General features: G+C 45.2%; 4 protein-coding genes across 4 annotated transcripts; 1 reads left to right on the top strand and 3 right to left on the bottom strand.

Annotated features, from left to right (window-relative positions):
- Positions 1–39057: 39057 nt before the first annotated feature.
- LOC311226032 (Y-box-binding protein 1-like) lies at positions 39058–64970 on the bottom strand (the record flags this gene model as incomplete). Its single annotated transcript, XM_084311412.1, has 2 exons — positions 64270–64970; positions 39058–39243 (listed from the first exon to the last, which is right to left on the bottom strand). The coding sequence occupies exons 1-2, from the start codon at positions 64873–64875 to the stop codon at positions 39058–39060; spliced, it is 792 nt and encodes a 263-aa protein (XP_084167538.1). The 5' UTR covers positions 64876–64970.
- Positions 64971–128189: 63219 nt separating this feature from the next.
- Positions 128190–130354, bottom strand: LOC311224706 (uncharacterized protein). Its single transcript, XM_084309796.1, has 4 exons — positions 130132–130354; positions 129457–129622; positions 129156–129271; positions 128190–129037 (listed from the first exon to the last, which is right to left on the bottom strand). Exons 1-4 carry the CDS (start codon positions 130279–130281, stop codon positions 128231–128233), a joined length of 1239 nt encoding a protein of 412 aa, XP_084165922.1. The 5' UTR covers positions 130282–130354; the 3' UTR covers positions 128190–128230.
- A 12850-nt stretch (positions 130355–143204) lies between these two features.
- Positions 143205–143748, bottom strand: rprma (reprimo, TP53 dependent G2 arrest mediator candidate a; the record flags this gene model as incomplete). The annotated part of the gene is made up of 1 exon (XM_084310445.1): positions 143205–143748. One exon carries the CDS (start codon positions 143746–143748, stop codon positions 143440–143442), a length of 309 nt encoding a protein of 102 aa, XP_084166571.1. The 3' UTR covers positions 143205–143439.
- A 98257-nt stretch (positions 143749–242005) lies between these two features.
- Positions 242006–486926, top strand: galnt13 (polypeptide N-acetylgalactosaminyltransferase 13; the record flags this gene model as incomplete). Its single annotated transcript, XM_084310931.1, is given in 14 exon segments — positions 242006–242147; positions 295525–295693; positions 353466–353632; positions 357045–357252; positions 378263–378433; positions 393476–393593; positions 401745–401925; positions 425060–425199; positions 479078–479176; positions 480520–480654; positions 481765–481794; positions 486742–486744; positions 486746–486861; positions 486863–486926. Coding segments are annotated over 14 exon segments (1743 nt in total).
- Positions 486927–504119: the final 17193 nt, after the last annotated feature.

The raw sequence follows: 504119 nt of genomic DNA on the forward strand, positions 1-504119 counted from the left end.
CATTTCGGCGAATGTTAAAACACCATGTAATAAGATAAAAATATTCTGGATAGACCCAACTTGTTTAGACTCCCTAAAAGCCAACTGGGACCGAGACCTGGGAATTACCATCACAGATGAACAATGGGATCATATATTAGACCTTGTACACACCTCCTCTATATGTGCAAGACACAGCTTGCTGCAGTGTAGGATCCTGCACAGGGTCCATTACACCAACGCGAGGTTAGCAAAGATATACCTGGATAGAACGGATGCATGCAATAGATGTAAGCAATCACCAGCTGATTATATGCACATGTTTTGGACGTGCCCCAAACTCACAGAGTTCTGGACTGCAATATTTGATACACTGAGTAAGGTCCTAGGTACTACATTAGACCCCGACCCACGCACTGCCCTTTTCGGAATTCCGAATACCCCTACAATTACATCTAAGGCTGCAAAACAAGTTGTGGCGTTCACCACCCTCCTCGCTAGGAGACTCATTCTCTTTAAATGGATACACCCTTCCCCACCCACTCACAACAGATGGATACATGAGATACTACACTGCATTAGGCTTGAACGAATCAAATTATCTCTAAAGGGCTCCCTAAAAACATTCCATGCGACCTGGCAACCATTCCTGCAACGCATCGATACCCTGATTATCAATGAAGAAACTGAGAAATAATAGAGCTTTACACCTCTAACTACATTTTCATATCTTTTATCATTATTTTATTCCTATTGTTTATTATTGAAGTGTACAACTGAAATGTTCAATTCAATGCTCTTCCTGTAATAAAGAAAGTTTACAAAAATAAATTGTATTGTGAATCCGGAGATTATCTTCTCTCCGTCAAAATTTTAAGTGTATCTGGCTGACGCGCAGACTGTGCGCAGAAGGCATATAATAAAGGCATAACTGTATTGAATTTCTCTAACGAACGCGGAGGTCAGACAGGCTTGCACTGCTGCGCTGCTCGCTCATAACGGAGTAGGCCTATAGAGAGAGGCGCAGAGAGGCGGCTCCGTCACTGACTGAGGGCAGCGCACACTCATACACAGTGAACATCAGAGCACAACACCCTTATAATTGACAAGAAGGCTGAGGGGGTAGAAAACATGGATTACTGGGACCACCCTGACTGCTGCAAACAAGCAAACACGTATCCGTTACAGTTCTCTGCTGCTCACCTGTGGGACCAGCCTGTCCTGGAAATCCACTTGACCAGATCGGATCATGGAACCTGCTCTCCTTCGAAGAAGAGTGCGAGCTGCATGTGTCGCGCTCCAGAGATCAAGTGCTCCAACCCGTCCTCCACCCGTCCTCCACCCATCCTCCACCCGCCCAATACGAGACCTGTGAGACCAGACCACTAGTACATGTTGGGCAACAGTGGCTCAGGAGGTAGAGCAGTCGTCTGGTAATCAGGAGGTTCCTGGTTCGATTCCCGCTCCTCCCGGGCAGCGTATCGAAGTGTCCTTGAGTAATACCCCTAATTGCTCCTGATGTGCAGGTTGGCACCTTGCATGGTTGCTTCTGCCATCGGTGTGTGAATGTGTGAGTGAATGGGTAAAATGTGAGGAACAAAAGCGTTTTGGATAAAAGTGCAATATAAGTGCAGCCATTTTACATGTTCCTTTCAGACAGGAGACCTGTGAGACCAGGGCCCCGTTCCCCGTACCTGGATAACTGAGTTAGCCGGATAACTTTCGGTTAAGTCTGACTTAAGCCGGACCTTCCTGTTCCCCGAAGCTGGATTGTCTAAATCACCATGACAACAGATCAAAAAGTTTGAGCCTGGTCGAGAGCAGGGTTTAAGTTCAAGTTAGCCGGATGAACCATCGCCACGCCCCCGCAAAGAAATGACAGCCCGTTTCCTGAAATTATTCCCACAGTCTACGATCTGCATTATACCATTCTGAATTACGTTTTTGTGCTCCATTCTTCCAGAGGGGGCTTTTGAAATGTAAAATAGACCCAAAATGCTGATACTAAATTCACTTTGTCCTAAATAATGCACGTTATATACCGTGGCGCTCGCTCGGTGCGATGTACACATTATGTGGTTATTTTAATTGTAACTGGGATTAAGATGTCTGATGAGATGCGCTGTTTGACGGATTTGAGAAATTGAATGAGCCGTTGACGTCACATTAATGAATGAGGATAAAGAGATAAAACTTCATTCAAAATAAAGAATATTCTAAACACGGGTCTCTCGTTCATTAATGTATAAACAATGAATTTATCCCATCTGGCACAGTGGCGCAGCGGTAGTGCTCAATCCTGGCAACCCGGCGACCGGTGTTCGAAACCCCGTGTTTCCAATATAATTTTTTGGAATATATTATTAATGATTATACGCCAAAGTAGCCTAGTTTTAAGTTAAAATATTATAAATCTACATGCATTGAGGATGTCATTCTTTATATAGCTCTCAACGTGCACCAAATTGAATTATTCCTACATCGCAAAAAGAAGGAAAAGACTAGGTTTCGAACCCCGGTCGTCTGCGTGAAAGTCAAAAGAAGAACCCGTTACACCACAGTGGAGATAAGTAAAAGATCGACCATACATCAATCAATGGGAAGAGAGCCGTATCGTTATTCTGTATAACAGTTTAACTAATTATTTTCACTAGCAAGATCTCATTTGATTATTCAATCCAGCAGGCAAGTTTAAAGAAATATAATCTGATTGATTGAGGTAATGAGGGACTTAAAATTAGCCTATAGATAATGCATTTAACTTGTCGGCGAGGCGATTGAGCCGTACTGCAATATGTTAATAAAGTTTTAAATCAATTAATCAATCAATGCCGCTAGATAATCAGGATCTCTGCTATCGATACGTGCTGGCTTTTCAACTGGAGCGGCCGCGCGCACTTATCCTGGGTCTCAAATCTGGTTTGAGTTAACGAGACTGAATCCACCTTCGAGGAACAGGAAAATCCCGGCTTCAAACATCGGGTTAACTGAATCTGGATAATGACATCTTGATCGACTTAGTTGAACCAGGTACGGGGAATAGGGCCCAGACCACTAGTACATTAATAATAATAATAATAATAATAATAATAATAATAATAATAATAATAATAATAATAATAATAATAATAATAATAATAATAATAATAATAATAATAATAATAATAATAATAATAATAATAATAATAATAATAATAATAATAATAATAATAATAATAATAATAATAATAATAATAATAATAATAATAATAATAATAATAATAGATTCTATTTGTAATCTCAAAGCACTACAGTTAAAATAACTTAAAAACTAGCGAGAATAAAGGAAAGAAAGAATATAAAAATAGGCAAGACTAAACATAGAATAACATAGAATAAATAAAACTGATAAAATAAATTGGTAAAAGAACATAATGTAAGATCGAATAGAGCTTCCTGATCATATAATCTATTCTGCTGCGTTGTGTTCTGTTTGCTCTATGTCATATTACTAAAAACTGTTGTTGCACGGCGGAGGAAAGGAATCTCTGAGAGTGTTTATATTTCCCAGATCTGTTTTATTCAAAGTCCAAAAAGTGTACAAGCATAGTCTGGTTCAAGCAAATGAAAATGCAATGATATTAATGAATCCGGTACTATGCCACCAGTCATTACTATCAGACTAATCAAAAGTAGTTTAAAGAATAATAATCTTCAATGGAGCTTTGGTTGTGGAGCCTCGTTGGTTGTTGATTCCCGTTTCCAAGGAGACAAAGAAATCTTTGTTCTCGTCCTCAGTGTCTTCAAGCAGTCCTCTCTCCATTCGGTTTGTGCATACAATGTTTTCAAGAGCTTCCTTTTTTTGTCTGGTCTGTGCAGACCCTATTTAACGGCTAAATCCCGCCCCTGAGAGAACGTTGAACTAGTTCGTCAGAGGGCGGATCTCTACGGCCTGATTGGCTAAAGCTCATAGCGGCCATTTTGAATTAGGGTCGGCGGCCATCTTGATTTCTTAAAGGGGCAAGGCCCTCTATTTTTAAGGACAAAATACTGTTCTGGAGTTTTAGCGTTTAAAGTATACAGTATTTGATTTTACTAACTGAAGGATTAGGGATTAGTTATGACTACATTTAAACAGTGAATTTAAGTCTTTTCCTGATTTCTATAGGTTTCTAGATACCAAATTTAGCCCTATTTTCTAGTTTTAACAAGAACAAAGGAATCTATCTTTCTATATTTCAAGTAAAAGGTTATTTTACTATTCTTTTATGTTTAGTTTATTTCCACCGTTCAGTCTTTACTCCCATTAGGTTATTTTATCTAACATATACTTTAAAGGGTCTAAAATCAGCCTACGTTGTTTTCAACTGACCAGAATTAAAAGATCTCTACTTTATGGTTATTTTCCTGTATAGTTCAAATGTCTAATACCATTATAACTACGTTTTAAACCAGAACTATTTTCCTGTCTTAGCCAGGCTAGGAGGAGCCATCTTACCGACATTTTGCTCTGTGTTTTCAGCCACCAGTAGCTCTTTGAAGCAATGGAGCAGATGGTCTCCTTGGAATGTGTTATCTGCAGTTGGGGGAAGTTACCACTCTAATGTTAGGTGTCTGTGATAGCCCTATTGTTCCCCTAACCAAAAGACCCCGATAATTTCTATAGCTTTGACTGTAAAAAGAGAGCGGGGGAGAGGAGTCAATCAATAGTCTACTGTTTTTACTGTTTACCTGGCAAGCCCTTTCCTGCTTAAAGTAAACAAAGCCATCTATTGAAATGTTAACTTTTATTGGCTAGATTGGACCCAAGCTCCTATAGATTTAAATACAGTATCTGGTCTTTTGTGTCTTGCAGACCCGAGTCCTGTTGTATTTACATAGTGTGTGCCCTCTGGTAAACTCTATCGTTCCCAGAGAAACACTTTTTAGATTTTAGTTCATTCAACTAACTGACTACCTCCTTACCAATAGAATTCCGACCTGTAGCTGAAAATGCTTGTGGGAATTACATGTTGATACAGAAATATACCACAAACATAAAATGTGTGGAGCTAAACATTTGATAAAAAGTCAACAGAAGGCTCTACTAAAAAGGTGAGTTTTGAGGCCTTTCTTGAAAGCATCCACAGTCTGTGGTGCTCTCAGGTAGTCAGGGAGAGCATTCTACAGACTGGGAGCGGAAGAGCAAAAAGCCCGATCTCCCATAGTGCAGAGATTGGTCCTTGGGCGCTGGAGGAAGTTTGCCTGGCCAGAGCCGAGATGTCGAGAGGAGGAGTGAGGGGTGAGGATGGAGTTCTTTGAGGTATAGGGGGGCGTTTCCGTAGAGGCATTTGTGGGTGAGCAGGGAGACTTTGAACTCAATCCAGTGAAGGGACTTGAGGATGGGAGTGATGTGGTGGTATTTCTGCACTCTCATCAGGATCCTAGCAGCGCTGTTTTGGATACATTGTAGCCTTTGGATGTTCTTGCTAGGGATCCCGATGAGGAGTGCATTGCAGTAATCCAGCCTGGAGGAAACAAAGGCGTGGATGAGCTTTTCGGCATCTGACAGAGTGAGTGAGGGGCGAAGTTTGGCGATGTTCCTAAGGTGGTTTTTGTATAATTGATTTATGTGCGCCTCATAAACATAAATTACACAGCGGTCACCATTTCAAAGGGAGTTTATTTACTTTGTGACACAATAACCAAACAAATGCACTATAGCCATCAGTATCTTATGCCAAATGATTAGGGCCTATTACGACAGAAAAAAAACAGTATTTATTTATCAATTAACAAGTCAGAGTCCGAGTCTGCACCTTCCGAGTCCGAATGCAGTCAATGCTCGAGTCCAAGTCCTTTTACATTAATCGTTTAAGGCAGTGACCTCCAGCGAACTCCCAAGTAAGTGATACAAATAACGATTGTGATTTTGAAAATGTTTGGGATTGTTGATGATGAGGTCACTGGTCATCATCATGTAAAAAGTGGTGATGGATGGATGGATAGATTGACAAACACACATTTGAAGTACAGTAGACATGATATACTGTACCTGTAAATGACTGGATATCAGTGCTTGAAATTGGCCGGTATGGAGCACTGATACTTCTAATATACTGGTATCTCTCTCTCTCTCTCTCCTCTCTCTCTTTCTCTCTCTCTCTCTCTCATCTCTCTCTCTCTCTCTCTCTCTCTCTCTCTCTCTCTCTCTCTCTCTCTCTCTCTCTCTCTCTCTCTCCTCTCTCTCTCTCTCTCTCTCTCTCCTCTCTCTCTTCTCTCTCTCTCTCTCTCTCTCTCTCTCTCTCTCTCTCTCTCTCTCTCTCTCTCTCTCTCTCTCTCTCTCTCTCTCTCTCTCTCTCTCTCTCTCTCTCTCTCTCTCTCTCTCTCTCTCTCTCTCTCTCTCTCTCTCTCTCTCTCTCTCTCCTCTCTCTCTCTCTCTCTCTCTCTCTCTCTCTCTCCTCTCTCTCTCTCTCTCTCTCTCTCTCTCTCTCTCTCTCTCATCTCTCTCTCTCTCTCTATCATATTCAAATTATAAATAAAACACAACCTAAATATGTAATTATGCCCATCTTATCTTTTCCCAGTTAATAAATGTTTTATCTGTCAGGAATAATGGCATGGTTAAGGTTTATTTGTCAAAAGAAACAAACACAGCATGTCATCTAACTGATTTTCATTCACTCACAGGGTAAAAGTGTGTAATTCTATTCACACAAGTCAGAGTTTCCCCACATAAAGGCTGTCAGGCCCAGTGGCAAGCCAACAGTCTGTCGTCACGACAACGCATAGCATTTCCAGGGGAACAGCTTGGACCCCTATCCATTTCCTGTCACAAGCTACTGTATAGTGATAAACAACAGGAATAATACAAAGTGGCCTATTGTATGTGTATGTTGTCAAGTTAGAAAAGGTCAACAGCAGTCTTACAAATAATCTGACCACAATTTTCAGTCTTGCAATGTTGTGTTTTCAACAACAACAACAAAATAAATGTAATCAAATGAAATAAATATCAAAGTTTGTGCACTCTTTGATATTGATACTACTACTGATTCTTCCAGCCTTGGCGTCCCACTCCTGTGACTCAGTTGAAAGAAATCCTCCCACCTTGGTCCAGCACAAACACCACCACATATAGACACAGCTAGAACAACAACATACCATCTATATATTAAAATAGCCCAAAGCAGGTTTTAGTTCACCACATTCTGTCTTAGCCAGACATATTTTGGGTCGACCATCACTTCAGGATTCCGCCCAGTAACTCTGTGTTATCAATACACTGTTTGTCTGGGCTAACAATGGAGCCATGAATGTTAACAATCTCTTCCTCATCGCATCACCTTCCTCATCGCATCACCTTCCTCATCTCATCACCTTCATCATCGCCATCACCTTCCTCATCATCTCATCACCTTCCTCATCAGCTCATCACCTTCCTCATCATCTCATCACCTTCCTCATCTCATCACCTTCCTCATCATCTCATCACCTTCCTCATCATCTCATCACCTTCCTCATCTCATCACCTTCCTCATCATCTCATCACCTTCCTCCTCATCTCATCACCTTCCTCATCATCTCATCACCTTCCTCATCATCTCATCACCTTCCTCATCATCTCATCACCTTCCTCATCATCTCATCACCTTCCTCATCATCTCATCACCTTCCTCATCATCGCATCACCTTCCTCATCACATCACCTTCCTCATCATCGCATCACCTTCCTCATCTCATCACCTTCCTCATCATCTCATCACCTTCCTCATCATCTCATCACCTTCCTCATCGCATCACCTTCCTCATCGCATCACCTTCCTCATCATCGCATCACCTTCCTCATCTCATCACATTCCTCATCTCATCGCCTTCCTCATCGCCTTCCTCATCATCTCATCACCTTCCTCATCTCATCACCTTCCTCCTCTCATCACCTTCCTCATCGCCTTCCTCATCATCTCATCGCCTTCCTCCTCATCTCATCACCTTCCTCATCTCATCACCTTCCTCCTCATCTCATCACCTTCCTCCTCATCTCATCACCTTCCTCCTCATCTCATCACCTTCCTCATCTCATCACCGTCCTCATCTCATCACCTTCCTCCTCATCTCATCACCTTCCTCATCATCGCATCACCTTCCTCATCTCATCACCTTCCTCATCATCACATCACCTTCCTCATCTCATCACCTTCCTCATCTCATCACCTTCCTCATCACATTCCTCATCTCATCACCTTCCTCATCTCATCACCTTCCTCATCTCATCACCTTCCTCATCACCTTCCTCCTCATCTCATCACCTTCCTCATCTCATCACCTTCCTCATCTCATCACCTTCCTCCTCATCTCATCACCTTCCTCATCTCATCACCTTCTTCATCGCCATCACATCCAGTATTATCCCTACTGTTTGACTAGCTAGTCCTCCTTGACATTATGCCTAATTATTACATGGCGTTTTCACATTCGCCGAAATGCTTGCTTGTGATTGGTCAACAGCCCCCCGACATCGGTCATTATTTTTCAATAATGACCGCAGTGCGCAGCTGTTGGCAATCAAGCCCACATCAGTGCAGCAAATCAGACACACCTGTCGCGCTGCACTGACAGCGGAGTGTCAGCGGAGCCAGAACAGAGGCTGCCCGCGATAATAATAATCACTTTATTTGGGCTGACAGAGCCACAGAACAACTGCGATTTGTCAAATGAATTAGGTATATTGTTAGTAAGTTAGCCATGTAATAAGCGGGATAATGTATAGCGCTGCACTGACAGCGGAGTGTCAGCGGAGCCGGAACAGAGGCTGCCCGCGATAATAATAATCACTTTATTTGGGCTGACAGAGCCACAGAACAACTGCGATTTGTCAAATGAATTAGGTATATTGTTAGTAAGTTAGCCATGTAATAAGCGGGATAATGTATAGCCTACTCGGTCATTGTCGCAAAATAATTGACCTTCACTACGTTTAAAACACCTCGGCGCGGCGCCTCGGTATTTTAAACTCTGTGTCGGTCAATTATTTTGCGACAATGACCTCGTAGCCATACATTATCCCTTACGTATTATCCCTACTGGCTAGCTATTTCTTGTGATTGAAAGTGTCAAGTGTTCAACGTCACTGTACACACAATGAGGGTAAAGAACACTGATCTCAGACCTGCTATTTCCTATAGTGCGTTCACATTATCCAACATGTTGCTGGCGACTGTGAGCTTTCCGACCAAGCTGCCCTACTGTCACTGTAGTTTAAAAAAAGAACATCTTAAAAAAAGAAATTTGCCCGATGCTTAGGCCTGGCGGGGGGGTCAACTTAGGCCCGGCAGGTCGCCTGGCTTGCAACACACTGGGGGAAACCCTGCAAGTTAACAACAGTGCAGAGTTTTGTGTCGCCTGTGTCCTGTTTTGGAAAATACAGCTGGCGCCTGGGGTTCACTGTGAACATGCTAGCAAATTGGGCCATTCGTTTATTTTTGGTACAGTAGTGTCACAGTTGTGACTTTCACCCTCTGTTTCCACCTCCTAGTGTTTCTGTCCTCGTGATTCTCTTCTGTGTCCAGCAGTCCTATCAGTCTGTTTCATTTGTATTCATCCCAGCTGTCATCACTTTGTCATCGTCCCCATGTATATGTATATGTATATGTATATGTATATATATATATGTATTATATATATGTTATATATAGTGTGTATATGTCTGGGGCTCGGGACAGGTAGAGCAGTCGTCGGGTAATCCTGAGGTTCCCGGTTAGATTCCCGCTCCTCCAGCAGCGTGTCGAAGTGTCCTTGAGCAAGACACTTAACCCCTAATTGCTCCCGATGAGCAGGTTGGCACCTTGCATGGTCGCCTCCGCCGTCGGTGTGTGAATGTGTGAGTGAATGGGTAAATGTGAGGAACAAATTGTAAAGCACTTTGGATAAAAACGCTACATAAATGCAGCCATTTACCATTTATGTGTGTATATGTTAGCTCCCAGTCATTGTTCCATCATTGTCTCTATGTTACATGTGTGTATGTTATATATATTGTGACAAGCCTGGTGGTGTTCAGACTTGCCACGGTTAAAAAACAAACAAATTCAAATGTCCACACAAGTGCAATATCAATCAATGAGAATATTGATTGATTTCAGGAAGAATATAGTTCGATGGGCAAATAGAATGGTTGTAATACAGTCCGATGGTCAAAACACAAAACAGGCTCTCGTACAAAAAGAAGGATTGTTCAATACTCAGAGTAGTCGTCCGGTCCAGGGTCAGTACACAAGGGGGTTTCTCAGCCAGTCTAGGGTCCAGTACACAATGAACACCTTCTCGCCTTCACCTCTCCTCTCACTACCTCTGACCTCACAAAACTCTGAATATCTCAATCTCTCTCTCAATGCAACAATTCCAATCTCACCTCCACTCAACTCACCTCTCACTAACCTAGTGTATTTGTAGTATGTGTGTCTGGGGTGTGTGCGCGTGAGATGTGGGTGAACTAATGATGCACCGGTGTGTTCTATCAGATTTTTAGGACTCGTGACTTGACTTGGACCTGAGCACTGATGACTCGGACTTGGACTCGAGCATTGACTGCATTCCGACTCGGAAGGTGCAGACGAGGACTCAGACTTGTAATAGGCCCTAATCATTTGGCATAATATATTGACGGCTAGTGCATTTGTTTGGTTATTGTGTCACACAAAGTAAATAAACTCCCTTTGAAATGGTGACCGCTGTGTCATTTATGTTTAATGTTTAGACCTTTTTTTATTTGTATGTCAGCTCTTTGACTGCCAGAGTGGACTGGACTCAACCTTGATGACTTGGACTTGGACTCGGACTAGGGTAATGGGGACTCGACTCTGGCTCTTCTTTGGTGACTCGGACTTGGACTCGAACTCGAACACTGGGGACTCGAGACTCGACTCGGACTCGAGATTTAGTGACAACAACACTGCAGGTAGTTCATATGCTCACATCAACTCTGGCTCTCTGGAGATATTGGATGGGAACCATCTAATATCAGAAACAAATGATGTGAGATGCTTCAGTGATGGAATAGTAATGTAATGAGGAGACCCCATGCGGGCTGCAGCAGCTACAACAGGCGGTGTTTGGTGGGGTGCTGTGTGATAAGGCCTATAGACGGGTGACAAATTGCCTAGTGCTAGTCTATTCTATTAATTCTACCTAGTAAGTGTCTTAATAGACCTGTTTGCTGTATACGTCGGACTCAGTGTGCACGTGCATCAAGGGGGCAAAAGGAATGGAATCCTGGTCAGAACAACGGGGCAGACAACAATATATTTGCATTTGTTAGCCATGCTAGCGATTTAAACAATAAATCCATGCCAAAGCTAGATATGTAAAAGGTGAAATATTCACACTCACAGGCATGCTGATTTGGCAAAATGACATTCAGCCGTTTTCGTTTGAAACAACTTTTAGTCAGGGGAGTGTCATGGTTTCTCCATAGAGCCCCATCATACTTTTTTAGCACAGCAGCTCACGCAGGTAGGGGACAACTTAGTCACGTGACTCAGTTGGTATTGCTGATTGGCTCAAACGCGGTATGTTTGTATACAGCTAACAGGTCTATAGACGGGTGACAAATTGCCTTAGTAAGTGTTTAATAAGGTGTCTTAATAAGGTGTTGGGCCACAAACCACCAGAACAACAGCCGGATTCGATACCGGTGTCTCTTCCGTTGGTGACGAGCGCAATGTCCGCTGCGCCACCCAGCTGCCTCAAGTTTCAAGTTTGTTTATTATTTGTCACAACAAAATACAGAATACTTTATGATGAAATGCTGGTTTCTGTATGAGCCACTGAGAGTGTGCTGAATATCTTTTGTTTTAATATTTCAACCATATCTTCATTTACATCTTTCAAAAACTATCTACTACTACTATCCTCTCTATTTAGCTGGTCTATTTGGGTGAGTAGCTCAGGTTTGCTTTTACAAATCTTTAGCAATTTGCACCAAATTTGGTACAGAGCTTCCCTGGACCAAGATAAAACAGGTTACTTTTCAGATGTTTGATATTCCACAGTTTTGCTATAGCTGGCCCCCAAAGTTTGCTCAAATGCTGTGGGCACGGCCTATATTACAAATCATTTCATTTGTGTGTTTGTGTGTAAAATGCAGGTTGAGAGAGAGAGGGAGAGAGAGAGAGGATACATCGTTCCGTGCGTGCATGTGCGCTGTGAGCTGCTCAACTGCAGTTTGTGTGTAAAATGCAGGTTGAGAGAGAGAGAGGGAGAGTCAGGGACAGGGAGACCGCTTCCGCATTATTCCCACTGCTCCGTTATTGAGCGAATTGTTGATTCTCTCTGGGCACCTGCGCACGTCACCGTTTGAGGAAGTAATTCCACTCGCTCTGTTGTTGAGCGAATTGTTGATTGGGGGGCGGTGACTACAACCAGTGCCTTATTCACGTCAGCAAAACAGTCAAATCAGAACGTCTTAGTTGAGTGAGGGAGGATCTCGTGAACTCGAGACTAGACTGATGAGCCAAAATGATAATTAGAGAAACAGACCCCATTGATATAAATCCCCATTGCTAGGAAACAATGCTAAACACTGGAAAAGGCCATTTATAAGACACGGGACCTTTCACTTTGAGTTTCTTTACAAAGTACAGTTCTAAATGACCTTATAGAACAACAGAGCAGTGCGTCACTCACAACTTAACAACAGAGCAGTGCATTGCTCTTAACTTTGAGTTTCTTTACAAAGTTCAGTTTTGAATTACAACAGAGCAAAGTAGGTAGGGTAAGAATAGTGCAGGTAAAGTACAATTTATACAATAATGCTCCTCTCTGTCTCATATCTCCAGAACCACTCATCAGTTTTGCTCCACACTAGGTGGGCGTGTTGCTGAGGGCCGTAATAAGTGCAGCGTTGAATGTGGAGTTGATTGGATGCACAGTTCTTGAGAATGTTGCAAGCAGCACTTCCTACTCTTACTAGTTACGCTGCTGGCCAGTATGACAGTATGAGGTATAGTGTCTTTATACCTGTATCACTGTACATATTAATACTATATCTATATCTGTACATATCCCTTACCTACTCTTACTAGTTACACTGCTGGCCAGTATGACTTAGTTACTACCATAGTGTCTTTATACCTGTATCACTGTACATATTAATACTATAACTCTGTACATGCATCTGATTAGCACTATTACTCAGTAGTACCAATTTATATATGTTATACCCAGTTTAATCACATGTATATTGTAGATTACTGTTGCACTTTACTGTTACATTTGCATTAATTTTAACTAATCTAATCTAATCTAATCTAATCTAATCTAATCTAATCTAATCTAATCTAATCTAATCTAGCCCAGTTCTGAATGGCACACATTCCCAGCCGGTGCTGTTTTGAACGGCCACTAGTGGTTTAAATGCAGGCAGACAGTGATGTGATGGGCAGAACACCCGCAGGACGTTACCAGGGCGATAATGGAGCCCCGGCCTGAGATGGGGGGGAGGGGGGGCAGCTTCCGGACGTGGTGAGAAGAAGCAATTTGAGGAAGAGCTCAATAAGTCATGACCCCCATGGATATTTTACCGCGGAGCTCTAAGCCGTCAGTCTCATGTGCTGTGACAGATGCAGGCCGTGCTCCATTAGGCTTGAATTCCCCAGGTAGAACCAGAGCTCTCTAACAACAAGACACTTTGCTCAGCTGGCAAATCAGATTAGAGCTGCAGCGATGTGCCGAGCCGCTGTACTGTATGTAGACCGCAGCGCTGCTTTGTTCAGACGTCCTGCTGTGCAGACCCCTTTGGTATACAAAACAGTGTTTTGTATATTTATATTAGGCCTGTCCCCGACTAAGGATTTGTATAGTCGACTTTGATTGGCCAAAACTTGCCGGAATTTGCCCGAATGCAAACAAATTCTAAATAATAATAATAATTTATAAATATATATATTTGTTTTATCGTTCCATTTGGGCTGTGGGGGGTGCTTAATGTCTGAAGGAGTCAACTGAAGGCTTCTTGTCCTCTGCGAAAGCATGCAGTTGGTCCAGTGATGGATACATATTGATATTTGTCTAGTCTAGTGTGTTCATTAGACGGGTGAAATCCTCTTTCAGTGCCTCTGTTCCTGTTTTCTTAGGCAGTTAGCCTCTCTGGTATGTGCGCCAATAGTGTTAGCCATGCTTCTAGGCCTCTTTGCTTTCGGAAAGAATGATCCCCCACATTTGGACTAAGAGTTTGGCAGTCGACTTCGGCTCCTTTCGATCGATTAGTCGACTATTCCACTAATCAAGGTCAGCCCTAATTTATATATACAACATTTATTTGCAAGTAAACTTGTGATTGGATGAGCGGCATTCAATACGTTTTCCACATGGGCTCCCTATACAAACTGTAGTCTGATGGCTTTCTTTTCATAGAGCTTGTTACATTTTTGTTGTATTGAGTTAATTCTTCCCAAGCGCCCCCAAAAGTGATTTTTTTTTTTACTTGAACTTGAGGACTGCATACTTTTTTTGTAAACCAAAATACTATACTTTATACTTATAGCACATGCATGAGCCTGGTCTCTTTTCGCAATTATGCCACAATAATGTGCAACGCCCTACCCACAGCCGTAAAAAAATTCCAAACCCCCACCCACCCACCCAACCCCCTCCAATGTACAGTTTCTTTCCCTTCGAATGTATATATTTTTTTATGTATGTCATAAATGTCTTGATGAAACAGTACTATATATCTGTATGTCATGTATCTCATAAATGTCTTGATGAATTGAAAATGGGGGACCCTGATGTAAACAAGATGAAAGACTTTTTCTGGTCTGCATCCCCTTAACAATTGTTTGTATGGAGCCGTACTGTATTGTACCCATTCTGCAATCTGTTAATAAAGTTTTCAATCAATCAATCAATCAATCAGTGGTATTCGAAAAAATTCAAAGTCTGCTAAAGACTTTGGCGCACGCCTCACATATCGGCATGTAACTCAAGAACCGCTGAACGGATGCAGAGTTTGGAGAGTAGGTGTGGACTATAGAGACTATAGCTTGGCTGAGAAAGTGCCGATCGACTTGGTCTCTCCGTATTCAGGCGTATAAAAAAGTCTATTGGATCTTGTCTCCAGCACCCCGAGAGCCGTACCTACAACCACTTATGTCAAGGCTCTAATCAATATTCATTCATTGTATCCCCCTGCGCTCTCCCATGGTCTATGTTATGCTAGCAGGCATTAAGGTTAGCAAACAGTGCATATATTATTCACTGTTTGCAAACCGAATGTCTGCTAGCATAACATTAGCTTTCTAGCTGATGACAAGCAAACTAGTTGCAGGTGTAGACCTCTCATGGGTGCTTTCTCGCTAGCTAGAAATAGCCTGCACACATTAGCATTGTGTTTCAGGTCAATGACATCTGATCATTTAGTGTTTAGCAATGTGGCTTTTAAAATTAGTCTGGTTAACAAAACATATAATCCTCTTTACCTTCTCACCCCACATGCAGTTTCACAGACCAGAGTGTCGCAAGTGTTAACCTGTTCCACCCCAGATGAAAATCTGCATAAAATGTATACCTATGTAAATGGAATATTGCTCCACTTTTAGGGCTATTTGGGCTATTTGCATATTCTTGGTATCTAGGTACATCTATGGACCTCAGTGAATGTATTCACAGTGTCAGAAATATTGTGTCTATTACTAGGCTTGCTTAAATTGTGATGAAACAAAGGAAAATATGAATTATGATTTTTCCTTGCATCTTTGACAGTGAATAACACCATGATAATAATGACCAAACTTAAAAAAATACCACTGACCTCGTTCAGTACCCTCTTGAGATCATGTGTACAAAAAATCTAAGGAAATTAATAAAGGGAAGATGATAAAACCGAAGGTTCTGTATATACAGTACTGAATTATCCCATCCGGACCAATGCAATTTGAAATATTATTATAGAATATAGAATATATGCTTATACATTACCTTATTATAGCCAATTCGCACATTTATATATATATATATACATATAGTATCTTTCAAATGCCCGAGTTCAATTTGGATTTAGTATCACCAGGCGTGCATAATAACAGATACTGATATCTACTGTAATCGACTGTACTTTTTTATTTCCCCCACAGTGTAACCGTTTTGAAACTAATTTCAGATCTAATTGTTCCTACATGCTAACAATAGTGAGGAGAAACTGACTGTGTTTCAATATTTGTCAAAAACATTACCTTTTGTGGCTTATTATCGTGAATCATAACAATTATTGATATGATTCATTCAGAACGCTGAACTTTGAACCACCATAGTATGTGACAGGACGGGTGTTGGAGAAATGTCACCGCTGGCCGACAGCTATAGACCACCGCAACACTTCCGGGATTCTGAAATCGGGGAGGAGATTGCGGGGGGAGCATATGAATGAATGTGGATCAGAGCCGTGATGTAAGTGGTTGCCGATACGGCTGTGGGGGTGCTAGAGACATGATCGAATAGACGTTTACTCAATCTCCTGAACACGGCGTGACCCATTCCTAATCGATCAGAACTAAATCGGCAGATAAAAAGCCCATTTTAAAGCACCTATTCTCCATGCACATGCGCAGATTGCCCATGGAGTCTGGACGACGCAAGATGACGCACGAATGAATGTGGACTGTTCTATCAGAGGGGGGAGCTTCGGTGGCCAGTGTCCTTTCAGCCGAACAGGATAATGAAAAAATTATCCCACTAAATGGCCAGACGCGTCTTATGGCAACATCTACAATTACCTCATTGAGTCTCCAGGTAGACTAATGTTTATATTTAAGTGCAGCGGTCTGTAGCCACTCACATTACCACCGAAGCTCCGCCCTCTGATGGAACAGTCCACATTCATTCGTGCGTCATCTCGCGTCGTCCAGACTCCATGGGCACTCTGCGCATGTGCATGCGGAATAGGTGCTTTAAAATGGGCTTTTTATCTGCCGATTTAGTTCTGATCGATTAGGAATGGGTCACGCCGTGTTCAGGAGATTGAGGCGCATAAACGTCTATTCGATCATGTCTCTAGCACCCCCACAGCCGTATCGGCAACCACTTACATCACGGCTCTGATCCACATTCATTCATATGCTCCCCCCGCAATCTCCTCCCCGATTTCAATGTAACGCGGAAGTGTAGTGGTCTATGAATGTCCTCTACAAAATAGCCGCAAAAAAACTACAATTCCCATGGTTCAAAATTTCCATTTCCGGTTCCGGCTTGGATAGACGATCGCAAATCGAAAACTTAAAACGATATAAGGACACTTTGAACCTATTGCTAACCTATTGCCAACCTAACGTTTTACATTATACATGCTTTTGTGACATGGTAGTGATGTTAATACTTGAAAACGGTTGATTTTAAAATCGCAAATTATTTCCATCACTCATAAAAATATGCCTATATGATCATAGTGTCAAAAGGGGTCGGTACCGACCCCATGGGGGGGAACAGGTTGGTGAGTGCAAAATGCATGGAAACATGAATAAACGCTCCTTATTTTATTTAAAAATGTTTTACCTGGTATAAAAGAGAGAATGCCCTTCGAGCTGCATTACCATATTTTAATGGACTCGGTGCAGGCGGAAATACTACAGAAAAAAGCCATAAGAATTGTGAACCAAACAGATTACTATGAACCGAAAAACGCACTCTTTATTAAATCAAATACCTTAAAATTGGAAGATCTTGTTGACCTTAGCACTGCAATAATAAAGTACATAACCACTCACTTCCAAGCTGCATTCAGGAGTTGTTCCAAACTAGAGAGAGCCAGTATAAACTCAGGGGAATCTTCAATATCACAAAGGCAAGGATATATAAAAAGTAGATGTATATCTGGTAAAACTATGGAATAACTGTGACAACGAATAAAAAATGTGTAGTTCGATACATACATTTTAAGAAATTCTTCAAATATAAGGTGATACATAAATATAAAACCTTATTATAATCCTAATTATATTTTATTATAACTGTATTAAAATCGTGACAAAAAAATATATGTATGTATGTTTTGTATATTACTGTATAAACTGTACACTAAAACTATGAAACTTTCGTAAACTTTTGTTTTTGCAAAATTACGTACTGAATTATGTATTTTTTGTTTGTTTTGTTTTTAATAATGTAATGTAAAAAGGGTAGGCAATATAATCCTCAGCTTCAGCCTACACCTTTTCTGTCGTTTTCATTCTTTTCTTTTATAAATGTCCTACTACTGTACATTGCTTTGTAAAAGAAGACAATAAAATACAAGAAAATCATTAATTCATGTAAATGTGAAGCTCGTCATTATCTCTTACATGTTTACTGACCAGTAGGAACACCTGTTCTTCAACTGCCTTTATGCTTTTTTCTATAAAGAATGTCTAAGCTGTCGCCTTTCATGTCTTAAATAGTGTCTACTGCCTGGTTGACCACGGCTCAGTCGAAAAAGAGGTGCCAATTATTATAGTTCGGGAGCGTGACCAGTTCACACTGGAATCGGATATTGGCCAGTTTCCATTGTTCACACCACTTTAAATGGTCTAAACATCTGGCAACACTGTAGCTTGTAATTCCCCAAACACGCATTTCAAATAAGTTAAGTAAGGCACATTTCCCAAATACTTTTTTACCTTAAAAACACATAAAACAAAAGTAATAGGCAGCCTGCTGTTCTAGGTCAAACAACCACAACACTGAACAGGGTGAACCTACATGAATGATGCATGCAAATGTGTCGAGGTCAGTAACTTCATCAAGAAACACTCAGCTCACACCGTCAGCACAAGTTCTCACACATGAAATGCAGGAGAAACATCTAAGCACCTTCGACTCAGGAAGCAACCTAGTTCTATATCATACTGGCTGCCGCTCAGCGTCATCTGCACTAACCTCACTTTGTGCACATGCACTGAATACAAATCCACAATGTACCTTTACATACCAACATTCGTCTGGCCACACCCCTATCCGCTACCTTCATAAGCAGGTGTGTGGTCACCTACTCGCCTCCTTTTTCACTTTCACCACAAGGAAGTGCCTGTTGTATACATCACTTGACGAGGTTGTTTTGGCTGAAGAAAGTTGAGTTACGTGTTTAAATTTTTTCTTGCTTTTTTCTTTCTCTCATAACTTTAAAAAGAAAAAAGCTAAGTCATAATGTTTACCTCGGAGGGTCGCGCTAGCAACGTTACCCTTCACCAGCGGTTCTCCATTGCCTTCTCTGTCGTGTGTCTTGGAGCGGGGTTGAGGCCTCTTTCGTGGTCGGCAGCCGCGCCCGGTAGGTGTCCGATAGGTAGTTTGCCTCTTCAAGGAGCTGGTGCACCAGCGCCGTCTCCTGTGCGATGGCCTGGTTCCGGCTCTGGTTCCTTTGCGGCCGGTTCCTCTGGTGGCGGAGGATTTGAGACGCAAACTTTTTGCGTCAGCTCGCTCCCGTCGTAAGATGGTGGCTTATAGACGCGAACGGCCTGGTTTTGGTGAGTTGCTGGAGCCGGATGAGGATGCGTCTGATTCTCCATGGCCAATGGAAACAGAGGACTACATGGTAGAAGCGGACGGGTTCTTGTTTGACGCCCCGGTGGAGACATGTCCGCCGCCCGTCCAGGTAACACTGGAGGGGGGTGATAGGTCTCCTTGGGGTCCCTCGTACGCGGATGTTGGGTTAGAACCTCCGACTCTGCGGTGGGATGCCCTGCTATCAGCCACATCAGAATGTGGCTCTGTAACCAGTAGTCTGCTGCATGTGAGGGACGCGAGCTCGGTGGGGGAAAGTATGCAGGGGGAACTGCATGCTTTGTTCCCCGAGCTCATGGCGGCGGCGGCAGTTGCAAACGGCGTGCCGCTGCCGCAGCCACTGCCTGTTCCTGTTCCTGACGATCTCATAGGTCATCTATGGCAACGCCGTCCTGTGAGAGAGATGGGCGTTGTCTGTCCATTTTTCCCCTCGATGGAGGCCTACGTCCGTCAGGGACAGGTGGTCTCCCACATCATGGGCCTCACCCCCGCCTACGTGCGAGTCACGAGGGTGGTGGGTTTGATAGACGGCATGAAGGAGGGGGTGCCTCGGCTTGATAGGCCGATGGCAGCTCTCCTTTGTCCTGAGGTGGTGTGGGAGCCGTTACGGAAGCCGGTTCCCCAAGGGAAATCGGCGAGGCGGTTGGCTTACTGGAGTGACCAGTCATTTATCTGGTCACGCGACTCAATCTCTGGCTGCCACTTCTTTTTTTTTGACCAAATCTTTTTATTTTCATATTTTCAAACAAGAAACAACACAGCACAATAATGACAATATTACATAACAGACATCCAAGAACACAAACTAACACAACAATGACTAGACAATAAATTAGACCTATTATATATCGGATACACAACCAGTCAATACAAGTTAAAAAGGATAACAAAATAAAATCTTTACTATAAAAAGTGCTTACCGAGCCCCCTCCACCTCCAGGTCCAGCAACCGCAAGCCACCGTCCCGGAGGACCCACATCCCGGCCCCCCCGCGAGCCAAAGCACCACGCCTCTTTAGCGCCTCGACCCGCAGAGACCCCGAACAGCGGCCCACCCCAGCTCTGGCTGCCACTTCTAACATCGCGCAGCTGGCGAGATTCATGTCCGGGATACTGACGGGCGGTACGGAGCTGACTGATTTGCAACATGATCAGCTCGCCCAGTCGGCAGGAGCCATCCTGCATCTGATCCAGCCGCAGGCCATCGCCGCTGGGAAAGTACACGCCCTGGCCACTCTAGTCCAGCGCCACCTTTGGCTGGAGCAGGCGCGTGTGCCGGAAAGGAAGAGGACTCCACTTCTGACGGCACCCCTCTCCGATGCTGGACTTTTCGGGTCGGCACTGCAGTTGATGACCTCAACCTGCAGGGAGATGCAGGAGGAGCGTTCCGTGCTCCAGCCTCATTTCCCCCCGCCTGATGTCGCCGATGGAGTCAGACGGAAGGCTCGTCGTCGGGGTTCCGCCGCCGTAGCCGCCGCTGCTACCACCGCCACTGCTAGACCTTCGGCAAAGAAGGCCAGGAAGAGAGAGGGCGCCTCCGCCACTGCAGCCGGCCCATCTACGCTCGGAGGTGACGGTAGGGATCGTCGTGACCAGTGATGCCGGTAACGCGTTACTAAGTAACGCGTTATTGTAATCTGATTACTTTCCCCCGAAAATAGTAATCTAACGCGTTAATCTTTAAAAGCCAGTAATCTGATTGCAGTTACTTGTCCAAGTGGCTGTGCATTACTATTTCGTTACTATCTCATCATAAATTCATAATGCAGGCGGAATGCAGTATTTTATTTCGTTTTCGACAGTCAAAAATACATTTTGAGCTGTTTTTCTTTTGGGAGTGACGTAGTGTGGCAGTGAAAGGGTTACACAAGAATGTGTCCCCGCGGCGTGACTGGACACTCTGTCTGTGAGTGACATCTGCTTTGGTCCAATCACATTCCCCATCCACAGTCTGCGAATCAGAGGCAGAGTAGGGCGGGTCTTCACAGCACGTCATGTGACATATGCGCCAATCGTGTGACAGCAGGGCTCCGTCGTCGGAGAATTCCACCCCAAAACGCTTGGCAAAATTAAAAGTGAGTTTCTGTTCAGACTTCCATCCCAAAACGCTCGTATAGCCTCAGTCACTACTTCACGTTCATATGCGGAGGAAACAAAATACTGTCTACCGCTAAAAACAGCACATCCAATTGCATTGAAAGCATCTGGAATCACAACACTGGGGGACCCTGATGTAAACAAGACAAAAGTCTTTCTCTGGTCTGCATCCCCTTAACAATTGTATGTATTGAGCTGTACTGTACTGTACCCATTCTGCAATCTGTTAATACAGTTTTCATTCATTCATTCATTCATTCATTCACTAGCCGACGCTTCGACTAGGTACAGGAGGACTCGGAGGCCAGCCAAACAGCAAAAGAGAGAGATTGTTTCTTTCCCTTTTGATTAATGTATATTTGATGGTGGCAGAACAAAAGCTCTTATTTGCCAGATTTACAGTTAATTTACATGTTAAAGAGAGACTGATTGTATGTTTATAGAGAGACATTTATAAAAACAATTTAATAGTTACAGTTGATATAATTGAATAGTTCAGCCTGCATTTGTTAGATGTGAATGGATATACACTGGTTTTGTAAAACCACTGGCTGGCTGCTCTAATGCTGTGAGCATCATAGACTGTTGCTTTACCATACTTGATGGTACAGAAGCTGAAGCACTAGTTTAACAATTTACGTTATGTGCAGAGAAACAAGTTAAAAACAATTTATGCACTTTCAATAAAGCGTTTAAAAAAAAGCGGTTGGGGGAACGACGACGACTTCGTAACCTAGTTACTTTCAAAGTAACTAAGTTACTCTGATAATCAAGTAATCAGTAAAGTAACTTGGATTACTTTTTAAAGGAGTAATCAATAATCAGTAATCGGATTACTTTTACAAGTAATCTGTGGCATCACTGGTCGTGACCAGCCTCCTATCCTTTACCGTCCCTCCGGGGCTCCCCGGGGTGGCAAATCCCGAGCGGCTCGTGGCAGGCGTCGCTGAAAGTGACTTTTTCCCCTCTGTGGTCCCCCCTGTTCCCTTCCCGGCCCAACATATGATTTTGTTAAGAGAAATAAAAAGTCCCTCCTGGGAGGGACTGTATTTTTTGTTACAAACTGTGTGTTTATTCACTAACATATGATGGGGATACGATGTGTGAACCTTTCGCTAGTGTGGGTTTGATAGAAGGGCTAGACTTTAAGTCTTGTTGGTCGCTACATTTCATGTTAGAGCTTAAGCAAGGCCTGCAGCTTACACTTGGTTGAAAACGTTTTTTTTTTCTGCCTCGACCTGAAGGTTAGGTCTTCACGTAAAGGTAGATGTTAGTTGTGTGCTCTGTTGCTTAAACAGTGATATTGAGCCGCAACACTGTTGTGTTGGTCTGCAGTAATGCTCGTGTGTGTAAAGGTACCGCGGCTCAGGCCACAATCTCTCTCTATGTCTTGCAACATAAACACGGGTGTCGGGTTCACACATACATAACTTTGGCCTTGTTATAAACCCTGTTCACAGACTTGTCTGTGGCTAGCGTGCATTGAATTAGCTTTGCGCTGTTCATTAGCATACTGGCTACTTAAGGTATCATATGGCTATTGTTGTTGTCGTATTCAAGGGTTGGGTTTGCGAGGGGGTACCGGATAGACCCCTCCTTCCCTCTTCTGATTGGTCGTTTTTTTTTTGGACTCTCTTTTCATTCGGTCCGGCCAAGCTGTTAGGCACGGGGGGGGGTTTCCCTGACTCCGCACCTAAAACGGGCGGTTGAGTCATGGGTTTCCCCCCGTCATAGAAAACGTCACTAGGCACGTTTCTATTGGACGACGGCTTCCGTGAGTTTTTTCAGACCCGTATGTAGGGTCTGTCATTGTCAAGTTGTCGGGGCAGAGCGTAGGAACTTACTGTTCTGCTACGCTCGATATACGTGTAACTTGAGTCTGTTGGTCACATGGCTCAATGTTACCGTGACTTTTCAATCTGTGGCTCACGTGGGAAGTCTCTCTGAGGATTCCCGTCTCCTCTCTGTGGTGAGGGTGGCGGGATGTAAGAATGTAAACAATTTTTACCCTCGGCCGCGTCACGTGGGATTCATGTCAGTCGGTGTTTCTTTCTTTTTAATAAAAAGAGGGAAGAATATGAAGCATAACAACTCCTTGTCGTTCTCCCAGGCGACTTGAAGGACCAATGTCTGGTGTCTGGTTAGACTATCCATTGATGTGTTTGGGTCTCGACGCGTACATAGTGCTGGCTCGGGGTGTTTCTGATAAGAATCACGCATGAGGCTGGTACGCCTTGGTTGCTCGTTATTAAAACAGCGTTTTTATAGGGCAACTGGGATGGAGGTTTTCTCTTCCGAGCGCCTGTTACTAGGTCTCGACGGATTCTCGTTCATATCTGGGGGATGTTAACGGAATAGATCAAAACATAGGTAGAGGGGTCTCACGCCCTTGGGGTGGGCCACTGAGCGCGGTACGAATGGGACCGTCTGGGTGGCGCCCTCTTTTCATGTTTTAGATCGACACGAGTACCTACCCCCTCTCTTGGAGTGGGGATGTTGGCGTGGTTAGGGCACGGGACTGGTTCTGGTCACGCTGGTCCAGGTCAGTTAACCCGTTGTCCGCCGGGGTCGCAGATCTGCTGTTCTGGTACCCTGAGGGACTTGTGCTTTTTTCGGGGGAAAAAATGCCGGGTCGGCCCGGGTGTCACAGGGTTGTGCGTTATGGAGACCCTTTGTTGGGTACATGTTGTACCCTGCGCTATCATGAAGGGGCTGGTTCTCCATTCTTTTCGCTCCTCTCTCACGCATGGCGAAGAGGGGACTGTTGGGGTGGTCTTATGGACCTCCTCTGGTAGCCCTGTGGGCTTCCCGAGCCGCCAGGCCCGGTCCGAAGTTGTGTTTCATCGACCCGTAGGCCTGGAATAACCCCTTTTTGAAAACTGAAACACTTGTACTGCGGTATAGCCAGTGTATACCCGCAGGTGTGTTTTGGAGTTTTTTCTTGAGGGGTTATAGGAACAACCACCGCATGTGGTACCAAGAGGGTGGTTGATTCCCTGGTGTGTTGGAGCGGAGTCAACTCCCGGGTTACCCGGTTGAGTGTGCCCCTGCATGACGTTCATGACGCCTGCCAATCGTGTCGGCCTTCTCTGCCTCGGCCCCTCTGGGTCGGGGTTTTTTGGTGGAGTCTTTGTCATGGTGCGCAACAATGCCAGCATACGCCCCTTCCGCCGGGGTGCTGTTTTCAGTTGACCCCTTTGGCGCCTGTCTCGTCCGCAGTGCTCCAGGCTCGGGTCAAACGCCTGCTGCCTGGTTTGAGGGATCGACCCCGTCTGGGGTCGTCTCCCCGGTGTGCTGCCTGCTTCCGCTGTAGTGTGGCGCTGATCCCGGCGGGCCCGGACGGTCAATCCCAGGAGTTCAGAGGAGGAACAATTACACACATATACGACAACAGTACATAAAACACATAAAAATACCACCCCAGCTACAACCCCCCCTCCTTCTACTCTAAACCCTAACCCACCCGTCCTATTATAAGGCCCCCTATACCCACTCTCCAATCCCCCCCTATGCCCCATCCACTGAGGATGGTCATCTTCCTATCACTTCCCACTAGAGACATGGATCAATAAGACGCTCCCCACTCCAACCCCCCTCTAGATAAACCCCTGAGTAAACCCCCACTAGTCCAATAAACACAAATAATAATAAAAATTAAATTCAATAAAGATATCGGTCGAAACCCACCTGAGCCCTGGCCCCAACATGAGACAACCATAATGGTAAAAATAGCCATTATTAAATAATAACTCCACATCTGTTACGAACGGGTAAGTGACTTCCAAGTTGTCGAGGTAGAAGAACGAGACGGAGAATGTATTACTATAACAAAACAGTTGAACTGTTTATTTAACAGGGGAAAAGCATAAACAATAACAGGGAGAAGACAATCTGTCTGTGCTTGTCCAGCGGTAGGTACGTCCGTAGAATTAGGTGAAGCTCTAGCAAAGAACAAGGAATAGAGCAAATGTTAAATACGTCACATTCTCAACATTCCACGCTGTCAATGAGGAGCAGCAGTCTAACAGCCAATGACAGCACCCAGGTGTGACAGACAATTAGTGATGACAGCAATCAGTGGTGACATACAAGGTAAACAATAACAACAGGAGTGACCCAGGTAGACAGTGGGAGACAATCCTAAGGATGATAGTCTCCCGAACGTTACAGTATCCCCCCCCGACGAACGGCACCTGACGTTCACCTAGGGGCCTCGGGATGCAGCCGCCGGAAATCATCGATCAGGCTGGGATCTAATATGTCCCGTTGAGGCACCCAAGAACGCTCTTCTACCCCGTACCCCTCCCAATCCACCAAGAACTGAAACCCCCTACCCCTCCGCCTACAACTCAGGATTCTCCGCACCGTATAGACAGGCTGACCGTCAATAATGCGGGGCGGAGGAACCGCAGGGAGTGGCGGGGACAAGGGCGATGAGAGGAATGGCTTCAACAGGGACACATGAAACGTCGGATGGACCCTCATAGAGGCCGGAAGGCGTAGCCTGTAAGCCATAGGATTCACCCGACGTACCACTTTAAAGGGCCCTATAAAGCGAGGAGCCAGCTTCCTGGACTCCACCCGGAGAGGGAGATCACGAGTGGAAAGCCAAACCCGCTGTCCCGGACGGAAAACCGGAGCCGGACGACGCTTGCGGTTAGCTTGCCGCTGAGCCTTAACCGAGGCCTTCTGCAGCGCCGTCCGCACTCTGCTCCACGTCCTGCGACAGCGAGCCACATGTGCCTGGGCCGACGGCACCTCCACCTCCTGCTCCTGTTCGGGAAACAGAGGAGGTTGAAAACCATATTGACACTGAAAGGGAGACATACCAGTAGAGGAGGAGAGGAGGGTATTATGCGCATACTCAGCCCAGGCCAACCTCCTACTCCACGTCGCCGGACACCCAGCAACGTAGCACCTCAGAACGCCCTCCAGGTCCTGGTTGACACGCTCCGTCTGCCCGTTCGTCTGCGGATGGAACCCAGACGACAGGCTGACGGAGGCGCCCAGACCGGCGGCGAACGCCTTCCAGAACCTGGAGGCGAACTGAGGACCCCGGTCGGACACAATATCCACTGGAAGCCCATGAACCCGAAAGACGTGCTGCACCACAAGGTCAGCCGTCTCCCGAGCCGAGGGGAGCTTGGGAAGGGGAATGAAGTGGGCCGCCTTGGAGAACCGGTCCACCACCACCAGGATGGCAGTGAACCCATCCGATAAGGGAAGACCGGAAATAAAATCCAGGGATATGTGCGACCAGGGACGCTTGGGAATAGGAAGCGGTCGGAGGAGACCCGCCGGCGCACGGCGAGAGGTCTTACTGCGCGCGCACACCGGACAGGCCGCCACAAAGGAGCGTGTATCCCCCCCCTCTGTCGGCCACCAAAACCTCCTACGGATAAACTCCAGGGTTCTGGTGGCCCCAGGGTGGCCGGTGAGAGAGGATGTATGCGCCCACTGCAGCAGGCGTGAGCGTGCCGCCTTGGGCACATACATCCGACCCGGAGGACCCCCACCGGGATCGGGCTCCCGTGCCTGAGCCGACCTCACCACCCTATCTATGCCCCATGACATGGGTGCCAAAATCAAGGCCTGTGGAACAATAGGGTGGGGCTTCTCCTCTCGACCCGGAAGATCAAACTGACGTGACAGGGCGTCAGGCTTGACGTTCTTGGAACCGGGTCGATAGGAGATGGTAAACCGAAATCGAGTGAAGAATAACGCCCACCTGGCCTGGCGAGCGTTAAGGTGTTTAGCCCCTTGGATGTAAGCCAAGTTCTTATGGTCAGTCCAAACAATGAAAGGATGTGCCGCCCCCTCTAACCAATGTCTCCATTCCTCCAATGCCAATTTGATTGCCAATAACTCCCGATTACCCACGTCGTAGTTACGCTCGGCCGGATTAAAAGGATTATGCAGCACAAGCCAGGGGTGGCCTAAAACAATGTCGGAATGAGGAGACATAACAACAAAAAAGTTCAAATATTCCCCCTCGCTACCCGCCACCCGAACCCACAGTTTCCCGGTGCGCTGGGTAACAAATCCACAACCAAGCGGTCGGCCGTCCAGCGAACGGACAGGGATGGGCACCTCTAGTGTCTCTAAAGGAACCCCCCATTCTAGAGCCACCCCCACATGAATCAAGTTGCCCGCAGCCCCCGAATCCACTAAAGCCTTGGCCGTTGTAGAAGAATCCCCCCACCTGACAGTGACATCAAAAAAAGTACGTGAGTCGTGATTAACGTTTATGACCGGAGAGACATGCCCACCTGCTAGCACCTTCCCCAGGCCTAGCGGGCTCCTGCGTTTCCCGAGCCCCGACAGGCGGCGAAGCGATGCCCCGTGCGGCCACAATGGAAACAGCGCTTCTCGTTGACCCGCCTCTGTTTCTCCGCTTCCCAGCTGCATGGGCTCGTCATCGCCCCGGTGCTCTCTCATTGGCTGGTATGCTGGCCGATCGACACTAGGAGAGGGACGGAAGAGTACCTGTGACGAAGCCTCCCTCTCGCGTCCCCTCTCCCGGTGACGATTATCTAACCGAATGGCCATGTTAATCAATAGATCCAGGCGTTCGGGTAGCTCTCGCGTCGCCAGCTCGTCCTGCATGCGAGTGGAGAGACCATGCAAAAAATGGACACAGCAGGGAACCTCAGGCCAGTCCGCCTCCCGAGCCACAATACGGAAATCTATGGCGTAGTCTGCTACGGCGCGAATGCCCTGCCGGCAGGACATAAGTCGACTGCCGGCCTCGTAAATGGAAATCACCCTGGAGGTATCGAATACACGGCGCAACTCCAGGGCGAAGGCATCCGCGTCGCGGCAGACCACAGACCCACTCTCCCACTCCGCTGTGGCCCAAGAGAGAGCGCGACCCGTGAGGAGAGTTATAATATAGGCTACCCGAGCCACACCACTGGGGAAAGTACGCGGCTGTAGTTGAAAAATGAGAGAGCACTGGGCGATAAACTCACGGCAGCCGGTAGGAGCCCCTCCATAGCGCTCCGGCGCCGGCAGACGTGGCTCTCGGTAGTCCTCCCGATCCACCGGATACCCCCGCTCGCCTTCCCCGCCGATCGATGATGCTCCTCCGGCTGTGGATATCCTCGTTGATGTCGTAGAGCGGGCCTGGCTCACCGCCGCCAACGCTGTCTCCGCCGTCTCCTGAGAAGCCAGGGAAACATCTCCCAGTCGACCCAGCTCGACACCGACTGCCATCTGCCGCTCCATCATGATCCTGAGCTGGTCCCGTAGGCTCACCATCTCGTCCCGTATCTCCTCGTTGGAAGTCATGATGGCTAGAGCTTCTGTTACGAACGGGTAAGTGACTTCCAAGTTGTCGAGGTAGAAGAACGAGACGGAGAATGTATTACTATAACAAAACAGTTGAACTGTTTATTTAACAGGGGAAAAGCATAAACAATAACAGGGAGAAGACAATCTGTCTGTGCTTGTCCAGCGGTAGGTACGTCCGTAGAATTAGGTGAAGCTCTAGCAAAGAACAAGGAATAGAGCAAATGTTAAATACGTCACATTCTCAACATTCCACGCTGTCAATGAGGAGCAGCAGTCTAACAGCCAATGACAGCACCCAGGTGTGACAGACAATTAGTGATGACAGCAATCAGTGGTGACATACAAGGTGAACAATAACAACAGGAGTGACCCAGGTAGACAGTGGGAGACAATCCTAAGGATGATAGTCTCCCGAACGTTACACACATCAACCTGCAGCCATCTATTTCCGAATCTGCGCTTCAACGTCGCATTGTTATAGCCCAAAAGGGTATAGGAAAATTCAAAACAAAATTAAATTAAAGCATCCCAGCCGATAGTCTAAGGCAGGATCGGGTCACAGGTTAATTGTGCAAAATTGTGTGAACAATGTCAATTAAATAATGACAAAAAAAAAGGAAGGGAAAAAAAGGGGTTATGGTCAAAGTGCACCCCTGTAGCTGTCCCTCTGATCAGGCACAACGGCTGAAATGACATAACCTATGTAAGAATAGAATTAAACACATTCATTAATCCGGGGATGGTAATAGGCAACACCTGACACCACCTGTTATCATACATTGTTTCAATAAAGATATCGGTCGGAGCAGTTAGTCCAAGGTAGGATCGAATCACAGTTAAATTGCTCATTCAAATGCCATTAAAACAGCGACAATAATTATTATATAATTACTCAGCATCAACCCTGTAACCATCTACCTTGGAGTCTGCATATTAATGTCGCAACGTTATAGCATAAATGGATCACGGAACATTCAAAACAAAATTAAGGCAAATCAGCAGTTAGTCCAAGGTAGAATCGGATCACATTTAAATCGCGCATACAGATGACATAAAAACAGTGACAATAAGAAAGAAAAAAAGAAAGGAAAAGAGGGTCATGGCTAAAGTGCAGGCCATATAACCATATAGCCATGAAGTGCAAGCCATACCCGACCCAACCTGTTATCATATATTGTATATGCATATTCAACCGACCTTGGCTTCTACTATGGATCCTGTGGGATATTTGTAGATATCCAAATATCCCACAATTGGCGTCTACGAACTTGTGACGGACTTTTTGCGTCCTCCCGGCGTGCTGTATCAGTTCAGCTATACAGAGAAAAGTGAGTATAATAGACTGGTCGACCAAAAAATGTATGGAAAGGAATTAGAACCTTCCCGCTTTTCTCTGTGCCAGGTGAATATTACAGAATGTTGTCAAATATTGAGATCATGGCTGAGTAAGAATAATGTGCATTAATATATCTGATCTGTATTGAGAATCGTTACCAGGGCGCGCGTGCACCTGGGTCCTTATCAGGAGGTTCTGAAAGGATGGGTTATATGTGCTAGTCCCAAAAGTTTAGGCACAAAGGTTGAAGTGCTATTCCAGGTCGAGTCGGAGCCGACCAAAAGCTAAGGCACACAGTACAGGTTGTTGGATTGCTACCCCTAGTCTAGCTGATGCAGACAAAAAATATAGGCAACAAAAGAAGATACGTGAGCTTATTATGATGTGATATCCTTGGAAAACGCTACTCTGTTAAAAACGTTCTGTGATTCCTTTGCAAAGAGGCGGGAAGTAGGACCGAGAAGCTGATGGAATCATAATTAGAAATTACCAGAGTAGCGTCATAATATTCATTGTTTCAACCTCAAACTAAGCTCACAATCTCTTCCATTTCCTGAAAACGATGTATTTTGGATTAAATTAACCAATTGATCAATACAGATAGCGGGAAGATGATCACGCGATGTCCTAGTAGTACATGATTACGCGATGTCTCGGGAGTACGTGAATGTACATTAAACGGGACATCAGTCGCGGAAAGTACATTAAACAGGACATTAGTCGCGAGTAAAAGAGACCGAGAGTAATGATTAAACGGTATATATAATCTAATATATCGCTGGTAAATTTCGAAGTCAGGTTCGGTCGTTATGACTTTAATAACGATGTGTAGTTATATATCAAGGGATAAATGCCTTGTCGCAACAGATGTTGGCCGACTAAACGTACAGCGATCCAATACAGTCAGATATACACGCACGTTAACTTATATGTATTATTGTTGTTTTGTCTGTTTAAAGTCTCGTTTGTATTTGCGTGCGCCGAGCATTGAGAGACTATTACCGTTATATAGAGAATAACATTGAAGTTCAGGTAATAACATTGAAGTGCAGTTCATGCGACATATTAGGATAGTAATTTCCGGAACCGGCCCACGGGAGCAACCATTTGGGGAAGTATAGTTTTATCGTTTCAGTTTGTTTACGTTTCACATATGCACAGGCGCGTTCATTCGGTAACAAAACGCTGGTTTAGGAATTCCAGGCTATTGAGAGCTCGTGGGAAAAATACTGTATGAATTGCAAAGCGTTATTTCCGAGGCGAATGAGAACGCACGAACGTCGCATGGAGCGATGACGTCACGCTATGCGCGCCGTGAAGTTATTATTTTATATTAAACTATCCATAAGCGAACGTAAAGTGTAATGTGCCCAAGGCCAAGGGTGCGTGAAATCCACGTGTAGTATATGTTTTATTTGTATATGTATGTGCGCGCTGCTATTGGAAAATGTTGAGTTGCGGTGGCGAGATGCGGGTTGCTGACGACACGTAACGGATCCAACGTCAACACAACAGCTGTCCCCGGTGAGTATGAAAATCATAAATATAGATGCATTGATTGATTGAAAACTTTATTAACAGATTGCAGAATGGGTACAATACAGCACAGCTCAATACACAATTGTTAAGGGGATGCAGACCAGAGAGAGACTTTAGTCTTGTTTACATCAGGGTCCCCCATTTTCAATTTATCAGGACATATTATGACATACATGACATACAGATAGTCAGTACTGCTACATCTGTACATTTATGACATACCAGATTTGCAAATTCAGTACTGGTTGTGATAAAAAAGGAGTCAAGAAAAGGGAGTCATTTGACGTAGAAACTGTACATACACAACTATCATCTCAGTTACAGTAAATTACAACTATCTCAGATCACTTGAGTGTTTATGTGCTTTAATTTACACATTATAAGTCACATAAAGCTAATTACAATGTCTGTTTCAGAATTATAATACATCTGTGGGCGTACCGGTCATACTGACCATGGGAGCTAAACAAACACTTCCGGTTCCCAGTATATGGCAGTACAGGAATTGTAGTCCACATAAACAGCGTTAGATTAGACTTTATAAGCTTTCAATGTTGAAAACTTGGAACACAAACAACATAGATTATGTTTAAAAGTAAGATGTTTAGGTTATATTCACTTGAGTTAATGTGTTTATCTAAAGAACCAATGAAAGATAACTAGCCCTTTCCATTGTAAGACATTTTAAACATGATTCAAAATGTGTGGTTCCACATTCATATGATGCTTGTGTACATATGCGATATGATTGATAAATGATAACACTATCATTACATCCTAGGACGGGATGGATGAGAAATAGCTGATGTTTTGTTAAGCTCACAGACAATCAAGGAGAACCCACTCAGATGGTCTTAGAAAAGAGTGGAAAATTAACATGTGTTTGTATTTACAGATCTGGCTCTGGGTCAAGATGCAGAATGGGTGTAAACACATTGTATCACAAAAGTTGAAACTCCAGTGATTTGCATCTGAACACAGACAAGACACAAAGAGAGACCAGCTACAATCATTTAAATTGAGACCCCAAAGTAATCTACATTTGAACACTCAAACCAGCTGAGGACGATGTGGAGTGAAAGACAATGCAAATAGCCAGTCTGACCACACCTATAGAGACTCAACTTAGTATCTCCACTTAGTATAGTAAGAAGTATCGCTTTAGATGCAGATTTACACTTGGGAGACAAAGCAATGCAAATGCCTACACTCGTGACCACAGACTTGATGAACTCACCTGGCGGTGGATGGCAACAGAGAACCACTTAATTAACATGAATTAGACACAGGTGATGAATTTGCAGTTATGAAAATCTACCTAACTCCCATACTAACAATAACTAACCAGTCGTTTTCATCATCTCTTTTCAAGAGGCACATGAATTAGAGAAGTGCCCGAGATGAAAGATTAATGATGAAAACAACTTTACTTACAATCCCCTCATTCTATTCTCTGTTTATAACCAATAACATGCATGACTATTCCTTAGACTATTCTTTTAACAACTAATACATTTCCATGACTGCAAATTATCAACCACCAAAATTGAAGCACAATTATCTAAATATACAAGATATCAACAACATTGATCATTTAGCTGACACTTTTATCCAAAGCGACTCACAGGCAGGGCACACCTCTATCAGCTGAGTAACAATGGTCATCAAAGTGTTGAGTGCCACAGTGTAGGTTAGTTTTATTAGTGTTGAGTGCTACAGTGTAGATTAGTATTATTAGGACAAATGCATGACAGTAAGGTTAGTTAGAGTTAGATGACAAAACAAATGATTGTTTTTCATGCAAAATTAACTGGCTGCCTAGATTTTATGTTTTTTTTCCCTATGCCATGATGAGCCACACTGAGATGTGAAGAACGCCAGAGAAGTCATGGCGAGGTAAGTATCCTGAGGCACACCCAACGCATCCTGAGGTAAGATCAACTTCAATTTAACATCACAGACTATTTTATCTAATTCAAGACTTTGGCCATTCATTTACAATTTTATTTAAAGCCTAATGCTGTAGGATCTAGGTAGATCTAGTTAGATACAAGATCTGATAAGATTGTAGTGAATGTGACCTTCTTGACACAAGGAATCACTGCTAATGCAATTGGCTTGCATTTCCTATTTTCAATTAAGTGAATTTATTTACAATAAATTGAATTAACCCTAAATGATTTTCCTCTGTAGCAGAAAGGCGTTGAATCATTTATGTGAGGAGTTTTCTAAGGCAGTTTTTATCATCCTCAGATCACGAATTGGTGAGAGGACAGGACGAGGAACACAACCCAGCGACCTGAGCGACCCACGACAGCATACTACCACCAGGGACGCCGCCAAGGAGCTGCGGACACAACCAGGACGACGACAGCAACCGTGGGAGAGCCGCCATCCAACCCACGGCCTCCACCCCGGCACTGCAGACCACGGCAGACCAAACCCATCACCTGCAGATGGGAACCAAAGCCCCGACCATCAAGGTGGATTCCCATGACAAGATTGTCATCCGTGTGAGAGAGAGCGTCCTACTGACTAGCCACTACACCGGCGGGCCCTCGCCCTCCATCAAGTGGTACCGCAATGACGAGGAGAGGACAGCGAAACCAGCACACATTCAAAAACGCCCGCCCCCTCGCCCCTCTAGTACCGCGATGACGAGGAACGGGGGGGACCAACCACCACACAGCACGTTCAAGAACGCCCTGACCACCATGTCTCTAGGCCTGATAGGGGCCAAGCGTGAGCACAGTGGCAGACATGTGATGGTGGTGGAGAACAACATAGGCTGCAGGAAAAGACCACTATAGTTGACTGCTACCGGTGACCCTTGACAAGGTACACAGGGAGCGGACGGCGACCAGTGAATGTTCCCGACTGCATCGTCAAGAAGAGACATCATCAGAGATCTGTGGAACAAGATACTTCTGAACACACATTGTCCACATTGTTATGTATGTATTGGCCCTGCCACACGACAGACCGAGAACAGATGATCAACACTTCACAGCAACCGTCAGATTCACAAACAAGAACTGTTTCACAGAGTTCATATGTATCTGGAAAATTATTGACTAGGAATATGATGAAATACAATCAGTAAGATTGCATTAACCAATTTTATAATGACAATGAGAAATGATCACAGAGTCACATTGCAAAATGGTATTGTTAAACAGGGCAGAACCAGTTGGATTGTTCCAAGACACCAAGTTTGTTTTGACCATTGATAGTATGCACCACAGAACAATGCATAACGATTATCGTATGTATTTATTTAATTTTTATGTGTTACTGTTTGGCCCTGCCACACGACCGACAGAGAACACCTTGTCAACAACGACGCAACATCATTCAGATTAATACCTTCACAAGCAGGAAACTTTTCACACAATTGTATGTATCTGCAAAACGATGAACTAGGGATGTGATGAAAAGAAATCAATGAGAAAGCATTAACAATGGTTAGTAATAATGAGCTAAAATGTATTGCTGAAGGAAGAAGTGACCACATGATCACATTACATCACATTTGAATTACTTAGGTTACAAAATTGTATTATCAGACAAGAAAGAATCAGTTGTTTTTATTCTCTCATAGAAGAAGACATGTAACGTATGGTGAACCATTGATAGTATATGCACTAGAATTACATACAGAAGCGATGCATAAGACGTTTTATCTCCTCATTTATAGAGAAGAAATGGAGAAAATTGACTGATTCTAAGTAAAGACCAACAAAGCTGAGGCAATCACAGATGAAAGTGACACTCAAACTCAGATTAAATACAACTGGATCCTAAGTAATTTCATCAAGAATCATCATAAAATGTGCAAATATATATATATATATATTTGTGAACAGTTTCCCATAATCAATCATGTTAGTTTTATTAACCACCAGGTTAACGGTTGTTAAAATGTTTTTGTACACATTAGCCTTATGTGTAAATCCTATTCCTAATAATTATGCACACAATTTTGTTTTTTTCCCCGTCAGTCACGACATGAACGACTGAAGGTATGCCAAGATATTTGCACAGCGATAGCTTCTAATGATTATGTTAATTGTTGTTTGATATCAGAGATGAGGACCAATCATTGATATAGGTATTTTGAGCGATTAATAAAAGAAAAGGGTGATATCTATTCCCACATCTCTGATATCAAAATAACACAGACCGCAGTCCAGTCGATCATGTCATGAATCATGTATGTAAATAATTCTATTTTAAACTATTATGCCAGTTTAACCATCACATTGGCCAAAATTTTCATTATTTTAATTATTTTCTATTTTTTCATTATCTGATAACCGATGGATTACATCGGTCCCCACTTTTACCTGTTCCAAACAATCCTGGTATATTATACAATAATCTCACCCACATTATAAGAAAGAAAAGTGAGTATTGTGGTATAATATGTCCTCATGTAAATATGTTCCCCTTACCTGTGCCCCCCCCCCCTCTCTGTGGAATCACCCCCCTCCCCTGTGTCCCCAAACCTGTACCCCCTCCCCCCCATCTGACCTATCAAATGGGACCACACACCCCCCTTGTTGAACTATAAAGGGCTCCTCCCGACCACAATCAAGGTCTTTTACCTGGGTCACTTCAGCTGACTACCTGGGGAGAGCCCCTCAGCCATTCTCTCTATGTAATCTATCTGTTTGGTTAATAAACCCTTGTTATTATCCAAGCCTCGGTTGACTGAGCACATTCTTCATCAGGATATCTACAAATATCCCACAATCCCAAAGCTCAAAACAACCTGGATATAAAAATAAAAGCATACCAGAAGTTAGTTAGGGATTCGATCACTCTTGAATTGTGCAAACCAATGTCCCTTTGAACAGCAACAGCAACCAAAATACGTAACCATTAACGGGTCTCGAATGTCTCAGCGCAGACTATAGACGAAGCCCGCTGGCTAGCCCGAGGCTAGCGCGTAAGCTAGTGATGAATCCGGATAGCACGTTAGCCTATTATGTACATTGTTCAGCTAGCTCGTTAGCTTCCAAAGAGGCGATACACAAGTACGACCATGAGGTCAGCTTTAGCAAGTAACAGAAGTCATTGGGAAGCCCCGCTAGTTGGATGGGCATTGGGCAGTTAGCATGTCTGGGCATGACAGCAAGTATTTGTGAATAGTCGGCCTAATCAATGTATATAGGCACACACCGCCAAGTCACTCACCCGACATAGATATCATCAAGCAACAGTCTCGGGTATCGCCGCGAGATATTCCTTCGCTTTAGCCAACGACCAAAATAAACGCTGACCACCGACCTTCTCCAACACAGATAATTTCGCGGGAGCGAATAACGTGGGCCTCAGGCCTAGTTTCCATAGCTTAGTCAGGACCACCTTGTATTTGCCTCTCTGTGCTTGAACCTCCGGTGTAAAGTCTTCGAAAATGGCCACTTTGTGATCGCCAAGCCTCAGATTACCCCTTCTGGTACGAGCCGACCGCATGATGAGTTCTCTCTGTTGGAGTCTGTTCAGCTTGACTATGATGGGCCTCGGCTCTTTGTTCACGCCGGGAGAAAACCTGCCTGCTCTGTAGGCCGATTCACAGACAGGAGGCGAAGGGAGGACGTCCGTCCCTAGTATTTTCTGCAGCAGTTCGGGCACGGTCTCAGAGAGACGGCCTTCACCGCTGGTCTCCGGTACTCCAACAATCCTGACGTTGTGGCGTCTATCCCGGGACTGCATCTCATCCATTGCCGACTGTAGTTTGTTGACTTCAGCCTGCCTAGCCAGCAGGGCGGATTCGAGACCCGCCATCTTCTCGCACTGTAATGATACCTCCGTCGTTAGCATGGCTAGTTCGTTAGCATTAGCCGAGGAGACAGCGTGCATCGTCTCCATCTTGTCTGTCAGCGGTACTACCGCCAGCCGTATTTCTTCTGATATCTCACGACGGAGGCTGACACAAAAATCCGCCAACACTTTCTTCTGTGCTTCAGCGATGCGTGTCTCAGAGTCTGCGTGTAGCTTGGTCATGACCAAGAGCACAGCTTCGCTTAACTCCCCGACAACGGGCGACGATGCGGCCAGGCCCGGTGGTGATGGTTTGCTGGTTGGGGCAGTCATGGCTCTGGTTTCCACCCCCGTCATCGTAGAAAGTCGAAAAAAGTCGATGAATGTATACTAAACACGACGACCTAGCAAACAGATAAAAAACAAATAAAAATAAAATAAAGACTAATGGGGAGAAACGTATATTCAGCACGGTAGAAGGGAGCTCATGTGAAACACGTCTACTCCATGATCGCTCAGCTCCGCCCCCCAGATGTAGATTAAAGATATACACAGATTAATTACAATACAATACAACACATAAATGCTCTTGCTCGTTCATATAATGCTTTATCCTCTCCACCACTTCTGTGATTCTCTTTCTTGACACATATATTGCAATACAGGCCTTGTGTGGAATGTTTGCGTAGTCCTCTTCCTTCCAACGACCTGTAGCCACTAGTCAACACTTTTCAAATAAAGTGCAATATAAACAATATATTCGTTTTATACACCGATCTCAATATATTGATTATATATACAGATATCAATATAGTCGTTTTATATACCTATCTCAATATATTGATTGTATATATATCAATATATTAATTTTATATACCGATCTCAATATATTGATTATATATACAGATATCAATATATTAGTTTTATATACCGATCTCAATATATTGATTATATATACAGATATCAATATATTCATTTTATATACCGATCTCAATATATTTATTATATATACAGATATCAATATATTGACAAATGCTATTCTTCATACTGGACCTGCCGCTCCTGCTTTTTGGACACAAACTAATGCAGTCAATGATCCAATCTGTATAACTCTGATCAACATACATGTCTTAGGAAGATAAGTGAATTACATACAAAATTGAGAGATTGATAAGTTAGGCTTAGAGAAGTGCCCCCCACCCCCAAATAGGCTCCAAATGATGTATTTCTCATATATCAACACATAGCAACTTCTGTTTCCAATGACCGCATGATTGGAGTAATGGACAGGTAATGGACAGGTTTGGAGAGTGATGTGAGAACAACTTCCTGGACCTAAACCCTAGCAAAATGAAGGAAATGCTGGTGGACTTCAGGCGTGACCCGACAACTCCCCCGGCTCTGGAGATAAATGGCCAGACAATAGAGCGCGTTGAGGAGTACAAATACCTTGGCACCACCATTGACCACAAGCTCACCTTTAAGACCAATGCAGAGAATATTCATTCTAAGTGCCAACAGCGACTGTTCTTCCTCAGGAAGATGAGGAAGCTTTAGGTCTGACCATCAATCCTGCAGGCTTTTATACAAGTCCTTTGTGGAATCCATAATGACCTTCAACATCACATCATGGTTTGGAGTGATGCGTGCCATCGACCGGAAGCCTCTCGACAGGGTTGTTAAGATCAGCGGCAAGATCATTGGGAAGGACCAGGAGCCACTCAGCAGTACGAAACGGACAGTGAAGAAGGCCTATCAAATAGTTGAGGACAACACACACACCCTTCACACCCATTACAAACTAATGCCCTCAGGCCGCCGATACAGAGCTTCGACACTGAAAAAAGGGGCTTAGTTAGCTTCGTGCCTACCTCCATCAGACTGCTGAACGCCTAGGTCTGGTGGAGACCGGACTGCCCCCCCCAAGGACGTTGGACTACTTAACAATAGACTCCCCTTCCACCTGATGGATGCATATCATCTGTATTATTATTATTTATTATTTATATACATATAGAATTGATCCATATGGATTTTAATATATCATGCTTTTAAGTACTGTAGTTTTAATGTAGTTGGTGTTTTTTACCGTAGTTTTAATGTAGTTGGTGTTTTTTATAGTGGTGGGTGTCTCCAGGGTTCGATTCCCGCTTGGGGACCAGGTTTCCGTGTTGCCAGGTACCCAGGTGGGGTATCTCCCAGCCCTTTCTGTGTGGATTTTGCATGTTCTCCCCGTGCTCGCATGGGTCCCACCCCCTCCCGATAAGATAAACCCAATGGAAAAACATGCACAACAGATCGCTAACACTGTCGCGTCCCTAACGAAGATGGACAGGAGCACTTGGATTGGTCCCCGGGGCGTGGCCCCACGCCGACGCCCCTATCTGCTCCCGGCTGCCCTTGGGGGGAAGGACGACGGGATGGGTCAAGTGCAGAGACTCAATTGCATCGGCGACCCAACTAACTGCATGTGTGTGTGTTCCTGTGTGTGTGCTGCCCATCGCATGTGTGTGTCTGCCTGCATGCCAAATAAAGACTTCTCCAAAAGTCCAGTTATGAGGTTGCATTGCAGAAAAAGCAGACCTGAATCTGATTTAGGACAACATATGTGGTGGAAGTGGCCTGAATCAGAATTGAAAAGATCATGTTATTTCTAGTAAAAAGAAAATCTGATCTACTTTTTCTCCTCCTATTTTTCTGTATTTTTCTCCCATCCCAATTTGAGTCGTTATGCCAATTCCCCCCTCCCCTTCCTGGTAGTTGCACTCATTTTCCCCCTACTTGCCGATCTAGGGAGCCCTGAAGTCTATCAGATGCTTCCTCCGATACATAGGAGACAGCCAGCAGCCTCTTTTCACCTGACATCGCGGACTCTCTGTGAGGATTGGTTCTTTCCCCACCACAGGCTTCTTAAAGTACTGTGATGATTGGTCCGTTCCCCGCCACACGCTCTGTTCCTTTAAGGTACTTTGTTGATTAATTGCATTCCCCGCCACACGCTCCGTTCCTGTAAGGTGCCGTGTTGATTGGTGCTCTCCCCGCCACACGCTTCTGGAGCAAGTATCAATTTCATCCCGCAGCTGTCACAGCTTGTAATCAGCGCCCTGTGGCTTTATATACCCTGATCCCCCTACTATCGAGGTTGGATCGTTCTGAATACTCCTGCATTTGCCTGCTTTCCCCGTCGCTGTTTGCTGTCTTTTGCTCTCCAGGACTTTCGTGGAGAATCCCTGTGGAGAACCTGGTTTCCCGTTCTGAGCTGCGCCTCGTTATCTGCCCGCTTTACGCATTGCGCTCTGGTGAGTTTTTGGAAACAGTTCTTTTGGATCATCAGTTTTTGTGTGTTTGTGAAACACCGAAGAGATCCCGTTTTTGTTTGTACTGTTCTCACCTATTTTTGTGTTGGATTTACACTTTGGATTACCGTATTGTTTTTTCTCTGGACTCTGCTAACTGTGTGTGGTACACCGAAGATCAAGTCACTTGGATATATACTGGATCAGTCACCTCTCTGTTTCTGTTGTGCGCTGGGCTAACTCAGATTTCTCTCTCTCTCCGTTTCCACCGGGAGTGAAAGCTGGGAGGATCTGCAGAGCCGCTTCAGACGTCACAAGCCAATTCCTCACCACCACCTACTGGGAGTATCTGCAGAGCCGCAACAATCTTCACATGCCAGATTCCCCGTTTGTTCGGTTGCTCAACTTCATTCCATCTTGTAACTCTGAAAATAAATACGCCCTTGCTTTGGCTAACTCGGAACAACTCTCTCTGTGCCGTTGCGTTTGAGGTCGGTTACAAACCCTAACATTACGATCCAACCATGACGACCTCAGCCGACACAGAGAGGGTTAGGGCAGCGTTGGCGGTCCAGATCGAGTTGGTCAACGACCACACCCAACAGTTGGGTGCGGTTGCGGCCGCTTTACAGGACCTCCGGGCCGAGGTCCAGCTTATTCTGGATGCCATTGGCACTCAGGAGTAACAGCAGGCTGTTGCTCTGCACCAGCTTCAGGCTCTCCATACTTCATTAAACACTCTGCTTTTGACCCCACCTGTCCCAGGAGTCTCGGCCAGCTCACCACCCGCGGCAGACCTCGCACCTCGGGAGCCCCGTCTCTCCGAACCATGTCTGTTCAATGGTAACTTCGAGGATTGTGCCACATTCATCATGCAATGTGAGTTGGTCTTCCATCATCAACCCAGCCGTTTTTCGTCAGAGGGATCCCGAGTAGCCTACATGACTAACCTGCTCACGGGCCAAGCAGCACAGTGGGTTACTGCCTCCTGGGCAATGGGGGCTGATTTCTGGTTTTCCTACCCCGACTTCGTGGCAGAGCTCCGCAGGGTTTTTCACCACCCAGCCCGTGGCCAGGACCCAGGAGCTCGGTTGGGCACCTTCCGGCAGGACAGTGGCAGTGTCAGAGACTACGCGCTGGAGTTCAGACTGGCCGCAACGGAGAGCGGTTGGAACGATCAAGCGCTTCGTCTCACCTTCCTGATGGGGCTCAACGACGCAGTAAGGGACCAGCTCGCGACCCAAGAGGAGCCCGATTCTCTCGAGGGCCTGATCAGCCTCGCTATCCGCATCGACGGACGCCTCCGGGAGAGAAGGCGTGAGCGAGCACGACGGGGACCCCCAGACGTACCCCCCGAGTACCACGACCTCGAGGAGGTTTTCAGTAAGTCCAGGGCTCAGGTCTTTCCGCCTCACCGGCCTTACGACTGTGCCATCGACCTCCGCTCAGGGGATCCATTTCCCGGCGGCCGCCTCTACAGTGGTGACCGTCCTGCCCCCTCCGTCACTGGTGGGTTTTTTCCCTCCCGAGCCGTGACCGAGGAGGAACCCATGCAGCTGGGACGCAACCGCCTTAGCCCGGCCGAACGGGAGTCCAGGCTCAGGTCCGGCCTTTGCCTCTACTGCGGCCGGGATGGACACCGTGTCTCCAATTGCCCTACCCGGCCAAGAAGACCAGGCTCGCCGGGACCCCGGGAGATCCTGGTGAGCCGTTTTTCCTGTTCCCCCACCCGTGCACCACCTAACCGTCTGGCGGACGTCACCCTAGCCTGGGCGGACCAGCGGGCGACGGTGGGTGCACTCATTGACTCTGGTGCTGATGGGAGTTTCATGGACGTTGGGTTTGCCACCCGGGCCAACATTCCACTTGAGGACCTCGAGAGGCCCTTGGAGGTCTTCGCGCTGGATCATCGCCGCCTGGCTGACGTCACTCAACGCACCTGTCCAGTCCTTCTCACCATTGCTGGTAACCACGTTGAGAGACTCCAGTTTTTCATCACCAGCTCTCCTCTTGTCCCTGTGGTCCTGGGCAGGCCTTGGCTCGCGCTGCATGAGCCCCACGTCACCTGGTCCTCCGGCACCATCAGGGGGTGGGGCCCCTCCTGTCATGCCCAGTGTCTTCAGGTGCCGTCCAGCCCCCTCACCGGGTCCCAGTCCCCGTCTCCGGCCTCCCTCGCCGGTCCTCTGTCCCCGTGCCCGGCCTCCGCTGTCGGGCCCCAGTCCCCGTCTCCGGCCTCCCTCGCCGGTCCTCTGTCCCCGTCTCCGGTCCCCCTCTCCGGGCCTCTGTCTTTGTCCCCCTCTCCAGTGCCCCTGATCGCCGGCTTCCTTCGGTCCCGTCCGGGCAGGCCGGGGCCGAGTGGGTCGCCGGGTGGCTCCCGTGGAGGGGGGGGTACTGTGAGGATTGGTTCTTTCCCCACCACAGGCTTCTTAAAGTACTGTGATGATTGGTCCGTTCCCCGTCACACGCTCCGTTCCTTTAAGGTACTTTGTTGATTAATTGCATTCCCCGCCACACGCTCCGTTCCTGTAAGGTGCCGTGTTGATTGGTGCTCTCCCCGCCACACGCTTCTGGAGCAAGTATCAATTTCATCCCGCAGCTGTCACAGCTTGTAATCAGCGCCCTGTGGCTTTATATACCCTGATCCCCCTACTATCGAGGTTGGATCGTTCTGAATACTCCTGCATTTGCCTGCTTTCCCCGTCGCTGTTTGCTGTCTTTTGCTCTCCAGGACTTTCGTGGAGAATCCCTATGGAGAACCTGGTTTTCCATTCTGAGCTGCGCCTCGTTATCTGCCCGCTTTACGCGTTGCGCTCTGGTGAGTTTTTGGAAACAGTTCTTTTGGATCATCAGTTTTTGTGTGTTTGTGAAACACCGAAGATATCCCGTTTTTGTTTGTACTGTTCTCACCTATATTTGTGTTGGATTTACACTTTGGATTACCGTATTGTTTTTTCTCTGGACTCTGCTAACTGTGTGTGGTACACCGAAGATCAAGTCACTTGGATATATACTGGATCAGTCACCTCTCTGTTTCTGTTGTGCGCTGGGCTAACTCAGATTTCTCTCTCTCTCCGTTTCCACCGGGAGTGAAAGCTGGGAGGATCTGCAGAGCCGCTTCAGACGTCACAAGCCAATTCCTCACCACCACCTACTGGGAGTATCTGCAGAGCCGCAACAATCTTCACATGCCAGATTCCCCGTTTGTTCGGTTGCTCAACTTCATTCCATCTTGTAACTCTGAAAATAAATACGCCCTTGCTTTGGCTAACTCGGAACAACTCTCTCTGTGCCGTTGCGTTTGAGGTCGGTTACAAACCCTAACACTCTCATTGGTGAAGTGTAACGCGTGGGATCACACTACCTTCACCAGTTCCTTCCCTTGCTGTGCAGGCGCCCTGACCGACCTGTAGGAGACCAGGATACCACCCACCGGCTTCCCACCCGCTGACACTGCCAATTGTGTCAGTATGACGACCGGCCAAGCCGGAGGCACCGCTGACAGCCGGATTTGATACCAGTGTCTCTGCACTGGTAGACAGACGCTTAGTCCGCTGCGCTACCCGGCCGCCATTTCAAGTTCAAGTTTCAAGTTTCTTTATTAGTTGTCATAGTAAAAAATACAGAATACTTTTCCATTAAATGCTTTTTTCTGTATGAGCTCCTGTGAGTGTGCTAGATAAAAATAGATCAAAAGTATAAAATAGAAAGTCAAACTAAATGTTTATATAAAAATCCTAAATCTAGAGTAAGGGTGAATGGTCACTGCTCTCACTTCTTTGAGATACAGAGAGGGACACGCCAAGGAGACGTTTTGTCTCCTTTACTATTTGCGATTGGCATAGAGCCACTAGCGGAGATGATTAGATCAAACCCTCAGATACAGGGAATAGATTACCAAAAAAGCATTACACACAAGATCTCGTTATTTGCTGATTACAAACATCACAAAACAAACTGTTAAAAAAGTATGTGGAGAGGAGAACTCTCAGCAGTATAATAAAATAAAATAAAAAGAAGAAAAAAAAGTCTGCCTAATAAGAAACACCCCTCCCCATTCAGTAATATCAGGTGACCAACTAATATTTAACAACATGGGGGGAGGTTAAGAGGGGAGGGGGTGTAAAGAGAAATAAAAATAAATAAAAAGGAAGTGATTACACTGAAGACAAGAGCTCCAGGGGCCAATATAAGAAAGATTTCATTCTTTTTCAGTTATTTTGTTTTTTCCATTATTGTTTCTCTATGGCCTACTAGGAGTAAATGGTTCAGAAAACCATGTGTATGTGTATTCTATGTATGTTTTGTGTTCTATGTTTTTGTTTTTTGGTTATGTTTATTAATAAAAGCAACAGCAATATTGTTGAGGCAAATGTATACAGTCACAGATAATCCTCAAAGATTGCACCAACTACCATGTCAGATATAATAATAAATTTGTGGAACATTAAAGGCTTGGGAAATCCTATTAAACTTTGGCGACCACAGTCTTTCGGCGATTTATAGTCCAGAGGACAGAGGTTTGTTTACAAAGAGCTATATATATAATTTATAGTATTGTTATCTGTCCATTCTCATTGTCACTTGAGTGCATAAACCGTGCCTTCATAATGGCTTAAAGAAAATAAAAATCCATCGGTTGGTTGTCATTTTATAGCGTCGTGAATATAAGGTTTATCGCACTTTTCGTCTCATCATTTTCCCCGGGAGCTAGATAATAGGCTAAACGTTGGCGCCGTTATATCAAACGCCATTTCTGCTGTATATATACGAATGAAATAAAACAAACTACATAGCATCCGGACTATTACAGAGCATCTATGGATGAAATGGGGGCGGCGGGGAACGCCGATTAGTATTATTGATTAGCAATACATTGTGCGTTCTGGTAGCCAATGTCAGTGATCGATCACGTTAGGTTTTAAAACAATGTCCAATCCAGCTGTAATTTGGGGGAATAGTATCCTACTGTGGGATATTTGTGGATATCCTGAAGAAGAATGTTCTCAGTCAACCGAGGTTTGGATAATAACAAGGTTTATTAACCAAACAGATAGAGTACGTAGAGAGAATGGCTGAGGGCTTCGCCCCAGGTGATCAGCTGAAATGACCCAGGTAAAAAGACCTGGCCCTCATTCATCAACGTGGACTTTGACCTTGACCTACTTCCACACGTAAGCACGGAATTTAGAACTAGCGCACGCACAGGGAAGTCGGCATTCATCACACGTGCGTAAGCAGGCTCTACGCACACCTGTCATGATGAATCCCACCTTGGCCCTGCGCCGCAGCTCGTGCACGCTTTCACGTATTTGCATACCAAAACCGCCCCGACCAACCAAATATGGTCAGGCCCTCCCCTTCAAATACCATGAGGGAATCCCTGTGCGTGGAATGTTGGAGGATGGCAAAGCGAACGAAAAAGAGAAACTACACAGACACCGAGGTGGAGGTCCTCGTAACGGAGGTGGATAAATAAAAGGCGGATTTGTAAACGGTGATGTCAGATATCAACGGCTCCCTAAGACCATTGCTGCAATTCTGCCTGGACAGCTCAAAATACTAATAAAGACCGTTCGTTGACCACTGTTTGGCGTTGGTTGTGTGTTGTGTGTCATTATAACCGTGCTGTACAATATGAATGCCTTTATTAGTTGTGTTCGATTGGCTATATGATTTTTAGAGGCATCTATTTTGTTGTCGGCTAATAAAGACCGCGCTGGAATATGACTGCCTTTTCCCGTGTTGTTTGATTAATACCCACGGATTAAAGTTCTCCTCAATTCTATTCCAAATCGCGATGGATCTCCCGTCAATTTTCTACCTGCTGCATGATTTCTAGAGGCATACTACTACAATCTATTTTGATGTCAGTATTGGGTAGCCTATATAAACAATATAATACGAGAGCATATACAAGAACAATGAATCTCACTGCATGTATGATGTATCCTGCCTTTCAATACATGAACTTGAATTCCATCATATAGTCTGTCCACTATCTGCATGGTGTCATCATTGCAATGCGTTTTCTATTCTTTCTTGTACAGTAAAAAGGGGGAAGAACACTATATTCATATGACTTATTCTGCTTACAGCTTCGAAATTCCACTTGTTTCGTTTAACGTAAAGCCGTTTAAATATAATCAAAACGTTCCCGTGTTTCGGCGGTCTGTGCGCAAAATAATAACGAGTTGAGCTTTATGATTTATGATGAATTGAAAATGGGGGACCCTGATGTAAACAGGACGAAAGTTGGTCTGCATCCCCAATTAACAATTGTATGTACTGAGCTGTACTGTACTGTACCCATTCTGCAATCTGTTAATAAACTTTTCAATCAATCAATCAATCAAGCTACGCGGAGCGCAGTCAGTCAGTAGCCTACACCCCGTATATTCCGATAACGCTATATAAACCATGAATGAATGAATGAATGAATGAGAACTTTATTAACAGATTGCAGAATGGGTACAGTACAGTACAGCTCAATACATACAATTGTTAAGGGGATGCAGACCAGAGAAAGACTTTCGTCTTGTTTACATCAGGGTCCCCCATTTTCAATTAATCGTAACATATATGACATGCTGCATTCATTCTGAGAGAAAGATCTATTATTCCAAATGCTATTTATAGGGTTTTGACCATAATTACACTACTGTTGCTATTTTACAATGAACTATAATGAACTACGGTTCATAGAACATCCAGTGTTATTATGCACAGAAGCTCATTTCCTTGTTGTAATAATATATTCTACCACTGGGCGCGAGGTACGCCAGGTCCGAAATGTGCGTAGATGTAAGCACGAAGTCAAGTTCAAGTTCAAGTTGATGAATCCCACTCTTTGCTTAGAAATGATCGTACGCACGGGTTACGCACAGATCTGTGCGTAGAACACGTTGATGCATGAGGGCCCAGCTGGAACGTTGTTGGGAGGAGCATTATATAGTTAAAAGGGGGAGGAGGGGGTCCCATTTGATAGGTCAAATGGGGGGGGGATACAGGATTGGGGAGAGGGGGGGGCACAGGATTGGGGAGAGAGGGGGGGCACAGGATTGGGGAGGGGAATGTCTTTACATGAGGACATTATATTATTCCACAGTTACTGGTCAATTGGGTGGGGGAGGGGCACACAGGTAAGGGGACACAGGGGAGGGGAATCATTCTATTATACCACACTACCCTCAGGCCATGTGATTGCCGGCAGCATTTCTTCATTAGTCATCGGATTCTGGTAGATCGATATGTCCATTGGCTAATCATAAATCCCATTATTCCAGGCTGAAATATGCGTTCGGTAACGGGATCAAAGATGGAGGGTCTTCGTTTGGAACCGAGGCTCATCTGATTCGCCCACAGACAGTGAAAATAATTTTTTTTTCAATCCCCTCAATGATACTGCAGTGGAGCGATGACGCCCCTAAGCGGATCTGGCCGGTATTGCATGTTTCGAAAATCAAATATGTGGGTAGGTCCTGCATGTCGATCGCGGACGTCAATAGCGTTATAAATATGGAATAAAACAATAACAACTCGCCACGAGTTAACTCGTGGCTCTGGTCCTCAACGGGTGGAATCGAATCACGAGTTAACTCATGGACGGTCCTTAAAGTGTAAAAGGAAAAAATGTTTATCCCTTCTAAAAAAGAAAAAAGTATATGTGGCTTTTTTACAAGAAACATTGTAGCTAAGGGGCTACACAACCCTGACTGTATTAAAGATTGTTTAGATTAAACCACTGCTAAAGAATATTAATAGCCAGACAGTACAGTTAGACAAAATGGCGGACACTCAATTGACTGCGCGGGGACAGGGATACCAAGTTAACAGCATTTTAATAGTCATAGCAACATACATATTATTCATTACGGTTCTCCTTTAATAATAGAATGTCAGTGCAACAAAGTCAGCGGTTACGAATGGTTCCTAGACTACGGATACTCGAGACGGTCTCCAATGAGTAGTTATATCCAAACGCCGCTGGGTTTAACTATAAGTCTCTCCACGTTACTTCGCTTACACAAGTCACTATACTGTGCCAATAATGGCTCGACAATATTATAGTTGTATCTAAGTAGCCATTAGCTCTCTATAACGATACACCGCTGTCGGTCTGGGTACAACTGTACCGGACATCTTACACTCTCGCTCTGCTAGTTTTCCTGTTATGCTACTGCCGCTGCTGCTGCTTGCACCGTCTACACAATATACTCAATCTGGTCCCTATTGGGCTCAGCCTGTTCACCTGTACAGAATCAATGCGCCTGCTCTGGGCTTGTCTGAACATGTCTGAACATGTCTAGAAACCATGTCTAGGGGGCGCGTCTCTGGCGCCTAGTCGTTAAGGATGGGATCTACCATAAGCGAATGGAGAATACTGTTAGGCAAACAGATGATGTAACGATATATATCTTATATATATAAACAATATACAAGTTATACAAAATAATAAACGCAGACTTTCAGTGTTAATCTGGACCTTCAGAACAGTCGCCCCCTAATTAGTCCGAACCTAATTAGTAAATAAATGTGGGGCACAGATTAATATTAATGGTCAAGTCAACTTCTCCATAATGGGCTGTGGAGGGGTTGGAAGTGATTTACAAAGTCGGTGGGTTATCATCGTCGTCAGGGGGGTCAGGGAACGCAGGAAGCTCTATCAACTTGGCTACTGGTCTGGTATAAGTCCGCCCTTGGACGATGACTTCTGCCGCTCTGACCTTCCCATCTGAACCGTTAATCACTCTGCTCACACGGCCGGCTGGCCACGTAGCTCGGGGTAGTGACTGGTCTATTATCATCACGACGGTTCCCACGGTCAGGTTGTCCCTGTCTTTCACCCATTTCTGACGGGCTGGAAGGGAGGGTAGGTAGTGTAGGAGGAAGCGGGCCCAAGACTGGTCGGCCAGTACTTGGCTGTGTCTCCACATTCTCCGTCCGTTCATCCCGTCCTGTCTGTACACCGTCTGAGAAAGGGCAGGGTCCAACCACCCCATCAAGAGGTGGTTTGGGGTGATGGGTTCGATGTCAGCTACGTCGCTTGGAACGTAGCCGAGGGGCTTGGAGTTCAGAACTCCCTCTTCTTGAGCCCTCAGGTAGGCCACTGATCCGTACGCCACTTCTGAGGCGTCGCTGAAGACGTGCAAGTCTATCTGACACGTCTCCAGTCGCACGGTAGGGGGGAAGTAACTCCGTGGGATGGCCACCTCACGGAGTAAGACAAGTTCATCCTCCCACTCTCTCCATGTGGTAGCTAGGTGCTCGGGTATGGGGTCGTCCCAGCCCTGCTCCTTGTCCCACAGTTCTCTCACCAGCATCTTCGCCCGGGTGGTGTAGGGGAGGATACATCCCATTGGGTCGTACTGGCTGGCGAGTGTTCGATACACACTCCGCCGAGTGGTCAGTCTAGTCGTGGACGTCTCCTGATCCGTCCTCAGAGGTGTGTGTCGGTAGTGAAGCGAGTCTGTCTTGAAGCGCTAGACGAGGCCCAGGGTCATCTCTTACATAGCAACGTCCGAGGACGACATAGATAGCAAGCATTTCTCGTTCATATCTCAGCCCGTGCTGATCGTGCCTGCCCATTCTGCGGTCTGTTAATAAAGTTTTCAATCAGACAGATGTATGGAAAGGCTTTTATTATAACATTTGTTGCAGTAAAATCATTATGCCTCGTTTAGTCATGCTGCGGTGCGCTGGTAATCTGACTTGTCGGCCGCGGGGAGCTACCGTTGTTTTTGAGCTCTCGTCAAAATCAATGGAGGACTTTCATGAAAGTAAAAAACGAATAGCGCTTGCCGATTGGTGCTAAGAACAGCAGGGCTGGTGCAAGCGGTGTGACGTAATTGGCAGACTCGACTGTCAATCAAAATTATTCTGTTGCCGGCTGAATGATTGAATGAATGAAAACTTTATTAACAGATTGCAGAATGGGTACAATACAGTACAGCTCAATACAACAACAGTGGACTGGAGGATGAAGACCAGAAAAAGACTTTCGCCTTTTTTACATAAGGGTCCTCCATTTTCAATTCATCCAAACATTTAGAGACATACAAATATACAGTAGTTTCATAAAAATGCTATTTATTGATTGATTGATTGATTTAAAACTTTATTAACATATTGCAGAATGGGTACAGTACAGCTCAATACATACAATTGTTAAGGGGATGCAGACCAGAGAAAGACTTTCGTCTTGTTTACATCAGGGTCCCCCATTTTCAATTCATCATATTTCATATCTAAATCATATAATATCTCATTGCTAAATATATGCAATATATAATCTAATAATCCAATAATCTAAATCTAATATATAATATAAAAATACTAAATGCATGGGTATTTTATTTTGTCTTTAATGTTAGCTTGCAAACTCAAATACTGTCTTGGTAAGCCTCATAATGAATTGTTTGGGGGAAAAAAGAAAAACATTGTGATGTGTATCGTGTATCGCCGAAAGGTCAGAAAATATTGTGATATCATATTTAGGCCATATCGCCCAGCCCTAGTAGAAACCATGTCTCTTGACCACATTATTGTCGCCCTATAGCCTGATTCTGTCAACACAGAGACTCCTCTCAGATCCATAATATTCCTGGGGAAAGCATACTGGGAAAAAAATTAAGATTGGTAACAAATGGATTACAAATACATTAAAGGTGTGGGAAAGTGTAAGGAAAAAGGGGGGAGGTCCACGATCAATATCTAGGGCCATGCCAATAGCAGATAATACAGAGTTCCGTCCAGCTATGGGCGATGGGGGTTTTAAAAAGTGGGCGGACTTTGGCCTGGTTACTATCAATCAATTAATGGAAGGAGACTGTTTGAAATCGTTTGCACAGCTACAGCAATGTTTTGATCTGCCTTCGAAAGACATGTTTAGATACTTTCAAATAAGGCACTATGTAATGACTCACAGTGAGTAGGAAGCAATTAAGAGACCGCCACAAACGTGGAGCGGTACTTTATTAACACAATAGGAAGAAAAATGTATGGAAATAAAGCAGATATCCAATATTTACAACATGTTACAACTAGATGACCCAGGAGATACCACCTATATTAAAGAAAATGGGAGTTGGAAGCTATATGATTATAGAAAATGAAGAATGGGAGGACAGCCATTCAAGCAATCATAAAATCACAAATAGCCCTACTGTATGTGGAAGGAGTTTGACTGGAAAGTCAAGGTCAGGTACTTTAGGACTCCTCAAGTTATCTCCGGATTTGCTGGTGGGTCCTCACCACTATGTTGGAGAGGATGTGGAATGATCGGAGATCATACACATATTTTCTGGGACTGTCCAAAAGTGCAGACATTTTGGGTGAATATCAAAAATGAGATTAAAACCATTCTAGATCTTGATTTACCTCTGAATCCACCGTATTATATCTTGGGATGTATACAGAAAGGCACAGGGGATACGTTGTACATCTTGAGAGTGTTACTGTTAACAGCAAGGAAAACGATAACTATGGCATGGTTACAAAATCAACCACCGACAGTCAAACAATAGACCAAGAGATTGAGACAGATGTATACAATGGAAGAAATTACTGCACAATTGCAACTGAAAAAAGATATATTTATGCAGAGATGGTCACTTGTAACTTTGTACCTGGATACACACTAACATGAGTCTGACCTACCTCCCTCCCTCTTCCCCCCCCCTATGTCCTTAAAAATGTAATAATTTTTCCTCCCCTGGGTTGTTTATGAGGCATACTCGGTTTATACTGCTTATTCTGTTTATGCTGAATACTTTGAAAACAGATTGAATAAGATGGAAGAGCTTGAGTGGCAAATGTCATTGACTATGTGAATCAAATATACTGCTTGATCAATGCAACGTGATGTTCACTATGACACAAAATAAAAGAAAGTAAAATAAAAAATTAAATAGAAAGTCAAAAGTACATAAACAAAAGGTGTTCAGTCAATATACAATACAGAGTAAAAAAAAGAGTAACAGTGAGTTACAGTACAATACAGTACACAGTACAATGCAGAAATGGGATGAGGTACAACTTAGGGTAAGGTGCAATGAGGTATGAATTGTAGTGCAAATCTCTTTACCAATAAATATAAAGTGTGTTAAAGTGTCTAAAGTGAGTAAAGTGGGTGTTACGGTGCGTGTTTATTTAAAGTGAGTGTGTACGTGTGGATGTGTGTGCTGTGAGTGTAGTTGATGTTTTGTTACATAGTGTCATTGTCGTTGAGTGTTCATTTGTGAAGAAAGTTGTGAAATAATCTGATCTGTGTCACATATGAGCAAATAAATCAGATTTGGGCCACTTTCATCTGCAGTGAATGAATGAATGAATGAATGAATGAATGAATGAATGAATGAATGAATGAATGAATGAATGAATGAATGAATGAATGAATGAATGAATGAACACTTTATTTAACAGATTGCAGAATGGGTACAATACACTACTGCTCAATACACACAATTGTTAAGGGGATGCAGACCAGAGAAAGACGTTTGTCTTGTTTACATCAGGGTCCCCCAGTGTGAATGAAGTCAGGGAGGCATGTGTCCTGGAGGTCAGAGGAGGCTTATGGAGGCAGAGGGCAATAAACGGCAATAAAGAGAGTTGCGTGTATAGGAGAATAACAGCTGGCAGGCAGAATTCTGAAGAGGTACAAAGAAGTCAGATCATAGCTCCAGGCTCACGCTTTACACTCTGGGACAGGAAGTTCAATCAGTGACGTCCTCCTTTGTGTTGTGGATTATCTAGGCCTCACCTCGACTATGCAAGGAATCTCACATGCATAATAATAATAATAATAAAAAACTTTATTTGTATAGCACCTTTCATACACAAATTGCAGCTCAAAGAGGCATATAAGATGAATATATTGAATACCGTGGTGGTCACAAAACAAACTTTCTTAAACTTTAATTCTGGAGGCTAGACAAACCCGGCTAAATAACCTAATATGCCATGTGCTGGAAGCTAAATAGTTCTTCAAACCAGTGTTGTAGTCGAGTCACTAAATCTCGAGTCCGAGTCGAGTCTCGAGTCCCCAGTGTTTGAGTCCGAGTCCAAGTCCGAGTCACCAAAGAAGAGCCCGAGCCCGAGTCCGAGTCCAAGTCATCAAGGTTGAGTCCACTCCACTCTGGCAGTCAAAAAGGTCTATAATTAAATATAAATGAGACAGCGGTCACCATTTCAAAGGGAGTTTATTTACTTTGTGACACAATAGCCAAACAAATGCACTAGCCATCAATATCTTATGCCAAATGATTAGGGCCTATTACAAAAACATTTTCAAATAAATAACTGTATTTATCAATTCACAAGTCCTCGTCTGCACCTTCCGAGTCCGAATGCAGTCAATGCTCGACTCCAAATCCAAGTCCGAGTCATCAGTGCTCAAGTCCAAGTCGAGAAAATCAAGAAAATCTGTCATGGGCTTCAAACACTGCTTCAAACCATCATTTAGTCTCCTATATGGGACACGTATCATTATGTGGTATCTACTGTTGAGTTGAGTTGAGTTGAGTTGAGTTGAGTTTATTTTATCTCGAACAATCAACCATATAAAAACACAATACAAATTATAAACTAAAGAAACTAATTTAAAATGAAATCTTACATTCTTCATTAAAATGATAAACAAATGAGTTTGAGAAGGAGCAGAAGGAAGCAAATGCTTATCTAGTCCTGCCCCTTTCTCACAATATCATACATAAAAAAAACTCTTACAAACAGAAAATAACAAACAAAATAAACATAAAAAAAAAAAAATTAGAGCTCCTCATTTTTGTACTCATCAATGAGAGTTTTCCTATTTTTGAACTGTACAATGTTCTTGCTCATTTTAGTTTCTTCCTCTAAGCCATTCCACAGGATTATACCACAAACTGAAATACACAAACCTTTAGGAGTAGTGCGGACATTTGTTGTTTTAAATTATAATTCCTTCTTAAATCATATTTTCCCTCTCGATCCCTAAATATTTTTTTAATATTACCTGGCAGTACATGATTTCTTGCTTTAAACATAATTTGTGCAGTTCTGAATTTCACTATGTCCATACATTTCAATGTTTGAGTCTTTAAAAATAAATTATTAGTATGCTCACGATACCCAACATGATTTACTATTCTTATTGCTTTTTTTTTGCAGTGTTCATACCTTCTGTAGGGTTCTCTTATAAGTATTTCCCCAAACTTCCACACATGTGAATATGATACTGTATATCACTCAGTTTCATCTATAATAATAATAATAATAATAATAATAATAATAACTAGACAATTCCGCGCGGGGGAAATTGTGAAAGTGTGGGTGACGCCTGTGCACCGCCGGCCAACGGGGGAGAGGGTCTCTCGCGAGTCTCTATGACAAACGGTTCAAAGGATACAAAAAGGGGGCGCGGCCTAAGGATCGGGGGAGTGGTCAACATAGACCAATCAAAGAGGATATCCCTACTGAGTGCAATGACACAACCCGCAACACTATTACACTATTACACAATATTACACTATTACACACTATTACACACTATTACACACTATTACACACTATTACACTATTACACACTATTACACTATTACACTATTACACACTATAACACTATTACACTATTACACACTATTGCACTATTACACTATTACACACTATTACACTATTACACACTATTACACTATTACACTATTACACACTATTACACTATTACACTATTACACACTATTACACTATTACACTATTACACACTATTACACTATTACACTATTACACACTATTACACTATTACACACTATTACACTATTACACTATTACACACTATTACACTATTACACACTATTACACTATTACACTATTACACACTATTACACTATTACACACTATTACACACTATTACACTATTACACACTATTACACTATTACACGCTATTACACTATTACACTATTACACACTATTACACACTATTACACTATTACACACTATTACACTATTACACACTATTACACTATTACACTATTACACACTATTACACTATTACACTATTACACACTATTACACTATTACACACTATTACACTATTACACACTATTACACTATTACACTATTACACACTATTACACACTATTACACACTATTACACTATTACACTATTACACTATTACACACTATTACACTATTACACTATTACACACTATTACACTATTACACGCTATTACACTATTACACTATTACACTATTACACACTATTACACTATTACACACTATTACACACTATTACACTATTACACTATTACACACTATTACACTATTACACACTATTACACGCTATTACACTATTACACTATTACACTATTACACACTATTACACTATTACACACTATTACACACTATTACACTATTACACTATTACACACTATTACACTATTACACACTATTACACTATTACACACTATTACACTATTACACTATTACACGCTATTACACTATTACACTATTACACTATTACACACTATTACACACTATTACACTATTACACTATTACACACTATTACACTATTACACACTATTACACTATTACACGCTATTACACTATTACACTATTACACACTATTACACTATTACACACTATTACACACTATTACACTATTACACACTATTACACTATTACACACTATTACACACTATTACACTATTACACTATTACACTATTACACAATATTACACAATTACACACTATTACACACTATTACACTATTACACTATTACACACTATTACACACTATTACACTATTACACTATTACACTATTACACACTATTACACTATTACACTATTACACACTATTACACTATTACACTATTACACGCTATTACACTATTACACTATTACACTATTACACACTATTACACTATTACACACTATTACACACTATTACACTATTACACTATTACACACTATTACACTATTACACTATTACACACTATTACACTATTACACGCTATTACACTATTACACTATTACACTATTACACACTAATACACTATTACACACTATTACACTATTACACTATTACACACTATTACACTATTACACACTATTACACTATTACACACTATTACACTATTACACGCTATTACACTATTACACTATTACACACTATTACACACTATTACACTATTACACTATTACACACTATTACACTATTACACACTATTACACTATTACACTATTACACACTATTACACTATTACACTATTACGCTATTACACTATTACACACTATTACACTATTACACTATTACACACTATTACACTATTACACTATTACACACTATTACACTATTACACTATTACACACTATTACACACTATTACACTATTACACACTATTACACACTATTACACACTATTACACTATTACACTATTACACTATTACACACTATTACACTATTACACACTATTACACTATTACACTATTACACACTATTACACTATTACACTATTACACTATTACACACTATTACACTATTACACACTATTACACTATTACACTATTACACACTATTACACACTATTACACTATTACACACTATTACACTATTACACACTATTACACACTATTACACTATTACACACTATTACACAATATTACACTATTACACACTATTACACTATTACACACTATTACACTATTACACACTATTACACTATTACACTATTACACACTATTACACTATTACACACTATTACACTATTACACACTATTACACACTATTACACTATTACACACTATTACACACTATTACACTATTACACACTATTACACTATTACACAATATTACACTATTACACACTATTACACTATTACACTATTACACTATTACACACTATTACACTATTACACTATTACACACTATTACACTATTACACACTATTACACTATTACACACTATTACACTATTACACACTATTACACTATTACACACTATTACACTATTACACAGTATTATACACTATTACACTATTACACACTATTACACGATTACACTATTACACACTATTACACTATTACACTATTACACAATATTACACTATTACACACTATTACACTATTACACACTATTACACTATTACACACTATTACACTATTACACTATTACACACTATTACACTATTACACTATTACACACTATTACACTATTACACTATTACACACTATTACACTATTACACACTATTACACTATTACACTATTACACACTATTACACTATTAAACCGAGTACAATGGCACAATCCGCAAGTCTCTACGACAAACGGTTCAAGAGATACACTGAGGGGGTGTGGCCTAAGGGGGCGTGGTCTAAGGATCGGGGGAGTGGTCAACATCGACCAATGAAAGGTGGTCAAGATCGACCAATGGCACAATCCGCAAGTCTCTACGACAAACGGTTCAAGAGATACACTGAGGGGGTGTGGCCTAAGGGGGCATGGTCTAAGGATCGGGGGAGTGGTCAACATCGACCAATGAAAGGTGGTCAACATGGACCAATGAAAAATGAAAGAGGATATCCCTACTGAGTACAATGACACAACCCACAAGACAGAGGGCGCTGTCAGCAATTCAGTACTGCAACACAGTGATGGCCAATGATGGGTTAAGTGGATGATGTCATTGGCAGCTCAGCCACGAGCCACACAGCTGAACCAATCATGAGTGAGCCATGAGCCACACAGGTGAAGCAATCACTATGACTTGCATATTTTCTATTCAATGCATTTCTATGGAGGCAGATGCATGACTGCATTGTCACATTGATTAAAAGAAAACTATAAGAGATGAAGCGTTGTGACGCGCACATGAGCACTACAACGAGTAGGCGAAGGGTTGTGCGCGATATTGTGACATTCGTGCGATATTGTGGCACTCCTTCGGCGATCGGAACAGAAGGCTAAAAAATAGTGTGAAAAATGTGATTTCTAGAGTGCGATTGCATGGCGGTCAATGGGGAGGAGAACCTTCAAACAAATGGTCGTCAGTTGAGATAGAAATGTCCAATTCCATTTATTTTTCTTTTGTGAGCGGGATGACAGCCGTGTCATCGTTTTGATGTGTTTGTTTTATTTCTACGTCCAAAATTGAGATCACACTCGCAATTCACCCAAGGTAGGGGGAAAAAGATTATTTCAGCTGCTACACTCTAAAATGCAATGCATTCCCAATGGGACCGAAATTTTACCGTTTAAAGTCGATTCGTAGCCAGACGGTGCGGTGAAACTTTACGAGTTCTAATAGCACATCGAGTTGGAGCAAGCCGGTCGTTTTGATACCTTTCACGTGTATGGGGCGCGAACGCTCTGGCACGAGTGTGTTGGCAAAATCGGTGGAATAAAGAATAATAATAAAAAGAGTATGGATATGTATAGTGTGGGTGGCAACCTGGCTTCGCCAGGTCACCCACACTAATAATAATAATAATAATAATAATAATAATAATAATAATAATAATAATAATAATAATAATAATAATAATAATAATAATAATAATAATAATAATAATAATAATAATAATAATAATAATAATAATAATAATAATAATAATAATATAATAATAATAAGAACTGGACTTTTTGGAAGAAGTCTTTATTTATCATGCAGCGACACACACATGCGGCACACACAGGAACACACACATGCAATTTCTTTGCGTCGCCGATGAAATTGAGTCTCTGCGCTTGACCCATCCCCCCCCCCCCCCAATGCCAGCCGGTAGCAGATAAGGGCTGCGGCGTGGGGCCGCGCCCCGATGACCAATCCAAATGCTCCTGTCCGTCTTCGTCAGGGACACGACAGCATTAGCGATCTGTTGTGCATGTTTTTCCATTGGGTTTATCTTAGCGGGAGGGGAGAACATACAAACTCCACACAGAAAGGCCCGGGAGATACCCCACATGGGTACCATGGCAACACGGAAACCTGGTCCCCAAGCGGGAATCGAACCCTGGACCTTAGCTGTGAGGCGACCACTACACCACCGTGCCACCGCCAAAAGGCATCTCAAGTCTTGTGGATAAAAGAAAGAGGTTTTCCATCTATGATGCTATAGAACAGAGGATGACTTGAACCAAGACAGTGAGAGGATATTTAAGACCACACTATGGATTAACATCTACTGTATGTTGCTATAAAACAGAGCAGCTTAACATACAAAGCTCGTCAATAGAGCAAATTGTTACGGTTCGTTATAAAGCTTTGTATATATGTAATTCACACAAAGCTTGTCAATAGAGCAAATGGTTACGGTTCGTTATAAAGCTTTGTATATATTGTAATTCATACAAAGCTCGTCAATAGAGCTAATTATTACGGTTTGTTATAAAGCTTTGTATATATGTAATTCACACAAAGCTCGTCAATAGAGATAATTGTTACGGTTCGTTATAAAGCTTTGTATATGTAATTCACACAAAGCTCGTCAATAGAGCTCATTGTTACGGTTCGTTATAAAGCTTTGTATATGTAATTCACACAAAGCTTGTCAATAGAGATAATTGTTACGGTTCGTTATAAAGCTTTGTATATGTAATTCACACAAAGCTCGTCAATAGAGCTCATTGTTACGGTTCGTTATAAAGCTTTGTATATACACTATGTAATGCATACATCAATAGAGTCTCTGTGGATGGACGGGGAGGGATGTATAGGTAATAGCAGAGGTTGCATTCAGCCAAAGGTTGTTCATTACTGGTAGAGAGAGACTTGAGTGCAGCTGACAGCTGTGGGCACAGGAGAACACCGCTATACTGGCAGGCAGGGCCGCTCTGTCACCAGACATTTCTAAGGCCAGGTCTGAGGAGAACATTACTCATCAGTGTCTCCTCCTTACTATGCAGGGGGCAAGCGCTTAGGACAAATGAGCACTTTGCGCTGAAGACATTCTTGGACAACCCCTGTGTGTGGTTTTTTTTACTTTATTACCAACAGCAATACAATATGACAGTACAGACAAAATTAAATAAAGTAAACACTTACAAATAAATAACCTTGAGATTGGGTCCCTCCTCCCCCCTCTGTGTTTTGCAGTTGTAAAGTCAATCTAGATCATTTTGGGTACTCAACTGTCTTTTTGAAAAGGTTGTTTTTCTGAAAACTTTATAGGGTTCATCTGAGTTGAATATTTGTATTTAAAAAAATTATTATAATAATAATCAGGGGTGTAACGGTACACAAAAACCACGGTTCGGTACGTACCTCGGTTTTGAAGTCACGGTTCGGTACAGGTTTTCAGTACAGTGGGGGAAAGTTTAAGTTTAAGCAGGGACGTGCACAGGACTTTAGAGGGGCAGGTGCTCAAAGGCTGAAAAGGGCACCTGTGTGTGTTTTAAGTTAACCAAGCGCATTATGCGCGCAAGCCCGATTTTTCAGGGCCCTTTTGTGGCGGGAGCGCCCCCTTTTTATGCTTTTTGGGGGTTTTGGTGATCAATTATTGAATATTGAACTATAATAATCAGTGCAGGAGCTCACTTATCCTTGAAAGACACTTTTATCACTGACTTAAAAGGCCCATACATCTCCATAAATGTTCAGGGGGGAGGGAATAAGTGCTTACCCTACAGACCCCAAGAAGTGCTGTATATTCTGTATTGTTTAATATAAATGCATTTTTTATTCCAATCCCGATTTGTATTTGAGATTCCCAAATCCCATCGGACTTGACTTCTTCGTGTCCCTCAATGAGTGTAATACCAGCATTCAACTGTATGCGCCACAGCGGTTTCTATCATTCTATGCATAAAATATATAGGTCCGCGGAGAGGCACGCTGAGGAGGCTGTGCAAACTGCAATGGAATATGGGGCATCTCTCTCTCTTTACCTAATATTTTGATTATATCCTGACATTTTTCAGTTGGAAGGGCAGTCTATATGCGTAACGATAAATAAAAATAAATAAAATAAAAAAAGTTTCTTCAAAAAGGCCACTTTTTTTATGAGGCTCAAAAAGGCAGGTGCTCAAGCACCCCTTGGGCTCTATGTGTGCACGTGCCTGAGTTTAAGTATATATATATATTCAAATTAATAATCGACTTGTTAAAAAACAAATATATATATATATATTAGATTGTGGGCATTGGCCTGAATGCACTGCATGACGGATAGGAGACACGCAACGTCATTGAACTGAATACAACAACAACCGCGTCCACCATCCCTCAGGGTAAAACGTTATTGAATAGAGAAAGAAGCGTCGTGCAGGTCCCTAATGGTAAATACTATTTTCTGTTTCATGCCAAGGAAAATATATCAATTCATGTTTAGCACACCTTGTTTGGAGGCGCGTTACTGTGTATGAATGTCCGTTCTATATGCCGCAAACTATCATTAATTTGATCTCCGAGACAGCCCCTTCTCAATCTAGCACCAAGGTGTGTGTGTGTGTGTGTGTGTGTGTGTGTGTGTGTGTGTGTGTGTGTGTGTGTGTGTGTGTGTGTGTGTGTGTGTGTGCACACTAAAAACAGATTGGTCAAATTTGACCCAATTTGGGTTATTTTTGACCCAATTCACTGGTCAAAAAGGGCCCGACCAGTGTGTGGGTTAATTTGACCCATTATTATTGGTTATTTAATTTGACCCATAACTTGGGTCAAATAAACGAATACTTTTAAGTATTTTAAGTATTAAGTATTAAGTATTAAGTATTTAAGTACATTTTAAGGGTCAAAATAACCCAACCTCCAAGTTGATTTGACCCCATATTGGGTTATACCAACGACCCATTTTAAGGGTCAAAATAACCCAACTTCCAAGTTGATTTGACCCCATATTGGGTTATACCAACGACCCATTTTAAGGGTCAAAATAACCCAACTTCTAAGTTGATTTGACCCCATATTGGGTTATACAAACGACCCATTTTAAGGGTCAAAATAACCAACCTCCTAGTTGATTTGACCCTGTATTGGGTTATACAAACAACCCATTTTAAGGGTCAAAATAGTTGCTTTGACTGAATCTTGGGTGAGCCAGATTGACAACGATTGACCAACAGATGGACACAGCAACATGATTAGTTACACATGTGTCAGTCTGGTTCACAGGATGTAGGGTTACCCTGCTGTGTCAAGATGGCTGCTGTGAAAAGGGCCTATTAACACAACTGCTATAGTTAGTACACTACATTAGGTTGGCACATATGCTTGATTGAAAGGTATAACAGTCTAAATGTGCTGAAATCAATGAAAAGAACAGACCAAGGCGTAGAATACATTTAACTTCAAAATGTATTACACTTGTTGCATACATGTCACGGCGTGTGTACATCAAAAAGTGCTTGTGCTGCTATAGTGCCCATGAAACACATCATGTCAAACTGATTTCCTGTTTAAATAATAAATATATCATAACATATCGGTATGGTTTTGTACTGCTGTAACAAGCTTGATAATAATAAACAAACCTGTTCAGCTATAAAGAATGAGAGTACTGGAACAGTGTTAAATTCAAAGTGTTGTATTAACCAAAAAGAGGATAAAAATAAATGGGGCACCCCATAGCAACGTATGGTACAACAAAAATCATCTCAAACCAATAAGAATGGTCCCGTCAGCTTTACAGTCCATTAGCCCCAACATAAATGTTACCATGTATGTTTACCATGTATGTTTACCGTGTATAATGTTACCATGCCTATGTTACCATGTATGTTTACCATGTATGTTTACCATGTATAATGTACCGTGTATGATGTTACCATGTATGTTTACCATGTATGTTTACCGTGTATAATGTTACCATGCCTATGTTACCATGTATGTTTACCATGTATGTTTACCATGTATAATGTACCGTGTATAATGTTCAGGCCTACCAGACCATGCAGCCTGCATGGTAGTTAGTAGTGTCCAATAACACTCAAACCTTTGAGTGTCCAAAAGGTGATAAGTCCTGGGTTGATCCACATCTTAGAAAAGGAAAGGAAAAAGAAGTAATCCACTGGGAAGCAACACTGCAGCTGACCTGTCCTTGGTTACTGAAGAATCTTTTAGGAGGCCTGGCAAAATCCCTCCTTCCTCTCACCATAGCAGTAAGCAAACAAAACTCCATGAGGCATGATTCCAATCCAAGATGGCCCCCTGATGGTTAGGACCGCCCCTAACCACACCCATACCTGGAATCTTAAAGGTCAAGTGACCCAAATATGCTGACATTGGCATATCCTAACATATTGGGCCCACACTTCATTTATCAACACATTGACATCTTCTTCATAAAGTAACGCATGTTACACATGCCCCCCACCAAGCGTAGTACCACTGCCATAAAACATCTTCATGTTCTCAACATGCAAGGTTGATGGGTGTTAGGACTGCTATCCATGGCTACTCTGTAGTTCACTGACCCTAAACGTCCGAGAACTGTGGCTGGCCCTCTCCACTTTGGAGCAAGTTTTGCCATAAACATGGCCTTGGCATCAGACAGTGGGTGCAACTTAACCCATACCTCCTCTCCTACTCCAAAGTATGGCGGGTAGCGCCGTCTGCCTGGGTAGGAGGGCCTGCGCTGCTGTGGCTGCATGTCTCCCACTGGGGCTCTCTCTGCCCCCTCGCAGCTGCTCTTCTTGCGGCCTTCACGGCTCCCGCTACTCGGCGGCTCGCCCTCGCCATCGCTTTGGTAGTTCTCAGGGTATTCTCCATTGCGGGGTGGGCCCCTCCTGCGGGGGTAGCGCCTGTAGCGGTTCCGGTCAGCTGCGTACTTGCTCCCCTGGACTGGAACGCCTGCTGGGCCGGTGACGTTGGCCGCCTCTGCTCCCTTCTCCCCTACGACCACATCAAACTCCACAGTGTCTCCTTCTCCAACACTGCGAAGGTATTTCCTTGGGTTGTTCTTTTTTATGGCCGTCTGGTGTACAAACACGTCCTCTTTCGTGTCATTCCTGTTGATAAAACCATATCCATTTCCGACGTTGAACCACTTGACTGTCCCCAAGACTTTTGTTGCGATGACCTTCTTATCCGCCGCGGAAGCTCCGGCTGCCGGGCTGGACGGGCTCTCTGCGTCGTCAGCGGGCTGCGGTGGTTGTTGCGTTTCGGCGGCCTCGCTGCTCATGGTTACTGGTTGGTAATGGTGGTCTTGTGCCGGCGGTGACTCTCTAGTGTGTTTCCCGGTGCTAGATAGTAACCTGGACCGGCGGTGGTGGGGGCTGCTGCCTTCGGGCTCTCTGCTTTCCACTCTCCGCTCCCGTTGCCGATCGAACTGGGCTATAGGGGTCGCTGCTAAGTACAGCCCCACCAAGGGCTTCCTCTTTTTATGCGGTGCAGCCATTGCCCCATCCCATAGTGGTGTGAGACCTTGTTTCACAGATTCGTGCTCATTATGCGAATGTTCAAAGGAAGACTCAAACTGGTTCAGCTCACCTGGCTGCCACTGTGGAGGGTCTGGCCCAGGCAGTAGAGGACTTACTCCAGGCAGCAGTAGAGGACTTACTACAGGCAGTAGAGGCAAGGGCAAGGGTCTAGGCATGAAAGGCAGGGAACCTTGCTCCTCATTTTCCATTTCAATACCACCATGTTCAAAATGTTCTGAAAAGTGAACAGATGGTGCATCATCCCGTACAGGAGTGATAGTCCTCCTAATGGGGTTTTGTGGTTGGGCATTAAGCTGTTTGTCTCGTCTTTTCAAACACTCCACCATTGACTGTTGGAGGTTATTAATTTCGCTCTGAAAAGTCTGTTGTAGTCGTTGACATTGACGGTCAATATAATACCTGAGAATGTCATCTTGTCTGGTTGTATTTATATGGAAAGCCTGGATCTCTCTTTCCACATCACTCAAACGTGACTGAAGCTGTGTAATGTCAGTAGCTACTTCGACTTCCCCCATCCCAGAGGTAGCAAATGCGCCAGAATGGATAACAGTGACCTCAGGTTGCCGTTCCTCACTACCCCCAGAGCCGTCATCATTCACATACAAGTCATCAGGAGTCTCAGCTAGATCCTGTACGCGTGTTGCTTAATAACAGCGGAACAGTGCAAAAATGCTTCCGCTTTCGTCACCGCACGCCACTACGGTAAAGCGCCTTTCTTTTCACGCCGCTTAGACAAATGCTATGGCATTTCTGCGTACATTGCAACGAATCACTTGGAACCTCGGCTGTCTTTAACTATGAGTGAACACAACGCAACATTGTAACGTTAACGTGTAATTTACTATGGAATATAGTATATTATCGCGACGATTGTAACGTTAACGTGTACTTCGCGAATATAGTATATTATCGCGACGCGTCGTCAGACTAAACGCTGTTGTGAACACAACACATTGTAACGTTAACGTGTACTTCGCGACGTGTCGTCAGACTAAACAGTGTTGTGAACACAACACATTGTAACGTTAACGTGTACTTTACTATGGAATATCAGAAGAAACTACTCAACCTCGGCTGTCTTTAACTAAACAGTGTTGTGAACACAACACATTGTAACGTTAACGTGTACTTCGCGACGCGTCGTCAGACTAAACAGTTTTGTGAACAACACATTGTAACGTTAACGTGTACTTTACTATGGAATATCAGAAGAAACTACTCAACCTCGGCTGTCTTTAACTATGAATGAACACAACACTCTAACTCACCATGTTTAGATAATAAAGTACTCAACCTCTACTTGTCTACTGTCTGACTGAACACAACACTCTAACTAACTTACCATGTTTAGATAATGAAGTACTCAACCTCTACAGTCTTTAACTATGAGTGAACACAACACTCTAACTTACCATCTTTAGATAATGAAGTATGCAACCTCTACTGTATTTAACTATGAAGGAATTACAACCTTTATTTAATGGTTAATATTTTGATAAAAGGTCATTTACTATATTTGTATGGCATTTACACTTAAAGTAGAAAAACAAAAGTAATCTGTAAAATAATAGTGAATTTCCTGTGAAAAAACATTTATTTTTTACAGTGTACGTTACACACACAAATGCTACAGTCATTATGACACATTTTACAAAGAAAGTCTTGTATGAACTACCAGTAATATAAATAATATTAACAACAAAAATGTGTTCCATCTTCATGTCAGATGATTTTCAAAAAGGAAAATGTACTACGCCTCTGTCGTCTACTCTAAGCCATCCTAGGTTGTCAAAGTGGGCAGGGGTGAGGTGGGTTCTAGACCCATGTTACTGACCAGACACTCTATATCAGTGATGTCTGTTTACTGCAGAGTGGAGGGACTGGGAGACTATGAGCAGTTAGCTCATGTTAGCTCAGTAGTTAGCTTCATGTTAGCTGAGCTCCATGTTCAATCAATCAATCAATCATGTACAGTTAGCTGCATGTTAGCTCCATGTTAGCTCAGCAGTTAGCTCATGTTAGCTCAGCAGTTAGCTCATGTTAGCTCAGTAGTTAGCTGCGTGTTAGCTCCATGTTAGCTCAGCAGTTAGCTCATGTTGCTCAATCAATCAATCAATCAATCAATCAATCGTGTACCTCGGCGCAGCTGAATAACAATAGGAGTGATCGCCTGCTGCGTCCATCACGTGTATGGTGATTAACCAAATTGAACCAAAGCGCCAAAGCGTGTTAATATGTAACCAAATTGAACCAATAATGTGTTATATGTGTCGAACCAAGGCGGGATCTCATGCGCATGCGCGGGCACCTCGCGAGCACGCCGGCGCACGCACCTGAGCGAGCACGCTGCCGGTGCACGCACCTGGGCGAAGGAAAATGAAAGGCACATTACCGTAGTGGCGTGCGGTGACGAATGCGGAAGCATTTTTGCACTGTTCCGCTGTTATTAAGCAACAGGCATCCTGTACAGGATCTCTTCTTGTCACAAAAGGGCCAGCTGTGAAGTCTATAAGAGCCTCAGCAAGTTCTCCCTCTGCCTGGTCTGAGGAAACCTCTTCTCCAACAATACTCCCTTGAATAGGAGAATGCATAGATGTAGCCATGGTATAGCAACCCCAAACTAACTAATCAAAACAAAAGCTTCTAACAACAACATAGAGAATATTTTCCACTGTTTTTTTTAAGGTCCCTTCGTGGTTGCCATTTCTGTAACAAGCTTGATAATAATAAACAAACCTGTTCAGCTATAAAGAATGAGAGTACTGGAACAGTGTTAAATTCAAAGTGTTGTATTAACCAAAAAGAGGATCAAAATAAATGGGGCACCCCATAGCAACGTATGGTACAACAAAAATCATCTCAAACCAATAAGAACGGTCCTGTCAGCTTTACAGTCCATTAGCCCCAACATAAATGTTACCATGTATGTTTACCATGTATGTTTACCGTGTATAATGTTACCATGCCTATGTTACCATGTATGTTTACCATGTATGTTTACCATGTATAATGTACCGTGTATGATGTTACCATGTATGTTTACCATGTATGTTTACCGTGTATAATGTTACCATGCCTATGTTACCATGTATGTTTACCATGTATGTTTACCATGTATAATGTACCGTGTATAATGTTCAGGCCTACCAGACCATGCAGCCTGCATGGTAGTTAGTAGTGTCCAATAACACTCAAACCTTTGAGTGTCCAAAAGGTGATAAGTCCTGGGTTGATCCACATCTTAGAAAAGGAAAGGAAAAAGAAGTAATCCACTGGGAAGCAACACCGCAGCTGACCTGTCCTTGGTTACTGAAGAATCTTTTAGGAGGCCTGGCAAAATCCCTCCTTCCTCTCACCATAGCAGTAAGCAAACAAAACTCCATGAGGGATGATTCCAATCCAAGATGGCCCCCTGATGGTTAGGACCGCCCCTAACCACACCCATACCTGGAATCTTAAAGGTCAAGTGACCCAAATATGCTGACATTGGCATATCCTAACATATTGGGCCCACACTTCATTTATCAACACATTGACATCTTCTTCATAAAGTAACGCATGTTACACTGCTTTACTGCCCTGTTGGAACACTCCCCCAGATATTGATAGATCAAAACACATATATACTAAGGCTGTCAAAGTTAACGCGGTATTAACACGTTATCGCCCGATTCTATTAAGGCCACTATTTTTTTTAACTCACGATTAACTTTTAAGATTTTTTTTTACTAGACTATACTCAGGTGTATTATTGATGCTCTCATTGATACTGTAACTGAGGGGTACAATTCCCTGACTGTATTCAAGTTCAAGTTCAAGTTCTTTAATAGTTGTCATACAGAAGTACAGAATACTTTCATACATTGATAAGTATGGTATCATTAAACCACTACCGCTTGATGTACTTTAACTTCTGGCCATACAGTACACGATATCTAAGTATGATGAACACTTTCCCACATATGAAATCAGGTCCACACAAATATAACAGTCGAAGGTTTAATATAGCAAAAGGTATATACAACATTCACTTAATTACATTTATGATTTGAATGCACTTGTAAGGCAAATGAGTATTCGTAGGCAAATCAACACTGAATGTCCAATCTCTGGTTACGCAGGAAGCAAGTATACAACCTGGTTCTTTAGGGAACTATAGCGATGGTACTTAAGGATTATAGCGGGATACTAAAGGGGTCCTGCTGGTTGTAAGTCAGTAGGGGGGGGGGGGGTTTGGAGAGCCGTCAGCTGTATCCCATCTGGCCAACGATTCCTGGGGAGAATTCAGGTACAGAACACAGTGCCCGCAGGATCTTGATCCACAGATGAATACACTTGGGCCCTCTTGTAGACGGTAGCTGTAGGCTGTAGGTCCACAACGAAGGAGAAGCGAGGCGGCCTCGGTCTGGGTTGAGCGCCGTCTCACCGGGGCTCCTCTTGGGGGTAATTCCAACACTGACCGGCGTTGGCTGTTATCCGCTCCACAAATCAAAGCACCCAAAGCAAATAGATATTCCATGCCGTATAGGCTCAGCAGTCGTCCGGGTAGGTAATCCAATGTGCAGGTCCACTCGTCCTCGCCCAGAACTCCTCGGATGAAAGCACCACGCGTGGTCTGCCCAGCCTGGTTAAGACTCTAGATAACGCGAGGAAACGATGGGGGTGCTGCTCACTTTAGAACTCTAACCGAACGATGCACCATACATAATAGACTATTATTAACTTAATAGAAATACGTCTCACTCGACGGTACAGTGCCAAACTATGACAATTCAGCTATGGATTTACACGAGGTCTCAATGCCTATTCTGGGGCCAAATAGGCCATACTGCACCACACGTGGGTCGTGGGTGAGGCTTCACGTCTGTTACTAGGTTGGAGGGTAAAAGACTAATGGACTAAAAGAAAGTTCTACTTTACTTGCGCCATATTTATATGCACGGTGAACAAATAGTACCATTCGTATTTCGGTAGCCGTATTCCTACGCGGAACCGGGGCTAGTTGGGACATGTTCGTCGGCACTATTGAACTTGACTCAAGGGGCCTGTCTGCTGGCGCCAGGTTCTTGTCCAATGAGAGAATGAACTATTATGGGCTGTAGTAGACTAAAGGGATATTCAGTGTATATCAGGGGTGGGCAACTTTGTATATGGTGAGGGCCACAAAATGTCCACAATCAATCTGGGGGGCCGCATTGTTTATCGGCAGTCCCGCCAGTAGTACCCCATCACTCAAATAGCCCTAATAGTCACAAGGTATATAAACAATTATAATTTGTTGTAACTTTGTTTTTATTCCATTTCAAATGCATTTAGTAATGCAATTTCAACTTTATGAATTTATAAACAGCTGAATTTAAAAGTATTGCTGTGTAACCCCAAATATATACAAAAATGATCAATTATAATTAAGGCTTCTAATAAAATAAATGTATGAACTTAAAGCCCACTGCTCAACAAACACAAAGCAGCATTCCTGCTGCATTTCACTACAACAGTAAATCAAAAGTGCAATAATAAATGATTTTGTTAAATGTATAAACTTTTATCCTGCTACTAAACAAAACATTATAACACTGAAATGCATGTTATGGATATGAAGCACTCAGGAATGTTTTGTTTAGTAGCAGGATAAAAGTGTATACATTTAACAAAATCATTTATTATTGCACTTTTGATTTACTGTTGTAGTGAAATGCAGCAGGAATGCTGCTTTGTGTTTGTGTTATTAGTGTTATCTGAACACTATAGTAAACAAGTAAAGTGCAAGTAAAGTAAAGTGCAATACTACATGCCTCCCATTGACCCTTTATCAAACTGGCATGACATTCACCCTCGCCCCACAGTGGGTCAATAATGGTTATAATAATAATAATAATAATAATAATAATAATAATAATAATAATAATAATAATAATAATAATAATAATAATAATAATAATAATAATAATAATAATAATAATAATAATAATAATAATAATAATAATAATAATAATAATAATAATAATAATAATAATAATAATAATGGTCCCCTCTCTACACCTCTCCATCATCTCCCCCCCTCTCTACACCTCTTCATCATCTCTTCCCCCCTCTCTACACCTCTTCATCATCTCCTTCCCCCCCCCTCTCTACACCTCTTCATCATCTCCTTCCCCCCCCCTCTACACCTCTTCATCATCTCCTCCCCCCCTGTCTTTAATGAGACACTTGTGGTCTCTCTTGTTGGCGCACAATAGCAGGAATGTCAACTTCAATGTTTGTGCATGCAATCTGCATCAGATGAAATAATGTTTCATCCGACAGCCTGTTTCTCTCCTTTGACTTGATGTGCTTCATGTTTGAGAAATTGCTCTCACATATGTATGTGCTCCCAAACATACTGGCCATAGAGAGGGCAAAGTCCCTGAGGAGTGGGAAGCGGGGCTCAGGTAGCAGTTTCCAAAACGAAATTCCCCTCTCATTTCTCTTTGCTTGAAAAAAAGGATCCGACTGTAGCTCGCACAGTTCAAGCTGCAACGGTGGGGGCTGCTCTGACACCGTAGCGGTGAGGGGGCCGGCAAACAGCGCTATCCGTGACTGCATGCCGTTGAAATCTTCAAACCGATCATTGAATTGCATTTGCAGTGTTTCAATGTCGTTCCTGTACTTTCCGACGGCTCAGCCATCGGATTTCTGTGTGTAGCTGCAAGTCGCCATAATCAGTGTCCATCTCTTCCAAAAAGGAGACAAACTTTCTATGGTTTAGTGACCTGTTGCCTCCACGAATTAGATTGGTAACCTTGGTAACCAAATCCATAACATGGCTGTAGTCAAGCTTCTTGGCACAGAGAGCCTCCTATATCAGATAAAAAAAAAAGAAAAACGATTTAACGACTCTCGCATATAATTTTACTACACTCGACTCGCATTGGTCATTATTAGTGACCCACAATAGATGGAAATTATGTTAGCGAACTTACCTGATGTATAATGCAGTGCAGCATTGGACACTCAACGCCACTCTGCCTTAGAAGCCCGGCGAATCCTGTGCGTTTTCCTTTCATTGCCGGTGCTCCATCGGTAACAACAGCCGACAGTTTATCAAAACCCCCATATTGCTGCACGGCACTTTCAACAGCGTTTCATATGTCCACACTAGGGCTGACCCCTATTAGTCAAATAGTCGACTAATCGATCGAAAGGAGCCATAGTCGACTGCCAACTCTTCTTAGTCGAATACAATAAAAAAAAAATAAAAAAAAGAATTTTTTTTTTTTTTTTTTTTTTTTTTTTTATATTGGCCTGGGGCCGCATGGAACGTCGGTGAGGGCCGCATGCGGCCCGCGGGCCGCCAGTTGCCCCTCCCTGGTGTATATGTACAAAGAATATACAAGGGATATCAAACGATATACAAATACTATTAAATATATATCCATAAATAAATATATATATTCGGTTTAATCTGATCCTTCACAACAGCCGCCCCCTAATTAGTCCCACCTAATTAGCTAAGCAGAGACAGATTAACCGCACTGTCTACCACTCAAGGTCCGCTGTAAGGGTCAGTCAACTCACAAAGTCGTGGGGTCATGGTCGTCATCGATAGTGTCTGGGAGTCTTGGCAGTTCTATTAGCCTCGCCACGGGTCGTGTGTAAATCCGCCCTTGGACGAGCACTTCAGCTGCTCGGACCTTGCCATCGGCACCGGTGATCACTTTGCTTACGCGGCCAGCCGGCCACATAGCTCTGGGTAGTGACTGGTCGATAATCATGACGACTGTTCCTTCTGTCAAATTGTCTCTCTCTTTTACCCACTTCTGGCGGGTCTGTAGAGACGGTAGATAGTGGAGTAGGAAGCTATTCCAAAACTTGTCAGCCAGTACTTGACTGTACCTCCACATTCTTCGGCCGTTCGCTTCTTCAGGCCTGTACATTGTCTGGGGTAGCGTGGGGTCCAGCCGCTCCATCAAGAGTGTGTTGGGGGTGACTGGGTCGACATCTGCTACATCACTTGAGACGTAACCGAGGGGCTTGGAGTTCAATACTCCCTCGATCTCCGTGAGGACTGTCATTAGGACTTCTTCCGCCACAGTCTGGGCCCCAAGCACGGCGTACAGGGCTGTCTTTATAGAACGTACTTCTCGTTCCCAGGTTCCACCGAAGTGGGGTGCGTTCGGGGGATTAAACTGGAAGTCAATCTGGGATGGAGCGAGGTGGGTCTTAAGTTCTGGGCCCATAGCTTGGAAGCTCTCTCTCAGCTCTCTTTCTCCGCCTTTGAAGTTTGTCCCGTGATCAGACAACAATGTAGACGGTTTTCCTTTCCGCGATGTGAATCTTCGGAAGGCCATAAGGAATGAGTCTGTGCTCATGGTTGGAAGGAGTTTGATATGTATCGCTCTGGTGGTCATGCATTTGAATACAATACCCCACCGCTTCTCGGTTCCTCTTCCTTTCTTTATATACAACGGGCCAAAACAGTCCATGCCTGTGGAGTGAAAGGGCTTGTCGCCGAGTCGGAGGCGACAGGGAGGTAGGTCAGCCATCCGGGGTATGCTGGGCTGCGCGCGCCACTTTCGGCAGTCTAGACAGGTTCGCTGGAAGCGTCGCACTGCTTCTCTCCCTTGAAGTATCCAATAGCGACGTCTGATCTCCGCAAAGACTCTCTCTGCTCCTGCTCGAGGAGGTTTATGGCGTAAATGTCTTCTTTAGAACGAATGTCTTTCTTTTCGTTCTTAAAGGGCATTGTCTCTAGTGTCCATAGCCTCTCGACATGCTGCAGGAGAGTGGTGTCTTCTTCTGTCACTCTGGAGTGGAGGCAGCTAGTGGCTGCTGTTCGGTTGAGAGATTTAGCGAGGGGGCCTTGTAGTGTCCATCCTAGGCGGGTCTCGACTGCTGCAGGACAGCCTCTGGGTCCTGTATGGACCCGGTCTATCGGGACTATGAGGTCTGCATGGTCGGAGCCTATCAGCAGGGTCGGGGTGGCGCCGTCTATGAGCGGGATAGGTAGTTGACGCAGGTGCACATATTTATCCATCAGTTTGGCGATGGGGTAGGTGTACTGTGATAGTCCTATTTCTTGGCTGGTGAAAGCATTTGTAATCCTATACCGTCTCTCTGGCTGCCCGCTTGCTGCGATAGTGAAGGAGACATTCTCGCCTTTTATCGTCTTTAAATCTCTTCTTATTGTCCGAATCGTCATCTGGTTCTCGCTCCCCCGCAGTCCCAGCTGGGCCGCAGCGGATGCGAGGAGAAGGGTCTTTTCCGACCCGTCATCAAGGACAGCGTAAGTGTCCATGACTTTATCTTGGTGGCTCAATGTTACACGGACTACCTTTAAGAGCACCTGGGCGCCGCTGCTGCTGGCGGGGTCAATGTACATGACACTTGCCTTTGTGCTGCTCGATGGTGCAGGTGCAGGCTTTCTTCTGTTACTGTCGTGTAGGACATCTAGGTGGGCTCCGTCACACCGACTGCACCTCTTCTTTAGGCGGCACTCGGCTGCCATGTGACTGCGCGCACATCGGTAACAGCGCCTGTTGGACTTTATCCATTGACTCACTTCTTCTGCATTCATCTTCTTGAACAGGTCACATTGTGACAGCCAGTGTTCCTTCTCGCAGTACGGGCACACCATCTTCCACTTCTCTTTTCTCGAGGGGGTACTGTGGTTCTTACTGCTCGGTACTGATTCTGATTGGTGCATGACAGTCACTGATCTTCTTCCATCGTTTACTCTCCTAGGTCCCTCTCTGGAGCTTGGTGTGCTCCGCACGAATGTATCCAAGCGTAGGCTGCTGACTTCTCTCGTCAGGAAGTCGGCTAAATCGAGGAGGGATGGTTCGGGGCCGTTAGGATCACGGTGGTCTCTTTGCCGCCTAAAGCGCTCTTGTCTGGCGGGCGGCAGCTTCTCTAAAATCCTCTCGACGTTAGAGTTGGCGTATAGCTCGTGCATACCCTTTTCTCGTTGCGCTCTCAGCATCCCTACCAGGGACTGCACTTTTATAGACAGGTCGTCCAGTGAGCGATTGTCTGTTGCTGGGGGTAGGCGGTCAATATGCCTTATCTCTTGGATTACGTAATCCCATATACGTCCATATCTCTGGTCCAGCGCTGCTAGAGCCGCGGTGTATGGGGTCGTAGAGGTGGCATAGGCTAGCGCTATATTGTGCGCTCGGGGTACTTTCAGGTGCTTCAGTAATATTGCATACTTGTGGCGTTCGTCAACGACATCCACCATCATTGTCTCTAAGCACATCCGAAGCTCCGTGTACTGTGCTCGATTCTCATGGGTGAAGTCTGGAAACGTCGGTGTGCCAATGTATGACGCCGTGGATGGCTGGCACATCGGTGAGCGTTGGGAGAGAGGCCTCCTAGGCGAGTCTCCTCTTGCGCCTCTCTGTGGGCTGGTACCGGCAGGGTACCATGGCCCGCTGGTCCAGGTGCTGTTCCTCGGGGCTGGTCGTGCGTCATGCTCACCCGTGAATAGAGTCGGGGGTACTGGACCTCCTGGTCCGGTGGAGTACTGTGCTGTCGTCGGGCTTGGTTCTCCTCCTCTCCCTCTTCTTCTTCTGTCAGGTCCTCTAGATCCTGTAGTCATTTATTTAGCCTCTCCGCAGTGTATGCTGCTCCTTCCTTGTAGCTGGGTCTCGCTTGGACCGGTCGGGGAAGGGGGTCTGCGGGGGGTATAGGCTCTCTCTGGTGGTCAAGTTCAGGGTCGCTTGGTCGGTTAGGGGATGCTGCCCTTGACTGTTGTCTCGACGAGGCCCTTGAACCCCTGGCGGAGGGAGAGGGTGTTGCCTTGGTGATCAGCTGCTCCATTAGCTGCGCTTGTAGTCTGTCGCGCTCGCCCTGTAGTCTGTCGCGCTCGGCTTCGCGCTGGATGAGAGCGATGTCGCGCTCTGCTTCTCTTTGGGCACCGTCAGCGGCGCGCTGGGCGTCGGACCGGTCTCTTGCCATATTCTCTTCCGTCTGAAGGCGTCTCATCTCCAGGCGTATGTGCTCTTCTTCGCTCCGTTGCTGTGTTTGGAGTCGATCGCGTTCACCCTGAAGTCGATCGCGTTCACCCTGGAGTCGATCGCGTTCGGTAGAGGCTGTCAGGCTGACGAGGAACGCCTGTGACAGCATCCTCTCCGCCTCGCTGGGGGAAGACGCTTGTAGAGGTGAGCCGCTCCTGGCTGTACTCGTTGGGGAGTCCTGGAGCTCTATCTCCTCGGCGCTCTCCTCATCTTGTTCCGTGCAGGGTTCCACCTCTGGAGGGTTGTCTTCCTCCCGGAGCTGGTCGGGGACTACTTCTCCGGTATTGGCGGGGGGTAAAGGCATGTCTGTTCCCTCCTGGTCCCCACCGTGAGCTTGGTCAGTTACATTAGAACCCACTAGGGCCTCTGTGGTCGGGGTAACCTGGTCGTTAAGGTCAGACATAATTTTACTTTCTACTTTTACCGCGTTTACCGTCTGTAGAAGGCTAGGTAGTTGACTGACAGCGTAATCCTCTAAGTACTGAGGTGTCTGTCGTCTGCGCCGCGGGCGTTCTACGTTAGGAGGACCGTTTCGTGGAGTGTTCATCATAGGCCATTTCAATATTAATAACACTATATTAATATTACACTAGTTACCCTCCGGCTCGAAGGACCAATTGTAACTGAGGGGTACAATTCCCTGACTGTATTGATAAGTATGGTATCATTAAACCACTACCGCTTGATGTACTTTAACTTCTGGCCATACAGTACACGATATCTAAGTATGATGAACACTTTCCCACATATGAAATCAGGTCCACACAAATATAACAGTCGAAGGTTTAATATAGCAAAAGGTATATACAACATTCACTTAATTACATTTATGATTTGAATGCACTTGTAAGGCAAATGAGTATTCGTAGGCAAATCAACACTGAATGTCCAATCTCTGGTTACGCAGGAAGCAAGTATACAACCTGGTTCTTTAGGGAACTATAGCGATGGTACTTAAGGATTATAGCGGGATACTAAAGGGGTCATGCTGGTTGTAAGTCAGTAGGGGGGGGGGGGGTTTGGAGAGCCGTCAGCTGTATCCCATCTGGCCAACGATTCCTGGGGAGAATTCAGGTACAGAACACAGTGCCCGCAGGATCTTGATCCACAGATGAATACACTTGGGCCCTCTTGTAGACGGTAGCTGTAGGCTGTAGGTCCACAACGAAGGAGAAGCGAGGCGGCCTCGGTCTGGGTTGAGCGCCGTCTCACCGGGGCTCCTCTCGGGGGTAATTCCAACACTCACCGGCGTTGGCTGTTATCCGCTCCACAAATCAAAGCACCCAAAGCAAATAGATATTCCATGCCGTATAGGCTCAGCAGTCGTCCGGGTAGGTAATCCAATGTGCAGGTCCACTCGTCCTCGCCCAGAACTCCTCGGATGAAAGCACCACGCGTGGTCTGCCCAGCCTGGTTAAGACTCTAGATAACGCGAGGAAACGATGGGGGTGCTGCTCACTTTAGAACTCTAACCGAACGATGCACCATACATAATAGACTATTATTAACTTAATAGAAATACGTCTCACTCGACGGTACAGTGCCAAACTATGACAATTCAGCTATGAATTTACACAAGGTCTCAATGCCTATTCTGGGGCCAAATAGGCCATACTGCACCACACGTGGGTCGTGGGTGAGGCTTCACGTCTGTTACTAGGTTGGAGGGTAAAAGACTAATGGACTAAAAGAAAGTTCTACTTTACTTGCGCCATATTTATATGCACGGTGAACAAATAGTACCATTCGTATTTCGGTAGCCGTATTCCTACGCGGAACCGGGGCTAGTTGGGACATGTTCGTCGGCACTATTGAACTTGACTCAAGGGGCCTGTCTGCTGGCGCCAGGTTCTTGTCCAATGAGAGAATGAACTATTATGGGCTGTAGTAGACTAAAGGGATATTCAGTGTATATGTACGAAGAATATACAAGGGATATCAAACGATATACAAATACTATTAAATATATATCCATAAATAAATATATATATTCGGTTTAATCTGATCCTTCACAACAGATACTATGTTTGTTTCTGAAGTGTGTGTGTGTGTGTGTGTGTGTGTGTGTGTGTGTGTGTGTGTGTGTGTGTGTGTGTGTGTGTGTGTGTGTGTGTGTGTGTGTGTGTGTGTGTGTGTGTGTGTGTGTGTGTGTGTGTGTGTGTGTGTGTGTGTGTGTGTGAGAGAGATATAGAGAGAGAGAGGGGGGTGAGAGAGAAGGGAAGGGGCAGGAGAGAAAGAGAGCTGGGAGAGTGTGTGTGAGAGAGAGAGGGGGGGGTGTGTGTGATTACTCAGCCCTCGTGTGGGTGAATGTAACAAGTTCCTAACGTTTTCTTTCCCCTATTATTTCATGTACACTTTATTCATTGTTTTAATGAGTTTTCTTTCTTTTAAGTTATTTTGTGCATCACTCTGTTTTGAATTTGATGCAAATTTGCAATGCATGAGGGTCATCCTTTTGTGTTAAATGGCTGCATAACGAAAGCATTTGTTGACTTGCATGTTGATAAGAGAGTATTAAAACTTGGAACTTGAAAAAGATCCGTTTATGGTAGAAAAAAAGGTAGAAAAAAAGAAAAGAATTCGATTAATTTGTGATTAATCGCGAGTTAACTATGGAAAATCATGCGATTAATCGTGTTAAATATTTTAATCGATTGACAGCACTAATATATACATATAGAAATACGGGACATAGCGTCTCTCATCTCCCTCCTCCTCCATCTCTTCCCCCACCTTCCCTCCTCCTACTTCACCTCCTCACTACGCCACCTCCTCTCCTTATACTCCTCCTCCTCCTCTCCTCCACCTTCCCTTCTGCTACTTCACCTATTCCACCTCCTCCTCATTTGTACGTTTTGCGTTACGTACGGCTGTCCTTAAGAATGCTACATGCTTGGACTCTGGTCCCTCAATATTATATATAACGTGTTGAAGAAACTCCCATGCATGAACACACTGCCTGGGGTACTTTATGTCAAATACATAAAATGCTTTAAAACACGTATCAACTGCCCCGAGCATTGTGCTTTCAGGGTGTGCCCGACCTGCATAGATCACAAATGCCTGAGCACAACATGTGTGTGGTTCTCCCAGCACCAAAACCGAGGGAGAGGGTCTTGCCTGCTGGAGGTACTCCACCATATTTGTCCCAACCTAAAACAAGCACATAAGCAAAGAAAGAATGTTAAATACAGGTGAATCTTGGGTTGACAGCAAATCATAAGCAAGATAACATGTTTATACCAACTATATAAGGGAGCTAAATTAAATCAAGTTTTTTTTCTCATGCCAATGGAACGTGCAATGACATTTTGGAGTGCTCAAAACAGTGGTTTTAACTCGTCTTTGTAAATGAGGGAAACCTCAATGCCTTTTCGAGTTTAAATAGAGGTTATGGGGGCCTGGGGGACTTTGGTTGTCAGACCTTGGCTTGGTGGTGGTGCAACCAAACTCTGTGGGTGCAACCTATAGGCTCTCTGAAGCAGCAGATAGGCTCTCTGAAGCAGCAGTTAGGCTCTCTGAAGCAGCAGTTAGGCTCTCTGAAGCAGCAGTTAGGCTCTCTGAAGCAGATAGGCTCTCTGAAGCAGCATATAGGCTCTCTGAAGCAGCAGATAGGCTCTCTGAAGCAGCAGATAGGCTCTCTACAGCAGATAGGCTATCTGAAGCAGCAGTTAGGCTCTCTGAAGCAGCAGTTAGGCTCTCTGAAGCAGCAGATAGGCTCTCTGAAGCAGCAGATAGGCTCTCTGAAACAGCAGATAGGCTATCTGAAGCAGCAGTTAGGCTCTCTGAAGCAGCAGTTAGGCTCTCTGAAGCAGCAGATAGGCTCTCTGAAGCAGCAGATAGGCTCTCTGAAGCAGCAGTTAGGCTCTCTGAAGCAGCAGATAGGCTCTCTGAAGCAGCGGTTAGGCTCTCTGAAGCAGCAGATAGGCAGCAGATAGGCTCTCTGAAGCAGATAGGCTCTCTGAAGCAGATAGGCTCTCTGAAGCAGCAGATAGGCTCTCTACAGCAGATAGGCTCTCTGAAGCAGCAGTTAGGCTCTCTGAAGCAGCAGATAGGCTCTCTGAAGCAGCAGATATGCTCTCTGAAGCAGCAGATAGGCTCTCTGAAGCAGCAGATAGGCTCTCTGAAGCAGCAGTTAGGCTCTCTGAAGCAGCAGATAGGCTCTCTGAAGCAGCAGATAGGCTCTCTGAAGCAGCAGATAGGCTCTCTGAAGCAGTTAGGCTCTCTGAAGCAGCAGATAGGCTCTCTGAAGCAGCAGATAGGCTCTCTGAAGCAGCAGTTAGGCTCTCTGAAGCAGCAGTTAGGCTTTCTGAAGCAGCAGATAGGCTCTCTGAAGCAGCAGATAGGCTCTCTAAAGCAGCAGTTAGGCTCTCTGAAGCAGCAGATAGGCTCTCTACAGCAGATAGGCTCTCTGAAGCAGCAGTTAGGCTCTCTGAAGCAGCAGTTAGGCTCTCTGAAGCAGCAGTTAGGCTCTCTGAAGCAGCAGATAGGCTCTCTGAAGCAGCAGATAGGCTCTCTGAAGCAGATAGGCTCTCTGAAACAGCAGATAGGCTCTCTGAAGCAGCAGATAGGCTCTCTGAAGCAGCAGATAGGCTCTCTGAAGCAGAAGATAGGCTCTCTGAAGCAGCAGATAGGCTCTCTGAAGCAGCAGATAGGCTCTCTGAAGCAGCAGTTAGGCTCTCTACAGCAGATAGGCTCTCTGAAGCAGCAGTTAGGCTCTCTGAAGCAGCAGATAGGCTCTCTACAGCAGATAGGCACTCTGAAGCAGCAGTTAGGCTCTCTGAAGCAGCAGATAGGCTCTCTGAAGCAGCAGATAGGGTCTCTGAAGCAGAAGATAGGCTCTGTGAAGCAGCAGATAGGCTCTCTACAGCAGATAGGCTCTCTGAAGCAGCAGTTAGGCTCTCTGAAGCAGCAGTTAGGCTCTCTGAAGCAGCAGATAGGCTCTCTGAAGAAGAGGCTCTCTGAAGCAGCAGTTAGGCTCTCTGAAGCAGCAGTTAGGCTCTCTGAAGCAGCAGATAGGCTCTCTGAAGCAACAGATAGGCTCTCTGAAGCAGCAGTTAGGCTCTCTGAAGCAGCAGATAGGCTCTCTGAAGCAGCAGATAGGTAGGCTCTCTGAAGCAGCAGATAGGGTCTCTGAAGCAGCAGATAGGCTCTCTACAGCAGATATGCTCTCTGAAGCAGCAGTTAGGCTCTCTGAAGCAGCAGATAGGCTCTCTGAAGCAGTTAGGCTCTCTGAAGCAGCAGATAGGCTCTCTGAAGCAGCAGTTAGGCTCTCTGAAGCAGCAGATAGGCTCTCTGAAGCAGCAGATAGGCTCTCTGAAGCTGCAGTTAGGCTCTCTGAAGCAGCAGATAGGCTCTCTGAAGCAGCAGTTAGGCTCTCTGAAGCAGCAGTTAGGCTCTCTGAAGCAGCAGATAGGCTCTCTGAAGCAGAGGCTCTCTGAAGCAGCAGTTAGGTTCTCTGAAGCAGCAGTTAGGCTCTCTGAAGCAGCAGATAGGCTCTCTGAAGCAACAGATAGGCTCTCTGAAGCAGCAGTTAGGCTCTCTGAAGCAGCAGATAGGCTCTCTGAAGCAGCAGATAGGTAGGCTCTCTGAAGCAGCAGTTAGGCTCTCTGAAGCAGCAGATAGGCTCTCTGAAGCAGTTAGGCTATCTGAAGCAGCAGATAGGCTCTCTGAAGCAGCAGATAGGCTCTCTGAAGCAGCAGATAGGCTCTCTGAAGCAGCAGATAGGCTCTTTGAAGCAGCAGTTAGGCTCTCTGAAGCAGCAGATAGGCTCTCTGAAGCAGCAGTTAGGCTCTTTGAAGCAGCAGTTAGGCTCTCTGAAGCAGCAGATAGGCTCTCTGAAGCAGCAATTAGGCTCTCTGAAGCAGCAGACAGGCTATCTGAAGCAGCAGATATGCTCTCTGAAGCAGCAGATAGGCTCTCTGAAGCAGCAGATAGGTTCTCTGAAGCAGCAGTTAGGCTCTCTGAAGCAGCAGTTAGGCTCTCTGAAGCAGCAGATAGGCTCTCTGAAGCAGCAGTTTGGCTCTCTGAAGCAGCAGTTAGGCTCTCTGAAGCAGCAGACAGGCTCTCTGAAGCAGCAGATAGGCTCTCTGAAGCAGCAGATAGGCTCTCTGAAGCAGCAGATAGGCTCTCTGAAGCAGCAGATAGGCTCTCTGAAGCAGAAGATATGCTCTCTGAAGCAGCAGTTAGGCTCTCTACAGCAGATAGGCTCTCTGAAGCAGCAGATAGGCTCTCTGAAGCAGCAGATAGGCTCTCTGAAGCAGCAGATAGGCTCTCTGAAGCAGCAGTTAGGCTCTCTACAGCAGATAGGCTCTCTGAAGCAGCAGTTAGGCTCTCTGAAGCAGCAGATAGGCTCTCTACAGCAGATAGGCTCTCTGAAGCAGCAGTTAGGCTCTCTGAAGCAGCAGATAGGCTCTCTGAAGCAGCAGATAGGCTCTCTGAAGCTTGCTGCTTTGCCTGCCCCGCTAAGCCAATGCGAAGGACGAGGGGGGCTGTGCTTCCTGTTCTGCCCCCTTGCAAATGGGTGTAGCATTCCCTGAGGGGTAGGAGCTGCGCATTATATTGCTGGTTCTGGTGAAGGGAGGTGCTGGTTCTGGTGAGGGGAGGTACTGCTGGTTCTGGTGAGGGGAGGTACTGCTGGTTCTGGTGAGGGGGGTACTGGTGGTGCCTCCTCATCGATATCTTGATCTGAAAGACAAAGACAGAAAACAAAGAAAGACTTTTACAGTAATTTCAGTGCCATCCAGTGGCAGCAAACGCCAACACAGGACCAGGCTGGCAGGACCAGAGACCAGGACAAGAACAGGATGAGAACCAAGATGAAGAACAGAATAATTTGTATGTGCATGCATGTGTGTTGAAACCCTACTGAACAATACTGCTTAGTCATGGAAACATGTTCATGGTCAAGAAAGTACTAGCTCTTCAGCATTGAAAATATTAGCAGCCTGATTTGGTACATTAGGTGGCTAGGCCAGGGCCTGGTTGTCGTTATGTTCTCCTTGCAAGTGCTTTCTGTAAGACCGAATGAAAGAAAATGTTCTGCTACAAACTCCCTCACAACATTGGATATAAGTGGACGAAGCGTTTATATTGTGTGCTACTCGTAAATGTGAAAAGAGAGACTTGGCATCACCAGGAATTAGCCTTTTGCATTTAAAGAATGTATACGCCATCTGCCTTGATATGTTAGAACTCTTAACTTAGTGATCACTTACAAATTCTCTGTAAAGTTTTGAGAACTTGAGCCGGGGGCCTATTTTGGGGATGAGGTTCCGGATTGTTTCGTCATCTAAAAGTTGAAACGCCTCCTCATCGATATCTTTATCTGAAAGACAAAAGACAGAAAACAAAGAAAGACTTTTACAGTCCAGGCAGCAAACTCCAACACAGGACCAGAGACCAATAACAGGATGAGAACCAAGATGAAGAACAGAATAATGTGTGTGCATGTGTGTTGAAACCCTATACTGCTTAGTCATGGAAACATTTTCATGGTCAAGAAAGTAAAAATGCTCACCTTTAAAACTGTCTGTGAGCTCTGGCAATTGCCACTCAATTAATTGTTCTGTGACAAAGCTGTCCATCAAGACTGGCCTGAAACAAAACAGAAAGCAATGTGGAAATGAACACATCTGCAATTAATTAATGCCTCATGCCCAAGTACTCAGCCACGTGTGAACGATAGGCCAAGTAGCTGACATAGCAGCCTAGAATATTTAGCACTGAATTCAGGTGTAAAAAGCCTCACCACATGTCTGGCTTCCGCAGTCTACTGCTTAATTTAGTATAGGATGTTGTAAATTGATGCCCGAATCGCGGGACATTAGAGAGATGATGGAAAATGTAGACCTCAAAATGGCGCAAAATGGCACTAAATCACAGTATGTAGCTAGCTAGCCAACCAGCTATGTCACCGCATTGAGAGGACAACAGCTTTATTACACACATATGGTTAATAAAGATATCAATCATATAACGTTACACAGCTATAGATAGTCTCCAGTTAATCTGGTATCATTACAACCCAAAACAAGGTAAAATTAGCAATAACAGTAACGTTACTAGTACTGGCTAACTAGGCCTAGCTACTAGCCAGAACCTTTGTAATACTCATAGACTTGGTCACTTTCGGTAGCATGCTTGAACGGTAATGATTTATGTGTCGTGTTGTGTCATGTGGCTTATTTATTAATAGAGGTTACCACATATTTTTACAAGGTTAGAGATGAACCGATTATAGAAATGAGTAGCTAAGTTGCAACTTGCTGTGGCTAGCTCTCCCAGCTAGCCACTAGCTGATGACGCGACAGACTAGTTGTGAAGAGCTAGCTAATTTAGTTCCACAACGTTCACAGTGCATGGTTAACACGACGCAATAGGCACAATGGATGGGTTGAGATATAAATACTGTGCTAACGAAACGAGATCTTACCTTGAGTCAGTGAAGTCTTTTCCGTGAAGAGGGTTTGTTGGACCGTGTTGACTGTGAACGTGAACATGACCCTCTGACTGACTGGAACAAAAGGCGTGTACGATAGTTCCCAGTGGGGGAGGGGTGTAGCTTTGCAGATCCCGGCGGAAACACCCAGCTCTCTGACCCAACACATGGGTTATGTCTCAGAAAATGTACCCATAATTATTATAACTCACAAATTGGGTCAAAATTGGGTCAAAATTAAATCTCAATAACCCAAATAATGGTTATGCTCAGAGAATTAACCCAAAATTTTAACCCAACACGATTAACCAAGAAATTGGGTTATAGAATTGACCCATCTGTTTTTAGTGTGTGTGTGTGTGTGTGTGTGTGTGTGTGTGTGTGTGTGTGTGTGTGTGTGTGTGTGTGTGTGTGTGTGTGTGTGTGTGTGTGTGTGTGTGTGTGTGTGTGTGTGTGTGTGTGTGTGTGTGTGTGTGTGTGTGTGTGTGTTTGTGTGTGTATGTGTGTGTGCGTTCGCCACACTATGAGGCTATGCTAAATTATAATCTCTCAGTGTTGTGCATGGGCTGAACAAACATCCGACCCTTTGCGCAAGTTATATTTTGGGAAGGGGTGAACTTGGAGTTTTGAATAAAATTCTGTAGGAAAAAAAAGGTTCCGTTGGTGGTTAACGTAGCGTTGCATTCGTTCGGTACACAGCCAAAGGTCCAGTACTGAAACGGTTCAGTACGGACACATGTACCGTTACACCCCTAATAATAATGCAAATGAATGATGTCACTAAGGAGTAAGGTTTTCAATAAACAATGTATACAACATGCATTGTTTTGCTAATGATAAGATAACACAATATATTCCTTTGAATATATTGATCCCTTGGGGAAATTCTGGCATCATAGCAGCATGGGGGAGGGGGGAGGGGAGGTACAGGTATGGGCAGGGTAATAGAAGAAAGCTAGCTCTATGGCTGAAATGTGCTCATCATGGAGAGGGGGGGGGGGGGGGGGTTCTCCAGGATAGCGGCCAGCGTCCATAATAAGAGGAACGATGCACAAGCAGGCACGTTGGAACTATAAAACGGCAGGGGGTGCTGGGGGGTCGCCAGATGATACATTTTTTTTTTCTTTTTTTTTTTTCGGTCAGGCCACTGAACTTAGAAGCAGGCCAGGCCAGTGTTTCTAGTTGCACCAGCGCAATAGTTAGATAACCTAGGTGGGGAACAACCAGGAGATCACTGCAACTCACACAAGTTGGAGAACTATCTCTCTCTCTCTCTCTTGCTCTCACACACACACAAAGGGAGCCGCATGTGATTGGTGGAGGCGGGATCCTTACGAAAAACTGCTAATCATTGACACATGCTAGCCTGTAATAACCCCCCCCAGAAAAATTTACTTTTCAATTATAAAATGAATATGTGGTGTTATGATCAGGGCTGAAGTTGAATAAAATATTGTATTTATCAATTACAAAAAACTGAAAATCCATAAAAATCTGTGTTGTTGCTAATCATACATATGCTAGCCTGTTTTTTAACAATAATTTGTGATGCCATCACAAACACTGGCATTTAAAGGGTACAAATAAAAAAAATTCCTGCACCACAATGCAGGAAATGAAGTCTTTGTAACAAAAAAATTCCTGGTGGGGGACCCCCTGCTTAAAAAGTGGACTGACTGGGGCTATATTTCCTGGCCTGAATGATTTCCCCAGTCCGGCCCTGGTTAAAAGCCTCCAATGCTTATTAGTGTGTGTGCGTTTGAACGTTTGCATGTTTCAACCATACATTTCCATTTAAAATATTTTTTTTTACCTCCTATAATAGTGGGGGTCGCGGCTCTCTGACACAGTTTTTTTTGGGTCGCGGCCTGAAAAGTTTGGGAACCCCTGGTCTAGCCTGTACCCCCCAGACATGTTGCTGGCCCCGTCAAAACAGTATCCTATCAGCCTCTCCATGGGCAGGTCGAGGCGTAAAAGTATTTTATACACAAAAACAGCGTCTCGGCTGTTGTGTCTGGGCCGGGCATTGTAAAAACCCCAAAAGAAGTTCTGAGCTTCCAAGTTGTCATCGGCGAACTGTTTATTACACGAGAATTGTTCATTTCCAGTGAGTGACATCAGTGGTTCCGTCAGCGCTCAAGCCAAAGAATGGGCTTTTGGATGCTTTGCCTCTAATTTGTCGCTGAATATCATGGGCAAACAGCTGTAAGATTTCGTTTTGGATGTTGTTGGACATCCAGTTGTCTCTCTTTTGGAGCCAATTCTTCAACTCGGGATCAGACTCGGTGCGCACTCTTTCCATCATGAGCTGCCATAACACCCCATCCCTATTTACATCACCCCTCAGTGGAAGCCCCTGGCGCCCGAGGGGGGGTATAGGGGAACAGACTCAGTTAACTCTTCAATACCTGATGCTGAGGCTGAACCTGTCGTCTCTGTCTCTCTCTGATGTTTATCAGATTTAGTGGGACTGTCACTGGGACCGGCGGGACGTTTCGAAAATAAATCTGATATTTTTCTTTTCTGCGAGTGAGACATTCTGTGCTAGCAAAGTCTGACTACTAGCTAAAATCGACTGACTGCGCAAGCACTGTATCACAGTAGCTCAGTGGTTCGTGGCGCGTGGGAAGGGCGGGAGACGGGAGGTGAATACAATTAGTTGTTTCACCTGTCATTGAATCAGTCTGTGACAGTCTGTCATCACTCGAAAATCTACTCGGTTTTACACGTATGATTGTGTACATACAGTAGTGTCATGAATGAATGAAAACTTTATTTAACAGATTGGAGAATGGCTACAATACAGTACGGCTCAATACACACAATATTAAAATGGTGAAGTTCTTTGAGCAGGATAAACTTATAATATACAGTGTTACAGTTATACAGTTACAGTATATACAAATATATAAATACTGTCATAAAAAAAAAACATAAAAAAAAGAAAAATAATACGTTTCTTTTTTTTTTTGCAATAATTGAGAGGGGGTGCTGCAGCCCCCCCCCGCACCCCCCCCCCCCCCCCCCTTCCAACGTCCCTGTGCACAAGAATACAATATTTATACAATACATGTTCAAGGTGTCCTGGGCAGCGTTAAGAAAAGTGTTACATGACACAGCCATTAACATCTCTCTTACTTTATGGTGAGAATTGATCTTCCCTCAAGGTGCTGTGTTTTTATGTTCTTATGTTTTAAATTTGTTTATATCTTTATGTTTTTATGTCTTCCATCGAGGACCACCTTGGAAATAAGTATTTTAATTAATGCTTTTAGGTGATATCCTCAGAAATACAAATTGGTCATGATAATTAGTTTTTATGATGTGTTTGTAATTTCCAAATAAAAATAAAATAAAATCAAATCCCCTCGTTAGTTTTAAGGACTCTATCTCGGAGTTGTGTCAACTGTCACCCAGCCTTTTAACTGTCACTTGTCTGCTTCATGTATTATACCGTGTCATTTTATTTGGTTGTTTGTTTGTTTGTTTGTTTGTTTGTTTGTTTGTTTGTTTGTTTGTTTGTTGTGTGTTTAAATAATTCCCCTTGTTTGTTTGGTGTGTAATTTAATTATTTTAAATCCGGAGGTTCACGGTTCGATTCCCGCTCCTCCCATGTCGATGTGTCCTTGAGCAAGACACTTAACCCCTAATTGCTCCCGATGAGCAGATTGGCACCTTGCATGGTGTGTGAATGTGTGAGTGAATGGATAAAATGTGAGGAACAAATTGTAAAGCGATTTTGGATAAAAAGAGCTACATAAAAAAGCAGCCATTTAATAAAAAAAGATACATATATGTTTTTATGTGTGTTATGCTACTAAAGAATACAAGGCATTTTCTCCAAGCAGTCGGCAGACGCCTGTCCACTCGCTGTGATGGCTTGAATGAATCCCACAGTCCTCACTGGGAGCCAGGCGGACATGAAAAGCGTCAACGGGTCTCCGCTCCTCCGGGCTCAGGGGCCTGGGCTTCACAGCGTGGGCCCCGACGCCTGTCAGGAGCTAAACACAAGGAGCCCGGGGCCCCCGGCAGCAGCTCCACGCGAGACCTTTTCAACAGTCATGAGGAAGAATACATGTTCCGATACACATGAGTCACCATGACAGGCCAGGGGAGAAACATGGCACGGAAATCTTTAAACAGGAGGGGGGACGGGGGGACGGGGGGGCGGGGGGGTTGGGAGGTGTGTGTGAGGGTGGGGGGTTCTGTCAGAGGCGGCTTGGGCGTTCTGTCTCAGTAGATGTCATCTCTAAAATAAGAAAGAGTACATAGGAACAAAACATGTAGTACATTGAATGCTGTTGGGAGTGTGTTTTTTCCCGCTTTTTGCCTGCATTTGAAATCCGCATAATGGAGGAGACATGCGGTTGTCTACGCCCTCCCCAGACTGACTGTAGGAAAGCACCAGGACCGTGAAGTTGACATAACGACTACATTTTGAGAAAATGGGAGAAACAGGCACATAAAAAATAGAGGTAAAGAATCAGATGGTGAAGTCTACACTCTAAAAAAAACTAGTACTGTTCGTCCCTGACTGAACACCAGTGATGCCACAGATTACTTGTAAAAATAATCTGATTACTGATTACTGATTACTCCTTTAAAAAGTAATCTAGTTACTTTACTGATTACTTGATTATCAAAGTAACTTAGTTACTTTGAAAGTAACTAGGTTACGAAGTCGTCGTCCCCTTTGCTGCTGCCACAAGAATGACAACAGTTATCTTTTTTTAAATTATGCTTTATTGAAAGTGCATAATGTCATAAATCATGATTGGCTGCTCAGACAGGTCATCATGAGACGTCAGGCCATCAGGCCATACTCCAGTCTAGCTGACTGTACCCCTGGCTCTCTTATCATCAGCATTATGAGATAGTCATTAAATAGTAACTCACAGCCACTTGGAAAAGTAACTGTAATCAGATTATTGGCTTGTAAAAAGTAATAAATTAGATTACTATTTACTGAAAAAAGTAATCAGATTAAGTAACTAGTTACTGGCATCACACAACACATCCTGTCTCGTTTCAACACAGCTGTTTTGAGAGTACATTGTGGTGGATGCCGGAGGAATCATTCGCTGGTCGATAGTTGATTATAGGATAAACACAAGAGTTGGCTTCAGAAAAAGTATTAAGAGCAATGCACTGCTCTGTTGTTCTATTAAGTGTTATGAGTGAGTGATGCACTGATCTGTTGTTCTATTAAGTGTTATTATGAGTGATGCACTGCTCTGTTGTAAATGTTATTTTATATTTTTATTTAACTATTTTATCACACTTTTCTACTCTGTCTATTTTATTATTTTGTATTACTGCCTACTTTTAAACTGAATCAAACCGTAAACAGAGAGGCCTATTGGGATGTTAGATCCTAATGTGAAAAACTGTGATTTACCTTACCTTGCTACCTCATTTATCTTTTTTATGCTCACTTATGCCTGTATTTTTTACTGCTGTGAAGCACTTTGAACTGCAATTTCAGTATGAAAAGTGCTATACAAATAAAGTTTATTATTATTATTATATTAACGACCAAACCGGAAGTCTTGGCCCAGAGACCTCGGATGTGGCTCCCAGAATAGAAGTGTACGTCGATATTTATACAAGCAAAAGGGGGAGGGGTTAACCAATAGTTGGGAAAGTGGATAGGAGGATGAGACATGGGGGTGGGGTCAAAGGGAGGAGCTGGAGAAAGTTGAAGGAGGGAGGAGGGTGAAAGGTAGACAGGATGTCAAGGTGAGGGACAACGGAGTGGGGGGGGGAGGGAGACACACAAAGGACCATGGAACCTGGAAGGGGGAGGGATGGTAAAGGTAGAAGGAGGGAGGAGGGGTGAGACATGAATGTGGGATAGGAGATTGCACAAAGGAGCGGATGTCTACCACGATAGCTATACCTCTATGTTTAGGCGTGAGTTGCTGTACATTTGGCTCCTCTAGACATGTTAGAAAGAGACCATAGAAAGAGAATATGGTATTATTATGAATCATTGAAGAGGGGGCTTGTAGGGGGGATTGAAGTCAGCAGGAAGGGTACGACTCTTACAGCTGAGTAACAATGTTCATCAAACATGGCTGAAACTTGGGTGCTGCAGTGTTGAGTGCATAGTAGTAAAGTATAGAAGGGTGCATGATAGAGGACAGTAAGAAGGTTTTATAATATTTATTATTATAATAAATGTTTTTCATTTCAGGTATTGATTGAAGAAGTGTGTTTTTAGTCGACGGCGAAACACTGGTCGAGTTTCGGCTGTCCTGACTGTGGTGGGAAGTTCAGAGACTAGGCGGCTTCTCTTTCATGACCCTCCCGGACCTCGGACAGGAGTGGGTCTGAGGCCAGAGGACGTAGATGTAGATGTAGACATCGTAGTGAACACATTGTGTGTCCGAGGCGAGTGCTTTTCTCCAAGGTTCGTACGCTCAGTGAAAACTCTGAGCAACAGTGTTTAGACCAGTGTTGTCGAGTCTCGAGTTCAAATCCGAGTCCAAGTCATCAAGGTTGAGTCCACTCCACTCTGGCAGTCACAAAAAAAAGAGCAGACACAAAAATAAAAAACGGTCTACATTAAACATAAACGACACAGCGGTCACCGTTTATAAAGGAGTTTATTTACTTTGTGACACAATAGCAACAAACAAATGCACTAGCCATCAATATCTTATGCCAAATGATTAGGGCCTATTACAAGTCCGAGTCCTTGTCTGCACCTTCCGAGTCCGAATGGCAAGCGCCTCCGCATACATGGAGCAAGAACAGAGACTTAGACTCAGCTTCTTCCCCCAGGCCATAAGAACAATGAACACTGATCTCTCCACAAACAAGCACACACGAACACGAACACACACACACACACACACACACACACACACACACACACACACACACACACACACACACACACACACACACACACACACACACACACACACACACACACACACACACACACACACACACACACACACACACACAGTATAACTGTATGTTTTTGTATAGTATAGTTAGTATAGTATAGTTATATATAGCATAACTGTATATTGTATAGTATTGTAGTTGTTACGTTGTCATTGACATTCTGTAGGCTCGATGTCGAGTCAATGCAACACAACAAGGAGACGGCAGTCAAAGTAGTTATAAGAAATATTTAATGAAATAATTACCATGGATTGAAATGAAGAATAAACTAAAGTAGGGGCGGCTAAGTGGCGCAGTGGGCAAGGCGATCGCCACTAACGCAGGAGATGCTGGGTTCGAGCCCAGCTCTCTGCGTTGCTTCCGGCTTGGCTGGTCGTTCAGACTACTACAATTGGTAGTATTAGGGGGTGGGAAAGCCGGTGGGTGGGGATCGGACGTTGTGGACAGCGACTCCTACAGGTCGGTTGGTGCGCCTGTACAGCAGAATCAGGAAGTATCAGGGGCAGCGTGAGCCTCCCACGCGTTACTCCTCGCCACTGAGAGATCGCGCTGTACAGGTGAAAAGATGCGACGGCTGCCTCCTTGTGTACCGGAGGGGAATTGGGATGGGAGAAAAATAGAAAATGGGGAGAAAAAGTAGACAAAAAAAAAAGAATAAACTAAAGTAACGACAGACAAGAACACATACTACACAGACAGGATCGTAAGGTTATCCTATAACCCTAGTTATATGAATACTGGCTGAGTGTCTCGCTCTGCCTACTGAGATATCATAATCTCCAGCACCTACTGTGCCCGTGGAAACTAAACACATGCACCCACCTGCACGTGACCATGCTTACACCCTTCCAAGTTCGAATTCCATACACGGAAAACATCCAAGGGACCTCAGGGCACTGAAGAGCGAGACCCTCAGCCATTATTCATATAACTAGGGTTATAGGATAACCTTACGTTATATCTCATACTGGCAATCGCGTCTCGCTCTGCCTACTGAGGTCCACACCCACACACTCATGCTAGCCCACCTGATGGCGGGATGTAGGAGAGGTCCCGGACCTCAGGACTGCCTGGGAGACAGAACCCCCAGTCATGCAACGTCCTCTGTTTCACCGAGACTTGGCTGAGTCCGGACGTCCCAAACCATGCAATAGAACCGGCAGATCACTTCTTCGTCCTCCGTAAGGACCGAACGGCAGAAGAATCACTAAAGACGAGAGGAGGCGGCATAGCTTTCATGGTAAACAAGGAGTGGTGCGATATAGGCAACGCAAAGGAATTGTCTAACCACTGCTCCCCAGACCTGGAGTTTATCACCATCAAATGCCGACCCTTCTTTCTCCCGAGGGAGTTAACGTCCATCATCATGATCGGAGTATACATCCCACCACAAGCAAGCACTGGGGCCGCACTCTCGAAGCTACACGACGAGGTAAACAAACAACAGACAGCTAACGTAGACGCTGCTATTTTGGTTCTGGGCGATTTCAACAGCGCGCGTCGTAAAAAGGTGTTGCCGAATTTCTATCAGCATGTGACCTGTCCCACCAGAGGCGAGAACATATTAGATCATGTATACTCGCAATTTAAAAATGGGTATAAGTCACAGGCTCTTAGTCCATTCGGGAAGTCCGATCACGCCGCCATCTTTCTTTTGCCAAAGTACAAACAAAGTCTCAAGCGAACGCCGGTGGTCTCGCGAGAGGTTAAGCGTTGGACCGTGACGTCAGAGGAGTCACTCCAAGCTGCACTTGAATGCACAGACTGGAGTGTATTCCGTGATAACACAGCCAATATTAACGAATACACTGAAACGGTGCTTGACTATGTCTGTACTCTGGTAGAAGAAACAATCCCCTCCACCACAATTAAAATCTACCCAAATCAAAAGCCCTGGGTAGACAAATCCGTCCGTGAGGCTCTGAAAGTGCGCACATCAGCATACAAGGACTGATGCCACCTGCTTCACTAAGCACGGAACACCAGTGGCAGCTGCTGACCAAAGTCTATTACTAGTGAAGCACTGCTCCACTAGTAGTCATGCAATAACCTCCACTGCGGCACACCTGTGCACCCGTGTAAGGGATAAATGAATGAATGAACGAAAACTTTATTAACATATTGCAGAATGGGCTAGCCCAATACACACAATTGTCAAGGGGATGCAGACCAGAGAAAAACGTTTGTCCTGTCTACATCAGGGTCCCCCATCTTCAATTCATAGATTCACAAATGCACACCTGTCCTGAGCCCTGTCGTCAGCCCATCCACCCATGTAAAGGGTAAATAAGCCTCAGCTAAACCCACAACATTATACACCGATTGACCGTAAGCAATGAAATGGTTAAGAGGAGGGAAGAGTGAAGACACCCCCGGCGGGGTACATGGGAACGGCACCCCAAACATTGTAGCTGTTCTGAAGGGCCAGATTAACTCTGAGAATCTACGTTTATTATTTTGTATAACTTGTATATTGTTTATATATATAAGCTATATACCTTTAAGCTTCCGTTTGAATCATAGTATTATTCGCTCGCCCCATTGGGCACCGCCCTTGACATTGGAGGCGCCAGCAGACGCGCCCCTCAGACAAGTTCAAAGACGTGTCCGGGCAAGTTCAGACATGCCCTTAGCAGGCGCATTGATTCCGGACAAGTAATTCGGTTGCGCTCTAGAAATCACTCTGAGTATATATATTGTAGAAGGCGCAAGCAGCCGCAGGTGAAGTGTGAAGTGAAAGCAGAGAAACGAGAAGTAACCTAACCTAACAGCAGAACGAGTGAACATGTGAGCAGTGGAAGCCTACCCGCGGTGTATCGTTACGGATAGCTAGTAGCTACTTAGATACGACCCTAATATTGTAGAGCCATTATTGGTGCAGTATAGTGACTTGTGTAAGCGAAGTAACGTGGAGAAGCGCATAGTTAAGACCATCGGTGTTTGGATCTAACTACCCCCTGAAGACCGTCATCGGGCTAGCTTCTAGTACAAACGAAGCTAGCTAGCTACCATCACTGCCATCGGGCTTTGGATTAAGAGCTATTAACCCTGCCATCGGGCACTTGGATTACAAGGACTGGATCCGTACGAGACCCCCTTTTCTTCAGTGACCGCAGGAGTATCCGACTATTCTTCAATTCCTCTGGAGCTTACAACTCCGTGGGGGAAATCATCGTCTCCAGCTATCCCCCTCGCTTTGCCCTGTATCGCCTTCTCCCACTCCATGCAGAGCTCCGGTCGAGTATTATTAACCTAGGAATTATTCATTCTCCTTGACTTTGATACTCTGACATTCTACTATCATTCCACTATTAAAGAGCAACGTGATAATTCAGTTGTATATTGATTACTATTAAAATACTGTAAACTTGATATCCTTGTCCCCGTGCCATCAATTGAGTGTCTGCCATATTTACCTAACTGTACTGTCTGGCAAGTAATAATATTTAGTAGTGGTTTAATCTAAACAATCTTTAATACAGTCCGGGTTTTGTAGCCCCTCAGCTACAATTGGTCCTTCGAGCCGGAGGGTATCAGTAATAATAATCATATTAATAATAATATGGCCAGCGGCGGACACTCTCCAATCGGCTCTCCCCCACTAGAGCGCCCTAGGCGCCAGCCCCCTCCACACTTGGAGAACTATGCTGTAGATCTACCTCCTAGCTTATCTAAAAAGACGTTAAGCAAGGATAAAATTAGTAGCTTAAGTATGCCCAACCTTATCGACCTGTCAGCCCCACCGGTAGATACCCAAGCTGGTTTAAGTGAAACTGACTTAGCTCACGGGGGGGGGACAATCGGGACATGACTCGACTATGCCCATAGACCACCGCGCCCCCGAGATGGACCTCGGAGCGCAAGAAGATAAAGGCCGCGCCTCCGAGATGGACCTCGGAGCGCAAGAAGGTACAGAACGCGCCCCCGAGATGGACCTCGGAGCGCATGAGGATAAAGAATGCGCCCCCGAGATGGACCTCGGCGCGCACCGGAGAAAAGAGCACCGCGCCCCCGAGATGGACCTCAGAGCGTGGGAGAAGATAAAGTACAGCGCCCCCGAGATGGACCTCGGAGCGCGTAAAGAGACCAGGTCACCGCCAAGCCCTGCCAACTCCAGATCACCATCATCAGCGTAATCCCCAAGCGAGGCCGACCAGAGGCTAGCGCAAGTCCTGATCGCCACGCTGACAGCTTCAACCGAAAGAGACCGCCTCCAGGGTGAGCGTGACCGCCTCCAGGCGCAACAAGAAAGTGAACGTGAACACTCCAGAGTGGAAGAGAGACGTCTCCAGGCGCAACGAAAGAGTGAGCGCGAACATCTCAGACTGGAAGAGAGGTGCCTCCAGGCTCAAGAAACCATGGAGCGAGACCGCGCCAATGCACAGCGTGACGCAGCCAATGCACAGCGCGAGGCGGAACGAGACCATCTACAAGCACAAATGATGGAGCAAGCGCTCCAGAGGGTGACTCCCCACTCCTCCACCCGGAGCTCCCGGAGATCATCACGACACGGGTCGAGGGCACCTTCCCCTCCCCGACCAAGCTACACGGGACCCAGCCTACGGGAAGAACCTGCTTACGTTGCAGAACAGCTAACCGAGCGACTACAAAGCCTAGCGGAGGACGAGGGAGGACAGAAAGCCCACCTGCACGCACCCATCTCAGACCAGGAGGAACAGTGCAGCCCCGGTCTCAGTCCCGACGCGTGGCGTTATGAACCCCCAACACGTCCCAGTGGGGAGTTCGAGCAACAGACAGCACCGAGGAATAGTGCCTGGGGGCCCAGTCTCTGGTTCCCGCCCAGCACGAACCAACGACCCCACGTACGGGGAGACTCGCCAAGGAGGCCTCTCCCCCTACGCGCATCAGTGTCACAGCCATCCATGGCATCCTACATTGGGACACCCACATTCTCAGACTTCACAAGAGAAGACAGAGCGCAGTATACCGAACTGCGCATGTGCCTAGAGACAATTATGTCCGGAGTACAGGACGAGTCCTACAAGTATGCCATCCTCCTTAAGCACCTCAAGGTAACCAGAGCGCACAACATAGCGCTGGCATACTCCAATTCACAGACTCCCTATTCTGATGCCCTGGTGGCCCTCGACGCACGTTACGGACGTACATGGGACTATGTCATTCAGGAGATACGTGAGATTGAACGTCTCCCCCCGGCTAGAGACAACCGAGCCCTGGACGACCTATCCGTCAAAGTACAATCCCTGGTAGGGATGCTCGGGTCCCAACAAGAGAAGGGGATGTACGAGTTGTACGCCAACTCCAACGTGGAGCGCATATTGGAGAAGCTCCTCCCATTCCGCCAAGAAAGTTTTCGGCGGCAAAGAAATCACCGTGACCCCAATGGCCCAGAACAATCACACCTGGACCTTGCTGACTTCCTAGCCAGGGAGGTCAGCAGCCTAAGGATCGACACCTTCACATGGGGTGGCTCGAACATGAAAGAGGGACCGAGAAGGTTTAAAGACCAAAGCAGGCCCATCACCGTGATGCACCAGGCCGAGTCGGTGCCACGACAGAAGAGTCATAACCCCCCCGCTAAGGGAAAATGGAAGATCGCATGCCAATATTGCGACAACGAACACTGGCTGTCACAGTGCGACGCATTTAAGAAACTGACCGCCGACGACGTAAGTCAGTGGATTAAAGCAAACCGCCGTTGTTTCCGCTGCGCGCGCAGCCACATGGCAGCCGAGTGCCGCCTTAAGAAGAAGTGTGGCAAGTGTGACGGCGCCCACCTCGAAGCACTGCACGAGAGCAACAAGCGGAAACCAGCCCCACAGAGCAGCTCGAGAGCAGAAGTACTCTACATTGATCCCGCGAAGAGTGGGAGCTCCCGGGTGCTCCTCAAGGTGGTACAAGTACTCCTCAGTCACGGGGACAAGGTACTCGACACCTACGCCATCCTCGAGGACGGGTCGGAGAAGACTCTCCTCCTCGCCTCCGCTGCGACCCAGTTGGGCCTGCGGGGTCCAGAGGAGACCATGACAATCCGTATTATTCGTCGAGACTTAAAGACAATAAAGGGTGAAAACGTCTCGTTCACCATAGCAGCGATCGATCAGCCCGAGAAGCGGTACAGCATCAACAAGGCGTTCACAAGCCACGACATAGGTCTGTCACGCTATGACTACCCCATCCCACAGCTGAGGGAAAAGTACGAACACCTACGCCGAGTGCCCATACCGCTCATCGACGGCGCTACACCGACCCTGCTCATAGGCTCCGACCACGCAGACCTTATCGTCCCAACGGACGCAGTCCACATCGGACCCAGAGGATGCCCAGCCGCGGTTAAGACCCGACTGGGCTGGACGCTCCAAGGCCCTCTCTCCGGGCCTTTCAACCGACCAACGTCCACACGCTGCCTTTACACCAAGGTGAGCGACCAAGACACTACCCTCTTGCAGCACGTTGAGAGGCTATGGACACTAGACTCGCTGCCATTCAAGAACGAAGGCAAAATGGGTCGGTCAAAGGAGGACAAGTATGCCATAGTTCTACTCGAGCAGAAGACTACGAGGGTCGAGGTCGACGGAGTGCTAAGATACGCGACCCCACTCTTGAGACGGGAAGGGATGCCCACTCTGCACGAGCCGAAGGAAGTGACACAACGCTATCTACAGAGCACTGAGCGGCGTCTCGCCAAAGACCCCCCCCAAGCAACGATATATCGCGCCGAGATCGAAAAGCTGATCACGGCTGGCCATATAAAGAAAATCGATGACCACGAGGCAGAAAAGACGACAGAGTCATGGTACGTGCCCAACCACAAGGTCACCCACAACGGAAAGAACCGCATCGTGTTCAATTGCAGTTATCAGATTGGACAACAGAATCTGAATAACCTGCTCCTGCCCGGCCCGACACTCGGCCCCTCCCTCCTCGGCGTACTGCTACGTTTTCGTCAGGACAAAGTGGCCATCAGCGGCGACATCAAAGGAATGTTCCTACAAGTCCGACTGATGGAGGAAGACAAGCCTCTGCTGAGGTTCCTGTGGAGAGAGAGGCTCGACGACGAACAACCCTCGATATACCAATGGGAGGTACTCCCATTCGGCACCACCTGCAGCCCGTGCTGCGCCACGTTCGCGTTACAGAAGCACGTGGCCGAAGACCCCGGAGCCGACGAGGAGGTCCGACACAGCGTGGAAAGAAGTTTCTACGTGGACAACTGCCTACAGAGCGTATCTACGCCAGAAGAAGCCGAGAGCATCCTACTGAAGCTACGAGCTTCACTGGCCAAAGGTGGATTCGACCTCAGACAATGGGCCAGCAGTGATCAAGTCCTCCGAAGCCTCCCCCCAGAAACCAAGGCCGTGAGCAGCGAGACCTGGATGGCGCACACCCCAGGCGAAGCGCAAGAGATGACCCTGGGCCTCGTCTGGCGTTTCAAGACGGACTCGCTTCACTACAGACACACACCCCTGACCACGGATCAGGAGAAGTCCAAGACTCGACTGACCACTCGGCGGAGTGTGTACCGAACACTCGCCAGCCAGTACGACCCAATGGGATGTATCCTCCCTTACACCACTCGGGCGAAGATGCTGGTGAGAGAACTGTGGGACAAGGAGCAGGGCTGGGACGACCCCATACCCGAGCACCTGGCTTCCACATGGAGAGAATGGGAGGATGAACTCGACTCACTCCGAGATGTGACCATCCAACGGAGTTACTTCCCCCCTACAGTACGGCTGGAGACGTGTCAGATAGACCTGCACGTCTTCAGCGACGCTTCTGAAGTGGCGTACGGATCGGTGGCTTACCTGAGAGCCCGAGAAGAGGGAGGAGAAGTCCACGTAGCCTTCGTCCTGGCCCGCTCGAGGATAGCTCCCCGCAAGCAGCAGTCGATCCCGCGACTAGAGCTCTGCGCAGCTCTGGTAGGCGCGCAACTCGCAACGATGATACAAAGTGAACTCACCATACCGGTGCGTGAGATCTTCCTATGGTCAGACTCTATGACCGTGCTCACCTGGATCCAGTCCGACTCCTGTCGGTACAAGGTTTTCGTCGGAGTCCGAGTCACCGAGATCCAAGACCTGGTAGGAGCAGCATGTTGGAGATACGTTGACACCAAACATAACCCGGCGGATGTCATCACACGGGGGATGTCCCTAAACGACCTCACACGTCCTAACCCTTACAGTGATGGTCCTGAGTTCCTCAAGCTCCCGGAGGAGAAGTGGCCTATCCCCACACCACGGGAGGCGAACCAAGATGAGTCAGAGATCAAGAAGTCTATGTTCTGCGGGCTGACGCAAGCCCCGGCTCCAACGGACCCGGACCTAGACGACTGTTTAACCTTTGAGAGTGCTCAGAAAAGGACATTCTTATGGCACCACCCGGAGCTCCCCCCCACCACAGACCTCGACGCATCGAACTACAAAGAAGCCAAACTTCTTCTGCTGAAGAGAGCCCAAAGAGACTCATTCCCAGAAGAACTAGATTGCCTGACAGGGAAAAAGCCAGTCCCCTCAGACAGTCGACTCCTCACCTTGGCCCCAGAGCTCGACGCCCAGCACCTCATCAGGGTGGGTGGTCGATTGAGACGGGCCCCGGACGTGACCGAAGATGTTAAGCATCCCATCGTCCTCAACAGCCGACACAAGATAACCGAGCTGATCATCCAGAAGTACGACGCGGTGGTGCACCATGCGGGGGCCGAGAGAGTCTTTGCGGAGATCCGACGGCGCTTCTGGATACTCCAAGGGAGAGAAGCTGTACGCCGATTCCAACGGACTTGCCCAACCTGTCGCAAGTGGAGGGCACAGCCTAGTATTCCGATGATGGCCGACCTGCCTCCCTGCCGCCTCCGACTCGGCGAGCGAGCCTTCCACTCCACGGGCGTGGACTGCTTCGGCCCATTCAACGTCAAGAAAGGAAGAGGGACAGAGAAGAGGTGGGGCATCGTGTACAAGTGCATGACCACCCGAGCTGTTCACATTGAAATCCTCCAGACCATGAGTACGGACTCATTCCTCATGTCCTTCCGGAGATTCCAAGCAAGGAGAGGAACCCCATCAGTGCTGTTGTCCGACCAAGGGACAAACTTCAGAGGAGGAGATACAGAACTGAGAGAGAGCTTCCTGGCTATGGGTGAAGAACTCAAGATCCATCTCGCTCCTGCTCAGGTCACCTTCCAGTTCAACCCCCCGAACGCCCCCCATTTCGGGGGAACGTGGGAGAGAGAGGTCCGATCCATAAAGACTGCTATGTACACTGTACTTGGGGCCCAGACCGTGGGCGAGGAAGTCCTGACTACGGTCCTCACAGAGATCGAGGGCGTCTTGAACTCTAAGCCCCTCGGTTACGTTTCAAGCGACGTAGCGGACATCGACCCCGTCACCCCAAACTACATCTTGATGGGGCGGCTGGACCCTGCCCTTCCTCAGGCGGTGTACAGACAGGATGAGATGAACGGCCGGAGAATGTGGAGACACAGCCAAGTACTGGCCAACCAGTTTTGGGCCCGCTTCCTCCTACACTATCTACCATCCCTTCAAGCCCGTCAGAAGTGGGTAAAAAACAGGGACAACCTGACAGTGAATACCGTCGTAATGATAATAGACCAGTCACTACCCCGAGCTACGTGGCCGGCCGGCCGTGTGAGCAGAGTGATTACTGGTTCCGATGGGAAGGTCAGAGCGGCAGAAGTCATCGTCCAAGGGCGGACCTACACCAGACCTGTAGCCAGGTTGATAGAGCTGCCGGAGATCCCAAAATCCCCTGACGACGACTATGACCCACTGACTTTGTAGATTGTTTTTCCAATTCCCCATAGCACAGTATGGAGAAGTTGACTTGACAATTAATCTGTGCCCCCATTTATTTACTAATTAGGTGCGGACTAATTAGGAGGCGGCTGTTCTGAAGGGCCAGATTAACTCTGAGAATCTACGTTTATTATTTTGTATAACTTGTATATTGTTTATATATATAAGCTATATACCTTTAAGCTTCCGTTTGAATCATATTATTATTATTCGCTCGCCCCATTGGGCACCGCCCTTGACATTGGAGGCGCCAGCAGACGCGCCCCTCATACAAGTTCAAAGACGTGTCCGGGCAAGTTCAGACATGCCCTTAGCAGGCGCATTGATTCCGGACAAGTAATTCGGTTGCGCTCTAGAAATCACTCTGAGTATATATATTGTAGAAGGCGCAAGCAGCCGCAGGTGAAGTGTGAAGTGAAAGCAGAGAAACGAGAAGTAACCTAACCTAACAGCAGAACGAGTGAACATGTGAGCAGTGGAAGCCTACCCGCGGTGTATCGTTACGGATAGCTAGTAGCTACTTAGATACGACCCTAATATTGTAGAGCCATTATTGGTGCAGTATAGTGACTTGTGTAAGCGAAGTAACGTGGAGAAGCGCATAGTTAAGACCATCAGCGTTTGGATCTAACTACCCCCTGAAGACCGTCATCGGGCTAGCTTCTAGTACAAACGAAGCTAACTAGCTACCATCACTGCCATCGGGCTTTGGATTAAGAGCTATTAACCCTGCCATCGGGCACTTGGATTACAAGGACTGGATCCGTACGAGACCCCCTTTTCTTCAGTGACCGCAGGAGTATCCGACTATTCTTCAATTCCTCTGGAGCTTACAACTCCGTGGGGGAAATCATCGTCTCCAGCTATCCCCCTCGCTTTGCCCTGTATCGCCTTCTCCCACTCCATGCAGAGCTCCGGTCGAGTATTATTAACCTAGGAATTATTCATTCTCCTTGACTTTGATACTCTGACATTCTACTATCATTCCACTATTAAAGAGCAACGTGATAATTCAGTTGTATATTGATTACTATTAAAATACTGTAAACTTGATATCCTTGTCCCCGTGCCGTCAATTGAGTGTCTGCCATATTTACCTAACTGTACTGTCTGGCAAGTAATAATATTTAGTAGTGGTTTAATCTAAACAATCTTTAATACAGTCCGGGTTTTGTAGCCCCTCAGCTACAGTAGCCTTAGCATCAGCTGCGCGCTAGGATACAATGAGTCATGATGACCAGGTTTATCCAAACACCCAACCCCCTGCGCCAACACATCGCCCGGTCGTCTCACGAGACAACGAGCAGTAACTAATATGCCAGTACCAACGCCTGTCGGCGTAGGTCCTACCCGAGCACGGCGCGGCTCGACTGCCAAGCGCCGCCCGTAGCCCATCGGTCCGCTGTCAAGCAACGAGGAAAACACAGGATAGGACCGCCGTTCTGTCTGGACGTGCCGAGAAGGTTCCGGGGGCTGGCGTACTTCTGGCGAAAGCCCAACATTGCGTAATTTCTCCCTACGCTTCATAACAAAGTTCCACCTGGTTGAAGTGCATATGAGCTGCTTCCACGGATGGAAAAGAATGAGGAAGGGTGTAAGCGTGACCACTTCCTGCCTATTGTAGAGGCACGCACGGGAGTGGCGTGGTCACGTGCAGGTGGGTGCATGTGTTTAGTTTCCACGGGCACAGTAGGTGCTGGAGATTATGATATCTCAGTAGGCAGAGCGAGACGCGATTGCCAGTATGAGATATAACAGCATCAGACTAAAGGGAAGACAGAATACTTATACATGCGGGGATGACGAGACAAGACACACCTGGGTTAATTGTAAGTGGGTACAGCTGAGGGAAGAACGATAGGGACTACAACACCATGACAGAGAACTACAACTAGACATGACGAATCACATTAGGAGCGCCTGATCAGGGCACAAACATAGACCCACACATAATAGTAGTGTAATAACTTAAGTGTATATAGGACTCATTACCTTCAATTCGTAAGCTTAGCATTGTATTGTATTTTATCTTAGTACTTTTTATCATGTCTATTTTATTATCTATTCTATTTTTATTCTATTATTATTTGTATTTTTTGCACAATCAAGGCAGGCATGGCCACCTTCATTTCACTACATGTCTCATGTATGTATGTATGTGACGAATAAATCTCTTGAATCTTGAATCTTGAATGCAGTCAATGCTCGAATCCAAGTCCAAGTCCGAGTCATCAGTGCTCAAGTCCAAGTCGAGTCACAACGAGTCCTGAAAATAATCTGTCCTGGACTCGTAGTGAAGTGAACATTGTTGTGTCTCAGAGCGAGTGCTTTCCTCCAAGGTTCGCACGCTCAGTGAAAAAGTGTTTAGACAGAACGAACGCTGCCACGTCACTGGCTCCAGTGTTCCTCCACCGGTGGAATTTTCGAAGGCCGTCTCTGAGGTTACTCTGAAGGAGCCACTTGAAAACACATCTCTGCTCTGAAGTGTTTTCTGGAAACTACTAAAAAGGTTATTACAGTGGAGGTAGCGGTGTGTGTACACAGAGGTTCTCCTGGAAGCCAAGCGGCTCAGAGACGGAGGCTGATGATTAGAGAGTCAATATGGTGAGGAAGAGACAGTCATGCTTTGAAATGGATTCCTAGGGTCAATATCACGTCGTTACAGTTTTGGAAAGAAACAACCACTTATTATTGTCGCGTACGACTGACTTGAGTAATGACTTCCATCGTGAGTCAAATTGTATGGTGAAGGATAAAAGGGCACTGGTTTATTTTGCACATAATCTCACACACATCCAAACACGTCTCCTTCGGGGAGTACAAGGTCTCCCTCCTCACCCATCAGTGCATCCACAGCAACGCCCCCTCCCATCTAAAGGAACTCATCGCTCCCCCGACCTCCACTCTGCTCCTTCCGCTCTGGATACTCAAACACACTCAAACCCAAACACAAGACGACTGGGCCTTCTGCTCAGCTGCTCCTCGGCTGTGGAATGCCCTCCCCGACCACCTGAGAGCACCACAGTCCGTTGAGGCTTTCAAAAGGGGACTAAAACATTTATTTTTAACAAAGGCCTTTGCCTAAATGGACTGACTGATGCCTTGTGTGTTTTTAATTATTAATTTTTTTTTTAATTTTGATCTGAATGTTTCTTTCATTTAATTTAATTTAATTTAATTGGTTGTCTTATTCCTTTTAATTGTTTTTCTTCATACATCTCCTTTCATGTAGCACTTTGAGATTGTTACAAATATAAAGTGCGTTACAAATAGAATTTATTATTATTATTATTATTATTATTATTAACACTCGCAGTTTTGCACACCTTCCTTTAGTTCGACAGTTATTGACAGCGTGACTATAGCCACCGGTGATGTCATCGGGGACATTGAATCCTTGCGTTGTGTTGATTACAGCTCAGTGAAATGATAAGGTAGCAGTCACTATAACACAAGGGATTGCTATTTCTTTTATCATCTCGTGGTGTTGTAATTAACACAACACAAGGATTCAATGTCCCAGATCACCGGTGGCCATATTCAAACTCATTTATTCTCAATAACTCAGTCAAACTAAATGAATGTGTGCAAAACCGCTTTGCACGTGATTATGAGATTAGTTATCGCTTGCTTTAAATGTTTTATTCTACTTTTATTTTTATTTTAACCTGTAACCTTTCACTGTATTGTGAAATGTAGAGTGCACTACAAATAAAATTATTTATTATCATTATCATTATCATTATTATTATTATTATTATTATTATTATTATTATTATTATTATTATTATTATTATTATTATTATTATTATTATTATTATTATTATTATTATTATTATTATTATTATTATTATTATTATGTGCAAAATAAATCATCATCGTTTTTGCTGCTTTATTAAGGATTTACTTGAAATAATTTATTGTATTTATAAAACACAAAGTATCCTTTCTCTCACCAAGAGTGTTATGGTTTGTAACCGACCCCAATCGCACAACACAAGACAGGTATGATGGTTTGCCAAGAAACAGATATTTATTGAGAGACAGGGAAAAAAGGGCACTGTCCCTTTAAGGGAGAACACAAATACAGGAATATAACAAGAGGGGAAAAACTAGGTGCCTTTAAGAGGCGGGCAGGAAAAGGGTACACTAAGGGAAGGTTAATGAACGCTAGGGGAAACATTAAAGGAACGCTAGGGGAAGGTTAAGGAAACAGAGGAACTAGAGACTAGGAGATGTCGGGACAAGGAGAGCTAGGGAACAGGAGAACTGGGGACTAGGAGAACTAGGGACAAGGAACTAGGTGGAACTAGAAGGGGAGAACTTGGGACCAGGAACTAGGTGGAAATAGAAGGGGAGAACTAGGGACAGAGGGGACTGAGGCCCGCGGAGGCGGGCTGGGGGCAGGGAGGAACTGGGGACTGGTGGGAAAACATCTGGGCCGCTCTGCAGAACAGAGGAGAGGGTTAATATTCAAAAGGGAACAAACAGAGCAGATGCAGAACAGTCCAAATAAACAAAGTAACAAAGTAATAATATCTTCGTGTGACAAACACACAGGGGGAGATGTAATGTCCAAAAATACTATCTAAGTGAGAACAAAAACAGAGTGGGAGATGAAATGTCCAAACTACTAACTAAGTGAGAACAAGAAAAGGAGGCATTACGCTGGGTGAGTGACATCACAATCAAAACTCACCCAAGCGTATGCGGAATGGTACAGGAACGCAGCGGGACGGGGGCAAGAGGCATTACGCTGGGTGAGTGACATCACAATCAAAACTCACCCAGGCGTATGCGTAATGGTACAGGGACAGCAGCGGGACGGGGGCAAGAGGCATTACGCTGGGTGAGTGACATCACAATCAAAACTCACCCAGGCGTATGCGTAATGGTACAGGAAACGCAGCGGGACGGGGGCAAGAGGCATTACGCTGGGTGAGTGACATCACAATCAAAACTCACCCAGGCGTATGCGTAATGGTACAGGAAACGCAGCGGGACGGGGGCAAGAGGCATTACGCTGGGTGAGTGACATCACAATCAAAACTCACCCAGGCGTATGCGTAATGGTGCAGGAACAGCAGCGGCGGCGAGGGTGTCGCCACCGGGTAGCTGGCTGTCCGAGCCGAGGAACAGAGTGCTGGAACAGCGGCGGTGGCGAGGGTGTCGTCCACCGGGTAGCCGCTGTCGGAGCCGAGGAACAGGGTGCTGGAACAGCGGCGGTGGCGAGGGTGTCGTCCACCGGGTAGCCGCTGTCGGAGCCGAGGAACAGAGTGCTGGAACAGCGGCGGTGGCGAGGGTGTCGTCCACCGGGTAGCCGCTGTCGGAGCCGAGGAACAGAGTGCTGGAACAGCGGCGGTGGCGAGGGTGTCGTCCACCGGGTAGCCGCTGTCGGAGCCGAGGAACAGGGTGCTGGAACAGCGGCGGTGGCGAGGGTGTCGTCCACCGGGTAGCCGCTGTCGGAGCCGAGGAACAGAGTGGCGCGCCACACCTTGGTGTGCACGTCGGAACCGAGAGACGCCTCGGGGTGCGTCTGCGAGGAGGAGTGTGCCAAGCACGAGGATCCTTGGAAGATGCGCGTTGCGCGCTGGAGACTGGAGAGCGTGCCAAGCCCTTGAAGATGCGCGTTGCGCGCTGGTGACTGGAGAGCGTGCCAAGCCCTTGCAGATGCGCGTTGCGCGCTGGTGACTGGAGAGCGTGCCAAGCACGAGGATCCTTGGAAGATGCGCGTTGCGCGCTGGAGACTGGAGAGCGTGCCAAGCCCTTGAAGATGCGCGTTGCGCGCTGGTGACTGGAGAGCGTGCCAAGCCCTTGCAGATGCGCGTTGCGCGCTGGTGACTGGAGAGCGTGCCAAGCCCGAGGGTCCGGGAGATGCGCGTTGGTCTAGATGTGCGTCAGGACGAACAGCTGCGCTGGGGTCTGCAGTGGAGCGCTGGGGTGCCTCCCGTGGAAGTACAGGGAGCGCAGAACAGTCTCCTCCACAGGCTACGGCGACAGCAGACGAAGGCTGGAGCAAAACATCTCAAGGCTGGAGAAATCCATATACAGCATTGGTAGACCAGAGGATCTCCCGAAAGAGTCTAGATGTTAGAGAATATGACTCAGCATGAATACAACACGACCCCACGCCGAAACGAGGGGAAGAGCCCTGGTATTTAAAGCCCACAGGGGAACTAATTAGCCTGCCACCACAGGTGCGAGAGGTAATTGATAATAGTCCAGGTGTGGCCACTGAAAGTAAACGAGAGTAAAGAACGAGAGGGTGGGGGCTAGAGAGAGTGAGTGAGAAGGGAATTTCTAACAGTAGGCTTAAAGAAAACAGAGAAAGTTGGTGAGCAGCGGACAAAACCTCACAGTACCCCCCCCTCAACGGGAGCCACCTGGCGACCCAAAACAAATACAGACAGAGTGGCAGGGGGCAAAACAAGACAAAAACAAAAGGTACTGGCCAAGCCAGCAGGGGAAGCCACCACAAGAGTGGGGCTAGCAAAAGAAACAGGGTTGCCGAGGGGTAACTAGGGTAGCAGAGGGGCAACAGGAGGAACTGGCCTAGAGGAAACCGGGCCTAGAGGAACCGGGTCAGGAGGAACTGGGTCCAGAGAACTAGCCTAGAGAACTGGCCAAGAGAACAGGCCTAGAGAACCGGTCTAGAGAACTGGTTTAGAGAACTGGCCTAGAGAACTGGTCTAGAGAACTGGTCTAGAGGAACTGGTCTAGAGGAACTGAGGGGCAAGCAGGGTAGCTAAGGGGTAACCATGGTAGCACCGGGAAAGGGCTAGCAGAGGGAAAGGGTAGCTGCCAAGGCACTGATAGCTACAGGGCCTATGCTAGCTGTACTGCTACATCAACATAGAGGCTGCGCTAGCTGCCGAGCTAGGCTAGCAGGGGGAAAGGGTAGCTGCCAAGGCACTGATAGCTACAGGGCCTATGCCAGCTGTACTGCTACATTAACATAGAGGCTGCGCTAGCTGCCGGAGCTAGGCTGGCAGACAGGGCTGGACCAGCATGAGAGAACAAGCTAGCTGGAAGGACAGTCCTAGCTGTGTGAGATAAACTGACCTTGCTAGCTGAAGGGCAGTCCTAGCAGTGTGAGATAAACTGACCTTGCTAGCTGAAAAGGCAGTCCTAGCAGTGGGAGAAAAACTGACCTTGCTAGCTGAAAAGGCAGTCCTAGCAGTGAGAGATAAACTGACCTTGCTAGCTGAAAAGGCAGTCCTAGCAGTGGGAGATAAACTGACCTTGCTAGCTGAAAGGGCAGTCCTAGCAGTGGGATAAACTACACAAAAAAGTGGAGGCCATGCAGAGGGACCGGGTTAGCTGCTTGGGCCTGGCTAGCTACAGGGCCCATGCCAGCAGCAAGGGCTGCATAAACATAGAGGCTGTGCTAGCAGCCGGGGCTAAGCTAGCAGACTGGGGCTCTGCTGAGGGACTGGGTTAGCTGCCAGGGCATGGCTAGCTACAGGGCCTATGCCAGCAGTAAGGGCTGCATTAACATAGAGGCTGTGCTAGCCGCCGAGGCAAAGCTAGCAGACAGGGCCATGCTGGTAGTAGAGGCCTAACAAGCTGCAGGGGGGTCAAACAGGGCTAAGAGGGGAGCTAAACAGGGCTAACAGGGAAGCAAATGGGGGAGTCAACAGGCTAACAGGGGAGCTAACCGGGGAGACCAACAAGCTAACAGGGGAGCTAACAGGCTAACAAGGAAGCTAGAGGGGAGCTAGAGGGAACAAGAAAAAAAAAGGCAAACTCAACATACACCGTCTGTGCTGGCTGGGGTCGTCGATTTGGTGGGGTCGTACTGTTATGGTTTGTAACCGACCCCAATCGCACAACACAAGACAGGTATGATGGTTTGCCAAGAAACAGATATTTATTGAGAGACAGGGAAAAAAGGGCACTGTCCCTTTAAGGGAGAACACAAATACAGGAATATAACAAGAGGGGAAAAACTAGGTGCCTTTAAGAGGCGGGCAGGAAAAGGGTACACTAAGGGAAGGTTAATGAACGCTAGGGGAAACATTAAAGGAACGCTAGGGGAAGGTTAAGGAAACAGAGGAACTAGAGACTAGGAGATGTCGGGACAAGGAGAGCTAGGGAACAGGAGAACTGGGGACTAGGAGAACTAGGGACAAGGAACTAGGTGGAACTAGAAGGGGAGAACTTGGGACCAGGAACTAGGTGGAAATAGAAGGGGAGAACTAGGGACAGAGGGGACTGAGGCCCGCGGAGGCGGGCTGGGGGCAGGGAGGAACTGGGGACTGGTGGGAAAACATCTGGGCCGCTCTGCAGAACAGAGGAGAGGGTTAATATTCAAAAGGGAACAAACAGAGCAGATGCAGAACAGTCCAAATAAACAAAGTAACAAAGTAATAATATCTTCGTGTGACAAACACACAGGGGGAGATGTAATGTCCAAAAATACTATCTAAGTGAGAACAAAAACAGAGTGGGAGATGAAATGTCCAAACTACTAACTAAGTGAGAACAAGAAAAGGAGGCATTACGCTGGGTGAGTGACATCACAATCAAAACTCACCCAAGCGTATGCGGAATGGTACAGGAACGCAGCGGGACGGGGGCAAGAGGCATTACGCTGGGTGAGTGACATCACAATCAAAACTCACCCAGGCGTATACGTAATGGTACAGGGACAGCAGCGGGACGGGGGCAAGAGGCATTACGCTGGGTGAGTGACATCACAATCAAAACTCACCCAGGCGTATGCGTAATGGTACAGGAAACGCAGCGGGACGGGGGCAAGAGGCATTACGCTGGGTGAGTGACATCACAATCAAAACTCACCCAGGCGTATGCGTAATGGTACAGGAAACGCAGCGGGACGGGGGCAAGAGGCATTACGCTGGGTGAGTGACATCACAATCAAAACTCACCCAGGCGTATGCGTAATGGTGCAGGAACAGCAGCGGCGGCGAGGGTGTCGCCACCGGGTAGCTGGCTGTCCGAGCCGAGGAACAGAGTGCTGGAACAGCGGCGGTGGCGAGGGTGTCGTCCACCGGGTAGCCGCTGTCGGAGCCGAGGAACAGGGTGCTGGAACAGCGGCGGTGGCGAGGGTGTCGTCCACCGGGTAGCCGCTGTCGGAGCCGAGGAACAGAGTGCTGGAACAGCGGCGGTGGCGAGGGTGTCGTCCACCGGGTAGCCGCTGTCGGAGCCGAGGAACAGAGTGCTGGAACAGCGGCGGTGGCGAGGGTGTCGTCCACCGGGTAGCCGCTGTCGGAGCCGAGGAACAGGGTGCTGGAACAGCGGCGGTGGCGAGGGTGTCGTCCACCGGGTAGCCGCTGTCGGAGCCGAGGAACAGAGTGGCGCGCCACACCTTGGTGTGCACGTCGGAACCGAGAGACGCCTCGGGGTGCGTCTGCGAGGAGGAGTGTGCCAAGCACGAGGATCCTTGGAAGATGCGCGTTGCGCGCTGGAGACTGGAGAGCGTGCCAAGCCCTTGAAGATGCGCGTTGCGCGCTGGTGACTGGAGAGCGTGCCAAGCCCTTGCAGATGCGCGTTGCGCGCTGGTGACTGGAGAGCGTGCCAAGCACGAGGATCCTTGGAAGATGCGCGTTGCGCGCTGGAGACTGGAGAGCGTGCCAAGCCCTTGAAGATGCGCGTTGCGCGCTGGTGACTGGAGAGCGTGCCAAGCCCTTGCAGATGCGCGTTGCGCGCTGGTGACTGGAGAGCGTGCCAAGCCCGAGGGTCCGGGAGATGCGCGTTGGTCTAGATGTGCGTCAGGACGAACAGCTGCGCTGGGGTCTGCAGTGGAGCGCTGGGGTGCCTCCCGTGGAAGTACAGGGAGCGCAGAACAGTCTCCTCCACAGGCTACGGCGACAGCAGACGAAGGCTGGAGCAAAACATCTCAAGGCTGGAGAAATCCATATACAGCATTGGTAGACCAGAGGATCTCCCGAAAGAGTCTAGATGTTAGAGAATATGACTCAGCATGAATACAACACGACCCCACGCCGAAACGAGGGGAAGAGCCCTGGTATTTAAAGCCCACAGGGGAACTAATTAGCCTGCCACCACAGGTGCGAGAGGTAATTGATAATAGTCCAGGTGTGGCCACTGAGAGTAAACGAGAGTAAAGAACGAGAGGGTGGGGGCTAGAGAGAGTGAGTGAGAAGGGAATTTCTAACAGTAGGCTTAAAGAAAACAGAGAAAGTTGGTGAGCAGCGGACAAAACCTCACAAAGAGAGTAATAGTCTCCTGAATGGATAGCAAGTCAAGTCAAGAGTTTTAATTGTCACGGCATACAAGTATACAATGAAATGCGGGTGGTCTTGCCCGCAACGATGTGCAATACAGTGGTACAACATATAATAGAATCCAATAAAAAAACAACATTGTGCAATAAACAGGTAACAGGTAACATGGTGTGACATCTCGGTATCTGTACATAGTTATTTACAGAGCATATAGGACATGCTAGGTAGCTTTGGTAGTGCAATACACTGTTCCTGTTATTCTAATTTAAAGTGGCCTTTCCTTTTGGCCATAAGTGTGCGTGTGTGCGGCATGAGTGTGTGCCCGCTCATGTTAAAGTGTTAAGTGGCTGCTAGTGTGTGAGCGTGCACAGCGTGCGTGTCGTGTGTGTGTTCATGTGTGCTTGTGTGTGGATAGTTCAGTGTTCTGTGGCACTCAATGTTCATTGTTCAGGGCTCTGATGGCCTGGGGGAAGAAGCTGAGCCAAAGCCGCTCTGTCCTAGTAGCTGGGGTTCGCAGGCGTCTGCCTGACCTCAGCAGCTGGAACAGGCTGTTATTGGGGTGGTGAGGGTCTTTCATTATCCTGCAGGCTCTGGATTTGCACCTCTTGTTGTATAGAACCTGCAGGGGAGGTAGTGCAATACCCTTGGTACGCTCGGCTGAGCGCACCACTCTCTGTAGGGCCTTCTTGTCCTGTGCCGTGCTGTTTCCATACCAGGCAGTGATGTTTCCGGTCAAGATGCTCTCTACAGCTCCTGAGTAGAAGGACTGGAGTATCTTCCCCGATACTCTGAACTTCCTTAACTGTCTCAGGTGGTAGAGGCGCTGTTTCGCCTTCTTTACTACTGTGTCTATGTGTGTTGACCATGTCAGATCCTCTGAGATGTGGACCCCCAGGTACTTAAAGCTGCTCACCCTGTCCACGGTAGCCCCGTTAATCATCAGTGGTGTGTGTGTCTCCTGCTGTCCTCTCCTATAATCCACGATCAGCTCCTTGGTTTTACCAATGTTCAGGAGCAGGCTGTTGTCCTGGCACCAGCGTTCCAGTACCTCAACCTCCTCCCGGTAGGCCTTCTCGTCGTTGTCCGAGATCAGCCCCACCACCACCGTGTCGTCTGCAAACTTCACTATGGAGTTGGAGCTGAACTTGGCCACACAGTCGTGTGTGTAGAGTGAGTACAGCAGGGGGCTTAGAACACAGCCCTGGGGGGACCCGATGCTCAGGGTGATGGTGTTGGAGGTCTGACCCCCCACCCTGACCGCCTGGGGTCTTTCACTCAGAAAGTCCAGTACCCAGGCGCTCAGGGCGGAGCTCAGACCCAGCTCGATCAGCTTGTCCACCAGTCTGGTGGGGACTATGGTGTTGAACGCTGAGCTGTAGTCAATGAACAACAGTCTCACATAGCCCCCCTTCTGACGGTCAAGGTGGGAGAGGGTGCTGTGCAGTACCTGGGAGACCGCGTCATCAGTGGACCTGTTTGTCCTGTATGCAAATTGCATAGGGTCCATATCACTGGGGAGGGAGGCACAAATGTGGTCCTTGACCAGCCTCTCAAAACATTTCATGGCCACAGAGGTGAGTGCTACCGGTCTGTAGTCATTTGGACATGTTGGGGAGGGTTTCTTCGGTACAGGGATGATGGTAGACATCTTGAAGCAGGGTACGTATATATTACATAGAGATATATTTAGACCATTCTTCTACACAACTGCTAGATTATTATTACAAGCAAGCAACAGGGAGACGAGGCCACTACTGCACAGACCAGCACCATTCATATACACACACACACACACACACACACACACACACACACACACACACACACACACACACACACACACACACACACACACACACACACACACACACACACACACACACACACACACACACACACACACACACACACACACACACACACACACACACACACACACACACACACACACACACACACACTGGATTACAAGGGAGTTAACAAGCATTGTGGGATGGATTGTTCAGCTGTTAAATCCTGTGATGTTTCAGGAGGAGCGAGCGACAGGGAGGAGGGTCTGACTCCGCCCCCCAGCTGAGAGATCTGACTCCGCCCCCAGCTGAGCGATCTGACTCCACCCCCAGCTGAGAGGTCTGACGACTCCGCCCAGCTGAGAGGTCGAATGACAGGGAGGAGGGTCTGACTCCGCCCCCAGCTGAGAGGGGGGGGGGGGGGGGGGGTAGAGCAGTCGTCTGGCAATCCGGATGTTCCCGGTTCGATTCCCGCTCCTCTCGGGCAGCGTGTCGATGTGTCCTTGAGCAAGACACTTAACCCCTAATTGTTCCCGATGAGCAGGTTGGCACCTTGCATGGTCGCCTCCGCCGTCGGTGTGTGAGTGAATGTGTGAGTGAATGGGTAAAATCATAATGTGAGTAACAAATTGTAAAGCGCTTTATAAAAAAGCAACCATTTAAAAAAAGCAGCCATGACAGGGAAGAGGGTCTGACTCCGCCCCCAGCTGAGAGGAGCGAGTGACAGGGAGGAGGGTCTGACTCCGCCCGGCTGAGAGGTCGAGTGATGGACTTATCCTTGTCGTCTGGGATTTATCACATGATTACTGATGTCGTCGTGGAATCATCACTACGCCACAAGATGTTGGCCGCTGCTTATTTTATGCCTGACCTCGTGTCAGCTGACGGAGATGCGCGCGAAGCTTGTGTTATTTTTTCCCCTGTACAATCTAATAAGCCTCGCCTCTGAGAAGGGAGTCCCCATTGAGGTCATATAGACCCGTTCTGCGAGAGGCCGGGCTTTAAAAGCAACAGCACACAATCAATATAATGTGCATCATGAACACGTTCAGGCACAGAAATACTGTGAAAGCACAATGAATTCTGAATACATCATATAGGTTAGTATAATCCATCTGTATTCATCCACATCTGTCTGTACATACCTGCGTATAATCCTTTTTACATATCTGTAGATACTATATCTGTACATATCCCTTACCTACTCTTACTAGTTACACTGCTGGCCAGAATGACTTACTACCAGGGGCGGATTTATGATTGTAGGAGATCCGGGGCTTAGCCCAGATAGGTGCCCGCGTTAGCGGGCACGGATTTTTTTACTTCGACACCACAACCTTTAACTTATACCACCACCTTAAAGCGGACAAAGGGCACTAGAGAACACTTAAATTCACACCCTTTAATTAATGAAGCAAACTATAATAATTTATAATAATAAGAATAATAAGAATAATAATACACTGTGTGTTACGACCCTGGCTCATGGGCACGCAACCTATGTGCAAACCAACACCAAAACCCTGTGCTCTAACTCAAAATGCTACTATATCAAGGAACTATTAATGTAAATGTAAACTAATGTACTAATGTAAACCCAACGGACACGGACTGGAAGAATGTGACAGCTCTCCCTCTAAGCACCGACCCTGCATGTGTGTTACTAGGGCTGGCTTTAAAGCTCCCAGCAGGTAACCAATCAGCACTAATTGGCTAATTGGCAGCCCTCACCTGCATGCCCCGTGACACAGGAGTAATCAGGCCTGCCTGCACAGTGACACAGGAGTGATCAGCTCCTGGTACATAACACCTCCCCCACCAAACTGGTTGCCCCAGAGGCAACCACCACACAACAACCCATAAACAAAAACAAAAAAAACAACTGTGACCCATTAGTTGTCAGGGCCACTACCACAACAGCGATAGCGGGTCGGCCCCTGTCGAACACGACCACCAACCGTGTTGTATGCTCCCTTTCAACAGGCCCCTCCACCGATACCGATCTGTCAAAAATAGACTGCAAACCAAAATCAACCTGAGAACTGCGCACAACAGAACAGAACACAGCACAACAAAAACCATAGATCACTGATACCACCACCGCGCCCATATCCATCCCACCTGGCACTGGCAGTTCAGGATACTGCAAACCGTGAACATCCAGAGTAGGATGTACCGCCTCAGGTACAGCCCCAGCGTACCGGGAACATGGCAGTACGACAGTCACAAAAACGTCTCGAACACCATCTAAAATGGCGTCACCCAAAAGAACATTGTCCTGATCAAAATCAAAATGGCTGCCACTCAACAGATCAGGTCGCGAAGGCGGCTCCTGCTCCACAGGACACAGGTAACTAGGTTGACCATCACACCTAGTGCATGGCAGAGAATCAGTGTGGACATGTGGATCAATGTCAGAATCATCAACTGACATACTGGGACCATCCCTGCCCACAAGTGAAACATTAGGGACAATAGAGCTACTGTGGGAAGGCTGGCAGCCTAAGTCAGGCTTAGTAGCCTCTCCAACTAAAACGGTGTCACATGAAACAACAGCACCTCTCATAGCATCCTTCCCACACTCATCCTCCAATTCGTTCATGGCCTCAGCCACCGTACAGGCTGGGAAGACCTTGAGACACTGCGCTGCCATATCATCTCCTGTCACATGCTTCTCCGGCACGCATGTCAACTCTGGTTTCACCACCGGGCCTAACACAAAACCACAATCAAGAGAATCATTATGCAGAGGTACATCCACAGTGTGCTTTCCAAAATTCTCAACAGGTACACATTTTAATTCAACAAAGAATGTGTCACTAAGTGTAATGTCCCAAGTCGAAGTATCAACAACATCACTTTTGTCCTTTGACATTTCCCGTGCCACAGCACACACAGGGAACACTCCTGGAGTGTCCAGGCGGTATCAGGCCACTTCAATGTGGTTGCCACCCGTTCAAAAAGGGGAAAATATCTTTCCACGTCTTTCTCAAAAAATGGAGGCACCATCCTAATATTCCTGCCTACATCAAAACCGGAACGTGACTCTGGATGCAGAGCACCCGCCTGCAAGGCAGCATACTTATATTCAAGCTCCTTCTGTGCACGCTTGTGCTCCAGCAACAGTTGTTTTTCTTTAAACTCACGCTCCTCACGCTTAAACTCACGCTCCTCACGCTCACGCTCATGCTCACGCTCCTCTTTCCTCTCTCTCTCCTTAAGCTCATGCTCCTCTTTACTCTCTCTCTCCTTAAGCTCACGCTCCTCTCTCCTCTCCTCACGCTCTCGCTGCCTTTCCTTAAACTCCAACTCCCTAATCCTCCACTCACCCTCTACACCAGGTAATAGCGGAGACGCGCCAGACGAAGGAGGCTCCTCTACCCTCTCCTCAAGCACCTGCTCCCTAATGAGCAACACCCTTAAAGCACTCAAGGCAGTCGGCTTCAAACGTTTCTCACCTGCAGAAAGCTCTACCCTGTAGTGTACAGCAAGTTCTAGAAGTTGTTCTTTGGAAAACTTCTCCAACATGTCATGAGACGGGCGATCAACAAAGTCCTTGATGGAAGCCATCGTCACTGTACCAGCCACCACAAGCTACACACTTTACCTCACAGTCACGAAGAACCACTAACGAATCACGAAGACCCCCCTAACGAACCACTGAAGAACCACGAAGAACCACTGAAGAACCATGAAGAACCACTGAAGAACCACTGAAGAATGCTAAATGCCAATAATAACAACCAGAAGGGAACGCGGTGGAAATGTGAGCTCTACGGAGCGCACCTTTCTAGGTTGCAAAAAAAGAAAACAAAAAAAAAACAAAAAAAACACACCCACCCTAAATAGACGTGTCATACACGCAGGGTGTTAGGTGCTACCAGGTATGCTCACCAAACACTCAAACAAACAAAATAAATCCAACAAACAATTCCAAACAGGTGCGCCTTCTAACCTGATATGACTACATATGCTTCTACGTCTAAACTGCAGTCAAAACCGGCCCACCACATGTCTACCCTAAGAAACACTAAATCAAGCCCTACCACACTACCTGTGTTTTCTGGCCGCCCTAATCTACCTACCCTTAAACTAATGCCCTGTAGACCTAACCATCTTCAACCACACCTGCTACCAGTCAAAGATCATACTTGACCATCCACCCGTCCAGTACATGATACGGTACCAGACAAGCAGATGGTGCTAATCCCTTCCCTGACTGCCCCAGGATTACGTGGTGCACAGGACGCTAACCAACAACCAGAAAATAATGTCCCTATCTACATGTGGTGCCCACTAAACTATATATTTTAACAGCATAAGTAGTCACATCAAATTACAAACAAATACGGCATACTCACCTGTTTGATGAAATGGCTCAAGCCCCCACGTTACACCATATGTAACGAACACCCCCCAAACCATAATACCATGACACCCCGTGTAACACAAAAAAAAAACACCAAACAAAGTTCTAGGGGTAAAATATCCCGGACGAGCGCCCAACTGTTACGACCCTGGCTCATGGGCACGCAACCTATGTGCAAACCAACACCAAAACCCTGTGCTCTAACTCAAAATGCTACTATATCAAGGAACTATTAATGTAAATGTAAACGAATGTACTAATGTAAACCCAACGGACACGGACTGGAAGAATGTGACAGCTCTCCCTCTAAGCACCGACCCTGCATGTGTGTTACTAGGGCTGGCTTTAAAGCTCCCAGCAGGTAACCAATCAGCACTAATTGGCTAATTGGCAGCCCTCACCTGCATGCCCCGTGACACAGGAGTAATCAGGCCTGCCTGCACAGTGACACAGGAGTGATCAGCTCCTGGTACATAACACTGTGTTTGTATAGCACCTTTCATACAAGAATTGCAGCTCAAAGTGCTTCACAGCAGTACAAAAAGACAGGCATAAAATGAGCACAATATTGGCAGATCAAGAGCAATGCATAAAGTGCAGACATAAAGCATAAAATAGATAGCAGTAAAATACACAAAGTCAAGGTAAGACATAGAACATTAAATCACATCATTTTTCATATTAGGATCTAAGATCTAGGGTCAACTCGCCGAACGTTGAGCGCCAGGACCCCCGAAAACCAGACTATAGTCGGGTTTTCATCGTTGTTTCTTTTATTCGATATTTCCATTCATAAAGACATGCCGGCAGCCTGTGTTATCACTGGGGATGGGTCTGAGATCTCAAAAGTCCAATACCGCCGCCTAACACCTTGCGGCCGCTATTACACTCCATTTGAAACGATGTGGCTTGGTGTCTGTCATTTTGGAAATTACACCAGACCACCCTGAAACTACACTCATATTCACGACTGTATAAAATGGAAATGTATGGATGGAAAAATGATCTGTTTTTTGCATCTTGACCGGAAGAAACTCAATGACAAATCGACTATATTATTAGATCCATAGCTATAATATATAATATAGCTTTAGGCCTGCAAACACAGCCACTTATCCCCATGTTAAAAGGCACTGGCCTTTCAACAGTAACAATAAACAGCGACATCTGGCGCTGAAAGTGTTAATAGGCGTCTTTGTTTACGGTTTGATTATCACTGATACAAAGTAAAATAGTGCAGTGCAATAAAATAGTTAGTAAAATAGAATAAAATAATGCAATAGTGCATTGCAATAAAATAGTTATCATCGTATTTTTTCGGGAGGCCGGTAAGGAGTGCATTACAGTAGTCGAGTCGGCTTGAGATAAAGGCATGGATCTGGTTTTCAGCGTCATTTTGATTTATAAATGGCCATACTTTAGCTATGTTTCTAAGGTGGAAGAATTATGTTTTTGTCAACTTGTTGATTGTGATTTAAAGCTTAGGTCTGAGTCTACCATAACACCAAGACTTAACTCACTCAAATACAGTTAGCAGCTGGATAGACTACAGATGGAAATTAGCTTCTGCTAAATCTGGTGCAAACATATTTTCATGTAACAATGATTAATTGTCAAAAAAAAAATAAAAAATATAATATTAAAAAAAATAAATAAAAAAATGTAAATAGATTCTGGGCTTTTCAGAAAACATTCGGGGCTTGAGCCCAAGTAGCCACCCCCTAGCCCCGCCCCTGCTTACTACCATAGTAGTAACACACTACCACACACTATGACACACTACCATGTGTGAAGAGTACTATATAGATAGTTATTAATATTTATTATTGTTATATTGTAGAAATGTGTGCATTGAAATGTCTGTAAAGTCTCGACTACATTGAAAATGAGGGTGACCTCAATTGTAATTTCGAGAATAAATAAAGGTTGATGATGATGATGATGATGATGATGATGATGATGATGATGATAGTGTCCTTATACCTGTATCACTGTACATATTAATACTACAACTCTGTACATACATCTGATTAGCTCTAGTACTCAGTAGTAGTAATGTATATATTTTATACCCAGTTTAATCACCATTGTATATTACTGTTGCACTTTACTGTTACATTTGCACTCTGGTTGGATGCCAGACTTCTTTTGGTTGAACTCTACTTGTGCCGTATGATGACAATTAATCTAATCTAATCTATGTCTCCCTCCACCACATGGAGAAGCCAGGGTGAGTAAAGCAGACAGTAAGACACAGTGGTGGAAGGTAACTAAGTATTTGTACTCAAATACTGTACTTAAGTACATTTTCGAGCTACTTGTACTTTGTGAGTATTTAAATTTTAGGGAACTTTATACTTTTACTACATTTCAATGGAAATATTGTACTTTTTTATTCTACATTTATCTGAACCCATCGGTTACTAGTTACTTTGAAGAAAAGGATTTTGCGTAGAAAACATAATATATACAAACAAATGTATGAAGAGTATATACTTTAACATTTGAAGCCTGTCAACTTCAAGAGAATGTAATCAGAGCAGCATAACTGGACCACATACCACTTTAACATAACCTTAAGTACATTCAATAGCAAATACTTCTCTACTTTTACTTAAGTAGAATTTGAATGGAGGACTTTTACTTTTACCAGATTACTCATTTATCTGAGTATTTCTACTTGTACTTAAGTAAAAGGAACTGTGTACTTCTTCCACCACTGCTCGTTAGTACAAACCATCCCTCCGCGGCTCCGCCACGCTGGGACGCGGCTGAACCAGAGGGCAGAACGTGTGACGAGCAGGAAGTGAGAATGAGAGAACAGGCTGTCATGCTGCTATTTGGAGCTTTCGGTCTCCATCAAGCTCATCGACCGGGCCCTCCGCCGACCAGCCAATCGCACGAGGGAGAGCCGGGGGCCCGAGGCCTTTTTTTAACCTATAATCAACACCCCGGCCAGGCGGCTGGAACAGAACTCACTCGCATACAGTAGACACTATAGAGAGGGCGTGAAGTTTACAGAGCTGTTTCACACTGTCGCTCCGTTGCTTGCTTCCAGCTCGTCGTTATATAAACAGGCTCCTCCGTCCGGCCTGCAGGCTCACAAACAAACAAAGTTTGTTTTTTCTTGTCCTTTTTTTTTATAAAAAAGAAAATTTTACTCATAGCTTTTATGGAAATGTTACAAAACGATGTTGCCTTCGCAAAGAGACTATAACGTCCACGTCAAACGTCGAGCTCCGCCAGTGTTTCCTATATTCCTCTGACTCGGGACAGTAACTGTTTAGCGTGAGGAAGCCCCACCTTTAACATTTACCATCTGCAGACTCTTGATATTCTCCTGATGTATCTAAGACTCCCTGAGACTCTCCTAATATCTCTAAGACTCTCATGAGACTCTCCTAATATCTCTAAGACTCTTAATATCTCTAGGACTCCCTGAGACTCTCCTGATATATCTAAGACTCTCCTGAAACTCTCCTAATATCTCTAAGACTCTCCTGAAACTCTCCTAATAGCTCTAGGCTCCCTGAGACTCTCCTAATATCCCTAAGACTCCCCTAATATCTCTAAGACTCTCCTAAGACTCCCATAATATCTCTAAGACTCTCCTAATATCTCCAAGACTCTCCTAATACTCTCCTAATATCTCTAAGACTCTCCTAATATCTCTAAGACTCTCCTAATATCTCTAAGACTCTCCTAATATCTCTAGGACTCGCTGAGACTCTCCTAATATCTCTAAGACTCTCCTAATATCTCTAAGACTCGCTGAGACTCTCCTAATATCTCTAAGACTCTCCTAATATCTCTAAAGACTCGCTGAGACTCTACTAATATCTCTAAGACTCTCCTAATATCTCTAAGACTCCCTGAGACTCTCCTAATATCTCTAAGACTCTCCTGGGACTCTCCTAATATCTCTAAGACTCTCCTAATATCTCTAAGACTCTCCTGGGACTCTCCTAATATCTCTAAGACTCTCCTAATATCTCTAAGACTCGCTGAGACTCTCCTAATATCTCTAAGACTCTCCTAATATCTCTAAGACTCGCTGAGACTCTCCTAATATCTCTAAGACTCTCCTAATATCTCTAAGACTCCATGAGACTCTTCTAATATCTCTAAGACTCTCCTGGGACTCTCCTAATATCTCGACTCTCCTAATATCTCTAATGCCCGCTCTTAACTGGGCGATTTTCGGCCGTCCCAGACGAAAGATGACCAATCGTGGCATAATCTGTGGTCGTTGGCGAAATCGTGGCTCCAAGACGCAGGTCGTACGTCGCACAGTGAGAGAGGTTCAAAGATGACCGACGTGCAAGTCTTGCGATCAAAGATGCCTGCGACACATATCTGACAGTGCTTGATATTCTACGACCAGCGTCAGCTACCAACCAATAGAAATGCAGCATGATGACGTGTGATCAGTGCGACCGCATGATGACGTGTGATCAGTGCGACACATGTGCGTTTATGTGGGACAGTGACTGTACAATCCAATAATGCCGCCCCGCAAACGGACGCCAATTGTGTGGAGTCGTATCAAAGAGGAGAGGCTTGTCGAGTTGTGGCAACAGAAGCCATGCCTGTATGATGTGTCCTCCAGCTGTTACCATGACCGTGTACAGAAGGATAAAGAATGGAAGGAAATGGCGGAGGAATTGCAGCTCCCGGGTGAGTTTAACGTTAGTGGCTAGCTAGCTAGCTAGCGGCTGGCTAGCTAGCTAGCTAGCTAGCGGCTGGCTAGCTAGCGGCTGGCTAGCTAGCGGCTGGCTAGCTAGCTAGCACACACACACACACTATGCAAGTACAGTCTTGTTTCTGTCAGCCCACTTTCAGTGTACATTAACTAACGTAATGTTGTTATTGCGCTTCACAGCCGAAGAGGTGGTAACGCATGCAGCGTCCCTGCGCACCCAATACGGGAAGCTATTACATCCCAAACCCAGTGGAAGTGGGACTAAAGACCCAACCCAGCGACAGACATGGATACTGAAGTACCTGGACTTCCTAAAGCATCATGTATTGCCTCGTCAGTCCTACAGCACCCTGGAGGTATGTGTATATTTGGAAATTGACAATAATAACGTACTTACTGTACATACTTGATTGATTGATTGAAAACTTTATTAACAGATTGCAGAATGGGTACAATACAGTACAGCTCAATACACACAATTGTTAAGGGGATGCAGACCAGAGAAAGACTTTCGTCTTGTTTACATCAGGGTCCCCCATTTTCAATTCATCAGGATTGAACCACTAAAGTTGTCAGACCGTTTATTTCTTAATAATGAATACTATAGTCTGTGGTGGCCTTGACTTCTTAAATTTCTCTTTTAATTACACGTTTAAAATCAACTGGATGAATGTTTCTCTGTAACCCATTCTATTTGGAATTTTATACCAAACTATATATTTTCCATATATCTACAAACTATATACTGTAGTAGCCTTTGTAAAATACCCTGTAACCCACTGCCTCTCGTGGTTTATTGCTTAATTATCACCTTGTACTGTGTCCTACAGTTCACAAATGGTGTCACCTGCATAATCATTGTGTGTATACTTGGTCAATAAAGATTATTCTGATCCTATGTCCTTCATCCAGCTAGATGATTCAGTGACGGACAGCTGTGCTGACACTGCTGAACAAGATCCAGAGAGTGATGACCTTGGGGAATCAGCGGTGTCAGAATCATCAGCACAGGACCCACCAACCCGTACATCCACACCCGCACCCACACCCACACCGGGTGGTCAGGCAAAAGTGGTCCGGAGCAAGCCATGGGAGAGAGGGCTGAACCTTGAGAGAGAGAAGATTGACCTCCTCAAGCAAGTAGTTTCAGACAACAGAGATGATGATGATGAAGATGTAATTTTTGGTAAACAGGTGGGCAGTGAGATGCGTCACGTAACGGATCCTGTTGAAAAAATGCGAGCAAGGCGGTCCATCATGAGGATGATTTATGAATCTCAGGACAGAAGCATGTCAATACGTCAACAGGTGCAGGGTCCTGCATCACAGCCGAATCAGCCGATGTATCGCACCTTCCCACACAACACACCACACCAGCGGCAAACGCAAACCTTTCAACCCTACCACCAGCCTCCTCCCACTCCCAGTTCTCAACCGTCTAGTAGCTACATGGGGATGCTCAGTGAAAATTCAGATACGCAGGCTGAATATGATTACTGATAATCAGTACAACTGGTAGTGTGGTAGTGCCATTGTCCACTTGTTTTTTTTCTTGTAATTTTAATGATGTATATTTTCTGGGTCTGGCGGCCGTGGGCTCTGACTGGGGGGGGGGCCGTGGTTCGGTGTCTCTGCGGGTCGAGGCATTAAAGAGGCGTGATGCTTTGGCCCGCGGGGGTGCCGGACACCGGGTCCTCCGTGGTTGGGGTTCGTGGCTGCCTGCCTCAGGAATTTTTTTTTTTTTATAGTACGTTTTATTTTCCTCCACTTGTTTTTTTTCTTGTAATTTTAATGATGTATATTTTCTGGGTCTGGCGGCCGTGGGCTCTGACTGGGGGGGGGCCGTGGTTCGGTGTCTCTGCGGGTCGAGGCATTAAAGAGGCATGATGCTTTGGCCCGCGGGGGTGCCGGACACCGGGTCCTCCGTGGTTGGGGTTCGTGGCTGCCTGCCTCAGGAATCTTTTTTTTTTTATAGTACGTTTTATTTTCCTTATACTTTGCACTTTATTTGAAGTTTTCTAGCCCCTGTTGAGCAGTGAACAGTAAGTTCATATACTGTAATTTCTAAATTGTTTTGATATCTTGAAGCACCTTCTTACATTCTGAAACACCTTATTTTACATTCTTTTTTTGTGATCAAAAGGGGGAGCAGAGCGAGCGAGTGCCATTGTCCACTTGTTTTTTTTCTTGTAATTTTAATGATGTATATTTTCTGGGTCTGGCGGCCGTGGGCTCTGACTGGGGGGGGGCCGTGGTTCGGTGTCTCTGCGGGTCGAGGCATTAAAGAGGCGTGATGCTTTGGCCCGCGGGGGTGCCGGACACCGGGTCCTCCGTGGTTGGGGTTCGTGGCTGCCTGCCTCAGGAATCTTTTTTTTTTTATAGTACGTTTTATTTTCCTTATACTTTGCACTTTATTTGAAGTTTTCTAGCCCCTGTTGAGCAGTGAACAGTAAGTTCATATACTGTAATTTCTAAAAAAAATTGATATCTTGAAGCACCTTCTTACATTCTTTTTTTGTGATCAAAAGGGGGAGCAGAGCGTATATATACTGTATTTGTATATACTGTATAGAAATACTGTAATTTCTTAATTTTTTTGATATCTTGAAGCACTTGCTAATCTTGAAGCACTTGCTATTCAAATAAAAAAATTATTACTTTGATAAACCATTCCAGTTTCATTTATTTACATTTCTCAGACAAACAAGGAAATAGAATGAAATTAATAATAAAGCAGTTATAATAAAGACAAAGAAAATGATTAATTACCACTTGTATCGGTGTTATCAATGACCCGTGTTAGATTGATATTTCAATTTTGTAGAACTTCAGGGTCAAGGTCCAGCAGTCTTACTTCCATCCAAGTAAATCTACAAGTAAGCTAGTGACCACTGTCCCTGTTGTTGGTGAGCTGTTGTTTTTGTTTACTCTAACTCAGGGGTGGGCAACTTTGTATATGGTGAGGGCCACAAAATGTCCACAATCAATCTGGGGGGCCGCATTGTTTATCGGCAGTCCCGCCAGTAGTACCCCATCACTCAAATAGCCCTAATAGTCACAAGGTATATAAACAATTATAATTTGTTGTAACTTTGTTTTTATTCCATTTCAAATGCATTTAGTAATGCAATTTCAACTTTATGAATTTATAAACAGCTGAATTTAAAAGTATTGCTGTGTAACCCCAAATATATACAAAAATGATCAATTATAATTAAGGCTTCTAATAAAATAAATGTATGAACTTAAAGCCCACTGCTCAACAAACACAAAGCAGCATTCCTGCTGCATTTCACTACAACAGTAAATCAAAAGTGCAATAATAAATGATTTTGTTAAATGTATAAACTTTTATCCTGCTACTAAACAAAACATTATAACACTGAAATGCATGTTATGGATATGAAGCACTCAGGAATGTTTTGTTTAGTAGCAGGATAAAAGTGTATACATTTAACAAAATCATTTATTATTGCACTTTTGATTTACTGTTGTAGTGAAATGCAGCAGGAATGCTGCTTTGTGTTTGTGTTATTAGTGTTATCTGAACACTATAGTAAACAAGTAAAGTGCAAGTAAAGTAAAGTGCAATACTACATGCCTCCCATTGACCCTTTATCAAACTGGCATGACATTCACCCTCGCCCCACAGTGGGTCAATAATGGTTATAATAATAATAATAATAATAATAATAATAATAATAATAATAATAATAATAATAATAATAATAATAATAATAATAATAATAATAATAATAATAATAATAATAATAATAATAATAATAATAATAATAATAATAATAATAATAATAATGGTCCCCTCTCTACACCTCTCCATCATCTCCCCCCCTCTCTACACCTCTTCATCATCTCTTCCCCCCTCTCTACACCTCTTCATCATCTCCTTCCCCCCCCCCTCTCTACACCTCTTCATCATCTCCTTCCCCCCCCTCTACACCTCTTCATCATCTCCTCCCCCCCTGTCTTTAATGAGACACTTGTGGTCTCTCTTGTTGGCGCACAATAGCAGGAATGTCAACTTCAATGTTTGTGCATGCAATCTGCATCAGATGAAATAATGTTTCATCCGACAGCCTGTTTCTCTCCTTTGACTTGATGTGCTTCATGTTTGAGAAATTGCTCTCACATATGTATGTGCTCCCAAACATACTGGCCATAGAGAGGGCAAAGTCCCTGAGGAGTGGGAAGCGGGGCTCAGGTAGCAGTTTCCAAAACGAAATTCCCCTCTCATTTCTCTTTGCTTGAAAAAAAGGATCCGACTGTAGCTCGCACAGTTCAAGCTGCAACGGTGGGGGCTGCTCTGACACCGTAGCGGTGAGGGGGCCGGCAAACAGCGCTATCCGTGACTGCATGCCGTTGAAATCTTCAAACCGATCATTGAATTGCATTTGCAGTGTTTCAATGTCGTTCCTGTACTTTCCGACGGCTCAGCCATCGGATTTCTGTGTCGCCATAATCAGTGTCCATCTCTTCCAAAAAGGAGACAAACTTTCTATGGTTTAGTGACCTGTTGCCTCCACGAATTAGATTGGTAACCTGGTAACCAAATCCATAACATGGCTGTAGTCAAGCTTCTTGGCACAGAGAGCCTCCTATATCAGATAAAAAAAAAGAAAAACGATTTAACGACTCTCGCATATAATTTTACTACACTCGACTCGCATTGGTCATTATTAGTGACCCACAATAGATGGAAATTATGTTAGCGAACTTACCTGATGTATAATGCAGTGCAGCATTGGACACTCAACGCCACTCTGCCTTAGAAGCCCGGCGAATCCTGTGCGTTTTCCTTTCATTGCCGGTGCTCCATCGGTAACAACAGCCGACAGTTTATCAAAACCCCCATATTGCTGCACGGCACTTTCAACAGCGTTTCATATGTCCACACTAGGGCTGACCCCTATTAGTCAAATAGTCGACTAATCGATCGAAAGGAGCCATAGTCGACTGCCAACTCTTCTTAGTCGAATACAATAAAAAAAATAAATAATTTTTTTTTTTTTTTTTTAATATTGGCCTGGGGCCGCATGGAACGTCGGTGAGGGCCGCATGCGGCCCGCGGGCCGCCAGTTGCCCCTCCCTGCTCTAACTCTATGTGTGTTGTTTGTTCCCTTGCATTCTCCCCTCTTAATTCTCCCCAACGTTGTACTAATCGGAGACAATGCCCTTCGGCTGGGCGATGAGGTGACCCCCCCCCCCCCCCCTTGATTGGTGCACACGTCTGGTCAGCCCTGAATCAAAAGCTGTAACATCATACTGAATATGCATTTCAATGGACAATGATGGAAATTAATTAACTTATATGCTTGTCATAAAACTGCCCTGTAGTTTGTGAGGTTAGCTGCCGACAGAGAGACAGGTGGACAGAACCAACCTGATAGGAGATAATTATTATATTATATATAGTGTAGAGGCAAAAACCAACATTCGTCTCTATGTGGGGGAATGGTATCCAACAAACAGTAAAGTAGCAACGGAGAATGAGACATTAGTCTATTAACATTATATCATATCATCAACAGTGTATATTTGCATATCGTATATGTCACAAATGTAACAGTACTATATACCTGTATGTCATGCATGTCCCTATGTGCCTTTAAATAAAACAGAATAACAAGGTTAGCCTGTAGGCCTACCTATATGGTTATCGTATTTAACGTGTGGATATTTACGTAGCTTAACATGTAGGCCTACATTTGAACTCGATAGGCCCTATAAGTAGGCCTAGGCATATGTTATTTTCTTTTAGGACATGTATAATGATTTTAGGCCCAACAGTTAGGCTATGGTGTATATGCCTAGTGTTCAAACACCATCTTTATAACCAAAAAAGTACAAAAGGACATTACAACATGTCTTCCTGCCAATGCACAGAACCTGATGGTGAGACAAAGTATTGTTTCAGTGTGTCGCGCTGCTCCTTTGCAGTTCTGTTGGCATTCCGATCCCTGCTAGCAGGCACTGATGCCAGGGCGGCATCACTGCGCCAGCTCCCAGGGATGATGTGGTGGTCCTCATCCTCCGTGTCGACCAGAGCAGGGGGGATGTAGGTGTCTGTGGCCTGGGCTCGTAGGTAGTTGTGCAGGGAGAGAGCAGCCAGGGTTATCTGGGACACTGTATCTGGTTCTAGGGGAATGATGGTGAGAAAGACTCGCCATTTGTTGGCAAGTATGCCAAACGCATTCTCTACAACACGCCTCGCTCTTGACAGTCTGTAGTTGTAGACACGCTGGTCATGGTCAAGCTGTCTGAAGGGGTATGGCTTCATCAGGTGTGTGTGGAGCGGAAAAGCCTCGTCTGCAATGAACATGAAAGGGGTGACTACATCTGTACCTGGCAGACTTTGGGCTGGCGGGACATTTAACTGGTTGCTGTCCAATGCCTTTTTCAGGTCACAGTGGGCATAAACACCTCCATCAGACACTCTGCCCTGGGTTCCAATATTCGCATAGAGGAAACGATAATTGGCGTCTACAACAGCCATCAGGACCACAGAGAAACGAGACTTGTAGTTCCTGAAGGTGCTCCCACTGTTGCCTGGTGGGCGGATGGTGATGTGTTTTCCATCTATGGCTCCGAGACAGTGAGGGAATTGCCAATTCTCCTGGAAGCCACTGGCCACTGCTCTCCACTCAGCCTCTGTAGTCGGTGTCTACACAAACAGACAGACAGACTGCATCAGAACAGTGACATGAATCTATCAATATTTATCTGATCTAGGTATGATTGTCCCATATGTTACATTCTAGCTGCTTCTAAATGGATCTTACCGTCAGGTGATCCTTCTTCAGGACCTGGTGCAACACCTTGCATGTCTCCTTGACAATCACACCAACAGTGCTCTGTCCAATACGGTACTGGAAGCTCAGGGAAGTGAACGACTCTCCTGTCAGCATGGAGAATGATTGTAGAATATCATTTATGTATGCGCGTCGACAAATAAATGTGCCAAACTGCAGCATATCAGAACTATTAGACTGACACATTCTATAGTTACATTCTGGTCACCGCGGATACACTGTAGCCTGAGTTCACTTGGGTTTACCCTCCACTACAACCCCTGATTATTACCTGTTGCTAAGTATCGCAGTGTGATGGACAGTCTCTCTCTGGCAGTGATCGCTCTCCTCATCTGGGTGTCTGCTTTGGAGATATAAGGAGCCACCAGCTGTAGCAGATGATCGAACTGTTCCACATCCATGCGGAGTAGACTTCTGAATCCACTTCGATCATCTGTCTAGAAGTACAACAGGCAGACTTTAATGAGTGCATTGAGAACAACACAAGCTAGCAGTGAGGTAAACAAGCTCAACATTCATTAGGAGGGTACGACACATGTAGCGTTAGCATGCTGACGTTAGTATCTAGAAGTACAACAGGCAGACATTAATGAGTGCATTGGGAACAACACAAGCTAGCAGTGATAACAAGCTCAACATTCATTAGGAGGGTACGACACATGTAGCGTTAGCATGCTGACGTTAGTATCTAGAAGTACAACAGGCAGACATTAATGAGTGCATTGGGAACAACACAAGCTAGCAGTGATAACAAGCTCAACATTCATTAGGAGGGTACGACACATGTAGCGTTAGCATGCTGACGTTAGTATCTAGAAGTACAACAGGCAGACATTAATGAGTGCATTGGGAACAACACAAGCTAGCAGTGATAACAAGCTCAACATTCATTAGGAGGCTACGACACATGTAGCGTTAGCATGCTGACGTTAATAACGTTACTTACCTCAAGTTCCATTTGCAGGACTGGCATTCCCAGTTGGCCTCTTTTCCCTAGCCACGACTTTGTTCTCTTTCTCTTTTTTTTAAATATAGCCGGCCTCTCTAGGCACATAAAAGCCACTATGGCAAGTGTTCGCTTCCTGGACATTGGCATGTTCACAGTCTGCTTCTTCTTCGTATCACGACCGTCTTGTTTACAACTCGTCAGGTTGACGCACACTGATGACACACAGGATAACGCTTTATGATGATGCTACGCTTTATTATGACGCTACGTAGTCTGCGTCGTAGCCTACGACTCTCATCGCACAGTGTACATGCATCAGATTGATGGTCGTACCCAAGATTATTCAATTTGTGTCGCACAGTGTGGCTTGCAAGGAACTTATAAGATGCAAAATATCTCCCAGTTAAGAGCGGGCATAAGACTCTCCTGGGACTCTCCTAATATCTCTAAGACTCTCCTAATATCTCTAAGACTCGCTGAGACTCTCCTAATATCTCTAAGACTCCCTGAAACTCTCCTAATATCTCTAAGACTCTCCTGGGACTCTCCTAATATCTCTAAGACTCTCCTAATATCTCTAAGACTCTCCTGGGACTCTCCTAATATCACTAAGACGCTCCTAATATCTCTAAGACTCGCTGAGACTCTCCTAATATCTCTGAGACTCTCCTAATATCTCTAAGACTCCCTGAGACTCTCCAAATATCTCTAAGACTCTCCTAATATCTCTAAGACTCTCCTGGGACTCTTCTAATATCTCTAAGACTCTCCTATTATCTCTAAGACTCCCCTGGGACTCTCCTAATATCTTTAAGACTCTCCTGATATCACTAAGACTCTCCTAAGACTCCCATAATATCTCTAAGACTCTCCTAATATCTCCAAGACTCTCCTAATACTCTCCTAATATCTCTAAGACTCTCCTAATATCTCTAAGACTCTCCTAATATCTCTAGGACTCGCTGAGACTCTCCTAATATCTCTAAGACTCTCCTAATATCTCTAAGACTCGCTGAGACTCTCCTAATATCTCTAAGACTCTCCTAATATCTCTAAAGACTCGCTGAGACTCTCCTAATATCTCTAAGACTCTCCTAATATCTCTAAGACTCCATGAGACTCTCCTAATATCTCTAAGACTCTCCTGGGACTCTCCTAATATCTCGACTCTCCTAATATCTCTAAGACTCTCCTGGGACTCTCCTAATATCTCCAAGACTCTCCTAATATCTCTAAGACTCGCTGAGACTCTCCTAATATCTCTAAGACTCCCTGAAACTCTCCTAATATCTCTAAGACTCTCCTGGGACTCTCCTAATATCTCTAAGACTCGCTGAGACTCTCCTAATATCTCTGAGACTCTCCTAATATCTCTAAGACTCCCTGAGACTCTCCAAATATCTCTAAGACTCTCCTAATATCTCTAAGACTCTCCTGGGACTCTTCTAATATCTCTAATACTCTCCTATTATCTCTAAGACTCCCCTGGGACTCTCCTAATATCTTTAAGACTCTCCTGATATCACTAAGACTCCCCTGATATCTTGTAGGAAACTAGTTATTTGTTCCCCTCCCCCCGGCCTGAGTCAGAGACGTCAGAGGAGCAGTGAGGCGATGCATCACGAGGAGCGTGTGTCTCGGTGCTGCTGGTGCTGCTGCTGTTGCAGAGCAGATAGTCTCTCTGCTGGATATTAAAGCGAAGCGGCGCTTTCCTGAAGCCATTCCCTGCTCCGCCGCTAATGAAACAATCACACAACAGCACAGACAAACACTCCGCTTCCAAACCCAGAACATTATTCTGGCTGCTGCTTTGACCCTCGAGTTTGTTCCATTCACTACATTATTATAGCGTTCTTTAGAAAGTAAATCAAATGTTGAAGGAGAATAACATTTGTATTGTTTTTATCTTGTTAAAAAAATAAAAACGTTGTGTAAGCTAAGTGTGTCTGACTCTTAACCACCAGAACCTGCACGGACTACAACGTATGACGTATATCATGCCAGTTATGCAAGTTAGACCCTCACCTGCACCTTTGTTTACACTGTTTATTTTATATTCAGAGTTAATTATATTGTTTACACTGTTTATTTCTCTCATATTTTTATATAGATCTAATTGTATTGCCTATATTTATGTCTTTCTATTATTACCCTGCCCATGCCTGTATTTTTTTTATTATTATTATTATTATTATTATTATTATTATTATTATTATTATTATTATTATTATTATTATTATTATTATTATTATTATTATTATTATTATTATTATTATTATTATTATATTATTATTATTATTATTATTATTATTATTATTATTATTATTATTATTATTATTATTATTATTATTATTATTATTATTATTATTATTAGGTTATGAAATATCTTCGCAGGTCAAGACTGAAAGTGGTCAAATAGAGTGTTAAGAAAAGACATACTGGACTCTGAACACATTGAGTTGATGTTAATAGTTCTCTTCAGTTCCCACCTCCAGGACGACTGACCAGATAACACTAATGGATAAAGGTAAAACATGATTGATTGATAATGTGTACTAATACTCTTCTGTACAGTATTCCTCAGGTATTTCTACTCGCTGGAGATTTGATTTTATTCATTTTGTTTATTTTATTTTTATTTTATTTATTTTATTTTTATTTTATTTATTTTATTTATTTTATTTATTTTATTTATTTTATTTATTTTATTTATTTTATTTATTTTATTTATTTTATTTATTTTATTTATTTTATTTATTTTATTTATTTTATTTATTTGATTTATTTGATTTATTTGATTTATTTGATTTATTTGATTTATTTGATTTATTTGATTTATTTGATTTATTTGATTTATTTGATTTATTTGATTTATTTTATTTGTTTTATTTGTTTTATTTATTTTATTTATTTTATTTATTTTATTTATTTTATTTATTTTATTTATTTTATTTATTTTATTTATTTTATTTATTTTATTTATTTTATTTATTTTATTTATTTTATTTATTTTATTTATTTTATTTATTTTATTTATTTTATTTATTTTATTTATTTTATTTATTTGTAATTTTTGGTTTTGACTACCTCAAGTTCAAGTTTCTTTAATAGTTGTCATACAGAAGTACAGAATACTTTCATACAAAATGCTTCTTACTGTTACGCTCCAGAGACTGTGCTAGACAAGATAGTATCAAATAACATAGTATAGCATGTAATTTAGAAGAAGAAAATGAGGTCACAGTGTTCGGTATAGACATATGTACAGTGTTCTGAGTTACCATATAATATACAATACTATGCAGTGTACTAATGTACAGTACTATATAGTGCAAAGCAGAAATGGGATGAGGTACAACTTAGGTACAATTTACAGTAAGGTGTACGAGTTGTAGTGCAATCCTTCATCAATAAATATAAAGTGTGGGGAGTGGGTGCTACAGTGTGTTTGTTTAAAGTGGGTGTGTGCTATAAAGTGTGTGGAGTGGGTGCTACAGTGTGTTTGTTTAAAGTGAGTGTGTGCGTGTGGATGTGTGTGCTATGTGCGTTTGATGGTTGTTGTTGTGTAGTGTTCATTGTTCGTTTAGCAGCCTGATGGCCTAGGGATAGAAGCTTCTTCTGAGTCTCTGTGCTCGCCTTGAGACTCCGGTATCGCTTGCCTGACCACAGCAGTTCAAAGAGGCAGTTGTTGGTGACTGGAGTCTTTAATGATTATCTTAGCCTTGCCCTTGCAACGCTTGTTGTAAATGTTCTGGAGGGTGGGGAGCCCCCCTCCAATTGTGCGTTCGGCTGAACGTGTCACTCTTTGTAGTCTGCTTCGGTCTTGTGCAGTGCTATTCCCAAACCAAGAGGTGATGTTGCCAGTCAAGATGCTCTCTATTGTACATGAGTAGAAGTTCTTAAGGATCTTCTGACTGACTTGGAACTTCCTTAGGCGCCTGAGGAAGTAGAGGCGTTGTCGTGCCTTCTTCACAACACTGTCAATGTGTGTGGTCCATGTCAAGTCCTCGGATATGTAGGCTCCGAGGTACTTAAAGCTGTTGACTCTCTCAACCGGTGCCCCGTCGATGCTGAGGGGGCTGTAGTCCTTGACCCCCGACCTCCTGAAGTCCACAATCATCTCCTGTGTTTTGCTGACGTTCAGGGAGAGGCTGTTTTCCTGGCACCATCCCGCCAGGACCTTGACCTCTTCCAGGTAGGCCCTCTCGTCGTTGGCAGAGATCAGGCCCACCACCACTGTGTCGTCAGCAAATTTGATGATTGTATTGCTACTCCGCTGAGCCACACAGTCGTGTGTGTACAGGGAGTAGAGGAGGGGACTCAGAACACAGCCCTGGGGGGCCCCTATGTTGAGGGTGATGGATGAGGAGGTGCAGTTGCCTGCTCTCACCACCTGGGGTCTGCCCGTCAGGAAGTCCAAGACCCACTGGCAGAGGTCATAGTTCAAGCCCAGGTCCCTGAGCTTGGCTATGAGTATGGAGGGGACTATGGTATTGAATGCCGAGCTGTAGTCCATGAATAGCATTCTCACATAGTTCCCCTGCCTCTTGTCCAGGTGTGATGCTGCTGTGTGCAGCACATGGGCTATGGCGTCCTCCGTGGACCTGTTGGGGCGGTATGCAAATTGCAGGGGGTCCATGTTGATGGGGAGGGAGGAGCAGATGTAGCCCTTTACTAGCTTCTCAAAGCACTTCATGGCTATGGAGGTGAGAGCTACAGGGCGGTAGTCGTTGAGGCAAGCAGGCTTGGATTTTTTGGGTACAGGGATAATAGTGGACTTCTTCAGGCAGGTGGGGATGACAGCCTGTTCTAAGGACAGGTTAAATATGTCAGTGAATACCGGGGCCAGTTGGTCGGCACAGACTTTTAGGACGCGGCCGGGGATGCCGTCCGGACCTGCCGTCCGGACCTGCTGCCTTCCTGATATTCACTTTTTTAAAGGTCCGCCTCACCTCATGCTCTGTTACCCTGAACACTGAGTCTCCATCAGCAGCATACCCCCCCCCCCCCCCCCCCCCCATTGCCGTGGCTTGTGGGCTGGTGTTGTTATTACCAGCATCAAACCTCGCATAGAAGGTATTGAGGTCATTTGCTAAGGAGATGTCACTGTTCAGTTTGAGGGAGGCGCCTTTGTAGTCTGTCATCGTTTTGAGCCCCTGCCACATAGCTCTAGAGTCAGCCTGTTTTTTAATTTTATCCTTGTAGCGCCGTTTGGCCTCTGTCACTGTCCTCCTTACGTTGTATCGCGCCACCTTGTGGTCATTCATGTTGCCTGCCACTAGGCCGTCGTTGTATGCTTTGGTGCGCGCTCTCAGAGCTTCACGGACGGATTTGTCTACCCAGGGTTTTTGATTTGGGTAAACTCTCATTGTGGTAGTGGGGATTGTTTCTTCCACCAAAGTACGAACATAGTCCAGCACTGTCTCCGTGTAGACATGAATGTTATCTGTGTCGCGGAACACGCTCCAGTCTGTGCAGTCAAACGCAGCCTGGAGCGTCTCCTCTGATGTCAAATCCCATTTCTGCACCTCTCGCGAGACTACAGGAGTGCTTTTGATTCTCTGTTTGTACTTTGGTGAAAGGAAAATGGACGCGTGATCTGACTTACCAAAGCCACTAGCCGAATGAGCCTTGTATCCACCCTTGAATTGCGTGTAACAGTGATCTAGGATGTTACCGCCTCTGCTGTTACAAGTCACATGCTGATAGAAGTCAGGTAATACCTTTCTCAGATTGGCGCTATTGAAATCACCCACCACTATAATGGCGGCGTTAACGTTCGCCGCTTGGATTTTATTTACCTCGTCGTGGAGTCTGGAGAGCGCGACATTATTGCTGGCTTGCGGTGGAATATACACTCCTACAAGGATGATCGCCGTTAACTCCCTCGGGAGGAAGAAAGGACGACACTTGATGGTTATATATTCCAGGTCTGGGCAGCAGTGGTTCGATAATTCCTTCACGTTAGCTGGATCGCTCCAATTGTTGTTAAACATGAAGGCAATACCTCCTCCACGTTGTTTGCCGGACAATGCTGATCTGTCCTTGCGGTGGATGAAGAAGTGGTCGGCCGGTTGTATGGCGTGGTCTGGGACGTCCGGCGTCAACCACGTCTCGGTGAAGCAGAGAACGTTACAGTCTCTAACGTCTCTTTGGTATTGAATCCTTGCTCGGATGTCATCCAGTTTATTGTCAATTGATTGTACATTGGCTAGCAATATACTGGGTAGTGGCGTTCGGTGTCGTCTGGATCTCAGCCTGTTACGGATCCCAGCTCTCTTCCCTCGCCGCCTGATGATTCCTTTGTTCCTGGGGTCAGGATCTGGTCCCATTGTTCTGAGAATCTCCACAGGCCATTGCTGCGGTTCGGAAAGCTGATTCAGGGAGTAATCCAATCGGTAAGTTTCCCGTAATCCGATGTCTATAAGTGACTGACGGTCATACACATTAAATGCACCTACTGTTGGTACAGACAAAACTCTTAAAACTATAAATATTAACAAAAGTAAGCACAATCTCGACGGAGCGAACAGACAGGCGACTGGGCATAGCGGCGCCATCTTGGTTTGTTGAGTGTCCCCCCCCCCGACACTCAACAAACCGCCTCAGCCAGTCCTTCATACCAGCGGCCATCAGGCTCCACAACAGTGGGCATGGGACTGCTGCCAGACATCCAACTACTAGGAACCTAAAAGGACAATATACCTTATGCATACCGCACCTTATGTGAATACTGTATACTTCCATCAGATCATATATTTAGCATTTTAGCATTTAGCATTTTTTGATTATATATTAGATTCGATTTAGATTATTGGATTATTAGATTATATATTGCATATATTTAGTATTTAGTTTTTTCAGATTATATATTAGATTAGATTTAGATGATTGGATTAGATTATATATTGTAACTATTTATTGTAGGGCAAATATAACTGAGAGGGCATACATACCCTCATCTCACACCTTGTTTCCCATTATGCACATGTCCAGAGTTAATTATGTTAATTGTATTGATTTGTTATATTGTTTACACTGCTTTTTACCACCTGTACCTCCCCTCCCCCCTCCCCCATGCTGCTATGATGCCTGAATTTCCCCAAGGGGATCAATAACTGATATAATATAACAGATAGGGCATACAGACCCTCACCTGCACCTTGATTTACACTGCCTATACTTGCTCATATGCGTATGCAGAGTTAATTATACTGTTATATTGTTTACACTGCCTATTTTTATTTTTACTTTTCTACTGTACTATAATTTTATGACCTATCATGTCTTCTACTATTACCATGTACCTCCCCCCCCCCCCCCCCCCCATTGCCGTGGCTTGTGGGCTGGTGTTGTTATTACCAGCATCAAACCTCGCATAGAAGGTATTGAGGTCATTTGCTAAGGAGATGTCACTGTTCAGTTTGAGGGAGGCGCCTTTGTAGTCTGTCATCGTTTTGAGCCCCTGCCACATAGCTCTAGAGTCAGCCTGTTTTTTAATTTTATCCTTGTAGCGCCGTTTGGCCTCTGTCACTGTCCTCCTTACGTTGTATCGCGCCACCTTGTGGTCATTCATGTTGCCTGCCACTAGGCCGTCGTTGTATGCTTTGGTGCGCGCTCTCAGAGCTTCACGGACGGATTTGTCTACCCAGGGTTTTTGATTTGGGTAAACTCTCATTGTGGTAGTGGGGATTGTTTCTTCCACCAAAGTACGAACATAGTCCAGCACTGTCTCCGTGTAGACATGAATGTTATCTGTGTCGCGGAACACGCTCCAGTCTGTGCAGTCAAACGCAGCCTGGAGCGTCTCCTCTGATGTCAAATCCCATTTCTGCACCTCTCGCGAGACTACAGGAGTGCTTTTGATTCTCTGTTTGTACTTTGGTGAAAGGAAAATGGACGCGTGATCTGACTTACCAAAGCCACTAGCCGAATGAGCCTTGTATCCACCCTTGAATTGCGTGTAACAGTGATCTAGGATGTTACCGCCTCTGCTGTTACAAGTCACATGCTGATAGAAGTCAGGTAATACCTTTCTCAGATTGGCGCTATTGAAATCACCCACCACTATAATGGCGGCGGTAACGTTCGCCGCTTGGATTTTATTTACCTCGTCGTGGAGTCTGGAGAGCGCGACATTATTGCTGGCTTGCAGTGGAATATACACTCCTACAAGGATGATCGCCGTTAACTCCCTTGGGAGGAAGAAAGGACGACACTTGATGGTTATATATTCCAGGTCTGGGCAGCAGTGGTTCGATAATTCCTTCACGTTAGCTGGATCGCTCCAATTGTTGTTAAACATGAAGGCAATACCTCCTCCACGTTGTTTGCCGGACAATGCTGATCTGTCCTTGCGGTGGATGAAGAAGTGGTCGGCCGGTTGTATGGCGTGGTCTGGGACGTCCGGCGTCAACCACGTCTCGGTGAAGCAGAGAACGTTACAGTCTCTAACGTCTCTTTGGTATTGAATCCTTGCTCGGATGTCATCCAGTTTATTGTCAATTGATTGTACATTGGCTAGCAATATACTGGGTAGTGGCGTTCGGTGTCGTCTGGATCTCAGCCTGTTACGGATCCCAGCTCTCTTCCCTCGCCGCCTGATGATTCCTTTGTTCCTGGGGTCAGGATCTGGTCCCATTGTTCTGAGAATCTCCACAGGCCATTGCTGCGGTTCGGAAAGCTGATTCAGGGAGTAATCCAATCGGTAAGATTCCCGTAATCCGATGTCTATAAGTGACTGACGGTCATACACATTAAATGCACCTACTGTTGGTACAGACAAAACTCTTAAAACTATAAATATTAACAAAAGTAAGCACAATCTCGACGGAGCGAACAGACAGGCGACTGGGCATAGCGGCGCCATCTTGGTTTGTTGAGTGTCCCCCCCCCCGACACTCAACAAACCGCCTCAGCCAGTCCTTCATACCAGCGGCCATCAGGCTCCACAACAGTGGGCATGGGACTGCTGCCAGACATCCAACTACTAGGAACCTAAAAGGACAATATACCTTATGCATACCGCACCTTATGTGAATACTGTATACTTCCATCAGATCATATATTTAGCATTTTAGCATTTAGCATTTTTTGATTATATATTAGATTCGATTTAGATTATTGGATTATTAGATTATATATTGCATATATTTAGTATTTAGTTTTTTCAGATTATATATTAGATTAGATTTAGATGATTGGATTAGATTATATATTGTAACTATTTATTGTAGGGCAAATATAACTGAGAGGGCATACATACCCTCATCTCACACCTTGTTTCCCATTATGCACATGTCCAGAGTTAATTATGTTAATTGTATTGATTTGTTATATTGTTTACACTGCTTTTTACCACCTGTACCTCCCCTCCCCCCTCCCCCATGCTGCTATGATGCCTGAATTTCCCCAAGGGGATCAATAACTGATATAATATAACAGATAGGGCATACAGACCCTCACCTGCACCTTGATTTACACTGCCTATACTTGCTCATATGCGTATGCAGAGTTAATTATACTGTTATATTGTTTACACTGCCTATTTTTATTTTTACTTTTCTACTGTACTATAATTTTATGACCTATCATGTCTTCTACTATTACCATGTACCTCCCCTCCCCCCTCCCCCATGCTGCTATGATGCCTGAATTTCCCCAAGGGGATCAATAAAGGAATATCTTATCTTATTATAGTGTCTATTCAATAGACACTATAATAAGATAAGATAAGATATTGTAACTATATTTATTGTAATGCAAATATAACTGATAGGGCACAGACCCTCATCTGCACCTTGATTTACACTGCCTACTTTTTCATATGCGTATGCTCAGAGTTAATTATACTGTTATATTGTTTACACTGCCTATTTTTACTTTTCTACTGTACTATAATTTTATGACCTGTATCATGTCTATTACCATGTACTTGTACCCCCCCCCCCTCCCTCCTCCCCATGTTGCTATCGCTATTAGCTCTATCTTTAATCTTTCAAAATGTACAGTTGCTATTGCATGCACTCATCTGTGTTTCACCACACACATGAGTGCATGCTTACCAACTGTCCATCTGCAACACTACTATCACCAACATCTAAGAAGGGAGATCCCCCCTTGAATGGCCCTTCTAAGGTTTCTCTCCTCCACACTGCCTGTGGAGCTTTTTTCCCTATTGTTAGGTTTTAGTGAGTTTTTCCTTACCTTCGCGTGGGGTATGTCTGGGAGTGCTTGCATTCTTTCATTTATTTGCATTCATCTAAAAATGTTTGGACCTTATGGTGTTCTTGTTCTGTTCTTGACTTATTGTTATGTTTTCTTCTTGACTTGTTTAAAGAAGACCTGTACGGCCCATGGGGACATTAACGTGTGTTGTCGGGCCCTATACATAAATTTGATTTGATTTATGCCTGCATTTCCCCAAGGGGATCAATAAAGGAATATCTTATCTTATATTATCTTATCTTATTTATACAGCAGTGACCAAACTGGGCCGGCATTATACACAGTGGTGCAGCGGACAGGCCATGTAAGAGGAGACATTATTAATATGGTATTGTATCACTTTTGGGAAATCTATTCATGGAAACACTGTTGGCTATTTGCGAAGACGACCTGATAAACAGTTAGTTCAGTTACCAGCTCACAGGACTATAAACAGCCTTTCACACAGACCACGGTACTGTACTGTCTGTTAGTGTTGTCATGGTAGCAGTCATGGTATGGTTTGTGCTTAATACCACAGTATAATCTCATTTAAACCATGATACTGATAATGTTATGGTATTTGCATTTTCTTTTTGGGTCACTACCAGAAATTATGGAAGTAACATTATGTTTATTTGCCATGCTGCTTTTTGTATAGGGAGGGCATTATATTTGAGTGAGAGTTCTGAACAGTGAGAGTTCTGAAGAGTGAGAGACAAACTTTCTGTTATGACAGTTGCCAAAATATCATATCACAATATTTTGACTGTATTGTTTTCCAGTACAAATTACATTATGAGATCTTCTTTATATGTCTTTATCTTGTAATACATGTTGTCATGGTTCCTAATTCTATATATTTCATTCAACATGGCCTGTTTTCTTTTACTTTTCAATACTGCTGCAATGAATCCTTTTTTGATGAACTGAAGAAATATGCCCATATATATACACACGATATGTAGTAAAAGCACACCTTTGCATGGATCCATGACTATATAACTTCATATTCGAATTACAGTTGTCATGGTTCCTATTTCATTCAACATGGCCTGTTTTCTTTTACTTTTCAATATATGCTGCAATGAATCATTTGTTGATTAACTGAAGAAAAATGCATTATATATATATATATATATATATACACATATATGTATAGTAAAACCCACACATTTGCATGGATCCACGAGACGATATACCTTCATATTCCGTCGTCTCTTCGCCGTTTTCTTTCAAGTTGTTGAAGGGCGAGCAGACGAGGCCAAGACAGCGTGACGCAGCGTGGGGCCATCAATCACCCTCATCATCATAGGGTTTGTCAGATAGCATTCAGCACCAGAGTGATCTCTCCGGGGAGGGAGGATGGCAGGCAGGCAGGCAGGCAGGCAGGCAGGCAGGCAGGCAGGCAGGCAGGCAGGCAGGCAGGCAGGCAGGCAGGCAGGCAGGCAGGCAGGCAGGCAGGCAGCAAGGAAGGAGAGTTCCGGAGGTATATAGTGAGTTGAACGAGACGGTTGGAGGAGACAGTGGAACGGGAACGCAGGTGCGCAATCAGACCGTGGCATATTGACGCCATGCTCGCTCCCCATGCAGTTGACAAGTGATGTTGTTGAGGTCCAGTCCCTCCTGGGAGCTGGGAACAGGTGATTCAGGAGCAGCAGAACTACAGATGCCTCGAACGGGAGAAAAGACACTAAATGGCTCAAATCTCTGCATGGCAGTTCTGGGAGGTGACATGCTCTTGTGGGAGATTTGAGCCATTTATCTCCTTCATTTTGCAATATAAACTATTCTTAAAGATAAATATGAACGCACTGCCGACGTTTAATTTCTTTATACCCTATACACTACTCTCCGTTTCCTTTTCAAACGGTAATATAGTTGTTCTGGCCCAGAACAACTGTATACCGCGTTTGAAAAGGAAACGGAAGAGTCCTATATTAGAAGTATATAGGGTATAATTAAATAAATTAAATGTCGGCAGTGCGTTCATATTCATATTTAAGAATAGTTTATATTGCAAAATGAAGGAGATAAAACTGATTACATAGTGTGAAGTGATATGTTATGATCTATCAACAGCTGATATGATTTCCTCGCATATTCCTCAATATCAGAAACAGTCTGCAAATAAACATCTTCTCGTTAAACACATACACGTGCAGTCTTTGAGTGGATCTTAACTGATTGCCGTTGGTCTATATATATTTTGTAAATTAAAAACCAGGTAATATATTTTTTCCACTAATAAACCGTTCTGTTGGGGGTGCAGGCATGGGGTTCTGATTTCCATTGATGGAACCATAAGAGAATATCCTGCTGAATTAAAACGAAAACTTTAATTACATAATGAATTTATTCCATTTAATAACAAGATACACAGCTAGGCGCTCTCTCTCGCCCATGCACTGTCAGAATGTACACTTTTCATTAGGAAACTCAGAGGAATACACGGACTAACATTGCATATTGTATGCAAAAACACATCTATACATTTTACACATTAATCTCCCCAAATTGCTTTAACAATATAATGATACAGAATTTCGCAGCAGAAACGACCGGTTTGCCGGCATCATCATATAGTGACAAAAGACTGCTGTTTGACAAAAAAAAAATTGCGTTCAAATATTCAAATGACAAAGAGCGCGTGATTGTATATACTTTATGGAGGAAGTGAGGGGTTTAAAACGCATTGTCGTTTCCGACACGACTGTCCTTCTTCGCATAATATTTCAGCCACAGGGATTATAATGAAATAATACCTGTAGCTCAGTCTCCCCATGCGGGATTCAAACACCTAGATAGTACAGACTGTCTCTCTGGAGTTATTGTTAGTAGCCTAGAAACTTCTCTCGTCTTCTCAGTCGCGAAGCACAGTTTGACAACTTTCGCCGTGAGGTCCATCATCAGTAGAGGTCCATCATTGAGGTCCATCATCAGTAGAGGTCCATCATCACATCATCAGGATAGGTCCATCATCAGGGGAGAGGTCCTCGTCAGTAGCGGTCCATGATCCATCACATCATCGGGAGAGGTCCATCATCAGGGGAGAGGTCCTCGTCACTATAGAGGACCTCATCGGGAGAGGTCCTCTCATCAGTAGGCTCCGACAATAACCGCCTCTACTTCCTTTGACGGTCTCCTGTCAGTCACCAAGAAGTTGATCATCCCTTCCGACTTGATGAGCAGGTTGCAGCCCAGGAAGAAGATGCCGAACACCACGGTGAGGGACAACACGCACATCACGGCGATCTGGACCACCCGCATGTAGAACAGGCTCCTCTCGTCCGGAGCCGCGGCCACGAAGCCGTTATCCGTCACCACGGAGGAGAAGTTGCAGCAGAACAAGTCCTCCGTTTTGTTGAAGAGTCCGCTCTCCGTCTGGTTGAACCCGGTAGAATTCATATTATCCCCCTTTCCCCCCCCTTCCAACTTCCAGATGTCACCGGTCGGAGGACGGAGAAAACAACGCACAACTGCACAGCGAAACTGTGACCTCAAGTGGAACAAACGATGAAGTTTGGTGGCTCTGAATCAGGCGGAGCTCTTGTTGTGATGAAGTTGGTGAATCTGCTTCTTCGACATCGCATTACTATGTGATGCGGTCTCGGCGCCCGGTTTCTTTCAGTGCAGCCGTGATGACAGCGACCCGTGGTTATTATAGTCTGTACCTGTTTGGGTGAAACCATTCAGGGCGGACTGACTGAGCGCACAGCAACAGCGCCACCATGAGCCACAGACCTGCAGCAGCAGGTTGACTGCTGGACGGATCAAACCACACCGTCACACAACCAAGACAAGGCAATACTACTACTACTACTACTAATAATAATACACTTAATTTGTATAGCACCTTTCATACAAGAATTGCAGCTCAAAGTGCTTCACAGCAGTAAAAAGAAAAAAAGACAGGCATACAATTAGCGCAAAATTGGCAGATCAATGCATAAAGTGCAGACATAAAATAAGCATAACACGACGAGCATAAACACTTTTAACACTACACCATCTTTTTTTTATCTATTTATTACTAACATATTTGCTCTACATCCATCCCTCATTTGAGCATTTAGCATTTTAAAAAGTTTGCATTTTGTACTTAATTTTGTACTTTGTATAATGCACATGTATATACTTTATATGTGACAAATAAAACAAAACTTGAACATTTATAGATACAGTAGCAGTGAAATATGGTGGAGGTGATGGTGGTGGTAGTAGTGGTGGTGGTGGTGGTGGACACTGGTGGTGGAGGTGGTGGTGGAGGAGGTGGTGGTGGTGGAGGTGGTGGTGGAGGAGGTGGTGGTAGTGGAGGTGGTGGTGGTGGAGGAGGTGGTGGTGGTGGTGGAGGTGGTGGTGGTGGAGGAGGTGGTGGTGGAGGTGTTGGTGGTGGTGGATGAGGTGGTGGTGGAGGAGGTGGAGGTGGAGGAGGTGGTAGTGGAGGTGGATGTGGTGGTGGTGGAGGAGATGGTGGTAGTGGAGGAGGAGATGGTGGTGGTGGTGGAGGTGGTGGAGGAGGTGGTGGAGGTGGAGGTGATGGTGGTGGTAGTAGTGGTGGTGGAGGTGGTGGTGGAGGAGGTGGAGGTGAAGGTGGAGGAGGAGGAAGTGGAGGAGGTGAAGTTGGTGGAGGAGGTGGTGGTGTTGGAGGAGGTGGTGGTGGAGGAGGAGGAGATGGTGGAGGAGGAGGTGGTGGTAGTGGAGGAGGTGGGGGTGGAGGAGGTGGTCGAGGAGGAGGAGATGGTGGAGGAGGTGAAGGTGGTGGAGGAGGTGGTGGTGGTGGAGGAGGTGGTGGTGGAGGAGGAGGAGATGGTGGTGGTGGTGGTGGAGGTGGTTGTGGAGGTGAAGGTGGAGGAGGAGGTGGTGGAGGAGGTGAAGGTGGTGGAGGAGGTGGTGGAGGAGGTGAAGGTGGTGGAGGAGGTGAAGGTGGTGTAGGAGGTGATGGTGGAGGAGGAGATGGTGGAGGAGGAGGTGGTGGTGGTGGAGGAGGATATGGTGGTAGTGGAGGAGGTGGTGGAGGAGGAGGTGGTGGAGGAGGATATGGTGGTAGTGGAGGAGGAGGTGGAGGTGGTGGTGGTGTTGGTGGTGGAGGTGATGGTGGTGGTGGTAGTAGTGGTGGAGGAGGTGGTGGTGGGGGTGGAGGAGGTGGAGCTGGTAGTGGTAGTGGAGGTGGTGGTGGTGGTAGTGGAGGTGGTAGTGGAGGTGGTGGTGGTGGTAGTGGAGGTGGTGGTGGTGGAGGTGGTGATGGTGGTGGTAGTACAGTGGTGGAGGTGATGGTGGTGGAGGTGATGGTGGTGGAGGTGGTGGAGGAGGAGGTGGTGGTGGTGGTGGTGGTGGAGGAGGAGGTGAAGGTGGAGGAGGTGAAGGTGGTGGAGGAGGTGAAGGTGGTGGAGGAGGTGGTGGTGGTGAAGGAGGTGGTGGAGGAGGAGGAGGAGATGGATGAGGAGGTGGTGGTGGAGGAGGAGGTGGTGGAGGAGGAGGTGATGGTGGTGGAGGTGGTGAAAATTAGGTTGAATCCTCTGCAACTTAATTTGTGACGACATCTGGATTTAAAATCTGGGGTTTATAGATGTTGTGCAGAATGTTAAGTTCTCACCACATGAGGTTTATAGTGTATTATTGCTAACAGGTCTGGACCAGAATGTTCAAATGTATGGCTACAACATCAGCACCGCACTCACTGTTTGAGATTCAGATATTGACTGAACTGTCTGAGGCACAGTAATAACAGTGAATGCATGAAACGGGCGCATTGCAGATAATCTACATGTAAAATCAATACGGGTTCTACTACAGTACATTAGCCTATCAGGCCGTGCAGAACTCATGGACCACTGACCTTTGCAGTATATAGAGCCACAAGGTTCCATGTGGAGCCATGGTAATGATTCAGATAGCGGTATTATTTATAGGTTCTAATTATAATTACTAGTATAATGATCCTAATACCATTAACTGTGGAAATGAGTGCCTGACCTTCATGTTTTTTTTCTTTCATTCTGCAAATCTATTTTCCTCACAGAGGAAACAACTAGTGAAGGTGGCTGGTGAGCTGACAGATGTCCCACAGTCCCACAGTCTCTCCTGTTGACTCTTTGACGAGCTTCTCTGCAAGGCCAGGTCTATAGTGGACAGTCTCTAGATCATCCTCCTCACTCTGTTTAGACTGGACCCTCAGGTCTATAGGGAGGTGTAGTGGTTACGTTGTTTCCGGCCAATCCACCTCGCTTGAAATTGCAATGTATTTCCAATGGACACATTTATAAATCGTCTCATTTAAAACAAATAAAGCATGAACATTGGCATGGTGTACCTTTCTGTGTGTATTCATCCACAATCTATAGCTCAACAGGAAACAATTCGCAACTAATCGTAAAATAATTAAGTATAATTTTATTTCAACCAAAAATGCTTAAAGGGGAACTATTATACTATTTCTTTCACTATTTGGGCAATTTTCCACAATTCCTGTGAGTTTATGGAACACATATGTAAGTTTATTTTCAAAAAAATTCATTGTTTTGTATTTTTAATCAAGTACTCAAAAACAGCATTCTTCTACCTCAAAGTTTTAAGCTGTTTTGAGGCTGGGCTCCGCCCATACTCGGAATGCGATTTGAGTGACAGAGAGAGAGAGAGAGAGCGAGAGAGAGAGAGAGAGAGAGAGACATTGACGTGCAGGGGCCAAGCGGTCTCTCTTAATGAGTAATACAGGTGGCTGGCAGTTGGCTACAAGCATAGATGGGGCGGGCGTTATTATGCAGATGAGAAACCTCTGACGTCACAGATACGCTAAATTTCAGATGACTCACTTGAGTGAGGGACAATATTGTGAGATGAGAATTGGAAGAATGCGCCAAATTGAGAATTAGAGACATAGATCCTATTAATATAAGTCCACATAGCTAGAAAATAAAGCTAAACACTGGAAAAGGCCATTTAGTTCCCCTTTAAACAATAATGTTAGTGATAGAAGGGAACTCATTTTGTGCAAAAATGGAAAGCTTGCCAATGTTCATGAGGCAGAATTATTACAATAGCCGATAATACATTTCCCCAATGATAAATCCCTATACGGGTGGACCGCTCGGGAAACTAAATTGACGTCAGACTACACCTCCCTATAGTGGACAGTTTAGACCATTGATTGATTGATTGATTGATTGATTGATTGATTGATTGATTGATTGATTGATTGATTGATTGATTGATTGAAAAGTTTATTAACAGATTGCAGAATGGGTACAGTACAGTACAGCTCAATACATACAATTGTTAAGAGGATGCAGACCTGAGAAAGACTTTCGTCTTGTTTCCATCAGGGTCCCCCATTTTCAATTCATCATATGACACACATGACATACAGATAGACAGTACTGCTACATCTATACATTTATGACATACCAGATTTTCAAATACAGTACTGTTTGTGATACTAAAAAAATCCAGAAGAAGAGTATATACATTTGACATAGAAACTGTGCATTGGGGGAGGTTGGGTAGGTGGGGTGGGGCTGTACATTGGAGGTGGGGGGGGGGGGGGGGGGGGGGGGGGTTGGGTAGGGGGGGGGGGACACTGTACATTGGAGTACTGACATACATTTGACATGGAAACTGTACATTGGAGGAGGTTGGGTAGGTGGGGTGGGGTTGGGTGGGGCTGTACATTGGAATACTGACAAAGCCATGCTTGGTCTTTATTGTACAACTGGGTTAGGACATTTGTAGGGGCCAGTTTTGAATTGCAGTCTCCCGTAGGTGTTCTTTGAGAGTGTTTTTGAAGGTGGGTAGTGATTTACATTCCTTTACAGCTTTGGGTAGGGCGTTCCACATTGTTGTGGCATAATTGCGAAACGTGTTTAGTCCCTTGTTTGAGCCGAATCTGGGTTTTACATGATTTGTGGAGCTCCCTCTGGTGTTGTGATCGTGGTATTCACTGACCTTTGGGAAGTATTTTGACATGTACATGGGTACCTTGGTCGTGTAGTGTATCTTGTAGACCAGGCCCATTGCAAGTTGCTGTACTCTGTCGTCTACTCTAAGCCATCCTAGGTTGGCAAAGTGTGCAGGGGTGAGGTGGGTTCTAGGAGTCAGGTCAAGCAGTAGTCTGACTAGTTTGTTTTGAGGTTTGTAATTTGGTTTTTAGTGCCTTTGAGGTGCTTTGGTACCATGAGGTGCAAGCATAGTCGTAGTACCCTTGAATGAGTGCTCCTGCCAGAGTCTTCAGGGTATTCTTGTTTACCAGGGAGGAGATCCGGTACAAGAATCGAGTTCGTTGATTGACTTTTTTTATTACATTGGATGCCATTTTGTCACAGGAAAGATTAGCCTCTAGGATGGAACCCAGGTAGGTAATTTCATCTTTCCTTGTGACAATATTGTCACCCACTGTAACTGAGAAGCCGTCTGTTTTGCTGAGTTTGTTATTTGAACCGAAGAGAATGGACTCTGTTTTGCCCATGTGTAATGATAGTTTGTTGTCGGCGAGCCATATGCAGATTTTGCCTAGTTCCGAGCTGAGGGTTTTTTCAACCTGTAACTTGTTCTTGTCAGAGACCAGCAGGGCTGAGTCGTCCGCAAACAGGAACAAGTTGCAGTCACAAGCTGACGACATGTCATTTGCATAAATTAGGAACAGTAGTGGTCCTAGTATGCTTTCTTGTGGAACACCACAGCTCACTGTGAGGGGGGGGGATAGGGTACCGTTTACCTCCACCATCTGTTCTCTCCCCTCCAGGTAGGATTGTATCCAGCTCACTGATAAACTATCAAAACCAATTGCTTTTAGCTTGTCAATCAGAATGGTGTGATTGACAGTGTCGAAGGCCTTTTGTAGGTCTAGCATGACCATGCCGCAGTATTTGCCCGCGTCCACCTCTTGCTTGATGTGGTCGTTCAATTAGAGAAGGCATGTGTCAGTGGAGTGGGATGTTCTGAAGCCAGATTGGAATTCGTAGATTAGATTTTTATCTGTAAGGTACTTTTCGACCTGTTCGTATACTATTTTTTCCATGACTTTCGAGATGGATGTAAGGATAGAAACAGGGCGGTAGTTGCCTGGGTCTAATTTGCTGCCCTTTTTGTGCAGGGGTGTTACTCTCGCTATTTTGAAGTCCTTGGGGACGTGTCCCTGTTTTATGGAGAGGTTTATTATGTGTGTGATGACTGGGGTGATGGCGGCTGCTGAGTCTCTGAGGAATTTGGAGGGGATGTTGTCATGGCCAGTGGCCTTGTTCGGTTGGAGGGCGCTCAGTTTATTGAGTACCTCATCTGTAGTTACCATTTCCAGTTTGAAATCGTCTTTGTGGACGCCTAGGTTCTTGTAGTATGCTACTATGTGTTCTACCCCATACTGCCCTGAGTGGGAGGGTAGTTTGTTTACCAGTGTTGTGGCTATGTTTGTGAAGAAAGTGTTTAAGTAATTGGCTACATCCAGTTTGTCTGTGATGAGCGTGTTGTCCGTCTTTATGTTTATGTTTGAGAACCTGGTTTTAAGTTTTTTATTGCAGCCTAGTTGATTATTGAGTAATTTCCAAAGTTCACATGGTTTATTTTTGTTTTCCTCAGTTTTGTCATTGATGAAATTCTTTTTTGCAGTTTTTATCATGGAGTTTACGTCATTTCTTAGTCTGTTTCTTTCTAGTTTGAGTTCAGTCACGTGGGCTTGGAGTTCGCTGCTCGTGCTTTTGGTAAGCTTTGACTGACTTTTATGAAATTCAGAGAATTTTTTGTCTCTGGCTTTCATAGCGGTCAGTATTTCGGAGTGCATCCACGGCTCAGCGCGATTTTTTACCCTGGTGGTTCTTAGGGGGGCCATGTTGTTTAGTATTGTTGAGAATTTGGTTTTGAAGCCAAGCCAGGTTTCTTCAACCAGTGTACCATTGAGTTCATCTGACCAGTCCAGGCTCTTCAGTTCAAGGTTAAAGGCCTCGCTAGAGTACGTTTTGAGGTCTCTAGATGTGACCATTTTGTGACAGCCAGCCTTTTGCTTTGGCTTTTTGCGGGAACAGAATATCATATAATGATCACTTAACCCGCATGCTATCACCCCTTTATTTGAGATCATGGACTTGTCGGAGGTCAGGATGAGGTCAATGGTAGTCTGGGTTGATTCACACACCCTTGTGGGTTGGGTGATTAGCTGGCCATCCTCCTCACTCTCCAATCTATAGTGGACAGTTTAGACCATCCTCCTCACTCTTAGGTTGAGACTGAACCCTCAGGTCTATATATTTAGAGTACCTCAGATCTGTATATTTAGAGTACCTCAGGTCTGTATATTTAGAGTACCTCAGGTCTATATATTTAGAGTACCTCAGGTCTGTATATTTAGAGTACCTCAGGTCTGTATATTTAGAGTCAGGTCTATATATTTAGAGTACCTCAGGTCTGTATATTTAGAGTACCTCAGGTCTGTATATTTAGAGTACCTCAGGTCTATATATTTCGAGTACCTCAGGTCTGTATATTTAGAGTCAGGTCTATATATTTAGAGTACCTCAGGTCTGTATATTTAGAGTACCTCAGGTCTGTATATTTAGAGTACCTCAGGTCTATATATTTAGAGCAGGGGTGGGCAACTTTGTATATGGTGAGAGCCACTAAATTGCCACACTCAATCTCAATCTGGGGGGCCGCATTGTTTATCGGCAGTCCCGCCAGTAGTACCCCATCACTCAAATAGCCCATAATAGTCACAGATGTGATAAATAAGGCATATAAACTATTATAATTTGTTGTAACTTTGTTTTTATTCCATTTCAAACGCATTTAGTAATGCTTAATTTCAACTTTATGAATTTATAAATACAGCTGAATTTGAAAGTATTGCTGTGTAACCCAAATATATACAAAAATGACAAATTATAATTAAGGCTTCTATTAAAATAAATGTATGAACTTAAAGCCCACTGCTCAACAAACACAAAGCAGCATTCCTGCTGCATTTCAAACTGTTATCCTGCTACTAAACAAAACATTCCTGAGTGCCTCCCATTGACCCTTTATCAAACTGGCATGACATTCACCCTCCCCCAACAGTGGGTCAATAATGGTTCAGTCTTTAATGAGACACTTGTGGTCTCTCCTGTTGGCAGGGATGCAGTGGTGGGTGGACGGGGTACCACGGCGTCCTAGTAGTTCGCTGAGCAGAAGTACGCGCAATCGCGCACGGATGTGTACGCGCAGTCGCGCACAAAAATGCATTCACAATTGTCACTGGACTCGTCGCGCCGTGTGCCAAGTACCCGGCGGCCGGCACTTATCTATCACCTAGACTTTGCATAATAATAGGATACCGATAGCATAACAAAGAACGAGAAGAGCCAAACCAAAATACAAGCCTGTACCAATTGGTGGGGGTTTGCTTGAGCTGTGGAACCTCTCACTATATATATGTGACAATGGTCCCGACTGGTAGGATCAAGGATGAGGCATTAAGTTGTGCTTCAGAAGGAAACTGTCCTTCTGTAAACTAAGTTACATTGTTAATTTAGTTTGTATTTACTTTTCTAGTTTAAGTTCATTCAATTAAAGAAATTGTAACTACAATTACATTTAAAACATTGTTTGTTTTTCAACCATATCTGTTGACAATATAATTTCTTTATATATTGAAGGCTACATCCTGCTACCCTTTTCAGCTTCTCTATTTCAAGGCAATATTTACAAAAACTAAACTAAAACTAGTAGGGATGCACCGAATGGGAAATTCTTGGCCGAAACCGATACCGAAAATAGGAAACAGTTGGCCGAAAACCGAATGCCGAAAGGCCGAAAATTATTAATATAAAAATATATATATATATATATTTTTTTTTAAGCTACCTGATTATGGCAAAAGACATGATTATGGCTAAACTTAACTTAAATAATATTAATAATCACTATTATGGGCCCATAAAACATTTATTCAGCACTTTTGAATGCATACATTAATTCCAGACTGACTGCTGAAAGATTGTACAATTTAAACATTTTCTCTTTGCATACAACAAAATGTGCATTAAAGTCAAGTGCATTTTCTTTTCTCTGTAGGATAATTACAACAAAGTACATTCAGAACAAAGCCAAGGTGCTTTAAAACTGCATAACGATTGCATAAAGACACACACACAGGACTGTTGCATTTACTACATCTCCCATGACTCTTAGCGGGGGATGACGTAGCTTACGAGAGACTACAACGATTGATGACGACTTCCTGTCCTCGCACTTCCATTTGCGGTTTAACGATACATTTTCAACAACAGATTGCTGCTAATTAAACACTTCATTTAAACGGAGTAACGTTAACGTTTTGTCGAGTTCATACGTGTAGTGTAGTATGAACTCGTCATAACGTTAACATTACTCAGTGTCCACTGTTGCTGCCACCGTTGCGTCGCAGATGGATGGTACACTGTTAGCTCCGTAGCTAATCCGCTCCTAGACTACTGATAGCAGTTCGGAGCTGATCAATACTCAGTTTTTTTTTCTAATTTAGTTTAGAACCGGGTTTCGGGGGGCATCCCTACTCCCAAGAGGAGTTAGTTATCACAGGCTGTAGAATGCAGGAAGAGCTGCCAAGCTGCTCACGTTACATGTTGCGCATGCTACCGGTATGTCTGTAGTAGTCGCGTTTTGATGACGTCATCACAACAACACGTTATTTGACTTTCTGTCATATTTTCGGTGCTAAAACCCTTTCGGCCGAAAGCCGAAAGAGCCGTTTTAACCATTTTCGGCCGATAATTTTCGGTAGCCGAATTTTCGGTGCATCCCTAAAAACTAGTAATTTCCTATACAAACATGTTTCCTACTATTTATTCTGCATAATAATAATCTGTTCTGTGCGCATGCACGTGGCGTCCGGGCAGTTCCCATATTACGACTGCACCACTGCCTGTTGGCGCACAATAGAAGGAATGTCAACTTCAATGTTTGTGCATGCGATCTGCATCAGATGAAATAACGTTTCATTTTTGTACGTCCGTGCACGTACTTCTGCTCAGAAAAGTGCTGGGACGGCGTGGTACCGCGTGGCATGACCACTACACCCCTGATTATTAGTGACCCACAATAGATGGAAATTATGTTAGCGAACTTACCTGATGTATAATGCAGTGCAGCATTGGACACTCAACGCCACTCTGCCTTAGAAGCCCGGCGAATCCTGTGTGTTTTCCTTTCATTTTATCAGACAGTTTATCAAACCCCCCATATTGCTGCACGGCACTTTCAACAGTGTTGAATATGTCCACACTAGGGCTGACCCCTATTAGTCGAATAATCGATCGAAAGGAGCCATTGTCGACTGCCAACCTCTTAGTCAAATGCAATTATTATTTTTTTTTTTTTATAAATATTGGCCTGGGGCCGCATGGAGCGTCGGTGAGGGCCGCATGCGACCCGCGGGCCGCCAGTTGCCCCACCCTGATTTAGAGTCAGGTCTATATATTTAGAGTACCTCAGGTTTATATATTTAAAGTACCTCAGGTCTGTATATTTAGAGTACCTCCTCAGGTCTGTATATTTAGAATACCTCAGGTCTGTATATTTAGAGTCAGGTCTGTTACGAGTGAGCTTACTCGGCATGGTGAACCCAGGTAGCAGAGTGAATACGAAGAGACGACGTGGTGATGATAACAGTGTTTACTCACAAGACAGGATACACAACGACAAACACAGGTAACATTTAGACAATGAACCAGCAAGTCTCTGCTGGTCCAGACACTTGATATACAAACACTAATTAGAGACAAAAGGTACTTACAAACAGGACACAGGTGTGGTAGACAAAACTAACAGAACACAGAGCACAGACATAGAGCACAAGGGGAAAACAATAACAATAGAACAAACTGAGACCAACAGACTAAAACACCTTTACAAAACACAAACAGGAGAACACAAATCTAACACAATGGAAACAACAATGACAACATAGACAATGAACATAACAAACATAAATGGCAGATGATAATGTTAATTAGGTGTGTGAGCTGATGCCAGATCTGCCACATCTGGCTCAGCCCACCGGTTGCCAATGTTGTGTTGTGAAGGGTATTGATGGGGGGTTGTGAATGTCTGAGTCCTGGACCAACCGAACCGGGCGGAGGGTTGCCGGCTGGTCCCACAGGACCGGGAGAAGTGTTACAGTACCCCGCCCTCGAAGGTCGACTCCCAGGCGGCCTAGCAGGCCCCCCGGGAACGGGAAGGGTGGGAGGGACGGAACCCGCATCGGCGAAGAGGTGCAGGGGGAGGAAGGGGGGTCGAGGGACGGGGCTCGCGGGAACTGGGTCGGGAGGAGGGGCCTAACAAGGGTGACTGGAGCAGGGAAGGATGGAGCGTAGAGGCGACGGCTCCGGAGTGGGACCAGGGGCTGGGGTCTCACCGCCGAACCCCGAACCGGAGGCTCCCTGGCGGCAGGACGCGGTGCAGGACCCCCGACCGGGGTCCCTCCGGCAGCGGAATTCGGCATCGTCCTCCAGGTCTGCCATGGTGGTGGCTCGTCCTCCGGAACCTCCCAGGGCTGAGGTGACCTCGACCAGGCCGGCGAGGAATACCTGCGATCCTGGGAACCCCATCCCCTGGGGCTGTGGCGTCGGGATCCGCGCCCCTTCCCCGACGCTCCCCTGCGGACCAGATGACTCCCCACCCAGGGATCCAGCACAGGAGTGGCCGCGACGCAAGCACCCGTTGTCATCGCCGCCGCTGGCCCGGCCACTGCGTCCCATGGTGCCAGACCCCGAGCGGTCGCCTGGTCGGCACACAGGACCGAAGCGCCCAGGATCCCGAGCGCGAAGCTCGCTCCGTCTCTCCTCTCAGGGTTCAGGTTCGGCTGGTTCATTCTGTTACGAGTGCGCTTACTCGGCATGGTGAACCCAGGTAGCAGAGTGAATACGAAGAGACGACGTGGTGACGATAACAGTGTTTACTCACAAGACAGGATACACAACGACAAACACAGGTAACATTTAGACAATGAACCAGCAAGTCTCTTCTTCTTCTTCTTTTGAATTTTATTGGCGGTTGGCACATCCTTCTGGGTGCATTACCGCCACCTCCTCTAGCTTGACACGGTCTTAACGTTGCAATACCGCCATCTTCTGGACCCCTTTACCTCCCACAATGTCCATTCTGCGTTCACCATCCTGGAGTGCAGCTAACGCTGCTTCCTCCTGACCAGGCCACGTGAGCGGATCGGCGCGGCCGAGAAATCCGCTCTTCGCTCTTTAAAGCTTGGTCCGCTCCGCTAATCGCTCATGTTGACCCCGCCCCCAAGTCGCTCTCCGCTCGCTCCCCACTCACCTTGAATCGAGCGCTCCCCGCTCCCCGCGCCAGATCGCTCGGCAGTTTTTCTTTTTCTTTTTTGGAGCATGGTGTAAATGAGCTCAAACTACAACAGTCTACACCCCCTGGGCCCCTTAACAATTGTTTGTATTGAGCCGCATTGTAATTGTAGCCATTCTGCAATGTTAAATAACGTTGTTTATCCATTCACTAGTTCTATTAAGCGATGATAGGCTAGCCGAGCCACAATGCTATGGTCGCTGCCATTAACGTTAGCATGTAAGCTAACGTCAACAACAATGACGTTAGCAACACAGGAGTGAGTGTGGGCGTCATAGATATCTATGGTGGGCGTCTCTACAGTGACGAAGCCTGAACCCTTCTCATTGGTTGAAAATGGCCTTCATGTTTGTACATCGCCATCTGTTGCTTTGGCATTGTACTGCATGTATATATTACATCAACAGTGTTAAACCACTGTGAGCGGCCTGGAGTGGATTGGAGCGGAGGAGAACTCTCGCTCCGGACGTCGCGCCGACTCATTTTAAAACCCACTCCTCGCTCACGTCAAAACCGCCCCCTCCGCGCCCCGCGCCGCTCACGCTCCGATCCGCTCACATGGCCTGCTCCTGACTGAGTCCCCCTCCACGAGACATGCTTCGCCTCCTGTGGCCTGACTCTGGACTACTCGATCACTCACACCCCCCTTCTCTAACTCTCCTACTTGATCACCCACAACCACCTTCCTTAACTCCCTTACAACTTCCTCCACTGTCAATCCCTTCATACCCAAGTGTATCACTGCTGCTTTAACTATCAACTTTAACCTATCTGTCCTACTGCTAACCATCGCTGCTGTATTCACTACTCCTGCCACAAAGGCCACTATATCCAACTCCTCCCCCCACACCCTCTCTTTCTCCTCCTGAACTTCCTCTACTGACAGATGCCCTTTTCTAAAACCCTGTTCCCTATCTTGCTTTCCCTGATCCTCCTGCACTATCCTTACTGCCAAATGCCCTTCTCTAAACCCCTGTCCCTTGTCTTGCTTTCCCTGTCCTACCTTCCTAGCTGCCTCTGCATATGAAATCCTACCTTCCCTTCTCACCTGCTGGACCACTACCTCTCGTTTCATCGCCTCACAACCCCAATACGCTACACTATGCTTCCCACCACAACTACAACACCTCGGCTCCACTCCCTGGTCACACTCCCCATACTTATGCTCCCCACTACATCTAGCACATATCTGCCCCTTCCTACATAACTTAGCTATATGTCCAAACTCCTGGCACCTGTAACACCTCAACAGTTTCGGCACAAACTCCCTAACCCTATATGCCAAATACCCTAAAAATACCTCTTTCGGACTAACCTCACCCACAAACTGAATGACTATCGTCCCTGTCTCCTCCTTCTCTGCCCCTCTCTTCATCCTTTCTACACTCTTAACTTTCCCATTACGTTTGTTACTCCTCAACTCTCCTAACAGCTGCTCTTCACTAACCTTAATTGGAATTCCACTAATTACCCCCTTGCAACCACCATCCCTTTTCTCCCCTACTATCACTACTCTACAGACATTGGGTCTCATTCCCGAAAATGTTTCAAAGAGTTATTCTGGAAGACTTATCTTGGAACCACTGAGACAGAATCAATGACAAGTTCACTCTGAGTCCTGAACGTGCTGGTAATATGTCTTAAGTGGCTGAAACGGTCGCACAAATTATATGATCTGATATCTGCTTGGAGAATGGCATTCTGTCTTAACTCGAAACGCGCGTTCCCGTTCAGGTCATTTGCATACAAAACAACGCCTCCAGAGCTCCTTATAAGGCAACTAGTGACGCAGCTGTGTGAAAATGGAATGGCGGAAGTGCTTTGCGAGTCTTGCGAGCCATCAAAACTAGATTAGATTAATGTATTGGCATCATATACAGCTCGTGGTACACCTGCCGCAGCACGTGCGCACACACACGCGTGCACAGTACTGTATATGAATGAATGAATGAAATATAATATATATAGCCTACGGCGGGCGTAATGAATGAACGCAGTATGGCTTATTATTCCATAATTAAGCCTATACTGTTCATTCGTAGGCGCACACAAGACTTGTTATGGAATATTAATGCAGTCTATTTCCACGGATTAGCTTTAGTTATCCACTGTCATTTCAGTGTTGGTGTATAGGCTATATAGTGTATTTCAATATAAGTTTAATTGATTAATGATATATTCGAAGGAATGCAGGTTTATAGCTATATCAACCCCCTCCAATGTACAGTCAATGACCAAGTATGGTTGTCAATATTCCAATGTACAGTTTTGCTTGTACAGTGTAAGTATATCCCCCACCCACCCCTCCTACCCAACCTCCTCCAACAGTTTCTACGTCAAATGTACTCTCTTTTCTGGACTCTTTTTGTATCACAAACAGTACTGTATTTGCAAATCTGGTATGTCATAAATGTATAGATGTAGCAGTACTGTGAGGATTGGTTCATTCCCCGCCACACGCTCCGCTCCTTTAAGGTACTGTGTTGATTGATGCATTCCCCGCCACACGCTCCGCTCCTTTAAGGTGCTGTGTTGATTGGTGCATTCCCCGCCACACGCTTTTGGAGCAAGTGTCAATTCCAGCGCGCACCTGTCATAGTTTTTGATTAGCGCCCCAGAGGCTTTTTATACTGGGACTTCCCTTCAATCGATGTCGGGTCGTTTTGGAATATTGCCTGGTTTTTCCCCGTTGCTGTGCCTCGTCTTCCTTCCCTCCAGGACTTTCTGTGGAGATCCGCTGATGAGAACATTGTTCCCCGTTTGGAGCTGTGCCTCGTTTACCCGCTTTACGCGTTTGCGCTTGGGTGAGTTGGAACCAAACCCCTCTGGATTATTCTGTCTGTGTGTGTGACGAACACCGAAGATTATAATTTTTGCTTGCACTGGACTCAGTTGAAGTGTGTGTTTTGAAGAGACACTGAAGATATCATTTCTGTTTGCACTAAACTCAGCTAACTTGTGTGTTGTGGAGAACACTGAAGATTGTTACTGTTCATTGGTTCTGGACACAGCTAAGGGAGGAGGGAACCACACTGCCTCTGTGTTTCATTGGACTGTTATTGATATCTCTCTCTCTCTCCGTTTTCCACCTCGAGTTAAAGCTGGGAGTATCTGCAGAGCCGCTACAACGTCAAATACCGATACCCCACTGCTATCACCAGGAGGATCTGCAGAGCCGCAGAGAACTCTGCCGATGGCAGTCTCCCTTGTTGTTTCATAATTGTTACTTTACCCCTTTTGTGACTCTGTAAATAAATACGCCCTAGTATTTGGCTAACTCTGAACTTCCTGTCTGTGCCTTGCGATTGAGGTCGGTTCAAACCCTAACATTACGACCCGACCATGACGACCTCAGCCGACACAGACAGGGTCAGGGCAGCGTTGGTGGTCCAGATTGAGTTGGTCAACGACCACACCCAACAGTTGGGTGCGGCTGCGGCTGCTTTACAGGACCTCCGGGCCGAGGTCCAGCTTATTCTGGATGCCATTGACACTCTGGCCACCCAGCAGACTACCCAGGGGTATCAGCAGGCTGTTGTTCTGCACCAGCTACAGGCTCTCGGTACAGCATTAAACACTCTGCCTTTAACCCCACCTGTCCCAGGAGTCTCAGCCAGCTCACCACCCGCGGCAGACCTCGCACCTCGGGAGCCCCGTCTCTCCGAACCACATCTGTTCGAGGGTAACTTCGAGGATTGTGCCACATTCATCATGCAGTGTGAGTTGCTCTTCCTTCATCAACCCAGTCGTTTTTTGTCAGAGGGAGCCCGAGTAGCCTACATGACTAACCTGCTCACGGGCCGAGCAGCACAGTGGGTCACTGCTTCCTGGGCTATGAGGGCCGATTTTTGTTTCTCCTACCCAGACTTCGTGGCAGAGCTCCGAAGGGTTTTCCACCACCCAGCTCGTGGCCAGGACCCAGGAGCTCGGTTGGGCACCTTCCGGCAGGACAGTGGCAGTGTCAGAGACTACGCGCTGGAGTTCAGACTGGCCGCAACGGAGAGCGGTTGGAACGATCAAGCGCTTCGTCTCACCTTCCTGAGGGGGCTCAACGACGCAGTAAGGGACCAGCTCGCGACCCAAGAGGAGCCCGATTCTCTCGAGGGCCTGATCAGCCTCGCTATCCGCATCGACGGACGCCTCCGGGAGAGAAGGCGTGAGCGAGCACGACTGGGACCCCCAGACGTCCCCCCCGAGTACCACGACCTCGAGGAGGTTTTCAGTAAGTCCCGGGCTCAGGCCCTTCCGCCTCACCAGCCTTACGACTGTGCCATCGACGTCCGCTCAGGGGCTCCCCTTCCCGGCAGCCGCCCCTACAGTGCTGACCATCCTGCCCCCTCCATGACTGGTGGGTTTTTTCCCTCCCGAGCTGTGACTAAGGAGGAACCCATGCAGCTGGGACGCACCCGCCTTAGCCCGGCCGAACGGGAGTCCAGGCTCAGGTCCGGCCTTTGCCTCTACTGCGGCCGGGATGGGCACCGTGTCTCCAATTGCCCTACCCGGCCAAGAAGACCAGGCTCGCCGGGACCCCGGGAGATCCTGGTGAGCCGTTTTTCCTGTTCCCACACCCGTGCACCACCTAACCGTCTGACGAGCGTCACCCTAGCCTGGGCGGACCAGCGGGCGACGGTGGGTGCACTCATTGACTCTGGTGCTGATGGGAGTTTCCTGGACGTTGAGTTTGCCACCCGGGCCAACATTCCACTTGAGGACCTCGAGAGGCCCTTGGAGGTCTTTGCGCTGGATCATCGCCGCCTGGCTGACATCACTCAACGCACCTGTCCTGTCCTCCTCACCGTGGCTGGTAACCACGTTGAGAGACTCCAGTTTTTCATTACCAGATCCCCTCTTGTCCCGGTAGTCCTGGGTCGGCCCTGGCTCGCGCTACATGAGCCCCACATCGCCTGGTCCTCCGGCACCATCAGGGGGTGGAGCCCCTCCTGTCATGCCCAGTGTCTTCAGGCGGCGTCCAGTCCTTCGCCCCGGGGTTCCCCTTGTGTCCCTGTCTCTAGCCCCCTCTCCGGGCCTCTGTCTCCGTCTCCAGCCTCCCTCACCGGTCCTCTGTCCCCGTCTCCGGTCCCCCTCTCCGGGCCTCTGTCTCTGTCCCCCTCTCCAGTGCCCCTGATCGCCGGCTTCCTTCGGTCCCATCCGGGCAGGCCGGGGCCGAGTGGGTCGCCGGGTGGCTCCCGTGGAGGGGGGGGTACTGTGAGGATTGGTTCATTCCCCGCCACACGCTCCGCTCCTTTAAGGTACTGTGTTGATTGATGCATTCCCCGCCACACGCTCCGCTCCTTTAAGGTGCTATGTTGATTGATGCATTCCCCGCCACACGCTTTTGGAGCAAGTGTCAATTCCAGCGCGCACCTGTCATCGTTTTTGATTAGCGCCCCAGAGGCTTTTTATACTGGGACTTCCCTTCAATCGATGTCGGGTCGTTTTGGAATACAACTGCTTTTGCCTGCTTTTTCCCTGTTGCTGTGCCTCGTCTTCTTTCCCTCCAGGACTTTCTGTGGAGATCCGCTGATGAGAACCGTGTTCCCCGTTTGGAGCTGCGCCTCGTTTACCCGCTTTACGCGTTTGCGCTTGGGTGAGTTGGAACCAAACCCCTCTGGATTATTCTGTCTGTGTGTGTGACGAACACCGAAGATTATCATTTTTGCTTGCACTGGACTCAGTTGAAGTGTGTGTTTTGAAGAGACACTGAAGATATCATTTCTGTTTGCACTAAACTCAGCTAACTTGTGTGTTGTGGAGAACACTGAAGATTGTTACTGTTCATTGGTTCTGGACACAGCTAAGGGAGGAGGGAACCACACTGCCTCTGTGTTTCATTGGACTGTTATTGATATCTCTCTCTCTCTCTCCGTTTTCCACCTCGAGTTAAAGCTGGGAGTATCTGCAGAGCCGCTACAACGTCAAATACCGATTCCCCACTGCTATCACCAGGAGGATCTGCAGAGCCGCAGAGAACTCTGCCGATGGCAGTCTCCCTTGTTGTTTCATAATTGTTACTTTACCCCTTTTGTGACTCTGTAAATAAATACGCCCTAGTATTTGGCTAACTCTGAACTTCTTGTCTGTGCCGTGCGATTGAGGTCGGTTCAAACCCTAACAAGTACTGTCTATCTGTGTCGTGTGTGTCATATATGTTATGATGAATTGAAAATGGGGGACCCTGATGTAAACAAGACGGAAGTCTTTCTCTGGTCTGCATCCCCTTAACAATTGTATGTAATTGAGCTGTACTGTACTGTACCCATTCTGCAATCTGTTAATAAAGTTTTCAATCAATCAATCAATCAATCAATCAATCAAACAAAGGTATATCCCATTGTATACCAATCAATGGTATACATTGCATGGTGACCTGCATTCTTTCAAATGTATATAATTAATCATTAAAACAGATGTGTAACAAATAAGAAATACAAATTCCACAGAAGGCATTAAATAATTATTATTTTCAATCATTTCACAATAATTGCATAATTGTGTTTGAATATCTGAGTAATTAAAGTAATTATACATTTGTCGAAAATAGCTGGTTCAGATATGGTTAAGCAACTGCCCTGTGATCAGATGAATCCATATTATTTATTTTTCCGACATCAAATGCGTAATTTCTTATCGTACAAATATTGTCATATTTATTTTAATTATGATGAAGTAATTAATTCCAAGGAGGCCTGTAGCGTTGACATGAAGGAATCACTATGAGAACACAGTCTGTCAAGTTAATACAATTTTAAATTAGTCAATCAATCATAAGACTGCTCCTCAGCACTTTAATGATTCTTGACAGCTGTCTCGGCTCTATTTCCCTAACTCCGTCTTCTCCCTCAAATCGCACCACTACATTCAACCCTTCTACAAAATCCTTCCCTCTACCCTCATCCTCTGACCCACTCAAGCTATCTCCCCTCTCTTTCTTCCTCTTACTCCCCTTCCCCTCACTTACCCTACTCTTCTTCTCCACCTTCGTCCACCCTTCTCCCCCGCTCTCCTCCCTCACTACACTCCATACTGTCACTATCCGTCTCCTTTTCCTTGGCTGAAGTCTCCGTCACCTCACTTCCCTCTTCACACGAACAAACAAAAATGCTGGCACATCCACACGCAGGAGCAGTTTTTGCTGCGATCAACCACTCTTTGGTCAATTCTCCATTTCCGGACATAATAGACATATTCCTTCGGCACAGTGAACGTATAAACTACTGACAGCTTCTCCATGCCATGCCAGCTGTTCACTCCCCTGAAAATCACCCAATATTGGTGTCGTTTCGTTTGTTGGTTGAAATCCCAGCAAGTCTCTGCTGGTCCAGACACTTGATATACAAACACTAATTAGAGACAAAAGGTAATTACAAACAGGACACAGGTGTGGTAGACAAAACTAACAGAACACAGAGCACAGACATAGAGCACAAGGGGAAAACAATAACAATAGAACAAACTGAGACCAACAGACTAGAACTCCTTTACAAAACACAGACAGGGGAACACAAATCTAACACAATGGAAACAACAATGACAACAGGGACAATGAACATAACAAACATAAATGGCAGATAATGTTAATTAGGTGTACTGTGTGAGCTGATGCCAGATCTGCCACATCTCCAGTTGCCAATGTTGTGTTGTGAAGGGTATTGATGGGGGGTTGTGAATGTCTGTGTCCTGGTACCTCAGGTCCAGTAGGAGTTAGATCATTTTGTGTACTGTACTGTGTAGGGACTGTCCTGCTCCACTAGGGGCAGGCTTTTCTCATTCACTAGGCTGGGGGCGGGGCTGGCTTTGGGGCTGGCTTTTCTAATTCACAGGAGCGATCTTTTCTACTCTACGTTGGCTTTGAGAGTTGTGAATGAATGAATGAATGAAAACTTTATTTAACAGATTGCAGAATGGGTACAATACAGTACGGCTCAATACATACAATTGTTAAGGGGATGCAGACCTGAGAAAGACGTTTGTCTTGTTTCCATCAGGGTCCCCCATTTTCAATTCATATAGACATTTATGACATACACAACATACATGACATTTATGGCATAGGGACATATAGGTATTTAGTATTGATACATTTGTAAATTGTGACATAACCGGTATTCAAATATACAGTACTGTTACCCCTAGATCCTGACAGAGTATATACATATGATGGGGAGGGGACTGTACATTAGGAGGGGGTGGGTGGGTGGGAGATAAATATACATACGGTGGAGAGGGTATATATACATGTTTGATTGATTGAATTGATTGAAAACTTTATTAACAGATTGCAGAATGGGTACAGTACAGTACATAGATGTAGCAGTAGGCCTACTGTCTATCTGTATGTCATGTATGGGGACCCTGATGTAAACAAGACGAAAGTCTTTCTCTGGTCTGCATCCCCTTAACAATTGTGTGTATTGAGCTGTACTGTACCCATTCTGCAATCTGTTAATAAAGTTTTCAATCAATCAATCAAAACAGCTCAATACATACAATTGTTAAGGGGATGCAGACCAGAGAAAGACGTTTGTCTTGTTTACATCAGGGTCCCCCATTTTCAATTCATCATAAACTGTACTGTGCAGGACAGTGATGCAACAGTAGCAGGACAGTGGATCACAGTGATGTAGCAGTAGCAGGACAGTGATGTAGCAGGAGTCAGGACAGTGGATCACAGTGATGTAGCAAGACAGTGGATCACAGTGATCATTTTGTGTAGTGTACTGTGTAGGGACTGTCCTGCTCCACTAGGGGCAGGCTTTTCGCATTCACTAGGCTGGGGGCGGGGCTTGCTTTTCTAATTCACAGGAGCGATCTTTTCTACCACATTGTACAACTGCCGAGTCCCGAGGCTGGTAAGTGCTAGTTAAAATGTACAGTAGTGCACAAACTCTACGTTGGCTTTGAGAGTTGTATTATACTGATATAAAAGTTATGCTGTATGTTGTATGTGGGAGGGGGGTGGGGGGCTGCGTCGCCCACAGTATTTGGTTAACGTTACTGTGGGAAGTTATGCTGTAGGTTGTGTATGGGGGCGGGGGGGGGGGGGGGGTACGTCGTCCACGGTCTATTTAACGTTATGTACAGTAGTTGTGTTTGATTGATTGAAAACTTTATTAACAGATTGCAGAATGGGTACAGTACAGTACATAGATGTAGCAGTACTGTCTATCTGTATGTCATGTATGTCATATATGTCCTGATGAATTGAAAATGGGGGACCCTGATGTAAACAAGACGAAAGTCTTTCTCTGGTCTGCATCCCCTTAACAATTGTGTGTATTGAGCTGTACTGTATTGTACCCATTCTGCAATCTGTTAATAAAGTTTTCAATCAATCGATCAAAACAGCTCAATACATACAATTGTTAAGGGGATGCAGACAAGAGAAAGACGTTTGTCTTGTTTACATCGGTCCCCCATTTTCAATTCATCATAAACAGGGGTGTAAAAAGTACCCAGAAATTATACTTTACTACTACTATTATACTAAGTACACTGTACAACTGTACAAGCAAAACTGTACATTGGAATATTGACGAAACCATACTTGGTCATTTACTGTACATTGGAGGGGGTTGGGTTAGGACATTTACAGGGGCCAGTTTCGAATTGCAGTCTCCCGTAGTTGCTCTTTGAGAGTAGTTTTGAAAGTGGGTAGTGATTCACATTCCTTTACAGCAGGGATCAGCAACCTTTTTGATACGAAGTGCCATTTTAAAATGTTCTTGTTAACCAGTGTGCCATATCAATGTTAAGGTTAATTATGACACCACATCACAATGTAAATCTCCAACAGATCTGTAATTCTATTCCATCCATATAGGCAACGTGCATAGCAATAGTTTTAATAACCATTTTCCTCTCATAAATATATAAGAGAATGCTGCCGTCTTTATGAGATGCTTGCTTGCCATACCTGGACACATTCAGCCTTGTCTGCCTCATCCTTTAAAGTTCTCATGTTTGGTCTCAAAATGGCGTTTAACACTCAATGTTCGGCAAACAACAACAGACTGACCCTTCTCATTGGCTCTGACCATGAAATATCCCTGGTATATCAGTCAACCTACAGTACCATAAATAACAGGCTGTGCAACTGCCAATGGCTGTGAAAGAGGTAACTCAACATTTCCAAAAAGGTTCCTCTTACACATTTGCTAGTGTGCCATGTTGGTTTAGATAATGTGTACCAATGGTGGCACTCGTGCCTAAGGTTGCTGACCCCTGCTTTACAGCTTTGGGTAGGGCGTTCCACATCGATGTGGCATAATTGCGAACCGTGTTTAGTCCCTTGTTTGAGCCGAATCTGGGTTTAACATGATTTGTGGAGCTCCCTCTGGTGTTGTGATCGTGGTATTCACTGACCTTTGGGAAGTATTTTGACATGTACATGGGTACCTTAGTCGTATAGTGTATCTTGTTGACCAGGCCCATTGCAAGTTGCTGTACTCTGTCGTCTACTCTAAGCCATCCTAGGTTGTCAAAGTGGGCAGGGGTGAGGTGGGTTCTAGGAGTAAGGTCAAGCAGTAGTCTGACCAGTTTGTTTTGAGATCTGCCAGGTTATGACATTTATGCTTCTACTTAAAACCAGGTTATGTGAATAGCTGGGATTGGTTCAGGTTCTGATATTGCTGTACAGGCCAAGATTTCACTGATCGCTTTAGTACTTAGAAACATAGCACTATGTTGTATCCTCTCACCAGGCTCCAATGCAATGGGGCACATTTTCACATGATGTTGCTGTCAATGACGCATTATACAAAATGGTCATCAGTAGTGGCCACAGAAATAAACCCATATTCCATAATGGGACTTGAGTATACTGAATATTTGACCATACCAAATATCTCATATAAAAGGCCTTCTAGTAGGCTAGTTGACTAACTCACATAATTAGCATCATATAGCCACAATACTAACTAACAATGCTTTACTTTTTCTCTTTCCTTGGCATGTCTCCCAGGGGGCCCGGAATCACTACTTACTGGCCTGTTTAGTCCTATCTCATTCCTCATCTCTCCTGCTCCATCCCTCATCTGCTGACTGTGGTCATCCTGTCCTGGGTGTGTTTGGTCTCCTGCTCCACTCTTCTTCAGGCTCTGTGATCCTGCACCTTTTTAGGGTGGAGGATATCGGCAGCCATTGGACGTGGTTGGCTGCCTGAATTTAGCTTAAGTCTATTGCTCTTTTTGCCCAACAAAGTAACTGCAATTTTTTTGAGGACCAGCACCATGAAAGGACAAGACAATCTGAATGTGTGCACATAACCTCACCATGCTCACTGAGAACACCTGCACAATGAGGATTACAGTTGATCACAAATGATGTGCTTGTTTATGTGTTGTGCTTGTAGTAGTAGTGTTAGCTTGTGTGCTATTTGATTGTTATTATTTACACTGTTTCTAAACAACTCCTAACTGATCAGAAAAAGATACTGGAATATGTTGTTTCTTTACACATATGTTGGATTATGTAATTGGTTTGTCTTTTTTATTGGTTTGTCATGACAAACCAATTACATAATCCAACATATGTGTAAAGAAACAACATATTCCAGTTAACGGTATATTTTTTTAATGATTCGTTACGGCGAAATCAATACTTCCATTTGTATAAATTGCATTAAGCGGACCTTAGTATTGCTGCCTGGCTGAGGGGCTTGTTGCGGCTCATGTGCATGCGCACGCTCGGCCAATCAGAGCAACGCGGAAGGGCTTGTTGCTTACCGAAAGTATTCACGCGGTTGGGGCTCCTTTTGCACAAATTACTGCATCAATACAGCTAAATATATACTTTTCCATGATATTCTAATTTATTGAGCTGCACCTGTACATCACTGTGCTCAGGAGGCAAAATGATGTCTAACATGCCTGCCATGTATCACAAACGGTACTGTATTTGCAAATCTGGTATGTCATAAATGTATAGATGTAGCAGTACTGTCTATCTGTATGTCATGTATCAAGTTTCAAGTTCAAGTTTCTTTAATAGTTGTCATACAGAAGTACAGAATACTTTTATACAAAATGCTTCTTTCTGTTACGCTCCAGAGACTGTGCTAGACAAAAGATAAGTGAAATAAAATAGTATAGCATGTAAAAAAAATAGAAGTAAAAATAGAAGTCACGTACGTAGACACAGTGTAAGGGCCATATGAGTGTTTTGATTATGTCGGTAGCTTCTCCGATATATATATATATTTTGTAATTGTGTTTAGTTTAAGGCACAATTAGGCGCCGGTGTGTAGAGGCCAAGGCCGACTTGTTGGATTTGTATTGCTAGAATATTAGAATTAATTTTGTCTAGAATAGTGTCTTATTTATGTTTGAACACTAGAGGGCTCACCGCCTCCATTATAGCCAGCTGGAAGTCATTAGATTACTTGAATGTAATTCAAGCATACCTTTAGGAGTTGAACATGAAGTACTATTTTAACTTTGGGTGGAATAAAGTTTTAGAAACATTTGGGATGAATACACCTTTAAAGCTATTTGTGGGAATACATACAAAAATAAAAACTAAAGAATGGAAAAACATGCAGAACTGATCGCTAATGCTGTCACGTCCCTGATGAAGATGAACAGGATCACTTGGATTGGCAAGGTATTGTATTGGAGCGGACCCACGACAGGATGAAGGATGACAGGATGGGTCAAGCGCAGATGACATTTCAATGGCAACCCCCCCAAAGGAATGCGTGTGTGCTGCCCATCTCACATGTGTTACAAATAAAGACTTCATAGTCCCATTTCATTCATTTATTCATTCAAACGATTTGGGGTTATAAGCTTTAAAAGGATTTGGGGAAGACACCATAACACAATTGGGTATTCGAACCTTTAAAACCATTTGGGTGGAATACACCTTTAAAATGATTCGGGAAGACACATTTGGGTATTAGAACCTTTAAAACCATTTGGGTGGAATACACCTTTAAAATGATTCGGGAAGACACATTTGGGTATTAGAACCTTTAAGACCATTTAGGTGGAATACACCTTTAAAATGATTCGGGAAGACACATTTGGGTATTAGAACCTTTAAAACCATTTGGGTGGAATACACCTTTAAAATGATTCGGGAAGACACATTTGGGTATTAGAACCTTTAAAACCATTTGGGTGGAATACACCTTTAAAATGATTCGGGAAGACACATTTGGGTATTAGAACCTTTAAGACCATTTGGGTGGAATACACCTTTAAAATGATTCGGGAAGACACATTTGGGTATTAGAACCTTTAAAACCATTTGGGTGGAATACACCTTTAACTGTCCTGCAGCCATTTTACCACTGTCCACTGTACTGTACAGTCCAGCTACATCACTGTCCTGCTAACCATTTGGGTGGAATACACCTTTAACTGTCCTGCTACATCACTGTGATGTACTGTCCTGCTACATCACTGTAATGTACTGTCCTGCTACATCACTGTCCTGCTACATCACTGTGATGTACTGTCCTGCTATGAATGAATGAATGAATGAAAACTTTATTTAACAGATTGCAGAATGGGTACAATACAGTACGGCTCAATACATACAATTGTTAAGGGGATGCAGACCTGAGAAAGACGTTTGTCTTGTTTCCATCAGGGTCCCCCATTTTCAATTCATATAGACATATATGACATACATGACATACAGATAGTCAGTACTGCTACATCTATACATTTATGACATACCAGATTTGCAAATACAGTACTGTTTGTGATACAGAAGGAGTCAAGAAAAGGGAGTATATACATTTGACGTAGAAACTGTACATTGGAGGAGGTTGGGTGGGGGGGGTTGGGTACATTGGGATATTGACAACCATACTGGGTAATTTACATTGGAGGTGGTTGGGGGGGGGGGGGGCCGGGGGGCACACTGTATAAACAAGTAACACTGTACATTGAGGGGGGGGGGGGGAGGAGACACTGTACAAACAAACACAATTGTACATTGAACTATTGACAAAACCATACTAGGTAAATGACTGTACATTGGAGGGGGTTGGGTTAGGATATTTACAGGGGCCAGTGTTGAATTGCAGTCTCCCGTAGGTGTCCCTTGAGAGAGGTTTTGAAAGTGGGTAGTGATCCACATTCCTTTACAGCTTTGGGTAGGGCGTTCCACATTGATGTGGCATAATTGCGAAACGTGTTTAGTCCCTTATTTGAGCCGAATCTGGGTTTAACATGATTTGTGGAGCTCCCTCTGGTGTTGTGATCGTGGTATTCACTGACCTTTGGGAAGTATTTTGACATGTACATGGGTACCTTGGTCGTGTAGTGTATCTTGTAGACCAGGCCCATTGCAAGTTGTTGTACTCTGTCGTCTACTCTAAGCCATCCTAGGTTGTCAAAGTGGGCAGGGGTGAGGTGGGTTCTAGGAGTAAGGTCAAGCAGTAGTCTGACCAGTTTGTTTTGAGATGTTTGTAATTTTGTTTTTAGCGCCTTTGAGGTGCTTTGGTACCATGAGGTGCAAGCATAGTCGTAGTACCCCTGAATGAGTGCTCCTGCCAGAGTCTTCAGGGTGTTCTTGTTTACCAGAGAGGAGATCCGGTACAAGAATCGAGTTCGTTGGTTGACTTTTTTTATTACATTGGATGCCATTTTGTCACAGGAGAGATTAGCCTCTAGGATGGAACCCAGGTAGGTAATTTCATCTTTCCTTGTGACAATATTGTCACCCACTGTAACTGAGAAGCCGTCGGTCTTGCTGAGTTTGTTATTTGAACCGAAGAGAATGGACTCTGTTTTGCCCATGTGTAATGATAGTTTGTTATCAGCGAGCCATATGCAGATTCTGCCTAGTTCCGAGCTGAGGGTTTTTTCAACCTGTAACTTGTTCTTGTCAGAGACCAGCAGGGCTGAGTCGTCCGCAAACAGGAACAAGTTGCAGTCACAAGCTGACGACATGTCATTTGCATAAATTAGGAACAGTAGCGGTCCTAGTATGCTTCCTTGTGGAACACCACAGCTCACTGTGAGGGGGGGGGATAGGGTACCGTTTACCTCCACCATCTGTTCCCTCCCCTCAAGGTAGGATTGCATCCAGCTCACTGATAGACTATCAAAACCAATTGCTTTTAGCTTGTCAATCAGAATGGAGTGATTGACCGTGTCAAAGGCCTTTTGTAGGTCCAGCATGACCATGCCGCAGTATTTGCCTGCGTCCACCTCTTGTTTGATGTGGTCATTCAAATAGAGAAGGCATGTGTCAGTGGAGTGGGATGTTCTGAAGCCAGATTGGAATTCGTAGATTAGATTTTTTTCCGCTAGGTACTTTTCGACCTGTTCGTAGACTATTTTTTCCATGACTTTCGAGATGGAGGTGAGAATAGAAACAGGGCGGTAGTTGCCTGGGTCTAATTTGCTGCCCTTTTTGTGCAGAGGGGTCACCCTCGCAATTTTGAAGTCCTTGGGGACGTGTCCCTGTTTTATGGAGAGGTTTATTATGTGTGTGATGATTGGTGTGATGGCGGCTGCTGAGTCTCTGAGGAATTTGGAGGGGATGTTGTCATGGCCAGTGGCCTTGTTAGGTTGGAGGGCGCTCAGTTTATTGAGTACCTCATCTGTTGTTACCATTTCCAGCTTGAAGTCGTCCTTGCGGACCCCTAGGTTTTTGTAGTAAGCTACTATGTGTTCTACCCCATAAAGCCCTGAGTGGGAGGGTAGTTTGTTTACCAGTGTTGTGGCTATGTTTGTGAATAAAATGTTTAAGTAATTGGCTACATCCAGCTTGTCTGTGATGAGCGTGTTGTCCGTTTTTATGTTTATGTTTGAGAATCTGGTTTTAAGTTTTTTACTGCATCCTAGTTGATTATTGAGTAATTTCCAAAGTTCACGTGGTTTGTTTTTGTTTTCCTCAGTTTTGTCATTGATGAAATTCTTTTTTGCAGTTTTGATCATGGAGTTTACGTCGTTTCTTAGTCTGTTTCTTTCTAGTTTGAGTTCAGTCACGTGGGCTTGGAGTTCACTGCTCGTGCTTTTAGTAAGCTTTGACTGACTTTTACGAAACTCAGAGCATTTTTTGTCTCTGGTTTTCATAGCGGCCAGTATTTCGGAGTGCATCCACGGCTCAGCGCGATTTTTTACCCTGGTGGTTCTTAGGGGGGCCATGTCGTTTAGTATTGCTGAGAATTTGGTTTTGAAACCAAGCCATGTTTCGTCAACCAGTGTACCATTGAGTTCATCTGACCAGTCCAGACTCTCCAGTTCAAGGTTGAAGGCCTCGCTAGAGTAGGTTTTGAGGTCTCTAGATGTGACTGTTTTGTGGCAGCCAGCCTTTTGTTTTAGTTTTTTTCGGGTACAGAATATCATATAATGATCACTTAACCCACATGCTATAACCCCTTTATTTGAGATCTTGGACTTGTCGGAGGTCAGAATGAGGTCAATGGTAGTCTGAGTTGATTCACATACACGTGTGGGTTGGGTGATTAGCTGGCTGAGGCCATGCAGATCACAAAACCTACTGAAGGCCTTGAAGACGGGTGCATCTTTTCGTTGCATATCCGTGTTCCAGTCTCCAATAAGAATTTTGTCTACATCCTCAACTCCAGCTAAACACCCATCCAGTGTATCATAAAAGCCACTATGATCTGGCGGCCTGTAGACTGTGCCAACCAGTAGGGATTTCGCCCTTTCGAATAGGATTTCCACCCATACAGTTTCAATTGATTTATGATTCAGGTCATTTCTGTTGATGAATTTGGTGTCCTTGTGTATGTACATACAGACACCACCTCCATGTTTGTTCCTATCATTCCTGATTATTGAGTAGTTCTCAATCTCTATCTCTGGATCTTTTACAGAATCGTCGAGCTTAGTTTCTGAGAAGCACAGTATGTTTGCCTTACCATTTATGAATATTTGTTTGATTTCATCCAATTTGTTTTTTAAGCTGTTAATGTTAATGTGAAAAATGTTCAGTCCATTGGCGTTGGTTATTTCATTGATGTTGGCAGGTTCGAAGTATTGTTCGTTTGTGATCTGTTCCTCTGTGTTGTTGTGGGTGGGAAGGGGGGAGGGGGGGGTCGGGTCCCGCGCCGTGCTGGAACAACAAAGAAGGGGGGAGGGGGGGGGAGGGTCCCGCGCCGTGCTGGAACAACAAAGGAGGGGGGAGGGTCCCGCGCCGTGCTGGAACAACAAAGGACTCGTTCCTGGTTGTTTTCGTTGTTAGCTCTGCTAGCTAGCCGGCTATCGGGCGTCGAGATGTTTACATCCCGCGTCGAGATGGTCGTCATGGTTTCGACCCTCGGTTCACCTCCTCTCGTCACTGCCTCACGTGTGCTCGTCTGCTGTGGCGTCATTGGCGGAGCTTCGCCGCCCGCACTGTGGATGTAGCCACAGGTTGCGTTGTTGATGCTGTTGGTCGCGATGGGAACCTCCATCGCTTCTTGCTGTAGTCTCTGGTTCCGTGTCATTACGGGACCAGGGTTCTGATGTATGTCACCCGACATGAGCAGATATAATAAAAACATTGATCTCTTATTACACTTGCCTGCCGGGGGTAATTTCTTTCGTTCCGGATTTGCAGTAAGTACTGCGTGGATCGCCGTGGCTCCGAAGGCTGGATGTTTCCTCTCCGTGCCCGTTAACAAGTAGAAGTCGCAATGGGACTGCTGATTTACGTTTTCGCTACCCTCCACTTCTGTCTGGAGTTGCTGCTTGAGTTGTGAATTCAGGTACAAATCCATAATCCACAGGAGGGAAAGTAGAAAATGCGCAAAGTACTTTTTTGTTGTTGCTCTGTTGCGTTGGTTACGGGAGCTACGTAAAATGCGACCGTCCATGTTGAAGCCGGATGTAGATTCCACTGTCCTGCTACATCACTGTGATGTACTGTCCTGCTACATCACTGTCCTGCTACATCACTGTGATGTATTGTCCTGCTACATCACTGTGATGCTACATCACTGTCCTGCTACATCACTGTGATGTACTGTCCTGCTACATCACTGTCCTGCTACATCACTGTGATGTACTGTCCTGCTACATCACTGTCCTGCTACATCACTGTGATGTACTGTCCTGCTACATCACTGTCCTGCTACATCACTGTCTTGCTACATCACTGTCCTGCTACATCACTGCCCTGCTACATCACTGTGATGTACTGTCCTGCTACATCACTGTCCTGCTACATCACTGTGATGTACTGTCCTGCTACATCACTGTGATGCTACATCACTGTCCTGCTACATCACTGTGATGTACTGTCCTGCTACATCACTGTCCTGCTACATCACTGTCTTGCTACATCACTGTCCTGCTACATCACTGTCCTGCTACATCACTGTGATGTACTGTCCTGCTACATCACTGTCCTGCTACATCACTGTGATGTACTGTCCTGCTACATCACTGTGATGCTACATCACTGTCCTGCTACATCACTGTGATGTACTGTCCTGCTACATCACTGTCCTGCTACATCACTGTCCTGCTACATCATTGTGATCCACTGTCCTGCTACTGTTGCATCACTGTCCTGCACAGTACAGGACACAAAATGATTTAACTGCCTCTCCTCAGGTCTGTATATTTAGAGTACCTCAGGTCTGTATATTTAGAGCCAGGTCTATATATTTAGAGTACCTCAGGTCTGTATATTTAAAGTACCTCAGGTCTGTATATTTAGAGGCAGGTCTATATATTTAGAGTCAGGTCTACATATTTAGAGTACCTCAGGTCTGTATATTTAGAGTACCTCAGGTCTATATATTTAGAGTACCTCAGGTCTGTATATTTAGAGTCAGGTCTATATATTTATAGTACCTCAGATCTGTATATTTAGAGTAGGCCTACCTCAGGTCTATATATTTAGAGAACCCTGGTTTAAGGGCAATAACTGTGTAATAACCTGCTCAACCTGGCACTTTAGATATTACTTTGTTGTGTTGTTGTTTTCTGTATATTGTATGTATATTGTATAGGTATTGTTGTATATTGTATGTATAGTGTATGTATATTGTTGTATATTGTATGTATATAGTTGGATATTGTATGTATATTGTTGTATTATTGTATGTATATTGTTGTATATTGTATGTATATTGTTGTATATTGTATGTATATTGTTGTATATTACTGTATATTGTATGTATGTATATTGTATGTATGTATATTATATGTATATTGTATGTATATTGTTGGATATTGTATGTATATTGTTGTATTATTGTATGTATATTGTATGTATATTGTTGTATATTGTATGCATATTGTATGTATATTGTATGTACAGGATACATTGTCGTACTTGTGTTGTTTTTGTCTTGTGCTCCTGACCGTAAATCAAGTTTCCCATGGGAACATTCAAGTTAAGCTTTCTGGCTCACTGGGTTTGGCATATGGCACAAACACTGGGATAGGGGTTTCATTTTATTACTATCCATAATAAAAACCTATGCACTTATAGCACTGTAAGGCACTCTGGTTTAAAGTGTCCAATAAATGGCATTATCTCCTTTATTTAACTGGGAGTCATTTCATTGTATCTATCCAATCCAATCCAACTTAATTTATATAGCATGTTTAAAAACAACAAAGTTGACCAAAGTGCTTCACAATCAATCAATAATATAGTAAAAAAAAATAAACACAACACAATCACAATACAATGCACACAGAACTACAAACAGATTACGGCAGCAGACTGTACATTTTCTTTTAAATGCTAGGGAGAACAGATGTGTTTTTAGATGGGATTTAAACATTGCGTTGGGGCCAGCCTAATGTGGGGGGGCAACTCATTCCAGAGTTTGGAGGCTGTAACCGCAAACTCACGGCCCCCCCTGCTCTTTAGCCTGGATTTGTGGACAACAAGGAGGGACTGGTCAGCAGACCTCAGAGACCGTAATGGGGTGTAGGGGTGCAGGATCTCAGGTAGGGTTCAGCCAGACCATTAATTGCTTTATATGCAAACAACAGAATCTTAAAATGGATCTAAAAGTTAAAGTTCAAGTTCTTTATTTGTCAAATACACAACAATACAGGGGGCATTGCAGGTAATGAAATGGTTGTGTTTCGAGCTCAGACTCAACAGTGCACAATTAAGAAACATCAATGAATACAAGAATGGTAACAAGCAGGGCCGGATTAACGACCGGGCCGTCCGGGCCGCGGCCCGTGGGCCTCTAGTGATGAGGGGCCTCAAAAGAAAAAAAAGAGGCCCCAAATTAGTATTATAATTTTTTTTGTATTTTATTTTTTTATTATTTTTTAAACAAACACATAAACAAACATGACAACACACAATAGGATATACAAATACACATATTCTCCAGCTCGTACCCCCCTCTCCCGGACCCCCCATTGGATAATCCAACCATTATAATTTGTTCCTAACCAGACACTACCATTATATGCTGGCTTTTATTCTCTCCACCACTTCTAACCACATTGCCATTTTGGATTCATTGAGACCCAAAATTCTAGCTGTTGATATTTCTTGATAAATCACATCGAGATATGTAAGAATCCAGACCTTACGGCACATTTTTTCCGGTTGAAACCATCGTGATGCTATCAGATTTTTAGCCACTGTGATACCGGATAAAACCAATCTCTTTAGCTGTGGAGGTACTGCATGCTCAAAGACATCATTCAGCAGTAATACAGAGGGGTGTACAGGTATATCCAGAGTTAAGAGATTTGACAATTGCTGGGTCACTTCTTTCCAAAATATCTTAACTGGTGGGCAGTCCCAGTACATGTGCATGAATGTCCCTTCGTCCCCATTTGTACATAAGGAGCATTTGGAGTCTTGTTTAAGACCCATTTTGTTCAGTCTTATAGGAGTTAAGTATGTCCTGTGAATATAGTTAAGATTGATTTGTTGATGGTCCGGGTTCCTTGATGCAAGGCGTACATTTGCCCAGGCTTCTTGCCAGTCAAAGTCTATCTCCAGGTCTGGTATATCCCTCCTCCAGACTGAGTCTAGATGTAGGGTTTCATACGAGGCCGTTAGTAATTGATGATAAAAATCTGAAACAAAACCTCTCGATGTCTCTCTTTCATAGAAGAATTTGTGGTATCTGTGGTGTACAATTGGTATCCTTAATGGAACACCGTGAGCCTTCAAACATGCCAATAACTGTGCGTAAAAATAATATGAGGACTTGGTGAGATTAAATTTTTTGCATATCTCATCAAAACTACAAAAACCCTGTTTGTTGAAAACGTCTCCTAATGTGTGTATGCCTTGCTTTTCCCATCTAGGGAATCTTATAGGTTGTTTTCCAATCAAGAGTGCATTGTTATTGAATAAGGGAGTATGATTATGCCATTTATGTGGGATAGAGTCTTTTTTTTGTGTTTCACGCCATATCCGGATTGCATGAGTGATTATGGGGCCAAATTTCCGTTCGCATTGCTTAATTGATAATTTGGTGTACACTATGTCCTTCAGCCTATGTGGAGCTACTATATTTTCTTCTAAATTTCTCCAGGATACTGATGCTTGGGGATCAAACCATGTTGTCAGTGGTCTTAAAGTGTATGCCTTAAAATAGTGGTGGAAATCTGGAAATGCCATACCACCGTCTGCTTTATTTCTCTGTGCGGTGGATCTTTTTATACGTGGTGGTTTGTTATTCCAAATAAATTTGTATGTGGAGGAGTGTAATTCTTTCCAGTAACCCTTTGGAGGGGGTAACGGTAGCATTGAGCTGAAGAAGTTGATTCTAGGTAGGACGTCCATCTTAATTATTGATATCCGTGCTTGTACTGAGTTTTTAAGTTTTGACCACCTGACAAGGTCGTATTTGATTTTGTTTTGGATTTTTATGTAATTGTGCTTCACCGTTTGGCTTATGGTAGGGAATATTTCAACTCCCAAACATCTAAAGTGTTTTACCATCGGTATCTCTTCTGGGAGGGTTATATTTCTTTTTGCAGGGGCGTTAAGTGGGAGGAAGGCCGACTTCGGCCAATTTATCCTAAATCCCGATAAATCTCCAAAGTCCTCAATCAACTTGAGAAGATGAGGCAATGCGGTGTTGGGGTTTTGCATGAACATATTTAACGTATTATAATTTTTTTAACTTTTATTTTTTATTTTTTTGGAGGCCCCTCGTCACTCTAGGCCTTTTGGAGGCCCCTCGTCACTAGAGGACCCACTTTTTTTTTTTTTTTTTTTTATATCTTTTTTTTTTTTGGAGGCCCCTCGTCACTAGAGGCCCCAAATATTTGTTTATTTTTTTTACTTTTATTTAAAAAATGTTTTGATGCCCCTCGTCAATAGAGGCCCCACATTTTTTTTTTTTTTTCTTATTTTGGAGATCGATGTCATACTGTGACACTGAAATTAAAACATATTTCATCAACTAAAATATTTAGTCAACAAAAATATTTCATCAACTAAAATATACAGTACGTCACACCCTGCCGTCTGCAAGTCGCTAATCTTGAGTATTTTTTCTCCTCTTCATAAGAGTTTGAGGTTTTCCGTTTGAGGTAAAAACAGCAATAAAAAGTCAAAACTTGCATCTCCACATCCCAGCCCCGACGCCTGAATACTTTTACCAACGGATTTCCAGTTCCGCGTTCGCGTTCTGCGCTCTGATTGGCCACTGACGTTCCTGGTAGCGCCAATCGTGTGACGCCTCTTTCTTTCACCGGTTAAGCTTAGGCACTCTTTCGAAGTTGGTTAAGGTTAGAGTTTGTCTTAGAGCAGGGCGATAGAACACCAGCCCTGATTCCATACTCTAACCTTAACCAACTTTGAAAGAGTCGCCTAAGAAACGTCAGTCAATATTTCTATTGTATTTTTTTCTTTTATACATACATACATACATACATACATACATACATACATACATACATACATACATACATACATACATACATACATACATACATACATACATACATACATACATACATACATACATACATACATACATACATACATACATACATACATACATACATACATACATACATACATACATACATACATACATACATACATACATACATACAGCCCCACCCCCACCTAATAGACAGTCCCCTCCCCATCATATGTATATACTCTCTGTCAGGATCTATGGGTAACAGTACTGTATATTTGCATATCATATATGTCACAAATGTAACAGTACTATATACCTGTATGTCATGTATGTCCCTATGCCATAAATGTCATGATGTCATATATGTTGTGCATGTCATACATGTCACTATGAATTGAAAATGGGGGACCCTGATGTAAACAAGACAAACGTCTTTCTCTGGTCTGCATCCCCTTAACAATTGTGTGTATTGAGCCGTACTGTATTATTTGTACCCATTCTGAAATCTGTTAAATACAATTTTCATTAATTCATTCATTCACAGACAGTAACACAGGACAAAAACACATTTCAAACCCCTCCCTTCCCTAATTATAATTTAAATTGACATTCACGTAAAAGTAAGCTTACTATTCTAATATTATATTCTTGTCTCCAAAGTGTGTGCATGTTTTTTTTTTTTTCTGGGGATGGCGCCATCCCCCCATCTAAACATGATGTGTTTATTTTCTCTTCTTGATTGATTGATTGAAAACTTTATTAACAGATTGTAGAATGGGTACAGTACAGTACAGTACAGCTCAATAATTGTTAAGGGGATGCAGACCAGAGAAAGACTTTCGTCTTGTTTACATCAGGGTCCCCCATTTCCAATTCATCATAACATAATATGACATACATGACATACAGATAGACAGTACTGCTACATCTATACATTATGACATACCAGATTTGCAAATACAGTACTGTTTGTGATACAAAAAGAGTCCAGAAAAGAGAGTATATACATTTGACGTAGAAACTGTACATTGGAGGAGGTTGGGTAGGTGGGAGCCGGGGTGGGTGGGGAACACTGTACAACTGTACAAGCAAAACTGTACATTGGAATATTGACAAAACCATATGGTCATTTACTGTACATTGGAGGGGGTTGTGTTAGGACATTTACTGGCGCCAGTTTCGAATTGCAGTCTCCCGTAGGTGTTCTTTGAGAGTGTTTTTGAAAGTGGGTAGTGATTCACATTCCTTTACAGCTTTGGGTAGGGCGTTCCACATTGATGTGGCATAATTGCGAAACGTGTTTAGTCCCTTGTTTGAGCTGAATCTGGGTTTAACATGATTTGTGGAGCTCCCTCTGGTGTTGTGATCGTGGTATTCACTGACCTTTGGGAAGTATTTTGACATGTACATGGGTACCTTGGTCGTGTAGTGTATCTTGTAGACCAGGCCCATTGCAAGTTGCTGTACTCTGTCATCTACTCTAAGCCATCCTAGGTTGTCAAAGTGGGCAGGGGTGATCAAAGTCCTTTTAGCTTGGCCCTCAGAGCCCACCACTTCTAAATATTCTATATATTTTTTTAAAGTGACATATAAAAACGCCACTGTGCGTGCGTGCCCAGGGGCCTCTGAAGTCTTAATCTGGCCTTGGTATAACAAGGTAGTAGTAGTAACATCAAATAAAATATAAAATGAGGTAAGATAAAACAAATTTAAAAAAGTCAATTATTTACAGAAAGTGTCTTGTGTGTATGTGCATGATAAGGTGCAGTACAGGGTGTGTGTCCAATAACAAAAGTAAATAAATAAAATAACATGAAAATGAGGTAAGATAAAAATGAAATAGTCCATTTAACACTTGTATCAGTGCTGTGGCTGTTTTAACTCCCCTGACAGCACTGTGTCCCTCTTGGAACATTAATGATTGTAGGGTATTTGCAAGCCTAGGTAATTACCAGTTACAAGAGGTTCACACTAGATGTCAGCAAGGAGTTACAAACAGTCACCAGGCTTTGCTTCCTGTCTGTAATACTACAATGAGGAGTAAATATGACTATAGTCTGTAATACTACAATGAGGAGTGAATACTACTATATACTGTAATACTAAAATGAGGAGTAAATACTACTATAGTCTTTAATACTAAAATTGTGTGTATTGAGCCGTACTGTATTGTACCCAGTGTTGTGCTAGTTACTGAAAAATAGTAACTCAGTTACTTTACTAGTTACTTCATTTCAAAGTAACTTCGTTACTGTACTAGTTACTTACACCCAAAAGTAATGAGTTACTGTGAAAAGTAACTATTTAGTTATTTAAAAAAAAATAAAAAAAATAAATTGCTCAAGTCCCATGCCCCATATACTCAAAATCGGTTGATCAACTTGACAGTTTCCATTCACATCACCGAACTCTGCTAAGCAATGTGGTCTAGAGCGTTTCATTATATATTCCCTCCCCGCTGTATGTATATTTCTCTCCCACCCACCCACCCCCTCCTAATGTACAGTCCCCTCCCCATCATATGTATATACTCTGTCAGGATCTAGGGGTAACAGTACTGTATATTTGAATACCGCTTATGTCACAAATGTATCAGTACTAAATACCTATATGTCCCTATGCCATAAATGTCATGTATGTTGTGTATGTCATAAATGTCTATATGAATTGAAAATGGGGGACCCTGATGGAAACAAGACAAACGTCTTTCTCAGGTCTGCATCCCCTTAACAATTGTATGTATTGAGCCGTACTGTATTGTACCCATTCTGCAATCTGTTAAATAAAGTTTTCATTCATTCATTCATTCATCCATTCATTAATTCATTCATAACCATCTTGCAGCGTTGTTATCAAAGCATTGCAACGTTAGAATAGTTAGGATATCAATTGTGCATGAAAGGACTATATTTATATTGTTTGATTAGTATTATGAGATTCCCTGGCAGATTAAGTACAGTCAAAATCCGTTGATCTTGAGTTTCAGTGAACACATTGCACTCACCGTCACCAGTCTGCGGTGGTCGAGATGTAACGTTAGTCCAGTTGACTCCAGCAGCCCTTCAAACATGTTCTTTATCTCGTTTCCATGTTGTATATTAATTATCTCTCCAAGTAGTTGCTAAATGGTTTGTTAGTTCGTTATTATTACTGCGTTCTTATTATGTAGATTCATAGCGAGCGTCCTCTTGTTGTTTACTGTAGAGAGCGCCTATTTCTTTCAGAACGTCAGTGGCCAATCAGAAGTGCGAAACCAGAATGAGGCTACGGAAAGAAATAATAATAATAATAATACTTCGTTTTATATAGCGCCTTTCAGTCTACAGTAAACAAAACAAACGCAGGCGAAATAAGGACGCTCGCTATGAATCTACATAAAAAGAACGCAGTAACGAACTAACAAACCATTCAGTAACGTAAGTAGCGTTACTGAATTTCAAAAGTAATGCGTTAGAGTACTAGTTGCGGCAAAAAGTAACTTCGTTTCTGTAACGCGTTACTTTGTAACGCGTTAGTCCCAACACTGATTGTACCCCATTCTGCAATCTGTTAATAAAGTTTCCAATCAATCAATCAATCTCTGAGGAAGGGAGCTGCCATTTTGTTCCGAGGGAGTGGCCAGCTTATATCCAGCTAACTCAACTAAACCTGCTCTGGAGCAGGTTCACATTTTTCGATCTGTTGCCATAGTGATTTAGACAATCACGTGTCGGGGAACCGAAAGATCTGGCTTAAGTCAAGTTACCCTGAAAATTATCCGGCTAACTCAGTTAGCCAGGTACGAGGAACAGGGCCCTGATCAGCTCGTTCTCTGACCACCGCAACACTTCCGGGATTCTGAAATCGGGGAGGAGATTGCGGGGGGGGGGTATGATTGCAGATACGGCTGTGGGGGTGCTAGAGACATGATCGAATAGACTTGTATGTGTAATATTGCACAGTGTTGTGCATTTATAATCAGTAGCTTAGGCTACATAGTAGGCTAATGACAGCCTATTCTAGTCTAGCAGGTGCTGGTATAGACTAGTAATGTTGATTTTCAGTCATCTATGACATTTTTTGCCTAGATATACCGTATATCTAGGCAAAAAATTTCATATATGTCATATATTATACGTCTATACCAGCACCTGCTAGACTAGAATAGGCTGTCATTAGCCTACTATGGAGCCTAAGCTACTGATTATAAATGCACAACACTGCAATATTACACTTACTGTAGACTTCTGTATATTTGTACTGTATTCCGTTTACTGTATATTTAATTCTATCTTATCATTCTCACAACACAACACCCCCTCTAATGCCCCTCTAATGGAACATTCCAGGGTGGATGTGCGTTGCGTCACACTCTGTGGCCAATCTGCGCATGTGCATGGGGAATCGATGCTTAAGAACAGTCTTTTCCGCTGCCAATTTAGTTCTGATCGATTAGGAATGTCTCGCGCCGTGTTCAGGAGAGTCAGGCGCATACAACTCTATTCGATCATGTCTCTAGCACCCCCACAGCCGTATCTGCAATCACTTAATGTCAAGGCTCTCGTCCACATTCATTCATTTGCCCCCCCGCAATCTCCTCCCCGATTTCAATGTAACGCGGAAGTGTGATGCAAGTTGTTTTTGTTTTCTTCTGTACCCGTCAGACTCCGTGTGCGCGTGCATCAAGGGGGCAAAAGGAACGTAATCCTGGTCAGAACAACGGGGCAGACTACAATATATTTGCATTTGTTAGCCATGCTAGTGATCTAAACAATCAATCCAATGCCAAAGCTAGATGTGTAAAAGGTGAAAGACTCACACTCACACTCACAGCCGTGCTGATTCGGCAAAACGACATCCAGCTGTTTTCGTTTGAAACTACTTTTTTAGTCAGGGGAGTGTCATGGTTTCTCAATAGACCACTACACTTCCGCGTTACATTGAAATCGGGGAGGAGAATGCGGGGGTGCATATGAATGAATGTGGACGAGAGCCGTGATGTAAGTGGTTGCCGATACGGCTGTGGGGGTGCTAGAGACATGATCGAATAGACGTTTATGCGCCTCGCTCTCCTGAACACGGCGTGACCCATAACTAATCGATCAGAACTAAATCGGCAGAGAAAAAGCCCATTTTAAAGCACCTATTCTGCATGGACATGCGCAGAGTGCCCATGGAGTCTGGACGACGCGAGATGACGCTCGAATGAATGTGGACTGTTCTATCAGAGGGGGGAGCTTCGGTGGCCAATGTCCTTTTAGCCGAACAGGATAATGAAAAAATGATCCCACTAAATGGCCAGACGCGTCTTATGGCGACATCTACAATTACCTCATTGAGTCTCCAGGTAGACTAATATTTATATTTAAGTGCAGCGGTACAGCCACTTACATGACCATCGAAGCTCCCCCCTCTGATAGAACAGTCCACATTCATTCGAGCGTCATCTCGCGTCGTCCAGACTCCATGGGCACTCTGCGCATGTCCATGCGGAATAGGTGCTTTAAAACAGGCTTTTTCTCTGCCGATTTAGTTCTGATCGATTAGTTATGGGTCACGCCGTGTTCAGGAGAGCGAGGCGCATAAACGTCTATTCGATCATGTCTCTAGCACCCCCACAGCCGTATCGGCAACCACTTACATCACGGCTCTCGTCCACATTCATTCATTTGACCCCCGCAATCTCCTCCCTGATTTCAGAATCCCGGAAGTGTTACGGTGGTCTATAGAGCCTGGTCTACTTTTTTAACACAGCAGCTCGCGCAGGTAGGGGGCAACTAAAGGCTTGTTCAAGATGGGATAGGCGGACGCAGATCTGCGCAGGTTTTACTACGGCCTCGCCAAGCGCGTTGCATGACGGTTAGAATGTTGTCCGATTTGCTCTGAAAATCTGACTAGGCGAGGCGCGGAACTCCCGCGGGAGCGAGCCGCGCGCAGCATTCAGAGCGCGGCTCCACAGTACCGCTCAGCCGGCTGCTCCCGGCTGGGAAGCGACTTGCTACGGTATTGGCTCAGAAAAGTTGTCAGTCACCAGCCATGTGACAGCCAGGGAGTTATGAGACGTTTGATTGATTGAAAACTTTATTATGTTATGCGTTATCAACTTATCATCATATCATCATGATAAACTTCAAGCTGTCAGACACACACACACACACACACACATACAGCAGTGTGTTGTGTGTGCGTGCGGCCAGGAGCGCGCAACAACAACAAGATGGTATACATTATGGTATATGAATAGTATATTCCACTGTAGCAGTATATGGTGTGCTGTACATTTGAATCTGATCTAATTTTGCACACGGCCATCGCATTATAATGAGCTGGACAGGTGTGTAATGTGTGTGTGGTGACGTGAAAGCGTATCTGCCGCACGAGACTAGGCGAGAGGCTCTCGTGAAATCGGCAGTGTCCGCCCTCTTAACTCCTCCCCCGGCTTCACTCGGCTACTCTCGTCTATAGTCGAGGCAAACCGAAATCCATCTTGAACAAGCCTATTGTCACGTGGCTCAGTTGGTATTGCTGATTGGCTCGCCTCGAACACGGTATGTTTGTATACAGCGAACAGGTCTATTGATGGAATTCAGACCCATAGAGGAGTATTGAATATATATATTTTTTTATCTGCTATTACAGCTGTCCATGGACAAATCATTAGAAGGTTGAATACAAATAAAAACATATAAACTCTGTGATATTAGAATGTATGATAATTCAACAATCAGAACTGCGTGTAAAGAATTAGCTTCACTACTGCTGCACCCATGGTGATGCCACCCGACCTTCATCATCAGTACCACCAGGGGGCAGCATTGCTCAACATCAGACCTATTACATTATGTAGAAATACAGCTCTAACACTACTGGCTGCACACCTAAAACACTCACACGCTATTATTGTAAATACAACCAAAAACTCAATATTCCTTATGTTTTCATTGTTAAAAAATTTGTATTTAATTGTCTTATTATTATTATTATTATTATGATTATTTTTATATATATATTTTATTTTATTTTTTACAAATTGCCATTCCCAAGTACACAGATATAGTTCCATCCTGTATTATGTAATTAGGCTAGGGATGTTCGATATTGTCTTTTTTACTGATATCCGATATACCGATATTGTCCAACTCTTAATTTCCGATATCAACCGATACCGATATATGCGAGGTTTCCCCCCCCCCAAATAACTGAATAATTTCTGGTAATAATAATTAACATTACATATCTCTTGTTGTGGAATTAACACAACATTATGCATACTTTTGACAATAAATAAAATAACAATTTGTTCTTACTTGCTTGCCTGGGTAAATAAAGCTTAAATAAATGTACATTTACATTTTAATGCCAATATCGGCTGATAATATCGGTAGGCCGATAATATCGAACATCCCTAAATTAGGCCTGTACACAATCAGGGGGATGAATACATGGGGTTTGAGATCCAAAACATTTGACATTTACCGGGGCCAGTTTCTAATTGCAGCCACCCGTAGGTGCTCTTTGAGAGCGGTTTTGATGGAGGGTAGGGATTCACATTCCTTTACGGTTGTGGGTAGGGTGTTCAACATTATTGTGGCATAGTTGCGAAACGTGTTTAGTCCCTTGTTTGAGCCGAATCTGGGTTGAATGTGATTTGTGGAACTCCCTCTGGTGTTGTGGTCATGGACTTCACTGACCTTTAGGAAGTATTTCGACAGGTACATGGGTATCTTTGTGGTGTAGTGTATCTTGTAGACCAGGCACATTGCAAGTTGCTGTACTCTGTTGTCTACTCTAAGCCATCCTAGGTTGTCAAAGTGGGCAGGGGTAAGGGGGGTTTTAGGAGTAAGGCCAAGCAGTAGCCTGACCAGTTTGTTTTGTGATGTTTGGAGACTTGTTTTTAGGGCCTTTGAGGTGCTTTGGTACCATGAGGTGCAAGCATAGTCGTAGAAACCTTGAATGAGTGCTCCTGTTAGATTCTTCAAGGTATTCTTATTTACCAGAGAGGAGATCCTGTACAAAAATCTTGTTCGTTGGTTGACTTATTTTATTACATTGGTTGCCATTTTGTCACAGGTAAGATTTGCCTCTAGGATGGAACCCAGCCAGGTAGGTAATTTCATCTTTCCTTGTGAAAACTTTTACCCAGGTGTACTGATAGTTTGTTATCAGTGAGCCAGGTGCAGATTCTATCGAGTTCAGAGCTGTGGGCTTTTTCAACCTGCAACTTGTCCCTGTCAGAGACCAGCAGGGCCGAGTCATCTGCAAACAGGAACACGTTGCCTCTAAGAGGAGTTAATAATAAATAACAATCTGTATAGATAAAAGATAAAAGAAATACAGCAACGAGGATGAAGTGGGAGAACTGGAGTAGAGATCTAAGCAGTAGTGAGAAGCAAAATGAAATGTTCAAGATCGCAAAGCAAATAAAGAAAGAAGGAAATTACATAAATGGAGCAAAGTATGTAAAAGATGAAAGAGGAGTGATCAAGGTGCAGGAAGAAGAAATAATGGAAAGGTGGAGAAGATATTTTGAAAAACTATTATGAAGAAAATGATCATGATATAGAAATGGTAGAAAAAGTGGAGGGACCAATTGAAAACATCACAGTGGTGGAAGTGGAGAAAGCATTAAAAGGGATGAAGAACGGAAGAGTGCCAGGTCCAACAGGAGTAACAAGCGATATGATGAAGGCAGCTATTACAGAAGAGATGGTGAGAGTGTTTGAAAACATCTTGGACGAAGGAGAGATCCCGGAGGAATGGAAAGCGAGCACGACAATAACAATTTATAAAGGGAAAGGAGTGTGGAAAGTACAGAGGAGTTAGACTGCTGGAATATGGAATGAAGGTTTTTGAGAGGGCGTTGGAGGAAAGGCTGAGGAGATTGATAAGTGTGGACAGGAGACTGTGTGGATTCTGCCCATAAGATCAACGACCGATGCAATTTTTGTATTGAGGCAGATGCAGGAAAAGTATTGTTAGAGCCAAATGATTTTGAAAGTAACTATTATGAATTATACATTTTATTATTGGTATGAATGAAGTCATGACTTATGTAAATAATGGGTTTTGTGATCATGTATTGTTGTGATTATTATATTGTGATGATGCAATGTAGGCCTATAGGCTATTGGTACTATATGAAGGTAGACTACTAATTTGCTTTGCTTTTATGGGACAATTGATAAGCTAATTATGGAGATGCCAATTGGGATGCATGTGGCCAATTTGGGGAAACAGGCATCAGGTGTTAAAATGGGCTGGCCGTCACACAGCCAGTGTTCTAAAATGTCTACTGTACATTCTCCTGAGGAGAAGGACCGTGGGAGCTGCTGTATGCTGATGATCTAGTGCTGACGGCAGATTCGGAGGAGGAAGTGAGGAGAATGTTTGTTGAGTGGAGGAGGGTAGAATGAAGAAGAGGGGAATGAAGATAAATATCGACAAGACGAAGGTGATGATAACAGGGAGTGAAGGAGAGAGGATTCAGTCAGGAAGATACCCATGTGGAGTCTGTGGAAGAGGAGTGGGAGTAAACTCTGTGCTGTTTAGAGAATGGGACAAATGGTGTCACCAAAGAAGTTCAGGTTTGGAAAATCTGATTGGAGTGAGGGATTTTCACGTGTGAGAGGGAAGAGGAGGTGGTTGGAGATGGTGGTCTAGTGGTGGGAGGGGAGGTGCTGGAGGAGGTGAAGCAGTTTCGCTATCTGGGAGATGTGATGGACTGTGAGGCGGGACTCAGGAGTGGAAAAGGCGGGGAGGGCAAGAGTGGCGCGGAGGAAGTAGGCTACTGTTGAATCGAAACATAGATGTAAAGATCAGAGGAGGGATATATGAAGCATATGTGTGAGATCAGTTCTCCTGTATGGTTCAGAAATGTGGGCAATGACAAAAAGGGTGATGGTGGTGTTAAGCTGTGATCGGAAGATGTTGAGGTATGTCAGATGGCAGGACTGGAGGACCAGTGCCGAGGTGTATGAGATCTGTGGTGTCAGGGAAATAGATTTCAAGGTGAGATATGGACGTCTCAGGTGGTTTGGACATGTGAGAAGATCGGAGGAGGGGGGATGTTGAGAGGGATGGAGGAGATGATTGTGGATGGGCGGAGGCCGAGAGGGAGACCGAAGCAGACGTGGAGGGGATGTGTGGAGAATGATATGAGGGATCTGGAGATACATGAAGCCATGGCACAAAACCGTGCCGAGTGGTGTGGAGTCATTGCCCCGTCCAACCTCACTGTAGTGGGGAAATATAGGGACGTAAAACAAAGATGATGATGATGATGATGATGATGATGATGATGATGATGATGATGATGATGATGATGATGATGATGATGATGTATAGTCAAAGTCATGCCTCTGTAACAGGGTGGATTATCCCTGCTTCGTGGGAACGGGTGGGCACAGCCACTGGGTAGCGGAACGCATCAGAGCTCCGTCTGACTGCACCTGTGAGGATTCCCCGCCACACGCTCCGCTCATTTAAGGTACTGTGTTGATTGATGCATTCCCCGCCACACGCTCAGCTCCTTTAAGGTGCTGTGTTGATTGGTGCATTCCCCGCCACACGCTTTTGGAGCAAGTATCAATTCCAGCGCGCACCTGTCATAGTTTTTGATTAGCGCCCCAGAGGCTTTTTATACTGGGACTTCCCTTCAATCGATGTCGGGTCGTTTTGGAATACAACTGCTTTTGCCTGCTTTTTCCCTGTTGATGTGCCTCGTCTTCTTTCCCTCCAGGACTTTCTGTGGAGATCCGCTGATGTGAACCTTGTTCCCCGTTTGGAGCTGCGCCTCGTTTACCCGCTTTACGCGTTTGCACTTGGGTGAGTTGGAACCAAACCCCTCTGGATTATTCTGTCTGTGTGTGTGACGAACACAGAAGATTATCATTTTGCTTGCACTGGACTCAGTTGAAGTGTGTGTTTTGAAGAGACACTGAAGATATCATTTCTGTTTGCACTAAACTCAGCTAACTTGTGTGTTGTGGAGAACACTGAAGATTGTTACTGTTCATTGGTTCTGGACACAGCTAAGGGAGGAGGGAACCACACTGCCTCTGTGTTTCGTTGGACTGTTATTGATATCTCTCTCTCTCTCCGTTTTCCACCTCGAGTTAAAGCTGGGAGTATCTGCAGAGCCGCTACAACGTCAAATACCGATTCCCCACTGCTATCACCAGGAGGTTCTGCAGAGCCGCAGAGAACTCTGCCGATGGCAGTCTCCCTTGTTGTTTCATAATTGTTACTTTACCCCTTTTGTGACTCTGTAAATAAATACACCCTAGTATTTGGCTAACTCTGAACTTCCTGTCTGTGCCGTGCGATTGAGGTCGGTTCAAACCCTAACATTACGACCCGACCATGACGACCTCAGCCGACACAGACAGGGTCAGAACAGCGTTGGCGGTCCAGATTGAATTAACCAACGACCACAGCCTACAGCTAGGTGCGGCTGCTGTACAGGAGCTCCGAGACCAGGTCCTGCCTATTCAGGAGACCCTTGGCTCTCTGGCTAGCCTGCAGACAACCCAGGGTAATCAGCAGACTAATATTCTCCACCAATTACAAGCGCTGAGTGAAGCCGTTAACACCTTGCTTGTAACCCCACCTACTACAGGAGCCTCGGCCGGAGCATCACCCGCAGCCGTGGCAGGCCCCGCGCCTCCCGATCCTGCACCTCGGGAGCCCCGTCTCTCCGAACCACGGTTGTTCAATGGTAACTTCGAGGAGTGTGCCACATTCATCATGCAATGTGAGTTGGTTTTTCGTCATCAACCCAGCCGATTCACTTCAAGGGGAGCCCGAGTGGCTTACATGACTAACCTGCTCTCAGGCCGGGCAGCACAGTGGGTTACTGCCTCCTGGGCAATGGGGGCTGATTTCTGTTTTTCCTACCCAGACTTCGTGGCAGAGCTCCGCAGGGTTTTCCACCACCCAGCCCGTGGCCAGGACCCTGGAGCTCGGTTGGGCACCTTCCGGCAGGGCAGTGGCGGGGTCACCGACTACGTGCTGGAGTTCAGACTGGCGGCAACGGAGAGCGGTTGGAACGATCAAGCGCTTCGTCTCACCTTCATGAGGGGGCTCAACGACGCTGTCAGGGACCAGCTCGCGACCCGTGAGGAACCTGAGTCCCTCGAGGACCTATTCAGCCTCGCCATTTGCATCGACTATCGCCAGCTCAACGAGATCACCATTAAGAACAAGTACCCTCTTCCTCTCATGAACTCCACCTTCGAGCCTCTCACCCAGGCTACCGTCTTTACCAAGCTGGACCTCCGGAGTGCCTACCATCTGGTCCGTATCCGAGAGGGTGATGAGTGGAAGACCGCCTTCAAGACTCCCAGGGGCCACTACGAGTACCTGGTAATGTCGTTCGGCCTCACCAACGCTCCGGCGGTATTCCAGGCGCTCATGAACGACGTCCTTTGTGACATGCTGGAGGAGTTTGTGGTGGTATACCTAGACGGCATCCTCATTTTCTCCAAGACCCTCGAGGAACACATCCAGCATGTCCGCCGTGTGCTGGAGCGCCTCCTCCACAATCGGCTCTTCGTCAAGGCAGAGAAGTGCCGATTCCACTCCGACTCCGTCGATTACCTGGGCTTCATCGTGGAGAGAGGCTTGACCCGAGCTGACCCTCGCAAGATCCGGGCCGTGGAGGAGTGGCCGGAACCCACCTCTCGGAAGGAGTTACAGAGCTTCCTCGGGTTCACCAACTTCTACCGAAGATTCATCCGGAACTACAGTCAGGTGGCGGAACCACTTACCAGGCTGACCTCTCCCGCCCTGCCGTTCGACTGGTCCCCAGCGGCGTGTGCTGCGTTCCGCTCCCTCAAGAAGAGGTTCACTTCCGCCCCGGTCTTGCTCCATCCAGACCCCAAGAGACAGTTCATCGTAGAGGTGGACGCCTCGGATACCGGACTAGGAGCTATCTTATCCCAGCGGTCGGCAACGGACCAGAAGGTACATCCGTGCGCCTTCTACTTGCGTCGTTTCCTCCCTGCCGAGAAGAACTACGACATCGGCAATCGGGAGCTGCTGGTGGTTGTGGCTGCCTTGGAGGAGTGGCGTCATTGGCTAGAGGGGGCCGAGGAGCCATTTACCATTTGGACGGACCACAAGAACCTGACGTACATCCGTGCTTCCAAGCGCCTCAATGGCCGGCAGGCAAGATGGGCCAGCTTCCTCAGTCGGTTCGACTTCTCGCTGACGTTTCGCCCTGGTTCCCGCAACACGAAGGCCGACTCCCTGTCCCGGTTACACTCCAAGGGGGCTCCAACCACTGAGGACCCGACTCCCATCCTCCCAGAGGCCAGGGTGGTAGGAGTAGTCACCTTGGGCATCGAGGGGGTGGTAAGGCGTGGCCCTACGCTTCCATCGCGCTCCAGGCAATGTACCGGTTCATCGTCTCTTCGTCCCCGACTCAGTCCGGTCCCGGGTCCTCCAGTGGGGCCATACCAGCCGGTTCGCCTGCCACCCAGGCGTTCATCGCACGTTCTCCTTCCTGGCTCGTCGATTCTGGTGGCCCACCATGAGGAACGACGTCAAGGAGTTCGTACTGGCCTGCGCAGTCTGCGCCCGCAGCAAGGCCTCCCACCAGGCACCCTCCGGGCTATTGCAGCCGCTTCCCATTCCGAGCCACCCTTGGTCCCATGTGGCGTTGGACTTCGTCACGGGTCTTCCTTCTTCCCAGGGGAACACGTGCCTACTGACCGTGGTGGATCGGTTCAGCAAGGGGGTTCACCTCGTGGCCCTTCCCAAGCTTCCCTCGGCGGCCGAGACGGCGGACCTCCTGACACGCCACGTGTTTCGCCTCCATGGGTTTCCCCAGGACGTCGTCTCGGACCGGGGGCCCCAGTTCACTTCCCAGGTATGGTGGGCTTTTTGCAAGGGATTGAGGGCAACGGTCAGTCTTTCCTCTGGTTATTCATCAGTATGAACCAGAGCGTGGAGTCTGCTCTTCGGTGTGTGGCTGCCGAGAAACCCGCTTCTTGGAGCCGTTTCCTTCCCTGGGTCGAGTACTCCATCAACTCCATGGTCAGTTCCGCCACCGGCCTCTCACCTTTTGAGGTATCCCTGGGCTACCAACCCCCTCTTTTCCCTGCACAGGAGTCGGAAGTGGCAGTTCCCTCCGTACAGGAGCATCTCGACCGGTGCCGTCGGGTCTGGGAGATCGCCAGGACTGCGCTGCTCCGGTCATCGGAGCGCGCCAGTCGTGGGGCCGACCGGCGCCGGGTCCCTGCGCCGACGTACCACCCTGGGCAGAGGATGTGGCTGTCCGCAAAGGACCTTCCACTTCGGTCCTCGGCCATGAAGCTCAACCCCCGGTTCGTCGGTCCTTTTGAGGTTTTCCATGTATCCCGGGTTAAGCCTGTCTCTCTCAGTCCCCTGATGCCTCCTGCTCCGGACCCGCCTCCTCCCGAGATGGTGGACGGACACCCCCAGTGGCAGGTCCGCCGGTTGATGGGCGTTCGACGGCGGGGTCGGGGGTTCCAGTACCTGGTGGACTGGGAGGGGTACGGCCCGGAGGAACGGAGCTGGGTCTCCCGCCAGCTCATCATGGACCCCGGCCTGATCACCGACTTCCATCGTGCTCACCCGAACGAGCCGGGTCGGGCTGGTCGCCGGGTGGCTCCCGTGGAGGGGGGGGTACTGTGAGGATTCCCCGCCACACGCTCCGCTCTTTTAAGGTACTGTGTTGATTGATGCATTCCCCGCCACACGCTCCGCTCCTTTAAGGTGCTGTGTTGATTGGTGCATTCCCCGCCACACGCTTTTGGAGCAAGTATCAATTCCAGCGCGCACCTGTCATAGTTTTTGATTAGCGCCCCAGAGGCTTTTTATACTGGGACTTCCCTTCAATCGATGTCGGGTCGTTTTGGAATACAACTGCTTTTGCCTGCTTTTTCCCCGTTGCTGTGCCTCGTCTTCTTTCCCTCCAGGACTTTCTGTGGAGATCCGCTGATGTGACAGCAGCAGAGAGGGTAGGATCTTTGAACTGAATAATACTGTGTACATCATTTTGAAGTGTGTGACTAAATTGTGTTGTGGAAATAGTTTGTAATTAGTTTCACCCAGCTGACAGAAACTGGAGGTGTGGCCTTTGTGCATGTGGCTTTTGTAAGTTAAGTGGGCACTTGTGACAGTTTTTTTTTGCTTAAAGACCAGCTTTTTCTCTGTTGGAATCATTCTGATGACAGCAGCAGAGAGGGTAGGATCTTTGAACTGAATAATACTGTGTACATCATTTTGAAGTGTGTGACTAAATTGTGTTGTGGAAATAGTTTGTAATTAGTTTCACCCAGCTGACAGAAACTGGAGGTGTGGCCTTTGTGCATGTGGCTTTTGTAAGTTAAGTGGGCACTTGTGACAGTTTTTTTTTGCTTAAAGACCAGCTTTTTCTCTGTTGGAATCATTCTGATGACAGCAGCAGAGAGGGTAGGATCTTTGAACTGAATAATACTGTGTACATCATTTTGAAGTGTGTGACTAAATTGTGTTGTGGAAATAGTTTGTAATTAGTTTCACCCAGCTGACAGAAACTGGAGGTGTGGCCTTTTGCTGCAGGTGTCACTCATCAGTAATTAGTGATAGTGATTTAAGGACTTGCTGGCCTAGCGTCAGCGAAGCGTCGAGAAACGAAGAGGGACAAAGAGGAGTTTTCCTGGAGTTTTCAGCAGAGGGATCCACCGATCCACCCAGTGCTAAGCACACCATAATCCTATATTTCCCTCCCACTCTGCTATTTCCCTACTATCTCGCTTCCTCCCTACAACCTTCTCCCTGCCACTCTTGACACCACAATGTGCCTCATACCTATATCCACAATCTGCTCCTCCAGAACTGACTCTACCCATCCACGCCAGTTTGCTAGCAACCCGGCAAATCTCTCCTACCCTCCTACAGCCACTAATACACCTGTCACAGTACGGGGAGGCTTATGGAATTGTCAATCAGCAGTCAAGAAAGCTGACTTCATTACTGCCTACGCCCATAGTCTAAATCTGCAGCTCCTGGCTCTAACTGAGACCTGGATAACTCCCAATAACTCATCAACACCTGCAGCATTATCTACAAACTATAACTTCACTCACACACCTCGACCCTCCAGACGGGGTGGAGGCACTGGCCTCATGACATCTCCTTCATGGGCTTCAAACCTAACACAACTCCCAGAACTGTCACTCTCCTCCCTCGAATATCATGCAATATCTGTCTCTAATCCTTTCAATCTCACCATTGTTACACTCTATCGCCCTCCAGGTCCCCTCGATCACTTCATAGATGAGCTGGACATGCTTCTAAGCTCCTTACCGGAAGATGGTACCCCGCTCCTTCTATTGGGCGACTTCAACCTGCCTGACTCATCTCAGTCGGTCCCAGTGGTCTCCCTCCTACAACAATTTGACCTGACTCCCACTGCCATGCCTCCCACCCACAAAGCAGGCAACTCCTTGGATCTCATATTTTCCCGTAACTCCAGCATTAACACCACGGTAACTCCCCTACATGTATCTGACCATTCCTTCATATCCTTCTCACTAACTCTCATGCTTAACCGAAAGGTCTTCACCCCAACTCAAACCGTCTCACTCAGACGTAACCTGGCCTCCCTATCCCCCTCCACCCTCTCCTCTGACATAATATCCGCTCTACCTTTGAGTGACACCTTCTCTGCTCTCCCCACAGAGATGGCAACCTCCACCCTCCTCTCAGCCCTTGCAACCTCCTTTGACAAGCTCTGTCCCCTCGTTAAGAAACCTGCCCGCCGTTCCCCACCCAGTCCATGGCTGACGGATGCAGTGAGAGAACAAAGACAGGTCCTGAGAGCGGCTGAGAGGAAGTATAGAAAATCACGCCTCACTGCTGACATCGACACATATCACAACCTCTTGTTAACATTCTCCAAAACCATTACTAATGCCAAAACTTCTTTCTTTCACCATAGGATCGAGGCCTCTGCCAAGAATCTTCGCAAACTGCATGCTACCATGTCCTCCCTCCCCCCCCACCCCCTCCTCCCTCATCTTTTTCTGCCGAAGACTTTGCGATCTTCTTTGAGGAAAAAGTGGAGAACATCCGCAGCTCCTTCTCCCAACCCCCACCCATTCCAAACGCTGAATCGAGAACCTCATCCTTCACTCTGTCATCTTTCTCTCCCATTACAGAAGCCGAGACCCTGACACTGGTAACGTCGAACCGTCCGACTACATGCCAGCTGGACCGGCTACCCTCCCCACTCCTCCAGACCATAGCACCGGACATCCTCCCATTCCTAACTGCAACCATCAACTCCTCACTCAACTCGGGGGTGGTCCCCACCTCCCTAAAACAAGCCAGAGTCACGCCCCTCATAAAAAAACCAACCCTGAACCCCACCGTCATAGCCAACTATCGTCCTGTCTCTCTTCTCTCCTTTCTTTCTAAAACACTTGAACGTGCTGTATCCAACCAACTTACTGCTTATCTCTTACAGAATGACCTCCTAGACCCCAATCAGTCTGGCTTCCGGACTGGCCATTCCACAGAAACGGCCCTCATTGCGGTCACAGAGGCACTTCACTTAGCAAAAGCGAAAGGCCTCTCCTCTGTCCTGATTCTCCTAGATCTATCTGCAGCCTTCGACACAGTCAACCATCAGATCCTCCTCGCGGCCCTCGCAGGAATGGGAGTGGCTGGATCTGCGCTGACATGGCTGACATCATACCTCAACGACCGCTCCTACCAAGTGTCATGGAGAGGGACTCTGTCGGCCACCCGCCCCCTCCGGACGGGTGTCCCCCAGGGCTCGGTCCTAGGACCCCTTCTCTTCTCCCTCTACACTAAATCACTGGGTAACATTATCACGTCTCATGGCCTCTCATATCATTGTTATGCCGATGATACTCAACTCTTCCTCTCCTTCCCTCCCTCAGATATCCACGTCTCTGAGCGGATCTCGGCCTGTCTGTCCGACATCTCCGCCTGGATGACGACCAACCACCTCAAACTGAACCTAAGCAAAACAGAATTGCTCCACCTGCCGGCCAAATCCTCCCCCCTGACCGACCTCTCCATCACAGTCGAGAATGCAGCTGTGACCGCGTCCCCGACCGCCAAGAACCTCGGTGTTGTCCTCGACGACCAGTTGAACTTCTCTGCTCACATCGCAGCGACAACCAGAACCTGCAGATTCCTCCTGAGCAACGTCAGAAGGATACGCCCCTTCCTGACAAAAGAAGCCACCCAACTCCTCATCCAATCAACAGTCATCTCCCGCCTCGACTACTGCAACGCACTGCTAGCTGGCCTCCCGGCCACTGCCACCAAGCCTCTTCAACTCATTCAAAACGCAGCGGCCCGCCTGATATCAAACCTACCGAAGTCGGCCCATGTCACCCCACTTCTTAGGGACCTGCACTGGCTCCCTATTGCTGCACGTATCCGCTTCAAGGCCCTCGACCTAGCATACCGTGCAGCAAAGGGAACCGCTCCCGCCTACCTCCGGTCAATGGTCTCTAACTACACACCCTCAAGACCCCTACGCTCTGCATCTTCTGGCCGCCTCAGACCTACTCCTATCCAAGCTCCCGGAGGGTCATCAAAGAGAAGCCGCCTATTCTCAGTCCTTGCCCCACAATGGTGGAATGAACTACCCATCCCAGTTAGGACAGCCGAATCCCGTCCAATCTTTCGCCGTCGACTAAAGACTCACTTCTTCAACCATTATCTGAAATGAAAAAAAAAAAAAAAAAAAAATCTAACCCTGACTAACCTTACTGTCATGCACTTGTCCTAATAAACTAACCTACACTGTAACACGCAACACTTGATGAACATTGTTACTCAGCTGATAGAGTTGTACCCTTCTTGCTGTCTTGTCGTACAGAACTTGTAAGTCGCTTTGGATAAAAGCGTCAGCTAAATGACTAAATGTAAATGTAAATGTAATGTGAACCTTGTTCCCCGTTTGGAGCTGCGCCTCGTTTACCCGCTTTACGCGTTTGCGCTTGGGTGAGTTGGAATCAAACCCCTCTGGATTATTCTGTATGTGTGTGTGACGAACACCGAAGATTATCATTTTGCTTGCACTGGACTCAGTTGAAGTGTGTGTTTTGAAGAGACACTGAAGATATCATTTCTGTTTGCACTAAACTCAGCTAACTTATGTGTTGTGGAGAACACTGAAGATTGTTACTGTTCATTGGTTCTGGACACAGCTAAGGGAGGAGGGAACCACACTGCCTCTGTGTTTCGTTGGACTGTTATTGATATCTCTCTCTCTCTCCGTTTTCCACCTCGAGTTAAAGCTGGGAGTATCTGCAGAGCCGCTACAATGTCAAATACCGATTCCCCACTGCTATCACCAGGAGGTTCTGCAGAGCCGCAGAGAACTCTGCCGATGGCAGTCTCCCTTGTTGTTTCATAATTGTTACTTTACCCCTTTTGTGACTCTGTAAATAAATACGCCCTAGTATTTGGCTAACTCTGAACTTCCTGTCTGTGCCGTGCGATTGAGGTCGGTTCAAACCCTAACAGCACCCTCGTCTTTGGGCCTGGAGCGTCAAACTGGAGGCCGGCAGTGGGAGTGGATGGGGCCTGGGATTTACCAACCTGGTTTGGTACTCTGGTCTTCCTCGCCTCTCCGGGGCGGTCAGCAGTACTCCCCAACTCGCTCTCACCTCCCCCAATCAATCAATCAATCAATCAATCAATCAATCAATCAATCAATCAATCAATCAATCAATCAATCAATCAATCAAATCCTTTATTTAACCAGATAAGCATCATTGAGATTAAAATCTCTTTTTCAAGAGCGATCTGGCCAAGCAAGGCAGCAGAAAGTTTCAACATAAAAAAGAACATCACAATAAAATACAGATAAAACATTTACATCAAGCTCCAATTTCAGGCAAGTTATCAAACAGGCAAATGATCAAACACAGTTGCACTGACCAAGGGAACTGAGTTTTTTCCTAGGATTTTAAAATGGCTTTGAATTCTCCGAAGGTGACCAGTCCTGGTAATTTTAGGTCCTCCTGTATCTTGTTCCAAGATGAAGGAGCAGCATATTTAAAAGCCCTTTTTCCCAATTCAGTTCTCATATGGGGAATTTCCAGTGTTAGAACAGCTTGAGAACGAAGGGCATACTTATATTGCTTTGTGCACAGAAGCACACTTAGGTACGAGGGAACCAGTTTAAGCAGAGCTTTGTGCACCAGAGAGAGCCATTGAGAAAATCGCCGTATTTGTAGAGATGGATAACTTGCAATGGTATATAGGGTGCAATGGTGCACTCAATTTCCACATCCTGTGACAAAGCGTAAGGCAGAATGGTACACAGTATCAAGCTTTCTATGGTACTGATCAGGTGGCCAATACCTCCGTTAACCCTCCCACACCTAGTGACTGATATATGAATAAATAGATTCGTTCCTCCCGCAAGCAGTACCCTCGCTCGATGACACTAGAGACCTTAATAACTGAAAGGGGAAGGTGGGTAGGAAAGGGTTAAATGTATTAACGTTACCCGCACCAAAAGGGTTAGTGTTAAGGCTCAGGAATTGACACACACACAAGACTCCCATCTACATCCTTTAGTGTTATTTAAGGACTGGTCAGTTACAAATATCAAAATAGCAATGAGTCAAATGAAATGTAGTTCTCCTATTATTCGAGTCGTAACTCAATACCTTGGAGACAACTGATATTGTACACCCAAATAATATAGACTCAGATATTGCAGACTCAAAGATAATAGACCCAGATATTGCAGACTCCAATGTAACTGACTCATTACTCACATCTGGGCTAGTACCAATAATAATACCCCTCTAAGGCTTTACATAGTCAAGTCAAGTCAAGAGTTTTATTTGTCACTGCATACAAGTATACAATGAAATGCGGGTGGTCTTGCCCGCAACGATGTGCAATACAGTAGTACAACATATAATAGAATCCAATAGACAACATTGTGCAATAAACAGGTAACATAGTGAGACATCACGGTATTTGTACATAGTTATTTACAGAGCATGAAGGACATGCTAGGTCCCTAGGTAGTGCAATACACTGTTACTATACTATTTTTAAAGTGACCTTTCTTTGTGTCCATAAGTGTGGGCATGTGCAGCATGAGTGAGTGCTTTCTCATGTTAAAGTGGCTGCTAGTGTGCGAGTGTGCACAGCGCGTGTGTCGTGTGTGTGCTAATGTGTGCTTGTGTGTGTAGGGTTCAGTGTTCTGTGACCCTCAGTGTTCATTGTTCAAGGCTCTGATGGCCTGGGGGAAGAAGCTGAGCCGAAGCCTCTCTGTCCTAGTAGCTGGTGTTCGCAGGCGTCTGCCTGACCTCAGCAGCTGGAACAGGCTGTTATTGGGGTGGTGAGGGTCTTTCATTATTCTGCAGGCTCTGGATTTGCACCTTTTGTTGTATAGAACCTGAAGGGGAGGTAGTGCAATACCCGTGGTACGCTCGGCAGAGCGCACCACTCTCTGTAGGGCCTTCTTGTCCTGTGCCGTGCTGTTACCATACCAGGCAGTGATGTTTCCAGTCAAGATGCTCTCTACAGCTCCGGAGTAGAAGGACTGGAGTATCTTCCCCGATACTCTGAACTTCCTTAACTGTCTCAGGTGGTAGAGGCGCTGCTTCGCCTTTTTTACAACTGTGTCTATGTGTGTTGACCATGTCAGATCCTCTGAGATATGGACCCCCAGGTACTTAAAGCTGCTCACCCTGTCCACGGTGGCCCCGTTTATCCTCAGTGGTGTGTGTGTCTCCTGCTGTCCTCTCCTATAATCCACGATCAGCTCCTTGGTTTTACCAATGTTCAGGAGCAGGCTGTTGTCCTGGCACCAGCGTTCCAGTACCTCAACCTCCTCCCGGTAGGCCTTCTCGTCATTGTCCGAGATCAGCCCCACCACCACCGTGTCGTCTGCGAACTTCACTATGGAGTTGGAGCTGAACTTGGCCACACAGTCGTGTGTGTATAGTGAGTACAGCAGGGGGCTCAGAACACAGCCCTGGGGGGACCCGATGCTCAGGGTGATGGTGTTGGAGGTCTGACCCCCCACCCTGACCGCCTGGGGTCTTTCACTCAGAAAGTCCAGTACCCAGGCGCTCAGAGCGGAGCTCAGACCCAGCTCGATCAGCTTGTCCACCAGTCTGGTGGGGACTATGGTGTTGAACGCTGAGCTGTAGTCAATGAACAACAGTCTCACATAGCCCCCCTTCTGACGGTCCAGGTGAGAGAGGGTGCTGTGCAGTACTTGGGAGACCGCATCGTCAGTGGACCTGTTTGGCCTGTATGCAAATTGCATAGGGTCCATATCGCTCTAAGGCTTTACATATATGGCAGCGTTACGTTACCCCCAAGAAGAGACGGGTTAACTGGATGGGAAATTATTATGAATGAACATGAACACTCAAATGAAATGAAAATGTGGGCCCACTTTACCAAACAAAAGTCCTAACTAATGCCGGCATGAAATGTTTGTGGGGTACCCCTATGCACTGTGGTTAGCAACCATTATCTTCGCCCGTAGGCCGCGACACACTGTGTAATGTACGATATGGTCTTGGTCACCGAAGTGCCACTGTACTTAGCCAAGATGGCGGCCTCGCCCTCACCACCACTCGTCCGGGTGGTAAGATGGCGTCGAACGCTCTCGTCCCAGGAGCTAGCAAGCTGTGGTAGGCAGGGGGGCAGTAGCAGGCTGGAGGCGCTTGCTGGGTGGTGGCGACCTCTGCTGGAGAGGCGGCGTCCTCTGCTCCGTCGAAACGAAGCCTGCTGCTGGTCTGCTGAGCTGCCGGTGCTGACAAGCTGCTGGTAGGTGAGCTGGGTTGGCGCGCGTGCTAATCTGAAGGCTACCTTAACTGAAGCTACTCTGTGGGTCTGAGAAGACCCTCCTGCTAATCGAACATGCAGCAACGCACAGTGCCTCTAACCACCAGCTCTCTTCAGGCAACGCTTGCCGGGGGTACCTCGCTGGCGGGGATACAGTTAGCATTAGCCACTTCAATATACCGCTTACTTCTAGGATAACACACTGTATCACTAGGGTTGTTCCGTTCGGATGTTCAACACGCTACTAACGCTTATATTTCTATCATAACCCGAAATATACATTAGACCAACAGTTTCACACACTCGTTCATGAATTGTAAACACTGTTCAACAAACACACTCTTTAGCACGTAGTCCTGGCGATACCAAGCGGGTAGCCGACCTCTGGTGCTCCTCTGGGGGCGGGTTGGTTCGACTCCCCCCACGTCCGACTCCATGTCGGATTCTTCAGTGCCTGTTGGCGGGTCATTGACCACGGCCTCGCCCTCCGGGGCCATCGGTGGACCGCCAGCGGCCTCCTCTTCGTCCCTGTCTCCGCCGTCCTCCCCATCCTCTCCTGAGGGGGTTGACTCCACCTTTGTCTCTTCAGTGGCGTCCCGAAGGGGCCTGGGGTGGTTACACACCCTAGGATGCGGTTCCCGACGGTAATCGAAGGCATCTCCTATGTCCGATTCGGACGAGCTCCGTGGTGCCGCAGGGGTCTGTCGAGGGGCCCTCACCCGCACTTCCGGGCCGGAGGCCGGGAAGGGACAGGTCTTGAGCTGGTCCCTATGTACGGTCCTTTCCGGACCCCCTGCTTCGGGCCTGACCGTGAACACGGGCGTCCCCTCGTGACTCTGCTTTTTTTATCCACTTTTTCTCCCATTTTCTATATTTTTCTCCCATCCCAATTTCGTATCATCCAATTCAACCCTCCCCTGTCACGAACGCTGTTTCTTGCCTCCCACAAGCCGGCTGCAATGTGGACTAAGTCATACATAGCACAAGTCCCCTCCGGTACTTGAGGTAACAGCAGTCGCATCTTTTCACCTGCGCAGCTCGATCTCTCAGTGGCGAGGAGTAACGTGTGGGAGGCTCACGCTGCCCCCGACACTTCCTGATTCTACTGCGCAGGCGCACCAACCGACCTGTAGGAGTCGCTGTCCACAACGCCCGATCCCCACCCATCAGTTTCCCACCCCCTAATACGGCCAATGTGTATTTGTATGAACGACCAGCTAAACTGAAAGCAATGTGGAGCGCTGGGCTCGAACAGGCGAGCCCAGCGTCTCCGCATTCGTGGCGAGCGCCTTGCCCACTACGCCACGTAGCCGCGCCTCCTCGTGACTCTGCTTAACCACCACATAAGATGTGGGCTCCCACTTGTCCTGTATCTTATTACGGCCCCGGATTCGGTGGTCGCGTATCAGGACACAGTCTCCGGCCCTCAAGAGTGCGCCTCTGGACTTTCTGTCATAAATCCTCTTGCGTCGATGAGACGCGTGCTTCACTGTGGCCTCGGCGGCCTCCGCAGCGGCCTTCAGTCGCTCGTGGTGACCCTGGACCCACTTGTCTAGGTCCTCCGCCCCGTCGTCGATGACGTCTCTGCCACCCAGGACGTCTCGGGGCATCCTAGCGTCCCTCCCGAAGAGCAGGTAGAAGGGGGAGTATCCCGTGGAGGAGTGCACGTGGCAGTTGTACGTAAGTACCAACTCGGGCAGGTGTTCCTTCCAGTTCCGCTTCTTGTCCGCAGGCAGACTACGCAGCATGTCATGCATCGTCCGAATTCCCCTGGGGATGGTAAGGCGTGGTGCGGCTCTTTGAAATCCTGTAGAGTCGACAGAGCTCCTTGATGACACTGGACTCTAAATTTCGCCCTTGGTCGGCATGGAGTCGGGCAAGGCAGCCGTAATACACAAACCAGTACTTGATGATGGCGGCGGCGGTTATCTTCGCAGTCTGGTCTTTGGTCGGTATGGCGATAGTGAATCTGGTGAACATATCGGTCAGCACCAGTACGTTCTCGTAGCCACCCGCCGACCTCTCCAACACGGTAAAGTCCATGGCAAGGACCTCCATGGGTGCTGTCACATTGGTGCAGGTCATCTGGGCCTGGGCCTTAGGGAATACATCACGGGCCAATGCACATCGCTTGCACTGCTGCACCCATTTCGTCACCTCTTCTGCCATTCCGATCCAATAGTAACTTCGCCTCATCAGATCCACCGTCCCTCGCCCCCCGTAGTGTCCCCCATCTTCGTGTTGGGTCTCGTAGATCCTCTGTCGCAGGGCCGTGGGCACCACCAGCTGGAGAACCTCCTCTCCGTCGCAGGGGTCACTGACGCGCCGAAACAATACTTGTTGGTGCAGACGGAACCGCTCCCACTGCCCGTATAACTTGCGGAGATTCGGGTCCCCTTCTCTCAACTGCACTTTAGTGGGATGGATCCCCTGCGTCACCGCCCGCCACACCGGTCCCAACTCGAGGTCGTCCGCCTGAAGCTGCCGCTTTTGGTCGTTTCTTTCGGACCCACGTAGACCTCGGCTCGCAAAGGTGATGACGCGCTCCACGCCCTCTTGCTTCTGACTCAACACTGCTCCCAGTCCCAAGTAACTCCCGTCCGTGGTCACTATGAAGGGGAGCCGGAGGTCGGGGTAGGCCAGCACCGGAGGCGTCAAGAGGCACTCCCGCAGATGGTCAAAGGCTGTTTGACACTGCGGAGTCCACTTGAAGACCTCGGCCAGGCCTTTGGTGAACCCCTTCTTTTCTTTCCCCATCAGGGCGTGCAGTGGCTGGGCCACCTGGGCGAAGCGGGGCACGAACCGCCGATAGTAGGACAGGAACCCGATCACCTGTCTCACTTCCTTCGCCGAGCGTGGCGCCGGCCAATCCTCTAGCGCCTTCACTTTGTCGTGTCGACCTGTATACCGGCCGCTGAGACGATGTGTCCCAGGAATTTGACTTCTGTCTTCAGGAGGAAGCACTTCCGGGGCTTGAGTTTGAGCCCATGCTCCCGAAGGCGTCCAAACACCAGGTCCAACTTTTTACAGTGACTCTCGAAGTCGCTGGCAAACACCAATACGTCGTCTAGATAGACAAGCAGGACGTCGAAGGCCAGGTCCCCCAGCACGGCGGTCATCAACCGCTGGAACGTCGCCGGTGCGTTGCACAGCCCAAAGGGCATACGGGTCCACTGATAGAGGCCGAAAGGCGTCGTGACGGCCGTCTTCTCTTGGTCTTCTTCTTTCACCGCCACTTGGAAGTAGCCTGCCGTGAGATCGAGGGAGGAGAAGATCTTGGCCTGCCCCAAGGCATCTAGGGACTCCTCGATGCGAGGTAGGGGCTACGCATCCCGGTGCGTCACGTTATTTAGGCGGCGGTAGTCGCAGCAGAACCGCACAGAGCCGTCTTTATTTATGACGATCATGGCTGGTGACGCCCACGGACTGCAGCTCTCTACTAGGACGCCCTGGTCCACCATGTCTTGTACGTGCCATTTTACTTCCTGGAAAACGTGTGGCGGTATTCGGCGGTGCCGTTGCTTGACCGGGGGTGCGTCACCGGTGGGGACGTAGTGAGTGACCGTGGTTGTGTAACCGTAGTCCCCGTCATCTACGGAGAACACCGCCTTGTGTTTCTCAACACCTGGTTTAATCGGCTCACTTGGGCCGGCGTGAGATCCTGCAGGTTCGCCTGTACGGGCACGGCGAGCTCTCGGGTCCCCCTGTCCGCCACCGCCGATGTCGGGCTGTCTTGAGCCTCAATCGCCGTCCGGGTGGTAAGATGGCGTTCAGGTGACTTGCTTCTCCTCGACGCCTCCCTCCTGCGCTCCTCCTGCCACCGCCGCCCCCTGCTGGCACCGCCAACTATAGCCCCACAGGAAGAACTGGGTGAATTGAATATGATTCAGTTAGTGTTTATAATCCATATGCCAGCCGGTGAGAGAAGGAGAAACTTGCGTCATTGTTCAGGAGAATGTCAAGGGAAACTGGTTAACATGTCTTTGTGCACCAAAGGGGAGATAAAAGGTTAAGTCAGCACTTCTGAATAATAGTCGAATATTCAGGGTGCTACACCTCTAAGAGTTAATAACAATCTGTATAGTCAAAGTCATGCCTCTAAGAGTTAATAACAATCTGTATATTCAAAGTCACACCTCCAAGAGTTAATAACAATCTGTATAATCAAAGTCACGTCTCTAAGAGTTAATAACAATCTGTATAATCAAAGTCATGTCTCTAAGAGTTAATAACAATCTGTATAATCAAAGTCATGTCTCTAAGAGTTAATAACAATCTGTATAATCAAAGTCATGTCTCTAAGAGTTAATAACAATCTGTATAGTCAAAGACATGCCTCCAAGAGTTAATACCAATCTGTATAATCAAAGTCATGTCTCTAAGAGTTAATAACAATCTGTATAATCAAAGTCATGTCTCTAAGAGTTAATAACAATTTGTATAATCAAAGTCATGTCTCTAAGAGTTAATAACAATCTGTATAGTCAAAGACATGCCTCCAAGAGTTAATACCAATCTGTATAATCAAAGTCATGTCTCTAAGAGTTAATAACAATCTGTATAATCAAAGTCATGTCTCTAAGAGTTAATAACAATTTGTATAATCAAAGTCATGTCTCTAAGAGTTAATAACAATCTGTATAGTCAAAGACATGCCTCCAAGAGTTAATAACAATCTGTATAATCAAAGTCATGTCTCAAAGAGTTAATAACAATCTGTATAATCAAAGTCATGTCTCTAAGAGTTAATAACAATTTGTATAATCAAAGTCATGTCTCTAAGAGTTAATAACAATCTGTATAGTCAAAGACATGCCTCCAAGAGTTAATAACAATCTGTATAATCAAAGTCATGTCTCAAAGAGTTAATAACAATCTGTATAGTCAAAGTCATGTCTCTAAGAGTTAATAACAATCTGTATAATCAAAGTCATGTCTCAAAGAGTTAATAACAATCTGTATAGTCAAAGTCATGTCTCTAAGAGTTAATAACAATCTGTATAGTCAAAGTCATGTCTCCAAGAGGATTTCGTTTTGAGTGGTGGGGATCTTTAACATTCACTGTTGAACAACAACAACAAAAATTGGTAATTTGTATCCTGAGATGAAAACAATTACAGGATATTTTTTTTTTTTAATTTTATATATGACAATCAAACCATTTTGGTTGCATTTTAAATGCATATGAGTCGTTGCCGTTGGCTAAACTGAGTCTATATAGTGTGACTGGTATATAGAATAGGTTTAGTGCAGCTTTTGGACGCGGAGAGAAATTGCCTACATTTACCAGCTGCCTGCAACGCTCCGCTTCAAGGGGACTCCATCATGATCGACACCGTGATCAACCAATCACAGGCGAGAGACGGTGTAGGCTCTGTGATAATAAGGTTAGATTGCGCTACAATATCTCTCCTCCTGTCCCTCCTTACCGTTATACTTGCGTGGTTCTGTCGGGGGACAGGTGGTGCAGACAGACATACCTGGACATGTCCTTTCTGCTCCGACTGCGTATCAATTAGACCCCGTGCGAAATGACATTGTGTCTCTGGACGTGACGAGGCAACAGAACCAGGGACTGGAGATCCGTCCAGAAGGCGAATAGGTACCATGTCGGACCTGGCGGCATCACATAGATCGTGGGCTACATTATATTATTGATATGATATGGACTATGGGTTGGGTTCTGTGGCTAATACTGCTGGACTAATTAAATCGGTTCCTCAGAGATATTGACTGTCTGTTGTTACGTGCGTCCCTATTCAACATGTTGCCTAACAGCCAGGCTGGAGTCATTGATTGACTGCATCTATCTATCATTTCTGTAAGTATATAATATGGCTTTTTATTTTTATTTTGCACAACCTTTATATATACTTACTTCCTCCTGCAAAATAGCGTCATCTTCAAAATATTTGATCACTAAGTACATTTTGACATTCATGATAATGATGATGATGATAATATTATTATTATTATGAACATTTGTTACTATGTCTAATTACCACTGCTATTATAACAAAGTTAGAGTTATTGGCTCTATACATTTTTGAAATATCTTCCATTCACATCTCTCAGCGGACAGAGCAGCAACTGAACACCAAGTAACCACGGTAGCAGTGACTGTATTCTATTTATGTTTAAAGCAATAATGAAGAGAGGTCTGTGTTTGCTTTGACACATGCTGCATCTGCATAGAATCAAAGAGACACATTGATAATTCCATCTTTGCGCTACACTCATGGGAAACAACCGTCAGCGCTCGAGGATCCTGTCACCTATAGCTGCTCTCTCTCTGTGTTGTCGCCGAGGTGATCAGAGCAGTCAGATCGGAGCGCTGGGCTTAAGAGGATCAGCCCTCTAGGGCATCCTGATAATCACTTCCTGGTCATTGAAGGCCCAACTTCACGCCTGGCCTTTTTTGTCGTTCGTTACATGTTCTCTCCTCTGAGCCGTTTGCTGTTCATCACACCGTCGTCATGACAGCACAGAGTCAAGGTATGTGATGTTTACTCTGATCCATCACAGACCTGCTGTAGGGAGAATCACCAGCGTAATGCTCTCTGAGTGGATTAGAGTAGTGGGCTAGTACACACCTTCACTATCCCAACGCCTTGGCACAGCAGCAATGTCAAGTACGGACCTTTTGATACTTAGGAGAGGTCCCTTGGAGGGGAGAGGTGCAGTACTTTGTGCTATTTGAGTGGATTGGAGTACACACTTGCGTTGTCTTTCTAGTTGAGGCCAATTTCCATGACCCAGTGTGCAGATAACCAGGGATACTGTATCAGGTAACGACACACAGTGTTTGGTGTTTGAGGTGTAGTGAGTGCACCTGGTAAATGAGCGTTAGATGGACAGCTGGTGGTGGTGGTAGTGGTAGTAGTGGTGGTGGTGGTGGTGGTGGTGGTGATGGTAGTGGTGGTGGTGGTGGTGATGGTGATGGTGGTGGTGGTGATGGTAGTGGTGGTGGTGGTGATGGTGATGGTGGTGGTGGTAGTGGAGGTGGTGGAAGTAGTGGTGGTAGTGGTGATGGTAGTGGTGGTGATGGACTCAAGGTGGTGCTGGTAGTAGTAGTGGTGGTGGGGGTAGTGGTGGTGATGGTAGTGGTGATGGTGGTAGTGGTGGTGGTGATGGTGATGGTAGTGGTAGTAGTGGTGGTGGTGATGGTAGTGGTGGTGGTAGTAGTAGAGGTGGTGGTGGAGGTGGTGCTGGTAGTAGTAGTAGTGGTGGTGGTGGTTGTAGTGGTGGTGGTGGTTGTAGTGGTGGTGGTGGAAGTAGTGGTGGTGGTGGTGGAGGTGGTGGTGGTGGTAGTGGTGGTGGTGGTGGTGGTGGAGGTGGTGGTGGTAGTGGTGGTGGTGGTGGTGGTGGTGGTGGTGGTGGTAGTAGTAGTGGTGGTGGAGGTGGTGGTGGTGGTGGAGGTGGTGGTAGTAGTGTTGGTAGTAGTGGTGGTGGTGGTGGTAGTGGTGGTGGAGGTGGTGGTAGTAGTGGTGGTGGTAGTGGAGGTGGTGGTGGTAGTGGTGGTGGAGGTGGTGGTAGTAGTGTTGGTGGTAGTGGTGGTGGAGGTGGTGGTAGTAGTGGTGGTGGTAGTGGAGGTGGTGGTGGTAGTGGTGGTGGTGGTGGTGGTGGTGGTGGTGGTGGTGGTGGTGGTGGTGGTGGTAGTAGTGTTGGTAGTAGTGGTGGTGGTGGTGGTGGAGGTGGTGGTGGTAGTGGTGGTGGAGGTGGTGGTAGTAGTAGTGTTGGTAGTAGTGGTGGTGGTGGTGGTGGTGGAGGTGGTTGTAGTAGTGTTGGTAGTGGTGGTGGTGGTGCTTAGTAGTGGTGGTGGAGGTGGTGGTGGTAGTAATAGTGGTGGTGGAGGTGGTGGTGGTGGTAGTGGTGGTGGAGGTGGTGGTGGTGGTGGTGGTAGTGGTGGTGTAGGTGGAGTTGGTGGTAGTAGTGGTGGTGGTGGTGGTGGTAGTGGTGGTGTAGGTGGAGGTGGTGGTAGTAGTGGTGGTGGAGGTGGTGGTGGTATTAGTGGTGGTCAAGGTGGTGGCACCCGACCCAAACACGAGTCAACTGCTGCTGAAGCGCCACACAGATGGTCACAGACAGAGATGATCAGATTGCGAGGCTGGAATTACAATATAAATCAATATGAGGAGAGCGGAGGTACAGGGGCTTATGCATCAACATCTTATTATTCCAGCTTTGTGGGAGTTTGTCGTTTCAGTTCATATTCCACCTGGATGTACCGTACAGGCTGTTTGAGTGGGTTTTCAAAGGGTGCACTGCACAAATGTATGGCTTTTCACCGTTTAGAAATATTTGGTTTTATTACACTTCACTGCCTGTCATTGTTCAGTGTATGTGTGCGGGTTGTTCTCAAAATACCTGATCCTTCTCAGAGTCATGGTGTCAGAGCTGTACAGAAACCTGTTTCCCAAACACAATCATGCAGAAGGAGCTTTTCCAGGATATACCGCTAACTCATTCAACATAAAAAAAATAATTGATCAAACCGATTAATAAACTAACCAACTAACCCTAAACTAACCTAACTAATTCTGATCAGTGGGGCCCCTCTGTGGTCCGCAGAACTGTGATCCAGTCTCCTTGATACTGCTGGATGGAGTCCGTCTCATTTAGGAATAGGATAACGGCGAGCCTAGGGCTTGTTGTGGTGTCAGCTCCAGTGATGGCATATAGACACGCAGCCCGGACCATGGTGTGTGTAGATAGAGGGACGTGCCAGCAGTGCCAGCACTCTGCACTGCAGGACACTGATAAGGAAATGAGATGGTCAGATTACCCCTGTGGAGATGCTGAAGGCTCTGCCCAGTCCGACTGGTTCTGTGGAGGCTCTGCCCAGTCCGACTGGTTCTGTAGAGAATAGATGCTGAAGGCTCAGCCCAGTCTGACTGGTTCTGTTAAAGGCTCTGTCCAGTTTGACTGGTTCTGTAGAGAATAGATGCTGAAGGCTCAGCCCAGTCTGACTGGTTCTGTTAAAGGCTCTGTCCAGTTTGACTGGTTCTGTAGAGAATAGATGTTAAAGGCTCTGCCCACTCTGACTGGTTCTCTTATAATATGTTATGTTTTATTAGGGTCCCCATCAGCTGTCAAATTAATGACTGCTAGTCTTCCTGGGGTCATTACAAGAAGATAATACAACATAATACAAATACAGAATGTAATTAATAATATAACAGAATACAAATTATACATAATGTAATTAATAATATAACATAATACAAATACAGAATGTAATTAATAAGGCTGTCAAAGTTAACGCGGTATTAACGCGCTATCACCCGATTCTATTAACGCCACTATTTTTTTTAACTCACGATTAACTTTTAAGATTTGTTTTTATTTATTTTTTTACTAGACTTCACTCAGGTGTATTATTGATGCTCTCATTGATACTATGCATGTTTCTGAAGTGTGTGTGTGTGTGTGAGATATATATATATATATATATATAGAGAGAGAGAGAGAGAGAGAGAGAGAGAGAGAGAGAGAGAGAGAGAGAGAGAGAGAGAGAGAGAGAGAGAGAGAGAGAGAGAGAGAGAGAGAGAGAGAGAGAAGAGAGAGAGAGAGAGAGAGAGAGAGAGAGAGAGAGAGAGGTGAGAGAGATGAGGAAGGGGCAAGAGAGAAAGAGAGCTGGGAGAGTGTGTGTGTGTGTGTGAGAGAGAGAGGGGGGGGTGTGTGATTACTCAGCCCTTGTGTGGGTGAATGTAACAAGTTCCTAACGTTTTCTTTCCCCTATTACTTCATGCACACTTTATTCATTGTTTTAAATTATTATTTTCTTTTAAGTTATTTTGTGCATCACTCTGTTTTGAATTTGATGCAAATTTGCAATGCATGAGGGTCATCCTTTTGTGTTAAATGGTTGCATAAAGCAAGCATTTGTTGACTCTCATGTTGATAAGAGTATTAAAACTTGGAACTTGAAAAAGGCCCGTTTAAGGTAGATACAAAATTATTAAAAAAATGCGATTAATTTGCCATTAATTGCGAGTTAACTATGGACAATCATGCGATTAATCGCGATGAAATATTTTAATCGATTGACAGCACTAGTAATTAATAATATAACAGAATACAAATACAGAATGTAATAAATAAGTTTCAAGTTTGTTTTTATTTGTCACGTATAAGGTACATGTACATTACAGTGAAATGCTTGGTTCTGTATGAGCCCCTGAGAATGTGCTTCATACAGTAAAAAAGTAAGTAAAAGAGGAATAACCAGGGAGCGAAATTAACTTTTTGACTCACCGGCCAGTGGCGGGTAGATGGGAAGAATCTACCCGCCAAGCATATTTCTTACCTGCCAACTTTTTTTTGATAAAAAAATAATTATTATTATTTTATATAAAAATATTTTTTTTAATAAAATATATATATTATATAATCATACTTGTGATTGTGTTATCTGCGAGACATCGCCACCTCGCTGTCTGCAAACAGCTCCACTGTCTGTGTGTATACTCGAGTGGCCATCGAAGTAAAAAAAATAAATAAAAAATTGATTTCTTTAAAAAAAGTATATTTTTTATTTATTTTTTTTAACTTCGATTTTTTTTTAATGTTCGAAGCTTGTGCCATCGAACGAAGCTTCAAAGCTTCGAAGTATTTAAGACAGCTCTAGTTACCAGTCAGGATGCTCTCTATTGTGCATGAGTAGAAGTTCTTTAAGATCTTCTGACTTGCTTTGAACTTCCTTAGGTGCCTAACGAAGTAGAGGCGCTGCCGTGCCTTCTTTACCACACTGTCAATGTGTGTGGTCCATGTCAAGTCCTCGCATATGTGGACTCCGAGGTACTTGAAACTGTTCACTCTCTCGACCGGTGCCCCGTAGATGCTGAGAAGGCTGTAGTCCCTGGCTCCCAACCTCCTAAATTCCACAATCATCTCTTCAGTTTGGCTAACGTTCAGGGAGAGGCTGTTCTCCTGACACCACAGCGCCAGGTTCTCTACCTCTCCCAGGTAGACCCTCTCGTCGTTTGCAGAGATCAGGCCCGCCACAGCTGTCGTCAGCAAACTTGATGATTGTGTTGCTGTTGTGCTTATAATAATACTAGTGATAATAATATAACAATACAAATACAGAATGTAATTAATAATATAACACAATACAAATACAGAATGTAATTAATAATATAACACGCCAGTTTAAGTTTCGAGTTCCATTAGTGAGGAAAGGGGGGGGGGCTGAGCCTCTATAAGCCATTCTCCCTTTCTGTGTGTGTGTGTGTGTGTGTGTGTGTGTGTGCGTGTGTGTGTGTGTGCGTGCATGTCCCATCTCTGGTCTTTGGAAACTGTTGTGTGTGTGTGTGTGCATGCATGTCCCATCTCTGGTCTTTGGAAACTGTTTTGTATTTTTAATCAAGTACTTTGGTGCACCACTTTCTCCCCTTCCAAAGTACAAGCTGTTTTTGGCTGGGCTCTGCCCATACTCGCAATGCACTTTGATTGACAGTCACCCACCTGCACTGGCAGATACACTGATGGAGGAACAGAAGGGAGGGGACAGTCCTAGAAGAGGGGACAGTCCTGGAAGAGAGGGGACAGAAGAGAGGGGACAGTCCTGAAAGAGAGGACAGAAGGGAGGGGACAGTCCTGAAAAAGAGGGGACAGAAGGGAGGGGACAGTCCTGGAAGAGAGGGGACAGAAGGGAGGGGACAGTCCTGGAAGAGAGGGGACAGAAGGGACAGGACAGTCCTGGAAGAGAGGGGACAGAAGGGATGGGACAGTCCTGGAAGAGAGGGGACAGAAGGGAGGGGACAGAAGGGAGGGGACAGAAGAGAGGGGACAGAAGGGAGGGGACAGTCCTGAAAGAGAGGGGACAGAAGGGAGGGGACAGTCCTGGAAGAGAGGGGACAGAAGGGAGGGGAGAGTCCTGAAAGAGAGGGGACAGAAGGGTACTGAAAGAGAGGGGACAAGGAAGGGGACAGTCCTGGAAGAGAGGGGACAGAAGGGAGGGGACAGTACTGGCTTTGCACACTACACTACTTGTGTTGATTGAATACGTTTGCTTCCTATTTCTAAAAACATGTTCGTTTTTGTTTGGTGGTACAATTGGAACATGAGTGCAGTCAATAATAATACTAATATTTATATAGCACCTTTCATACAAGGATTGCAGTTCAAAGGGCTTTACATAATAAATACATAATAAAACAAGCAGCAAGAGCAATGCATAACACAAATAAAAATTGCAGCATGATGCAAAATCTAAATAGTGTTACAAAATCAATCAATAGTGCTGACAACATTTAAATAACAATATTTTAATACTAAATAAGATTGCATGGGATCTCTGGGTGGCTGGCTCAATATCATCCTTAATGTCATCAAGTAGATCAAGAATTGCTTGAGCTGGGTTGGCTGGGTGGCGCAGCGGACTAAGCGCTCGTCACCAACGCAAGAGACACTGATATCGAATCCGGCTGTCAGCGTTGCCTCCGGCTTGGCCGGCCGTCATACTGGCTCAATTGGCAGAGTCAGCGGGAGGGAAGCCGGTGGGGTGGTATTCTGGTCGTTGTAAACAGCGACTCCTACAGGTCGGTCAGGGCGCCTGCACAGCGAGGGAGGGAGATGGTGAGGGTAGTGTGACCGCCCACACGTTACACCTCACCAATGAGAGTCCGTGCTGGCAGGTGAAAAGATGCTGCTGGCTGTCTCCTATGTCTCGGAGGAAGCATCTGATAAACTTCAGGGCTCCCTAGACTGACCAGTGGGGGGCACATGCGAGCAACGACCAGGAAGGGGACGGGGGAATTGGCATAATGACAAAAAATTGGGATGGGATAAAAACACAGAAAAACAGGAGAAAAAAAAATAAAAATAAAAAAATTGCTTGAGCAGGCAACGAATTACGATGCCTTCACCTGGCAACAATTACTGCTGCCATGATCACCTGAGACGCTGGCAATGACACCCCTTTATAAATAAATTAGGGATGCACGATATTGATTTTTTGACACCGATACCGATAACTTTATGCTCCTCAAGCCGATAACCGATATCGATAACCGATATTTATTGTATTATAATTTTTTTTAAATGTGTATATAGATATATACATTTTCTACAGTGTGTTTGTTTAAAGTGGGTGTGTGCTATAAGTGTGTGGAGTGGGTGCTACAGTGTGTTTGTTTAAAGTGAGTGTGTGCGTGTGGATGTGTGTGCTATGTGCGTTTGGTGGTTGTTGTTGTGTAGTGTTCATTCATTGTTCGTTTAGCAGCCTGATGGCCTGGGGATAGAAGCTTCTTCTGAGTCTTTCTGTGCTCGCCTTGAGACTCCTGTATCTCTTGCCTGACCGCAGCAGTTCAAAGAGGCAGTTGTTCGGGTGACTGGAGTCTTTAATGATTCTCTTAGCCTTGCCCTTGCAACGCTTGTAGTAAATGTTCTGGAGGGTGGGGAGCCCCCCTCCAATTGTGCGTTCGGCTGAACGTGTCACTCTTTGTAGTCTGCTTTGGTCTTGTGCAGTGCTATTCCCAAACCAGGAGGTGATGTTGCCGGTCAAGATGCTCTCTATTGTACATGAGTAGAAGTTCTTAAGGATCTTCTGGCTGACTTGGAACTTCCTTAGGCGCCTGAGGAAGTAGAGGCGTTGTCGTGCCTTCTTCACAACACTGTTAATGTGTGTGGTCCATGTCAAGTCCTCGGATATGTAGGCTCCGAGGTACTTAAAGCTGTTGACTCTCTCAACCGGTGCCCCGTCGATGCTGAGGGGGCTGTAGTCCTTGACCCCCGACCTCCTGAAGTCCACAATCATCTCCTTTGTTTTGCTGACGTTCAGGGAGAGGCTGTTTTCCTGGCACCATCCCGCCAGGACCTTGACCTCTTCCAGGTAGGCCCTCTCGTCGTTGGCAGAGATCAGGCCCACCACCACTGTGTCGTCAGCAAATTTGACGATTGTATTGCTACTCCGCTGAGCCACACAGTCGTGTGTGTACAGGGAGTAGAGGAGGGGACTCAGAACACAGCCCTGGGGGGCCCCTATGTTGAGGGTGATGGATGAGGAGGTGCAGTTGCCTGCTCTCACCACCTGGGGTCTGCCAGTCAGGAAGTCCAAGACCCACTGGCAGAGGTCATAGCCCAAGCCCAGGTCCCTGAGCTTGGCTATGAGTATGGAGGGGACTATGGTATTGAATGCCGAGCTGTAGTCGATGAATAGCATTCTCACATAGTTCCCCTGCCTCTTGTCCAGGTGTGATGCTGCTGTGTGCAGCACATGGGATATGGCGTCCTCCGTGGACCTGTTGGGGCGGTATGCAAATTGCAGGGGGTCCATGTTGATGGGGAGGGAGGAGCAGATGTAGCCCTTTACTAGCTTCTCGAAGCACTTCATGGCTATGGAGGTGAGAGCTACAGGGCGGTAGTCGTTGAGGCAAGCAGGCTTGGATTTTTTGGGTACAGGGATAATAGTGGACTTCTTCAGGCAGGTGGGGATGACAGCCTGTTCTAAGGACAGGTTAAATATGTCAGTGAATACTGGGGCCAGTTGGTCGGCACAGACTTTTAGGACGCGGCCGGGGATGCCGTCTGGACCTGCTGCCTTCCTGATATTCACTTTTTTAAAGGTCCGCCTCACCTCATGCTCTGTTACCCTGATCACTGCGCCTCCATCAGCAGCCGACCCCCCCCCCCCCATTGCCGAGGCTTGTGAGCTGGTGTTGTTATTACCAGCATCAAACCTCGCATAGAAGGTATTGAGGTCATTTGCTAAGGAGATGTCACTGTTCAGTTTGAGGGAGGCGCCTTTGTAGTCTGTCATCGTTTTGAGCCCCTGCCACATAGCTCTAGAGTCAGCTTGTTCAAACTGGAGTTCAATTTTATCCCTGTAGCGTCGTTTGGCCTCTGACACTGTCCTCCTTACGTTGTATCGCGCCACCTTGTGGTCATTCATGTTGCCTGCCTCTAGGCCGTCGTTGTATGCTTTGGTGCGCTCTCTCAGAGCTTCACGGACGGATTTGTCTACCCAGGGTTTTTGATTTGGGTAAACTTTCATTTTGGTAGTGGGGATTGTTTCTTTCACCCTAGTACAAACATAGTCCAGCACTGTCTCCGTGTAGGCATTAATGTTATCTGTGTCGCGGAACACAATCCAGTCTGTGTGGTGAAACACTGACCGGATCGTCTCCTCTGACGTCACATCCCATTTCTGCACCTCTCGCGAGACTACGGGAGTACTTTTAATTCTCTTTCTGTACTTTGGTGAAAGAAAAATGGATGCGTGATCTGACTTACCAAAGCCACTATCAGAATGAGCCTTGTAGCCACCTTTAAATTGCGTGTAACAGTGATCTAGGATGTTACCGCCTCTGGTGTTGCAAGTCACATGCTGATAGAAGTCAGGCAATACCTTTCTCAGATTGGCGCTATTGAAATCTCCCAGAACTAAAATGGCGGCGTTAACATTCGCCACTTGGATTCTATTTACCTCGTCGTGTAGTCTGGAGAGCGCAACCTTGTTGCTGGCTTGCGGTGGAATATACACTCCGACCAGGACGATCGCCGTTAACTCCCTCGGGAGGAAGAAAGGACGACACTTGATGGTTATATATTCCAGTTCTGGGGAGCAGTGGTTGGATAATTCCTTCACGTTAGTTGGGTCGCTCCAATTTTTGTTAAACATGAAGGCAATACCTCCTCCACGTTGTTTACCGGACTCTGCTGATGACCGATCCTTGCGATGGATAAAGAAGTGATCAGCCGGTTGAATTGCGTGGTCTGGGACGTCCGGCGTCAACCACGTCTCGGTGAAGCAGAGGACGTTGCAGTCCCTAACGTCTCTTTGATATTGAATCCTTGCTCGGATGTCATCCAGTTTATTGTCAATTGATTGTACATTGGCTAGCAATATACTGGGCAGTGGTGTACGGTGGCGTCTGGATCTCAGCCTGTTCCGGATCCCAGCCCTCTGTGTCTCTGCCTGCGCGAGGAGGGGGCTGTGCTCACACACACACTCACTCACACACACACACAGGTGCTGCCGAGTACAGACAGCTCTGCTCTCATCATGGCGGACAGAACGAAACGTTCAAAAGTCTTGGTCTATTTTACTAAAGTCGATGCTGACAACGCTCGTTGGCACAAGTGCAACAAGACATTTGCCAGTAATGTATAAGCGCTGGTACGTCAATGTGGCTGGCGGGGAGCTAACGTTATTAGCCTGAGCTCCGAGTAGAATAATGGCCGACAATCCGGAGGTAAATAAACGAACGAGAGCTTCTGATTGGTGGTAAGAAGAAGAGGTGGGTGCAAGCGGTGGGACGTAATTGGCAGATCGACTGTCTGCCTCCGAATGTAACGTGACTACATCACAGCCAAGAAAGGGAGCACTGGATTTGTGAAAAACTCCCTGTTCCTAAACCACACGCTGTCAGTCGTACCACAGTACTGGCAAAACGGGAGGAGGCTATAATAAAAACAAGCACCCTTCATCCAAATCCACCCACACCGGATTTCTTTTAACCAAAAAATGTATTATATATTATCGGAGCTATCAATAACGTTATCGGGTTTATCGGGATGACGTCATAATTGCTGATATCGGCCCGATAATTATCGAATTATTGAATCTTGAATATTGAAACATACACACAAACAAACAAACAAACACACACACACACACACACACACACACACACACACACATGCACACACACACACACACACACACACACACACACACACACACACACACACACACACACACACACACACACACACACACACACACACACACACACACACACACACACACACACACACACACACACACACACACACACACACACACACACAGAGATCGTATTGCTTTAACAATACACAGATGCGTTTCTTTTTACATTTTTTTTATGGAAATATGATCATGAATACAGAGCATGTTGCCTCAGACATCCAAAGGTAAAAGGTTTCTGGCCTGGAACCAGTCTCTCTTTGATATTTAAAACGGTGCGTCTCAATGCACCAGGCCAGCGTAGTGTCTGTAGTGTCTGTAGTAGGGCTGCACGATTAATCGGAAAAAAATCGCCATCTCGATTCATAGACCTATGCAATCTCATTTCTAAATTATGATGATTTCTTTTATAAACCTTTAAATTTTCTATTTTTTTCTTTTAACTTTTTACTTAAATGATGACGATTCTGACTTGAGTTATTTTGTATGTTACAAGAGACTTTTAAGTTTAAGTCAAGCACTTTCATATATGTTATGTTTAAGTTTAAGTCAAGCACTTTGATGTTATGTTGTCTGTCTAAGAAAGAGTGCAATAAATGATTTTATTGAAAAAATAAGAATCGCGTGAGAGTATCGTGATCTCAATTCTTAGAGAGAAAAATCGCGATTCACATTTTAGCAAGAATCGTACAGCCCTAGTCTGCCTGCGCAAGCTCCCTCCAGCGGGTCCATAATCCACCGTTAGAACCTTCCAATCAACCGGATTTGTGTCCATGTTTCACACACTCTCGTTTCCATCCTCCACGGGTCAGAACCGCTCCTTTGTTCAGCAGCCAGCCGCCGTGCTTCAGCCTTTCCCGCGAGCCTATCCTGTCAGTGTGGTGGAAAAGTCCTGTTCGGTAGCAGATGATTGGTGTTTTTCACACGGTAAAATGTAAATAGCAGTGGCGTAGATTTCATACCGTGGAGGTTTCAGTTCCCCCGCAGATAGTCTCCTCTGTCTGTAATCTATCTGCCTACAGGGCAACAGAGGTAGAGCAGTCGTCTGGCAATCCGGAGGTTCCCGGTTCGATTCCTGCTCCTCCCGGGCAGCGTGTCGATGTGTCCTTGAGCAAGACACTTAACCCCTTTGCTCCCGATGAGCAGGTTGGCACCTTGCATGGTTGCCTCTGCTGTCGATGTGTGAATGAATGTGTGAGTGAATGGGTAAAAATGTGAGTAACAAATTGTAAAGCGCTTTGGATAAAAGCGCTATATAAAAAAGCAGCCATTTACCATTTACTGCCTCTGCCAATGTTCTCTAACTACACACCCTATAGACCCCCTCCGCTCTACATCCTCTGGCCGCCTCTGACCCACTCCTATCCGAGCTCCGGGAGGGTCATCAAAGATAAGCCACCTATTCTCTGTCCTATTCTCGGAACGATCTTCCCACCACAGTTAGGACAGCCGAAACATGACCAACACGATCTTTCGGCATCGACTAAAAACACACTTCTTCAATAATATGAAAAGAAGAAAAAAAACACTAACCGTCTTATACTATCATGCACTTGTCCTACAATACTAAGTCAAGTCAAGTCAAGAGTTTTAATTGTCACGGCATACAAGTATACAATGAAATGCGGGTGGTCTTGCCCGCAACGATGTGCAATACAGTGTTACAACATATAATAGAATCCAATAAAAAAACAACATTGTGCAATAAACAGGTAACAGGTAACATGGTGTGACATCTCGGTATCTGTACATAGTTATTTACAGAGCATATAGGACATGCTAGGTAGCTTTGGTAGTGCAATACACTGTTCCTGTTATTCTAATTTAAAGTGGCCTTTCCTTTTGGCCATAAGTGTGCGGCATGAGTGTGTGCCCGCTCATGTTAAAGTGTTAAGTGGCTGCTAGTGTGTGAGCGTGCACAGCGTGCGTGTCGTGTGTGTGTTCATGTGTGCTTGTGTGTGGATAGTTCAGTGTTCTGTGGCACTCAATGTTCATTGTTCAGGGCTCTGATGGCCTGGGGGAAGAAGCTGAGCCTAAGCCGCTCTGTCCTAGTAGCTGGGGTTCGCAGGCGTCTGCCTGACCTCAGCAGCTGGAACAGGCTGTTATTGGGGTGGTGAGGGTCTTTCATTATCCTGCAGGCTCTGGATTTGCACCTCTTGTTGTATAGAACCTGCAGGGGAGGTAGTGCAATACCCGTGGTACGCTCGGCTGAGCGCACCACTCTCTGTAGGGCCTTCTTGTCTTGTGCCGTGCTGTTTCCATACCAGGCAGTGATGTTTCCGGTCAAGATGCTCTCTACAGCTCCTGAGTACTAATATATGTCTTTACTACTATGCATGCACTCAACCAAGTTTCAGCACTGTTTGATGAACATTGTTACTCAGCTGTAAGAGTTGTACCCTTCCTGCTGACTTTGTCATACAGAACTTGTAAGTCGCTTTGGATAAAAGCGTTCAGCTAAATGACTAAATGTGCATAATGTGGTGTTATATTTTTTATATTTTTTTAACTTGACCTTCTCTCCCCAGCAACCTCCTGCAAAGCCTCACCTTCCCTCCTCTTTCTACCTTTTTACCCTACCCTCCAATCTCCCCCAATCCCATTCAATTTGGTTTGCTGCAGCTCAAATGTATCCCCTTGCCCCACTTTGCCTTTTGTGTCTCTGTCTGTGTTTTGTGTATTTGTATGTTTGTTTTTGTTTTGCTGCCATTTTGACCAGGGCCCCGTTCCCCGTACCTGGATAACTGAGTTAGCCGGATAATTTCCAGTCAAGTCTGACTTAAGCCGGACCTTCCCATTCCCCGACGCGCGATTGTCTAAATCACCATGACAACAGATCAAAAAGTTTGAGCCTGGTCGGGAGCAGGGTTAAGTTCAGTTAGCCGGATGAACCATGGCCACGCCCCCGCAAAGAAGTGACAGCTCGTTTCCTGAAATGATTCTCACAGTCTAGGATCTGCATTATACCATTCTGAATTACGTTTCTGTGCTTTGTTTTCCTAGAGGGGGCTTTTGAAATGTATAATAATAGAACTAAATGCTGATAATAAATCATATTGAGCCTATATATTTACTTTGTCCTAAATAAAATAATGCACGTCATATACGGCGCTCGGAGTCGCGATACACGCTGCATGTGGTTATTTTAATAACGGCGCATTGCAAATGTGAATCCCGCTGGGATATTTTTAATGAATGAAACCTTCATTCAATCGGCCGTTTGGCTCTGATTAGTTTCATATATTCTCCTCCGCTGTAGATTTGCTTAACGGAGCGCCCAGGATTGTGTTTCATTCAAGCATAAAATTGAAGTGTCTATGCGGGGATTGTGGTTTTTGTGTGATATTGTAACTGGGATTAAAATGTCTGATGAGATGCGCTGTTTGACGGATTTGAGAAATTTAATGAGCCGTTGACGTCACATTAATGCATTTGAGAATAAAGAGATAAAACTTCATTTTTTGGTAAGAAAATATATTCTAAACACGGGTCTCTCGTTCATTAATGTATAAACAATGAATTTATCCCATCTGCCACAGTGGCGCAGCGGTAGTGCTCAATCCTGGCAACCGGTCGACCGGTGTTCGAAACCCCGCGTTTCCAATATAATTTTTTGGAATATAATATTAATGATTATACGCAAAAGTAGCCTAGTTTTAAGTTAAAATATTATAAATCTACATGCATTGAGGATGTCATTCTTTATATAGCTCTCAACGTGCACCAAATTGAATTATTCCTACATTGCAAAAAGAAGGAAAAGACTAGGAGAAGTGGGATTCGAACCCGGGCCGCCTGTGTGAAAGTCAAAAGCAGAAACCGTTACACCACAGGGCAGATAAGTAAAAGATCCACCATACATCAATCAATGGGTAAGAGAGCCGTATCCTTATTCATAACAGTTTAACTAATTATTTTCGCTAGCAAGATCTCATTTGATTATCCATTCCATAAACCTACTGCGAGCAGGCAAGTTTAAAGAAATATAATCTGATTGATTGGGGTAATGAGGGACTTAAAATTAGCCTATAGATAACGCATTTAACTTGTCGGCGAGGCGATTGAGCCGTATTGCAATCTGTTAATAAAGTTTTAAATCAATTAATCAATCAATGCCGTTAGAAAATCAGGATCTCTGCTATCGATACGTGCTGGCTTTTCAACTGAAGCGGCCGCGCGCACTTATCCTGGGTCTCAAGTCTGAATCGTGTTAACGAGACTGAATCCACCTTCGAGGAACAGGAAAATCCCGGCTTCAAACATCGGGTTAACTGAATCTGGATAATGGGACTCTTGATCGACTTAGTTGAACCAGGTACGGGGAATAGGGCCCAGGTCTTGCTCGAAAAAGAGATCATTGACCTGGTAAAATAAAGGTAAAATAAAATGTAGATAGACTCCTCTGTCTGGAATCTATCTGCCTGGCCTCCACAGCTCAGCTAGAGCCATATGAAATCAGTTTTATTTTTTTCCAAATTCCATTATATTTTTTTCCAAATTCCGTTTTTATATTATATTTATATTAATATTTCAGAATTCTGTATTTTGCTTTGTACGCTCATTTTACCATCAGAAATAGTGTCTAATAAGTGGGAATGAATAAATGTCCACAATTTAATAAGATATAACAGTCCATTTAATAGGGCTGTCTTAAATACTTCAAAGCTTCGAAGCTTCGTTCGATGGGCATGGGATTCGAATATGAAAATTAAATTTGATTATTAAAAAATATAAAAATATAAATGATATATATATTTTTTTTTGCAAAATCAACTCTGCCTCTCTTTGTTAATTACAACAAGCAATGCTGTTTGTTATTTAAGATGAGGTCGGACTCGGCACTGACAGATTTGTGTTCATTGTGCTGCTTTTATAAAGCCTCAAATGACGTCTTACAATATTTCATGAAGCAAAGTGTTTTGTTTGTCTAAGATTTAAAAAGGTTTAAACTTTACAGCACTGACAAAGTTGAACAAAGTGCTGTACAAGTCCCACAACATAAAAAAAAAATTATAAAAAATTATAATTTTTTTTTTATTTAATTGTCTTTTATACAGTTGATTCCATTTTTCAACGCCGCAGAGTTACCATACGCTATACAATATACTATGCAATGTACTAATATACAATACGGCTCACTTTTCCCACTTCAATGACAGAGCTGCTGTTTAATAATATTGTCACGGCGGAGCTCCGTCGCGGCAGCATTATGTAGCAGTAATCCCCCCTTTTTTACCATCGACAACTAGCTCAATTGGTAACGCTGCTTGGCTGTCGATCCTATGGTCCGCTTGTGACAAGTTCGATTCCCTTACATTTTTTTTTTTTTTTTAACGTGCATTGCACTATAGCGTATTGTATATTGTATATTGTATGGTACAGTACCGGTCTCTGGAGTGCAACAGTAAGACGCATTTGCACTGCAACGCATACACCTTACTGTAAATTGTACCTCATCCCATTTCTGCTTTGCACTATAGCGTATTGTATATTGTATATTGTATGGTACAGTAACGGTCTCTGGAGCGCAACAGTAAGAAGCATTTGCACTGCAACGCATACACCTTACTGTAAATTGTACCTCATCCCATTTCTGCTTTGCACTATAGCGTATTGTATATTGGTACATTGCATTGTATATTGTATGGTACAGTAACGGTCTCTGGAGCGCAACAGTAAGAAGCATTTGCACTGCAACGCATACACCTTACTGTAAATTGTACCTCATCCCATTTCGGCTTTGCACTATAGCGTATTGTATATTGGTACATTGCATTGTATATTGTATGGTACAGTAACGGTCTCTGGAGCGCAACAGTAAGAAGCATTTGCACTGCAACGCATACACCTTACTGTAAATTGTACCTCATCCCATTTCTGCTTTGCACTATAGCGTATTGTATATTGTATGGTAACTCAGTTACTTCTATTCTGCATCTCTCTATACTATTTTATTTCATACAACAATGTATGCCTTTCAAATGTTAAATGATAAATGATTGCATGATACACACTGAAATAATCCTGCGCTCGCGCAAATTTGCTGCTGCGGGCGGCGTTGAAGGCGGAAAGCGGCGGTGAACCACAGCAGCCTCGTTGCCGCGTCCTGGGGCTGCCGCAGGGCGTGGCCGCGGCGGGTCACGTGCCTGTCGGGGCCAATCAGGCCTACCCCGGAAATAGGAACGGTTGCGGAACTGATACAGGCAGCCAGTACAGCCGGGAGATCAGTGGCGGTTTCTCCACTAGGGGCGCTGGGGCGCCGACCGCCCTAGTAAAGACAGAGGAGAAGAAGAACATTTTTTATTTTAATTTTTTATTTTAGAGCCCTAGAAATAAAATAAACATGTTTAAAATGAATAATATTTACTCATTTTAAGTATGTTTGTGTTTCCAATGCACAATATAACGTATATCAAATATAAATAATTGTTTTTCATTCACAGGAAGAGGAAGTCACTAGTAACTATACCTCTCAGGCCGGGCGACTTGTATCGCGCACGGCAGGGCGTGCACTGGTTTCATCGCTGTATCCTCGCAGCCAATGAAATAGTTCAAGCAAATAGATTTTGCCTATCAGTGCGTAACGCACTGTGCGTTGAAATATGATGGAAGCCGGGCGCGTTTTCAAGCAATCTAGATCATCTAAGCAAGCAGCGTCTATACTTTCCGTAGCCGCATTTCTCGGAGACGCTCTCTGATTGGCCGACGTCAGTTTCTACACTGGTTAGGCTTAGGCACTCTTCGAAGTTGGTTAAGGTTAGAGTTTGTCTTAGAGCGTGGCGGCAAGTTCTTTCGACGGTTAAGCTTAGGCACTCTTTCGAAGTTGGTTAAGGTTAGAGTTTGTCTTAGAGCATGGCGATAGAACGCCAGGTAGTTTGCAGGCTGTTCGACGCGGAAATGGGCAAAGACACAGCTCGTCACTCACAGTACTTGTGGTGCCTAACTTGGCTAACAAGAAGCTATATGGCTAGCTAGATGCAGTGGACATGGATGGACATCAACACAGTCTGGACAGTGGATATACTTTATCAAGCCCTTCTGCCTGCTGGACAGTGGTGCGTTTCAACTTAACTCTCTCTCTCTCTCTCTCTCTCTCTCTCTCTCTCTCTCTCTCTCTCTCTCTCTCTCTATCTCTCTCTCTCTCTCTCTCTCTCTCTCTCTCTCTCTCTCTCTCTCTCGCTCTCCCTGTTAGAGCGATGCTGTGTGTTGTTGTTGAACTAATTAATTTAGCTGCGGGGGCCCACAATGACCCGGACAATGAATGGTAACTTGTTAAAAAGGACAAGATATACATAAGTGATTATTTTTGCATGGATCAGAGAGAGAGAGAGAGAGAGAGAGAGAGAGAGAGAGGGGGGGGGGGGGATAGGGAATAGGGAGATACAGAGAGAGAGAGAGAGAGAGAGAGAGAGAGAGAGAGAGAGATGTGCGTGTTTGTGTAGGGCATATTGGAAGCGTGGCTGCATTTGACTGACTGTGATCATATATTGATTGATGGCAATGGTGATAGTTGTACCTACTGCGGGAGATGATATGCAGACTCTCTCGGCAACCAGCTTCTCCTCTTCTCTCAAGATGGAAAAATACTAAGTAATCCTTTGAATGTGTATCAGCGAAGTGACTGGTCTCAGGAAGTTGATTACTAATCACTTTTCCAAGAGAAAAAAAATATATTGATCCATTTCGAGCATATTTCCTCTCAGACTTTTGCTGACATATTGCTGGCTCATAAGAACTAATCAATTAAAGCTGCCGTAGGCTATTTGAGACTATAGAAATGAGCAGGAGTGAGTTTACCTGCCCGGCAGAAGGGGAGCTAAGCCCTGCGTCACTTTTCAAGGTTTCCCACGGAATCCCAGAGGCTCCAGCAGCTTTAAGCTGGATAAAGAAAATTTGGCAGGTGGTTTTGCGCCTTGTGTTTTCTTTTTGGATGGTGTTAGTTCTTTCGAGCTGACTTCACTGTGTTCTTGCTGAGTAATGTAAGTTAGTACTCAATCCATTGTATATTTTGATAATTGTTTGTTCTTAATCAATCAGGCTCTGTGCAACCCCATTGGGTTTGACTTGAGCAGCCTGTGGTAATTAGTCCAATCAGTCAGAGGCAAAGCTTGTTAAATACATTTGCCTGTGCTCACATTTCTCTAAAACCTGAGCTGACTTCACTGTGTTCTTGCTGAGTAATGTAAGTTAGTACTCAATCCATTGTATATTTTGATAATTGTTTGTTCTTAATCAATCAGGCTCTGTGCAACCCCATTGGGTTTGACTTGAGCAGCCTGTGGTAATTAGTCCAATCAGTCAGAGGCAAAGCTTGTTAAATACATTTGCCTGTGCTCACATTTCTCTAAAACCTGAGCTGACTTCACTGTGTTCTTGCTGAGTAATGTAAGTTAGTACTCAATCCATTGTATATTTTGATAATTGTTTGTTCTTAATCAATCAGGCTCTGTGCAACCCCATTGGGTTTGACTTGAGCAGCCTGTGGTAATTAGTCCAATCAGTCAGAGGCAAAGCTTGTTAAATACATTTGCCTGTGCTCACATTTCTCTAAAACCTGAGCTGACTTCACTGTGTTCTTGCTGAGTAATGTAAGTTAGTACTCAATCCATTGTATATTTTGATAATTGTTTGTTCTTAATCAATCAGGCTCTGTGCAACCCCATTGGGTTTGACTTGAGCAGCCTGTGGTAATTAGTCCAATCAGTCAGAGGCAAAGCTTGTTAAATACATTTGCCTGTGCTCACATTTCTCTAAAACCTGAGCTGACTTCACTGTGTTCTTGCTGAGTAATGTAAGTTAGTACTCAATCCATTGTATATTTTGATAATTGTTTGTTCTTAATCAATCAGGCTCTGTGCAACCCCATTGGGTTTGACTTGAGCAGCCTGTGGTAATTAGTCCAATCAGTCAGAGGCAAAGCTTGTTAAATACATTTGCCTGTGCTCACATTTCTCTAAAACCTGAGCTGACTTCACTGTGTTCTTGCTGAGTAATGTAAGTTAGTACTCAATCCATTGTATATTTTGATAATTGTTTGTTCTTAATCAATCAGGCTCTGTGCAACCCCATTGGGTTTGACTTGAGCAGCCTGTGGTAATTAGTCCAATCAGTCAGAGGCAAAGCTTGTTAAATACATTTGCCTGTGCTCACATTTCTCTAAAACCTGAGCTGACTTCACTGTGTTCTTGCTGAGTAATGTAAGTTAGTACTCAATCCATTGTATATTTTGATAATTGTTTGTTCTTAATCAATCAGGCTCTGTGCAACCCCATTGGGTTTGACTTGAGCAGCCTGTGGTAATTAGTCCAATCAGTCAGAGGCAAAGCTTGTTAAATACATTTGCCTGTGCTCACATTTCTCTAAAACCTGAGCTGACTTCACTGTGTTCTTGCTGAGTAATGTAAGTTAGTACTCAATCCATTGTATATTTTGATAATTGTTTGTTCTTAATCAATCAGGCTCTGTGCAACCCCATTGGGTTTGACTTGAGCAGCCTGTGGTAATTAGTCCAATCAGTCAGAGGCAAAGCTTGTTAAATACATTTGCCTGTGCTCACATTTCTCTAAAACCTGAGCTGACTTCACTGTGTTCTTGCTGAGTAATGTAAGTTAGAACTCAATCCATTGTATATTTTGATAATTGTTTGTTCTTAATCAATCAGGCTCTGTGCAACCCCATTGGGTTTGACTTGAGCAGCCTGTGGTAATTAGTCCAATCAGTCAGAGGCAAAGCTTGTTAAATACATTTGCCTGTGCTCACATTTCTCTAAAACCTGAGCTGACTTCACTGTGTTCTTGCTGAGTAATGTAAGTTAGTACTCAATCCATTGTATATTTTGATAATTGTTTGTTCTTAATCAATCAGGCTCTGTGCAACCCCATTGGGTTTGACTTGAGCAGCCTGTGGTAATTAGTCCAATCAGTCAGAGGCAAAGCTTGTTAAATACATTTGCCTGTGCTCACATTTCTCTAAAACCTGAGCTGACTTCACTGTGTTCTTGCTGAGTAATGTAAGTTAGTACTCAATCCATTGTATATTTTGATAATTGTTTGTTCTTAATCAATCAGGCTCTGTGCAACCCCATTGGGTTTGACTTGAGCAGCCTGTGGTAATTAGTCCAATCAGTCAGAGGCAAAGCTTGTTAAATACATTTGCCTGTGCTCACATTTCTCTAAAACCTGAGCTGACTTCACTGTGTTCTTGCTGAGTAATGTAAGTTAGTACTCAATCCATTGTATATTTTGATAATTGTTTGTTCTTAATCAATCAGGCTCTGTGCAACCCCATTGGGTTTGACTTGAGCAGCCTGTGGTAATTAGTCCAATCAGTCAGAGGCAAAGCTTGTTAAATACATTTGCCTGTGCTCACATTTCTCTAAAACCTGAGCTGACTTCACTGTGTTCTTGCTGAGTAATGTAAGTTAGTACTCAATCCATTGTATATTTTGATAATTGTTTGTTCTTAATCAATCAGGCTCTGTGCAACCCCATTGGGTTTGACTTGAGCAGCCTGTGGTAATTAGTCCAATCAGTCAGAGGCAAAGCTTGTTAAATACATTTGCCTGTGCTCACATTTCTCTAAAACCTGAGCTGACTTCACTGTGTTCTTGCTGAGTAATGTAAGTTAGTACTCAATCCATTGTATATTTTGATAATTGTTTGTTCTTAATCAATCAGGCTCTGTGCAACCCCATTGGGTTTGACTTGAGCAGCCTGTGGTAATTAGTCCAATCAGTCAGAGGCAAAGCTTGTTAAATACATTTGCCTGTGCTCACATTTCTCTAAAACCTGAGCTGACTTCACTGTGTTCTTGCTGAGTAATGTAAGTTAGTACTCAATCCATTGTATATTTTGATAATTGTTTGTTCTTAATCAATCAGGCTCTGTGCAACCCCATTGGGTTTGACTTGAGCAGCCTGTGGTAATTAGTCCAATCAGTCAGAGACTAGCCCCCTACAGGTGTGGGACAATATTCAATAGGGATTTAAGTGTAGTCTATCGAAGCGCCAGCAGAGCGCCGGCGACCGACTAAGACAGACAAAGACTTGGAGTTTTCCTGCTGGAGTTAGCCGAGGAGGCAACCGAGTGCACTAGAGTATCTACTGCCCCTCACCTGCCCTCCTCTAGCAGGCCACTCCTTTGTACCTGCATTTTCTGGTCTTGCCTTGTTAGCTTGTCAACTTACTCGACCCACTGGTTTTAGCTCATTAGCTAAACCTTCAATCGGCTTCATACACATAGCCTTTAGCAGTTGATCCATAGTACTTCGTATCTTTATTTGTTCCTGCTCTACCTGGTGTAAGCATGGCTATGTGTTCTGTCTGTCCTGTCTGTCCCTCTCTCCTAGAAAGGTTAACTCTGTTAGAGAGTCGTGTCCTTGAACTTGAGTCAGGAAAACAGTCAGCTTTAGACGTCTTGGACACTACAGGCTTTTCTGAGGAGCCTCTAGCGGGGTCTTCTCGTCTGGAGAGTCCCAGACATAGTGCTCAGGACAAGGCCTTTGCGCCCACTACGAAGCGGCAGTGTAACCGCTCGGCCTCGGCCTTAACAGCACCTGCTCCGCAACATGATTTTACACGTGTTGCGGGTTCCGGTCCCAGTACGCAGCCGGTTCCACTGCAACCCCGTCGTTCCGTCCTTGTGATTGGCGACTCCATCACCCGGCATATTTTGCTAGACAAGCCAGCCGAGATCAAATGTTATGGGGGAGCCAGAGCTACCGACATTGAAGCCAACCTGAGATTTCTGGCGAATAGCATAGTCAAGGCAAAAGGTAACCCACGTATCACACCCACTGAAGATAAATTCGACCATATTGTTATACACGTCGGAAATAATGACTGTAGGATGAAAGTCTCTGAGGTCACAAAGATCAACATAGTTAGGCTTTCTGACCTCGCCAGAAAGATGAGTCGGCATCGAGTAATCTTCTCTGGCCCCCTGCCTGTAAACCGGCATGATGATGAGTTCGTGAGTAGGACAGCTTCTCTACACCGATGGCTGGAAAAATACTGTAAAGAACAGGGCTTAGGGTTCGTGGATAATTGGTCCTCTTTCTGGGGGCGCCCTGGCTTGCTGAGAAAGGACGGCGTGCATCCTAACATGCAAGGCGCCTCTCTCTTATCTCGCAATATAGACAAGATTATAGCTTCGGGCTGACAGCCACCCCACAAGCATGCCAGGGTGCAGGCTCTTAGCGAGCCTGCTAGTCATGCTAAACTGATGGACCCTGCCAATCCTTATACCTTTCTTGCTCGGTCCCTCCTCCACCAGGCTCCCCACTCCTCTCTTTCTATCTCTACCCCTAAACCTGTATACCCAATCAAAACTAGAATATCCCGTTACGCTCCGCTTTACCCAGCTCGTCCTTGTGCGATAAACCATGCCAACTTAATTGCGATTAAACCTACCCACATGGCTGAAAACCGCGCTGCTAAGTATACAGAGAGTGTGAAGGTTGGCCTTATCAACATCCGCTCTCTGCCAACCAAAGCTCTTTTGGTAAATGAACTGATAACAGACCATAGTCTCGACCTATTTGGCCTCACTGAGACATGGCTTAAACCTAATGATTTTCTGCCCTTAAACGAGGCCTCACCCCCTAATTTTAGTAGCTCCCACATCGCACGCACCTCCAAGAAAGGAGGCGGAGTTGCTCTAATTTATGACTCTAAGCACAACTTTACATCCGACGCAAACTGTAAGTTTTCCTCGTTTGAGGTGCTCCTGTTGCATCCCTCTCCACCCAACAGAAAGTGTGGCGGTCTGATTCCTACCTCCACTGCATCCTTTGTAATGGCTGTCCTATACCGCCCCCCAGGCCCTTACACCCTCTTCCTAGATGAATTTTCAACTTTCATCTCTGAGCTTGTTATGCGCTCAGATAACATTTTAATTGTTGGTGATTTTAACATTCACTCCAATAAAACTCTAGATCCCCTAAATAAGGCTTTTACCGACATCATTGACTCTGTCGGTCTCATTCAAATCGTTGACCAACCCACTCACAGTGGTGGGAACACCCTTGACCTAGTCCTAGCCCGCGGTCTCACTGTGTCAAATTTGACCGTCTCCCCCTATGTTCCTGCTCTCTCAGACCACTACCTCATCAAATTTCAAATTGATCTGACGGTTTCTCGCCCAGACAGTGTAGAATCCTACATGAGCCGTCGTATTAACGCCTCAACTGTCCCAATTCTAGTTAACTGCCTACCAGACACCCTCTCTCCCTTCCTCTCTTACTCTGGCCCCCTTGATCTCTTTACAGACAAACTTAATGCCGCCCTTCGTAGCACCCTCGACATTGTCGCTCCCCTTAAACCTAAAATTAAACGTGCTCCGCAAAAACTAACTCCCTGGTTTACGGAGGAAACGCGCTCCTTTAAAAAGGCTTGTCGCAAACTTGAACATAAATGGCGTTCGACCAAACTCGAAGTATTCCGCCTCGCCTGGAATGATAGTTTACGTAACTACAAAAAGGCACTCTCACTTGCCAAAACCTCTTATTTTTCCAGGCTCATAAATGAAAACAAAAACAACTAAAAGTTTCTGTTTGACACAGTTGCAAAACTTACGCAGAAACAACCAAGTGCCCTAAACCATGCGTTCTCGGCTAACGAATTCATGACATTTTTTACCAAGAAAATTGACCTCATTAGAGATGAAATTGTTGCTTTACTCAACAATCAGAGTCCCTCCCAACCTTTGACGGGCATTCCCCCTGACTTTGATTCCAGTCATACGCTACGCTGCCTTGAAAACGTCTCACTTAGTGCCCTCTCTAAACTGGTTGGCGCGGCTAAACCTTCAACCTGTCTGTTTGACCCTCTCCCAGCAACTCTCATCAAAAAACTCTTCCCAACTCTAGGCCCTGCCCTACTCAATATCTTCAACACCTCTTTGTCTACTGGCGTGGTGCCCCTGGCCTTTAAATCAGCCGTCATTAAACCATTACTTAAAAAACCGAACCTCGACCCTCTAATCTTGAAAAATTACAGACCTATCTCCAATCTCCCATTCCTATCCAAAGTGTTAGAACGGATCGTCGCAACGCAACTTACTGACCATTTATCAAACAATAATCTTAATGAATCATTTCAATCTGGCTTTAGAGCCTTACACTCCACCGAAACGGCGGTTACCAAAGTCACAAATGACTTACTGCTCTCTCTTGACTCAAACCTCACCTCTGTGCTCTTATTGCTTGATCTCAGTGCAGCCTTTGACACTATCGATCACTCGATTCTTCTAGGTCGGCTTGAGAACCATGTTGGCATTCGGGGTCTCGCACTAGCTTGGTTTAAATCCTATTTAACTGATAGAACACACTGCGTGGTCTATAATGATTTAACATCTGAGACCCTCCCAGTGCAATGTGGTGTCCCACAAGGCTCTGTCCTGGGCCCTTTGCTATTTTCGATTTACATGCTACCCCTCGGCGATATCATACGCAAATTTGGCATAAACTTTCATTTTTACGCTGATGACACCCAATTATATATACCTATTAAGCCAAATGATTCCTCCCAACTACAAAACCTTGAGGCCTGCTTGCTTGCCGTCAAAAAATGGATGTCGCAAAACTTTCTACTCCTTAATGCAGATAAAACTGAGATGTTAATTGTTGGCCCCCCAAACCACAGAGGCCTGTTTCAGGACATCTCCCTCAACTTTGATACCTGTCATGTATCCCAGAGCTCCACCATAAAAAACCTCTGAGTCATTTTTGATTCCTCCCTCTCATTTAATGCACATATAAAAAATGTCACCAAAATTGCATTCTTCCATCTTCGCAATATCGCAAAAATACGCCCCATTTTAACTCTGGCTGATGCTGAAACCCTGATTCATGCTTTTGTCTCATCACGTCTGGACTACTGTAATGCACTTTTTTCAGGCTTACCTAATTCAAGCATCAAAAATCTTCAACTCGTGCAAAATGCGGCTGCACGGATACTAACTAGAACTAGAAAATTTGTTCACATCACACCAGTTTTGTCCGCCCTACATTGGCTTCCTATCCAAGCCCGCTCTGACTTTAAAGTGCTACTCCTCACCTACAAAATTTTAAATGGGCTTGCACCGCTCTATCTATCTGATCTCATCTCCCGATACTCGCCCGCTCGTGCTCTGCGCTCACAAAATGCGGGGCTTCTATCGCCCCCTAGGGTTAAAAAGAAATCCGCCGGCCACAGAGCCTTTGTCTACCGCGCTCCCTACCTGTGGAACAAATTACCTGCCGTCATCAGGGGCGCCTGCTCTGTCGAAGCTTTTAAATCCCTGCTTAAGACTCATCTTTTCTCTCTCTCCTTCAACCTACCTTGATCTCACCTGGTCGGGGACTGACCTTTAGATTAATCTGTGTAGTTTAGTTATGGTACAGGGTACTACATGGTACCACTGGGTAGTTTACTATAGGGTAGTTTAGTTAGGGTACAGGGTACTACATGGTACCACAGAGTACTACTTGGTACTGCATGGCATTACAGGGTACTACACGGCTTACATAGCTCTACATGGCACTACATGGCACCACAGGGTACTACATGGCACTACAGGGTACTACAGGATACTACGGGGTACTACATGGCACTATGGGGTACTATAGGGTACTACATGGCACTACGGGGTACTACATGGCACTACAGGGTACTACATGTCTGCTCCTTTGCAGCACCACAAACATGGGAACTCTCTAACTCTTCCCCCCCCCCCCCTCTCCCCCCCCCCCCCCCCCCCCTCCCTCCCCCTTCTCTCTGAGTACCCGTCTCCTGGCGCTGACCAAGGTGATGGATGCCTCGGGGTCTTGGCCAAGCTTGTAGTGACTGCTCTACATGCACCTCCGAGGCATTGGATCAGTTATTCACCGCCGTCTGTCCGTGGTCCTGTCAACTGATTAACAGACTGTTAACAGATTAACAGTCAACGCGGTTTCATTGCTGGGTTAAGTACTTCTATTCTATTCACATAATACGCTTACTTCATATATCTACTCCATTCACATATATGCCTACCACTTGTATCTATTGCTATGTCCGCCTACTACAATCTCTTGAGCTGTCTAACGCCTGTCCCGTCTCCCTGTCTTCCTATGACTTGCTGTCCTGGAGTGTTGACCGGAGTGTTGGACGTCCCGTGACGAAGGCCGGGAGATTGCGACCCCCTCTGCGTGCCCCCCTGTCTTCGGAGGTCTCGTAGTGGTGACCGGAGTGCCGGATGTCCCGCGATGATGTCGGGGAGTTCGCGACCCTCTCTGCGCCACCCCCCTTCCCCCTGTCTCCGGCTGTCCCTGAGCAACGACCGGAGTGTTGAATGTCCCGTGACTAAGACGGGGAGGTCGTGACCCTCTTGCGCCGCCCCTGTGCCTCAAATAGATCCGCTATCAACTATCTTTAATCTTTCAAAATGTTCAGTTGCTATCGCTATTAGCTCTATCTTTATTTTTCCAAAATGTACAGTTGCTATTGCATGCACTCATCTGTGTTTCACCACACACATGAGTGCATGCTTACCAACTGTCCGTCTGCAACACTACTATCACCGACATCTAAGAAGGGAGATCCCCCCTTGAACGGCCCTTCTAAGGTTTCTCTCCTCCACATTGCCTGTGGAGCTTTTTTTCCCTATTGTTAGGTTTTAGTGAGTTTTTCCTTACCTTCGCGTGGGGTATGTCTGGGAGTGCTTGCATTCTTTCATTTATTTGCATTCATCTAAAAAATGTTTGGACCCTATGGTGTTCTTGTTCTGTTCTTGACTTATTGTTATGTTGTCTTCTTGACTTGTTTAAAGAAGACCTGTACGGCCCATGGGGACATTAACGTGTGTTGTCGGGCCCTATAAATAAATTTGATTTGATTTGATTTCCGATGCAACCTTGCGAAACACTTGGCTAAAACATCTGATTTGTTGTTAAGATTCAGCCAGATTTTTTTTAACAACCAACCTCATGGATTCGGCCTTGACCTTTATTCTTTATTCTTGACCTTTATTCTTTATTATTGACCTTTATTCTTTATTCTTGACCTTTATTCTTGACCTTTATTCTTTATTATTGACCTTTATTCTTTATTCTTGACGTTTATTCTTTAGTCTTGACCTTTATTCTTGACCTTTATTCTTTATTCTTTATTCTTGACCTTTATTCTTGACCTTTATTCTTTATTCTTGACCTTTATTCTTTATTCTTGACCTTTATTCTTGACCTTTATTCTTTATTCTTGACCTTTCTTCTTTATTCTTGACCTTTATTCTTTATTCTTGAACCTGTGTGGCAGCGTCTCCCTACATTCATTAATTTGTGATGATCTACTTCAGCCAAAAGAAAAAGAAACATTCCACCACTTAACTCATTCTGCGCCACGGGTCGGGGCGCCAGAGGGTGCTATTACGCCAGAGCTGTAAGTCAATGGGGCGCTGTGTTCACTTGCGAGTGCTTAAAATATATCTTATATTATAGCTATGGGTCTAATACACCCGTCGACTGTCAGTGAGTTGCTTCCAGTCAACATGCACGAAACATCGGTACATTTCCATTTTATACAGTTTTGAATATGAGTATTGTTTTGGTGATTCTTAGTAATCCCAGGAAAAGACGCGATAATAGCCCTTTAGTGGAATACACTAAACACGTTGTAATTTTTTATTTCTAATCATCCTGAAATCAACGCTAGATCGTTATTATCCTTCCTCATGCAAGAATGAAAAGGGCCCTGGAGCACGGCGCTCCCCCGCCACCTCCTCCCACTCAACGGCACACAGCCACACACACACACACACACACACACACACACACACACACACACACACACACACACACACACACAGACACACAGACACACAGACACACAGACACACAGACACACAGACACACAGACACACAGACACACAGACACACACACAGACACACAGACACACATACACATACACATACACATACACATACACATACACATACACATACACACACACACACGCGCGCGCACGTTACACATGAATGGGCGGGCAGGGTTAGTGTACCATGCCATCGTTGTAAAGGCCTGCCTCGTCTGAGTATTTAAACCCCGCCCGCACGGCTCAGATCGGCCCTGAAAAGAAACTACACCATTTCTAATAGAGTGCAATACCTGCTGGAAGGCGTAGGCGGCGGTATTTGCCCTTTTGCAAGCTCAGACCCATTCCCAATGATAACATCAGGCTGGATGGATGAAAATGAATGGATATAGCTAATAAAAGAAATAGCGATTAAAACCCGACTATACTCGCGATTGGCGGTGGATGGTTGGCTAGTTAACCCGACTATACTCGTGACTGGCGTTGAATGAGTTAAACGTGCTATAGATAACATTCAGCCACTAGGTGTCGCACTAGAGCACCAGCGTGTCATTTATCCAATCAGGTCCATTCCACATGGGGAAATGAGAAGTAGGGAGGGGATACATCAACAAAATGTAAACAACAACATTCATAGCTTGTTAACTCATTCCCTGCCAACAACGATTTAATACGTGTTTGTCCGCCAATCGAATAACGCCCACCATGTATATATACGTTATTTGATCGTTATTTCTTTTATTCGCTATTTTCATTCATAAATCATCCAGGAAGGCTGTGTAACCATATGGAATGAGTCTGAGATAGCAAAAGTCCAATACCGCCGCCTGGTTGTATGTGGCCGATGAGTCTCTGTGTATGTGGCTGTGCGTCATTGAAATTCATCCGGGCGGAGTTTTCGAGTAGCCTGGACCGAGCGCTCTCCCCGATCGCATTGAATCATTTTCGGGACCACCGATTCATTATGCTGTGGTGGGCTATGTCGTGCCCCAAATGGACATACGATCTACCGGATGGCAATCAAATAATTGGAATATTCTTTTTGTAAGAATAAGGTAAGAGCAATTTAACGTAAATTTCAGCTTGATCGTGCCTTGTTTTCATAGCCATCGCCCTGATCAGCATAAGCTGTTGTACTAACGAATGCCGTTATTGACAATCAATTAATCAGAACCCCCCCCCCCCCCCCTTTCATGCATGCATTCATGATGGAACATAATATACCGATCATATGCATTTTCATTTAGCGTGTATAGGGACGAAATGCCAATGGATTAAGTATAATATGCGTCGCAGCCTATTACTAGCCTCCCAGGAATTACCCTAAACCGCTCTAAAACCATTCACCACGGTATAAAATGGGAATGTATGGATGGAATTTTTTTTTCTTTTTCACATCTTGAACAATAGATACTCGATGCCAAATGGGCCATATTATTGCATCCATAGCTATAATATATATATAGTTATAGCCCTGCAAACAAGGTGAGCGACTCCATAGGTTTAATGCGTTGGCAGCACATAGTCATATCCCGTTCCCAACGTGGCGGTCAATGAGTTAATCTAATAATTATAATGATTTTAAAAATAAGTTTGCTGTGGGTGTTTGGATGTTTGCTGTGACGTCATCATTGGGGAGTCAGTTTTACACAGACTATCTACGTTAAAACAATGTTTTTATTGCAATTTTTTTCTTTTACACAAACATACATATATACAGAAAATAGCACATGACAAAAATAAAAAGACACCCTCCAATCCCCTCCCTTCCCTAATTATAATACAATTGACATTTCCGCAGACATACTACAATAGAAATAATTATTGTTAATGTTAATTTATAAAGGGGAACTATCCTGTAAACGGCATTCCTCAGCATCCAGTACCCTTCCCCAGCTCTATGGATTCACATCAACAGTATCCACGTATCCAACTCTCAATGTTTGAGATTTCTCACCCGCCTAAGTGGCAGCCTGTGTGGCATTTGGCACCCGTCCACACAGTGGTAGGAGCCCAGCCTTAAAATGTCCCAAGATCCTGAGATAGACCATGTTGCTTTTCAGTACCTGATTAGAAATATAGAACAATGATTTTTTTTTTTTTTTTTTTTTTTTTTTTTCTCCAAACCTTTCCGTGGTGTTCCATAGACTCACTGGAACTGTGCAAAAGTCCCCACATAGTGAAAGAAACATCCAAATAGCTCCCCTTTAAATTACCTACCAGAAACCACAGAAATATCAACACAAAAAAAAATTTAAAAATAAACCCATATAAAAATACAATAAAAAAAACTAATAAAATACCATTAAAAAAAATAAAAAATAAAGATAAAAATAAACAACTGTTCTTCGGCTTCTCCACCTCCATCCACCTTTCTTTTTTTTCTCTTTTTTTTTCTTTCTCTTTTTTCCCCTAAACCTTTCTCCCATTTTCCCTTTCCTTTCCTTTCCCTTACCTTTCATGTTTCCTATCTCTCCTTTAGATTCTTACATTTTCCAGGAAGTGTATAAACGATGTCCATGTCCTTTCAAATTGTTCTGTTTTTCCCTTCTGTATGTATGTTAGTTTCTCCATTGCTAAGTTCTCTGACACTTCCTTTAACCATTGTTTAGCCCCTGGTCTCTGTATCTCCTTCCAGGTTAGAGCTATCACTTTCTTGGCCTGTAGCAAACAAAAATTTATCAATTTCCTCTTTCTAATATAAGCAGGGAACTTCTCCGGGTATAAGTGTAGTATACATAACTTAGGATCGGTCGGGATTTCTATCTCTGTCATCTCCGATATGAGTTCCAATATCTCCTTCCAATATTCCTGTATCTTCTCACATTCCCACATACAGTGGTATAGAGTCCCTATCTCTACCCCACACCTAGTACATTCATCCGGGATCACAGGATAAAATTTGTGTAATTTCTCTGGTGTCATATCCACTTATATTGTAGGAGTTTACATCTGGTATTAATTGAAAGTGTCTGTGACATCTCACATGCTTGTTCCCAGTCCTCTTCTGCTATTTCTACCCCCATGTCCCTCTCCCATGCCCGCAAACTGCTCAAAGAGCTCTCATCCGATCCTGATAACAACACATCATAAAACTTGGATAATTGTCCTCTTCCCACCATATTGTTCCTAGTAAGTCTTTCTATTATGGATGTGGGTGGTTCCTCTGTGCCCCTGTTCTTTGAGACTATGTACCTCCTGATTTGAAAGTATTTAAATCTATGTGATCTTGGGATTTCAAATCTGTTCGAAGGTCATCAATTCCCCCTCTTTGTATACGTTTTAATCTTACCCAAACCCCTTTCTGCCCAATTTTTGAATCCCCCATCATTCCTTCCCGGTTTAAATTCCTCATTCCCCCAGATTGGTGTATACCCCGATAATGTATCTCTTCTACCTAAGTGTAAATGCGCCTTGTGCCAGATCCTTACTGTATTTTTGAGGAACGGGTTCTTTGTACTTTTTATCAACAAGCTACTCTGTCGTGAATATATATATATGCGTCTAGTGTTATCTTTGTCTCTTCTTTTTCTATCTCCATCCAAGCCGGTATATCTGTCTGTTGAAAGTAAAACATTGCTGTCCTGAGCTGTGCCCCCCAGTAATAAAGCCTCATATCTGGAAGTCTAAGCCCTCCTCTGTCATACGGGAGGTAAAGGAGTGTCAGTCTCAACCTGGGTTTTTTATTGTTCCATATGAAACGTGTGAACATCGTTTTCAATCTCTGAAAGAAGGTTTCAGGTAAGGGCATTGGGATTGACTGGAATAAGTATAGGAATTTAGGCAATATAGTCATTTTAATAACATTCACTCTGCCTATCATTGATATTGGTAATTTGCTCCATCTTTCAAGGCTATTTTCTACATCTGTCATTATTGGATCGTAATTACTCTGTACTAAGTCTTTAATCTCCGGGGTTATCTTTATCCCCAAGTATGTAAACCCCTTGGGGGAGCTCGCAAACTGCGTGTGCACCGGTGCTTTCTCCCTTTCTCTTTCATTAAGTAACATAAGTGCGCTTTTATTTTGATTCGTCTTATATCCTGAAAATACTCCAAATTTCTCTAGTATTTCATTCGCATTTCTAATTGAGGTATCCAATTTAGTTAAGTATAGTATTATATCGTCCGCGAAAAGCGAAAGGCGATGCTCCATACCCCCTATTCTCATCCCCGTGATTCCCGGGTCCTGTCTAATCGTCATCGCTAATGGTTCGATTGCGAACAAAAATAGCAACGGAGAAATCGGACATCCCTGTCTGGTAGATCTCTGTAGTTTAAACAGCGTCGATATTTGGTTGTTTGTAGTTATTTCGACAATTGTCTGTGTATAGAATCCTGATCCATTTTATATATCCTTCTCCAAACCCGAACCTTTTATGTGTTTCAAACAGATATCGCCATTCAATCCTGTCAAATGCCTTTTCGGCGTCCAATGACAGAACTGCGTGGTCTTTTTCGTTTTTCTTAGTGTGAAGAACATTTAGTAATCTCCTAATGTTATGAAATCCGTGTCTTCCCAATACAAATCCGTTCTGGTCATTTTTTATCAGATGTGGAATCGACTTCTCTATGCGTCTAGCTAGCGCCTTACATCAAATCTTCATATCACAGGACATGAGGGACACAGGACGATATGAAGTTGTGTCCAAGGGTGGTTTTCCCGGTTTCTTAAGTACCGAAATCATCGCCGACCTTAAGGATGGAGGCAAAGTCCCCTCCTCATATGCTTCATTGAACATTTCCAGTAGGTGGGGTAGCAGTTTCCCTGTGAATCTCTTGTATATTTCTGTTGGTATCCCATCTGGGCCCGCCACCTTCCCGCTATTCATAACCGTAAGCGCCTCGTTTAATTCTTCTATTGTTAGCACTTGGTCAAACTGTTTCTGTTCCTCTTTCGTTATTTTTGGGAATTCTAACTTGTCCAGGAATTCATTTTGTTGCTCTGTGTCCTTTGGGTATTCTGATTTATATAACTTTTCATAATAATCCTTAAAGGCCTTATTTATTTCTATTGGGTCATTTGTTTCAACCCCATTCCCTAGTTTGATCGTATTTATCATTCTTTCCGTTTGTGCCTTTCTAATTCTCCACGCCAGTATCTTGCCTGCTTTTTCCCCTAAATAAAACAAACAAACAAACAAATCCCCTGCACCTTCCCTCATCCTTTCCCTATCCTTCTTTTATCTTTCCCTCGTCCTTCCCTCATCCTACCCTTATCCTTTCCGACCCTCATCCTCCCCTCATCCTTCTTTATCCTTCCCTCATCCTTCCCTCATCCTTCTTTTATCCTCCCCTCATCCTTCTTTATCCTTCCCTCATCCTTATTTTATCCTTCCCTCATCCTCCCCTCATCATTCCCTCATCCTTCTTTTATCCTTCCCTCATCCTTCTTTTATCCTCCCCTCATCCTTCTTGTATCCTCCCCTCATCCTGCTTTTATCCTCCCCTCATCCTTCTTTTATCCTCCCCCCATCCTTCTTTTATCCTCCCATCATCCTCACCTCATCCTTCTTTTATCCTCCCCCATCCTTCTTTTATCCTCCCATCATCCTCCCCTCATCCTTCTTTTATCCTCCCCCCCATCCTCCCCTCATCCTTCTTTTATCCTCCCCCATCCTTCTTTTATCCTCCCATCATCCTCCCCTCATCCTTCTTTCATCCTCCCCCCATCCTCCCCTCATCCTTTTATCCTCCCCTCATCCTCCCCTCATCCTTCTTTTATCCTCCCCCATCCTTCTTTCATCCTTCCCTCATCCTCCCCTCATCCTTCTTTTATCCTCCCCTCATACTTCTTTTATCCTCCCCTCATCTTCCCCTCATCCTTCTTTTATCCTCCCCCCATCCTCCCCTCATCCTTCTTTTATCCTCCCCCCATCCTCCCCCCATCCTTCTTTTATCCTCCCCCCATCCTCCCCTCATCCTTCTTTTATCCTCCCCCCATCCTCCCCTCAGGCTCATCCTTCTTTTATCCTCCCCTCATCCTTCCCTCATCCAGACAAAGACTAGGCCCATTCTACACACGTCCCCCGGTCAGCCCGGACTCACGTCTCTCTCATCCCGCCTTCTTCTCTCCCTCCACAGTGGGATGACGCCTCAACGGCTGTCACCTCTAGCCTCCCCCCCGCGGCCTCGTCCTCAGCGTCCCGTGTCCTCCTCCTCCTCCTGAGTCCCCCTCGCCGCCCCGCCCCGTCCTGCCTCCCGTCCCGCGTGTCCCGCCCGCCTGGTCGACGTCTCTGGGGGGCGATGAGGCGGTTCGTCTACTGCAAGGTGGTCCTGACCACCTCGCTCGTCTGGGTGCTGGTGGACGTCTTCCTGCTGCTCTACTTCAGCGAGTGCAACAAATGTGACGACAGGAAGGACCACTCGCTGCTGCCCGCGCTCAGAGGTGAGCCTCACTTTGCTTCTATTCGTCATGTATACTGTAAATCAAATAAAGTTTATTTGTAAGGCCCGACAACACACATTAATGTCTCCATGGGACGACCACGTCTTCTTTAAACAAGTCAAGAATAAACATCACAATAAATCAAGATCAAAACAAAAAACACCATGAAATCCAAAATAAAATGTAAAATAAATAAATGCAACGCTCCCAGACATACCCCACGCGAAAACTCACTAAAAACCTACAGTAGCAATAGGAAAAAAGCACCACAGGCAATGTGGAGGGGAGAAACCTTAGAAAGTTAGAAGGGCCGTTCAAGGGGGGATCTCCCTTCTTAGATGTCGGTGATAGTAGTGTCGCTATAAAACAGGCGAAACAGTTGGTAAGTATGTACATATATACGTGTAATGAAACACAAATATACATGCAATAGCTACTGGGGTACATAAGAACATTTTGAACATAAAGTACATGTACATTACAGTGAAATGCTTGGTTCTGTATGAGCCCCCTGAGATTGTGCTTCATACAGTAAAAAAAAAAGTAAGTAAAATAGGAATAAAGTCCCAACACTATACAAATATACAATATAGAGACTCTGGTGACGGAGATGTGATCAGATGTGGTATTCCTCTGGCTTCTAGAGAGGGGCCTCGACAGTGGCTCAGTAGGTACAGCAGTCATCTGGTAATCCATAGGTTCCCGGTTAGATATTGTGCATAGACTCTGTAATGCTGTCAAAACAGTAACCTCTAAGCAAAATAGCTATGCTTGGTGTTGCACTTTGTTTACATTTGTTGTTGATTGGTTGGAGCTCTCTTAGCAGAGCCAGCAGTAGCAGCCCCCCCCCCCCCCCCCCCCCTCTACGGCTGCACAGAGCGACTCAGACACCGTGAAATTAAAACGTTTAACTTCTTTCAAATGGTTTTTCGGTTCTTATTTATAAAAGGGACAAAAAGATATGGGCGGAACAATACTATCATATTTATTCAATGTGTTGAGGATAAATAATATGAGTTAGTTCACTTCCTCTCTGGGCAGAGATGTCTGACGGTGGAACTCTCTGCGTAGGAGAATGTTCCCTTGATGAACACGTCTCTGGTAAGCAGGCTTCAAATTTGATTTGATTTGAAATCTTTATTTCGAACATGTAAATAAATACAAACAAATAAATAACTAAACAAAAGCAAAACATAACTCAATTTACTTGTTCGAAAAGGAGTAGGAAGAAGTATACACTTATTTAATCTTACCCCTTTTCCACTACTCAAATGAGTGTACTAATTTAAAACATTTCAAAACAAATATATATATATGCAAAACAAAAAAACAAAAGATATATATGTAAAACACGAAAGAAATAAAATTAAAATGTAAACACCCGTGAATATCAAGTCCCTTCTGTACACCTCGTGAACATCATTTCCTTATGAATAAGTTTGAATTGTTTCATATTTGGACATTGCTTTAGCACCACATTCAGACTGTTCCACAGTTTCATTCCACATTATTGAGATGCAGTGTGAAATGGGTTAAGATAAGATAAGATATTCCTCTATTGATCCCCTTGGGGAAATTCAGGCATCATAGCAGCATGGGGGAGGGGGGAGGGGAGGTACAGGTAGTAGAAGACATCATACAGGTCGTAAAATTATCGTACAGTGGAGAAGTAAAAAAAGATTATAATAATAGAATAAAAAAAAAACAGGCAGTGTAAACAATATAACAATATAATTAACTCTGGGCATGCGCATAAGGGCAAGTAGGCAGTGTAAAAAGGTCAAGGTGCAAGATGAGGGTATGTATGCTGTTATGTACCATGAGCTTGATCACTCCTGTGTCACTGGGCATGCAGGTGAGGGCTGCTAATTAGCTAATTGCTGCTGATTGGTTACCTGCTGGCAGGTTAAAACCAGTCCCTGAGACACACATGCACTCTGACTGTGGCTAGAGGAGTGTGTGAAAACCGAGACTTGTCACGTTCTCCCATTCTTTGTTCTTTAGTTTGTACTAGTAATTCATTGTTAGAGTAGTCTTTTGGGTTAAATACGGGTTTTGGTGTCGGTTTGCACATAGGTTGCGTCCCTTTGAGCCAGGGTCGTAACAATGCCCTCTCTAATTATATTTGCCCTACAATAAAGTTACCATATATATATAATCTAATAATTTAAAATCAAATCTAATATATATAATCTAAAAATGCTAAATAAAATGCTAAATATATGCTCTGATGAAGTAAGTATACAGTATACACATAAGGTGCAGTATGCATAAGGTATGTAGCCATGATATACTTCATACGTTATATGTTGTCCGTTTAGGTGGGAATCAGACACACTCAGTGATAGAAGTTCCTAGTAGTTGGATGTCTGGCAGCGGTCCCTGCCCACTGTTGTGTGGAGCCTGATGGCCGCTGGTATGAACAGTGGGCCTTCCTGGTTGCTATTATAGGAAACTGGTGTCTGGGGGCTGGAACCTCCAGGTAGGATATTAAGCTACACCAAGGCTCACAAAAATGAGGCTGATTAGCATGTGATTAGCATCGCAAAAGACTTGTGTCGCACGGGAGTTACTTAACGCTTTTAGACAAATTAAAATGTGTTGAATAGTTGCACGAACGTGATTCTCTGCTGATGGTTATGTCACTCCACGCTGAATGTGGTGGTGGGGGGAATCAAAATGAGGTTCACATTATTCACTGTGAAAGAAAGGCTTAGAGCACTGCCTGCCTGTCGTCCATTCAGTTTAAACAGGGAATTCCACTCTGGGTCTTTCTGCTTTACTGCAGAGTAAAATAAGCTCGCAGTCAGCTCTGTGCATATTGTCAGGCCAGAGAGTAGATTACATTAAATCAAATCATCAAATGTACAGAGCTTTGGGGACAGAGCTTTCAGTGTGGCAGCTCCCACCCTCTGGAACTCCCTCCCCGCAGAACTCCTGTCCACTATGTTTGTTACTTTTGTTTTCTGTTTTCCCCCCTATGTAAAGCGACCTTGGGTCTTTTGAAAGGCGCTATATAAAACCAAGTTATTATTATTATTATACAGCAAAAGTGCACTACTGAGTAATGGTGCTAATCAGATGTATCGATGACGTTTCAGGTGTAAATAATATATGTTTTTAATTGTATTTGGTGTATTTTGTGTCTGGAAAAGGTTTGTTTACGTTGGTAAACAGACCTAGATTCCTATTGACAACGGATCAAGGAAGTTCCAAAAAGCACATGTTCCATGTACAGATCAAACTATTCAAGATTTTATGTAATAAATATATAAAAAAAAATGTAAAGGTCCAGATTGAGACTTTAACCCTTTCACTACCACACTACCAAAATGTTAACCCTTTCACTGCGGCAATACAGAAGGTTATGACAAAGGGTTAACCCTTTCATAACCACACTACAGAAGGTTTGTGTTTAATTAAAGTAACATAAAATATAGTCCCTGGCAACATACAACAAAATTTCATGGGCATAGATGGGGGTTATAATCTAAGAGGGACATTTTATTTAAAACAACCTATTGTCCGTACAACTCTCAAAAGCAAGTGCTTCTCAGTTTGTGGGGTATCCATTTGGAATGGCCTTGATGTAGCAATAAAAACAAGTAATACTATTGAAATGTTTAAATGCAGATATAAACAGGAATTCTTGGACAAGTATAAGTTAGAGGAGCTTGAAAATAACGTCAACTAGTATTTTTGTAATTATTTATTTATATTTTGTTGTAGTGGATAGGTATATTATTTTTTGATATTGATAAATAACTTATTACATATTAATATGATAGTGTAAGGAAGGGGCAGGACCAGATAAGCTTTGCTTCTTTCTGTCCCTTCTCGAACAAAACCATTTGTCTTGAGCTATGTTTATTATAGCTTCCATGTCTAGGAAGATATATATATATATATATATATACAGTATATATATATATATTTTTTTTTAGTTTGTTATTTTTGGTTATTACAAATTTGCGTGTTTATGGTTGTTCGAGATAAATAAATATCAAATCAACCCTTTCACTACCACACTACAGACGGTCTGTAGTGTGGTAGTGAAAGGGTTAACCTTCTGCAGTGTGGTTGTGAAAGGGTTAACCCTTTGTCGTGCGGCAGTGAAAGGGTTAGACTTACTATCTCCTATTGATGATCTCATATCGATGATCTCATATTGATGATTACTGTCCTTCTGTCCTTGGACACAGCGTTTGAATCTTGTACTATAATGCATGTCTGAATCCTCAAGCTCCTTATGGAATCACCAGGCTGGGGCCTCCATACGTATACAGTTTGACTTTACAATGGACATCACTTTAGACTCACTCGCGTCTCATCTGGACGCTCATCACCATGTTGATAATGGCCGTTTAAAGAATGTCTGGCTCCTCAGTGCTGGTCAGTTCTGTCCAGTTTGATCCACAGACACTTTATGGTCCAGCCAACCCGCTGTCCATATGTTCATATAGCCTTTTTACGACCAACACAAAACATGATGAGTCTTTCTTTGATACGTGAATTTAAATCTGTCTAAACGGGCATCTTGAGATATGTAACGGGCAGCAATACATACGTTTATAATAAAAATCTCACTGCAGACAAATCATTGATTTTGATGCATCAATTATGCATCGGCCTGTGTAACCACAGGATCTGGGCTACTGTGTAAATATTATGCCTGGATGTCACGGTATACAGACGGAGAGGTACGAGGGGAACATGATCAGAACAGGAAGAGGAGCTCACGACCCAAGGTAGTACACATAGAAGTACACAGAGACGTACACAGAGAAGTACACAGAGAAATACACAGAGTACACAGATCAGTACACAGAGTACACAGGACAGTACACAGAGTACACAGAGCAGACCACAGAGAAGTACATGTAGTACACAGAGAAGTACACAGACCAGTACACAGAGTACACTGAGCAGTACACAGAGCAGTACACAGAGTACACAGAGAAGTACACAGAGCAGTACACATAGTACACAGAGCAGTACACAGAGCAGTACACAGAGTACACAGAGTACGATGAATTGAAAATGGGGGACCCTGATGTAAACAAGACAAAAGTATTTCTCTGGTCTGCATCCCCTTAACAATTGTATGTATTGAGCTGTACTGTACTGTACCCATTCTGCAATCTGTTAATAAAGTTTTCAATCAATCAATCAAACAGAGCAGTACACAGAGCAGTACACAGAGTACACAGAGCAGTACACAGCAGTACACAGAGCAGTACACAGAGTACACAGAGCAGTACATAGAGTACACAGAGCAGTACACAGAGCAGTACACAGAGCAATACACAGCAGTACACAGAGAAGTACACAGAGCAATACACAGCAGTACACAGAGTACACAGAGCAGTACACAGAGTACACATAGCAGTACACAGAGCAGTACACAGAGTACACAGAACAGTACACAGAGCAGTACACAGAGCAGTACACATGAAGTGTTGTAACGGTACAGGACAGTACATATAGGTCAGGGGTGGCCAACCAGTCAGAGACTAAGAGCCACAAAAATGACTGTGGTACCACAAAGAGCCACAGCGTTTCTCAACCTTTTTTTTCAGTCACAGCACCCTTCATGTGTTTATAGGTCTCACCCTCTGGCCTCTGAAGTTGCTAATGTCTTGCTAATGTCTTTTTTATTTGGGCCTCACAGGGTAAAAAGTACCCTGTAAGACCCACGGTTGCAAAATTACAAAATCACTTTTAGCAATTTAAAAAAAGAATGTTTATTTAAAAAATGTTAAGCACATGTATAGTCAAGTGGTCCTGTTGTTCAGCCTCACAATGCTATTTGATAGTAAATGTGTTTATATGTCCCACCCTCTGGCCTCTGAAGCTGCTAATGTCTTTTTAATTTGGGCCTCACAGGGTTAACCTCTTAAGCCCGAGATATACAGTAAAATTGTATATTTTCAGCATTAGGTTTGTTTACCAATTATTACTGTTATTAGTGAAATATAAGATTATAGAAATCTAAGGGCATTGAGTTGGAAACCGGCGCATATTCAGGGCTGTACGCTAAGCTTTTTCACTAGGGGCACACTTGCCCCTAAATGAGAAATTTAGGGGCAAAGAATATATTTTAGGGGCACATTTTTAAATAAGTATTTTACCATTATAGTAGGGCTGGGCGATATGGCCTCTAAATGATATCGCGATATTTTGACATTTCCTCTAAAGCACTTAAAAATGCTTGATTTAACCCTTTGATGCATACAGTCACGCCAATATGATGATTATAATAAGTCCCTGCAACATATGTTTGCATTATTAAACCATGAAGATGCTTTAAAAAATAATTTAATGAAAATGTACTAAGAGTAGTCTACTGACACACTAATAAAAAAAAATATTTACATCTAAGACAATTTATATAAAAACTCTTGGGTGCCTTTTACACAGTACTGTGTTTTCTATCCACTTTAGCCAAACACACACACACATATATATATATACACACACACTACTGTGAGAAAATAATAATCACACAGACGTAATGATTTTAGAATATTTCAGATAATGAAATTAAATATTTATATCATCAACTATCCAGTTAGTATTTATACTGTGTGTAACATTTGGCTACTTTAAATCATTGAATGTAGAGAGAGAGCAAGAGAGAGAGAGAGAGAGAGAGAGAGAGAGAGAGAGAGAGAGAGAGAGAGAGAGAGAGAGAGAGAGAGAGAGAGAGAGAGAGAGAGAGAGAGAGAGAGAGAGAGAGAGAGAGAGAGAGGGGGCGAGAACGAACAAGAGAGCCAGCCCCCCCCCTTCGGGTTTTGTTCTAGGTTTGCGTTTTGATCGTCTAAGCTGCCGTAGGTGATGACATCACACTCGAATGTAAACAGGAAGAGATGGAGATGCCTGGAGACACACGGAGATGGAAATTGAATGATATACAGAAATGAATAACCAATAAATATGAAGTTATGTTTAAACTTCTGTTGTCAAGCGTTGTCAATATAACCCACCCCCTTTCCTCACGAATGGAACTAGTCTTGTGGAGTCCGCTTTGACCGTTTTCCAGGGTTAGCAGAGATCGCTAGTTAGCTTAGCATAATCCTAATGGATACCTTGGTTAGCAGCTACCGTTAGCTCATTGCTCGTGTCAATTAAATTGCATGTTATTAAAGGTCCGCGCTGGTCTGTCTAATGAAATTACAACCGCAACATTATATTGCACTGTACAGCCCTGGTTGTAGGCTAATGTTTTACTACAATTTGTATGGATTAATTTAGGAGTGAAATGCGAATGAAGGGTTGAAATCACCACTCGCAAGCTTGCCCCCAGATATTATTTTAAACTCGCACGGACCAAATTAGGGGGCAATTTGCGATCATATCATCGCAATGTACAGCCCTGATATTGACAGGAGGAAGTGGCACAGCCAAAAGTGAGTGTAGTCTTTTGAAGGAAGAGACTCAGGGCTTTCGAATAAAAAAAAACTACCCTACCCAGCCCCTGTTAATCATCTGACTTCTGGATTTACTTTTTTATTTCTCTTATTTTTTGGGATTATCTCCCACAAACCTGAACGTTATTGCCATAAAACAGAACACAGTTAGTTTCTCTACCTTTCTGTGAACGTCTTGCAAAAAACGGTGTTGCAATACGATGAAAAATGGTGGAGAAATTTACATTATAAAAAAGATGGCAGAATTCAGTACTGTATCTACAAAACCTTCTGTTTAATCATCTTCCCTTTATTTATTTGCTTCGATTTTTCAGGTCTGGTCAATTTTTAGCATGGTGTTATTTACAGTCAAAGAGATTTTATTTTTTAAATAGAATTGATATTCTCCTTTGGTTCATTACAATTTACTCGAGCCTAGTAACAGACAAACTATTTCTGACACTGATCCATATATGTCCCTAGATTCAGATACCAAGAACATGCAAATTGACCATTTGAAAAAAAAATGTATATGTTTATTCTATGTCCTTATGGAATGAGTGACATCATTTTTTTTTAAGTAAAAAAAAAAAAAATATATATATTATAATTTTTTATTTATTATTATTATTTTTTATGGATGGAAGAGCCGCACATTGACGGGCAAAGAGCCGCATGCGGCTCGCGAGCCGCGGGTTGGCCACCCCTGATATAGGGCATACATACCCTCATGTGCACTTTGTTTACACTGTTTATTTTTCTCATATTGTTATTGCCTATATTTATGTCTTTCTACCATTACCCTCCACGTATCTGTACCCCCCCCCCCCCCTCCCGCATGCTGCTGTGATGCCAGGATTTCCCCAAAGGGATCAATACGGGAATATCTTATCTTATCTTATCTTAATTCTTCTTCCTAGTTGTTCCTGGTTCACCGTGCAACCTTGGTTTAACCCTTTCACTACCACACTAGAGAAGGTTAACCTTTCACTACCACACTACAGACGGTCAACCGTCTCTTCTGTAGTGTGGTAGTGAAAGGGTTAACCGTCTGCAGTGTGGTAGTGAAAGGGTTAACCTTCTGTATTGTCGCAGTGAAAGGGTTAAAGGCAAAGTTGCGACACATTTTCTCCAGTTGCACAGTTTGACTGAACATCATATCAGACACGATTATATAACGAGAACTCTGCAGCCAGTGGCTTGTTGTTGTGATCCGTGAGAGGAAGAAGAAGAAGGAGCAGATTCAAGTGAAGTAGATGCAGGAGACAGATCCCAGGTCAGTTCTAGAGGAGCCACTAGAGACGACGCAGAAGCACCTCGTACACAGTGAGACACTTGGTGATTCAGACACCCTTTCATTTCAGACGTTTCAACATTTCTGTTTGCCCTTGGCCATTCAACCAGTAGCAGTAGAAAGCATATATATATTATATATATATTGCAACAATCAGAATAACCCTTTCACTACCACACTACAGAAGGTTCACCTTTCACTTAGTGCTGTGAGTCGATTAAAAAAATGTATATCATTAATTACAGGATTTGTAATTAATTAATCAAATTAATCGCATTTTAATCGCATAACCATTTTATGCCTGATATTCTATATTCTCTAATCATTTCAAATAGCATGTGTGGTAGTGAAAGGGTTAACCTTCTGTAGTGTGGTAGTGAAATGGTTAACCTTCTGTAGTGTGGCAGTGAAAGGGTTAACCTTCTGTAGTGTGGTAGTGAAAGGGTTAACCTTCTGTAGTGTAGTAGTGAACGGGTTAACCTTCTGTAGTGTGGTAGTTAAAGGGTTAACCTTGTGTAGTGTGGTAGTGAAAGCTTAACCGTCTGTAGTGTGGTAGTGAAAGGGTTAACGATAGGTTATAACTATAACCAAGTTCTGTGAGTAATGGTGACGCTCAGCGTCATGACTGCACTATACTTCACTCGTGCACGTGCACTGAATAAAAAATTCCACAATGTACCTTTACATCCCAACATTCGTCTGGCCACACCCCTATCAGCTTACCTTCATAAGCAGGTGTGGTCACCTACTCGCCTCCTTCCCAAGCTTTCACCACAAGGTGAGATCAATTCGTCTTTAATTCATCCGGACCAAACAGGCTTCATAAGAGGCCGCCTGATCACTGATAACATAAGACGATTACTACACGTACTAGATGCTAACAAGGAAGACAACACACCTAAGGCGATGCTGTCCCTGGATGCAATGAAAGCTTTTGACAGGTTGGAATGGTCGTATCTATGGGCAGTGTTAGAAAGGATGGGGTTAGGAAAAGGATTCATTGATATGATTAAAGTATTATACAAAGACCCATCGGCCATGATTACAACGGGTACAATCACCTCCGAAATCTTTCCAGTATCACGGTCTTCCAGACAGGGTTGCCCCCTTAGTCCCGGACTATTCGATCTATCATTAGAGCCTTTAGCACAATATATAAGACAATCCCAATCCATAGAACCAATCGTAATCAAGGGCACACAACACAAAATTAGTTTATATGCGGACGACGTAATACTGTTCATGCAAAACCCCAACACCGCATTGCCTCATCTTCTCAAGTTGATTGAGGACTTTGGAGATTTATCGGGATTTAGGATAAATTGGCCGAAGTCGGCCTTCCTCCCACTTAACGCCCCTGCAAAAAGAAATATAACCCTCCCAGAAGAGATACCGATGGTAAAACACTTTAGATGTTTGGGAGTTGAAATATTCCCTACCATAAGCCAAACGGTGAAGCACAATTACATAAAAATCCAAAACAAAATCAAATACGACCTTGTCAGGTGGTCAAAACTTAAAAACTCAGTACAAGCACGGATATCAATAATTAAGATGGACGTCCTACCTAGAATCAACTTCTTCAGCTCAATGCTACCGTTACCCCCTCCAAAGGGTTACTGGAAAGAATTACACTCCTCCACATACAAATTTATTTGGAATAACAAACCACCACGTATAAAAAGATCCGCCGCACAGAGAAACAAAGCAGACGGTGGTATGGCATTTCCAGATTTCCACCACTATTTTAAGGCATACACTTTAAGACCACTGACAACATGGTTTGATCCCCAAGCATCAGTATCCTGGAGAAATTTAGAAGAAAATATAGTAGCTCCACATAGGCTGAAGGACATAGTGTACACCAAATTATCAATTAAGCAATGCGAACGGAAATTTGGCCCCATAATCACTCATGCAATCCGGATATGGCGTGAAACACAAAAAAAAGACTCCAATCCCACATAAATGGCATAATCATACTCCCTTATTCAATAACAATGCACTCTTGATTGGAAAACAACCTATAAGATTCCATAGATGGGAAAAGCAAGGCATACACACATTAGGAGACGTTTTCAACAAACAGGGTTTTTGTAGTTTTGATGAGATATGCAAAACATTTAATCTCACCAAGTCCTCATATTATTTTTACACACAGTTATTGGCATGTTTGAAGGCTCACGGTGTTCCATTAAGGATACCAATTGTACACCACAGATACCACAAATTCTTCTATGAAAGAGAGACATCGAGAGGTTTTGTTTCAGATTTTTATCATCAATTACTAACGGCCTCGTATGAAACCCTACATCTAGACTCAGTCTGGAGGAGGGATATACCAGACCTGGAGATAGACTTTGACTGGCAAGAAGCCTGGGCAAATGTACGCCTTGCATCAAGGAACCCGGACCATCAACAAATCAATCTTAACTATATTCACAGGACATACTTAACTCCTATAAGACTGAACAAAATGGGTCTTAAACAAGACTCCAAATGCTCCTTATGTACAAATGGGGACGAAGGGACATTTATGCACATGTACTGGGACTGCCCACCAGTTAAGATATTTTGGAAAGAAGTGACCCAGCAATTGTCAAATCTCTTAACTCTGGATATACCTGTACACCCCTCTGTATTACTGCTGAATGATGTCTTTGAGCATGCAGTACCTCCACAGCTAAAGAGATTGGTTTTATCCGGTATCACAGTGGCTAAAAAGCTGATAGCATCACGATGGTTTCAACCGGAAAAAATGTGCCGTAAGGTCTGGATTCTTACATATCTCGATGTGATTTATCAAGAAATATCAACAGCTAGAATTTTGGGTCTCAATTAATCCAAAATGGCAATGTGGTTAGAAGTGGTGGAGAGAATTGCGTTCGTCACCAGCCCCGGAGCTGTGAGCTTGATTCGCCTGTTCGAATCCAGCTCACAGCTCCGGGGTTGTCACCAGCTTGGCTGGCCGTCTGCACTGATACAATTGGCTGTATCAGAGGGTGGGAGAAGCTGGCGGGGTGGGTCCGGGTCGTTGTAAACAGCGACTCCTACAGTTCGGTCGGGGCGCCTGCTAAGCGCGGATTGGACGTGAGGGGGATAGTGTGGTCCTCCCACACGCTACGCCCTCTCAATGAGAATCCGCGCTGCCAGGTGAAAAGAAGCGGTGATTGGCTGGACGTGTGTCGGAGGAAGCACGTGGTAGCCTCCACTCTCCCAAATGATCTGACTGTGGGGGGTAAAGCGCAGCGACCAGGAAGGGACTGGGAATTGGCATACGACTAACATTGGGATGGGAGAAAATCGGAGGAAAATGGAGGGGGAAAAAGACAAAAAAAAAAAAAAAAAAAAGTGGTGGAGAGAATAAAAGCCAGCATATAATGGTAGTGTCTGGTTAGGAACAAATTATAATGGTTGGATTATCCAATGGGGGGTCCGGGAGAGGGGGGTACGAGCTGGAGCATATGTGTATTTGTATATCCTATTGTGTGTTGTCATGTTTGTTTATGTGTTTGTTTAAAAAATAATAAAAAAATAAAATACAAAAAAAAAGGTGAGATCAAGGGTTGCAGCGGTGCCTGACGCTGAGCGTCACCATTACTCACAGAACTTGGTTATAGTTATAACCTATCGTTCTGTTTCGTAATGGATCTTGCTCAGCGTCACGACTGCACAAGGGAGGCTGAGCGAGAGCCATAGCCCGACAAATGTACCCCGCTGAGGCCCCCCACAACCATCAGACCGGGGAGGACCGAGCCCCCCCGACCCTCCCTAATGGAGGATACCCCCCCTATTGGAGGTTCACGGGAGGGCGACGGATCCGACCGTGCGAAGAGGCACTCAAGCAACTCAACGCACAGGGTGAGCAGACCGTGGCTTGACCCCACGACTACACACACGCACAACCCGCATGCCACCCGGGAACGAACGGAAGGAACAACCTCGTTACTGCCCCCAGAATCACGGGGTCAAGAGCAAACCCAACCCCGTGGCAAGGCCGTAGCAGCGGAGCGCGAAGGAAGACCCAGACCCACTGAAGGGACTGGATCCCCTGGAAAACGGGGGCCCGGAGAGGTCAATGACGCCAGGCATCAATACCCCACCAGGTGGTCACTTAGTGACACCGCCCCCCACATCGCCAGCGTATTCGGATAAGGCCCCTCCAAGAGCGGGCCCTTTCCCCCCAATAGCACACCGCCTAGCACACTGACCCTGCAGAACAGGCAGTCAGCATGGCCGTAAGCACACAAAAAAGGTTAACCAACGGAAGCAGGCAGCGCACCGGGGAAACCAGGCAACAGGCTGTAACCTGAGCCTGGAGCACTGCGGACGAGACAGGCGCCAAAGGAGTCAGCTGAAAACAGCTCCCCCGGCGGAAGGGGCGTATGCTGGCGTTGTTGCATGACAAAGCCTCCATTAAAAAAAACCCACCCAGAGGTGTTGAGGCAGAGAAGGCTGACATGATTGGCAGACGTCATGAACGTGCAGGGGCACACTCAACCGGGTAACCCGGGAGTTGACTCTGCTCCAACACACCAGGGAACCAACCACCCTGTTGTTACCATATGCGGTGGTTGTTCCTATAACCCCTCAAGAAAAAACTCCAAAACACACCTGCGGGCATACACTGGCTATACAAGTTCAAGTTCAAGTTTCTTTAATAGTTGTCATACAGAAGTACAGAATACTTTTATACAAAATGCTTCTTACTGTTTCGCTCCAGAGACTGTGTTAGACAAGATAGTATGAAATAAAATAGTATAGCATGTAAAATAGAAGTAAAAATAGAGGTCACAATATACAATATACAATACTATATAGTGCAGAGCAGAAATGGGATGAGGTACAATTTAGGTACAATTTACAGTAAGGTGTGCGAGTTGTAGTGCAAATCCTTTACCAATAAATATAAAGTGTAAAGTGTGTTTAGGTGTTCTAAAGTGTGTAAAGTGGGTGCTGCAGTGAGTTGCCTGTTTAAAGTGAGTGTGTCCGTGTGGATGTGTGTGCTGTGTGCATTTGATGGTTGCTGCATAGTGTTTATTGTTCGTTGAGCAGCCTGATGGCCTGGGGATAGAAGCTCCTTCTGAGTCTTTCTGTGCTCGCCTTAAGACTCCGGTATCGCTTGCCTGACCGCAGCAGTTCAAAGAGGCAGTTGTTCGGGTGGCTGGAGTCCTTGATGATTCTCTTAGCCTTCCCCCTGCACCGCTTGTTGTAAATGTTCTGGAGGGTGGGAAGCCCCCCTCCAATTGTGCGTTCGGCTGAACGTGTCACTCTTTGTAGTCTGCTACGGTCTTGTGCAGTGCTATTCCCAAACCAGGAGGTGATGTTGCCAGTCAGGATGCTCTCGATTGTACATGAGTAGAAGTTCCTAAGGATCTTCTGACTGACTTGGAACTTCCTTAGGCGCCTGAGGAAGTAGAGGCGTTGTCGTGCCTTCTTCACAACACTGTCAATGTGTGTGGTCCATGTCAAGTCCTCGGATATGTGGGCTCCGAGGTACTTGAAACTGTTCACTCTCTCAACCGGTGCCCCGTCGATGCTGAGGGGGCTGTAGTCCTTGACCCCCGACCTCCTGAAGTCCACAATCATCTCCTTTGTTTTGCTGACGTTCAGGGAGAGGCAGTTCTCCTGACACCACTGTGACAGATTCTCTACCTCTTCCAGGTAGGCCCTCTCGTCGTTGGCAGAGATCAGGCCCACCACTACTGTGTCATCAGCAAATTTGATGATTGTGTTGTTGTTCCGCTGTGCCATGCAGTCATGTGTGTACAGGGAGTAGAGGAGGGGGCTCAGAACACAGCCCTGGGGGGCCCCTATGTTGAGCGTGATGGATGAGGAGGTGCAGTTGCCTGCTCTTACCACGTGGGGTCTGCCCGTCAGGAAGTCCAAGACCCACTGGCAGAGGTCATAGTTCAAGCCCAGGTCCCTGAGCTTGGCTATGAGTTTGGAGGGGACTATGGTATTGAATGCTGAGCTGTAGTCAATGAACAGCATTCTCACATAGTTCCCCTGCCTCTTGTCCAGGTGTGATGCTGCTGTGTGCAGCACATGGGCTATGGCATCCTCCGTGGATCTGTTAGGGCGGTATGCAAATTGCAGGGGGTCCAGGTTGATGGGGAGGGAGGAACAGATGTAGCCCTTCACTAGCTTCTGAAAGCACTTCATGGCTATGGAGGTGAGGGCTACAGGGTGGTAGTCGTTGAGGCAAGCGGGCGTAGATTTTTTGGGTACAGGGATGATGGTGGACTTCTTCAGACAGGTGGGGATGACAGCCTGTTCTAAGGACAGGTTAAAGATGTCAGTGAATACCAGGGCCAGTTGGTCGGCACAGACTTTTAGGACGCGGCCGGGGATGCCGTCCGGTCCTGCTGCCTTCCTGATATTCACTTTTTTAAAGGTCCGCCTCACCTCATGCTCTGTTACCCTGAACACTGAGTCTCCATCAGCAGACCCCCCCCCCCCATTGCCGTGGCATGTAGGCTGGTGTTGTTATTCACAGCCTCAAACCTCGCATAGAAGGTATTAAGATCATTTGCTAAGGAGATGTCACTGTTCAGTTTGAGGGAGGTGCCTTTGTAATCTGTCATTGTTCTGAGGCCCTGCCACATACCTCTAGAGTCAGCCTGTTCAAACTGAAGTTCAACTTTATCCCTGTAACGCCGTTTTGCCTCTATTACTGCTCTCCTGACGTTGTATCTTGCCGTCTTGTGTTCTTCCATGTTGCCTGTCGCCAGCCCGGTGTTGTAGGCTGAGGTGCGCACTTTCAGAGCCTCACGGACGGATTTATCTACCCAAGGCTTTTGATTTGGGTAGATTCTAATTGTGGTAGAGGGGATTGTTTCTTCTACCAGAGTACAGACAAAGTCAAGCACCGTTTCAGTGTATTCGTTAATATTGGCTGTGTTATCACGGAATACACTCCAGTCTGTGCATTCAAGTGCAGCTTGGAGCGTCTCCTCTGACGTCACAGTCCAACGCTTAACCTCTCGCGATACTACCGGCGTTCGCTTGAGACTTTGTTTATACTTTGGCAAAAGAAAGATGACGGCGTGGTCCGATTTACCGAATGGACTAAGAGCCTGTGACTTGTACCCATTCTTAAATTGCGAGTATACATGGTCTAATATGTTCTCGCCTCTGGTGGGACAGGTCACATGCTGATAGAAATTCGGCAACACCTTTTTAAGACGCGCGCTGTTGAAATCGCCCAGAACCAAAATGGCAGCGTCAACGTTTGCTGTCTGGAGTTTGTTTACCTCGTTGTGTAGTTTTGAAAGTGCGGCCCCAGTGTTTGCGTGTGGTGGAATGTACACTCCGATCATGATGATGGACGTTAACTCCCTCGGGAGAAAGAAGGGTCGGCATTTGATGGTAATATACTCCAGGTCTGGGGAGCAGTGGTTAGACAATTCTTTTGCATTGCCTATATCGCACCACTCCTTGTTTACCATGAAAGCAATGCCGCCTCCTTTCGTCTTTTGTGACTCTTCTGCCGTCCGGTCCTTGCGGAGAACGAAGAAGTGGTCTGCCGGTTCTATTGCATGATTTGGGACATCTGGAGACAGCCAAGTTTCTGTGAAACAGAGGACGTTGCAGTCCGGAATGTCCCTCTGGAATTGGATCCGTGCTCTGATGTCGTCCAGTTTATTTCCTATCGATTGCACATTGGCCAACAATATGCTGGGCAATGTGGTTCTGTGTCGTTTGGACCTCAGTCTATTTCGGACCCCAGCTCTTCTTCCTCGCCGTCGCGCCTTCTCCTTGCCACGGCCACAACAAAGGATTTCGGCGGGCCACTGCTGTTGTTCAGCAATCCGATCCAGAGAGCAATCCAATCGGTAAGTTATCCTTAATCCAATGTCAATGATTGACTGACGGTCATACACATATACCGCAGTACAAGTGTTTCAGTTTTCAAAAAAGGGTTATCCCAGGCCTACGGTATCAACGAAACTTTACTTCGGACCGGGCCCGGCGGCACGGGAAGCATAGGGTTACCAGAGGAGGTCAAAGACAACCCCAACAGCCCCCTCTTCGCCACGCGTGAGAGAGGAGCGAAAAGAATGGAGAACCAGCCCTAAGCACACCGCACTTGGTATTCCCAGGCAGTCTCCCAACCAAGTACTAACCAGGACCGAACCTGCGTAGCGTCCGAGATCGGACGAGATCGGGCGTGTACAGGTTGGTATGGCCGTAAGCCATTACGATAGTGCAGAGTACAACATGTACCCAACAAAGGGTCTCCATAGCGCCTAACCCTGTGACACCCGGACCGACTTGGCATTTTCCCCCCCGAAAAAAGCACAAGTCCCTCAGGGTACCAGAACAGCAGATCTGCATCCCCGGCGGACAACGGGTTAACTGACCTGGACCAGCGTGACCAGACCAGTCCCGTGTCCTAACCACGCCGACATGCCCACTCCAGGAGAGGGGGTAGGTATGCGTGTCGATCTAAAACATGAAAAGAGGGCGCCACCCAGACGGTCCCCATTTAGACTGTGCTCAGTGGCCCACCCCAAGGGCGTGAGACCCCTCTACCTATGTTCAGATCTATTCCGTTAACATCCCCCAGATATGAACGAGAATTCACCGAGACAACCTAGTAAACTGGCGCTCGGAAGAGACAAAACTCCATCCCAGTTGCCCTATAAAAACGCTGTTTTAACAAGCAACCAAGGCGCCCTTAGCCCCTGTGTGATACTGTCACAGAAACACACCTGAGCCAGCACTATGTATGCGTCGAGACCCAAACACATCAATGGATAGTCTAGCAAGACACCAAACATTGTTCCCCCAAGTCGCCTGGGAGAACGACACGGAGCCGTCGTGCTTCATGTACCTTCCTCTTTTTATTCAAAAAAGAAAGAACACAGACTGACATGAATCCCTCGTGACGCCGCTGAGGGTAAAAACTGTTTACATTTTTACATCCCACCACCCTCCCATAGGGAGGAGACGGAAATCCCCAGAGAGACTTCCCACGCGAGCTGTATAGATTGAAAAGAATATATTGCAACATTGAGCCATGTAATATTTTGGGTTAGGGCTCTCCGAGGAGGAGGCACTGACCCAATACACACGCAATAATCGAATTGAATCGAATACACACACAATAGAGCAGGACTCCTTTTTGAAGTTCTACTCACCTTGACAATCTGAGGAGGAGGCTCCCTCACAGGGAAGGAGAGTCCTAACTCACAGAAGGCCCGTGTAGGAGCTTCGTGAGGAGGAGCCCTGACCACTCCCTGAAACAGATCCATCATATGGACCTGAACAGCTCACGGAAGTCTTACCAACAGAGACGCGCACAGTGACGTACTCTATGGCGGGGGAATTTCTGCGGTGCACACGCCCAATTTTCCAGGGCGTGGGACCAGGAAACTCCCCCCCCCCCCCCCCTCTTACCCTGTAACGTGCCGAACAGCAACGTGACAGGAACCTTGAAGGACAGGAGGTTGTAACCCCTGCCCATCAAAAGGGGAGGAAAGGATTACCAGTTCACCCCTTTACGACGCCACACCCATGATACGATGTAATGACAAAAAGAGCATGACACAGTCATAGTCAGCTACATGAAGTGTCTAACAGCTTCACACAGCTCATGTGCTAACCTGCTATCTGATTTTTACTAAGGAAAAAACACAGAATAGAGAGGGCCCCCTTAAGAGCCCCGGTACCAGACTTACACATGTGCTTATGTGGCCAACCTAACCCAGTTGTAGATCACAAGTACACACACAACCTTTTATCACCACAAAAAATGGCAAATACACTCTACAGAGGAACGCCGTTTTTCATAATGAGAGAATACATAATTCTCGATTAGTATCGGCCACAGGCCTTGCTAAGCACACACGAAAAGTGACCAAACAATCTTTTCTTTAGGAAAATATAGTTTCTCAAGCGGTTTTAGCACAACCCCAGCAACCAAGCTAAGGGTTACATCGTATCCCACAACACAGTGACACAATATATTGTAAACAACATGTCTGAGAGGAGGGTGGGGAAGTCCCCAGGGAACCGGGGGGAACGCCCCTCCTACCTTACCCTTAATACGGCCAGTTGAACAGGTAAACCTGTTAATATGTGAACACACTGTTCATTGTCATTACAGGCTGAGAAAAGAATTCATTCTTCACTCATATGTCACTAAGCATAGCTTTATAGGTTAATGTAACCCCCTTAGTTGTGAGTACACGGTACATGAACACACATGATGTTTCTCAACACAACAAACCAGATCATTTTTACATCTGTGACAAACAACCCGATTTGCATGGAGAAGCTAATACCAGTGACAAGACAATTCACACACAACTCGCGTCGTATCCTAAATGTATTGCAGCAACACCCGTTTTGGAAAACATCGTTATTACAAAACATTAGAAGGGAAGGAAGAAGACGCGTTTCAAGGTCTGGTCAGGACCTTTCCTACCGTGAACGCAGACCAAGCGAACTGCAGTCTGGCTAACAGGGCACCGATAGTAAACACAGCATCCTGTGTTGACGACACGGGCAGCGTCGCTGCTCCACCCCGCCGCTACGGTTCTCCTTGTTGACGCAGTCCTCGCCGGCCGGGCTCCCGGTAGGTTCGACTAACATCCTCTGTCAAAGATGACGTCATAGTCAGAGTGTTTAAAGCATGTTATAGTCTCAGAACGTTCAACAGTGTAGCATTAAGCTAACAGCCGATCGGCTGATAGCCACAAGCTAACGTATACCAGCCTGGTAAACACAGCAAGCTAACGCCGCAGCTAACAGCTGCGCGGCTAACAGCTGCGCGGCTAACAGGTAGGCCACAACTAGCACGCAAGCTAAGCAGCTATCACCTGAACTTGTACACAAACGATATAACAAGCCACACTTCCGACAGGCCGCCGTCTGAAACCCTCCTCACCTTTAAGAGAGAAGAGAAAAAGAGATGTCAACACAGTTTACAACAGTGATTTTACCAGACATCCGGCGGAGCCAGCACAAGTCCCATCTAGGTTGCAGCCGACTTGAACATGGATCTTCCGATAACGAACATCCATGCCCACATTTCCTCGTTAGGGTATACTCTCATTTGAATATGAAAGATGGGGCCTACACGGTGACAAAGAAGCATCCACTCGTCCAGAGAATCTTGGGATCACCAGTTCCTGGTCGTGGCCCACTAGTTGACTTTAATGGGCTTCAAACCAAGATCCTCCGCCGTCGCCTAAGAGGCTGAACAGAGGACCCTAATCTGGGGCCGGTTTTCATAAACATTGTCAGCTAGCCCCCATAGCACTAACAGAAAAGTGGTGCTCGCAAGCAAACATTACTCACCCAACCTGGAACCCACCGCTTCTCACAACAGTCGGTGCGTCCTACAGTCCAGCTGTGTTGCTGGAGGGTCTTACCCCATCCAGCCGCAGCAAGGAGGATTGTAGTTGGGAAGCATGTCAGCGGCGTGAGCTCCTAATACGGAAAAAACGGTGGAGGTGTAGAATGATCATCATCTTCCAGACACTCCAGTAACGAAGACAATATCGCTGTATTTTCTCAAAAATAGTGAGAGAGAAAATAAAGATATGATGTCAACGTATCTCTTGTTTTCCAACTTTCTTCTACTAACAACCTCGTCAAGTGGGGATCTACCGAAGGCACTTCCTTGTGGTGAAAGCGAAGAAGGAGGCGAGTAGGTGACCACACACCTGCTTATGAAGGTAAGCTGATAGGGGTGTGGCCAGACGAATGTTGGGATGTAAAGGTACATTGTGGAATTTTTTATTCAGTGCGCGTGCACGAGTGAAGTATAGTGCAGTCGTGACGCTGAGCGAGATCCATTACGAAACAGAACCTTCTTTTTTTGTTTTTTTTGTTTCTGATTTCTCTGATTTTCTCCTTGTCCCAATTAGTCGTTGTGCCAATTCCCCCCTGCCCTACCTGGCTGCTGTATGCATGTTCTCCTATGAGTCGGTACAAGGGCGTCCCGAGTCGATCGCACGCTTCCTCCGAGACGTGCGTCGACAGCCAGTGACGTCTTTTCACTTGGCAGCGAGGACTCTCATTGGTGAAGTGTAACGGGTGAGAGGGCACGCTATCTCCACCAAGTCGTGCCCCGCTTAGCAAGCACCGAGACCTGACCTGTAGGCGTCGCTGTCCACAACGCCAGATTCCCACCCGCCAGCTTCCCCACCCCCTAATACTGCCAATTGTATTAGTGTGAACGGCCAGCCAAGCTGGTGGCAACGCCGAGAGCTGGGCTCGAACCCAGCATATCCTGCATTGGTGACGAGCGCAATCTCCGCTACGCCACCTGACCGCCCACCTGTAGTGTGGTAGTGAAAGGGTTAACCTTCTGTAGTGTGGTAGTGAAAGGGTTAACCTTCTGTAGTGTGGTAGTGAAAGGGTTAACACTTTGTCGTGTGGGCGTGCCGCGGCCTCCTCCTCGTTGATGAACTCCCTCCCTCTCTCGTGTCTTGAGATCCTTCTCTCCTCGTCCCGCGGCGCCCAGAGCGGACGGCGGTCGTGTAACAGTTTGAGTATCGATCTGAACGAGATAGCGCGAGGTCACGTTCCCCCATCGAGACGAGGAGAGGAGGGCGGAGAGAGAGATCGCAGCTCGACACACCCTCCTCGGTACATTCGATATCTGTGTGTCATGGAATCCGTTCTGTGTGCTATCTGTTGTTCTGAGCCACGTTTAGCCCCTTATGTGACTGCGATCTGCAAGCCAGGGGCTTTTGGTATCCGCAGTCACTCTCAGCTATGTACCTACCAGGCTAGTTTGGACCACCAAGCGCTGCTTCTGAGCAGATCTATATATATATATATATATATATATATATATATATATATATATATCAGATCTATATGAATTTCAAAAGGTACCCAGCGTACAATATGGGTTTCACACAGCGAGGCGCTGGGGTCTGAAAGCTCGGAGTTGCTAATAAACAGTTTAAATCATTGTTACAAAACGAGTGGTACTTACAGAGTGAGCCGTGTATTTCCGCCGTTGGTGTCACAGCGCATGCCCACCAGGCTATTTGGCTGAATGTTTATATATAGGGTTATCGGAATATATGGGGTGCACTGACTACGCGCCGCGGGGAACTGTTTTCAGAGATAGCAGATAGGAATGAATGAATGAATGAACGAATGAATGAATGAATGAATGAATGAATGAATGAATGAATGAATTAATGAATGAATGAATGAATGAATGAATGAATGAATGAATGAATGAATGAATGAATGAATGAATGAATGAATGAATGAGGGGCAGTCTAATTGCAGAGAGAACATAATATTAACTAGAGTCCGCTATACCCGAGACACCTCCTTCATTTGTACCGCAATTTGAGACCGGAATTGGAGTGTGGAACAAAACGCACAAATGCCATCCCAATGCACATTCAAGTCAGTCTCCACCCTCTGGTCTCTTTGGCCACCGGCACGGTCCATCGTGATATTGGAGAGGGATCGAGCAATAGACTGTTACTGTACCACCCATGTAGCTGTCAAAGCTCCATCACAAATGCAGTTATGTGAATAGAAAGGGATTCCACTCAGTGATGCGCATTTGCTTGATACATGTCGTTGCTGCATGCCGGGAGGAAGGCGATGCTGCATGTTTTCAATTCATTAAATAAAACGGATACTTTCTGCAAGGGTTTACTGACAGTCATACAAATAATCAACCAACTACATACTATAACTTTTCAGTGTACATTTTTTATTACATTGTGACAACAGCCTTGTGAGCTCCCGCACACAGATATGATGGAATTCAAGTTCAAGTTTGTATTGATCACATATAGGCAGGCTACACATGGCGTAGGCTACATCATGGCAGTGAGATTCATTGTTCTTGTATATGCTCTCGTAGTATTGTTTATATAGGCTACCTAATACCGACATCAAAATAGATTGTATGCCTCTACAAATCATATGCAGGTAGAAAATTGATGGAGAACTTTAATCCCTGAGTATTAATCAAACGAAACGAAGAAAAGGCATATTCCAGCATGGTTATTAATGACACCAATGGCAAACAGTGGTTAACGGTCTTTATTAGTGTTTGCGCTGCCCAGGCAGCAATGGTCTTTAGGAAGTTAATAGATATAATTTCCGACATCACCGTGTACATGTCTGTCAGCCTGTCGCGTATTTCCCCCATAACACGCTTCGCTCGGCTTAGTCCACTTTTCCACATTACATGGGGGTGTGCCATTACCGTATATGGTTATTTACGGGCGGTGCTATATGCAAATACTTAAAATCGTGCACGAGCGCGGAGCGTAGAACAAATGGTATTTATCAACACGGAGTGTGTGTACGACCCGTGTACGCACGTGTGATAAATCCCAATTTTTCTGTGCGTACACACATTCTAAATATGTGCTTAAGAACAAAAGTAGAACACTTTCTAAGAATTGTTGATAAATGAGGGCCGGGCAAAACCAATAAGACTGTGAGTTCAAGTTCAAGTTCAAGTTCCTTTTATTGCCACACGGCCAGGCCGGTGGAATTCAAGCATGGTGCAGGTGGTAGCTGCAACAATACCCACAGAAAACATAAAGGACACATGGAACAGTACAGTACAGAAAACACCACCTAGAACATATACATGACGGAACAGTACAGTATGAAAAAATATAGACATCTGGTTCAATGTAACAGAAACCAGAGAAACATAACAGCAGGGGTAAATTTAGGAGGAGTTGGAGTTGAGCAGTTGTATGGCCTTGGGGAAGAAACTATTATTGAACCTCACATTACGACTACCCAGTGACCTAAACCTCCTACCAGAGGGGAGGTGTTGGAAGAGGTGATGAGCTGGGTGCAGGGGGTCACTAATGATTTTGTTTGCGCGTGTGATGGTGTGATGTTTGTGTATGGAGTCCAGGGTGGGGAGTTTGCAGTTGATGATTTTGGATGCCCTTTTTATGATCCTATCTAGTCTGTGTAGTGTGTGTTTGGGTGTGTTGCCGTACCATACAGTAATGGATAATGATAGAATGTTTTGTATTATGGCTGTGTAGAGGCAACCATTATAGGGCATGGGGTAGCCCCATGACACTGTACATATTAATACTACATCTATATCTGTACATATCCCTTACCTACTCTTACTAGTAGGGATGTCCGATATTATCGGCCGACCGATATTATCGGCCGATATCGGCAGTAAAATGTGATATCGGAAAATATCGGTATCGAAAAAAGATTTTTTTTTTTTTTTTTTTTTTTTTTTACATTTATTTAACCTTTATTTACCCAGGCAAGCAAGTAAGAACCAATTCTTATTTTATTTATTGTCAAAAGTATGCATGTTGGTTTAATTCAACAACAAGAGATATGTAATGTTAATTTTTACTTTTTTAATTATCATATTTTGCACAGATAATGCTTACATTTAGAAAGCCTTTTGAATGCATCCAGTGAAATTATTAATTACCTGAAATTATTCCGTTTTTTTGGGGGGAAACCCTGCATATATCGGTATCGGTTGATATCGGTATCGGTATCGGTATCGAAATTAAGAGTTGGACAATATCGGAATATCGGTATCGGTAAAAAAGCCAATATCGAGCATCCCTACTTACTAGTTACACTGCTGGCCAGTATGACTTCCTACCATAGTGTCTTTATACCTGTATCATTGTACATATTAATACTATATCTATATCTGTATATCCCTTACCTACTCTTACTAGTTACGCTGCTGGCCAGTATGACTTACTACCATAGTGTCTTTATACCTGTATCAATGTACATATTAATACTACAACTCTGTACATACATCTGATTAGCACTATTACTCAGTAGTACTCATTTATATATGTTATACACAGTTTAATTGCCTGTATATTATATATTACTATTGCACTTTACTGTTACATTTTCACTCTGGTTGGATGCCAAATGTCTTTTCGTTGTATTGTACTTGTGCTGCATGATGACAATACATTTGAATCTAATCTAATTCAATGAAACCCATTATGGCTGCAGCGATACCATATATTGAGGATGGAAGCATCTGCTGTATTTGTAATGAATGCCAACTTTCTAAACAGAATATGAAGCTATGATTATGGAATTAGATTATTCACATATTCCCCCCGCGAACAAGGAGGTTTATTATGTTCTACTGCACCTCCTCCTGTACAGAAGGTCGTTCTCGGCTTCCTGCTCTGTTCTGTGTGGAAGGTTTGGTGGAGAGCAGCTCCGTCTGCGATGCCAGGAGCTGTTATTGCTTTCTGTCCCCGAGGTCTGGAGTGAATTAGAAGAGAGAGGCTTCGTACTCAGTTCCTCTTTGTAAAAACACATCACAGAATGATTTGAAAGAGTTCCCTTAGAACTGAAAAGGAGTCTCTGCTGTAGACATTTTTAAATTACGACGAATTGAGGCAAGTTGTGAAAGGAGCTTTGTTTGGCCCAATCTCTGTCAAATCTCTGTTTGTTTTTGCCCAACCTGTTGGCCTTTAATCATATCTACCTATTATTTTGTAAGTGCAGAGAGAGTTACCTCTGATTTTTCTCTTGATGAGACTTGTATTTACTTACTGTACATTGTACATCTCATGAATGTTTTTGTCTGCAACTTTGACTACAGAGAGTCTTTGATCTCAGTGGGACATCCTTGTGAATCAGGGTCAAATAGAATTAAAGAGGTCCATCCAATTAAACCAACATGTATTCGACCGTGGTTTTGTTAATCTTGTGTAAGCGTTGCCCTAATTGGTAGCAGTGCACACCAGTGGCGGCTGCTGACCAAATTTCTTGGTGAAGCACAAAATTATTATATTATATTATATATTAAATTATATTTTTTAAACATCCCCAACGCTGCAACACCCCCATTCCTCCCAGGTGTCAGGCTCCTCATTCACTTCCATTCATTTTGGGGACCATGTTTAAATATCATACTTCTGAAGTATAAACAAACTATACTGCTGTGACGATTTCAATAAAACAGACCATTCTGAGTCAATTGTACAGCAAAACTGTACAGCAAAACTGTACATTGGAATATTGGTAAACATATCGGTCAATCCCATTGTCCCGTGGGATTATGCCCCCCCTTCCTCCCCGCGGCGATATTAATATTTGATTCGAAACGCAAGCAAGGCTTGCCCCACTCATGTGGTCCTTGGGGGCTACCTGGTGCCCGCGGGAACCGTGTTGGTGTATTACACACGCAAGGCCACAGCGGGCCAATGAATTCATAATCACTGTAAAATATATATATATTTTAAATGCACTCACCACACAACAGCCAAAGCAGTGACCGATCTCATCTTCCATTGAATATTGCAGCTTCTCCATCGTGACAAGTCCGACTCGAGTCGAGACACGTTCTTTTATCCCATGGAAAGTGTAAACAATTGAGCGTTCGCACCACATACACGTGAAAGGTTTCAAAACGACCGGCTTGCTCCAACTCGAGTTGCTATTACTTTTCGGAAAGTATTTACGGTATTTTGAGCTCATGGGAGGTTCGGGGGGGAAGGCAGCACATTCATTTGATTCCCTCGCGCTCTTGTCCCTCCGCCCCCCTCCGCCCCCCTCCTCCTCACAAGCTCCATGTAACGCGGAAGTGCAGTGGTCTATGCCTTCTCGCGCAGCTCCTCTCTGATTGAGTCTCAGACCGTCAAGGGCTGTCAATCATTCAACCCGCGTTCGTGAGTAGCGTGCGCAAAGTTGCACGGGCGGGGCTTAGATAGCCTATTTTGATTGGATAATAGAATAAAAAGATCAACCCGTGCAGGGAAAGTTGCACTTGAGTGATTGACAGCTAGCCATTACTGACTGCAGGCCTGATCAGAGAGCTCAGAGCTCTAACTTTTGGCCATTTTTGAAAAAAATATAAATTCACTGGCATGTTCCATTAGCAGTATGGTAAACAGCACAGTAAAGAGGCGTGTTCCATTAGCTGTATGGTAAACAGCGCAGTAAGGAGGCATGTTCCATTAGCAGTATGGTAAACAGCACAGTAAAGAGGCGTGTTCCATTAGCAGTATGGTAAACAGCACAGTAAAGAGGCATAGCATTAGCAGTATGGTAAACAGCACATTAAAGAGGCATGTGCCATTAGCAGTATGGTAAACAGCACAGTAAAGAGCTGTGTTCCATTAGCAGTGTGGTAAACAGCACAGTAAAGAGCCGTGTTCCATTAGCAGTGTGGTAAACAGCACAGTAAAGAGCCGTGTGCCATTAGCAGTATGGTAAACGTAAGGTTATGTATATAACCAAGTTCTATGAATACTGGTGACGCTCAGCGTCATTCTGCACTAACCTCACTTCGTGCCCAGCACTGAATAAAAAACTCCACAATGTACCTTTACATACCGACATCCGTCTGGCCACACCCCTATCCACTTACCTTCATAAGCAGGTGTGTAGTCACCTACTCGCCTCCTTCCCAAACGTTCACCACAAGGCGAGGTCAAGGGCCAGTATTCATAGAACTTGGTTATATACATAACCTTACGTTCTATTTCATACTGGTTTCCGCTCAGCGTCATTCTGCACAACAGGAGCTGAGCGGAAGCCAGAAGCTCGACAAATGTACCCCGCTGAGGCCCCCCACAACCATCAGACCGGAGAGGACCGAGCCCCCCGACCCTCCCTAATGGAGGGATACCCTCCCTATTGGAGGACGGGAGGGAGATGGATCCGACCGTGCGAAGAGGAACTCGAGCAACTCAACGCACAGGGTGAGCAGACCGTGGCTTGACCCCACGACTACGCACACGCACAACCCGCATGCCACCAGGGAACGAACGTAAGGAACAACCCTCGTTACTGCCCCCAAAATCACGGGGTCAAGAGCAAACTCAACCCCGTGGCAAGGCCGTAGCAGCGGAGCGCGAAGGAAGACCCAGACCCCCTGAAGGGACTGGATCCCCTGGAAAAAGGGGGCCCGGAGAGGTCAATGACGCCAAGCATCAAGACCTCACCAGGCGGTCACTTAGTGACACCACCCCCCACATCGCCAGCGTATTCGGACAGGGCCCCTCCAAGAGCGGGCCCTTCCCCCCACTAGTACGCCGCCTGGCACACTGACCCTGCAACACAGGCAGTCAGCATGGCCGTAACTTTGAAGCACTCAAAGGGTTAACCATAACGGAAGCAGGCAGCGCACCGGGGAAACCAGGCAGCAGGCTTTAGACCCGAGCCTGGAGCACTGCGGACGAGACAGGCGCCAAAGGGGTCAACTGAAAACAGCACCCCGGCGGAAGGGGCGTATGCTGGCATTGTTGCGCACCATGACAAAGCCTCCATCAAAAAGAAAACCACCCAGAGGGGTCGAGGCAGAGAAGGCTGACACGATTGGCAGACGTCATGAACGTGCAGGGGCACACTCAACCGGGTAACCCGGGAGTCGACTCTGCTCCAACACACTAGGGAATCAACCACCCTCTTGGTACCACATACGGTGGTTGTTCCTATAACCCCTCAAGAAAAAACTCCAAAACACACCTGCGGGCATACACCAGCTATACCGCAGTACAAGTGTTTCAGTTTCCAAAAAGGGTTATCCCAGGCCTACGGTTCAACGAAACATTACTTCGGACTGGGCGTGGCGGCTCGGGAAGCACACAGGGTTACCACAGGAGGTCCAGAAGACCACCCCAACAGCCCCCTCTTCGCCATGCGTGAGAGAGGAGCGAAAGAATGGAGAACCAGCCCCTTTATGATAGTGCAGAGTACAACATGTACCCAACAAAGGGTCTCCATAACGCCCAACCCTGTGACACCCAGGCCGACCCGGCATTTTCCCCCCGAAAAAAGCACAAGTCCCTCAGGGTACCAGAACAGCAGATCTGCGTCCCCGGCGGACAACGGGTTAACTGACCTGGACCAGCGTGACCAGAACCAGTCCCGTGCCCTAACCACGCCGACATGCCCACTCCAGGAGAGGGGGTAGGTATGCGTGTCGATCTAAAACATGAAAAGAGGGCGCCACCCAGACGGTCCCATTTGTACCGCGCTCAGTGGCCCACCCCAAGGGCGTGAGACCCCTCTACCTATGTTCTGATCTATTCCGTTAACATCCCCCAGATATGAACGAGAATCCGTCGAGACCCAGTAACAGGCGCTCGGAAGAGGAAAAAATCCCCCATCCCAGTTGCCCTATAAAAACGCTGTTTTAATAACGAGCAACCAAGGCGTACTAGCCTCCTGCATGATTCTTATCAGAAACACCCTGAGCCAGCACTATGTACGCGTCGAGACCCAAACACATCAATGGATAGTCTAACCAGACACCAGACATTAGTCCTTCAAGTCGCCTGGGAGAACGACAAGAAGTTTGTCGTGCTTCATATTCTTCACTCTTTATATTATTAAAAAGAAAGAAACACCGACTGACATGAATCCCACGTGACGTGGCCGAGGGTAAAAATTGTTTACATTCTTACATCCCGCCACCCTCACCACAGAGAGGAGACGGGAATCCTCAGAGAGACTTCCCACGTGAGCCATAGATTGAAAAGTCACGGTAACATTGAGTCATGTGACCAACAGACTCAAGTCACACGTATATCGAGCGTAGTAGAACAGTAAAGTCGCTTTCACATATAGTTTTGGTGGACTCGGTGCGGTTCTGGGGGTGAAGTTGCAACATTGTTGCATTCTTCATTTGGTTCGCCTGCGTTCACATAGAAATCTGTGAGGCGGACCGAGACCTTCTGAACAATGTCACGCGGTCGAAAAGGGCGCTCGGCTATTGGACAGTGGAAATGTGTGTGTGGCGCGAGCCTGTGTGTGCGCGCGCGTGTGTGTGTCTGTGTGTGGACTGTCTGCGAGCCCTCCAGATCAGCGGAGCGAGTTTTGACATGGCATTGATCCATTGTTCTATTGAAGCACATTACCACCATCCTCTCGCTAAACAACTTGTAGACCACAGTGTTTTTATGAGAGCCCACAAGTAGCTGTTTTATTAATAATATAATAAGCCGCGTTTTTTCTTCCTTCTTCCCAAGATGCACAGATATATAGATATATAGATAGATATATAGAGAGATAGATGCAGTGTGCTTGTTTTGCAGTGAATGAATGCTGCGAGCAGTGGTAATAATAATCACTTCCTATATTTGGTTCGCGTTTGGTCCGCTGAAGCCGAACCGAGACCTACGTTTTCAGCCGGACCAGAGTTCGCCTGTTTGGTCCGCGAACCGAGTTCGACACGCATTCACACAAACTCGAAAAACCGGACTATCGAATTCTGGTCCGAAAGTCCGGACCAAACAGCCCCTGTGTGAAAGCGACCTAAGTTCCTACGCTCTGCCCCGACAACTTGACAATAACAGACACTACATACGGGTCTGAAAAAACTCACGGAAGCCGTCGTCCAATAGAAACGTGACTAGTGACGTTTGCTATGACGGGGGGAAACCCAGGACTCAACCGCCTGTGATAGGTGCAGAGTCAGGGAAACCCTCCCCCCCCCCCCCCCGTGCCAAGCTGCCTAACAGCTTGGCCCTGACCGAATGAAAAGAGAGTCCCTATAAACCCCCTGACCAATCAGAAGAGGGAAGGAGGGGTTTATCCAGTACCCCCTCGCAAGCCCAACCCTTGCATACGACAACAACAAACAGCCATATGATACCTTAAGTAGCCAATATGCTAATGAACAGCGCAAAGCTAATTCAATGCACGCTAGCCACAGACACATCTGTGAACAGGGTTTATAACAAGGCCAAGTTATGTATGTGTGAACCCGACACCCGTATCCATGTTGTAAGACACAGAAAATCTGATAGAGAGAGAGAGCGGCATGAGCCGCGGTACTTTTTCATACAAGCATTACTGCAGACCAACACAATAGTGTTGCGGCTCAATATCACTGTTTAAGCAACAGAGCACACAACTAACCTCTACCTTTATGTGAAGATTCAGGTCGAGGCAGAAAAAACCTTTTTCAACCAAGTGTAAGCTGCAGGCCTTGCTTAAGCTCTAACATGAATGTAGCGTCTAGCCCTCCTATCAAACCCATACTAGCGAAAGATTCACACGTCGTATCCCCATTATATGTTTGGTGAATAAACACACAGTTTGTAACAAAAAATACAGTCCCTCCTATTAGGAGGGACTCTTTATTTTCTAAACAAATCTTATTTGGGCCGGGAAGGGAACAGGGGGGGACCACAGAGGGAAAAAGTTAACTTTTTTTCAGCGACGCCTGCCACGAGCCGCTCGGGACTTGCCACCCCGGGGAGCCCCGGAGGGACGGTAAACGATCGGAGGTTGGTCATGACGATCCCTACCGTCACCTCCGGGCGTAGATGGGCCGGCTGCAGTGGCGGAGGCGCCTTCTCTCCTCCTGGCCTTCTTTGCCGAAGGTCCAGCAGTGGCGGTGGTAGCAGCGGCGGCTACGGCGGTGGAACCCCGACGACGAGCCTGCCGTCTGACTCCACCGGCGACATCGGGTGGGGGGAAATGAGGCTGGAGCACGGAATGCTCCTCCTGCATCTCCCTGCAGGTTGAGGTCATCAGCTGCAGTGCCGACCCAAAAAGTCCAGCATCGGAGCGGGGTGCCGTCAGAAGTGGAGTCCTCTTCTTCTCCGGCACACGCGCCTGCTCCAGCCAAAGGTGGCACTGGATTAGAGTGGCCAGGGCACGTACTTTCCCAGTGGCTATGGCCTGCGGCCGGATCAGATGCAGGATGGCTCCTGCCGACTGGGCGAGCTGATCATGTTGCAAATCAGTCAGCTCCGTACCGCCCGTCAGTATCCCGGACATGAATCTCGGCAGCTGCGCGATGTTAGAAGTGGCAGCCAGAGATTGCGTCGTGGAGATAAATGACTGGTCACTCCAAAAAGCCAACCGCCTCGCCGATTTCCCTTGGGGAACCGGCTTCCGTAACGGCTCCCACACCACCTCAGGACAAAGGAGCGCCGTCATCGGCCTATCAAGCCGAGGCACGCCCTCCTTCATGCCTTCTACCAAACCCACCACCCTCGTGACTTGCATGTAGGCGGGGGTAAGGCCCATGATGTGGGAGACCACCTGTCCCTGACGGACGTAGGCCTCCATTGAGGGGAAAAATGGACAGACAACGTCCACCTCTCTCACCGGACGGCATTGCCATAGATGACCTATGAGATCGTCAGGAATAGGAACAGGCAGTGGCTGCGGCAGCGGCACGCCGTTTGCGACTGCCGCCGCCGCCATGAGCTCGGGGAACAAAGCACGCAGTTCCCCCTGCATACTTTCCCCCACCGAGCTCGCGTCCCTCACATGCAGCAGACTACTGGTTAAAGAGCCACATTCTGATGTGGCTGATAGCAGGGCATCCCGCCGCCGAGTCAGAGGTTCTAACCCAACATCTGCGTACGAGGAATCCCAAGGAGACATCTCACCCCCCTCCAGTGTTACCTGGACGGGCGGGGGACATGTCTCCACCGGGGCTTCGAACAAGAACCCGTCCGCTTCTACCATGTAGTCCTCTGTTTCCATCGGCCATGGAGAATCAGACGCATCCTCATCCGGCTCCAGCAACTCACCAAAACCAGGCTGTTCGCGTCTACAAGCCACCATCTTGCGACGGGAGCGAGCCAACGCAAAAAGTTTGCGTCTCAAATCCCCCGCAACCAGAGGAGCCGGCCGCCCAACAGTGGACGACTCCCCGGAGGCAGAGGAACCAGAGCCGGAACCAGGCCATCGCACAGGAGACGGCGCTGGTGCACCAGCTCCTTGGAGAGGCAAACTATCCATCGGACGCCTACTGGGCGTGGCTGCCGACCACGAAAGAGGCCTCAACCCCGCTCCAAGACGCACGACAGAGCAGGCAATGGAGAACCGCTGGTGAAGGGTGACGTTGCTAGCGCGACCCTCCGAGGTAAACATTATGACTTAGCTTTTTTCTTTTTAAATATATGAGAGAAGAAAAAAGCAAGAAAAAATGTAAACATGTATCAACTTTCTTTGACTAAACAACCTTGTCAAGTGTGGGTATATACCAAGGCACTTCCTTGTGGTGAATGTGAAGAAGGAGGCGAGTAGGTGACCACACACCTGCTTATGAAGGTAAGCGGATAGGGGTGTGGCCAGACGGATGTCGGTATGTAAAGGTACATTGTGGAGTTTTTTATTCAGTGCTGGGCACAAAGTGAGGTTAGTGCAGAATGACGCTGAGCGGAAACCAGTATGAAATAGAACAGCACAGTAAAGAGGCGTGTTCCATTAGCAGTGTGGTAAACAGCACAGTAAAGAGCCGTGTGCCATTAGCAGTATGGTAAACAGCACAGTAAAGAGCCGTGTTCCATTAGCAGTATGGTAAGCAGCACAGTAGCAGTGAGCTCTGCAGCGTGTTGCTCCTCTCAGCCTCCGAGCCCAGAAGGAGCGGCTCTACATGTGGTGCCAGCTGGTCCCGAGGCAGGAGGCAGTATCTGACCAGAAGGGGAAGGATGGATAATAGAAGCTGATCCAGGAAGTGAACCTAACCTAACATAACTGTTGTGAAGGGCCAGATTAAACCGAATATATATATTTATTTATATATATATATTTAATTGTATTTGTATATTCTCTAATATTCCCTGATATCCCTTGTATATTCCTTGGACAATATGCATTGAATATCCATTCTAGCTTACGGAACATCCCATAATAGTCTCCATTCTACTATTGGTCGAGACCTTGGTGCCAGGCTGCCATACCCCCCAGACCCAGTTCAAACGTACCGCTCAACATGTACGAACAAGTCCTAGTTCCGCGTAGGAATCTGGCTACCGCACCACTAATGGTACTATTTGTTCATAGTGCGTATATATACTGCGCTACTAAAGTAGGACTTCCTTTTTAGTCCAGTTTCTTACCCTCCAATAGAGTGACAGACGTAAAGCCTCCCCGCGACGCCACGTGTGGGAGTAAGGCCAAGTTCGGCCTACCATCGGTATTGAGACATCGTGTATATTAATATTTGAATAGTCATATTTGGCACTATATCGTCGAGTTGGACGTAGTCTATTAAGCTAATAATAGTCTATTCATATGTAGTGCTTCGTGCGGTGAGAATACTATCGTAGTCAGTACCCCCATAGTTTCGGGTAGACCTGGCTGCTTATCCAGGGTAGCCGACCCCATGTGAGGCTGCACCCGAGGAGCCCCAGAGCCGACGAGCGAGTGGACCTGCATACCGGATTATTCTACCGACGACAGCCCGCCTTCCCAGGCACGGATTATGCTTTGTATACAGTGATTATTCTATGGATAAAGACCAACACTGCCGTGTGTTGGAAACCCCCCCCCCGGAGAGGACGACAGGTGAGGAGACGCTCTACACGACGAGGTCACTTCACGTCTCTCCATCGTGGACCGGAGGAAGCCGGCCCACAGAGAGTCCAACTGCTTTCATCTGTGGATCGAGGATCGCTGAGGCACCGAGCCGCACAACCGTGGGTTCTCCCAGGATACCCTCGGCCAGACGGATACAGCCAGACTCTACCCCCCCCCCCCCTTCTCCAGTTGTCTTACAAGCGACCGGAATTCCCCCCTAGTGTATCCAGTTCTATAATCATTAAAGTATCATCGCTATTATTCCTTAAATATTCCAGGTTGTATATTTACCGCCTGCGCCACCAGAGATTGGACGTTCTCTATTGATATACCAACGAATACTCATTTGCCATAAAAGTGCATCCTATTTCAAATCATAAATGTAATTAAGTGATTGCTCTACATACCTTTTGCTATGTATTAATTATTATTAAACGCAGACTTTCGACTTGGTACATTTGTGTTGGATCGTTTCATCTACGTGGGAGTGTTTACCATAATTATTTATGCCTAGTACTGGGTGGCCAGAGTCTAAAGTACAAGAGGTAGTGGTAGTAAGTATCATATCTAACAATACAGTCAGGGAATTGTACCCCTCAGTTACAATTGGTCCTTCGAGCCGGATGGGTAATTAGTGTAATATTAATATAGTGTTATTAATATTGAAATGGCCTATGATGAACACTCCACGAAACGATCCTCCTAACCAACACCTGCAGCGCGAACGACGGCTCCCTCAGTACTTAGAGGCTTACGCTGTCAGTCAACAACCTAGTCTTCTACTAACAGTAAACGCGGTAAAACTAGAAAGTAAAAGTATGTCTAACCCCAACGCCCAGACTACCCCGACCATAGAGGCCCCTACGGGTTCTAATGTAACTGACCAAGCTCACGGTGGGGACCAGTGGGAACCAGACATGACTTCACACCCCGCCAGTACTGAAGAAGTAGTCCCCGATGAGTCCCGGGAGGAATACAACGCTACCGAGAGAGAACTCGGCACGGAAGAAGACGGGGAGAGCACCGTGGAGATAGAGCTCCAAGGCTCCGCAAGGAGTACCCCGAGGGAAGGCTCCCCTATACAACCGCCTTCTCCCAGCGAGGCAGAGAGGACCCTACAGCAGGCCTTCCTCATCAGCCTGAACGCCGCTGCTGAACGCGACCGACTGCAGATCCAGCAGCGGAGCGAAGAAGAGCATATACGTCTAGAAATAAGACGCATTCAGATGGAAGAGAATGTGGCCCGAGACCGAGCAGACAGCCAGCGAGCAGCTGCTGGTGCTCTACGGGACGCAGAGCGCGACAGACAGCAAGCGCAACTAATAGAACAGCTGGTCAGACGGACAACACCCTCTCCCTCCGCCAGAGGCTCCAGGAACTCGTCTAGACACACCTCCAGGGCGACATCCCCTAGCCGAGTAAACAACCCTGAACTTGACCAACAGACGAGGTCTATACCCCCCACAGACCACCTCCCCCCACCGGTCCAAGCGAGACCTAGCAACCGGGAAGGAGCAGCATATCCTGTGGAGAGGCTAAACCAGAGACTACAAGCACTGGATGACCTAACTGAAGACGAAGAGGAAGAGGAGGAGAACCGCGCCCGACGACAGCACAGTACTCTACCGGACCAGGAGGTCCGGTACAGCCCAGGCTATACTCCCGCGGAGCTGCGCTACAGACCCCCGACTCTATACACGGGTGAGCACGACGCACGACCCGCACCGAGGAACAGCACCTGGACAAGCGGGCCATGGTACACTGCCGGTACCAGCCCATACCAAGGAGCGGGAGGAGACTCGCCTAGGAGGCCTCTCCCCCAACGCTCGCCGATGTATCCACAGTCAGCGTCATACATTGGCACGCCTATGGTACCCGACTTCACCCAAGAGAACCGGGCCCAGTATACAGAACTCCGCATGTGTCTGGAGACCATGTTGGTGGATGTATTGGATGAACGCCATAAATACGCCATCCTACTGAAGCACTTAAAGGTACCCCGCGCACATAATATAGCGCTCGCCTACGCGACTTCCACCACCCCATACACAGCAGCGCTGGTAGCATTGGACCAGAGGTATGGGCGCATATGGGATTACGTGATCCAGGAGATCCGACACATCGACCGCTTACCCCCAGCAATAGACAATCGAGCACTGGACGACCTGTCCATCAGAGTGCAGTCCCTGGTAGGGATGTTGGGAGCGCAGAGAGAGAAGGGGAGGCATGAACTTTACGCCAACTCAAATGTGGAAAGGATCTTGGAGAAGCTGCCGCCCGCTCGACAGGAGCGTTTTAGGCGGCAGAGAGACCACCGAGACCCGAATGGCCCCGAACCGAACCTCCTCGATCTAGCAGACTTCCTGGCGAGAGAAGTCAGCAGCCTACGGCTAGATACATTCGGACGGAGCACCCCTGGCTCCAGAGAAGGAACCAGACGACTAAATGATGGAAGAAGATCGGTGACTGTGATGCACCAATCGGAGTCAGTACCGAGCAGCAGGAGCCACAGTACCCCCTCCAGAACGGAGAAGTGGAAGATAGTGTGCCCCTACTGTGAGAAAGAACACTGGCTAGCGCAATGTGACTCCTTCCCCAAGCTGAACGCGGAGGAAGCAAGTCAATGGATAAAGTCCAACAAGCGCTGTTTTCGCTGTGCGCGCTCACACATGGCAGCCGAATGCCGCTTAAAGAAAAGGTGCACCAAGTGCGATGGAGCCCATCTGGACATACTTCACGACAGTAACAGACGGCGCCCTTCACCCGCACCATCCAGCAGCAAAGCGAGCGTCATGTACATCGATCCCGCCAGCAGCAGTGGAGCCCGAGTACTCCTAAAAGTAGTGCGTGTGACACTAAGCTACCAGAATAAAGTCCTGGACACTTACGCCGTCCTCGATGACGGGTCAGAGAAGACCCTTCTGCTCGCCTCCGCTGCGGCCCAGCTAGGGCTGCGGGGAAGCGAAACCCAAATGACAATTCGGACAATAAGACGAGATTTGAAGACGATAAAGGGCGAGAATGTCTCATTCTCTATCGCAGCAAGCGGCCAGCCTGAGCGACGGTACCAGATTACAGACGCTTTCACCAGCCAAGAAATAGGACTGTCGCGGTACACATACCCCGTCGCCAAGCTGATGGAGAAATATGCACATCTGCGCAAGTTACCGATCCCGCTCATAGACAATGCTATGCCGACCCTGTTGATAGGCTCCGACCATGCAGACCTCATTGTCCCGATAGACCGGGTTCATACCGGACCCCGAGGCTGTCCTGCAGCAGTCGAGACCCGTTTGGGATGGACTCTCCAAGGCCCGCTCGCCAAATCTCTCAACCGAAGTACAGCCACTAGATGTCTCCACTCCCGAGTCACAGAGGGAGAAACCGCACTCCTGCAACACGTAGAGCGGCTATGGACCTTGGAACAAATGCCCTTTAAGAACGGAAAGAAAGACATTCGCTCTAAAGATGACATTTACGCCATTCACCTCCTCGAGACAGGGACCAAGAGAGTCCCGGTCAACGGCGTGTTGAGATACGCCACGCCACTCCTGCGGCGAGAAGGAATGCCTACTTTCCACGCCAAGACAGACGCCACAGAACGGTACCTGCTGAACACGGAGCGGCGCTTAGCCAAGAACCCCGCCCAAGAGAGTGTATACCGCGCTGAGATTGAGAAGCTCATCACAGCGGGACACGTCACAAAGATGGACATTAAAGAGGCTGACCAGACCACTGAATCGTGGTACGTGCCTCACCACAAGGTCCATCACAACGGTAAAGACCGCATAGTATTTAACTGCAGCTACCAGATCGGATCCCAAAATCTGAATAAAGAGTTACTGCCCGGTCCCACACTCGGCCCCTCCCTACTCGGCGTTCTACTCCGCTTCCGCCAGGAAAAGGTGGCCATCAGCGGGGACATTAAAGGAATGTTCCTGCAGGTGAGATTAGTAGAGGAGGACAAGCCCCTGTTACGGTTCCTATGGAGAGAGAAGCCAGGAGATGAGCACCCAGCCATCTACCAATGGGAAGTCCTCCCCTTCGGAACGACGTGCAGCCCCTGCTGTGCTACATTTGCACTACAGAAACATGTAGCAGAGGACCCAGCAGCGGACGAAGAGGTCCGACACAGCGTAAAGAACAGCTTCTACGTAGACAACTGTCTACAAAGCCTTTCAACCCAGGAAGAAGCCGAGGCTCTCCTGATTAAACTCCGCGCCTCATTGATCAAAGGCGGCTTTGATCTCAGGCAGTGGGCCAGCAGCGATCCGCAAGTACTGCGCAGCCTCTCCTCCGAGGACAAGGCAGCCAGCAGCGAGACCTGGATGGCTACAATCCCGGGAGAAGCCCAGGAGATGACCCTGGGATTGGTGTGGCGATTCAAAACAGATTCGCTTCACTACAGACACCAGCCCCTGACTACGGAGCAGGGAAGGCCGGCGGCGGCGCCGACCACCAGACGGAGTGTGTACACAACACTCGCCCGACAATATGACCCGCTAGGATGTATTCTACCGTACACCACCAGGGCAAAAATGATTGTACGAGCATTGTGGGACAAGGACCAGGGCTGGGACGACCCCATTCCCGCACACCTTAGATCCACCTGGAGAGAGTGGGAGATGGAGCTCCACTCACTCCCAGGCGTTAATATGCGCCGAAGCTACTTCCCACCCACGGTGAGGCCAGAGACATGTAAAATGGACTTACACGTCTTCAGTGACGCCTCAGAGGTCGCATACGGATCAGTAGCCTACTTGCGGGCCCAAGAAGAGGGGGGAGAGATCTACACAGCATTTGTCCTCGCCCGCTCGAGAATAGCCCCACGCAAGCAACAATCTATCCCACGTCTAGAGCTCTGCGCAGCCCTAGCCGGAGCGCACCTAGCCACGCTCATCCAACGTGAGCTCACCATACCGGTGTCTAGAACAATCCTGTGGTCAGATTCCACGACAGTACTCGCCTGGATCAAATCGGACTCATGCAAGTACAAAGTCTTCGTGGGAGTCAGAGTCACCGAGATTCAAGACTTAACCGAAGAGTTAACCGGAGAAACAGAGTGGCGCTACGTTGATACAAAACAGAACCCAGCTGACGTCATCACCCGGGGAATGCCCCTAGATGACCTCACCCGTCGCAATGTCTACAGTGACGGCCCAGCATTCCTAAAGCTCCCGGAAGGAGAGTGGCCCACGCCTATCCCGAGGGAAGCAAGTCAAGAGGAGGCTGAGAATAAGAAACCTATGTTCTGTGGATTGAGCACTGTTATCTCCGCAGACCCCAACATAGATGATTGCACTACCATAGAGAGTGCACAACAAAGGACATTCCTACTGCACTACCTACCGTCTCTACAGACCCGCCAGAAGTGGGTAAAGGAGAGAGACACTTTGACAGAAGGAACAGTCGTCATGATTATTGATCAATCACTGCCCAGAGCTATGTGGCCGGCCGGCCGCGTAAGCAAAGTGATCACCGGTGCCGACGGCAAGGTCCGAGCAGCTGAAGTGCTTGTCCAGGGTCGCACTTACACCCGTCCCGTGGCGAGGCTCATAGAACTGCCCCGACTCCCAGACACAATCGATGATGACCATGACCCTATAACCCTATGACTTTGTGAAGTTGACTGACCCCTACAGCAAACCCTTATGTGTAAATAGACAACGCGATTAATCTGTCTCTGCTTAACTGATTAGGTCTGGGACCAATCAGGGGGTGGCTGTTGTGAAGGGCCAGATTAAACCGAATATATATATTTATTTATATATATATATTTAATTGTATTTGTATATTCTCTAATATTCCCTGATATCCCTTGTATATTCCTTGGACAATATGCATTGAATATCCATTCTAGCCTACTGAACATCCCATAATAGTCTCCATTCTACTATTGGTCGAGACCTTGGTGCCAGGCTGCCATACCCCCCAGACCCAGTTCAAACGTACCGCTCAACATGTACGAACAAGTCCTAGTTCCGCGTAGGAATCTGGCTACCGCACCACTAATGGTACTATTTGTTCATAGTGCGTATATATACTGCGCTACTAAAGTAGGACTTCCTTTTTAGTCCAGTTTCTTACCCTCCAATAGAGTGACAGACGTAAAGCCTCCCCGCGACGCCACGTGTGGGAGTAAGGCCAAGTTCGGCCTACCATCGGTATTGAGACATCGTGTATATTAATATTTGAATAGTCATATTTGGCACTATATCATCGAGTTGGACGTAGTCTATTAAGCTAATAATAGTCTATTCATATGTAGTGCTTCGTGCGGTGAGAATACTATCGTAGTCAGTACCCCCATCGTTTCGGGTAGAACTGGCTGCTTATCCAGGGTGGCCGACCCCATGTGAGGCTGCACCCGAGGAGCCCCAGAGCCGACGAGCGAGTGGACCTGCATACCGGATTATTCTACCGACGACAGCCCGCCTTCCCAGGCACGGATTATGCTTTGTATACAGTGATTATTCTATGGATAAAGACCAACACTGCCGTGTGTTGGAAACCCCCCCCCCGGAGAGGACGACAGGTGAGGAGACGCTCTACACGACGAGGTCACTTCACGTCTCTCCATCGTGGACCGGAGGAAGCCGGCCCACAGAGAGTCCAACTGCTTTCATCTGTGGATCGAGGATCGCTGAGGCACCGAGCCGCACAACCGTGGGTTCTCCCAGGATACCCTCGGCCAGACGGATACAGCCAGACTCTACCCCCCCCCCCTTCTCCAGTTGTCTTACAAGCGACCGGAATTCCCCCCTAGTGTATCCAGTTCTATAATCATTAAAGTATCATCGCTATTATTCCTTAAATATTCCAGGTTGTATATTTACCGCCTGCGCCACCAGAGATTGGACGTTCTCTATTGATATACCAACGAATACTCATTTGCCATAAAAGTGCATCCTATTTCAAATCATAAATGTAATTAAGTGATTGCTCTACATACCTTTTGCTATGTATTAATTATTATTAAACGCAGACTTTCGACTTGGTACATTTGTGTTGGATCGTTTCATCTACGTGGGAGTGTTTACCATAATTATTTATGCCTAGTACTGGGTGGCCAGAGTCTAAAGTACAAGAGGTAGTGGTAGTAAGTATCATATCTAACAATACAGTCAGGGAATTGTACCCCTCAGTTACAATAACCCTAACCTAACATAACATAACCTAACATAACCCTAACCTAACCTAACCTAACATAACCCTAACCTAACCTAACCTAACCTAACCTAACCTAACATAACATAATCCTAACCGAACCTAACCTAATCTAACATAACCCTAACCTACAGTAACATTACCTAACCTGATATAACCTAACCTAACCCTAACCTAACCTACAGTAACATTACCTAACCTAACCTAACCCTAACCTAACCTACAGTAACGTAACCTAATCTAACCTAACCCTAAACTAACCTAACCTAACCCTAAACTAATCAAACCTAACCCTAACCTAATCTAATCTAACCTAACCCTAAACGAATCTAACCTAACCCTAAACTAATCTAACCTAACCCTAACCTAATTTAACCTAATCTAATCTAACCTAACCTAACCTAATCTAAACTAATATAACCTAACCTTAAACTAACATAACCCTAACCTAACCGAACCGAACCGAGCCTAACCCAGGAACAGTCTTAGTCACATTGGCATATAACTATTTTAAAGGTGCTATGATAATATTTTTACGTAATATTTTATATTATTAATATAATTAATAATAAGACAGCCACAGAGCTTTTAGAAAGGTGCAGAATAAGGGCGCGGATCCACCTGCCTCATATTTCTTGGTGCAAGCGTCTTTTTTCAATGTATACCAATGGGGAGGGAGCGTATGCGGCCGCACGGCCGCCTATAAGGAAATGCGCTGCAGTCGGCTTCTTTTTTCAGCGCCTTTCAGCTTTTTTGTGCGCCCGCACACAGCGTTTAAAGTTGAAACTTTCTGAACTTTACAGAGCGATGCGCTGGGCGCATATTCAGACAAAGGCTTGCGCTGCGTTTTTTAAACTATTGATTAACTCAATCAGCGCCAGAGGTCGCTGTTTACCGTGTGGTAAGAAGGCCACGCTTTAAAGAATAGGAATACATGGCAGTGTTTGCAGGGCTCAAACTATATTAAATATCATATTTATGGATATAATACTATTGCCCATTTGACATTGAGTATCTATCGTTCAATTTGTGAAAAAAAAAAAATGCATCCATACTTTCACGTTTTATACCGTGGTGAATACGAGTATAGTTTTAGAGTAATCCTGTCTAATACCAGAAAACGACGCTATGCAGCGCTTAGTGGATTTCACTCAAAACCGTGCCGTTTCTCGCCTGTATCAACAATCAATCTGAAATCAATGCTATATTATCGGTATTATGTTTCATCATGAATGCATGAAAGGGTGGGGGGTCGTTTTTCCATGCTTTGATCGCCACCAACGGAATATGCTACACACACACATTACACACATACGGTCGGATCGCTGTGAATGGATTCTTGGATCACCACAATATTGATACCATATAGCCCTTACCTTGACTAGGATGTACTCCAAAAAGAATATTCCAATTATCTGATCGCCATTCCAAGTATTGATGTCGATCGTGTTGCCAACATAATCCACCAAAGAACATGAACCAGGAGTGCTTGATTCTCCTCAATCCATGCGTTATAAACGCTTGTCCTGCCCGACAAGGAAAACCCGGACCGGACTTTTTAGATCAACGCACAGCCCAAGCCAGAAAGTTTCCAAGGATGTGCAATACCGGCCGCAAGGCGGCAGGCGGCAGTATTGGATGTTTGCGATCTCAGACTCATTCCCAATGTTAACCCATTCTCTGCCGGGTTTATATCCATCCTAAACCATCCTCTGCCAGCGCTATTTGTCTATGGAGATGTTCACCTTCTTTGCAGGGCTATAACTTTTAAAATTGTATTGCTAAATTGACATTACTATGGCCCATTCAACATCAATTATCTATCGTTCAGGATGTAGGAACGTTTTACTTTTTCATTCACACATTCATACTAAAATACCGTCTAGAGTATAAATATGTTTTTATCGTTTTCTGCTGTATTTCATAGAATGTGAGATGCATATATTAGATGATCAAATTCAGTTTGATACCGATCAACGTTATATAAAAAATTTCAACTGTACATGGTCCTAAACGTCATGACTGGTCATCTGCGGGTGAACGGAGGGGGGGGGGGGGGGAGGCGTTTATAATTCAATGACCGACGTTAAATGATTCATGTAGTATGAGTGATATATTGATCTCATTGGCAGATTACGCATGGCGGAGAATGACGTGTTAACACGTCATCGGCGGAGAATGGGTTAACACAGTCTCCCTCGATGGATTATGAATGGGAATATCAAATAAAAGAAATAACGATAGAAAACCTGACTTTTCTCGGGTTTGGCGCTCAACCGTCTGCGAGTTAACCCGACTTTATTTATGAGTCGCATCCAATGAGTTAATGAATTTATCATTGAACAATTTTCTGTGGCTCCAAAATGAATGTTGTTGTTTACATGTTGTGTGCATGTATCCCCTTCCTACTTCCCATTCCCCATGTGGAATGCACCTGATTGGATAAATGACATGCTGGTGCTCTAGTGCAACATCTAGTGGCTGAATGTCATCTGTAGCACCTTTAAACTATTATTATTATCTTTTAAATGTTAGCTTGAAATGCATAATTTGAATCCCACGGCACCTGGGTCCACTTCCTGATATTTCCCAGCAGACTCTTTAGGACTGAAGATGTCAAATTCATATTGATATCTGCAATTGATATCTATATTGTGATATAGACAATTTTGGCATTTTAAATGCTTTTTAAGATGAAGATGATAACTGGGAGAAAGTGAGAATCAAAGGAGACATGCAGACATATTGCATAATGCCATCGCTATAGCAGGTAGATTTTAACTCTGCTCAGTCCTTCCTCTCTACAGGACTGAGCAGTAGTTATAGATCGTATAGCTTTACGCTCTGCTCTATTGGAACTATCCCTTTAATCCATTCTAATACTGAACAACTTTCACATGTACACACCCCTATTCACCTCCGCCTGGCCACACCCACATCCGCTCCTATATAAGCGGGGTCGTGGCCACACCATCACCTCCTTTCCTACTTTCACCACCGAAAGTGTCTGTATACACCACTTTAAGCTTAGTGTCAAAGTAGTTTGTGAGGGATGCGCGAGAAGAGGAGCTGCGTTGACATTGTATCTTTGTTTTCTCTCTCACTATTTTTCGAGAAAATAAAGCGATAATGTCTTCACCACCGGAGAGTCTAAAAGATGATGATCATTCTGACCTCCACCGGCGCTTCGCATTGGGGCGCGCGTCGCTGAGCAATCCCCGCCGGCGTTGTCTCCGGCTCTGCAGCTAGAATCTTTTCGTTGCCCCTTATAGCGGCGTGGAGGGGGTTCTAGTTTGATGACCCACAATAACATAGACTCCTCCTCAGTGAAGTAGTAGCTTTGTTTTCCTGGGGCCGTGATTCCGAGTCTGCGGTTAGATTCCCCGGGTCTCTGTGTATACACGCAGGTATGTTTCTGAGTTTTCTTTGTGGGTTAAGGGAACAACCGCCTCCTGTTAAACTAAACATAGGGGGGTGGTTGGTTCTCCGGTGTGTTGGTAGCAGAGTCGACTCTCGGGTTGAGGCCGGGCTTGACCCCGTCTGCCCGAGAGTATGCCCCCGCATCTTTCATGACGTCTGCCAATTGTGTCAGCCTCTTCTTTGAACCTCGACCCTGCTGGATTGGGGGGTCGGGTTTGTGGAGGTTATGACATGGTGCACAGCATACCGAACACCCCTTCCGCCGGGATACTGTTCTCACAGTAGATCCCTTAGGCGCCTGTCTAGTCCGCAGTGCTTCAGGCACAGGTTGAGTTCTGCTCTTGGGGCCTGTTGCCTGGATTGAGGGATCAACCTCCTTGGGGGTTGTCTCCCTGGCACGCCGACTGGCCCCGCAGTGTTGTGGGGGAGTAGCCTCTTGTAGAGTGCTTCAGAGCGGCGTGCCGAGGGGGGAAGGGCCTGCTCTTGATTTGGGCCCTGTCCGATACACTGGCGATGTGGGGGGTGGTGTCACCAGTGACCGTCTGGTGGGGTCCCGATGCTACGGCCTCGTTGACCTCGCCAGGCCCCCTTTTTTCGGGGGGTCCTGGCCCTCAGGTTGTCCTAGGGCTGGGACCTCCTCCACGCTCCGCTGCTGCGGCCTTGCCACGGGGTTGGGTTCTTAACCTTCGACCCCATGATGTTGGGGGCTGTGACGGAGGTGTTTTGCGTCCCGTCCGTTCCCTGGTGGCATGTGGGATGCGCGCCTGAGTGGTCGTGGGTCCTTCTGAATGGTCTGCTCACCCTGTGTGTTTGAGGTGCTAAACCCTCTTCGTACAGTCGGATCCGATTCCCTCCCGTCCTCCACTAGGGGGGTCCAGGGGGCTCGGGTCCTCCCCGGTTCTGATGGTTGTGGGGGGCCTCAGCAGGTCGAGCTTTTCACTCTGCTCAGCTCGTGTTTTCCATAAAGAGCAGAGCGTAAAGCTATACGATCTATAATGTAAGGTTATCCTATAACCCTAGTTATATGAGTATAGCGAGCGCTCTGCTCTGACTCACTGAGGACCCCGTGGTCTTCGCCTTCGGTGGTGAAAGACTTGGGAAGGAGCTGATGGTGTGGCCACAACCCGCTTATATAGAGGAGCGGATGTGGGTGTGGCCAGGCGGATGGGTGTGTGCATATGGAGAAAATTATTCATTATTAGAGTAGATAAAGGGATAGTTCCATAAAGAGCAGAGCGCTCGCTATATTCATATAACTAGGGTTATAGGATAACCTTACGTTTTCCCAGATTATAACTGAAATATATTCCTGTGTAAAGAAAATATTAAATAGAAGCTACCATGACCTGTAATCCTTTTTACATCTTTACTTGTAGCAGAAAGCTGATCGTACAGAGAACTATACATTGTAATATTAGATTAGATTCAAATGTATTGTCATCATACAGCACAAGTACTGTACTGTACAATGACAAAGAAGTTTAGCATCCAACCAGAGTGCAAATGTAACAGTAAAGTACAATAGTAATATACAATGTACAGGTGATTAAACTGGGTATACAATATATACATTAGTACTACATTTACATTTACATTTACATTTAGTCATTATGCCCGCTCTTAACTGGGAGATATTTTGCATCTTATAAGTTCCTTGCAAGCCACACTGTGCGACACAAATTGAATAATCTTGGGTACGACCATCAATCTGATGCATGTACACTGTGCGATGAGAATCGTAGGCTACGACGCAGACTACGTAGCGTCATAATAAAGCGTAGCATCATCATAAAGCGTTATCCTGTGTGTCATCAGTGTGCGTCAACCTGGGCCCCGTTCCCCGTACCTGGTTCAACTAAGTCGATCAAGATGTCATTATCCAGATTCAGTTAACCCGATGTTTGAAGCCGGGATTTTCCTGTTCCTCGAAGGTGGATTCAGTCTCGTTAACTCAAGCCAGACTTGAGACCCAGGATAAGTGCGCGTGCCCGCCTCAGCCGAGAAGGCAGCAAGTGTCGAGAGCAGAGATCCTGATTCTCTAACGGCATTGATTGATTAATTGATTTAAAACTTTAGTAACATATTGCAGTACGGCTCAATCGCCTCGCAGACAAGTTAAATGCGTTATCTATAGGCTAATTTTAAGTCCCTCATTACCTCAATCAATCAGATTATATTTCTTTAAACTTGCCTGCTGGATTGAATAATCAAATGAGATCTTGCTAGCGAAAATAATTAGTTAAACTGTTATACAAAATAACGATACGGCTCTCTTCCCATTGATTGATGTATAGTCGATCTTTTACTTATCTCTACTGTGGTGTAACGGGTTCTTCTTTTGACTTTCACGCAGACGACCGGGGTTCGAAACCTAGTCTTCCCCTTCTTTTTGCGATGTAGGAATAATTCAATTTCGTGCACGTTGAGAGCTATATAAAGAATGACATCCTCAATGCATGTAGATTTATAATATTTTAACTTGAAACTAGGCTACTTTGGCGTATAATCATTAATATTATATTCCAAAAAATTATATTGGAAACACGGGGTTTCGAACACCGGTCGCTGGGTTGCCAGGATTGAGCACTACCGCTGTGCCACTGTGCCAGATGGGATAAATTCATTGTTTATACATTAATGAACGAGACAAGATCCACAATCCACGCATAGACACTTCAATTTTATGCTTGAATGAAACACAATCCAGGCGCTCCATTAAACATCCACAGCGGAGAATATGAAAGGAATCAGAGCCAAACGAGCGATAGGTTTCAATCATTAAAAATATCCCCGCGGGATTCACATTTGCAATGCTGCGCGTTGTTAGAATAACCACATAATGTGTACATCGCACCGAGCGAGCGCCACGGTATATATAACGTGCATTATTTAGGACAAAGTGAATTTAGTATCAGCATTTTGGGTCTATTTTACATTTCAAAAGCCCCCTCTGGAAGAATGGAGCACAAAAACGTAATTCAGAATGGTATAAAGCAGATCCTAGACTGTGGGAATAATTTCAGGAAACGCGCTGTCACTTTCTTTGCGGGGGCGTGGCTGTGCTTCATCCGGCTAACTTGAACTTAAACCCTGCTTTCGACCAGGCTCAAACTTTTGGATCTGTTGTCATGGTGATTTGGACAATCCAGGTACGGGGAGCCGGAAAGTCCGGCTTAAGTCAGACTTAACCGAAAGTTATCCGGCTAACTCAGTTATCCAGGTACGGGGAACGGGGCCCTGACGAGTTGTAAACAAGACGGTCGTGATACGAAGAAGAAGCAGACTGTGAACATGCCAATGTCCAGGAAGCGAACACTTGCCATAGTGGCTTTTATGTGCCTAGAGAGGCCGGCTATATTTAGAAAGAGAACAAAGTCGTGGCTAGGGAAAAGAGGCCAACTGGGAATGCCAGTCCTGCAAATGGAACTTGAGGTAAGTAACGTTATTAACGTCAGCATGCTAACGCTACATGTGTCGTAGCCTCCTAATGAATGTTGAGCTTGTTATCACTGCTAGCTTGTGTTGTTCCCAATGCACTCATTAATGTCTGCCTGTTGTACTTCTAGATACTAACGTCAGCATGCTAACGCTACATGTGTCGTACCCTCCTAATGAATGTTGAGCTTGTTTACCTCACTGCTAGCTTGTGTTGTTCTCAATGCACTCATTAAAGTCTGCCTGTTGTACTTCTAGACAGATGATCAAAGTGGATTCAGAAGTCTACTCCGCATGGATGTGGAACAGTTCGATCATCTGCTACAGCTGGTGGCTCCTTATATCTCCAAAGCAGACACCCAGATGAGGAGAGCGATCACTGCCAGAGAGAGACTGTCCATCACACTGCGATACTTAGCAACAGGTAATAATCAGGGGTTGTAGTGGAGGGTAAACCCAAGTGAACTCAGGCTACAGTGTATCCGCGGTGATCAGAATGTAACTATAGAATGTGTCAGTCTAATAGTTCTGATATGCTGCATACATAAATGATATTCTACAATCATTCTCCATGCTGACAGGAGAGTCGTTCACTTCCCTGAGCGTCCAGTACCGTATTGGACAGAGCACTGTTGGTGTGATTGTCAAGGAGACATGCAAGGTGTTGCACCAGGTCCTGAAGAAGGATCACCTGACGGTAAGATCCATTTAGAAGCAGCTAGAATGTAACATATGGGACAATCATACCTAGATCAGATAAATATTGATAGATTCATGTCACTGTTCTGATGCAGTCTGTCTGTCTGTTTGTGTAGACACCGACTACAGAGGCTGAGTGGAGAGCAGTGGCCAGTGGCTTCCAGGAGAATTGGCAATTCCCTCACTGTCTCGGAGCCATAGATGGAAAACACATCACCATCCGCCCACCAGGCAACAGTGGGAGCACCTTCAGGAACTACAAGTCTCGTTTCTCTGTGGTCCTGATGGCTGTTGTAGACGCCAATTATCGTTTCCTCTATGCGAATATTGGAACCCAGGGCAGAGTGTCTGATGGAGGTGTTTATGCCCACTGTGACCTGAAAAAGGCATTGGACAGCAACCAGTTAAATGTCCCGCCAGCCCAAAGTCTGCCAGGTACAGATGTAGTCACCCCTTTCATGTTCATTGCAGACGAGGCTTTTCCGCTCCACACACACCTGATGAAGCCATACCCCTTCAGACAGCTTGACCATGACCAGCGTGTCTACAACTACAGACTGTCAAGAGCGAGGCGTGTTGTAGAGAATGCGTTTGGCATACTTGCCAACAAATGGCGAGTCTTTCTCACCATCATTCCCCTAGAACCAGATACAGTGTCCCAGATAACCCTGGCTGCTCTCTCCCTGCACAACTACCTACGAGCCACAGACACCTACATCCCCCCTGCTCTGGTCGACACGGAGGATGAGGACCACCACATCATCCCTGGGAGCTGGCGCAGTGATGCCGCCCTGGCATCAGTGCCTGCTAGCAGGGATCGGAATGCCAACAGAACTGCAAAGGAGCAGCGGGACACACTGAAACAATACTTTGTCTCACCATCAGGTTCTGTGCACTGGCAGGAAGACATGTTGTAATGTCCTTTTGTACTTTTTTGGTTATAAAGATGGTGTTTGAACACTAGGCCTATACACCATAGCCTAACTGTTGGGCCTAAAATCATTATACATGTCCTAAAAGAAAATAACATATGCCTAGGCCTACTAGTCCTCTGTAGGGCCTATCGAGTTCAAATGTAGGCCTACATGTTAAGCTACGTAAATATCCACACGTTAAATACGATAACCATATAGGTAGGCCTACAGGCTAACCTTGTTGTTCTGTTTTATTTAAAGGCACATAGGGACATGCATGACATACAGGTATATAGTACTGTTACATTTGTGACATATACGATATGCAAATATACACTGTTGATGATATGATATAATGTTAATAGACTAGGTCCCCACAATTAATTAAAATTAATGAGGACCCTGATTCCTGGGAGGAATGGACAACAGGGACAGTGGTCACTAGCTTGCTTGTAGATGTTCTTGGATGGAAGTAAGACTGCTGGACCTTGACCCTGAAGTTCTACAAAATTGAAATATCAATCTAACATGGGTCATTGATAATCCCGATACAAGTTACCAGCAGTAGATTTGGCAGACGCCTTCTCAAGACTATAAACGAATTCTTTTATTTACATATTGCCAGCCTACTTGTACCACAGTACCAGTACCATTCCGTGCTATATTATTTCCATGGTCTAGGAAAGTTCAACATGAGTTACTCTCCCAAAGCCAAAACTGCTGTTTTTCCTGCAGTGGAATGCAGCCCCTGATTGGTACGTGAAATACTCTGCTCTGGCATAACAGTAATGGTGTCTCCCAATTAATCATTTTCCTTGTCTTTATTATAACTGCTTTATTATTAATTTCATTCTATTTCCTTGTTTGTCTGAGAAATGTAAATAAATGAAACTGGAATGGTTTATCAAAGTAATTATTTTTTTATTTGAATATCAAGTGCTTCAAGATATCAAAAAAATTAAGAAATTACAGTATTTCTATACAGTATATACAAATACAGTATATATACGCTCTGCTCCCCCTTTTGATCACAAAAAAAGAATGTAAAATAAGGTGTTTCAGAATGTAAGATAAGGTGCTTCAAGATATCAAAAAAATTAAGAAATTACAGTATATGAACTTACTGTTCACTGCTCAACAGGGGCTAGAAAACTTCAAATAAAGTGCAAAGTATAAGGAAAATAAAACTGTTACTATAAAAAAAAGGGCTTCCTGAGCCCGGCAGCCGCGAACCCCAACCCCGGAGGACCCGGTGTCCGGCACCCCCGCGGGCCAAAGCATCATGCCTCTTTAATGCCTCGACCCGCAGAGACCCCGATCCACGGCTCCCCCCAGTCAGAGCCCACGGCCACCAGACCCAGAAAATATACATCATTAAAATTACAAGAAAAAAAACAAGTGGACAATGGCACTCACTCGCTCTGCTCCCCCTTTTGATCACAAAAAAAGAATGTAAAATAAGGTGTTTCAGAATGTAAGATAAGGTGCTTCAAGATATCAAAAAAATTAAGAAATTACAGTATATGAACTTACTGTTCACTGCTCAACAGGGGCTAGAAAACTTCAAATAAAGTGCAAAGTATAAGGAAAATAAAACTTACTATAAAAAAAAGGGCTTCCTGAGCCCGGCAGCCGCGAACCCCAACCCCGGAGGACCCGGTGTCCGGCACCCCCGCGGGCCAAAGCATCACGCCTCTTTAATGCCTCGACCCGCAGAGACCCCGAACCACGGCCCCCCCCAGTCAGAGCCCACGGCCACCAGACCCAGAAAATATACATCATTAAAATTACAAGAAAAAAAACAAGTGGACAATGGCACTCGCTCGCTCTGCTCCCCCTTTTGATCACAAAAAAAGAATGTAAAATAAGGTGTTTCAGAATGTATGACGGTAACCCCTCCTCATCTCAACTAGACTGTGTTGTGTCTGTGTTCAAATGATTGTAAACACAACATAGTACTGTGATATGCTGATATATATCACATTCTGATATATATTTTTTGTGTAAAATAAATTAAATACATAAAAAAAATACATTCATTAAGATTCGATTGCCAACGTAACGAAATGATGGTCTGAACCTGCGAACGTTCACATCGATCTTCTCTATTCTATTTCGTCCCCTCTGGCCCGTGTCTCTGCGTTTGCTTGGCACAGAGGGGGACGCTCGGATGGTTAATTGCATGGCAGTTGCGGAAGCAGCATGCTCGGTTGCCCCATGCAGCGTTCGGTGACTGGACTCTCCTCGGCTAGAAGGTACAGTTAATGACCCGTCCCCTGAAATGTCCGATGCTTGATGATGTGCGAATGTTAACATCCCATACCGGTCCAATGCTGTCCATCCTCCTCCTCCTCTGCGGTAGACATACAGCACAGTAGTATACTATAATAATACTACTAATAATAATAATAACTTTATTTATATAGCACCATGGATTTCAGCAGCAAACAGCATAAAATGAACATAGGCATACAATTTGCATACAGTTGACAGAATAAAAGCAATGTATAAAGTGCAGACATAAGAATAAGACATAAGAAAGATAATAAAAGTAGTGCAATGTAGAAATTGCAGACATAAGAATAGGCATAAAATAAGTACAATAAGTACAGTGACGCTCGAAAGCATGTGATTTAATAAAAAAAAAATACGAATTTAATCAGATTAATCACTTTATTCAAATTGAGGATTTAGTTTGAGGATATTTTATTAAAAAAAAGATTTAAAATATATTTCTTTTTTGATTTGATTTATTTTTGGATATTTTTATTTTGTAATTAAAAGCGAAGGTTCAGGGCGGCTGGGTGGCGCAGCGGACATTGCACTCGTCACCAACGCAAGAGACACCGGGTTCCACTCCGGCTGTCGGCGTTGCCTCCGGCTTGGGCCAGCCGTCATACTAACTCAATTGGCAGAGTCAACGGGTGGAAGTCGATGGGTGGTAATCTGGACGTTGTGGACAGCGACTCCTACAGGTCGGTTGGGGACGCCTGCACAACAGAGACAGGAAATGGCGGGGGTAGTGTGAGCCTCCCACACGTTACACCTCGCCAATGAGAGTCCGCGCTGGCAGGTGAAAAGATGTGACAGGCTGCCCCCTTGTGTATCAGAGGGGACACGTGATGCAAGGCTTCTATCCTCCCTACAACCGGCCAGTGGGGGACATATGCAAGCAACGTTCAAGACAGGGGAGGGAAGAATTGGCACAGTGGAATTGGGATGGGAGAAAAATAGAAAAAGGGGAGAAAAAGTGGATAAAAAAAAGCGAAGGTTCGAACGTCTGTTCGAAAACCCCTGACGAAGGGCGGCTGGGTGGCGCAGCGGACATTGCGCTTGTCACCAACGCACGAGACACCGGTATCGAATCCGGCTGTCGGCGGACGGCCGGCATACTAACTCAATTTGCAGAGTTAGTGGGTGGGAAGTCGATGGGTGGTAATCTGGACGTTGTAAACAGCGACTCCTACAGGTCGGTTGGGGCGATAAAAAATTAATAAAAACCCTGACGAAGTTCAAAGCCCAAAAACAGGCTTCGCGGACAGTTCTAGTACTCTCTTATACTGCAGGGATCACTCGCTCCGAGATCATTCCACATTCATTCCACACAGACGGTTAAATAATAGATACATAATATACATGTTTTCCCCTGTAATGGGTAAAAAGGCACGCTGACCCTTGACATCGACCTTTAAACCCCCGCAGAGATAACAGACATAACTTGAGGACGAGTGGTGTCCTCTGTGGGGGCGCTCTGACGTCTTCTCCCGTATGTGTTCCAGCGGTGATATCTCGGAGTCACGAGGGCCCCGGGGAGATGGGGAAGGCCGTGAACGTCCCCAAGGAGCAGCAGGAGAAGATGAAGGAGCTCTTCAAGATCAACCAGTTCAACCTGATGGCCAGCGACATGGTGGCGCTCAACAGGAGTCTTCCTGACGTCAGGCTGGACGGGTGAGTGAGCCTTTCACTGCTGACCTCTGTACGCTGTGTGTGTCGCATAACACATCTGTGCTTGCATGTATGTGTGCAAACACACACACATACATGTACACATGCACGCATGCATGCACACACACACACACACACACACCAACCCCCCCTTCGTTTTTAAACCGCCATCACACACATCGCTGGCCTCATCAACAAGCTGACATTTTGTCTGAGACTTGCTGCTTTCTTTAGTTCTTTTATCTTCTAGACTCTGAGATCCTAGTTCTTTTATATGTTCTGGACTCTGAGCTCTTATTCTTTTATATGTTCTGGACTCTGAGCTCTTAGTTCTTTTATCTTCTAGACTCTGGGCTCTTAGTTCTTTTATATGTTCTGGACTCTGGGCTCTTAGTTCTTTTATCTAGACTCTGGGCTCTTAGTTCTTTTATCTTCTAGACTCTGGGCTCTTAGTTATTTTATATGTTTTGGACTCTGGGCTCTTAGTTCTTTTATATGTTCTGGACTCTGGGCTCTTAGTCCTTTTATCTTCTAGACTCTGGGCTCTTAGTTCTTTTATCTTCTAGACTCTGGGCTCTTAGTTATTTTATATGTTTTGGACTCTGGGCTCTTAGTTCTTTTATATGTTCTGGACTCTGGGCTCTTAGTCCTTTTATCTTCTAGACTCTGATCGCTTAGTTCTTTTATCTTCTAGACTCTGGGCTCTTAGTTATTTTATCTTCTAGACTGAGCTCTTAGTTATTTTATCTTCTAGACTCTGGGCTCTTAGTACTTTTATCTTCTAGACTCTTAGTTATTTTATCTTCTAGACTCCGAGCTCTTAGTTATTTTATATTCTAGACTCTGGGCTATTAGTTATTTTATCTTCTAGAGTCTGAGCTCTTATTTTTTTTTATCTTCTAGACTCTGGGCTCTTGGTTCTTTGATCTTCTAGACCAGTGGTTCCCAAAGTCGGGGTCGCGACCCAAAGGTGGGCCGCGAGCAGCCACGGGTGGGCCGCGAGATGATTTAAAAAAAAATAAAAAAAATAAATAAAAAAAAATAAAAAAAAAACTTTTTTTATTTTTTATTTTTTTATTTAATTTTTTTTTGTCAGGCCACTGAACTTAGAAGCAGGCCAGGACAGTGTTTCTAGTTGTATTCAAAAATTCTATTCTATTGTATTCTAAAATGTGACTATATGGTTTTATATTAACTTAATAAATAAACAAAAACGAAAAATCTACTTATTTCAACGAACATTTCAAACTAAATAACAGATTATGCACATAAAACGCTGAAAACAACCGAAGCAACAATAGTATTTTAATGAGGCTATTATTATTATCATTATTATTTTGCAACAAGTTAGCCCTCTCATAAATAGCACATATAAATGAATAACTAACTTGAACTAACTTAATAGGATTGAAGTGATATTTGGCTTAAAAAATCGGTCGCCTGACAAAAAAAAAAAAAAAAAAAGCCAGACGATGTGCATTGGGCCGCGGCTCTCTGACGCCTTATTTTCTGGGCCCCGGCCTGAAAAGTTTGGGAACCCCTGTTCTAGACTCTGGGCTCTTAGTTATTTTATCTTCTAGACTGGGCTCTTAGTTATTTTATCTTCTAGACTCTGGGCTCTTAGTTCTTTTATATTCTAGACAGAGTCTGGGCTCTTAGTTATTTTATCTTCTAGACTCTGGGCTCTTAGTTCTTTTATCTTCTAGACTCTGGGATCTTAGTTATTTTATCTTCTAGACTCTGGGCTCTTAGTTCTTTTATCTTCTAGACTCTGGGCTCTTAGTTATTTTATCTTCTAGACTCTGGGCTCTTAGTTCTTTTATCTTCTAGACCCTGGGCTCTTAGTTCTTTTATCTTCTAGACTCTGAGCTCTTAGTTATTTTATCTTCTAGACTCTAGGCTCTTAGTTATTTTATCTTCTAGACTCTGGGCTCTTAGTTCTTTTATCTTCTAGACTCTGGGATCTTAGTTATTTTATCTTCTAGACTCTGGGCTCTTAGTTCTTTTATCTTCTAGACTCTGGGCTCTTAGTTATTTTATCTTCTAGACTCTGGGCTCTTAGTTCTTTTATCTTCTAGACCCTGGGCTCTTAGTTCTTTTATCTTCTAGACTCTGAGCTCTTAGTTATTTTATCTTCTAGACTCTAGGCTCTTAGTTATTTTATCTTCTAGACTCTGAGTGCTTAGTTCTTTTATCTTCTAGACTCTGGGCTCTTAGTTCTTTTATCTTCTATATTCTGGGCTCTTAGTTATTTGATCTTCTAGACTCTGGGCGCTTAGTTATTTGATCTTCTAGACTCTGGGCTCTTAGTTCTTTTATCTTCTAGACTCTGAGCTCTTAGTTCTTTTATCTTTTAGACTCTGGGCGCTTTAGTTCTTTTATCTTCTAGACTCTGGGCGCTTAGTTCTTTTATCTTATAGACTCTGGGCGCTTAGTTCTTTTATCTTATAGACTCTGGGCGCTTAGTTCTTTTATCTTATAGACTCTGGGCGCTTAGTTCTTTTATCTTATAGACTCTGGGCGCTTAGTTCTTTTATCTTATAGACTCTGGGTGCTTAGTTCTTGTATCTTCTATATTATGGGCTCTTAGTTATTTTATCTTCTAGACTCTGGGCTCTTAGTTCTTTTATCTTCTATACTCTGGGCTCTTAGTTCTTTTATCTTCTAGACTCTGGGCTCTTAGTTATTTTATCTTATAGACTCTGGGCGCTTAGTTATATTATCATACTGGCCAATCGCGTCTCGCTCTTCGCCATTATGAGATATCTCTTAACTCCTAGCACATAATGTGCTCACGAACAAACAAATGCACTCACATGCACGTGACCAGGCCACGCCCCGCGTCCCACTATTTGACGCCGGACATGGTCACACTCTACCTTCCTCTTTTTGGTTTCCAACACGGAAGTAGCAGTGCACTCCGTGAACTAGCTGTTATGAAACGCAGGGAGAAATTAAACAATGTTGGGTTTTCGCCAGAAGTTCACCAGCCCCTGGAATTTTCTCGGCACATCCTAAACAGCGCAACGGGCCTGTCCTGGGTTTTCCTCGTCTCGTGACAGCGGACTGAGGGACGTCGCGCAACGGTTAGCAGTCGAGCTAAGTCGTGCACGGGTAAGGCCTGCGTTGTCAGGCATTGATACTAGCATGAGTAATACTGCTCATTGTCCCGTGAGACAGCCGAGTGATGTGTTGGCGCGAGGGGCAGGATATTTGGGAAAACATGGTCGGCATGACTCTGTTTTTGGTGTTTTCCCAGCTATCCTAGAGCGCGTAGCTAATGGTAATGCTACAATGCTAGGACGCCGTTCCTTGTTCCCTGCCGAGGGCTGTCTTTACTAAAAGGTCTTCCCTCCTCTTAACCATTCATGCTGACGGTCAATCAGTGTCTAATGTTGGGGGTTTAACGGGGGCTTGTTTACCATTTACATGGGTGGATGGGCTGAGGCTCAGGGCTGGTGTGCTTTTTGTGAATCTATGAATTGTGTGGACGGGACTGGTGTTTTTCTCTGGTCTGCATCCCCTTAACAATTGTGTGTATGGGCTAGCCCATTCTGCAGTGTGTTAGTGGAGTTTTCGTTCATTTATTAATTTACCCCTTCATGGGTGCACACCACAGTGGAGGTTGCTGCATGCCTACTAGTGAGGCAGTGCTTCACTAGTAGTAGACTTTGGTCTGCAGCCACCACTGGTGTTCCGTGCTTGTGAAGCAGGTGACATCAGTACTTTGCCTCTGACATGGTGGAACTGTGTCCCGCCCGGCCGACGCCATGAGGCGAGTCGGCCCGGCAGGTGGCTGGTGGGCTGTTAAAGCCTATACCGCAGCCGTATAGAATTAGCAGCGACTGGCAACATTGTTCAAATTGCTGTTTTTTCTGTCAAGAATGGTGTCGGGTGGTGGGGCCTTAGGGTCAGCCGACGTCAAAACATCGCGCAAGGTTTTGAGGTTATTCAGCTTTTGACCTTTTGAGCTATAACCGCAGGGAGGGATAGGATGCTGTCAACGCTTGTTCACAGACATCTTTGGTTGGAACAGTCTCCTCTTGAGGAGGAGAGAAGGTTTTTCCCTCCTCAGGGCTCCCTTCTCCACAGAGGGACTTTGGTCTTTACGCAGGAGCGCGGGCGGTATTTGACCTACACTGTAAGAAAAAAATCGGTAAAAAAAACGGTAAATGTCTGGCAGCTTGGCAACAGAGATTTACTGTAAAATTTACATTGAAATACCCTAATTAAAATAAAGTGGAAAAGCAATACATTTACAGATAATTCTGTTTATTATTTGAGAACCAGAGAACAGAGAACCACTGTTAATTGACAGGTTAGGTTCAGCAGTGAAACACTGTTATTTTACAGGTTTTTTCCTACATTATTATGATCAAACACCTTCAATAAAGTGACAGAACTTATAGTTCAGCAGTGAAACACTGTTATTTCACAGGTTTTCCATACATTTACGATGAAACTCCTTCAATTAAGTAAGTTCAGCAGTGAAACACTGTTATTTCACAGGTATTTCCTAAATTATTACGATCAAACTCCTTCAATAAAGTGACATAACTTAAAGTTAAGCAGTGAAACACTGTTATTTCACAGGTTTTTCCTAAATTATTATGATCAAACTCCTTCAATAAAGTGACAGAACTTAAAGTTCAGCAGTGAAACACTGTTATTTTACATGTTTTCCCAGAATTATTACAATCAAACTCCTTCAATTAAGTGACAGCACTCAAAGTTCAGCAGTGAAACACTGTTATTTCACAGGTTTTTCCTAGATTATTATGATCAAACTCCTTTAATAAAGTGACAGAACTTAAAGTTCAGCAGTGAAACACTGTTATTTTACATGTTTTCCCATAATTATTACAATCAAACTCCTTCAATTAAGTGACAGAACTCAAAGTTCAGCAGTGAAACACTGTTATTTCACAGGTTTTTCCTAAATTATTACGATCAAACTCCTTCAATAAAGTGACAGAACTTAAAGTTCAGCAGTGAAACACTGTTATTCTACATGTTTTCCCATAATTATTACAATCAAACTCCTTCAATTAAGTGACAGAACTCAAAGTTCAGCAGTGAAACAATGTTATTTCACAGGTTTTTCCTAAATTATTACGATCAAACTCCTTCAATAAAGTGACAGAACTTAAAGTTCAGCAGTGAAACACTGTTATTTTACATGTTTTCCCATAATTATTACAATCAAACTCCTTCAATTAAGTGACAGAACTCAAAGTTCAGCAGTGAAACACTGTTATTTCACAGGTTTTTCCTAAATTATTACGATCAAACTCCTTCAATAAAGTGACAGAACTTAAAGTTCAGCAGTGAAACACTGTTATTTCACAGGTTTTTCCTCAATTATTACGATGAAACTCCTTCAATAAAGTGACAGAACTTAAAGTTCAGCAGTGAAACACTGTTATTTTACAGGTTTTCCCATAATTATTACAATCAAACTCCTTCAATTAAGTGACAGAACTCAAAGTTCAGCAGTGAAACACTGTTATTTCACAGGTTTTTCCTAAATTATTACGATCAAACTCCTTCAATTAAGTGACATAACTTAAAGTTCAGCAGTGAAACACTGTTATTTTACAGGTTTTCCCATAATTATTACAATCAAACTCCTTCAATTAAGTGACAGAACTCAAAGTTCAGCAGTGAAACACTGTTATTTCACAGGTTTTTCCTAAATCATTACGATCAAACTCCTTCAATAAAGTGACGGAACTTAAAGTTCAGCAGTGAAACACTGTTATTTGACCGTTTTTCCCCATAATTATTACAATCAAACTCCTTCAATTAAGTGACAGAACTCAAAGTTCAGCAGTGAAACACTGTTATTTTACAGGTTTTTCCAAAATTGTTACAATCAAACTCCTTCAATAAAGTGACAGAACTTAAAGTTCAGCAGTGAAACACTGTTATTCCACAAGTTTTTCCAAAATTATTACGATGAAACACAGTGAAACACTGTTATTTGGCCGGTTTTTCCTAACTTATTACAATCAAACCCCTTCAATAAAGTTATGCCACTAAAAACTCAGCAGAGAAACACTGTTATTTTACAGATCTTTCCTAAATTGTTACAATCAAACTCCTTCAATAAAGTGGCACCACTAAAAGTTAATCAGACAGACACTTTTATTGTACAGATTGTTAGAAACAAAAAGCTTCAAGTGTTAACAAACGCTCAGGATTGTAAAACTGCTTTATTTTGGAAGCAAGTGTGCTGTATAAAACAGATTCAAATGATTTAAAACTTTAGCTTGCAGTGTTTGTTCAAATGTAATGTTTAAATACAGTATGTAAAGTTAAAAACCTATAGAAGTACAATCTAAACACTATTTATGGATCAATATGCATGGCAGCTGCCACCATTGGTGTGTGAATGTGTGTGAATAGGTGAATGAGAGGCCATACACGCTTTGGATAAAAGCGCTATTGCTATATAAGTGCAGTCCATTGAACATAACATAATGGCCAAGTAGTAAATTAAACTTTATGTCCACAATTCTGAACTATCCCTTCAATGTCATCAGATGATTTCAACTTTTAAAAGCGGAGAAAGCAACATATTGTGCTGTTGAACCGAGGGGGTTGTGGTCAGGTCTACAGTTTTTTAGCTTTACCATTTCAGTTTTATATTGTTTTCCATAATATTCTCCCGACCCCTGGGGGCTCCATAATATATGTGAACATTATACTGTTTAATTCAGAATCCCAACTATACAGTGTATTACTAAGTAAAAATCAAAACATACCACACCACAAAAGGTCAATGAATCAGTGGCACAAGTGAAGAGCAGATATGGAACAATCCTCCAGATTGGCAGTAATCAGCTGGATCCTTGGTGCATGGTGCATCTGGGAAAATGAAAAAAAAGGACACTATGATTCACTGGAAAGTCCGGGACTGTACATTAGGAGGGGGTGGGTGGTAGGAAAAAAGATACATACGGTGGGGAGGAGACTGTCTACAGATACACCTGTGTGATGTTGCTACGGAGTTAAGCTAATAAACGTATACTCACAACCACAGCAGGGGACACAACTATTTTGTTACCCTGCCATGTGGCGGACAGACCTCGCAAATGTCACTCGCCCAATAGCCTCCAGCTGCAACCACTCGAGTCACTGAGTGATGACTGCTTGGCGCCGCCTCTGTAGAAAAAATTCCCTTTTCATGATATTTGGCGCCTCTGATTGGCTCAATTTTGTTTCAATCTGTATGCATCTACAAATCATATTATACCAGGTAGTCAATTCCGTTAGACTGCGAATCAAATTGACGGATCTCCCCAATCAAATTGACGGAAATCCGTCTTGAGACGGAACGCTTTAATGCCTGCATTCAACATCGATTATCTATTGTTCAGGATGTAGGAACGTTATACTTTTTCATTCATACATTCATACAAAAATACCTTCTAGAATATAAGTATGTTTTTATCATTTTCTGTAGTAATTCCTAGAATGTGAGTTATAGACCTAAACGCATATATAGATTATCGATTGCCGTTTATTCCCTAGACACGCTATATTAAAAAATTCAACTGTATATGATCGTATACGTTATGCGTCATTATGCACGGAGGAAAGGGGGGGGGGGGGGGGGCGTTTATAATTACGTGATCGTCAGTAAATGCTTTATGTAGTATGGGTGATATATTGATCAGATGGTTTGCAGTGAAATGAATAAATTGGGCTGAAAATAACGTTAGTGTCCTCTTACCGTGCGTCAAAGAGACTGGCGGTGAAATATCCCAAGTATAGGACGTCGATCGCCTAGGTCCATTTCCGCTTTGTATGTCGCAATAAACGCCGAAATCATATAGATTATTAAGTTTATAAAGCGATCCATATGTACTATAGTGTCTGTCGGGAGCCTTGCAACAATGTCTGACGGCCGGATGAATTTAATCGACGGACAGCCCCCACTTCCTGTTGTTCGAGTGTAACTCGCCCGACCATCCACCAGGTGGCGGTATTGAGCCGTCGTTGTATTGAGCCGTAGGGTCCAGCTGCAGCGTCGGAGGTGTATACATAGACGCCTGCGCAATAGAGCACGCGAAGCATCTGCTCTACGACTATTGAAAATGGGGGGGCAAACGTCTGATTTTGCTCCCCCACTTTTTGATCATATGAAAAATATGATATACCCCCCCCCCCTCCCATATATAAATCTAACCATAACTACGTAATTTCAATCAAATTAATAATACGCAATGACACTTAATAGCAAGTTTTTAAGTTTCCAAAGATTGTGTGACCCCCCACTTTAATGGTTTGATCCAGTGCCCACGGGCCACGGTTCGTCGGCATGACGTATACGACATGTTGGGGGAGGAGGCGGCTTTTTCGAATGCCATTGAAAAATTCAGGCTGGATATTGGATAACATTGTGAGGATTATTCTTCGGCGTTTACATCAAAATGGAGCAAATCATCACATAAGTCGAACACTGTGACTGTATACTAAATGCGCAAACAGATTGAAACTGAATATTTCTCGTATGGTGAGCCTCCGCGCTGCACCGAGTGAATCCACAGTCACTTGCTCCTCAATGGGAAACCAACCTAGATTTACCCTGAAGGACTGGTTCTGGCCGAACCGTTCGTTATACAAGTATCACAGAGACATTACAAAGGTGCTCACAGTTGCACGAGGGGTTCGGACAGAGATACGGGATGGTTTGAAAGCTCGGCGTTGCTAATAAATATTTTTAATATTTTTTTATAAACTGCTCAAAGCGGCATTATTTCCGCCGTTGGGTGATCACAGCGCCTGCGCACCATCCCGTATCTCTGTCCGAAACCCTCGTGCAACTGTGAGCACATTTGTAATGTCTCTGTGATACTTGTATAACGAACGGTTCGGCCAGAACCAGTCCTTCAGGGTAAATCTAGGTTGGTTTCCCATTGAGGAGCAAGTGACTGTGGATTCACTCTGTGCAGCACAGTCACGAAAGGGGCTAGTATGGACCCTGATGTAAACAAGACAAACGTCTTTCTCTGGTCTGCATCCCCTTAACAATTGTGTGTATTGAGCCGTACTGTATTGTACCCATTCTGCAATCTGTTAAATAAAGTTTTCATTCATTCATTCAGCCGCCGCGCTCACTGGGGCTATTGATAGCGTCAATGAATTGTTGTTGTTGTTGTTGGTACTGCCGCTGCGGATGTGAACGGGGCCGGAGGGGCTTTGGGAGGATGGGAAAGTTATTATTATTATTATAATAGTAATTGGCTATCATACGTGCCTAGCTAATGTTACCTGTTACCTGTTTATTGCACAATGTTTTTTTTTTTTTGGATTCTATTATATGTTGTATGATGATGCAAGACCACCCGCATTTCATTGTATACTTGTATGCCGTGAAAATTAAAACTCTTGACTCTTGACTTGACTTGACTAAAAGAGCCCTCGCAGTGAAGTTATTATTATTATAGCTATCATACTGCAATATAAACTGAGTTTTATAGTGAAAAGAGCAGCTTTATTTTGGTCAAGATTGAAGGCTCTATATTGCAGGAAATTGCACATACAAGTGTTCATTAAATGTAAAAAAAATCTGCTATCAACTATAACTAGGCGGCCATGGGTGTATATATGAATTTTGAATGCCATGGCGAAAAAATTCAATATTGATCTCAATAACGCTGTACAGCGAGATCTGGCGGTCAAAGCATGGCGGGCAATAACGCTTTACAGCGTGGATGTGTTAATAATGATTTGAAGATGTTTACACTTTTTTTTACAACCCTACTGTTCTCCCAAGAATTAAATAAAGGTTTGATGATGATGACATGTCCTAGAAGAGAGATATAGATAGAGTGGGTGTGTTTGTGTTTGTACATGCAAGTTATACTCACATCAGCTTAAGGGAGATGCCATCCATGTCAATTCAGCATAGGATGATTCAGATGGCCTTGTGGTCAGCAGGGTCCCCCTCTGGCTGCTGGCCTCTGGTAGAGGTGTAGATCACCAGTGTCATCCCTCTGAGAACACAATTAGACTTTAGACAGTGGCTTGCGAGCACGATGAGCCTCATTTCTTTATTTTGTGATTGCTCTATCTATCCGATCTTATTACAAAATACTTGCCTCCTAGATCACTAAATGCGGGGCTCCTATCCTATTGAACATATTTTACTTTGTGTGTTTATTTTAACAATAATTTGTGATGCCATCACACAAACTGGTATTTAAAGGGTAAAATTTCAAAAAGTCCTGCACCAGAATGCAGGAAATTAAGTTTTTGTAACAAAATAATTGTGTGTGTGTGTGTGTGTGTGTGTGTGTGTGTGTGTGTGTGTGTGTGTGTGTGTGTGTGTGTGTGTGTGTGTGTGTGTGTGTGTGTGTGTGTGTGTGTGTGTGTGTGTGTGTGTGTGTGTGTGTGTGTGTGTGTGTGTGTGTGTGTGTGTGTGAGAGAGAGAGAGAGAGAATGATGGACAATTGCTTGCTGTGTGAGAGAGAGAGAGAGAGAGAGAGAGAGAGAGAGAGAGAGAGAGAGATTAAGTACATTTGCTGAAATACAGTTGTTCTTAATTTTCTCACTTGCTATGTGAGAATGTTAGTTATTATGTTCTCAATGCCCCTTGCATTGTATGAGTTGTGTGGAAGCGTTTGCTAGTTCTAGTGCTATCCCTTTGTACATTGTGGCTGTGTCTGACAAAAGTTAACAATAAATAATGGTATTAGGAATACATTTGCCTCCTGCGTGAACTGTGCATAGCTTAATAGACTGTATTTTAACGCCGGTCATATGGTGGTACTTGGAGAGCCAGCGACATTCTCAGGTGGTACTTGGTGTAAAAAGTTTGAGAACCACTGATCTATCGTGTATAAAATTCAACTCACAATTCTACATGGGCTTCATTATTACAGAATATTATTGTATGCATGAATTTCCCCAAAATGGCTAATTGGACAGCACTTCTCCACCATCAGTGGCTATACGTGTCAGATAGGTGCAGATAGGAGAATCTGTCTGAATGACAAAGAAATCGCTTAACTCTCCCTCCCTCGGCCGCTATTGGCGCGATTGTGTAGCGGTCATTCCTATATGGTAAGATAGGTAGACGACTATGAGCCCAGATGCAACGAGTAATTGTCTACTCAAAATCAACTAAGTGTCATGATTACGTCATTACAACCTGGGACTTGGATGGGAGAGCAGGAAAGATCCAATGTCTTCAGTCAAAAATCCGCCAATCAATGCAAAGGTAAACATACGTCTTTAGAGACGTTTTATATAAGAATAAACACCAGTGAACTTGTGTATAAAATTCAACTCACGCTACAGGCAGTCTCTGCCTGCGTGCAACTGCTGGTCTCTGGTGGTAATTCAGGAATGGCTTGAAGTTCCTCTGGCAAAGAATCTCTGAAATATTGAATACGACAATACATTTTTTATGCCAGTGAGAGAGGGAGACAGAGATAGAGGGAGAGACAGACATAGCACTGCTGTGTCATCAAATGACAAAGGCTTTGGCAATGTAGGTGTTGTGTGAAGTGGAGGGGGTCGGGGTGAGAGAGACAGAAAGACAGAGATGAAAACACAGATAAAGGTGTGAAGTTTGAAGTGGGGTGAGAGAGACAGACAATATTGAATTGAAAGATAATACTTACTGAGCTGAATCAATGGCAGTGTGGTAATAGGGGCTGGAGTTATACATTGGCATTCCTAGAGAAAGAGCAACATAATTAACAAAATAAGGAAAAAATAAGCACCATCAAAGTAGTTATCAATGAGCACCATATACAGTAGCAAGTGTACCTAGCTCCATATACCTAGCGCATGTCTGGTGGTAAAAACAAAACATGATTTGAGAATGTGTTAGTTAACTCACCTTGATAGCCTTGGGGGTGGCGATGATTGCCAGCGAATTCTAAAAAGAAGACGATCAAAATATTCAAAAAACCTTGTATGCAATTTATCAATACTGTGTATATATATATATATATATATATATATATATATATATATATATATATATGTGTTTAGAGTAGCAGGAGCTAGAAGTTCAAATATGTCAGTCTTTCAAAGCCCCATTTTTTATATATAACAAAAGACAGAATGAACATCACTGCCGCCCTGCTGGATTAAATTCTGAATTGCAGGTAGGCCTGAATAAGTATTTACTGTGCAAAATAACCAAAACCAGATAAACAATATCTGTTTTTTATGAAGCACAGATCATGTTAATTAAGTATTCTGAGTCTGAGCAGACAGAAAACCATCTTACCCTCAGCAAGGGATTCCTTTGTGCTGAAGACCCACAATGCAACACAACAAGGAAAGAGGGCTGGGATCCGAAACAGGCTGAGATCCAGACGCCACCGTACACCACTTCCCAGTATATTGCTAGCCAATGTACAATCAATAGACAATAAACTGGATGACATCCGAGCAAGGATTCAATATCAAAGAGACGTTAGGGACTGCAATGTCCTTTGCTTCACCGAAACATGGCTCACACCGGAGGTTCCAGATCACGCAATTCAACCAGCGGATCACTTCTTTATCCATCGAAAGGATCGGACATCATCAGAGTCCGGTAAACAACGTGGAGGAGGTATTGCCTTCATGTTTAACAAAAATTGGAGTGATCCAACGAACGTGAAGGAATTATCCAACCACTGCTCCCCAGAACTGGAATATATAACCATCAAGTGTCGTCCTTTCTTCCTCCCGAGGGAGTTAACGGCGATCGTCCTGGTCGGAGTGTATATTCCACCGCAAGCCAGCAACAAGGTTGCGCTCTCCAGACTACACGACGAGGTAAATAGAATACAAGTGGCTAACGTTAACGCCGCCATTTTAGTACTGGGAGATTTCAATAGCGCCAATCTGAGAAAGGTATTGCCCGACTTCTATCAGCATGTGACTTGCAACACCAGAGGCGGTAACATCCTAGATCACTGTTACACGCAATTTAAAGGTGGCTACAAGGCTCATTCTGATAGTGGCTTTGGCAAGTCAGATCACGCATCCATTTTCCTTTCACCAAAGTACAGACAGAGAATTAAAAGTACTCCCGTAGTCTCGCGAGAGGTGCAGAAATGGGATCTGACGTCAGAAGAGACGATCCGGTCAGTGTTTCACCACACAGACTGGATTGTGTTCCGCGACACAGATAACATTAATGCCTACACGGAGACAGTGCTGGACTATGTCTGTACTAGGGTGAAAGAAACAATCCCCACTACCAAAATGAAAGTTTACCCAAATCAAAAACCCTGGGTAGACAAATCCGTCCGTGAAGCTCTGAGAGAGCGCACCAAAGCATACAATGACGGCCTAGTGGCAGGCAACATGAATGACCACAAGGTGGCGCGACACAACGTAAGGAGGACAGTGTCAGAGGCCAAACGGCGCTACAGGGATAAAATTGAACTCCAGTTTGAACAAGCTGACTCTAGAGCTATGTGGCAGGGGCTCAAAACGATGACAGACTACAAAGGCGCCTCCCTCAAACTGAACAGTGACATCTCCTTAGCAAACGACCTCAATACCTTCTATGCGAGGTTTGATGCTGGTAATAACAACACCAGCTCACAAGCCTCGGCAATGGGGGGGGGGGGGTCGGCTGCTGATGGAGGCGCAGTGTTCAGGGTAACAGAGCATGAGGTGAGGCGGACCTTTAAAAAAGTGAATATCAGGAAGGCAGCAGGTCCGGACGGCATCCCCGGCCGCGTCCTAAAAGTCTGTGCCGACCAACTGGCCCCAGTATTCACTGACATATTTAACCTGTCCTTAGAACAGGCTGTCATCCCCACCTGCCTGAAGAAGTCCACTATTATCCCTGTACCCAAAAAATCCAAGCCTGCTTGCCTCAACGACTACCGCCCTGTAGCTCTCACCTCCATAGCCATGAAGTGCTTTGAGAAGCTAGTAAAGGGCTACATCTGCTCCTCCCTCCCCATCAACATGGACCCCCTGCAATTTGCATACCGCCCCAACAGGTCCATGGAGGACGCCATATCCCATGTGCTGCACACAGCAGCATCACACCTGGACAAGAGGCAGGGGAACTATGTGAGAATGCTATTCATCGACTACAGCTCGGCATTCAATACCATAGTCCCCTCCATACTCATAGCCAAGCTCAGGGACCTGGGCTTGGGCTATGACCTCTGCCAGTGGGTCTTGGACTTCCTGACTGGCAGACCCCAGGTGGTGAGAGCAGGCAACTGCACCTCCTCATCCATCACCCTCAACATAGGGGCCCCCCAGGGCTGTGTTCTGAGTCCCCTCCTCTACTCCCTGTACACACACGACTGTGTGGCTCAGCGGAGTAGCAATACAATCGTCAAATTTGCTGACGACACAGTGGTGGTGGGCCTGATCTCTGCCAACGACGAGAGGGCCTACCTGGAAGAGGTCAAGGTCCTGGCGGGATGGTGCCAGGAAAACAGCCTCTCCCTGAACGTCAGCAAAACAAAGGAGATGATTGTGGACTTCAGGAGGTCGGGGGTCAAGGACTACAGCCCCCTCAGCATCGACGGGGCACCGGTTGAGAGAGTCAACAGCTTCAAGTACCTCGGAGCCTACATATCCGAGGACTTGACATGGACCACACACATTAACAGTGTGGTGAAGAAGGCACGACAACGCCTCTACTTCCTCAGGCGCCTAAGGAAGTTCCAAGTCAGCCAGAAGATCCTTAAGAACTTCTACTCATGTACAATAGAGAGCATCTTGACCGGCAACATCACCTCCTGGTTTGGGAATAGCACTGCAAAAGACCAAAGCAGACTACAAAGAGTGACACGTTCAGCCGAACGCACAATTGGAGGGGGGCTCCCCACCCTCCAGAACATTTACTACAAGCGTTGCAAGGGCAAGGCTAAGAGAATCATTAAAGACTCCAGTCACCCGAACAACTGCCTCTTCGAACTGCTGCGGTCAGGCAAGCGATACAGGAGTCTCAAGGCGAGCACAGAAAGACTCAGAAGTAGCTTCTATCCCCAGGCCATCAGGCTGCTAAACGAACAATGAATGAACACTACACAACAACAACCACCAAACGCACATAGCACACACATCCACACGCACACACCCACTTTAAACAAACACACTGTAGCACCCACTCCACACACTTTATAGCACACACCCACTTTAAACAAACACACTGTAGCACCCACTCCCCACACTTTATATTTATGGATGAAGGATTGCACTACAACTCGTACACCTTACTGTAAATTGTACCTAAAATTGTACCTCATCCCATTTCTGCTTTGCACTAGATAGTACTGTACATTAGTACACTGCATAGTATTGTGTATTGTATATTATATGGTAACTCAGAACATTGTACATATGTCTATACCGAACACTGTGACCTCATTTTCTTCTTCTAAATTCATGCTATATTATGTTATTATGTTATTTGATACTATCTTGTCTAGCACAGTCTCTGGAGCGTAACAGTAAGAAGCATTTTGTATGAAAGTATTCTGTACTTCTGTATGACAACTATTAAAGAACTTGAACTTGAACTTGAACAACTTCAAGCTAAAATGCCTCACATACAAAACGAAATAAAATATAGAGCCATGGCTGTGTCCCAAGTTTAACACAATTGAACTATAATAAAGTATTTGTTAACACTAGTTACAACAATGCTTATGTAACTATTAAAAACGTACATTTTAATCACGAAACAAAATGGCAGACTAACGTTAGCTAGCATGCTAGCTAGCTAACGTTAGTAGCTGTAATAATATGCAATACTATTTGCTAAAACAAGCTCCAAACTATTTGCCACGGCACAGAGATAACATTTAGTCAAACGATAACAGCCCCGGGATCATACTATTCCCATAAGAACTCACTTACCAGTTAACTAGTATACTATCTAGCATGCTAGCTAATAATGCTAACAATGCTAACAAGCTTCGTTCTGCACTGTAGCCTACTAGTTGCCACCACGGTAATAATTCACAAAGTAGCATGTAGTCAAACGATGACAGCAAGATTATGGTATGTGAATGGCATAATACATTATATTGTCAATGACTTACCAAGGAGTTTGGCTCAGACTATTTGTCAAGCCAGTCAGTGAAGACACCATCGCGCCAAGTTACGTTTGAATACCTCAAGTCCCGTGAGATCTTCTAGGTCTCGCAAGTTGCTTAGGACTATACCCTCTCGAAGGGGAGGGGAGGGGGAGGAGGGGAGGAGGGGAGGGGGAATCTATACTAAATTGATTCAACGACAGTTTTTCAAATGTTGAAATGGTATCTGTAATTAAATATTGAATCAACATAGCTTTTTCAACCTCAACCAAAAATAACCAATCTGACTGTACATTGGAGGTGGTTGGGTGGGTGGGGTGGGGGGGTTGGGTAGGAGGGGTGGGTGGGGGACACTGTACAACTGTACATAAATATTACAGTGACAGTCCAGCTGAGTTAATGGATGGAGGGGGGGGGGGGGGGCGTTGACTTGCAACGGATGGACTATAGTGCAGCAATGCAAGTTCAATTCACAGTTATTACTACAGACCGGTGGCACTCTGTGGTCATGAAATGTTTCGAGAGGCTGGTCAAGGACCACATTTGTGCCTCCCTCCCCAGTGATATGGACCCTATGCAATTTGCATACAGGACAAACAGGTCCACTGACGACGCGGTCTCCCAGGTACTGCACAGCACCCTCTCTCACCTTGACCGTCAGAAGGGGGGCTATGTGAGACTGTTGTTCATACAGCTCAGCGTTCAACACCATAGTCCCCACCAGACTGGTGGACAAGCTGATCGAGCTGGGTCTGAGCTCCGCCCTGAGCGCCTGGGTACTGGACTTTCTGAGTGAAAGACCCCAGGCGGTCAGGGTGGGGGGTCAGACCTCCAACACCATCACCCTGAGCATTGGGTCCCCCCAGGGCTGTGTTCTGAGCGCCCTGCTGTACTCACTCTACACACACGATTGTGTGGCCAAGTTCAGCTCCAACTCCATAGTGAAGTTCGCAGACGACACAGTGGTGGTGGGGCTGATCTCGGACAACGACGAGAAGGCCTACCGGGAGGAGGTTGAGGTACTGGAACGCTGGTGCCAGGACAACAGCCTGCTCCTGAACATTGGTAAAACCAAGGAGCTGATCGTGGATTATAGGAGAGGACAGCAGGAGACACACACACCACTGATGATTAACGGGGCTACCGTGGACAGGGTGAGCAGCTTTAAGTACCTGGGGGTCCACATCTCAGAGGATCTGACATGGTCAACACACATAGACACAGTAGTAAAGAAGGCAAAACAGCGCCTCTACCACCTGAGACAGTTAAGGAAGTTCAGAGTATCGGGGAAGATACTCCAGTCCTTCTACTCAGGAGCTGTAGAGAGCATCTTGACTGGAAACATCACTGCCTGGTATGGAAACAGCACGGCACAGGACAAGAAGGCCCTACAGAGAGTGGTGCGCTCAGCCGAGCGTATATTGCACTACCTCCCCTGCAGGTTCTATACAACAAGAGGTGCAAATCCAGAGCCTGCAGAATAATGAAAGACCCCCACCACCCCAATAACAGCCTGTTTCAGCTGCTGAGGTCAGGCAGACGCCTGCGAACCCCAGCTACTAGGACAGAGAGGCTTAGGCTCAGCTTCTTCCCCCATGTAGGCCATCAGAGTCTTGAACAATGAACATTGAGTACCACAGAACACTGAACTATCCACACATAAGCACACATGAGCACACACACGACACGCACGATGTGCACGCTCACACACGAGCAGCCACTTTGACACTTTAACATGAGCGGGCACACACTCATGCCGCACACACCCACACTTATTGCCAAAAGGAAAGGCCACTTTAAACTAGTATTAGCAACAGTAACAGTGTATTGCACTACCAAAGCTACCAGCATCTCCTATATACTCTGTAAATAACTATGTACAAATGCCGAGATGTCACACCATGTTGCCTGTTACCTGTTATTGCACAATGTTTTTTGTATTGGATTCTATTATATGTTGTACCACTGTATTGCACATCGTTGCGGGCAAGACCACCCGCATTTCATTGTATACTCGTATGCCGTGACAAATAAAACTCTTGACTTGACTTGACTTATTGTTGTAATGGAGAAGTGCAGGAGTTTATGTCACGGGGGTTGGGGACGGGGTGTGCGAGGGTGTGTGTGTGTGTGTGTGTGTGTGTGTGTGTGTGTGTGTGTGTGTGTGTGTGTGTGTGTGTTCTGTATGTGAATGAGTTCCAAGGCCTCGGCAGAACGGCATGCTCAAATCAGCCATTTCCCCCTCTGATAAGCATCTTCCCAGATCTCCTATAAGAAGGGAGAGAGGAAAGAAAGAGACGTTCTGGCAGTGGCGTCTCTGCTACAGGCTCCCTTCTTCATTCCAAGGCCTCTCGTCCTTCACCATCCGTGACCCGTGGGTTTGAGAAACGTCTCATGTAAATTGACAAAGTGAGTCATTAAATTCAGGCTGGGTTGACACGAGGACAGAAAGTCTGACGTTTCAACCCGACGTGCATCACTGTGTGACAAGACTCGAGGTGTTTTTCGTGAGGCTTACTGGAACACTCCGAAAATATGTTTATTTGCCATCTTCCCCAGAGTCAAACTAGAAGATGGATATCAATTTCATCTCTGTGCGTCAGAGTTAATTTTTTTACAGAGCGCTAGCTGCTCCCTACTTCCAGTCCTTGTGCTAAACTATAGGCTAGTTGCTTGCTTCCAGTCCTTGTGCTAAGCTATAGGCTAGCTGGTCCCTATACTGCTTCCAGCCCTTGTGCTAAGCTATAGCTAGCTGCTCCCTACTGCTTCCAGCCCTTGTGCTAAGCTATATAGCTAGCTGCTCCCTACTGCTTCCAGCCCTTGTGCTAAGCTATAGGCTAGCTGGTCCCCATACTGCTTCCAGCCCTTGTGCTAAGCTATAGCTAGCTGTTCCCTACTGCTTCCAGCCCTTGTGCTAAGCTATATAGCTAGCTGCTCCCTACTGCTTCCAGCCCTTGTGCTAAGCTAAAGGCTAGCTGGTCCCTATACTGCTTCCAGCCCTTGTGCTAAGCTATAGCTAGCTGGTCCCTATACTGCTTCCAGCCCTTGTGCTAAGCTATAGCTAGCTGCTCCCTACTGCTTCCAGCCCTTGTGCTAAGCTATATAGCTAGCTGCTCCCTACTGCTTCCAGCCCTTGTGCTAAGCTATAGGCTAGCTGGTCCCTATACTGCTTCCAGCCCTTGTGCTAAGCTATAGCTAGCTGCTCCCTACTGCTTCCAGCCCTTGTGCTAAGCTATATAGCTAGCTGCTCCCTGACACATGCCTCCTCTATTTGAACGACCACATCAAACAAGAGGTGGACGCGGGCAAATACTGCGGCATGGTCATGCTGGACCTACAAAAGGCCTTCGATACTGTCAATCACTCCATTCTGATTGACAAGCTAAAAGCAATTGGTTTTGATAGCTTATCAGTTAGCTGGATGCAATCCTACCTGGAGGGGAGAGAACAGATGGTAGAGGTAAACGGTACTCTATCCCCCCCCTCACAGTGAGCTGTGGTGTTCCACAAGGAAGCATACTAGGACCGCTACTCTTCCTAATTTATGCAAATGACATGTCGTCAGCCTGTGACTGCAACTTGTTCCTGTTTGCGGACGACTCAGCCCTGCTGGTCTCTGACAAGAACAAGTTGCAGGTTGAAAAAACCCTCAGCTTGGAACTAGGCAAAATCTGCATATGGCTCGCTGATAACAAACTATCATTACACATGGGCAAAACAGAGTCCATTCTCTTCGGTTCAAATAACAAACTCAGCAAGACCGACGGCTTCTCAGTTGCAGTGGGTGACAATATTGTCACAAGGAAAGACGAAATTACCTACCTGGGTTCCATCCTAGAGGCAAATCTTTCCTGTGACAAAATGGCATCCAATGTAATAAAAAAAGTCAACCAACGAACTAGATTCTTGTACCGGATCTCCTCTCAAGAAACAAGAATACCCTGAAGACTCTGGCAGGAGCACTCATTCAAGGGTACTACGACTATGCGTGCACCTCATGGTACCAAAGCACCTCATAGGCGCTTAAAACTAAATTACAAACATCACAAAACAAACTGGTCAGACTACTACTTGACCTTACCCCCAGAACCCACCTCACCCCTGCCCACTTTGACAACATAGGATGGCTTAGAGTAGACGACAGAGTACAGCAACTTGCAATGGGCCTGGTCTACAAGATACACTATACGACTAAGGTACCCATGTACATGTCAAAATACTTCCCAAAGGTCAGTGAATACCACAACCACTACACCAGAGGAAGCTCAACAAATCATGTTAAACCCAGATTCGGCTCAAACAATGGACTAAACACGTTTAGCAATTATGCCACATCAATGTGGAACGCCCTACCCAAAGCTGTAAAGGAATGTGAATCACTACCCACTTTCAAAAACACCCTCAAAGAACACCTATACGGGATACTGCAATTCGAAACATGGCCCCTACAAATTTACATTTACATTTAGTCATTTAGCTGACGCTTTTATCCAAAGCGACTTACATGTTCTGTACGACAAGCCATCAGGAAGGGCACAAGCTGAGCAACAATGTTCATCAAAGTGTTGAGTGCTGGTTAGTTTATTAGGACAAGTGCATGACAGTACGGTTAGTTAGGGTTAGATTATTTTTTTTTTTATTCAGATAATGGTTGAAGAAGTGCGTCTTTAGTCAAGGGCAAAATATTGGACGTGTTTCGGCTGTCCTAACTGGGGTGGGTATAGTTCATTCCACCATTGTGGGGCAAGGACTGAGAATAGGCGACTTCTCTTTGATGACCCTCCCGGAGCTTGGATAGGAGTAGGTCTGAGGCGGCCAGAAGATGCAGAGCGTAGGGGTCTTGAGGGTGTGTAGTTAGAAACCATTGACCGGAGGTAGGCGGGAGCGGTTCCCTTTGCCGCACGGTATGCTAGGTCGAGGGCCTTGAAGCGGATTCGTGCAGCAATGGGGAGCCAGTGCAGGTCCCTAAGAAGTGGGGTGACATGGGCCGACTTCGGTAGGTTTGAGATCAGGCGGGCCGCTGCGTTCTGAATGAGTTGAAAAATGTCCTAACCCAGCTGTCCCCCCCCCCCCTGCCCAACCCCCACCTCCAATGTACAGCCCCCCCCCCCCCCCCCCCCCCCCACCCAACCCCACCCCACCTACCCAACCAATGTATACAGTTTCTACATCAAATGTATATACACTCTTTTTCTGGACACTTTTTGTATCACAAACAGTACTGTATTTGCAAATCTGGTATGTCATAAATGTATAGATGTAGCAGTACTGTCTTTCTGTAAGTCGTGTATATGATGAATTGAAAATGGGGGACCCTGATGTAAACAAGACGAAAGTCTTTCTCTGGTCTGCATCCCCTTAACAATCGTATGTATTGAGCTGTACTGCACTGTACCCATTCTGCAATCTGTTAATAAACTTTTAAATCAATCAATCAATCAATCACATTATAATTACATTGTCATTTAGCTACCGGCAAAAGACACTGATACCTATGCAAGCTGGCCTCGTTCTGCGCATGCATGGGAGGTTCTATATAAATCTTCATCACACAGAGATAAAACCTTTTCCGCCCTGAAAAGCAGGAACTTCGAAGCGTGAGGCCACAGCAGCAAGACCCAGTAAGACATTTATATTAAGTCATGGTTTTCAAATAGTCATTATATAATAGAAATCTGCGACTGTCGTCTTGTCTTAAAATGTACATTTCCACGTATTTTACCGTAACACTAATATATGCTAGCGTTCATGTTTGTTCGTGCAAAGCAGCTAAATTATCAACACGTGGAGCAATGAATGTGTTCATGCACACATGTACGAATTAAGAATGGGAAATTCAGAAATAAGAAGTATACACTTGGTAGAATTCAATATGAACAAAATGCTGCATTATATTCGAAAATCATTTAAGGTGTATTCGTGCACACGTGTCCCGCATGTCTTTGGAAAGACCAGATTACTTATTTGGCATGAAAAAGTTCTCTGCAGCAGTATATGACAGCAGTCATAGAGTGTATATTTTCAGCAATACGTTTGTTTAGGTTAAGGTTATAACCAAGTGTTATGAGATTTTATCTTTTTTTAAATGTGATAATATTTCCACAGAGGTTGTTACAGGATCTCACTGCCACCTAGTGGTAGCCTATGTACATGTATGTACCACGTGGATGGTGTGCAGGTTAGACACTGATGTTACGAGACCGCCGCCATCTTATGAGTGAAAACAAACACATTTCTACCATCAAATGTATGCGTTGAGCTCCGTTTTTATTACATGTTTTATCACATTCTTGTTCGTTTCATAACATTTTCATATGATTTGTTTTGAAAATATTGAGGCCAACATGGCATTTCACTATTTCGAAAGCCTTTCTAGGCGAGATATGCGTCAAATAAGCTTGCCCTGATTGACTTGTCCAGACATGGCCATCTCTCGAAGACCCAAATTGAAGCTGCTGTGTTACGTTTTGTACTAATAACAAACATTGCATATAAATGATACATGGGACACTGACAGATTTGTAACATATTTCACTGTAAAAAAAATATTATATTTCACAGTAAATATGCCGGACATTTACCGTTTTCTTGCAGCTTTTTTTCTTACAGTTAGAAAAAAAAGCTGCAAGAAAACGGTAAATGTCTGGCATCAATGGTTGCCAAATACTTACTGTCAAATTACAGTAAAATCAAATACATTTACAGATTACAACCTTTATTTAATGGTTAATATTTAGATAAAAGGTCATTTACTGTATTTGTATGGCATTTACACTTAAAGTAGAAAAACAAAAGTAATCTGTAAAATAATACAGTGAATTTCCCATGAAAAAACATTAATTTTTTACAGTGTAGGCTATCATTTTCTAAAAAAAAATCCAATCTAGAAACACCGGTTAACAATATATTTCCAGGGGGTGCATGATAGTATCCGCTTTCCTACTCAACTAATGGGTAGAAATGTGATTAATTTGTATTGACAGCACAAATTTGCATAGGCCACTTACATAGAAACATGTGATCACTCTAGGGATAGTGTTATTGTGATCTTTGACCCTCGAAACATGAGTCTAGACACCTCATTAATTCAGTTATCTGCAATATTGGCTGAGATATATTAAACAGATTTGTTTGCGTTTTTTTGATAATAATGTCCTTAATTTGCATATAAATGATACATGGGACACTCTGACAACTTCTTAACATAGCCTATAATTTTTTTCAAATCTAGAAACACCGGTTAACAATATATTTCCAGGGGGTGCATGATAGTATCCGCTTTCCTACTCAACTAATGGGTAGAAATGTGATTAATTTGTATTGACGGCACACATTTGCATAGGCCACTTACATAGAAACATGTGATCACTCTAGGGATAGTGTTATTGTGATCTTTGACCCTCGAAACATGAGTCTAGACACCTCATTGGTTCAGTTATCTGCAATATTGGCTGAGATATATTAAACAGATTTGTTTGCGGTTTTTTGATAATCATGTCCTTAATTTGCATATAAATGATACATGGGACACTCTGACAACTTGTTAACATAGCCTATAATTTTTTTCAAATCTAGAAACACTGGTTAACAATATATTTCCAGGGGGTGCATGATAGTATCCGCTTTCCTACTCAACTAATGGGTAGAAATGTGATTAATTTGTATTGACGGCACAAATTTGCATAGGCCACTTACATAGAAACATGTGATCACTCTAGGGATAGTGTTATTGTGATCTTTGACCCTCGAAACATGAGTCTAGACACCTCATTGGTTCAGTTATCTGCAATATTGGCTGAGATATATTAAACAGATTTGTTTGCGGTTTTTTGATAATCATGTCCTTAATTTGCATATAAATGATACATGGGACACTCTGACAACTTGTTAACATAACTATAATTTTTTTCAAATCTACAAAGTCTGGTTAGAAGTATATTTCCGGGGGGTGCATGATACCCCCCTCTATCTACTAGACTAAAGATGATTAAACAGAAGGTTTTGTAGATACAGTACTGAATTCTGCTATCCGGACACATGCAATTTGAAATATGATTATAGAATATAAAATATCAGGCCTAAAATGGTTATGCGGTTAAAATGCGATTAATTAGATTAATTTTTTTAATTGCCTGACAGCACTAGAAATAACCTTTTTTGAAGTTTATTTGTGCTTCACTTACACTTATTTTGTCTCAACAGTTTGGATTGCAGTTCCGCTTCATCAGTTGCAACATTTAGCCTATCTGCAGATTTAGGACAGGTTAGTCCACATGTATACACAAGTTTGCTAAACACCAATACCTTACTTGTTGTCATATCCATACACATGCACACACACAGAACTTCCTGGAATTGTTAGATGGAACATGAGATTTGAGGGAATACTTAACTTCTGAAAAATGCCTGGTCATACATGTAAATGTAAGTCCTGTGGCCTGTCATTGAAATCGCTTAAACGTTATGTTGACCATCAGTTACTTCATAGACATGAAGCAAACAAGCAATTCCCTTGTGGTGTGGCTGACTGCAAACATCAGTTTCTGAAGTATACTGCTTTGAAAACACATATGTACCGTGACCACAGGACCATCTCTGCTTCACAAAGAAATTATATAGGATGTTCATTCAAATGCGAGGCCGCAAGTTGTCAGAAGCAATATACTAATCTCAGGGATGTCATTGCACATCTGAAATTGCATATATTGAAAAAAGAGACAGTAAAATGTCCATTTGCAAATTGTGACAAAACCTATAAAGTTAAATCATCATTCACTAGCCATATCGCAAGGTTGCATATGAATCAAACAGAGTTGTTTGTAACCCCTGGCCCTACACAATCGCAGTCTACTCAGGATTCCGCTGAGGTGCAAAGGGATTTAGATGAAAGTCATGGAGCAAGTTCATCTGACGACATGCCAGATGACACTGAAATGAGAGCCCTGTATCAAAAAAATCTATGCCTTTTTTACATGCGTCTGCAGGCTAAATGCCTCATTCCATCATCAACAATACAGATTATTGTTGAAGAAATTGACAGTTTGAATGATACGTGTCATCGGTACACTAAGAAGGAATTCAAAAAGTTAATGGGAGCTAAAACAAACTTGTCTGAGACTGATATTGACAGTGTTTTGAGTATTTTGGGAGAAGCAGATTTGCATTCGCTGTGCAGCTCTCACCTTTCCACTGGGCACAGAAGAAAGATGTTCTTCCAAAATAACTTTTCATATGTGCACCCACAGGCTATTTATCTTGGCACAGACGAGAATAGAAGGGAGTGCTATGCACAATATATCCCACTTCAGGATACTTTACGATCCATGTTAAAAGACCCTGCTGTGTGGCAAGAGTGTGTGAAGCCACAAAATAATGCTGCTTCTACTAATTTGTTCACTGATGTTTGCGATGGATCTGTTTTCAAGTCCAACGACTTATTCATGGAGCCAGGTATAAGCTTAAAGCTTATCTTGTACCAGGATGCATTTGAGGTAGTGAACCCTCTTGGATCATCAAAGAAGAAGCACAAAATTGTAGGAGTTTACTTTACACTTGCCAACTTCAAGGCCATCTATCGTTCTAGTGTTGACAACTTGCAGCTTTTGCTTCTGTGTCCTGAGAGGTACTTTAAGTACTTTGCACATGAAAAGTTGTTTGCACGGATGCTGTCAGATATTAGAGAACTTGAGAGGCATGGACTGGTCACTTCATCTGGCCAGGTGGTGCGGGCAACAGTCGTATGTATTCTGGGGGACAATTTAGGCTCTCACTCGATCGGTGGCTTTACTGAGAATTTCAGTACTGCTAGTCACTGCTGCAGGTATTGCTTAGTGCCTATAAATGAAATGGACAACCCGACAGACCGGTTTCCGGTAAGAACAGCTGAGACCTACAAGGAAGCACTGCGACAACTACAGGACTCTGAGGCAACACATGTAAAGGGACTCAAGTTTGACTCTGTTTTCAACTCTCTTAAGTATTTCCATGTATGCCAGCCAGGGCTCCCACCATGCATAGGCCATGACTTGTTTGAAGGCGTAGTAGCCTATGACCTTACCCTTTACTTGAGGTATTTTGTAAAGGTGAAGAAATGGTTCACATACACACAGCTGAACCGACGAATCGCACAGTTCAAATATGTGGGTTCCTGATGCTGGTTCTGCTCCTTGTGAAGTGAGTATAAGTGGTATGAAGATTGGTGGGCAGGCGGCTGAGAATTGGTGTCTTTTGAGACTTCTACCATTTACATTTACATTTAGTCATTTAGCTGACGCTTTTATCCAAAGCGACTTACAAGTTCTGTACGACAAGCCATCAGGAAGAGCACAACTCTTATCAGCTGAGTAACAATATTCATCAAAGTGTTGAGTGCTACAGTGTAGGTTAGTTTATTAGGACAAGTGCATGACAGTATGGTTAGTTAGGGTTAGATAATTTTATTTTTTTATTTTTTTATTCAGATAATGGTTGAAGAAGTGCGTCTTTAGTCGACGGCGAAAGATTGGACGTGTTTCGGCTGTCCTAACTGGGGTGGGTAGTTCATTCCACCATTGTGGGGCAAGGATTGAGAATAGGCGACTTCTCTTTGAAGTCGATTATTGGGGATAAGATGTCGGATACTAAGGATCCAGTGTGGCAGTTACTGATCTTGCTGAAAGAGCTTTGTGAGTTGGTCTGTGCCCCCAAGATATCTGTCCCTCAAATCTGTTTCCTCAATGTTCAGATTCAAGATTATCTTGAAACAAGGAAACAACTATTTCCCACAGAGAAACTCAAACCAAAACATCACTACCTCGTCCACTATCCCTCTTTGATCATGAAACTTGGTCCACTCATACGGTTGTGGACAATGAGGTTTGAGAGCAAACACTCATACTTCAAAAGATGCATAAGGAGGACACAGAACTTCAAAAATTTGTGTAAGACACTTGCAAACAATCATCAGCTGCTTCAGTCATATCTGAACTCCAGCTCTTTCTTTCCTGCAACTTTGCAAGTAAAAAACATGTTTCCTTACCACACTGAGTTGTACAGTGACCAAGTGCGTGATGCGGTTAAAGCAAGCTCGCTCCCACATCCTGAGTTGGTGTCCACAGAAGTGCAGTGGAAGGGTACCCTGTATAGGAAAGGCTATTTTCTATGCATTAAGAATGAAGAGTCAGTGGAATTTGGACAAATTGAGCTCATTCTGATGAAGGAAAACAAGTGTGTGTACTTCCTGGTGATACCACACTCGTCATCCTATCTGGCAGAGTATGGCCTCTATAACCTTGGAGAAGCAGCTAGACAAATGGTTTGCATCAATGCTGAAGAGTGTTTGGACTTTTATCCACTAGCTGCATATAGTCTATGTGGAATGACAGTCCTGTCCCTTAAACACAGTGTTCTGGATCAGTAGCTTACTGAATTCGCTACTGACGATATATGGGGTGGCTGATTAGTTGGGGAGGGGAATCTCAGTTATATTTGATCTTGATTCTTGGGAGTAATGATTCGATTCATAATTGATTGGGTACATACATTCTAAATTCTAAATTGCTGCACGAGGCATATATAACTCATGTAGTATAGGCATCCAAATCATTCTCATACACACACACACACACACACACACACACACACACACACACACACACACACACACACACACACACACACACACACACACACACACACACACTGAGGACAGACTCAGGCAAAGTGGCAGGATAGGTGTCAGCAGTTGGGCGTTCAGTGTCTTCAACACTTCCACACACTGCAAGGAGGAGCTGGCATCAAACAGCTGTGCCCCTCAGCCAATGCCACCCCAGGTGAGCCAATAAAAACAGCTGTATTTATTTAGCATTGAACTACCATCCTAAACAGCTTTCATTACTGTTTTTTTTTTTTTTTTTATTATCTACTTTTTCTGCTTTTTCTGTGATTTTTCTCCCCATCCCAATTTACCTCTTGTGCCAATTCTCCCTCCCCTGTCCTGATTGTTGCTCGCATATGCCCCCCACTGGTCGGTTGTAGGGAGGATCGAAGCCTTGCATCACATGTCCCCTCCGATACATGTGGAGGCAGCCTGTCGCATCTTTTCACCTGCTAGCTTTTAGCTAAATCTGGGCTCAAGCTGTGTTTATCTTTCTTTGTAGTCATGGGTGACCTGGCCAGTTACATAACTGCAGTGCTTCCAGGCTCTGGACTACAACCTTTACTACTGGATTTACTTGACAGCCTCGGAGTGACTAGTGTCGACGATCTACAGTTTTTGCAACCGCATGAACTTGAAGGTGTCCTGAAGCCGGTGGAATCCAGAAAGTTACTTTCTCATGCCAAGAGTAAGTGAAACATTGACTGTCACTCTATTTGAGTATGTCTTCATTTTTATATAGTAGAGTGTATGTCAAACTGACTTTTGTTTAACAAAATGGGATTAATAAAGTATCTATCTTTAGGTTACAACCGCAGAGAATCGGAAGGAGATTCCAGTAGCCCGTCTACAGAAATTCCTGCCAGTTCAGGCATTTTTTCTTCTGTCAGCAGCAGTAAGTAAAACCATTGTGCACACTTTCCTTTCAAATGACAATACTTGAGAGGTCTGTTACGACCAGAAAGGAGATTGCACTGTGCTCATTACATAATTAGCTGCTGCCTTAATGAGGTACACATGGAATGAGTTCAAGTATTAGGGTTCTAATGGGTTCTCCTATTAAGGGGGGGGGGGGGGTAGGCTCCCAGATATACACAGTACATTTCACAGAGTAAATTTTACTCAAACTGAGTAAATTGTACTCAAACTGAGTAAATTTCACTCAAACTGGTTTGGGTAAAATCTTACTCAGTTTGAGTCAAATGTACTCAGTTTGAGTAGAATTTACTCTGTGAAATGTACTGTGTACTTTTTTTTGGTTATAACCTCTGCATTTGTCATGTCTCGATGGTAATCAATAAATTATGATGTCAAATCAAAATCCATAATGGATAAGGGGTCAGGGGAAGATTTACCTCCACCCAATCAAAACTCAAACCAGCAGGTTTAATTGGACGGCCTAGTTGTGCGTCAGAAGCCGAACCAGAATGCACCTATCATCATAATCTATTGATTACCATCGAGACATTATGACAAATGCAGAGATTATAATAAAAAGTACATAGAAATCTGGGAGCCTACCGCCCTTAAATACACTGATTTAAGCTTCAAATTTTAGTTTCATATTGTGGGCTCAATTTGTTGCCGTCTTCACTGTTAACATCCAACCATGGTCGCACTGAGTAGTGTACTTGCAGAGGTGGTGGTCCAAACAATATGATAATACTCCTCTGTGCCTGTTTTGAAAATAACGTTATCATTCACTACCATTTTGGACCCCTCTACAGACTTTCCCAACACCACTTCAGACAGAGATGCGGATGCGCTGTTTGACTCCTGCCTAAGCTCGACTACAAGCTCCTTGTCACCTCCATTCACGCCAAGACTATGCCCCATCACAAATAAACGTGCGTACATTTACCATGTATACTGTTGGGGATGTTGAAGGTTTCATTCAATTGGTAAATGGTCGGCCCAAAACTGTTCTTACTGACTATGTAAATGTGTTTACAAAAAAAAGAAACACCTGTCATACAGAATGGCACTATTCTAAAATGGTTCAATGTATGTTAAAAAACAACACATGAATTGAAAGCAGACATTCTGAACTTTTACCTCATAGTTCATTGTTTCATTTAAAATACAAATGATATTGTCTCAGAGGCAAAACAACCAATCTCTCATATCTGTGCTAATTATGGCTTACTGTATTCCAGGTCTGCCAATGTCCTCATTGTCCTCCACCAATGAGTGCTCCATCAGCCGTGAGAAGGGAACAGCAGCACTGGACAATAACTGGCACTTCAGTTTCAAGATACAGTGGAACATCATGCCGTCGCATATACTAAAAACATTGGAGAATAAAGAGCGGCCAACGGCGAGGGATAGAAGAGAAATAGTCAGGTTGATTTCCGCAGAAATCCTGGTTGTCTGCAAACATCCTCAAAAGAAACATTTTAATGAAATTGCCCGCAAGATGGTACTGGATTATCCTAAGTCATTCAAGGATGTGATGGAGGATCAAGTCATAGGTAGTGGCTACGATTCTCTAGCAAAACAACTACAATGCAGAGTGGACAACCACAAAAGGATAGGTCCACCAACGATGACTCAGCCCAGCAGTGTTGACAAGGGAAAGACACGAAGGAACATTTCTTATGGATGTGTGAACCAAGAACCTCAACTGCGTGCTGCAAATGACGAATCACAGAGGAAGATGAAAGAGGAGCTACATAAAATGTTTGAGGAAAATGAGAAAGATGAGAAGAAAATAGAAGCATTGATGACTAACACGTTTGCCTCCCAGAGAAGAGATGTCCTAGATGAGAAAGACACATAGACTTTGAAAAAAGAATGGCCCTATTTTTTCAACACAACTGGCTTGAAGGCTCATTTCAATGAACTGACCGGGGTCCAGATAAATGAAGAATTCCAAGAGGCCATGAATGTAAAATACAAAAGAGTCCTGGGATTTTTCAAGTGTCTGCGCCCAGAAAGAGATAGTGTTGCAGGAAAACTCCAACCTCAAATCCAGGCTGCGGGTTGTGATGACTCCGTTGGGACTGTGTTACTGCTTTTAGCTCACTTCAAAGAAGACCAAAACAAGATGCTCATAAATGTTGAAGATACCTGTCTTGCAGCAGATGTGAACTCTCAGGATCTTCCCACAACCCCATGCATATTGCTGTGTGGTAAGTTAAGTAAAGGATAATGTATAGCTATACTCTGTCATTGTCGCAAAATAATTGACCGACACTGCGTTCTGGAACACCGAGGCACAGCCGAGGTGTTCTAAACCCAGTGAAGGTCAATTATTTTGCGACATTGACAGAGTATAGCTATACATTATCCCGCTTATTACATGGCTAACTTACTAACAATATACCTAATTCATTTTACACCATCGACAAGACGAGATCAAATGCAGACTCAGTTGTTCTGTGGCTCCTCTGTCATCGCCGGCACCCGGCAGGTGTGTGGACTTGATTGCACTGATGTAGTGCAGTTGCGCATAATGGTAATGCTTAGCTTTCGTGACTGCGATCAAAATGCTTGATTGTGTTTGGTCAATAGCGCTCTGTTGCCCCTGACAGCGGTCATTATTGCGCGTTGCCCATGACAGCGGTGAATTATCGAGAAATAAATGTTTTTTTTATCTACTTTTTCTCTCCATTTTTCTATTTTTCTCCCGTCCCCAATTTCGTATTGTCCAATTACCCTACTCTTACCCCTACCCTCCCCTGTCTCGAACGCTGTTAGGCCATGCCTCCCACAAGCCGGCTGCAATGTGGGCGAAGCCTTGCATCACGTGTCCCCTCCGGTACTCAAGGAGGCAGCCGTCGCATCTTTTCACCTGCACAGCGCGATCTCTCAGCGGCGAGGGTCTTCGTGGGAGAGACACGCCGCCCTCGTTGCTTCCTGATTCTACTGCGCAGGCGCACCAACCGACCTGTAGGAGTCGCTGTCCACAACGTCCAATCCCCACCCACCAGCTTCCCACCCCCTAATACTGCCAATTGTATTAGTATGAACAACCAGCCAAGCTGGTAGCAACGCCGAGAGCTGGGCTCGAACCCAGCATCTCCTGTGTTGGTGGCGAACGCCTTGCCCACTGCGCCACCTAGCCGCCCGCATTTTGGCTAATGTTAAAACTTGTCGGCTCAGTTTTGTCTATTTTTCTGTGTGTGTGTGTGTGTGTGCGCGTGCGTCTGTCATACCTTCACAGGACAAAGCCCACTGACTGCATCTGTCTTCATGGTAGCAGTGGACCAGGTGGTGGTCAATGATGGAGTCTCAACGTTCACTGAAGCAGTCAATGCCATGTTCATGATCTATTATGCCTTCAACATCGACTATCCTGTAGAGCTGGGTGCAACAATGGAGTTTCTTCAAAGGTAATTGTATATTTTTTTCATCTTTTAATTCATTTACCAGTATAATGAACTTTTAATTATAAAGTCCTTGTAGCAGTTTGAGAGTGAATCAATGCAGTGCAGAAGGCAGGGCATGAGTGACAGAGCCCATTCTTTCAAACATTCATTGAGAGCAGCACACACATAGGCTATAGCAGTATCACGGTATGCAGCCAAGGCCCACCAAAACGGAATTGTGTAAATGTACACCATTTGATAACGATGTCAATCCTTTTATGTACCACTCCTCTACAGATGCATGTTCAAGATAAATCCGGACAAGGGCTCAAAAGTCCACAAACAAGGCAATAAGAAGTGTCTCGCAGTCAATCCCAAGGTCCTGTCACTCATATCGAAGATATCAGAGCATGACTGGCTGTAGTGACTGGTGAGTTTGCTGTTAATTCATTTGATTACTTGTGATTTATTTCATGTCCCTTTTTTCAAAACTATTTGGCAGGTGATCGGATCAACCTCTATTCAGGTAAATCTAATTCTTTCCACCACAAGGTCGGGAGTAAAGCGAATACAGTTTCCACAGGAAAAAAAACCTTCAGTGCTGTTCTTTGCTCTTCCAATTAAGAAACTCATTTAATTTCAGATATAACTAATGTTAATAGCAGCATCTACGCTAACCTCCGCCATTGGTGTTTTGAAATGAACAGTTGCTTCTCACTGTTGTCACACCTAAACCACCTCTTCTCGTAGATTACAAACTTCTCTCTATGGAGATTTGCCAGAATGATGTGGGCAGTGAAACGTGAGCTCACAAGATCGGAATGGTCTCATGTCCAAATTCTGAAGATTTGGACATGCAATTTCTTCTTTATTTCTCCATGAGGTTGATTGAAATAGTATTTCTGTGTATTACAGAGAATCCAGAGCCATCAGGACTAAAATGAAGCGAAACAAGATACAGCAGCACTGGAAGAAAGAGGATGAATAACATTCTTGTTTTCAGTTCAGTTAATTTTTATATTGGACACATGACAATGGTCATAAATCGCAAGTTTTACCAGCTGCTGTTGCAGCATTGTCCGAAAAGGGCTAGGGAGAAGCACTATATAGCTTGCTATACCTTGCTATACCTTGCTATACCTTGTAGAGGTGGTCTAGGTCTGGTTAATAGAGGCCATAACCAGACCTAGACCACCTCTAACTCTAACCCCTAACCAGGCCCAGACCACCTCTAAATCTAACCCCTAAGTTACCCTAACCAGACCTAGACCACCTCTAACTCTAACCACTAACCAGACCTCTTCCATGTGGCACTTTAACAGTACACTGACCTCAGAATGTATGTTTTTATGCAAGCAGATTACAATCAGTGTGTACTACTGTGTTTAGTTTACAGTATCATGTTGTTATAGAATAAACCGCTGCCAGCAGCAGCCCAGCACTGACCAATGACCATCACCAAACTTAACTTAGGGGTTAGAGTAAGAGCCTAGGTGGTCTAGGTCTGGTTAGGGGTTAGAGTCAGAGAGGTGGTCTTGGTCTGGTTAGGTGTTAGAGTCAGAGGTGGTCTAGGTCTGGTTAATAGAGGCCATAACCAGACCTCTAGACCATCTCTAACTCTAACCCCTAACCAAACCTAGACCACCTCTAAATCTAACCCCTAACCAGACCTTCTATCACCATGTGGCACTTTACACAACAACCTCAAAATGTGATTTATCATTTTATGTTTATGCAAGCAGATTGCAATCAGATTGCTACTGTGTGTACTATACACTATTGTACTGTACTATTATCTACTCAAGTCCAACTACTACTGTACTGTGTTTGTTTGTTTACAAAACACAGTATCCTGTTAGTGTTGTTGACACTGTTACACTGGCTGCTGTTATTTAATATTTTCAAATAAATCGCTGCCAGGTGAGCAAGGCCAGACATAATGTGACTGTCTTATTAAGTTATTTCTCCATTCACAGATCGACAGTGAGTGCACCCTTCCTGTGTACTTGTGCCGCCGACTCAGATTCCCCTAGGTTAAAAAATAAATACGCAATTTAAATCAGAATATGTTTCATGTTGACTATTTCTGACTTCTGCCAAGTTTTTTTCCATTGACTAAAAATAGACAAAAATGTCATCCGTTTACTAAAATGCTCAGACATTTAGTTGACTAAAACTGACTAAACGAAAAAAATAAATGAAAATGACTAAATATGATAAACGAAAAAGGAGCACTTGACACATTACTAAGACTAAAACTAAAATGAAAATAGCTGCCAAAATTAACACTGGTTTACAGTGACATTCCATATAAATGTTGTGATTTCCATATAAAATGTTGTGCTAATAAATACCGCTCTCCTTCGAGACACCACCTCCGACTCATCTCTCAGCACTATACAATATTATGCTATATATAGTCGTTTCCTTTTCACCATTGGCAGATTATCATCCACATTGGAGAATAGAGCTTTTAAATGCTTATTTCTACTTTTGACACATTAACTGTACTGACTTTTACAAGGTATATCAACTGTATGTACTCCAAATATACTGAGAAGAGTGCTTGCTTGTGGGTTGTTGAACTGGAGTGCAGCTGAGACCATGCAAAATGAATACTTAACCCATTTAGACATAAAACGCCTGCTAAAAACTCCTATTAAAACCTATGCAATTAGGGTTTTTTGGAAAGATTTTCAGAATTGTCAGTTCTGTATCGTTAGTGGCTTAGCTTGGCATCGCCTTCTGCACTATCTCGCGTACGTGCACGCGTACTGAATAAACCACAAATGTACCTCTAATACCAGTATTAGTCTGACCACACCCCTCATCAGCTTACCTTCATAAGCAGGTGTGTGGTCACCTGCTCTCCTCCTTCTCGCTTTCACCACAAGGAAGAGGTGCCTCGGTAGATCCCCACACTTGACACCATGATGGAAGAAATTGGATTAGGAACAGCTTGGGAAACAAGGATACGTTGACATCATATCTTTATTTTCTCTCTCACTATTTTCGAGAAAATACGGCGATATTGTCTTCGTACTGGAGTGTCTAGAAGATGATGATCATTCTACAAACCCTCCACCGGTTTTCGTATTGGGAGCACGCCGCTGCATGCTTCTCAACTGCAGTTCCTTGCTGTGTTTGTTGGGGTGAAACCTGTCAGGCCACAGCTGAACTGTCGGACATGCCGCTGTTGTGAGGAGCGGTGCGTTCCAGGTTGGGTGAGTAGTGTTTGCTGGCGGGCTCCACTTGTCTGTTAGTGCTATGGGGGCTACTAGACAAAGTTTATGGAAACCGGCCCCAGGCTAGGGTCCTTTGTTTAGCCGTCTAGGCGACAGAAGGCCTTGGTCTGGCGACCATTATAGTTTTAACTAGTGGGCCGCGACCATTGACACTGGTGATCCCTGTGTGTTCTGGACGAGTGGATTCTCTCTGTCACCGTGTTAAGACCCCATCTTTCATATCCAAATGAGAGTATTCCTTCACGAGGGGATATGTGCATGTAATGTGCGATAGCGGCAGATTCATGTTCAAAGTCAGCTATACAGGCCAGTTGGTACTGTGCTGATTCCGCCGGACGTGTTAATGTCACCGTTGTGAAGCGGTGTTGACGTCTTGTTTTCTCTTTTCTCTTAAAAAGTGAGGAGGGTTCAGAACGGCGGCCTGTCTGGGTGAGTGTTATGTCATTGTTTACATGTTCATAGCTTACGGTTAGCCGGTCGGTGGCCTGGCGCGGGGTAGCTTGGCTTCTCGCGCGCCGCCGGGAGCTCGCTCCTGATCGCGTGCGTCGTAGATCGGCGTCTCGCGAGCGGAAGCGATAGCACCCGAACGGTTGGAGCAGCCGTTAGCTTGATGCTATTCTGTTGAACGTGCTTTGATTTTTAACATGTTTTACACTCTTGACCACAACGTCATCCTTGACAGGGGATGTTCGTCAACCCTGCCTGAGCCTAGACGGGGATTGCGTCAACAAAGAGGGCTGTGTTCTACGGTGGCTTATGACTGCACTTCGCTGATCTGCGTTCCGGGCAGGTACGGGGTTGGCCAGACCCTCATAACACGTCTTCTGGTTTTACCTTGCTAAATGTATTGTGAATGACGGTGTTTTTTCCCAAAACGTGTGTTGTTGCAATGCATTTGAGATACGTTGCGGGTTGTGTGTGAGCTGTTTTTGTCACTGGCAGTAGCTTCTCCGTGCAGGTCGTGATGTATTGATCTGGTTGTTGTGTGAGAAACATCATGGTGTTTATGTGTACCGTGTACTCACTACTAAGGCAACTAACCTATGAAGCTATGCTTGGTGACGAGTGAGTAAAAGAATGTTCTTTCTCAGACTGTAATGACAATGGACAGTGAGTTCACACATTAACAGGTTTTCCTGTTTTAACTGGCCGTATTGAGGGTAAAATAGGAGGATTGTGTTTTTCCCCCCCCGGTTCCCTGGGGACTTTATCACCTCCTATCAGACATGTTGTGCATTAATTGTGTCTTTTGTGTGGTAGGGATACGATGTGACTCTCAGCTTGATTGCTGAGGTTGTGCTAAATCTGCTGGAGAAACTTATTTCCTAAAGGGAAATTGGTTTGGTTGCTGTCATGTGTGCTTAGCAAGGCCTGTGGTCGATACTAATCAAGAATGATGTATTCTCTCATTGTGATGATGATGGGTTGTGTGTGTCATGTGACCTACAACTGGGTTGTACTGGCCACAGAAGCACATGTGTATGTTGGACCGGGGTTCTTAGAGCCCTCTCTATTCTGTGTTTTTCCTTAGTAAAAATCAGATAGCAGGTTAGCTCGTGCGCTGTGTGGAGCTGTGAAACGCTTCATAGAGCTGACTATGACTGTGTCATATTCTCTTTTTGTCGTTACGTCGTATCATGGGTGTGGGGTCGTAAAGGGGTGAACTGGTAACCTTTCCTCTCCCCATTGTTCTGTCGGTCAGGGGTACACCCCCTGTCCTTCAAGGTTCCCGTCACGTGGCGGTTCGGCACGTTACGGGGGGGGGGGGGGGGGGGGGGGGAGGGAGTTCCTGGTCCCACGGCCTGGTATATTGGGCGTGTGCACCGCAGGAATTCCCCCGCCATAGAGTACGTCACCGTGCGCGTCTCTGTTGGTAGGACTTCCGTGTGCTGTTCAGGTCCATGTGATGGATCTGTTTTCAGGGGGGGTGGTCAGGGCTCCTCCTCACCAAGCGCCTACTCAGGCCTTCTGTGAGTTCGGACTCCTTCTTCCATGTGATCCATGTGAGGAAGCCTCCATCAGAGTACAGAGCCTTCCTCCTCAGATTGTCAAAGTGAGTGGACCCTCTAGAAGGGTCCTTTTTCTATTGTATGTATATTCGATTCAATTCGTTTATTGAGTGTGTATGGGTTCGGTGCCTCTTCCCCGGAGGCCCTAAAACCAGTTTTTTACATGGCTCAAGGTGCAATATATTCTTTTCAATCTGTACAGCTCGCGTGGGAAGTCTCTCTGGGGATCCCCGTCTCTTTCCTATGGGAGGGTGGTGGGATGTAAAAATGTGAACATTTTTTACCCCGGCTGTGTAGACTGGGATACATACTGTTGATGCTTCCTTCTTTCTATTCCAGAAGTGTTGGAGTTAGGGAGTGTCACACCCCTCTTGTCGTTCCCCTGGGCGCCTTGGGGATTCAATGACAGGTCTAAATAGCCTGTTCATTGATGGGGGTGTGTCCCGACGCACGTATAGTGCTAGCTCGCTGTAAACAGGCGATTGACTGGCACGCCTTAGTTGCTTGTGGTTGAAACAGCGTTTTTATAAAGCAACTGAGATGGGGGTTTTTCCTCTTCCGGCGACCACATCCCATGACCTGGGTGGGTTGTCGACGGATCCTCGTTCATGTCTGGGGGATGATGACGGGATGGATCTGAACATATGTAGTGGGGTTTCACGCCCTTGGGGTGGGCCACCAGGCGCGGTTCGTCCCGACGTCTGGGTGGCGCCTTCTTTTCATGTTAAGATCAACACGCATATCTGCCCTTCTCCTGGAGTAGGCATGTCGGCGTGGTTAGGGCACGGGACTGGTTCTGGTCACGCTGGTCCAGATCAGTTGAACCCGTTGTCCGCCGGGGATGCAGATCTGCTGTTCTGGTACCCTGAGGGACTTGGGCTTTTTTCAGGGGGAAAAATGCCAGGTCGGTCTGGGTGTCACAGGGTTAAGCGCTATGGAGACCCTGGTTGGGTATGTTTTTACTCAGCACTGTCGTCATGGCTTACAGCCATGCCATTCTGTACGCGCTCGATCTCGTCGGATCTCGGCCGCTACACAGGTTGGTCCTGGTTAGTACTTGGTTGGGAGACCGCCGGGGAATACCGGGTACGGTGTGCTTAGGGGCTGGTTCTCCATTGTTTTTCGCTCCTCTCTCACGCATGGCGAAGAGGGGCCTGTGGGGGTGGTTTTTTGACCTCCTCTGGTGACCCTGTGCTTCCCGTACCGCCAGGCCCGGTCCGAAGTGATGTTTGCGACCCGTAGGCCTGGGTTAACCCTTTTTGGAAACTGAAACACTTGTACTGCGGTATAGCCGGTGTATACCCGCAGGTGTGTTTTGGAGTTTTTTCTTGAGGGGTTATAGGAACAACCACCGCATTGGGTAACACCGAGGTGGTTGATTCCCTGGTGTGTTGGAGCAGTGTCAACTCCCGGGTTCACCGGTTGAGGGTGCCCCTGCACGTTCATGACGTCTGCCAATCGTGTCAGCCTTCTCTGCCTCGACCCCTCTGGGTGGGGGTTGTTAAATGGAGGCTTGGTCATGCGACACCGCCAGCTTACGCTCCTTCCGCCGGGGCGGCTGTGTTCAGCTGTCCCCTCTGGCGCCTGTCTCGTCCGCAGTCTCCAGGCTAGGGTTAACAGCCTGTTGCCTGGTTTTTCCCCGGTGCGCTGCCTGCTTCCGTTGGTTAACCTTTTTTGTGTGCTTACGGCCATGCTGACTGCCTATTCTGCAGGGTCAGTGTGCCAGGCGGTGTACTATTGGGGGGACGGGGCCCGCTCGGCTTACTGGCCTGGTTGGTTCCGCCTGGGAATACCAGGTGCAGTAACTGAGGGGCCTTTGTCCGAATACGCTGGCGATGTGGGGGGCGGGGCACTACGTGCCCACCTGGTGGGGTCTTGATGCTGGCATCATGGACTTCTCCGGGCCCCCATTCCAGGGAGTCCAGTCCTTTTGGTGGGTCTGGGTCTTCCTTCGTGCTCCGCTGCTACGGCCTTGCCACGGGGTTGGGTTTGCCCTTGACCCCGTGATTCTGGGGGCAGTAACGAGGTTGTTCCTCCGTTCGTTCCCGGGTGGCATGCGGGTTGTGCGTGTGTGTAGTCGTGGGTCAAGCCACGGTCTGCTCACCCTGTGCGTTGAGTTGCTTGAGTGCCTCTTCGCACGGTCGGGTCCGTCGCCCTCCCGTGACGTCCCTAATAGGGGGGCTACCCTCCATTAGGGGGGGTCGGGGGGGCTCGGCCCTCCCTGTTCTGATGGTTTTGGGGGGCTGTCAGCGGGGTGTATTTGTCAGCCAAGTGGCTCCGCTTGGCCTCCCTTGTGCAGAAGGCGATGCCAAGCTAAGCCACTAACGATACAGAACGTTAGGTTATGACTATAACCAAGTTCTGTTAGTTAGGGGCGATGCTTGGCATCGGACGCCGCTGCAGCCCTTGTCCTCACCTTGTGGTGAAAGCTTGGGAAGGAGGAGAGCAGGTGACCACACACCTGCTTATGAAGGTAAGCTGATGAGGGGTGTGGTCAGACTAATACTGGTATTAGAGGTACATTTGTGGTTTATTCAGTACGCGTGCACGTACGCGAGATAGTGCAGAAGGCGATGCCAAGCATCGCCCCTAACTAACAGAACTTGGTTATAGTCATAACCTAACGTTAATAAAACCTTTTATATCAGCCTCTGGAGCAGATTGAAACATGAAATGAAAACCGATAGATTAGAACTTGGGCTTTTATTTGAACATCATTAATTTTCCCTAATGTGCATTGACATTTAAAAAAGAAACATTTCTTGTCCAGATACTTTTAAAGGGATTTCAAATAATAGGTCATTTGAATGTAATTTTGAATTTTTATACAGCAGTTGGGCTGTAAAAATACAGAGAATATATAGCAAATATCTGTAAAAAAAATTCACTGCTGTCACCTAATTGAAGGAGTTTGATTGTAATCATTTTGGAAAAACCTGCCAAATAACAGCGTTTTACTGCTGAACGAAGTTCTGTCACTTAATTGAAGGAGTTTGATTGTAATAATTATGGGAAAACCTGTAAAATAACAGTGTTTCACTGCTGAACATAAGTTATGTCACTTAATTGAAGGTGTTTCATCGTAAATGTAGGAAAAACCTGCCAAATAACAGCGTTTCACTGCTGAACGAAGTTCTGTCACTTAATTGAAGGAGTTTGATTGTAATAATTATGGGGAAACCTGTAAAATAACAGTGTTTCACTGCTGAACTTAAGTTATGTCACTTAATTGAAGGTGTTTCATCGTAAATGTAGGAAAAACCTGTGAAATAACAGTGTTTCACTGCTGAACTTTAAGTTCTGTCACTTTATTGAAGGTGTTTCATCTTAAATGTAGGAAAAACCTGTGAAATAACAGTGTTTCACTGCTGAACTTTGAGTTCTGTCACTTAATTGAAGGTGTTTCATTGTAATAATTTTGGAAAAACTTGTGAAATAACAGTGTTTCACTGCTGAACTTTAAGTTCTGTCACTTTATTGAAGGAGTTTAATTGTAATAATTATGGGAAACCTTGTAAAATAACAGTGTTTCACTGCTGAACTTTAAGTTATGTCACTTAATTGAAGGTGTTTCATCTTAAATGTAGGAAAAACCTGTGAAATAACAGTGTTTCACTGCTAAACTTTGAGTTCTGTCACTTAATTGAAGGGGTTTGATTGTAATAATAATGGGGAAACCTGTGAAATAACAATGTTTCACTGCTGAACTTAAGTTCTATCACTTTATTGACGGAGTTTGATTGTAATAATTATGGGAAACCTTGTAAAATAACAGTGTTTCACTGCTGAACTTTAAGTTATGTCACTTAATTGAAGGTGTTTCATCATAAATGTAGGAAAAACCTGTGAAATAACAGTGTTTCACTGCTGAACTTTAAGTTCTGTCACTTTATTGAAGGAGTTTGATCGTAATAATTTAGGAAAATACTGTCAAATGACAGTATTTCACTGCTGAACTTTAAGTTCTGTCACTTAATTGAAGGTGTTTCATCTTAAATGTAGGAAAAACCTGTGAAATAACAGTGTTTCACTGCTGAACTTTGAGTTCTGTCACTTAATTGAAGGGGTTTGATTGTAATAATAATGGGGAAACCTGTGAAAAAACAGTGTTTCACTGCTGAACTTTAAGTTCTGTCACTTTATTGACGGAGTTTGATTGTAATAATTATGGGAAACCTTGTAAAATAACAGTGTTTCACTGCTGAACTTTAAGTTATGTCACTTAATTGAAGGTGTTTCATCATAAATGTAGGAAAAACCTGTGAAATAACAGTGTTTCACTGCTGAACTTTAAGTTCTGTCACTTTATTGACAGAGTTTGATTGTAATAATTATGGGAAACCTTGTAAAATAACAGTGTTTCACTGCTGAACTTTAAGTTATGTCACTTAATTGAAGGTGTTTCATCATAAATGTAGGAAAAACCTGTGAAATAACAGTGTTTCACTGCTGAACTTTAAGTTATGTCACTTTATTGAAGAAGTTTGATCGTAATTTGTGTTTTTACATACAATTCAATGTAATTTAACATTCAACACAATTAAGCAAATACATGTATTTAAAAAGAATTACCTGTAGAATAACTGAAGGTTTTTACTGTTTTTTAATTATATTATTTTCTTTTTTAACATTATTTAACATTACATTTAAAGTTTAACAGCAAAAAAACAGAAAGTTGCCTTATTTTCACATACAGTAAAATGATGTATATTCTAGGTGTTTTACATGTAACATTCAAGACAATTAAGCAATGGAATAATCCTGTAAAAAAAAGATAATTCCCTATTAAATCAATTTACAGATTACAACCTTTATCTAATGGTTAATATTTGTATTAAAGGTTATTTACTGTATTTTATGACATTTACTGTATTTTTATGGCATTTACACTTAAAGTAGAAAAACAAAATAATACATTGAAAGTCCCGTAAAAATTAAAAAAAAATTAAGAGTGTAGGCCCCACACCGCCTCACACCGTGCAGCCAGAGGTGAGGGCGCGGCCTCGCCAGCGGCTGTGGCGAGGCCCCCGACCAGCGGCCATGTTTCCCCCGCCTGAGGTACCCTGGACACAAAGACAACAGGTGATCACAAGGCCGACAGCCTTGCCGGCCGAGGGATCGGCTACATTAGATGAGCACGCCCTAAAAAAACGTTGCCGTCTAGCTGTGTCTAGCTCGCTCTCCGGTCACTCCCCCCCCCAACACCAGCGGGATACGGGCTCTGATTTGTTCCCTTTGGCTGCGGGCCGCGAGCCTTCAGTGAAGCACAATCGGACCCACGTTTTGCTTCTCATGGGGACAGGGGCTGACACCCAGTTGCTGGCTAGGCCTGGGTCTGTCCGTGAGAATGCTATGCTGTCACGCGGCTCCCACGCCACACGTTCTGCGTCTGTGTTTGGTGAGCCTGGTGTTGTGTCTGTCAACGATGAAGGTTGTCAGCGGGGGAACTCGAGGCCCAGGGGGTCGCAGCGTGAGTTCCCCCAGCCCCGCCCTCGCCAGGCCGCGTGAATATTAAAGGCAACCAACTTGTGTTCAGCTTTTCGTTCAGCGTTTCTCTGATTGGCCACACGGCCACGTGACCGCCCGCCCCCTTTTGCCGCGAGCGCGGCAGAGGTCCCAAATGAAATGATGTATAATGTTATTTCGCGGAGCATAATGTATAATGTTATTTCGCGTTTGTAACGTCATAACATCAGTGGAGGCTGCTGACTGATTAATAATAAGCTCTCTTTATTTCGCGGAGCATAATGTATAATGTTATTTCGCGTTTGTAACGTCATAACATCAGTGGAGGCTGCTGACTGATTAATAATAAGCTCTCTTTTTACACCCATGGGCCATGTGGAACACCTTTCTAAAAAGTTGAAAGTAAAAATATGTATAGAAACAAATCATGCTTTTCTGCTGCCAGTAAGAAGACCATTGTACAATAATCCACAATTATGTCTGTATTTGATTATGGTGAAATTATGTACATGCATGCCTCTCCCTCCACCTGAAAGCCCATCCACGCTGTGTATCATAGAGCACTGGGTTTTATCACTGGAGATACATTTCTCACTCACCATTGTATTTTATATGAAAATAATTGTAAGTAGGTGAATTCTACACATCTGACAACGCCATCTGACAATATCATAATGATGTGTTTTCTATATTATATCCACAATCATTCATCTAAAAAATGTTATGGGCGTAAATACATGTTAAGATATTCAAAATCATCACAGCAGTATAGTTTGTTTATACTTCAGAAGTATGATATTTGAACGCGGTCCCCAAAATGAATGGAAGCGAATGAGGCGCCTGACGCCTGACACCTGGGAGGAATGGGGGTGTGTTGCAGCGTTGGGGATGTTTAAAAAATATAATTTAATATATAATATAATATAATAATAATCTGGTCAGCAGCCTCCACTGATGTAGCGTGATTCAAACCCCCTCAATGTGCAGTTTCTAGTTAATCAGTCAGTTACGCAGCCTCCACTGAGGTACAGTGACGAGTGAATCTGGTAGTTGGTTTATGACGTTACGAGTTAATCAGTCAGCAGCCTCCACTGATGTTATGACGTTACAAACGCGAAATAACATTATACATTATGCTCCGCGAAATAAAGAGAGCTTATTATTAATCAGTCAGCAGCCTCCACTGATGTTATGACATTACAAACGCGAAATAACATTATACATTATGCTCCGCGAAATAAAGAGAGCTTATTATTAATCAGTCAGCAGCCTCCACTGATGTTATGATGTTACAAACGCGAAATAACATTATACATTATGCTCCGTGAAATAACATTATACATTATGCTCCGCGCTTCATTCATTTCATTTGGGACCTCTGTCGCTTGCAGGGACCTCTGCCGCGCTCGCGGCAAAAGGGGGCGGGGGGTCGTGGCCAATCGGAGAAAAGCTGAACACAAGTTGGTTGCCTTTAATATTCACGCCGCCAGGCCGGGTATCACGTTAGTGCCTCCCACGGCCGGAAGACCGGCGGTGGTCAGTCAGGCATGCGTGATTTGGGTGGTAGTAATATCACTGCAGGGCTACGGTATGTAGGAACCCACCCTATCGGGCAGTGTGGGGACCACACGCCTTGCATGTCCAGCTGCAGAACAGATCCTCAGCAGTCCATGCCGGGGAGATGTTCAGTCGGGGAGCTTATGTCACCCAGTGTGATGTCAGCTTCCCCCGTATCAAACCGGCCCTTTCTGTTGGGGTCCCCCCTTGGGTGCGATTGCCTCGTTGGTAGTGTCAGGTTGCGATATCCCGGCTCCGCGAGATGCCCTGCTTGCGAGGTTGGCGAGTCCAGGGTTGACCTATCTACGGTTCCTGGCGGACCAGCGCCAAGTGGCGGCGGGTGCGCTTTGGGATTATCATCACATATGGCTACAGCAGTGCCATATGTCGAGGTGGATGGAGAGAACGCTGAGGCGAGGACTTGTGTTGCAGTTTGCACAACCCCACCCTCCGTTTTCAGGTTTGGTACAGACCCTATTGTCAGGGTCAACAGCAGTGACAGCTCTGGCCGACGCGATCCAATCTCTGTTGGCGAAGCAAGCCATCGTCGTGGTCCCAAAGGAGGACGCGATGCGTGGCGTTTCCTCCCGGTATTCCCTGGTGCCCGAGAAATCGCGGGGGGGGGGTGTCAGACCCATACTGGACCTGTCCCATGGAAGGTTCAGAATGTTGACCGTCTCCCACCTGTTAGACGCTGTCAGGTGGGGGGCTGGTTCACCTCCATAGACCTGTAGGATGCGTATTCGCATCCCGATCTTCCATCCTAGGGCTTACCTACGCTTCCTTTGCAGGGCTTAGCGTACGGGTACCAGAGGCTGCCGTTCGGCTACTCTCTGGCTCCCCGCATCTTCACCAAGTGCATGGAGACCGCGCTGGGGCCTCTGCGTCGTCGGGGTTTGCGGATTTTATTCTACCCTGGACGACGTTCTGGTCCTTGGCCGGTCAGGGTAGATCGCCAGGTCTCATACCAGGCAGGTGGTGCCTCACCAGTCTGGGTTTTGCTGTAGACTGGAAGTAGAGTACTCCTCTTTCCAGTCAACGGGTGGAGTACTTGGGCTTTTTCTAAGTTCAAGGTCTATATGGGCATCACTCTCAGAGCGGCGGCGAGTGGATGGTTCTCGGCGCGCTCGGGAGGTTCCGTCCTAGGATGGGTACGGCGCTGTCCGTGATGCGCCTGCTGCTGTGGTGCCTCTTGGCCTCCTCTTCATGAGGAGGATACAGAGGTGGGGTTTTTTCCAGTATGGAAATGGACCCGGTGAGAGACATGTGGAAGCGGCTGAAGGTTCCCATGTCAGTACTGGGGGACCTCGTCCTCTGGGGAGGGCCTGGTACCCTCACCAGCGTGGTCCCCATGGGCAGCAGGCTGTCACACGTCATGGTCTTCACCGACACCTCCCTCATGGGATGGGGGGGGGACGTGTCGGGCCAACGCAGTAGGGGGCAGCTGGCAAGACCATGCTACCCGGTCTGCGCTACATTCAATGTGTTGGAATTGAAGGCAGTCCTTCTGGTCCTCAAACGGCTCGGCCACCTTGTGGTGGGCTAGCATGTTTTAGTCGGACGGACAACACAACGTCAGCGTCGTATATTGTCAGACAGGGAGGAGTGCGTTCCCCCCGTCTGCACCGGGCGGCGGTCGGGCTCTGACTATGGGCGTTCTCTATCTGCGCTGCCTGAGGGCTCTCCACATCCCCGGCAGGGAGAATGTGGGTGGAGGTGTGATGTCGCGGGGCGGTCCTCACCCTGACGAGTGGGGACTACGTCCAGACATAGTCGGGCAGGTCTGGGACCGATTCCGTGGCCGTCCGGGATTCTTTACGCATTCCCCCCCCTTACACCTGATAGCTCAGCTGTTGGGGCGGGTTCGTCGGGAGCGCAGGACTTGGTCCTGGTCGTGCCGGGCCGGGGCTCAGCTGTGTGGATCTGGTGGGGATGCGTCTTGACTATTCTGTGGTTAACGCTATCCGGTACGCGTGCGCTCCATCCTCTACCGCGGCTTACGCTGGGGAGTGGTGTATGGTAGAGTGTGGGGGCAGAACATTGTTCAGCCACCCTCTCGTGGAACATTCCTGCTTGGCGCTCGGCGTCTCAAGCCTGTGGAACGTCTGTCTCCGAGTGGGACCTTCAACTGGTCCTGGGCCGGTTGTCGGAGGCCCCGTTTGAGCCTCTTGAGCAGGCGCCATTGGATCGGCTGTCTTTGAAGACCGCGTTCTTTTTGGCCATCACCTCCGCTTAGCGCGTGGGTGAGCTGTGTGCTCTCTCAGTGCGGCCTGAGTGCCTGTCTATTCGGCCGACAGCGGTGCGACTCTGAGGCCTAATCCAGTCTTCGTGCCAAATAATATCCGGAGCTCTTTTCGCTCCAGGGATATTGTGGTTCAGGCGTTCGTCCGCCTCCTCACGCTAGTGAGTTGGAGGCGGGCCTTCACCTGTCGTGTCCTGTCCGTGCACTGGGGGTTTACCTCAGGACTCTGGCTCTCAGGGCTTCCGTTCAACTGTTTGTTTGTTACGGTGGCCCTTGCGCGGGTGAGGCGCTGTCCAAGGAGCACCTTGGTTGTGCGGGGGCGTTACCTTTTGCTGCACGTTGGCTGGACAGGCTTTCTGGTCCTCCCCGGGTCCCTTCGTTAGGTTTTACCTTGTGGACGTGACTGGGGGTTCTGTCTCCCAGGCGGTTCTGAGGTCTGGGACCTCTCCTGCGTCCCACCATTTGGTGGGCTAGCAGGGGTGTGTGGGTGTGTGCCACACTGCCATGGGGTGCTGTGTCACACGTGGTCCCGCCTGTGCTGTGCGTTTTCAGCGGTGTCTCGTTCTCCCTTTTTTTGCACTTTGGTGGAGTTGACTGTCTCCCCCCCTTCATTAGGACGGGCGGGTGGACGGGACTCCCCTCCTCCCTGGTTGGGGCTTACGGGCCCTCAGCGGGTACACTTGTCGGGCAACGCGTCTGCTCTGCCCCATATCTCATAATGGCGAAGAGCGAGACGCGATTGGCCAGTATGATAATATAACAAAAGGTTATCCTATAACTTAGTTATATGAATACTGGCTGAGCGTCTCGCTCTTAGCGCCCTGAGGTCCCTTGGATGGGTTTTTCAGTGTTGGAAATCTTTCTGAGGAAGGTAGAGTGTGACCATGTCCGGCGTCAAATAGTGGGACGCGGGGGCGTGGCCTGGTCACGTGCATGTGAGTGCATTTGTTTGTCCGTGAGCACATTATGTGCTAGGAGATAAGAGATATCTCATAATGGCGAAGAGCGAGACGCTCAGCCAGTATTCATATAACTAGGTTATAGGATAACCTTTTGTTCTTTTATCTTCTATACTCTGGGCTCTTAGTTCTTTTATCTTCTAGACTCTGGGCTCTTAGTTATTTTATCTTCTATACTCTGGGCTCTTAGTTCTTTTATCTCCTAGACTCTGGGCTCGCAGCACAGCGTGAAGGCTGTCTGACTTCAGGAGGGTCTCAGCAGGCGTTGAGAAAAGATGAGAAAAACAGTTTCTACAAAATAAACCACGTGAGGTATCAAGCTGATGTATTCCAAACGATGAAAGAAGAACGACTTGTAAAGTATCCGCTACAGCCTCAATGTATATATATCCCTCCATTTCCTTCTCTCGCTCTTTCTAAGTGACCAAATGACACTCTCTCTCTCTCTCTCTCTCTCTCTCTCTCTCTCTCTCTCTCTCTCTCTCTCTCTCTCTCTCTCTCTCTCTCTCTCTCTCTCTCTCTCTCTCTCTCTCTCTCTCTCTCTCCCTCCCAATAAAAACCAAAACAAATGGGAGTCTGAAGCGTAGGGGAAGTGGGGCCTCCATGTTTCATTCATTGGGTCCCTCCAGTGAGTGTACACATTACGGGGACTGACAGCTGAATGGGAGCGTTGGGGGCTTTTGTTTATAGTTGTCTAAGATCCACTTCAGTGGGATAATGAAAACGCAAAGAGCAATTTGGGTGAAACACGAGCACATCCGTCTCTCCGCCTCGCCGCTGTGCACCGGCGTCCTCCTCCGCCTCCTCGGGAGAGAGAGGGCAGCCGCGTGCTGCGTGTTTATGTATTCCGCCGGAACATTAGTTTGCCGCCGCTCTTTCATTAGGCGCGGTCCAAGGTATCCACCGCTGCTCAGCAACCAGGGAAGTACCGCAGGGATATGTTGACTTCCGGAGACGAATCATCCTCTTCTCTGCCTAGACACCTACTGTACCGTGTGCACCCGGGGAGGAGACCTCTTTTCTTCATTATTTAATGTTTTAAAGGAAAACTCCAACATTTTGGGAAATTAGCTTATTTAACATCTTCCCTGGAGTTATACAAGAAGATTCATACATTTTCCGTCTCTCTGCATGCATTGGGCTTAGGGAACACCTGGACCGTTAGCCTAGCTTAGCTTCATCACTGGAAGTTGGGCAGACATCCAGCCTAGTTCACTACAGTCAGGAAATATACTCCAAATACAATCAAAATACAACTCCCAAACGTTCCTGTAAACATGTTGTAACCTGTGTATTTACCATGTCTCCCAGTCATACAAGTCTCCCAGGTACACAAGTTTCCCAGACACACAAGTCTCCCAGTCACACAAGTCTCCCAGTCACACACGTCTCCCAGTCACACAAGACTCCAAGTCACACAAGTCACACGAGTCTCCCAGTCACATGAGTCTCCCAGTCACACAAGTCTCCCAGTCACACAAGTCTCCCAGTCACACAAGTCACACAAGTCTCCAAGTCACACAAGTCTCCAAGTCACACAAGTCACACAAGTCTCCCAGTCACACACATCTCCAAGTCACACAAGTCACACAAGTCTCCCAGTCACACGAGTCTCCCAGTCACATAAGTCTCCCAGTCACACAAGTCTCCAAGTCACACAAGTCTTGTGTGACTTGGAGACGGAAGTCCAGTCCAGTCCATTATAGTCCAGTCCATTACAGTCCAGTACAATCCATTACAGTCCAGTCCAGTACTGTCCAGTACAGTCCATTACAGTCCAGTCCATTACAGTCCAGTCCAGTCCATTACAGTCCAGTACTGTCCAGTACAGTCCATTACAGTCCAGTCCATTACAGTCCATTACAGTCCAGTCCATTTCAGTCCATTACAGTCCATTACAGTCCAGTCTAGCCCAGTCCATTACAGTCCACTACCGTCCAATCCAGTACTGTCCAGTCCAGTCCATTACAGTCCATTACAGTCCAGTATATTCCAGTATAGCCCATTCCAGTCCATTCCAGTCCATTCCAGTCCAGTCCATTCCATTCCATTCCAGTCCAGTCCATTCCAGTCCAGTCCACTATAGTCTAGTCCAGTCCATTACAGTCCAGTCCATTACAGTCCAGTCTATTACAGTCCAGTCCAGTCCAATACAATATAGTGTGTGTGTGTGTGTGTTAATTTTGGCAGCTATTTTCATTTTAGTTTTAGTCTTAGTCATGTGTCAAGTGCTCCTTTTTAGTTTTCATCATATTTAGTCATCTGCATTTATTTTTCGTTTAGTCAGTTTTAGTCAACTAAATATCTGAGCATTTTAGTCTTAGTGTTAGTCTCAATTTTGTCTTTTTTGTTTTTGTCTAGATTTAGTCGCAGAAAACTGATGACTTTTGTCTAGTTTTCGTTAATGAAAAAAAGGCATTTTATATTTTTATATTGTAAATAATGCAATTATATTTATTAAGTATAGTCTAGCCAAAACCCTATCAGCTGATTCACAATAAGTTCAGTAGAAGGCTAGAAGCCCAATAGTAACCAAACATTCCTTGAAATGGTCAATAGATTCAGAAATAGTCAGACATGGAATGGAACATAATTTATTCTGATTTAAATTGCTTATTTATTTTTTTAACCAACAAAGGAACATTAGGATAGTGTAAATACACAGTACACACTGATTGCAATTCTCACTGGGACCTACTGTATAAATTTCACACACGTCACACACACATTCCCTTTTGTCCCTCGAGTCGTACCGTAGATCGCCGACGTCACTTTAAACTTAAAATGGCGGCCCCCATCAGAGCATTCGGCTAACAACATTAGCTTAGCGAACCTGCCACCGCACTTCTATGTGCATAAAGTGTGGTAACAAAATATCACAGCCCCTAAGACTGGGATCGTTCTAACTCTACTGAGCATGTACCCAACATTATATGAAAAATAAAAAGTCATTACGACGTTTTAGTGCACTTCAAGCGCTAAAGGGATTCATAACTTATAGCAGGCTCAATCTCAGTGTTAGTACTCGTCTGTTTCTTTTCTTTTCATACCTTTTTAAGTGAACGTGGTCTCGTCCTTGTTGTATCCATGTGTAATGTTGATAGTAGTGGGTGTACACAGATGAAAGAGAGCAAGTCTCTGTCTGGGATATAGGTCCCGACTCCCAGGCTATTAGCCTAGCCATCCTCTCAGCCTCTGTCGTCTTAAATGCTATGTTCTTTTGGTAGAACTGTTCGGCTGCCGCAGGAGTGTTGAGAGAGTAGCAGATTCCGTTCGCGGTTATTGGTATAAGCTGTAGTCACGAGAGACCTGGGACGCGGTTTTTAGCCTCACGTATGTTATGTAGCTTGGCTTTTAGCCATAAACGCTGCTGAGTTTAACCCGGAAACGGAAATGGGAAATGCTGAAATAATAACGTGACTTATTCTAAAAGTTATAATTATTTTGTCTCATCTTGTTTTAGTCAACATAAATTAAGAGAGAATTCATCATGGTTTTTGTAAACTACATTTTTGTGTCGTCAGTTGTGGTCAACAATATTTAATTAATAATTTAGAGTGTGTGTCCTGCAATGCACTGCTTGCTGGCCTTCCACTGCCATCAAGCCTCTTCAACTCATTCAGAATGCAGCCGCCCGCCTGATCTCAAAGCTACCGAAGTCAGCCCATGTCACCCCACTTTTTAGAGACCTGCACTGGCTCCCCATTGCTGCACAAATCCGCTTCAAGGCCCTCGACCTGGCATATCGTGCAGCAAAGGGAACGGCTCCTGCCTACCGCCGGTCAATGGTCTCTAACTACACACCCTCAAGACCCCTACGCTCTGCATCTTCTGGCTGCCTCAGACCCACTCCTATCCGAGCTCCGGGAGGGTCATCAAAGAGAAGCCGCCTATTCTCGGTCCTTGCCCCACAATGGTGGAACGAACTGCCCACCACAGTTAGGACAGCCGAAACCCGACCAATCTTTCGCCGTCGACTAAAGACACATTTCTTCAATTAATATCTGATTTTTTTTTTAATAATAATAATAATTATAATAATAACCTTACTGTCATGCACTTGTCCTAATATACTAACTTACACTGTAGCACTCAACACTTGAACATTGTTACTCAGCTGATAGAGTTGTACACTTTCTGCTGACAAAACTTGTAAGTCGCTTTTGATAAAAGCGTCAGCTAAATGACAAAATGTACATTTAAATGTGTGTCTGTGTGTATGTATGTATGTATGTATGTATGTATGTATGTATGTATGTATGTATGTATGTATGTATGTATGTATGTATGTATGTATGTATGTATGTATGTATGTATGTATGTATGTATGTATGTATGTATGTATGTATGTATGTATGTATGCATGGCCGCCTAGTTATAGTTGAAAGTGGGGGTGCAAGATTATTATGTGACAGGCAAGGGGTGGCACGACCCCCTCCATGGCAGAATTTAATAATAATAATAATAATAATAATAATAATAATAATAATAATAATAATAATAATAATAATAATAATAATAATAATAATAATAATAATAATAATAATAATAATAATAATAATAATAATAATAATAATAATAATATATTAATATATATATATACTGTATAATATACTGTATATTGATTTTTCGCTCGTTTATTTTTATTAAATCAATCTCCTTTCAAATAGGCCAAGTTTTTAATAAGAAAGAGAAAAAAGATAATTATACCATATATTGCCTTGCTCTATTATTATTTCTTTTACATCGTACTACAAGAAGCCTTAGGGCCCGCGTCCACCGGCCTCATATTTCCAGCTGAAAAACGCTGGCAGTGCGCCGGTAGTTTTGGGATGAAGCGCATCTTGTAGCGAGATGACAGAGAGAAAGAAATCTAGCGACAGCCATCGTATTTTACTGCCGCGGTTTTGCACATATAGCATATTTTAATACACTTTATTGTATATTAATTATATATATATAGTTATTGTCTGACACCACAGTTCGCCCTTTGCTTTTTATTAGTGTATTTGTGTAGTTATTAGTGTATTTGTGCCCTCATACTGCTCCTGTCTCTTGCAGGTAGACAGGCAGGCAGCTCCGGTGTCAGGTTACAAGCAGAGTGGTAGATATGACTGGCTGTGATTGGTTGTCTGAATATGCGCGCGGCGCACCACTCTGGAAAGTTCAGAAACTTTCAACTCTCTAGGCTGTGTGCGGCCGCATAAAAAAGCTGAAAGGCGCTGAAAAAAAAAAGCCGACTGCATACGCTCCCTCCCCATTGGAATACATTGAAAAAAGACGCATGCGGTCATAAATATGAGGCAGGCGCGCCCTTACACAGGATGGGTTAGGTTAGAATCCAACCCTTTCCTATTTCTTTTAAACATCTCTGGTGATTAGAAAATACATTTTTTTTTTTTTTTTTTTTTTTTTTTTTACTATTCATTAAGATAGAATAATGGAATGTGTGATTCTCTTTTCAAGAATAACTAGAAAAAAATATCATTAAATGTTTTCTGCTTTTCCGATTTTCAGAAAATGCTATAGGAATCCTATACGAATCTGTATACGTTTTTGGAACCAAACCCATACGAATCCTATGGGATTCTTATAGAACTGTCTCAAAATCCTATGGGATCCTAAAGGATTCCTATAGGGTTCCAAAAACGTATAGAGATTCCTATAGCATTTTTTTGACTAGGGATGTTATCCTACACTTTAAGCTGACTGTCTGATATTTCCATTACCTGTAACTCTTGGGTCTCTTTCTCTCCTTCTCTGCCTCCTCCCTGAGTCTGCACAGTCACCATATCATTCTACATTAAGGAGAGCAATACTCTTATGAATACACTGAACTGGTTTGAATACACAATATTTATGCTACTCTGTAAAGAAAGGGAGAGAGGGGGGGATATATGATCCAAGTATTTGTGTCTTAATTTGTTATGTTATCCTACACTTTAAGCTGACTGTCTGATATTTCCATTACCTGTAACTCTTGTGTCTCTTTCTCTCCCTCCTGAGTCTGCACAGTCACCATAGCATTCTACATTAAGGAGAGCAATACACTGAACATCATTATGAAACATTTCTATTAGCATTTCACCTCTTTCTTATGAACATTTTTCAACTAGTCTAAGGGTGGGATCCACAAAGAATGGATTGCACGCACGCACGCACGCACACACACACACACACACACACACACACACACACACACACACACACACACACACACACACACACACACACACACACACACACACACACACTGTGCATGTTATTTACAGGAGATGGGCTTCTATCATATTATCTTCTATCATTCTATAATTCATTCTTCTTTTATTTTCATTTCAGGTATTGTACCTTAAGATAATTGAAGGCTGGCATCTGTAAATGCAGATATAAGTACTTTATTCTTATTTTATTATCATTATTATTATTATCATTATTTTCTTTCCAATGAAATGAAAATCAGAAAATAAGTGGTATTTGATGGAAAATATGAAAGTCAATGCTTGAAGGAAAATGGACTTCAGAAATCAGTTTTTTATTTAGTGTTCTGTAAAAGTCTTGTCGAATGTAATGTTTTATGTTTTGTGTGGACCCCAGGAAGACTAGTTGTTGTCATGCAACAGCTAATGGGGATCCTAATAAACTCAAACTCTAATGGGCTTTGATCTACCAGGTAGCTAGCTAGTCAACCACACACACACTGGTTGATGTTACTACAGTAGCTAGCTAGCAAACGTCAGCTAACAGCTAGCTAGCATAAAGAGTGATTTGTAATTCAATGCAGCGAAAAAAGAGAAGGTGATGATTATAAATTACTTTTATTGTATTGAGTGGTAGAAGTAAAGACATGTCTAACATAATCATTTGTTTGAACAACTTACTGGAAAAGTCTGCCACCAATGACAGACTCGGTCGCCTGTGACACACACGCACTCAGCCTGTACCTGCAGCAGCATGCGCCACTGACTGCTGGGGGAGGGACCGTGGGAGGCAGTTGATCAAACCATTAAAATGTGGGGGGCAGGGGGGTCACAATCTTTGGAAACTTAAAAACTCGCTATTAAGTGTCATTGCGTATTATTAATTTGATTGAAATTACGTAGTTATGTTTACAGTGATATATTGTGGGGGGACATATCATATTTTTCATATGATCAAAAAGTGGGGGTGCAAAAGCACACGTTTGCTCCCCCAAGTTCAATTGTGGGGATGCACCTGCTCCGTTTGCTCCATTGCTCAGGCACCGTGTATGTATGGGGCGGCGTGGCTCAGGGGTAGAGCGGGTCGTCCAATGATCGAAGGGTTGGTGGTTCGAATCCGAACGTCTGGGGAAAAAAAGCATCTCAATCTGAAAAAACATTTCGGAGCTATGGACATTATGAAAAAGTAACTGTATTTACAGTAGATTTCATTCACAGTCTTTGCTGACCTGTCAGGGGCGCCTGGTGGTACAAAATCCAGAGTGAACTCTGAGCCATTGGAAAGAGGAGATTTGGCCCGATCCATAAATGTATGACTTGGCCATAATAAGGTCATTTATAGGCCTGATATTCTATATTCGCTTTCGATAAAAGCGTTAGCTAAATGACTAAATGTAAATGTAAATGTTTATTCTATATTCATATTTAAAATGGCATTTGTCCGGATGGCAAAATTCACTACTGTATGTACAAAAAACCCTGTAAATCATCTGCCCTTTATTAACTCTTTCAGTGCCACTCACGAGATTCCTCGTGTTTTTTTATAGGTGGTTGCTAGCCACTCACGAGATTTCTCTGATTTTTTTTTTTTTTTTTTTTTTTTTTTGGGATCTGAAAAATGATTGCATCACCCGAGCCTACCCGAGTATTGCCGAGCTGCGCCGGTGATCACTGTGGAAAAAAGCGCCCCCTGTCGTCTCCCAGATGACATAAGTGATTTTGGAATGGACTCAATGAAAATGAATGGGGAAGAAAATCCGGTACTCCACATTTTCCAGTTCACTGATCCAGCCGGGGTTACCACAGTTCATTCTGGAGCCTCAGATCCCCGCGGATCATGGAGATCCACTGTGTCGCGTTGGATCCATACACGTATCGATTTTTTCGAATGGTGATCAGGAATTGGAATATACCAGTTGGATACCATCTGATGTCAGGTAAGGACTCTATGTTATCAGTGGTAGGATAATCAGAGTAAGTTTGATGAAGTTATAAGCTGTTTTGTGAAATGTCTTCTTTCGGTTTCACTGTAAAACTCCGTGAGGAAATCAACGGAGCGATTATCCGTGCGCGGCCGTAATGTGCTTGCGTGCACGTATAATATTGATCATCTAGCGTTTATTTGAAAACGATTCATAAAAAGGCCGACGAATATCAACGTTGTGGAATATTCCACTAAAAGACGATTTTCATAGAATGCTCCAGAATGAGCTGTTTTTTATATCAAAACGGGGGCTTTTCTAACTGCTCTGAAACGGAAACGACGCGATAAAAAAACAATCTGTCTTCACAGCACGGACTGGAAAATAGTCTTTGATAATGCGATGGGCAGATTAGACACATAGCCATAATTTAAAACATAGATTAGGCGATATTAACGTTAACATTGGCGCCGATGGTGGCATTCAAGCGGTAAAACGGAAAACCAGGCGTGGCACTGAAAGAGTTAATCTGCTTAGATTTTTTTGTACACATTATCTCAAGAAGGTGCTGAATCAGCTCAGTGGCAATATTTCACATCTGGTCAATGTTAGCATGGTGTTATTCACCGTCAAAGATGATTTTTTATTTTTAAATAAATAATACGCAATACTTTAATTCCGCACCTTTCTAAAAGCTCTGTGGATGTATTATATATTTTCTTTTATTAAATTATTACTATTAGATTTACTACCCTAATGTCATAATATACCTGTATCACTGTACATATTAACACTACAACATCTGTACATACATCTGATTAGCACTATTACTATTTATATATTTTATACCCAGTTTAATCACCTGTACATAATAATAACTTTATTTGTATAGCACTTTTCATACAGAGTGTTAGATCCTGATAAAACTGGCCAGTATCACGTCTTCGTCTGTTTGGCTCTCCATCCAATTCCTCTGTGTTGTGTCATTTTAATGGTCCTGATGTCTCCGATACCGGTTGATTAGATCCTTATCTCACCCCGTTAGTACAATCCGCAAACCATAATAATTCTCCACCTCCGTAAGAATTCGACACTTCGACAACGTGAAATACCTTATGAGGAAAAGCGTTGTTTATTGCTATAAACAGGAACCTCAGCTCAGATGTTAACAGATTGTATTGTCCTTGCAAAGTCTATTCTAATGACCTTTCGGTGTGTTCAGTCTATCTAATGATCTTTCAGTCCAGTCTATTGTCCCTCTGTCTCTCAGTCCAACAGTGGTCAGGCCTGTTCGTTAGCCAATACCATCCTCGTGGTAGCCGAAGCTAATGATGATATGGCATTCTTCCTCCCCCCCCCCCCTTCGTGATGAGAGGAGAGAGAGTCTCTCCTGGTTTCGTCCCTCTTAGTCTCAGTCAGATTTTAGTCTGCCTTACACCCGGAAACACCGTTCGACTTATAGATCTTCGTCGTAGAAACGATAGCCCCGCCCCTCTTCTGGTTGTCAGGCGACGCGCTGTCATGACAACCGCGTTTAACCTTTACACACACTTCAAAACGTTTCATTCACTGTTGCATTAAAGAGGTCACCCCTCTCCCTCGCTCTGTACCGCTCCTTATCTTTGTTTTGTCTTCCAATCGGAATTCAAAACAAACCCCCTCGCTGGCAGTGTGCTTGTGAAACCTCTTCTTCTCCACCGTCAATATCATCCCGTGATGATAATGATATTACCCTCTTAAAGCGTCTCTTTATATCAGTTTTATAAACCAAATATAGATTGAAAAAACCACCATTTTCTCTCAAGAGGTTGTCGTTACATTGTATATTACTATTTCACTTTACTGTTACATTTGCACTCTGGTTGGATGCTAAACTTCTTTTTGTTGTACTGTACTTGTGCTGTGTGATGACAATACATTTGAATCTAATCTAATCTAAAGACTCTTGGCCTGTCCAGAGTTGCACTTTACTGTTACATTTGCACTCTTCGTTCGTACTTTACTTGTGCTGCGAGTAGCCCACTCATTTCTTTCTTTCTTTCTTTCTTTCTCTTTCTTTCTTTCTTTCTTTCTTTCTTTCTTTCTTTCTTTCTTTCTTTCTTTCTTTCTTTCTTTCTTTCTTTCTTTCTTTCTTTCTTTCTTTCTTTCTTTCTTTCTTTCTTTCTTTCTCTCTCTCTGTCTCTCTGCTGTTCACCCCCCCAGCTGTAAGACCAAGGTGTACTCGGACGACGTGCCTAACACCAGCATTGTGATTGTGTTCCACAACGAGGCCTGGAGCACCTTGCTGAGGACGGTGCACAGTGTCATAAACCGCTCGCCCAGACACCTGCTGGTGGAGATCCTGCTGGTGGACGACGCCAGCGAGAGAGGTAGGAAGTAGGGATGTCCGATATTATCGGCCTACCGATATTATTCTTTCTTTTTTTACATTCATTTAACATTTATTTACCCAGGCAAGCAAGTAAGAACAAATTATTATTTAATTTATTGTCAAAAGTATGCATAATGTTGTGTTAATTCCACGACAAGAGATATGTAATGTTAATTACCTGAAATTATTCAGTTTTTTGGGGGGGGGGGGAACCCTGCATATATATCGGTATCGGTTGATATCGGTATCGGAAATTAAGAGTTGGACAATATCAGTATATCGGTAAAAAAGCCAATATCGAACATCCCTAGTAGGAAGACACTCTGCAGCTCAAAGAGAGGTAGGAAGACACTCTGCTGTCAACACTGGTGTCTTTTAGGAGAGACTACGCTACACTGGTGTCTTTTAGGAGAGACTACACTGGTGTCTTTTAGGAGAGACTACGCTACACTGGTGTCTTTTAGGAGAGACTACACTACACTGGTGTCTTTTAGGAGAGACTACACTGGTGTCTTTTAGGAGCGACTACGCTACACTGGTGTCTTTTAGGAGAGACTACACTGGTGTCTTTTAGGAGAGACTACGCTACACTGGTGTCTTTTAGGAGAGACTACACTGGTGTCTTTTAGGAGAGACTACACTACACTGGTGTCTTTTAGGAGAGACTACACTACACTGGTGTCTTTTAGGAGAGACTACACTACACTGGTGTCTTTTAGGAGAGACTACACTGGTGTCTTTTAGGAGAGACTACGCTACACTGGTGTCTTTTAGGAGAGACTACGCTACACTGGTGTCTTTTAGGAGAGACTACACTACACTGGTGTCTTTTAGGAGAGACTACACTGGTGTCTTTTAGGAGAGACTACACTACACTGGTGTCTTTTAGGAGAGACTACACTGGTATCTTTTAGGAGAGACTACACTGGTGTCTTTTAGGAGAGACTACACTACACTGGTGTCTTTTAGGAGAGACTACGCTACACTGGTGTCTTTTAGGAGAGACTACACTACACTGGTGTCTTTTAGGAGAGACTACACTACACTGGTGTCTTTTAGGAGAGACTACACTGATGTCTTTTAGGAGAGACTACACTGATGTCTTTTAGGAGAGACTACGCTACACTGGTGTCTTTTAGGAGAGACTACGCTACACTGGTGTCTTTTAGGAGAGACTACACTACACTGGTGTCTTTTAGGAGAGACTACACTACACTGGTGTCTTTTAGGAGAGACTACACTACACTGGTGTCTTTTAGGAGAGACTACACTACACTGGTGTCTTTTAGGAGAGACTACACTACACTGGTGTCTTTTAGGAGAGACTACACTACACTGGTGTCTTTTAGGAGAGACTACACTACACTGGTGTCTTTTAGGATAGACTACACTACACTGGTGTCTTTTAGGATAGACTACACTGGTGTCTTTTAGGAGAGACTACACTGGTGTCTTTTAGGAGAGACTACGCTACACTGGTGTCTTTTAGGATAGACTACACTGGTGTTTTTTAGGAGAGACTACACTGGTGTCTTTTAGGAGAGACTACACTACACTGGTGTCTTTTAGGAGAGACTACACTGATGTCTTTTAGGAGAGACTACGCTACACTGGTGTCTTTTAGGAGAGACTACACTACACTGGTGTCTTTTAGGAGAGACTACACTACACTGGTGTCTTTTAGGAGAGACTACACTGGTGTCTTTTAGGAGAGACTACGCTACACTGGTGTCTTTTAGGAGAGACTACGCTACACTGGTGTCTTTTAGGAGAGACTACACTACACTGGTGTCTTTTAGGAGAGACTACACTGGTGTCTTTTAGGAGAGACTACACTACACTGGTGTCTTTTAGGAGAGACTATACTGGTGTCTTTTAGGAGAGACTACACTGGTGTCTTTTAGGAGAGACTACGCTACACTGGTGTCTTTTAGGAGAGACTACACTACACTGGTGTATTTTAGGAGAGACTACACTGGTGTCTTTTAGGAGAGACTACGCTACACTGGTGTCTTTTAGGAGAGACTACACTACACTGGTGTCTTTTAGGAGAGACTACGCTACACTGGTGTCTTTTAGGAGAGACTACGCTACACTGGTGTCTTTTAGGAGAGACTACACTACACTGGTGTCTTTTAGGAGAGACTACACTGGTGTCTTTTAGGAGAGACTACACTACACTGGTGTCTTTTAGGAGAGACTATACTGGTGTCTTTTAGGAGAGACTACACTGGTGTCTTTTAGGAGAGACTACGCTACACTGGTGTCTTTTAGGAGAGACTACACTACACTGGTGTATTTTAGGAGAGACTACACTGGTGTCTTTTAGGAGAGACTACGCTACACTGGTGTCTTTTAGGAGAGACTATACTGGTGTCTTTTAGGAGAGACTACGCTACACTGGTGTCTTTTAGGAGAGACTACACTGGTGTCTTTTAGGAGAGACTACACTACACTGGTGTCTTTTAGGAGAGACTACGCTACACTGGTGTCTTTTAGGAGAGACTACGCTACACTGGTGTCTTTTAGGAGAGACTACACTGGTGTCTTTTAGGAGAGACTACACTGGTGTCTTTTAGGAGAGACTACACTACACTGGTGTCTTTTAGGAGAGACTACACTACACTGGTGTCTTTTAGGAGAGACTACACTGGTGTCTTTTAGGAGAGACTACACTACACTGGTGTCTTTTAGGAGAGACTACACTGGTGTCTTTTAGGAGAGACTACACAGGAAATCTCCAATGTTTTTGTCCAATTACATGGCAAAAATAATTGGTGCATTCATTTGGCTGATTAACATGATACACACACTATGATTGTTGAAGCACTGCTTGCTCCATCTACTCTACTCTACTCTATTCTATTCAGAACGTTATATTAATGTCCCAGGGGCCATTATTACATTCTGTCATATCTAGAATAATGTATGTGCTCTCCACCGACTCCCTGAAGAAGAAGCCACCGTAGGGTTTCCCCGGGAGTCCACTAGCCTGTCATATCATATGTATGATGCTGTATGTGGCCTCTCCACAAACTCCCTGAAGAAGAGGCCACCCGTAGGGTTTCCCCGGGAGTCCACTAGCACTGTCATATCGTATGCATCATACTGTATGTGGCCTTTCCACAGACTCCCTGAGGAAGAGGCCACCCGTAGGGTTTCCCCGGGAGTCCACTAGCCTGTCATATCATATGCATCATGCTGTATGTGGCGTCTCCTCAAACTCCCTGAGGAAGAGGCCACCTGTAGGGTTTCCCCAGGAGTCCACTAGCACAGTCATATCGTATGCATCATACTGTATGTGGCCTTTCCACAGACTCCCTGAGGAAGAGGCCACCCGTAGGGTTTCCCCGGGAGTCCACTAGCACTGTCATATCGTATGCATCATGCTGTATGTGGCCTCTCTGCAGACTTCCTGAAGAAGAAGCTTGAGAGCTACGTCGGGACACTAGAGGTCCCGGTGCGGGTGCTGAGGATGGAGCAGCGCTCAGGTCTGATACGGGCCCGGCTGAGAGGAGCGGCGGCCACCAGGGGGCAGGTCATCACCTTCCTGGACGCCCACTGCGAGTGCACCGCAGGCTGGCTGGAGCCGCTGCTGTCGCGCATCAAAGAGGACAGGTAGGAGCCATCGCGCCTTGCGATCGGAGGGTTTAACTCTGGTCGTCCTTAGAGTCAGCACTAGTACCGGTGCATCTCAATAAATTAGAGTATTGAGGAAATATATCGGTTGCCTCCACGCCACGCCACATTGATTCATGCTAAAGGAGCCCCGCCCAAGTATTTAGTGCATATACTTTTCAGTAGGCCGACATTTCTGTAATATATATTTTTTTTAATTTTTTTATGTAATATACATGTTTTCTCAGATACCGAATTTTGGGTTTTCATTAGCTGTAAGCCATAATTATCAAAATGTAAAGAAATAAAGGCTTGACATATTTCACTCTGTGTGTAATGAATCTATATAATATATAGATTATATATAAACTTTTCCTCGATATTCTAATGTATTGAGATGCACCTGTATGTGAAATGATAAATAAGAGGTGCTTTGTGGGTGTTGTGTGTACAGGAGTGTCCAATAGCTACTCGTGTCCTCGTCTTAAAAGACAGCCAGCCTGCTTTCCAAGAATGGAAAAGAATAGACATTTGATTGAATGCAATTCTGCTCTTCTAACAACATAGCTGCTCAGTTGGTCCAGGGGCGTCGAGGCAACAAGATGAAAGTCATTCTTCACTTCCTGGAGGCTTTGATATAGTGAGGAAATGTAAAATAAACTCCATGGCTATAGAACCGCTGAACAAGAGTAGTGTTTCACTCGAGTTACATCATACAATAACTGCCTTACGTTTTATCCATCCCGTGGTGGCAAATTGTGAAAGTGACACAAATGTAGTCGGTTGGCCACGGTAACGTTCTGTCGGAGAAGACCCAAGTGCAGACAGACAGGCTGGAGGCAGTTGAAGCGTTGGACCCAAAAGCGGGTGTATTTATTGAGGACGGTTGACAGCTGTGCTGAATAACAACTGAATAACCAACAGAAACTGGAAAACGGGGAACAAACTAAGTATGTTTTCACACCTGTATGGGTTGGAGTTGTTTTCTGATACAGGGAGCAGTTTTCTGATACAGGGAGCAGTTTTCTGATGCAGGGAGCAGGTGTTTCCTGATACAGGGAGCAGGTGTTTCCTGATACAGGGAGCAGGTATTTCCTGATACAGGGAGCAGGTGTTTCCTGATACAGCGAGCAGGTGTTTCCTGATACAGGGAGCAGGTGTTTCCTGATGCAGGGAGCAGGTGTTTCCTGATACAGGGAGCAGGTGTTTCCTGATACAGGAGCAGGTTTCTGATACAGGGAGCAGTTTCCTGATACAGGGAGCAGGTGTTTCCTGAGCAGGTGTTTCCTGATACAGGGAGCAGGTGTTTTCTGATACAGGGAGCAGGTGTTTTCTGATACAGGGAGCAGGTGTTTCCTGATACAGGGAGTAGGTGTTTTCTGATACAGGGAGCAGTTGTTTTCTGATATAGTGAGCGTTTCCCGCCTTGGGTCGGTTAGTTTTGGGCAGAATGTGAACACAGCAGTCACACTCAGATGCAGAAAAAGATTTAATACCATTTGTTTGCAATGAGAACGCAATCAACTCAAGCAACCGGACAGTCCAAAGCCTCCTCTTCCCAAAGAATTTCTGGTTTTTAGTCCATAATGAATTGTTTGTTCACCAGCTCTGCGCTTTTGTGACCACACGCTTCTAATTGTATAATAACTCAACTAGTTCTCGACTCTGCATACAGTCCCTGTTCTCTTTATGAACTAGTGCTTGACTCTTTATGAACTAGTGCTCGACTCTACATACAGTCCCTGTTCATTTCACACTGTAATCAAGCTGTGATTTTTTCGAGAATCGTTTCAGCCCGGTTTCATAAGTGTACGTGGTGAAGCCAGCTGGCTTCCTATATGAAAGGCTGTATGGAAACGGCCATAGGCTAAATGTTCCTCTCATCTGAGGTAATTCATTAATTTAGCCTGAGGTGCAGAGCCGAAATTGGTATCACTTTACACAGAATATTATATTATAGAGCCATTACTCTTCCGTGCTCCTGCACATGGTATTGACGTGTGTAGGTTTGTAACACAGCAGGCCATGCCGCTGCACAGACTGATTCCATTCGGACAGGAAATGCACGCTGGCTGATGGAGGAGGCACATCTTTTCCAAGACAGATTGAAACAAAAAGGCATCTTGGACATTGCTAAGATATGATATTCCTTTATTGATCCACTTGGGGAAATCCAGGCATCATAGCAGCATGGGGGAGGGGGGAGGGGAGGTACAGGTACATGGTAATAGTAGAAGACATGATACAGGTCATAAAATGATAGTACAGTATAGTACAGTATAGAGTACAAATAAAAATAGGCAGTGTAAACAATATAACAATATAATTAACTCAGAGTATACGCATAATGAGCAAGTAGGCAGTGTAAATCAAGGTGCAGATGAGGGTCTGTATGCCCTATCATCAGTTATATTTGCATTACAATAAATATAGTTACAATAGACACTATAATATAAATATATACTATGAGTAAGTAAGTATATAGCATACAGAGGTGCAGTATGCATAAGGTACGTATGGCGTGATATACTTCATACGTTATACGTTGTCTGTTCAGGTGGGAGTCAGATACACTCAGTGATAGTAGTTCCTAGTAATTGAATGTCTGACAGTGTTGAGCGTTCCCTGCCCACTGTTGTGGAGCCTGATGGCTGCTGGTACAAAGGACTGGCCGAGGACAGGTCTTGTAGAATTATCTGACTTTCCGACGTAGAAGCCGTCTTGAAAGACATCCAGGCCCGTCTCGGGAGTGCACCTTCCCATGATGCGTCCCTGTGGCGAGGTGTCTGTTTGCCCCAGGCTGACCGCTAGCCATCGTGTGTACCTTGTGGTCCGTGTGCATCATTCGTCATCATTACTTACTGTAATACACTAGATCAGTGGTTCTCAACTGGTCTAGCCTCGGGACCCAACATTTTCCTTAGTCATTAAGTCACGACCCAAATTTTTTAACCACTATGTTTTATTTAAAAAAAAAAATTGCAGTATCTTTCATGCACTGTTAAAAACATGAAATAAACACAAAAAGGTGCAACAAAAGTGCAACTAGGGCTAAAAACCCAATGAAATAAAATAATAATAAACAATATGCTGATTGATTGAAAAGTTTATTAACAGATTGCAGAATGGGTACAGTACAGTACAGCTCAATACATACAATTGTTAAGGGGATGCAGACCAGAGAAAGACTTTCGTCTTGTTAACATCAGGGTCCCCCATTTTCAATTCATCATATGACACACACGACATACAGATAGACAGTACTGCTACATCTACACAGTAAAATTCGCAGTGTCAAATTAACACTTAAAGAGTCGAATTTAACACTATTCCAGAGTGTATATGACTCCAACTACGAATAGTGTTAAATCGACTCTTGCTCCTGTGTAAAATGTTTTGAGTTAAATTAACTCTAAATAGAGTACAAATTTAACACTCGCTTACACTGTATGGTGTTATTTAAACTTAACACTATAGGTTTAATAACACTTGAGAGTGTAATTATTATTCTCAGAAGTGTTGATAATTTACTCTTATGTGATAACAAATTAACTCTGATTGAGTTGAATTCCAATGCTCATTAACACTGCATTGAGTTATTAAAAGTTAACACTGAGGTCAAATAACTCTGCTGAAGTGTTGACATTACACAGTACTGTGTTGATAATTTACTCACAAAAAACAGCTCTGCAAATAACACCCATTAACACTGCACAGTGTCAATGAAACCGGACACTATATTGGTGAAAATAAACCTCACTGGTGTTAATTTTACACTTAATTTACTCTTGTATAGTGTGAAATTGCATTTACATACAATATACATTAAAAATCACAAGTTACCACAAAATAATGATTTCAACTATTTTATTGTTGGTCAGGCAGGGTCAGGCAGGCTTATAAAAAAATAAAACATAAACAGTATACATTGACCTCAGCAGGTCTGCATAAAGTGCAATATGGAACAATACTTCACAGCTGATTTATACAACACCTTTACAACTATATAGGGTTGGGCATCGTTTGGATTTGAACGATTCCGGTTCAGATTTTTTTTGAATTTTTTTGAATTTTTTCATACTATTCACATTTTCAGTTGACTTGATACAGTTTAATTTGGTTGCTGTACTGTAACTATGGTATTAATTAATAAAGTAAAAAAAAATAAAAAATTAAGAATCGAAATGCAAATATGTTACCAGAACCGGAAGTTAGGAACCGGTTGCTATTAGAACCGGTTTTCGGTACCCAACCCTATTTACAACTCCGTCTGGATGCAGTAATAAAACAATCACATTAGCAGGTCTGCATAAAGTGGCAATATGGAACAATATACTTTGAGCAATCTGTCGATCGATAATTCATTTGAATATCAAATGGTTTGAAGTAACACAGCTGATTTATATCCAAGACCTTTACAACTCCGTCTGGATGCAGTCTGACCTTAAAGGCATGGTAATGGTCATCAAAACACATGGTTTCCATCAGTTTTTTTCCACAGAGCAATACACTGTCATCTTTCATAGCAATAGTCTTGATCTTACAAAACACAGGCATCTCAAATGCTACCTCAGTACAGATAATCAAGTCACAGCGGTACTCTGTACCATGATGTTTTATCCACTTGGCAGAAAAAACACTGGTTACATCTCCAAATAAGGAAGCAATCTCTGGACCTTCTTTGAGCTCAACAAGTGCCACCATCTTTCCTAGACCTATGGTTAATCTTTCTTTGGTAAAGGACTCCCGATACATTGCCATACAACTTTGGTGCTTTTGGGCTAATGTCTTTGTAATGTTTTTAAAGCTTTTTAATTGTCTCTTAAAGAAGTTATGTTTAGCTTCATAACGCATGCACCACATGTGCAGAATTGGGCCAATGTTCCTTATATTACGAGGGTAATGTATCATGAAGTGATGCTTTGGCAATAGGTTGCTTCTAGGAAATAACTGCTTGAAGAGCCGATGATGATCAGTGATTACATGTTTGAGATAAATGGTCATGCCATATGACAGGACTGGTGAAAATACAATGTTAACAATCTGTAGAAGCAAAAGCAGAAGATGCCAGTACTTATCATCAGTCTGTATTAAATCACCAAATATCAGAGGCATATTGCGCAACAAGCACCAAGACTGTGTGGCATTCAACCCCAAATCCTTACTTTCATCCAACAACTTGACTCTTGGCAGACGGTTTCGCTGCTGATTGTAACCAAAAGCATGTATTCTGCCAGCCAGTTGTTCAGCATTTAGAAGTTTCTCCTGAAGAATGTACTTGAGAATAAGTTTCACCTCAAACTGAGCAACCCCCTATAAAATATCATGCATGATGCATGGCTGTGTTGAAATACTCAAGTGAATTCAACAGACAACTGCGTTTCACACCATATATATGAGGTAGCGTAGGATCTGTCTGTATAGTTTGACAGTGTTGTGCGTGCATCTCAACAGTTCTTAGTACAACAGCCGGATCATCTTCACAGAATACAGTCTGAAAACGAGCTTTTTCAAGGAGACAGAAACGACAGCAATACCGAGCCCCAAATGACTCCACAAACCCAAACAGACCATGCAAGCCAAGGTTATCCCCAGTGACCTGAACTATGGTACCACGAATCACGTGTCTAAACATGGGAATTTTAAGTCCCTCTGTCTCCAGTACTTTCAGATCATTGACAAGTGGCTCAAGTATCAAATTGAAATCATAACGCTTAATGTCCTGTGCATGGAAAAGAGCACACAAATTAATATTAATCAAAGAGGAATTATAAATTGGGGGGACATTTCTTAATGTAAAGTATACACCACCTAATTTATGTATACCCTTTTTAGAGCCCAATGGATTTGCAGTTTCAAAGTCATCATAAAAAAGTTGAATTTTAAAGGAATCTTTTTCTACTGAAATTAAAATTAATTTCATTTCAATTTCAAATAGGTGGCATCTCTCAAGTCTGCATACACACCTTCCTTAGTCATGTGCCTGGGCTTTAACATGTCTGCAAGTTCTGGGTTTTGAAAAATGCTCTTCAGCGTTTCTGTTGAATGCCCACGCTGGCTCTTAGGTCAGATCGATAACTTCATAACTCATTGGTCTGCTTATCTTGACATCAAACAGCGTCCTGTGAAGTGGTTGACACGCAGAACCAAACGAGTCTACAAAATGTTGTTGTTACCACTGACCGACAAGAGACAGCGAATGCACCGTTCCGACCCCCGTCAGTCATCGACCTTAGGTCGAGTGATTGAAGTTGCGGAATCTTTTATTTTATTTGCACTGGGACGGACTCTCTTTAATTAGAATGAGGTCCATTTCCCTTATCCGTTACACGTATTATCACTGTATGGCTTTACTTGATAATCCCATTATACAGAATCCACCTTTAGTCCTTAATGCATAATCATATGTCTCCTTTTACTCCGTAGGGATAAAGCCACACTTCTAAAGTTTTTATGGTAAAACCAGGCTTACAGAACCCACCTTTAGTCCTTAATGCATAATCCTATTATAGCTAGGGATAAAGCCACTTATTATATTTTGCCTTAATGCATAATCATATGTCTCCTTCTACCGTAGGGATAAAGCCACACTTCTAAAGTTTTTATCATTAATCAAAAATGCAACACGGGACCGCGTGGTTGACATTTTTCTCTTTAGGCCTCCATATGGATAAAGCCCCACTTCTAAAGTTTTTATCATTAATCAAAAATGCAATAGGGTGAAGTTACAAGGCAAAACACATTTCATGCTTACCCGGTCGTCCGGTCGTCTGGTCAGAAGAAAGGATACAAATCATATTTATAAAGAGGTAATTTTAATTAGAAAAAGCTAGTTACAAGAAGAGACTGAAGTGGAAAGCACCCAATTCAGTTTAAAATAAGCAGAAAACAGAACATCTCATCATGCACGGCTTGTGCCCAGTGTCAAGCACCATTCTTCTCATCTCTCTCCTCTCTCTCCAGCTCAGTGTAAAAATCTGCCTGTGCTCTCGCCAGTTGGCCCTTTTTATAAGGTCCGTCACGTCACGCCATCATCAGTACATAGCTCCAATCATTGTACAGTACGTGTCATATCCCTCCTTCAGTTATTTGTTACTTTGCAGTTACATATCAAATCAAGTAATTCATAAGAATACAATGCCCCTCTGACTAGAGCTCCCTCTTCTTGGCCTTGCATTCCAGCCGGTCACTCCCTTACTGCATGGGGCCTCTTTCGTTCTGACTCACTCTAACAGTAAGAGAAACAGGCAGAACAGTACAGAACAGGCAGAACAGTAAGAGAATGCAGGCAGGACAGGCAAGGGTTATGATACCTTCTGTAGGTATCATCGCCAAGCATATCATTCTTTTTAAGCAGAGAATTATGAAACATATAATTAATATAGCATTATATATATATACCTTTATACCAACAGTATATATGTTTCCATAATTATTACATGTGAAAAATAGTTTATACGGCTATAGTGGCCCCTCTCTTCTCCATGGCCTCACATTCCGCAGGTTCACTCCCTTTTCACAGACAACGGCCCCTTCTATGGAGACATTTAAAGGCTCAGTTCCATTTTTTATAAGTAGAGCCATCATAGAGCTATCTTTCCAGAGTTTAGTTTAAAGATTTATACTGGTCATATAGGAACGACCCAGGATGTCATTGTCCAAAAGTGTCACTTGTTCTGTGGCACTTCACAGTTTCCAAAATGGGAACATATGCAAACTTATCAGTTACAATGACCTGGTCATATGTCCCAGTAGTTTTGTTTCTTCTGCTGTCAAATCTTGTGCCAAGCACCTTTTCAACGGGTTCAACTTTTCCCCATTTCTCTTTGAAGTGTTTGTTTATTTTTGCCTCAGAATTTAAGTGTGTGAATGGGTTTTCCAACTTTTGGAATGACTGTTCTATGCTGTTCTTATTTTCTGTGTCCTGTGGAGATAAGCACTGTAGAGCTGCATCTTTAGCGTGACTATGAATCTCAGAAATCACTTCTTCCATGGTTGAGACAAAACTTTTTACAGTAGACTGACTGGTTCCAGCAGCCTTGAGTTGTGCAACAGCAGTTGCACACATATCGAGAGTGCTCCTATTAGAGTTTCTGAACAGTCCACATGTGGCCGTCGCATCGACATCAGATGTTGTGGCGGTCTCATCTACATTAGCGATCACCGCCTCTCTTACACTGTTTACATTAACATCAGTGTCAACCTCTTGGTCAATATACTCAGTGTGTTTGTTGTCTAAATGTTTCCTAAAACCTGAAAACGTACCAAACCTATAGCCACATCCAGTCTGAGCACATTTAAGGCGAAGCTTTTTTCCTTGAACGTAACCGTGAACTATTCGCAAATGCCTAACAAGCCTATTTGTACAACCTAACTCCTTCCGACAATCAAAACACTTCATGGCGGAGGAGAAGCCTCATGCACTAATGAAGCAACCTCGCCCTAACTTCAGCAACACGAGGACTCTCCTTGACTTTCCCAACATCAATACTGTACACAGTGGTCTGGAGGAACGTGTACATGTTGCACAGCATGGTGTTGTATGCTGTGCCAAACACATAATGTGCCTTAAAGAGTTCATCTAAAGCACCAAGAGAAGAGATTGACTTGCAAGGTATGGCCTTCTTGTCTGACTTGCAAGGTATGGCCTTCTTGTCAAGAATGATGTAGAACCGGTGGATCGCATTCTTCTTCACTCCAACAGCCAGGAGATAGGGTTGATTGCTGGTAGTGATGGCATTAAGATGCTCTTGGATGCTTGTTCCAGTCTGAGAAGACAAACACACATGGAGAAACAATTAGAATTACATGATTGTGGCGGCTGGGTGGCGCAGCGGGCAAGGCGCTCGTCACCAACGCAGGAGATACTGGTATCGAGCCCAGCTCTCTGCGTTGCTTCCGACTTGGCCGGTCGTCATACTAACACAATTGGCAGTGCATTATTTCCGGCGTTGGGTGCATGATGCGCATGTGCTGTGATCACAGCACAGGCGCACCAGGCAGCCAAATACGGAAATACAGCCGTTTTGAGCAGTGTTGACCAGTTTATAAAAAATATTTAAAATGTTTATTAGCAACACCGAGCTTTCAAACCCTGCCGCATGTGTGTGTGAAACCCTAATGGAACGCTGGGTACCTTTGAAATGTCTACATGATATATTTGACCCACCGCTCGCTTTTAAGCAGTGCTTGATGTGCACATTAACATGGCTAGTAACGTGGGAGCCAGTGACTGCGTATTCGAGCCCCTGGCTTGCATCGCAGTCACGAAAGGGGCTAAGAATTGGCATAACGACTAACATTGGAATGGGAGAAAAACAGAGAAAAAGGAGGGGGGGATATTAAAAAAAAGAAAATTACATGATTGTAGCATTATAATTATACATTTGTACATTAGGAGAAAATACCAACCTTCTTGAAGATCACAAGATGCTGCTCCGCGTTGGACGCCGACACCTTCCCTGGTCTCTTCCGCCCCTGAGCAGAGGGTGGGATCAAGTGCAACAGCAGTAGAATCGATGAGAGGTCACTGTCCCAACCTGTAACGATACAAGTTGGATGTTAAGACACTTGAATTATGTAGACCATAAACAAAATTCAGTCCATCTGCAATGTTAGCAGTATTTTTACAAAATAAGATAAAAGACAGCAGTTCATCACAAGAAGATCTGCCACTCAAAATATGAATATACAGTACCAGTAAAAAGCTTGGATGCACTCATTCAAGTGAATGGGAAGACACTTTTGACTGGTTGATAATACAAAATGCCTCGTACATTTTTCACAGAAGTTCAGTGAAAAACAACAAGAATGGTATGCTCAAAAGCAGCTTACCAACGTCAGCATCCACTTCAGTGTCATCCTCAGGAGGATCAGCTATCAGCAGGAGCTCTTGAAGCTCACTGGTGGATGGAAGCCGTCTGCATTGTTGGATGATCTTTTTCTTGTATGTGGTCGGCCACTTTTCCAGAAGCTTGCCTGATACACCTTCTCCAAACATCAGAACGAAATCCTGTTCAACCTGGAGAGGGGGGATTGGGGGACAATTTCAGGATTTCACAGCCAACCAAAGTTAGTGGGTGCTAGTTGAGGTACAATACATCTACTGTCTATCATTCAAGTGTCACAAAATGGTCAAAATAATGGCAGATAATTACCACAGGCCGAAACGTTGTGTTCAAGTATATTAAAACTTGGGAACACTACAGACGGTGTGCAGACTTTTTTTCCACAACATTACAGATCTATTTTGAGTCTAGCACCCGTGACTATACACTTTGGATGTGCGTGAGTCTTTTCTACTAACTATAGATAATTACCAAGCCCTTGACGTCTTGGAAACGTGGAAAGTCAGACAGTATGTTGCTTGACTGCTGGGGGTCGAGGACCTTGTTGTGCCTATAGTCAAATGTCAGTTTCATCTTGTTCTTCACTGGGTCCTCATCAGCTGAATGTTTCATTAGTGAGATCGCTTCCTTGCACTCCTCTTCGCTCAGGGCAGTCTCTGCAACAACATGGGAATCTCGTCTGGCAGTTGGTCCTCCTCCACGAGATGGTTCTCCACAGGATTCTACAGAATATGGGGAAAAACACAAAAAAAAAGAATCTACCAAAGGCCTGATTGATGGAGTTCTGCAGGTACACAGTCATGGCCGTAGCCAGCTATGAGGCCACCGAGGTCAAACTCCCCAACCAAACAAGCACACCATTGATTTAATTGACATATAAATCACACATAAAGATCTAACTATTACTCCTCTCTGAGCATGAATATAAAACAGGTGATCTATTAACTGTGTAAACCTTATGCAATATTCATCATTGATATTTGGATACTTGAAATCTGTATGAACTGAGTAGTTAGTATCAAATGAAATAAGATGGAACAGCTCCATGCATTAATTGCTCATATTTGCTCATTACCAGTATGGTATTGTTTAAATTGTACAGCTTTTTGTGTCTCTGTCTTTGTCTGTCCTTATTTTGTGTACTTTCAGTGAGCCAAGAAGTGGAGAAATATATTAATACTTCAGTAAAATAATTTTTTTTACCAACAACAGGTGACTTTATTATAGATAATGCATTTTGAATGAATAGGTTGGGTTGTATAACTCATGTTGGTATGCATTTAGCCCATTCACCAAATTATAAATGCATAAGAGACCACAGGGCTTTGGTGCACTCTTTAGGCCACTCACCTGTACTGTAAGTGCCCCCACGTCCTGTAAATGACTTTGTGAGTGACTGACCTTAAGTTGATCTCTAGATAATAAAGTTTGTATAAAAAAAAAAATCTACCTCCCTAATTTCTAAACCCTGGCTGGGTGGTGTCCAACCGATTATAGTGGGCCGGTCTGGGCCAAAAAAAAAAATGGACCTCCCTAATTTCTAAACCCTGGCTGGGTGGTGTCCGACCGATTATAGTGGGCCGGTCTGGTGTCCGACCGATTATAGTGGGCCGGTCTGGGCCAAAAAAATAAATGGACCTCCCTAATTTCTAAACCCTGGCTACGGCCCTGTATACAGTAATCAATAATGCCGCTTGTTTTGTTAATCAACTCGTTGTACTCAAGATATGCATTATTAGTGTTACCTCCAAATGATGATCGTTTGTCTTTAGCAGCGGTTCTCTGAATAGTTTTAATCCTCCATGCCAAGTATCCACTGCCACTCTGGCCATCATAATAATGCTCCTTGGAGGGTGGAATAAAAACAGACACTTCACATTTAAAAGTGAAAAACAGCATGCTCTGGTAGGATTAAAAATTTATCAATATTGCCACAACCATTACTGTGTGCAACTCACATAGCCATTCTTAGAGTGTGGGTCACTGAGGTAGGGGAATAAGGTCACGATTCCTCTGGCATACTTTTCTTTCAGATGTCTGGGTGGTGAAGTACTGGAAGATTAAGATTAAAGAAGAATGTATTTCTCAGTCATATTCCCTGGATTTCATTTAGATTTCAAATTAATCGGAAAGCTAGATTGAGAACAAACTAAAAACAAGGAGCTAATTACCCATTCTTCTCTGTCAAGTCAGCTGCCAATAGGTTCACCATTTTCCTTCTGTTGTCATCGTGCAAGGACTTGGTTCGATTGTATTCATTTATTATGCGTTCTCCACCAGATTTCTCACGAAGAATGGATTCCACCAACTTGAAGCACAAAAGCACACGCACAAAAAACAATTCAGTGTTAGGAATATACTGTAGACTGCAATTCAAAGTTAAGGTAAAGGATAAGTATCCTTAATATCAGTTTTAACCCTATCTGAGGTCTGTCTAGCATGCTTCTGACTCGTGGAGATGATAATTTGAGAGATCCATCCAATCTCAAGTGAGCTACAATATTCTTACAGGCACGCGACCAGTACAATGGAAAAGATGGGGGCATAACATTGACAGTAAAAAACATGCATTTCTGAGTTGTGAATCACAGGGTGATGCATACATATTACATGTGTGTCAACTCTTACTTGCTTGGCCTCTGTATCCAGCCTATGGCGTTTTCGTGAAGGGTCCTCTGAAATGATGACAGTATCCTGTGATCCTGACGAATCCAGGGATGATGGTTGGGACCCTGACGAATCCAGGGATGATGGTTGGGACCACTCAGATGAGGCTAGCGTGGAGACAGACTGCTCAGATGAGGCTAGCGTGGAGACAGGATAAATAAATAAAACGATTATACACAGTTTCCTCATAAAGATGTCCCTTATCTAATCGAATGTAAGCTTCACATGACAAATAACTTATTCATTAAATATATATTACAAATGTAATCAAACCTGTGTCATATTTGATGATTAGCACCCCAGTGGATGCATCTCTTGCTACCTCCTCAAAAACATCGTCATCCAATTCGGTCCCCGAACTGTCAAAAACGTTCACACCTTCCGTTACAGCTGGGACACCAAACTTTGCAAATGCAAGAAACGGGCACAAAAGCTTTTGTAAACAGAAATGTCATTGGATGTATCCAGTGATTTCTAAATCTACTCACTAAATATTCACTTAATCTTGAATAATTGCTGTCTGCAATACAATAGATGAAGCCACAGATCCACCCAGTGGATAACCATGAGTATCACATTGAGGACAATTTCCCAATGATCCCAATTTCTTACCTGCACTCAGAAACTCGATCAGATTTATTTCTGTAATCCGAACAAACTTTTGAACATCTCCCAGTTGTACTTTCAACAGCATGCTTGCAGCAAGCCTGCAAGAGAGTTACCAACGAGTGGGCAACTTGAACACAGGGAAGTGTGGGAAATTAGTGTCAGGCTGGAATATTCAGTGACTTTGTACTTATTATTTACCTTATTGGGGACATTGATCTAAGTTAAGTTATTATTAAATGTTTTACTTAGATCAATGTCCCCAATAAGGTAAATAATAAGTACAAAGTCACTGAATATTCAAGCCTGACACTAATTTCCCACAGATGCAAACAGACAAAAAAATGAGAGCTATATAACCCAGGGCTTTTCCTTGCATTTTCCCTGTGTTTCTTCCATTAAACTCAATCAACCATATTGTATGCATTCTAATGCACTCACTCTCATAACACACCATTTCATAGTACAGATTACTTATATCATTCAAGGGTATTTCCCCGCATTAACATTAGCTAGCAAGACACATTTGAAAAAACTCACGAAGGGCAAGGCTGGATCACGCTCAAGGCCTCCCTCAACGTGAAATGGCGCACGTGCAGTCTTCTTGGCTGTCGCCGAAATCTGTGGACTTAACAAAATAATAACGTTGGTCAAATGCCAAATAACTGTTAATTGATTTCATACTGTAGGACACATTTACCTCAGAACATGGCATGCAAATGTTTGTTACTAAGCCAATGTTAGCAGCTTGGTAACAGGGCCTTCCTTGCATTTTCCCTGTGTTTCTTCCATTAAACTCAATCAACCATATTGTATGCATTCTATTGCACTCATTCTCATAACACACCATTTCATAGTACAGATTACTTATATCATTCAAGGGTATTTCCCCGCATTAACATTAGCTAGCAAGACACATTTGAAAAAACTCACGAAGGGCAAGGCTGGCTCACGTTCAAGGCCTCCCTCAACGTGAAATGGCGCACGTGCAGTCTTCTTGGCTGTCGCCGAAATCTGTGGACTTAACAAAATAATAACGTTGGTCAAATGCCAAATAACTGTTAATTGATTTCATACTGTAGGACACATTTACCTCAGAACATGGCATGCAAATGTTTGTTACTAAGCCAATGTTAGCAGCTTGGTAACAGGGCCTTCCTTGCATTTTCCTTGTGTTTCTTCCATTAAACTCAATCAACCATATTGTATGCATTCTAATGCACTCACTCTCATAACACACCATTTCATAGTACAGATTACTTATATCATTCAAGGGTATTTCCCCGCATTAACATTAGCTAGCAAGACACATTTGAAAAAACTCACGAAGGGCAAGGCTGGCTCACGTTCAAGGCCTCACTCAATGTGAAATGGCGCACGTGCGTGCAGTCTTCTTGGCTGTCGCCGAAATCTGTGGACATAACAAAATAATAATGTTGGTCAAATGCCAAATAACTGTTAATTGATTTCATACTGTAGGACACATTTACCTCAGAACATGGCGTGCAAATGTTTGTTACTAAGCCAATGTATCGCCCTGTGTTTTTTTTCGATCTTTTTTTCCAAACGATACAATTCACAATCACCCCTCCACATTGTATTTAACAACATTAACATTACCTCTTGCAAGTTGCTGGAAGCCAATAGCTACCGAATTAATTAATTAATATGTGATTAGGGGGAGAAACTTACCTGCTGAGTTACCTCTGCCGCGACGTGAAGAAAATGGCGTGTCTTGGACATTCTTCAAGAGAAGGAGATGGGCGGAGCTTCCCAGAGTAGTGACACCAGCCAATTAACTACGAAATATTTCACCAACACTGTCTGCATTTTACTCAAACTGTTGTTGTAATAACTCTGAAAGAGTCAATGTACTTTGACACTGCATATTTGACACTGCAAATTTTACTGTGTATACATTTATGACATACCAGATTTGCAAATACAGTACTGTTTGTGATACAAAAAGTGTCCAGAAAAAGAGTGTATATACATTTGACGTAGAAACTGTACATTGGAGGAGGTTGGGGTGGGGTGCTTCTTAGCAGACTTCTTAGCTTAACATAACAGACCTACAGTAAGTTTGGGGGAACTAATGGGATAACTGGGGTTGCAACAAAAGTGCAACTAGGGCTAAAAACACAATGAAATAAAATAATAATAATAACTAATATATGCTTCAGCAGACTTCTTAGCTTAACATCCCAGGGAACTAATGGGATGTTGTTTGCTCCTGACAAGAGTCTTAAAGTCTGGGGTGATGGTAGACAAAGCAACTCTGAGGTCATGCTCAATGTCCAATATGTTCCTCCGTTTTGTCTTCAGCTGGACTAGAGCTCAGAAGCCACTTTCACAAAGATAGGTAGTGCAAAAAAAAAAATTATTTTTTTACACATCCGCGACCCACTCAAAATGGCCCCGCGACCCACTTTTGGGTCGCGACCCACCAGTTGAGAAACTGCACTAGATGCCAGAAGCTGAGAGCTGAGCGGAGCTGAAGGTGTGCTGAGAGATGCTTGCTGTGGTGGATATTCTCTCAGGTGGATATTGTTCTCAGCTAGGGTTGGGTACCGTTCACATTTAAACCGGTACCGGTACCGGTATCGGTACCAAAATGTACCGTTTTTTGCTACTGTACTTAACTCTATCTCTAATACATAAAAAAAAATTGTAGTTGTAAAAAATAAGCTTCTCAATTCTTTAATTTTTAACATTTTGTTATTTATTGTTGTAACACAACCCCACAAAATAAATCGCATGATCATGTATTGTGTTTTTAAATGATTAAATATCAACATTATCTTGCCGTCTTCAGTAAATATTATCAGACTCTTCTGACCTCGTCTGGTATTTCCTAAGACCCAAGAGACGGGACAGTAATATATATATTTGTGGAAAAGGCTCCCTCTTGTCTAGTATATTACACTCTTATACTAAACATGTAAAGGTACCGAAATTTGGTATCCATTGATGTAGCATGAATCGGTACTCGGTAGTACTGATGTAATTCGGTCGGTTAAAAGTACTGACTTCGGTACCCAACCCTATCCTCAGCAGAAGGAGAAGCAGATGCTTGTTCTCTGCGTCGAGTCAGAAAGCAGTGGTTATACCATGCAGCGACGTGCGTTGCGTTCAGCAGGTGTCCGTTCTATTTCATCTATTTCAGCATCATCTGCACTGTACTTCACTTCGTGCACGAGCACTGAATAAAAAATTCCACCATGTACCTTTACATCCCAACATTCGTCTGGCCACACCCCCATCCGCTTACCTTCATAAGCAGGTGTGTGGTCACCTACTCGCCTCCTTCTTCACTTTCACCACAAGGAAGTGCCTTCGGTAGATCCCACACTTGATGAGGTTGTTAGCTGAAGAAAGTTGAGACGTGTTTACATTGTTGCTTGTTTTTTTCTTCTCTCATATATCCGAAAGAAAAAAGCTAAGTCATAATGTCTACTTTGGAGGGTCACACTTGCAACGCCACTCTTCACCAGCGGTTCTCCATTGCCGCCTCCGTTGTGCGTCTTGGAGTAGGCGTCTGATGGGTAGTTTGCCTCTCCAAGGAGCTGGTGCACCAGTGCCGTCTCCTGTGCGATGGCCTGGTTCCGGATCTGGTTCCTCTGCTTCCTCTGCTGTTGGGCGGCCGGTTCCCTTGGTTGCGGGGGATTTGAGATGCAAACTTTTTGCGTCAGCTCGCTCCCGTCACAAGATGGTGGCTTGCAGACGCAAACGGCCTGGTTTTGGTGAGTTGCTGGAGCCAGATGAGGATGCGTCGGTCTCTACATGCCCGATGGAGACAGAGGACTACATGATAGAGGCGGACGGGTTCTTGTTTGAAGGCCCGGTGGTGACATCTTCCCTGCCTGTCCAGGTAACACTGGAGGGGGGTGAGATGTCTCCTTGGGGTTCCCCGTTCGAAGATGTTGGGGTAGAACCTCCGACTCGTCGGCGGGATGCCCTGCTATCAGCCACATCAGAATGTCTGCTGCATGTGAGGGATGCGGGCTCGGAAGAGGAAAGTATGCAGGGGGAACTGCGTGCTTTGTTTCCCGAGCTCATGGCGGCGGCGGCAGTCGCAAACGGCATACTGCTGCCGCAGCCACTGCCTGTTCCTGTCCCTGATGATCTCATAGGTCATCTATGGCAACATCGCCCGGTGAGAGGGGTGGACGTTGTCTACCAATTTTTTCCCCTCAATGGCGGCCTATGTCCGTCAGGGCCAGGTGGTCTCCCACATCATAGGCCTTACTCCTGCCTACGTGCAAGTCACGCAGGTGGCGGGTTTTGGTCAACGGTATGAAGGAGGGCGTGCCACGGCTTGATAGGCCGATGGCGGCGCTCCTTTGTCCGGAAGTGGTGTGGGAGCCGTTACGGAAGCCGGTTCCCCAAGGGAAATCGGCGAGGCGGTTGGCATATTGGAGCGACCAGTCATTTATCACCGGAACACAATCTCTAGCTGCCACGTCTAACATCGCGCAGCTGGCGAGATTCATGTCCGGGATATTGACGGGCGGCACGGAGCTGACTGATGTACAACATGACCAGCTCGCCCAGTCGGCAGGAGCCATCCTGCATCTGACTCAGCCGCAGGCTATAGCCGCTCGGAAAGTGCGCGCCCTGGCAACTCTGACCCAGCGCCACCTTTGGCTGGAGCAGGCTTGTGTGCCGGAGAAGAAGAGAATTCCACTTCTGACGGCACCCCTCTCCGATGCTGGACTATTCGGGACGGCCCTGCAGTTGATGACCTCAACCTGTAGAGAGATGCAGGAGGAGCGCTCCGTGCTCCAGCCTCATTTCCCCCCTCCCGATGTCGCCGGTGGAGTCAGACGGCTGCCACGTCGTCGAGGATCCTCCGCCGTGGCCGCCGCTGCCACCACCGCCACTGCTGGACCTTCGGTGATACGCGTAATTTGAGTCGGTTGGTCACATGACTCAATGTTACCGTGGCTTTTCAATCTATGGCTCACGTGGGAAGTCTCTCTGGGGAGTTCCGTCTATCCTCTGTGGTAGGGATGACGGGATATAAAAATGTAAACTGTTTTTATCCTCGGCTGCGTCAAGTGGGATTCATGTCAGTCGGTGTTTCTTTCTTTTTTAATAAAAAGTGTGGAGAATATGAAGCACCACACCCTTCTTGTCGTTCTCCCAGGCGCCTTGAGGGATCGATGTGGGGTCTGGTTAGACTGTCCATTGATATGTTTTGTGTCCCGACGCATACATAGTGCTGGCTCTGGGTGTTTCTGATAAGAATCATGCGGGTGGCTAGTACGCCTTGGTTACTTGTTATTAAAACAGCGTTTTTATAAAGCAACTGGGATGGGTTTTTTTTCCTCTTCCGAGAGCCTGTTACTGGGTCTCGACGGATTCTCGTTCATATCTGGGGGATGTTAACGGAATAGATCAGAACATAGGTAGAGGGGTCTCACGCCCTTGGGGTGGGCCACCGAGCACGGTTCAAACCGGCCCGTCTGGGTGGCGCCCTCTTTTCATGTTTTAGATCAACACGCATATCTGCCCCTTCTCCTGGAGTAGGCATGTCGGCGTGGTTAGGGCACGGGACTGGTTCTGGTCACGCTGGTCCAGGTCAGTTAACCCGTTTGTCCGCCGGGGATGCAGATCTGCTGTTCTGGTACCCTGAGGGACTTGGGTTTTTTTCAGGGGGAAAAAATGCCGGGTCGGCCCGGGTGTCACAGGGTTAGGCGTTATGGAGACCCTTTGTTGGGTACTCTTTTGTACCTGGCACTATTGTAAGGGGCTGGTTCTCCTTCTTTCGCTCCTCTCTCACGCATGGCAAAGAGGGGGCTGTTGGGGTGGTCTTCTGGACCCCCTCTGGTAATCCTGTGTGCTTCCCGGGCCGCCGGGCCCGGTCCGAAGTAAAGTTTCGTTGATACCGTAGGCCTGGGATAACCCTTTTTTGGAAACTGAAACACTTGTACTGCAGTATAGCTGGTGTATACCCGCAGGTGTGTTTTGGAGTTTTTTCTTGAGGGGTTATAGGAACAACCACCGTCTGTGTACCGAGAGGGTGGTTGATTCCCTGGTATGTTGGAGCAGAGTCAACTCCCGGGTTACCCGGTTGAGTGTGCCCCTGCACATTCATGACGTCTGCCAATCGTGTCAGCCTTCTCTGCCTCGAGAATGGAGGCTTTGTCATGGTGCTCAACAACGCCAGCATACGCCCCTTCCGCCGGGGGGGCTGTTTTCAGTTGACTCCTTTGGCGCCTGTCTTGTCCGCAGTGCTCCAGGCTCAGGTTACAGCCTGCTGCCTGGTTTCCCCGGTGCGCTGTCTGCTTCCGTTGGTTGGACTTTTTGAGTGGCTACGGCCATGCTGACGGCCTATTCTGCAGGGTCAGTGTGCCAGGCGGTGTGCTATTGGGGGGAAAGGGCCCGCTCTTGGAGGGGCCCTATCCGAATACGCTGGCGATGTGGGGGGCGGTGTCACTAAGTGACCGCCTGGTGGGGTCTTGATGCCTGGCGTCATTTGACCTCTCCGGGCCCCCTTTTTCCCTTCAGTGGGTCTGGGTCTTCCTTCGCGCTCCGCTGCTACGGCCTTGCCACGGGGTTGGGTTTGCTCTTGACCCCGTGATTTTGGGGGCAGTAACGAGGGTTGTTCTTTCCGTTCGTTCCCTGGTGGCATGCGGGTTGTGCGTGTGCGTAGTCGTGGGGTCAAGCCACGGTCTGCTCACCCTGTGCGTTGAGTTGCTTGAGTTCCTCTTCGCACGGTCGGATCCGTCTCCCTCCCGTAAGCCTCCAATAGGGAGGGTATCCTCCATTAGGGAAGGTCGGGGGGCTCGGTCCTCCCCGGCCTGATGGTTGTGGGGGGCCTCAGCAGGGTACATTTGTCGAGCTATGGCTCCCGCTCAGCTCCTCTTGTGCAGATGATGCTGAGTGTAAGCCATAATGAAATAGAACGTAAGGTTATGTATATAACCAAGTTCTATGAATTATGGTGACGCTCAGCATCAGACGCCGCTGCGGCCCTTGATCTCGCCTTGTGGTGAAAGTTTGGGAAGGAGGCGAGTAGGTGACCACACACCTGCTTATGAAGGTAAGCGGATGGGGGGGTGGCCAGACGAATGTTGGGATGTAAAGGTACACGGTGGAATTATTTATTCAGTGCTCGTGCACGAAGTGAAGTACAGTGCAGATGATGCTGAGCGTCACCATAATTCATAGAACTTGGTTATATACATAACCTTACGTTAATTCTCCCGCTCACCTAAAGTAGAAAACAGTTACAAGACAGTGATGTATTCAGTCGGCTCACGAAACAGGGGGCTGCCAGCGATGGCTGGAAATGTAAAAATAGATCGAAAGATGAATAGAAAAACGCTGTGGTAATGATATGGTGTGTAATATGCTCTGTGTTCACGGCTTTTGTCTCAGTGTCTTTTAACTACTTAAGCATCAGGCAAAAATAGGGCTCGTTTTGCATAATGATTGCATACCCAAAGTCGTTTGCGATTTATTATACTTTATACTTATAGCACATGCATGAGTCTGGTCTCTTTTGAAAGCAATCACTCTGAGTGCTAATGAAATAGAGTTACAGATGTTTTAACACACTGAAGTAAAAGTTTTGTTTACTCACATTTCTGTTTACTTGTTGCCAGATGCCTGTTTTTGAGTTCTGGCTGAGAGGTAGGAGCTGGAAAACATAACGGTTCCATAGCCCGAAGTCTTATCTAGTACAGGTCCAAAGTTGATAACAATCCCATTGAAAATCTGTGTTTTACAAAGGTTTTTGTAATGTGTGTACCGGCGTTAATTCTGCATGATTATCCAAAATGGCCGTCCGCCGCCGTCGATGCTTAAGACCTTAAACAAGTGAAGTGTCCGTAAGTTCTTCCAGCGCGTTCCTTGGTGACCTTTGCCCTCCCCTCCCCCAGGACAGCGGTGGTGTGCCCCATCATCGATGTCATCAGCGACGAGACGTTTGAATACATGGCGGGGTCCGACATGACCTACGGCGGGTTCAACTGGAAGCTGAACTTCCGCTGGTACCCCGTGCCCCAGAGGGAGATGGACAGACGCAAAGGAGACAGAACACTGCCTGTCAGGTAGACACACAGAACACTGCCTGTCAGGTAGACACACAGAACACTGTCTGTCAGGTATAGACACACAGAACACTGCCTGTCAGGTAGACACACAGAACACTGTCTGTCAGGTAGACACACAGAACACTGCCTGTCAGGTAGACACACAGAACACTGCCTGTCAGGTAGACACACAGAACACTGCCTGTCAGGTAGACACACAGAACACTGCCTGTCAGGTAGACACACAGAACACTGCCTGTCAGGTAGACACACTCAATGAATATATATATGAATATATATATATATATATATATATATATATATATATATATATATATATATATATATATATATATATATATATATATATATATATATATATATATATATAGTTCTGTCAATCGATTAAAATATTTAACTCGATTAATCGCATGATTGTCCATAGTTAACTCGCGATTAATCACATTTTTTCTTTTCTACCTTAAACAGATCTTTTTCAAGTTCCAAGTTTTAATACTCTTATCAACATGCGAGTCAACAAATGCTTGCTTTATGCAGCCATTTAACACAAAAGGATGACCCTCATGCATTGCAAATTTGCATCAAATTCAAAACAGAGTGATGCACAAAATAACTTAAAAGAAAATAATAATTTAAAACAATGAATAAAGTGTACATGAAATAATAGGGGAAAGAAAACGTTAGGAACTTGTTACATTCACCCACACAAGGGCTGATTAATCACACACCCCCCCCTCTCTCTCACACACACTCTCCCAGCTCTCTTTCTCTCTTGCCCCTTCCTCATCTCTCTCACCCCCCTCTCTCTCTATATCTCACACACACACACACACACACACACAGGTAGTGGGGATTCCAAGATGGCCGACGTGTGTGGTTTTAGGGTCAAGTAGTGTTGGAACAATCTATCAAAAATCTAGACAATCCTCAGTATTTCTTAGAACCAATTTTCATCAGTGGTGTATAAGTGGATTTTTATAAACTTGCAAAGGAACAGTTTTGATTTTAATTCAAATCAGGGACTGAATTTGGATTGAGCCTAAACTCCAGTTTCCATCTGAGTGAGGCCTAGCAGCAGCCAGGCACCATACACCCGGGGACGGCCATTTTGTATTTTCACCCTGAATTTTTGTGGACAAAAACCTAATTTTCATACTCATTTTCAGTGGAATTCTTTTTTAAACTTTGGACCTGTGCTACATAGGACTTTGGGCTGTGGAGCGGTTGTGTTTTCCAGCTCCTGCCTCTCGGCTGGAGCTTGGAAACAGGCATCTGGCAACAAGTAAACAGACATCGGTGACACAAACAAGGCAACATGGCTGAGTCGGGCCCAGCCAAAGAGGACACATGGAGTGTGGTGGCTGGGCGCAACTTGACAAATGAAGCAATCCTCCCTGTCTTCATTATGGAGAGGGAAATCCTAACAAGAGATGAGTCCATCAAGAAACCAGTGAGAGAAGGAGAGATCTACCACTGCCTCATACAGGAGGTCCACCCAAATCATCTAAGGTCAGTGCAAAGAGTTGGAGCACTCTGGCGTATCTACCTGCGTGATAAAGAAGCAAGAGCCAAACTCCTTATGAGAGGAATCGTGGTTCGTGGAATACATATTGACCTGAAAGATGACAACCATTTTAGCCTTAAATCACGCATGGCTAATCAGAATGCAGTTCAGATCAACATTAAAGAGCTACCTGAATCTGCTGATGATAGCATTGTGACTGAGTTTTTGAGTCAAAGAGGGTGTAAGATGGTAGGCAATGTCATGAAACGAATGATTCAATACAACAACCAGCTGACAAACTGTTCCAATGGAGACCGGATGGTCTACATAGAAGCCATGCCCTCCAAGAACGTTCCTCGGTCTGTGAAGATGGGTACACACAGGGCCGCCTCAGGGGGTGTGCGAGCAGTGCGGTCGCACAGGGCCTTGCGGGAAGGGGGGCCTTTTTTTTTTTTTTTTTTTTGCGAGGCCCCCCTTCCCACGAGGCCCTTTTTCATCACAGACCTAAAATCTAGTTTTGCTTATATGCTTATATATTTCACATTAGACACGTTTGTAGAATGTGTCTGACTTGTTCCTGCGTCTGCGGCTCTGCAGACTGCAGTGTTCCGGTTTCTGCGGCTTTGCTGCTCTACAGATTTTAGGATAGTGTTTCCGGGCTCTTCTCGGACACACGAGGTACAGGGATGATCTAATTCAGCGCTATTCAGAGGAGCGAGGCGAGTGGATGTCTTTTCAAAAGCAGCATGGATCAGAAGAAATTACACCGTGGGCCAAGAAAGTCTCCTTCCAACTTTACCATTGGCGCCGCATTGATACTGCGTTATGGTGAGTCAACCTATGATTATATTCCCGCCGTGGACCTATCTCTCTTTCTCTCTCTCTGGAGCCAAACTGGTCGACTAGCTAATATAGTACTACTAGTAGCTAACGGTGTGTGCCTGGTGAGAGCACCTGGCTGTATGTAGCCGCATAGCTTGCTTCTGCGTTAGCTAATGGTTAGCACAAGCATCAAACGAACGTTCCCAGCTGAAGCTAAACAGCTAACTGGCTAACAGTTAGCTCAATCAGCTGTTAGCTAATTAGCTGTTAGCTTGTGCTAACCATTAGCTAACGCAGAAGCAAGCTATGCGGCTACATACAGCCAGGTGCCTGATTGAGCTAACTGTTAGCCAGTTAGCTGTTTAGCGTCAGCTGGGAACGTTCGTTTGATGCTATCAGTTAGCCTTGAGAATAGCAGGGGGTTCTGGCACTCTGACTACGACATCATCTTTGACAGAAGATGTAGTCGGGCCTGCACCATGACAAGGCTCTGGCCATAGCTTATTTGTCCCGACAGCGAGAGGCCTTTCGTCAACGTGGAGACCTGTGTTGCGGCCTTTCGCCCTGCGTTCCTTTTGTGCAGGTAAGATTAATGAAAATGTCATGACATTACCCCACTCTTCCTTCCTTCCCCTCCCGAATGTTTTGTTAATAACGATGTTTTTTTCCAGGCAAAACATATGCTACTTCACAACATTTGGAGATACGACATGTGCTGTGTGTGAATGTCTTGGTCGTTTGTGTAGCTTGGGTAGCGTTGGGCCGTTGGCCAAAGCTGTGTGTGGCCTGGTGTCACAGTACCTGGCTAGCCTATTTAGCTGATGTCGGCCATTGGCTCCTTGCTGCTTTGGTTTCTCTGGTATAGACCCTCTTCTTGTTGGATTTAAGTGTTGATCTTTGTCCTTTTGGATCTCTCATACATGCTCTAGTCTCTCTCTAACACACACACACATGACAAACACACATGTTCTCTCTCTCTCTCTCTCTCTTTCTAACACACACAGTCTGCCTATGGCGGCCTTTCTCGATGGCTAGGCTGTGCTCAAGGATCTTCAGTCACAGTGCTCAGGTATTCTGCCACTGTGTACTCTCTGTTTAGGGCCAAACAGCATTTCAATTTCTTTCCAATGTGTCTCTCTCTCTCTCTCTCTCTCTCTTGGATTTAAGTGTTGATCTTTGTCCTTTTGAATCTCTCATACATGCTCTAGTCTCTCTCTAACACACACACACATGACAAACACACATGTTCTCTCTCTCTCTCTCTCTCTCTTTCTAACACACACAGTCTGCCTATGGCGGCCTTTCTCGATGGCTAGGCTGTGCTCAAGGATCTTCAGTCACAGTGCTCAGGTATTCTGCCACTGTGTACTCTCTGTTTAGGGCCAAATAGCATTTCAATTTCTTTCCAATGTGTCTCTCTCTCTCTCTCTCTGTACACTGTATATTGACTGTAGAACGGGAGCTCTCTCTCGCTCTCTCTTTTGCTATATGTTGACTGTATCATGCCCCGCCTCGGGCAGCGCTATTATTTAAGAATATGTTGACTGTATAAAAAAAAAATATATATATATATATATATCGCGTTAAATCTCGCACAGGGCCTCGCATTTCTCCCAGGCGGCCCTGGGTACACACTGGGTTAAGGTCTTCTACTATGGACAGATAAACATACAACAGCATGGCAAGCCAACACATGACAGTGAACGTAACCCAAAATACAGTCCAGCCACTGAAGAGTCGATTAGAGTCATTGAGGAGACCTACAACAAATATGTGGAAAAACCTCCCCCCTCTCAAGATGTGACAGAGCCAATCGAGAGTGAGGAAGGGGAGTCTGAGATGGAGGAGGTGAAGGAGATGGAGGAGGTGACTGCATCTCAAACCATGGAGGGGAAAGGAGATGAGGTCCCTACTGTAGCTACAGACGTGACCAAGAAGAAAAACAAACCGAAGAATAAGAAAAAGAAGGAGACCAAGAGAGCAATGAAAGGACATGAAGAGAGTCAGGACAAACCTGTCAAAGAGAACACCAGGACAACCAGTCAAAGACCCAACTCTTCTGGAAGTAAGGCAGAAGTTGACCCATCATCAATTCGATCGTATTTCCAACCTGCAAAAGCCATAAGTGCGAAGCGACAGAGGGAAATTGGATTACTAAGCTCAGAATCTGGGACCAGCCCACCAGTAAAGAAGCGGGCTGATGACCAGGAAGATATTCAACAGCCACCTGGCCAACAACAAAGCCTCCAAGTCTCAACCAAAGCAGGTGCCATGCCAGAGATGGCCAGCAGGCCACCAGCAGGTGAACATGGTGTGACAGGAGGGGCGCTCAGTAAGCCCCAGGCGACATCAGAGGAACAGAGTTCCCACCCAGTCAACTCTGGGGGTCCCTGCCCCTGATCAAGTGGGCCTTCCACAGGGTTCAAGACCGAAGAGTGATCATCCATCCTAGAAGACATGTTACATTCACCATGTTATCTATTATCACTTATCACATTAACCGTTTATTATGGATGCCATAGTCAACCTGCCGAAAGGCCTAGTCCTTGCGCACATTAATATATGTAGCCTGAGGAACAAAACTCATGACCTTGCTCTATTCTTGGAGTCAAATAAGGTTGATATTCTAGCAGTTTCAGAAACTCACCTGGACAGCTCCTTCGAAGATTCTGAGGTTGAGATTTATGGTTTCACAATTTACAGACATGATAGAAACAGGTTTGGTGGTGGTGTGGCAATTTTTATTCGTGAACATTTCCCTGTGAAATTTAGGCAGGATTTAATGATAAATGATATTGAAGCTATATGGCTACAAGTGCAACTCCCACACCTGAAACCTATATTTATTGGCTGCTGTTATAGGGCACCCAGTGCCAATATACAGTATTTAAGTAGCTTGTGTGACATGTTGGACAGGGCCACAGAGGAAAATAGAGAGTTGTACTGTCTTGGTGATTTTAATATTGATTGGCTTTCTGAAAACTGTCCTCTGAAGAACAAGTTCAAAACCATAACTGACACCTGTGGATTATTGCAATTAATTTTCCAACCAACGAGAATTTCCATGAATAATTTTGGGGTTAAAACTTCTAAATGTATTGATCACATTTACACTAATACTCCCGATCTGTGCTCTTCACCCGTTTCAGTCCCAGTTGGCTTCAGTGACCATCATTTAGTTGCTGTCTCCAGGAGAACTAAGCTACCTAGGGCCTGTCCCAAAATTATAATTTCTAGATCATATAAGAAATGTAATGAAGATGTTTTTCTTGAAGATCTTAAGAATATTGAATGGGCTGATGTATGCACCATTGACGATCCTGAGATCTCTTTAAATTTATTTATGGAGCATTTTATGAAAATTGTGAACATTCATGCATCATTAAGGAAATTCACGGCTGAAGCAAAATGTGCGCCATGGATAGATATAGTACTGAAGAACTTGATGGCTCAAAGGGACGAGGCCAAAAAGGTTGCTGCTCTTTCTGGATCTTCTGGTGACAGAAAACTTTATTGTACGTTAAGAAATCAGGTAACCAAAATGAATAAAATAAATAAAAGAACCTACTATCAAAAGAGAATTTCTGAAAGCGGTAATGACAGTAAAAAATGATGTAATGTAATGAAGGAAATCATGGGTAAAAAGATGACCTCCATTTCTTTTGTAGAATCAGATGGCGTCTACTTGACTAAGCCACTTCAGATCGCAAATTATTTTAATGATTATTTTGTCAACAAGGTCTCTAAACTTAGAGATAATATGGACAGTACTGTCAATTCTAACTCTGATGAATAATAAGATGTGCACTTTTGAATTCCGCCAGATTTATGCTGGAATGGTTGAAAGGTTGTTGAGCTCTCTACCTGTTGGCGGGCCTGTTGGTACTGACCTCCTTGACAGCAAGTTGTTAAGAATATCTGCGGCATAATGTTTCGAAACCAATCTGTCATATTTTTAATAGATGTTTGATTAGTGGCGTGTGTCCAAAATTGTGGAAGGAGGGAAAGATCATCCCAATACCTAAAGACACAAAAGCAACTTTATGTGGTCCCAATAGCAGGCCTATCAGCATTTTGCCAGTACATAGCAAACTGTTGGAAAAAATTGTGTATGAGCAAATACAAGTCTATTTCTCTGCTAATGGTTTAACTACTTTAATCCAACATGCGTATAGGCCTGGTCATTCCACCTGTACCGCCATCACTCAAATGTCTGATAGTTGGCTCACCTCTATGGACAACTCAAAGCTCAGTGGTACTGTATTACTTGATTTTAGCGCAGCCTTCGATGTAATCGACCACAACATTTTAACGTCTAAACTTGTGTGCTATGGTTTTAAATCCTCTGCAATCCAATGGGTTAGGAGTTATCTGTCGGCCAGGTCGCAGAGAGTTTATTTGAATGGGGCTCTATCGAGCAGTAGGGCCCTGGACTGTGGGGTCCCGCAAGGAAGTTGCCTAGGACCCCTCTTATTCTAAATTCTTACAAATGACATGCCGTTTGCAATTAGTAGAGCTAATTTGACAATGTATGCCGACGATTCCACTATTTATTATGCGGCTGCAACATGTACAGAGCTTAGTCAGGTTCTGTCTAGTGAGCTGAGCATTATATATAACTGGATAAAATCAAATAAACTCATACTTAATTTATCAAAAACAAAGTGCATAATATTCGGCTCTAATTATAGACTATCACACAATCCCAAATTGAATTTACAGATTGAGGGTCAAACCATTGAACAGGTAAAGACTGTGAAGCTTTTAGGACTCTGGCTTGATGGTGCATTGTCTTGGTCCGATCACATCAACAAGGTGGTTGCCAAAATGGGTAGAGCGGTTGCAGTCACACGGAAGTGCTCACCTTATCTTACATCAGTGCTGTTTCTTCAAGTTGTGTGCTCTATGGTTTTATGTCATTTAGACTACTGCTCTGTAGTATGGTCATCTGCATTCAATGGTCTACTCAGAAAACTACAAGTAGCTCAAAACAAGGCAGCTAGACTGGTCCTAGGCTGCTCACCTAGGGCTAGTGTAGTTGACATGCATGCACGTCTCTCTTGGCTCAGTGTTAAGGTAAGATTATCTGCTAACTTAATTACATATTTTCATAGAGTTACTCAAACTCCAAAGTTCCTGTATAATTGCATTGTGTACAGCGCAAGTACTCACACACATTCAACCAGAGGGACAAGAGGTGGATTGATTAATTTACCTCTACCTAAGTCTAATTTTATGAAAAGGGCAGTATTTTATAGGGCGATAGTATCCTGGAACTGTCTTCCCAGAGATGTTAGGAACATCAAAGAAAAGGCTAGTTTTAAAATAAATCTTAAACACTATTTACACTTGCACACACATTAACATTTTGTATTCAGCACAGCTGGAATACATGCACACCCTGATAAATTGTTTTATTTTGGTATAACTGGATTTTATCTCTTGTTTTTCATCTCCTGTTTTACATTTCTTTTTTTCTATGATACATGTTTTACTCTATTCTGATTAATTGTCTTTGTGATTGTAGCGACTATCCTGATGTCATAATACACGTGATGAGCCAAACAATAATTACTTCATAATGCTGTTAATAATACTTAAACCGAGCGAGGGTACGTGCGTGTGTTCATGCGGTAAAAACCGTGAGATCTCTCCGTCACCCATACCTAAATACATTGATTGACATAGCCTACACCTGTGCCTTTATTCAAAACATATGTGCTCCGTGCTGCCACCCAGTGCTCCGTGCTGCCACCCAGTGATGAACTTAACAAACTACAAACTAAGCACAAAAACCATCAAATAGCTCCTGACCTACAGTGATATATGCTAGGTGTATGTTATCTTGTTGTGTATATGTATGTTGTTGGACCCCAGGAAGACTAGCTGCCGCTAAGGCGTCAGCTAATGGGGATCCGTTTAAATAAACAAAAACAAAAAAAAAACACAAACACACACACACACACACACACACACACACACACACACACACACACACACACACACACACACACACACACACACACACACACACACACACACACACACACTTCAGAAACAAACATAGTATCAATGAGAGCATCAATAATACACCTGAGTGAAGTCTAGTAAAAAAATGTAAAAAATTTAAATTCAAATCTTTTTATTTTATTAAAAGTTAATCATGAGTTTAAAAAAATAGTGGCGTTAATAGAATCGGGCGATAACGCGTTAATACCACGTTAACTTTGATAGCCTTATGAATAGTTTGTTTACAGATCAATCTAAAACACACTTGTGTGGACTTTCAAAAAAAAAGAAAAAAAAATCACAAAGGTACATATTCAAAGTAAGCTCACACACAAAATCCAAACTCAATAACCGAAAAAAGGAATAGGCTGAAGCACATGCTTATTTCTGCCTATCCTTTACAATTCTTAAAAACTAAATATACTTTAATATAAGAAAGAAAAACTTAAAATATGCTGCAAGATATAGTAATTATTAAATTTTTTTATTATAAAAATAAAATAAATTTTTTTAAACAGATGTTTGATGTTTTACTCAAAACTGTACTCCTGAATTATTTTATCCTTTAAGGCCTTTTTAAATCTCCCCTGAGAAGTACACAACTTCAACCCGTCACTAAGGCTATTACACAATTTAACTCTAGCTTTTACATTAGTTCTTACCTTTTTACATGTTTTAAGAATACACAACCCTCTTAAATGATACTTTCCTTCTCTTGATTGAAAGAGACATTGAATACAAACTGGTGGGTTCTTACTCTTAGCACGAAAAATGATCTCCAAGGTTTTTATGTACACCATATCTACACATTTTAATGTGCAGGACTTTATGAATAATGGATTTGTCGATTCAAGGTAACTAGCGCTTTGTGTATTATTCTAATAGCTCTTTTCTGTAGTTTAATAATAGGATCTATATTTGTTTTATAAACATTCCCCCAGACCTCAACACAATACGACATGTAGCCTATGGCACAACAAGTGAAAAATACAATATATGCAAACATTTCTGATTTAACAGCTCCCTTGTTTTGTACAGAATGCCAACAGATTTGGCTAATTTACCTTTGATATATTGTATATATATATATATACAGGTGCATCTAAATCAATTAGAATATCAAGGACAATTAATTTATTTCAGTAATTCAATAAAAAAAGTTAAAATCATATAGGTCAAGGTCAACATTATTTATATAGCACATTTAAAATCAACCGGAGTTGTACCAAAGTGCTGTACAATACAAACACAGAAATACTAAAAGAAATATAAAATATAGTATACACACAAAGACATATAACTACAATAAAGTTTAAAAAACAATCACGACACGACCAAGCCTCAGAAAGCCAATAAAAACAGGTGCGTCTTCAGCTGTGCCTTAAAAGTCTGTAGGGTCTGGGCAGACCTAATTTGCAGTGGAAGACTGTTCCATAACTTAGGGGCAGCCACCGCAAAAGCTCGATCGCCTTTAGTCTTTAGCCTAGACCTTGGGACATTTATTTGCTGACCTCAGTGCTCTAGCAGGGGTACAAAGATAGAGGAGTTCAGCTAGATACTGAGGGGCCAGACCATTTAAGGCCTTGGACACAAACATGGCAATTTTAAAATCAATTCTGAAATGAACAGGGAGCCAGTGCAGGGAAGCCAGTACTGGTCTGATGTGCTCACGCCTCTTTGTGCCGGTCAAGAGGCGTGCAGCAGCGTTCTGCACTAGCTGCAGGCGTCGCAAGGAGAGCTGGTCGAGACCCACATACTGGGCATTACAATAGTCCAGCCTAGATGATATAAAAGCATGGATGACCCTCTCCAGGTCATTGGGAGAGAGGTAGGGCTTTACCTTTGCCAAGAGCCTCAGCTGAAAAAAGGAGCCTTTCACTACAGACCCAATCTGTCTGTCAAATTTTAGATCATTGTCAAAGGTCCAAGGTCCAAGGCTTTTTTTTTAATAAAATTTCGTTTTTTGGCATCGAGGGGCCCTAAAGCACCAGCAGAGTTTCCCAACCGGTCCAGATGCCCAAACACAATTACCTCCGTCTTACCGTCATTAAGATTGAGGAAGTTTAGGTCCATCCAAATCGTAATGTCGGCAAGAGCAGCTAGCAGAGGTTCAATACAGTCCTTGCACTCTACTTTTAGAGGAAGATAAATTTGGACATCATCCGCATAGCAATGAAAAAAACATTATGTTTGCGTAGAATAGAACCTAAGAGCAGCATATATAAAGAAAATAACAAGGGACCCAGGATGGAGCCTTGGGGAACACCACAGGTAAGAGGGGCCACATTTGAGGAGAATTCACCCAGATGAACAGAGAAACTCTTATCAGTCAGGTACGACTGAAGTAACATAAGGGCAGTACCTCTGATGCCAACACACTGTTCTAGGCTGGATAAAAGGGTCTTATGATCCACCGTATCAAAGGCAGCGGTCAAATCCAATGTTACCATAATAGCAGCACACCCAGAGTCCACAGTTAAAACAAGGTCATTGAACATTCTTAAAAGAGCAGTCTTTTCTTCACTATTTTGGAATCATGTAGAATCTTTTGATTGAGCTTGTTTTTTTTAAAGAAAAAATGTATCATTTAGATGCCTTTATTTCATATTCGACGCAGACGGTAGACTATATATAGCACATTTTGTTTGGTTTTCAGTTTTCAATCCATAATAAGTTAACAGAAAAAATAAGTACACAACCACATTATTTCAACCTAATAAAACTATGTTTATTGTCATTGTTTTAAGAACACAAGGTGACTTGGTAATACTCACATTTTGAGTAAAAAGAATCCCACTGGTCACAATGGTGACCGTAATAAGGTTTTTGTTATAAGGCTCTGAAAATGTTACTGAATGATGTATCAATGTATTTCCAGCTAAATTGAAATAATAAAGGGTCTCAATTAAATATGTGTAGTGTCACTGAGGCACACCCTCCTCCAATCCCTCCACCGGAGCAAGGCCAGAGAGAGAGAGGAGAGAGAGGAGAGAGAGGAGAGGAGAGGAGAGGAGAGGAGAGGAGAGGAGAGGAAGAGAGAGAGAGAGAGAGAGAGGAGAGAGAGAGAGGAGAGAAAGGAGAGGGAGAGAGGGAGAGAGAGAAAGACGCTCAAGTTAAATAAACCGCTGCTTACCTGAGATCCCTGGCACTGTTTTGCTTTACTGAGCTCCGTTATCTGGGGTAGTAGTTGGTTGGTCGGTCCCTTTAAGCTGCACACCGGAGCATCTTTTAATCCAGCTGTTTGCTGTTTTCGGACATTTCGTTGATGCGTCGCTCGACACTTCGAGCTGACATGGGGATATCTTTTATCCTTGATTTGATTGTCTCTTTGTTTGGCAAGACTTCAACATAAGTACACACAGCACGGTCCTTCTGACACACAAACCCGTAGTAGTCTGTCCACGAGGGCTGGAATGCCCGCATTTCGTTTGCTTTAACTTTCTTAGCTGTGCATCATGACAGAATGCAACGCAGCACTGTGATTTTACCTGTGAACTGCGCGAGGCCAGCTGCCTGCTGACAGCTGAGCACCATGGGATGTACCATGTATTAGCTGTCATAGGGGTGTGCAAACCAGTCAACTTACAAAAACTAGCCTGTTGGAGGATTTCAACAAGATAAATGCGAAATATTTCACTATAATATTTCAAAGCGAAGTAAAAAAATATATAATAATAATAATTGGAGAATTGGATTGTAGAATTGGATCACTGGGGCACAGCTGAGTGGTCTAAATACGCCGATGGCTATGACGAGGTCTAAAACCCTCGTCATAGTATATGTATTATATATATAATTATATATAATATATTATATATTCATTAAACACAGAGTGAATTAAATTAAACACAAATACAGAATATATAGCAAAATGCACGAGGAAATGCACAACAAAATAGTTCAGTGAAGTAATAATACTTACTCATCTGTCACAGGAGTCTTCAATAACATTGAATGTCCATCCATTTTGTGAATCCATTAGTTATCTGATGAGACAGACGGTACCGTCAGGCTGCTCCTTCAGATCGTCTCTGATAACAGGATCATCAGCAGCATCATTAGCACGGATAGTGTAGCCTGGTACTTCAAATGCTTCTCTGGGAACGTGCATACAGCTTGGTTTTATCCAAAAATGTTGTCTGGTGACTCAACGTCCTCCTGGTTTGCATGTCGGAGAGATGAGGAGAGATTACCAAAAAAGGTCATGTGACACATTAAGATTTTCAAATGAACGCCAAAATGAACTCCATCTCTATGTATAATATACATAGAGAGGTGTCAATATTACAGAGTTAATTTTGGCATCATGTGTATATATATATATATATATATATATATATATATATACTGTATATCCTGTACTGTGCAGAGCTACATTATACTGTGCTATATAACATTATAATAAATAAAAATAAAAATTAATACAATAAAAAGAAACAAGTGTTTTCCAAAACGTTATCTTGTCAGGTTCAGGGTTAGAAGAACACAGGTTGGGTTCCTAAAGGTTAACTTGTGAGGTTTAGGGTTAGAACAACACAGTTTGGGTTCCCAAATGTTATCTTGTGAGGTTTAGGGTTAGAAGAACACAGGTTGGGTTCCTAAACGACCCCTCGAGGCGCCTCATTCATGTCCAATTTCATTCCATGTTCTGCGTTTATTAATTTCCACCACCAGCATCACCCAATTCAACTGAATGAGGTATTGATTAGCTAGACCAGGTGTGCTGGTGGTGGAATTTAACAACCCATGTACATTATTGCACTACCTCTCTACAGTACCTCATTTTTGCATTTTTGCATTTGTTTGAATTTTGTGTTTGCATTTTGCATTTTTACTTTAGTTTTGTATTGTATATTTTGTATAGTGCTCATACAGAACCAAGCATTTCACTGTAACATACATTATCCATTATTATACGTACCTTATATGTGACAAATAAAACAAAACTTGAATTTGAATTAAACAGTATATGGAATGACTGGATGGGGTGTGCCTCTTGGAGCTGTTTGAGAACCGAACACGTGTTCCTCTATACCTCTCCACAAGATATGTGCACACACGTATATTTATATACAAACTATATATGTAATATCGTTGTCAGATGACAGTCTTGTAAGATGTTAGCTCTCCGCTCCTCGTCTGGGCTGTTTGTTAGAGACGCACAAGGCGGCAGACACGGCTGGTTCAGCTTCTGATGTTCATAACCATGAAAGCTGCCATTTTTATCCGGAGATAGAAATAGATCCTGTTGCTCTCTGTAATAATACACCCCATGATGCTCCAGCAAGCCAGGGAGTCTGAACAGCGTCCACACATAGTAGCTCAGTCGTGGCTGTGGTTTCCTGCTTAGCTACTGTACGACTGAGCTTCGTCTAAAAGTATAAAAATAGAGCTTAGTTCAGCTCGGTGGAGCTGTTTACTTTCCCAACTCCTTCTGAAGTGCCGTTTCAAAAGGAGACATAAATTGTCATCTGTATGCAAATGGCCTCTGGCAATAAAATGATGTAGTTAATTCAGACTTTTAGTTTAAAAGAAAAGAGGAACTGAAAGATGCAGGCGGTCGTTCGTCTCAGGCTTTGTTTTCCAAGCATCAAACATTGTTTCATCATGTCTGTGTTGCATCACTCACTGACTGTAGAGACTCTAATAAAGCTGTTGTCTGTAATCATTACTACACATGATACTGCAGCATTTATAAAGATTAATGAATAATTTACAAAGAAGAATATAGATTTACACACATTAATGATTTACACACACTACTGATTTACACACAACTGTTTTACACACATTCATGATTTACACACACTACTGATTTACACACACTACTGATTTACACACGCTACTGATTTACACACACTACTGATTTACACACACTACTGATTTACACACACTACTGATTTACACACACTACCACACACTACTGATTTACACACACTACTGATTTACACACATTAATGATTTACACACACTACTGATTTACACACATTAATGATTTACACACTACTGATTTACACACACTGCACTACACACTATACCCACACAGTGTTTGTTATATAGAAGCCTATAACTACCTTATCACTGATTGTACTGCCTCTTTGCACATCACACAGGACATAGCATGGACCTAGCATGTCCTACCATGCTCTGTAAATAACTTATGTACATATACCAATATGCCCTAATCTGTTTACTTGTTTTATTGCACAATGTCGTTCTATTGGATTCTATTATATGTTATTACTATTGTATTATGCACATCGTTGCAGGCAGAACCACCCGCATTGCATTGTATACTCGTATGCCGTGACAAATAAAACTCTTGACTTGACTTGACACTCTGATACACTGTGATACTACATTGTGACTATTGTATTGTAAATTAATGCTGTTTTTTTTTTATCATTGCTATGCTCCTAATTCTAAAATAGTATTACTATTTTATTGCTTCTGTACTACTTCATGTTAACGCTGCTGCTAGAACAAAGAACGTCACTCCTCAATGCTGATGAAACAATGTGATGTGACAACAGAAACTGATTCCAGCTTCCTAAAAAGAGAGGGAACCCAGTCTAATCTAATCTTGTGTGTGTCTCTATTCCAGAGAGGGAACCCTGATCCAGTCTAATCTAATCTCTTGTGTCTCTATTCCGGAGAGGGAACCCTGATCCAGTCTAATCTAATCCCTTGTGTCTCTATTCCAGGACGCCTACAATGGCTGGTGGTTTATTCTCCATTGACCGGAAATATTTTGAGGAAATCGGAACCTACGATCCAGGGATGGATATTTGGGGCGGAGAAAACTTGGAAATGTCTTTCAGGGTGAGTGACTGAGGGTTCCCACGCAACCTGGAAAACACATACAAATATAAATTAAGTCAATTGTATTTATCTAGCACCTTTCTAGATACAGGATCACACAGTGCTTTCCAATAAAAAAAAAAGAAGAACATCAAACAACATTGTTAACACTATGGTCGCCAAAAACGCCGTAGCACGTCTTTCCCCGCCAAGCTCATTCTGCCAAAGACGCCGTACCACGTCTTTGATATCAATATTTCAAAAATCTGTGATCGAAATCATATTTCTCCCCCGGAGACTTGAGATCTACTGTTGAACCCCTCTCAACTCTCCAACGGTTCAAGAGCGCCATCTGGTGGCCGATCGGCGGATCGCCCAGAGCGGAAACAGGAAATGGAAGCTGGTGCTCATTTCAATTCGGTCCGATCACTCGGTAATAGTCCCAGGACTCGAGCTAGACACAACGGATAGCAATCCGTTACCAATAACTCGATAAACAACATGATTTGGACGTATATACTATTATACAACCTGGAAATGGATCGCATATTTCTACATCCCATAATAGGAATATTTCTGTTCCACGCGCATCGCCCAACGCTATGAGGAAGCTACGGTAAGATTCAGCGTTATTTTTTAACGTGTTCGATACTAACTGCTCTAATGATCATATCACCCACACTAGATGAATCATCTAACGTTGGCCACGGAATTATAAACGACCCCCCCCCCATCCGGTCAACATCAGATGATCAGTAGTAACTTCTAGAAGCACGTCCATTTGACATTTTTTATCTCGCGCAGATTAATATCAAACTGTATTTGATCATCAATATAATGCATTTGGGGCTATAAATCACGTTCTGGAGAAAGCTGCAGAAAACGATAAAAACATACTTATACTTTAGACCGTATTTTAGTATGAATATGTGAATGAAAAAGTATAACGTTGCTACACCCTGAACAATAGATACTTGACGTTGAATGGGCCATAGTAATGTCAATTTAGCAATACAATTTAAAAAGTTATAGCCCTGCAAAGAAGGTAAACATCCCCATAGACAAATAGAGCTGGCGGAGGATGGTATATTAACACTTTAATCGCCGGAGACGCCGAAACTCGTCTTTCCCCGCCATGCTCATTCTGCCGAAGACGCCGTAACACGTCTTTGATATCAATATTTCAAAAATCTGTGATCGAAATCATATTTCTCCCCCGGGGACCTGAGATATACTGCTGAGCTCCACTCAACTCTCTAACGGTTCAAGAGCGCCATCTGGTGGCCGATCGGGGGATCACCCAGGGGAGAAACAGGATGTAGAAGCTAGTGCTCATTTCAATTTGGTCCGATCACTCGCTATAGGTCCCGGGACTCGAGCTCGACACAATACATAGCGATCCGTTGCCAATAACTCGACAAACAACATGATTTGGACGTATATACTATTATACAACCTGGAAATGGATCAGGTATTTCTCCATCCCATAATAGAAAAAATTCTGTTCCACGCTCATCTGCCAACGGCGCGAGGAAGCTACAGTGAGTTTCAGCGTTATTTTCTAATGTCCTCTATACTAACTGCTCTAATGATCATATCACCCACACTAGATGAATGATATAACGTTGCCCACGGAATTATAAACGACCCCCCGCCCATCCGGTCAACATCAGATCATACGTAGTAACTTCTAGAACTACGTGCAGTTGACATTTTTTATCTGGCACCGATCGCTATCAAACTGTATTTGATCATCAATATAATGCATTTAGGGCTATAAATCAAGTTCTGGAAAAAGCTGCAGAAAACGATAAAAACATACTTATACGTTGCTACACTCTGAACAATAGATATAGGACATTGAATGGGCCATAATAATGTCAATTTAGCAATACAATTAAAAAAGTTATAGCCCTGCAAAGAAGGGGAACTTCTCCATAGACAAATAGAGCTGGCTAGGGATGGTAAATTATGAATTTAACCATGGCGATCAAAGTGTTAAGAATATAAGCCTGGCGACCAAAGTGTTAATACATAGAAACAATCAAACACACCAACTAGAAAATATAATACAAAGTAAAACCAAGATAAAACTAGCCAAACGCCTGTCTGAACAGTAGCGTTTTTACCATTTCCCCCCGCAAAGAGTTGCATGTTTCTACTCAGAGAGAAAGGGAGCCGTCAAAGGGAAATGTTCATGTTGTCCTTGTTGCTGCTGGTGGGGTTCTGAGTTTGTCTGGTGAGGAAGGTGGTTCTGAGTTTGTCTGGTGAGGAAGGTGGTTCTGAGTTTGTCTGGTGAGGCAGGTGGTTCTGAGTTTGTCTGGTGAGGCAGGTGGTTCTGAGTTTGTCTGGTGAGGCAGGTGGTTCTGAGTTTGTCTGGTGAGGAAGGTGGTTCTGAGTTTGCCTGGTGAGGCAGGTGGTTCTGAGTTTGTCTGGTGAGGCAGGTGGTTCTGAGTTTGCCTAGTGAGGCAGGTGGTTCTGAGTTTGTCTGGTGAGGAAGGTGGTTCTGAGTTTGCCTGGTGAGGCAGGCGGTTCTGAGTTTGTCTGGTGAGGCAGGTGGTTCTGAGTTTGTCTGGTGAGGCAGGTGGTTCTGAGTTTGTCTGGTGAGGCAGGTGTTTCTGAGTTTGCCTGGTGAGGCAGGTGGTTCTGAGTCTGGTGAGGGTTATGGTTATGGTTAGGGTTAATGTTAGGGTTAGTGTAGGGTTAGTGTTAGTGTTATGGTTATGGTTATGGTTATGGTTATGGTTAGGGTTGACACACACGTGATTAGACACGTGTGTGCACGTGTGCATGTGTGTGCGTGTGTGCGTGTGTGTCTGTGTGTGTGTGTGCGTGCATGCGTGCGTGTGTGTGTGTGTGTGTGTGTGTGTGTGTAGAGGGTAGAGGCCAGACTAAGAGTGATCCCAAAACACCTCAACGATGGAGCAGGCGGAAGATGGTGGATGTGAGAACCACCACATCGGCTGCGAAGGCGGAGGAAGGGACCCCCATTGCCACATGGGTAAACCCGGGGCGGGTATAGTGGCTAGGGAAGTAAACCCTGAGGAAAAATCTGCCCTGGGGACAGGCACAGGCGGAGTCCAACAGACCGGACCACCGGCAGCCCCCTGCAACTCCTGCCAGACGAAGGTCGTCATGGGTTCTCTCATGCCACTGGAGGTTAATCTGCAAGGAGTGAAGATGGTGGGAGTGAGGACTGCACAGCCACACCCTCACCTTAATCCTCACCTATGTGCAAGCTTCTTGCCCATCCTCCCCCCCCCCCCCCTTCAAAAAGTCCTGTGGCGTTGTGGAATGGCGGTAGGTACAGGACAAGGATGTGGCTGGGAGTGTCTAGCCAAACCATGCACACAGGCGACAATGGAGTGATGGTCGTTGAGACTGCGGGATGGAGCAGCGCATCGCTTCGGCAGCTTCCATTGTGACTGAGCAGCCCCACACTGCTCACCCCTGAGATGGGGAAGGACCTAGAAAAGGTGGTCCAAACATTGTCTGCTCTTCTATCTCCGGGCGGTATACCGCAACCGTCGGAGCATTCCCTTTTGTGGTCAAAAAACTAAAATATTAAGAAATAAGCATTTATGTATTGCTTCATGGAATGTTTCTCACACTGCTGGACCTGGCTGAAACACCTGACAGGCCACACCGCAGGACAGCACTCGTGGCCCTGGAACTCGCAAGGTATAACATCGACATTGCAGCTCTCAGCGAGACTAGACTACATGGAGAGGACTCCCTGACAGAGGTTGGTGCAGGATACACCTTCTTCTGGAAGGGGGTCCCTGAAGGCACTCACCGCATCCATGGAGTAGGCTTCGCTGTGAAGTCCCAACTGCTGCAACGCATCCCAGAGTCCCCCATCGGTGTCAGCAAACACCTAATGACATGGCGCATCCCCCTTACAAAGGAACGCTTCGCCACTCTCCTTAGTGCTTATGCACCAACTTTAGATGCTGAGTTCAACATCAAAGAGGATTTCTACCGAGCCCTCGACTCAATATTACAGAAAACTCCAGCTACGGACAAGCTCATATTAATGGGAGACTTCAATGCTAGAGTGGGCACGGAGCACCTGGTATGGGACAGAGTTATTGGCCGACATGGAGTAGGGAAGATAAATGACAACGGGCTTCGGCTCCTCTCCCTCTGTGCAGAACACCACCTGGTCATAACCAACACCATCTTCCAGATGAAGAACAGGTTCAAAACCACCTGGACTATGTGATTGTACGCCAAAAGGACCGACAGGACGTCCTTACCACCCGAGTCATGCGTGGAGCCGAGTGCTGGACTGATGACCTCATGGTCAGATCCAAACTCCTCATGAGTATTCAACCCTGTGGACCGAGGGTAGCACCTAATAAGAAACTCAATTCTGCAGCACTGAACACCCCCACCTCAAAAAACCACCTCCGACAGCTCCTTGCTGAAAACCTCAATAAGATCCCGGAGGAATCAGCTGACTGGCCAGCTCTGCGCCAGGCTATCCACAGCGCAGCCTCTGAGGCACTTGGCCAGACGAGGAAACGACACCAGGACTGGTTTGATTGTAACTCAGCCAAGATACAGTCCCTGCTTAAAACCAAGCATGAAGCCCACAAAGCTCTTCTGTCCTGCCCTGGTTCTCCCACCCTGAAAGCTGCCTTTGCTGCAGCAAGAACAGCAACCCAGCGAGCCCTCCGGACTATGGAGGATGCCTGGTGGATACAGAAGGCGAAGGAGATCCAAAGCCTGGCAGACTGCCACAACACCCAGGGCTTTTACGATGCCATCAAAGCACTGCATGGCTCCAGGAAGCGGGCGACTGCTCCAGTTCGATCAGTCGACGGTTCTAAACTCTTTAAGGACCGACATGAGATCCTCACCCGCTGGGCAAACCACTTTGAGTCTCTACTCAACCACACCAACCCCACTGACCCACATATCCTGGATAATCTCCCAGACATGCCACCAGTCATGCACCTGGACACCCCACCACACTTCTCTGAGACCCGTCAAGCCATTGCGGGTCTAAAGAACAATAAAAGCCCTGGACCCGATGGCATCCCAGCAGAGGTTTTCAAACACGGAGGGTACCTCCTCACGTGCCGCCTGCACCTCCTGATCTGCAACATCTGGGAACATGAGACCCTCCCACAGGACTGGAAGGATGCAAACATTGTGGTTATCTACAAGCAGAAAGGGGACAGAGCAGTATGCGGAAACAGCCGTGGAATCTCTCTCCTCTCCATCGCAGGGAAAGTGCTGGCGAAGATCATGCTGAACAGGCTGGTGGAAAACATCTCTGAAGCTGCGCTTCCGGAAACTCAATGTGGCTTTCGGAAGACCAGATCCACCACCGACATGGTCTTTGTCCTGAGGCAGCTGCTAGAGAAGAGCAGAGAGCATCGCAAGGATCTTTACATAGCCTTCATAGACCTAAGCAAAGCCTTTGACACCATCAGCCATGAGCTGCTCTGGAAACACCTCAACAAACTTGGGGTACCACCCAAGTTTCTCTCCATCCTTCAGCAGCTGCATGACGGGATGCAAGCCAGAGTCCAGACGGGTGAACTCCAGTCAGAATCCTTTAAGGTTAATGTTGGGGTGAAGCAGGGCTGTGTCTTGGCTCCGGTGCTCTTTAATCTCCTCCTCTCTGCCGTCACCTGCCTCTTCCACCGAGCCCTGGGACATGAAGACGGTGTCCATGTGGAATACCGCCTTGATGGTAGTCTCTTCAACATCCGCCGGCTCCAGGCACACACAAAGACAAAATCCTGCCAAGTATGTGAGCTACAGTACGCTGATGACTGTGCCATCTTAGCTCACAGTCCAGAGTCTATGAAGCATGCTCTCGACACCATATCCAGCCTGTACCAATCCTTCGGTCTCCAGGTCAACATACAAAAAACCGAAGTCATGTCCCAACTCACTTCCCGAACCTCTACACCTCCCAGTTTTCACATAAACGGTGTTCCACTCAAAACAGTGGATCATTTCACCTAACTCGGCTCCACTCTGTCCTCATGCTGCTCCCTTGACCCGGAGATACACACACGTATCAATAAAGCGGCATCATCCTTTGGACGCCTACGCAGCAGGGTTTTTGAAAACCGAAACCTGAAGATCAGCACCAAGGTTGCCGTTTACAATGCAGTATGTCTCTCCACTCTGCTCTATGGAGCAGAATCCTGGACCACATACCGCCGGCACATCACCAACCTGGACACTTTCCACATCCGTTGCCTCCAAAGGATCCTCGGCCTGACCTGGGAAGATCGAGTCCCGCACACAGACATCCTCAACAACACCAACTCAATCTGTATGGCCGCAGCTGTGGCCAAAAAACATCTTCGTTGGATAGGGCACACCATATGTATGCCTGACCACCGCCTGCCCCGCCAAGTCCTCTATGGCCAACTGAGAGGAGCAAAGCGGGCTGCTGGAGGCCAAAAGAGACGCTTTAAGGACTACACCAGGGACCTCCTAAAGTGTGCAAACATCACGCAGCTTGAAACTCTGGCACTCGACAGATCAGCCTGGCAAGTCACTTGTGCCACTGCAGTTTCCCAAATACACCAAACAAACCAAGACCGAAGATCTGAGAGGCGCACGCAACGACACCAGCGGGCGGCTGGCATCCCCCAGGTATCTGGCTTCCCTTGCGCCATCTGTGGACGGGTGTGCGGCTCAAGGATCGGACTCAACGCCCACGAGAAGTGGCACCAGCGGCAGCGTTGCTAACCCCCCTCCCCCTCTCCCCATCCCTGGAGCAAGCGTCATCATCGAACACGATGGACAGCTAAGAGTGTGTGTGTGTGTGTGTGTGTGTGTGTGTGTGTGTGTGTGTGTGTGTGTGTGTGTGTGTGTGTGTGTGTGTGTGTGTGTGTGTGTGTGTGTGTGTGTGTGTGTGTGTGTGTGTGTGTGTGTGTGTGTGTGTGTGTGTGTGTGTGTGTGTGTGTGTGTGTGTGTGTGTGTGTGTGTGTGTGTGTGTGTGTGTGTGTGTGTGTGTGTGTGTGTGTGTGTGTGTGTGAGAGTGAGAGAGAGGTTAATTGTGTGCTAAACCAGTAAAGCGAGCCTTCTGTGAGATATGCAGATTTGCTGCTGTCAAGTAGCTTGTAAGTTTCTCCATGTGGAGATGACGGCTTTGGAAAGTCTGGAATTAATAACTGGAAAAATGCCCAAACCTCCTAGACAGCCATGAAAAGTCTCACATAAGTATCCTTGCTTCAATCAAACACCAGTCAACATTCAGCTTGTCAAATCAGAGCTTTGTGAGCAGGAGAAGAGAATGATGGAATGATGCTGCGTTGCAGGTTGTTACCCGGCAGGGGCTTGTGGTCAGAGGACATACCATGGTCAGGAGACATACCGTGGTCAGGAGACATACCGTGGTCAGGAGACGTACTGTGGTCAGAGGACATACTGTGGTCAGGAGACATACTGCGGTCAGGGGACATACTGCGGTCAGAGGACATACTGTGGTCAGAGGACATACCGTGGTCAGGAGACATACCATGGCCAGAGGACATACCACACCGTGGTCAGGAGACATACCGTGATCAGGAGACATACTGTGGTCAGGAGACATACCGTGGTCAGGAGACATACTGCGGTCAGGAGACATACAGTACCTTGGTCAGGAGACATACTGTGGTCAGGGGACATACTGTGGTCAGGAGACATACCGTGGTCAGGGGACATACCGTGGTCATGTCTTTAATGAAGGTCCATGTTAGTGTCTTTAATGAAGGAAGGTTCTGCTCCTCAGGTCCATGTTAGTGTCTTTAATGAAGGAAGGTTCTGCTCCTCAGGTCCATGTTAGGTCGCTTTCACATATAGTTTTGGTGGACTCGGTGCGGTTCTGGGGGTGAAGTTGCAACATTGTTGCATTCTTCATTTGGTTCGCCTGCTTTCACATAGAAATCTGTCAGGCGGACCGAGACCTTCTGAACAATGTCACGCGGTCTGTGTGAAAGCGACCTTAGTGTCTTTAATGAAGGAAGGTTCTGCTCCTCAGGTCCATGTTAGTGTTTTTAATGAAACTAAAGACTAGCTTTCGGTCATGAGAGCTTCATCAGGGCAAAAATGTTTTGTTGATTAAAATGACTATTTGATGAATTGACAAAATCCCAAAGACTATTAGTTGAGTATGAACATCTTCAGTTGAGTCCATGTTCTCTGGGCCTTCAGATCTGGCAGTGCGGTGGCTCTTTGGAGATTGTCACCTGTTCCCACGTGGGCCATGTGTTCCGGAAGGCCACTCCGTACAGCTTCCCTGGAGGGACAGGCCAAGTCATCAACAAGAACAACAGACGTCTGGCTGAGGTTTGGATGGACGACTTCAAAGACTTCTTCTACATCATATCACCAGGTACCACTGCAGTGAAACTACAACCCTCTGTGTACAATCTGTGTACAATCTCACACGTCAGATATCATTTTGGGAAGTGAATGTTCTAATAGCAGTGTAATAATGGCTACTGGCCATTGAAGCTGACAGAGTTCTAGAAATATTTTCTTATTGAAATTTTTTTTATTGTGGTTTTGGTAGATATTTTATTGTTTTTTTCTGGGCAGTCCGGTAGAGAGAGAGAGGAAGTATGGGAGGATAGACGGGGGGAGACATTCGGCAAAGGTCGCCGGGTCCGGGAGTGTTGCACCGCAGTGCTGTACATGGTGCGGCACCCTGGCGCCCCGGAGTTCTAGAATTCTGAGAGAACATTCCAAAACAAGGACACAAAGTGTCATAAACCATGTTCGCACCACAGGAACATTATCCAGGAACTAGGGACTTGTTCAGGGACTAGGGACTTGTTCAGGAACTAGGATCTTGGTCAGGAACCAAGGACTTTTCAGGAACTAAGGACTTGTTCAGGAACTAAGGACTTGTTCAGGAACTAGGGACTTGTTCAGTTTAGTTTACTCAGTTTATTTGATCAGGGAGTGCATATCAATCAACAGCAATGTTCCCTCAAAAAAAATTTCGGTCTGAGCAAACACTCAAACCTCCTGAGCAGACATCAGCAACTACTGAGCAACATACCGATTAACCGGTTAGTTGATAAGCGGAAAAAATCTGAGAATCTTAATTTCCCTCAATGTCTAACATAAAAATCTATACATTTTGCTTAGTCTTACTGGACAAAATAAATAACAAGAAAAATATGAAGTAATGTTCTAAATAACACCTCTTCTGTATTAGAAAATCCAGCTTTAAAAAATATATCTTTGTATCTTTTCAATGTAATGTAAATTATAAAACAGTAACCTCACAATGATACACATTTAAAAGTGCACTATGCAGTTTCGAATTTGTTACATTTGCATAACTTGCAATTAGTGTACAAAACTAATTTATTACACACATAATCCTTAGAATGATTGTATCATAACAAGCATCGTATCAAAGCAAAACATCATTTTGAGGCATCAAAATAGTTTAAAATTATTTTCTTTCTCTCTCTGTATAGCTGCATACTTCAATCAATTCGGTCAACTTTGCCATCAAACTCTTGCCTCGCACAGCTTTATTTGTAATGTTTTTCTGTGTCCATGTGAGCTTTGAGATCGCCAGCACCTTTATTAGACACAGAAACATATGGTCAAGCTTTGCACACGTTGCACTCCGCTTCCAATTAGTCACGAGTCACGACCGGGCCGGTAAATTGGGAATTTTCTCTGCAGTTCATCTGTAATGTACATTTTCGGCATTGTGAGCAGAATCAATGCTGGTCGGATCTGTCCGCTTCCTCATCTGTTGTGTGTGTGAGCGCAGTAGCGACGCCCACAAAGTACTGAAAGCAACGTCACACGCAACAGGCACACCTTAGAGGGAACATTGATCAACAGTTATACATTTATAAATGAATACAAATGAAAAAACTGTAAATATGCCAACATTAGCAGGGTTGCTAGTTTTCAGTTGTAGGAACTAGGGTTGCTAGTTTTCAGTTTCAGGAACTAGGATCTTGTTCAGGAACTAGGGACTTGTTCAGGAACTAGGATCTTGTTCAGGAACTAAGGACTTGTTCAGGAACTAGGATCTTGTTCAGGAACTAGGGACTTGTTCAGGAACTAGGATCTTGTTCAGGAACTAAGGACTTGTTCAGGAACTAGGATCTTGTTCAGGAACTAAGGACTTGTTCAGGAACTAAGAACCTGGTCAGGAACTAAGGACTTGTTCAGGAACAAATGACTTGTTCATGAACTAAGAACCTGGTCAGGAACTAGAGCATGTTCAGGGACTAGGGATTTGTTCAGGAACTAGGGACTTGTTCAGGGACTAGGGACTTGTTTTCTCTGTTGCATGTTCCTGTTCAATGTGAGGACCAATATATGGCAAAAGAGTCTGCAGGGAACATTGAACATTGAACACTAAGCTAACTGTTTTTATCTTTTAGATAACATTAAGCTAGCTGTTTTAATCTTTTAGATAACACTAAGCTAGCTGTTTTTATCTTTTAGATGACACTAAGCTAGTTGTTTTTATATTTTAGATAACACTAAGCTAGCTGTTTTTATCTTTTAGATAACACTAAGCTAGCTGTTTTTATCTTTTAGATAACACTAAGCTAGCTGTTTTTATCTTTTAGATGACACTAAGCTAGTTGTTTTTATATTTTAGATAACACTAAGCTAGCTGTTTTTATCTTTTAGATAACACTAAGCTAACTGTTTTTATTACTCCAGAGAATCCTCCTCTGAACTCTCTGTCAGGCTTCCACTGTCCTGCAACAACTCACCCCTCAGGATTTCAGAGTTTGAGCGAGATATTATGTTTCAGCGTCAAAAACAAGCACTTTTAGTTGATGTACTTGGTAACCAAATAAAGAAAAACTATTAAAAGTAACAAGTACTCAAGCCGGACCAAGGTGAATTTAAAAATAAAGGAATTAAACCTTTATAACCCCAGGTCCATCGCAGTCAGCCCACAGGCGGTGTTTACTTATGCATAAACCTTGGTAATATAGAAACCTTGATCTGTATGGATCAAAACATTGATCTGTGGTAAAAAATAAACACCTTTTTAAGAAGTGTGCAGACTCATTATTTATTCATGGGTGTTGGACCTTCCGTCCTGCTACAGCTGCTGCCAGCGCTTCCTCTCCCGTCTGAGACCACGTTGAAGTGTCATGAACTAGTGTTTTGAAAACACAGCAGACTCTCAGTTACATAGGAGAATATAACATAATGTATTCTTTAGCATGCGTCACCATACACAACAGTTAGCTGTGAGCAGACCTGTCGACACAAGACAAGCGTGCTACTACTTTATGTTACATCTAACAAACTGGCGACGAGGAGGAAACCTTCTTCCCTTTGACTCATTATTCTGGTCCCTTGAGTTGAGGCGTCTGCTTCTTGCTTCTTTGCTCATTTATGGAACATAACTATTCTCTCCTTCCCTCTGTCTTACATTGAGATTTACTGGTTCACGTTGCAAAGCTTAATAAATCATTTTAAGCTCATATTATTCTGTCTTAAAATCGTATTTAACTTTTTACAATACAACTAAACTTGGCTGAAGAAAATGTCTTGAAACAAGTGACAATATCTTGATCATCTGTTATAATTGTGGTTGTTTTGAGAAGACACAAGCTCATGTGTATTGGAAAAAGTTAATTGATCTCAACCTGTTTATTTAAAGATATAACATTTATATTTAGGATATAGTTATATATCTATTTTTTTTTAATAAATAAATATTTATCAATTAACAAGTCCTCGTCCTTCAGAGTCCAAATGCAGTCAATGCTCAAGTCCAAGTCAAAGGCTGTGTCCCATTCCTCCCCTTGGCCCTATGGCTCCGTTTTGCACGTTCCCGCGAAGTGTAGGGGTGTCCCATTTCACTTGGGATCAAGGGGTAGTGACGTTTCAGCCCTCCAAATGGCCCTACAAGCGAAGTCTGCCAAGATGCAGGCTCGATTTCAAGGGAGAGATGGTATTTCCCAGAATGCACTGCAAACCTTTCGCAAATCTAAAGAAAAAGAAAATGGCGGAGCGGCACCAGTAATTTAGACAAATGGAAGTATTGATTTCTTCGTAACGAATCATTAAAAAAAGATACAGGAATATGTTAGTTTTTTACACATATGTTGGATTATGTAATTGGTTTGTCATGACAAACCAATAAAAAATCACAAATTTACGAATCCTATAACCCTAGTGTCTCGTTTCGCCTATGGGATTGATTGATTGGAAATTGTATTAACAGATTGCAGAATGGGTACAATACAGTACGGCTCAATACACACAATTGGGATGCAGACCAGAGAAAGACTTTCATCTTGTTTACATCAGGGTTTGCACCAGTACTGTTACATCCAGATATTTATGACATACAAGATATACAAATTTACAGTACTGTTTAAGAGAGGACAGATATCTTCTTGGTCCTGTTTCAACGCATGGTTGACAAAATGCCAGAACAATAGTGTGGGTACTGTATTGGGGGGGGGATTTGTGGGGTAAATTAATTTATTAAAATGTATTTTCTACAATTGTTAATATTTGCAGTGGATTTGTATTCTCTTTACATATACATGCAAATTACTAGAATTTATATCAAGAGAACCTAGAAGTAAAAAGTTAATATGTACTACCACTACCAGTACCATGTAATACACTGCAGTACTCTGTATTAACCTGCAATACCATGTTGTACCCTGTACTACCATGGTCATTATTCTGTTGTATCATGTAGTGCCTATACTGCCATGTAGTACCATGCAATATCATGTAGTACTACTGCTTTATTATAATCTCACCCATTCATTTTCTATTTGACTGACATACTGTATGAATATAAAGAACCTGACTAACATTTGATTAAACTTGTGCTACAAAATAACAACACAAAATGTCAAGAGTTTGATACCAAAAACCTTTTTATTAGAGGTGGGCATAGATAATTTTTTTTAATCTAGATTAATCTATCTGCAATCCTGGATTTAATCTAGATTAATCTAGATTAAAATGGCGAAAGAAAAAATCTGCCGAAGGCATTCAAAAGATGTGTGTTCTACCCAAATAATGACCAGAAGTAAGTCCTTACATTTTCTTTCCTCCTTATGTTTCTCAGGCCAGGTGGCCCATTACACCATGAGCCCATCTCCCGTTTCCAAAATGCATTACAGACTGTTTGAAAAAGCTGTTTTGCTATGATAATTGGTAATGAAATATCAAAATAATGTTCAATAAGATGTACTTGTGTTTAATAAGTTGTTTTATTCAGAAGTTAACACAAATAAATAATATTACCAGTACAGTACAGTATCTAGCACACTCTCAGGAGCAAAACAGAAAGAAGCATTTCAAACTTGAACTATGTGACATGGCTTGACTCAATCAGTCCAATCTCTATTTCTCCTTCTTCCACCAGTCACTCAGGCAGACCAGCTTGTTTTATGTAGCGGTGTCTACTTATAGTGCCTATAATATTTTTCCCGTTGGGTGCCAGACAGGGCCAAACACTGCCAATGCAAATCAACTGCTCCAGTGGAGTTGCTCAGTGGCCAATGGTGTCAACTGTGGTTGTACTGGGCAGCTACCAGGTGTGAATGGAACTGTGTGAATGTGAAGCAGGGCGTTCCTGAAAAAGAGCATCTGTGCTCAGCGAACCTACCCTGGGTAAATAAATGTAAAAAAATAAAAAACACACTCTATCCAAATATCCAGTTTGTGTAAAGCTTTGCTACTTGAGACAGAGAGCGAGAGAGAGACTCTCATTACGCGCGACGCAAGTAAGCGTGCACTGCGTTCCGAGAGACAGAGACAGAGAGAGAAGACTCTTCACTACGACTCTAAAATGGTGACGCTGCACGGTCTACCCGCCAAAGTGGCTGGTAAGAGTCACGAGTTACACGCCACTGCCGAATTCTACCTGCATTTGGCGGGTGTTAATGTCAAGCCCTGCTGGTAAGAGAATCCCATGTGAACAGTGGAGACTCCTCAAATCGAATCAAATCAAATGTATTTGTAAAGCCCGAAATCACAAGGTGATGTCCCCATTGGGCAGGATAAGTCTTCTTTAAACAAGTCAAGAAGAAACATCACAATAAATCAAGAACAAAAACCACCATCAAATCCTAAATAAATGCAACACTCCCAGACATACCCCAGCGAAGGTAAGGAAAAACTCACTAAAACCTAGCAATAGGGAGAAAAAAAAGCACCACAGGCGATGTGGAGGAGAGAAACCTTAGAAGGGCCATGTACTCTAACAGGATGAAACAGCTCTGGTGCGTCTTCTTCAGACAGGCTACTGTACGTATTTCATGGAGGCAGGTTGAATCCTGGCTGCTACTGGGTAGAATTCAAGTTTCAGAGTAAATCATCAGTTTGAGAGTGAGAGTTTTAGACGTCTTCTACTTTACACTTTGAAAAATAAAACCTCAAATCACCAATGAAACACCTGCTATCGTACAACAGCAAAACAGATTGTCCTCAAGTAATTTAAGCCACCTGTGCTTTTGATCAAAGCCTGCAGTAGTAGCCGTGTTACCTAACATCTAATGCGTCTGGAACAAAGCTGCCAGTTTTGAGATAATGAGCTTTAACCCTTTCACTTCCGCACTACAGAAGGTTATATTTCGTACTTGGCTTATCGCGTCCCGCTCTTTAAGCCTATCGAGATATACCTCTCTCATGTACCTATTGTACCTCCATCAACGAATAAAAAACAAGTACACCCACATCTGCCGGGTCCCGCCCCTATGGAGGCGCAGCCTACAAGACAGCGGGCCTGGTCACCAAACACTCTTCCTCTATTTTCGTTCCCATCATAACGGGTGCAGTGCACCTTATGTTAACTAGTTGTTATGAAAAGATTATGAGGAATTGTGTAATGTTGAAAGTTACCGGAGGTTTGCTTACCCCTGGCATCTTCGAGGCATGTTTTCAGCGAACACGTCGGGCCTGTGTTGATGTTCCTCGTCTGATGGCAGCAGACCAAGGATCAGCTGTGCAAGGTTGGCTATCGGGTCAGCTTGCACACAGGTAGGCCCTGTGTCTTCAGGCATGGGTATTAGTGTTAGTAATGCTGGTTTGTTTTGTTACACAACCATGTTGTGTGTCGGCGCCGGGGGCGGGATGGTTTGGTGAACGTTTCACTGCAGTGAACGGGTTCCAAACGGTCCTGGGCGTGCTGTTAAACAACTAATGCTAATGCTATATGCTAACGCTAATGCTACATGCTAACCGAGATGTCACTCCATGTTACTTGTTACCTGTTTACTGCACAATGTTTTAAAAAAAAAAAATTATTCTATTATGTTGTACCACTGTATTGCACATCGTTGCGGGCAAGACCACCCGCATTTCATTGTATACCTGTATGCCGTGACAATTAAAACTCTTGACTTGACTTGACTTGAACACTACTGCTACATGCTAACACTACTGCTACGCTGTTCTAATGTCTCCGCCGTGGGATGTCGTCACTTTTCCCTCCTCTTGCCCGGTTCATCAATGAAGGTCAGTCGGTAGCTGATGTGGGGGTTTTGCTGAGTCCTATTTACCTTTTTACGGGTAAATGGGTTGACAACAGGGTAGGCCGTGGCTAGGTAGCCTAGCCAGGTAACGTTACCTCTGTGTCCCGGCGGGGGTTGTTGAACGGTATTCCCACCTGGGAGCCGATGCTTGAGGCTCGGTGGGTAGCAGTAGAGCTATACTACTGCAGGATGGGACTTAACGGCGGGCCGTGTTGGGCTCAGCTGACTGTTTCTGTCCATAGTAGCGTTGAACGCTATGCTAGTAGTGTAGTGGGCTACTGTTTTGTTCTGTCGCCCTGCTATGAGAAGGCTGTCTATGCTACAGCTTTCTCTCCTCTCAACCATTTCATGCTGACGGTCAATCGGTGTCTATTGGGGGAGTAGTGCGGGGGGGGCTTTGTTTACCTTTTTTGGTAAATGGGCTAAGCTAGGGCTGGTGTGCTGTTGTGAATATTTGAATGAATGCGGGACTGGTTCGCTCTGGTCCGCCTCCCCTTAACGTTGTGTATATGGGATTGCTCATTCTACAGTATTTTGTGGTTTGGTTCTTTTATTCATTTGACCCCTTCATGGTGCACACCACAGTGGAGGTTGTTGTTTGCAACCACCAATGGTGCTCCGTGTTAACATCAGTCCTTTGCTTTTGACATGTTGAAACAGTGCCCCGCCCGGCCGACGCCATGGGTGGGTCGGCCTGGCGAGTGGCTGGTGGGCTGCTAAAGCCTGTACCGCCACGGTATGGAATTGGCGGCGATTAGAACTGTGTTCGAATTGCTGTTTTTTCTATCAAAGAAATGGTGTCTGGTGGCGGGGCCTTGAGGGCCAGCCGACGTCGACACATCGCGCGAGGTTGTTGATGTTATTAGCTTTGACCTAGCCGCAAGCTATAACCGCTCAGGGTTCCCCTCTCCGCAGGGGATTTTGGTCTTCTGATGGAGCGCGGGCGGTATTGTCCTAGGCCCCACACGCCTCGTCAGCGGCGATGACGAGGCCCTCGACAGGTGGCCATGTTTTCCCCCGCCAGAGGTATCCTGGGCGTTGAATCGACAGGTGTCCACAAGGCCGACAGCCTTGGCGGCCGAGGGATCGGCCATGTTGGATGGGCTCGGCTTGAACAAACAAGCCGTCACCGTCCTGCCGCGAGCAGCCCGCTCTCCGATCACTCCCTCCCCCAACACCAGCGGAAAAAGTGGGCTCTGATTGTTTCCTTTGGCTGCGGGCCGCGTGCCTTCGTTGAAGCGCGGGCGGCCCCACTTTTCGCTTCTCATGGGGACAGGGGCTGACACCCAGTTGATGGCTGGGTCTGTCCGTGAGAATGTTGTGCTGTCAAGCGGCTCCCACACCATAAGCTGTGTTGGTTGAGCCTGGTGTTACGTCTGTCGACTATAAGTGTTGTCAGCAGGGGGGCTCGAAACCTTTTGAGGCACACAGTGCAGGCTTCCCCGGCCTCGCCTTCGCCAGGCCAGGTATCATGTTGGTGCCTCCCACTCCTGAAAGATTGGCAGTGGTCTCGCAGGCACGCGTGATTTGGGTGGTAGTAATATCACTGCAGGGCTACGGTGTGTAGGAATCCATGGGGTCCTCACGCCTTGCATGTCCGGCTGCAGAACAACTCCTCAGCATGTTCTGGAGGGGTGTTCAGTGGGGGGGCTTTTTTCACCTAGAAAGCCCCCCGTATCAAACCGGCCCTTTCTGTCGGGGTCCCCCCTTGGGTGCGATTGCCTCGTGGGTAGTGTCAGGGTCAGATGTCCCGACACGGAACGCTCTGCTCGCACGGGTCCAGGGTTGGCTACGCACAGCGGTTGGGACCGGGCCAACTATCTACAGTTCCTGGCGGACCTGCGCTGCATGGCGGCGGGTGCGTTGGGAGTGTCATCATATATGACTATATGACTACGGCAGTACCATATGTCGAGGTGGATGGAGAGAACGCTGAGGCGGGGACTTGTGTTTACACAACCCCACCCGTTTTCGGGTTTGGTACAGACCCTATTGTCAGGGTCTCCAGCTGTGACAGCTCTGGTCAACGAGATCCAATCTCTGTGGACGAAGCAAGCCATCGTCGTGGCGTTCTCCTCCCGGTGTTCTCTGGTGCCTGAGAAATCGGGAGGGGGGGTGTCAGACCCAGGCTGGACCTGTCCCATGGGAGGGTTCAGCATTTTTTGGATCGTCTCCTACCTGTTGAACACTGTCAGGTGGGGGTCTGGTTCTCCTCCATAGACCTGTAGGATGCGTATGCGCATCTCCAATCTTCCATCCTAGGGCTTACCTACACTTCCTTTGCAGGGTTAGCGTATGAGTACCAGAGGCTGCCGTTCGGTTTTTCTCTGGCTCCCCGCATCTTCACCAAGTGCGTGGAGGCCGCACTGGGGCCTCTGCATCGTCAGGGGTTACGGAGTGTATTCTGCCCTGACAACGTTCTGGTCCTTCGAGGTCAAGGTGGATCGTCAGGTCTCGTACCAGGCAGGTCCCTACCAGCCTGGGGTTTGCTGTAGACTTGAAGTAGAGTACTCCTCTTCCCAGTCAACGGTTGGAGGGATATGGGCATCCCTCTCAGAGCGTGTTGTCAACATGCTCGGGAGGTTCCGTCCTAGGATGGTTACGGCGCTGTCTCACGTCACGTTTTTCACCGACGCCTACCTCGCTGGTGACGTGTCGGGCCAACGCAGTAGGGGGCAGCTGGCAAACCATGCTGCCCGGTCTGCGCTACGTTCAATGTGTTGGTATTGAAAGCGGTCCTTCTGGTCCTCAAATGGTGTTGATCAGGACGGACGATATGACGTCAGTGTCGTATATCGACAGACAGGGAGGAGTATGCTCCCCCTGTCTGCACCAGGCGGCGGGCGGCTGGCTATGGGCGTCCTCCATCTGCGCGGCCTGAGGGCTCCCCACATCCCCGGCAGGGTGACTGTGGGTACAGGTGTACTGTCGCAGGGCGGTCCTCATCCTGCCGGATGGGGATTACGTCCGGACATAGCCAGGCAGGTCTGGGACCGATGCCGTGCCGCCTGGGATTCTTCCCCATACATCTGTTAGGTCAGTTGTTGGGACGGGTACGTTGAGGGGCGCAGGTTCTTGATCCTAATGGTAATACCATCCGGAATGCGCATGCTCCCTCCACTGTCGCGCTCACACGGGCAGATGACGTATGTTCCAAGTGTGGTGTAAGGAGGGGGGCCGGGACCCAGTCTCCTGCCCCCTGGATGCTGTCCTTAGTTACCTCCAGTCTCTCCTTGATAGAGTGTCGGCTTCGACGGTGAGGGTATATGCAGCAGCTGTATCCTCCTATCATGAGGGATTTGAGGGGGATGTCTTGTTCAGCCACCCTCTTGTGAAGCGTTTCCTGCTTGGCGCTCGATGCGTTAAGCCGGTGCAACGCTCTTGGCTCCGAGTTTGGATCTTCAATTGGTCCTCGGTCGGTTGTCCTTGGCCCCGTTTGAGCCTCTTGAGCAAGCGCCATTGGAACAGCTGTCGTTCAAGACTGCGTTCTTGCTGACCGTCACCTCCGCTGAACGCGTGGGTGTGCTTTGTGCTCTCTCGGTACGACCAGAGTTCCTGTCTTTCGTTCCGATTGCGGTGCCACTCTGCGGCCTAATCCTGCCTTCGTGCCTGTAAATATCCGGAGTTCTTCCGCTCCAGGGATATTGTGGTTCAGGCGTTTCATCCGCCTCCTCACGCTAGTGAGTTAAGATGCGGGCCTTCACCTGTCATGTCCGGTCCGTGCTTTGGGAATTACCTCAGCCGTACTCAGGACCTCGGGGTCACCGATCAGCTTTTTGTCTGTCACAGTGGTTCTCAGGCCGGTAAGGCACTATCGAACAACGCCTGTCCCATTGGTTGTGCGAGGGCATTGCCCTCTGCTACACGTTGGCCGGGCTGGATCCCCCTGGGGGCGTCAGGGCGCACTGCACTCCTGGGGTGGCTGCCTCTGCCGCTCTGCTGGGTGGGGCCTCGGTGGAGGACATCTGTGCTGCAGCTTCATGGTCCTCCCCGGGCCCCTTTGTAAGGTTTTACCTCATGGACATGACCGGGGGTTCTGTCTCCCAGGCGGTTCTGGGGTCTGTGGCCTTTCCTGCTTCCCGTCCGTTGGTAGGGTAGCAGGAGTGTGTGGGTATGGGCCACAGTGTGTTAGGTCACACGTGGTTCCGCCTGTGCTGTGTGTTCAAGGGGTTCTAGTTCCTCCTTGCTCGCACTCCGGTGGAGTTGACTGCGCCCCCCCTTCATTAGGAAGGATGGAGTGACGGGACTCCCCAAACCCCTTGATGTGGGCTTACGGGTCCTCAGGGGGTACATTTGTCGGGCCTCGCGTCCGCTCTAAACCCATATCTCGATAGGCTTAAAGAGCGGGACGCGATAAGCCAAGTACGAAATATAACGATAGGTTATGTATATAACCTAGTTATATGAGTACTGGCTGAGCGTCCCGCTCTTAAGCGGCCCTGAGTTCCCTTTTGAGGGATCTTTTACTGGGAACGGGATTTTTTGGCGAGGAAGAGTGTTTGGTGACCAGGCCCGCTGTCTTGTAGGCTGCGCCTCCATAGGGGCAGGACCCGGCAGATGTGGGTGTACTTGTTTTTTATTCGTTGATGGAGGTACAATAGGTACATGAGAGAGGTATATCTCGATAGGCTTAAAGAGCGGGACGCTCAGCCAGTACTCATATAACTAGGTTATATACATAACCTATCGTTAACCTTTCACTACCACACTACAGACGGTGGTAGTGAAAGGGTTAACCTTCTGTAGTGGGGTTGTGAAAGGGTTAACCCCTTGGTAGTGTGGCAGTGAAATGGTTAACCTTCTGTATTGTCACATTGAAAGGGTTAACCCATTGGTAGTGTGACAGTGAAAGGGTTAACCTTCTGTATTGTTGCAGTGAAAGGGTTAACCTTATGTATAGTCGCAGTGAAAGGGTTAACCTTCTGCATTGTCACAGTGAAAGGGTTAACCCTTTGGTAGTTGGCAGTGAAAGGGTTAACCTTCTGTATTGTCACAGTGAAAGGGTTAACCTTATGTATTGTCGCAGTGAAAGGGTTAACCCTTTGGTAGTGTGGTAGTGAAAGGGTTAACCTTCTGTATTGTCACAGTGAAAGGGTTAACCCTCTATTGTCGCAGTGAAAGGGTTAACCGTATGTATTGTCTCAGTGAAAGGGTTAACCTTCTGTATTGTCTCAGTGAAAGGGTTAACCCCTTGGTGGCATGGCAGTGAAAGGGTTAAGACCAGAAGCGTTGTGCTCTGTGGGCCACTGTGTCCTGGTTCTCTGTTTGAAAACAATGACCTGGACATCCACACAGAGCAGCACAGGCCAGGTAGCCTCAGTATGTTGTACTGAATGTTGACGGTAAGAAAGGAAGCGTGCAATGGAAGTAATGAGTAACGTAACCACTCCCATAGAGTAATAAGTAAAGTAATAATTTAACTTTTGAAATGAGTAACAAGGAATATATATATATATATATATATATATATATATATTTATTAGCCCAACACTGCGTGTTGATATGGAGGTTTGTTTTCCGCAGCGTGGTGACGTGATGATGTATGACGTGATGTATGACGTGATTTATGACGTGATGTATGACGTGATGTATGATGTGATGTATGACCTAATGTATAACGTGATGTATGATGTGATGTATTCAGCTGTGCACCAGAACAATATTCTGCTCTTGATCTTTTAGTTTTATTTATGGGAAACATCACAAACGTCTTCCTGTTCTGAACTCCAGTTCACCAATTCATAAAAGATTCTTTTCCCTCCGACATGGACCAGTGTCTGGAGGCAATGCTCAGAGCTGCACTCAACCAGCCAGCCAGCCAGCCATCCAGTACAGCCATCCATCCATCCATCCAGCCACTCATCCAGCGAGCCAGCCAGCCAGCCAGCCAGCCAGCCAGCCAGCCAGCCAGCCAGCCAGCCAGCCAGCCAGCCAGCCATTCAGCCAGCCAGCCAGCCAGCCAGCCAGCCAGCCAGCCAGCCAGCCAGCCAGCCAGCCAGCCATCCATCCAGCCATTCAGCCAGCCAGCCATCCATCCATCCAGCCAGACAGCCAGCCACTCGTCCAGCCATCCAGCCACTCGTCCAGCCATCCATCCATCCATCCATCCATCCATCCATCCATCCATCCATCCATCCATCCATCCATCCATCCATCCATCCATCCATCCATCCATCCATCCATCCATCCATCCATCCATCCATCCATCCAGCCAGCCAGCCAGCCAGCCAGCCAGCCAGCCAGCCAGCCAGCCATCCAGCCAGCCAGCCAGCCAGCCAATCCTCCAGTATAGCCAGCCAGCCAGCCATCCAGCCAGCTAGCCAGCCAGCCAGCCAGCCAGCCAGCCAGCCAGTCCAGCTAGAACAATACAATGGCTGGAGAGAAGATTGAGTACCTCTCCATCTGCCTCAGTGATGTGATTAACCTTCAGCAGACGGCACTGGGCCGGGAGGTATCTGGTAAAGTGTTTCAGATGCCAGGCAATCTATAAGGGATCTTACAGTTTAAAGTATGACCCCCCCCTTCCCCCTCCTCTCCTCCATACCCTCCCCTGGATCATGCAGCCATCCAGGCTGTGTCCTCTGAGAGCAGGTGCACAGACAGACAGACCCAGGACCAGCCAGCCAGGCGGGGTGTGAGTGACCGGGCCTCCCAGACCCACACCGGAGGCGCACAGCATGGCGTGTCTGGCTCAAGAGTGTGCGAGTGGCATGGAGTGATGCTGGCCCGGCCTCGTCTGGAGTGGCATGGAGTGATGCTGGCCCGGCCCGGCCTGGAGTGGCATGGAATGATGCTGGCCCTGCCCGGCCCGGCCTGGAGTGGCATGGAGTGATGCTGGCCCGGCCCGGCCTGGAGTGGCATGGAGTGATGCTGGCCCGGCCTCGTCTGGAGTGGCATGGAGTGATGCTGGCCCGGCCCGGCCTGGAGTGGCATGGAGTGATGCTGGCCCTGCCCGGCCTGGAGTGGCATGGAGTGATTCTGGCCCGGTCTGGAGTGGCATGGAGTGATGCTGGCCCGGCCTGGCCTGGAGTGGCATGGAGTGATGCTGGCCCGGCCCGGCCTGGTCTGGAGTGGCATGGAGTGATGCTGGCCCTGCCCGGCCTGGTCTGGAGTGGCATGGAGTGATGCTGGCCCGGCCTGGTCTGGTCTGGAGTGGCATGGAGTGATGCTGGCCCGGCCTGGTCTGGAGTGGCATGGAGTGATGCTGGCCCGGCCTGGTCTGGTCTGGAGTGGCATGGAGTGATGCTGGCCCGGCCTGGTCTGGAGTGGCATGGAGTGATGCTGGCCCTGCCTGGCCTGGTCTGGAGTGGCATGGAGTGATGCTGGCCCGGCCTGGTCTGGAGTGGCATGGAGTGATGCTGGCCCGGCCTGGTCTGGTCTGGGGTGGCATGGAGTGATGCTGGCCCGGCCTGGTCTGGAGTGGCATGGAGTGATGCTGGCCCTGCCCGGCCTGGTCTGGAGTGGCATGGAGTGATGCTGGCCCGGCCTGGTCTGGAGTGGCATGGAGTGATGCTGGCCCTGCCCGGCCTGGTCTGGAGTGGCATGGAGTGATGCTGGCCCTGCCCGGCCTGGAGTGGCATGGAGTGATGCTGGCCCTGCCCGGCCTGGAGTGGCATGGAGTGATGCTGGCCCGGCCTGGAGTGGCATGGAGTGATGCTGGCCCGGCCTGGTCTGGAGTGGCATGGAGTAATGCTGGCCCTGCCCGGCCTGGAGTGGCATGGAGTGATGCTGGCCCTGCCCGGCCTGGAGTGGCATGGAGTGATGCTGGCCCGGCCCGGCCTGGTCTGGAGTGGCATGGAGTGATGCTGGCCCGGCCTGGTCTGGTCTGGAGTGGCATGGAGTGATGCTGGCCCGGCCTGGTCTGGAGTGGCATGGAGTGATGCTGGCCCTGCCCGGCCTGGAGTGGCATGGAATGATGCTGGCCCTGCCCGGCCCGGCCTGGAGTGGCATGGAGTGATGCTGGCCCGGCCCGGCCTGGAGTGGCATGGAGTGATGCTGGCCCGGCCTCGTCTGGAGTGGCATGGAGTGATGCTGGCCCGGCCCGGCCTGGAGTGGCATGGAGTGATGCTGGCCCTGCCCGGCCCGGCCTGGAGTGGCATGGAGTGATGCTGGCCCGGCCCGGCCTGGAGTGGCATGGAGTGATGCTGGCCCGGCCTCGTCTGGAGTGGCATGGAGTGATGCTGGCCCGGCCCGGCCTGGAGTGGCATGGAGTGATGCTGGCCCTGCCCGGCCTGGAGTGGCATGGAGTGATTCTGGCCCGGTCTGGAGTGGCATGGAGTGATGCTGGCCCGGCCTGGCCTGGAGTGGCATGGAGTGATGCTGGCCCGGCCCGGCCTGGTCTGGAGTGGCATGGAGTGATGCTGGCCCTGCCCGGCCTGGTCTGGAGTGGCATGGAGTGATGCTGGCCCGGCCTGGTCTGGTCTGGAGTGGCATGGAGTGATGCTGGCCCGGCCTGGTCTGGAGTGGCATGGAGTGATGCTGGCCCGGCCTGGTCTGGTCTGGAGTGGCATGGAGTGATGCTGGCCCGGCCTGGTCTGGAGTGGCATGGAGTGATGCTGGCCCTGCCTGGCCTGGTCTGGAGTGGCATGGAGTGATGCTGGCCCGGCCTGGTCTGGAGTGGCATGGAGTGATGCTGGCCCGGCCTGGTCTGGTCTGGGGTGGCATGGAGTGATGCTGGCCCGGCCTGGTCTGGAGTGGCATGGAGTGATGCTGGCCCTGCCCGGCCTGGTCTGGAGTGGCATGGAGTGATGCTGGCCCGGCCTGGTCTGGAGTGGCATGGAGTGATGCTGGCCCTGCCCGGCCTGGTCTGGAGTGGCATGGAGTGATGCTGGCCCTGCCCGGCCTGGAGTGGCATGGAGTGATGCTGGCCCTGCCCGGCCTGGAGTGGCATGGAGTGATGCTGGCCCGGCCTGGAGTGGCATGGAGTGATGCTGGCCCGGCCTGGTCTGGAGTGGCATGGAGTAATGCTGGCCCTGCCCGGCCTGGAGTGGCATGGAGTGATGCTGGCCCTGCCCGGCCTGGAGTGGCATGGAGTGATGCTGGCCCGGCCCGGCCTGGTCTGGAGTGGCATGGAGTGATGCTGGCCCGGCCTGGTCTGGTCTGGAGTGGCATGGAGTGATGCTGGCCCGGCCTGGTCTGGAGTGGCATGGAGTGATGCTGGCCCTGCCCGGCCTGGAGTGGCATGGAGTGATGCTGGCCCTGCCCGGCCTGGAGTGGCATGGAGTGATGCTGGCCCGGCCCGGCCTGGAGTGGCATGGAGTGATGCTGGCCCGGCCTGGAGTGGCATGGAGTGATGCTGGCCCGGCCTGGTCTGGAGTGGCATGGAGTGATGCTGGCCCGGCCTGGTCTGGAGTGGCATGGAGTGATGCTGGCCCGGCCCGGCCTGGAGTGGCATGGAGTGATGCTGGTCCGGCCTGGTCTGGAGTGGCATGGAGTGATGCACGGCCTTCTTCTGCACTGGTGATTCATGATCAAAGAGCCCATTCATCATGTGAAACATCTGATGCTCAGACCCCACAGAGAGAAAGAGAGGGGGGGAGAAGAGAGAGCGTCAGCTAAATGACTAAATGTAATGGCACTGCACTACACACTGGAACATCTGGACTGCGCGGGCAACTATGTCAGGATCTTGTATGTGGACTTCAGCTCGGCCTTCAACACCATCCTTCCACCCATCCTGGAGCACCAGCTATCCCTGCTGCAGGTGCCGGCCTCCACTCGCAGGTGGATTACCGACTTCCTGTCCAACAGGTCTCAGTGGGTGAGGCTGGGGAAGAGCATTTCCAGCTCTAGGTCCACCAGCACCGGTTCCCCGCAGGGCTGCGTCCTGTCCCCACTACTGTTCTCCCTGTACACCAACAGCTGTGCCTCTCTCCACCCCTCTGTCACAGACTGAGCTTCTTCCCCTCAGCCGCCAGGCTGATCAATGCCTCAGGTCCCCCCCCCCCCCCCCCCCCCCCCTGCCCCCAAGTGACACTGGCACAATGACACTGACTGCACTGCACTAGTCCTTACTGGAACTCTGCACTCTACACTTTATATATATATATGTATTTAATTGATTAATCCTCCACTGCACTGTTTTTTGTCTTGTGTCTGTGTTGGTGGTCGTTTACTGTGAAAAAGAAAGGAAAAAAAACGCATACACTGTAACGCTGCAACAATTACCAATGTGTTTTTACACAAATGGCTTAATAAAGGAATCTGAATCTGAATCTGAATCTGAGTCTGTGGAGAAACCATCTGTCTAGTGTGTGTTTGTGAGTCGGAGCCCAGTCAGCTGCCAAGTCCCCCTGCGATTCAGCCAGCCAGCCAGCCAGCCAGCCAGCCAGCCAGCCAGCCAGCCAGCCAGCCAGCCAGCCAGCCAGCCAGCCAGCCAGCCACTCATCTAGCCAGCCAGCCAGCCAGCCAGCCAGCCAGCCAGCCAGCCAGCCAGCCAGCCAGCCAGCCAGCCAGCCAGCCAGCCAGCCAGCCAGCCATCCAGCCACTCATCCATCCAGCCATTCAGCCAGCCAGACAGCCATCCATCCAGCCAGCCAGCCAGCCAGCCAGCCAGCCAGCCAGCCAGCCAGCCAGCCAGCCACTCAGCCAGCCACTCATCCAGCCAGCCAGCCAGCCAGCCAGCCAGCCAGCCAGCCAGCCAGCCAGCCAGCCAGCCATCCATCCAGCCAGACAGCCAGCCACTCGTCCAGCCAGCCAGCCATCCATCCAGCCAGACATCCATCCAGCCAGACAGCCAGCCAGCCAGCCAGCCAGCCAGCCAGCCAGCCAGCCAGCCAGCCAGCCAGCCACTCATCCAGCCAGCCATCCATCCAGCCAGCCAGCCAGCCAGCCAGCCAGCCAGCCAGCCAGCCAGCCAGCCAGCCAGCCACTCATCCAGCCAGCCAGCCAGCCATCCATCCAGCCAGACAGCCAGCCACTCGTCCAGCCAGCCACTCGTCCATCCAGCCATTCAGCCAGCCAGCCAGCCATCCATCCAGACAGCCAGCCAGCCAGCCAGCCAGCCAGCCACTCATCCAGCCAGCCAGCCAGCCAGCCAGCCAGCCAGCCAGCCAGCCAGCCACTCATCCAGCCAGCCATCCATCCAGCCAGCCAGCCAGCCAGCCAGCCAGCCAGCCATCCATCCAGCCAGCCATCCATCCAGCCAGCCAGCCAGCCAGCCAGCCAGCCAGCCAGCCAGCCAGCCACTCATCCAGCCAGCCAGCCAGCCATCCATCCAGCCAGACAGCCAGCCACTCGTCCAGCCAGCCACTCGTCCATCCAGCCATTCAGCCAGCCAGCCAGCCATCCATCCAGACAGCCAGCCAGCCAGCCAGCCAGCCAGCCACTCATCCAGCCAGCCATCCATCCAGCCAGCCAGCCAGCCAGCCAGCCACTCATCCAGCCAGCCAGCCAGCCAGCCAGCCAGCCATCCATCCAGACAGCCAGCCAGCCAGCCAGCCAGCCAGCCAGCCAGCCAGCCACTCATCCAGCCAGCCATCCATCCAGCCAGCCAGCCAGCCAGCCAGCCAGCCAGCCAGCCAGCCAGCCAGCCAGCCAGCCAGCCACTCATCCAGCCAGCCAGCCAGGCAGCCAGCCAGCCAGGCAGCCAGCCAGCCAGCCAGCCAGCCAGCCAGCCATTCAGCCAGCCAGCCAGCCAGCCAGCCAGCCAGCCACTCATCCATCCAGCCAGACAACCAGCCACTCATCCAGCCATCCAGCCAGCCAATCCTCCAGTATAGCCAGCAAGCCAGCCAGCCAGCCACTCATCTAGATGTGTAGCATTTTTGCCTTTATCTTATTTTCACACCAGCACTCGTATTCTTATGCTTTTTTGTTGTTCTTAGCTCTTTTAATACTTTTTTTTTAAATGTTCTTATGTACTTTAGATACTATTGCTACTAGGGGTGTAATGGTACACAAACGGTACGTACCTCGGTTTTGAAGTCAAGGTTCGGTACGGTTTTCAATACAGTGGGGGAAAGTTTGGCTTTCCATGTTCCACTCAGGGGTGATGTACTGTAGTGTGCAGTAACTAATTGTACTTGTAGGGCTGTCAACGAATATTCTATATTGAAATTAATAATCGATTTATAAAAAAAAATAATAATAATTAGATTGTGAAAAAAAACAGCCCCCAGTGGGCGGTCGTTAGTGGTTAACATACCGTTGTATTCGTTCGGTACACTACACAGCCGTTTGGTACGGTGCGGTACACACTGAAACTTGTTCGGTTCCGTACGGATACGTGTACCTTTACACCCCTAATTGCTACCATGTATGTATGTACAGTATATGTGTTTCATTACATGTATATACATACCAATTATTCACCTGTTCTATTCTCCATCCATCTATCATCCATAGCAACACTATATTATCACCGACATCCTGTTGGGGGATCCCCTTTGAGCAGCCCATCTGAGGTTTCTCTCCTCCACACCGCCTGTGGTGCTTTTTAGTGTGTCGTTCCTCATCTTCATTGGGGAAAGTATGGATGTTATGGTGGTTTTTGTTCTGGATCTCTTGTGATGTTTCTTCCCCCCCCCATGGGGGCAATTCCATGTGATCTCGGGCTATATATAGATTTAGCAGGTAGCGACTGTGTGGAGATGACTGTAAAAATAACGTTGTGACATTTTGTGCAATGATTGTTTCATTTGTATGACATACTGACCCTGAAATACCTTTCACATGTGGATGGAACTCAATTTAGATTACCGGTAAATTAAAAGATATTGTCATTATACAGCACAAGTACAGTACAACGAAAAATAAGTTTGGTATCCAATACAGTATATGAAATATATAAATGAGTACTACTGAGTAATAGTTGTAGTATTAATATGTACAGTGATACAGGTATAAAGACACTATGGTAGTAAGTCATAATGACCAGCAGTGTAACTAGTAAGTGTAGGTAAGGGATATGTAAAGATATTGATATAGTATTAATATGTACAGTGATACAGGTATAAAGACACTATGGTAGTAATTCATACTGGCCAGCAGTGTAACTAGTAAGAGTAGGTACAGTAAGGGACATTATATTTGATTAGATTAAAATGTATTGTCATTATACAGCACAGGTACAGTACAATGAAAATAAGTTTGGCATCCAACCACAGTGCAAATGTAGCAGTAAAGTGCAACAGCAATATACAATGTACAGGTGATTAAACTGATATAGATATAGTATCTACAGTATCTGCTGTGATGACCACCAAGGCTAGTCACAGTGTATTATGATTTTTTTACAAGGACATAGAACCACAATGACATATTGTAAGCATGACGTATTGTCCACAGTGTTGTATGATGGACATTTTTGTTCCGATGTTCAGTACTGCTCTCGCTCACATAGAAAATTCAACCTTGATCACCCATCTTGTTCTGATAAGCAAGTGCCATTGATGGCATACTGTAGTGTACACACTGTAATGAAACTGAGGGTCCCCCTGGTGGTCATATCTGGTAGTGGACATAGACAGTGTCTGCCTTTCTCTCTCTCCCACACTTCAGTGAATGAACGTTAACTGACCTTGGATGTTTGTTTCAATAGAAAAGATCAAATAAGAGATAAGATATTCCTTTGTTGATCCCCTTGGGGAAATGTGGGCGTCAGATTCAGGGGGGAGGGGAGGTACAGATATGGGCAGGGTAATTGTAGAAATACATAAATATAGGGAATAATAAAAATGTATCTGAATGTAAAATTATGAGAAAGTAAATAGTGTAAACAAAGGTGCAGATGAGGGTCTGTATGCCCTATTGGTTATATTATACTATACTATATTATACGTATAAATATAGGCAAAGTTCCAAGAAGGAGATTCAGGATGGCAACCTGATCCCTCTTCCTGGATGATATTATTATATTATTTCTTGAGGAAGGTCCTTGTGACCGAAACTCTCTAGCTCCTCAATAATTCACAGCAGAGGTCATATTATGTGCGGATATAATAATAATTATTTTTTTGTATAGCACTTATCATACAGAAATTGCAGTTCAAAGTGCTTCACAATAGTAAGAAATACAGACATAAGCGAGCATAAAACATTTTATAAAAAAAATATAGCAAGGTAAGGTAAATCACAGTAAAATAAAATAGAATAGATTAGTAAAAAAGTGCGGTTTGATTCAGTTTAAAAATAGGCAAAAAATAATCAAATAGAACGGACAGTAAAAAGTGTGATACAATTGTTCAATAAAAAAGATATAACAACAGAGCAGTGCATCGCTCTTAATACTTTGAATTTCTTTACAAAGTTCTAACATACAACAGAGCAGTGCAGACTCTTTTCATAAGAGAAATACATTTTATTACACTTAGGTAAAACTGTGAAGGCGAGCCTCCTGCATCACGGCACACCAGCCTGACGTTCATCTGGTCACAATCACAATCAGAAAGGTCTTTATTGCCAAGTGGTTTTCACATACAAGGAATTTGATTTGGTCATTTTTGGTGCGGCATTGACGGACAGACAATCAAATGGAATATAAACAAAATTAAAATAATGGGTGGCCGGGTAGCGCAGCGGACTAAGCGTCTGTCTACCACCGCAGAGACAGTGGGATCGAATCCGGCTGCCGCGGTACCTCCGGCTTGGTCGGTCGTCCATACTGACACAATTGGCAGTGTCAGCGGGTGGAAAGCCGGTGGGGTGGGTCCTGGTCGTTGTAAACAGCGACTCCTACAGGTCGGTCAGGGCGCCTGCACAGCGAGGGAGGGAACTGGGGGTAGTGTGATCCTCCCACGCATTACACTTCCCCAGTGAGAGTCCTCACTGTCAGGTGAAAAGAGGCTGCTGGCTGTCTCCACATGTATCGGAGGAAGCATGTGATAGACTTCAGGACTCCCTAGACCGGCAAGTGGGTGGCAAATGTGCACAACAACCAGGAAGGGGAGGGGGGAATTGGCATAACGACTAAAATTGGGATGGGAGAAAAACACAGAAAAATAGGAGGAGAATAAAGTAGATACAAACAAATATATGATAATAATTTAAATAGAAGCACAATAGAATATAATTATAAAATAGGCCAGAGCTGTACAATTGTGCACAATACACGATCTTATGTCTGCACGTTTATGTTGCACTACTTTTATTGTCTTTTATATCTATTCTTATGTCTGCATTGTTTTTTATTCTATATAACTTATGCTGCTTTTATGCCTATGTTCATTTTATACTAATTGCTGTGTGGATTTGCTACTCTGGACTGCGGTCCATGTATGAAAAGTGCTATAGATAGTTATTAATATTTATTATTATTATATTGTAAAAAAAAAAGTATGCATTGAAATGTCTGTAACGTCTCGACGACATTGAAAATGAGGGTGACCTCAATTGTCCTTTCGAGAATAAATAAAGGTTTGAATGAAATACACAAAGTGCAGTATACACAAGGTGCCCTAACTGGCACCATATACGTCATATGTTGTAGTCCATGCAGGTTTTGGTGGTCAAAGTCAGACTCACTTAGTGGGCAGACATTCCTAATAGTTCTCGAGTTCTGCACTTTCTACATTGCACTACTTTTATTGTCTTTTATACCTATTCGTATGTCTGCACTTTATGCATTGCTTTTATTCTGTCAACTGTATGCACATTTTATGCCTATGTTCATTTTATGGTATTTGCTGTGAAGCACTTTGAGCACTTTGCTATATAAATCAAGTTCTTCTTCTTCTTCTTCTTCTTTTTCTTCTTCTTCTTCTTCTTCTTCTTCTTCTTCTTCTTCTTCTTCTTCTTCTTCTTCTTCTTCTTCTTCTTCTTCTTCTTCTTCTTCTTCTTCTTCTTCTTCTTCTTCTTCTTCTTCTTCTTCTTCTTCTTCTTCTTCTTCTTCTTCTTCTTCTTCTTATAATATAGTCCAGTAAGGGTGTGTAACACAGTGTGGGGGGGGGGGGGGGGCAGTGCTGGGTGTCAGTGTGTAGGGGGGGGGGGGGTGTCAGTGGGGGTCCCGAGCCTTGTTGATAAGGGTGTGGCTGTGTTCCTGCAGGTGTTGATAAGGGTGTGTCTGTGTTCCTGCAGGTGTGGTGAGGGTGGACTACGGCGATGTGTCTTCCCGTAAGGCCCTGCGTGACGCCCTGCAGTGTAAACCCTTTGCCTGGTACCTGGAGAACATCTACCCAGACTCCCAGATCCCACGGAGATACTACTCACTTGGTGAAGTATGAGATACTTCTACACCCCTACTCTGGCCCTCTCTCCAGTCTATTGTAACTGTATTTATTGTAATGCAAATATGACTGAGAGGGCGTACATCTGCACCTTGATATGCCCACTTGCTCATATGCGTATATTCAGAGCAGGGTTTGCACAAGGTCCTTGAAGTGCTTAAAGTGCTTGATTTTGTACACACTAAAAAGCCAAGGCCTGGAAATCCTTGAAAACAGCTAATCTTTTTAACAAGGTGCTTAAGAAGTCATTGAAATTCAAATCAACCATTCACATTGAATGTTTTGTTGATCCATGATCAAATTGTTCTGAATCAAGAAATATTTTTGTTGTTGTTCTGTTTTAATAAAATCTGATGAGTCACTGTCTCGCGCGCTCCAACTGCTTTTCCTCATTTCTTCGCGTGTGATGCTCTAGCTTGCTCTAGCTGGCAAGCAGGCCAAGAAGATGCTTAAAAAAACAGCATTTAAAGGTGAATTGTATCCTTCGAGTGACATCCTTTAAAATCAAAAATAGTGCATGGAAAAGTACTTAAAAGTCCTTGAATTAAATTTTGCAATGTCTGTGAGAACCCTGTCAGAGTTAATTATACTGTTATATTGTTTACACTGCCTATTTTTATTTTTACTTTTCTACTGTACTATACTTTTATGACCTGTTTCATGTCTTCTACTATTACCATGTACCTGTACCTCCCCTACCCCCTCCCCCATGCTGCTATGATGCCTGAATTTCCCCCAAGGCGATCAATAAAGGAATATCTTATCTTATCAGCCAAACCTACGCTCCTTATCTACAGATGTAGACACGCTAAGCGCAGTGCACTCTGAGAGAGACAGTACTGCTGCTGGATAAACCCTCCAGGTGTACCATCTCATGTGAGATTCGAATTTAGAGATGTGAGCATTCTAATCTAGTCAAGTGTTCCTTTATTAATCCCCTTGGGGAAATTCAAGTGGCATAGCAGCTACCTCCTGTAAGATTCTGATCAAACTGGCCAGTATCACGTCTTCGTCTGTTTGGCTCTCCATCCAATTCCTCTGCGTTGTGTACTTTTAATGGTCCTGACGTCTCCGATACCGGTTGATAAGATCCTTATCTCCCCCCCGTTAGTGCAATCCATAAACCATAATAATTCTCCACTTGCGTAAGAATTCGACACTCCGACACCGTGAAATACCTTATGAGGAGAAGCGTTGTTTTATTGCTATAAACAGAACCTCATAATCAGATGTTATCAGATGTTATCAAATTGTATTGTCCTTGAAGAGTCTATTCTAATGATCTTTCGGTGTGTTCGTCTATCGTCCTTTTGTGATTCAGTCCAATAGTGTTCAGGCCTGTTCGTTAGCCTAACCCTCCTCGCGTTAGCCGAAGCTACTGTAATGATGATGTGGCATTCTCCCTTCCCCCCCCCTCCGTGGTGGAGGAGGAAGAGTCTCTCCTGGTTCCTTCCCTCCTAGTCTCAGTCAGATTTTAGTCTGCCTTACACCCGGAAACACCGTTCGACTCATAGATGTTCGTTGTCGCAACGACGGCCCCGCCTTCTGGTTGTCATGCGACGTGTTGTCATGACAACTGCGTTTAACCTTTCACACATTAAAATGCAGTTTCATTCACTGTTGCATTAGGATGAACCTCTTTCCCTCCTGCTATCAGTGTTATGTCTTCAGCAAAACAAAACACCCTGCTCAGTGTGGTGTTCCCTCGCTCTGAACCAACCTCTGCTAAGCCAAACACATTTCTGCCCTCTCTGACCTGGCACCGTTAGATGCTACCATCTTTCCCCAATCTATACATCACATACATTGAAAAACCACCATTTTCTCTCAATCCCCCCTTGATTCTTATCACCCCTTCAGAATCATAAATCATTATTTGGTTTTTTAATTAATTATGCCAAAAATAGCCTGTGGTTGAAGCAAACCAACCTCGTCTCTTGTGCACAAGAAACGAAGACGGCCCACGGTCAACCCAGTGATCCTGCTGCCTGATGTCTGTTTGCGCCCCCCTTCGTGCACAAAGGGAACCGAAACCGACCACCAAAACCAACAACATCCAACGACTCATAACCATTGGAGCCCCCCTGTCTGCTCCCAATAATTATATCCTGTTGTTCTACTGTTCTCCCTCTTATCTACCTTCTATATATATATATATCCTTCTATACATATATCTTATATATGAATCCTCCATTTATATCTCATACTCCTAATCAATGAACACAGGACTTCTCGCTGTTGTCTCGTCTCTCGATCTCCTGATTGACTCTGAAAGGAAGTCCCTGCTTGTCCATGATTCACCGCCCGTGCTCTGTTGTTTCAAAACGCTCTCTAAATAGCGTCTCCGCCGGGAAGGCCCCTCCGATGTCCGCCTCGTTCTCCCCTGGGCAACACCGCCTACGACCGCTGGACTCCGCCTCGTCGGCCGTCTCCGCCCCGTCGGTCATCTCCGCCCTGTCGGTCATCTTGGTTGAGGCTCATCTCCACCGCCGTCGGCCCTCTCCAGACTCTGAAAGCAGAAACACCACGCCGGCAGTTTTTCTGTACACTCGACCCTGTGTTTTCTATTAGTCTACCGTGGCTTTGGGCCTGCAGCTCGTTCTCTATATATTTTTTCCCTCTGCAAGCCCCTGCCATGGCCACGCCCTTTCAGACTGTTGGACGGTGTGAGTGTCCTACAGCCCATGGCGCTATTCGTTCTCTATTAGTCCCCCACCTTCTCAACACCCATATCTAATCCTACAGGGCTGTTCCCTGTTTTGTTGTCTTCCGGCGTGACACCAGCAGCTAAACGATACCCACTCGGCGCTCTACGTTTGTCCCACGGGTGACCCCCAGCGCGCGCCAGTTCTTTCTGGTGACGTGTCCCCTCAAGACTCTGCCTATTTATTAGGTGTGAGAAGGCCCCACTGGAGATCGAACTCCCTCTTATTTCATAATTAAACTTATTGGTAGCACTTTATAATAACACCCTGTTATAATACATTTATAAGGTATTTGTAGATAATGAACTAATCATGAACAAACCATTTATATACATTCATAAATGATTATTAAATCATTTATAACTATTTGTATAACATTTACAGATTAGTTCTACATTATTTATAACTCATTATCAACATTGTTTGTACTTGATTTGTTCATCATTAAATAATGTTGTTTAATGTGTAGTAACACATTTGTAGATGCTTTGAAAAATGGATATGAAAAAACGACTATAGTGTATCTCCATTTATTTGTCATGTTCAACAAATGATTTGTTAAGACATTCATAAAACATTTATAAATCATTTGCAGATGCTATCGTGGGGGCCAATCTAAAGTGAAGCCTATTCATCATTAACAAATGTCTAATACAGTTAATTATTTGTTTACTTTTTCATCACGTTACAAATGTTGTAGGCAGCTTTCGGATACACCCTTCTTTGTGACATCAAACAGTGACAGAATTAGGACTAAAGATAAATGCAATTTTATTAACATATAAAATACATGTGCATGACAGTGTAACTGGGGGGGCACTAGGACCCAGGAGTACCCTGGCCAGGTAGAGTATCTAGAGAGGAAGTCTCACGCGAGCGAGACTTGACGTCACGTGTGTTGCACTGTTGCCGTCTGTTTGAATGGAAGCACAAGTTATCCGTGCTGCGTCTATACTTTCGCTTTTAATAAGGTATGGGCAGGTTAAACACCTTTTTTTGTTGGTAAATCTATTCCATCATTTCCGACCTACAAACAGCTCTTATGTTGTGTAGACGTTCGTGTAGATGTGGTGGCCACTAACGTTACATTTGTTCGACACGACACACAAGAGTAATAATTATTTGTGTCGTGTCATCATCACTGAGCACACTGACACTGAGCACACATTATGAACAAATGTAAGGTTAGCGCCCACCACATCTACACGAACGTCTACACAACATAAGAGTTGTTTGTAGGTCGGAAATGATGGAATAGATTTACCAACAAAAAAAGGTGTTTAACCTGCCCATACCTTATTAAAAGCGAAAGTATAGACGCAGCACGGATAACTTGTGCTTCCATTCAAACAGACGGCAACACACGTGACGTCAAGTCTCGCTCGCGTGAGACTTCCTCTCTAGATACTCTACCTGGCCAGGGTACTCCTGGGTCCTAGTGCCCCCCCAGTTACACTGTCATGCACATGTATTTTATATGTTAATAAAATTGCATTTATCTTTAGTCCTAATTCTGTCACTGTTTGATGTCACAAAGAAGGGTGTATCCGAAAGCTGCCTACAACATTTGTAACGTGATGAAAAAGTAAACAAATAATTAACTGTATTAGACATTTGTTAATGATGAATAGGCTTCACTTTAGATTGGCCCCCACGATAGCATCTGCAAATGATTTATAAATGTTTTATGAATGTCTTAACAAATCATTTGTTGAACATGAAAAATAAATGGAGATGCACTATAGTCGTTTTTTCATATCCATTTTTCAAAGCATCTACAAATGTGTTACTACACATTAAACAACATTATTTAATGATGAACAAATCAAGTACAAACAATGTTGATAATGAGTTATAAATAATGTAGAACTAATCTGTAAATGTTATACAAATATAGTTATAAATGATTTAATAATCATTTATGAATGTATATAAATGGTTTGTTCATGATTAGTTCATTATCTACAAATACCGTATAAATGTATTATAACAGTGTGTTATTATAAAGTGCTACCAACTTATTTAATTAACCTGTATATCGATCTTATTATTATGATAATAACATACAACCGAGCATCGCTCTAACATACAACAGAGCAGGTTGGTTCCCTGCCCCTAACTCACATACGTACTCGTACTATCATCTAACATACAACAGAGCTGTCCGTCGCTCTATACCCTACGGGGCTGTCTACCGTCGCCCTGGAGCTGTCACGTCGCTCTATACCCTACGGGGCTGTCTACCGTCGCCCTGGAGCTGTCCCGTCGCTCTATACCCTACGGGGCTGTCTACCGTCGCCCTGGAGCTGTCACATCGCTCTATATACCCTACGGGGCTGTCTACCGTCGCCCTGGAGCTGTCCCGTCGCTCTATACCCTACGGGGCCGTCTACCGTCGCCCTGGAGCTGTCACGTCGCTCTATATACCCTACGGGGCTGTCTACCATCGCCCTGGAGCTGTCACGTCGCTCTATATACCCTACGGGGCTGTCTACCGTCGCCCTGGAGCTGTCCCGTCGCTCTATACCACACTTTGAGTTCCTTTACAAAGTTCTCACATACACCACCGTGTATACACACAAGCAGTTGGTAATTTTGAAAAAATTAAACTCCTTAATTAACTTAAACTCTAAATATTCCCCTATGGGTAATGGAAACTCCCCAGCACTATCCCCCCCCCCCCCCCTCCGCCACTAGGTGGCGACCTACTCCTCCTCCATTTGCTTGTATTATCCCACTGCCCCCCTAGATGGCGGCCAAAACTCAGTCTAGAGGATTGTAGGTGACGTGTCACTTCCTGATTCTAAACCCCTCGTGGCTCTGCGGCCATTTTGACTCGGTGCAAATGGCTACTCTCTCAACAAACGGCCGCTGCCCTTCCTTCCAAGGCCTGAAAACACAGCTGTTTTTCCTCTCTTTCCTATCCATTATCAGGGGACGCTTTCTCAGACTAATACTCTTGCCTGATCGGACATAATACACACTGGTACAATCTCCTTTCGACTTTCCTTCTGTTATGAAAACAGTCCCACCATCAACAATTTTTCGATCTGATTCAAGCGCCCCCCCCCCCCCCCCCCCCCCCCCCTTTCCTCATCTCGCATTTACCCTCCTTAAACCAAAACTGTGCAGCCTGCCACGTTTGCTTTTCATTCTCTGTAGATAACACCCTCGATTTTCACCATGGCTCTCTGCTCATATTATTACAGCTGGCATTCTCTCTGTCGAACTAGAAATGTTTACGTTTACGGATTCACTATCTGTTCGTTTTTATTTGGCTTAAAAGATCAAAACAACCGTGTGCACAGTGAACTCACATTTTTGATCGGAGCGCTGTTTCCCCTACAGCGCTGGTTCGCCTCATGACCGCTCGACTCGACGCTCTCTCCCAGGGCTGGCCGGCCTTGCTTCGATCATGATTCTCCCACACATTGATGACTGTTGTCCACTGTCGCCCCATTATTGAAAAAGTCTTTATCCGTTGTTCTTATCTCTTGCAAATCCGGCTGTCATCAACAACCAACTGTTCCCGTTGTTTTAATCTCTTGCAAATCCGGGTCCCAACGGCATCAACTGTAAGATTCTGATCAAACTGGCCAGTATCACGTCTTCGTCTGTTTGGCTCTCCATCCAATTCCTCTGCGTTGTGTACTTTTAATGGTCCTGACGTCTCCGATACCGGTTGATAAGATCCTTATCTCCCCCCCGTTAGTGCAATCCATAAACCATAATAATTCTCCACTTGCGTAAGAATTCGACACTCCGACACCGTGAAATACCTTATGAGGAGAAGCGTTGTTTTATTGCTATAAACAGAACCTCATAATCAGATGTTATCAGATGTTATCAAATTGTATCGTCCTTGAAGAGTCTATTCTAATGATCTTTCGGTGTGTTCGTCTATCGTCCTTTTGTGATTCAGTCCAATAGTGTTCAGGCCTGTTCGTTAGCCTAACCCTCCTCGCGTTAGCCGAAGCTACTGTAATGATGATGTGGCATTCTCCCTTCCCCCCCCCCTCCGTGGTGGAGGAGGAAGAGTCTCTCCTGGTTCCTTCCCTCCTAGTCTCAGTCAGATTTTAGTCTGCCTTACACCCGGAAACACCGTTCGACTCATAGATGTTCGTTGTCGCAACGACGGCCCCGCCTTCTGGTTGTCATGCGACGTGTTGTCATGACAACTGCGTTTAACCTTTCACACATTAAAATGCAGTTTCATTCACTGTTGCATTAAGATGAACCTCTCTCCCTCCTGCTATCAGTGTTATGTCTTCAGCTAAACAAAACACCCTGCTCAGTGTGGTGTTCCCTCGCTCTGAACCAACCTCTGCTAAGCCAAACACATTTCTGCCCTCTCTGACCTGGCACCGTTAGATGCTACCATCTTTCCCCAATCTATACATCACATACATTGAAAAACCACCATTTTCTCTCCTCCCGACAGAAGATGTAATAATAATTAATAATAATTAATTTATTTTCTAGAGCGCTTCTCAGTAACCCAAAGTCGCTGACAGTAGGCAGAAAGAAAAAACAAAGAAACAAAAGAAACATAGAACCACAGGGAAAACAGGGAACAATATGAATACACAGGAACATAGAGCCACAGTAAGAGACAACAAAAAATACAGGAGCCAGTAGGGGAGGGGAGGCAGACAGAGAGGATAGGGGAGGGGAAACGGGGGGCGACAGGTTGGAGGAGGGTGGTTATGGATAGGGAAGGTTAAATGCTAGGGAGAACAGGTATGTTTTGAGACGGGATTTGAAGGTGGAGAGTGAGGGAGAGTCTGATGGTCTGAGGGAGGGTGTTCCAGAGTCGGGGTGCAGCGTGTGAGAAGGCCCGATAACCAAAACGTTTGAGTTTGGATGACGGGACAGTGAGGGAAGCAGTGGAAGAGGACCGGAGGGAACGGGTGGGATGGTAAGGGAGAAGGAGGTCAGTCAGGTAGGGGGGGGGGGGGGCTATGGAGGGATTTGAAGGTGAGGAGTAGTAGTTTGAAGTTTATGCGTTCCTTAATCGGGAGCCAGTGGTGAGAGTGGAGGACAGGAGTGATGTGGTCACGGGACTGGGTGTTTGTCAGGAGGCGGGCGGCTGAGTTTTGGACCATCTGCAGTTTATGGAGGGAGCGGGAGGTGATGCCAGTGAGGAGGGAGTTGCAGTAATCGAGGCGGGAGGAGATGAAGGCGTGTATGAGGGATTCAGCGGCAGGGGGGGAGAGGCAGTGTCTAATTTTGGCAATGTTGCGGAGGTGAAAGTAGGCGGTTTTGATGACGGAACGGACATGTGGGTCGAATGAGAGGGTGGGGTCCAGGATGACGCTGAGGTTGCGAACTAGGGGGGAGGGGGTGATGGTTGAGTCGTTAATAGTGAGTGATGGGTCCGGATCTGCTGAGGGTGGTTTTGGTGCCAATGATAAATAGTTCTGGAATGACAGCAGTCGTCTGGTAATCCGGAGGTTCCCGGTTAGATTCCCGCTCCTCCCGGGTAGTCAAGTCAAGTCAATTCAAGAGTTTTATTTGTCACGGCATACAAGTATACAATGAAATGCGGGTGGTCTTGCCCACAACGATGTGCAATACAGTGGTACAACATGTAATAGAATCCAATAAAAAAAAAAACATTGTGCAATAAACAGGTAACAGGTAACATGGTGGGACATCTCGTTATCTGTACATAGTTATTTACAGGGCATATAGGACATGCTAGGTAGCTTAGGTAGTGCAATACACTGTTACTGTTGTTATACTAATATTAAAGTGACCTTTCCTTTTTGGCCATAAGTGTGGGCGTGTGCGGCATGAGTGTGTGTCTGCTCATGTTAAAGTGTTAAAGTGGCTGCTGGTGTGTGAGCGTGCACAGCGTGCGTGTCGTGTGTGTGCTCATGTGTGCTTGTGTGTGGATAGATCAGTGTTCTGTGGCACTCAGTGTTCATTGTTCAAGGCTCTGATGGCCTGGGGGAAGAAGCTGAGCCTAAGCCTCTCTGTCCTAGTAGCTGGGGTTCGCAGGCGTCTGCCTGACCTCAGCAGCTGGAACAGGCTGTTGTTGGAGTGGTGGGGGTCTTTCATTATTCTGCAGGCTCTGGATTTGCACCTCTTGTTGTATAGAACCTGCAGGGGAGGTAGTGCAATACCCGTGGTACGCTCGGCTGAGCGCACCACTCTCTGTAGGGCCTTCTTGTCCTGTGCTGTGCTGTTTCCATACCAGGCAGTGATGTTTCCGGTCAATATGCTCTCTACAGCTCCGGAGTAGAAGGACTGGAGTATCTTCCCCGATACTCTGAACTTCCTTAACTGTCTCAGGTGGTAGAGGCGCTGCTTCGCCTTTTTTACAACTGTGTCTATGTGTGTTGACCATGTCAGATCCTCTGAGATGTGGACCCCCAGGTACTTAAAGCTGCTCACCCTGTCCACGGTAGCCCCGTTTATCATCAGTGGTGTGTGTGTCTCCTGCTGTCCTCTCCTATAATCCACGATCAGCTCCTTGGTTTTACCAATGTTCAGGAGCAGGCTGTTGTCCTGGCACCAGCGCTCCAGTACCTCAACCTCCTCCCGGTAGGCCTTCTCGTCGTTGTCCGAGATCAGCCCCACCACCACTGTGTCGTCTGCGAACTTCACTATGGAGTTGGAGCTGAACTTGGCCACACAATCGTGTGTGTAGAGTGAGTACAGCAGGGGGCTCAGAACACAGCCCTGGGGGGACCCGATGCTCAGGGTGATGGTGTTGGAGGTCTGACCCCCCACCCTGACCGCCTTTCACTCAGAAAGTCCAGTACCCAGGCGCTCAGGGCGGAGCTCAGACCCAGCTCGATCAGCTTGTCCACCAGTCTGGTGGGGACTATGGTGTTGAACGCTGAGCTGTAGTCAATGAACAACAGTCTCACATAGCCCCCCTTCTGTCGGTCAAGGTGAGAGAGGGTGCTGTGCAGTACCTGGGAGACCGCGTCGTCAGTGGACCTGTTTGTCCTGTATGCAAATTGCATAGGGTCCATATCACTGGGGAGGGAGGCACAAATGTGGTCCTTGACCAGCCTCTCGAAACATTTCATGACCACAGAGGTGAGTGCCACCGGTCTGTAGTCATTGAGACATGTTGGGGAGGGTTTCTTCGGTACAGGGATGATGGTAGACATCTTGAAGCAGGCAGGGACCACTGACTCCGCCAGGGTGTTGCAGTGTAGCGTGCAGGGTGTAGCGTGCAGGGTGTAGCGTGCAGGGTGTAGCGTGTTGAAGTGTCCCTTGAGCAAGACACTTAACCCCCTAACTGCTCCCGATGAGCAGGTCGGCACCTTGCTCCGCCGTCGGTGAGTGAATGTGTGAGTGAATGGGTCAAATGTGAGGAACAAAATGTAAAGCGCTTTGGATAAAAGAGATATATAAATGCAGTCATTTACCATTAGAGTAGGTACATAGATAATGGAATAATAGAACAAAGTGCAAGAAATAATGACAATGTCATGACAGTAGTAGTGAACAGTAGTGAGTGGCAGGACAGACAGTAGTGATAGTGGTGATGGTATAATTATGATGTCACAATGGCTACTGGCCGTTGAAAACGTGGTCAAATAAAGTTATCTCACAGAATGTTTAGATGCCCATAGGTCCTACATGTTGGAAGAAACAACGGTTACTATGTGTAAACCAGTGGTTGCTATGTGTACATTAGTGGTTGCTATGTGTACACCAGTGGTTGCTATGTGTACACCAGTGGTTGCTATGTGTAAACCAGTGGTTGCTATGTGTACACCAGTGGTTGCTATGTGTACACCAGTGGTTGCTATGTGTACACCAGTGGTTGCTATGTGATGATCTATGAGGAACATATCTACACATTGTCATCATGCAGTACAAGTACAGTACAATGAAAATAAGTTTGATATCCAACCAGAGTGCAAATGTTACAGTAAAGTGCAGTAGTAATATACAATGTACATGTGATTAAACTGGGTATAACGTATACTGTACATTAGTACTACTGAGTGTAGTGTTAATCAGAAGTATGTACAGAGTTGTAGTAGTAATATGTACAGTGATTACACTACTACCATAGTCTCTTTATACCTGTATTACTGTACATATTAATACTATATCTATAATATATATCTGTACATATCCCTTACCTACTCTTATTAGTTACGCTGCTGGCCAGTATGACTTACTACCATAGTGTCTTTTCTCTCTAGTCTGTACATATTAATACTACAACTGTACATATTAATACTACAACTATGTACACATTAATACTACAAATCTGTACATATTAATACTACAACTCTGTTATTAATACTACAACTGTACATATTAATACTACAACTCTGTACACATTAATACTACAACTCTATACATAATAATACTACAACTCTATACACATTAATACTACAACTCTGTACACATTAATACTCCAATTATGTACACATTAATACTACAACTCTGTACATATTAATACTACAACTCTGTACATATTAATACTACATCTCTGTACACATTAATACTACAACTCTATACATATTAATACTACAACTCTGTACATATTAATACTACAACTCTATACATATTAATACTACAACTGTACATATTAATACTACAGCTTTGTACATACATCTAGTTAATGGGAAAATAGTGAAATTAAACTAGTCCTTGTTGGGCTGCAGACCCCCTGGCACCTCTCCCAGGACCTCTGGTGGTCCCCGGCCCGGAACTTCTGATATTTGATTTAATTTCTGTCACAAACGGGTCAATTGTGACAAGAAGGGAGTCCACGGCGTGAAAGCAAACGAACAGAATGATTTATTTTAACTATAATAATCAAACAACAGAATAAACAATGAATGTGTATGGATAAGAATCAGTGCAATGCAGTGTATGGATGAGTGAATGGTGAAGTGTGGTGTGGTGTGGCGTAAGTAGGAAAAAGATAACTCAATGGGTGGTGGATAACCTGGTGAGAGGAGATGGAGAAGAGAGAGAGAAGGTTCACCTTTAAACCTTTTTATAATTTTTGTTTACTGTATTTTATCTCCCTATGTTTTCCTCCCCCCTGCGTGGTGGGCACACCCTCGCTTTACCCACAGGCTCTGACAAGTGCATGTTTTATCATGCACTCATACTCTCATACACCTACACACATCCAGGCATACACTCACCAGTGCATATTACTCACTTCAGACATCTGAAGGACCGCAATGGAAATAAGCTGCTTTCTTGCGTTTTTATCCTTTTGATAATGGTGGCTTGGTGGGTCTCGAATGTATATATGTTCTCTCTCTCTCTCTCTCTCTCTCTCTCTCTCTCTCTCTCTCTCTCTCTCTCTCTCTCTCTCTCTCTCTCTCTCTCTCTCTCTCTCTCTCTCTCTCTCTCCTCTCTCTCTCCTCTCTCTCTCTAACCAGAGACATACAACCGTACAAGTCGACACACAGTGATCAGTGTCTCTGGTAATATCACATTTTCCTAGTGTTTTTACTAGGGCTGGTACTTTATCGCATTCATTTCTATTAATTAACTACAGAAAGAATTACAAGTAAAAAAAAATTTATGCATTTAATCGCATGATGATTTTTCTTTATTGTGTAAGAATGTTACCTTTCAAAGAAGACCAGACTCATGCATGTGCTATAAGTATAAAGTATAATAAATCGCAACTGTTCTGGAATGTACTTGAAAGTACTGCGTTTTACTTTTACTTCGAAAGTGCGTGAGTTTACAAAAGGTCCTTTTTGCGCTATATATTATTCCTAAAATTGCTGGACTTTGTTAAAAATGGCATTGATCTGTTGGTCTGTGTAGTAGCTAATACAGGATTTTGCTGCTTAAACGTATGTATAATGTATATTCCTTGATTCACTCGTATACCAAAATTAATTAAAATTGAAAAAATGTGCTTTTCGCATCAAATATTGATATGCGATAAAATTTTTATTAATTTCGATTAATTAACTATAAAGTCTCGATTTAATTCGATTAACCATTGAGTCAACCTTTAAAAAACCCACTACCTGTCTCCCTAGTGACCGAAACTGCGATCTCAGTAAAACATATATTTTTCATGTATTGTTCCAATTTTCTTTCATGAATATCATTATTAACTTCAGTCCTCACCATACATATCGAATATTGATTCATTTTCAGGATTTTAACCATTTCTTAAATTAGGGTTAGGGTTAGGGTTGGGGTTGGGGTTAGGGTTAGGGTTAGGGGGTTACGGTTAGGGTTACCCTAGGGTTACCCTAACCCTAACCCTAACTCTAACCCTAACCCTAACCCTAACCCTAACCCTAACCTGTCCAGTTCTGCGACTAGGGTGAAAGGTGTGACACTTGTTGTTCACATGCTTAATAGTGATTGTTTTTAAAAAACAAACATGGATTATTGTAATGTGAGTCCAATATGTGATACTGAGCTACTTTTTTGGCATATACATAAAATCTAGCCAACTCTTTGCACAAACACATGTGAAGAAAACCCTAACCCATTTGACCAGTTCTGCGACTAAGGTGCCTCGAGGGTTAAACATTTTTATCGAGTCCCACCACTAGTTTTTACCTATTGTATCACTGCACGGAAATTGGGGGTTTTTATTTTGAAGGCGGTTACCAACGGTTACAGGCAGCCATGTTGTAGGAAATAGAAACTACACTCAACATTGCATGTGAGTTATATTATTATTACCAGATAGAATTAAGAGACAACAACAACAACAACAACAACAACAACAACAACAACAACAACAACAACAACAACAACAACAACAACAACAACAACAACAACAACAACAACAACAACAACCCAGCAGCTTCTCCAGCGGAGCCATGATGATAAAGTCAGAAGTGCTGAACTTCTTACAGCGGACCCAGGGTGATAAAGTCAGAAGTGCTGAACGTTTTACAGCGGAGCCAGGATGATAAAGTCAGAAGTGCTGCACTTCTTACAGCGGAGCCAGGATGATAAAGTCAGAAGTGCTGAACTTCTTACAGCGGAGCCAGGATGATTGATTGAATTGATTGATTGAATTTGATTGATTGATTGATTGATTGATTGAAAACTTTATTAACAGATTGCAGAATGGGTACAATACAGTACAGCTCAATACACACAATTGTTATGGGGATGCAGACCAGAGAAAGACTTTCGTCTTGTTTACATCAGGGTCCCCCATTTTCAATTCATCAGGACATATATGACATACATGACATACAGATAGTCAGTACTGCTACATCTATACATTTATGACATACCAGATTTGCAAATACAGTACTGTTTGTGATACAGAAGGAGTCAAGAAAAGGGAGTATATACATTTGACGTAGAAACTGTACATTGGAGGAGGTTGGGAGGGGGGGGTTGGGTACATTGGGATATTGACAACCATACTGGGTAATTTACATTGGAGGTGGTTGGGGGGGGGGGGACACTGTATAAACAAGCAAAACTGTACATTGAGGGGGGGGGGAGGAGACACTGTACAAACAAACAAAATTGTACATTGGTCTATTGACAAAACCATACTAGGTAAATGACTGTACATTGGAGGGGGTTGGGTTAGGATATTTACAGGGGCCAGTGTTGAATTGCAGTCTCCCGTAGGTGTCCCTTGAGAGAGGTTTTGAAAGTGGGTAGTGATCCACATTCCTTTACAGCTTTGGGTAGGGCGTTCCACATTGATGTGGCATAATTGCGAAACGTGTTTAGTCCCTTATTTGAGCCAAATCTGGGTTTAACATGATTTGTGGAGCTCCCTCTGGTGTTGTGATCGTGGTATTCACTGACCTTTGGGAAGTATTTTGACATGTACATGGGTACCTTGGCCGTGTAGTGTATCTTGTAGACCAGGCCCATTGCAAGTTGCTGTACTCTGTCGTCTACTCTAAGCCATCCTAGGTTGTCAAAGTGGGCAGGGGTGAGGTGGGTTCTAGGAGTAAGGTCAAGCAGTAGTCTGACCAGTTTGTTTTGAGATGTTTGTAATTTTGTTTTTAGCGCCTTTGAGGTGCTTTGGTACCATGAGGTGCAAGCATAGTCGTAGTACCCCTGAATGAGTGCTCCTGCCAGAGTCTTCAGGGTATTCTTGTTTACCAGAGAGGAGATCCGGTACAAGAATCAAGTTCGTTGGTTGACTTTTTTTATTACATTGGATGCCATTTTGTCACAGGAGAGATTAGCCTCTAGGATGGAACCCAGGTAGGTAATTTCATCTTTCCTTGTGACAATATTGTCCCCCACTGTAACTGAGAAGCCGTCAGTCTTGCTGAGTTTGTTATTTGAACCGAAGAGAATGGACTCTGTTTTGCCCATGTGTAATGATAGTTTGTTATCAGCGAGCTAGTTCCGAGCTGAGGGTTTTTTCAACCTGTAACTTGTTCTTGTCAGAGACCAGCAGGGCTGAGTCGTCCGCAAACAGGAACAAGTTGCAGTCACAAGCTGACGACATGTCATTTGCATAAATTAGGAACAGTAGCGGTCCTAGTATGCTTCCTTGTGGAACACCACAGCTCACTGTGAGGGGGGGGGGATAGGGTACTGTTTACCTCCACCATCTGTTTCCTCCCCTCAAGGTAGGATTGCATCCAGCTCACTGATAGACTATCAAAACCAATTGCTTTTAGCTTGTCAATCAGAATGGAGTGATTGACCGTGTCAAAGGCCTTTTGTAGGTCCAGCATGACCATGCCGCAGTATTTGCCTGCGTCCACCTCTTGTTTGATGTGGTCATTCAAATAGAGAAGGCATGTGTCAGTGGAGTGGGATGTTCTGAAGCCAGATTGGAATTCGTAGATTAGATTTCTTTCCGCTAGGTACTTTTCGACCTGTTCGTAGACTATTTTTTCCATGACTTTCGAGATGGAGGTGAGAATAGAAACAGGGCGGTAGTTGCCTGGGTCTAATTTGCTGCCCTTTTTGTGCAGAGGGGTCACCCTCGCAATTTTGAAGTCCTTGGGGACGTGTCCCTGTTTTATGGAGAGGTTTATTATGTGTGTGATGATTGGGGTGATGGCGGCTGCTGAGTCTCTGAGGAATTTGGAGGGGATGTTGTCATGGCCAGTGGCCTTGTTAGGTTGGAGGGCGCTCAGTTTATTGAGTACCTCATCTGTTGTTACCATTTCCAGCTTGAAGTCGTCCTTGCGGACCCCTAGGTTTTTGTAGTAAGCTACTATGTGTTCTACCCCATAAAGCCCTGAGTGGGAGGGTAGTTTGTTTACCAGTGTTGTGGCTATGTTTGTGAAGAAAATGTTTAAGTAATTGGCTACATCCAGCTTGTCTGTGATGAGCGTGTTGTCCGTTTTTATGTTTATGTTTGAGAATCTGGTTTTAAGTTTTTTACTGCATCCTAGTTGAACTTCTCACAGCGGTTCTTGACTCAGTGGGGATGTCTTCTTATATGACAGGATGTTTGGAGGCAGGCAGGATTATCTCTGAGCACAGCAGTGATGACGTGGTGCTGCCGGCATGTGGTAACAAACGTGTGTGAGTGTGTGTGTGTGTGTGTGTGTGTGTGTGTGTGTGTGTGTGTGTGTGTGTGTGTGTGTGTGTGTGTGTGTGTGTGTGTGTGTGTGTGTGTGTGTGTGTGTGTGTGTGTGTGTGTGTGTGTGTGTGTGTGTGTGTGTGTGTGTGTGTGTGTGTGTGTGTGTGTGTGTGTGTGTGTGTGTGTGTGTGTGTGTGTGTGTGTGTGTGTGTGTGTGTGTGTGTGTGTGTGTGTGTGTGTGTGTGTGTGTGTGTGTGTGTGTGTGTGTGTGTGTGTGTGTGTGTGTGTGTGTGTGTGTGTGTGTGTGTGTGTGTGTGTGTGTGTGTGTGTGTGTGTGTGTGTGTGTGTGTGTGTGCGTGAGCAGGGTTGATAATAGGGGCTGAAGTTACTGTACTGTAATGCTTGGTAGTGAAGAGGTTGAGATGAGGTTGTAATCCTCCTACTTTCATTCTGCTGAGACTCCAGGATTCTTCAGCCCATCCGCTAGGCACTGAACTGTGGTAGAGAGTCTCTCTCTCTCTCTCTCTCTCTCTCTCTCTCTCTCTCTCTCTCTCTCTCTCTCTCTCTCTCTCTCTCTCTCTCTCTCTCTCTCTCTCTCTCTCTCTCTCTCTCTCTCTCTCTCTCTCTCTCTCTCTCTCAATTCAACTCAAATAGGCTTTATTGGCATGAAATATCAACATACTTATTGCCAAAGCAAGTCCAACATACAAACAATAACATTTTACAGATGTAGCCACCCAGATACATGTATTTACAGAGCTTGTTCTCTTATTGTATGACAACAATCTATATATTTTGCAGCTAATACTGTACACTGACTTTTCTCCCCACATATATATAACAGCTTTTGATGATCAGGGAGATGGATAAACTGTGGATACATTTTATTTATTTTTATCAAATAAAACTTCTCTTAGATCCTTATATTTCTCACAGTGTAGTAGGAAGTGAGATTCTGTCTCAACATCCCCCTGATGACAAAGTGAACACAGCCTGGCCTCTCTGGGCAGCCAGTTCTGCCTGTGACGGCCTGTTTCTATGGCCAGGCTATGTCCACTCAGTCTGTACCGTGTCAATGTCTTTCTTAATTTTATATCATTCACGGTGGTCAGGTATTCTCTCTGTTTAGGGTCAAATAGAATGCTAATTTAGTTTGTGATTTGGTTGATTTGTTCCAATATTCTATATGGTGTTTGTGGGCAGAGATTCGTGACTAGCTGGCAGAGGGGACTCTTATCTATGTTCATCTCTTGGCTCTGAAGGGCTTTGTAGTGGTAGGAGTGGGGGTCACTTTGATTGGAGGTGTGTGTAACATTTGATGGCTCGCTTTTGAATTTTAATAATTAGAGGGTATTGGCCAAGTTCTGCCCTGCATGCATTATTGGCAGTGTGTCTGTGAACCCTAAGTAGGTTTTTGCACAATTCTGCATGCAGTACTTCTAATGGATGTTTTTCCCATTTTGGGAAGTCTTGGTTAGTTAATGGACCCCACACTTTACTGCCATATAATATTATTGGATTTATTACAGAATTTAGAATTTTGAGCCAGGTCCTAATTGGGATGTCAATTGGAATTTCCCTTTTGATGGCATAAAAAGCCCTTCTTCCCTTCTCCTTCAGTTCATTCACAGCCATGTTGAAGTTAACATTATGATTTATTTTCAATCCCAAATATGGGTAACTTTTTGTGTTTTCTAATATGTGTGTGCCTAATTTAAATGTATTTTGAGAATCGTGTCTCCTTTGAAAGATCATGACTTTAGTCTTCTTCATGTTTACGTTCAGAGACCATGTCTGGCAGAACTGGTGGAGGAACTGGTGGAGGATGTCTAGGTTCTGTTGTAGACCCTCTTTAGTGGCTGACAGCAGAACGAAAGGTTATCCTATAACCTAGTTATATGAATACTGGCTGAGCGTCTCGCTCTTCGCCATAATGAGATATCTCTTATCTCCTAGCACCTACTGTGCTCACGAACAAACAATTGCACTCACATGCACGTGACCAGGCCACGCCCCCTACTCTATGACGCCAGACATGGTCACACTCTACCTTCCTCAGAAAAAGTTTCCAACACTGAAAACCCAACCAAGGGACCTCAGGGCGCTAAGAGTGAGACGCTCAGCCAGTATTCATATAACTAGGTTATAGGATAACCTTTCGTTATATTATCATACTGGCCAATCGCGTCTCACTCTTTGCCATAATGAGATATGAGGCAGAGTAGACGCGTGGCCCGACAAGTGTACCCCCTGAGGGCCCGCAAGCCCTACTACCAGGGGGGAGGGGAGTCCCGTCCACCCGCCCGTCCTAGCGAAGGGGGGGAGGCAGTCAACTCCACCAAAGTGTGAAAAAAAGGGAACCAGAAACCCCTAAAAGTGCACAGTACAGGCGGGACCACGTGTGACACATCACCCCGTGGCACACACCCACACACCCCTGCTAACCCACCGACAGGCGGGACGCAGGGGAGGTCCCAGACCTCAGAACCGCCTGGGAGACAGAACCCCCAGTCATGTCCATGAGGTAAAACTTAACGAAGGGACCCGGGGAGGACCAGGAGGCCACAGCACAGATGTCCTCCATGAGGCCCCCCCTAACAAGGCGGCAGAGGCCGTCACTCCACGAGTGGAGTGCGCCCTGACACCTCCAGGGGGGACCTGTCCAGCCAATGTGTAGCAAAGGGCAATGCCCTCGCACAACCAATGTGACAGGCGCTGCTTGGACAGTGCCTTACCAGCGCGAGGGCCACCGTAACAAACTAAAAGTTGATCGGCAGCCCTGAGATTCCGAGTCTGACTGAGGTAAACCCCCAAAGCACGGACAGGACAGGACAGACGAAGGCTCGCCTCTAACCCACTAGCGTGAGGAGGCGGATGAAACGCCTGAATCACAATATCCCTGGAGCAAAAAGAGCTCCGGATATTCTTTGGCACGAAGACTGGATTAGGCCTCAGAGTCGCACCGCTATCGGCACGAATAGACAGGCACTCAGGTCGCACCGAGAGCAGGCCACGTTAGCGGATCGGCGCGGCCGAGAAATCCGCTCTTCGCTCTTTAAAGCTTGGTCCGCTCCGCTAATCGATCATGTTGACCCCGCCCCCAAGTCGCTCTCCGCTCGCTCCCCGCTCACCTTGAATCGAGCCCCGCGCCAGATCGCTCGGCAGATTTTTTATTTTTTTTTGGAGCATGGTGTAAATCAGCTCAAACTACAACAGTCTACACCCCCTGGGCCCCTTAACAATTGTTTGTATTGAGCCGCATTGTAATTGTACCCATTCTGCAATGTTAAATAACGTTGTTTATCCATTCACTAGCTATATTAAGCGATGATAGGCTAGCCGAGCCACAATGCTATGGTCGCTGCCATTAACGTTAGCATGTAAGCTAACGTCAACAACAATGGCGTCGATACGTTTTCTAACAGGAGTGAGTGTGGGCGTCTCTACAGTGACAAAGCCTGAACCGGATATCACAGGTTCACCCTTCTCATTGGTTGAAAATGGCCTTCATGTTTGTACATCGCCATCTGTTGCTTTGGCATTGTACTGCATGTATATTACATCAACAGTGTAGTTAAACCACTGTGAGCGACCTGGAGTGGATTGGAGCGGAGGAGAACTCTCGCTCCGGACGTCGCGCCGACCCATTTTAAAACCCACTCCTCGCTCACGTCAAAACCGCCCGCTCCGCGCCCCGCGCCGCTCAAGCTCCGATCCGCTCACATGGCCTGACCGAGAGAGCACACATCTCACCCACGCGCTTAACGGAGGTGATGGCCAGCAGGAACGCAGTCTTGAAAGACAGCTGCTCCAACGGCTACATGCTCAAGAGGCTCAAACGGGGCCTCCGATAACCGGCCGAGGACCAGTTGGAGGTCCCAACTCGGAGACAGAGAACGTTCCACAGGCTTGAGACGCAGAGCGCCAAGCAGGAACGTCCCACGAGAGGGTGGCTGAACAGCGTTCCGCCCCCACACTCGACCATACGCCACTCCCCAGCGTAAACCGCGGTAGAGAATGGAGCGCGCGCGTACCGGATAGCGTTAACCACAGAATAGTCAAGACGCATCCCCACCAGATTCACACTGTGAGCAGCCACGCCTAGAGGCTGCCCCAGAGCAGGAAGGCAGAACAGAGTTCCGCGTGCCTGAGAGAGGGCCCGCGGTGACTACGGCACAGGCCACGGCGGGGCCACCAAGAGCTGAATCAGGGCCGGGGACCACACAGCTGAGCCCCGGCCCGGCACGACCAGGACAAGTCCCGCGCTCCCGACGTACCCGCCCCAACAGCTGAGCTATCAGGTGTAAGGGGGGGAAAGCGTACAGAATCCCGGACGGCCACGGAATTGGTCCAAGACCTGCCCGACTATGTCTGGACGTAGTCCCCACTCGTCAGGGTGAGGACCACCCCGCAAAATCACACCTGCACCCACATTCACCCTGCCGGGGATGTGGAGAGCCCTCAGGCAGAGCAGATGGAGAACTATTCAGAAGACGAGGTCCCTCAGTACTGACATGGGAACCTTCAGCCGCTTCCATATGTCTCCCACCTGGTCCATTTCCATACTGGAAAAAACCACCTCTGGATCCTCCTCATGAAGAGGAGGCCAAGAGGGACCTCAGCAGCAGGCGCATCACGGACAGCGCCGTAACCGTCCTAGGACGGAACCTCCCGAGCGCGCCGAGAACCCAACCACTCATCGCCGCTCCGAGAGGGATGCCCTTATATAGACCTTGAGCTTAGAAAAAGCCCAAGTACTCCACCCGTTGACTGGGAAGAGGATAACTCTACTTCCAGACTACAGCAAAACCCAAGCTGGTGAGACACCACCTGCCTGGTATGAGACCTGGCGATCTACCCTGACCGGCAAAGGACCAGAACATCGTCCAGGGCAGAATACAATTCGTAACCCCCAATGACGCAGAGGCCCCAGCGCAGTCTACACACACTTGGTGAAGGCGTGTAGGGCGTCTTGTGGAGCTGGGACACCAGGCTCACCAAACACAGACGCAGAACGTGTGGCGTGGGAGCCGCTTGACAGCACAACATTCTCACGGACAGACGCAGGCCTAGCCAGCAACTGGGTGTCAGCCCCTGTCCCCATGAGAAGCGAAACGTGGGGCCGCTTGCGCTTCATTGAAGGCACGCGGCCCGCAGCGAAAGGAAACAAATCAGAGCCCTTATCCCACTGGTGTTGGGGGGGGAGTGACCGGAGAGCGATCACCTGTTGTCTTTGTGTCCAGGGTACCTCAGGTGGGGGAAACATGGCCGCTGGTTGAGGGCCTCGCCACAACCGCTGGCGAGGCCGTGCCCTCACCTCTGGCTGCGCAGTGTGAGGCGGTGTGGGGCCTAGGTCAAATACCGCCCGCGCTCCTGCGGAAAGACCAAAGTCCCTCTGCGGAGAGGGGAGCCCTGAGGAGGGAAGAAACTTCTCTCCTCAAGGGGAAACTGATCCAACCAAGATGTCTGTAAACAAGCGTTGACAGCATCCTAGCCCTCCCTGTGGTTATAGCTTGCTGTCATAATCACAGCACGGTCATACCCCCTCCTTTTCCCCTCACGTCCTCCACACGCTCCTCTACATAAATCAAATCAAATCAAATCAAATCAAATTTATTTATAAGGCCCAACAACACACGTTAATGTCCCCATGGGCCGTACAGGTCTTCTTTAAACAAGTCAAGAAGAAAACATAACAATAAGTCAAGAACAGAACAAGGACACTGTTACAAAGGATCAGATTAAACCGAATATATATATTTATTGATTGATATATATTGCATAGTATTTGTATATCGTTTGATATCCCTTGTATATTCCTTGTACATATACACGGAATATCCCTTTAGCCTATTACAGACCATAATATTTCATTCTCCTATTGGACAGCGGTCCACAGGCGCCGGGGCCGTGCCTCCAGAGTCAAGTTCAAAGCCACCGTCAAGACATGTCTGTACATGCCCGGCCTTGCCCAGGGATACGAGACAGAAATGAGGTTGGCACTAGATTGTTCGCCGTGCATATAAATATGGCGCAGGTGAATACAGAAGTAGAGTTACCCAATAAGTTGAAGCCTCACCCACGATACTCCGTGCGGTGAAGTATGGCCTGTTTGGCCCCAAAATAGAGCATTGAGACCGCGTGCGAATTAATAACTGAATTGTCAGAGTTTGGCGCTATACCGTCGAGTCAGTAATAGTCTATTTGTGTATAGTGTATCGTGCGGCTAAAGTTCTACAGTGACCAGCATCACCAACGCTTCCTCGTACCAGCTAGAGTGCTTATCCAGGCTGGGCTGCTTTCATGGCGCTTTCACCCGAGGAGACCTAGACGAGAACCGTGTGGACATGTACACTGGATTAATCTACCCGACGACTACATAGCCCTTTGCGGCTGGATTATATTTGTTTTGGTCCTGTGATTTATGGAGCGGAGAATCGCCGACGCCTACACGTGTGGGATTTACCCTGTGAGGAGCCAAGTCGAGTCTGCGCCTCAGAGAGCCTGAGGCCGGCTAGCTTTCTTCACTGTGGAGCTACAGTCTACGGAGAACAGCTGTATTCGTCTGTGGATCAAGAGACTATTGCACCGTCTCCTGTACTTGGAGTCTCCTTAGTCATCGTTGACCAGACTCTCTACTACCGACAGATCCTCTACCCCTGCTGGCTTACAACCGGGGGGACCCTTCCAGTATCTCCTGCTATATATTACTAGTGTACCATAGATATAATTCCCTAAGATTCAGGTTGTATAATTACCTCCTGCGTAACCAGAGAATGGACATTCATTATTGATTTGCCTACGCACATTCCTTTGCCTTATAAGCGCATCCAAAGTAAAATACAGAGAAGTATATTATGTACCTTTTGCTGCAATAAATACTTAAAGACAACTTTGTGTAGAACCGATTCATTGTGGGAAGTGTTCATCATATTTATATATCATGTACTGTATGGCCAGTAATTAAAGTACATAAAGCGGTAGTGGTTTAATGATACCATACTTATCAATACAGTCAGGGAATTGTACCCCTCAGTTACAATTGGTCCTTCGAGCCGGAGGGTAACTAGTGTAATATTAATATAGTGGTATTAATATTGACATGGCCTATGATGAACACTCCACAAAACGGTTCTCCTAAAGTAGATCGCCCGCAGCGTAGACGGCAGACACCTCAGTACTTAGAGGATTACGTTGCCAATATACTACCTAGCTTTCTACAGACGGTAAACGCGGAAAAAGTAGATAGTAAAATTATGTCCGACCCTATCGACCAGGCTACCCCGCCAATAGAGGCCCTAGTGGGTTCTAATGTAACTGACCAAGCTCACGGTAGGGACCAGGAGGGACCCGACATGACTTTACCCCCCGCCAAGACCGAAGAAGTAGTCCCCGGAGAGCTCCAGGATAAAGACAGCTCTCCAGGGATGGAACTCTACCCGCTACAAGAAGAGGAGAGCACCCCGGAGATGGATCTCCAGGACTCGCCACAGGAGAACAGATCTCCAACAAGTACTGCCAGGAGCGGATCACCTCGACCAGCGTCTTCCCCCAGCGAGGCGGACAAGATGCTGGCACAGGCATTCCTCGCCAGCCTAGCAGCCTCAACAGAGCGCGATCGACTCCAAGCACAGACGCTTAGTGAGCGCGAACATTCTTCCATGGAAAGAGAACGCCTTCAAGCGCAGCAACGGAGCGACGAAGATCGTATACGTCTAGAGATTAGACGCCTTCAGACGGAAGAGAATATGGTAAGGGACCGGGCCGAAGCCCAGCGCGCCGCCGCCGAAGCCCAGCGCGCCGCTGCCGGTGCCCAAAGAGAAGCAGAGCGCGACCTCGCTCTCACCAAGCGCGAAGCCGAGCGCGACCGATTACAAGCGCAGATAATGGAGCAGCTGATCACCAGGGCAACACCCCCTCCCTCCGCACGGGGTTCCAGGGCCTCGTCAAGACAAGGGTCAAGGGCACCCTCCCCTACCCGATCAAGCGACCCTGAGCCCGACCACCAGAGAGAGCCTATACCCCCCTCCGAACCCCTTCCCCGACCGGTCCACGCGAGACCCAGCTACAAGGAAGAAACGGTCTACACCGCGGAGAGGCTAAATAGACGACTACAGGATCTAGAGGACCTGCCAGAGGAAGAAGAAGAGGGAGAGGAGGAGAATCAAGCCCGACAGCAGCACAGTACTCCACAGGACCAGGAGGTCCAGTACAGCCCAGGCTCTACCCCCGCGGCTCTGCGCTACAGACCCCCGACTCAATTCACGGGTGAGCTTGACGCACGACCAGCCCCGAGGAACAGCACCTGGATACGCGGGCCATGGTACCCAGCAGGTACCAGCCCACCAAGAGGCGTAAGAGGAGACTCGCCTAGGAGGCCTCTCTTCCAACGCTCACCGATGTGCCAGCCATCCATGGCATCATACATTGGCACACCGACGTTTCCGGACTTCACCCACGAGAACAGAGCACAGTACACGGAGCTACGAATGTGCTTAGAGACAATGATGTCCGATGTAGCTGATGAACCGTACAAGTATGCTATCCTACTGAAGCACCTCAAGGTGCCCCGAGCGCACAATATAGCGCTGGCCTATGCCACCTCTACTACCCCATACACAGCGGCTCTAGCAGCACTCGACCAAAGATATGGACGCATATGGGACTACGTAATACAAGAGATAAGGCATATTGACCGCCTACCCCCAGCCACAGACAATCGCTCACTAGATGACCTGTCTATCAAGGTACAATCCCTGGTAGGGATGCTGGGGGCGCAAAGAGAAAAGGGTATGCACGAACTGTACGCGAACTCTAATGTCGAGAGGATTTTAGAGAAGCTTCCGCCCGCCCGACAAGAGCGCTTCAGGCGGCAAAGAGACCACCGTGATCCTAACGGTCCCGAGCCATCCCTCCTAGACCTAGCCGACTTCCTGGCGAGAGAAGTCAACAGCCTACGGTTGGATACGTTCATGCGGAGCACACCAAACTCCAGAGAGGGACCTAGGAGAGCAAACGATGGCCGCAGATTGGTGACCGTCATGCACCAATCAGAATCAGTACCGAGCAGCAAGAACCACAGTACCCCCTCGATGAAAGAGAAGTGGAAGATGGTGTGCCCGTACTGCGAAAAGGAACACTGGTTGTCACAATGTGACACGTTCAAGAAGATGACCGCCGACGAGGTGAGTCAATGGATAAAGTCCAACCGACGCTGTTACCGATGTGCGCGCAGTCACATGGCAGCCGATTGCCGCTTAAAGAAGAGGTGTAGTCGGTGTGACGGAGCCCACCTAGATGTCCTACACGACAGTAACAGAAGAAAGCCTGCACCCTCAAGCAGCACAAAGGCAAGTGTTATGTACATTGACCCCGCCAGCAGCGGGGGCGCCCGGGTGCTCTTAAAGGTGGTCCGCGTAACACTGAGTTACCAAGATAAGGTCATGGACACTTACGCCGTCCTTGAGGATGGGTCAGAGAAGACCCTTCTCCTCGCGTCCGCTGCGGCCCAGCTGGGGCTGCGGGGGAGCGAAAACCAGATGACGATTCGGACAATAAGAAGAGATCTAAAGACGATAAAGGGCGAGAATGTCTCCTTCACTATCGCAGCAAGCGGGCAGCCAGAGAGACGGTATAGGATTACTAATGCTTTCACCAGCCAAGAAATAGGCCTGTCGCAGTACACCTACCCCATCGCCAAGCTGATGGATAAATATGTGCACCTGCGTCAACTACCTATACCGCTCATAGACGGTGCCACCCCGACCCTGCTGATAGGCTCCGACCATGCAGACCTCATCGTCCCGATAGACCGGGTCCACACAGGGCCCAGAGGCTGTCCTGCAGCAGTCGAGACCCGCCTAGGATGGACATTACAAGGCCCCCTCGCTAAGTCTCTTAACCGAACAGCAGCCACTAACTGCCTCCACTCCAGAGTGACAGAAGAAGACACCACCCTCCTACAGCATGTCGAGAGGCTATGGACACTAGAGACAATGCCCTTTAAGAACGAAAAGAAAGACATTCGTTCCAAGGAAGACATTTACGCTATAGCCCTCCTCGAGCAGGGGACAAAGAGAGTCAAAGTCAACGGAGTGATGAGATACGCAACTCCACTCCTGAGGCGAGAGGGTATGCCTACCTTCCACGCCCCAAAAGAAGCGACGGAGCGGTATCTATTGAACACAGAGCGGCGCCTAGCCAGAGACCCCGCTCAAGAGACGGTGTACCGCGCTGAGATTAACAAGCTAATCACAGCGGGACACATAAAGAAAATTGACATTAAAGAGGCCGATCAGACGACCGAATCATGGTACGTGCCGCACCACAAAGTCCACCACAACGGCAAGGATCGTATTGTGTTCAACTGCAGCTACCAGATCGGATCACAAAATCTGAATAAAGAGCTCTTGCCCGGCCCAACACTCGGCCCCTCTCTACTAGGCGTGTTACTACGTTTCCGCCAAGACAAGGTGGCCATCAGCGGCGACATCAAAGGGATGTTCCTGCAGGTGAGACTAGTGGAGGAGGACAAGCCCCTGCTGCGGTTCCTATGGAGAGAGAGGATCGGGGATGAGCAACCAGCCATCTATCAATGGGAAGTCCTCCCTTTCGGAACCACATGCAGCCCATGCTGTGCTACGTTTGCACTGCAAAAACATGTCGCAGAGGACCCAGCAGCTGATGAAGAGGTCCGACAAAGTGTAGGAAATAGTTTCTAGGTGGACAACTGTCTGCAAAGCGTCTCGACGCCAGAAGAAGCCGAGGCCCTTCTACTCAAGCTCCGCGCCTCCCTGATCAAAGGCGGCTTTGATCTCAGGCAGTGGGCCAGCAGCGACCCGCAAGTATTGCGCAGCCTCTCCCCCGAGGACAAGGCAGCAAGCAGCGAGACCTGGATGGCGACCATCCCAGGAGAAGCCCAAGAAATGACATTAGGACTAGTCTGGCGCTTCAAAACAGACTCGCTCCATTATAAACACACACCCCTGACCAAGGAGCAGGGAAGGTCGACTGCACTACCGACCACCAGACGGAGTGTATACAGAACACTCGCCAGACAATATGACCCGTTGGGATGTATTCTACCTTACACCACCAGGGCAAAGATGATTGTAAGAGCGTTATGGGACAAGGACCAGGGCTGGGACGACCCCATACCCGAACACCTTGCATCCACATGGAGAGAGTGGGAGACGGAACTCAGCTCACTCCCAGGTGTCAACATACGCCGCAGCTACTTCCCACCCACAGTGAGGTCGGAGACGTGCCAGATGGACCTGCACGTCTTCAGCGACGCCTCCGAAGTAGCCTACGGTTCGGTGGCCTACTTGCGTGCCCGAGAGGAGGGAGGAGAAATACATACTGCTTTCATCCTGGCTCGCTCAAGAATAGCCCCACGAAAGCAACAATCTATCCCGCGTCTAGAGCTCTGCGCAGCCCTAGCAGGAGCGCAACTCGCCACGTTAATCCAACGTGAACTCACCATTCCGGTGCAAAGAACAATCTTGTGGTCAGACTCCACGACAGTACTCACATGGATCCGGTCTGATTCGTGCAGATACAAGGTCTTCGTGGGAGTCAGAGTCACAGAGATTCAAGATTTAACAGAAGTAGCAAGCTGGAGGTATGTGGACACAAAACACAACCCAGCTGACGTCATCACCCGGGGAATGTCCCTGGATGACCTCACCCGTCACAACCTATACAGTGACGGGCCAGAGTTCCTCAAGCTCCCGGAAGAAGAGTGGCCTACACCCACCCCACGGGAAGCGAGTAAAGAGGAGGCCGAAAACAAGAAATCTATGTTCTGTGGATTGAACACACTCGTCTCCACAGACCCCGACATAGACGATTGCCTCACCCTAGAGAGTGCGCAGCTAAAGACATTCCTGTGGCACCACCCAGAGGTTCAGCTCACTACTGACATTACAGCAGCTGACTACGAAGAAGCAGAACTTCTTCTACTACAACGAGCCCAGAGAGACTCGTTCCCCGATGAGCTAGACTGTCTACAGGGAGCAAAGCCCGTCCCATCAGACAGCAGACTGCTCCACCTAGCCCCCGAGAGCGACGCCCATGGTCTCATCAGAGTGGGTGGTCGTCTGCGGAGAGCTCCAGACTTACCGGATGACGTCAAGTACCCGATAGTCTTAAACAGCCGACACAAGGTCACAGAGCTGATCATAAAGAAATACGACGAGGATGTGCATCACGCCGGGGCAGAGAGAGTCTTCGCGGAGATCAGACGTCGTTATTGGATACTGCAAGGGAGAGAAGCAGTGCGGCGCTTCCAGCGAACCTGTCTAGACTGTCGTAAGTGGCGAGCGCAGCCCAGTATACCCCGGATGGCTGACCTACCTCCCTGTCGCCTCCGACTCGGCGACAAGCCTTTTCACTCCACCGGTATGGACTGTTTCGGCCCGCTGTATATAAAGAAAGGAAGAGGAACCGAGAAGCGGTGGGGTATTGTATTCAAATGCATGACCACCCAAGCGATGCATATAGAACTCCTTCCAACCATGAGCACAGACTCATTCCTTATGGCCTTCCGAAGATTCACATCGCGGAAAGGCAAACCGTCTATATTATTGTCTGATCACGGGACAAACTTCAAAGGCGGAGAAAGAGAGCTGAGAGAGAGCTTCCAAGCTATGGGCCCAGAACTTAAGACCCACCTCGCTCCATCCCAGATTGACTTCAAGTTTAATCCCCCGAACGCACCTCACTTCGGTGGAACTTGGGAATGAGAAGTACGTTCAATAAAGACAGCCCTGTACGCCGTGCTTGGGGCCCAGACCGTGGCGGAAGAAGTCCTAATGACAGTCCTCACGGAGATCGAGGGAGTATTGAACTCAAAGCCCCTCGGTTACGTCTCAAGTGATGTAGCAGATGTCGACCCAGTCACCCCCAACACACTCTTGATGGGGCGGCTGGACCCCGCGCTACCACAGACAATGTACAGGCCTGAAGAAGCGAACGGCCGAAGAATGTGGAGGTACAGTCAAGTATTGGCTGACAAGTTTTGGAACAGCTTCCTACTCCACTATCTACCGTCTCTACAGACCCGCCAGAAATGGGTGAAAGAGAGAGACAATTTGACAGAAGGAACAGTCATCATGATTATCGACCAGTCACTACCCCGAGCTATGTGGCCGGCTGGCCGCGTAAGCAAAGTGATCACCGGTGCCGACGGAAAGGTCCGAGCAGCCGAAGTGCTCGTCCAAGGACGGATCTACACCCGACCCGTGGCGAGGCTAATAGAACTGCCAAGGCTCCCCGATACTATCGATGACGACCATGACCCCATGACTTTGTGAACTGCCCGACCCCTCACAACAGACATTGAGTAGTGGACAGTGCGGTTAATCTGTCTCTGCTTAGCTAATTAGGTGGGACTAATTAGGAGGCGGCTGTTACAAAGGATCAGATTAAACCGAATATATATATTTATTGATTGATATATATTGCATGTAGCTGATGAACCGTACAAGTATGCTATCCTACTGAAGCACCTCAAGGTGCCCCGAGCGCACAATATAGCGCTGGCCTATGCCACCTCTACTACCCCATACACAGCGGCTCTAGCAGCACTCGACCAAAGATATGGACGCATATGGGACTACGTAATACAAGAGATAAGGCATATTGACCGCCTACCCCCAGCCACAGACAATCACTCACTAGATGACCTGTCTATCAAGGTACAATCCCTTATGTATTGCGCAGCCTCTCCCCCGAGGACAAGGCAGCAAGCAGCGAGACCTGGATGGCGACCATCCCAGGAGAAGCCCAAGAAATGACATTAGGACTAGTCTGGCGCTTCAAAACAGACTCGCTCCATTATAAACACACACCCCTGACCAAGGAGCAGGGAAGGTCGACTGCACTACCGACCACCAGACGGAGTGTATACAGAACACTCGCCAGACAATATGACCCGTTGGGATGTATTCTACCTTACACCACCAGGGCAAAGATGATTGTAAGAGCGTTATGGGACAAGGACCAGGGCTGGGACGACCCCATACCCGAACACCTTGCATCCACATGGAGAGAGTGGGAGACGGAACTCAGCTCACTCCCAGGTGTCAACATACGCCGCAGCTACTTCCCACCCACAGTGAGGTCGGAGACGTGCCAGATGGACCTGCACGTCTTCAGCGACGCCTCCGAAGTAGCCTACGGTTCGGTGGCCTACTTGCGTGCCCGAGAGGAGGGAGGAGAAATACATACTGCTTTCATCCTGGCTCGCTCAAGAATAGCCCCACGAAAGCAACAATCTATCCCGCGTCTAGAGCTCTGCGCAGCCCTAGCAGGAGCGCAACTCGCCACGTTAATCCAACGTGAACTCACCATTCCGGTGCAAAGAACAATCTTGTGGTCAGACTCCACGACAGTACTCACATGGATCCGGTCTGATTCGTGCAGATACAAGGTCTTCGTGGGAGTCAGAGTCACAGAGATTCAAGATTTAACAGAAGTAGCAAGCTGGAGGTATGTGGACACAAAACACAACCCAGCTGACGTCATCACCCGGGGAATGTCCCTGGATGACCTCACCCGTCACAACCTATACAGTGACGGGCCAGAGTTCCTCAAGCTCCCGGAAGAAGAGTGGCCTACACCCACCCCACGGGAAGCGAGTAAAGAGGAGGCCGAAAACAAGAAATCTATGTTCTGTGGATTGAACACACTCGTCTCCACAGACCCCGACATAGACGATTGCCTCACCCTAGAGAGTGCGCAGCTAAAGACATTCCTGTGGCACCACCCAGAGGTTCAGCTCACTACTGACATTACAGCAGCTGACTACGAAGAAGCAGAACTTCTTCTACTACAACGAGCCCAGAGAGACTCGTTCCCCGATGAGCTAGACTGTCTACAGGGAGCAAAGCCTGTCCCATCAGACAGCAGACTGCTCCACCTAGCCCCCGAGAGCGACGCCCATGGTCTCATCAGAGTGGGTGGTCGTCTGCGGAGAGCTCCAGACTTACCGGATGACGTCAAGTACCCGATAGTCTTAAACAGCCGACACAAGGTCACAGAGCTGATCATAAAGAAATACGACGAGGATGTGCATCACGCCGGGGCAGAGAGAGTCTTCGCGGAGATCAGACGTCGTTATTGGATACTGCAAGGGAGAGAAGCAGTGCGGCGCTTCCAGCGAACCTGTCTAGACTGTCGTAAGTGGCGAGCGCAGCCCAGTATACCCCGGATGGCTGACCTACCTCCCTGTCGCCTCCGACTCGGCGACAAGCCTTTTCACTCCACCGGTATGGACTGTTTCGGCCCGCTGTATATAAAGAAAGGAAGAGGAACCGAGAAGCGGTGGGGTATTGTATTCAAATGCATGACCACCCAAGCGATGCATATAGAACTCCTTCCAACCATGAGCACAGACTCATTCCTTATGGCCTTCCGAAGATTCACATCGCGGAAAGGCAAACCGTCTATATTATTGTCTGATCACGGGACAAACTTCAAAGGCAGAGAAAGAGAGCTGAGAGAGAGCTTCCAAGCTATGGGCCCAGAACTTAAGACCCACCTCGCTCCATCCCAGATTGACTTCAAGTTTAATCCCCCGAACGCACCTCACTTCGGTGGAACTTGGGAATGAGAAGTACGTTCAATAAAGACAGCCCTGTACGCCGTGCTTGGGGCCCAGACCGTGGCGGAAGAAGTCCTAATGACAGTCCTCACGGAGATCGAGGGAGTATTGAACTCAAAGCCCCTCGGTTACGTCTCAAGTGATGTAGCAGATGTCGACCCAGTCACCCCCAACACACTCTTGATGGGGCGGCTGGACCCCGCGCTACCACAGACAATGTACAGGCCTGAAGAAGCGAACGGCCGAAGAATGTGGAGGTACAGTCAAGTATTGGCTGACAAGTTTTGGAACAGCTTCCTACTCCACTATCTACCGTCTCTACAGACCCGCCAGAAATGGGTGAAAGAGAGAGACAATTTGACAGAAGGAACAGTCGTCATGATTATCGACCAGTCACTACCCCGAGCTATGTGGCCGGCTGGCCGCGTAAGCAAAGTGATCACCGGTGCCGACGGAAAGGTCCGAGCAGCCGAAGTGCTCGTCCAAGGACGGATCTACACCCGACCCGTGGCGAGGCTAATAGAACTGCCAAGGCTCCCCGATACTATCGATGACGACCATGACCCCATGACTTTGTGAACTGCCCGACCCCTCACAACAGACATTGAGTAGTGGACAGTGCGGTTAATCTGTCTCTGCTTAGCTAATTAGGTGGGACTAATTAGGAGGCGGCTGTTACAAAGGATCAGATTAAACCGAATATATATATTTATTGATTGATATATATTGCATAGTATTTGTATATCGTTTGATATCCCTTGTATATTCCTTGTACATATACACGGAATATCCCTTTAGCCTATTACAGACCATAATATTTCATTCTCCTATTGAACAGCGGTCCACAGGCGCCGGGGCCGTGCCTCCAGAGTCAAGTTCAAAGCCACCGTCAAGACATGTCTGTACATGCCCGGCCTTGCCCAGGGATACGAGACAGAAATGAGGTTGGCACTAGATTGTTCGCCGTGCATATAAATATGGCGCAGGTGAATACAGAAGTAGAGTTACCCAATAAGTTGAAGCCTCACCCACGATACTCCGTGCGGTGAAGTATGGCCTGTTTGGCCCCAAAATAGAGCATTGAGACCGTGTGCGAATTAATAACTGAATTGTCAGAGTTTGGCGCTATACCGTCGAGTGCGACATATTTCTATTAAGTCAGTAATAGTCTATTTGTGTATAGTGTATCGTGCGGCTAAAGTTCTACAGTGACCAGCATCACCAACGCTTCCTCGTACCAGCTAGAGTGCTTATCCAGGCTGGGCTGCTTTCATGGCGCTTTCACCCGAGGAGACCTAGACGAGAACCGTGTGGACATGTACACTGGATTAATCTACCCGACGACTACATAGCCCTTTGCGGCTGGATTATATTTGTTTTGGTCCTGTGATTTATGGAGCGGAGAATCGCCGACGCCTACACGTGTGGGATTTACCCTGTGAGGAGCCAAGTCGAGTCTGCTCCTCAGAGAGCCTGAGGCCGGCTAGCTTTCTTCACTGTGGAGCTACAGTCTACGGAGAACAGCTGTATTCGTCTGTGGATCAAGAGACTATTGCACCGTCTCCTGTACTTGGAGTCTCCTTAGTCATCGTTGACCAGACTCTCTACTACCGACAGATCCTCTACCCCTGCTGGCTTACAACCGGGGGGACCCTTCCAGTATCTCCCGCTATATATTACTAGTGTACCATAGATATAATTCCCTAAGATTCAGGTTGTATAATTACCTCCTGCGTAACCAGAGAATGGTCATTCATTATTGATTTGCCTACGCACATTCCTTTGCCTTATAAGCGCATCCAAAGTAAAATACAGAGAAGTATATTATGTACCTTTTGCTGCAATAAATACTTAAAGACAACTTTGTGTAGAACCGATTCATTGTGGGAAGTGTTCATCATATTTATATATCATGTACTGTATGGCCAGTAATTAAAGTACATAAAGCGGTAGTGGTTTAATGATACCATACTTATCAATACAGTCAGGGAATTGTACCCCTCAGTTACAGACACCATAAGGTCCAACAAATTTAAAATAAATGCAAATAAATGAAATAATGCAAGCACTCCCAGACATACCCCACGCGAAGATAAGGAAAAACTCACTAAAACCTAACAATAGGTAAAAATGCTCCACAGGCAGTGTGGAGGAGAGAAACCTTAGAAGGGCCATTCAAGGGGGGATCTCCCTTCTTAGATGTCGGTGATAGTAGTGTTGCAGACGGACAGTTGGTAAGCATGCACTCAAGTGTGTAGTGAAACACAGATGAGTGCATGCAATAGCAACTGAACGTTTTGAAAGATTAAAGATAGAGCTGATAGCGATAGCAACTGAACATTTTGAAAGATTGAAGATAGAGCTGATAGCGAATCTATTTGAGGCACAGGGGCGGCGCAGAGAGGGTCGCGTCCTCCCCGTCTTAATCACGGGACATTCAACACTCCGGTCATTGCTCAGGGACAGCCGGAGACAGGGAGATAGGGGGCGGCGCAGAGAGGGTCGCGAACTCCCCGACATCATCGCGGGACGTCTGGCACTCCGGTCACCACTACGAGACCTCCGGAGACAGGGGGGCACGCAGAGGGGGTGCGCAACCTCCCGGCCTTCATCGCGCGACGTCCGACACTCCGGTCAGCACTCCAGGACGGCAACTCACAGGGGGACAGGGAGACGGGACAGGCGTTAGACAGCTCATGTGATTGTAGTGGGCGGACATAGCAATAGATACAAGTGGTAAGCATATATGTGAATGGAGGGGGGGAGGGGGGGGAGGAGTTAGAGAGTTCCCATGTTTGTGGTGCTGCAAAAGAGCAGACATGTAGTACCCTGTAGTGCCATGTAGTACCATGTAGTACCCTGTAGTGCCATGTAGTACCATGTAGTAACCTGTAGTGCCATGTAGTACCCTGTAGTGCCATGTAGTACCATGTAGTATCCTGTAGTACCCTGTAGTGCCATGTAGTGCCCTGTAGTACCATGTAGTACCATGTAGTACCCTGTAGTGCCATGTAGTGCCATGTAGTACCATGTAGTACCCTGTAGTGCCATGTAGTACCATGTAGTACCCTGTAGTGCCATGTAGTACCATGTAGTACCCTGTAGTACCATGTAGTACCCTGTACCCTAACTAAACTAGACAGATTAATCTAAAGGTCAGTCCCCGACCAGGTGAGATCAGGGTAGGTTGAAGGAGAGAGAGAAAAGATGAGTCTTAAGCAGGGATTTAAAAGCTTCGACAGAGCAGGCGCCCCTGATGACGGCAGGCAATTTGTTCCACAGGTAGGGAGCGCGGTAGACAAAGGCTCTGTGGCCAACGGATTTCTTTTTAACCCTAGGGATCGATAGACGCCCTGCATTTTGTGAGCGCAGAGCACGAGCGGGCGAGTATCGGGAGATGAGATCGGATAGATAGAGCGGTGCAAGCCCATTTAAAATTTTGTAGGTGAGGAGTAGCACTTTAAAGTCAGATCGGGCTTGGATAGGAAGCCAGTGTAGGGCGGACAAAACTGGTGTGATGTGATCAAATTTTCTAGTTCTAGTTAGTATCCGTGCAGCCGCATTTTGAACGAGTTGAAGATTTTTGATGCTTGAATTAGGTAGGCCTGAAAAAAGTGCATTACAGTAGTCCAGACGTGATGAGACAAAAGCATGAATCAGGGTTTCAGCATCAGCCAGAGTTAAAATGGGGCGATTTTTTGCGATATTACGAAGATGGAAGAATGCAATTTTGGTGACATTTTTTATATGTGCATTAAATGAGAGGGAGGAATCAAAAATGACTCAGAGGTTTTTTATGGTGGAGCTCTGGGATACATGACAGGTATCAAAGTTGAGGGAGATGTCCTGAAACAGGCCTCTGTGGTTTGGGGGGCCAACAATTAACATCTCAGTTTTATCTGCATTAAGGAGTAGAAAGTTTTGCGACATCCATTTTTTGACGGCAAGCAAGCAGGCCTCAAGGTTTTGTAGTTGGGAGGAATCATTTGGCTTAATAGGTATATATAATTGGGTGTCATCAGCGTAAAAATGAAAGTTTATGCCAAATTTGCGTATGATATCGCCGAGGGGTAGCATGTAAATCGAAAATAGCAAAGGGCCCAGGACAGAGCCTTGTGGGACACCACATTGCACTGGGAGGGTCTCAGATGTTAAATCATCCCCCTCTCCATCCACTACACACTCCTCCTCATCCTCTCCTTCTCCATCCACCCCTCCCTTTACCCTCATACGCCCAGCTGCACTCCATCCCCCTAATTCACACGCAGTCAGGCACCTCACTCTCCACAGCTGCACTCAATCCTCCCCTGATGGGGTGACTACTTCTACTCCTCGACGCTGACCAGAAGCTGTCATGGTATTAATTACCACTACCCAGGTACGACGTCTCTGCCTAAAGCTCTGCTGGATTCCAACCTTGTATTTGCCTACTTTAACCTGTTCTCTCCTGTGCCCCAAAGGACCGCCGTCCCTGCTGGACGTCTCCTGTCCCCGAAGAGGAACACTTGTTCTCCCGCTGCAGCCCAGCAGCTTCCAAGACAAGCACAAGGACCGCTTGCTCACTCGCTGCCGCCACGGCAGCCACAAGACAGAACATAACCCTGTTCTATTCCCCCCAATTCCTGTGTTGCTCATTTCATTAAACACCCTTGAAACCACTCCTATCTCCTCTCGTGTATTCAGCAATTGGGCTGTGCTCCAGACCCCAGTTCTCACAGAATACCACGACCTAACGATGACAGCACCAGCTGTACACGAGACCGAGGAATGGAAGAAGTTTCAGAAGCAGTCTGTGAGTATCATCAACGGCCAGACCGCCCGGGTCGACCAACTCGCTCACTCCCTAGACGCCGTCACGGCGCAGCTGGCCGCCCTCGCCCTCGACTCCGTTGAGCGAGAAACACAGTATCTCCGTATTGAGGCACACTTGGCACAGCAGGGCCTACCAGCCGCTACCCCCGCTGCACCAAGCCCCCCGCATAGAGAACCCCCTGTCCCCGCACCAGAGCGTTATGACGGAAGCGTCTCCAAATGCCGTGCGTTTTTATTCCAGTTCTCATTAGTGTTCGAACAGCAACCTCACACGTTTCACAACGATAGGTCTAAGGTAGCTTACCTGTCGGCTCTGCTCGTTGAAATGGGCCACCGCTCTCCACTTTAACAATTCCTTCCTCTGCAATTTGTACTCCGAGTACGTCGACGACATGCGTAAAGTGTTTGACCACCCTCCAGATGGCTCAGAGGGGGCCTCCGGCTTGTTTTCGATCCGCCAGGGAAGTCGCAGTGTAAGCGAATACGCTATTGAGGTCCACATCCTCGCCACCGGCTCCGACTGGGGGGACACACCGTTGCGAGGCGCATTCCGCCAGGGCTTGAGCGACGCTATAAAAGACGAGCTTGTGTCCAAAGAAAGACCCACCTCCCTGAGCGAGCTAATCCATTTGGCCAGGGAACTGGACCTGCGTCTTCGGGAACGTCGTTGAGAGAAAGCTAGCACCGCTCGTCGCGCCGCCCGCGCTGAAGAAAATAGTTCCTCCGAGCCCATGGATCTCGACCGCTCACGTCTCCCCCCCAGCGAACGCCGACACAGGCTCGCCACAGGAGCATGCCTGTACTGCGGCCAAACAGGTCACTCCGTTGCCTCATGCTCGCTTCGCCCAAACGACGGGGCTCGACAGTAGCGCTGGGCATCTGTTCGAGTCTTGATATCGCTCCCAGCTCCGGCCCAAACATGCTATTCCGCGCCACGCTGTGTCTGAATAACGCTGTGTCTGAATAACCAATCACTCCCGTTATCCGCCCTGGTTGACTCAGGGGCCGACGAGAACCTCATTGACGCCGGAGTAGTCTCCCGTTACAACATCGCTACTGACGCCTTGCCGATACCCCGTGACGCCCGGGGGTTAAACGGGAAACTTCTCACGCGGATTACTCGCCACACTGTACCCCTCCGCCTTCTTCTATCCAGGAATCACAGCGAGAATATTCGGTTTCACATTACCAACTCTCCCCACAATCCCATTGTCCTGGGCATGCCTTGGCTCAAGTTACACAATCCCGTTATCAATTGGCCTATCGGCCTGGTGACCAGCTGGAGCGCCCACTGTCACGTCGCTTGTCTGCAGTCGGCTCGGCCGCCACTAGAGGGCGCCGGTTCGCACCCCCCCAATGAGAACATTGATCTGTCTGCAAGTCCGCCGGCCTACCATGATTTAAAAGCGGTTTTCAGCAAACAACAGGCTCTCTCCCTGCCTCCTCATCGCCAATATGACTGTGCCATTGATTTACACCCCGGAGCGCACTCCCCGCTAGTCGCCTGTTCAACCTCTCACGCCCAGAGAAAGAATCAATGGAGAAGTACGTCCACGAATCCTTGGCCTCGGGCATAATCACCCCCTCCTCCTCTCCTGTCGGCGCAGGATTCTTCTTCGTTTCCAAGAAGGATCGTTCCCTTCGCCCCTGTATCGACTACCGGGGCCTCAACAACATCACGGTAAAAAACAAGTACCCCCTGCCTTTAATCGACTCTGCTTTTGAGCCCCTGCAAGGTGCCACCATCTTCACAAAACTGGACCTCAGGAACGCCTATCACCTTGTCCGCATGCGGGAGGGAGACGAGTGGAAGACGGCCTTCAAGACACCACTCTGCCACTTCGAGTACAAGGTAATGCCCTTTGGACTGACCAACGCCCCTGCTGTCTTCCAGGCCCTCGTCAATGACGTTCTCCGTGACGTACTCCATCGCTCCCTTTTCGTCTACTTAGACGACATCCTGATCTTCTCCCGCTCCATGGAGGAGCATGTCCAGCACGTCCGCCGGGTCCTCCAGCGTCTTCTGGAGAACAAGCTGTTCGTCAAGGCAGAGAAGTGTGAGTTCCACGTCTCCTCCATCGGCTTCCTCGGCTACATCATTGAGGGCGGCAAGATCCGGGCGGACCCCGAGAAGATCAGAGCGGTGTCCGACTGGCCCCGTCCCACAAACGTCAAACAGCTCCAACGCTTCCTGGGGTTTGCCAACTTTTATCAGCGCTTCATCAGGGACTACAGGCTGGTTGCGGCGCCCCTCACCCAACTCACCTCGCCTTCCGTGCCCTTCGTCTGGTTCGACGCAGTGGACTCCGCCTTTGCCGAGCTGCGCCGGCGCTTCACCACCGCTCCCATCCTCGTCCAGCCGGACACATCCCGTCAGTTCGTGGTGGAGGTGGACGCCTCCTGCACCGGAGTGGGGGCGGTTCTTTCCCAACGCTCCGCCACCGACCAGAAGCTGCACCCCTGCGCCTTCTTCTCACGCCGCCTAACCCCAGCCGAGGTCAACTACGACATCGGGAACCTGGAGCTCCTGGCGGTCAAGCTAGCCCTGGAGGAATGGAGGCACTGGCTGGAGGGATCGGAGGTCCCCTTCCTGGTTTGGACGGAACACAAGAACCTCGCCTACGTCTCAACAGCCAAGCGCCTGAACTCTCGCCAGGCTCGCTGGGCGCTGTTCTTCGCCAGGTTTAATTTTACCCTGACCTACCGGCCTGGTTCCAAGAACACCAAGCCAGACGCCCTCTCCCGGCAGTTCGTCCCCGAGGAGGGTCCCACACACCCCGACACCATCCTCTCCACATCCTGTCACCTGGGAGATCCAGTCCATCGTCAGGGAGGCACAGCGTGCCCAGCCGGACCCAGGTAACGGTCCACCTAACCGGCTTTTTGTCCCTGACCTTGTCCGCTCCCAGGTGCTTGAGTGGGTTCACGCTTCCCGGTTCGCGTGCCACCCGGGGATCGACCGGACACTATCCCTGCTGAAGAGGCACTTCTGGTGGGTCACCATGAGAGAGGACACCCGCGCTTTCGTCCTGGCGTGCACCGTCTGTGCTCGTGCGAAGGCCTCCCATCGACCGCCCGCCGGGCTCCTTCGTCCGCTCCCTGTCCCCGGTCGGCCCTGGTCGCACGTCGCCCTGGACTTTGTCACCGGCCTTCCCCTCTCACACGGTAACACAGCCATCCTCACCATTGTTGACCGTTTCTCAAAGGCTGTGCACTTCGTTGCTCTTCCCAAACTCCCCTCTGCTGCAGAGACTGCTGACCTGATGGTACTCCACATCTTCCGACTCCATGGGATCCCGGTAGACATCGTCTCCGACAGGGGCCCTCAGTTCATATCCCATGTCTGGAGGGCCTTCTGTCGGGCTCTGGGGGCCACGGCCAGCCTCTCCTCCGGGTTCCACCCACAGACCAACGGCCAGTCGGAGCGGGCCAACCAGGACCTGGGATCCGCACTCCGCTGCGTGACAGCCCGGGACCCCTCCGGCTGGAGTGGCTTCCTGCCATGGGTCGAATACGCCCACAATTCCCTGTCTTCGGCGGCCACAGGTCAGTCCCCCTTCGAGTCATCTTTGGGCTACCAACCCTCGCTGTTCCCTGCCCAGGAAGAGGAGATCGCCGTGCCGTTGATGCAAGACGATCTGGGAGGAGACGAGGGCTGCGCTGCTCCGCACTACGGACCAGAACCGGCGCTTCGCCAACCGCCACCGGACCCCGGCTCCCGCCTATGTACCAGGTCAGATGGTATGGCTCTCATCTCGGGACCTGCCACTCAAATCAGTCTCACGGAAAATAACGCCCCGTTTCGTGGGGCCCTACAAGATGCTGTCCCTCATAAATCCCTCTGTTGTCAAGCTCCAGCTCCCCCCCATATGCGCATTCACCCTTCCTTCCATGTCTCCCAGCTCAAACCGGTGGTGCTTGTCAAGTGCACTGCAGCATCCATGTTGGAAACAAAAAAAGAGGAAGGTAGGGTGTGACCATGTCCGGCGTCATATAGTAGGATGCGGGGGCGTGGCCTGGTCACGTGCATGTGAGTGCAATTGTTTGTTCGTGAGCCCAGTAGGTGCTAGGAGATAAGAGATATCTCATTATGGCCAAGAGCGAGACGCGATTGGCCAGTATGATAATATAACTAGATCATCTGCAAACATCAACAATTTTACTTTGGTATCGTGCAAAGTCAGACCGGGTGCAGTAGAAAGTTCTAATAACTTTTCTAATTCATTTATATATATATTAAACAACGTTGGGCTTAAATTGCACCCCTGGCGGACTCCGCGGCCCTGGGTGAAGAAATGTGTTCTTTTATTGCCAGCACATTCTAACAGCACATCTGTTTTTTGTGTACATGGATTTGATCAAATCATTATGTATTTCCTCCAACACCACTTTCTAGAATCTTGAAGAAGAGACCTTTGTGCCAAATTGAATCAAAAGCTTTTTCAAAATCGACAAAGCAAGAATATATTTAGTTTTTGTTCTGTTTCACGTGAATGTCAATTAAGGTTTTAAGAGTGTATAATTTGGTAAGAATCCAATTAGGCTTTTACTTAGAACATTGTGTTCCGTAAGGAATTATATGCGTCTGGTGTTGATGATACTATAGAAGTTTGCCCAAATTACTCGTCACAAAGATACCTCTATAGTTTTTTGGGTCATATTTATCTCCACTCTTGAATATTGGGGTTATGAGTCCTTCATTCCAAACATCAGGAAAATTGCCTAAATTTAGTGTCAAATTGAATGATTTTTAAATAGCCAATTGGAATTTTTCAGAGCTGTGTTTAATCATTTCATTCAATATTCCATCTGGACCACAGGCCTTTCTAGCTTTAAGGCACTGGAGTTTTGATTTCAGCTCTTGTTCAGTGATTGGGAAGTCTAGAGGGTTTTGACAATCCTTTATGATATCTTCCCATTTCTTTAACTTTTAACATATCTCGCTGGTCTCTGTTTTTGTATTCAGGGGTACAGTTGCAAAGAGTGATGTGAAGTGGTTTGTCCAAACATCACCATTTTGAATAGCCATTTCTTCAGGCTTATCTGTATTCAATGAGTTCCAGTGGTCCCAGAAGGAGTTAGAGCTTAAAGAGTCCTCTATTTTGTATACAGTAACTGTTTATTTACGTGTTTGTTCCTTTTCATTCTGATGGTCTTTTTATAGTGTTTCAGTGTTTCACAGTATTGGAGGCGTTAGGTATCATTGTGTGGGTTTACGTGTTTCTGGTTTGATGTTCTTCTTTCTTGTTTTTATTTTCATTTTTTTCAACAACATACATAGACAACATTCATAGACAATACATATAAAACAAATAGACAAAAAATTAGTAAAGAAAAAGTGTGGCATGGGTCCTTTGGTCCATTCTATATTTGCATTATTTATTTACATTTTAATTCATTTCCTTGTATCCTTTTCAAACCTCTGTGAGGTCGTTACTTCCCCTCCTGTATTCTTCCCATTTTCCCCATTTCCATTCAAACTTTTCTTCTTGCAGCCTCAGCAGATGTGTGATTTTCTCCATTTCCTGTATCCCCTCTACCAACTCTATCCATTGATCCTTTGTCGGCACTTCTATCTTGTACCACAGTTTAGTTAGAGCTTTTTTGGCTGCCACTATCAATATCTTAATCAAGTATTTGTCTTCCCCTTGGATTCCTTCTTGTGACAGATTCCCCAAATACAACACTTGGCCTCCCTGGGGTATTTCGTATCCTATTATTTCATTTATTATCCCTCCTATCACTTCCCAGTAGTGCCTTATCTTCTGACATCCCCAGAATATGTGTGTATGGTTCGCCCCTTCCTGTCCACACTCCCTCCAACATGTTTTCGTTGCTGGTGTGTAATTGCCCTGTATTTCTGGTGTTATAAAGTATCTTATTATATTTTTCCACCCAAACTCCCTCCATATCCTTGATCCTGTGGTTGTTTGTTGTGTCTTACATGTGTGTTGAGAGTCACAGCCAACTAGTGACACTTTTAATAATGACATCCTGTTCTCTCTGTCACTTGTATGATATAAAGGTTTAAAATTATGTTTATTGTAAATATCTGTTTTAAATCTAGGCATATGTTACTGTATGTGTCTATATGTGATATGTATTCATATATATATATATATGTGTATATGTATATATATGCATATACGCTTTGCACAAGTATCTAGGTCTGGGCTGGTATGCACAGTCGAAATACAAGAGACAGAGGCCTCTTGTGCTGTGAAGACAAGAATGTGTAGGGAGGTGGTCACAGAGCACTGACCTTGACAGAGGAGCCTGCAGAGTTAACTCTCGCAGTTATCAAGCAGAGAACTAGTATACATTATAATACAAAAATAGACATACATATTATACTTTAAACTACAAAATACATATATGATGTGTGATCAATCAGTGTTTAAGTATATGAGTGTTGAGTTATACATGTATATATATGCTATATCTGTTTTCTGTAGAATTTGGACCATTGCAGACATGGTGACGTAATGGGTTTTTTCCCAAAAGAAGTGATCCGTTGCTTCCCCGGTTGCTGTGGCAACTAGAAGGGGAGGGGAGCTCATCCTTGCTGAATTGTGTGTTGATTGGATGGTAGAAATGACATCACTGTACTTAGACCAATAGCAAAGAGATCCTGAGCCCTTTATAAGGGCCAACCCGCTGGATCCCAGACAGATTTTCAAGCAGATTTTCACGTTTGACTTCAGACACCAGGCGTATAGGCTATGCTATTTTAGAGAAGAGATGTTTTTGCTTTATAATTCTTTTAACTGAATTGGACATTTCCAATACAGTCTCTTTTGTAAACTTGCTTTTTTTCTAATTAAAATAACTTTGTTTAAATACTTCGTGGACTGCTTTCTATCTGCAATGGGCCACGATGCTGGCCGCGCCCTGATTTCCTCTGAGGTGACTATGTCCTGAATTACAGATTGAATCAATTGCTGGTTAATGCTTTTCAGCTAAAGTTATATATTATATATATATATATATATACTATTGATGGTAGTAATGCTTGGTTTCACTGTTTGTTGTTTGCGAGCGCCGGTAGCCACTGTGTTGGACGGGTCCCATCAGATTTGTGGGAAACTGAAAGTCTAAGCCACTGCAGGGCCGGATGATCGGTACCATGGATTGATGGGCCTGTCAAACTGATAAGGGGTTATGGGACTTGCAAATGACTGTTAGTACACTAATATTACACTATTGGCAGTAGTAAAACTTATTAAACGGTGAAGTAATATCATCAAGCTTTCAAATGAGCAGTATTACAGACCATTCCTCACAAATGAGGACGGTGATGGTGGTGATGGTGAAGTAAGATCATCAAGCTTTCAAATGAGCAGTATTACAGACCATTCCTCACAAATGAGGACGGTGATGGTGGTGACGGTGACGTAATATCATCAGGTTTTTCAGAGAAGCAGCATTACAGGCCCTTTCGTAAAATGATGATAATAATGATGATAATAATAATAATAATAATATTATTGTTATTATAGGCAATAAGAGTTCTCCCAGACATACATTCGGTTTATTACAAACAAAGAAGAGGTTAACAACTCTTCTATGCTTACATTTCATATCAACTGGATATAACTAAACTAGTGACCAAGGAAGTAAGCTTGATAGAAATAGTAATTGACCCGAGAACTTAGCGAGTTTAGCACCTCGCTGGGGGATATCGGGCGGCCAAAGGGTTATATCTCAAGTAAGTGATCTGAGATAGATAGAGACATCCCATCGGCTCTTCAACAATGTGTCATACCATTCCTCCTCTGTTATCTCTATTTCCAACTCTCTTTCCCACTTTTCTTTTACATACAATGTTGTATTTCCCTTACTGTCCATTATTGCCTGATATAGTGCTGATATCACCCTTCCCTTCCGTCCTTCGTATGACTTTACCATTATCTTAATTACCCCATTCTGTTCTTTGTCTCTATCTTGCTTTATTTCCTTGTTATAGTAGTCCCTAATCTGTAAATATCTAAAGTGGTCCCTATTCTCTAGTCCGTATCTTTCTTTCAATTTTTGTAGAGTCTGTATCTCCCCTCCTTCTGTCATTGTGCACATTGCTGTTATACCCCCCCATTCCCACCTCTTGAACCCATGGTCTTCTATCCCTGGTCTGAATTTGTTGTCGTGTGCTATCCATCTCAGTATCTTAGATTCTTTTTCTAGCTTGTATTTCTTTACTATTGTGTTCCATATGTTTATAGTGAATTTGGTAATTGGATCTACTAGTTGTTCCTGTCTTCTGAACAGCTCCATATCTCCTATCAGTGCCTGCACTTTGAATCCCTCTCTTTTGGTTTCTATATCTTTCCATTTGGCCTCATAGTTCACATTGCACCAGCATGCTACTGTTCTAAGCTGTGCTGCATAGTAATAGCTTTCTAAACTGGGTACTGCCATCCCTCCTTTCTCCTTTGGTAATTGTAGAGTCACATATCTGATCCTTGGCCTTTTCCCCCCCCCAAATTAATCTTGATATCTGTCTATCCCATTCCCTAAATAGTTTTTGTGGTATTAATATAGGTAGGGATTGAAATAGGTATAGTAACCTTGGTAATATGTTCATCTTAATGATTTCGATCCTTGAACTGAAATCTAGGGGCATTATCGTCCATCTTTCTAGGTCTCTCTTGATTTTCTGATTCATCTGTGTATAGTTTGCATCGTATAGCCCCTCCACCCCTCTTGTGATGTTCACCCCTAGGTACTTGATCCTGTCCATGCCCCATTTGATTTTGTATTTGTCTTTGATCTCTATCGTTGGTGTGTAGTTCAGTGCTAATGTCTGTGTCTTCGTCACATTAAGTCTATACCCTGAGTAATATCCATATTCTGTCAGTAGATCCATCAGTGTCGGGAAGCTTGTGTCTGGTTGTCTCATATATACTATCACGTCGTCTGCGAATAATCCCAATTTATGTTCCGTCCCCCTTATCTCCACCCCTTTGATGTCTTTGGTGTTGGTCTAATTAGTTGGGCCAGTGGTTCGATGAATACATCCAAGAGCGTCGGCGAAAGACAACAACCCTGTCTGGTAGCTCTCTCTAGTTTAATCCGGTCCGTCAGACTACCATTCACCTTAATCCTAGCCGTCGGTTCTTGATATAATGCCCTAATTGTTTTCATAGCGTTTTTGTCTAATCCAAATTTCTCCAATACTTTATATAGAAATAGCCAGCTTACACTGTTGAAGGCTTTTTCTGCATCTAGGCTAACTAATACTGCACTGTCATGTTCCGTGGTATGCAGGAATGGAACTCTCTTCCCAGACATGTTAAGCAGGAGAATAGTAAATGTCATTTCAAAATCGTGGTAAAACAACATTTTCAACCAAAGAAATTGACATTCCCTAATAGATAGTGTGTACGTAAATGAAAATGTATGTGTCTGATAAAGAGATAGGTATATATGGATGAAAAGGCATGTGTCTGATAGGGATATATTATTAAAATATTGTATAATTGGCTGATATGAACATAGATAATGTATGGGGCGGCGTGGCTCAGGGGTAGAGCGGGTCGTCCAATGATCGAAGGGTTGGTGGTTCGAATCCCGCTCAAGCCCATGTCCATCCCACTGCCGTTGTGTCCTTGGGCAAGACACTTAACCTACTTGCCTCGTATGAATGTGTATATATGTGAATTAATGTTGGTGGTGGTCGGAGGGGCCGTAGGCGTTGATTATTCGCCACGCTTCCGTGAGTCTGCCTCAGGGCAGCTCTGGCTGCAATTGTAGCTTACCACCACCGGTATGACTGTGTATGAACGAATAATGGACTCTGTAAGCGCTCTGGGGTCTCTGGGGTGTCACGAAGAGCGCTATATAAATCCAATCCATTATTTTATTATTATGTAAAAGCTAAATAGTATATTATGCTGTATTGTATTATGAATTAATTATGAGTAGGTATTATTGTATTGTATTATGAATTCATTCATAAGGAGTATATATTTTTATATTGTATTATGAATTTGATTAGGGTTTTTATTGTTGTTTTAATTGTCTGTATGACATGTAAATGTTGTGAGTGTATAAGGGTTTTTATTGTTGTTTTAATTGTCTGTATGACATGTAAATGTTATGAGTGTATAAGTGTTTTTATTGTTGTTTTAATTGTCTGTATGACATGTAAATGTTGTGAGTGTATAAGTCTGTAACTGTATTTTATGTGTTATGGACCCCAGGAAGAATAGCCCCAGCACTGCTGTGGCTAATGGGGATCCAAATAAACTTAAACTTAAACTTCCTCCTTCCTTTTGTATCTCCTCTACTATCTGCACTGTCTTCCTTATGTTATCCTGTGTCTGCCTTCCTTTAATGAATCCAGTCTGGTCTTCGTCTATTATATCTGTCATAAATGTCTCAAATCTTTTGGATATTATTGATGTATACATCTTGTAATCTACATTAAGTATGGACACAGGTCTGAAACTACTACACAGTTCTCTATCTTTCCCTTCTTTTGGAATTGTAGTAATTATGGCCTCTTTCCATGAAGGTGGCATTGTGCCTTTTTCCATTGTGTGTCTGAATGCTGCTTCTAATATGGGGCTCAGTTCCTGCCTAAATGTTTTGTAGAATTCCGAGGGGAATCCGTCTCTACCCGGAGACTTACTACTCTTTGCTCTACTGATCGCATTCCAAACTTCCTGTTCTGTGATTTCTGCATTTAATATTTCATTCTGTTCCTTCCCTATTGATGGTAAATCCAATTTTTCTAAAAATGTTTCTATCTCCTCTTCCCCTGCCGCTATCGGTTGTGTGTATAGTTTCCTATAATATTCTTCAAATGTTTTCTCTATTTCCGCTGGCTCTCTCAGTATTTTGTTTGTGTTTGTGTCCCTTATTGTGTGTATTGTGTTTATTTTTTGTTGTGTCCTAATTCGTCTAGCTAACAGTCTGGTCGCCCTCGGTCCCCCTTCATAGTATGTCTGTTTCATGTATCTAGCTTTCTTCTCTATTTCTGTCAGCAGCTCCCTGTTTATCTGTCCTCTAACTTCCTTGACCTCTCTAAGTGTCTTCTGGTTATTTGAGCTTTGGTGTTCTTTCTCTAATTCTTTCAGCTTCTTTATCAAGTTCTGGTATGACCAGGGCCGGACTGGGGAAATAATTCATACCGGGAGATATAGCGCGAAATATAGCCCCAGTCAGGCCACTTTTTAAGCGGGGGGTCTGGGGGTCCCTCACCAGGATTTTTTTGTTACAAAGACTTAATTTCCTGCATTCTGGTGAATTTTAGTGCATGTGAATCACAAACTAATGAGCCAACAATTTCTTAGTACAATGTACTGTTATGAACCTCAAATAAAACTGTTGTAGCACTAGCAATGCTACTCTCTCCACCTTCAAAAAGAAAAAAGCAAGAGCACAACATATTTGTCTATTTACTATTATAATACAGTTAACCACTCTCTCCACCTATTCAAACAGAGCAAGAGCACAATACCATATTCACTTTACTGATGCACTACCCATCAACAGTTAAAATAGCCCTTACACAAACATTAAATAACAGACCTTTCATTATTACAAAACTACCTGGCTCACTGCCTGGCTGTTACAGTATTCTGCAGAGTGCCATCTGCCATTCCATTCGCCGCCTCCACTGTCAATCAGTTGTATCGCCTGGTCCCGCCTCCACCAATCACAAGCGGCAGCAAGGCTCCATTGTGTGTGTGTGATCCGAGGGAGAGAGTCAGATAGTTCTCCAACTCTGTCGCAGACAGTGAAATCCTGGTTGTTCCCCACCCACCTAGGTTATCTAACTATCGCGCCGCGCCGCCGCCACAACTAGAAACAATGGCCTGGCAAAAAAAAAAAATAATAATAAAAAAAAAAAATTATAATTTTTATTTTTATTTTTAATTTTTTTATCTGTGCAGGCCAGGCTACCAGGAAAACTCCCGGTGCTCCCGATGGCCAGTCCGGGCCTGGGTATGACCCTATTCTAGCCTTCTTGAGTGATGCCGTCTTTGCTATAAATTTTCCCCGTATTACTACCTTTAGTGTATCCCATAAAATGTTTGGATCTACCTCCCCATTATCGTTCTCTTCTCTATATCTAATTATGTCTTCCTTCACTTGGTTAACCAAACCTTTGTTGTTCAATAGTCCTACATTCAGTCTCCAAACTGTATTCCTCCTTCTACTTTTAAGATTTACTGTCAGATATATTGCGCTATGATCTGAAATATCCGTCACTCCTATCCTGCATTCTTCCACCCGATATCTGTCCCCTGTTGTCATGAGAAAATAGTCTATCCTTGAATATGTTGTGTGGTGTGAATAGTGCGTATATTCTCTATCTAGCGTGTTCATTGCTCTCCATATGTCTATGATTCCTAATTCTGCCATTTGTATATTCATATATTTGCTAATGTTTGTCCTCCATTTCTTTGTGCTAGTCGTGTCTATGTCATAATTCAGTACCACATTGAAATCACCTGTACAGATCAGGACCCCCTCCCCTTCCAACGCTATAATGTCAAAGATCGCTTCAAATAGATATTTCTTGCTGTCTGGTGGAGCATATACATTTATTAGTGTTACCATTTGACCTTCCATTTTCCCCTTGACCAACACATACATTCCCTCCTTGTCCCTTATTTCCTTGATCATCTAAAATGTCACTGTGTTCTTAATTAGTATAGCTACTCCTCTTCTAAGGTTCTGTTTAAAAGAACTATAGAACAGATTTTCATACCCGAATCTCTTCAGCTTTTCATGTTCTTGTGATATAAGATGCGTTTCTTGCAAGAAGATGACCTGCGCCTCTTCTTTTTTAAGTTTCGTCATCACCTTACTCCTCTTTATCGGATTATTCATACCATTCACATTTAACGACATCATCTTTACACCCTTAACTTGTGTCATATTTATTTTCCAATTGTTCTCCCGTTCTACCCAATAATATTTGTGGTTGTAGCCTCTGCTATCTCCTTCTGATTTACATACATATTTACATAATAAACATCAACATCAAAATTCACTCTTTGAACTTCCATGGCATTTGAGGGTCCTACTCGTTCCCCTCTTTTCCCCGCTGGTGGGTGGGGAGTAGTGGCTCTCCTAGTGAGAGGGCTCCCCCTAGTGGCTACAACAAGCGCACTATATATGTCCAGCTCTGTGTGTGACCTGTCCGAGCTCCCGGTCAAAAAGCTCTGCTTTAGTCACTTTCATGTTCCCGTCTAACTGTGTTATGCGACATGTGTTTTCCTGAGTTCCTTTAATGTCTGTCTCCATATATCTCTTGAATGCACATGTCCTTTTTTTTTATCACTTTCGGTTTAATTATCCCACATGTATTTTGTCATCTTCTTCCTGCCTAACAAGTCTCTTTCATGTTTTCACTCTCTTGCATTATGTGCGTCATACGTATATCAGTCTAATGTGTCTCGAATCTCTATGCCTTCCTTTCTAAATTTTGCTTTAATTATAATTATCTCGTATGCACTTTACTATCTTCTCACTATCTATTTTGTGTGTGTGCATTGTACTCATCCTCCCTTTGATCACCGTCTCGTCTCCTCTCCGCCCCCTTTGTCCGTGTCCTTGTGTCCTTCTTCTCAGTTGATCTGCTTTGAATCGATTCAGATCCCCTTCACATTCCCGTTCTCCTCGTCTCCTCCTCGTCCCCCGCCGACCATGGTCCATCTCCTCGCCTTCTCCAACCTCTGCAGCAGCGTCGGTCTCTCGTCTCCTCCTCCCGGCACCTTCCATCCTCTCTGGTTCATGTCCCTCGCCGCCTCCCGCACGTCGCCGTACACCTTTGCGCCTTCCTTCCAATGGACCTTCAGCGTGGTCATTGGTGATTGAAATCTGATTCCGCCTTCCTTTAGAGATTTTTTTATCTGAACATAGCTCCGACGCTTTACCGCCACCTCCGTTGCATAATCATGGTCAAAAGTTACTCTCTGTCCACCCACCTCCATCTTCTTCTGCCAGGCTGTTCAAAGAATGTTCTCTTTTACCTCAAATTCCAAGAAGTTGACTATAACTGCTCTCTGTGGTTTGTCCTCCCGCAGCTTCGGCGCCAGTGTCCTGTGCGCTCTCTGAATCCCTGTCTTGTCGAGGGCTGTCATCTTTAATTCTCTTCGAATTAGGCTGTCCACATATTTGACCATCGAATCTCCTTCCATCCCCTCTTTCAGACCCCATATTCGTATGTTGTTTCTCCTCGACCTCCCCTCCAAGTCCATTAGCTTTCCTCTCAGCATGTCCTGTTGTTCGAGCGTCTCCTTTAGAATATCATGCATTTCTGTATTCCATTCTTCCGTATCAGCCGTCCTTTCTTCCAACATCTTTATGTCTTTCTCTTGCTCTTGTATTTTTCCGTTCATTGCCTCGAGTCCTTTATCCATTTCCCCTCTGAGCTCGTCCTGTGCCCTCTTCAACTCTTCCCTTAGTCCATCAATGCTGTCTTGGATATTCTGCGTGCTCGTCTGGTTAGCCATTGCGCTAGCTTGTATGCTAGTTTGTAATTCTTGTTGGCTAGCCAGCACGCTAGCTTGTATGTTCCTTGTGTTAGCTTGTGCGCTAACTTGTATGCTATCTTGTATAGCTTGGATAGCCTTTGCGTTAGCTTGCACATTAGCTTGTAGCTCTTGGTTAGCCTTAGCTTGCTCTTGGTTAGCCTTAGCTTGTAGCTCCTGGCCAGCCTGTATGGTCGCTTGTATCCTCGCTAACCAGGCGGGCTCCACGGGGTCTCCGTCCCTGCCTACCTGCGTCACGCTCGCCTGAGCCATTTCTTCCGTCATTTCCTCGAGTCTAGATTTTTCCTCCGGTGTTTGTACGTCTTCTGGGGTCTTATTTCTCTCACTTTATCTCGTGGACATCCTTCCTTTTCTCTCATATCTTTGAATTTTCACCTTTTATTCTGTTTTAGACGGTTTTACTTCCCTTTCTCGAAATTATTTGACTGGGAGCTCTTTCAGTGGTCTCCTATCCACCCATCTCAAAACCGGAAGTCTCTTGATATTCTTCTTAACTGTGTTCTAAGAACTTTACATTCTTTGTCAAACCAGTGGTCCTTTTTAGTTTTTCTATGTTTGTTACCTGATAATTTCAATTTGGACTTTATTGCAGTTCTTTCAAATATATAAATGTATATGTTCTACAGCTAGGTTGATTCCTTCAACACTGTTAATAATAATAATAATAATAATAATAATTAATAATAATAATAATAATAATAATAATAATAATAATAATAATAATAATAATAATAATAATAATAATAATAATAATAATAATAATAATAATAATAATAATAATAATAATAATAATAATAATAATAATAATAATAATAATAATAATAATAATAATAATTCATTTATTTTGTAAAGCGATTTTCAAAGACCCAAAGTCGCTGACAATAGGCAAACAAAAAATATATATATATGGCGTGGCTAGAAATGTATCTAACAGTGATTGTATTCCATCACTGGCGATGGCTCTCTGGTAGTCCTGCATGCTGTTCTGGGACCATCTGTAGTATTTGGGGATGTTATAGTTTACTGGGCTGTGTAGGGGAATTTTTGAGAGACTCAGTTCTTTTCATGTATGCAGTGATCTGACTGTGGTCAGATAATGGGGTCAGAGGTTTGACTGTGAATGAACTGAAAGATACTGGATCCAGATCTGTTATCATGTAGTCTACTGTGCTGCTGCCAAGAGATGAGCAGTAAGTATACCTTCCTTGTGAGTCCCCTCGCACACGCCCATTGACAAGGTAGAGACTCATTTTTGTTTGCTGAGGTGTCATAGTTATTTCTAGGGGACAGGTTTACATGGTTGCATAGGGTGTGGTCAGATATAAATCTGTCCATGTGTACTGGTGAAATCAGGGTGGGTTCCCGTTCTGGCATTAAAGTCACCGCAAACAAGCACATGACCTTGACTTTGATAAAAACATATTTCTGACTCAAGGTTGGAGAAGATGTCCTCTGAATAATATGGAGACCCAGAGGGTGGTATTCCACAGATAAAAATATCTCTTTTTAGAGGGGATTATTTCATTATTTAATTTTAACCAAATATGATTGTTCCCGGATTTTAGAATCTGTATTGACTGGTGGTGTTGTGATTTGTACCAAATTATCAATCCCCCTGAGTCTCTGCCCTGACTAATATGTTCTGGATCAGAACCAGAGCTGCAGGCGTCCTCCTCTCAGTTCTGAACATGGCTTCTCTGTCAGGGGTGACTTTCATTTAATTTCAAACCTTTATTTATACAGGTAAAAATATTGAGTCTTGGGCGCCAAGGTGGCGCACCACGTAACGCACTGCAGTGCAACATGGCTGCCCCGGGTTCGACTCCCGGACCCGGTGACCTTTGCCGAATGTCCTCCCCCCATATCTTCTCCCATCCTTCCTCTCCGCCGGGATTGTCCAATAAAACCAATAAAAATCGACCAAAAACATAATCTTAAAATAATTATTAAAAAAATATTGAGTCTCTTTCACAAGAGCGACCCGATCCAACCAAACAAACGTAACAAAGACATAAAAGAAGTTCCAGACAAAAACAAGACAAGTAACACAACTAAAAGTCTAAGAGAGGCAAAAATCTAGATACATCAAATTTAAGAGCGAGAACAAGAACAGGCCTCCATGGATGCCCTTTCAATATTGCGTATAAGAAGCTTAAAATCTCTCCAATGGGAATTAGGTTCGGGAGCCTCAGTTCCGTCTGTAATAAGTTCCACATAATTGGGGCAGAATAAGTTCTGTGTGGGCAAATGGTACAGAGAGAGTTAAAAGATCCAGTGACCGCAGGCCAGAATGATGACTCGTGGTTCAGTATCACAAACGAGGTCACAGTGTAAGTAAAGGATGAACTAGACGTCACATCTGTGCCAAAGCGACTGTACGATAAGAACCAGTGGTGGGAAGCTTTTCATCTCCCTCACCTGGAGGTTATTAATCCAGCGTCACAGTCGATGCGACTGTGGCTCAGTCGTCTGGTAATCTGCAGGTTCCCGGTTCAATTCCCGCTCCTCCCGGGCAGCAGCTTGAGCGAGACACTTAACCCCCTAACTGCTCCCGATGAGCAGGTCGGCACTTTGCGCGGTCGCCTCCGCCGTCTGTGTGTATGTGTAAACCAGTGGTTGCATAAACCAGTGGTTGCTATGTGTAAACCAGTGGTTGCTATGTGTAAACCAGTGGTTGCTATGTGATGATCTATGAGGAACATATCTAGCGCTTTGGATAAAAGAGATGTTGACGGCATCGTGGGGATTCAAACCTACGGGTTTACAGGAAGCGCGTGCTCTGTGTCTGCAGATCAGGAATGTGGAGACCAACCAGTGTGTCGACAACATGGGCAGGAAGGAGAATGAGAAAGTGGGTTTCTTCAACTGCCACGGCATGGGAGGCAACCAGGTGAGAGTCCTGTCCTGTCCTGTCCTGTCCTGTCCTGTCCTGTCCTGTCCTGTCCTGTCCTGTCCTGTCCTGTCCTGTCCTGTCCTGTCCTGGAAAGGGTGTGACATAGGGGTGTGACATCTTTGGGGACATATGGAAAGGCGGGGAAGGGGGGTAGGAAGGAATGGGGGGAGGGATGGGGGGAGGAGAAAGATGCGTAGAGGGAGATCATCAAAGGGAGGAGAAATAAAAACAATTCTAATTAACTTTTTTTTGGTAGAATAGTTTATTAGTTATTTCTACAACATACCGTATATATATAACCCAAATGATGCTATAAATAATATACAGTATATATATACAGTAAATAGTATATATATATATATATATATATATATATATATATATATATATATATATATATATATATATATAATATACATTACTGTATATATATATTCTATATACTGTATATATATTTATAGCATCATTCGGGTTGGCAGGTGTGGGTTAAAACCGTTAGTCACCTTCATCCACTACCTGACCTGTAACCATAGCAACATTAAAGAAGACAGCTGTCAAAGCTTTACTCGTTATCCACCTGTAACCATGGCAATATTAAAAGAGCACAGCTGTCGACGCTCATTATTAACCGCTGTGAAGCGACGGCTGACTCATCGGAGGAAAACAACACGGATGACAAAGTGTACAACTTTCACCAAACATTTGCAAATGCTTTTATTTCAAGTTGTTGGTGGACGACGGGGATATAAGCAGGATAATCAACGTGTAGGTGTGAGTTAAAACGGTTGTAAGGTTCTTCCACACCTCTACGTCATGCCTTAATAACGTTTAGCGCACTCCTACTGGTTGATTATCCCTCACATGACAGGTGAACAGAATACATGAAACAAGACAAGTTCAACAGCACCACAAACAGGGGAGAGAGACACATGAAAACACCTCCTCCTCTGAGGGTCTGTTTCATCAGGTCTGACCAGGTCTATGTTTCTTCATCAGGTCTGACCAGGTCTATGTTTCATCAGGTCTGACCAGGTCTATGTTTCATCAGGTCTGACCAGGTCTATGTTTCTTCATCAGGTCTGACCAGGTCTATGTTTCATCAGGTCTGACCAGGTCTATGTTTCATCAGGTCTGACCAGGTCTATGTTTCATCATGTCTGACCAGGTCTATGTTTCTTCATCAGGTCTGACCAGGTCTATGTTTCATCAGGTCTGACCAGGTCTATGTTTCATCAGGTCTGACCAGGTCTATGTTTCTTCATCAGGTCTGACCAGGTCTATGTTTCATCAGGTCTGACCAGGTCTATGTTTCAGCAGGTCTGACCAGGTCTGTGTTGCAGGTGTTCTCCTACACGGCGGATAAGGAGATCCGGACGGACGACTTGTGTCTGGACGTGTCTCGCCTCAACGGGCCCGTCGTGATGCTGAAGTGTCACCACATGAGGGGCAACCAGATGTTTGATTATGACACTGAGGTAAGTCCGGTGTAAACTCTATATAACAACACTCCACTTTGTTTGGACTTTGGGTCCTTGAAAAGCGCTATACAAAATAAATGAATTATTATTATTATTATTATTATTATTATTATTATTATTATTATTATTATTATTATTATTATTATTATTATTATTATTATTATTATTATTATTATTATTATTATTATTATTATTATTATTATTATTATTATTATTTAATAATAATAATAATAATAATAATAATAATAATAATAATAATAATAATAATAATAATAATAATAATAATAATAATAATAATAATAATAATAATAATAATAATAATTATTATTATTATTATTATTATTATTATTATTATTATTATTATTATTATTATTATTATTATTATTATTATTATTATTATTATTATTATTATTATTATTATTATTATTATTATTATTATGTAGCAGAATAACATTTTGTTTTTAGTTTTGAAATATATATTTTTTTACATCAAACGTTATTTCCAGCACATGAAGTGTTTTTTAAATGTATGTTCTTTTGTAACACACTCATGGTGTTAATTCATTCAAATCTATTCAAATTATTATTAGTAAATACGGCTCCAATATGCAATGGTACGTATAGTGGATTAAATGAAAAAACATATATGTATATACAGTATCATTGCTGATGGCATTATGTACATTTACATAATGCCATCAGCAATGATACTGTATATACATATATGTTTTTTCATTTATGCATACCTTGCTTAGATCAATGTATACCATAAAACACGCTAGACCTCCCAGGACCTGCTCTGATTGTCTATTCTCCTCTGGATGGTGATCCTATTGAGATATGCCATAATGAAAATGTAATTAATTGGAACCTTCTTGTACTTGGAAGAGATTCCATACTCAGTCTATTGGACACGGTGGCTAATGAACCCATAATGGCTCATTTGCTGCAGGGATGGAGTAGCTCCTTTGTGCCATCAGATGGCACTGTGTAACAGTATTTGCATTTTACCTCTGGCAGAACATCTGAGCTGCATGTTGTGCACCTAGCAGCTCTTGAGTCCGAGCCAATCTGCTGTGGATTAAAGCATCTCTTCTTCTCATATAGTATGTTGGCAAATGGGAATATGATTTTGAGGTAAGCTCATCATAGCTCCTGATATTGTCCTGTAGTTTGTCCCATAACTCTGAACGGTAGACTGTAATGTGTGTAGACTAGTTGTCCATTAGGTCCTGTGTCGTCTTGTTGAAGTGTGAGTGTCTGTAGACTAGTCGTCCATTAGGTCTGTGGAGATAGATAGATAGATAGATAGATAGATAGATAGATAGATAGATAGATAGATAGATAGATAGATAGATAGATACTTTATTCATCCCCTTGGAGAAATGCAGGTATCCGGTAGCTCAGTGCAGTTGACAGACAATAAAAAGCGATAAAAAGGACAACCAATACAACAAACAAACAATGAAGGTCAGCGCTGAAGTTTAAAGTGTGGGCTTGTGCGGTGTGAGTGTCTGTAGACTAGTCGTCCATTAGGTCCTGTGCTGGCTTGTGAAGTGTGAGTGTCGATAGTCATTAGAGCGGCTCGTTAAAAACTTGCTGAATGTAACCCGTTCGGCAGATCAATGGAGCAGAATCTGTAGATTCAAGAGTTTTATTCATCACATACATACCAGGGCATACAGTGAAATGCGGATGGCCATGCCCGCTTCGATTGTGCAATAAAAACAATAGTAATAGTAATAATAACAAAAAGACAACTAGAATAGACATGGTAAATAGACACACATGTTAATAAATCGCTTAACCTTAAAGCCACTGGATCCTATATACATACAGTACCTATACAATGTGCAGTTTTTCTTCTATGTCCCTATGCTATTTGCTGTTACTAACTATACTATACAACAATCAAACAAGTTATTTTCTTAAAGTGTCCTTTTCCTTCCTTTAAAGTGACCTTTTCTTGTGTGTTTAAAGTAGAGTTACGTCTCTGATGAAATGTTCTGCGGAGGACCGTCTTACAGAGCAGACTCTGCTGCTGTTCATGTTACACAACACAACACACAATGGTCACATTCAGCCATAGCAGGCTGAGTGTGTTTGGCCTTGGTTCAGTCCTACACAATACAAGACAAATGAACAATTGAATAATTGAGAATAGGGACGTTTCGATTAAACATCTTATACAGACGACGACAAGGTGGTAGTCTTGGGGTTTGTCGTCCTGGAGGACGCGGTCATAGGGAGAACGATTCACACCGCCGCACTGTGGCTTATTACGCAGGCTCCAGAAGAAGCATCCGTGATATTAACAATTAATGCAGTTATTCTTATTTCTCCACGGCTGTGACGAGACAGTAGGCGGCGTGTCATGATCGAGACGTCTTATATGGGCTGACGAGTAGATGGAACCCAGAGAAGACGACGCCTCCAGCCTCCTGCATCGAGCTCTCCTCTCAAACCCTGGGAGACGTTCTCAGGGTACAAGCTCGATACGAGCACTTGAATAATTCATAAATGAAGGAGTGACATGTCTCCCGCGTCATGGACGGCATCGGGGAGTTCTCTGTTCTCTGCCGTCGACAGAGTCCTTCTCTCGGGTGTATTTTTAGCCCCGGTGTGACGGACAGCGGCTGATAGGGGGCTGAACCCGGGGTGCTGCCATTAACATTTCATCTGGTCATCAGTTTCAGCCTCGGAAATACCTGACTCTTCCATATCGCTGTCGCCCGTGATGTATGAGCCTCCACAGACAGACGGACAGACTGACAGACAGGCTGATGGAGCTAAGGCCCGCCCACTCAGCCTCGACAGACTGATGGAGCTAAGGCCCGCCCTCTCAGCCTCGACAGACAGACAGACTGATGGAGCTAAGGCCCGCCCACTCAGCCTCGACAGACAGACAGACTGATGGAGCTAAGGCCCGCCCTCTCAGCCTCGACAGACAGACAGACTGATGGAGCTAAGGCCCGCCCTCTCCTCCGCCTACTCAGCCTCGACAGACAGACAGACAGACTGATGGGGCTAAGGCCCGCCCTCTCAGCCTCTACAGACAGACATATGGAGCTAAGGCCCGCCCACTCAGCCTCGACAGACATAGAGACTGATGGAGCTAAGGCCCGCCCACTCAGCCTCGACAGACAGACAGACTGATGGAGCTAAGGCCCACCCACTCAGCCCCGACAGACAGACAGACTGATGGAGCTAAGGCCCGCCCACTCAGCCTCGACAGACAGACAGACTGATGGAGCTAAGGCCCACCCACTCAGCCTCGACAGACAGACAGACTGATGGAGCTAAGGCCCACCCACTCAGCCCCGACAGACAGACAGACTGATGGAGCTAAGGCCCGCCCACTCAGCCTCGACAGACAGACAGACTGATGGAGCTAAGGCCCGCCCACTCAGCCTCAACAGACAGACAGACTGATGGAGCTAAGGCCCGCCCTCTCCTCCGCCCACTCAGCCTCGACAGACAGACAGACTGATGGAGCTAAGGCCCACCCACTCAGCCTCGACAGACAGACAGACTGATGGAGCTAAGGCCCGCCCTCTCAGCCTCGACAGACAGACAGACTGATGGAGCTAAGGCCTGCCCTCTCCTCCGCCCACTCAGCCTCGACAGACAGACAGACTGATGGAGCTAAGGCCCGCCCACTCAGCCTCGACAGACAGACAGACTGATGGAGCTAAGGCCCACCCACTCAGCCTCGACAGACAGACAGACTGATGGAGCTAAGGCCCGCCCTCTCAGCCTCGACAAACAGACAGACTGATGGAGCTAAGGCCCGCCCTCTCCTCCGCCCACTCAGCCTCGACAGACAGACAGACTGATGGAGCTAAGGCCCGATGGAGCTAAGACCCGTACAGAGTTGTAGTATTAATATGTACAGTGATACAGGTAGAGCTGCCGCGTATTGATGTTTTCCTTACCGCACACATTTGCAAAATATTTCCTACCGCCGCGGTAATAACCGCACACACACACACACACACAAAAAAAAAAGTTTGAATGCATTTTTTTTGTAGTCTACTCTTTATAGCATATAGCCTGCCTCTAGTCTAAATGTCTATCTTTAGAGGATGACTTTGCAGCATGAATATTGTTTGGGATTCGGCATGCACGCATTCGTTATTAAAAGTGAAACACGGATTCTAAGTCTCCCCTACGGTGTCGCGAGCAGGGGTGGTAGCGGCGCGCCCGCCGGTTACCCCCCCGACCCTTTCTTCTTCTTATTATTATAACGTTACTACTTATGATTACAAAGGCATTCGATTTGTGGCATTAACGTTAGTATAGTTACACGTTCGTATTTACCAGACCATAGCAAGGCAAGCGTTACTCAATTAATATCTAAGTTCCTTTCTTTGCTCAGAGCGTGCCGAGTTGTACCCATTCTGCGGTCTGTTAATAAAGTTTTCAATCAGACAAGTGTATAGAACGAAGGGCTTTTATTATAACATTTCGTTGCAGTAAAATCATTATGCCTCGTTCCCTGAGGAGCGACGGCGTCGGTAATCCACTCCGGTCTCCGGTGGGAGCTAACGTACTATTAGCCGTGTTGTGATGGCTGAGATTCAGGAAGTAAAAGCGCTGCAAGATGCTCCAAGCATGTGACGCGTATCTCTTCTGACCAATCAGTGGTCTGCAGTGTTTCATGTGACTTTTCTGGTACCCAATAGGGTCGCTTGGAATCTCAACAGAGAAGTAGGGTATATCTGCAGAGCCGCAAGCCCAACGAGAGCGTAATAATAATAATAATATATTAAAAAACAGCGGTGATGCCGGTATTCAGCCCAACGCTGCGGTGGGCATGATGTAACAGCGATACCGCGGTAATACCGATACCGCGGCAGCTCTAGATACAGGTATAAATACACTATGGTAGTAACTTAAGTCATACTGGCCAGCAGTGTAACTAGTAAGAGTAGGTAAGGAATATGTACAGATATAGATATAGTATCTACAGACATTTAAAAAGGATTATATGCAGGTATGTACAGACAGATATGGATATATATATATATATATATATATATATATATATATATATATATATATATATATATATATATATATATATATATATATATATATATATATATACATGTATATATACAGTATATACAGCAATATTGTACATGCTATCATACAGAGTTATAGTTATAGGCAGGTGTATAAGTAGGTATATAGAAAGATTATATGCAGGTCAGTGCCTCTAGGGGGGTCAAACTTTAATTTTTTTTTACATTTTAAAGTTAAATGCATCAATCTGGTGCACTTTGAGAGCAAAATAAAGAGGCTAGATCTATGATGAACTTTGTGCTCAAAACACAAAATCGACTAGACTGCAGTGCTTTCTCCCTGCAGCCTTTTCCGTAGGTCAGTCTTTTATATTAAGCACCCCCCACAGCCCAAATTAAATGATAAAAAAAAAGAAATTATAATATATATATTTATTTTTTATTTTTATTTTTTAATCTAGTTCATAGCAGCGGCGGTGCTGAATGCATATAGGGGAAACACTGCAGGTATATTCATATATATATATATTATATACATATTTGTCTGACGGATTATAAGGATTATATGCAGGTATATTCATAATATATAATATATGTGGTAAATATAAATGTATATATATATGGTATATATAACATTATTGTACATGCTATCATACAGAGTATTATGGGTTATATGTAGGTGTATGAGTAGGTATATAGAAGGATTATATGCAGACAGATATGGATATAAATATATATATATGTGGCAAATATAAATATATAAATGTATACAGTATATATGGTATATAACGTTATTGTACACGCTACCATACAGAGGGCCGGATCCACAAAGAATGGATTGCACGGTGCTAATTGCACCCTTACTTACAATTCATTATGAATTGAAAATGGGGGACCCTGATGTAAACAAGACGAAAGTCTTTCTCTGGTCTGCATCCCCTTAACAATTGTGTGTATTGAGCCGTACTGTATTGTACCCATTCTGCAATCTGTTAATAACATTTTCAATCAATCAATCACCTGTGCGGAGTACCAGAGTATTATGGGTTACATGCAGGTGTAACCCCTTCCTGCACATCCTGACCCAGTCGTGTCTGACCCTCAGGCGTCTGGAGGACGGTACCTACGGCCCCGCGGTGGACCTCTGTAACAACAGCCCCGTGCAGGCCTGGCTCCTCCAACTACACGCGCCTGGAGGTCTTTAGGCGCCTCTATTTCAGCCCCACCGATTACTTCCTGTAGCCGTAGGGCCTGGAGAGAGGGGCGTGTGTGACGGAGCAGGTCAGTACGACCAGGAGTGTCTGTGGTTTGACTGTAGTCGAAGAGTAGAGGTGCAGTAGTGACCAGGAGTGTCTGTGGTTTAACTGTAGTCGTAGAGTAGAGGTGTAGTAGTGACCAGGAGTGACGTGTCTGTGGTTTAACTGTAGTCGTAGAGTAGATGTGTAGTAGCAGTGGCGGCTCGCCACTGGTGGCGCTAGGGCGCCGACCCACCTGTTAAATGAGAGAAGAAGAAAAAAAAACTTTTTTGTTTTTTGTTTTATAGCCCTATAAATAATATAAACATGTTTAAAATGAATAATATTTACTCATTTTAAGTATGTTTGTATTTCCAATGCACAATATAACGTTATTATCTAAATAAAAAAAACAGCGTTTTCCAGAGCAGGAAGTGACATCACGTTTTTTTTTTCTTTTTTTTTTCTCTCGCCCGGGCAAGAAGCGATAGCGCTCTGACTGCGCGTCACAGTTTGATCGCTGTCTCCGTCACAGCCAATCAGTGCATACGCCGTTGTGCGTTGAAATATGACTATTATGTTGGAATCCGAGCGCGATTTGAAGCGGTCTAGAAAGCAGCGTGAACTTCCGTGAGAATTTCCATAGCCGCATTTCACAGAGACGATCTCTGATTGGCCGAATCCAATTTCTAATGTTCCAATTCTATCTTCTAGCTTGGTTCCTGGTACTAGGACTGTTGTTTGTCTTAGAGCGTGCCGTGCCGTGACTGCAAGTTCTTTCTTTAGACTGTTAAGCTTAGGCACTCTTTCAAAGTTGGTTAAGGTTAGAGTTTGTCTTAGAGCATGGCGATAGAACGCCAGGTAGTTTGCAGTCTGTTCGAGCGGAAATGGACAAAGGAATGTACTTGTTGAGTGTTGTGCTAACGTCGACGAGCTCAGCTGAGCTAACACTTGGCTAACAAGCTATATGGCGGATATCAAGCTCTCCTGCCCTGGACGTTTCAACTAAACAGTGAGTCTCTCTCTCTCTCTCTCTCTCTAACGTTAGTACTAGTACTAGGCTGGTGCGGGCTAACTGGCTATCGTTCTGGGAGCTAACGTTAGTACTAGTACTAGGCTGGTGCGGGCTAACTGGCTATCGTTCTGGCAGCTAACGTTAGTACTAGTACTAGGCTGGTGCGGGCTAACTGGCTATCGTTCTGGGAGCTAACGTTAGTACTAGTACTAGGCTGGTGCGGGCTAACTGGCTATCGTTCTGGCAGCTAACGTTAGTACTAGTACTAGGCTGGTGCGGGCTAACTGGCTATCATTCTGGGAGCTAACGTTAGTAGTACTAGGCTATCGTTCCGTGATTTGTTTACTTGGTAACACGGGTTGCTAAGGAATTTAGGTTCGAGGTTGAAGAAATCTCTCTCTCTCTCTCTCTCTCTCTCTCTCTCTCTCTCTCTCTCTCTCTCTCTCTCTCTCTCTCTCTCTCTCTCTCTCTCTCTCTCTCTCTCTCTCTCTCTCTGCTTAACGTTTGTAAATCGTTTTTTTAGGAGCAGTACTACTGCTGGCCATTCATGAAGCGAGACATTGCTGATTGTTTATTTATCGATGGCTCATTGATTTAACTACTGCAGCTCTCTCGGATTGAAAATACGTGGATTATGGCTTGTTCAATATCGTCTATGTTTGAATGAATGAATGAGAACTTTATTAACAGATTGCAGAATGGGTACAATACAGTACGGCTCAATACACACAATTGTTAAGGGGATGCAAACCAGAGAAAGACGTTTGTCTTGTTTACATCAGGGTCCCAGATTTTCGATTCATATCGATAGTTTAATAGCTAGCCTTGGCTCGTTTAACAATATGCAAAATATGTATACAGCCCTGTACTCATACTGAAGTTATTCTTGGTATATAATAGGTCTGATTGTGTAACGAATCGATTCCACGTCGCGCTGTGTGTGAGAGAGAGAAGGAGAGAGGGAGAGATCTGCCTGTGTTTGTAGACGGGCGAGTTTTGTTTCTAACTTTTCTATTTATATATTGTGTTTCAAGTTGTGAATTAGAGTCTAGACTATACTTTATTTGACTGGTTGTGTGTTGTTGTAGTAACAGCTGAGCGACTCGTTCATAAGAGCCGATTCATTGCAGTGAGCGTGAGTCGAATCGCTCACGTCTTGCCATGAGTGTTGCGTGGTACTGTACTGTACTGTACAAAATATTTGGTATAGCGCCCCTAGTGGCGAAGTACCCAGCGGCCGCTACTGTGTAGTAGTGACCAGGAGTGAAGTGTCTGTGGTTTAACTGTAGTCATAGAGTAGAGGTGTAGTAGTGACCAGGAGTGACGTGTCTGTGGTTTAACTGTAGTCGTAGAGTAGAGGTGTAATAGTGACCAGGAGTGAAGTGTCTGTGGTTTAACTGTAGTCATAGAGTAGAGGTGTAGTAGTGACCAGGCCTGCTGTGTCTGTGGTTTGACTGTAGTCATAGAGTAGAGGTGTAGTAGTGACCAGGAGTGACGTGTCTGTGGTTTAACTGTAGTCATAGAGTAGAGGTGTAGTAGTGACCAGGAGTGAAGTGTCTGTGGTTTAACTGTAGTCATAGAGTAGAGGTGTAGTAGTGACCAGGAGTGAAGTGTCTGTGGTTTAACTGTAGTCGTAGAGTAGAGGTGTAGTAGTGACCAGGAGTGAAGTGTCTGTGGTTTAACTGTAGTCATAGAGTAGAGGTGTAGTAGTGACCAGGAGTGAAGTGTCTGTGGTTTAACTGTAGTCGTAGAGTAGAGGTGTAGTAGTGACCAGGAGTGACGTGTCTGTGGTTTAACTGTAGTCATAGAGTAGAGGTGTAGTAGTGACCAGGAGTGACGTGTCTGTGGTTTAACTGTAGTCATAGAGTAGAGGTGTAGTAGTGACCAGGCCTGATGTGTCTGTGGTTTGACTGTAGTCATAGAGTAGAGGTGTAGTAGTGACCAGGAGTGACGTGTCTGTGTTTTAACTGTAGTCGTAGAGTAGAGGTGTAGTAGTGACCAGGAGTGAAGTGTCTGTGGTTTAACTGTAGTCATAGAGTAGAGGTGTAGTAGTGACCAGGAGTGACGTGTCTGTGGTTTAACTGTAGTCGTAGAGTAGAGGTGTAGTAGTGACCAGGAGTGAAGTGTCTGTGGTTTAACTGTAGTCATAGAGTAGAGGTGTAGTAGTGACCAGGAGTGACGTGTCTGTGGTTTAATTGTAGTCGTAGAGTAGAGGTGTAGTAGTGACCAGGAGTGAGGTGTCTGTGGTTTAACTGTAGTCGTAGAGTAGAGGTGTACTAGTGACCAGGAGTGACGTGTGTCTGTGGTCATAGACAGTGTTGTAGTCGAGTCGCTAAATCTCGAGTCCCCAGTGTTCGAGTCCGAGTCACCAAAAAAAGAGGCAGAGTCGAGTCCCCATTACCCTAGTCTGAGTCCAAGTCATCAAGGTTGAGTCCACTCCACTCTGGCAGTCAAATAGCTGACATACAAATAAAAAAAGGTCTACATTAAACACTAATGACACAGTGGTCACCATTTCAAAAGGAGTTTATTTACTTTGTGACACAATAGCCAAACAAATGCACTAGCCATCTATATCTTATGCCAAATGATTAGGGCCAAAATACATAAAAAATACATCAAATGTAATAGATATTATTACAAAATACATAAAAAAATGTATAATGTAATAATAATAATAATGTATTTATCAATTAACAAGTCTGAGTCCTCGTCTGCACCTTCCGAGTCCGAATGCAGTCAATGCTCGAGTCCAAGTCCAAGTCTGAGTCATCAGCGCTCAAGTCCAAGTCGAGTCACGAGTCCTGAAAATCAGTCCAGGACTCGGGACTCGAGTACTACAACACTGTAGTCGTAGAGTAGAGGTGTAGCAGTGTGTGAACTCGACGTGGACTCGTTTGCTGTAGTAGGGCGGCAGTGGCTCGGGAGGTAGAGCAGTCGTCTGGCAATCCGGAGGTTCCCAGTTCGATTCCCGCTCCTCCCGTGCAGCGTGTCGATCTGTCCTTGAGCAAGACACTTAACCCCTAATTGCTCCCGATGAGCAGGTTGGCACCTTGCATGGTTGCCTCCGCCGTCGGTGTGTGAATGTGTGAGTGAATGGGTAAAATGTGAGTAACAAATTGTAAAGTGCTTTAGATAAAAGCTGCTATATAAAAATCTGTCATTTATATAGTTGATCGTTTTTGCCACCGCTGAATCCATCTTCTTTTCATGTCGGGCTCTAGGAGAGAGAGAGATACGCAGGGAGTGTTGCTGTTGACGTTGAACTTTTGGTTATTGGTGTGAAATATGCGTGCAGGACAATTTTCCGAGGCATTTAGTAGCTATTACCGCTGACCTTTGGGGAAGCGACTGCATGCAGACGGGGGACACTGACACACGAGGTAATGATTGTGTACACGCTGCTATCTGGAAGACCTTTAGCCCGCCTACCGAATTACATCTCATTTGACATTTATTCTCTATTTTCTTTTGATGTGAGAATCCACCGGCCGCCAACGTGGACCGACGGCTCACGGTCAACGAGCGGCCGGAAGAGGAGGAGGAGGAGGAGGAGGAGGAGGAGGAGGAGGAGGTGTTTATTTTTAGCCGATTGTCTGCCGCGCCTGGGCAGATTGAAACAGGACTCGCCTTTGTTTACGAGTCCTTTTGAAGCAAGCCTTTCATTGTCTGCCCTGCTTTCAGGTGCCTTGCTCTCGGCTGCTCGGAGCAGCCTCCTTCTGGCCTCGCGGCAGCTGTGTTCACGCTCCCTCCTCTTCGTCACACAGCCCTGCATTTCAATGACCGCCACTCGTCCGTCGCCCGCTCTGCCCTGTGTCAATATTTGCTTGTTGTTTTTTTTCTAAAGAATGTAATTTGGCCCGGGATCTCTCGTCATTCAGCAGCGTGCACGATCGCGGCTCACCTGCTGTATTGTGGGTGTCTGCTGCGTGTGAGTCTTTACCAGTGTTTACCGGCTCTGTGCAGAGGACGCAGTGTGTCTCAGGGAGTGTGTCCTCGCCGCGTGGGCGCGCCGTGGCCTTTGTGTCGGAGGCAGGGTAACGTGGGTAAAGCTGGCCTCTCTGGCTGCTGGTCTGTGTCGAGGTGGTGGTTTTTCGCAAAGCGTCCTGCTGTTAGATGGCCTGATTTTCGACTCCCACTATCTGGTCGCTGTGACCCGTGCAGCCTGGCGTGAGAGGAGGAGGAGGAGGAGGAGGAGGAGGAGGAGGAGGAGGAGGAGGAGGAGAAGGAGGAAGGTACACACACAGTGTCCAGGCCGGTGCCACTAATAATAATAATAATAATAATAATAATAATAATAATAATAATAATAATAATAATAATAATAATAATAATAATAATAATAATAATAATAATAATAGAATAATAATAATAATAATAATAATAATAATAATAATAATAATAATAATAATAATAATAATAATAATAATAATAATAATAATAATAATAATAATAATAATAATAATAATAATAATAATACATTCAATTTATAGTGCACTCTATATTTGGAAACCAAATCTCAGAGTGCTACAGGGTAAAAACATTTAAAACTTTAAAAACATAGGCAATTAAAAAACAAGGCATAAAAACATAGAAAAAAGGGATAAAACACACAAGGCATGTAAAAAGGTTAAAACTAAGAGAAGGCTTTTGTGAAGAGGTATGTTTTTAGTCCTCTTTTAAAGGTCCTCCTCCAGCTCTGTTCCCAGGAGAGTCTCTCTCCTCCAGCTCTGTTCCCCAGGAGAGTCTCTCTCCTCCAGCTCTGTTCCCCAGGAGAGTCGCTCTCCTCCAGCTCTGTTCCCAAGAAGAGAGTCTCTCTCCTCCAGCTCTGTTCCCAAGATGAGAGTCTCTCTCCTCCAGCTCTGTTCCCAGGAGAGTCTCTCTCCTCCAGCTCTGTTCCTAGGAGAGTCTCTCCTCCAGCAGCTCTGTTCCCAGGATAGTCTCTCTCCTCCAGCTCTGTTCCCAAGAAGAGAGTCTCTCTCCTCCAGCTCTGTTCCCAGGATAGTCTCTCTCCTCCAGCTCTGTTCCCCAGGAGAGTCTCTCTCCTCCAGCTCTGTTCCCAGGAGACCTCTCTCCTCCAGCTCTGTTCCCCAGGAGAGTCTCTCTCCTCCAGCTCTGTTCCCAGGAGAGTCTATCTCCTCCAGCTCTGTTCCCCAGGAGAGTCTCTCTCCTCCAGCTCTGTTCCCAGGAGAGTCTCTCTCCTCCAGCTCTGTTCCCCAGGAGAGTCTCTCTCCTCCAGCTCTGTTCCCAGGAGAGTCTCTCTACTCCAGCTCTGTTCCCAGGAGAGTCTCTCTCCTCCAGCTCTGTTCCCAGGAGAGTCTCTCTCCTCCAGCTCTGTTCCCCAGGAGAGTCTCTCTCCTCCAGCTCTGTTCCCAGGAGAGTCTCTCTACTCCAGCTCTGTTCCCAGGAGAGTCTCTCTCCTCCAGCTCTGTTCCCCAGGAGAGTCTCTCTCCTCCAGCTCTGTTCCCAGGAGACCTCTCTCCTCCAGCTCTGTTCCCCAGGAGAGTCTCTCTCCTCCAGCTCTGTTCCCAGGAGAGTCTATCTCCTCCAGCTCTGTTCCCCAGGAGAGTCTCTCTCCTCCAGCTCTGTTCCCAGGAGAGTCTCTCTCCTCCAGCTCTGTTCCCAAGAAGAGAGTCTATCTCCTCCAGCTCTGTTCCCAGGAGAGTCTCTCTCCTCCAGCTCTGTTCCCAAGAAGAGAGTCTATCTCCTCCAGCTCTGTTCCCAGGAGAGTCTCTCTCCTCCAGCTCTGTTCCCCAGGAGAGTCTCTCTACTCCAGCTCTGTTCCCAGGAGAGTCTCTCTCCTCCAGCTCTGTTCCCAGGAGAGTCTCTCTCCTCCAGCTCTGTTCCCCAGGAGAGTCTCTCTCCTCCAGCTCTGTTCCCAGGAGAGTCTCTCTACTCCAGCTCTGTTCCCAGGAGAGTCTCTCTCCTCCAGCTCTGTTCCCAGGAGAGTCTCTCTCCTCCAGCTCTGTTCCCAGGAGAGTCTCTCTCCTCCAGCTCTGTTCCCCAGGAGAGTCTCTCTCCTCCAGCTCTGTTCCCCAGGAGAGTCTCTCTCCTCCAGCTCTGTTCCCAGGAGAGTCTCTCTCCTCCAGCTCTGTTCCCAGGAGAGTCTCTCTCCTCCAGCTCTGTTCCCAAGAGAGTCTCTCAAGTTTTCAAGTTTCAAGTTTGTTTATTATATGTCACAACAAAATACAGAATACTTTATATGAAATGCTTATTTCCGAAAGAGCCCCTGAGAGTGTGCTACAGTATATGCAGTAAAAAAATTAAGTAAGTAAAAAAGTTAAAGTAATTAAGAAGTAAGTAAAAGTAAGTAAAGTCAATATACATATACAATATACAATACAGAGTCAAATGAGTACAATGCAGAAATTAGATGGGGTACCAAACTTAGGGTAGAGTGCAATGAGGTATGAATTGTAGTGCAAATCTCTTTAATAATAGATAAATATAAAGTGTGTTAAAGGGTCTAAATGAGTAAAGTGAGTGGTAGGTGAGTGTTTGTTTAAAGTGAGTGTGTACATGTGGATGTGTGTGATGTGAGTGTATTTGATGGTTTGTTACATAGTATCATTGATGCTTGCTGATGGCCTGGTGATATAAAGCTCCTTCTGAGTCTCTCTGTACTGACCATGAGGCTCCGGTATCGCTTGCCTGCTCGCCTTCCGCTCTGTTCCCAGGAGAGTCTCTCTCCACCAGCTCCAGGAGCACCAGCCTGGCAGTAAAAACAGGCGGATTCTGTGTCTGTCAGCAGGTCCAGTACATGTGCTGGTTGGGGATAGGAGGGGTTAGGCGCTCCATCACCCAGGGCCGCCGATTAGAAACCACCCTCATTTAATTAGCCGGTCTCAGCTGTGCACACACGTCCTCCTCCTCCTTCTCCTCCTCCTCCTACTCCTCCTCCTCCTCCTCCTCCTCCTCCTCCTCCTCCTCCTCCTCCTCCTCCTCCTCCTCACCGGTGTGGTTTGCCGGGAGGCTGAGATGGGAGTTTCTCCCGCTGCCTCGGAGGATCCATGAAATAATTATGAGCAAAAGGACCAGGCGTCCTCATCTCTTAATATTTTCATTAAATATGAAGAGGTTCTCCCTCCTCCTCGTCCAACCTGTTACAGTATATTCCTCTTGTCACTGTTATCTGCCACTGGAGTAGGTTGGGAATCTTTTTTGAACGAGAGCCAAAAGAAATTGCATCTTCATTACGGACCCAGTGTTAATTTTGGCAGCTATTTTAGTTTTAGTCTTAGTCATGTGTCAAGTGCTCCTTTTTCGTTTTCATCATATTTAGTCATTTTCATTTATTTTTCGTTTTAGTCAGTTTTAGTCAACTAAATGTCTGAGCATTTTAGTCTTAGTCAGTTTTTGTCTCAATTTTGTCTTTTTTGTTTTCGTCTAGATTTAGTCGACAAAAACGGATGACATTTTTGTCTATTTTTAGTCAATGGAAAAAAACTTGTCAGAAGTCAGAAATAGTCAACATGGAACATATTCTGATTTAAATTGCGTATTTATTTGTTAACCTAGGGCAATCTGAAAGAAAAAATACAAATGCATAGTTTAATGATCCATTTATTCTTTTTAACTTATTTATTCAATTCACAATGTTTAACCTTTTAACGTATTAACTTATTTATTATGTATATGAATTATAACCAGGCAGTTTTATCTATTTATTATTATTCTAATGAATATAGAATTATTTCAACTTCAAGGACAGACTGACCCGTCAATGTCATCCTCTCCTTCCTGCAGCACATCGTTGTTGTTCTCGTCAATGTCATCCTCATTGTGCTCAGAGTCCGACTCCTCAGAAGTTGTGGCCTCTTCTGCAGTACAGAATGGGAACGCAGCCACTATGTTGCTGCCATTGTCAGTGATCCTCGTGAGGATTTTCTCTTTTGGGATCCCCCAGGCTTCTATGCACTCCTCCACAAGCGCACTTATAGCTTGAGCAGTGTGGGGGTGAACCATTTCCTTCAGGTTCAGGAGAATATGTTCAGGCTTATTATCTTCTGGGTTGAAATAACAAGCACTGATTGCAATCAAATTTGCTGACGACACAGTGGTGGTGGGCCTGATCTCTGCCAACGACGAGAGGGACTACCTGGAAGAGGTCAAGGTCCTGGCGGGATGGTGCCAGGAAAACAGCCTCTCCCTGAACGTCAGCAAAACAAAGGAGATGATTGTGGACTTCAGGAGGTCGGGGGTCAAGGACTACAGCCCCCTCAGCATCGACGGGGCACCGGTTGAGAGAGTCAACAGCTTTAAGTACCTCGGAGCCTACATATCCGAGGACTTGACATGGACCACACACATTAACAGTGTTGTGAAGAAGGCACGACAACGCCTCTACTTCCTCAGGCGCCTAAGGAAGTTCCAAGTCAGCCAGAAGATCCTTAAGAACTTCTACTCATGTACAATAGAGAGCATCTTGACCGGCAACATCACCTCCTGGTTTGGGAATAGCACTGCACAAGACCAAAGCAGACTACAAAGAGTGACACGTTCAGCCGAACGCACAATTGGAGGGGGGCTCCCCACCCTCCAGAACATTTACTACAAGCGTTGCAAGGGCAAGGCTAAGAGAATCATTAAAGACTCCAGTCACCCGAACAACTGCCTCTTTGAACTGCTGCGGTCAGGCAAGCGATACAGGAGTCTCAAGGCGAGCACAGAAAGACTCAGAAGAAGCTTCTATCCCCAGGCCATCAGGCTGCTAAACGAACAATGAATGAACACTACACAACAACAACCACCAAACGCACATAGCACACACATCCACACGCACACACTCACTTTAAACAAACACACTGTAGCACCCACTCCACACACTTATAGCACACACCCACTTTAAACAAACACACTGTAGCACCCACTCCCCACACTTTATATTTATGGATGAAGGATTGCACTACAACTCGTACACCTTACTGTAAATTGTACCTAAAATTGTACCTCATCCCATTTCTGCTTTGCACTAGATAGTACTGTACATTAGTACACTGCATAGTATTGTGTATTGTATATTATATGGTAACTCAGAACATTGTACATATGTCTATACCGAACACTGTGACCTCATTTTCTTCTTCTAAATTCATGCTATATTATGTTATTATGTTATTTGATACTATCTTGTCTAGCACAGTCTCTGGAGCGTAACAGTAAGAAGCATTTTGTATGAAAGTATTCTGTACTTCTGTATGACAACTATTAAAGAACTTGAACTTGAACTTGAAGGATGCCGTGAGACACTTTTTGGACCATATGTCACTCTAAACCTAAGGTTACTTTGCGTGCCATGGACAACCTGTGCCTGCATTTCTCTTGTTGTTCCACATACACTTTGTCCACCAGGTTGGAAACTTTTGTCTTTTTTGGCACTCTGAACCTTTTATCAAATGTTCGCAACATCATTATGAAATAGTCATCTTCCACTGTACGTGCGGCCGATCCAGGCGGCGACTGCCTCTTCTCTGCTTAGTTGCTCGAGGGAGTTCTGTTTGTACAAGGCGCCAAAGAAATCACCTGTGGATTGAGGCTTTGGCTGTAGTGTCTTGGGTTTCTTCACATCTGCAATCTAAGACAGGAATAAATAAAGTCAGAACAGATGCAACTTCTGAAAAGTCTAACTCTTCCACTATAGGTCAGAGGTTACGTAGTAGTAGTACCTGGGCTGGGACTGTATATTCTAGGTCAGGGGTCAGCAACCTTTTTGACATGGAGTGCCTGTTTGAAATATAGTTGTAACTAGTGTGCCTCAACAATATTCCATGCATCGTAATTTTTTTTATCATAATCAGGTATTTTTAATGATAATTTTTACATTATTACATCATTATTGTTATTGTTATTATTAACAATATTATTATGATGGTTGTATCAACCCTAAATCTGAGTTGGGGGGGGGGGATGCAATGCAGACAAACAAGCATACAGTGCGACCATTTCACTCACATTTGCCCATTCATTTTTGGACACATCACACACCATCGGTATGTGTACTGTACGTGTGCTGTCATAGCTCCACCTACAGGCCTAATGGAGAACACCAGGAGAACACCAGGATGTGAATGGAGGGTGAATGTGAGGTATATCGTGTAAATAAGTTTTGATTGATCGCAAGACTACACTGTAAAAAAAAATAATAATAATAAGTTACCAGAACTTAAAAATATTGAGTTCAGTTACTGTGCATTAAGGTTTTCAGTTTTCAATCCATAATAAGTTAACAGAAAAATAAGTACACAACCACATTATTTCAACCTAATAAAACTATGTTTAATGTCATTGTTTTAAGAACACAAGTTGACTTGGTAATACTTAATAATAAAAAAAATTGCTTTTAACATGTGCAATGTTCAATGAAATAGAAAAATAAACTATAAAATGTGTTGATTAATCCCACTGGTCACAATGGTGACCGTAATAATGTTTTTTGTTATAAGGCTCTGCAAATGTTACTGAATGATGTAGCAATGTATTTCCAGCTAAATTGAAATAATAAACAAATAAAGGGTCTCAATTAAATATGTGGTAGTAAAAAGAACCTGTGGGAGGATTTCAACAAGATAAATGCGACAACAGTGCAAAATATTTCACTATAATATTTCAAAGCAAAAAAAAATATATATATTTTTTTTATTATTATTATTTTTTTTACTGCTGCCCCCTGTGCCTATGAAAATGCCCCCGCGTGCCTATGCAGACACGCGTGCCTAGGGTTGCCTACCCCTGTTCTATGGTGACCATATTGGGATTTCCAAAAAAGAGGACAGTGCCCACAGCCTCAAGATACTTAAAGTTGACTCAAAGATGCCTTATAATTTTAATATATTTAAAGTATGCCTCCTTTGTAACTAACTATGGATATAAAATTATTATTTATATAACAATTATATCTCTATAACCAAAGTTACTCAACATGCTTTATTATGCCTAGTCATCTGACAAATCTCAAGAAAATAACTTAAAAACCAACCTATAAATAACTAAATAGCTATTTTCTTTCAAGCCTTACTAAATATGAATTCATGTTCTAAATAATACCTCTTTCTGTATACAAAAAATGCACCTTTAAAAAATATAGCTTTGTATCTTTTCAATGTAATGTAAATTATAACAGTAACCTCACAAAGATACAAATTAATAAAGTAACAGTCACAGTACGTTAGCTAGGTGTCACGTGGCTAGCGTTAGCAAGCATCAGGGGGATAGCTATAGCTAGCTATAAAATGTACATCTACTAGCACATAGTAGTACACTAGTACATCTACTAGCTAGCAACAGATGGGCTAATCCACCACAAATGGCTCCATGATATATACTAGTCCATACAAATTCACTCAGTCATACTCATATGGTGCTAATGCATTTTTACATTTAGTCACACAGGATGTACGTTAGCTAGGTTTAAGCGTACTTACTGTATACTTCGTGAGCCAACCCCGGGCCCTGTGAGTTGTCACGTGGCTAGTGTTAGCATCAGGGGGCTAGCTATTAGCTAGCAACAGACGGGCTAATCCACCACAAATTCACTCAGTCATATGGTGCTAATGCATTTTTACATTTACCTGGATTTCCTTGTGGAATGTCTTCAGATGTTGTTTGAGATTAGTGGTGTTTTTTCCCTTCATTCGATGACCACATTTCTCCCCGGGCTGAGCGGGCTCTCCTCGTGTTTCACTTTTTTCAACAATACATTCTGTAGCTCCTTCGAGCTCTATATATCTAAAGTATGCCCAGAGGTCTGGTCTTCGTTTTCTTCCAAGCCCACGGGATAATGGATCATTGAGACGACCCTGTTGCTGTTGGTTCGCGGCTGCCATTGTCTGACTGAGTGAGGGGGGCGGCTCAGCTGAGCTATTTGATAATGCCAGTATGCCACCTACTGGTCTTTCTACCTCTGAGCTTGTGCTGTGTCAGGGAAAGAATGAAAGCCCCACACGCTGTGTCACCTGCCTGCTGCAGAGACTCACGTCACAGCCGGAAATACTGAAATAATAATTCGAAAAGTTATAATTATTTTGTCTCGTCTTGTTTTAGTCAACAATATCAACATACATGAAGAGAAATTTCGTCCTGATTTTTGTAAATTACATTACATTACATTGTGTCCACAGTTGTGGTCAACGATATGTAATTAACTATTTAGTCGTGTTGGCATCACGTGGTCTTCAATAACGTCACGTCTCGTTGTCGTCATGAAAAAAACCTTTGTTGACAAACATCTTTCGTCATCATTTTAGTCAACAAAATTAACACTAACGGACCCCAGCCATATTCTCATGATTTATGGATTAGGCCTCTACCTTGGGTACCATGTTTAAATATGTTACCAAACTCCCAACGGCAGGCAGTACTGCTGGCTAGTGATTTGGGACATGCTACCAATTCGTTTTTTTTAATAATCTTTTCTTAAACCACTGATTTGTGAAATTTCTTCTTTTTGTTATTAGCTCTATCTCTACGGTATATTAGAAGTGTACAGAAAGAACGTTGTCAGATTTGAGGTCCTTGAGGTTTCTGTGATTCAACAAGAGGCACGCTGTAAAGAACACATTTCTGCAATGAAATACGGGCTGGGACAGCTGTACTGTACAGAGCTTCTTTAATGAGCACTTTAACCTCTGTACTGTACAGAGCTACTCTAATAAGCACTGGAATTGATTGATTGATTGATTGATTGATTGAAAACTAAGTACAACTGTACAAGCAAAACTGTACATTGGAATATTGACAAAACTATTTTTGTAATTTACTGTACATTGGAGGGGGTTGGGTTAGGACATTTACAGGGGCCAGTTTCGAATTGCAGTCTCCCATAGGTGTTCTTTGAGAGTGGTTTTGAAAGTGGGTAGTGATTCACATTCCTTTACAGCTTTGGGTAGGGCGTTCCACATTGATGTGGCATAATTGCGAACCGTGTTTAGTCCCTTGTTTGAGCCGAATCTGGGTTTAACATGATTTGTGGAGCTCCCTCTGGTGTTGTGATCGTGGTATTCACTGACCTTTGGGAAGTATTTTGACATGTACATGGGTACCTTGGTCATGTAGTGTATCTTGTAGACCAGGCCCATTGCAAGTTGCTGTACTCTGTCGTCTACTATAAGCCATCCTAGGTTGTCAAAGTGGGCAGGGGTGAGGTGGGTTCTAGGAGTCAGGTCAAGCAGTAGTCTGACCAGTTTTTGAGATGTTTGTAATTTTGTTTTTAGCGCCTTTGAGGGGCTTTGGTACCATGAGGTGCAAGCATAGTCGTAGTACCCTTGAATGAGTGCTCCTGCCAGAGTCTTCAGGGTATTCTTGTTTACCAGAGAGGAGATCCGGTACAAGAATCTAGTTCGTTGGTTGACTTTTTTTTATTACATTGGATGCCATTTTGTCACAGGAAAGATTTGCCTCTAGTACATGTACTGTACAGAGTTACTTTATGAGCACTTTAACAGCTGTACTGTACAGAGCTACTCTAATAAGCACTGGAACATCTGGACTGTACAGACCTATTTTATGAGCACTTTAACAGCTGTACCGTACAGAGTTCCTTTATGAGCACTTTAAAAGCTGTACCGTACAGAGTTAATTTATGAGCACTTTAACAGCTGTACCGTACAGAGTTCCTTTATGAGCACTTTAACAGCTGTACCGTACAGTGTTACTTTATGAGCACTTTAACAGCTGTGCGTGTGGGTGTGCGTGTGTGTATGTGTGTGCGTGTGTGTGTGTGTGCTGTGTGTGTGGTGTGTGTGCGTGCGCACGCGCGTGTGTGGTGTGTGTGTGTGTGTGTGTGTGTGCAGGGCCGCCTCAGGGGGTGTGCGAGCAGTGCGGTCGCACAGGGCCTCGCGGGAAGGGGGGCCTCGCAAAATAAAAATAAAATTTTTTTTTTTTTTTTTTTTTTTTTTTTTTTTTTTATTATTTTTTTTTATTTTTTTTTTATTTTTTTGCGAGGCCCCCCTTCCCGCGAGGCCCTTTTTCATCACAGACCTAAAATCTAGTTTTGCTTATATGCTTATATATTTCACATTAGACACGTTTGTAGAATGTGTCTGACTTCCTGGCTCTGCAGACTGCAGTTTTCCGGTTTCTGCGGATTTGCTGCTCTACAGATTTTAGGATAGTGTTTCCGGCCCGTCCGCCGACCGCCGTAATACCAAATAGAAGAAGAAGACACACGAGGTAGATAATTCAGCGCTATTCAGAGGAGCGAGGCGAGTGGATGTCTTTTCAAAAGAAGGAGAAGAGAACTTGTGAGCAGATAAATCTGTTAGGCAGCAATATGCCGAAAGGTGTCCAGTCTGCCGGAAAGTACTCGAAGAAGAAGAAGAAGAAGAAGAATTACACCGTGGGCCAAGTCTCCTTCCAACTTTACCATTGGCGCCGGCCGCGCCGCATTCATTGATACTGCGTTATGTGAGTCAACCTATGATTTTATACCCGCCGTGGACCTGTCCTGACCTATCTATCTTTCTCTTTCTCTGGAGCCAAACTGGTCGACTAGCTAATATATAGTACTACTAGTAGCTAACTGTGTGTGCTTGGTGAGAGCACCTGGCTGTATGTAGACAGTAGCCGCATAGCTTGTTAGCTGTTAGCTAACGCAGAAGCAAGCTATGCGGCTACTACATGCAGCCAGGTGCCTGATTGAGCTAACTGTTAGCCAGTTAGCTGTTTAGCGTCAGCTGGGAACGTTCGTTTGATGCTATCAGTTAGCCTTGAGAATAGCAGGCCCTGGCACTCTGACTACGACATCTTTGACAGAAGATGTAGTCGGGCCTGCACCATGACAAGGCTCTGGCCATAGCTTTGTCCCGACAGCGAGAGGCCTTTCGTCAACGTGGAGACCTGTGTTGCAGGCCTTTAAAATGTCATGACATTACCCCACTCTTCCTTCCTTCCCCTCCCGAATGTTTTGTTAATAACGATGTTTTTTTCCAGGCAAAACATATGCTACTTCACAACATTTGGAGATACGACATGTGCTGTGTGTGAATGGTCGTTTGTGTAGCTTGGGTAGCGTTGGGCCGTTGGCCAAAGCTGTGTGTCACGTGGCCTGGTGTCACAGTACCTGGCTAGCCTATTTAGCTGATGTCGGCCATTGGCTCCTTGCTGCTTTGGTTTCTCTGGTATAGACGCTCTTCTTGTTGGATTTAAGTGTTGATCTTTGTCCTTTTGAATCTCTCATACATGCTATAGTCTCTCTCTAACACACACACACATGACAAACACACATGTTCTCTCTCTCTCTCTCTCTCTCTTTCTAACACACACAGTCTGCCTATGGCGGCCTTTCTCGATGGCTAGGCTGTGCTCAAGGATCTTCAGTCACAGTGCTCAGGTATTCTGCCACTGTGTACTCTCTGTTTAGGGCCAAATAGCATTTCAATTTCTTTCCAATGTGTCTCTCTCTCTCTCTGTACACTGTATATTGACTGTAGAACGGGAGCTCTCTCTCGCTCTCTCTTTTGCTATATGTTGACTGTATCATGCCCCGCCTCGGGCAGCGCTATTATTTAAGAATATGTTGACTGTATAAAAAAAAATAAAAATAAAAAATATATATATATATATATATATATATATTTTTTTTTTTTTTACCTTGGGGGGGGGGGGGGGGGGGGGGGCTCGCGTTAAATCTCGCACAGGGCCTCGCATTTCTCCCAGGCGGCCCTGTGTGTGTGTGTGTGTGTGTGTGTGTGTGTGTGTGTGTGTGTGTGTGTGTGTGTGTGTGTGTGTGTGCGTGCGCGCATGCGCGCGCGCGTGTGTGTGTGTGTGTGTGTGTGTGATGTGTGCACGGCGAGCTGCTCTTTCTGACCTGGCAGAGGGAACGTCAGGCTCCACTTCTCTTCTTCGCCTGCGGCCCCAGCTGTGTGCCGTCACCAGATGATTGGAAGGAGGCCTCTGCACGATTATGTTGTAATGATACTGTTTTTATTCTACGTTTGTTCGCCGCTACGCTTTCTACTCCGAACCGCGGTCCCTGGTCTGGGATGGCAACAGAATAGCACATCAGTGACATCATCGATTAATATTTTGACTTTTTTGTTCGTTTGACGTGTCCCCTTGAGAGATTCGTTTCAATACCGATACACAATATATGAGTCTGGAGGACTGTAACCTGTCTCTTGTCACACGCAGTGTGGTGAGAAGGCAATCGATCACAAATGCATCTGACAGATCTCCAATACTGACCCCGGT

The sequence above is a fragment of the Notolepis coatsorum genome (genome assembly GCF_963971535.1).
Source record: "Notolepis coatsorum genome assembly, chromosome: 3".
Classification (NCBI taxonomy): Eukaryota; Metazoa; Chordata; class Actinopteri; order Aulopiformes; family Paralepididae; genus Notolepis; species Notolepis coatsorum.

Coding starts and splice junctions, on each gene's coding strand:
- LOC311224706 (XM_084309796.1), bottom strand. CDS start 130,281: ATGCCAATGTCCAGGAAGCGAACACTTGCCATAGTGGCTTTTATGTGC. Junction 129,272..129,456: donor ACTGCGATACTTAGCAACAG/GTAATAATCAGG, acceptor CCATGCTGACAG/GAGAGTCGTTCACTTCCCTG. Junction 129,038..129,155: donor TGAAGAAGGATCACCTGACG/GTAAGATCCATT, acceptor CTGTTTGTGTAG/ACACCGACTACAGAGGCTGA.